This window comes from Lithobates pipiens, unplaced genomic scaffold, assembly GCF_037356315.1.
Source record: "Lithobates pipiens isolate NorthernLeopardFrog02 unplaced genomic scaffold, aLitPip1_a1.2 Scaffold_28, whole genome shotgun sequence".
NCBI classification, from domain to species: Eukaryota; Metazoa; Chordata; class Amphibia; order Anura; family Ranidae; genus Lithobates; species Lithobates pipiens.
In genome coordinates this window covers 141,522,675-142,082,466 of record NW_027507789.1, presented here as the reverse complement: position 1 = coordinate 142,082,466, position 559,792 = coordinate 141,522,675, and the positions used below count along the sequence as shown (strand labels likewise).

The following is a 559,792-nucleotide window of genomic DNA, read 5'->3' as shown; positions in this document are numbered from 1 at the left end:
TCCTGTTAATTATATTTGCATTGATTAAATTTGATGTTATATTTACTCAACCCCAGCTGACAATGCTGGGAGGAACTTAATTTTTATGTTCAGTAAATAAAAGTCTTTGGTCAAGGGAAACCCAGGTCAAGATATCACAGCTCCATACGAAAAGTTGAACCGAAAACCATAAAATCTCCAAGATAGTCAATTAAACCCCATTATTCAAAGGTTGACACTGTCTGCTCGATAGAAATCTGGTGTTGGCTTAACTATGGCCCAAGACAATGGCAGAGACGCCCAGTTAATTTTACACCAGATGGACCCCAGTTTAGTTTCACAAATATATATATATATATATATATATATATATATATATTAATTTACTATGCTGTTATATTCAAGAATTAATGTATGCTAGAAGTTATCCACCAAAAATAACAAGAAGACACCATCATACAGGGACATGAAATATTCCTATCCACATATTATGAAAGAACTTGGCAACAAATATTATGAAGGGGGAAAGAGTTTTTATTTGTTGTGTCCCATGAAAATATGATAACTCAGGTTAGAAGGGAACAATATACTAAAACATGGTCTTCTTGGGATTTGTTTGTATATTCAGAAGAGGGGAAAAGGTTACTAGAGAGTTTTTCCGGGGAGTGAGGTCCCCGTCTTTGTCTTTATTAACCACTTAGCAACCGGCCCATAGCCGAATGACGGCTACAGGGCGGTTGCTTAACTCTGGGAGGGCGTACTATGATGCCCTGCCAGAATTCCGCTCTCGTGCGCCCCCTGGGGCGCGCACCCAAGAACTTCCGTGACCATCACGATTGTGGCCGTTTACCACATGATCGCTCCATCATTTCACGTAGCGATCACATGTGAACAAACCGACGTGATTTCCGGTTCCTCCCTCCCCTCTCCGTCCAGTGTGAGTAAAGAAGGGAGAGATCTGTGGCAGCAGCGCTGTGGGCTGCATGTGTAGTGCCCACGGCGCTGCTCAGTGACAGATCCATTGATGCATCCATCCATGCTCACCCATCCATACTCTGCATACCCAGCCATACTCTGCATACTCTGCATACCCAGCCATACTCTGCATACCCATCCATACTCTGCATGCTCTGCATACCCATCCATACTCTGCATGCTCTGCATACCCATCCATACTCTGCATACCCATCCATACTCTGCATGGTCTGCATACCCACCCATACTCTGCATACCCATCCATACTCTGCATACTCTGCATACCCATCCATACTCTGCATACCTATCCATACATACTCTGCATACCCATCCATACATACTCTGCATACCCATCCATCCATACTCAGCATACTCACCCATCCATACTCAGCATACTCATCCATCCTCAGCATACTCATCCATCCATCCTCAGCAATACTAATCCATTCATCCATCCATGCTCAGCCATCCCATCCACCCCCATTCATAATTAGCTGTAGCCAGTCATACCCAGCCGTACGCAGCCATACGCAGCCATACACAGCCATACCCAGCTGTACGCAGCTGTACACAGCCATACCCAGCCATACTCAATTGTACTCAGTCATACCCAGCCGTACTCAACCATACCCAGTCATACTCAATCATACTCAGTCTTACCCAGCCATACTCAATTGTACTCAGTCATACCGAGCCATACTCAGCCATACCCAGCCATACTCAATTGTACTCAGTCATACCCAGCCATACTCGGCCATACCCAGCCATACCCAGCCATACGCAGCTGTACCCAGCCATACCCAGCCTTCCTCAGCCATACTCAATCATGCTAAATCATACCCAGCCATACTCAGCCATACCCAGCCATCCCATCTATGCCCAGCCATACTCAGCCGTACCCAGCCATACTCATTTATGCCCAGCCATCCCCATCCATGGCTCATCCATCCCCATTCATGCTCATCCATGCCACTACACTGCCTCACAAAAGTTTAATAGGTAGTCAAATTAGATTTGAAACTTATGTCCCTAGAACACCTGATGGTGCTCCCTGCATGTTGGTCCTCTGTATGTGGCCACGCTGTGGAAAAGTTTCACACAAGTGGTATCGCCATACTCAGGAGTAGGAGAATCTATTTGGGGGTGTAATTTTTGGTATGTGCATGTTATGTGTTAGAAATAGTGTGTAAATGGACAACATTGTGTAAAAAAAATGCGTTTTCATTTTCTTTACACATTTTCCAAAAACGTATAGAAAAAAATGACATGTTCAAAAGACTCGATATGCCTCATAGATTATACATTGGGTTGTTTTCTTTCCAGAATTGGGTCATTTTTGGGGCGTTTCCATTGTCCTGGTTCTCCAGGGCCTTCGAAAATTTAAGAGGTAGTCAAGAAATTATATGTGTAATTTATGCTCCAAGAACGCCTGATGGCGCTCCCTGCATGTTGGGCCTCTGTATGTGGCCACGCTATGTAAAAGTCTCACACATGTGGTATTGTCATACTCAGAGGCAGTAGTAGAATGTGTTTTGGGGTGTAATTTGTGGTATGCATATGCTGTGTGTGAGAAATAACCTGCTAATATAACAATTTTGTGAAAAAAAGAAAAGAAAATCTTGATATTGCAAAGAATTGTGGGAAAAAATGTCAACTTCAAAAAGCTCACCATGCCTCTTACTAAATACCTTGGAATGTCTAATTTCCAAAAAGGGGTCATTTGGGGGATATTTGTACTGGCTTGTTAGGGTCTCAAGAAATGAGCTGTCAGTACTTCAGGTGTGATGAATTTTCAGAGATTGGCACCATAGCTTGTGGACTCTATAACTTTCACAAAGACCAAATAATATACACCGATTTGGGTTATTTTTACCAAAGATATGTAGTGGTATAAATTTTGGCCAAAATACATGAAGAAAAATTACTAATTTGCAAAATTTTATAACAGAAACAAAGAAAAATTAATTTTTTACAGAACTTTCGGTCTTTTTTCTTTTATAGCGCAAAAAAATAAAAAGCCCAGCGGTGATTAAATACCATCAAAAGAAAGCTCTATTTGTGTGAAAAAAGGACAAAAATTTCAAATAGGTACAGTGTTGTATGACTGAGTAATTGTCATTCAAAATGTGAGAGCACCAAAAGCTGAAAATTGGTCTGGTTATTAAGGGGGTTTAAGTGCCCAGTGGTCAAGTGGTTAACTCACGTAAGCAATCCATCTCCTCTGGGAATTGTCTTTGTGTTTTTTTTTGTTTTTCTCCACTTTTAAACAAAAAATAATGGGAGAGCTGAAGGGTCCATTTCAGTAAATTTGGGTACATTATTGTTAGTCACATGTTAAAATATGAAAATAAGAATGAGCTTTATTGATGCTGGAATATTATGTTCTGCTGTACACTGTTATGGGATTTTGAGTGATTTTGAAATGTATTACAGATCTTGTACTTATTTTTTTGGAACATTGATGAATTATACAACGGCAATGACCACTAGTGTACTAGAGAAATGGTCAGTTACCGCACAAATTTGGAACCAATGAATCATGAGTAACATCATCTTTCACATTAAAAACAAAAAAAATTGAGCTAACTTTACTGTTTTGTTTTTTTCTTTTATTCATTGAAGTGGATTTTTTCCCAAAAAATTGCATTTGAAAGACCGCTAGGCAAATACAGTGTGACATAAAATATTGCCACAATTGCCATTTTATCTCCTAGGGTCTCTGCTAAAATATATATAATGTTTGGGGGTTCCAAGTAATTTCCTAGCAAAAAATATTGATTTTAACTTAAGAAAGAAGTGTCAGAAAAAGATTTAGACTTTAAAGCGGAGGTTCACACAAAAATAAAACCTCTGTTTTTTGGAAACCCTCCCCCCCTCCGGTGTCACATTTGACAACTTTCAGGGGGGAGGGGGGTGCAGATACCTGTCTAAGACAGGTATTTGCCCCCACTTCCAGGCATAGACTCCCACGGGAGTCTACGCCTCTTCCTGTCCCGCCGCGCTGTCTGCTGGGACACACACGGGTCCCAGAGACAGCGCGGACCATTCTGCGTGACTCGCGCATGCGCATTAGCGAACTGGGAAGTGAAGCCGTAATGCTTCACTTCCTGATTCCCTCACCGAGAATGGCGCTGGCAGCAGCCGAGAGCCGAGCGGTTGCTCGGCTTCGGCTGCCGACATCGCTGGACTCCAGGAAAGGTAAATGTCCATTTATTAAAAGTCAGCAGCTGCAGTATTTGTAGCTGCTGGTTTTTAATATTTTTTTTTAGGGGGACTCCCTCTTTAAGTGGTTAAACTGCCTGCATTTACAGTTGTTGAAAACTTATCAGTCTGCCCGATTATTTATTTACACAAAAGTTCTATCCCTTTGATCTAAGAAGGAAGCTTAGTTACAATGTTGCAAGTTAAAAAAAAACTTGGCAGACTGCCCGGATGTTTTCTTTTGACAGCTAAGTGAGCAGATAGTTTCTCCACTTGTTTATATGAAAGAATCGGCAACCAACCTATTGCAGGAGAGATCGTCAGAGGGGGTGAATCGAGATCACAATCGAAAAGGATTAATTGTGCAGTTCTACTCCACACTATAAAAAAAGACAGACACACCCACAGAGGACCACACACCAACATGCTGATACACTTCTTGGTTGATTGAAAAGCCTGTTGCCGATTGACCATGCCCCACATCGCTGGACTGTGCTGCTGGAACTAACACTTTTAATACTTAGGACATCTTCCCATTTGAAACAGTGGTGAGATACTGATTATATATATATATATATATATATATATATATATATATACATACACCGTTTTTATCAGCGTATAACACACACTTTTTTCCCCTTAAAATCAGGGGAAAATTGCGGGTGCGTGTTATACGCCGATCCTCCACCATTTTGGAGCCTCTGGGCAGCTTTCAGCTGCCTTTGGCCCTTCTCGGTGGCTTTCGGCCGCCTTTGGCTTTTCTCGTCGCTTTTGGCCGCCTTCGGCCCTTCTCGCGGTTTTCGGCCCTTCTCGGCGGCTTTCGACCGCCTTCGGCCCTTCTCAGCGGCCGAACACCGACAAGAATGGCCAAAAGCCGACTACCGAGCGCCGCCGAGATACACAGGACATCTTGGCGGCGCCATTTTTAGAAATAAAAGCTAAAAATAAAACTAACAAGGCTAAAAATGACACTGACAAGGGGACAAGGCTGCAATTATGGATAAGGCTGCAATGATGGACAAGGCTGCAATGGTGGACAAGGCTGCATGACAAAGCTGCATATGACACCGACAAGGGTGCAATGATGGACAAGGCTGCAAATGACACTGACAAGGCTTCAGATGGACACTGATAAGGCTGCATTGATGGGTATTTAAATGTAAGGTTTTTTTCCTTAAACTTCCCTCCTAAAAGTTTTTTTCCTTAAAATTTCCTCCTAAACTGGGGTACGTGTTATACGTCGATAAATACGGTATATATATATATATATATATATATATATATATATATATATATTGACTAAACTTTTTCTCCCAAAATTGTAGGGATTGTATTTTGACTGTTTATGCTTTGACACTACTATTTAAAGTGTGCAGGGCAAATTATTTATCAAAGTGTTCCTTCATAGGCTTCCTTAGTTGTATGTTGAAACCATGTATGGGTAAATTAGGTATAGACCTGTATTGCAGCAAAATTGGCTATTGTAGTGTCCCAGGGAAATCGTTTATTGTCTACCCTAATTTAACAGCTGTATTGAATACAGGACCACTTTTAAATTTTAGTATAAATTTTCTTCTTCAAGATAATTTTCTTTCTCTCTTACCACCGCAGAGAGTCAGAAATTGTCTCAAGAGTGATAAGGGATCTTATTTTAAAGCACTATTATTCACCCTTTTATAGTTGGTTGGGGCTGTCCCAGGTCTGTCTTTGAAAATTAAGTAGAAATTACTTTCATATTGTGTTGATATCTTTGATTGTGTATGTGAAGTATTAATCACCAGTAATTACGGTTTTGTATGAAATTTCATAATTATACTTGTATTTTAATAAATTTAATTGGGAGATATTTATACATTGGTAAGAAATCACTATAGATTAAAGAACAGAGGAAATTGTTGTGGTATTCTATTGAGTGTCTGAACAAAACACATATTGTTTTTAAGTCATTTATTAATTGCCATAATCGGTTGGAGGCACTATATCAACTATATTTATAACTCAGACACCAACCTTTTATTTTTTAATTTACCATTCACCAAAACCATCTTTTCATTTAAATAAATACTCCCCATATTTATTATCATTAAATTCTTATACCACACATTCACTACACACTGGACTTCATGCAACTTGGATTATGCACATTTTCACTCTTCCTCCAGATTCTGGGACCTTGATTTCCAAAAAATGCTAAATTATTCACAGTGCATAATGATTTGGAGACCTATGTCATCTGCTGGTGTTGATCCACTGTGTTTTATCAAGTCCAAAATCAGCACAGCCCTCTAGCAGAAAATTCTAGAGCACTTCATGATTCCCTCTGCTTACCAGCTTTTTGAAGAAGCTGATTTTATTTTTCAGCAGGACTTGGCACCTGCCCACACTGTCAAAAGTATCATTACCTGTGGTTTACTGATCATGGTATCACTTTGCTTGATAGGTCAGCAAACCCGCCTGACCTAAACCCCATAGGGAATGTGTGGGGTGTTGTCAAGAGGAAGATGAGAGACACCAAACCCAACAACTCAGATGAGCTGAAGGCCGCTATCAAAGCAACCTGGGCTTCCATACCACCTCAGCAGTGCCACAGGCTGATCGCCTCCATGCCACGCCACATTGAAGCAGTAAATCATGCAAAAGGAGCCCCGACCAAGCACTGAGTGAGTGCATACTATACTGTATGTGGACATACTTTTCACTAAGCCAACATTTCTGCATTATTTTTATTTTTTTAATTGGTCTTATGTAATATTCAAATTTTCTGAGTTGCTGAATTTTGTGTTGTCACTAGCTGTAAGCCATAATCATCGCAATTAAAAGAAAGAAATGCTTGAAATATATCACTCTGTGTGTAAAGCATCTATATAATACAGTCTCTCACAAAATTGAATACAACTCTCATATTTTTGTAAATATTTTATCATATTTTATCATACCTTTTCATGTGACAACACTGAAGAAATGACACTTTGCTACAATGTAAAGTAGTGAGTGTACAGCTTGTAGAGCGATAACACCAAATTGAACACACCTACTCTACTCCCCATTCACACCTGAGACCTGAGACCTTGTAACACTAACGAGTCACATGACACCGGGGAGGGAAAATGGCTAATTGAGCTCAATTTGGAAATTTTCACTTAGGGGTGTATTCACTTTTGTTGCCAGCAGTTTAGACATTAATGGATGTGTGTTGAGTTATTTTAAGGGGACAGCAAATTTTCACTGTTATACAAGCTGTACACTACTTTAGGCTTGATTCACACCTATGCATTTTTAGTGCTTTTTGCATTTTGCAGATCTGCATTACAGCCCATTTAACATGGTTTCCTATGGAGCACATTCTGCAGAGAAAATTTGCAAAATGCACCAAAAATGCATAGGTGTGAATCAAGCCTTACATTGTAGCAAATTGTCATTTCTCTTATATTCACCGACCGACACAGCTCCTCTCTGTAACTAAATGGTTTGTATAGCCTGCCATTAGGAGAAACTAGGCAAAATTGTTACACAATACACAGAACTCTAATCCCCGTGCTATCAACCCTTCCCACTGCTCCTAGCACAGCCTTTCTCAACATTTTCCACACAGAGGAAAACTTCAAATAGTTTACCGGTCTCGGGGAACCCCTGCTAAAAAAATTTAAACCTACAACTCCTGATACAATAGTATGGTGGTAAGAATGGTCCTTACACTTGTGGTCATTGGGAAGAATTACCTCCTTACAAATAGCTAAAAAGATCAATGGTGTCAGTGGGAACTTATCTGAGTGGCAGAAATTGCCCAATGCTGAAGGAACCCCTAGCAAACTTTGGAGGAACCCTATGGTTCCACGGAAGCCTGGTTGAGAATCACTGTCCTAGCCGCTCCAGTTTTTATTTTGCCTAGCAAGGAGAATGACCTAGGAAACCCTGCGGGCCCCTTTCGGTCCATGTTTTTGCTGCAGGTTTGCTGCTTTTTGCGCAAGATGAGAGATCCTGAGATCTTCTATCAACTGCCGGCTGGGTGACAGGCTAATTAATGAAATCCTTGTAGTCTCCCCAGTCTGGCCATCGAGCATGAGCAGGCCGCAGCTATGGCTCAGCAGGCCACGACATACCTCATGCTCCAGAGGTGGTCAGTGAGCTTCAATGCTCCGGGGTATACATATGACCGGGCTGCTGATGTCTGGATCACAGTATACCGAGCCAGTAACCTTCTCTGTAACTGCGCAGGAGTTGGTTACCACGGAATGTCTCCCAGCTCTTCAGGACTGGTAAGTAAGGCTCTCCCTGCTTTGGTGGGGGGAGGAGCTGGGCATTCCCTGGGGGGTCGATTCGGGGGCCACCTCACCTCCTTATCTTCTCTCCCACATCCCTATAACCCCTCCTTCCCCCCTCTGAGGGGGGTGTCTGCATGCACTGTGGGGCTCTGTGCGGTTGCTGTTCAGTCCTGGTCCAGGTCTGGGGGTCCAAAAAAGGCAGTTTTTGTGGAAGATGTCTGTGTGTCAGCAGACAGTTCGTTTTTATTTTTTACTCTTTTCACCTCATGGCCCCGCCGGCGGCCATCTTGGATTTGGGAAAGCTATAGATTCCCTAAAGGGAGCCTCGGCAACTATTTTCCCTGGGATTCCTATGAATTACATTGGCAGCCATTTTGTGAAAGCAAAAATGATTTCTTCACCGCTGACCTCTTGTGACAGCTTGCAATGTGCTTTCTCTTGCCACTTCCTGTATTCCCTGTGTGTGAGGGACACTGGATGGCTCTGTGTGGAACGCTGAAGCTGTTCTGCAGTCCGTTGCACCGCTGTTAGAGCTGCTGCTGCTGACACCGTTTTTTCTCCTCTCTGCATCTGTGAATCTCCTAGGGACTACAGGTACTATTGTTGGCATTCACAGAACTCCCCAGGTTGGCGAGTCTAGCGCTAAGCACCCCCCAGCCCCCCAAGCGGCGGCAGCAGGAGGGTGGGACGTTTACTGTCCTAAGTCCCCTTGCAGGTGGCAGACAGGATAGGGTCAGCATGGCTTCAGAAACTGGTGTTTCTTCCCCCGAAATCCAGGCTATAGCAACCGGGTCACCTGCGGTTAGTGCGGTGCGCATGGACACCCTGACGACGTTCCTGGACTCCTATGTTGCTAAGATAGAGGCGGCATGTGGCAGAAAAGGTGCACGTAAGAGGCCCCGGCCCCCCGTCCTCTGAAGAAAGCTCTGATGCAGACTCAGGCCCTGCTGCGGCTGGAGACCCTTGCTCTGACCTATCAGACGTGGCTGACCAGGACCGTTCGGACAGTGAGCCTGATTTCACGTCCGGGACCGGGCGCGACAAGGCGCTTGTTGGAGCACTTATCACAGCTGTGCATGATACCCTGAAGATTCAGGAGCCAACGGATTCCTCTGCTGATGTACTGGTCCCTTTTGGGTCCCACAAGCCAGCACGTTCACCTAAGGTGTTCCCGTGTTTGACTTATTTTGACAAATTCATCTACAGGGAATGGGGTTGTCCACAACAGACCTTTTCGGTCCCCAGAAACTTGGCAGTGTGCTACCCCTTTGAGGAAAGCCTTCTCAAAAAGTGGTTGGCTCCTCTGTTCGTGGACCCCCCAGTATCTAGGTTAAATAAAGTAACCACGATCCCGGTTGAGGTGACTCCTGCATTCAAGGATCCCACGGACAGGAAGGCCGAAGCAGTGTCTCGTTCCTTGTTTACGGTTGCGGGGTCAGCCATGCGACCTGTACTGGCATCCGCACTGGTGTCGCAGACACTGACTGAGTGGGCAAAACTTTTGCACCGCGAATTGGGAGAGCAGAATGCCTCCCCGGTCTGCGTGGAGTTAGCAGACCAACTAGCGCATGGCCTTAAGTACGTTTGTGACACGGCCCTGGATACTCTCCCTCTGTTATCCAGGGCCTCAGTGTCAGCTGTGGTGCTGAGGTGCCTTATTTGGCTGAAATGCTGGTCCGCTGACCAGGCATCCAAGAAAGCCCTGACGGATCTTCCCTTCCTTGGTGACCGGCTCTTTGGAGCCTCGTTGGATGACATCATTAAAAATGCCATGGGTGGTAAGAGTATACTACTCCAACAGGCCAGAAAGGCTAAGGAACCATGCCACAGGCAAGGGCCCTCCTTTTCCACTCACAAGCGGCTTTTTCGTCTGCCCGGTGCTTCGGCAAAACGACCCCAGCCCGACAGGACGCCCACGGACAGTCAGAAGCGTCCCTAGAACCGCAAGCCTAACAAGCCTGCGAACAAAAGTGCTATCGCATGAAGGTCTACCCCCACCCACATCTCGGGGGGTCACCTTCGGGTGTTTGCAGCCCGTTGGACCTCCCAGTTATCTGACCAATGGGTCTGCGACCTGATTTCTACAGGCTACAAGATAGAGTTTCTCTCTTGGCCGCCAAACAGATTCTTCCCCTCCAGCATACCCATTGTCATGATCAGGGGTCAGGCTCGAAGACCAATTGCTATAGCAGTTGCAGGACTACCACTAACCAGCAGGATAGGAACACAGGCAGTCACCCTGGCAGATGACACAGGCTCACCTGAGGTGCGGAGTGTTAAGTACTAACTGGTTTTCACCAGAGCTCCAGATGGTGGAGATGGATTTAGCTGCGTGTTAGTACCAGGTCGCAGTCCTCAGGATCACCCCACCAGGAGGTGAGCAAGCCGGGGGTCAGTAGCGGATGAGCAGGTAAGGATCAAACAGAAGCGTGGTCAGTAAAGCCCCGTACACACTATCAGATTGTCTGCTGAGTTTTTCCTTCAGATTTACCAAAACCATGTAGTAGAAGGGCCTGCCTGATTGCATACACATTGAAACTCCTAAGGTTTGACCTCATATTATATGGTTTTGGTAAATCTGAAGGAAAAATCAGCAGACAATCTGATAGTGTGTACGGGGCTTAAGCAAGCCAAAAGGTCGGTAACAAGTAGTTGCAGGTTGGGATCAGGCCGAAGCGTAGTCATGGAACAAGCCAAGGGTCGATAATGAGCAGTAGCAAATATAAGCGGCAGCAGGGAAGATTAAGAGCTAGATACAGGCTGGAGATAGCACAATATTCTGGCAAGGAGGAAGTGCAGAGACATGGCTTATATCAGGAAGTTCATGGGAGGAGCAAAGAGTTCAAGGTTCAGCTGAAATCAAGGTGCAAGGCAGGGTTGTCTAAAGGATCTGACAAGGCACTGTCCAGCATCTGAGATAGCTCAGAGAGAAGATTCATTGCCAGACACAGCTGAGGTCCCGGGTTCAAGTCCAGGTCCTGAACACCCGTGTCCCCAGTTCGCTGGGAGGCCCTGTTAGGGGCAGTGAGGGACTTGCTGAATCAGGGGGTGATCGTACCAGTTCTGGAATCGGAAAGCTTCCAGGGGTTCTACTCCAAACTGTTTGTGGTTCCCAAAAAGGAAGGTACGTCCAATCTTGGACTTAAAAGCCCTCAATCACTTTGTAAAAGTGCAGAGGTTCAGCATGGAATCAGTTCACTCAGTAGTCGCTGCACTCCATCAAGGGCACTTCCTGGCGTCCTTGGACATTCAGGATGCCTACTTGCACATACCCATATGCCCTCAGTATCAAAAGTTTCTGCTTTGGCAGTCGGGGAAGCCCATTACCAGTTTGTGGCTCTTCCCTTTGGCCTGGCATCAGCCCCTGAGTCTTTACCAAAGTACTGGCTCCAGTGTTGAGACAACGCGAGATGGCGATCGTGGGTTACCTAGACTATCTCCTCCTGAGAGCTTCTGCCACCTCAGAGTTAGAGGAGGATCACCTTGCAGACCCTGCAAGTGTTTGGGTGGCTGTTGAACCTAAAGAAGTCGGTGGTGGTACCGACTCAGCATCTGGAGTACCTGGGGTTACTATTGGACTCCAGGGAAGCAAGGGTTTTTCTGCCCTCAGACAAATTGCTGACTCGCAGATCTGCAGTCAAACTGTTGTTGAACTGCAAGTGGTCATCACTCCGCTTTTGCATGCGGGTGCTGGGGCTCATGGTGGCTCATGGTGGCTGCCTTCGAGGCAGTACCTTATGCCCAGTTCCACACCAGAGTCCTGCAGAAGGAGATCTTGACAAAATGGGACAAATCTCCGTTGTCCCTGGATTGGTAGATCCAGGTGAGCCAGCCAGTCAAGGACTCCCTAATCTGGTGGTTGAGGTCCCCGGTGATTCAGGCCGGAAAATCGCTTCCTCTAAAATGGACGGTGGTCACCACGAACGCCAGTCTATCCGGCTGGGGTGGAGTGATGGGGATTCAGTCGGCTCAGGGCCTCTGGTCGATGGAGGAATCCAAGTTGCCGATCAATCTGCTCGAGTTGAGAGCGATCAGGCTGTGCCTCCACACATGGTCGGCGTGTCTTCGAGGGCGCCCGACCAGGATACAGTCAGACAACGCCACAGCTGTGGCGTACATAAATCACCAAGGGGGAATAAGAAGTTCAGCCGCTGCTCGGGAGGTCACTCACATACTTCGGTGGGCAGAGAGACACGTTCCGGCCCTGTCAGCCATTTACATCCCGGGGGTGGAAAATTGGCAGGGGGACTATCTGAGTCATCAGATGCTGGATCCAGGAGAATGGGCATTGCATCCGGAGATATTCAGGCGGCTGTGCCTGAAATGAGGCACACCAGATGTGGCTCTATTGGCCTCCCGACATCGGAAGGTGCCGAGATTCATGTCCAGGACAAGAGATCTGTGGGCAGACGAGTCTGACGGGCTGGTGGCTCCGTGGGATCAGTACCAGCTGATCTACGCCTTTCCTCCGCTGAAACTGTTGCCACGTCTGCTTTGCAGAGTGGAAGCTGAGGGGATTCCAGTAATCCTGGTTGCCCCAGATTGGCCTCAGCGGGACTGGTACGCAGACCTGGTGCGCCTGGTGGCAGTTGCTCCCTGGTGACTGCCGTTGAGAGAGGACCTCCTATCTCAAGGTCCAATCCTTCACCCTGCTTTACCATCGCTGGCTTTAACGGCCTGGCTATTGAAAGCCAGGTATTGAGGAACAGGGGTCTGTCGGACTCGGTGATTACAACTATGCTGAGGGCAAGGAAATCTTCTTCCAGGAAGATATACTATTGTACCTGGAAGGCCTACATCTCCATGTGTGAGGAGAAAGGGTGGCATCCGCGCGCCTTCTCTATATCCAGGATCCTGCTGTTACCTCAGCAGGGTGTAGACCAGAGGTTGGCGTTGAGCAACATCAAGGGGCAGATTTCAGCTCTGCCTGTCTTTTTTCAAAGACCCCTGGCAACTCACTCATTAGTGAGTACCTTGCAGGGGGTGCGACATGTAGTCCCTCTGGTGCGTCCTCCGTTACCTCTGTGGGATTTTAACCTGGTGTTGTCGGCGCTTCAAAAGCCGCCGTTTGAGAATATCAGGGAGATTCCTCTGCTGACCCTTTCACAGAAGGTGGTCTTTCTGGTGGCCATCACATTGGCCAGGAGGGTTTCGGAACTGGCGGCCTTGTCCTGCAGGTCGCCTTATCTGGTCATCCACAGGGATGAGGTGGTGTTGCGTCTGCAATCATCCTTTCTACCTAAGGTGGTCTCGGCCTTTCATATCAATGAGGACATTGTATTGCCATCATTGTGTCCTAAGCCGAAGCACCCCAAGGAGGTGGCCCTTCATGCTCTGGATCTGGTTAGGGCTCTGAAGGTGTACTTGTCTGCCACAGCTTCCTTTCGGAAGTCAGACTCACTGTTTGTTTCGGTGGCTGGTCCTAAGAAGGGTATGGTGGTCTCATCGGCCACCATTTCCTGGTGGATCAGACAGATTGTAGTCCAAGCCTAAGCCTTTAAGGGGCAGGTGCCTCCCTTACCAGTCACAGCCCACTCTACAAGAGCAATCTTAACGTCTTGGGCCTTCTGACACCAAGCGTCTGTCGCTCAGGTTTGTAGGGTGGCGACCTGGTCGTCTGTCCATACGTTTACTAAGTTCTACTAGATAGACGTCAGTGCATCGGCTGATGCCTGTTTTGGCCGCAAAGTTTTGCAGGCAGCCGTGTAGTTGCAATTACATTTTTTTTTCTGGTTTTTCGATAAAAACGCAGTACTGTTTTGGTTACTGCACTGTTGCATTACTTCCGCAATGTTGCGCTCTTGGGGATCTCTCCTGTTAGGAGATACCCAGTTATATAGTGATGTTTTTCCACACACTGCTGTTTTTTTGTGGGTTTAGTTTCACTAGTTCCCACTTGCCATGGTGGATGAAGTTTTTATGCTGTTTTTCTCACCCCTCGTTTGGCACTGCTTGGGGACGTCCCATTTAGTTACAGAGAGGAGCTGTGTCGGTCGGTGAATATAAGAGAAAATATAATATTTTATACTCACCGTAACATCCTTTTCTCTGTAATTCACCGACCGACACAGCACCCACCCCTTCTTTTTTCTACCTTATACTGCTTGTTGAAGTACTGAAGCTGCTAGGAGCAGTGGGAAGGGTTGATAGCACGGGGCCCGCCCCCATAGGGCTGAATTAATGTTCTGTGTATTGTGTAACAATTTTGCCTAGTTTCTCCTAATGGCAGGCTATACAACCAATTTAGTTACAGAAAGGAGCTGTGTCGGTCGGTGAATTACAGAGAAAAGGATTTTACGGTGAGTACAAATAATCCTATTTTCTTCAGTGTTGTCACATGAAAAGATATAATAAAATGTGAAGGGTGTACTCACTTTTGCGAGATACTGTGTATATAAATATATATAACATATACATACACCCATATAAAACATATATATTTTATATATATATAAACACACACAAGTGCAGTAGAGTACAGGCAGGTAATACACTGTAGGGGGAGGGAGAGAGCACAGCTCTTAGGCCCCTTTCACACTGGGGCGGTGCGGGCGTCGGCGGTAAAGCGCCGCTATTTTTAGCGGCGCTTTACCGTCATTTTAGCGGCAGTCTGCGGGCGCTAGTGGGGTGGTTTTAACCAAAGATGCGGCTAGCAGGACTTTTTTCACTGTCCTGCCAGCGCACCGCTCCAGTGTGAAAGCCCTCCGGTTTTCACACTGGAGTGAAAGGGGCCGGTTTTTTTCAGGCGCTACACAGGCGCTATTTTTAGCGCTGTAACGCATGAAAACCGCCCCAGTGTGAAAGGGGCCTTAAGAAGACACCTCCTCTTCCACTGCTTTCACTTCCCTGATTCCCCATACACACGATCGGAATTTTAGTCAGAAAAAGCTCTGATGGTTTTCCCAACGGAATTCCGACGAGATTTCACTCAAGCTGTCTTGCATACACACGGTACACCAAATTCCGACCGTCATGAACACGGTGACGTACAACACGTACGACGGGACTAGAAAAGGGAAGTTCAATAGCCAGTAGCCAATAGCTTCCATCTCGTAGTTGAATCTGAGCATGCGATCGGAAATTTCTGATAGAAACTTGAGAATCTGCTCTCAATATTTTGCTGACGGAAATTTAGCCAGCAAAATTCCAATGGAGCATACACACGGTCACATTTTCGATGAAAATCTCTCATCTGTCCTTTGCTAGCCGAAATTCCGACCGTGTGTATGGGACATAAGTGTTATTCACAGTCTGACCGAGCTTGGGAGTTCGCTCTGATCTAACAGGATAGCGGGGCACCCTTGACAACCTCAAGTGGTACCCCAGTTAAGAAAGGCTCCTTTAGAGGGATATTGATGGTGAAAATTTCGGATTTGAATATAAGGAAAAACATTATCGCCTATGTTTCTTGAGAAGAGTTCTTCGATTGTATGAAGACCTTCACAAATACTTGGAGTGATCCTTAGTGATGGAACAAGATATTCATAGGCTATCAACGCTATAGGCAGGGACAACAGTGACCTTTTCTATGGGTTACTTTTTAATAAGTGAATCTCATGCCAACGAGGACACATGTATGGATGGAAATGTGGGAAAAAAGATGTCTGTCCTGTGGATTTAGCTAGTAGTAATGAAGAAAAATCATGGCCAAGAACCGCTGCCTTCTTCAAAGAAACCAATAGTTTATCTGAAGGGCTCATGTGAGGGGTGTACTCGCTTTTGTGAGATACTGTATATATCAGTATCACTTTTTGAATTGAATTACTGAAATAAATAAACTTTTTGATGATATTCTAATTTTATGAGGTGCACCTGTATTTGACAGTACAGTGGTGTGAAAAAGTGTTTGCCCCCTTCCTCATTTCCTGTTCCTTTGCATGTTTGTCACACAGTGTTTCGGAACATCAAACCAATTTAAACAATAGTCAAGGACAACACAAGTAAACACAAAATGCAATTTGTAAATGAAGGTGTTTATTATTAAAGGTGAAAAAAAATCCAAACCATCATGGCCCTGTGTGAAAAAGTGATTGCCCCCTAAACCTAATAACTGGTTGGGCCACCCTTAGCAGCAACAACTGCAACCAAGCGTTTGCGATAACGTGCAATGAGGCTTTTACAGCATCCTGGAGGAATTTTGGCCCACTCATCTTTGCAGAATTGTCCTAATTCAGTTACATTAGAGGGTTTTCGAGCATGAACGGCCTTTTTAAGGTCATACCACAACATCTCAATAGGATTCAGGTCAGGACTTTGGCTAGGCCACTCCAAAGTCTTCATTTTGTTTTTCTTCAGCCATTCGGTGGTGGACTTGCTGGTGTGTTTAGGATCATTGTCCTGCTGCAGAACCCAAGTTCGTTTCAGCTTGAGTACACGAACAGATGGTCGGACATTCTCCTTCAGGATCTCTTGGTAGACAGCAGAATTCATAGTTCCTTTTATCACGGCAAGTCTTCCAGGTCCTGAAGCAGCAAAACAGCCCCAGACCATCACACTACCACCACCATATTTTACTGTTGGTATAATGTTCTTTTTATGAAATGCAGTGTTCCTTCTACGCCAGATATACTTGGACACACACCTTCCAAAGAGTTCCACTTTTGTCTCATCGGTCCACAGAATGTTGTCCCAAAAGTCTTGGGGATCATCAAGATGTGTTGTGGAGAAATTGAGACGAGCTTTGATGTTCTTTTTGCTCAGCAGTGGTTTTCTCCTTGGAACTCTGCCATGCAGGCCATTTTTGCCCAGTCTTTTCCTGATGGTGGAGGCATGAACGCTGACCTTAACTGAGGCAAGTGAGGCCTGCAGTTCCTTGGACGTTGTTGTGGGGTCTTTTGTGACCTCTTGGATGAGTCGTCGCTGCGCTCTTGGGGTAATTTTGGGCGGTCGGCCACTCCTGGGAAGGTTCACCACTGTTCCATGTCTTCGCCATTTGTGGATAATGGCTCTCACTGTGGTTCGCTGGATTCCCAAAGCTTTGGAAATGGCTTTATAACCCTTTCCAGACTGATAGATCTCAATTACTTTCTTTCTCAATTGTTCCTGAATTTCTTTGGGTCTCGGCATGATGTGTAGCTTTTAAGGATCTTCTGGTGGACCTTACTGTGTCAAGCAGCTCCTATTTAAGTGATGCCTTGATTGTGAACAGGTGTGGCAATAATCAGGCCTGGGTGTGGCTATAGAAATTGAACTCAGGTGTGGACAACCACAGTTATAGTATGTTTTAACAAGGGGGGCAATCACTTTTTCACACAGGGCCATGATGGTTTGGATTTTTTTTCACCTTTAATAATAAACACCTTCATTTACAAATTGCATTTTGTGTTTACTTGTGTTGTCCTTGACTATTGTTTAAATTGGTTTGATGTTCCGAAACACTTAAGTGTGACAAACATGAAAAGGAACAGGAAATGAGGAAGGGGGCAAACACTTTTTCACACCACTGTATATGATGCAGTCTATCACTAACATTAGCCAAGCAGTCTGTGGTTTTCTAAGTTCCCCTGTAACAAAATTTTAACAAACATTTCTTTGACAGACCAAGCTGTGCAGCAAAAGTGGAAGTTGCAGGCTTGAGTCTAACCATATACAGGCATATACAGGTATGCAGGCTATCCCTAGAGGGAAAGGCCCTGGCCGAGTATTAGCCACAAGCGAGTCAGCTTTTGCAAGCTGGTAAGCATACACTCCATGTGGTAGTGGATCCACACTTGTCTGTCAATGTGATTGTGATATTCACAGGAGGAGGTCTTTAAACACCTTGTGTACTGTTTTCCATACATTATTTATCTTGAATAATATATCTGCTTTAGTTCTATATACCATCATTGGGACTTGCTGATATATATTGCCACTCACCAATTGCGTCACTGTGCAATTTGTTGATTCATGTTCACTTTGTCACTAATGTGACAGAAATGCAATATTTTACCAATTTTTTTGTAAAATAGTTTAGGTTGTGCAAAGTAAATACCCAACATGTCAAGCCATAAAATTGTGTGGGTCCATGATGCTTTAAAAGCTCTTACAATTTATCAATTTAGAGTAAACTGTGAGTAATGGCCCTACACTTGATGCCCTGATGCGTGTGCTTAAGTTTGTATGTGGGGATGGCTCAATTTTTTTAGGGGGGTTTAAATGCTTGGGTGTAACATTTATACACTTTTTTTGTTCACTAAAGTAGAAGATCATTATACATTTTAGGTGTATTCATTTTAGCATCTTATACTAGCACATTATGTGGCACTTATCTGCAAACGAAGCCAGCTTCGTCCCCACTGGAGGCCGCATCCATATTTTCCCATCTTCCTTCTGGGGCTGTGGACTGTGTGGCCAGTCACAGCACAGGCTTCCTGAAGAAGGTTCATGGGCAAACGATCCTTCAGAGCGCATGCGCCAATAACATTCTCTGCACAGTAGACAGTAAATATCTCCTAAATGGTGCACATATTGGAGATATTTACAGTACCTTATTCTAGGCTTACCTATAGGTACAAAAACTACAGGAAGGTTTACTTCCTCTGTAAGGATATGTTGGTACACTGCACACGGATATGACTTTTGAAAACAAAGTACAATCTGAAGTGTCTGCTATAGAGGAGAGAGTAAGGCACATGGAGAATAAAATGGGGGAACTTGTGGATGCACACAATGATGATGAGGAATCTTAAAAGTAAATTGTGGATTTGGAGGACAGATCTCATAGAAATAATGTGAAATAATGTGAAACTATGAGGTATAGTTGAAACTGCCCCCCCCCCCCTGCAAAATGTATGTACAACAACTGGTTGCCACTCTCTTCCCTTCCCCAGAAAGGGGATTAAGTTTGGATCTTGCTCATAGGCTACCATAACCACCACATCTTCCGGACAGAGTACGAGGAATTTAATTGCAAAAATTCACATTTACCATTTACCATGTGAAAGATAATTTGCTGCAATATGTATGGTGCCTGAGCCATTTGCAGGCATCTCTGTGTATGCAGACCTCTCTTAGCACATGATTGTGGCTCACAAACAGCTCCTAACTGCTGTGCGACAATAAGGTGCCTTACAAGTGCATATACACAACTAAACTAAACTCCACTATTACTGTAATGTCTGTGGAAGAAGGTCTGTGACCTGGGGTCTCCTACCTGCAGCTGAGGCCCCACAACAGTCCATATCTCCACCAGGACGAGTCTCTCTGATATGGGAACAAAACCCAGGCTGACTTGGGAATGATTGCACCTTCCAATTACAGTTTTTCTACCCTGTCATTGTCAGTGTGTTTCTGGTTTGAGTGTGTTGCCCTCTTGGGCAAATGATCCCCTTTATGATACAGCAGCATTTGCCCCTCAGTGAGGGTTTTTACATATTTTTTTATGATGAAATGAACATGTTTGATGTTGAAATTTTGGGTAACTATTTTCTCTTTACAAATTTTTGCACCATGGTACAAGTATATGTCCACCTCTGAAGCAACATCTGGAAAAACGTCTGTGTTTATCTCCCTATTGAAATGTGCCTTCTTGACCTGCAAGACCAGTTGGTTGTCCTCTCTCAGTAGTGACTCATGTCTTTTCAGGTTTTTGTTTTACTTAAAGCGGAGGTCTGGGCGTTTTTTTTTTTAAGTCAGCAACTACAAACACTGTAGCTGCTGACTTTTAATAAGGGCACTTACCTGTCCAGCGAGCCTGCGATGTCGGCCCCCCGAGGCTGTTCCATCCAACGGATCTGGTGCCGGCGCCACCATCCTAATGAAGGGAGACAGGCAGTGGAGCTTTGTGGCTTGCTGCACAAGTCACGTTGCGCTTTGTGAATGGACGCCTGTCTACCGGGACACACACACATGTCCCAGAAGACATCGCGCTCCATCTCCCAGGAAACAACACAAGGGAGGACAAGCACTGCAGAGTAGGAAGTGTCAGATTAGGACGATCTGCCTAGAAACAGCCATTTCTGGTTAAAAAAAAAATAAAAAAAAAATTGTCCTTTTTTTTCACAGGTATTTAATCACCACTGGGCTTTTTATTTTTTTGCGCTATAAGAGAAAAAAGACCCAAAAATTCTGTAAAAAAGGAATTTTTCTTTGTTTCTGTTATAAAATTTTGCAAATTAATAATTTTTCTTCATATATTTTGGCCAAAATTTAAACCACTACATATCTTTGGTAAAAATAACCCAAATCAGTGTATATTATTTGGTCTTTGTGAAAGTTATAGAGTCCACAAGCTATGGTGCCAATCTCTGAAAATTGATTTTGAAGTACTGACGGCCTATATCATTTCTTGAGACCCTAACAAGCCAGGAAAGTACAAAATACTCCCCAAATTACCCCTTTTTTGAAAGTAGACATTCCAAGGTATTTAGTAAGAGGCATGGTGAGTTTTCTGAAGTTGTCATTTTTTCCCACAATTCTTTGCAAAATCAAGATTTTCTTTTCTTTTTTTCGCAAAATTGTTATATTAGCAGGTAATTTTTCACACACAGCTTATGCATACCACAAATTACACCCAAAAACACATTCTACTACTGCTCCTGAGTATGGCGATACCACATATGTGAGACTTTTACATGGCGTGGCCACATATAGAGGCCTAGCATGCAGGAAGCGCCATCAGACGTTCTTGGAGCATAAATTACACATATAATTTCTTGACTACCTCTTACATTTTTGAAGGCCCTGGAGAACAAGGACAATGGAAATGCCCCAAAAATTACCCCATTTTGGAAAGAAAACAACCCAATGTATAATCTATGAGGCATATCGAGTCTTTTGAACATGTCATTTTTTTCTACAACTTTTTGGAAAATGTGTAAAGAAAATGAAAACGCATTTTTTTTACACAATGTTGTCAATTTACACAATATTTCTAACACATAACATGTACATACCAAAAATGACATGCCAAAATAGATTCTCCTACTCCTCCTGAGTATGGCAATACCACATGTGTGAGACTTTTCCACAGCGTGGCCACATACAGAGGACCAACATGCAGAGAGCACCATCAGGTGTTCTAGGGACATAAGTTTCAAATCGAATTTGGCTACCTATTACACTTTTGTGAGGCACTGTAGTGGCATGGATGAGCATGAATGGGGATGGATGAGCCATGGATGGGGATGGCTGAGCATGAATGAGTATGGCTGGGTACGGCTGATTATGGCTGAGTATAGATGGGATGGCTGGGTATGACTGAGCACGATTGAGTATGGCTGAGGAAGGCTGGGTCCGGCTGGGTATGGCTGAGTATGGATGAGTATGGCTGGATATGACTGGGTATGATTGAGTATGGCTGGGTATGACTGAGTACGATTGAGTATGGCTGGGTATAGCTGGGTACGGCTGAGTATGGCTGGGTACAGCTAATTATGAATGGAGGTGGATGGGATGTCTGAGCATGGATGGATGAATGGATTAGTATTGCTGAGTATGGATGGATGAGTATGCTGAGTATGGATGGATGAGTATGCTGAGTATGGATGGGTGAGTATGGATGGATGGATGAGTATGCTGAGTATGGATGGGTATGCAAAGTATGTATGGATGGGTATGCAGAGTATGGCTGGGTATGCAGAGCATGCAGAGTATGGCTGGGTAGGCAAAGTATGGCTGGGTATGCAGAGTATGGATGGGCATGGGGAGCATGCAGAGTATGGATGGGTATGCAGAGTATGGATGGGTATGCAGAGTATGGCTGGGTATGCAGAGCATGCAGAGTATGGCTGGGTATGCAGAGTATGGCTGGGTATGCAGAGTATGGATGGGTATGCAGAGCATGCAGAGTATGGCTGGGTATGTAGAGCATGCAGAGTATGGATGGCTATGCAGAGTATGAATGAGTATGCAGAGTATGGCTGGGTATGTAGAATATGGCTGGGTATGCAGAGTATGGATGGGTATGCAGAGTATGGCTGGGTATGCAGAGTATGGATGGGTGAGCATGGATGGATGGATGGATGGATCTGTCACGAAGCAGCACTGTGGGCACTACACATGCAGCCCACAGCGCTGCTGCCACCGATCTCTCCCCTCTCCGCTCACACTGGACCGGGAGGGGAGGGAGGAACCAGAAATCACGCCAGTTTGTTCACATGTGATCACTCCATCATTTTACGGAGCGATCACATGGTAAACAGCCACGATCAGCAGCCATTCCCCGTGGTCCGTGATGCTAGAGGACCCGGCGGTCACGGAAGTTCTTGGGTGCGCACCCCAGGGGGCTCGCGACAGCGGAATTCTGGGAGGACGTCATAGTATGCCCTCCCAGAGTTAAGAAACCGCCCTGTAGCCGTCATTCGGCTATGGGCCGGTTGCTAAGTGGTTAAAATGTACCTCTGCCTCAGAAGCAGCTGGCCAAACAGGCGTCATCAGATTAGCCAGGGGTGCCATTCTGCCAGAAGAAAAGCAATATCCTTTGCAGAGACCCTGGGACAGCGAATGGATCTGGAGGTGAAGAAGGTTCATACTACTAAGTAGTGTTTGGTGACCTGCGGTGGAGCTCACTTCGGTAACCAGACAGTCAGGACCCCAGACAAGATGAAAGCAGGGCTCTGGTCAGTGATAAACTCTCTATGATGGCAGATACTAGAGTGAAAATTAAGTAGCCAGTGATGCAGTTCAGCCACTGTGGATACAAGACTGTATGCTGTTTCTCTGGTAGTCCGTTGTGGTCAGTTAATCCTGATTGCTCATCCCACAAGTATCACATACCGCTTTTAAGTCAGAGTGGTGACTGACTGTTCAAGTCGGATCCAGTGATATCTAGGAGTATTAATTCCTTGTGTTTATCCCCAATGACTAGAGGATAGCCAAAAGGCAAAGTAATGAAGATTGAATGACAGGTTAAAACTGGGAAAACTATAGAGGAGAATAAAGAATCAATAATCATCTTTATTTGTCTACCTAAACCCAAGTCGCCCTGTAGGGTCAGCTGACAGAATTTTAGGTAAAATCTGAGCTTTAGGATCCGTGGGTCCTGTGCATTAAGCAAGCCATTGAAATTTTTCATTCCTCTCCTCCAACTCATTGCATTCCCTCCATGACGCATTAGAGCACAAGGGTTGTGACTGCATGTTTAGCCACTTAGGACCCGCGCTATAGCCGAATGACGGCTACAGCGCGGATCTCCTTTTCCGGGACTACGTCTATTGATGTAGTCCCGTGCACGAGCGGCCTGCGCGCCGCCTGAGGGGCGCGCGCGGCGCGCTCTGTGATCGGCGAGTCTATGAGACTCGTCTGATCACCAATCAGAGCAAGGGGTCGATCCGACCCCTTATCACGTGATCAGTTGTCAGCCAATGACAGCTGATCATGTGATATAACGGAGCCGCTAATCGGCTATTATTCCTCCTCGCGCTGACAGCTGACTGATGTCCCGATCACGGCCAGCCCTGCCAGTGCCCACCTGCCCCCTCATCAATAAAGATGATAAAAAATAAGTGCCCCCCGTCAGTGCCACCCAGCAGTGCCCATAGTGCCACCCAGCAGTGCCCACAGTACCACCCAGCAGTGCCCACAGTGCCACCCAGCAGTGCCCACAATCTGCCTCAACAAAGGTGCTGCACCCCAGTGCCACATATCCGTGCCCATCAGTGTCATCTACCAGTGGCCATCAGTGCCTAGCAGTGCTGCCCATCAGTGCCCAGCAGTGCCACCTATCAGAGCCACCTATCAGTGCCACCTATCAGTGCCCATCAGTCCCATCTATCAGTGGTACCTATCAGTGCCCCTTAGTGCCACCCATTCGTGCCACCCATCTGTGCCACCCATCCGTGCCATCTTATCTGTGCCCATCTTTGTCCATCAGTGCCGCCTTATCTGTGCCCATCGGTGCCGCCTTATCTGTGCCTATTAGTGCCGCCTTAACTATGCCTATCAGTGCCCACCAGTGCAGCCTATCAGTGCCCACCAATGCAGCCTATCAGTGCCCACCAATGCAGCCTATCAGTGCCGCCTCATCCGCGCACTTCAATGAAGGAGAAAAATGACCTGTTTGCAAAATTTTATAACAAACTATTAAACATGATTTTTTTTTTTTTTGCATCTTTTTTTGTTTGTTTAGCAAAAAATAAAACTCCCAGCTGTAATTAAATACCACCAAAAGAAAGCTCTATTTGTGGGAAAAAAATGATAAAAATTTAATTTGGGTACAGTGTTGTATGTCCGCGCAATTGTCATTCAAAGTGCATCAGCGCTGAAAGCTGAAAATTGGTCTGGGACTGAGGGGGGTTTAAGTGCCCAGTAAGCAAGTGTTTAGTCAAAAGTAGGACTTGGTCAACAAGCAGAAGGATTAAGATCCAAAACCACATTTGGCATCATTGCAATCAATCTCTCCAGCCTTCAGTAAGACCTGGCTTACACAAATCGTTCCCCATTATTTCCAAGGTGTACCGTTATTAGTAGTACGACTTCAAAGTAGTCCTTGCACTACTTTGGTCCCACTTTGATGTGACTTGGCACCATGGACCTCAGGAATACACAAGCATTGCTTCAAGTCTCTTAAGCCCGGGTTCATACTTGTGCGTTGCGAATTGAAGCTGCGGTTTCACTGTGCAGATAAAAATCAGTTGTTCAGCGGTCCCTCTGTGTTTAAGCTGCGGATAAGCTGCAAATTCAGAAGTAACTCCTGAAGTGTCTAATTAGAGCTGCAAATTTTTATCTGGCCAATCGCTTGTTATCCATGTGTGAGGCTGCTAATAAAAAGATAGATTTTTGTGGACACTTCCTGGTTGTCCAGGTATCTGTGTAGTGTGTTTTTGTTTATTAGCAAAATGTGTGCTGCTCTGCCCATGATAATGCCAACAGTTGGTGCAACAGCAGCAATCTTGCTGGAAGTAGAGAAGAGGAGAAGGAGGAGGAGAAGAAGATACTGGGTTCATCCCATAATTGTAAATTGGGAGGAGAGAGGCCAGTTGGTCCTATATGAAGACCTCCGTGTGCATGATGAGAATTTTTTTAATTACACAGGAATGTGAATAACTAGGGGAGTCATTTACTTGCCAAACCATACATTTTTTTGCATTCATATTTTCATAGTAGGGGATGTTTGATAAAGACACAAGTCCATCAAGTGTAACTTTTGTGTGTGATTATGTCAGTCTTATATTTTGATAAATAAGTGTTGTTCCCCCCCCCCTCCCAAAATACATTGTCCCCAAGTTGATGGGGACAAGGTGCTTTGTGGAGGGGGATTCCACGCCGCTTTGTTGTGCAGTTTGTGACCAGACAATTGTTATTGTTCAATTAGGTAAAACCTTGGACAGAGGGATGGCGGTGGACGTGGTATACTTGGATTTTGCAAAAGCGTTCGATACAGTTCACACACGGCTCATGTGTAAGGTAAAGTCTACAGGTTTGGAAATATCAGTTTGTAAATGGATAGAAAATTGGCTAAAAGACAGAATTCAGAGAGTAGTGATTAATGATTCTTACTCTGAATGGTCTAAGGTTATCAGTGGTGTACCCCAAGGTTCAGTACTGGGACCCTTACTTTTTAAAATCTTTTCAAATGATATTGGGTCTGGGATCAAAAGTAACATTTCTGTCTTTGCAGATGACACCAAGATATGCAGTGGAATAACGTCCTTACAGGATGTCTCCAATTTACAAGCCGACCTCAATACACTGTCTAATTGGGCGACTATGTGGCAGATGAGGTTTAATGTTGATAAATGTAAAGTTATGCACTTGGGGGCTAAGAATATGCATGCATCATACATGCTAGGGGCAGTACACCTGGGGGAATCCATAGTGGAGAAGGATCTGGGGGTTTTGGTAGATCATAAGCTCAATAACAACATGCAATGCCAAGCTGCTGTTTCCAAAGCGAGCAAAGTCCTCTCTTGTATTAAGAGAGGTATGGACTCCAGAGAGAGAGATATAATTTTGCCCCTGTTCAAATCATTAGTACGACCTCACCTGAAATATGCAGTTCAATTTTGGGCACCAGTTCTCAAAAAGGATATCGGGGAACTGGAGAAAGTGCAGAGAAGGGCAACTGATAAGAGGCATGGAGGAGCTCAGCTATGAGGAGAGATTAGAGGAACTAAATTTATTCACTCTTGAGAAGAGGAGAATAAGGGGGGATATGAACAACATGTTCAAATATATTAGGGGTCCATATAGTGAACTTGGTGTTGAGTTATTCTCTGTACGGTCAACCCAGAGGACACGGGGGCACTCTTTACGTCTAGAGGAAAAGAGATTTCATCTTCAAGTACGGAAAGGTTTCTTCACAGTTAGAGCTGTGAAAATGTGGAATAGACTCCCGCCAGAGGTGGTTCTGGCCAGCTCAGTAGATTGCTTTAAGAAAGGCCTGGATACTTTCCTGAATGTACATAATATAACTAGGTACTAACATAGGTAAAGTTGATCCAGGGAAAATCCGATTGCCTCTTGGGGGATCAGGAAGAAATTTTTTTCCCCTGCTGTAGCAAATTGGAGCATGCTCTGCTGGGGTTTTTTTTTTGCCTTCCTCTGGATCAATTGTGGGCATAAAATTGGGTATTTGGATTGTACAATTATTTTTTATTTGTTTTTAAGGTTGAACTGGATGGACTTGTGTCTTTTTTCAACCTAACTAACTAACTATGCAATTCAAATGCCAGTGGCTAGATCTATGTCCAAATGATGTCACAAACTGCAAATGACATATGATCTTATTTTTGATGTCACTTATTTAACCTGCATTTTGATGTAGATGAAGGATGCAGGCCTTCTTTGAAACAATAATGTTCTCTACCACTCACCTTACTATTTTGAAGACTGTATGGCAAAATGTGTTTCACACATGTAATCGAATGTTTTTTTTAAATTTAGTTTTGATGAATTGCTTGAATTAATCTCCCCTTGCTTGGGACGTCAGAACACATGCTACAAAACTAGTATCCAGCCTGCTGAAAGATTGCTGATCACATTAAGGTACTTTTCTTCACTGATGTCCTTTGTCATGTGAATTTTGGAGCATGTAATCTAATATTTTTACAACTCTTCGTGAAGCTTCCTCACATGGCTGTGAGAAGGAGTGCAGCACTTGTTCAATAGTGTTTCTCATTTCAAAGTAGCGCTCTGGTGGTCCCTTTTTAATTAGAGGGACAAAACTGAGCGCCAGTATAGTATCCGGACATAAAAAAGCATCCACCTTTTCTGACATGGTTTTAAACATTTCAAGTAGGCGTTCACTTATGTCAGTATGTTGGTATTAATGGCAGTGGCAGACGCCAATTATAAATTTATTTATATTGATGTGGGTTCTTATGGCAGCAGCTCGGATTCTAGTGTATTTTCACATTCCTCATTTGGCCGCATGCTGCGTGAGAATACACTAGACTTGCCCAATCATTCTCCCCTGCCCGGAACAACAGAGCCTTCTCTACCACATGTATTTGTAGGAGATGAAGCATTTTCACTTTCAGAGCACATGCTCAGGCCTTTTTCAAGTTGCTCTCTGACAGCAGAAAAAAGAGTGTTCAATTATAGGCTCAACAGGGCACAACGAGTAGTAGAATGTTCATTTGGTATACTATGCAATAAGTGGAGATTCTTGCATACTTCAATAAACCTCAGTATTGACCATGCTATCAGTGCTGTTAAAGCAGCCTGTGCACTGCATAACTATGTGCGTGAACGTGATGGCTATCTATTTGAGGATTCCCTGAGCCATAACATGGAGGCGGCACAGTGGAATGTTACTAGGGGCACCACTACTGGTACACATATTCGTGGTGATTTCCAAAAAATCTTTATGTCACCAGCTGGGGAGGTGCCTTGGCAGATGAATTCTATATAATCAGAAAAGGTGTGTATTTGTTTGCATTAGATTATCAGGGCCTTTACAAAATGAAAAGTGTGCTGTAACAAATGTTTTTTTTATGTCATTTTGATTTTTAAAAATAAAAAAAAATGATGTTCACATTTGTGTTGTATATTATTTTGCGAATCTAAGATTAGTAATTCATTTAGGGACTCCTCCGTCGCTGGATGACGCCGTTATGTGGTGAACGCACGCTGTTGTCTAGTAAAATAATATTAGGATTCCTAAAAATGGACAACATACACAAACAACAGGTCAGCATCTACAGGTAGTGAAAGTGAAAAAAAAACTTACATTTGTCAGCCTGAACTTGGGATAAGCACATGCTCCACTCTGGCAAGATCTTTCTGGCAATTTCCAGCCAAGCACGTTTTTTAACCAGTTGCCGACCGCCGCACGCCGATGTACGTCGGTACAATGGCACGGGCAGGCATAAGGACATACATGTACGTCCCTTGCCTCCCGCGGGTCGGGGGCCCGATCGGGCCCCCGCCCGGTGCCTGCGGCGGTCGGAATTCGTACGGGAGCGATCCCGGACGAGGGGACGGCCATTCATTCATGGCCACCCCCTCGCGATCGCTCCCGACGAATAGAAATCCCCGGTGACATCACTTCCTCTCCTGTAATGTAAACACAGGAGAGGAAGTGATGTATTCTCTCCTCCGTGTCGGTATTTTCCGTTCCGACACGGAGGAGAGCGGATCAGTAAGTTGCACCAACACTCACACACACAGTAGAACATGCCAGGCACACTCACACCCCCCCTTTACCCCCCGATCACCCCCCCAATTACCCCTGCCCCCCAGTCACAGTGACACCAATGTCATTTTTTTTTTTTTTTTTTTTTTTTTTTGCATTGGTGTCATTTGTGACTGTAATAACTGTTAGGGCAGTTAGAGTTAGCCCCCTTTAGTTCTAATGTACCCCCCTAACCCCCCCAATAAAGGTTTAACCCCGTGATCACCCCCCGTCGCCAGTGTCACTAAGGCTGGGTTCACATTGCAGCGGTTTATGAGAACGAATGTGATTCGCACCGCACTGCAGTGCAAATCACATCCGATCTCTGTGCGATTCGAGTTCAGCCATTCGCCGCACCCGCCGCACCCGCCACACCCGCCGCACCCGCCGCAAATTCGCACGGGACCCTTTTTTTGGCCCGCAGCAGAATCGGATCGCATGGGTGTTCACACCATGCGATCCGAGTTTGCAGATCGCACTGCGATATGCGAACTGATCTGGGGGTGTCAGTAACATTTCACTGACACTCCCAGCAGTTCGCATAGGGCAGTGTGAACTGCCGCCGGGAGGCATGCGATGCGGGAACCCGCCGCGGATTCGCGGCGTTTCCGCATCGCTCCAGTGTGAACCCAGCCTAATAAGCGATCATTTTTCTGATCGCCGTATTAGTGTCACAGGTGACGCTAGTTAGGCAGGTAGGTATTTAGGTTCGCCGCAGCTTTTTATAGCGCCAGGGACCCCCATATACTACCGCATAAAGCCCCCTGATTGCCCCCTAGTTAACCCTTTCACCAGTGATCACCATATAACTGTTACAGGTGACGCTGGTTGGTTAGTTATTTTTTTATAGTTTCAGGGCACCCGCCATTTATTACCTAATAAAGGTTTAACCCCCTGATCACCCGGCGGGTGTCATTTGTGACTAATAACTGTTAGGGCAGTTAGGGTTAGCCCCCTTTAGTTCTAAGGTACCCCCCTAACCCCCCCAATAAAGGTTTAACCCCGTGATCACCCCCCGTCGCCAGTGTCACTAAGGCTGGGTTCACATTGCAGCGGTTTATGAGAACGGATGTGATTCGCACCGCACTGCAGTGCAAATCACATCCGATCTCTGTGCGATTCGAGTTCAGCCATTCGCCGCACCCGCCGCACCCGCCGCAAATTCGCACGGGACCCTTTTTTTGGCCCGCAGCAGAATCGGATCGCATGGGTGTTCACACCATGCGATCCGAGTTTGCAGATCGCACTGCGATATGCGAACTGATCTGGGGGTGTCAGTAACATTTCACTGACACTCCCAGCAGTTCGCATAGGGCAGTGTGAACTGCCGCCGGGAGGCATGCGATGCGGGAACCCGCCGCGCATTCGTGGCGTTCCCGCATCGCTCCAGTGTGAACCCAGCCTAATAAGCGATCGTTTTTCTGATCGCTGTATTAGTGTCACAGGTGACGCTAGTTAGGCAGGTAGGTATTTAGGTTCGCTGCAGCTTTTTATAGCGCCAGGGACCCCCATATACTACCGCATAAAGCCCCCTGATTGCCCCCTAGTTAACCCTTTCACCAGTGATCACCATATAACTGTTACAGGTGACGCTGGTTGGTTAGTTATTTTTTTATAGTTTCAGGGCACCCGCCATTTATTACCTAGTCTCACTAGTGTACCCCTAAATTTAGGGGTGTCTACTTTCCAAAATGGGGTCATTTGGGGGGGGTTTGTGCCATCTTGGCATTTTATGGCCTTCAAAACTGTAACGCCCTTAGAAAGCCTGAAGGCGGTGCTTGGTTTTCGGGGCCCCGTACGCGGCTAGGCTCCCAAAAAGTCCCACATATGTGGTATCCCCATACTCAGGAGAAGCAGCAGAATTTATTTTGGGGTGTCATTTCACATATGCCCATGGCATGCGTGAGCAATATATCATTTAGTGACAACTTTGTGAAAAAAAAAAAAAAAAAAAAAAGTTTGTAATTTTCCCGCAACTTGTGGCAAAATATAAAATATTCCATGGACTCAACATGCCTCTCAGCAAATAGCTTGGGGTGTCTACTTTCTAAAATGGGGTCATTTGTGGGGGTTTTGTGCCATCTTGGCATTTTATGGCCTTCAAAACTGTAATAGGTAGTGAGGAGTGAAATCAAAAAATTACGCCCTTAGAAAGCCTGAAGGCGGTGCTTGGTTTTCGGGGCCCCGTACGCGGCTAGGCTCCCAAAAAGTCCCACATATGTGGTATCCCCGTACTCAGGAGAAGCAGCAGAATTTATTTTGGGGTGTCATTTCACATATGCCCATGGCATGCATGAGCAATATATCATTTAGTGACAACTTTGTTAAAAAAAAAAAAAAAAAAAAAAGTTTGTAATTTTCCCGCAACTTGTGGCAAAATATAAAATATTCCATGAACTCAACATGCCTCTCAGCAAATAGCTTGGGGTGTCTACTTTCTAAAATGGGGTCATTTGTGGGGGTTTTGTGCCATCTTGGCATTTTATGGCCTTCAAAACTGTAATAGGTAGTGAGAAGTGAACTCAAAAATTTACGCCCTTAGAAAGCCTGAAGGCGGTGCTTGGTTTTCGGGGCCCCGTACGCGGCTAGGCTCCCAAAAAGTCCCACATATGTGGTATCCCCATACTCAGGAGAAGCAGCAGAATTTATTTTGGGGTGTCATTTCACATACGCCCATAGCATGTGTGAGCAATATATCATTTAGTGACAACTTTGTGTAAAAAAAAAAAAAAAATTTTTTTTTTGTCATTATTCAATCGCTTGAGGCAAAAAAATAAAATATTCAATGGGCTCAACATGCCTCTTATCAATTTCCTTAGGGGGTCTACTTTCCAAAATGGGGTCATTTGGGGGGGTTTTGTACTGCCCTGCCATTTTAGCACCTCAAGAAATGAGATAGGCAGTCGTAAACTAAAAGCTGCGTAAATTCCAGAAAACGTACCTTAGTTTGTAGATGTGACAACTTTTGCGCAAACCAATAAATATACAATTATTGACTTTTTTTTTACCAAAGACATGTGGCTGAATACATTTTGGCCTAAATGTATGACTAAAATTGAGTTTATTGGATTTTTCTAATAACAAAAAGTAGAAAATATCATTTTTTTTCAAAATTTGCGGTCTTTTTACGTTTATATCGCAAAAAATAAAAATCGCAGAGGCAATCAAATACCATCAAAAGAAAGCTCTATTTGTGGGAAGAAAAGGACGCAAATTTTGTTTGGGTACAACATTGCATGACCGCGCAATTACCAGTTAAAGCAGCGCAGTGCCAAAGTGTAAAAAGACCTCTGGTCATTTACCAGCAAAATGGTCCGGTCTGAAAGTGGTTAAGAACGTTGTCCTTATATTTAGGATGCCAGGTGTCATAAATCATTGGTTTCTCCCTCACAAGTCTGATCAGCTCCTCACAATCCACAGATTCTTTCACCTTTGATGCCACTTTTCGCCCTCTTTTTGCCATGCTTGCTCTCCGGTCATCACCACAAAACAGACAGGGAAGGAACTGGAACAGGGGGAGGTGTAGGAGGAGGGGAGATAATTTATGTTCGACTGCAACACAGCTGCGAATCAGATGCGTGCCCATAGAAGATAATGGGCTTGTAATTCGCACCGCAATGACCAGAAAATGCACACTTTTTTGTGCAATGCGCAGTGCGAATGCAATGCACATATGTGAACTTGCCTCATTCAAATTAACTTAGTTTAAAATGTCTTGCGAATTGGATGCATTGTAAGCCGCATCTAATTCGCATAGGTGGGAATGGGGGCTAAAGGTTTCATGAAAATTGCACAACTTTTTAGGTCGCCATAGTGGAAACCTAGGCTAAGATTGTAGATGGTCTTTAGACCTAGCAAGTGTGTGTGTGTGTGTGTGTGTGTGTGTGTGTGTGTGTACTGTATACACACTTTGAGACAACCATGTTTCTGCAAGTACCTTTGCTTGGCCATTCGAGTTCACTACAAGTTCATCTGGCAAACGGTGGTCTTTCCACATATTTCGGGGATTTCCCAGGATATTAGGTCCAGTAGTGGCCGTCTTGCGGGAACAAGGACTTCTGGTGAGCCTTGTTTGGGCAACAATCTGGTGCAATGTCTTCAAGGTCCTGGGAAAAAAAGTTCTAGTTCAGACTCTGATCGAATTGGGAGGAGCCATTATCGAGAGACCAACTAGTCTCATTATAGCTAGGGATGAGCTTCGTGTTCGAGTCTAACGTACGTTCGACTCGAACATTGGCTGTTCGTCCGTTCGGCGAAATCCGAACACTTGGTCCGTTCGCGTCAAAATTCGTGTGGCGCGCACGGCCCACAATGCACTGCGATGGCGCAGTGCATTGCTGGCTCATGATTGGCCAAGCATGCACTGTGACCCCACATGCTTGGCCAATCGCAGCGCCAGCAGCGAGGAGAGCCATGATTGGCCACAGGCATCCTGCCTGTGGCCAATCATAGCTCAGGCTGTGTAGTGCACGCCCCACACTATATAAGGCCGCCATTGAGGCGGCCTCGTGTAGTGTGTTGGCATCTGAAGCAGTGGGTGTTCTGTGTACCTTCAACACAGTACACACCGATCGTTTTTGGCTGATTTCCTATCTTGCTGTTGTGTAGTGGTTATTGTCTGTGACCTGACCGCAGTATACACCACTATATTCACCTCACCTATATAGCTAGTGATCTATCTTTAATAATAGAGCTTGCAGTCAGTAGTGTTAGGAGATAGTGCGTGCTGTCTGCGTGCTCTGTACCCAGTACATACCACTATAATCCACCTACATAGCTGTTCTCTATTTGAGCCCAATTGCCATCTGCAGGAGTTATTGGAAGTTGTGTGTGCCTCCAGCACAGCACAGTATACATCTGTATATACCCCTTTAACTCTGCTGTTTTCTGGTTATTGTCTGCGTGCCCTGACCGCAGTATACACCGTGATATTCACCTCACCTATATAGCTAGTGGTCCATCTTTAATAATAGAGCTTGCAGTCAGTAGTGTTAGGAGATAGTGCGTGCTGTTTGCGTGCTCCCTGCCCAGTACATACCGCTATAATCCACCTACATAGCTGTTCTCTATTTGAGCCCAATTGCCATCTGCAGGAGTTATTGGAAGTTGTGTGTGCCTCCAGCACAGCACAGTATACATCTGTATATACCCCTTTATCTCTGCTGTTTTCTGGTTATTGTCTGTGTGCCCTGACCGCAGTATACACCGTGATATTCACCTCACCTATATAGCTAGTGATCCATCTTTAATAATAGAGCTTGCAGTCAGTAGTGTTAGGAGATAGTGCGTGCTGTTTGCGTGCTCTCTGCCCAGTACATACCGCTATAATCCACCTACATAGCTGTTCTCTATTTGAGCCCAATTGCCATCTGCAGGAGTTATTGGAAGTTGTGTGTGCCTCCAGCACAGCACAGTATACATCTGTATATACCCCTTTATCTCTGCTGTTTTCTGGTTATTGTCTGCGTGCCCTGACCGCAGTATACACCGTGATATTCACCTCACCTATATAGCTAGTGGTCCATCTTTAATAATAGAGCTTGCAGTCAGTAGTGTTAGGAGATAGTGCGTGCTGTCTGCGTGCTCTGTACCCAGTACATACCGCTATAATCCACCTACATAGCTGTTCTCTATTTGAGCCCAATTGCCATCTGCAGGAGTTATTGGAAGTTGTGTGTGCCTCCAGCACAGCACAGTATACATCTGTATATACCCCTTTATCTCTGCTGTTTTCTGGTTATTGTCTGTGTGCCCTGACCGCAGTATACACCGTGATATTCACCTCACCTATATAGCTAGTGATCCATCTTTAATAATAGAGCTTGCAGTCAGTAGTGTTAGGAGATAGTGCGTGCTGTTTGCGTGCTCTCTGCCCAGTACATACCGCTATAATCCACCTACATAGCTGTTCTCTATTTGAGCCCAATTGCCATCTGCAGGAGTTATTGGAAGTTGTGTGTGCCTCCAGCACAGCACAGTATACATCTGTATATACCCCTTTATCTCTGCTGTTTTCTGGTTATTGTCTGCGTGCCCTGACCGCAGTATACACCGTGATATTCACCTCACCTATATAGCTAGTGGTCCATCTTTAATAATAGAGCTTGCAGTCAGTAGTGTTAGGAGATAGTGCGTGCTGTCTGCGTGCTCTGTACCCAGTACATACCGCTATAATCCACCTACATAGCTGTTCTCTATTTGAGCCCAATTGCCATCTGCAGGAGTTATTGGAAGTTGTGTGTGCCTCCAGCACAGCACAGTATACATCTGTATATACCCCTTTATCTCTGCTGTTCTATAAAAAAGGCATCTGCAGGAGTTAGTGGGTGTTGTGTGCCTCCAGCACAATATAAACTACCCAACTACTGTTTTACCCAACTCCCTTCAGGCCATTACCATGTCTGGAAGGCCAGCAAGGAGAGGCAGACAGGCGCGAGCCGATAAAAGAGGGCAAGCAGGCTCGTTGTCTAGAGACAACAGTGCTGGTCGTGGACGCGGTGCATTGTCATCAGCACGTGGCCATGGGACATGCTTGTCCTTCTTTTCTGCAGCTGGACATGTTGAACCGCAACATGCCAACGACTTGGTAGAGTGGATGACCAAGCCCTCTTCATCCTCCTCATCCTCTCTCACCCAGTCTCAGGGTAGTAGCAAAGCAGCTGCCAACGCATCGTCTTCCCTCCTCTCAATGTCATCATCAGTGACTCCTTCCCTAGACCCACCACGTTCTCCTGGAGGATGCCCAGTGTTTGGTGGGCTCTGATGATGACACTCAGCTAGAGGAAGGCAGTAGCGTGAGCGCAGAGAGAGGGGATGCTCAAGAAGGACAGCAATCTGGCAGTCATGTTCCACAAGCTGCAGCATACTGCCAGGTTTGCTACAGCGATGAAGAGGGAGGGGATGATGAGGGCACTGACTCCACGTGGGTGCCTGGAAGGAGGGAGGAGGAGGAGGAGGAGGCACATGTCCAACGAGGGGCCAGCTTAGGGGCAGCACACCGACTGAATCACACCGCAGAGCTCCGCCTGTGCAGAGCGCTTCCTCTGCGCGTTATTCTAAAAGTTCTTTGGTGTGGGCCTTTTTTGAGACGAGTGCATCAGATCGCACCGCTGCTATTTGCAACATATGTCTCAAGCGTATCTCGCGTGGCCAAAACATCAGCCGCTTGGGCACCACATGCTTGACCAGACATATGTTGACCTGCCATGCAGCTCGTTGGCAAGCGTACCTCAAAGACCCACACCAAAGAACAAAGCGGACCTCTCCTTGCTCCTCATCAGCTGGCATCTCCAACCCCACTAGACCTTCAGTCCTCTCTGAAACCTGCTCTGAGAGGAATGAAGGTGTAGAATTAGGTGTGTCACAGCCAAGTGCTTCCGGGAACTCTGCTAGTGGTACACCCACGTCCGATTATAGCAGGCAAATGTCCCTGCCCCAGCTGCTGGACCGGCGGAAGAAGTTTACTCCCAGCCATCCACATGCCCAGCGGTTGAATGCTAGCTTGGCTAAATTGCTAGCACTTCAACTGCTGCCTTTTCAGTTGGTAGACTCGGCCCCCTTCCGTGAGTTTGTACAATGTGCGGTTCCTCAGTGGCAGGTCCCCAAACGCCACTCTCACGGAAGGCGATTCCGGCTCTCTACCGGCATGTGGAAGGCAATGTCCTTGCCTCGCTGGACAGGGCGGTCAGCGGTAAGGTGCATATTACCGCTGACTTATGGTCCAGCAGGCATGGACAGGGACGTTACCTGTCTTTCACGGCCCATTGGGTCACTCTTCTGGCTGCTGGGAAGGGTGCAGGACAAGGTGCAGTAGTGTTGGAGGTTGTTCCGCCACCACGCCTCCAAAATGCTACTATTGGTTGTGACACACCTCTCTCCTCCACCCCCTCCTCTTCTTCTTCCTCCATGGCCTCTTCCAGTGCTCTGTCCTCAGAACCAGCGGTGCTCAGTAGGCGTTCCAGGGGCTATGCAAGTACGCAGGCAAAACGATGCCATGCCGTGCTTGCGCTGGTTTGTTTGGGGGACAGGAGCCACACTGGGGCGGATGTTTTGTCAGCTCTGCAGGGGTAGGCCGAGAGGTGGTTGACGCCACGCCAGCTTAAGCCAGGAATGGTGGTTTGCGACAATGGCACCAACCTCCTCTCCGCCCTCCGACAGGGACAACTGACCCATGTGCCCTGTGTAGCTCACGTCCTTAACCTGGTGGTGCAGCAGTTCTTGGGCAGGTACCCCGGCTTACATGATGTCCTGAAGCAGGCCAGGAAAGTCTGTGTGCATTTCCGCCGATCATTTAATGCCTGTGCTCGGCTGGCTGAGCTCCAAAAGGAGTTGAACCTGCCCAAGAACCGCCTTATATGTGACATGCCCACCAGATGGAACTCAACATTGGCCATGCTGCAGCGGCTGCACATGCAGCAGAGGGCCATCAATGAGTACCTGTGCAACTACGGCACCAGGACAGGGTCAGGGGAGCTTGGTTTTTTCTCACCACGCCAGTGGGGCATGATCAGGGATGCATGCACTGTCCTGTCACCGTTTGAGGAGGCCACAAGGATGGTGAGCAGTGACAGTGCATGCATCAGTGACACTGTACCTCTTGTCCACCTCTTGGAGCATACGCTGCGTGGAATAATGGACAGGGCACTTGAGGCAGAACAGAGGCAGGAAGAGGAGGACTTCCTTGCCTCTCAAGGCCCCCTTTATCCAGACAGTGTTCCTGCTGTGCCACCCATCACACAGGAAGAGGATGAGGAGGAGGAAGAGGAGGAGGAGGATGATTGTGTCAGCATGGAGGTGGAGGCTGGCACTCAGCATCAGCATCAGCAGCAGCAGCAGCAGTCTTATAGGGATGATTTACAGTCCCAAGAAACACGTGGACTTGTACGTGGCTGGGAGGAGGTAGCTGCAGATCATGTTGTCCTTAGTGACCCAGAGGACTCCGGACCGAATGCCTCAGCTAACCTACGCTGCATGGCCTCCCTGATCCTGCAAAGACTGCGGAAGGATCCTCGTATTCTTCGGATCAATCAGAGGGACCATTACTGGCTGGCCACTCTCCTTGATCCACGGTACAAGGGTAAGGTTGCCGACCTTATCTTGCCATCGCAGAGGGAGCAGAGGATGAGACATCTCCGGGAGGCCTTGCAGAAAGCTCTGTGCAACGCGTTCCCAGAGACTGGGAGGTTACAAACTCCTGGTCCTGGACAACGTGTTGCTGAGGCATCGGTCAGAAGGAGCGGTGGAGAAGGTGGCCGTCTGACTGATGCTTTCAGACAATTTTTTAGTCCGCAGCCCCAAGGTATGATTGGTTCCAGCACCCATCGCCAGCGTCTAATTTACATGGTGCAGGAATATCTAGGGGCAAGGTCAGACTTGGACACCTTTCCCACCGAAAATCCTCTGGCTTACTGGGTCTTGAGGATGGATCACTGGCCAGAGCTTGCACAGTATGCAATTGAGCTACTGGCCTGTCCTGCATCCAGCGTTCTTTCGGAACGCACCTTCAGTGCTGCTGGTGGCTTTGTTACCGATCACAGGGTGCGCCTGTCCACCGAATCAGTTGATCGACTGACCTTCATCAAGATGAATCAGTCTTGGATCACCCACAGCTACCAAGCACCTGAAGCTGATGTAACCGAATAATTTTTTTTTAAATACCACATCCCTTCAAGACTGCCTATGCTGATGCTGAGTGACTGTCCTGTTATGTTGATTGTCTATCCTCTTCCTCCTCCGCTGATATGTTGGAAGAAAATTTTTGGTTCTGGGTGATGCCAGCAGCCCAATTTTTCTGCCCCTGTTTAACAGGGGCGTTTAATTACAATTTTTGATGCAATGCTTTGCAGCAGGGCTAATTCCTGCAATAAAACTAGAGTATATGGCAGAGGTTGCAGTGTGGTGGCACCAGCACCAGTGCCTAAGGCCCAATTTTTCTGCCCCTGTTTAACAGGGGCGTTTAATTACAATTTTTGATGCAATGCTTTGCAGCAGGGCTAATTCCTGCAATAAAACTAGAGTATATGGCAGAGGTTGCAGTGTGGTGGCACCAGCACCAGTGCCTAAGGCCCAATTTTTCTGCCCCTGTTTAACAGGGGCGTTTAAGTACAATTTTTGATGCAATGCTTTGCAGCAGGGCTAATTCCTGCAATAAAACTAGAATATATGGCAGAGGTTGCAGTGTGGTGGCACCAGCACCAGTGCCTAAGGCCCAATTTTTCTGCCCCTGTTTAACAGGGGCGTTTAAGTACAATTTTTGATGCAATGCTTTGCAGCAGGGTTAATTCCAGCAAAAAAACTAAAGTATATGGAAGAGGTTGCAGTGTGGTGGCACCAGCAGCAGTGCCTAAGGCCAAATTTTTCTGCCCCTGTTTAACAGGGACATGTAATTACAATTCTTGATATAATATTTCACAGGAGGGCCCCTTCCTGTGCCCACCCAGAGTAACGGTGAGGACTTATAGTGTTGTGGCACCAGCACCACAACCACCAAAGGTCAATTTTTCTACCACTGTTCAACAATGGCATGTAATTACAATTCTTGATATAATCGTTCACAGCAGGGCGCTCCAGCGCCCACCAAGAGTCACTTTGAGGGCTTACAATGTTGTGGCAAAACCAACACCTTGTTCCGCCATTTCTGCAGAGCATATAGGGCAGGCCCCTACTTTCAAACATCCAACTTACAAACATCTCCTACTTGCAAACGCAAGGAGACAGCAGCAAGTGAGATGAAAAAAGATGGACGACAAAACAAATTATACAGGGGTGATAACCCTTCCCTATGTTTTCCAAAAAGCTTAAAAATAGTTTTTTTGACTGGAGCTACACTTTAAAAATGTACCAGTTGAAAATTACAAACAGATTCAACTTAACACAACAAACCTACACAGTCCCTGTCTTGTTTGCACCGCCTGTATACTGCTGTTCTGAGTATATAGGGCCTGGGGGCCACACGCATTTCCTTTTTTTAATATGGGTACAGGGTTCCCCTTAATATGCGTACAAGACCCAAATAGGCTGGTAATGGGCAGGGAGGGCTACCCATGCCATTTTTCTCAATGATTTTCAACCATATTGCAGGAACCAGATATAACATTAAAACCGCAAGCAGTTTTAAATGGTGTTATTTCCGTTTAATGTCATTTTGTGCAGGGACTGTTCTAAACACGGGAAACACGTGGCACTTCACAGGCATACTACAGACACCCCCCAGGCACCATATTTAAAGGAATATTTCACTTTTTTTTTTCACTTTAATCGTCATTAAAATCAGTGCTCCCGCCAAAACGGCCGTTTTTAAAACTTTTTTTTTGCATTGACCCATGTCCCCTGAGGCAGGAGTCAGGTCCCCAAACCCTTTTTAGGACAATATCTTGCATATTAGCCGTTAAAATTAGCACTTTCCATTTCGAACGTTCGAGTCCCATAGACTTCAATGGGGTTCTAACGTTCGTAACGAACGTGGGGTCCGTTCGAAAGTTCTGGTGCGAACCGAACCGGGGGGTGTTCGGCTCATCCCTAATTATAGCAATGACCTGCCTGGAAGCGGTTCTGAATCTCTGAAGAATACAGTAGAATTACCCTCAGAGAAAGCAACAGTATAAGTATTTCACTTGAACAAATTATAGCTCTTTCCCATTGGTTGCATCCCATGGTCGCAAAAGGGTAAGGAAATAGCCTGTAAGACAAGTCGCTTTTTGGAGGGAGCTAAGCTAGCTAATCTTTCAGCTTATCAGCTACTAGGCATACCAGTCATCGCAATCTATTATTTGTCAGGTATTCATACCAATGGAGCACAAGTTGTCCAAAGTCAGAGTTGCAGTGGTCGCAGACTGAAGTCCTTCCCAAAATGCATCACATAGAGCCTCAGCTATGCTGCAAAGACTGGGCAAAATGGGGAAGTCCTATCTTCATTGTCAAAGGAATGCAAGACTAGTCAACCTCTGCCAGAGGTATCTCCCAGTCAGGTCTGCCAACCCTTTAGGTTTGGGTTCCTAGAACTTCCTGACAGACAGCGTAAGGTACAAAACTGTTGGATGTCAAGGGATGGTCTCCAAACCAGAGTTCAGCAACAAATAGAGCGATATGATCTGACAGTAACCTTGGTGACTTCACAGAGGTGGAGGCAGTGAAACCTCCGACATCCAGCTGGGTCTACAGATTAGAAATATGTATATTGAACAAACCTAATGGTCTCCAGGGTCCTTATCTTCAGGATCTGCAGTAGTTCAGTGGTGATGAGGGCAATAATTGCCCAGTGGCTTGCAAGCCATGATATCAGCGGGTATAGTCTCAGATCCGAGAACCTCCCATTGTTCTTTCTGAGATCCAGCACCTCATACAGCTTGACCAACGGTGTCTTCCAAAGTCAGACAAGTTATATCTAGATGCTGGAGACCAAGAAGTGAGGGCTCACATGGATGTCTCACATTTAGTGTTAGTGTTTTAGTGTTTGAAATCTTATGGAGGTTAGGGCACTTACTCCAAAACTTCAAGTACATTAGAGCAGGGGAAACCTGAATGTTATGCATTGTATACAAGTAAGCATGGAGACGGCATTAAAGGATAGATGAGGATCAGTTATGTCCTCATTCTCTGGGAACAAGTAACTGTTGCATGTATGGCTAATAGGTCTAGAAGGATCACAGATATCCAAGTATAAAGCCATAAACTACCCTGTTGCTGAAATTATCAGGAAAATTGGTTCTAGTCTCTTCCTCATCACTATACAGAGGTCTGTATAGAGGTCTATACATCTTTGCATCTGTGTTAGAACATAATCCTTCTGACATATCCAAACTAAAGTGTTTGGAATACCACAAGCATTGAAAATAGATTCAAAGTTGAAGAGAGACATAGAATTGGCCCTTCTTCAAGGAGCAAACAATAGGCTCTTTAGGCCTAACGGCATCAGAAGACAATTACTGTCCATTAAAGACAATCGCAGTGGTGCGGATAAAGTTAGTCAAGGGGTTTAAATGGCTTGGACAAATCCATCAATTGAGGGCAAAGACCAATTTTCCAGATGGATTGCGCATCCATGGACGGAACTCCAAAGGAGTCCCTCCAGAACTTATATGTAAACTGCGACCTGGTGTACATTCAATACTTTGGGGCCCCATTTTAAAGTGGACCCAGTGGCCTTAGCTACAATATATTTCAATTAAATTAGTGGGGATAGATCTAATCCTCGAATTAAACACGTCAGCATCACCCACCCTTGTTGTCTGGTGATTTGGTACATCCCATACATATATGCTGTCATACTGTGTCAGGAAAGAGGAAAATGTTAAACTTACCTGATGGTAATTTTCCTTTCCTGATGCAAAGCATGACAGCATATAAGTCCATCCCGAAAAGGACTTTGTTGTGATACTAAGTTACGAGAATGTGGCCTGCAGGGAGGAGGCTTACTTTTATAGTATAACCGGTCCTGGAATAGGGCAGGGGGCGGAGCCTACCCATACGTATATGCTGTCATGCTTTGCATCAGGAAAGCAAAATTACCATCAGGTAAGTATAACATATTCCTCTTTACTGGTATGTGGGAACTTTAACTCTATAGTGGATAAGTCATTAGATACCACACTAACTCCAATGCACCCTCAAATCTCTATAATGTCTGGAGGTGCTTATATCCATTTGAGCGAGACTACACTTTCTTTTCCTCCTCTCAAAAGTCATATTCTAGGATAGATTTGGTTTACATAGTACTGAATTTATTGCATAAAGTATCTAATGCCAATATCCACTAGACATGTGCATTCGGACGAAAACGAATGCACATGTCTAGTGGATATTGGCATTAGATACTTTATGCAATAAATTCAGTACTATGTAAACCAAATCTATCCTAGAATATGACTTTTGAGAGGAGGAAAAGAAAGTGTAGTCTCGCTCAAATGGATATTTTTCGTTTTTGACAAACGATAACGAAAGCACAAAATCCGAAAAACGAAAGATCCGACATAAATAAATGCTTTATTTTCGTTTTCATTGTTACAACAGTTCGATATAGAATAGGAGATTCACATGACTCTGACAACAATCTGTGTGTATAGAACCTGTGTTCGAATGTGCCTAACCTTACCTCTATTAGTCCAAGATTATATAGAGAAAATATTCGACAGAGAAAAAAGATTTGACAGAGAGAAAAGATTCTGCAAGATACTGTCCTAAAAAGTGTTTGGGGACCCGGGTCCTGCCCCAGGGGACATGGATCAATGCAAAAAAAAGTTTTAAAAACGGCCGTTTTTTCGGGAGCAGTGATTTTAATAATGATTAAAGTGAAACAATTAAAGTGTAATATTCCGTTAAATTTCGTAGGGGGGGGTTGTCTATAGTATGCCTGTGAAGGGGCGCATGTTTCCCGTGCTTAGAATTGTCCCTGCACAAAGTGTCATTTATGCAGGAAAAAAAGTCCTTTAAAGGGGGTCCCCTTGTTAAAGGGGGCTTCCAGATTCTGATAAGCCCCCCGCCCGCAGACCTCCACAACCCCCAAAGCATCCTCCCAATGTTGAGGGCATGTGCCCTGGTACGGTTCAGGAGGGAGGGGGGGCCGCTCTCTCGTCCCCCCCTCTTTTCCTGCGGCCTGCCAGGTTGCGTGCTCGGATAAAGGGTCTGGTATGGATTTTTAGGGGGAACCCCACGTCAATTTTTTTTTAAATTTGATGCGGGGTTCCCCTTAATATCCATACCAGACCTGAAGGGCCTGGTAATTGAATTTGGGGGACCCCCACGCTTTTTTTATTTATTTATTTATTTATTTTTTTATCAATGACTTTCAATGAGTGTTCTCTGTATTACGGGAGCCGACAATTCATAATAGCTGCGAGTGATTTTAAAGGACTTTTTTTCCTGCATAAATGACACTTTGTGCAGGGACAATTCTAAGCACGGGAAACATGCGCCCCTTCACAGGCATACTATAGACAACCCCCCCCTACGAAATTTAAAGGAATATTACACTTTTATTGTTTCACTTTAATCATTATTAAAATCACTGCTCCCGAAAAAACGGCCGTTTTTAAAACTTTTTTTTGCATTGATCCATGTCCCCTGGGGCAGGACCCGGGTCCCCAAACACTTTTTAGGACAGTAACTTGCAAATTAGCCTTGAAAATTAGCACTTTAGATTTTGAACGTTGGAGTCCCATAGACTTTAATAGGGTTCTAAAGTATGCTATATACTAGCTCCGTCGAATCTTCTTTATACATTCGACAGACACCATAAGCCTTCAAAGACAGATTCGACCGTGATTCATGTGGATTTTCGGACGAATGCAATTTTTGAACGAAAAACGAAATAGATAAAAACGAATTTCGGGAGTAACTAAATAAATTAAGTTTTCAGACGAAAACGAAATTCCGAAACGAAATATTTTACTCTGCACATGTCTAATATCCACTCAATAACTTGGTTGGAATGTGCGACAGTATCAATGTCAGCAGAGGTGAGATGTAGTGCAGGTCCATATCAGACCCTTATCTGAGCACACTACCCAGCCGGCCAGGAAAGGGGGTGGGGACGAGCGAGCGCCCCCCCCTCCTGAGCCGCACCAAGCCGCGTGCCCTCAACATGGGGGGTGCCTTGGGGAAGGGGGGGCCGCGCAGATTGTTTGATCATGTGTACGAGGCATTAGAAAGAAGTTTTGACTCAACAATCTGGCCGTCTGTGTGCTAGCCGCCGGACTTTTGAAATGACTTGCCTACACATGGAGAAAAGTTCATTCATTTTGAACGCGGCTCCAGGTAGACGGGACTAGCGAAGGAAGTCAATGTCGGCGCCTTCGGCGGCGAGATTGACACCTCGCTAGCCCCATCACCTGGTATGGACTTAAAGGGGAAGCCCTAGGCTGAAAAAACGGCGTGGGGGTCCCCCTCAAAGTTCATATCAGGCCCTTATCCGAGTACGCAGCCCGGCCGGTCAGGAAAGGGGGTGGGGACGAGCGAGCGCCCCCCCTCCTAAGCCGTACCAGGCCGAGTGCCCTCAACATGGGGGGGGTGCTTTGGGTAAGGGGGGGGCCCTGCATCCTCGGGGACTGTGACATCATAAGGGGTGGGAACATTACCCGGGGACCGTGCTCATTGTCCCTATATAAGTCGCAGGACAACGCGTCCCTGTCATTACGGCCAGAGACAGCTTGGAGTCAACATCTCAAGGAAGAAGAAGAGAAGGCGACGGCGACGGCGATGACGACAGAAGACCGGGCCACCGCTAGTAAAAGAGCTGGAAGAAGAAGCGGAGGTCCGGCAAGAAGAACCGAAGAGGGGGACAAGACCCCCGAAGTCAGAAGAAGACCCCCGGGCGGCGACGAAGAAGAAGAAAGCCGGGCTCATCCGCTAGAAAAAGAGCTAGCAGAAGATAGTGGAGGAGTCCGGCGAGAAGACCCCCCCAAGATGGAAGAAGACCCCCGGAGCTGTGCAATAAATTATTTTAAAACCTTGTGTTCTGTTTTATTTACATTTGCTTCACCAGGTGAATGGGTAGGGGTACATTGTACCCCATACTCATTCACATAGGGTTGGGGGCCGGGATCTGGGGGCACCATTATTAAAGGGGGCTCCTGGATTCCGATAAGCCCCCTGCCCGCAGACCCTGACAACCAACGGCCAGGGTTGTCGGGAAGAGGCCCTTGTCCTTATCAACATGGGGACAAGGTGCTTTGGGGTGGGGGGGCCGCAGGGCCCCCCTTCCACAAAGCACCCCCCATGTTGAGGGCACGCGGCCTGGTACGGCTCAGGAGGGGGGGGCGCTCGCTCGCTTGTCCCCACCCCCTTTCCTGACCGGCCGGGCTGCGTGCTCAGATAAGGGTCTGATATGGGCTTTGGGGGAACCCCTAAGCCGTTTTTTCAGCGTAGAGCTTCCCCTTTAAGTCCATACCAGGTGACGGGGCTAGCGAGGTGTCAATCTCGCCGCCAAAGGCGGCGACATTGACTTCCTTTGCTAGTCTCGTCTACCTGGAGCCGCGTTCAAAATTAACGGACCTTCCTTCCATGTGTGGGCAAGTCCGTTCATTTCAAAAGTCCGGTGGACTCCACCCATAGTCCGGCGGTTTGTCCGCCGCACCTAGTCCGCCGGAAAAGTACGGTGGTGTGTGGGCAGGTCCGCTCATTCAGAAAGTCCGGCGGACCTCCGCTTCAAAGTCCAGCGGTTTGTCCACCGGGCTAAGTCTGCCGGATAGTCCGATCGTGTGTACGCGGCATTACACTCACCTCTGAATTACAAAAATGCAGGCAAAATTTTAAATTCCATTTAATTTCTGATTATGAGAAATCTTTAAAGAAGTTGAAGGCTCTACTGTATTTTATTCACAGGGGAATAGAGCCGGTAAGCTCTTGGCCAATCATTTGAGGGCCAGACAAGTGAAGACGAAGCTCTTACAGATCCCTCTACCAACTGTATCATCCAAGAAAGATTGCTAATGCATTTCAGAAATTTTAAAAAGCTTCATACAATTTATCAGATGTGAAAACTCCCCAGCTACTGAAAATTCTATTTTGGATTTTCTTGCCTCTATAGACCTTTCCGAAATAGAAGCTCCTACTCTGGATACTTTAAATGCTCCGATACAGCGTAAAGCGATATTGAAGGTAATTCTATCCCCTGCTAATAACAAAAGTCCCCGAGACACAGCAGGTCCGGAGGACCCGATGACCCACTGATCGTTTCCGACAGAGACAAGACTAGTAAACAAGGCAGATCACCCTTCTGTTAGGGAAGACAGAGAACTCTGTCTTCCCACAGTTAAAGTACATTTAACCATTTGATTGCCCCTAATGTTAACCACTTCCCTGCCAGTGTCATTAGTACAGTGACAGTGCATATTTTTAGCACCGGTCACTGTGTTAGTGTCACTGGTTCCCAAAAAATCAACTTATTATCCAATTTGTCTGCTGTAATCCCGCTATAAGTCACCGATCCCCGCCACTACTAGTAAAAAAAATAATAAATAATAATTTCATAAAAATATCCCATATCAATATATGCTTATTGGGATTTTTTTTTTTACCAAAAACATGTAGCAGAATACCTAAATTGATGACAAAATTCGATTTTTTTAAATATTTTATTTATTGGATATGTTTTATAGCAAAAAGTAAAAAAATATAGTTATTTTTTTCAAAATTGTCGGTCTTTTTTTGTTTATATAGCAAAAACTAAAAACTGCAGGGGTGATTAAATACCACCAAAAATAAGCACTATTTGTTGTAAAAAAGGACATTGATTTTATTTGTGTTCAGCATTCTGTGACTGTGCAATTGTTAAAGAAACGCAGCGCTATAACACAAAAAATGGCCTGGTTATGAAGGGGGGTAAACCTTCTGGAGCTGAAGCAGTTAACCCAGTTATTTAACAAAGCCTCATCCTCCACTTAATTCCCAAAAGAAATGTTACAAGCTGTCATAGTGAAATTACCAAAACCAGGGAAGGAGCCTGATAGACCACAGAACTTCAGACCCATTTCCCCATTTCTTTTTTAACCACTTAAGGACTGACTCGGTGTTTACACGTTTAAAAGAGTTTTTTTTTGCTAGAAAATGACTTAGAACCCCAGAACATTATATATTGTTTTTTTTCTAACACCCTAGAGAATAAAATGGCGGTCATTGCAATACTTTTTTTCACACCGTATTTGCGCAGAGGTCTTACAGGCGCACTTTTTTTGAATAAAAAAATAAGACAACAGTAAAATTAGCCCAATGTTTTTTATATTGTGAAAGATAATGTTACACTGAGTAAATTGATACCCAACATGTCACGTTTCAAAATTTCGCCTGCTCGTGGAATGGCGTCAAACTTTTACCCTCAAAAATCTCCATAAGCAACATTAAAAAAATTCTACAGGATGCATGTTTTGCGTTACAGAGGAAGTTTATTGCTCTCGATCTATCGATCGCGGCGATACCTCACATGTGTGGTTTGACTACTGTTTTCATATGCGGACTCTACTCATGTATGCGTTTTCTTCTGTGCGTGAGCTCGTCGGGATGGGGTGTTTTAAGAGATGGATATCTCGGTTATGGCAGCAGCTGCTGCCGTTACCGAGATATCCCTCTTCAAAAAATGGACGTACATTATCGTGCGCCAGTCGTAAAGTGGTTAAATACCGATCTGAAAGTTTACTATATTTTCTACAGGTTGGCTGCTGTAACCCCTTTCCTAATTAAAGCAAGTAAGACAGGCATCAGATGGTACGAGATGGATGTTCACTGTTGCCATCCGTTTTTGTAACATTGGATACAGAAAAAGAATTGATAGAGTGCACTGGGGTACCTTCAGGTTATGCTTCAAAAATTGTGGCATTAAAGGTTTTATTTCATCAGCTATCTTAGCATTGAATACCACACCATCTGCTCAGGTATACACTTGAAATGTCATGTCAGATCATTTCCCTATCAGGGATTAGTCATCAAGGTTGCCGCCTTCCCCCTTTTATTTTTAATTATGAAACTCTTGGCAGTGGCAATTGGATGCCATTACTTCATTTCAGACATAAAAGTGTCTGAATGCACCCGTAAAATATGGTTATTTGCAGACGTCTTCTTGAGTGCTGTGCTTTCTCCCCCCCACTACAGTGTAGTACCCGCTTGTACTGTACTGCAATGTTTTTAAAGGATGTGTATGTGTTTGTGTGTGTGTATGTATATATATATATATATATATATATATATTAGGGATGCATCGAAATTTCGGCCGCCGAAACATATCGGCCGAAAATGGCCTTTTCGGCATTTTGCCAAAAGAGAATTCTTGCCGATAATGGCGCATGCGCAGTAGCGGTGGGAGAAACTTCAGATGACATCACTCATTCTGTGGGCGGCTTGCACGTTCCTCGCGGATAAGATGCTGCACTCGTAAGCACGTTCCCTGCTGAGACGCTGGCACCTTCCCCGCGGACGCTCCTCGTGCTTGTGAGACGCTGCTGGGACCCGAGAGACGCTGCTGGGACCCGAGAGACGGCTTTATAGAGGGCTGCACATAGCATACTGAAATACAAGAGTGGGCACTGTCCCTCCTGGATGGCTACCATTACTACTATTCGCCGGTGAGCAATGCATTGCCTTTTTGCCTTAAACTGCCAAACAATCCAACTTATTTATTTTACTATACTACTGAAACTGTCATAACAGTCAAACAACATGTATTACTTACGCTTTTGTGCCATGCAGTATGGTATTAAATATGTCTGTCTGTCTGCACTACAGTACATCTGACGTAGCAAAAAAAAAAATGTTATATAAAACTGATTTGAAATGGAATGGCATGCTATTTCATTTATTCTGTAGTACTAGTATACTATAAAATGTATGCCCTTGTTGTCATTGAATTTGTCATTTTGGTATAGTATAGCACACTGACATGACAGCAAGCACATGATTTTTTAAAACATGACAGTACGCAATATATTATATTTAATAACTATATATATATTTTATTGTGTACTGTCATGTTTCAACAAATCATGTATAACTTAGTTAATAAATACTACGCTGACAAATGCAATGACAACAACAAGCGCATGAAGTTATAGTATATTTTATACTGCAGAATAGCTAAAAAAAAATTAATATAGCATGCAATTGCAATTTGCATGCAAGCAATCCATTCCATTTGCAATGAAATTTAATCAGTGCAATATTATCTTTTTGGTACAAGTCAGATGTACTGCAGTGCAGACATATTATTAACTACCTTGCATGGCAAGAGCTGCAGCGTTTAAAAAAAAAAAAAGTGATGATAGTTTTTTATTTTTTAAAGCTGCCTTCTGGGGTTTAGCTTTTAAATTGATTTCGTCCTTTTTTTTTTCTTTTCCCCCTCAGATTTCACTCCAACTATAGATCATTCTATGCTATTATTCTGCGCTACCAGCAAAGGTAGACCAGGTCTGCAGTGTGGAAATATTTTAAAGTTTCTGATAAAGACCCCAAATTTGCAATCTGTAGTCTTTGCTCAGCAGAAATTTCAAGAGGGTGTACAGTGCCAAGGCATTTTTCAACAACAGGTTTGATACACTACCTGAAAACACGACATCCAGTTCAGCATTCAGATTACAAGAAAACAGTGCCACTTCCAAAAAGTGACTCAGGCTCAACACCATCTGTGGCCACGGTCTTTGAAAAGGTTAAAAAATTTGCAAGTGACAGTCCTAAAGCTCGTGCCATAACAGATAAAATTATGGAATTTATTGCATTAGACGACCAGCCATTCTCTGTTGTGGAGGACATTGGATTCCGTAGGCTCATGCAACATATTGAGCCTCGTTACTCACTACCAAGCAGACGCTACTTTGCAGATACCGGTCTACCTGAATTATTCTGCAGTGTTAGAAAACACGTTCAAGAGCTCATGACTACCGACATCATAGCAATCAGTTTTACTACCGACATTTGGAGTTCAGACGTCAGTCCAACGAGCATGCTTAGCCTGACAGCGCAGTGGATAGATGACAAATTTCAATTGCAAAACATCCTACTTAACGCACGTGAGTTTGTTGGATCACATACTGCAGCAGCAATAGCTGACACTTTAAAATCCATGCGTGACACTTGGCACATTGAGAAGTCTAAAGTGCATTTGATCGTCCGAGATAATGCGTGGAACATGGCAAAGGCAATGGAGGACAATGAACTTAAAAGCATACCGTGTATGGCACACACACTGCAATTGGCTGTGAATGAAGGATTGCTGAGTCAGCGCACCATATCTGATATTGTATCAAAAGGAAGAAAAATTGTGGGTCACTTTAAGCATTCTCCGCTTGCTTATTCCAGATTACAAGCTTTGCAGATACAGTTTGGAATGCCACCGAAACGACTGCAGCAAGATGTAGCCACTCGTTGCAACAGCACCTACTATATGCTGCAAAGTCTTTTTGAACAAAAGCGTGTTTTAGCTGCATACATTGCAGATTACGAGCTGCCGGCAACACTGAGTGCACATCAGTGGATGTTAGTTGAAAATAGTTTGTCTCTTCTATCTCCATTTGAACAGTTAACAAAAGAAATAAGCTCAACTAATGCTTCCATTTCTGAAGTTATTCCCTTGATTGCCGCACTGAAGCGTCTGCTAGGAAAAGAGATAGAAATAGACCATGGCGTAAAAACGGCTAAAACCACTCTACTGGAGGCTGTTACCAACCGGTTTCAAGACACTTAGTCCAACCCTCTGTACTGCATTGCAACAGTTCTAGATCCTCGATTTAAAGAGCATTATTTTAATGTTGAGAAAAAGCAGCGTGGACGGGAAATGATACAGGCACAAATGGAGGTGGTGGAAGCATCCGGTGAAGGAGTTTTGAGGTGTAGCACAGAGGAAAGTGAGAAGAAACGGTTGCATACAAGTGAAGAGGAACACGCTCCCTCCATATCTGATATGTTTGAAGAAATTTTACATGAATGCACCCCGGTCCATAGCAGTGCAGCAACAAGTGCAGCTACCCAACAGCTGGACATTTATTTAGCTGAACAGCCTATCGCCAGAAGTGACAATCCCCTTGTGTACTGGCGCATCAACAAACAACGTTTTCCCTTTGCTTGCACAGAGTGCACGCAGATATTTATCTGCCCCAAGCACCAGTACAGAGTGTGAGAGACTCTTCAGTCTAGCATCTCATATTCTTGACGAGAAGAGAAACCGTCTCTCCTGTGAGAAAGCGGAGCAACTTTTGTTCTTAAAGCGAAATCTGCCACTTATACTCAAATAGATTTATAAATCCGTAGCATAGACCAATTCCTTTACCATGTTGTTGAACATAGTAAATGAATTGGCATTGGACTGTGCTATTGGACAATTGGAACATACAACATAGTATGTCTGACTAGTATGCCAGTATGTTCCAGTTGTCTAGTTGTGCCATACTGCCATTAGTTGCTTGTTCATTGTAGTAGTTCTACAGTTTTTTGCACTTCTTCAATTTAAGAGATCTCCAATTTTAGTACTGTACACACACATCATACATGTTGCTGTTGGGCCAAACTATATCTCTCTCTCCCTAAGCTTTCAGCCTGCTGCATGTGCAAAACTGTATGTCCTGTATCTGTGGCAGTCTACATATTCCAGTACTATACACTATACCACACTGTGCTCCAGATATGGGCAGAGACTTCCAGAAACAGACTAGTCTACATTGCTTGCTATGATTGCCTGAGCACCGCTGCTGTAGACCAGACTGTAGACTGTGTTCCAGGATGTCTCCGCTCATACCCGGGGGCCGGAAAACAGTGTGGTCTACTGTATGACTATGTATGTAACCCGCAGCTACAACATACACTTTTATCGCACATGCAGCCGCTGACACCTTAGGGAGAGAGAACTGAATTACTACTAGTTCTTGTGATTTAAGTTGAAAATTAATAAAGTCTAAGCCCTTGTACACACAGTCGGATAATCTGTTGGATTGCGTCTTATCGGACCGTGTCGTCAGATAATCCGACTGTGTGTGGTATGCATCGGACTGATTCCGTCCGAATCTCCGTCCGACCCATTTTTCCAACATGTTGGAAATATTTCCCGACCAACTGGGCCGGACGGACCTAATCCGATCATGTGCAGGGCATTTTCATCGGACCAAGTGCCACGCATGCTCAGATCAAATTACTACATCAAAGCTATTGGCTACTAGCCTGAACGTAGTCCCATCATAACGAAATTATGTCATCACGTTCTGAAAGATCGGATTTTTCGCCAACTTGGCCCGACCGTGTGTATGCAACAGTTTGTGTACAGGGGCTAAGACTTTAAGTCTTCTTAGACTTAGTCTTAGTCTTAAGCCGCGTACACACGGGCGGACTGTATGGCCAACTTAGTCCGTCAGACAATCCGACGGACAGTCCGTCCTACTTTCGAATGAACGGACTTGACCACACACGATGAACAAACAGTCCGTTGAAAGCTTGCGCGATGAGGTGTACAGCACGTACGACGGGACTAGAAATAGGACGTCCAATACACAGCAATGCAACCTTTCGCCGTGTAAATCCTTTCTGAGCATGCGCCATACTTAGTCCGTCCAACTAGCCTACTCACGAGCGGACTGTCCGCTGAAACCAAAGTTGGACGGACAATATTACGGAAATTCCGAAATACTTAGTCCGCCAGACTGCACGCTGAAAAAGTCCGCTGAAGCCCACACACGAGCGGACTGTCCGCTGAAATGTGTTTCGGTGGACTAAGTTGGACAGACAGTCCGCCCGGCTTTAGTCATTTTATTTTTATATTATTTTATTTCATTTTTTTTATTTATTTTGTTGTTATGGTTCAATGTGCACTGACTGCAGTCTACACTGCAGGATATGCTGTAGTAACTTATAATTTAATTTTGTATTTTATTTGATTTTATGATTTTATCTTCTGTGTCCACTGTCCAATTTATTTGGGTTGCTTTATTAAAGTACTGTTATTTATTTACATTACTGGACTATTCTTTTATTCATAAAATTAATGATTCAGTTGAATATGAATACTATAATGAATAATACTATAAGGCAATTTTATATAAATAATTTTTTTATTTAATATATAAAAAAAAGCCATTTTCGGTTTCGGTGCTGTTTCAGTATCGGTTTCGGTTTTCGGCCTAGTGTATCCCTAATATATATATATATATGTATATATATTGTGAGGGGTTAGCTCGGCAGCGGGTGTGTGTGACCCCCTGGATGGGTTCACAACACAAAATCAGGCACAGCAGACAGCGTTGTAGGTGGAAAAAACAAAAGGTGTGGTTTATTTATGCTACATGCAGTGAAAAATATAACAGCCAAACAAAAGAAAAACATGAAAATAAATCCTGGTCAGCTTGACCTCTAATTACACACATAGATTCCCTGTCTAACAACTGAGTGCAGCCTTGTGCTGCACCAGTCCCTGTCTCTGTTGTAGAGGTTTGCCACACAGGCGTTAACTCACCGCACAGAACAGGTGTCACACTCCCCAGTCTATACAAACACAAAACTGGTTCCAGGATGGAGCATCTCCCTAAGCATGCTGGGGTTTTTTGTAGAGGTCTTAATGAGCCCACTTACTTCAGCTGGGCTCATTAACTCTTCCCCTCTAGTTGTACAAGTCCGCATAAAGCCTGAATCTAGGGCATACATATTTTCCATCCTGGATACAACCAGGTGATTTTACCTACGTGCTGCCACAATATATATATATATATATATATATATATATATATATACAGTATCTCGCAAAAGGAGTACACCCTTCACATTTTTGTAAATATTTTATATATTTTCATGTGACAACACTGAAGAATGAGTGTACAGCCTGTATAACAGTGTAAATTTACTGTCCCCTCAAAATAACTCAAAACACAGCGATTAATGTCTAAACCACTGGCAACAAAGGGGAGAACACCCCTAATTGAATATGTCCAAATTGGGCCCAATTAGCCATTTTCCCTCCCTTGTGTCATGTGACACGTTAGTGTTACAAGGTCTCAGGTGTAAATGGGAAGCAGGTGTGTAAAATTTGGTGTTATCTAGGGATGAGCCAAACACCCCCCGGTTCGGTTCGCACCAGAACTTTCGAACGGACCCCAAATTCGTATGAACGTTAGAACCCCATTGAAGTGCCACGTGTTTCCCGTATTTAGAACAGTCCCTGCACAAAATGACATTTAACGAAAATAACGTCATTTAAAGCTGCTTGCGGTTTTAATGTTATATCTGGTTCCTGCAATATGGTTGAAAATCATTGAGAAAAATGGCATGGGTAGCCCTCCCTGCCCATTACCAGCCCCTTTGGGTCTTGTACGCATATTAAGAGGAACCCCGTACCCATATTAAAAAAAGGAAATGCGTGTGGCCCCCAGGCCCTATATACTCAGAACAGCAGTATACAGGCGGTGCAAACAAGACAGGGACTGTGTAGGTTTGTTGTGTTAAGTTGAATCTGTTTGTAATTTTCAACTGGTACATTTTTAAAGTGTAGCTCCAGTCAAAAAAACTATTTTTAAGCTTTTTGGAAAACATAGGGAAAGGTTATCACCCATGTATAATTTGTTTTGTCGTCCGTCTTTTTTCATCTCACTTGCTGTTGTCTCCTTCCGTTTGCAAGTAGGAGATGTTTGTAAGTTGGATGTTTGAAAGTACTCTTGTTTTATTGCAGGAATTAGCCCTGCTGCAAAGCATTGCATCAAAAATTGTACTTAAACACCCCTGTTAAACAGGGGCAGAAAAATTGGGCTGATGGCATCACCTAGAACCAGAAATGTTCTTCCAACATATCAGCGGAGGAGGAAGAGGATAGACAATCAGCATAACAGGACAGTCACTCAGCATCAGCATAGGCATAGTCTTGAAGGGATGTGATATTTCAAAAACAATTATTCGGTTACATCAGCTTCAGGTGCTTGGTAGCTGTGGGTGATCCAAGACTGATTCATCTTGATAAAGGTCAGTCGATCAACTGATTCGGTGGACAGCCGCACCCTGTGATCGGTAACAAAGCCACCAGCAGCACTGAAGGTGCGTTCCGAAAGAACGCTGGATGCAGGACAGGCCAGTAGCTCAATTGCATACTGTGCAAGCTCTGGCCAGTGATCCATCCTCAAGACCCAGTAAGCCAGAGGATTTTTGGTGGGAAAGGTGTCCAAGTCTGACCTTGCCCCTAGGTATTCCTGCACCATGTAAATCAGACGCTGGCGATGGTTGCTGGAACCGATCATACCTTGGGGCTGCGGACTAAAAAATTGTCTGAAAGCATCAGTCAGACGGCCACCTTCTCCACCGCTCCTTCTGACCGATGCCTCAGCAACACGTTGTCCAGGACCAGGAGTTTGTAACCTCCCAGTCTCTGGAAACGCGTTGCACAGACCTTTCTGCAAGGCCTCCCGGAGATGTCTCATCCTCTGCTCCCTCTGCGATGGCAACATAAGGTCGGCAACCTTACCCTTGTACCGTGGATCAAGGAGAGTGGCCAGCCAGTAATGGTCCCTCTCCTTGATCCGAAGAATACGAGGATCCTTCCGCAGGCTTTGCAGGATCAGGGAGGCCATGCAGCGTAGGTTAGCTGAGGCATTCGGTCCGGAGTCCTCTGGGTCACTAAGGACAACATGATCCGCAGCTACCTCCTCCCAGCCACGTACAAGTCCACGTGTTTCTTGGGACTGTAAATCATCCCTATAAGACTGCTGCTGCTGATGCTGAGTGCCAGCCTCCACCTCCATGCTGACACAATCATCCTCCTTCTCCTCTTCCTCCTCCTCATCCTCTTCCTGTGTGATGGGTGGCACAACAGGAACACTGTCTGGATAAAGGGGGTCTTGAGAGGCAAGGAAGTCCTCCTCTTCCTGCCTCTGTTCTGTCTCAAGTGCCCTGTCCATTATTCCACGCAGCGTATGCTCCAAGAGGTGGACAAGAGGTACAGTGTCACTGATGCATGCACGGTCACTGCTCACCATCCTTGTGGCCTCCTCAAATGGTGACAGGACAGTGCATGCATCCCTGATCATGCCCCACTGGCGTGGTGAGAAAAAACCGAGCTCCCCTGACCCTGTCCTGGTGCCGTAGTCGCACAGGTACTCATTGATGGCCCTCTGCTGCGTGTGCAGCTGCTGCAGCATGGCCAACGTTGAGTTCCACCTGGTGGGCATGTCACATATAAGGCGGTTCTTGGGCAGGTTCAACTCCTTTTGGAGCTCAGCCAGCCGAGCACAGGCATTAAATGATCGGCGGAAATGCACACAGACTTTCCTGGCCTGCTTCAGGACATCCTGTAAGCCGGGGTACCTGCCCAAGAACCGCTGCACCACCAGGTTAAGGACGTGAGCTACACAGGGCACATGGGTCAGTTGTCCCTGTCGGAGGGCGGAGAGGAGGTTGGTGCCATTGTCGCAAACCACCATTCCTGGCTTAAGCTGGCATGGCGTCAACCACCTCTCGGCCAGCCCCTGCAGAGCTGACAAAACATCTGCCCCAGTGTGGCTCCTGTCCCCCAAACAAACCAGCGCAAGCACGGCATGGCATCGTTTTGCCTGCGTACTTGCGTAGCCCCTGGAACGCCTACGGAGCACCGCTGGTTCTGAGGACAGAGCACTGGAAGAGGCCATGGAGGAAGAAGAAGAGGAGGGGGTGGAGGAGAGAGGTGTGTCACAACCAATAGTAGCATTTTGGAGGCGTGGTGGCGGAACAACCTCCAACACTACTGCACCTTGTCCTGCATCCTTCCCAGCTGCCAGAAGAGTGACCCAATGGGCCGTGAAAGACAGGTAACATCCCTGTCCATGCCTGCTGGACCATGAGTCAGCGGTAATATGCACCTTACCGCTGACCGCCCTGTCCAGCGAGGCAAGGACATTGCCTTCCACATGCCGATAGAGAGCCGGAATCGCCTTCCGTGAGAAAAAGTGGCGTTTGGGGACCTGCCACTGAGGAACCGCACATTGTACAAACTCACGGAAGGGGGCCGAGTCTACCAACTGAAAAGGCAGCAGTTGAAGTGCTAGCAATTTAGCCAAGCTAGCATTTAACCGCTGGGCATGTGGATGGCTGGGAGTGAACTTCTTTCGCCGGTCCAGCAGCTGGGGCAGGGACATTTGCCTGCTATAATCGGACGTGGGTGTACTGCTAGCAGAGTGCCCGGAAACACTTGGCTGTGACACACCTAATTCTACACCTTCATTCCTCTCAGAGCAGGTTTCAGAGAGGACTGAAGGTCTAGTGGGGTTGGAGATGCCAGCTGATGAGGAGCAAGGAGAGGTCCGCTTTGTTCTTTGGTGTGGGTCTTTGAGGTACGCTTGCCAACGAGCTGCATGGCAGGTCAACATATATCTGGTCAAGCATGTGGTGCCCAAGCGGCTGATGTTTTGGCCACGCGAGATACGCTTGAGACATATGTTGCAAATAGCAGCGGTGCGATCTGATGCACTCGTCTCAAAAAAGGCCCACACCAAAGAACTTTTAGAAGAACGTGCAGAGGCAGCGCCCTGCACAGGCGGAGCTCTGCGGTGTGATTCAGTCAGTGTGCTGCCCCTAAGTTGGCCCCCGGAGGGCATCCTGCCTCGTTGGACATGTGCCTCCTCCTCCTCCTCTCTCCTACCAGGCACCCACGTGGAGTCAGTGCCCTCATCATCCCCTCCCTCTTCATCGCTGTAGCAAACCTGGCAGTATGCTGCAGCTTGTGGAACATGACTGCCAGATTGCTGTCCTTCTTGAGCATCCCCTCTCTCTGCATTCACGCTACTGCCTTCCTCTAGCTGAGTGTCATCATCAGAGGCTACAAAACACTGGGCATCCTCCTGAAGCATGTACCCAACACTGTGCTCAAAGAGTTCAGGAGACTCCTCAGGAGGACGTGGTGGGTCTAGGGAAGGAGTCACTGATGATGACATTGAGACGAGGGAAGACGATGCGTTGGCAGCTGCTTTGCTAGTACCCTGAGACTGGGTGAGAGAGGATGAGGAGGATGAAGAGGGCTTGGTCATCCACTCTACCAAGTCGTTGGCATGTTGCGGCTCAACATGTCCAGCTGCCGAAAAGAAGGACAAGCGTGTCCCATGGCCACGTGCTGATGACAATGCACCGCGCCCACGACCAGCACTGTTCTCTCTAGACACAGAGCCTGCTTGCCCTCTTTTATCGGCTCGCGCCTGTCTGCCTCTCCTTGCTGGCCTTCCAGACATGGTAATGGCCTGAAGGGAGTTGGGTAAAAAAGCAGTTGGGTAGTGTATATTGTGCTAGAGGCACACAACACCCACTAACTCCTGCAGATGCCTTTATTATAGAACACCAGAGATAAAGGGGTATACTGTAATGGAGTCACACAACACCCACTAAGCCCTGCAGATGGCTCTATTAGAGAACAGCAATAAAGGGTAGATACAGGTGTATATTGTGCTGGAGGCACAAAACACCCACTAACTCCTGCAGATTTATTATAGAACACCAGAGATAAAGGGGAATATACAGATGTACAGTATACTGTGCTGTGCTGGAGGCACACACGACTTCCAATAACTCCTGCAGATGGCAAGTGGGCTCAAATAGAGAAGAGCTATGTAGGTGGATATAGCGGTATGTACTGGGTACAGAGCACGCAGACAGCACGCACAAGCTCCTAACACTACTGACTGCAAGCTCTATTATAAAAGATAGATCACTAGCTATATAGGTGAGGTGAATATAGCGGTGTATACTGCGGTCAGGGCACGCAGACAACAACCACTACACAACAGCAAGATCGAAAATCGGCCGAAAACGATCAGTGTGTACTGTGTTGAAGGTACACATAACACCCACTAACTGCTTCAGACGCCAACACACTACACAAGGCCACCGCGCTGGCGGCCTTATTTAGTGTGGGGCGTGCACTACACAGCCTAAGCTATGATTGGCCACAGGCATCCTGCCTGTGGCCAATCATGGCTCTCCTCGCCGCTGGCGCTGCGATTGGCCAAGCATGCGGGGTCACAGTGCATGCTTGGCCAATCATGAGCCAGCAATGCACTGCGCCATCGCAGTACATTGTGGGCCCTGAGCGCCACACGAATTTGGCGTGAACGGAACAAAACGTTCGACTCGAACACGAAGCTCATCCCTAGTGTTATCGCTCTCACTCTCTCATACTGATCACTGGAAGTTCAACATGGCCCCTCATGGCAAAGAACTCTCTGAGGATCTGAAAAAAAAGAATTGTTCGTCTACATAAAGATGTCCTAGGCCAGTGATGGCGAACCTTGGTACCCCAGATGTTTTGGAACTACATTTCCCATGATGCTCAACTACACTGCAAAGTGCTTGAGCATCATGGGAAGTGTAGCTCCAAACATCTGGGGTTCCAAGGTTCGCCATCACTGTCCTAGGCTATAAGAAGTTTACCAAGACCCTTAAACTGAGCTACAGCATGGTGGCCAAGACCATATGGTGGTTTAACAGGACAGGTTCCACTCAGAACAGGTCTCACCATGGGCGACCAAAGAAGGTGAGTGCACATACTCAGCGTTAGGGATGAGCTGAATGTTCGAGTCGAACCCATGTTCGACTCGAACACCACCTGTTCGCCCGTTCGGCGAAATCCGAACATTATGGGCCATTTGTGCCAAATTCGAGTGGCACTCACGGCCCGTAATTCACTGCGCCATTGCAGTGCATTGCTGACTGATGATTGGCCAAGCATGCACTATGAACCGCATGCTTGGCCAATCACAGTGCCATCAGCGAAGAGTGCTATGGCTCAGGGTGTTTAGTACACGCCTCACACTATATAAGGCCGCCTGCGCTGTGGCCTTACAGAGTGTGTCGCGTTGCTCATAGATAGAGATAGACGGAGAGACAGTGTCTTAATTTCCTTTGAAGCTATTGCAATTACAGTCGGTGTATTGTGCCACCTGCACAGTGTACACCTGAAGCTACCACAATTGCACGTGTTCTTCTGGTCCTATACCACAGGCAGCTGTAGCAGTTACAGTCTGTGTATTGTGCCACCTGCACAGTGTACACCTGAAGCTACCCCAATTGCTGGTGTTCATCTGGTCCTATACCGCAGGCAGCTCCAGTAATTACAGTCTGTGTATTGTGTCATCTGCACAGTGTGCACCTAAAGCTACCCCAATTGCTGGTGTTCTGCTGATCCTATACCGCAGGCAGCTGCAGTAATTACAATTACATCTTCCTGCAGGCCATTATTATGTCTGGAAAGCCAACAAGGAGAGGCAGACAGTCACGAGCCAATAAAAGAGGGCAAGCAGGCTCTGTGTCTAGAGGCAACAGTGCTGGTCGTGGATGCGTGGCATCCTCATTAGCATGTGGCCATGGGACACGCTTGTCCTTATTTTTGCCAGCTGAACGTGTTGAGCCGCAACATGCCAAAGACTTGGTAGAGTGGATGACCAGCCCTCCTCATCATTCACATCCTCTCTCACCCAGGCTCAGGGTACTGGCAAAGCAGCTACCAATGTGGCCTCTTCCCTCATCTCAATGGCATCAGTCACTCCTTCCCTAGCCCCACCATGTCCTCCTGGGGACTCCCTCGAACTGTTTGAGCACAGTGTTGGGTACATGCTCCAGGAGAATTCCCAGCATTTTCAAGACTCTGATGATGATATACCTGATGACTCTGATGATGATACCCACCTAGAGGAAGGCAGTAATGGTAGCCCAGAGAGAGGGGATGCCCAAGAAGGGCAGCAATCTGGCAGTCATGTTCCACCAGCTGCAGCATACTGCCAGGTTTGCTCCAGTGATGAGGAGGGAGGGGATGATGAGGTCACTGACTCCACATGGGTGCCTGATAGGAGAGAGGAGGAGGAGGCACATCTCCAACGAGGCAGGATGCCCTCCAGGGGCCAGCTTAAGGGCAGCACACCGAATCACAATGCAGAGCTCCGCCTGTGCAGCGCTATTCCAAAAGTTCTTCGGTGTGGGCCTTTTTGAGATGAGTGCATCAGATCGCACTGCTGCTATTTGCAAAATATGTCTCAAGCGTAACTCACGTGGCCAAAACATCAGCCGCTTGGGCACCACATGCTTGACCAGGCATATGTTGACCTGCCATGCAGTTCTTTCGCAAGCATACCTAAAAGACCCACACCAAAGAACAAAGCGGACCTCTCCTTACTCCTCATCAGCTGGGATCTCCAACCCTACTATAACTTCAGTCCTCTCTGAAACCTGCACTGCGAGGAGTGAAGGTGTAGAATTAGGTGTGTCACAGAGAAGTACTTGCGGGCAATCTGCTAGTGGTACACCGACGTCCGATTGTAGCAGGCAAATGTCCCTGCCCCAGCTGCTGTACCGTCTAAAGTTTCCATGAGTTTGTGCAATGTCTGGTTCCTCAGTGGCAGGTTCCCAAATGCCAATTTTTTTCGCGGAAGGCGATTCCGGCTCTCTACCGGCATGTGGAAGGCAATGTCCATGCCTCGCTGGACAGGCCGGTCAGCGGTAAGGTGCATAGGTGCATTTTTACACAGGCAAAAAGATGTCATGCCATGCTTGCGCTGGTGTGCTTGGGGGATAGGAGCCACACTGGGGCAGATATTCTGTCAGCTCTGCAGGGGCAGGCTTAGAGGTGGGTGACGCCACACCAACTTAAGCCAGGAATGGTGGTTTGCGACAATGGCACCAACCTCCTCTCTGCCCTCCGACAGGGACAACTGACCCATGTGTCCTGTCTGGCTCACGTTCTTAACTTGGTGGTACAGCGGATCTTGGGCAGGTACCCGGGCTTACAGGCTGACCTCCAAAAGGAATTGAACCTGCCCAAGAACTGCTTAATCTGTGACATGCCCACTAGGTGGAACTCAACGATGGCCATGCTGCAGCAGCTGCACACACAGTAGAGGGCCATCAATGAGTACTTGTGCGACTACGGCACCAGGACAGGGTCAGGGGAGCTCGTTTTTTTTTCCCCACGCCAGTGGACCATGATCAGGGATGCATGCACTGTCCTGTCACCATTTGAGGAGGCCACGAAGATGGTGAGCAGTGACAGTGCATGCATCAGTGACACTGTACCTCTTGTCCACCTGTTGGAGCACACGCTGCGTGGAATAATGGACAGGGCACTTGAGGCAGAACAGAGGCAGGAAGAGGAGGACTTCTTTGCCTCTCAAGACCCCCTTTATCCAGACAGTGTTCCTGCTGGCCCGTCGATCACACAGGAAGAGGAGGAGGATTGTGTCAGCATGGAGGTGGAGCCTGGCACTCAGCAGCAGTCTTTTAGGAATCATTTACAGTCCTAAGAAACCCGCAAACTTGTACATGGCTGGGAGGAGGTGACTGCGGATCATGTCGTCCTTAGTGACCCAGAGGACTCCGGACCGAATGCTTCAGCTAACCTATGCTGCATGGCCTCCCTGATCCTGCAAAGCCTGCGGAAGGATCCTCGTATTCAGCGGATCAAGGAGAGGGATCATTACTGGCTGGCAACTCTCCTTGATCCACGGTACAAGGGTAAGGTTGCTGACCTTATCTTGCCGTCGCAGAGGGAGTAGAGGATGAGACATCTCCGGGAGCCCTTGCAGAAAGGTCTGTGCAACGCATTCCCAGAGACTGTGAGGTTACAAATTCCTGGTCCTGGACAACGTGTTGCTTACTCTTCGGCCAGTCACAGAAGAAGTGGTGGAGAAGGTGGCCGTCTGACCGATGCGTTCAGACAATTTTTTAGTCCGCAGCCCCAAGGTATGATCGGTTCCAGCAACCATCGCCAGCATCTGATTTACATGGTGGGAGAATATCTAAGGGCAAGATCAGACTTGGACACTTTTCCCACCGAAAATCCTCTGGGTTACTGGGTCTTGAGGATGGATCACTGGCCATTGCTTGCACAGTTTGCAATTGAGCTACTGACCTGTCCTGCATCCAGTGTTCTTTCGGGAATGCACATTCAGTGCTGCTGGAGGCTTTGTAAATGATCACAGGGTGCGCCTGTCCACCGACTCGGTTGATCGACTGACCTTCATAAAGATGAATCAGTCTTGGATCACCACCAGCTATCTGATGTAACCGAATAATTTTTTTTTTAATGTCAGATCCCTTCAAGACTGCCTATGCTGATGCTGAGTGACTATCCTGTTATGCTGACTGACTATCCTCTTCTTCCTCAATGATCCTGCTGATAGCTTGGAATAACATTTTTGCTTTTGGGCGCCGCCACCAGTGACTAAGGCCCAATTTTTCATCCCGTTTAACAGGGGCGTGTAATTACAATTTTTGATGCAATACTTTGCAGCAGGGCTCATTCCTGCGCTCCAACTAGAGTATCTGTGAGGGGTTGCAGTGTCGTGGCACCAGTGCCTAAGGCCCAATTTTTCTGCCCCTATTAAACAGGTGCATGTAATTACAATTCTTGATATATTTCATAGCAGGGCCCATTCCAGCGCCCACCAAGAGTAACTGTGAGGACTTACAGAGTTATGGCACCAGCACCACCACCACCAAAGGCCCAATTTTTCTACCACTGTTCAACAATGTCCTTTAATTAAATTCTTGATATAATAGCTCATAGCAGGGCGTTCCAGCGCCCACCAAGAGTCACTTTGAGGGCTTACAGTGTTGGGGCAACACCAACACCTTAGACCTAAATTTCTGTAGAGCATATAGGGCAGGCCCCTACTTTCAAACATCCAACTTACAAACGTCTCCTTCTTGCAAACGGAAGAAGACAACAGGAAGTGAGATAAAATCTACCCCTGGGAATTGAAATTCTCTCCTATAAGAGTTGATATGGGAAAAACGTGTCTCCTCTCCACTGATGCTTTATCCAAATCCTTGTTTTATTGAAAACCCCAAATTTTCAATAAACATTCGTCATTGGGACAGAAAGTGAGGTGAAATCTTCTGAAGAGGTGCACAGACAGAAGAAAAAAAATGTTACAGGGGTGATAACTCTTCCCTATATTTTCCAAAAAGCTTAAAAAGAGATTTTTTGACTGGAGCTACACTTTAAACTTGAACTTGCTGTTCTGAGTATATAGGGCCTGGGGGCCCCATGTCTTTACATTTTTTAATTTGGGTATGGGGTTCCCCTTAATATCCATACAAGACCCAAAGGGGCTGGTAATGGGCAGGGGGGCTACCTATGATTTTCATACATATTGCCGGAACCAGACATTACATGAAAACCGCAAGCAGTTTTAAATTACTTATTTTTCGTTAGAAATATCATTTTGTGCAGGGACTGTTCTAAACATGGGAAACACGTGCCACTCCACAGGCATATTATAGATACCCCCAGGCATGATATTTAAAGGAATATTTCACTTTTTTTCACTTTAAGCATCATTAAAATCCATGCTCCCGAAAAAGGCAGTTTTTAAAACAATTTTTTGTATTTATACATGTCCTCTGGGGCAGGAGCCGGGTCCCCAAACCCTTTTTAGAACAATAACTTACATATTAGCCTTTAAAATTAGCTCTTTTGATTTCGAACATTCACGTCCCATAGACTTTAACAACTTAAAGCGGGAGTCCGCCGGGACTCCGCGTTTTTTTTTTTTTTTTTTTAAAGCCAGCAGCTACAAATACTGCAGCTGCTGACTTTTAAAATAGTGACACTTACCTGTCCAGCGCGCCCGCGATGTCGGCACCCGAAGCCGATCTCTAGATCGTCTCTCGGGTCCTGCCGCCGCCATCTTGGGTATGGGAATCAGGAAATGGAGCCTTTCGGCTTCATTTCACGGTTCCCTACTGCGCATTCGCGAGTTGCGCTGCGCAATAAGGACGGTCCCCGCTGCCTCTGGGATCTGTGTGTTTCCCAGCAGGCAGCGGGGCACTTGTGGAAAGGGGCGTAATCTACGCCCCTTTCCGCAGAGAGCTATCCCGGAAGTGGGTGCAGATACCTGTACTGTACAGGTATCTGCACCCCCCTCCCCCCTGAAAGGTGCCAATTGTGGCGCCGGAGGGGGGAAGGGTTCCGATGAGCGGAAGGTCCACTTTAGGGTGGACCTCCGCTTTAAGCCCCGGACCAATTGTCAGCCTAAGGACCAGAGGTCTTTTTACAATTTCGCACTGCACTGCTTTAACTTTTAATTGCACGGTCATGCAATGTTATACCCAAACAAAATTTGCGTCCATTTCTTCCCACAAATAGAGCTTTCTTTTGATGGTATTTGATTGCCTCTGCGATTTTTATTTTTTACGATATAAAAGGAAAAAGACTGAAAATTTTGAAAAAAAAAGATATTTTCTACTTTTTGTTATAAGAAAAATTGAATAATCTCAATTTTAGTCATACATTTAGGCCAAAATGTATTCAGCCACATGTCTTTAGTAAAAAAAAATGTCAATAAGAGTATATTTATTGGTTTGCGCAAAAGTTATAGTGTTTACAAACTAGAGTACATTTTCTGGAATTTACACAGCTTTTAATTTATGACTGCCTATCTCATTTCTTGAGGTGCTAAAATGGCAGGGCGTTACAACCCCCCCCCCCCCCAAATGACCCCATTTTGGAAAGTAGACACCCCAAGGAAATTGCTGAGGGGCATGTTGAACCCATTGCATATTTTTTTTTGTCCCAAGTGATTGAATAATGACAAAAAAAAAGAAAAAAAAAAGTTTACAAAAAGTTGTCACTAAATGATATATTGCTCACACTGGCAGGGCGTTACACCCCCCCCCCCCCAAATGACCCCATTTTGGAAAGTAGACACCCCAAGGAAATTGCTGAGGGGCATGTTGAACCCATTGCATATTTTTTTTTGTCCCAAGTGATTGAATAATGACAAAAAAAAAGAAAAAAAAAAGTTTACAAAAAGATGTCACTAAATGATATATTGCTCACACATACCACAGTTATATGTGGAATTGCACCCCAAAATATATTCTGCTGCTTCTCCTGAGTACGGGGATACCACATGTGTGGGACTTTTTGGGAGTCTAGCCGCGTACGGCACCCCGAAAACCAATCACTGCCTTCAGGATTTCTAAGGGTGCAAATTTTTGATTTCACTCCTCACTACCTATCACAGTTTCGAAGGTCATAAAATGCCAAAATAACACCCCCCCCCATTGACCCCATTTTGGAAACTAGACACCTCAAGCTATTTACTGAGAGGCATGTTGAGTCCATGGAATATTTTATATTTTGCCACAAGTTGTGGGAATATTAGAAACTTTTTTTTTTTTTGCACAAAATTGTCACTAAATGATATATTGCTCCCACATGCTATGGGCATAAGTGAAATTACACCCCAAAATATATTCTGCTGCTTCTCCTGAGTACAGGGATACCACATGTGGGGGACTTTTTGGGAGCCTAGCCACGTATGGGACCCCAAAAACCAAGCACCACCTTCAGGATTTAAATATAAAACGCTACCAAAAAAACTGTTAGCGATCACAGGGATCAAGCCTGACTCTGCGAACGCTGCAGCTATGTGTTTAGTGTTTTGTAAGTGACAGTGATCAATTGATACTGCACTTGGGTGGGCTGGGCGGAGGGGCAAAACGCAGGTGCTAGCAGGTATCTGGGCTGATCCTGCTAACAATGCGTTTTTTTGGAAACCTAAACTGCTGGGGACGCTAGTATAGATCTGATCAGATCAGATATTGATCTGTTCAGATACTATACCACTACGGGAGGTGTATGCTTTGCGTGTGGATGTTAGCGGTACTGGCACTAACCTAGCGCTGCCTGGGGCGATGCAGACCCTATCTGACCCTAAAATCTAATTGATATCACCCGCCGGGTGATCAGGGGGTTAAACCTTTATTGGGTAATAAATGGTGGGTGCCCTGATGCTATAAAAAGCAAACTAACTAACCAGAGTCACCCGTAACACTTATACGGTGATCACTGGTGAAAGGGTTAACTAGGGGTTATCAGGGGGTTAAAACCTTTATTAGGTAGTATATGGGGGTCCCTGACGCTATATAAAAACCTGACGGGGAACCTAAATAACTAAATAACTAACTGGCTATCCAGCATCACCAGTGACAGTGTGCCTATGTGTACCTACATGTCAGTGTAGTGTTGGTTCACACTTACTATGTCTTCTCTCCTCGCCGTCCAGTCAAAAAGACGGCCCCGAGGAGAGTGACATCACTTCCTCCTGCCTGCGTTTACACTACACAGGCAGGGGAAGCTTCTAATTCGCCAGGAGCGATTGCAAGGGAATGGCCAGAAACCAACGGCCATCCCCTCATCCCGGATCGCTCCTGAAGTGAAACGGACTGCCGCAGCCAGCGGGAGGGGGTCCAATCGGACCCCCCACCCGCTGGAAGGCAGGCACGTACGGGTACGTGCTTGTGCCTGTCCATGCCATTGTGCTGACGTATATTTACATGCGGCGGTCCTTAAGTGGTTAATAGGATTCTAAAGTTTATGCAAATTTTCAGTCCGTTCGCAGGTTCTGGTGTGAACCGAACCAGGGGGTGTTCGGCTCATCCCTACTCAGTGTCATATCCAGGGATTGTCTGGGAAATAGATGTATGATTGGTGCCAGCATTACTGCAGAGGTTGAAGAGGTGGGAGGGTCAGCCTGTCAGTACTCAGACCATACGCTGCACACTGCATCAAATTGGTCTGCATTACTGTCATCCCTGAAGGAAGCCTCTTCTAAAGATGATGAACAAGAAAGCCCGCAAACAGTTTGCTGAAGAAAAGCAGAGTAATGACATGGATCTCTAGAGCCATGTCCTGTGGTCTGATGAGACCAAGATAAACTTATTAGGTTCAGATGATGTCAAGCGTGTGTGGTGTGCAGCCAGGTGAGGAGTACAAAGACATGTGTGCCTACAGTCAAGCATGGTGGTGGGAGTGTCATTGTCCAGCGCTGCATGAGTGCTGCTGGCACTGGGGAGCTACAGTTCATTGAGGGAACCATGAATGCCAACATGTACTGTGACATACTGAGCCAGAGCATGATCCCCTCCCTCCGGAGACTGGGCTGCAGGGCAGTATTCCAACATGATAACGACCCCAAAACACACCTCCAAGACGATCACTGCCTTGCTAAAGAAGCTGAGGGCAAAGGTAATTGACTGGCCAAGCATATCTCCAGACCTAAACCCTATTGAGCATCTGTGGGGCATCGTCAAACGAAAGGTAAAGGAGTGCAAGGTCTCTAACATCCACCAGCTCTGTGATGTCATCATGGAGAAGTGGACAAGGACTCCAGTGGCAACTTGTGAAGCTCTGGTGAACTCCATGCCCAAGAGGTTTCAGGCAGTGCTGGAAAATAATGGTGGCCACATAAAATATTGACACTTTGAGCTCAATTCGGACATTTTCACGTAGGGGTGTGCTCACTTTTGTTGCCAGTGGTTTACACATTAATGGCTGTGTGTTGAGTTATTTTGAGGGGACAGCAAATTTACAGTTATGCAAGCTGTACACTCACTACTTTACAGCAGCAAAGTGTTATTTCTTCAGTGTTGTCACATGAAAAGATATATATCCCTACTGCCTCTTTTAACCCCCTAAATGCAGTATCCCCATGCTGCAACCAGATGCGATGTGGACAACTGAGGGGTGGTTGCAGTGGCAGCCCCATTCACCTGGAGGTATACTTCCAGCCATACCCACAGTATATGTACACCCCCAGCAGCTGACTTTGCAGCTAAAGGGGGGGGGGGCTATGGGGGTGGTAAAAATGGCTCACAGGATGTTTTTACTTCCCCCAACCTCACATGTGAATAAGCCCTTGTTTCACATCTGTTGGGCTGTGTGCTGTGCTTAGGGCAGCCCATTCCTTTCAATTGGCTGATCTACATGCAAAAATGAAGGGAAAAAAGTTCCCAACCCTTTTTTTAAATTGCAGCTTACCAAAAACACTCCACGTATGTCAAGGCAATGTATGGGGTACCATTAAGAATTAATGACACACCTGTCATGTCTTCTAAAGAGAAGGAGAGGCACCACCTAAGTGTAGTGTTTAGAATGTCAGCATTTATTGCACAGGTACCAGAACACTTACAAGAAGCAGTAACTCATGCTTATCACTATATTGATCAGTCTTGCGATCTCCACCAACCTGCAGGATTCCGCAAGCGATCCAAAGGGCTGGGATGAGATGTAACCAGGCTGGTGCACCTTTCTGTCCAGAGATGCAGAGGTCTTCACGCTAAACAGCGTGGATCGTGGTAGCCGAAGTGACGTCACTGGAAGGGGTTAGAGTGGAGATCTCTGCATCTCTGGACGGAAAGGTGACCCAGCCTGGTTACATCTCATCCCAGACCTTTGGACCACTTTGCAGAATCCTGCAGGACAGTGGAGATCACGAGACTGATCACAGCACTTGCACTTTATAGATAGCAGATCTAATAATTGCCTGCTCAAATATGTAGAAAAAGTTTACAATTTCCATGGGTGTATTAAAATTAGAGGGCAGACTAACTAAGCTTAAAAACTGCTCCCTCACCTCTCCTTCCACTTCTTATATTACCTATACTGTAAAAGGAAGGTACATATACTTACCTATTCTCAGAGTGCTCTGGTCACATGATTTTCCCAGCGGTCGGCTTCACTGAAGAGGGGAGTTGGCCAACAATGGATGACATGCCTTGGTGGTGTCACCCACAGGCTTACTATAGGGCATCTGTTTTCGGCTTTCCCTCCTTTCCCCTGAAGTTAACCGCTGACAGTCAATCACGTGGCTGGATCATAACATTTTGAGAATATGTAAGTATACTCATCTTCCTTCTACAGGGTAGTTAGCATAGGTTTTCAGAACGTGGATGGGTGCCGTTTTAAGTTTAGTTAGTTCTAGCCTAGATTTCCATATACAGCTTTTCTTTAGAAGGAAAAGAAACAGACACAATACAGTAGTGTTTAATTGACATTTTTTATTTTGTAATTCATATATAAATTCAACCATTTAGGGGGAATGGACACAGATATTCTTTGTATGTCTATTTGCAGTTTGGTACTGTGCTCAAGTTATCTGAAGCTTGTGTTAAGCAAATGTGCCAGTGTACAATGGGTCATAATTCAAATGTATATGCTATACAAGTGTATACAGACATTGTTGGTAAAGGAAAGTCTTCAAAAATAAATCTTCCCACAAGGTGTTTGCGATCCACCGGCTTAAACTTAATGTTAACTAGAACCAGTGGCGTAACAAGAACCTTCAGGGCCCCGATGCAAGAAACCATGAAGGGCCCCCCTGAACTCCAGGGCGTGGTCACAGGTATGACCTTTGTGAGCCCTGTAGTTCCACCACTGGTATCAGTAGTTTTTTTTTATTGTTTTTTTTTATTTTTAGGTCTGTCCCTAGGCAGGTTGAGGTCCCTGTCCCCAGAAGAGATGAGGTCCTTTTCTCCAGGGCAGATGAAGTTACTGCCCCCAGGTGAGAAGGGGTCCCTGTCTCCAGGGGAGGTGGGGGTTCCTGTCCCCACATGAGAACGAGTCCCTGTCCCCAGGGGGAGATGGAGGGGGTATGTAATGGTGTGTGGGGGATGGGGTCCTCTCAATCACCATGACCAAGCTGTAGGCCATGCACTCATCCATGTTGGCCTTGGCTCCATCCAGTGTGCTGGACAAGCGATCAGCATATCTCCCAGAAAGACCTTTCATCATCTGTGTATGATGGGAGAGGAGGGGGGCTGGCAGACAAGCCTGCAGTATCCTCCGGGGAGCCGGCTCTCATAGGGCTGCACTGCATCTGTGTGCTTAAAGTTTGTTTACCCGGGAGAAGTATGAAGTGCAGTGTGGGCCGGATTCAGGGGGGGCGGGACTCTGGATGGGAGAACAGACATCAGACTGAGCGGCAATGCATGGAGCAAGAGAGGGGTACTCTGAGTAGCCGGCCAAGGACACAGGTCATGCGGGGAATGCACAACTAAAGAGCAGCCAGTGCGATAGTCAAGCATGGAGCTCTGCTAGTCACCCTCCACCTCCAGCCACCCATGTGCATGGTGCACTGGTACCCCTAGCTGCCTATGCTGCTGCCGGCCATATGTAGAGGGGGCTGCATGGGCCCCCTGCATCACAGGGCCCAGTTGCGATCGCAACTGCTGCACCCCCTATAGTTACGCCCCTGACTAGAACAAATATCACCACTGGAGTGTTCGGCCTGTCTTCTCCCTAATGTTTTTCCCTTTTTGTGCTACACACTGACGTCATCAAGCCCCAAGTGACCCCGGAAGTGCGGGTGTTCTTTTGAATTTTATTGCCGGCAAGTGTTTTTACAATGTTTTTGTACATCCAACTTAAAATGTTTATACAATAAATGAGCTTTGTTTGAAAAAACAATAACGCACTATTGGAGCCCTTTGTTCTTCTATATTCTCCATGCTCATATGGGAGATTGTGCTTTCGAGGAAGGGGGACAGATGGCAGCCATTCATTGAGGAGGATGCCCAGAGTTCACCTACACACTTTAGAGCCAGGATCCATCTCAGACCCTGCAGGGGGTTATATCTGCAGGTGTGTGTGACCCGCTACAACAGGAGGTCTACTCCTTCTGGTAAGTTTCCATTTCTTCCGGTGTTTACCTCACGGAGAGTTTCAGCTTTTTGCTTTGGTGGTGGTGAAACCCCTGAAAATTTTCTCCATCTTTCCAGATCTGTATCGCCACAGGGCTTGGTCTACTTATCACTTTGTAGAGACATTGCTTTACAAATCACCTTTCATTTCTCATCGATTTCATGCACTGCATTGTTAAAATGATTTATAATATGTTTGGTTTTTAGATTTATATGTTCACTTTTTATTAGCGTGACTATTCCTTTCTTTACATGATTATATTGCATGTTTGTGTTGCTGCTTTTTCCTCACAGGTCTTTAAAGAAGTTTTTCACATAGTAATATTATTAGCAAGGTATAATACTTTGATAACATTTTCCCTTTTTGAGACTAAACCCAAAACCAAAAATGTAAAATGTTGCAGCATTAGTTATCTTTTTTTTGGCTTTTTTCCCCTCTATTTTCACCTGGTGATCTGGTCAGTAACACACCTCCTGTATTAGCAGGCCTCTACTCTGAATGAAGGAACACAGGGAGGCAGTAGAAAGCAGGGTCTGGGAAAAGGGGAATGTTAGATGTAATAGCAGATTTAGATACACTAACAAATTGAAGCCAAACTACAGCTGACACTGCAGTTATAGCAACAGTTTCTTTTTTTTTTCTTTTGGGATAAAGGTTTTACATGAATAATTAAAATGTGATAATTGTAATCACCCCTGCCAGTGGTAAATGGTTTGTCTCAACACTCTTAAAGTGTTTGTAACCTTAAAAAAAAATTGGATCCTATTCCTTTAACCACTTTCAGACCGGACCATTTTGCTGGTCAATGACCAGAGTTCTTTTTACAATTTGGCACTGCGCTGCTTTAACTGGTAATTGCGCGGTCATGCAATGTTGTACCCAAACAAAATTTGCGTCCTTTTTTTCCCACAAATAGAGCTTTCTTTTAAAGGTATTTGACTGACTCTGACATTTTTATTTTTTGTGATATAAACGTAAAAAGACCAAAAATTTTGAAAGAAATTATATTTTCTAATTTTTGTTATTAGAAAAATCCAATAAACTCAATTTTAGTCATACATTTAGGCCAAAATGTATTCAGCCACATGTCTTTGGTAAAAAAAAAAAGTAAATAAGTGTATATTTATTGGTTTGCGCAAACGTTGTCACGTCTACAAACCAAGGTACATTTTCTGGAATTTACGCAGCTTTTAGGTTATGACTGCCTATCTCATTTCTTGAGGTGCTAAAATGGCAGGGCAGTACAAACCCCCCCCCCCCCCCCAAATGACCCCATTTTGGAAAGTAGACACCCTAAGGAAATTGATAAGAGGCATGTTGAGCCCATTGAATATTTAATTTTTTTGCCTCAAGCGATTTGAATAATGACAAAAAAAAAAAAAAAATTTTTTTTCACAAAGTTGTCACTAAATGATATATTGCTCACACATGCCATGGTTATATGTGGAATTGTACCCCAAAATACATTCTGCTGCTTCTCCTGAGTACGGGGATACCACATGTGGTCGACTTTTTGGAAGCCTAGCCACGTACGGGGCCCCGAAAGCCAAGCACCGCCTTCAGGATTTCTAACGGCATACATTTGTAATTTTCACTCCTCACTACCTATCAGAGTTTTGAAGGCCATAAAATGCCAAGATGGCACAACCCCCCCCCCCCCCCAAATGACCCCATTTTAGAAAGTAGACACCCCAAGCTATTTGCTGAGAGGCATGTTGAGTCCATGGAATATTTTATATTTTGCCACAAGTTTTTCACAAAGTTGTCACTAAATGATATATTGCTCACACATGCTATGGGCATATGTGAAATGACACTCCAAAATAAATTCTGCTGCTTCTCCTGAGTATGGGGATACCACATGTATGGGATTTTTTGGGAGCCTAGCTGCGTACGGGGCCCCGAAAGCCAAGCACCGCCTTCAGGCTTTCTAAGGTCGTATGCAGGGTCTCCACGAGGACGACAGAGTTCATTGTCTGCAGTTATGTGTTTAGTGTTTTGTAAGTGACAGTGATCGATCGATACTGCACTTGGGTGGGCTGGGTGGAGGGGCTAAACGCAGGTATCTGTGCTGATCCCGCTAACAATGCGTTTTTGGGAAACCTAAACTGCTGGCGACGCTAATATAGATCTGATCAGATCAGATAATTGATCTGTTCAGATACTATATTACTAAGGGAGGTGTATGCTTTGCGCGTGGGTGTTAGCGGTACTGGCACTAACCTGACACTGCCTGGGGCGACGCAGACCCTATCTGACCCTCAAACTTATATCACCCGCCGGGTGATCAGGGGGTTAAACCTTTATTAGGTAATCAATGGCGGGTGCCCTGAAACTATAAAAAAATAACCAACCAACCAGCGTCACCTGTAACAGTTATATGGTGATCACTGGTGAAAGGGTTAACTAGGGGGCAATCAGGGGGCTTTATGCGGTAGTATATGGGGGTCCCTGACGCTATAAAAAGCTGCGGTGAACCTAAATACCTACCTGCCTAACTAGCGTCACCTGTGACACTAATACAGCGATCAGAAAAACGATCGCTTATTAGTGACACTGGCGACGGGGGGTGATTATGGGGCTAACCCTAACTGCTCTAACAGTTATTGCAATTGGTGTCACTGTGACTGGGGGTGCAGGGGTGATCGGGGGGTGAAAGTGTGCCTGGCATGTTCTACTGTTAGTGTAGTGTGTTGGTGCAACTCACTGATCATCTCTCCTCGGTGCCGGAACGAAAAAGAACGAGGAGAGATTACATCCCTTCCTCTGCCTGTGTTTACAATACAGTAGAGGAAGTGATGTAGGGGAAGCATTTCATTCGTCAGGAGCGATCGCGAGGGGGTGGCCATGAATGAATGGCCGCCCCCTCATCCCGGATCACTCCTGCACGGAATCCGGCCGCCGCTGGCACCGGGGCCCCCCACCCGCTGGAAGGCATGGACGTACCTGTACGCCAATATGCCTGCCCGTGCCATTCTGCCGACGTACATCGGCGTGCGGCGGTCGGCAAGTGGTTAACCACTTCAATACCAGGTACTTAGACACCTTCCTGCCCAAGCCAATTTTCAGCTTTCAGTGCTGTCGTAATTTGAATGACAATTGCGCGGTCATGCTACACTGTACCCAAACAAATTTTTTATAATTTTGTTCCCATAAATAGAGCTTTCTTTTGGTGGTATTTGACGACCTCTGCGGTTTGTATTTTTTGCGCAACAAATAAAAAAATAAAAAAATACAGAAAAAAAAAAGTTTTTCTTTGTTTTTGTTAAAATTTTTTGTAAATAAGTATGTTTTCTTCTTCAATGACGATAGCACAATGGCACTGATATGGCTGCACTGACAGGCACTAAGGTGGCACTGATGGGTACTTATAGGGGGCACTGATAGGTAGCATGGATAGGCACTGATAGGTGGGCACTGATGACAGGGATTGGTGGCACTGACACTGATGGGTGGCATTACTGGGCATCACGTTATATAGTGGTGCCAGTCAGTGCCCATTTGTGGGCACTGATTGGCATAGATCAGGTATAATTTGCACATGTGGAGCCTTTGGCAGCATGCATTAGGTCTGCCTCCTTGGTCGAGGGCATCCAGGTGGGGGAGGTGGTAGAAAAGATCTCCTTGTAAGCAGAAGACACCCTCTTATTTTTTGAGAGATGCCTTCTCCTCCCTACCTGTGGCCCTCCAAATTATTGATACCTTTTGAGTCTTTCTCAGGTATCAGGGTCAATTGGTGAGTCACTCCTGTTCCCTTTGCACCACTCAGGCCCCCTTTCCCCACACTAATACCCCGTTAGCTTGGGTTACTGAATTTATAGATCTGGGCGTGGTAGTGCAGGCCCCTTTGTCCTCATACTTCAACCTAAATCTATTGCCGTTACTGAGGACTTTCTCCCAGAAGTGCGTGGCCTGGAGGTCTCTTCCTCTCACTCTATTGGGTAGAGTGAACCTCATAATGATGGTCTATTTACCTAAGTTTCTATACCTTTTTCGTAATTCTCCTCTTTTGCCCCCAACTGCTTTCTTTGATAAACTGAATGCTATTATATCCAACTTTGTGTGGAATGGGAGACCTCCACGTTTGGTCTTCTCTGCTCTCCAGTTGCCTATCACACAGGAGGGCCTGTCTCTACCCAATTTTCAAGTTTATTTCTGGGCAGCAATTCTGGTGACGGTAAGGTGGAGGTTCTCCCAGCCTAGAGATAACCCTGCTGTAACTCTGGAGGCAGCTATTATAGGTTCATATTCCACCCTTAGCAATCTGGTGTTCCGCGGTGCTGGGTCTCACCCTGGGGTTATGGACCTGTTTCTGTGTGGCATAGGGCTAGAGCCCACTATAGCTCTTCAGGGACATTCTCTCCTCATATTCCCCTCTGAGATAATCCAACCCTCCAATCCTCAAGTGTGATCTACTAGGGGGATAGTGGGTCTAAAACATGTTGTCTTAGATGGCAGGCTATGCTCATTTCCCGACCTCAAGGCTAAGTATGCTCTACCACAGTAGATATATTTTAGATATTTTCAGCTTCGACATGCCTTTTATAGACAGTTCCCACCCTCTCTCACCTTGCAATCTGATCCAGTAGAGAGATTAGTCACCGCTAGGATATTAGACAAGCCCTTGTCTTCTTTATACTTCCCCCTCTCTATAGCCCCTACTTATAAATTAGAAAGGACCTTTGATAAATGGCAAGTGGACCTCCCCAGTTTGACAGAGGAGGAATGTTTGTCTTATTTTGTTATATATATATATATGATATCAGCCAGAGATAATTTCCTCCACATAAAACTTTTACATAGCTGTTATCCTTTTTGGGTTAAATAGGCCCTAGGAACCCATCTGTTCGGGTATCTTGCCCTAAGTGCAGTGCACAGGTTGCTTATTTTTTTACATATGGTCTGGTCATGTCCAATTCTTTATTTATATTGGTCAGTGGTCCTAGCTGATCTAAATAGGACTACTAATCTAACCCTTGAGCCGGATCCCAAGTGTATGCTGTTAAATCTTTTTGATGCTCAGGACATAGGCGGGTATACTAAACTATTTTTAGGTTTTAACACCTTCTATGCGTGGAGGGAGATATTTCTTCATTGAAAAGCGGCCACAACACCCGCAGTATCGACATGTCGCTCTGTTTTGAACTCTGTTCTAACACTGTATGAGATCACTTACCCTAATCGGAACTGCCCGAAAATAATTTACAAAATCTGGTCAAGGTGGATAGATGACTTGGGCTCTACGAATGCAGATGCTCCCTTCACTTGGTCACGGTGCTGTGCCCTGATTTGCATATACCCTTGTGTATCCATGCCCATTTTTACCCTTAAGGGCTTTATACTCCATATTATCCTTTGTTTTCCCCTTCCACACCCCCCCTTTATCCTTCCTCTCCCCCGCAATGTCACCCTCCCCATGCCCCCTTTGCTTTTCCCTTCCCCCTCACCTCCCCCTCCTTTTCCTCTGCTCTAGGTTTCTTTTTATTTCTATAGCGCAGCACACCTATGTAGACAATTATCTTTCTTTATATTATGTGAGTTACAGTTTTTCTGTTTCCTGTGATATTTGTTAGTTCGCCTACTCGGTAATCCCTTTTGTTTCAAATTTAATGCCTAATGTGCCTTATACTTTAGATATTTTGAATAACCTTTTTTTCTTGTTAAAGAATTGCATAGGAGAAATCTGCCCAATGTCCCCATTGGCAGATTTCTCCTGTATTGCTATTCTGCTGGCAACTCAAACTTTGGGATTTTCCCTCACTTTCAGTCTTTGTGGCAACTGTCTAAGTGGGCATTTCACTTCACTCTGGAGAGATTTCCTCACACTTCCTGTTGTGTTTCCAGTAAAGGTTAAAGGAAAACTCACTCAAAAACAGATGACAAATAAACAAACAGGGTTGATTCCCTACTTTATTCAAAATGAAAAATAACTGGCCTTAGATATTCTTTAACTAATATATCATTGAAGTATTTTTTTACTGTATGCAATCTATATATTAAATTTCTTTATTGTATTTTTGCTATGGATCTTGTTCATGGAGCCCTCCCTGACACACCTTCCTGAGGGCCAAGCCTTGCTTCCAGTGCAAGACTTATACTGTGCAAGGCATTCTGATACTGTGGGTATTCCTGCTGGATCTGGTGAATGATAGTGCTGACTGTATGCATGCGGTTTTCTTGCTTCTGTTGCTCTGCTTCTAGAGCTTGTAAAGTGCTGAAAACTGGGGTGTATTTTCCTTCTTTCGCAGCCTGCAAATACTTCATACGCGTCTGAAAGGCCACAATCTGTGTCAGGTTCTAATGAGATAAACAGAGAAATCCTGGTTTAAAATTTAAAATTCTTAAAATGCTATTTTAACTAAACAGAAAAGCACACAATGAAACATAATAGGATGTTTGTACCAACTGTAAAATACTTTTTTTGGAGTCCTTTCAGGTACATAGGACATCTTAAATCTGTAGGTTATACTGTTGCCTACAGGGGGACTGGACACTAGTAAACAAAAAAAAAAATCTATATGACATCCCAGAGCATAACCCCTCACTGTTACCTCAGCTTTGTCATAAGAGTGAGAGTTACAGATGGGTTGGACCTGTGTCTCTCAATGGACTCCAAAAAAAGGATTTAACACCGGATACAAAAAAAATCGCATTTTCTTTCTCATCCATTGAGGGACACAGGAGTCTTAAATCATTGGGATGCTCAAAAGCAGCCCTGACACCCGAAACTGGCATTATATGGAGTCAGAAAACTCCACCTGGTAAAACTTGCAGAGTGTGTGAACAGAAAACCATGTGTGAGCCTTAAAAATCTGGGAAATAGATGCCTGGTGTTGAAAAGCCCAACGACACTCACAGATCTAGTAGTGTGAGCCATGATAGGAAAGGCAGAACTCAATCCTTGAGATCATATTCTTGAACGATACTTTGAACCACACAGACGCTGGAATGAAAAGCTAGGAAGATTTTTGGGGGGACCATCCAGAACAACAAAAAAGTAACCTGAAAGGAGAGGCTGAGAGATAGACTCACATAGCTTGAACCATATCCAGCAGATGAATGGATATCTCCTTTTAATGATCTGGAGCCGAATAAGGAGATGGGAAAAGCATGTCCAAGTGAAGGTAAAAGGCAGAAGCTACTCTAAGCATGAAGGAATTCCTGTGCCTCAATACTTTCTCGTCCATATTTAAGACCAAAAAAGGTTCTTTGCAAGATAAGGCTGCCAGCTCAGACGTATGTAGAGAGTAGAGAAAGGAATGTCGCTAATGGGTTCAAATGGTTCTGAAACATGATCAAATCCCACAGAGTCACAGGTGGATGCAAGGGAGGAATCACACAGGATACCCTCTGCACAAAAGTCTTAGCCCTTGTACACACGGTCGGACATTCCGACAACAAAATTTTGTCCGACGGATTTTGTCCGAAAGTTGTGTTGCATACATACGGTCTGACAAAGTTGTCGAAAATCCGATTGTACGGAACGTGATGACGTTATTTCGTTAGGACGGGACTATGTTCAGGCTAGTAGCCAGTAGCTTTGGTCTAGGAATTTGATCTGAGCATGCGTGGCACTTTGTCCGATCAGAAGTCTCTACACACAATCGGACAAAGTCCGATTGGATCATGTTGTTGGAAAGTTTTATAGCCCAGTTCTAAAACTTTGTCTGTCGGCTATTCAGACAGAAACAGTCCGATGGAGCCCACACACAGATTATCCGACAACACGGTCCGATCGGAAATTTTCCATTACAATGTCCGACCGTGTGTACAAGGGCTTAGAGAATGAGAGGCCAACGGTCTCTAAAGCAGAATAGAATGACCAGAGACATGACGTTGGATGGTGCCAAGACCTAAAAGCCAGAACTAACTATAGGAAGGAGAGAATTTGTCACACAGGGAAACTCCTGGGATGAAAGCCCCTAGATTCACACCAAGTGAAACATGCCTTCAATGCACAATGAAAGACGTTGTGGGAAGTGTGACTTCGGACTGTGGATGGCCCTTAGAACCTTTCAAAAGATAGGAAGAAAGGACTGCCCCAACTAAGAGCTAAATTCCTGAGCCAGCAAGCCAGGAATATCCTGGTCCTTGGTATTTACCAAATCTGCCTGTCAAGGGATCAGACTGATTTTGTTCTACGATGACAGAATATTGTGTTGCAGAGGTCTGCAGTATAATTGGGCAAAGGGGACAACTTTGATAGAGTCTACCACCTGCATACAATATCCGTGAGCCAAATGGCATCGCAACTGAAGCATTCGAACCTGAGATCAGAAAGATCCAGGATGCACTAATGTTTCCTTTGGGTTTTGGGACAGTGAACAGATTGAAGTAAAACCTCTGAAACTGCTTTGTAGGAGAGAAAAGAGTCATGACACCTTATTCCAGAGGGCATGAAAGGGCCTCATTGAGATCTGGTTCTGTGAGAAGACAAAGGAAGCTTTGAAAAGAGAAAACAAGGGCAGGGAATGAAACTGGAGTTTTTAGGCCTGGGACACAACCTACTGCATCCAAGCAATTGGCAGGCAAAATGCCTTAGCGCCTACAAGGGTGCACCCCCCTTCCTGAAACATGGGGCCACATTTTCATGGAAAGTCTGAATTTTGGACAGACTTGGATTGCCAGACTTTGCAAGTGGATGAGCAGCAAAGCTTGGGGGGCCTTGAGATTGAAGTCAAGGGGATGATTTTTTAGAGAGGAAGATGACTTTGCAGTGTGCTTCTGATGGCGCGTACACACGATCGGAATTCTCATCGGAAAAAGCTCTGATGGTTTTCTCGACAGAATTCCAACAGACTTCCCCTCAAGCTGTCCTGCCTACACACGGTCACACCAAATTCCAATCGTTTAGAACGCGGTGACGTACAACACGTACGACAGGACTAGAAAAAGGAAGTTCAATAGCCAGTAGCCAATAGCTTCTGTCTAGTAGTTGAATCTGAGCATGCGTGATTTTTGGCATGTCGGAATTGCATACACAGGATCGGAATTTCCGATAGAAAATTTTGAAATTTTTGGCTGGCAGAAATTCGGACAGCTAAATTCAGATGGAGCATAGACATGGTCGCATTTTCCGATGAAAAGCTCTCATCGGTCTTTTTCTGGCCGAAATTCCAATCATGTGTACGCGGCATGAGGCTCTTCCACTTAGAAGACGTGTGCTCTTATCAACATCTTTAATGAGAACATTTAGAATTGCTCTCAAAGAGCATGAAAAATCAAACACTTCTTGTATGATAGCTTTGCAGTCCAGGACTTTAGCCAAAGTACCGTACACATGTACACACAGAGGAGACATCAAGAGGCTGTCAGAAAGTCATCACAGCTGAAATTCAATGCCACAGCCATCTGCTCCACACATTCCACAAGTAGAGGGACATCAACAGTAGTGGTTAGATCTCTTTTAAAAAAAATGTCACCCAGTCAGACATGATCTGACAAAGTAAAGTCACAGCCATAATTAGATGTAAGGCGGGACCCATCAACGAAAATGCTGAAAAGGGCTTCCAAGCACTTATCGGTTGGGTCATTAAAAGTGGGGGCTTCCTGTTTCCCTCAAGAGGTCAAGAGGCAGGACAAGAGAAATAGGAATTTTTTTGTTTATAAAAATATTGTAAAGAAAAATGAATGCTCAAACTATAGACCGATCTCACTGCTCAATACGGACGTTAAATTGTTCGCAAAAATATTGGCCGCTAGAATAAAGAAGTTAATGCCTAGCTTAGTCCATGCAGATCAGGTGGGATTCATTGAGGGGCGAGAAGGAAAAGATAATGGAGTAAGGTCAATATTACTGCTTCAGAGGATGAAGGAGAGTAGAATCCCCAGTCTACTCCTATCAATAGATGCTGAGAAAGCTTTTGACCGAGTAGACTGGGGATTCATGATGGGTACCCTAAGGGGAATGGGGTTTGGTCCCAAAATTTTGAAGTGGATAAAGGCACTATATAATAACCCCAAGGCAGTGGTAAGAGTTAATGGGGTACTATCAACAGCCTTCAGAATGAACAATGGGACTATACAGGGGTGTCCGCTGTCCCCCCTATTGTTCGTTCTGGCATTGGAGCCACTCCTGGAGACGATAAGGAGAAACCCAGATATAAAGGGGGTTGAGATAGAGGGGGAAATACATAAGACAGCCGCATTCGCGGATGATATTCTGTTTTATGTATCTAGCCCACGAATCTCCATGCCAAACTTGTTAAAGGCTTTACAGGAATACGGGGAATTATCTAACTTTAAAATCAACCCAAGCAAGTCAGAAATCTTAAACGTAAATATAAATCCGAGAGAAGAACTTGACATTAAGAGAGAATTCCCATTTCTATGGCAAAAAGAAATTAAATATTTAGGGATTAAACTGACTGCATCAATAGAAAAAAATGTACCTAATAAACTATATCCCCCTTCTAGAAGAATTGAGAGAAGAAATAAGGAGAATGAGAACAAAGCCCCTGTCATGGTTAGGAAGAATTAATGCCTTAAAAATGATTATTCAACCTAAAATCCTTTATAAATTTCAGCTATTACCAATATATATCCCCCCCCCCCCCCTATATTTTAAAATGATAAATTCTTTAATTTCAAAATTTATCCGGAACAACAAGAAACCTAGAATCCCACTGAAGACTTTGCAAAAGGGAAAAGACGAGGGGGGTCTGAATGTCCCAGACTTTAGAAAATATTACGAAGCAGCAGTGTTAACACGGGTGGTGGAATGGGCAAAATTAGAAAGTAAAAAAAGATGGGGAAAAATAGAACACAGTTTATCAGGCACAAATTTAGGTAGAGAAATCTGGACTCCTTTAAAATATAGATCACTAGGGAAGACAACACCTTTGGTCACAAAAAATGTGTTTAGAGTATGGGAGGGAATACACAAACATAACAAGTGGAAATATAATTCCCCTTTAATTTATTTAAAAGATAATGATTTTTTTGCACCTGGTAAAAGTACAATAGGAGGGAAATGGATAAAACAAGATAATATGCAATTACGACACATAATTAAAGAGGGGAAATTGAAAACACTAGCAATATTACAGAAAGAAAATGATTGGATGGATTTGAATGAGTGGCGATACCTGCAGCTTAGACATTTCGTCTCAAGACTACCACAACCGCTTAGAGATGGAGAAAATTTGACTGCCTTGGAGCGGATATGTGAGGGGAAATCCCCAAGGGCAGGTATTGCCCAGTTTTATAAGGTCTTGAGACGGGAATGTGAAGCGGAGGTACCAACTTTCATTAAAAAATGGGAAGAAGAGATAGGAGCACGGGGTGAAAACCAAAATATAGAAAAAATATTGAAGATGGTGCACAGATCCACGGAAAATAGTAAGATGATAGAAACAAATTATAAAATCTTAGTAAGATGGTATAGGACCCCAGATATAATGGCAAAGTACCAGGAGGGACAATCTGGGAAATGTTGGAGGAATTGTGGACAAACGGGAAGTTTGGCCCATATATGGTGGGATTGCCCCAAGATTAAAGAATATTGGAGAGAAATAATAAGATATATAGAAGTAATAGCTAAAATACAGTTACCTGAGAACCCATGGTTATGCCTATTCCATGCAGTAGATACCCCAATTAAGGAGTATAGGAATTCCCTCACAAGCTCATTAATAAACGTGGCAAAAAGCCTGATTCCGAAAAAATGGAAAGAAATAGAAGCACCCAAAGTAAAGGAATGGCTAGGAAAAGTTGAGGAAATGTATAGTATTGAAGGGCTGGGAATGGAGGAAGAAAGAGAAAGAAAGAGATTCCATGTGAAATGGAAATACTGGAAAATCTTTAGACAATCTATGATTTTTAACGAGGTAATGGGTCGGTAGGGGTGGGGAGAGGGGTGGGAGGGAGATATTTTAGAAGAACTCGAGAAGTAAAGAAAGAAAACCAGGATAATGTGAAAAATTGAAGGGTATGAATGTATTTTGGTCCTATGGTTTTCTTTTATAATACTTGATTATGTTTTGTACGCAACTTAAATGAAAAATTTAAATAAAGAATAAAAAAAAAAAAAGAGTTTGTCAGAAAGTCATCACAGCTGAAATTCAATGCCACAGCCATCTGCTCCACACATTCCACAAGTAGAGGGACATCAACAGTAGTGGTTAGATCTCTTTTAAAAAAAATGTCACCCAGCCAGACATGATCTGACAAAGTAAAGTCACAGTAAAGGGACCCATCAACGAAAATGCTGAAAAGGGCTTCCAAGCACTTATCGGTTGGGTCATTAAAAGTGGGGGCTTCCTGTTTCCCTCAAGAGGTCAAGAGGCAGGACAAGAGAAATAGGAATTTTTTTGTTTATAAAAATATTGTAAAGAAAAATGAATTCTCATCTGCTGTGCTGTTTAACCACTTTTCCGGACCATGGCACGACGATGTACGTCCTTCACTTTGAGGACGGATATCGTTGTTATGTAAGTAGGTAAATATCCACGTTCAGTTAAACTTAACCAACTAACAGCAGCTGAACACCATAACCCAGATACTGGGCACAGAAATGCAAAGAAAAAAAATAAAGTGCAGCGCTTGTTCAATAATAATTAAATAATCGCAACTGTAAAATACTTTTCTTGGAGTCATTTGAGGGACATAGGACGTCTTAAATCTTTAGGTTATACTGTTGCCTACAGGAGGACTGGACACTAGTAAACAAAAAAAAAATCTATATGACATCCCAGAGCATAACCCCCCACTGTTACCTCAGCTTTGTCATAAGAGTGAGATTGGAACTGTGTCTGTCAATGGACTCCAAAAAAAGGATTTAACACCGGATACGTAAATCGCATTTTCTTTCCTATCCATTGAGGGAGACAGGAGTCTTAAATCATTGGGATGCTCAAAAGTAGCCCTGACACCCTAAACTGGCATTATATGGAGTCAGAAAACTCCACCTGGTAAAACTTGCAGAGCGTGTGAACAGAAAACCATGTGTGAGCCCTAAAAATCTGGGAAACAGATGCCTGGTGTTGAAAAGCCCAACGGCACTCACAGATCTGGTAGTGTGAGCCATGATAGGAAAGGCAGAACTCAATCCTTCAGATCATATTCTTGAACGATAGCAGCTGAACACGATAACCCAGATACTGGGCACAGAAATGCAAAGGAAAAAATAAAGTGCAGCGCTTGTTCAATAAATAATGATTAAATAATCGCACAAGTGAAACGTGCAAAAATGGTGACAATCCAAAACCAAAATAAAGTGCCATTCAAACGAAATCAATATTAACATGTAAATGTCCAATAAAATTTTTTTTTTTTATAATAATGAATTCATATGCGAGTCCATAAATCATAAATAAATGTCCATATAAATATCAAAAAAATCCAACAGATAGTGTGACTTGATTGAATAAAAATAATATACTTGACCACGTGGGACCCGTCAACTTTAATCGCCACAAAAAAAACAAACGGGTGTCTCCTATCTGCAGACTCCGCAGCTCAGGTGATCAGTCACCGCAAACTTCGCAAATATTTGCCAGCGTGAAGTTTGAAGGCTCATGCAAAATAAAAATGCTCCGAATTGTGTAATATGTTTTAACACCAAATGATGATGTCCGACCTGTGATGAAACGATCGTTGGGTAGCCCACACATCCTGCGCATGTGCGATCGCAATTTAACCACTTCAGATCCGCGCTATTGCCAAATGACGGCATTAGCGCGGACCTACATTTTCGGGACTACGTCTATTGACGTAGTCCCGGTTACGAGCGGCCTGCGCGCCCCCTGAGGGGCGCGCGCGGCGCGCTCTGTGATCGGCGAGTCCGTGAGACTCGCCTGATCACCGATCCGTGTAAGGGGTCGATCCCGACCCCTTATCACGTGATCAGCTGTCAGCCAATGACAGCTGATCATGTGATAGAACGGAGCCGGTAATCGGCTATTATTCCTCCTCGCGCTGACAGCGCGAGGAGAGAAAAAAAAAGCCGATCACCGGCGGCCGTGATCGGGACATCAGTCCCGATCACGGCCATCAATACAAGGGACCACCTGCCACCTGCCTGTGCCCACCTGCCTCCCGCAGTGCCATCCTGAAATTAAATAAAAGCCAAAGTAAGTGCCCCCCGTCAGTGCCCCCCGTCAGTGCCCATAGTGCCCACAGTGCCACCCACAGTGCCACCCCACAGTGCCACCCACAGTGCCACCCACAGTGCCACCCAATCTGCTCAAAGGTGCTGCACCCCAGTGCCGCCCATCAGTGCCCAGCAGTGCCGCCCATCAGTGCCCAGCAGTGCCACCTATCAGAGCCACCTATCAGTGCCACCTATCAGTGCCCATCAGTCCCATCTATCTGTGGTACCTATCAGTGCCCATCCGTGCCACCCATCCGTGCCACCCATCCGTGCCATCTTATCTGTGCCCATCTTTGCCCATCAGTGCCGCCTTATCTGTGCCCATCGGTGCCGCCTTATCTGTGCCTATTAGTGCCGCCTTAACTATGCCTATCAGTGCCCACCGGTGCAGCCTATCAGTGCCCACCAGTGCAGCCCATCAGTGCCCACCAATGCAGCCCATCAGTGCCCACCAATGCAGCCTATCAGTGCCGCCTAATCAGCGCACTTCAATGAAGGAGAAAAATGACCCGTTTGCAAAATGTTATAACAAACTATTAAAACATGATTTTTTTTTTTTTTTTTTTGCATCTTTTTTTGTTTGTTTAGCAAAAAATAAAACTCCGAGCTGTAACTAAATACCACCAAAAGAAAGCTCTATTTGTGGGAAAAAAATGATAAAAATTTCATTTGGGTACAGTGTTGTATGCCCGCGTAATTGTCACTCAAAGTGCATCAGCGCTGAAAGCTGAAAATTGGTCTGGGACTGAGGGGGGTTTAAGTGCCCAGTAAGCAAGTGGTTAAAACCACATACAGGTTTTTTTTTTTATCTGTTAGCAATTTTATTTTTTGTTTTCAACGCTGTTTGTATTTTAAATGCTATCTGTACATTGTACCTCATGCAATAAACAAAAAAAATTTTTTTTTGGTGTTAAAACATATTACATGATTCGGAGCACTTTTTATTTTGCATGAGCCTTCACGCTGGCAAATAGGAGACACCTGTTTTTTCACATCTGGTTGTCTGGAGGCGGAATTTGTGACATTATACGTGCTGACTGACCTCCTTTAACCACTTGAGATCCGCGCTATAGCCAAATGGCGGCTACAGCGCGGATCTCCTTTTCCGGGACGACGTCAATAGACGTAGTCCCGTGTACGAGCGGCCTGCGCGCCCCCTGAGGGGCGCGCGCGGCGCGCTCTGTGATCTGCGATCGGCAAATCCATGAGACTCGCCTGATCACCGATCCGTGCAAGGGGTCGATCCCGACCCCTTATCACGTGATCAGCTGTCAGCCAATGACAGCTGATCATGTGATATAACGGAGCCGGTAATCGGCTAGTATGCCACCCATCCGTGCCCATCAGTGCCGCCTTATCTGTGCCTATTAGTGCCGCCTTATCTGTGCCTATTAGTGCCGCCTTAACTATGCCTATCAGTGCCCACCAATGCAGCCCATCAGTGCCCACCAATGCAGCCCATCAGTGCCCACCAATGCAGCCCATCAGTGCCCACCAATGCAGCCCATCAGTGCCGCCTAATCAGCGCACTTCAATGAAGGAAAAAAAAGACCCGTTTGCAAAATTTTATAACAAACTATTAAAACATGATTTTTTTTTGATTTTTTTTTGCATCTTTAGTTTGTTTAGCAAAAAATAAAACTCCGAGCTGTAACTAAATTCCACCAAAAGAAAGCTCTATTTGTGGGAAAAAAATGATAAAAATTTCATTTGGGTACAGTGTTGTATGCCCGCGCAATTGTCATTCAAAGTGCATCAGCGCTGAAAGCTGAAAATTGGTCTGGGACTGAGGGGGGTTTAAGTGCCCAGTAAGCAAGTGGTTAAACAGGGGGTCGCTGATGATCTGATAATCCCCCATCTTATTAGTGGTGATTAAAGGTGACGGGTCCCACGTGGTCAAGTATATTATTTTTATTCAATCAAGTCATACTATCTGTTGGATTTTTTTGATATTTCTATGGACATTTATTTATGATTTATGGACTCACATATGAATGAATTTTTATTAATTTGTTTATTACACATTTACATGTTAATATTGATTTTGTTTGAATGCCACTTTATTTTGGTTTTGGATTGTCACCATTTTTGCACGTTTCACTTGTGCGACTATTTAATTATTATTTATTGAACAAGCGATGCACTTTATTTTTTCTTTGGATATCGTTGTTATGGCAGCAGATAGCTGCCATAACCCTGGTATCGGCATGTTCGGCTGGCGGTCCGGTACAAGATAAAAGTGGTCTCTGCGGCAAATTTGCTGCAAGATCACTTTTATTGGCGGTGGGAGAGGGCCCCCCGTCGCGATCCAGTGGCCTCCCCTGCTTACCGCAGCCGTCAGCAGCAGTGGAAGCAATCGGATTCTTCCCGTGGCTGTGCATGGAGACGAGTGAGGGGAAGATGGCCCATACCCGTCTTCATGACACTGCAGGGCAGAAGCGACATCAAAACATCACTTCCGCCCAAAGCTCTTAAAGGGCCATGTTTCATTTTTTTAAATGACTTTTTTTTTTTTTTGTTATTGCATTTAGTGTAAATATGAGATCTGAGGTCTTTTTGACCCCAGATCTCATATTTCAGAGGTCCTGTCATGATTTTTTACAATTACATTCCTTATAATAGGAATAAAAGTGACACCATTTTTTTTTTTTAAAACAGTGTAAAACTAAAAAAGGTAAAATAAATAAGAAAATAAAAACATTTTTTTTTAAACACGCCCCATCCCACCGAGCTCGCGTGCAGAAGCAAACGCATACCTGAGTAGCGTCCGTATATCAAAATGCTGTTCAAACCACACATGTGAGGCATCACCGTGATCGGTAGAGCGAGAGCAAGAATTCTGGTCCTAGCCCTCCTCTGTAACACAAAACATGCAATCTGTAGAATTTTTTGAATGTCGCCTATGGAGATTTTTAAGGGTAAAAGTTTGTCGCCATTCCATGAGCGGGCGCAATTTTGAAGCGTGACATGTTGGGTGCCAATTTACTCAGCATAACATTATCTTTCACAATATAAAAACATTGGGCTAACTTTACTGTTGTCTTATTTTTTAATTGAAAAAAGTGTATTTTAAAAAAGAAAGTTTGTAAGACCGCTGCGCAAATATGGTGTGACAGAAAGTATTGCAATGACCGCCATTTTTATTCTCTAGGGTGTGTGAGGGGTTAGCTCGGCAGCGGGTGTGTGTGACCCCCCTGGATGGGTTCACAACACAAAATCAGGCACAGCAGACAGCATTGTAGGTGCAAAAAAACAAAAGAAGCGGTTTATTTATGCTACATGCAGTGATACATATAACAGCCAAACAAAAATAAAACATGAAAATAAATCCTGGTCAGCTCGACCTCTAACTAAACACTTAGATTCCCTGTCTAACAACTGGGTGCAGCCTTGTGCTGCACCAGTCCCTGTCCCTGTTGTAGAGGTTTGCCACACAGGCGTTAACTCACCGCACAGAACAGAACAGAACAGAACAGATATCACACTCCCCAGTCTATACAACACAAAACTGGTTCCAGGATGGAGCATCTCCCTAAGCATGCTGGGGTTTTTTGTAGAGGTCTTAATGAGCCCATTTACTTCAGCTGGGCTCATTAACTCTTCCCCTCTAGTTGTACAAGTCTGCATAAAGCCTGAATCTAGGGCACACATATTTCCCATCCTGGATACAACCAGGTGACTTTACCTGCCTGCTGCCACAGGTGTTAGAAAAAAAATGTATAATGTTTGGGGTTCTAAGTAATTTTCTAGCAAAACAAAAATGTTTTTAACTTGTAAACAACACATCTAAAAAAGAGACCCGGTCCTTAAGTGGTTAACTTCATTATATAAAGACAGTAATCAAATTTTCCTGTTTTACACACTCCATGCCATCACCCTACCTTCTTTTTAGAATGCCAATAAGCTTGACCACATACGTAACATCTAACCTCAGCTCTCTCCCTCCTACAACTTGCAGGTTTGGTGGTTTTGTTCATAATTTCTTTATTAGGACCTTGTTATGTTTTTTATGTATTTATTAAAGTGGTTTAAACTAAGGAGGCTGGGAGGGAACCCAACCCCTGAGTCCCCCCCCCCCCCCCGATCTGGAGGTAGTCCTCAATGATGCAGAAAGTGATACTGAGGCCGCGTACACACGCGCGGACTGTTCGCCCAACTTTGTCCGTCCAACAGTTTCAGCAAACAGTCCGCTCAAACTTAGGACGACGGACGAACAGTTTGCTGAAACCGTGCGCGATGACGTGAACGGCACGTACGACGGGACGAAAAATACGACGTCCTATACACTGCATTATAGCTTTCGGCGTGAAAATCCTTTCTGAGCATGCACGCAACTTTGTTTGACGAACAAGCCTACACACGAGCGGGCTGTTCGCTGAAACAAGGTTTCAGCGGACAGTTTTTCGGAAATTCCGAAAGACCTTGTCCGTCCAACTGTCCGCTGAAACTGTCCGCTGAAAGCCCACACACGAGCGGACTGTCCGCCCAAACACTGTTCAGCGGACAAAGTTGGGCGAACAGTCCGCCCGTGTGTACGCGGCCTGATGTGATATCATCAGCACTACAGTCTGCATCAATTTGTGAGTGCAGGAAGTTAAAGGAGAAGTACAGCCACAGCTCTTTTGGCTGTACTTCTCCTATAGATCATAGGAGTGCAGTTTGTTCTGCAATCCTGTAGTGTCCGAAGTGGAGCTTGTGTGCTGAGGATTCAGATGAAAATATAGTCAGGCAGGTCAGGTAGGCAACAGATCAGGTAAAGCGGTACACAATCAAAATCCAGAGAGTGGTAAGGCAGGCAGAGGTCAAACACAAGCTGGCAGCGAAGTACAAAATCAGCAGGCTAGAGAGTAGTCAAGAATTCAGGCAGAAGTTCATACACGGTAATCAGAGTCACAGAGCCATCAATACACCTAGGGAGCTAGTCCACACAAACGAGCACTGAGTAACAGAAAGTGCTGTTATTTATGGGCTGCTTGATTGTACATTGTCTGCAGCTGGCGGCAGGTGGGGCTAGTGTGTGCAATGCAACAGCTGGGCGAACAGTGCGAGAATTCCAGAGTGCCCCTGTGGCACCACAGGTAAGGTTGCAACTGTGGAACCAGGAACATCCCGGTTTAATGACACCCAGGTACACGATAGGGCCCCCTCCCCAGTGGATCCCTCCGGGTACCTAGCGGGGCTTAGCCGGAAAGGAGGCATGGAAGTCTCGAATAAGAGCAGGGGCATGTAAATCTTTGGCTGGAACCCAGGAACGGTCTGTGACGGATATCCTTTCCAATGAACCAGATACTGTAGACCACAACCCCGCCTTTTAGAATCCAGAATATTAGAGACTTCAAACTCATGTTGTCCATCAACAAGAACAGGAGGAGGTAGCTGTTTAGTTTTGGAGTAGCGATTGAAAATTGCTTTTTTGAGGAGAGAAACATGGAACATGAGATGTATCCTGAGAGAGGAAGGCAATTTCAACCAATAGGAGACTGGCCGACTCGAGCAATTATTCTGTAAGGACCAATGAATCGAGGACCCAGTTTGGTAAAGGGTTGTTTCAGTCTCATGTATTTGGTAGACAGCCAAATTCTGTCCCCCACCGCATATGGAGGTATATGGCATCTTCGTCTGGTAGAGAAAAGCACATATTTGCCTGCTGACTTCCACAGCAATAAACAAATCTTTTTCCAGTGTAGCAGAATATTCTTCACCCGCTGATCTGCTGCTGGTACACCAGAAGGTTGAAGTAGGGGAAAAGTCTGAGGGTGATAGCCTAGGGCTGCATAGAATGGCATGGTATCAAGAGCACTGTGCCAATAGGAGTTAATGGCGATTTCAGCCAAAGGCAAATACTCAGACCAATTGGAGTATAACGAGTTGACATAATGTCGAAGATAAGTTTCAAGGGTCTGGTTCATGAGTTTGGTTTGACCATCTGTTTGTGGGTGATGTGAGGTACAGAGTGAGAGCGTTGCTCCTAATTTCTTACAAAACGCTCTCCAGAATTGTAAAACAAACTGGGATCCACGGTCTGAGACAATATTGGTAGGTGTGTAATGATGTTTCATATATGGGAAAGGAAGAGGGTAGAACGTGCTTCCACTGTAGGTAATCCAGGGAGCGGTACAAAATAAGACATTTTGGAAAAGCGATCCACTATGACCCACATAGCAGTCATGCCATCGGATTTGGGTAACTCTATAATGAAGTCCATAGTCAAATTGGTCCAAGGCTGATAAGGTACAGGAAGTGGTTGTAACAGCCCAGTAGGCAATGTGTGAAGTACTTTATTACCAGCGCAAGCTGGACAGGCAGCCACATAGTCTGTAACCTCTTTTTTCACGTGAGGCCACCAAACATGATGCTGCAAGGTCTCAAGAGTGATGGTGACACCAGGATGACCGGATAACACTATGTGCCCAGAGGAATACAAGTTTTCTGAGGCTGGGGGCTACGAACAGGCAACCTGGTGGTATCTTCAAGCCTTGAGAAGCACAATTCTGGGTTTCTTGCAACTGTTGTGAAAGAGCTGCAGAGATCTGTGCGACAATTTTGTAAGGTGGGATTATATACTGCTCGGTAGGTCGATCTTCTTCAAAAGTAGCGAACTCTCTGAAAGAGCATAGGCTTTCTTGTTCTTATGTCAAGGGACATAAGAGAGAACAAAATTAAAATGGGAGAAGAACAGAGCCCATTGAGCTTGACATAAATTCAATTGTTTAGCAGTCTGAAGATACAGCAGGTTTTTATGCTCAGTCAGGATAAAAAAGGCTTGGGATACCCTTCCAGAAGATGTTGCCATTCAGACAATGCCAATTTGATAGCCAGTAGTTCTCAATTCACAATATCATAATTCATCTCCGCTGGAGAAAACTATTAAGAGAAAAATGCCACTGGATGGATTCTACCAGACTTAGGTTGTCTCTGAGACAGAATGGCACCTGCTCCTACTTGAGAGGCATCAACCTCAACTATGTACTGGAGATCTGGGTTTGGATGCTGAAGAACTGGAGCCTTGCTGAACATGCCTTTTAATTGCTGGAAAGTGGATTCTGCTTCTGAGGGCCACCTCCCAATGGTTGTCTATTCAGGGGGGTGATGCTCAGAGGTCTAGACTTGGGAACAATAGGGATGTTGTTTTCCTTAGCAAAAGAGTAATTCAGGAATATGCCAGTGGCTCCAGAATTCACAAAAGCCTCACAGAAGACAAGTTTAGAGGCTAAATGGAAGATTTTTGGGTACAGTAATCTTAGTCTTGGAGGAAGTACTTGTAAGGTCTAACTGAGCTCCTCCAACTGGTTAAACCCTGCAGAGAACAAATGTCCTTTAAGTCCACAGTACAAGCATAGGCCCAATGCAAGCCTCCTTTGACTCTGTTAGGTGGAGACTGCTGACTTCCATGGGTTCCACAGGTGTCTTGGACATTTCAGGTTCAGGCTGAGGTGGTGCTTGGAAGTTAGGGGCCAAACGGTAAACTGGCCTAGGAAGCTTGCCAATTATTAGTCTCTCCTGGCACCTTTCATGATACTGGACATTCAGATGAACACACAGCTCTATGAATTTCTCAAGGTCTTTGGGGGAATACTTATAGACCAATTCATCCTTAATGCGATCTCAAGACCTTTACAGAAAGCTGCACGTAATGCCCTTGAGTGCCACAGTCCTGGTACCTTGCTGTATGTCCAAAAGTGAGCACTCGGCTGCAGAAGCTCTGTCTGGAGTGAAACCAGAAATCTATCAGCATCTTGCAGCATAGGATCATTGTGTTGCAGGTAAGGAGAGACCCATGCCAGGGCTCCCCCCTTTAACAATGAAATCACAAAAGTCGATTAGGCAGAAGAAGTGCTGAAAGTCCCAGGGTTGTTGCGGAAATGCAGACGTCAAACATTTAAAATTCCTCTACAGTCCTCAGTATCACCACCAAATTTTTCTACTGACATTTTCTACTGAAACAACTGAGATTTGTCCCATTTTGTCAAAATCTCCTTCTGCAGGACTCTGGTGTGGAACTGGGCATAAGGTACTAAAAAGTACCCAAAGCAGGCTACCATGAGTCCCAGTACTCGCATGCAAAAGCTGAGCGACGACCACTTGCGGTTCATCAGCAGTTTGACCGCGGATCTGAGAGTCTGCAATTTGTCTGAAGGGAGAAAAACTCTTGCTTCCCTGGAGTCCAACAGCAAGCCTAGGTACTCCAGATGCTGGGTCGGCACAATCATCGACTTTTTGAGGTTCAACAGCCACCCAAATTCTTGCAGGGTCTGCATGGTGATCGCCACATCCTCCTCTAATTCTGAAGCAGAAGATGCTCTCAGGAGGAGATCGTCTAGGTATCCTACGATCGCGATCCCACGTTGTCACAGCAATGCCAAAACTGGAGCCAGTACCTTGGTAAAGACTCGGGGGGCTGATGCCAGACCAAAAGGAAGAGCCACAAACTGGTAGTGGGCTTCCCCGACCCATTGGTCGGATAACCGGGAGGATCACCGGGCTGCAAACACCCGAAGGTGACCCCCCACCCGAGATATGGGTGGGGGCAAACCTTCATGCGGTAGCACTTTTATTCGCAGGCTTGTTAAGCTTGCGGTTCCAGGGACGTTTATTGACCGTCCATGGATGTCCTGTCGGGCTGGGGATGTTTTGTCGAAGCTCCGGACAGACGAAAAAGCCATTTGTGAGTGGAAAAAGAGGGCCCTTGCCTACGGCGTGGCTCCTTAGCCTTCCTGACCTGTGGGAGTAGGGTACTCTTACCACCGGTGGCATTTGTTTTTTTTTAAACTTTATTTCTTTATTAAGATATTAATTTTGTTAGCAAAACACATCAAAATTAAACATCCCCTCCCTCCCATCACCTTATCAGATAAAAATATAACAAAAAAAAAAAAAAAAGGATGATTCAAATCTTGGGTGGCCTAAGAGTGGATTGGTAACATGAGGGCCATCCTAGCTGATGTTCCATGTAATCTAGATTGCCACTCTATCACACTTCCCTCTCATCCCCATTCTCGCACACTTCCACCCTCTTCATTTGCCCTCTTACTTTAATTCCTGTTGGGTCACTTTTCGTCGTTTAAATATTTTTTCCACACTATTATTATTCACATATCAATCCCTCTGGCTTTCCACCAAAGTTTCCACATCTTGTCATATTTCTTTAAAGTCCCTTGTTTTATATATAATGCTTTCTCTTTAAGAATTACAACATTCATGCTATTTATCCATTCTCTACCGGACGGAGGCGACACCAACAACCATCTTAGGGCAATCAGTCAAGGAGGGGAAGATCCGTCAGGGCTTTTTTTGGATGCCTGGTCAGCAGACCAGCATTTTAACCAAATTAGGCTCCTCAGCACCACAGCTGACACTGAGGCCCTGGATAACAGAGGGAGAGTATCCAGGGCCGCGTCACAGACGTACTTAAGGCCTTGCACTAGTTGGTCTACTAGTTCTACGCAGACAGGGGAAGCCTCTTGCTCTCCCAATTCGCGGTGCAAAAGTTGTGCCCACTCAGTCAGTGTCTGCGACACAAGTGCGGATGCCAATACAGGTCACACGGCTGACCCCACAACCGTAAACACGGAGCGAGCCACTGCCTCGGCCTTCCTGTCCGTGGGATCCTTGAATGCAGGAGTCCCCTCAACCGGGATCGTGGTAACTTTATTTAACCTGCATACTGGGGGGTCCACGACCGGAGGAGCCGACCATTTCTTGAGAAGGCTTTCCTCAAAGGGGTAACGCACTGCCATGTATTTGGGGACCGAAAAGGTCCGTTGCGGGTGACCCCATTCCTTGTAAATGAACTTGTCAAAATCATCACGGGAACACCTTAGGTGAATTTGCTGGATTGCGGGACCCAAAAGGGACCGGTACATTAGCAGAGGGATCCGCTGGCTCCTGACTCTTCAGGGTATCACGCACAGCTGTGATAAGTGCTCCAACAAGCGCTCTGTCACGCCCGGACCCGGACTCATCCTCACTTTCCGAACGGTCCTGGTCAGCGTCGTCTGACAAGACAGGGCAGGGGTCACCGGCCTCAGCAGGACCCGAGTCTGTGTCAGAGCTCTCCCCTGAGGAGGGGGGGGGGGGGCAGGGGGCGCTTTTTAGCACCTTTCTTCCCACGCACCGCCTCCATCTTTGCAACAAACAAATTGAGGACCGCCGTCAATTGCCTGGATTTCGGGGGAAGAAACACCAGTTTCTGAAGCCATGCTGACCCTACCCTGTCTGCCACCCGAAGGTGACTTAGGACAATGACAGTCCCACCCTCCTTGCTGCCGCTGACTGAGGGGTTCTAACCCGCCAGACTCACCACCCTGAGGAGTTCCGTGCTGTTCACAGCAGTGCCTGTGACCCCTAGTGCTCCCAGGTGCAGAGGAAACCAAAACTGTGCCGGTGGCAGTCTGTCAGGACCATCATTAAAACGATCTTAAAAAACGTGCTCAGACTACATAGAAAGGCCGCCCAGCGTCCAGTAATGACAAACAGCAAGCTGAAAGCACATGTAGCTGCTGCTGCAGAACACTGAAACATGCTCAGGCTTCTAGAAAATGGCTGGCAGTGTCCTGCATAGGAAAGCACTGGGAAAATGGCCACTTGAAGCCCAGAAGACATGCTGCCCTCGCCCACACCTAAAATGGCCGCCAGCCAGCTCCATGAGGGACAGAGACAAAAACGTGGCAGACAGCTCTGTACCGAAAACACAGCCAGACCTCACAGGCACCTCCCGGGAGCTAAATACACAGGATCCAGGCACCACCAGCCAGCCAGTCCCCTATCCCAGGTGAGAGCCCTCAGGGACACACACACACACCACTCAGTACCACATGCAGCAGCTCCCCCGTGAGGGGGGGAGGGAAGATAGGGACGGGGGAGAGAAGAGAGGGAGGTGAGGGACCCTTGAATCGACCTCCCAGGAAATGCCCAGCTGCTCAGCCCTGCCGGGGCAGGGAGAGCTGTACTTACCAGTCCTGAGGAGCTGGGAGACATTCCACTGTAGACTTACTCCTGATCAGCACAAGGTAGGCTACTAGCCTCGGCATACTGTGATGCAGATATCAGTAGCCCAGTCATATGTACGCCCCAGAGCATAAAAGCTCACCGACCACCTATGGAGCTGAGATATGTCGTGGCCTGCCGAGCCGTAGCTGCGACCTGCACACGCTCGATGGCCGGACTGGGGAGACTAGAAGGATAAGAGTATTCAGCCTGTCACCCAGCCGGCTGTTGATAGTAGATCACAAGATCATTCATCTTGCGCAAAAACCCAAGCTTCTGCATAAAAAAGCACGGACTGATGGGCCCGCAGCGTTCCTAGGTCCTTCTCCTTTGCTAGGCAAAATAAAACTGATGGTATAGTTTAACTAGTTCCCACTTGCCATGGTGGATGAAGTTTTTATGCTGTTTTTCCCACCCCTTGTTTTGGCACTGCTTGGGGACATCCCATCTGTTACAGAGAGGAGCTGTGTCGGTCGGTGAATATAAGAGAAAATAGGAATTTTTGTACTCACCGTAAAACCCTTTTCTCTGTAATTCACCGACCGACACAGCACCCGTCCCTCCTTTTATCTTTACATTACACTGCTTGTTGACGTACCTTTAAAAGAGAAGTATGGGATTTTTTTTTTCCTCAGTCATACGTTGGTGGATACAGCATCGGTCCAATGCTGCATCTGTCCCCTGCTGGTTCTAACACTGAGATCCGAGTGATCTAACACCGCTGATCACTCAGTACTCACAGCTCCCTGAGCAGAGAGCTGGTGACTGTCACCATTGGAGCGCTGGGCTGTGGAGGGGTGGGAGTGGCCAGCTCAGGCTCTCAGCATGTGGGCTGATCCCGACCATATAGTAATAAGGCTAACAACCCATCTGTTACAGAGAGGATGCTGTGTTGGTCGGTGAATATAAGAGAAAATATAAGTATTGTTTCTAATGTCTTTTCTGGTCCAGTATTCCGATGTGCTTTTCTCTCACTTACCTCATCCATGGCAGCTTTGAATTTCCACCTCTCTGTTTGAAATAAAAAAAAAAATGCTGTTTCCATCACTCCCTGTAGATCATATCCCATCATGCACTGCCTCAGTGCATCATAGAACAGTGCTTGCTGTGGACCACACCTCCCTCATTACTACACCACCTCTTGTTTTATTTTCACCTACATTCCTACTTCTTCCTTTCGTGCTAGTTCCCACCAGGTGCAGTTTCATGTACTTTTTTCTGCACTAAAAATACATGCACAGTGTTTTCCATGTATTCCAATGGATCTAGTTCCCACCAGTGCAGTCAGTTCCAGTTTCCAGTCAATTTCCGGTGCAGAAGTAGTGCATGCTGCATTTTTTCTGCACAGAACTGTACTGGAACATAGCAAATTGTATCAAAAACGCAACTGCGTTGGAACTGCGTGTGGTGTGAACTGTAAGCAAAAACTGATCTGGAATGTACACAGAGTGCATTTTTCTGGTGTGAACTGGCTGTAAAAATGCATGCACATTGTTTTCCATCTATTCCAATGGCTCTAGTTCACACCAGTACATTCAGTTCCAATCAGTTTCTGCACCGGAAACTGAACTGGAACTGACTGCATTGGTGTGAACTGGAATCATTGGAATACATGGAAAACACTGTGCATGCATTTTAGTGCAGAAAAAAGCGCATGGAACTGCAACTGGTGTGAACTGGCCCTTAAAGTGGAAGTAAACTTCCATCACTAAATTTGACCTATAGGTAAGCTTATAATAGGACTTACCTATAGGTATTGTAAATATCTCCTAAACCGGCACCGTTTAGGAGATATTTACTCTGCGTGCAGCCAGTGACATCACCAGTGCATGCGTGCTGAAGGAACAGCCAGACACCCGTGCTGTTCCTTCAAAGCCCTGTGCCATGAATCGCTTGCTCCCACGTGTATGCATGGGAGTGATGTCATTGCGGCTTTGGCCAGTGGCGGAGTAGGAGTCTGTGAACCCGGAAGCCAGATGGGTGCGCCTGCAGCTCTGATATCTCGGCGCTTGAAGAGCTTCGTTTTAAGACAAGTTTAACAAGTTTAACATACTAGCACATTATGACATTACCCTGTTTAGAACCGCTTTAAGGCGACCATACACATTACAATCCGATTGTAAAATATCCCTTGGATCCACCATCTGCTATGTAGTGCAAGGGCCTATCTGATTTGATACAGATTGAATAGATTGTTCACGTGAGTCCATAGTTTTGGCAAATCTAAAGGAAATTGTACACAGATTGTACAAACAGATTGCATAGTGTGCAGCCATTTCTATATAAATACATTGGAGGGAGTGAATAGACACTCAGCAGTCGAGCCCTGTTTACCTCTCCACGTCCAAACTTGGTTTCAGCGGACAGTCCGCTCGTGTGTAGGCAAGTTGGACGGACTAAGTATGGCGCATGCTCAGAAAGGGTTTACACGGCCGAAGGTTGCATTGCAGTGTATAGGACGTCGTTTTTCTAGTCCCGTCGTACGTGCTGTACACGTCATCACGCACGCTTTCAGCGGACTGTCTGCTCATCGTGTGTGGTCAAGTCCGTTCATGCTAATTTTGAACGGACTGTCTGTCGGATTGTCTGCCGAACTTAGTTGGGCAGACAATCCGCCCCTGTGTACGTGGCCTAAGCTGACCCTATAGTGAATTTGCAAATAAACGTTTGTGCGAATAATCATCCAAAACGTTTTATCAGTACGTTTGATGGCTTGAGGAATGTTGTTTGGAGGTATTTTAAAGTGAAAGTTACGCTTATCATCCCCACTCTTCTATTACTTTTGAAAGCTTTTTTATTTCTGGGAGTTGGTACCTATTTCTGGTGGGTAACTGATCCCCAAACAGAAGCTCAGTCCTTCTCCCTGAAACTTCCTGGGGCACGTCACAGCTCCCAGGAGGCCACAGGACCAGACAGCGCATTGCGTCTCGCTAATGTGCAGTAGTGAGCTGGCTGTGAGCCAGCAAGAAGTTAAAGCCAGTTTCCCACACGCCAGGGACCCAAAGACCGGTGAAGAACTGACCCTGATGATGACAACCCTGGATCCCTGGGCTTGTGAGTACTGCTTATTAGAATTCAGCAGCTACAGTTTTTGTAGATGTTGACTTTTAAATTTTCTTTAAACTGAAGATCCCATTTAAAAACCGATTGCTTTTACAAATTCCAATTGAAGTGACTGGACTTTCCCGAATGAGAATCACATTCACGGTTAGAAATTTTCCATCTTGTGTCTTCAAATTTTCTCATCACTGTGGTTGAAAATGAACGTCGATGTTGCCTTACTAACAATTCGAAAAATCGAATGAACATTCATTAAATGAAAATTTCCAAATGAAAATCTACTAGTCTATGGCCAGTTTTAATAAACTACAAACTGTCACTTTTCAAATGTTTTCATCCGCGTAACACATATATGGCGACAAACGGGTGGGCTTTAATGACCACACATGCATCACTGGGCATCTGATGTTTCTGTTCACTGCACACTCCCAGCACAGAGGCCGAGCTGTCCCACTAGCAATTGGTAGCTGGCGGGACAGGCTTACGATCATGTGACCACTGTGACAGCCAATCACAATTGTCACATGATCGGCAATCCTTCCTGCCCCCTGGGTGTGCAGACCCTATTAAAGGAACACCAGGGCTGGGTGAGATGAAGTTAAAGTGATTGTAAAGGCAGAAGGTTTTTTTTTTATCTTAACGCATTCTATGCATTAAGAAAAGAAGCCTTAAGTGTGTAGCAGCCCCCCTAATACTTACCTGAGCCCCATCTCTAGACAGCGATGTCCACGAGTCCCTTGGCTGTCCAGTACTTTCCCTCCTGATTGGCTGAGACACAGCAGCAGTGCCATTGGCTCCCATTGCTGTCAATAAAATGCAATTAGCCAATCAGGAGAGAGAAGGGGCGGGGCTAGACCACAGCTCTGTGTCGGAATGGATATATGGAGCTGGATCTTGCCTTGGGTGCAAGTTGCTTGTTGTGGGGCACGTGACAGGAGGGAAGGGCCAGGAGCTCCAGCCAGGGACTCGAGAAAAAGAGGATCTGGGCTGCCCTGTGCAAAACCAACTGCACAGAGCAGGTAAGTATAACGTGCTTGCTATTTTAATAGAAAAAAATATATGAGACTCTACCATCACTTTAAATGAGGATCGTTATCCTACTGCATATCTGTTTATCTATTTTTATTTGCATTTTAACAAGCACTAACTTGCAATAAAAATCCTTTCTGCTTACACTTTTTCTAATTTAGGACAACGTTTCATTTAAAGATATCAGTCACACAAGAAGTGCTTTGTAGGCATATTGTGAAACAAAACAGTAAAGCACAACCTTCAATGAATTGATGCACTTGTAGACACATAGTGAAACAAAGCAGTAAAGCACAACCACTGTGTAGTGTTGCAGAGCTGCCCTGATGTTCAAAACCATTTACAACATACTGATAACACCATTTACATCAAGCTAATCGCTATTACATATTGATCTACAATGAACAAATCTTTCCCTTTATAGCGGATCTTCACCCTATACCCCCCAACCCACCATCCAAGCCCCCCCCCCCCCCAGCACCATCTCGGCCCCAAATCGCCCTTCCCCTGCCCCCCGTCCCCCCCCCCCCCCCGCCCCAATACGCACACACTTTTTTTTTTTTTTTGCTTACCGGGTTGCATTGTCCTTCTGAAATACTTTTCTCTGCTTCCACCACTCAGGTCATGCGCTGTAATGTTTACTTGTGATGTCATCAGGAGCCTGCCAGCTCTTCTGGGTTCAATTGGCAGGCCCTTTCGATTACATGCTGCTAGACACAACCCTCATCCTTTTATGAATAACAGCCTATGCCTCCTGGGATATGCAAAGTGAATATTCAGGAGGCACAGCGCTTGTAATTCGACAAGGCATGTGACCGTGCATGGCAGGGGTGGGGTTGGGGCAAACCGAAACTGGGGGGTACAGAGGATCGAACTTTGTTCTGAGGGTGAAGATTCAATTTAAGTGATCCATTTTGTGTTGTATGATAGGAAAACATTAGTATCAGAAAACCATACCAGACGTTTCTTCTCATGTAGGTGCTCAATTTCATTCTCCATGGAGCTGGTGTCTACTTTCAGGCTGGAGATGCTGTTCTGTTTTTCTGTAATGGCAAAACTGAGTGACCTCTGAGTCTCTTCAAGATCCAAGATGGTGTTGGTACATTCCTCTATATTCTGTTCAACATATCAGGTCAAATAATTAGATTTGCAAACACTTACAGACACACATTTTTTAAAATGTTTTCTTTTTCGTTTTAGATTGGGACCAGTGTTGGTAAATATAAAATATTTCATATTAATATTTTTCTTTATACTTTTAAGTGCTTGTTTGCCTCATTCATTCCTAAGACTGGTTAATACTCACAGTGGCCCAGCAAAAAGGAATGAATGAGGCTAGTAGTACATATGTGAAGGAAGCTTGAGGAAGCCACAGCTTTTTATATAATGTTTTTTTGATTTGCACCGCTGAAAAGTTTTAACCACTATTAACCACCAGACAGGAAAGGAAGGTATAACTGAAAATAGGGACTGCAAAAAAAAAAAAAATAAAAAGTGACAGTGATGCTAGCCTTTCCCTACACTACGCTACCTAACCCAGTTTACTATCCATTTGCTGAATATTATCATAAGATTTGAAATGATTGCAAGGATCACCAATTCCTAACTTATGCACTACTGCAGCCTGATCAGTAAAATATCTGCAAACCCTATCACCAGCCTTTGGCCTAGTATTTCTCCTTGCCAACAGGCCAACTTATTCCAAAAATGTATGGCTGGATGCAGAGGAACATCATATGGTTTAAATTTAGTCAGCACCAATATTTGGTCTCACTACTTTCTAGTGCAGATCCAGTGTATTCTCTCCAATATTATGCAGATACCATCATACACCCTGTTGACCTGCCTGATCAGATCTGTGCTTTAACAGATCTTAATATAGTCACCACTGTGTGATCTTATACATAATCCATTCATTTTTGAACAATTTACGCAAGATCACTTATTTGTATCTTGTGCATCTCTGAATATCATACAGTGTGAAGGCACAAATCTGCATATGTGAAAATAGAAAGTTACCATATATATTATATGCTCTTTAAATTGCTTAAATGTTACCAACTCCCCATCTGTACCTATAAAGGATCTCAATATCCCTAATTCATCCAATCCCTGATCAATATATCTTTCCTGGTTCAAACCTGGTATTTTTTTTTATAAGTGAATAGAGGTTGTTCTAACTGAGCCTTGGAAAATAGTAAAAACCCCAATCTTTTACTACTCTATTCAAAACGAAATAAATATGAAATGTTTATTTTTATTATTGTATAATGCTAGCAAAAGTGTGCACACCATGGAATGGGTTGAGTGTACTTCAGTGACATGGAGTGAAGAACTGTGCATTGGTGCTGTGGAGTTAAGTAACAAATTTGCATTGGTCTGGTTGTGGTGAGAGAAGTGTGTTTCAGTGCAGTGGGGGCAAGAGAAAAAGTGCATGTTATAACAGTGGTATCAAGAGAAATGTGTTAATAGTATATTACCTGTGCAATAGGCTAAATTATACATTGGTGGACAGCTGTGCCATCTCAATGTATACGCATTGTTATTATTAGGCCTCTTTCACACCGAGGAGCTTCTAAACTGCCAGTAAAACACTGAGCGCTTTTGAAGAGCTTTTCAGGCGCTTTTGAAGAGCTTTCCATTCATTTCAATAGAGAGGGGCATTTTTTCACCACCCTGCCAGCGCACTGCTCCAGTGTGAAAGCATTCATTGATTTTAATTGAAATTGTTTTTCGTGAGTTTTTCAGGCGCTTTGTTAGCGTGAAAGCACCTGAAAAGCACCTCAGTGTGAAAGGAGTCTAACAGTATGTTATTTAAAACTTGCTCACCCTCCAAAAATGCCTCCATATAGATAGATAGATAGATAGATAGATAGATAGATAGATAGATATACACACATAATGAAAAGATGTATGAATCAGCGCAATGATGGCATGAGAGGAAGTATGCACTGTTGCAGTGGTGGTGAGAGAAAAGTCCTTTGGTGCAGTAGTGGTAGGGGTTCTGACAAATGGATCTCATAGCAGTAATCAAGAACATTTTGTTCAACAGTGGTGTGTATCTACTGACCGACCAGCCTGAGCCTACTTTGGTACCAACAGGGTACAGCACCCCAGTGACACCGCACTCCACTAATTAGACTAATATACAGGGAGCCTGACAGAATCTGAGGCAAGGTTACACAGTAACTTACACAGAGCTAGGTAAGGAAGCATCTGAATCTGCAGCCTCTAGAAGCAGCGCTAGGAGAATACTTGGAACTAGTCAAATTACAAGACTTTTCAAATTTATAACTCCTTGGGCTATGCTGCCACTTTTCAGGTGAATGGACACTGGCCAAAAATAAAAAGCAGGAATCCCTGCCCAGTCATAACTGCTCTCGGCTCAACTAAGCCTCAGTTTTTAGCTAGTGTCCTTAGGTGATAGATGTGCATACAGATATGTCTCTGAAGATCTTCTTTCACTTTGTCTCAAGGAATGAATTTTCTGCAGTCATTTCTGGTTTGTGTTCCTTTTGTGGGAAAATTAGATGTCAGAGGAACCTTCTCAAAATGAGGAAAAGGAGGAAGATGTTTAAGACTAAGAAATCTTCTGTAGACTGGTCCACCCAAGAGGAATCTGGGGGCTGTGGCAGTTGGCTTCCTCAAGGACATGGTGCACATTAATTCAAATTTACCACTGCCAGAATTCTCTGGGTTTGAATCCAGGCAGCTGTCAAGATACATCACTGTCAAGTCCATTCCAAGGCATGCTCATTAGCAGGAAGTGATGTATGCAAATTGGGCCTACCCAGTGAAGGTGTTTTCACCTTCAAAGCATTGCATTTAGCATACCCCATGGAGGAGGAATTCGTCAGAAAATGGGGTTGTATGGCTGTTGATCCGGCCATTTCCTACTTAAATAAGACCTTGATGGATTCGGTGGACGAGGTCCCAGTAGCCACTGATAAGATGTTAGAGGCCCCCTTTAAGGAGTCTTCCTCTCTAGTAAACCTGGCCCTGCAGCCTGTGATGGCTGTAGTGGGAGATTACCAAGCCCTCAAAGTTTGGGTAAAATATATGCTCCTTTCCATAGAATCTGAGTCAGGGGATTCTGCCATATGACAATTCATAGAAGATTTTCTGAGTTCTAAGTTTCTCAGTAGATGCCTTGGATGAAGTTTTTTTGATGACTGTCCACATGAGAAGAATCCTGGTTGGTGAAAGCTCTCAGCAAAAAGTAAAATCGAGAAGCTGTCCTTTGAGGGGGAACGGCCATGGATGCCTTCATCCAGAAAGTGACTGTGGGGGAAACCACGCTCCTATCCCTAAAGAAGAAGGTGAAGGGGACAGGTTACACCTTTGGAATGCAAAAAGAGTTCCTTTTGTAAGCAGCAAGCGTCAAGCTCTTAACAGTATTCTTTGAAGCCCAGCAAAATCTGCTGTCGCAGGGGGTTAACGCACCCCTGCTGGAGGGGAACAGGTCTCAGGTCTTCTCTTCCAGTGTGTTTAGAGTCACCAAGCTAAATGAAGACTTGATGTCTTTCCTGGACTTCAAGGGTCTCAGCAAGTTCCTGAACATACCAAGATTCAATATCTGTGATTCACACATTTGACCTGCCATGTGCAGTTGCTGGATACAGTGAGATCCTTTTTTTATGAATTAGAAGCTCTTAACAATAGATGCCAGCCTGTCAGGGACAGGAGGTATTCTGGAAAACCTATTGGATCAGGGAATATGGTGGTCGGCTGGCTCCTCTACACTGGTCTATCTGCCTTTGAATTTTTCCTTTCAGGGTGCAGTTGGACAAAGTCACACCAGTGGCATACTGTACATCATCCATCAAGGAGGAAAAAGTCATACTGATCAGTAAGACGCACACATGCTTTTGTCTTGGGCAGAACTTCACGTTCTGGCCATCTCCACTGCGCTAAATTGGCAGATGGACTTTCTCAACACCAGCACCTGAATCTGGGGAATGGGCCCTTCTCCTGGAGATATTTGATGAGATGTATTTGCAGTGGATGTGGATCTGTTGGTGCCCAGATTTAAGGACAAACTAGACAGTTTTTTGTCTTGGACCAGGAATCCCTGGGCGTTTGTAATAGATGCCCAGGTGACTCCTTGGAATCTCTCTTTTTCCTGATCTATGCCTTCCCTCCACTTCAGCTTCTTCCTTGCTTGTTGCGGGATAAAGGAAGAGGGCATTCCACTGATTCTGATTGCACCTGCTTGACCAAGAACATTGTGGTTTACAAATATCATAAAACTTTTGCCAGACAGACTGTGGGTTCTTCCAGATTGGCCTGATTTGCTATTTCAGGACTCGATCTTCCATCCTGCTTTATGCTGGCTTTGATGACATCAAGGTTGAAGCCCAAATACTAAGGGGTAGGGGAGTTTCTGACCCTGTAATCCCTACCCTCCTCAAGGCCAGTCCATCTCATCCTCCTCTCAAATTCTGCATGTGTACCATGGAGTTTTGGGTCTGTGCATGCGTGGATTTTTACCTGCACTTGCGTAAAGACAGACTGGTATGAAAGTTCCAAAACTGCTGTGGTTGCACATGTGCTGAAGGGTTATACCAGGACCCAAAGGTTGGGCAGTATGGGAAAGGGGGGGGGGGGCAAACAAAAGAACTCCTCTTAATTTGGTCTTATTCTTTTTAACTCAAATTTTGGAGGAAGCTTCTTAACACTGAAGGGGAGCCACTGCTCTGACTTATTCACCTCTGCCTAAACAATTCCTCTTGAGCTATTGAGATTTCCAAAATAACATACATTTTATGTTTTACGTTCATGCAACATATGTCATAGCTACTTGCCTACGCAAAAAACAAACATTTGCACATTTAGCCATGCCATTACTTAAAGTGGTTGTAAAGTCAGAAGGTTGTTTATCCTAATGCATTCTATGCATTAAGATAAAAAAACCTTCTGTGTGCAGCAGCCCCCCCTCATCCTTACTTACCTGAGCCCCATCTAGATCTAGCGATGTTGTAGGAGTGTCTCAGTTGCCTAGGAATCCCCTCCTCATTAGCTGAGACACCAGCAAGGCACCATTGGCTCCTGCTGCTGTCAAGGTCAGTCAGCCAATGAAAATAGAAAGGGGCTGGGACGGGTTGCAGTTCCATGTCTGAATGGACACAGGGAGCTGCAACTTGCCTCGGGTGCCCCCATAGCAAGCTGCTTGCTGTGGGGGCACCCAACAGGAGGGAGGGGCCAGGAGCACCAGCCAGGGACCCAAGAAGAGGAAGATCTGGGCTGCTCTGTGCAAATCCAGTTCACAGAGGAGGTAAGTATAACTTGTTTGTTTTTTTAATAAAAAAAACATGAGACTTTACAATCACTTTAATTATTGTGCATAGAAAATATATACTGTAAACATGTCAATGCCCTTGTGCAAAACACAGAAATATTCAGTATATAAAACCGATGAGAGGTTAGAGTATGGCTAATAATGTGGCACTCTTAAAATGCTATGTGAAAAGCACAAATTATTTTTGATTTATGTGAATAGGGGTTGCAAAGTGACTGAAGTAGTCATAGCCCACCTCCTTTGCATGCCGTTGTCTTTAATTTACAGCCTACCATCTTTGTAAAGATATTGAGCACTGATTCTGCTTGTTATCCATTGTAATTCAATGTTTATATCATTTAGCATGTGTCACCCCCTGTTATTTTACACGTATATTGATAAAGTGTTTTGAATGCTGTTCATATATTGATAAAGTGTTTTGAACGATGTTCATTCTGTGGTACTCCATGAAGATCATTTCAGAGCAAGTATAGCTGTGTTTCTTCTGTTGTGCATTATTCATATACTGTAGCTATTTTTCCCAGTGGGCGATGCCACATAATTAGTATGTATACATTTAGCAATGCAGCTTTTATAATCAGTATATAGCTTGATTTGCATGTCCTATGTAATACATAACTCTACTTAATCTAGGGTGAAACCGCAAATAAAATGCCTGGCATTCACTTCTTGTCTAAATATGAATGGGAGTTTACTGACTGTTGTTTATAATTAATGCTATATTTAAGTAATGATATATAGGGAAAAAGATGTAGGCCGATTTTATTAAAGTGTGAAGTGAAGATTAAACAAAATAAACTTGTATCCACTTAGGTAAAGTGGAGTCAGAGGATTCTTCCTATAAAATTAACAAGCCAGGAATTTGTAAATAATTTTTATAAATACAAAGGAGACTAAAGACTAACTGTGGGCATTTTTAAACGTTAATTTGGCCCCATGGATCACAGGAGTGCAGTTCATTCTGCACTCCTGTGACCCATTTTCAGCTTACTTAAAGCCGGTCCAGGCTCTGAAAAGGTTCTAACCATATGATCGGTATCAACCCAGAACCTTGGATTGGCACCTCTGAGAGGCCGAGCCATCTTCTCGTGCTCCCTCTACAGCTCAGTGCTCCAGTGAATGCTGGAGGGGCAGAGCACAGAATCGGAGACTGATAGTCCCAGTTCTCTGCTCAAGCAGAAGGGGAGAACTGAGCGTTCAGCAGTATTTGATTATTTAGTTCTCACTGCAGAGCAGGCGGGGGACAGATGCAGCAATGGATCCATGTGACATCATGACAGCATGCTATAGTCCAAGTGGGCACAGCAGGTGTAAGGTTGATGACGCTGCTCTGAATTGGCAGGACTATGTGCAACGCTGTCACCCTACAAATTGAAGTGAAGCAGGAAGCGATTGGCTGGCACATTGGTGGAACTTTAAAGGGGATCTCCACTTTTTTGGGGGGGGGGGGGAAGATATAGCATATACAAGTCATTATTTAATTGAATGCTATTAAAAATTACCTTTCCTTTTCAATGTGTGGCACTATAATTTTCTTTAAAATGCAATATAGAAACCTGGAGGCATTCTGTACACGGATGGTGTACAGAATGTCCCCCAGAGTAAGTGTCCTGATGGTGACACAATGTCCAATGTTCATCTGCATGGCCATTTATAGTCCCATTGGAAGCTCACGTGACCACACAGAAGAACAATTGGTAGACAAGAACAAAGCATTGTCAATCTTTGTGCCTGACCAAGGCCTGGCAGAATCCTCAATAATATTTTGCTAAAAGTTGCAGATTTAAAATTACTTTTGAAATGACAAATAACATTTTAACCACTTAAGCCCCGGACCAATTGTCAGCCTAAGGACCAGAGGTCTTTTTACAATTTCGCACTGCACTGCTTTCACTGGTAATTGCACGGTCATGCAATGTTGTACCCAAACTAAATTTGCGTCCTTTTCTTCCCACAAATAGAGCTTTCTTTTAATGGTATTTGATTGCCTCAGCGATTTTTATTTTTTACGATATACTGAAAATTTTGAAAAAAAAAAAGATATTTTCTAATTTTGTTATAAGAAAAATCAAATAAATTCAATTTTAGTCATACATTTAGGCCAAAATGTATTCAGCAACATGTCTTTAGTAAAAAAAATGTCAATAAGCGTATATTTATTGGTTTGCGCAAAAGTTATAGCGTCTACAAACTAGCGTACATTTTCTGGAATTTACACAGCTTTTAATTTATGACTGCCCATCTCATTTCTTGAGGTGCTAAAATGGCAGGGCAGTACAACCCCCCCCCCCCCCCCAAATTACCCCATTTTGGAAAGTAGACACCCCAAGGAAATTGCTGAGGGACATGTTGAGCCCATTGAATATTTTTTTTTGTCCCAAGTGATTGAATAATGACAAAAAAAGTTTACAAAAAGTTGTCACTAAATGATATATTGCTCACACATGCCATAGTTATATGTGGAATTGCACCCCAAAATATGTTCTGCTGCTTCTCCTAAGTACGGAGATACCACATGTGTGGGACCTTTTGGGAGCCTAGCCACGTACGGCACCCTAAAAAACCAATCACTGCCTTCAGAATTTCTAAGGGTGCAAATTTTTGATTTCACTCCTCACTACCTATCACAGTTTCGAAGGCCATAAAATGCCAAAATAACACAAACCCCCCCAAATGACCCCATTTTGGAAAGTAGACACTCCAAGCTATTTACTGAGAGGCATGTTGAGTCCATGGAATATTTTATATTTTGCCACAAGTTGCGGGAATATTACAAACTTTTTTTTTTGCACAAAGTTGTCACTAAATGATATATTGCTCACACATGCTATGGGCATATGTGAAATTACACCCCAAAATACATTCTGCTTCTTCTCCTGAGTACGGGGATACCACATATGTGGGACTTTTTGGGTGCCAAGCCGTGTACGGAACCCCGAAAACCAAGCACCACCTTCAAGATTTAAATATAAAACGCTACCAAAAAAAACTGTTAGCGATCGCAGGGATCAGGCCTGACTCTGCGATCGCTGTAGTTATGTGTTTTGTAAGTTACAGTGTTCGATCGATACTGCACTTGGGTGGGCTGGGCGGGGGCAAAACGCAGGTGCTAGCAGGTATCTGGGCTGATCCCGCTAACAATGCGTTTTTTTGGAACCCTAAACTGCTGGGGACGCTAGTATAGATCTGATCAGATATTGATCTGTTCAGATACTATACCACTACAGGAGGTGTATGCTTTGCGCATGAGTGTTAGCGCTACTGGCACTAACCTAGCGCTGCCTGGAGCGACGCAGACCCTATCTGACCCTAAAACCTAATTGATATCATCCGCCGGGTGATCAGGGGGTCAAACCTTTATTGGGTAATAAATGGTGGGTGCCCTGATGCTATAAAAAGCAAACTAACTAACCAGAGTCACCCGTAAAACTTATACGGTGATCACTGGTGAAAGGGTTAACTAGGGGCAATCAGGGGGTTAAAACCTTTATTAGGTAGTATATGGGGGTCCCTGATGCTATATAAAAACCTGACGGGGAACCTAAATAACTAAATAACTAACTGGCTAACCAGTGTCACAAGTGACACTTATACGGTGATCGCTGGTGAAAGGGTTAACTCTAGGGGCAATCAGGGAGTTAAAATCTTTATTAGGTAGTATATGGGGGTACCTAAAACTATAAAAATCTGGCGGTGAACCTAAAAAATAACTAGCTACCTAGCGGCACCAGTGACACTAATGCAGTGATTAGAAAAACGATTGCTTAGTGACACTGGCAAAAGGGGGTGAAAGGGTTACCTGGGGGCAATCAGGGGGTTAAACTCTTTATTAGGTAGTATATGGGGGTCCCGGACGCTATATAAAAACCTGACGGGGAACCTAAAAAACTAAATAACTAACTGGCTAACTGGCTAACCAGCGTCACCAGTGACACTTATACAGTGATCGCTGGTGAAAGGGTTAACTCTAGGGGCAATCAGGGGGTTAAAACCTTTATTAGGTAGTATATGGGGGTACCTTACGCTATAAAAACCTGGTGGTGAACCTAAAAAATAACTAGCTACCAAGCGGCACCAGTGACACTAATGCAGCAATCAGAAAAACGATCGCTTAGACACCGGAAAAAGGGGGTGAATGGGTTAACTCTAGGGGCAATCAGGGAGTTAAACCTTTATTGGGGGGTAGGGGGCTACCCTGGACCTAACACTAACTGCCCTGACACTTTTTACAGTCACAACTGACACTAAATGCAGTGATCAGTAAATAAATGATCACTGCAATCGGTGACACTGTGACTGGGAGGGGGGGGGGTGATCGGGGGGGTGATCAGGGGGTGACAGTGTGCCTATGTGTACCTACATGTCAGTGTAGTGTTGGTGCACTTACTATGTCATCTCTCCTCGCCGTCCGGTCAAAAAGACCGCCCGAGGAGAGTGACATCACTTCCTCCTGCCTGTGTTTACACTACACAGGCAGGGGAAGCTTCTTATTCGCCAGGAGCGATCGAGAGGGGATGGCCATCCCCTCATCCTGGATCGCTCCCGAAATGGAACGCCGCAGCCAGCGGGAAGGGGTCCGATCGGACCCCCCACCAGCTGGAAGGCAAGCACGTACGGGTACGTGATTGTGACCGTCCGTGCCATTTTGCCGACGTATTTTTTACATGCGGCGGTCCTTAAGTGGTTAAAAGAGAAATATGGGTTTTTATTTTTTTAAGATACTTGCCAAGGTGGATGCTGCATTTGTTGCGACTCTACACTGAGAACCAATCGATCAAACACTGCCAATCGCTCAGTTCTTACAGCTCTGTGAGCAGAGAACTGCCACTGTTAGTCATAGCTTTGTGCTCTGCCCCCTCCTCGCTCACTGGAACGCTGGGCTGTGGAGGGGGGGCAGGCTCAGGCTCGCAGCGGCTCGCTGAGAGGCTGGGCTGGGTGTTGATCCAGGGATGTGGCGGATCCCGACTCTGTGGTTGTGATGATGCGGAAGCTCAGGCCAACTTCTGTGATGTCATCAGAGAGCCCAAATGGGTCACAGGAGTGGCGAATGAACTGCACTCCTGTGATCCATTGGAGAAGTACAGCCAAACTAACTTTGGCTGTACTTCTCCTTTAAAGTTTCTATGAGATTTATGTGATTAGGTTTACATAAAATTAGATAATTAAAAAACAGAGCCACTCCTGCCCACCACTGCATTCTTGAAACAAACACAGGTACTTTTCTATGAAAATTTACAAATCTTGAGCAGATGTGTGCACACAATGCACACAAGCGAAAACCACAATTAAAGCTATATTGTTACCTTCACAGTTTCCTTTATCTTCTTTCGTAGTTCTTGCAGCTTGCCACGAAATTCGCTGGCTGTCAGGTTTTTTTTGTCTCTCTCACTCTGGTTCTTTCCCCGTATCATAATTGTCTCTCTGCGAGAAACTACAGCCTCCATGTCACGAATCATCTTCTCCTGCTGCTTCATCAACTGAGTGTAACGTACCTGAAGGCATACAAATACATTATTTAGGTATTATTTATATATGAACGTTTATTACAAATTATTGCAAGACTTTAAACTTTCTGCAGTCTTGTTGGCTGAATAGAGGGGCAGAGGAACAAAAGGAAAACATTGACAACTAGTGGGCCCCTATAAAGCCTGTTGCTTTGTCTGTATGGGAAAACACTGGTTCTCTTTAAATGCAGTAACACAGAATCTGCCAGTTAACCCTATGATGTTATCAACTGAAGCATCCACTGAGCATGAGGTTCTCAGAAAACTTCTGTAAGAGGCCAAAGCTCAACCTAGATGTATCTACCAGACAAGGACTCTACTTTCCTCAGAGAGCAGTGAAATAGAACAGCATTTCTCAACCTTTTTACAGTCAAGGCACCCTTTAAAATTCCATACAATCTCAAGGCACCCCATTCCAAAGTTTAAAAACAAAACAAATAGTTTTACATAACACAGCAACAACCACACCCATAGGACAACGAATGTTATAAAAGATTATTCTTCCAAAGCAAATATACCTTTGCGCACTGGTACTGATTAGTATTCCTCTTTTCCCTCGGATTCTCTCCCTCATTCAGCTAATGTGACCCCTGAGCTCATGGGCGGGGGGGGGCAAACAAGGATGCTGCACAAGTGGCCAACATCCTCCTTATTAACTGTTGATGTCATTGGTTGTTAGGACACCGGTGGCTGGAAGGTTGTAATGGTGCACAATGAAAACTTGTGGTTTTATGTAACTAATAGGCAGGCTTGATCAGCCCACTGGCTTGCATACAATTTTTTGGGCAGTTTCTAGGCATTTTGCCAAGGCACCCCTGAACACACCCGAAGGCACTCTGGTTGAAAAAGGCTGAGATAGAAGTTCCTTTATGCTTTAGTATTGGTTACATTTCTTATTTGAGCATTGAATGGTTTGTATCGTGCCTTAATTTTTACCAGTAGCAAAGAGAAATAGGCAACTTACAGTATGCATGGTATGTTTTCTGGTATAGTATGGTATGTTTTACAGTATGCATGGTATGTTTTCTGGACAAGCCACTAGCTCAAATCCTTCTTATACAAATGTCTGTGCCACAAAAATTGTATGAAAAAAAGAAAAATATGTTATTTTTATACTTTACATGGCACTATAAAAATGTACAATATCCCATAAATATAACCCCCCCCCAAAAAAAAAGAATCAATACACACCATTCCTTTTATAATGTTATTATCCACCAGGGAACTCAAAACAGCCTTGGATGACACCAACCTACGCCAGTAAAGCATATACATAATTGTATTGCAATTCACCATACAAACATATACAAAATGATATGTAATGTTTTTATTTGACATATAGTAACACCAATAGAAAACACTACCCCAGGCAATGGACAAAGTTTAAAGCGTGCATGTAAAAAAATGTGATAAAAAGTATATACTGTATGTACAAATTCAAAAGACCAAAAAAATGTTGTGAAAAATAAAAATACTAAGCCTGCATAAATCAATACCATGGGGACTAGTGGCTAAAAGCTCTACATACATACATACATACTATATTATGTATCTATATTCTTTTATGTATGCAATAAACTACAATACACCTATAATGTATATGGTATACTGATCTGAGCCAATGCCATCCAGTGCTCTAGATGCTTTTGTATGTTTTCATCAATATAATGCAAGTTGCTTATAATTTTTTCATACACTTTTTTGTGGTGTGGACATTCACTTGTTCATCGTTTCAGGGAATACCTTTTCTTGTGGATTTTGCATTATTTTTTAGTTTCTCTTTTTGGTATACTTGGTGGAGGTAAAAATAGGATTTTTGTACTCAACGTAAAATCCTTTTCTCTGTAATTCACCGACCGACACAGCTCCTCTCTGTAACTAAATGGGTTTGTTACACACGATCGGAATTCCGGTCAGAAAAAGACAGATGAGAGCTTTTCATCGGAAAATGCGACCGTGTGTATGCTCCATCGGAATTTAAAGAAAAGAGAGAGTAGATGTGGCGCTATACTCAGAACTTATTATAAAAATTACAAAAATATTACCAGAAAAAAAAAGAAAAAAAAAAATGAATACATTAATTAATAAATTAATGAAGACAGGGAAGATCAATGTTGTCACCGTGCTTAAAGATCTAATGTGGTACCGGTGAACTATCAAAACACCTATAAAAGTGAATCCCTTGTATATATACGGCCTTATGTGAAAAAATGGCGACAAATATATAATATCACAATAGTATAAATTATAATGCCAGTAATCGCAAAGTGAACAAAATTGTAAAAATTATAACCTGATATTCAATTGTACCATTTGCCAAACTAGAGATTGGCACATGGTACAATTCAATATCAGGTTATCATTTTTACAATTTTTTCACTTTGCGATTACTGCCACTATAATTTATACTATTGTGATATTAAATATTTGTCGCCCTTTTTTCACATAAGGCCGTATATATACAAGGGATTCACTTTTATAGGTGTTTTGATAGTTCACCAGTACCACATTAGATCTTTAAGCATGGTGACAACATTGATCTCCCCTGTCTTCATTAATTAATTAATTTATTAATTCATTAATGTATTAATTTTTATTTTTTCTGGTAATATTTTTGTAATTTTTATAATAAGTTCTGAGTATAGTGCCACATCTACTCTCTCTTTTCTTTATATTTATTTACACCCTTTGGGTGGTTATATCAGGTAGAGGCAGCTCATACTACTGACACACCCGCTTTATCCATAGCGCAATCTCTCTTTTCTCCTTTTTTTCCATCGGAATTTAGCTGTCCGAATTTCCGCCAGCCAAAAATTGATAGCATGTTTAAATTTTCCCGACGGCAATTCCGATCGTGTATATGCAATTCCGACACGCTAAAAAACACGCATACTCAGATTCAACTATGAGACAGAAGCTATTGGCTACTGGCTATTGAACTTCCTTTTTCTATTCACGTCATACGCGTTGTACGTCACCGCGTTATAAATGATCGGAATTTGATGTGACCATGTGTAGGCAAGACAGCTTGAGCCGAATTCCGTCGGAATTCCGTCGGAAAAACCATCAGAGCTTTTTCTGACGAGAATTCCGATCGTGTGTACGTGGCATAACACAATACACAGAATTGTCAGTACCGTCCAGGGGGCAGACCCTGTGCTAACAACCCTCCCTGCTGCCCCAGCAGCCTCAGTACGTCAACAAGCATTATAACGTAGCGAAAATGAGGGGTGGGTGCTGTGTCGGTCAGTGAATTACAGAGAAAAGGATTTTACGGTGAGTACAAAAACCCTATTTTCTCTTATATTCACCGAACGACACAGCTCCTCTCTGTAACTAAATGGGACGTCCCCAAGCAGTGCCAAACGAGGGGTGGGAAAAAAACAGCATTAAAACTTCATCCACCATGGCAAGTGGGAACTAGTGAAACTAAACCCACAAAAAACCAGCAGTGTACGAAAAAACACACCGCCATATAACCGGGTATTCTTAACAGGAGAGATCCCCAACACCGCAACCTTTTTGCGGAAGTAATGCAACAGTGCATTAATGAACAGTACTGCGTTTTTATCTTAAAAACAGGAAAAATTCTCAATTGCAACTACACGGCCGCCTGCAAAACTTTGCGGCCAAAACAGGCATCAGCCGATGCACGGACGTCTACCTTGTAGAACTTGGTAAACGTATGGACAGACGACCAGGTCACCGCCTTACACACCTGAGCGACAGACGCTTGGTGTCGGAAGGCCCAAGACTTTCCGATTGCCCTTGTAGAGTGGGCCGTGACTGGAAAGGGGGGCACCTGCTCCTTCAAGGCGTAGGCTTGTACTACAATCTGTCTGATCCACCTGGAAATGGTGGCAGACGAGACCGCCATACCCTTCTTTGGACCAGCCACTGAAACAAACAGTGAGTCTGACTGACTTCCGAAAGGGAGCCGTGGCAGACAAATACACTTTTAGGGCCCTAACCACATTGAGAGCGTGAAGGGCCACCTCTTTGGGGTGCTTCGGCTTAGGACACAATGATGGTAATACAATGTCCTCATTGATATGAAAAGCCGAGACAACCTTTGGTAGAAAGGATGGTTGCGGACGCAACACATCCTTATTCCTGTGCATGACCAGATAAGGCGACTTGCAGGACAAGGCCGTCAATTCCGAAACCCTCCTGGCCAATGTGATGGCCACTAGAAAGACCACTTTGTGTGAAAGGGTCAACAGAGGAATCTCCCTGATATTCTCAAACGGCGGCATCTGAAGCGCAGACAACACCAGGTTCAAATCCCACAAAGGTAACGGAGCACCGGAGAGACATGTCGTACCCCCTGAACAAAGGTACCCACTAATGAATGAGACGCCAGGGGTCGCTGAAAAAAGACAGCCAGAGCTGAAATTTGCCCCTTAATGGTGCTCAACGCCAACTTCTGGTCTACACCTTGCTGAAGAAACAGCAGGATCCTGGATATAGAAAAGGAGCGTGGATGCCACCCTTTCTCCTCACAAATGGAGATATAGGTCTTCCAGGTATGATGGTATATCTTCCATGAAGAAGATTTCCGCGCCCTCAACATAGTCGGAATCACCGAGTCCGACAGACCCCGGTTCCTCAGCACCTGGCTCTCAATAGCCATGCCGTTAAAGCCAGCGATGGTAAAGCAGGGTCAAAGATTGGACCTTGAGATAGGAGGTCCTCTCGCAACGGCAGTCGCCAGGGAGCGTCTGCCACCAGCCGCACCAGGTCTGCGTACCAGGGCCGCTGAGGCCAATCTGGGGCAACCAGGATTACTGGAATCCCCTCGGCTTCCACTCTGCGCAGCAGGCGTGGTAACAGTTTTAGCGGAGGAAAGGCGTAGATCAGCTGGTACTGATCCCACGGAGCCACCAGCGCGTCTGGCGCTTCTGCCCACCGATCTCTTGTCCTGGACACGAATCTCGGCACCTTACGATTGAGAGGGGAGGCCGATAGATCCACATCTGGTGTGCTCCATTTCAGGCACAGCAGCCTGAATATCTCCGGATTGCAATGCCCATTCTCCTGGGTCCAGCATCTGTCGACTCAGATAGTCCACCTGCCAATTTTCCACCCCCGGGATGTAAATGGCCGACAGGGCCGGAACGTGGCGCTCTGCCCACCGAAGTATGTGAGCGACTTCCTGAGCAGCGGCTGAGCTTCTTGTTCCCCCTTCGTGATTTATGTATTCCACAGCCATACCATTGTCCGACTGTATCCTGATCGGACGTCCTTGAAGACACATCGACCATGTGTGGAGGTACAGCCTGATCGCTCTCAACTCGAGCAGATTGATCAGCAACTCGGATTCTTCCGTTGACCAGAGACCCTGCGCCGAATGCCCATCACTCTACCCCAAGCCGGATAGACTGGCGTCCGTAGTGATCACCATCCAATTCAGAGGTAGGAACGATTTTCCGGACTGAATCACCGGGGACCTCAACCACCAGATCAGAGAGTCCCTGACTGGTTGGCTCACCTGGATCTGCCGATCCAGGGACAACGGAGATTTGTCCCATTTTGTCAAAATCTCCTTCTGCAGGACTCTGGTGTGGAACTGGGCATAAGGCACTGCCTTGAAGGAGGCTACCATGAGCCCCAGTACTCTCATGCAAAAGCAGAGCGACAACCACTTTCAGTTCATCAGTAGTTTGACCGCAGCTCTGAGAGTCTGCGATTTGTCTGAAGGGAGAAAGACTCTCGCTTCCCTGGACTCAAACAGCAAACCTAGGTACTCCAGACGCTGGGTTGGTACAATCACCGACTTCTACAGATTCAACAGCCACCCAAATTCTTGCAGGGTCTGCATGGTGATCGCCACATCCTCCTCTGATTCTGAGGCGGAAGATGCTCTCAGGAGGAGATCGTCTAGGTAGCCCACGATCGCGATCCCCTGTTGTCGCAGCAACGCCAATACTGGAGCCAGTACTTTGGTACAGACTCGGGGGGCTGATGCCAGGCCAAAAGGAAGAGCCACAAATTGGTAATGGGCTTCCCCAACTGCCAAACGCAGAAATTTTTGATGCCGAAGGCATATGGGTATGTGCAGGTACGCATCCTGGATGTCCAAGGACGCCAGGGAGTGCCCTTGATGGAGTGCAGCGACTACTGAGCGAACTGATTCCATTCTGAACCTCTGCACTTTTACAAAATGATTGAGTGCTTTTAAGTCCAAGATCGGACGTACTCCTTCCTTCTTGGGAACCACAAACAGATTTGAGTAGAACCCCTGGAAGCGTTCCGATTCCGGAACTGGTACAATCACCCCCTGATTCAGCAAGTCCCTCACCGCCCCTAAAAGGGCCTCCCGGCGAACCGGGATTGCGGGTATGCTGGAGGGGAAGAATCTGTTTGCAGGCCAAGAGAGAAACTCTATCTTGTAGCCTGTGAAAATCAGGTTGCAGACCCATTGTCATGGTTATGCAGTGATCTTCCTGTGTTTGCTTACCTCCCCTCATGTGTTCAGACTAAGAGGCCAGCCACTTCCACCTGGTGGTTTTTATAACCTCTCCTCTAAGCATGGCTCCACCCCAGGCCCTATCAGGGAGCCCTATATTAACCTGTGCACTGCAGGCCATCAGGGCTGATCAACCATTGTGTATTCCTTTGTGTGTTAGCTTCCTGTTACCTGCCGTGCGCTCTTCTACTGTTTTCCGTTACCGACTTTGGCGTGTCTTTGACTATCCCTGTTTGCCTGTGATCCTGACCTTTTGGCGTGTCCCCGACTATTCTTGTCTGCTTGTGGCCCCGACCTTGGCTTTGTCCCTCACCATCCCTATCCTCCTGTTGCCTACTGTGGGTGTGAGCTGGGGGACCATGGGGGTCGCGACCTGGAGCCAGTTGCAGCCAAGTCCATCCTCACCACTCGAGGCTCTGGTGAACACCTGCTGGCTCTTAGACTCCGCGCCCCAGGGAATCTTTCGCTCTAACCCCGGTGGGACCTGTCTCCCATCCGCAGCAGTCAGCCGTAGGGTCCACAACCTTGCGGTGCACTCCTGATCCCTACGGTGTGCATCTGTCACCTCGCCTCAAGGTGACCTGACACCCATTGGTCGGATAACCAGGAGGTCCACTGGGCTGCAAACTCCTGAAGACGACCCCCCACCCGAGATGTGGGTGGGGGCAAACCTTCATGCGGTAGCACTTTTGTTCGTAGGCTTGTTAAGCTTACGGTTCCAGGGACGCTTCTGATCATCCGTGGGCGTTTTGTCGAAGCACCGGGGGGACGAAAAAGCCGCTTGTGAGCGGAAAAAGAGGGCTCTTGCCTGCAGCGTGGCTCTTTAGCCTTCCTGGCCTGTGGGAGTAGTGTACTCTTACCACGCATGACATTTTTAATAATGTTATCCAACGAGGCTCCAAAGAGCCGGTCGCCAAGGAAGGGAAGATCCGTCGGGGCTTTCTTGGATGCCTGGTCAGCAGACCAGCATTTTAGCCAAATCAGACGACTCAGCACCACAGCTGACACTGAAGCCCTGGATAACAGAGGGATAGTATCCAGGGCCGCGTCAAAAACGTACTTAAGGCCTTGCACTAGTTGGTCTGCTAGTTCCACGCAGACAGGGGAGGCCTGTTGCTCTCCCAATTTGCGGTGCAAAAGTTTTGCCCACTTAGTCAGTGTCTGCGACACCAGTGCGGATGCCAGTACAGGTCGCGCGGCTGACCCCACAACCGTAAACAAAGAACGAGCCACCGCCTCGGCCTTCCTTTCCATGGGATCCTTGAATGCAGGAGTCCCCTCAACCGGGATCGTGGTTACTTTATTCAACCTGGATACTGGGGGGTCCAGGACCGGAGGAGCTGACTATTTCTTGAGAAGGCTTTCCTCAAAGGGGTAACGCACCAACATGTATTTGGGGACCAAAAAGGTCCGTGGCAGGTGACCCCATTCCTTGTAAATGAACTTGTCAAAATAAGTCAAATACGGGAACACCTTAGATGAATGTGCTGGCTTGCGGGTCCAAAAGGGACCGATACATCAGCAGAGGTATCCGCTGGCTCCTGGATCTTCAGGGTATCATGCACAGCTGTGATGAGTGCTCCAACCGGAGCCTTGTCGTGCCCGACCAGGACGGGGAATCATCCTCGCTGCCCGAATGGTCCTGGTCAGCCTCGTCTGATAGGTCAGAGCAGGGGTCACCAGCCGCAGCAGGGCCCGAGTCTGCATCAGAGCTCTCTCCAGAGGACGGGGGGGGGCAGGGGCCTTTTATGCACACCTTTCCTTCTATGCATCACCTCTATTTTTGCAACAAATGAGTTAAGGACCGCTGTCAGGGTGTCCATGGGCACAGCGCTATCCGCAGGTGACCCGGTTGCAATAGCCTGGATTTCGGGGGAAGAAACCCCAGTTTCTGAAGCCATGCTGACCCTACCCTGTCTGCCACCTGAAAGGGGACTTAGGACAGTGAAGGTCCCACCCTCCTGCTGCCGCCTAGGGTAGGGTGGGGGGGTTCCTCGCGCCAGACTCACCATCCTGGGGCGTTCTGTGATGGTTACTAGCCGTGCCTGTAGTGCCCAGGAGGTTACCCAAGTGCAGAGTGAAGAAGCTGTGCCGGCAGCAGCTGTAGAAAAGAGCAGTGAAACGATCTGCAGAGCTTGCACCAGCGTTCAGGGAATGGCCATCCAGTGTCCTGTATACCCAATGATACTAATAGGAAAATCTCATAGAAAATGAGGCTCACAAGGGAAATCTGCTCTGCCCTCAGCCAAAATGGCCACCGGACAGCACAATGCGGTGACAAGAGAAATCATAAAACAGCGCTGCCTCTAACCAGCAAAAATACCTCCACAGACAACTTTTTTGGGACCCCCCACACCAGGACCATCGCTAGCCGCACAGACCCCCTATAGGTGAGAGACCCAGCGATCCCCATACACACCCCGCCAGCAGCACATACAGCCACCCCCCCCGGGGGGGGGGAAGATAGGGATGTGGGAGAGAAGAGAAGGAGGTGAGGTGGCCCCCAAATCGACCTCCTAGGGAATGCCCAGCTGCTCAACCTCCCAAAGCAGGGAGAGCCGTACTTGCCAGTCCTGAAGAGCTGGGAGACATTCCATCACAGACCCACTCCTGCGCAGTTACAGGGTGGCTGCTGGCCTCGGTATACTGTGATCCAGACATCAGTAGCCCGGTCATATGTATACCCCGGAGCATTGAAGCTCACCGACCACCTCTGGAGCTGAGGTATGTTGTGGCCTGCCGAGCCTTAGCTGTGACATGCACACGCTCGATGGCCGAACTGGGGGGACTAAAAGGTGAACTCAACCAGCCTGCAACCAGCCGGCAGTTGATAGAAGATCACAGGATCTTTCATCTTGCGCAAAAGCATAAATCCTGCATCAAAAAAATGGACCAAAGGGCCCGCAGGGTTCCTAGGTCATTCTCCTTCACTAGGCAAAATAAAACTGAGGCTGTTGGGGCAGCAGGGAGGGTTGTTAGCACAGGGTCTGCCCCCTGGGCAGTACTGACAATTCGGTCAGTAAATATAAGAGAAAGTTTGTTTTTTGCACCCACCCAGTTCATTGACATCTCTGTTGATCATTCAAAGGACCGTTGGTCGTGTTCTCATATTTCATAAAGAAAAACTCCCCTTTTAAGGTAAAATTGTGACCATGATATGGAGATGCAAGTACTCACATATGCTTAACATCAGTAATTTAACCATAAAACAAGCCCTCACTGACCTCTGTAGCAGCAAGCAATGTGGAGCAATTCATCCTCAAAAGTCAAAGTAGAAGCACACTGAAGATGTTTTAGTCATTCCCTGAGGCAGCTAAGCTACCCCCTTCCAGAGCACCTGCTTTGTGTTTACAGAACTAGCAGCATTGTATTAAAAGGTTGGGGGAGCCAGGGGAGATGCATTGCTAAGAGAAGGACTCAGGGTTTGGAAGAGTGGTGGGCAGAAGAGGCACCTGCCCTAGGCACTGTCCTAATCTGTAGTGAGGGTGTACTGATGTAAGGAGGGGGGCACACTAATGTAAAGAGGGGGGACGTGCCGATGTAAGGACGGGGGCACACTAATGTAAGTAGGGGAGGCACAGTGATGTAATAGAGATAGATGTAAGAAGGGGGCACTCTGATGTAAGGGGGTACTGATGTATGATGGAGAATTTATTTAAAAGGGGATAACTGATTATAAAGGGGAACAATGATGTAAGGGGGGACTTTACTGTGAGAGGGCACACTGGTGTAAGTGAGGACTCTGATGTAAAGGTAGACTGCTGTGTGAAGGGAGAACCTCTTATGTAAGGACGGACTCTTATGTAGGGGAGGACGATTGGGACTTCTGATTTAAAGGGGGGCTACTGATGTGAAGGGAGGGGGGAGCTTGATGTAAAGATGGACTCCTGAAGTAAAGTGATGTGAAGGTTGCTAAATAGTCTATAAAGTTCTTCTGTAAGGTATGTTAAAAAGCATATTTAACCACTTCAGCCCCGGACCAATTAACAGCCTAAGGACCAGAGGTCTTTTTACAATTTCGCACTGCACTGCTTTAACTGGTAATTGCGCGGTCATGCAATGTTGTACCCAAACAAAATTTGCGTCCTTTTCTTTCCACAAATAGAGCTTTCTTTTGGTGGTATTTGATTGCCTCTGCAATTTTTATTTTTTGCGATATAAATGGAAAAAGACCGAAAATTTTGAGAAAAAAATATATTTTCTACTTTTTGTTATAAGAAAAATCGAATAAACTAAATTTTAGTCATACATTTAGGGCAAAATGTATTCAGCCACATGTCTTTAGTAAAAAAAAATGTCAATAAGCGTATATTTTTTGGTTTGCGCAAAAGTTATAGCGTCTACAAACTAGAGTACATTTTCTGGAATTTACACAGCTTTTAATTTATGACTACCTATCTCATTTCTTGAGGTGCTAAAATGGCAGGGCAGTACAAACCCCCCCAAATGACCCCATTTTGGAAAGTAGACACCCCAAGGAAATTTCTGAGAGGCATGTTGAGCCTATTGAATATTTTTTTTTCCTCAAGTGATTGAATAATGACACACAAAAAAAAGTTTACAAAAAGTTGTCACTAAATGATATATTGCTCACACATGCCATAGTTATATGTGGAATTGCACCCCAAAATATATTCTGCTGCTTCTCCTGAGTACGGGGATACCACATATGTGGGACTTTTTGGGAGTCTAGCCGCGTACGGCACCCCGAAAACCAATCACTGCCTTCAGGATTTCTAAGGGTGCAAATTTTTGATTTCACTCCTCACTACCTATCACAGTTTCGAAGGCCATAAAATGCCAAAATAACACAAAACCCCCCCAAATTACCCCATTTTGGAAAGTAGACACCCCAAGGAAATTTCTGAGAGGCATGTTGAGCCCATTGAATATTTTTTTTTTTTGCCACAAGTTGCAGGAATATTACAATTCTTTTTTTTTTTGCACAAAGTTGTCACTAAATGATATATTGCTCACACATGCTATGGGCATAAGTCAAATTACACCCCAAAATAAATTCTGCTGCTTCTCCCGAGTACGGGGATACCACATGTGGGGGACTTTTTATGAGCCTAGCCCCGTACTGGACCCCGAAAACCAAGCACTGCCTTCCGGATTTAAATATAAAACACTACCAAAAAAAACTGTTAGCGATCGCAGGGATCAGGCCTGACTCTGCGATCGCTGTAGTTATGTGTTTAGTGTTTTGTAAGTGACAGTGATCAATCGATACTGCACTTGGGTGGGCTGGGCGGAGGGGCAAAACGCAGGTGCTAGCAGGTATCTGGGCTGATCCTGCTAACAATGCGTTTTTTTTTAACCCTAAACTGCTGGGGACGCTAGTATAGATCTGATCAGATCAGATATTGATCTGTTCAGATTCTATACCACTACGGGAGGTTTATGCTTTGCATGTGGGTGTTAGCGGTACTGGCACTAACCTAGCGCTGCCTGGGGCGACGCAGACCCTGACCCTAAAACCTAATTGATATCACCCGCCGGGTGATCAGGGGGTTAAACCTTTATTGGGTAATAAATGGTGGGTGCCCTGATGCTATAAAAAGCAAACTAACTAACCAGAGTCACCCGTAACACTTATACGGTGATCACTGGTGAAAGGGTTAACTAGGGGCAATCAGGGGGTTCAAATTTTTATTAGGTAGTATATGGGGGTCCCTGGCGCTATATAAAAACCTGACGGGGAACCTAAATAACTAACTGGCTAACCAGCGTCACCAGTGACACTTATACTGTGATCGCTGGTGAAAGGATTAACTAGGGGCAATCAAGGGGTTAAAACCATTATTGGGTAGTATATGGGGGTACCTAGCGCTATAAAAACCTGGCGGTGAACCAAAAAAATAACTAGCTACCTAGCGACACTAGTGACACTAATGCAGCGATCAGAAAAATCATCGCTTAGTGACACTGGCAAAAGGGGGTGAAAGGGTTAACTAGGGGCAATCAGGGGGTTAAAACTATTATTGGGTAGTCTATCGGGGTACCTAGCGCTATAAAAACCTGGCGGTGAACCTAAAAAAATAACTAGCTACCTAGCGACACTAATGCAGCGATCAGAAAAATGATCGCTTAGTGACACTGGCAAAAGGGGGTGAAAGGGTTAACTAGGGGCAATCAGGGGGTTAAAACCGTTATTGGGTAGTATATCAGGGTACCTAGCGCTATAAAAACCTGGCGGTGAACCTAAAAAAATAACTAGCTACCTAGCGACACTAATGCAGCGATCAGAAAAATGATCGCTTAGTGACACTGGCAAAAGGGGGTGAAAGGGTTAACTAGGGGCAATCAGGGGGTTAAAACCGTTATTGGGTAGTATATCGGGGTACCTAGCGCTATAAAAACCTGGCGGTGAACCTAAAAAAATAACTAGCTACCTAGCGACACTAATGCAGCGATCAGAAAAATGATCGCTTAGTGACACTGGCAAAAAGGGGGTGAAAGGGTTAACTAGGGGCAATCAGGGGGTTAAAACCATTATTGGGTAGTATATCAGGGTACCTAGCGCTATAAAAACCTGGCGGTGAACCTAAAAAAATAACTAGCTACCTAGCGACACTAATGCAGCGATCAGAAAAATGATCGCTTAGTGACACTGGCAAAAGGGGGTGAAAGGGTTAACTAGGGGCAATCAGGGGGTTAAAACCGTTATTGGGTAGTATATCGGGGTACCTAGCGCTATAAAAACCTGGCGGTGAACCTAAAAAAATAACTAGCTACCTAGCGACACTAATGCAGCGATCAGAAAAATGATCGCTTAGTGACACTGGCAAAAGGGGGTGAAAGGGTTAACTAGGGGCAATCAGGGGGTTAAAACCGTTATTGGGTAGTATATCAGGGTACCTAGCGCTATAAAAACCTGGCGGTGAACCTAAAAAAATAACTAGCTACCTAGCGACACTAGTGACACTAATGCAGCGATCAGAAAAATGATCGCTTAGTGACACTGGCAAAAGGGGGTGAAAGGGTTAACTAGGGGCTATCAGGGAGTTAAAACTATTATTGGGTAGTCTATCGGGGTACCTAGCGCTATAAAAACCTGGCGGTGAAACTAAAAAAATAACTAGCTACCTAGCGACACAAATGCAGCGATCAGAAAAATGATCGCTTAGTGACACTGGCAAAAGGGGGTGAAAGGGTTAACTAGGGGCAATCAGGGGGTTAAAACCGTTATTGGGTAGTATATCGGGGTACCTAGCGCTATAAAAAGCTGGCGGTGAACCTAAAAAAATAACTAGCTACCTAGCGACACAAATGCAGAGATCAGAAAAATGATCGCTTAGTGACACTGGCAAAAGGGGGTGAAAGGGTTAACTAGGGGCAATCGGGGGTTAAAACTATTATTGGGTAGTCTATCGGGGTACCTAGCGCTATAAAAACCTGGCGGTGAACCTAAAAAAATAACTAGCTACCTAGCGACACTAATGCAGCGATCAGAAAAATGATCGCTTAGTGACACTGGCAAAAGGGGGTGAAAGGGTTAACTAGGGGCAATCAGGGGTTTAAAACCATTATTGGGTAGTATATCGGGGTACCTAGCGCTATAAAAAGCTGGCGGTGAACCTAAAAAAATAACTAGCTACCTAGCGACACAAATGCAGCGATCAGAAAAATGATCGCTTAGTGACACTGGCAAAAGGGGGTGAAAGGGTTAACTAGGGGCTATCAGGGAGTTAAAACTATTATTGGGTAGTCTATCGGGGTACCTAGCGCTATAAAAACCTGGCGGTGAAACTAAAAAAATAACTAGCTACCTAGCGACACAAATGCAGCGATCAGAAAAATGATCGCTTAGTGACACTGGCAAAAGGGGGTGAAAGGGTTAACTAGGGGCTATCAGGGAGTTAAAACTATTATTGGGTAGTCTATCGGGGTACCTAGCGCTATAAAAACCTGGCGGTGAACCTAAAAAAATAACTAGCTACCTAGCGACACAAATGCAGCGATCAGAAAAATGATCGCTTAGTGACACTGGCAAAAGGGGGTGAAAGGGTTAACTAGGGGCAATCAGGGGGTTAAAACCGTTATTGGGTAGTATATCGGGGTACCTAGCGCTATAAAAACCTGGCGGTGAACCTAAAAAAATAACTAGCTACCTAGCGACACTAATGCAGCGATCAGAAAAATGATCGCTTAGTGACACTGGCAAAAGGGGGTGAAAGGGTTAACTATGGGCAATCAGGGGGTTAAAACCGTTATTGGGTAGTATATCGGGGTACCTAGCGCTATAAAAACCTGACGGTGAACCTAAAAAAATAACTAGCTACCTAGCGACACTAATGCAGCGATCAGAAAAATGATCGCTTAGTGACACTGGCAAAAGGGGGTGAAAGGGTTAACTAGGGGCAATCAGGGGGTTAAAACCGTTATTGGGTAGTATATCAGGGTACCTAGCGCTATAAAAACCTGGCGGTGAACCTAAAAAAATAACTAGCTACCTAGCGACACTAGTGACACTAATGCAGCGATCAGAAAAATGATCGCTTAGTGACACTGGCAAAAGGGGGTGAAAGGGTTAACTAGGGGCTATCAGGGAGTTAAAACTATTATTGGGTAGTCTATCGGGGTACCTAGCGCTATAAAAACCTGGCGGTGAAACTAAAAAAATAACTAGCTACCTAGCGACACAAATGCAGCGATCAGAAAAATGATCGCTTAGTGACACTGGCAAAAGGGGGTGAAAGGATTAACTAGGGGCAATCAGGGGGTTAAAACCGTTATTGGGTAGTATATCGGGGTACCTAGCGCTATAAAAAGCTGGCGGTGAACCTAAAAAAATAACTAGCTACCTAGCGACACAAATGCAGCGATCAGAAAAATGATCGCTTAGTGACACTGGCAAAAGGGGGTGAAAGGGTTAACTAGGGGCAATCAGGGGGTTAAAACCGTTATTGGGTAGTATATCAGGGTACCTAGCGCTATAAAAACCTGGCGGTGAACCTAAAAAAATAACTAGCTACCTAGCGACACTAATGCAGCGATCAGAAAAATGATCGCTTAGTGACACTGGCAAAAGGGGGTGAAAGGGTTAACTAGGGGCAATCAGGGGGTTAAAACCGTTATTGGGTAGTATATCGGGGTACCTAGCGCTATAAAAACCTGGCGGTGAACCTAAAAAAATAACTAGCTACCTAGCGACACAAATGCAGCGATCAGAAAAATGATCGCTTAGTGACACTGGCAAAAGGGGGTGAAAGGGTTAACTAGGGGCAAGCAGGGGGTTAAAACCGTTATTGGGTAGTATATCGGGGTACCTAGCGCTATAAAAACCTGGCGGTGAACCTAAAAAAATAACTAGCTACCTAGCGACACTAATGCAGCGATCAGAAAAATGATCGCTTAGTGACACTGGCAAAAGGGGGTGAAAGGGTTAACTAGGGGCAAGCAGGGGGTTAAAACCGTTATTGGGTAGTATATCGGGGTACCTAGCGCTATAAAAACCTGGCGGTGAACCTAAAAAAATAACTAGCTACCTAGCGACACTAATGCAGCGATCAGAAAAATGATCGCTTAGTGACACTGGCAAAAGGGGGTGAAAGGGTTAACTAGGGGCAATCAGGGGGTTAAAACCGTTATTGGGTAGTATATCAGGGTACCTAGCGCTATAAAAACCTGGCGGTGAACCTAAAAAAATAACTAGCTACCTAGCGACACTAATGCAGCGATCAGAAAAATGATCGCTTAGTGACACTGGCAAAAGGGGGTGAAAGGGTTAACTAGGGGTAATCAGGGGGTTAAAACCGTTATTGGGTAGTATATCGGGGTACCTAGCGCTATAAAAACCTGGCGGTGAACCTAAAAAAATAACTAGCTACCTAGCGACACTAATGCAGCGATCAGAAAAATGATCGCTTAGTGACACTGGCAAAAGGGGGTGAAAGGGTTAACTAGGGGCAATCAGGGGTTTAAAACCGTTATTGGGTAGTATATCGGGGTACCTAGCGCTATAAAAAGCTGGCGGTGAACCTAAAAAAATAACTAGCTACCTAGCGACACAAATGCAGCGATCAGAAAAATGATCGCTTAGTGACACTGGCAAAAGGGGGTGAAAGGGTTAACTAGGGGCAATCGGGGTTAAAACCGTTATTGGGTAGTATATCAGGGTACCTAGCGCTATAAAAACCTGGCGGTGAACCTAAAAAAATAACTAGCTACCTAGCAACACTAATGCAGCGATCAGAAAAATGATCGCTTAGTGACACTGGCAAAAGGGGGTGAAAGGATTAACTCTAAGGGCAATCAGGGGGTTAAAACCGTTATTGGGTAGTATATCGGGGTACCTAGCGCTATAAAAACCTGGCGGTGAACCTAAAAAAATAACTAGCTACCTAGCGACACTAATGCAGCGATCAGAAAAATGATCGCTTAGTGACACTGGCAAAAGGGGGTGAAAGGGTTAACTAGGGGCAATCAGGGGTTTAAAACCGTTATTGGGTAGTATATCGGGGTACCTAGCGCTATAAAAAGCTGGCGGTGAACCTAAAAAAATAACTAGCTACCTAGCGACACAAATGCAGCGATCAGAAAAATGATCGCTTAGTGACACTGGCAAAAGGGGGTGAAAGGGTTAACTAGGGGCAATCAGGGGGTTAAAACCATTATTGGGTAGTATATCAGGGTACCTAGCGCTATAAAAACCTGGCGGTGAACCTAAAAAAATAACTAGCTACCTAGCGACACTAATGCAGCGATCAGAAAAATGATCGCTTAGTGACACTGGCAAAAGGGGGTGAAAGGGTTAACTAGGGGCAATCAGGGGGTTAAAACCGTTATTGGGTAGTATATCTTGGTACCTAGCGCTATAAAAACCTGGCGGTGAACCTAAAAAAATAACTAGCTACCTAGCGACACTAGTGACACTAATGCAGCGATCAGAAAAATGATCGCTTAGTGACACTGGCAAAAGGGGGTGAAAGGGTTAACTAGGGGCAATCAGGGGGTTAAAACTATTATTGGGTAGTCTATTGGGGTACCTAGCGCTATAAAAACCTGGCGGTGAACCTAAAAAAATAACTAGCTACCTAGCGACACTAATGCAGCGATCAGAAAAATGATCGCTTAGTGACACTGGCAAAAGGGGGTGAAAGGGTTAACTAGGGGCAATCAGGGGTTTAAAACCGTTATTGGGTAGTATATCGGGGTACCTAGCGCTATAAAAAGCTGGCGGTGAACCTAAAAAAATAACTAGCTACCTAGCGACACAAATCCAGCGATCAGAAAAATGATCGCTTAGTGACACTGGCAAAAGGGGGTGAAAGGGTTAACTAGGGGCAATCAGGGGGTTAAAACTGTTATTGGGTAGTATATCAGGGTACCTAGCGCTATAAAAACCTGGCGGTGAACCTAAAAAAATAACTAGTTACCTAGCAACACTAATGCAGCGATCAGAAAAATGATCGCTTAGTGACACTGGCAAAAGGGGGTGAAAGGATTAACTCTAAGGGCAATCAGGGGGTTAAATCTTTATTGGGGGGTGGTAGGGGGATACCCTGGACCTAACACTAACTGCCCTGACAGTTTTTACTTTTACAACTGACACTGAATGCAGTGATCAGTAAATAAATGATCACTGCAATCAGTGACACTGTGACTGGGGGGAGAGGGGGGGCAGGGGGACATCGGGGGGAAATCGTGGGGGTGATCGGGGGGGGGGGGGGGGGGGTTTATGTGCCTATGTGTTATTTAGTGTCAGTGTAGTGTTTGGTGCAGACTTACTGTGTCCTCTCCTCGTAGTCTGGTCAATAAGACCGCCCCGAGGAGAATGACATCACTTCCTCACTGCCTGTGTATACAATACATAGTGGGAGGAAGCTTCTCATTCGCCAGGAGCGATCGAGAGGGAATGGTCAGAAACCAACGGCCATCCCCTCATCACGGATCGCTCCTGAAGCGAACCGGACCGCCGCATCCAGCGGGAGGGGGTCCGATCGGACCCCCCACCCGCTGGAAGGCAAGCACGTACATGTACGTGCTTGTGCCTGTACATGCCATTGTAATGACGTACAATGGCATGCGGCGGTCCTTAAGTGGTTAATAGGAATAGTTTCATTGTTTTTTAAGGATTGTGCTGAGTGTTATAAATGTCTGATAATCAGGCCGTAGATTGTGAAATTTTCTTTCCTCCCACCACAGGCGGAAGGAAAGAAAATCACTAGATTCCCCCATCAACACAGTCAGTTGTTGATGGGGGAATCCCTACCGAAGCGCTATTGTGTTCTGCCGGCAGGGAACTTTCCTTGCCAGGGGGCACTCCCTGGGCACCGGTTTACCTTGTCCCAGCACAGCTTAAATGTCTTCAGTACTTCTACTGTGAACTTTGAGGAATGATGTGATTGCTTACTTTCAAGCTTACAGTGGTGTGAAAAAGTGTTTGCCCCCTTCCTCATTTCCTGTTCCTTTGCATGTTTGTCACACTTAAGTGTTTCGGAACATCAAACCAATTTAAACAATAGTCAAGGACAACACAAGTAAACACAAAATGCAATTTGTAAATGAAGGTGTTTATTATTAAAGGTGAAAAAAAATCCAAACCATCATGGCCCTGTGTGAAAAAGTGATTGCCCCCCTTGTTAAAACATACTATAACTGTGGTTGTCCACACCTGAGTTCAATTTCTCTAGCCACACCCAGGCCTGATTATTGCCACACCTGTTCACAATCAAGGCATCACTTAAATAGGAGCTGCTTGACACAGTAAGGTCCACCAGAAGATCCTTAAAAGCTACACATCATGCCGAGACCCAAAGAAATTCAGGAACAATTGAGAAAGAAAGTAATTGAGATCTATCAGTCTGGAAAGGGTTATAAAGCCATTTCCAAAGCTTTGGGAATCCAGCGAACCACAGTGAGAGCCATTATCCACAAATGGCGAAGACATGGAACAGTGGTGAACCTTCCCAGGAGTGGCCGGCCGCCCAAAATTACCCCAGGAGCGCAGCGACGACTCATCCAAGAGGTCACAAAAGACCCCACAACAACATCCAAGGAACTGCAGGCCTCACTTGCCTCAGTTAAGGTCAGCGTTCATGCCTCCACCATCAGGAAAAGACTGGGCAAAAATGGCCTGCATGGCAGAGTTCCAAGGAGAAAACCACTGCTGAGCAAAAAGAACATCAAAGCTCGTCTCAATTTCTCCACAACACATCTTAAAGATCCCCAAGACTTTTGGGACAACATTCTGTGGACCGATGAGACAAAAGTGGAACTCTTTGGAAGGTGTGTGTCCAAGTATATCTGGCGTAGAAGGAACACTGCATTTCATAAAAAGAACATTATACCAACAGTAAAATATGGTGGTGGTAGTGTGATGGTCTGGGGCTGTTTTGCTGCTTCAGGACCTGGAAGACTTTCCGTGATAAAAGGAACTCTGAATTCTGCTGTCTACCAAGAGATCCTGAAGGAGAATGTCCGACCATCTGTTCGTGTACTCAAGCTGAAACGAACTTGGGTTCTGCAGCAGGACAATGATCCTAAACACACCAGCAAGTCCACCACCGAATGGCTGAAGAAAAACAAAATTAAGACTTTGGAGTGGCCTAGCCAAAGTCCTGACCTGAATCCTATTGAGATGTTGTGGTATGACCTTAAAAAGGCCGTTCATGCTCGAAAACCCTCTAATGTAACTGAATTAGGACAATTCTGCAAAGATGAGTGGGCCAAAAATCCTCCAGGACGCTGTAAAAGCCTCATTGCACGTTATCGCAAATGCTTGGTTGCAGTTGTTGCTGCTAAGGGTGGCCCAACCAGTTATTAGGTTTAGGGGGCAATCACTTTTTCACACAGGGCCATGATGGTTTGGATTTTTTTTCACCTTTAATAATAAACACCTTCATTTACAAATTGCATTTTGTGTTTACTTGTGTTGTCCTTGACTATTGTTTAAATTGGTTTGATGTTCCGAAACACTTAAGTGTGACAAACATGCAAAGGAACAGGAAATGAGGAAGGGAGCAAACACTTTTTCACACCACTGTATTTACTTTTTTTTTTTATTAATCCTTTATTTACTTTTCAAGATGAAGCAGTTTTACAGTCCAAAAAAAAATGACAATGATTAGAATAAGAACAGAGGCAGGAAAAGGATACAGTTTGGTGTAATAACAGCATCATCAAATATCAAATAGCAAATATCAAATCCCCCAGTCGTCACTCAGTAAGATACGTAGGTGGTTATGGCTGTATATCATGGCTAACTGTGCACCACTCTGGGGGGAACTATCTGACTGTTGCCCTAGTAACCTTCTGTTGCCAGTCGAGTCACCAGGACTATACTGTAAGAGACTCACTTAAGCCTGCCAGGGAGGATCGTCTCCCAACCAGCTAAGTCCAGCCGCGTGGCGCAACTGATGAGTTATAGAAAGTAGGATATGCAAATTATCTGAATAGACCGGCCCAGGGCTGGGAGCAAATTAGGGAAAGAAAAAAAAAGGCAAAGGGAGTGGAAAGGCAGGATGGGTGGGATGGGAGAGAGAACAGAGAAGGGGAGTGGTAGTGCCTCCCGACCAGAGGGCGATTCACGCTACAGGGACTAATCAGGCAAAGCAACCTCGCGGAGGTAAGCTTCCGTGTAGATGTATTGTTGCCATGGCCGCCATGTCTCCCGGAAGGCCTCCTCCCCTCCGTGCAGGGTGGCAGTAAGATCTTCCATGTTTCTTATGTCATTCACCTTGGCAAACCACAGGGATTTAGTTGGGGGAATCTCCGATCTCCAGCACAAGGGAATGCATGCCTTGGCGGCATTCAAAAGATGGATGGTAAGAGAGGCTTTATATTTCTTAATGGGTCGCTTAGAGAGGTGCAGTAGACAGGCCGCGGGGTCTCCCTCCAGAGTAACACCAGTCAGGTGCTCGATCGTGCGTGCCACCTCCGTCCAGTAGGGTTTGATTTTGGGGCAGTCCCAGAAAATGTGCAGCATCGTTCCCTCCTCCACATTACAACGCCAACAGAGACTGGGGACCCGTGGGAAGAAACAATGTAGAGAGGTGGGCACTCTATACCATCGGGTCAAAATTTTATAGCAGGATTCCTGGACCCTGGTGGCAATAGAGGACTTCTGGGCAAAGTAAAGGATCTTCTCTCGCTGTGAGTCACTAAATTGGACGCCTAGGTCCGCCTCCCATTTAGAAAGGAAAGGGGGGATGAACCCTTTTGCTGGTGAGATCAGGGAGGAGTAGAGCAGAGATAGACAGTGGCGGATCGGTTCCCTGTGGTGGCAAATGCGTTCCAGCTCCGTGAGTGGGCGCGATATGCCGGGCGTCCTCGCACACCGGCGCAAGAAATTACGTAGTTGGAGACCGCTCCAGAAGTCCAACGGGGGGTCTAAAGCGGACACCCCCGCTTCAATTGCAAGTTGGCCATCCGGACCCAGAAAGTCGTGAAGATGAAACCGCCCTGCTGCTGCCAACCGCCCAAGAATGGGGTTCAGCCTGCCAGGTGGAAAGTCTGGATTACCCAAAATTGGCACCATGGGGGAAGGCATCGGGGAGACTGAGGAATGTCGGAGGGCATCCCTGACCACCCGTATGGTACTGCCTAGCGTAGGGTGGTCATTGAGGCCCCTTGGCAGCGAGGTAGCGACCCACGGCCAGCTCCTGGCCATTCCCTCAGAGTCCTCCAGTTCCATGGCCACCCACTGCTTGGCCCCCGCGTGGCAATACCAGTCGACCATTCTAGTAAGGTGGGCTGCCCTGTAGTACGCCTTAATGTCTGGGAGACCGACTCCTCCCCTATGCTTAGCCATATGGAGGATTTGCAGTCTGATACGTGGTTTTTGATGTGACCAAATGAAGTCGCGGAACAGCGAGTCGACTCGCTTGAAGAAAGACGGAGGGAGACGGATGGGGAGGGCTTGTAGTAGATACAGTATCCTAGGCAATGCGGTCATCTTAATGGCATTGCAACGGCCGAACCAAGTTAAAGTAAGTGAGTGCCATTGGTGGAGGTCGGATTTGAGACGGAGAAGGAGTGGGGCAAAGTTTGCCTGGTATAAATTAGAGGGGTCTGCACTAATGTCGACACCCAAGTAAGGAATAGTATTAACCGCCCAGCGTAGCTGGTAGGCCGAGCGCAAGCGGCCGACAATGGCCTTGTCTACTGTAATGTTCAGGAGGGACGATTTGGTCAAATTGATTGAGAACATAGAGAGGGCTCCGTATTGCTGCAGGGACTGAAGGAGGTTGGGGAGTGAATTTAGAGGGTCTGTTAGGAAAAAAATCAAATCATCCGCAAAGGCGGCCACCTTGTGGGACCCAGAGGGTTTGTGAAAACCTGAAATACCTGGATTTTCCCGAATCCTGCACAGGAGGGGCTCCAGCGAGAGTATGAAAATCAGCGGAGACAGGGGGCAACCCTGCCGAGTGCCGTTACGGATGTTAAAGAAACCGGACCTCGTTTCATTCACTTTGACCGCAGCCATGGGATGGGAGTAGAGGGAAAGGATCCAACCAAGCATCGAGGGGCGGAGACTGATGTGTTCCAGGGTGGCCTGTATAAAGGACCAATCCACGCGGTCAAAAGCCTTCTCCGCGTCGGTGGACAGCAGGAGAAGGGGTCGTGCAGAGGACCTGGCCGCGGATTAGGTTCACCACCCGAATGGTGTTATCCCGGGGGTTCCCGGTGTGGGACGAAACCCGCTTGGTCCCTATGAATTAGACCCGGTATATGGGGGAGCAGCCTATTGGCCAGTATCTTGGCAAACAATTTAAGGTCGGTGTTCAGGGGGGCTATCGGGCGGTAGCTCCCACACTGTAGTGGATCCTTCCCCTCCTTAGGGATGAGGGAAATGTAGGCTCACAGAGTGTCTATCGGGAAGGAGTTACCTTCCGTAATCGAGTTGAGGGCCGAGACCAAAGGTTGGGAAAGCGTCTCAAAGAAGGTTTTATAGTAAGTTGGGGTGAAACCGTCGGGGCCGGGGGCCTTCTTAGGCTTCGAGCTTGCCAGCGCTGCCCCCAACTCCGCAGTCGTTATGGGTTCCTCCAGTTCCTCCTGGACCTCAGCCGGGAGTGAGGGCATGCCGGACGTGGCTACATAGGACTGTGGGGTGAACCCACCAGCGGAGACGGGAGCATCCGAATGTGGCCTGTCCAAATTGTAGAGGCTTTCATAAAATGATCGGAACGCCGACGCTATGCCAGATGATGCGGTCGCTTTTTGGCCAGTGGATGTCAGGATATGAGAAATGTAAGTTTTGGTGCGGGGGCCTCGCAGTGCCCTAGCCAGCATTGTACCGGGTTTATTGCTGAATTCATACATCGAACGGTGAGCCCATGCCAGTTTTTGCTTTGTTTTATGGAACATAATTGAGCGAAGCTCTTCGCGCGCTTTGAGAAGTTCCTGATGAGTAGACCGCGCAAGACTGGCTTTGTGAACGCATTCTAAGGAGCGGATCTGGGCAAGTAGTTCATCCGCACGACGTGTCCTCTCCCGCTTTAGTCAGGCCCCTATCTGGATTAAGGTGCCCCTTACCACCGTCTTGTGGGCCTCCCACACCGTTAGAGGGTTGGCAACTGAGGCCACGTTTACAGAGAAGTACTCCTGCATCGAGGCCAACACCTCTGCACGGGTCTCCTCAGATTGCAACAAGGCCTCATTCCAAGCTTATTTACTTTAACCACTTCAATACTGGGCACTTTTGCCCCCTTCCTTCCCAGACCATTTTCAGCGCTCTCGCACTTTCAATGACAAGTGCGCGGTCATGCTACACTCTACCCAAATTAAATTTTTATTTTGCTTTATTTTTGTGATATTTATTCACGACTCCGTTTTTAATTTTTTGCGATAGAAGCGAAAAAAGATCGGAAATTTGGAGAAAAAAAAACAATATTTTCTTCTTTCTATTTTAAAAGAAATCCAATAAAATCTAATTTTGTCATAAATTTAAGTCAAAATGTATTCTGCTACACATTTTTGGTAAAAATTCCATTAAGTGTATAATAATTGGTTTGTGTGATCACGGACATATGTACGCAAATGATCATGTACAGATGTGCGCAGGTGATCACGGACATATGTGTGCAGATAATCATTGGGACATGTGATTTTAGTGGGACATATGTGGGAGACATGTGTTTTTATTATTTGGGGACATGTGTTTTGGGGACGTTGTGTGGGGACATGTGTGTTTACACTGTGTGGTGGCATGTGTGTTTACACTAGGTTGGTGATCAGTGAGTAAAAAGCTGCATCACCAGCTGGCTGCAGCGATCTGCTCTCTTCTCCTCACCGACAAAGGAGAGGAGAGCTGATTGCCTAGCAACCGGCTCAGTGTTTACATCACATGATGGCTGTGATTGGGCACGGCCCTTATCTGATCAGGAGGGCCAATCACAGAGCCCTTCTGCCGATCGGAGGTGCACTGTGTCCGGGTGACACGAGCACATCGGGATCGCGCCGGTGCGTGGGCATGCGCGCACGATCCCCCTCCTTCTGAAGGATGTTCCTGAACGTCCACTCAGAAGGAGAGAGTGCCCACCTGGCCGTATATGCACATTGGCCGGGTGGGAAGTGGTTAAAACAAGCCATCACTGACAGTGAAAAAATATATTACATATTCCAGCATTAATTTATTGTATGGTTCTGTTCAAATTCCTTCCTGTTTTTTCCATAAGGCGAGTCATAGGACATCCTGCCTTTGTCATGTTAGGCATGTTCTAATTGCATATAAGTTCCACAGCCAAGTGAATTCAAACTATTAGACTTATTTAATAAATGGTGCAAGGGAAAAGGTGCTAATGACAGAAATCCATACCAACCAACAAGAATTCATTTTGCGAAAGCCAGATCTCTAAGAAGGATCCTCATCAGTTGCTACAGATACTGCACTTTGCTCTTTATAACAACAGATGATAACAAGCGCAGAATAAATTGAAGGGCACTATACACTAATAATATGGCAGTGCACTTTGTGTTCATTTCATGCAACTTATATGCTGTCCCCTGGCTGGCAGCACATTCAGTTGACTGAGCCATGAGTAAGGCCATCTAGGCTGAAATGCGTTGACCTTTGCAGGATGTATTTTACCACTGTACCGAATGAAATTGACTTTCTTATTCCAATCCACCATTGTGCTGATGCTTTATGTGGATTCAGTAGGCTATAGGGGACTCAAGACAATTTGGAAAATTTCACATTATTTGCTTTGAGTCCTTGTTGGAAAGATAAGCCCAGTACTGACTTTCTCTCTAAGGCCCCTTTCACACTGCCGCAACTTGAAAGTCAAGCGAATTTGCCGTGATGTTAGCTCAATTTTGAGGCCGCGATTTTGCCGCAATTTCAGGGAATGCCTATGTAAACTTGAGGTCTATGTACCTCAACTCGCATCAAAGTCAGACCAAAGTAGTACAGGGACTACTTTGAGGTTGGGGTGACTTGACATCGCACAGATATGAATGGTACTCAGTGGAAATCATGGGGTACGACTTATCATGCAACTTTGCAGTTCCAAGTTTCAGGAAAAGTCGCACATGTGTGAAAGGGGCCCAAAACAGAAAAAAACCAGAGCCATCCTCAACACTGCTTACCTGCATACGATGTATCTCTGCTTTCATTGCTCGGATTTCTCCTTGGCCAGCATCTGAGTCCACAGCATTTCTCATCTCTTTTGCCAGCTGAATCTTCTTCTCCCAAAGCATTATTTGATGCCTGATGTTTAGAATAAAAAGGTGTTTATTTTTTCTACGAGACCCTTTTTAGTAAAATACAGACATACATGGGTTTGCACTCTGAAGAATCTGTTAGCTATACAGAAGCACTCTATGGTCCCAATGACATTGAGGACAGGAAGTGAGCAGAAATCTCCAAGACCACAAAAAATATAGGGGGTTATTTACTGAAAGCAAATCCACTTTGCACTACAAGTGCACTTGGAAGTGGAGTCGCTGTAGATCCGAGGGGGACATGCAAGGAAAATAAAAAACAACAATTCTCTTATATTCACCGACCGACACAGCTTCTCTCTGTAACTAAATGGGTTTGTTAGCCTACCACTAGGAGAACTAGGCAAATTGTAACACAATACACAGAATTGTCAGTACCGCCCAGGGGGGCTGACCCTGTGCTAACAACCCTCCCTGTTGCCCCAGCAGCTCCAGTTTTATTTTGCCTAGTGAAGGAGAATGACCTAGGAACCCTGCGGGCCCTTTCGGTCCATTTTTTTAATGCAGGACTTATGCTTTTGCGCAAGATGAATGATCCTGTGATCTTCTACCAACTACTGGCTGGGTGACAGGCTGGTTGAGTTATCCTTGTAGTCCCCCCAGTTCGGCCATCGAGCATGTGCAGGCCGCAGCTATAGCTCGGCAGGCCACGACATACCTCCAGAGCTCCAGAGGTGGTCAGTGAGCTTCAATGCTCTGGGGTGTACATATGACCGGGCTACTGATGTCTGGATCACAGTATACCGAGGCCAGCAGCCACCCTGTAACTGTGCAGGAGTGGGTCTGTGATGGAATGTCTCCCAGCTCTTCAGGACTGGTAAGTACGGCTCTCCCTGCTTTGGGGGGTTGAGCAGCTGGGCATTCCCTGGGAGGTCGATTCGGGGGCCACCTCACCTCCTTCTCTTCTCTCCCATGTCCCTATCTTCCCTCCTCCCCCCCCCCGGGGGGGTGTCTGCATGTGTCTGCTGGCGGTGTGTATACAGGGGATCGAGGGGTCTCTCACCTATATGGGGTCTGTGCGGTTATCGATGGTCCTGGTTCTGGCGTGGGGGGTCCAAAAGAGGTGCCTGTGGAGGAATTTTGCTGATTGGGGAAGCACTGTTCTGTGGGTGACTTTCTCTGCCATTTTGGATGGGGGCAGAGCAGGTTCCTCTTGTGAGCTTCAGCGGCCATTTTCTGGAAGATTCTCCTATTCAGATCATTGTCAGCCATTTTCTTGAAGCCCATGCGCCTTTTTTCGCCACAGCTCTCTAGTGACAGCATGCCATGTGCCATCACATGCTGTTTCCTGTGTATACAGGACACTGGGCGGCCATTCCCTGAACGCTGATGCAAGCTCTGCAGATCGAATCACCACTCTTCTCTACTGCTGCTGCAGACACAGCTTCTTCACTCTGCACTTGGGTAACCTCCTGGGGACTACAGGCACGGCTAGTAACCTTCAAAGAACGCCTCAGGGTGGTGAGTCTGGCGCTAGGAGCCCCCCATCCAGCGGCAGCAGGAGGGTGGGACCTTCACTGTCCTAAGTCCCCTTTCAGGTGGCACACAGGGTAGGGTCAGCATGGCTTCAGAAACTGGTGTTTCTTCCCCCGAAATCCAGGCTATTGCAACCGGGTCACCTACGGATAGCGCTGTGCCCATGGACACCCTGACGGCGGTCCTTAACTCATTTGTTGCAAAAATATAGGCGGTGCATGGAAGGAAAGGTGCATGTAATAGGCCCCTGCCCCCCCGTCCTCTGGGGAGAGCTCTGATGCAGACTCGGGCCCTGATGCGGCTGGTGACCCCTGCTCTGACCTATCAGCCGAGGCTGACCAGGACCATTCAGACAGTGAGAATGATTCCCCGCTGGGGTCCGGGCACGACAAGGCGCTGGTTGGAGCACTTATCACAGCTGTGCGTGATACCCTGAAGATCCATGAGCCAGCGGACTCCTCTGCTGATGTATCGGTACCTTTTGGGTCCCGCAAGCCAGCACGTTCACCTAAGGTGTTCCCGTATTTGACTTATTTTGACAAGTTCATCTACAGGGAATGGGGTCAGCCACAAAGGACCTTTTCAGTCCCCAAAAACATTACCCTTTTGAGGAAGGCCTTCTCAAGAAATGGTCAGCTCCTCCGGTCGTGGACCCCCCAGTATCCAGGTTAAATAAGGTAACCACGATCCTGGTTGAACGGACACTTGCATTCAAGGATCCCATGGACAGGAAGGCAGAGGCGGTGGCTCGTTCCTTGTTTACGGTTGTGGGGTCAGCCGTGCGACCTGTACTGCGAATTGGGAGAGCAACAGGCCTCCCCTGTCTGCGTGGAACTAGCAGACCAACTAGTGCAAGGCCTTAAGTACGTTTGTGACGCGGCCCTGGATACGCTCCCTCTGTTATCCAGGGCTTCAGTGTCCGCTGTGGTGCTGAGGCGCCTGATTTGGCTAAAATGTTGGTCTGCTGACCAGGCATCCAAGAAAGCCCTGACGGATCTTCCCTTCCTTGGCGACCGGCTCTTTGGAGCCTCGTTGGATGACATTATTAAAAATGTCACTGGTGGCAAGAGTACACTACTCCCACAGGCCAGGAAGACTAAGGAGCCACGCCGCAGGCAAGGGCCCTCTTTTTCCGCTCACAAGCGACTTTTTCGTCCGCCCGGTGCTTCGAAAAAACGTTCCCAGCCCGACAGGACGCCCACGGACAGTCAAAAACGTCCCTGCAACCGCAAGCCTAACAAGCCTGCGAACAAAAGTGCTACTGCATGAAGGTTTGCCCCCACTCACATCTCGGGTGGGGGGGGTCGCCTTCGGGAGTTTGCAGCCCGGTGGTCCTCTCGGTTAGCCGACCAATGGGTCTGCGACCTGATTTCCACAGGCTACAAGATAGAGTTTCTCTCTTGGTCGGCAAACAGATTCTTCCCCTCCAGCATACCCGTATCCCAGGTTCGCCGGGAGGCCTTTTTGGGGGCGGTGAGAGACTTGCTGAATCAGGGGGTGATTGTACCAGTTCCGGAATCAGAACGCTTCCAGGGGTTCTACTCAAATCTGTTTGTGGTTCCCAAGAAGGAAGGGGTAAGTCCGATCTTGGACTTAAAAGCCCTCAATCACTTTGTAAAAGTGCAGAGGTTCAGAATGGAATCAGTTCGCTCAGTAGTCGCTGCACTCCATCAAGGGGACTCCCTGGCGTCCTTGGACATCCAGGATGCGTACCTGCACGTACTCATATGCTGTCAGCATCAAAAATGTGTGCGTTTGGCAGTCAGGGAAGGCCACTACCAATTTGTGGCTCTTCCTTTTGGCCTGGCTTCAGACCCCCGAGTCTTTACTAAAGTACTGGCTCCAGTATTGGCGTTGCTGCCACAACGCGGGATCGCAATCGTGGGCTACCTGGACGATCTCCTCCTGAGAGCATCTTCTGCCTCAGAATTAGAGGAAGATGTGGCGATCACGATGCAGACCCTGCAAGAATTTGGGTGGCTGTTGAACCTAAAGAAGTCGGCGATTGTACCGACCCAGCATCTGGAGTACCTAGGTTTGCTGCTGTACTCCAGGGAAGCGAGAGTTTTTCTCCCTTCAGACAAGCTGCAGACTCTCAGATCTGCAGTCAAACTACTGATGAACCTCAAGTGGTTGTCGCTCCGATCTTGCATGCGAGTACTGGGACTCATGGTAGCCTCCTTCGAGGCAGTACCTTATGCCCAGTTCCACACCGGAGTACTGCAGAAAGAGATCTTGTTAAGATGGGACAAATCTCAGTTGTCCCTGGATCGGCAGATCCAAGTGAGCCAGCCAGTCAGGGACTCTCTGATCTGGTGGTTGAGGTCCCCGGTGATTCAGTCCGGAAAATTGTTCCTTCCTCTGAAGTGGACGGTGATCACTACGGACACCAGTCTACTCGGCTGGGGTGGAGTGATGGGGATTCAGTCGGCTCAGGGCCTCTGGTCGACAAAGAATCCAAGATCAATCTGCTTGAGTTGAGAGCGATCAGGCCACGGCTGTGGCGTAAATAAATCACCAAGGGGGAACAAGAAGCTCAGCCGCTGCTCGGGAGGTTGCTCACATACTTCGTGGGCAGAGCAACACGTACCGGCCCTGTCGGCCATTTGCATCCCGGGGGTGGAAAATTAGCAGGCGGATTATCTGAGTCGAGAGATGCTGGACCCAGGAGAATGGGCATTGCATCCGGAGGTATTCAGGCTGCTATGTCGGAGGTGGGGAACACCAGAGGTGGATCTATTGGCCTCCTGTCTCAATCGGAAGGTGCCAAGATTCGTGTCCAGGACAAGAGATCCGTGGGCAGACGCGTCGGACACGCTGGTGGCTCCGTGGGATCTGTACCAGCTGATCTACACATTTCCTCCACTGAAGCTGTTGCCACGTCTACTTCGCAGAGTGGAAGCCGAGGGGATTCCAGTAATCCTGGTTGCCCCAGATTGGCCTCAGTGGCCCTGGTACGCAGACCTGGTGCGGCTGGTGGCAGACGCTCCCTGGCGACTGCCGTTGAGAGAGGACCCCCTATCTCAAGGTCCAATCTTTCACCCTGCTTTACCATCACTGGCTTTAACGGCATGGCTATTGAGAGCCAGGTGCTGAGGAACCGGGGTCTGTCGGACTCAGTGATTCCAACTATGGTGAGGGCAGGGAAATCTTCTTCATGGAAGATATACCATCGTACCTGGAAGGCCTACATCTCCACGTGCGAGGAGAGAGGGTGGCATCCGCGCTCCTTTTCTATATCCAGGATCCTGCTGTTTCTTCAGCGTCTCACTCATTAGTGAGTACTTTTGTTCAAGGGGTACGTCATGTGGTCCTTCCAGTGCGTCCACCATTACCCCCGTGGGATTTGAACCTGTTGTTGACGGCGCTTCAGAAGCCGCCGTTTGAAAATATCAGGGAGATTCCCCTGTTGACTCTTTCACAGAAAGTGGTCTTTCTAGTGGCCATCACATCGGCCAGGAGGGTTTCGGAATTGGCAGCCTTGTCCTGCAAGTCACCTTATCTGGTCATGCACAGGGATAAGGTGGTGTTGCGTCCACAACCGTCTTTTCTACCGAAGGTGGTCTTGGCCTTTCATATCAATGAGGACATTGTATTACCATCGTTGTGCCTTAAGCAGAAGCACCCCAAAGAGATGGCCCTTCACGCTCTCTACGTGGTTACGGCTCTAAAAGTGTATTTGTCTCCCTTTCGGAAGTCAGACTCGCTGTTTGTTTCGGTGGCTGGTCCAAAGAAGAGTATGACAGTCTCGTCGGCCACCATTTCCAGGTGGATCAGACAGATTGTAGTACAAGCTTACGCCTTGAAGGGGCAGGTGCCCCCCTTTCTGGTCACGGCCCACTCTACAAGGGCAATCGTAACGTCTTGGGCCTTCTGACACCAAGCGTCGGTCGCTCAGGTGTGTAAGGCGGCGACCTGGTAGTCTGTCCATACGCTTACCAAGTTCTACAAGGTAGACATCAGTGCATCGGCTGATGCCTGTTTTGGCGGCAAAGTTTTGCAGGCGGCCGTGTAGTTGCAATTGAGTTTCCTGGTTTTCAATAAAAACGCAGTACTGTTCTGTTAATGCACTGTTGCATTACTTCCGCAAAAGGTTGCGATGTTGGGGTTCTCTCCTGTTGAGAATACCCGGTTATGTGGCAGTGTGTTTTCCGTACACTGCTGTTTTTTTGTGGGTTTAGTTTCACTAGTTCACACTTGCCATGGTGGATGAAGTTTTAATGCTGTTTTTTCCCACCCCTCGTTTGGCACTGCTTGGGGACGTCCCATTTAGTTACAGAGAGGAGCTGTGTCGGTCAGTGAATATAAGAGAAAATAGGATTTTTGTACTCACCGTAAAATCCTTTTCTCTGTAATTCACCGACCGACACAGCACCCTCCCCTCCTTTTCTCTACGTTATACTGCTTGTTGACGTACTGGAGCTGCTGGGGCAGCAAGGAGGGTTGTTAGCACAGGGTCCACCCCCCTGGGCAGTACTACTGACAATTCTGTGTATTGTGTTACAATTTTGCCTAGTTCTCCTAGGGGCAGGCTAACAAACCCATTTAGTTACAGAGAGGAGCTGTGTCGGTCGTGAATTACAGAGAAAAGGATTTTATGGTGAGTACAAAAATCCTATTTTTAGGTTGAACATGATTGGATGATAAAATCAGCAGAGCTTCCCCTCATTTCAGATCTACCCCTCAGATTTATAGTGACTGCACTTCCAAGTGCACTTTCAGTTCACTTTCAAGTGCACTTGTAGTGCAAAGTGGAATTGTCTTTCGTAAATAACCCCATAGTCTTTTTTTCAGTAGGCTCACTGATCCCCACCTAAAGTGGGGGTAAAGTGGTTACAACCTCACTCACTCAATCATTCCCCCCATACACTCACACAAACTTCCTTATGCCACGTACACACGTAGATGACTATCCGGCAGACTTAGTCCGGCTGACTTTCCGCCGGACTTTCCGCCGGACTTTCCGAACGGGCTACTTGCCCACACACTGCACTTTTTCAGCGGACCAATACGGCGTACTAAGTCCGCCGGAAGTACTTTTGAAATTAACGGACTCGCCCACACACACGGAGGAAAGTCCGCTCAATTTGAGCGCGTCTCCAGGTAGGCAGGGCCCGCAAAGGAGACATCGCTGGCCCCGCCACCTGGTATGGACTTAAAGGGGAACCCCAACGCTCAAAAAAAATCTGCGTGGGGATCCCCCCCAGGTCCACATCAGACCCTTGTCCGAGCACACTACCTGGCCGGCCAGGAAAGGGGGGGGACGAGCGAGCGCCCCCCCCCCCGGGCCGTACCAGGCCGCGTGCCCTCAACATGGGGGTGTGCCTTGGGGAAGGGGGGCCGCGCGGCCCCCCTACCCCAAAGCACCTTGTCCCCATGTTGATGAGGACAAGGGCCTCTTCCCGACAACCCTGGCCGTTGGTTGTCGGGGTCTGCGGGCGGGGGGGCTTATCGGAATCCGGGAGCCCCCTTTAATAAGCGGTGACAGAAGACTGGGCCACCGCCTGTAAAAGAGCTAGAAGAAGGCGCGGTGGCCCGGCAAGAAGAACCGAAGAGGGGGACAAGACCACCTAAGTCGGAAGAAGAGGGCGGCGGTGAGGAAGAAAGCCGGGCTCCTCCGCTAGCAAAAGAGCTAGAAGAAGATAGCGGAGGAGTCCGGCGAGAAGACCCCCAAAGACAGAAGACCCCCGGAGCTGTGCAATAAACAATTTTAACCCTTGTGCGTTGTGTTTTTTTTACTTTTTTTTACAGGTGAATGGGTAGGGGTACATTGTACCCCATACTCATTCACATAGGGTGGGGGGCCAGGATCCGGGGTCCCCCTTATTAAGGGGGCTTCCGGATTCCGATAAGCCCCCCGCCCGCAGACCCCGACAACCAACGGCCAGGGTTGTCGGGAAGAGGCCCTTGTCCTCATCAACGTGGGGACAAGGTGCTTTGGGGCACCCCCCATGTTGAGGGCACGCGGCCTGGTACGGCTCAGGAGGGGGGGGGGGCGCTCGCTCGTCCCCCCCTTTCCTGGCCGGCCGGGTAGCGTGCTCGGACAAGGGTCTGATGTGGACCTGGGGGGGACCCCCACGCCGATTTTTTGGGGCGTTGGGGTTCCCCTTTAAGTCCATACCAGGTGACGGGGCTAGCGATGCCTCCTTCGCTGGCCCCATCTACCTGGAGACGCACTCAAAATGAGCGGACTTTTCTCAGCGTGGGAAAAGTCCGCTCATTTCAAAAGTACAGCGGACTGGCATACCAATGGTCGGATTGTCCGCCGAAATGCAAGTCCGGCGGGAAGATTGGAGTGCAAAAATACTTTCTAAGTACTTTCGGCTAAAAAAAGTCCGCCGGAGGCTACACACGGGGGGATTGTAAAGCGGACTTGAGTTTGCCGGACTTTTCCACCCGATTGTTTGATCGTGTGTACGCGGCATTACCCTTGCTGTCTGCTTTTTTGTAGTTCTACTAATGACTTTTTGACGTTTTTAAGCAGACAACATGACTCCACAGAATCATCTTCAACTTTTTTCAAGGCTGGGCAATCCTTACTAATGCCCATAAAAAGAGAGGCCCATTAATTCAAGATAAATCAATATGCAAATACTGGCTTCCAGCATGCAGCGAGTGCTTGGCCTACCCCACCAGTAACCTCTGTTGATGCATTAGTATGATGAGTAGCCTCACTGAATAATAGAAAAGCAGGAGAGAACCAGGCTCTGAGCCAACCCTCTTGAAGTCAATATTTGCATACTACAGCATCCCAGGTTTAGAGGCTCCCAGGTGGCTCTAGAACAGAGATGTTCCAGTTTTTCTGCTTGCCTTCCTTGTGCTAAATTGCTGATTCTTTGTTTCTGATACATTTACTGCATAGTCAGTAGCTTTTACAATGACCCTCTAGCTCAATATCAACCAAGATAAGTAAAACCAAAAAATAAATAAAAAATTGTGGTTTTTAATCATTCAGATAAAAATCTTAAATAAAGGTTACTCGGTTTTCCCAGTACAGTATTTTAGTAGCTTTTTGTTCTGTAAGCACTAACTATACTCACTCAGTTTCCACTAGGTCTTTAAGTAGCCTCTCCTTCTCTTCTTGAAGGTTTACAAGATTCCCCTGCATCTCTACTGATTCTCTCTCAGCCTCCTGCCAAAGACAAAATGTGAATTCACAGCTTCGACCAATGTGTACAGCTAAAGAGCACGATACTCATTTGTGACACTCACCCGAAGAGATTGTATAAACTCGCTCTCCATCAGCTGATTGTGTTGCTGTAACTGCTCCTTAGAGCTTATGTTTTTGTTTAGTAGCATGTTCAGACGTAGCATGTCGTTTTTTAGGTTTCTCATGTGATGTTCAATATCCTTTTGCTCATTTTTCTCCTGCTCAATTTCATCTGTAAGAAAGCAGAGGTATTCCTCTTGCTAAGCATTGGCTTTGCAAATCTTGATTTGCTCTTTAGTAGAAAGAAAAGGGGCTTCAATAAAGTCACAAGGTGGCTGTGATGAAGACACTTTGCGCTATGAAACAGTTGAAAGAAGAATACCACCCAGCAAGGATTGAATGAGATATTGTGAGTATAAAAACAAAACTTCTTGTTACATAAGGAAGAACTATAAACCCTCCTATTCTTTGCAGTTGAGGAAGCTGCCACTTTGTCCTCTGTTTGATCTGAAGTTGCCATGGTGCTGTTCCAGTGATTAGTTATGACACCAACCATTTGATGGTTTGACATTTTGGTTGAGAGCACAAGCAACTGTGAAACGTATCATTCACAGAATGCCTTGAATGTAATGGGTTTGTTAAACAGTTAAATTGATGGGTATAGTTCCACTTTAAATTGCACCTCCTTCTAAAACCCCTTTTTTTAAAGCGGCGCTCCACCTGATTTTAAGATATTAGACCAATGCAATAAACTTTATCCCCTAATGTAAAAACTGAACTTTTTTTTGCCACTGCACCTTACATGTGATTGTAATCTTCTGTACTTCCTGCATCTCTAGTGTTCAGATATAGGCGTGGCTAGTGTGGCTATTTCGCAATTTCCTGAGAGCCGCACTGGCTCCTGGGAGCTTGTGTTATTGTTCCCAGGAGTCAGTGTGGCGGCCTGGCGCGAGTTATCGTGGGATTTCAGGCGGGACTTCCGACGACACCGCCTGTTGCGCTGGCTACCTAAGCTGTTGACGGTGCTTCAAATTCAAGTTACTGCGCACGCACGAGATCGAGGATACAACGTGCAGTGCATGCTGGTCGATCGGCGGCACTGTATCCCGGGAGAGGATGCCTGTGGGCTTCATATGCCCACAGGCAAGATAAGAACCGCCAATAAGAAGATTTAAAAGTTTGTTTTTAAAGAGAAAACTGACATCTTAAAGACATAAAAACTGGAACAAGTGAGTTATAAAATTTTAAATAACAATAATCTATGACATTGTACAAAAAAAAAAAAAAAAAAAAGATTTAGGCAGTGGAATCCCGCTTTAAATTTTGAATAGAATAGGGAAGTGTTATGACCATTGTCAGGTCTTTTATTGCTATGTGAGGCTACAACCTTTCACCTTTGTGCAGTATATTGTCTGTGCCACTGTGCCAGATTTTCCCCAGCGTTCTGTCTTGTGACAAATTTGCCACCATGACAGGATCTGGAAGTCCATGGACAGCAAGAAAAGCCTGGCAGAAATTCTAAATCTTCACTACTTTACCCAAAACTAGAAAATGTTTTGGATATAGTTCCACTTATATGCACCACCTTGTTCTTTGTACTAATTTTTCCTTTCCATCGACAATGCACAAAATGGGGTGCAGTACACTTCTTTTAACACCTCAATAGAACAAATAAAGAAATCCATGAGACAGAATAGAGACTTGTGAAAGGATGTAGAAGATGCATTGGCACTGAACAAATGCTGTTAGGGGAGTGCTTCAGAAATGGCTGAAGTATATGACAGCTTCCTGACTATGATGCCCTGGTGAAGGACTGGCTGGAGTAACCACTAAAGCAGAAAAAATGTTGCTTGAAACCCCTGAATGAACCCTGGTAACATGCAGAGGGTTCCGGTGACTACCATCGCCCTTCATAAACTTCCTGAAATAGGAGTGGTCACCAAAAGCCTCAATTATTCAAAGTTTCACCATAAGCTATGCTATACATAGGTCACTGAACTTACTTTCTATGCGAATTTTCCTCTGTTGTAATATAGTCAGCTCTTTCTTTAACATCTCTACTGAAGAGTCCTGCTCTTCTCTCAGCCTGGTCAGCTGGACCATCTCTGTCTGCAAACGGAGCCAATACTGCTGCACTGCCACAATTTCTGTATTGCATTCCTCTATCTGTTTAGTCAGAGCAGTGATCTGGATCTCCAAAGGTCCTAGTTCTTTACCCTAATCATCAAAGAAAGAAGTTATTATAGTCATTGAATACATATAATGTCGCTTTCGGAGTACACAATTGATAAACCATGTAATTAAACTGGAAAAAGAAAAACGGTAAATGGATAAAAGTGCTAAAACCCTAAAGTTTTGATAAAGTCCCAGAAAATAAAGCCTTTCTGCAGAATCCAGTAAAAACTGAGAAAAGCTTGTCATACTTAACAGAGGACACACAAAAAAGGACAGGGGACTTCTGCATTCAAATGCTTTGAAACTCTTACAAAAATAATGTTTTTTTTAATTTTAATGTGGCAACCAGGTAATAGAAAGTGTGTGGAAAGAAATAAAACTCTTTTTACTCTTGGATAGACTGGGGAATGGTTACAACCCCATCCAGTTGTTTTTTTTCTGTTATATTGGGGTGATTTTCCTTTACTTCCTGTCCCAGAGAAATAACAGAGTGAAATTAAACCTCTCTAAAGAGGGGAATTTTCCTCTTAGATAGTGCCCTTATTTTTCAACTTCCGTTCCTCTGATAAGTCAAAAATTGTGGATTTCTCATCACTTTCTGTATCAGAATTGAAGGTCACCAAAACCAAATGAGAATTAATCTCAGACCCCGATAGCAATAAAAACCTGACAGGGGTTTTAGGCTGGGTTCACACTGCTGTGTGGAGCGGCTCACAGCAGGGGTCCGGTACCATCCCTGTTCACCATTTCCGGTCCAATTTCGGTCTGAATCTTTTGCTGCATTCGGACCCGAAACAGACCAGGAGATGCACAGGACTCCTATGCAATTTGCTTCACAGTTGTCCCGAGGCTGTGTGAACCGGCTCAATTGAGAGATGGTCTCATTCTCCTGACATGTGAATTGGATGTGGGGAAACCCGCATCCAACTTGAAATAGTGTGAACCCAGCCTTAATGTTTCTCTGCTCCAAACAAGACTCCAAAAAATGGGCTTTGCACACACTTTAAGATAGACATAATAACGGTAGTATTTCAGCTGTCTTAGTGCCCATTTACACCACACTACACTGTGAAATATGCGTTTTTGTGTGTTGAGCATCCTAGGGGTGCTTTTTGTTAAGCAGGCTATTTAAAATAATGGCCTTCAATGTACCTCAATGTATGAAAAAAATGGCACAGCATGCATTTTTCACAATGCACTGCCTAAATAACTATGTGTTGCATTGCTTGTGGAATATGGAGGTGCATTGGGATGTCATTTAAAATGATAGTATATCACTGCACTCCTGGTGGTTTGAATAGGCCCAAAAGCAAACCTTTGCTGGGACACATGGGAATTTCCACTGCCAATCCACTTGTCAAGATGCTAATTTTCTGGCTAGTACACTGACCAATTAAGTTTAACTAGTTTTAAGTACCTAACCTGGATCAAGACATATCTCAATCAGTCAGTCATTCTTGCTTGTTTCAGATAAGGGACATAAAGGGGTTGATTTAGTAAAACGGGAGAGGGCAAAATCAGGTGAAGCTGTGCATGGTAGCCAGTCAGCTTCTAACTTCAACTTGTACAATTAAGCTTTGACAAAAAAAAAAAAAAAACCTGGACGCCAATTGGTTTCTATGCAGAGCTGCTCTGAATTGTGCACTCTCCAGTTTTAGTAAATAAACCCCAAGGTATTTAAGTAAGAAGGTAAACATAACAGTCAGGGAACTAGCATTTGCAGAATGAGAAATAGCAATGTCGACAAGCATGTTTTTCCCATCAAAGGTTTCCTTTGTGGGAAAAAAACAAGTCTCAAACTGATCAGTAGATTCTTAAATACAGGCAGCTGATGTTAGAAGCAAATCTCTGCCATACCATTGGAGATTTGTCCCATGCTTTTACATCTTCTAAATTATTGATCAGTGAGGCTGCCTAGCTCAATAAAAGATCAACAAGATTACAACCAATAAGAGGGACCAGGATACAGGAGCCTAATGTGGGTTTTACAAAAAAAGTGCAAATTTGCATATGAGATCAGGTGCCTACAGTATGCCACTGGATCTACTAAATTTCACTGAAGGTAGCCTCTTACTTAGACATTCTTCAGTCCTATATTATGTCTGAATTATCTTGGTTTGCTTAAAAAAAAAAAAGGATATGGGTTTATACTGTATACACCTCTTAATTCAGCACTACAAAAACAAAACCCAAATTCTAAAAACTTTCATACAAATATAAAAAAACTAAACTAAAAAGAGGGTAAAGAAATGAATCAAAACTACAGTAATTAGTATTGACTAAAATAATAACTAAAAATGTTAGGGTTAACAAATTAAGGTTAACTACAAATTGTATTCTGTAACTTTTTATAAAAGACACCAGAATTATGTATTTTGGTAGAAAACATTTTAAAATGGTGCTACAAAATGAAGTGTAATAATTAAAGCTCCATGACAGCTGTTTGATATGCTCCGTATGCAGAGCAGACCCTTTCTCACTAACAGCAGTGTTCCAGTGATTACACAAGGAATGCAGCTTCTCCCCCATGTGATCTACAGGACTGAGAACACACATGCATGCATAGTTCTGGAGACTGCCAGAAGATGTGAAGATAATGGAGACACCTGCCCCAGCAACATCTCCTGCATCTCTGCACCCATGATGGATGCCTTTTCTGCCTCCCAGTCCTGTATATGATGTCATATTCATAGCAAATCAAACCCTTAGCTGCTCTTTACTTGAAAAAAACAGAGTAAGGCCGCGTACACACGAGAGGATTGTCCGTCCAACTTAGTCCGCTGAAACGTGTTTCAGCGGAAAATCCGCTCGTGTGTGGGTTTCAGCGGACTTTTTCAGCGGACAGTCTGGCGGACTAAGTCTTTCGGAATTTCCGTAATTTTGTCCGTCCAAACTTGGTTTCAGCGGGCAGTCCGCTCGTGTGTAGGCAAGTTGGACGGACTAAGTATGGCGCATGCTCAGAAAGGATTTACACGCCGAAGGTTGCATTGCAGTGTATTGGACGTCGTATTTCTAGTCCCGTCGTACGTGCCGTAACGTCATCGCGCAAGCTTTCAGCGGACTGTCTGTTCGTCGTGTGTGGTCAAGTCCGTTCATTCAAAAGTTGGACGGACTGTCTGTCGGATTGTCTGACGAACTTAGTTGGGCAGACAATCCGCCCGTGTGTATGCGGCCTAAGGGTCTTAGCACTACTAATATATATGCTGTTTGAGTTCCATTTGTCCTGGGTGAACCTGTGCCTTAAAGCAAAGCTAGCACAAATATAACTAGACATAAAAAACGGGAGATAAATGTAAAGTGGTAATTGCCTCCTGCGTCCTTTCTAGTTCTATAACCTTTAAATTTCCTTGGTACAGTAAATGTAGGTACTTATTGTGACACATGCATATCACGTGGCAAAGTCATTAGTGGTGTATTTTATGAAAACCTGACGTACCCCAATTTGAGCAAGCGTTAACTCAATCTGCTTGCTGTACAAATTAATGCTGGACTGCTTCCTCTCGATTGTTATTGTTCGCTTTGCAATTTCACTCTGGCTGCGTGAGATCAACTCATTTGTGGCTTGAATTTTCTTCTCCAACTCATCCAGTGTCTTTTGTAAAGCTTTAATACGCGATGTACTATGATTAACTTCTAGTTGCACCTGAGAAGTCTCATTTTCCATTTTAGAACAATCAATTTCCTGAAAGCAAAAATACAGACATTATACAGGCTTCACAATTATAGCCCAAAAATTAAGACTTATATACAGAATAATTGTATCATTTGCTAAGAAAAAAAGTGTTTAAAGTAAGGAAGGGTTGCTCCAGGTCTTTTTTGTGGGTGAGGAACATTGTCATAACCATAAATTACTGTTTTGTCCTGTTCGGTTGGCCCAGCCCTGACCTTTACATAAAGAAACACTCAATCATAACTGAAAAGCTGGGTAATACCTGATCATGACGAGCAACTGAAATTGCTATATACGACCAAATAACACTTTACAATGGAGAAGCAAATTCAGAAAGTAATTCAGACTTGATCATTCATATTTAATAAACAACATGCACCATTTTAAAATGTCACATCTAGGCTCAGCAAATTTCCTTATGCCACGTACACACGATTGCATATTCAGACAACAAAATCCATGGGATTTTTTTCAGACGGATGTTGGCTCAAACTTGTATACACACGGTCACACAATGACAGAAATTCAATAACGCGGTGACGTATGACGAGCTGAGAAAATTGAAGGTCAATAGCCAGTGTGGCTCTTATGCTTGATTCCGAGCATGCGTGGAACTTTGTGCGTTGGAATTGTGTACACACGATCGGAATGTTCAACAACGGATCTTGTTGTCGGAAAATTTGAGATCCAGATCTCATATTTTGTTTGTCGGAAATTCCGATGGAGCCTACACATGGTCGGAATTTCTGACAAGTTCCCATCGGGAAAATCCGACTGTGTGTACACAGCATTAAAAAATCAAGATAATTTATGTAAAAAGAATGTGAACTTATAAGATAGACATCCTAAATGGAGGATTATCTGGAACAAAGTATTCAAATTAGTAACAACATTTCAGGTATGGGTTTAACCTTCCTATATCAGAAATGAAAGTGCAAGAAAAAAAAAACGTAAGGATTTTTTGAAGCTTGTTACACTGGAGTGGGTTTACTACAAAGATCAGTGGAAAGACACAAAATTCAATCCCAAGCATTTGTGCAGCCATTCTTTGTGTTTATGCATTTGGCATGCGTTGCAAGCACACTTTGATCACCAATTTCTATATACATTACTTATGTATGATGGATGACTATTTCATGCAGGTCCATACCAGGTCCTTGTGTCTAGTATGGATTCACCCCTGCACCCCCCACCCCATAGCACCTTGCCCCCATGTTGATGAGGACAAGGGCCTCTTCAAGGGCCTCTTCCCAACAACCCTAGCCAGCGGTTGTCAGAGGGCTTTAACAAGGGGGCCCACAAATCCCGGCCTCCCCCCATGTGAATGAGTATGGGATACATTGTACCCTATCCATTCACCAAAAAAGTAGTGTAGTGTGAAAAAAATATAGTAGACAGTTCTTGACAAGTCTTTTATCTTGTTCTTCCTCCGGTCTTCCTACAACTTCTCCCACATCTTCCTCCCCCTTCTCCTTCTGCTTCTTGTTACGCTCTTCTTCTTTCTCCTGTCTTCTTTGCCCGGTGTGCTTCTTCCTCTGCCACTACTAACGTCAACGGCCCTCCTCCGATGCTGCGTCCCTCTGATCTGTCCACGCCAATGTCAAGCATTTCTTAGATAATGATGGGGGTGTGGCCATAAAATTACATCATCCGATGGCCATGTCATTGGCGCAGACAGATCAGTGGGACGCAGCATCGGAGGAGGGTTGTCGGCGGGAGCGGCGACAGAGGAAGAAGCACACTGGACAAAAGAAGAATGGGAGAAGGAGAAGTCCGCAGAAGGAAGATGTGGGAGAAGATGCAGGAAGACCAGAGGAAAAAGAAGATATATTTTTAAAAGGTAGAAGATATATTTTTAATAAAAGGTACTCATTTTGGTGAATGAGTAGGGGTACAGGGTACCCCTACTCATTCACATGGGGGGGTGGGATCTGGAGGCCCTCTTGTTAAAGGGGGCTTTCAGATTCTGATAAGCCCCTTGCCCGCAGACCCCAACAACCACCGGGCAAGGATTGTCAGGAAGAAGCCCTTGTCCTCATCAACATGAGAGCAAGGTGCTTTGGGGTGGGGGGCGCAGAGCCACCCACCCCCCCCCCCCCCCCATGTTGAGGGCATGTGGCCTGGTAGATTTCAGAAGGAGGGCACTCGCTCGACCTCTCTTTCCTGACCTGCCGGGCTGCATGTTTGGATATGGGTCTGGATTTTGGGGGGGGGGGGGGGCCCAAGGGCCTGGCATGGACCTGGGGGGGACCCCACGCTGTTTTTTTTCACAATTCTTTTTTACATTTTGTTTACATTCAGCTGTCAGCGGGGAAGCCTGCTGACAGCTGATGACTCGTCGTTTGTTAAGGACATGGCGTCCAACTTTCCGGCCTCCTCCTTACCAACCAGTTAAATACAGTGAATGTACAGAAAAAAAAAAAAATCACAAAATGCATGTAGCGCACTACTCCCTTGGGAGCTGCTGGTTCATTACAGTATTGCTGGTTTAACCCCCACTCTTCCACCCCACATGAGTAACAACAAACACGTTCGAACAGTTGAACAGTGAACATTTATTTTCTTGCTGTGGTCCATGGTGTTGTTAGCAGTGCATGGAAGTATGAGCTGCCTCTTCTTCTTGTTCCATATTGAGTAGCTCAGACCCTTTCCCTTAGCAAACTGGTCGATGACCCTCTGAAAGACACCTTGGTAAATTGGAATGCTGGAAGTCCCAGGCCTCACCTTCCTCTCTCGCTTTCTGCAAATCCTCCCCAGGGCAGTTCAGGAAAGTCCAGGTGCCCCCGGTCTACTCTGTCCATTTTGCAGCTACTTGCCGATCATTGTACAATGGTCCATCCCAGCCGGGATGCCTGGTTGCTTCTCCCAGGGTTTCTGGTGCAGATTCTGGGCTTGAACCATCCAGCTCTGAGGTCTCTGGACCCTCAAGCCTTCCGGTTAGGTTCCTGCTCTCCAGCACTGGGGCCTCTGAAACTCCGGGCCTTTGAGCCTGCTCCTGAAGGTGACATTGTGAAGCTTCTCTGAACCCAGTCTCTTCCCATCTCCCCCACAGGAGCATGTGACCTCAGTATATATGTATGTCCCGGCCCTGCCCATACAAATTAATGATTGGGCCAGGGACATATACACTGCCTGCTATTCAATCCCTGCCCCGCCTTCTTTCCAGAACATTACCCTGGAGAAGCAAGGGAAGTCTTCCAGGGTGAAGAACAGGTGGTCACAGCCCCGTCTATGCTACTGCTCCTCCCAAACCCAGATTAACCCACCAGGCCTAAACAAAGAAACAGTAAGGCACTGGCAATTTCTCCTAACTCTAACCTGTTAGCACCCACCTAAAGGTGGTGGGCGATACACGCAAAACACTGCAAAATCGCAGCAAAATCGTGGAGCTTGCATTTGGATGCGGGTCCATTGAAGTCTATTACATGCAAAACGCTGCATTTTGCTGGAAAAAAAGTCCTGACCCTTTCCAAAAACAGAGGCACAAAAATGCATTGATGTGAACATGTTCCTTAGGAACCCATGTTAAAAAATGTTCCTGCATTTCTGAAAAATGCATTAAAAATGCATTAGTGTGAATGGAGCCTTATGGGATTGTGTGTCCTATTGATGTAGACAGTATAGGAAGACACAACTCATGCATGCAAGGGTGAATCCATAGGGCACTGCAAGAGAACAAAGCCACCCAGAAATATGAAACCCGAGGCAATGATATTGGCACCAGGTTAACCTAGAACATAGGCAAGTATAAATAAAGAAGCTGCACACTTAGCTTAAATCAGCTAGAAATGCTTCAAAAAAACTGTTTAGACCCCTATCACACTTGCGAATGGGGCTTGATTACCCAAGAGAGACTCAGTGGGATCTCCTGCAAATAGTTGCAAGTGGGAAGCCACATTCAAAGTAATTGGAGGCAGACCATGCCCACAGCTCTTTGTGGCACTTTGCATGTAACCAGTCATGCAGTAATTACCTTCAAATGATCGGCCCTGGACACAGACAGTCCAATTGAGTCTCCCGTGGGTAATCACTGTGGGCTCTATTCAAGAGTGTGAATGGGACCTTAATATCACTTTAAGGTGACAGATTAGGATTTTAAAATGTATTTTGTACTTAATACCATCTACAGACATGAGACATTGCAATCCAAACATTAACCAGAGTGGTGCTAATGAGAGCATTACTACAAAACCAAAAAAGTATAATGTAATATAAAGGTGTGGAGTGGCTTTGCTGCCTCTGCAGGGCCTGGACAGCTAACATTAATTAAATATATATACTGTATGACTTAAAGGTTTAATCAATATCAAAGTAGAATTGTTGGCTTCTGGTTGTAATCTAACATGTAACTGAACTTTTGTAATTCACCATGATTATGCTTTGTTATGGGGTAAAGCAAAAAAGAGTGGCACAAAGAATGGCAATTTCAAAGTCTGGATCTGAATCCCATTGAAATGTTGTGGTGGAAACTGAAACAAGCGGCACAAGCAAATATACATGAAACAAAAGAATACAGTATACAATAAAGGTTAAAAATACCTGCTGCCGTTATAGCTACATAGAACTCTGGGGGATATGCCAATAAAGTTAGTTACTTAATAAAAAAAAATCTCAACTTGTTTTTAATCAATTATTTTGATTGTTTAATTTATGTATTAGTAATTAGATTAAGATCAGAGAGCTGTCATGCATGCAGAGAGCCAAAGGCTGCACAAATTTCTTACATATTATATGGGCATATAAAAACAACCATTCTTACATATTATTATATGAGCCTATGTAAAAGAATTATGACTTAAAACTAGAATTTTTGACAGGTAAAATGTGCAAGATCAGTACATACAAACACCATGAGGAGTATATAGTATCTGGTCTATTTTAGTCACTAGTGGCTTTAATTTCTTGGAACAAAAATTACATACCAGTTCTAGCTGTCTTTTCTGTAGCTTCCCTGTTAAAAGTGAGGAATATTTAGCGGCTTTATCGGAGGTAAATTTTTCTTGTAATGTTTCCATTATTTGGTTTTCCAAGGATCCTTTTATTTGAGATTCTTTTTCAATTTGTTTCCGCACAGTAGTCAGCTCAGTCAAGCGAACAGCTCGATCCTTAAAAATAAATAAATTTTACAACTTAGTTCAGGAAATCATTTCCCCCTAAAACGGTTCATAAAACAACTCTAAGCAAATTAATAATACATTTTTCTATAACGAAAGTCCTTAGTTAAATGCTGCAGAATACTTCCATACATTGGAGTTGATTTACTTATACTTATAATTTAATTATACTAGGGACTTTTGGCTTAAATGTGGCAAGAATTCACTTTGCAAAAAACTCCCAATCACATGCAAGAAAAAAAAAACAAAAACAAAAAAAAAAACTGTTTTTCTTTTTCCCGCGCATATGACTGGATGACAAAAGACCACAAAGTTTTACTTTCAGTTCAGTAAACTAGGTGAAAATTCACTTTGTAAAGAGAAATGTTTTTAGTCTTTTAGTAAATCACCCCTATTGCTTCCTAACCCCTTGTTTCTAGTTATAATGTACAGAACGGAAAAATTAGCTTTGTTTGGAGAGATTTGTTACTAATTTTGTTTTGTTGATTCATTTTGGAATTTGTTTAATTTAGTTTAGTTTTCATAAAATGTAGTTTTGTATATTAATTTTCGAATCAATCCCAAATTTTTGGAATGATTCGAATCGGTCGAAAAATCATCGACCGATTTGAATTCTGTGTGAAGAATAATTACAATTAGGGGGAAAACACTGCGCTATAGTTAAATGTATGTAAAAGAAAAGGCCTCAACAGCCAAAACAGCAGCCAACACCAAAAACAGACAAAGTTCAGCAAACAAAAAGTAAAAATAGTGTAGCGCTTCAATGATAATAGGTGTAGTTAACATAAATTAAAAGGATAATCATGTAACGAAGATCAATAAATCATATAGATGCCTAGAGAAAAAAAGTCCAAAATTGGGCACACATTTCACAATGTAGCTGGCACGGGGGTGACCGAACCATCACAAAGGAGGAAGAAATCACACTAGGCAGGTGTATTCATGTGAATCTGCTTGACTGTAAACATCAAGGAAGGTAGATAAATACTTCTTACCAACTCTGTTGGACTCACACAGTCGTATGACAGTTGAGTCTGAAAGGCTTGAGGTCACAATCTGGGACCAAGGAGTATGTGGAGGGAGGTCTGTTGAACTGATGGAGGAACTCCAAACGGCTGTATGCCCGATAATGTATTTCACAGATGGAACATCAAGGTTGTTTGTAGTCCAGCTCAGACGCGGCCCGTTACACTGATACTCCAATCTCCCCCGAATAGGGAGGAAGATATTTGGGGGTTTAAACCAAAAGGACGGAAAAAAAGAAGAGAGGGCTCCACATGGTGCGGGTCAAACGATATAAAAATGGTAATTTATTAAAGTCAAAAGGTTAATAATGACTTGGTGATCACAAAAATATAGAGTAAAATGAAATTAAAAGCAATGTAGGGTGCCAACAGCTAGCCCAACGCGTTTCGACATATATGCCCCTGTCGAAGACATATATGTCGAAACGCGTTGGGCTAGCTGTTGGCACCCTACATTGCTTTTAATTTCATTTTACTCTATATTTTTGTGATCACCAAGTCATTATTAACCTTTTGACTTTAATAAATTACCATTTTTATATCGTTTGACCCGCACCATGTGGAGCCCTCTCTTCTTTTTTTCCGTCCTTTTGGTTTAAACCCCCAAATATCTTCCTCCCTATTCGGGGGAGATTGGAGTATCAGTGTAACGGGCCGCGTCTGAGCTGGACTACAAACAACCTTGATGTTCCATCTGTGAAATACATTATCGGCCATACAGCCGTTTGGAGTTCCTCCATCAGTTCAACAGACCTCCCTCCACATACTCCTTGGTCCCAGATTGTGACCTCAAGCCTTTCAGACTCAACTGTCATACGACTGTGTGAGTCCAACAGAGTTGGTAAGAAGTATTTATCTACCTTCCTTGATGTTTACAGTCAAGCAGATTCACATGAATACACCTGCCTAGTGTGATTTCTTCCTCCTTTGTGACGGTTCGGTCACCCCCGTGCCAGCTACATTGTGAAATGTGTGCCCAATTTTGGACTTTTTTTCTCTAGGCATCTATATGATTTATTGATCTTCGTTACATGATTATCCTTTTAATTTATGTTAACTACACCTATTATCATTGAAGCGCTACACTATTTTTACTTTTTGTGTGAAGAATAGCTGGTTGTTAAGGAGCCAGGAACCCGGCCACAGCATCCTTAACAACCGATGACTCATCAACTGTCAGCAGGCTTCCCTGCTGAAAGCTGAAACGTAAACAAAAGAATGCTGGCAATAGAAATTTCTGAAAAAAAACAGAGTGGGCCCCCCCAATCAATACCAGGCCCTGCGGGTCTGGTATGGATTTTAAGAGGAACCCCATGCCAAAAATTGAAAAAATAAAATAAAAAATAAGGCGTAGGTCCCCCCAAAATCCATACCAGTGTCCGTGCTGGCTTAGCCCTTCCTTCTCTGGGTTGGCTGCTCAGCTGTCGGCTAATTGCCAGCTCTCATCTCTTTCTACAGTCACCCAACTGTTCCTGATCCTACTCGTCTGACCTGCCTACTTAAAGCTGTCCAGCTCACTTCATCTCTGCCTTCGCCTTGGTCACATCACAAGAAACCATCTCCTGCGGTTCTATTTAAAGACTGGCTTGCTGACATCCCTTCTGGCTTCTTACCCTGCTTGCTGTTGCTCCACTTGGATCCCTGACTTCTGGACTCTGGCTATGCTTTGACTACTCTTACTCTATTTGACTTTTTATTCTTTATTAATAAACAAGTGTGATTTAATTGTACTTCTGTCTCGGTCTGATTCATGGTTTCTTACAACCAGACCCTTATCTGAGCATGTAGCAAAGGGTGTGTGTGTGTGGGGGGGGGGGTGCATTGGAGCAGGGGGGCACTGAACTTTTTTTTTTTAAAGATTTTTCTATTGCTGGCATTCTTTTGTTTGAATTTCAGCTCTTAGCATGGAAGCCCGCACTGGCAGCTGATGAGTATTCGGTTGTTAAGGATGCGGCAGCCAACGTCCCGGCCCACGGCTTAACCAGCTGTTCTTCACACAAAATTTGAATCGTTCGATAATTTTTTACCGATCCATATCGTTCTGAAAAATTTGAATTCTTTAGAAAGTGAATAAATGAAACAAATTGTAATGAAATTTGTTACTATTTTATTTGGAGATTCGGATACATCAGAATCTCTGAATAACAAAATTTGTCCGAATTTGTATTCGGACCGAAACTAATTGCACATGTCTAGTTATAATCCAAGAGGTATGAGCTAGATAAAGTGGGGTATAAAGAAAACAGCTGGACAAGAGAAAAAACAGCTGGACAAGAGAAAAAACAGCTTTGTGAATTAGGCCCATTCTGTTTTAACTCATTATATACTTTTAATAAAACATTCACCCCTCATAAATAGCTGTTACTTTTTTCTACATTTCTTGTCCTGGAGTTACAGGAAGTAAGGGCAAGTTTCTCTCATGGGGTCACAGAAATTATCTGATTTTAAACTCTTCTTAATTTTTTGCAAAACTACCAAAATATGGCTAAAGCATATACAGTACGTTTGTCAAAAGTAACTAAAAGACAAAACATACTTATGGAATCACCGAAAGGTCAACTCCAGCTGAAACAAGTGATTGAAAACCTCCCCAGTGACACAAACTGAGATACAGGCCTGACAGATTGTAACCTTTTGCCACTCTAAGGTTGGAGTTGGGATTTAATTTTCATTATAGAACAAACCACGTGCTCATTTAGTATTCACTTACGGCAGTGACCCTGTTTAGAGCTTGCTCAGTCTCCTGTAATGTACGCATGTATGTACTAAACTCCACTCTCAGTGCTTCTTGCCTTGCTTGACACTGAGTAATGAGCTTCTTGCTCATGGCTGCATCACTCTCTGCCTGGTTAATCATAAAGGCCAACTTCTCATTCTTTTCCTCTTCTTTTGTGGCAGATTTCTTATAACTTTCTATTTCTGTGTCCATGGAGCGCAGTTCCTGATGTGCCAGACTGAAAATAAATAAATAACATTCTTAGTTTACACTTCCCAAAATGTATGCAAAGTATACAATAACCTTTGAAACTTGATTGGGAACAACATTATGCTATGTGTGCTTCTCTCATGAATGCCTGTTTTTACATATTTACATATCCATGCCTGGCCTTGCAGCCCATAGAGAGTAACATCTAGGTCAAGAGTAAGCTACTGTAGAATCAGATTGCATAAGCTGCTGGTTCATTTTGAGTTGATCTCTCTTGAAGGTTGGTGGATGAAACCACAGCTATGGAAGTAAGTTTAAAAGGTAGCTAAAAACCAGAGAAAAATAATCAGAAGGGTCCGTATCTTCCACAGATCTTTGCTATAAAGTTGGAATGGTCCTTAAATTGGCTAGTTCATTTTTTGAATGGACTATTGACATTTGTTGGCATTATAAGTTCTACAAGAATGATATAGTCATTGTATAACTTGTCAACCAGTGTAACAAACCACTGTTTCCTGTCAAATTATGATTTTCTATCAAATACGATCTTTCTTTGGTCCCAAAAATTTGAGTTTATGATGAACTCCAGGTAAACAGTAAAAAATACAAAGAAAATTTAAAGTTTTTTAAACTGAGAAATCCAGTCCTGAGATTTACACTCTGTCACACATTCTTGTCTGGCAAGACAGGAGACCTAATTGTTCTCTGCTGCAGTCAAATAACATTTACAGGTCTCATCCCTCCTTCAGCTTGTGATTGGACAATAAAGAGAAGCAGCAGACTAATCAGCTCTAGTCGCTGTGTTCGTTCCTCTATCAGCTTTTTCCTTGCTAGCGTGCAGGGACTGCAGAACAACTAGATCCCTATACTGCTTCTGCCTTTTTCTCTCTGAGCTCTGCAAGAAGCTGGTACCAAGTCAAATTCAGGTACCCACACTAATTGAAAAAATACATAGACTATACTAATACAAAGCTGCATTTCTCTGTGCCTTTTTTATAGGTGCCTGGAGATTAGCTTTACATTTTAAATTGTTATGTTTGTTCTCTTAGAATTGCTCTTGTTTGCATATTTAAGGTAAAAACACGCACACAATCAGCAATTCAATGTGCCAAATTTTTAAACCCTACTGTATACAAATTAAACAAGTATGGAATGGTATGCATACTCTAATCATCTAGGTAAAACAGTGCAGTGATAACCTAACAGATGAGGCATGTTGCAAGTTGAAATTAAGATGACATGGGCATAGGTGCAAGTCATGTGCTGGAACATGTATTTCTACTTTCCATGTTGCTATGCTTTTATCTTTTTGCACCAGCTGAAACACAGTGAGAAAAGGAGATGGGCTTAACAGGAAGGAGAGGGAGCTGTCTGACCTATTGATTAGACCTTTCAGAGCTGCTTTAAACGAACGTAAAACTACCTGGACAGCCACCATTAAAGTGGTTCTGCACCTAAAAAAAATTATTAAAAATTATTATTAATTAAAAGCCAGCAGCTACTAATATTGCAGCTGCTGACTTTTAATAAATTGACACTTACCTGTCCCAGGGTCCAGCGATGTCGACGGCAGATGACGAGCGATCGCTCGTCTCTCTGCTGCCCCCGTCACCATCCTCTGTCAGGGAATCAGGAAGTGAAGCGTTGCGGCTTCACTGCCCCGTTCCCTACTGCGCATGCGCGAGCCGTGCTGCGTGTCTCTTCTGGTCCCCGCTGTGTCCTGGGAACTGTGTGTTTCCCAGAACACAACGGGGGGCGGGGCATCTGCGGGGGTCTGCGGCGGTCTGTCCCGGAAGTTGGTGTAGATACCTGGATTATCCCTGAAAGGTGCCGATTGTGGCACCAGTGGGGGGGAGGGATCAGATTAGCGGAACTTCCCCTTTAGGGTGGAGAACCACTTTAAGCACAGTAGATTCAATCTACATTTGCTGCCGCTGGGTCCTTCTGTAACTTTTTGACCCTTGGAGTGGTTTAGTACCACTGCAATAATATTTTTAGCCTCTGTATGCTTTGGAATTTTTAAACAGGCTGGACTGAACTGCTCTTTTACTTTGGAATCGGTATTAGAGGAGATATTGAACAGGTACTGGAGGTACTGAGGTTTGCTCATTTTCTGTCTGCAGCACCCTATTCATCATCTATCTATTGCCTCCAATCTACTGCTGCATCTCTATCCACATTTGGGGGAGCCATCTGTTGTTTGTTCGTTGACTAGCAATAAGTAATTCAATACTGCTTATACCAAGTTGTTGAGAGATGGGCTTGTGAGGCTTTCAGTATATAAGATGAGTAAAAGCACCAGGAAGAAACCCCGCAAAGCGAAAAGTACCTGACCTGTCAGATGAAAGGACGGATATAGAGACCTTTTTTCAAAGCACCTGTTCTCGTGAACATAGTACCTCCCATAGGTCCTCCAATATGGCAGCGGACAGAAGTACCTGGAGTGGCCATGAAGCAATGCAATTGCAACATATAGCCCCAGCAAGGCATTTCAGGCTCAGGACAGAGACAGTACAGAATCTGGAAGTGAAGATGAACATTCAGCTACTGACGATCGCCTAGAGAAATTAGAGAAAAGTCTATTGCCTACTAAAAGAGATATGGAGTCCATGTTCCATCAGATGGATGGAGGACAGCTATAGAATAGATATGGCTGAACTTAACAGGAGCCTCCAGAGTTTCCATGACTGAGTGGAGGCAGTGAAGCATATTATTCCCCCTATGACCACAGAATATTCAGAGGTGCAAGTAGCTCTTACTGATCATCATATTCAATTGCAAACCCTCTAGTCTCATATGGATGACATGGAGAATCATCATAGACGAAACAACATCCGCCTTAGATGTGTCCCAGAGGCAATAAGCTTTTGAAGAAAAAAAGAAGAGCTTTTGCCTTTGGTTAAAGAGATCTTCAACTCTTTTAGATAAACCAGCTATGGAACATATTGAAATTGACCGAGCACATTGTACACCAGGTGCATCAAATACTGCTATTGTTCAACCTAGAGATGTGCTATGTAGGGTGCATGTTTATAAAAAAGGAACTTCTAAATAAATCACAAAGTCATGGCCCAATAAAGTCAAATGGTGCCCAAATCACGGTTTATTTGGATCTATCTCGCCGAACCCTTGCCAAGCGCAGATCTTTACGGCCAATAACTAGAGCACTCACTGATGATATGTTTGTTTTTTATATATCCCTTATTGCACAATATAGAGGATAGGGAAGAACAGGTAGAAATACTATACTGACTAATTCGAGCTTGTATGAATTGATTTAGAAGTTGTTTTAATCACTGGTCTTTTAACAGAAGGATAAATGGGAATATGTTGTTACTGTCTTTGTTCCATGTGCTTTATGTGTAACCCTTGCAAAATATCTAATAAAAACTAATATATAAAAAATAAAAAGAATAAAAGATAAAACAGGAAGGAAAGGGGTTTTATGTCAGCACAATATTGGTCATTTGATAAAAAGTCAAGCAAAATGTAATTTGTGCCTAGGAGTTCAGTTCCAATATGGCACACAGCAGAGCTCTACATTAAGACATACAAACCTAAGAGCTTCCTGGATGGCAGAATAGGCTTCATCTCTCCTTGTCATTCCAATTAAGCTGCTATTCCACTGCTGAAGAAGCTGCTTCTTTTCTAGACAAATTGCTTCAATTTCCATATTAGCCTATAAATAAGGTGAAAATAATGTGTTCTGATTTTGTCAAGCATAGGCATAAAAAGTAATAAAATTTGAAAAGGGTAAAAATCTACCTCTGACACTACTTCTCGTGCTGCTTTCGTATCTTCTCTTTGAGCAGAAAGCTGAGCTTCATAGAGAGAAATCTGCTCTCGCAACCGGTCTGCTTCTCGAGTCAGACGATCCACAAACATATCCTAAGAAGGAACAAGGAAAAGTCAATTTTTTTTTAAAAGACAGCCATCTAAGAGAGATAAAAAAACACACTCACACTACACAGGCATTATGCATGCACAAGCACATGATTCTTCTCCATTCTTGGGTTTGGTTGACTTGATTCATCATGTGTTATTGTTTCAGATGTTTTCCCAATGCCCATATCTTCTGAAAACAATTCAAGTTCCACAGCTGCACAGACATAGCTATGTGCCCTATGTTTGGAGAGACCATTTGATGCCCAAGCAGACTTTTGACTGACTTAGGCTCTTTTTCCAATTGTGCAACTTTTCCTGCGACTTGGGACTGCAAAGTCACATGACAAGTCGTACCCCATGATTTCAAATGAGTACAGCCCAAGTTGAGCAGAATCACCTAAAATTCCAAGGTGAATGGAAACAGGGCTCTATGGCAGTAAACTCTCACCACTAAACAAACCTGCCAATGACCCAGCCCACTAGATTCTACCTGTGATTGCAAAAAAAATGTAAGCCCTACAAAATGTCTATTTTGAACAATACTTATCTAATTAACCACTTTAGCACTGGAGGATTTGGCAGCTCAATGACTGGAGAACTTTTTAAAATTTGGCACTGCGCTGCTTTAATTGGTAATTGCGCGGCCATGCAATGTTGTACCCAAATTAAATTTGCGTCCTTTTTTTCCCACAAACAGAGATTTCTTTTAAAAGGTATTTCATTGCCTCTGTGATTTTTATTTTTTGCAATATAAATGGAAAAAGACTGAAAATTTGGAAAAAACATGATATTTTCTACATTTTTACATCTTTGCGTTCACAGGCAGATCAGTGGCTAACACTGCTCAATTTGACAGTTGGTAAAGTGGTGTGTGACAATGGTGCCAATCAGCTTAGCGCATTGAAACAGGACAAAATTACACATGCACCATGCATGGCACACGTCTTATACTTGGTTGTGCAGCGATTCATTGTCCAATACCCTGGGGTCCAGGACATCTTGCGGCAGGCAAGGAAAATCTCGGCCCATTTCAGAAGATCTTACACGGCCATGGCTCGCCTTGCTGACATTCAACGGCGACACAATCTGCCGGCCAGACGTATTATTTGCGATTGCCTGATGCGATAGAACTCAACCTTCTATATGCTTGATAGGCTGCTCCAGCAGAAACGTGCAGTTAACATTACCTGTACGAACTCTGCGGCAGAACAGGTTCTTGGGAGCTTGTTTTTTTCTCACTGCGCCAGTGACTGCTCATGTGCGACGCATGCAGACTTCTGCGGCCATTTGATGAGATCACCAAACTAGTCAGTCGCAGTCATGGCGCCATCAGTGACATGGTACCTTATGCCTTCTTTATGAAGCATGCATTGCATTGTGTCATTGATCAAGCCGTGGAGGAGCAGGAGCAGGAAGATGAGGAAGTCGCAATGCTGGATGAATTCCCAGGGGGGGCTACTCTATCTGAGACAAGTCAACAACAGGAGTCTGAAGAGGAGTCAGAGGAGGATGGTGCCGGGGCGCATGAGGAGGAGCAAGAAGAGCATGCTTTAAACCTTTCTGGGACTGCATTCTGCTTTTGCGTGCGCTGGCAGGGGAGGAATTCCCACTCCCATAGAAAGAGTTGCGGGTACCAATCCAACAGTGCCTGCAAGAAGAGGGCGGTTTGAAGATGTGTTGGTGACTTCTGATATGAGGTAATTCTTTCAGCCGACCCATCGACAGGTGTCATCCAGATCCAGCATCAGGGAACGCCTAGACCGACAGGTGTCTGACTACATCGGGTTAACGGCTGATGTGGATGCTCTGAGGAGTGATGAACCCCTGGACTACTGGGTGGGCAGGCTTGACCTCTGGCCAGAGCTTGCCCAATTTGCAGTGGAACTGTTGGCTTGCCCCTCATCCAGTGTCCTGTCCGAAAGGACGTTCAGCGCAGCAGGGGGGATTGTGACCGATCAGCGCACTCGCCTAGGTCACGACAGTGTTGACAACCTGACATTTATAAAAATGAATGAGGCATGGATCTCAGAGGAATTCAACACATGTGACCAGTAAACCATGTATATGCATAACTCTATAAACAATTTATTTAATCGAGCACACAGACCTTTTTTCTACCTTTGGCTCACTTCCTTGTACAAAAAAAGCACACCGTACTATATGCCCGTACCCTCCTGTTTGAAGAGGTTGAGCGGTGTCATATTTTTGGGTCACGCAGCGAGTTGCTGCTATCAGTGCTGCTGTCAGTGCTCTCTATCTCTGTGCTGGTGTCAGTGCTCTCTATCACGGTGCTGGTGTCAGTGCTCTCTATCACGGTGCTGGTGTGGTGTCAGGGCTCTCTCTCTCGGTGCTGGTGTCAGTGCTCAGTCTCTATCGCGGTGCTGGTGTCAATGAGGGAGATAGCAGCGGAGAAGTCAATCAGCAGGCAGTGCCAGCACCATGGCTGAGGATCAGCACTGGACTGGCACCTCCGCACCACAGCAGTGGAGCCCTGCATAGGTGGGGGTAAGGGCCGGGCAGAGGGAGGGGCTCAAGCACAGGTTGGCACACTGGGACACTGGCACAGGACTGCGCTGCCCTGACTGTGGCACTGATAATCTCCTACACCCTCTTCATAGCCTGCCCTGACCTTTCCTCTACTCCATGGCCTTCATGCGCTGCCTGAATTGTCAAAATTTCACAGATAAAGAATGCTTGTCGTTGTTGATCCCAGATTCACGTAATACTTTTGTTATGTCAGTGTCCATGTGGTGGGACTATGGTGCACAGCTAGTATGTATTTTGTGGCTGAAAATATGACCTGTAGGTTTTGAAGGTTCGCCTGCCATTAAAGTCAATGGGGCCCGCCGCGAACGTTGCGGTTCGCAAACTTTTGGCCGCGTTCGCAAAACGTCCCATCGGAAGTTCGTCCATCACTATTGCTCACACATGGTTTGGTTGTATGTGGATAATTTTCCCGAAACTTGTGACAAAATATAAAATATTCCATGGACTCAACATGCCTATAGCTTGGGGTGTCTACTTTCCAAAAAGGGGTCATTCGGGGTGTTTTGAACTGTCCTGGGATTTTAGGCACAACATTTAGAAGGCTTATGTCACACATCACACACTCTTCTTTTGTTTACAAACGGTTTTTATTATGCATAAGGTCATAGTACAAGATCTATATAGAATTTACAGGGAAGGATCTGTAGATGTGTTTAACCACTTAACAACCGACCCATAGCCGAATGACGGCTACAGGGCGGTTGTTTAACTCTGAGAGGCCGTCATATGATGCCCTCCCAGAATTCCGCTCTCGCGTGCCCCCTGGGGCGCGCACTCGAGAGCATCCATGACCGCCGGGTCCTGCATCACGGATCGCGGTATTCGGCCATTTACCACGTGATCGCTTCGTCAAATGACGGAACGATCACTTGTAAACAAACCGGCGCCATGTTATGACGCCGGTTCCTCCCTCCCCCTCTCTGTACCGATCGGTACAGTGGAGGGGGAAGAGATCGGTGTCAGCAGCGCTGTGGGCTGCATCTGCAGTGCCCACATCGCTGCACACTGAAATTTAACCCCTCAATTCCCTGCCAATACTCTGCAGTACCCGCCAATACTCTGCAGTACCGGCCAATACTCTGCAGTACCGGCCAATACTTGCCATACCCAGAGATACCCAGCCATACTCGGAGATACCTTGCCATACTCGGAGATACCCTGCAATACCCAACCATAGACATCCCCCCTCCCGCCGCCCTCCGGTGCTTCTACCGACTCGCCAATACGATCAAAGCCAGAATTCTTTTTTTTTTTTTTATTTCAAGCTTCCCAGCTTAGAGGTGAGATGCGGGGTCTTATTGACCCCATATCTCACTGTAAAGAGGACCTGTCATGCCATATTCCTATTACAAGGGATGTTTACATTCCTTGTAATAGGAATAAAAGTGTTCAAAAAACTAAGATAAATAAAGTAAAATGAACAATAAAAAAAAAAAAAAATGTTTAACCACTTGCTTACTGGGCACTTAAACCCCCCTCAGTCCCAGACCAATTTTCAGCTTTCAGCGCTGATGCACTTTGAATGACAATTGCGCGGGCATACAACACTGTACCCAAATGAAATTTTTATCATTTTTTTTCCCACAAATAGAGCTTTCTTTTGGTGGTATTTAGTTACAGCTCGGAGTTTTATTTTTTGCTAAACAAACAAAAAAAGATGCAAAAAAAAAAAAAATCATGTTTAATAGTTTGTTATAAAATTTTGCAAACGGGTCATTTTTCTCCTTCATTGAAGTGCGCTGATTAGGCGGCACTGATAGGCTGCATTGGTGGGCACTGATGGGCTGCATTGGTGGGCACTGATGGGCTGCATTGGTGGGCACTGATGGGCTGCACTGGTGGGCACTGATAGGCATAGTTAAGGTGGCACTAATAGGCACAGATAAGGCGGCACCGATGGGCACAGATAAGGCGGCACTGATGGGCAAAGATGGGCGCAGATAAGATGGCACGGATGGGTGGCACGGATGGGTGGCACGGATGGGCACTGATAGGTACCACTGATAGATGGGACTGATGGGCACTGATAGGTGGCACTGATAGGTGGCACTGCTGGGCACTGATGGGCGGCACTGCTGGGCACAGGTAGATGACACTGATGGGCATGGATATGTGGCACTGGGGTGCAGCACCTTTGAGGCAGATTGTGCGCACTGCTGGGTGGCACTGTGGGCACTGCTGGGTGGCACTGTGAGCACTGCTGGGTGGCACTGACAGGGGCACTTACTTTTAATACATGTGGCACTGCAGGGGGCAGGTGGGCACTGGCAGGGGGCAGGTGGGCACTAGCAGGGCTGGCCGTGATCGGCTTTTTTTTTTTCTCCTCGCGCTGTCAGCGCGAGGAGGAATAATAGCCGATTACCGGCTCTGTTATATCACATGATCATGGACATCATTGGCTGACAGCTGATCACGTGATAAGGGGTCGGGATTGACCCCTTGCACGGATCGGTGATCAGGCGAGTCTCATGGACTCGCCGATCACAGGGCGCGCAGGCCGCTCGTGCACGGGACGACGTCAATAGACGTAGTCCCGGAAAAGGAGATCCGCGCTGTAGCCGTCATTTGGCTATAGCGCGGATCTCAAGTGGTTAAAGTGCCCCTGTCCCCATGTGCTCGCATGCAGAAACGAACGCATACGTAAGTCCCGCCCGCATATTAAAACGGTGTTCAAACCACACATCTGAGGTATCGCTGCGAACGTTAGAGCCAGAGCAATAATTCTAGCCCTAGACCTCCTCTGTAACTCAAAACATATAACCAGTAAAAAAAATTAAAGCGTCGCCTATGGGGATTTTTAAGTAGCAATGTTTGGCGCCATTCCACGAGCGTGTGCAATTTGACGTGTTAGGTATCTATTTACTCGGCGTAACTTCATCTTTCACATTTTGCAAAAATTGGGCTAACTTTACATTTTTTTTTTTAGGCACAAAACTGTTTTTTTTCCAAAAAAAAAGCATTTGAAAAATGTGGGATCGTCATACTCGGGAGTAATAGCAGAATGTGTTTTGGGGTGTAATTTGTGGTATGCATATGCTGTGTGTGAGAAATAAACTGATAATATGACAATTTTGTGGAAAAAAAAAGTCTTGATTTTGCAAAGAATTGTGGGAAAAAATGACAACTTCAAAAAACTCATCATGCCTCTTACTAAATACCTTGGAATGTCTTCTTTCCAAAAAGGGGTCATTTGGGGGGTATTTGTACTTTTCTGGCATGTTAGGGTCTCAAGAATTGAAATAGGCCGTCAGTACTTCAGGTGTGATAAATTTTCAGATATTGGCACCATAGCTTGTGGACTCTATAACTTTCACAAAGACCAAATAATATCCACCAATTTGTACTTATTTTTACCAAAGATATGTAGTAGTATAAATTTTGGCCAAAATCTATGAAAAATTACTAATCTGCTAAATTTTATAACAGAAACTAAGAAAAATTCTTTTTTTTTTTTACAGAATTTTCGGTCTTTTTTCTTTTATAGCACAAAAAATAAAAAACCGAGCGGTGATTAAATACCACCAAAAGAAAGCTCTATTTGTGTGGAAAAAAAGGACAAAAACTTCATATGGGTACAGTGTTGCATGACTGAGTAATTGTCATTCAAAATGTGAGAGCACCGAAAGCTGAAAATTGGTCTGGTTATTAAGGGTGTTTAAGTGCCCAGTGGTCAAGTGGTTAATTAGATTAACAGTAGTGAAGACAAAGCCCTTTCTGACACTTTTTGTTTACATGAAAAATATCTTTTTTTGCAAGAAAATTACTTTGAACCCCCAAACATTATATATATTTTTTTAAAGCAAAGGCCCTACAGATTAAAATGATGGGTGTTGCATTTTTTTTTTCACACAGTATTTGCGCAGAGATTTTTCAAACGCAATTTTTTTGGTAAAACCACACTTTTTTTTTTTTAATGCAGAAAAGCACACTATATTGCCCAAATGTTTGATGAAATAAAAAAGATGAACTTATGCCAAGTACATGGATACCAAATACGACATGCTTTAAAATTGCGCACAAATGTGCAGCAGCGACAAACTATATACATTTTTAAAAGCCTTTAAAAGTCTTTAAATGTTACCATTTTAGATCTACTGCGGAGGTCTACTGCTAAAATTACTGCCCTTGATCTGACTTCCGTGGTGATACCTCACATGCTTGGTGCAATTGCTGTTTACATATGACACCAGACCAACGTTTGTGTTCGCTTTTCCACGTGAGCACGGGGGACAGGGGTGTTTTTTTTTTATTATTTATTTTGCTTTTTTTATTATATTTTTAAACCATTCCTTTAATTTTTATTGTCATCTCAGGGAATGTAAATATCCCCTATGATAGCAATAGGTAGTGACAGGTAGTTTTTTTTTAAAGAAATGGAGTCTATTAGACCCTAGATTGCTCCTCTACCCTCAAAGCATCTTTTTTTTATTTAATTCTTTATTTAGTTTTCTTTTTTTTTTCTTACACATAGAATAAGACAGAAAATACAAAGAAAATACATTCAATCCCAATCTCATTCTTTTCTTAAAATCTTTTACAATCGTACAAACTTAACATTTCCTATCCCTCTTCCAACCCCCCCCCCCCCCCCCCTCCCCGTCTTGCAGTGGGTTTGGAGATATATCCACCCTTGCCAACCCTATGTATATCATACCCGAATTTATTTTACCATTTCTTCTACATACCTCCATGATTTTTTAAATTCTATCCATGCTACCCATTTATCCTTACGCCCCTCTCTAGGTACCAATTCTTCCTCCTCTTCCTCTGGGCATTCCATATTCTGTATTTCATTTACCCTAAGTATCCAGTCCCGTATCTTAGGACTATCCGTCTCCCGCCATTTTTTAGGGATTAGGCTTTTCGCGGCGCTGAGCAGTATGGGGATTAAAGAGGACATATATTGCCTCACAGAGCTTTCGGTCCCGTGAAACAATACAGTCCAGGGGTCTTCTGCTATGTCTTTATTTGTTACAACTTTTATTAAGTCCAACACCTCCTTCCAATACTTTTTAATAATCGGGCAATCCCACCAGATGTGAGCCATGGTTCCTATTATCTTACACCCCCGCCAACACTCTGGGGATTGCGCGGTTACGAATTTACCCAGTTTGTCTGGGGTCGCATACCACCTTGCGAGGCACTTATAATTTAATTCAGTCATCTTATGGTCAACCATCGCACTATGCGTTAATTTCATTATTTTCTCCATTGTCTGTAAACAACATCGAGTCCCCAGCTCTCTTTCCCATTTTTTAATATAGGGCGGACCATCCCGACCTTCCCCCGCTGATAGGATTTTATATATTCGACCTATGTTATTTTTTGATTTATCTCTAAGACAAAGCCGCTCGAGAGGCCTATAATCTTCGTCGCTTCGAATTGGATGGGGCAATTTTGAAATAAAATGTCTTAACTGAAGGTACCTCCAGGTGTCTATACGCATAAGTTCCGTGTTCAACCTCAGTGCTTGAAACGTGTTTATTTTACCTCTATAAATAATGTCTTTTACTTGTGCATTGTTTTTTATTATCCAGTTTCCCCCCACCTCCTGCTTCCCCGGAATAAAAAAATCATTGTCTTTTAAAAAAATCAAAGGTGAATTATAACTCCATTTATTTTGTGCATGTGTTCTGTCCCATAATCTAAGTGCGATACGTGTTATTTCGTGTGTGTTTGGTCCTACTGACCTATATTGAGGAGGGTTCCAAATAATTCATCCTAACTGTGCTTGACTCATTGCCTTTTCCACATTTACCCACCTTTTATTATTTACCTCTTTTCCCCATTCCACCACTCGTGTAAGTACCACCGCGTTATAATATTTTTTTAAATCCGGGATAGCAAGGCCCCCCTTTTTTTTTTCTCTGCTCAGTACTGCGAAGGCAATTCTTGGTTTTTTATGTTGCCAAATATACCTTGAGATCAACCCCTTTAATGTCCTGAAGAATACTGGGGGGAGAAATATGGGCAACATTTGGAACTTATATAGAATCTTTGGGGTCAAAACCATTTTGACCGCATTGATCCGCCCTAACCAGGAGAGGTGACTTATTGAAATTTTTTTTAATTCTCTCTTAGTTTCCTCTAATAGGGGAATGTAGTTGTTAACATAGATTTTCTTAATAGTGTTGGAGAGGTAGACTCCTAGATATTTGATCTCCTTTCGCCATGGAAACCTAAATTCCTCCCGGAGTCTTACCTTTTCCTGTCCTTTGATGTTGATATTTAGGACTTCGGACTTATTGAGGTTTATTTTTAAATTCGAGAATTCCCCATATTTTTCCAATAACCTCAACAAGTTCGGAATCGTGATCCTTGGGTTGGAGATGTAGAACAACACATCATCCGCATATGCTGCGAGTTTGTGCTCTTCCTCTCCAACCGTGATCCCTTTTATGTCTGGGTTCTCTCGGATAGAGGCCAATAACGGTTCCATGGACAGGACAAACAAAAGTGGGGACAACGGACACCCCTGTCTGGTGCCGTTCTCCATTTGAAAATGGGAGGAAGACATCCCATTCACTTTTACTGACGCCTGTGGGTGATTATATAGCACCTTGATCCATTGGATCAATCTTGGTCCCAGACCCAGCACTTTCAGAGTTTCAAACATGAGTCCCCAGTCTACCCTTTCGAATGCTTTCTCTGCATCTATCGACAGGAGTAGTCCTGGGGACCCATTCGTTTTTAAGGCCTGTAGAAGGAGCACCGAACGTACTCCATTGTCCCTACCTTCCCTCTCAGGGATAAATCCGACCTGGTCCGGGTGCACCAGGTCGGACATCCTGTCCTTCAGCCTCGATGCTAAGACCTTGGCAAATAATTTGGTGTCAGCGTTTAGTAAGGCTATTGGCCTGTAACTAGAACACAGCGTACTGTCCTTGCCCTCCTTTAGCAACACCGTAATTGATGCCCGCAGGGCCTCTCCTCCCATCCCGAAATCTTTACCTAAGCCATTCATATACTTACAAAGCTTGGGGACCAGGATCTCTTTGTATTTTTTCAGATACGAAATCGTGAAACCGTCTGGTCCCGGGCTTTTACCGGAGGCGGTATCTTTCATAGCCTTATAGATCTCTTCTTCTGTAATGGGTCTGTCTAAGTTACATCTATCGTTCTCATCTAAACTCGGTAATTTCACTTTATTCAGGAATTTCTTAATTTTGTCTATTTTCCCTTCATCTTTTGCCCCTTTCTGGCCTAAGTTGTACAGAGCTTCGTAATATTGCTTAAACACTTCCGATATCTCCCTGGATGTGTGGGTCATCTTCCCATTCTTATCTTGTATTTTATCTATAAAATTATTCCCACTCTTCCTTTTCAACTGTCTAGCTAGATGTCTACTTATTTTATTTCCCAGGTAATACCTCTCTCTGGTTCTCCTGTCCAATGTCCTTTTTGAGTCCTGTTCCATCATATCTTTAAGTTCATCTCTCTTAGTCACCAATAGATGGAAATATTTCTGCTGTTGCCCCCTTGATTTTTTATGGGCCTGTTCTAGTTTATAAATCTCTTCTTTTAGATTTTCAATTTTTTCTAGTCTTTCTTTTTTTTTCCTTGTGCCCATGGAGATGAGGATACCCCTGATGTATACTTTATGTGCCTCCCACAAAGTGGCACCTGAAATTTCCTCTGTATCGTTAACGGAAAAATAAAATTCAATTTCCCTTAATACTGCCTCCGCAATTTTCTCATCCTGCAAGAGGCTCTCGTTCAGGCGCCACGTGAACGGTAGCCTCTGCATTCCGAGTATCCTCATCCTCACTGACACCGGAGCATGATCTGACAGTGTAACTATTTCAATCTTGGTTTCCGTCATCCGATCCAACAGCCTATGGTCGACCAGTATGTGATCCAGCCGGGAGTACGTCCCGTGCACGGGGGAAAAAAAGGTGTAATCTTTTATTTTATCATGCTGCAACCTCCATACATCCATCATTTGATGTTGTTTCAGCCAAAGTTTAATCATCTTCCGTGCCTTCATATTTAACCCCCTAGCCTGGGACGTACTATCCCAAGATGGGTCCATACAAAAGTTGAAATCTCCTGCGAGGACCACATCCCCCATCTTAAAATCCTCTAACTTCCCCAATACTATTTTCAGATATCTTATAGGGTTTTTGTTGGGGCAATATACGTTTGCTAGGGTGAGAATCTTGTCCCCTAATTTTCCCTTTACAAACAGGTAACGGCCTTCAGGGTCTGTCTTCCTGTCCATCACTGTGAACTTTATACCTTTCTCGAGCCCTATTGCCACTCCCTTAGCCCTCTTTATCGGCGAATCCCCATATAGCCAGTTTGGATAATTAGCCGAGTATAGTTTAATATTTGAATCCTGAGACAAGTGAGTCTCCTGCAGAAATACCACCTCTGCTCTGTACTGCTGTAGTTCCTTTAACAATTTGTGCCTCTTACCCACAGAGTTCAGACCCTTTACATTGTATGACAAGAAATTTACATCTATCATTTATATTTTTCCGGTTGGGAATGAAACGTGATATGTAATACCTTGGTTGACTCTGCAAGACACCTCCCCCCCTCCCGACCTCCCCCCCTCCCAACCTCCCTAAGGGGGAGGGGGGTCCCCTCGCAGATGCGGTATGATGTCCCGGGGTCCCACCTGATCCTTCCACCACCCTCTTACCTCCATCCTCCCACCCCTCTCTCCCCCCACCCCCTCCACCCCAGAGAAAAAGGGGGAAGAAGATAAAAAGAAAAGCAGAAAACACACAGGAGTAAAGCAGCAAGTAATAGACCATCCAAAAGTCAGACTCCCCGATCAATGTCCCCTGTGTAAGTCCATTAGGGAACTTTGGGGATCGTTGGGACTGGGATCCCTAGATTATTGCAGAAAACCTCCAGCTCATCTAGGAATTTTAATCTGAATGTTCTTCCATCTCTCTGGACCAGGAAGGCCGCAGGAAATCCCCAACTGTATCTGATATTTGCCGCTCTCAATAGTTCTAATAAAGGTTTTAAAAGTCTCCTCCGGGCCAGTGTTCCTGCCGACAGGTCAGAGAAAATCTGTAAAGAGACCCCTTCATATTGTAACGGGGGTAGCCCCCTAAGCCTGCTCCATATCTTGGCTTTGTCTTCATAATGGCAAAATTTTATGATTACGTCTCTCGGGACCTCTTCCCTCAAGCCTGGGGGTTTCCTCACCCTATGTACCCGATCGATCTTTAAGACCTCTCCTACTTCTTTTCCCAAAATGGGGTTAAAAATTTTTCCCATCTTAACCCCCAGATCTTCTCCCTGTTGTTCAGGCAATGCTCTGACCCTCAGATTTTGCCATCTATTCTGGTTTTCTTGCTCATCCAGCTTATACAAAATGTCCCGCTGATCCGTTTGCAATTTCTTTACTTGCGTTTTCAGTTCTAATATTTCATGGGCCTGTTTTCCTGTTAGTTCCTCTGCCTCTTCCACTCTCCTCAGTAAATGGCCCATATCCGTCCTGACATTTGAAATTTCTACTTTGATGGTATTTTCAAGTTTGGCGAACATTTCCAACATTTCACTTTTTGTGGGGATTTGAGCGATATCCCTCTGTCCCCGCAATTTACCATCCATTTCTGAGTCCGATTCCTCCCCTGAATTAGCCCCCGGGGCCCCTGCTGTCTTGGATACTTCTCTCTTTTTCTCCTTTACCCCCTGCTGCTTTTTTTCTATTCCGGGGCTTTTTAAACTGGTTTCCTTCAGGTACTTCTGAATCGTACTTGTATTCAGATTCTCTTTTGGTTCATTCGCCTTTTGATTTCTTCCCCTCATGTTCCCCCCTTTTGTCCTTTGCCTCCCCAGGATTATTAAGGTGGAAAAAACAAAACAAAAAAAAAAAAAATCTTTGTTCAGTCTCTCCTTAATTGTGTCACCTGCCCTGCGCTGAAAGCTCCAGCCCCAGATCCACTCTCACTTGCTCTGTGATTTTAAGCGGGGAGAACCCTCCCGTCTTTGCTTTTACTGCGATTTCGCGTGCAATCAAGATGAGATTTGCAGTGCGCTTCCACAGCAAGGGCCACACATTGTCCCGCTTAGCATTTCGGCGATTAACCGCTATACTTTATACATAGGGCAGATACATCAATTTGTAGGTATATAACATCTTGCAAGTCATTTATAATTATACTCCATTTAATCCTGTTTACATCTTGATCTTCGATATTTAATTCTCTGGCCTCGGTTCACTGAGCCCCTGCTGTTCCACTCCTCACTCCCCAGAGTCTCACCAGCCCGGGTCTCCGTGAGTGTTCAACAGGTGTTAATCCGATCAGGATCGGATAAAGTTCTGCATATATTCAACAAATGTAGTTCAAAATAAACAAAAAACAAAGATAAATACCTGGGGAGGAAGAGGGGTCTTATAGGGTGCTTATAGGGTGCTCAGTCCTTTAGTCTGCGTTCCGTATATCGCTCCTCTGCCCACACCGCCTCCGAAGGAGAGAAAGCAGAAAGTGTCCACTTATAGCTCCACTGTCTTCCAGTACACCAGGGTTATCTTGAAGCTTTGATTTGAGTTGTCTGTCTGCCTGGTCCTGGAGCAAGGCTATGCTCGTATCCTCTTTGGATCTCATGCAGGCACAGCGAGCGCATTACAAGGATGTGGAGGGAGGAATCAGCGGTTTCTTTACCGGCTGGTTAAAGCCCAGGCACACTGGGGTTGTGCTCTCCTGCTCATACCGGCCGTATGTTTAAGGATGTGGGTGGGATGGGATGGTACGGACCGGGCGGCTTCATTCATGGAGCTCGGCGTCCTTTCCCCTCACGCTGCTCCAGCTGATCGGCGGGACCGCCCCCATCTGCTCACACTAGGGCCGTCATCGGGTCCCTCCCCTCTCTCACAGACAGCTCCCCATCCGCCGGCCACCTGAAGAAGTGTCCCCTCAAAGCATCTGACCACACCAAGATTGGTGTGATAAAATGCTTTGCCAATTTCCCAATGACGCTGTTTATATCTGGCAAAACCTAAGTCATGAAATGCTCGTAGCTTCCGGTTTCTTAGGCCATAGAGATGATTAGAGCCTTTCTGGTCTCTGATCAGCTCTATGAACCACCGGCTGCATTCTTGGGTTCCCTGTTGGGACAGGAGAGCCTGAGAAAACCATGGAAGATGTTGGGGGGGGGGGAAAGTTCCCTCCCACTGCTTATAAAAGCAGTCTGGAGGCTAATTAGCCACTAGGATTGCTTTTATATGAAAGCCGAACACTGCCTGAAAAGAATGATACCAAGGTGATCATTCTGGTATAACCACTCAAAGTCCAGGAACATACCAGTAAGTTGCTGGTCCTTGTTGGGCATACATTGCAATGTTCTTTTTTTCATGCAGCCTGTGGGCTGAACGAAAAAAAGAGATTGATCAGTGGGTATGCCCACCATTAGAATACCGCCCTTCATCCACCCACTTCTAATGATGGCCATACATACACCATTTTGTATCGCAGGAGCAAACGCTGTTGCTGTCGAACATCCCCCGGTTCGGTTCGCACCAGAACCTACGGACAGACCGAAAATTTGTGTGAACTTTAGAACCCTATTAAAGTCTATGAGACTCAAACGTTCTAAATCAAAAGTGCTAATGTTAAAGGCTAATATGCAAGTTATTGTCCTAAAAAGGGTTTGGGGACCCAGCTCCTGCTCCATGGGACATGTATCAATGCAAAAAAAGTTTTAAAAATGGCTGTTTTTTCTGGAGCACTGATTTTTATGACGCTTAAATTGAAAAAAAAATATTCCTTAAAATATCGTGGCCGGGGGTGTCTATAGTATGCCTGTGAAGGAAGTTTCCCATGTTTAGAACAGTCCCTGCACAAAATGACATTTATAACGGAAAAAAGTCATTTAAAACTGCTTGCGGTTTTAATGTAATGTCTGGTTCCGGCAATATGGATGAAAATCGTTGAGAAAAATGGCATGGGTAGCCCCCACCCATTACCAGCCCCTTTGGGTCTTGATCGGATATTAAGGGGAACACCGTACCCAAATTAAAAAAGGAAAGGCGTGGGGCCCCCAGGCCCTATATACTCAGAACAGCAGTATACAGGCGGTGCAAACAAGACAGGGACTGTGTAGGTTTGTTGTGTTAAGTAGAATCTGTTTGTAATTTTGAACTGGTACATTTTTAAAGTGTAGCTTCAGTCAAAAAATAGATTTTTTAAGCATTTTGGAAAACATAATTTTTTTTGCCGTCCATCTTTTTTCATCTCACTTCTTGTTGTCTCCTTCCATTTGCAGGAGATGTTTGTAAGTTGGATGTTTGAAACTAGGGGCCTGCCCTGTATGATCTGCAGAAATTTGGGCCTAAGGTGTTGGTGTTGCCACAACACTGTAAGGCCTCAAAGTGACTCTTGGTGGGTGCTAGAACACCCTGCTGTGAACTATTATATCAAGAATTGTAATTACATGCCATTGTTGAACAGTGGTAGAAAAATTGGGCCTTTGGTGGTGGTGGTGCCACAACACTAAGTCCTCACAGTTACTCTCGGTGGGGGCTGGAACGGGCCCTGCTGTGAAATATTATATCAAGAATTGTAATTACATGCACCTGTTAAACAGGGGCTGAAAAATTGGGCCTCAGCCACTGCTGCTGGTGCCACGACACTGCAACCCCTCACAGATACTTTAGTTGGAGCGCAGGAATGAGATAGAATAAAAAAAGTTTCTGGATAATGCAGCTCTGCCGAAAATCACTGAAAGCGAAAGGGAGATTTTAGAAGGCCCCATCATAGAGGAGGAACTAATTGGAGCGTTGAGGGACTCACACCCGGGCAAAAGCCCAGGCCCAGATGGTTTTACAACACTGTATTATAGAAAAAGTTTAAAGAGGTACTCATCCCTACGTTATGTGCATATTTGAATGGCCTAGGAGAAGAATATGAGCTGAGCAGGGAAGCATCAGAAGCAACAATTGTGGTAATTCAGAAAGAAGGAAAGGAAGGTACATTGTGCTCAAGCTATAGGCCAATATCCCTGTTAAATACAGACACAAAGTTATTCGCTAAAGTAATGGCAAGAAGATTAAAGGGCTTGTTGAACACATTGGTCCACTCGGGCCAAGTTGTATTTGTGACAGGAAGGGAGGGACGAGACAATGGGGTGAGAGCCCTGCTTATCTTACAAGCGATAAGGGATGGTAGGTCCCCAGGTCTATTCCTGTCGATAGATGCAGAAAAGGCGTTCGACAGGGTAGACTGGGGATTCATGTTTCGGACCTTGGAAACAATGGGGTTTGGCCCGAAAATGGTTCAGCGAATTAGAACATTGTACCATCAGCCAACGGCAAGGGTAAAGATAAACAGGTCGTTTTTCTGCACCCTTTGAGCTTAAAAATGGGACGAGACAGGGCTGCCCCCTGTCTCCCCTCCTTTTTGTGTTGGCAAAAGATCCTGAAATAAGAGGTATAAAGATAGGAGAGGAGGATCACAAACTCGGAGCGTTTGCAGACAATGTTTTATTTTTTTTCAGCCATCCCAGGAGCACAATGCCTAAACTACTTAAGATCCTGGCCAAATACGTGGAAATTTCGAACTTCAAGATAAATCTAACGAAAGCAGAGATATTAAATATAAATCTAGATAAAAATGAAGTTAAAAAAATGCAGCAGGAATTTAGGTATCCATGGCGAAAAGAATTAAAATATCTAGGAGTGAAGCTTGCAAACTCCTTGAAAAAGATATATAAGGTAAATTACATTCCCCTGTTGGACGAGATCAAAAGCGTAAGCAAAGAGCTACTTAATAGGCCTCTTTCATGGATAGGGAGAGTGAACACACTAAAAATGACGATACTTCCCAAAATTACCTACAAGTTTCAAATGCTCCCAGTCCCCCTTCCGCAATATTACTTCAGGAAACTAAAGGCGCGGACGATGAACTTTGTATGGAAGAATAGAAAGCATAGGGTCTCTCATCAAATACTAACACAGGATAAAAGTCATGGGGGGTTGGCAATCCCTGACATGAATATATTAAAATAAAATATTATAACGCGGTGGTCTTATCAAGAATTCCAGAGTGGGTAAAGGAAAAAAGTGAAAAAAGGTGGGTAAAAGCTGAGAAAACACTGAGTAAGGTAAGGTTAAATAGTATAATTTGGCATCCCCCAAAAGTTAGGGCACTAGATGAGAAAACACATGTTGTAACACTAAATACTTTGAATATATGGGATAGGATTTATAAGAAGCTAATCTGAAAATACAATTCACCATTAATTTCAATATATGAAAGTAATTCTTTTATACTGGGGAAAAGGTCAATAGGTGGGAGATGGATGGGGGAGCAGGTGCAACTGAGAGATATCACAAAGGAAGGCAAAATACTGTCACTTGAGGAAATGAAAACGAAAAGTAATTTTAGGGGAATCACAGAGTGGCGGTATCTTCAGTTGCGGCATTTTATAAAAAACTTACCTAAGCCCATTAGAGGTAACGATGATTTGGTACCATTAGAAAGGCTATGCATAATGGAGAATACAAAGAATATGATATCAAAAATGTATAGTCTGTTGTTAAAGATGGATGAACTGGAGATCCCGCCATTCATTAAGAAATGGGAAAGGGAATTGGGAACACAAATTGATAGGAACATGTTAGTAAAAGGTGATGAAATTAACCCACAGCTCTGCAGTAGATAGCCGAAACACGGAGATGAACTACAAATGCCTAACTAGGTGGTACATTACCCCAGACAAGATTAGCAAATACCAAACTGCCAACTCATCTGACTGCTGGAGAGGTTGTAATACACTAGGGACTATGGCTTACCTGTGGTGGGATTGTCCCATTATAAAGAATTATTGGGAAAAGATTCTGTGATATATAAGGATAATCAGTGAACAGGAAATAGTGAACGATCCCTGGGCCATATTGCTACATCAAGTGCAAGGAGAAACGGCGCAGTACAAAAACTTGTTAGTCCCATTGCTCTTAAACGCAGCTAAAAGACTTATACCTAAAAAAATGGAGCTCTGCGGATAGCCCACTACTTTGGGAGTGGGTAGATGCGGTGGAAGAAACATATCAGGCAGAATGTTTAAAGTATAACTTAGAGGAATATATATAAATAATACCCCTTTCACGAAAAAGAGTATGGAATTAAAATATTAATATAATAAGAATAAAAATATTCTCTTGAAATAAAATCAATATAAAGCCACGATGATGTGGAGTTGTGCAAAGACATGAGGAGAGACAATATGACCTATGTCTCTTGAATGATTAAGCGAAGGGAGGAATTACACGCCCCTGTTAAACAGGGGCTGAAAAATTGGGCCTTAGGCACTGGTACTGGTGCCACAACACTGCAACCACTCACAAATATTGTAGTTGAGCGCAGCAACGAATCCTCCTGCAAAATATTGCATCAAAAATTGTAATTACATGCCCCTGTTAAACAGGGGCTTAAAAAATTGAGCCTTAGGCACTGGTGTCCCTACACTGCAACCCCTCACAGATACTCTAGTTTGAGTGCAGGAATGAGCCCTGCTGCAAATTATTGCATCAAAAATTGTAATTACATGCCCTTGTTAAACAGAGGCTGAAAAATTGGGCCTTAGCCACTGGTGGCGATGCCCAGAACCAAAAATGTTCTTCAAAGCTATTAGCAGGATCATTGAGGAGGAAGATAGTCACTCAGCATAACAGGATAGTCACTCAGCATCAGCATAGGCAGTCTTGAAGGGATGTGACATTTAAAAAAACAATTTTTTGGTTACATCAGCTTCAAGTGCTTGGTAGCTGGTGGTGATCCAAGACTGATTCATCTTTATGAAGGTCAGTCGATCAACCGAGTCGCTGGACAGGTGCACCCTGTGATCGGTTACAAAGCCTCCAGCAGCACTAAATGTGCGTTCCAAAAGAACGCTGGATGCAGGACAGGCCAGTAGCTCAATTGCATAAAGTGCAAGCTCTGGCCAGTGATCCATCCTCAAGACCCAGTAACCCAGAGGATTTTCGGTGGGAAAGGTGTGATCTTGCCGCTAGGTATTCCTGAACCATGTAAATCAGACGCTGGCGATGGTTGCTGTAACCGATCATACCTTGCGGCTGCAGACTAAAAAATTGTCTGAACGCATCGGTCAGACGGCCAACTTCTCCACTGCTCCTTCTGTGACTGACTGAAGCCTCAGCAACACGTTGTCCAGGACCAAGAATTTGTAACCTCCCAGTCTCTGGGAACATGTTGCACAGACCTTTCTGGAAGGCCTCCCGAAGATGTCTCATCCTCTGCTCCCTCTGTGACGGCAAGATAAGGTCCGCAACCTTACCCTTGTACCGTGGATCAAGGAGAGTTGCCAGCCAGTAATGATCCCTCTCCTTGATCCGCTGAATACAAGGATCCTTCCACAGGCTTTGCAGGATCAGGGAGGTCATGCAGCGTAGGTTAGCCGAGGCATTCGGTCCGGAGTCCTCTGGGTCACTAAGGACGACATGATCCGCAGCCACCTCCTCCCAGCCACGTACAAGTCCACGGGTTTCTTGGGACTGTAAATCATCCCTAAAAGACTGATGCTGAGTGCCAGGCTCCACCTCCATATGGACACAATCCTCCTCCTCGTCCTCTTCCTGTGTGATCGGCAGGCCAGCAGGAACACTGTCTGGATCAAGGGGGCCTTGAGAGGCAAGGAATTCCTCCTCTTCCTGCCTCTGTTCTGCCTCCAGTGCCCTGTCCATTATTCCATGCAGCCTGTGCTCCAACAGGTGGACAAGAGGTACAGTGTCGGGGCCTCCTCAAATGGTGACAGGACAGTGCATGCATCCCTGATCATGGCTCACTGGCGTGGTGAAAAAAAAAAAAGCTCCCCTGACCCTGTCCTGGTGCCAAAGTCGCACAGGTACTCATTGGTGGCCCTCTGCTGCATGTGCAGCCACTACAGCATGGCTAATGTCACAGATTAGGCGATTATTGGGCAGGTTCAATTCCTTTTGGAGCTCAGCCAGCCGAGCATCGGCATTATATGACCGGCGGAAATGCACACAGACTTTCCTGGCCTGCCTTAGGACATCCTGTAAGCCCGGGTACCTGCTCAAGAACTGCTGCACCACCAAGTTAAGGATGTGAGCCACACAGGGCACATGGGTCAGTTGTCCCTGTCGGAGGGTGGAGAGGAGGTTGGTGCCATTGTCGCAAACCACCATTCCTGGCTTAAGCTGGCTTGGCGTCAACCACCTCTCAGCCTGCCCCTGCAGAGCTGACAGAATATCTGCCCCAGTGTGGCTCCTGTCCCCCAAGCACACCAGCGCAAGCACAGCATGGCATCTTTTTGCCTGCGTACTTGTGTAGCCCCTTGAACGCCTACAGAGCACCATTGGTTCCGAGGACAAAGCACCGGAAGAGGCCACGGAGGAAGAAGAGGAGGGGGTGGAGGAGAGAGGTGTGTCACAACCAGTTGTAGTATTTTGGAGACGTGGTGGCAGAACAACCTCAAACACTACTGCACCTTGTCCTGCATCCTTCCCAGCTGCCAGAAGAGTCCCCCATTGCGCAGTGAAAGATAGGTAACGTCCCTGTCTATGCCTGCTGGATCATGAGTCAGCGGTAATATGCACCTTACCGCTGACTGCCCTGTCCAGCGAGGCATGGACATTGCCTTCCACATGCCGGTAAAGAGCCGGAAATCACCTTCCATGAGAAAAAGTGGTGTTTGGGAACCTGCCACTGACGAACCGCACATTGCACAAACTCACGGAAGGGGGCCGAGTCTACCAACTGAAAAGGCAGCAGTTGAAGTGCTAGCAATTTAGCCAAGCTAGTATTCAACCCCTGGGCATGTGGATGGCTGGGAGTGAACTTCTTTCGACGGTCCAGCAGCTGGGGCAAGGAAACTTGCCTGGTGCAATCAGACATCGGTGTACTGCTAGCAGAGTGCCCGCAAGTACTTGGCTGTGACACACCTAATTCTACACCTTCATTCCTCTCAGTGCAGGTTTCAGAGAGGACTGAAGGTATACTGGGGTTGGAGATCCCAGCTGGTGAGGAGCAAAGAGAGGTCCGCTTTGTTGTTTGATGTGGGTCTTTAAAGGTACGCTTGCCAACGAACTGCATGGCAGGGCAACATATGTCTGGTCAAGCATGTGGTGCCCAAGCGGCTGATGTTTTGGCCACGTGAGATACGCTTGAGACATATGTTGCAAATAGCAGTGGTGCAATCTGATGTACTCGTCTCAAAAAAGGCCAACACCAAAGAACTTTTGGAATAAGATGCAGAGGCAGCACCCTGCACATGCGGAGCTCTGCGGTGTGATTCAGTCGGTGTGCTGCCCTTAAGCTGGCCCCTGGAGGGCATCCTGCCTCGGAGATGTGCCTCCTCCTCTCTCCTATCAGGCACCCACGTGGAGTCAGTGATCTCATCATCCCCTCCCTCCTCATCACTGGAGCAAACCTGGCAGTATGCTGCAGCTGGTGGAACATGATTGCCAGATTGCTGTCCTTCTTGGGCATCCCCTCTCTCTAGGTTCACGCTACTGACTTCCTCTAGCTGGGTATCATCATAAGAGCCTTCAAAACACTGGGCATCCTCCTGGAGCATGTACCCAACACTGTGCTCAAACAGGTTGGGGGACTCCTCAGGAGTACATGGTGGGTCTAGGGAAGGAGTGACTGATGCCATTGAGACAAGGGAAGAGGTCGTGTTGGCAGCTGCTTTGTCAGTACCATGAGCCTGGGTGAGAGAGGATTAGGAGGATGAGGAGGGCTTGGTCATCCACTCTACCAAGTCTTCACCATGTTGCGGCTCAACATGTTCAGTTGCCGAAAATAAGGACAAGCGTGTCCCATGGCCACGTGCTGATGAGGATGCACCGTGTCCACGACCAGCACTGTTGCCTCCAGACACATAGCCTGCTTGCCCTCTTTTATTGGCTTGTGACTGTCTGCCTCTCCTTGTTGGCCTTTCAGACATACTAATGGCCTGCAGGGAGATGAGAACACCAGCAATTGGGGTAGCTTTAGGTGCACACTGAGCAGACGACACAGTACAAAGAACTGTAATTACTGCAGCTGCCTGCCTGTGGTATAGGATCTGAAGAACACCAGCAATTGGGGTAGCTTTAGGTGCACACTGTGCAGATGACACAGTACACCAACTGTAATTACTGCAGCTGCCTGCCTGTGGTATAAGATCTGAAGAACACCGGCAATTGGGGTAGCTTTAGGTGCACACTGTGCAGATGACATAGTACAACAACTGTAATTACTGGAGCTGCCTGCGGTATAGGACCAGAATAACACCAGGTGGCACAATACACCAACTGTAACTGCTGCAGCTGCCTGTGGCTTGCAGGGAGATGAGAACACCAGCAATTGGGGTAGCTTTAGGTGCACACTGAGCAGATGACACAGTACACCGATTGTAATTACTGAAGCTGCCTGCCTGTGGTATAGGATCTGAAGAACACCAGCAATTGGGGTAGCTTTAGATGCACACTGTGCAGATGACACAGTACACCAACTGTAATTACTGCAGCTGCCTGCCTGTGGTATAGGATCTAAACAACACCAGCAATTGGGGTAGCTTTAGGTGCACACTGTGCAGATGACATAGTACACCAACTGTAATTACTGGAGCTGCCTGCGGTATAGGACCAGAACAACACGAGCAATTGGGGTACCTTCAGGTGTACACTGTGCAGGTGGCACAATACACCGACTGTAACTGCTGCAGCTGCCTGAACACCACCACCACCACACACTGTCTCTCCGTCTATCTCTATGAGCTGTAACAAACTACGCAAGGCAGCCTTATATAGTGTGGGGTGTGTACTAAACCCCCTGAGCATCCTGCCTATTATGGCCAATTATGGCTCCCTTCGCTGGCAGCGCTGTGATTGGCCAAGCATGCGGGTCATAGTGCATGCTTGGCCAATCATCAGCCAGCAATGCACTGCGATGGCGCAGTGCATTATGGGCCGTGAGCTCCACTCGAATTCGGCGCGAACGGCCCATAACGTTCTGGTTCCGCCGAACGGGCAAACCGCCGGTGTTCGAGTCGAATACATGGGTTCGACTCAAACACTCAGCTCACCCCTACTGTCAAGATAAATAAATCAGTACTGCAGCTGAATGGCCTAAAACATATATGCCGAAGCCTGGGGGGGCAAATCACTACTCCACCCCTGTTGCCCTCATGCTTCAGCATATATGCTCTTTTTTTTAACTGTGGTGGTAAAATCACCTCCAACAGCGCTGGAGTCACGGCTTTACGTATTGTGGGAGAAAGCTGAATGGTGTACCTGCTAAGCAAATGATGATTAACAATAAAACAAAGTAACTTTACAATATAACAGTAAGACTTACCATACCTGCAAAGCAAATACAATAAAACATTGCAATCTGTGCCTAAAAAAAAAATATATGCTGAAGCATGGGGGCAATCCGTCCCTAATGTTAGGAGCAAATCGCTCCTCCAACCCTGCTGCCCCCATGCTTTGGCAAATATGCTCTTTTTTTATTTAACTGTGGCGGTGAAATCACCCATGGCAGTGCTGGAGTCATGGCTTTATGTTTCGTGGGAGCAAACGCTGTTGCTGTCAAGATAAATAAAACCGTGCTGCAGCTGAATGGTGTACCGGCTAAGCAAATGATGGTTAACAATAAAACAAAGTAACATTACAGTATAACAGTAAGACATACCATACCTGCAAAGCAAATACAATAAAACATAGTAAAAATAGAGAAAACGATTGATATAGAACAATAGTGAGCAAACAGTAGAGCGGACAGTAGAGAGCGAACAATAGAGAGAGAGAGGAGAAAAATACAACCACAACTATTTTTGGATTTTTTTATTTTAGATTTTTTTTGTGCTTTGTGTGTTTTTCTTTTTTGTTGCCACTTTTATAAAAACTGTAAACTGAACATTGCAGATTAGAGTCTCTCAAAATGTAATGGCCATCACATCTTTCAAGACCCTGTGTTAGTGTGCCTATGACTGTGTGGTGCTGTACCATACACTAAAACTCCACTAGTGTCTGGTAGCGTTTGAAACATTCACCAATGCAGAGACCAGGTTGGTCAGGACAGGAGGAACAATAAAAGCGGGGGTGTCATGCCTAATCCACGTTTGCTGCAGACACTATCTTTTTTTGGGGGTTTCTTTGGGTAGGGGTACCAGGGAGGACAAAAGGAAAATGCCTCTCCTGCAGCCGGCTCACTGAATTTGGATTGGGAAGTTGGGCATGAGCACCGTCTGGAAACAGAAGGGCTCTGACGATCTTTTCCTGGAATTTAAGGAAGGATCCAGTCCGTCCTGAAGCTCTGTATAGCACATGAGCGTTCAGCAAAGCCAATTGAAATAATTATACAGACACTTTTTTGTACCAGCATCTGGCCTTATGGGCAATTAGGTACGGGGCCAACAACTGGTCGTTGAGGTCCACCCCTCCCATGTTAAGGTAGTATTCGTGGACACAGAGGGGTTTCTCCACAACACCAGTCACCGTAGGAATTTGGACTGCCGTGTCTGCGTGAAGCGAGGACAGAACAAAAACGTTCCGTGAATCCCTCCACTTCACTGCTAACAAACTATTAAACCTCAAGCAGGCTCTCTCCCCCGTCTAAGTCGGGATTCTACAAGCCGTTGAAGGAAGTCCCAGCGATTAGATCGCAGGGTACCACATGCGCCAATTCCATAATCAAAAGGTGACTAAAAAGTGGCACGCTCATATAATAATTGTCCACATACAAGTGGTACCCCTTTCCGAATATGGGTGACACCAAGTCCCACACTATCTTACCAGCGCTTCCTATGTAGTCAGCGCAGTTCTCTGGCTCTACGTGACTATCTTTTCCCTCGTAAACCATAAAACTATATGTTTAGCCAGCTTATAAATCTTGACCACGTATCTGGCATGCTTGCTGGGAAGATACTGTTTGATAGACAAGCGGCCAGAAAACTTAATCAGGGACTCATCAACGTGGACAACTTGATCGGGAGTAAACAAGGCTACAAAATGTTGGTTGAAGTGGTTTGCAAGGGGCCGAATTTTGCAGGGGGGAATCAAATCCAGGGTCAACCCGAGGACGAGAGTTCATTGTCACTGAAGTGCATGAACCGCAAGATCTGCTCGTATCGTGTCCTGGTCATGGAGGCAGAGAACACAGGCATATGGGAAATTGGGTCAGTGGACCAATATGACCGCAACTCTTTTTTGGTTATACCCATGAGGAGGGATAGGTCCAGAAAGGTCTCAAATTCGGAGACCGTAATTGGTCTCCAATCTCTGCCAAGGGTCAGCTGGGAATTAGCGGAGATGAATTGACCAGCATACAAATTGCTTTGGTCCACAAAAGATCTATAGAGATCTTCAGTGAAAAACAGTGAATAAAAATCAAGTGAAGTAAAATCAACTGTTTCCTCCTGAATTCTGAGCTGGCCAGTGAATGGGGGGGAAGTACGGGGTGCTGCAGAATTGGTGTGTTCCTAATTAGGATTGGCGAATGCAGCAGGAAGGGCACTATGGGCTCGACGGGCCTGTGTTTGTCTTCTTCTTGGTGGCAGCGGGACACCACCCGTGCTTGCCAGCTCGCCAGCTTGAACTGCACTTATGGGACTCGCCACATCACCAAGTGTTACTGCAGTGCTGGATATATGACCAGGATGTACTAGGCCGCTGGTGCTTGCCAGTTCACCAGAAGATTTAGCGGCGCTTGTACTGGCTCTCTGCTCCATATGAGGGACCTGTTGTTCTTGCACCTCAAGGACAGCAGAAGATCGAGGTCTGGTACGTCTGACCTTGGCAGGGATCACAACTCTGTCGTCAGAGCCATCTGTCAGGGTGCCGCTGCTGTCTCCAGGTTCGTATTCTGAGCCTGAATCTAACAGATGAGTGACTTCCTCTTCACTGTCTATCATGCTCAGAAACGTGTAGGCCTCTTCACTAGTGTACCTTCGATTTGCCATGTTGGCGTCATTTTACTGGTACACTAGTGAGACTCAGGTAAAAAAAGCTCCTGACTGTTAGCGACTGATTCAAACACTACCAAAACAAAATGTTGGCATTTACAGGGATCAGGCCTTACTCTGCGAAAGCTGCAGTTATGTGTGTTGTGTTTTGTAAGTGACAGTGATCGATCGATCGATACTGCACTTGGGTGGGCTGGGCTGGGCGGCTAAACGCAGGTGCTAGCAGGTATCTGGGCTGATCCCGCTAACACTGCATTTTTGGGAACGCTAAACTGCTGGGGACGCTAGTATAGATATTATCAGATCAGATATCCATCCGTTCAGGCACTATACTACTTAGGGAGGTGTATGGTGCGTGCATGGGTGTTAGCGGTACTGGCACTAATCTGAAGCTGCCTGGGGCGACACAGACCCTATCTGACGCTAAAACCTAACTTTGACCACCCACTGGGTGATCAGGGGGTTAAACCTTTACTGGGTAAAATACGGTGGGTGCACTGACTCTATAAAAAATAAACTAGCTAAACTGTGATCACAGGTGACAGAGGGTAGTCAAGGGGTTAAACCTATATTGGGGGGTGGGGGGTCCCCAGACCTATCTGGGCCTAAGACTAATTACCCTAACACTGATTTTTGGCACTAATGACACTAGTACAGCGATAAAAAAAATCTGATTGCTGTACTAGGTGACAAAGTGACAGGTGGTGAAGGGGTTAACTGGGGGGTGATTGGGGGTGAATTGTGTGCCTACGTGACCTGGTGTCAGTGTAGTGTTGTGCAACTCACTGTTTGATGTTCTCTCCTCTTGGTATGGAATGAAAAGACCGACATGAGGAGAGATGACATCACTTTCCCGTCAGTGTTTACAGTTACACAGACAGGGGAATTATATCATTCATCAGGAGTGATCACCAGGTCCAGGCCAGATATCATTGTCTTGAGCCTGGGGATTGATCAGCCCTTGATCTAATCCAATCATCGGAGACGGAGGTGCGCACGCCCCCCAGCTGGCCACGCGCATCACCTATAGTAACATGATCTCATGCAGCTGACACCGGTTAAAGAAACCTTTAAGCTAATTTTACTATTTCTATGTTAAAATTTACAGTGCTGTTGGGTTGGGGGAGATGGGCCCAAAGACTTAAGTTTTCATAGCTACCTATTTACTTGCTCTTTTTTGTTTAACCTTTATTTACCATTTGGATACAATAAGTCAAAACGTTTGGCCTCTCAGGGTGCTCGGAGGTGGCCTAGGCCCCCTGTGGTGTTTACCTATAGGCATGGTGTTTTCCCTAGGTTGTTTGATGATGACATGGAATTATTTGGATATGTCAATGGTTATCGGTTCTTGATTTTGTAATGTAAAACATGCTGTTGCATCTTGAAATAAAAATTAAAGCTTTTGCAAAAAAAATTAAAACATTACAGTGTCAAATCCGATCGCCTATTGGGGGGATCAGGAAGGAATTTTTTTCACCTGCTGTAGTAAATTGGAGCATGCTCTGCTGGGTTTTTTTTTCGCCTTCCTCTGGATCAATTGTGGGCATAAAATTGGGTATCTGGATTGTACGATTATTTTTTATTTTATTTATTTGTTTTTAAGGTTGAACTGGATGGACTTGTATCTTTTTTCAACCTGACTAACTATGTAACTATGTAACTATATGTAACAGTGCTTATTTTGACAGTACCCTAAGGGCTTGTGTTGACGGCCTTTTGTGCACTTAGAGCTGGTTCTGCCTTCCCATTTAAGTATGTGGGAATGCGGAACCCCCTAGAAGCAGGTCAACTGTGGATCAGAGGCCAAGTGCAGGTTAAATGCACTTATTAATGAATTTAAAATCTCAGAAGCATGTCAAAACGATGTCATCAATGCAAGCCCAAAGGCGGTTGATACAAGCAGGTACACAACAAGCAATTGCAAGCCTAGAACACTTTTAGGACTGCCATACCTGTTTCTTCTTCTCCACCTCTGCTTGAATCCTTTCTGCCTCAGACTTTTTCATGACACGTTTCATCACTGAGATGTCTGAAGCCACATCTCGGCTCATATTCTCCATGTAGAACAAACTTAGTGCCAAGTCTTCTACTTCTGCTTGCATAAAGGACACTAAAGGAAAAGGGTGATTAGTGAATAAATGCTTGTTTGGCACAAAAGTATGATTTACATGGCTATTCTCATTGTTCGTAAAGCGCTTATTACCCCAAGCCCTTGTACACACGGTCTGATTTTTTCAGAAACTGGTGTTGCAAACACACGGTCGGACAAAGTTGTCGGAAAATCCGATCATTCGGAACGTGATGACGTTCGTTCATTCCAACGGGACTACGTTCAGCCTAGTAGCCAATAGCTTTGCTCTCGTACTTTGATCTGAGCATGCGTGGCACTTTGTCCGATCGGAATTCTCTACAAATGATCAGAAAAAGTCCGATCGGATTTTGTTGTCGGAAAATTTGAGATCCTGCTCTCAAATTTTTTCCATCGGAATCTCTAACACTTCATATTCCTGATATGTGCCTTCTGTACCATATAGGTTTATGAGAAAGTATCCTGTTCTCTTTGTATTGCTTCCATTGTGTGAAATCCCTGGTGTTCCTGTCAGACCCTCTGCTTTCCTATCTAAAACTGACCCCACTAAGCAGGAGAACACACCAAGGTCAGTTTTCCAGCTATACTGGGAGCTCAGTGTGCTCTCCTCCAATGATCAGACTTGTCCTGACACGTCCCCCGCTGCACAACCATTCACTGGGAAGCTCAGTGTGCTGCTGCTTCTCCTCCCCCAGAACTTATGCAGCTGAGAACAGGGGTAAGGGGATCACTTAAAAAAAAAAGGGAAAAATTGTATTTATATATATATATTTTTTATATCTATACAAAACGTTTTGCCTTTCATTTCTATTTTAAACTGATTATTTTACAAGTCAATCGTTTACAATCACTTTAACCTCCTTGGTGGCATTCCTGAGTGTGGCCTGGGGTTAAATTTCAGTACCATCGCAGGATCCAGGAAGAGGTTATTTACCTTGTGCCCAGGATTCCCCAATGTACTCCCGCTGTGTCCGGCAGCTAAATACTCCGCCCAATGCTCTGTGTCCTGGGTTCTGTTCCCTTCAAGCATCGCGACGCATGGGGGCGGAACCCAGCGGCAATTTCAAAAAGTATAAAATAAAACACATACATCGTAATCTTATTGGATTACATTACTGTATCAAATCATTTTACCTCAGTTTGTCCCAAGTGCTTTGTCCAGTGCCCTGCCTGCAGATTTATTGTTCTTTCTAACATTCTTTCTGCCTGCAAACTTATAAATGACCATGGCATCCAAAAAGCGTGCCTCTACATCAAAAGCGGTTTATGGCCAGCTTGAAAACATCAATAGCGCATCAGAATCACTTGCAGAATTGAGCAATAGTGATTTGTGGGGAAATTCGTCATCAGACACGGAAAGCGATGACAGCGTCGATTTTGCGAATGACCTCAGTGATGTGCAAAATTGGTGCTCTATTGACTGCAGTACAGATCAAAACAAGATTTCCAATTACTGGAGCACCCAGTATAAAAGTGGATGTTGAAGATGACAACCCCTTGGCATGCCTACAACTATTTGTGACCGATGAGGTTATTGAAAAAATTGTTACGGAGACAAACCAGTACCAAGAGCAACAAGCTACTATGTATTAGAAGTTTTCAAGAAGTAAAAAGTGGGAACCAGTGACCAAAGATGACATTTGAAAATTTCTTGGTCTAATAATACTTCAGGGAGTGGTGAGGAAACCACTGCAGAAGTGGTATTGGACAATTAATAAATTACTTGCCACTACATTCGTTGGCATGGACATGTCAGAGTACAGATTTTCCCTGATAATGAAATACTTAACACTAACCCCCAATAATTATATTAGGTAGTGATGTCACACTCATTAAACCAATAATTCAATAAAGGTATAGATAGTAATTATATAATAATTATATTAGGTAATGGTGTCACACTCATTAAACCAATAAGTCAATAAAGGTATAGATAGTACCTGATCAGATCTAAAAGATCATATATCAGTTCCACGGCTCAGACGCAACTGTACTAATATAGACAAATTTTTGACATAGGCAAATGTGCTCACTAGTAGATTTGTAGAGAAGGGTTATTCCATCAGTTCTCTGAAAAACACTCTAGACGATGTTAGATGTATGGATAGAAGAGAACTACTCAGAATGGGCCCCATCATGATGTCTGGCCTCTTAGCTCCCTTCCTCACTACCTTTTCGGTACAACAGGTGAATGTCAAGAAGATGATAAGGAAACATCTTAAAAAATGATCGAATACTACATTCCGTGTTGCCAGATAAGCCTCAAGTTGTTTTTAGGGGAGCTCCATCTCATAGACACACTGTGGCTCCTGTGAGGGGTTAGCTCGGTAGCGGGTGTGTGTGACCCCCTGGATGGGTTCACAACACAAAGTCAGGCACAGCAGACAGCGGTGTAGGTTCAAAAAACAAAAGATCCGGTTTATTTAGGCTACATGCAGTGATACATAAACAGCCAAACAAAATAAAACAAGAAAATAAATCCTGGTCAGCTTGACCTCTAACTACACACGTAGACTCCCTGTCTAACAACTGGGTGCAGCCATTGTAGGGGTTTGCCACACAGGCGTTAACTCACCGCACAGAACAGATCTCAGACTCCCCAGTCTATACACACAAAACTGGTTCCAGGATGGAGCATCTCCCTATGCATGCTGGGGTTTTTTGTAGAGGCCTTAATGAGCCCACTTAATTCAGCTGGGCTCATTAACTCTTCCCCTCTAATTGTAAAAGTCTGCATACAGCCTGAATCTAGGACACACATATTTCCCATCCTGAATACAACCAGGTGATTTTACCTGCGTGCTGCCACATACCCCCCCCTCTTGTTTCAACCTTGGGGTTGTAACACAAGTAGCCAGACACGCATGTATCCGAGACAAAGCATCCACATTCCCCATTTTAACACCAGGGCGATGCTTAACTGTAAAGTTAAATTCCTGTAGGGCCAGGAACCACCTATTTACCCTTCTATTGGTCTCCTTGTTTTGAGCCATCCACTTTAAAGGAGCGTGATCAGTCACCAGGTCAAAGTGCCTACCTAGCAGATAGTACCGAAGGGAATCTAGAGCCCACTTCACTGCTAAACATTCCTTCTCAATCGTGGAGTAATTTACCTCATGGGACTTCAACTTCCTGCTGAGGTAAATGACTGGGTGTTCTTCCCCGTTCCAGACCTGGGATAACACTGCTCCTAACCCAACGTCTGATGCATCAGTTTGTACAACAAAGTCCTTAGAGAAGTCTGGTGAGTACAACACTGGCTGGCTACATAAAGCTGTTTTTAAGGACTGAAATGCTTCCTCAGCCTCTGGGGACCATTTAACCATAACCGACTCTTTCCCTTTTGTCAGGTTGGTGAGGGGCACAGCCTGAGAAGCAAAATGGGGAATGAATCGTCGATAATAGCCAGCGATTCCCAGAAAGGCTCGTACCTGTTTCTTGCTGTTGGGACGTGGCCAACTCTGTATGGCCTCGACTTTATTGACTTGGGGTTTTATCACCCCCCTCCCAATAGTGTACCCAAGATATTTGGCCTCCTCCTGTCCAATGGTACACTTCTTTGGATTGGCCGTAAACCCAGCTTCCCGGATAGAGTCTAGGACTGCTTGTACTTTTGGCAAATGTGAGACCCAGTCTGTGCTATGGATAATCACATCATCCAGGTAAGCTGCAGCATATTTCTGATGGGGCCTCAGAATCTTATCCATTTTCCGCTGGAATGTTGCCGGTGCATTCTGTAACCCAAACGGCATTCTCTTATATTGGAATGCCCCATCTGGGGTTACAAACGCAGTTTTCTCCTTGGCCGACTCGGCCAGGGGAATTTGCCAATACCCTTTGGTGAGATCAAGAGTTGTCATATATCGGGCTGTTCCCAGCCGGTCAATCAACTCATCTATACGTGGCATGGGGTAGGTGTCAAATTTTGTAACTTTATTTAATTGTCTAAAATCGTTACAAAACCGCCAGCTCCCATCAGGTTTGGGCACTAGTACAATAGGACTGGACCAGTCACTCTGGGACTCCTCTATCACACCCAATTCCAGCATCCTTTGAACCTCCCCACGTATTGCCTCCCGTCGGGCCTCTGGTATTCTATAAGGTTTTAGTTTTACCCTTTCTCCTGGCGGGGTGATAATGTCATGCTCTACGCCAGATGTTTGTCCCGGAAGCTCAGAGAAAATCTTTGTTACGAAGTACAAACTCTTTAACCTCCTGTTGTTGGGGTTTCGATAAGGTGTCTGCTATTCCAACCTCAGGAACTAAGCAATCAGGCTGTACTTGTGACAAAGTCTCTGCGACTAGGGATTCCCTATCCCTCCAGGCTTTCAGCAGATTGACGTGATAGATCTGCTCCGGCTTTCGCCTTCCTGGCTGTCTAACCCTGTAGTTCACCTCACTAATTTTTTCAATTACTTCATATGGACCTTGCCATTTGGCCAGAAATTTGCTTTCAACCGTAGGGACTAGGACCAAGACCCTATCCCCCGGGGAAAAAGTACGTGTCTTGGCCCCACGGTTGTACACTCTCTGCTGTGCTAACTGCGCTTGGGTCAAATGTTCCTTTACAATTGGCATTACCTGTGCAATTCTATCTTGCATCAGGGCGACGTGCTCAATCACACTCCTGTGAGGAGAACTCTCATTTTCCCAAGTTTCCTTGGCGATATCCAGCAGCCCTCTTGGGTGTCTCCCATAGAGCAACTCGAAGGGTGAGAAACCCGTAGAGGATTGGGGTACCTCCCTAATGGCAAACATCAGATAGGGTATTAGACAATCCCAATTCTTTCCATCTATATCCACCACCTTCTTTAACATTTGTTTTAGGGTTTTGTTGAATCTTTCAACCAACCCATCTGTTTGGGGGTGATACACAGATGTACGCAATTGCTTCACTTTGTACAACTTGCATAATTCTTTCATAACCCGGGACATAAAGGGTGTACCTTGGTCCGTAAGCAGTTCCTTACAAATACCCACGCGGCTAAAAACAAGGGATAGCTCTTTGGCTATGGTTTTGGCCGAGGTATTTCGGAGAGGAATTGCTTCCGGATAACGGGTGGCATAGTCCAATATAACCAAAATGTACTGATGCCCCCTAGCAGACTTCATTATCGGACCTACCAAATCCATTGCGATCCTCTCAAAGGGAACCTCAATGATAGGAAGAGGTACCAGTGGGTTACAGAAATGTGGCATAGGTGCCGACTTCTGACACACAGGGCAGGAGGAGCAATAATTTTCTATTTCCTTCATGACCCCAGGCCAATAGAATCTCTGCAATACCCTCTCTCTGGTTTTCTCTGTCCCCAGATGACCTCCCAGAATGTGTCCATGAGCCAATTCTAACACCAACTCCCTGTAAGGTTTGGGCACCACAAGTTGCTCAATGGTTTCTTCTGCCCTTTGAGCCACTCGATACAGCAGGTCCCTTTCCACAGTGAAGTACGGGTAAGTGCAAGTCTTATCTGGGTTCACTAACTCGCCATCTATTTTCACCACATTTTCCCGTGCCTTTATTAGGGTGGGGTCTTTTAACTGTTCTGTGGCAAAATTTTCCCTGTGAACCTCAAGATCCGAAAACTCCACAGACGGCATGTTTTCAACTGAGGATGTTGGCTCCTCCCCAGTTTCTCGAGTTTCCCCCGCCAATACCGACAAGGGAAATTCAGGAGAGTCCTCACCACTCCCAGAGGAATTCTGGTCATCTTCCTGGTCTATAGGGGCACCAGTGGGGGGCTCAGGACAATCCCAGAGTTCCCAGAATTTTGGAAAATCCCTTCCCACAATAGCATCATGTGGTAAGTGAGACACTAACCCCACCTGATGAGAGAGGTTACCTTTGGGGGTCTCAAAAAACACTGAAGTTACAGGATACTCTCGGGTGTCCCCATGCACACAAATAACAGCCACCCTGTTCTTCCCAGAGACCTCTGTAGTAACTAATTCAGCTTTTATCAATGTTACCAGGCTACCTGAATCTAGCAACACATCAACATGTCTACCATTAATACACATTTTACATAAATGTTTCTCAGGTCCCCGAATGGCAGTGCATGCAACTGTCGCAAACAGCGACTGACGTCTCTCCCTTATAAAGTCACATTGCATAGGCTCATCCACAACTGGGCAATTGGCTGCAATATGTCCCTCTTGCCGGCAGCGGTAGCAAATAATTTTTTTCGCTGCCTCTTGCAGCATGGGCTTCCTGGGCTGCTCCCGCCAGACCTTAGGTAGAACTCCCACCCTCTCACTCTCTCCACCCTCACCCCTTGGAGTCATCTTACCCGCCACTGGGGATGATCTGGTCTTAGGGGGGAAAGTCCGTGAGTCCCTGGAAGAGGTGGTCAAGTTCTCTGTAGCCAAGTACCTCTCAACCAGATCCACAAGTTTATCTGCATTTTCTGGATCTCCATGGCTTACCCATTTTTGGATGGCAGTAGGAAGAGCTCTCAGGAAACGATCCATAACCACACGTTCCACAATGTTTGGTGCGGTCAAAATCTCTGGCTGCAGCCACTTCCTGCTCAGGTGAATGAGATCATACATTTGAGATCTGGGAGGTTTTCCAACCTGAAAAGTCCAGTTATGCACACGCTGAGCCCGGACTGCCAGGGTGACACCCAGCCGTGCCAATATTTCTGCTTTTAGCACCACATAGTCTTTTGCTTGGTCAGGCTCTAGGTCATAATAAGCTTTCTGTGATTCCCCAGTTAACAGAGGGGCCACCAGTCCAGCCCATTGCTCCTTAGGCCACTTTTCCCTTTCCGCAGTCCTTTCAAATGTGGTCAAAAACACCTCCGGATCATCCTCTCCAGTCATTTTTGTCAGTAAACGGCTCACACCAAAGGATGCGGTATTATTGTTCCCACTTGCTTCATTGGTCTGCGGACGTTGCTGTATCAATGTCTCTATTTGCTGTTGAAAATTCTGCTCTTGCTTCTGCAACAGGTCTATGAAGCGGGCTTCAGATCGCTGCTGGGCTTGTTGCTGAGCTTACAAACTCTGCTGCAAAGTTGCATTTGTCTGCTGCTGGGCTTGTTGTTGAGCTGCAAGGCTCTTTTGTAAAGCTGCATTTGTTTGCTGCTGGTTTGCATTTGCTAGAGCCAGCTGTCTCAGTATCTCCTCCATGCTGGCCTTTAAAAAAAATTGAAAAAAAAAAAAAAACTTGCCAAAATTCTCCACCAACTGTGAGGGGTTAGCTCGGTAGCGGGTGTGTGTGACCCCCTGGATGGGTTCACAACACAAAGTCAGGCACAGCAGACAGCGGTGTAGGTTCAAAAAACAAAAGATCCGGTTTATTTAGGCTACATGCAGTGATACATAAACAGCCAAACAAAATAAAACAAGAAAATAAATCCTGGTCAGCTTGACCTCTAACTACACACGTAGACTCCCTGTCTAACAACTGGGTGCAGCCATTGTAGGGGTTTGCCACACAGGCGTTAACTCACCGCACAGAACAGATCTCAGACTCCCCAGTCTATACACACAAAACTGGTTCCAGGATGGAGCATCTCCCTATGCATGCTGGGGTTTTTTGTAGAGGCCTTAATGAGCCCACTTAATTCAGCTGGGCTCATTAACTCTTCCCCTCTAATTGTAAAAGTCTGCATACAGCCTGAATCTAGGACACACATATTTCCCATCCTGAATACAACCAGGTGATTTTACCTGCGTGCTGCCACACTCCTAACATTCTTAACCCTCCCTCAATAAAAAAAAGCTTTTTTTCAGAATCCTACTATGTTTTTTCAATTTAGGAGATGTCAGGTTTGCTCTATTAATGGATGTTTGCATAGAAGAACCCAATGTTTCATTTCCATTAGTACCACCACTGAATTTGATATAAAACCTTTTATCACATATTCAACAGAGGGGGTCGTGTATTTGCTCCAATGGCCATGTGGGTTTATATATGTGGGCAGGACTAAACGCCCACTTCAAGTGAGATTAAATGAACACATCACTAATATTAAAAATGTTTTTTGAAACATTCTGTCTCCAAACATTATCGGTTAGTGCACAATAGGGATCCTTTGGGAACCATTTTCATAGGAATAGCCAAATATCGACCCCATTGGAGGGGCAGCTCTCTGATGAGAGAAATATAAAGATCTGAAATGTACTGGATCCATAGAATCATCAAGTGTTATGTCCCCTTTGGATTGAATGTTGAAGAGGTGTTCCCAGTTAAAAAAAAAAAAAAATTAAAGTCAGCAGCTACAAATACTCCAGCTGCTGACTTTTATTAATCAGACACTTACCTGTCCTAGGGTCCAGCGATGCGGGGGATTGAAGCCCCGCTCATCTCCCCCTCCTCCCCCGGCGCCTGCATTGCAACTGTGGGCACCCGGCTGTGACTTCACAGCTGGGCACCCACTGTGGGCACCCAGCTGTGACTTCACAGCTGAGCACCCACTGTGCATGCACGAGTGGAGTGTTTGGCCGTGCAATCATCTGGGACCTGTCACTTGTCCCAGATGATTGACAAGACGGAGGGGGCAGAGCTGAGCCCTTCCTGTGCCGAGGGGAAGTGACGTCAAGAGCCCAGGCACTGAAGGAGGCAGACTATGAGGGACCCCCTAGCAACAGCCATTTAGAGGTGAGTAAAAAAAAAAAATGTCCAAATGTTTTATTTTTTTAGGCACATTCATGCATATTCTTTTTTGGGGGATGTAACACCACTTTAATGCATTTATAGACAATTCTTAAAGATATTGTATGGACATGTGAACTTGTTCTGAACCCTAGGTGGCGGTGTCTTAATGGATTAAACATATGAGTTCTGTTCTCTACCTTCTCTGAGGGTTTCCCTTCTTTTGTATTTCTAAGGAGACTATTATATAAAGAACAAAGTTTCTATTATGTTAATTGTAGATGGCTTTTTCCCTTCTCATATAGAGACTAATTTGAAACATTTCTCCTATTATGTCATTGCTATATGATCTTTTAGATCTGATCAGGTATCTTTATTGAATTATTGGTTTAATGAGTGTGACACCACTACCTAATAGAATTATTGGGGGTAATGCCGTGTACACATGAGCGTGATGTCCCACAGAAAAAGTCAGATGGGAGCTTTTCATTGTATAATCAGATCGTGTGTATGCCCCATCTGACTTTTTACGTTGAAAATTCTGACGGACCTAGAAATGGAACATGTTCTACATATTTCCGACGGAACCAATTCCTTTTGGGAAAACCGCTCATCTGTATGCTGTTGTAATTAGTAAAAGCCAGAATTTTGAAGATGCACACAGTGGGGCTGATTTACAAACGGTTTGCACCATGAGTTGCGGCGCACGCCGATGCGCAACGGCCATTTTCGTATTCACAAAGCATTTGCGCCTGTAACACAGCGCAATTCCCCATTTACTATTAACATGCCAGCACACGGGAGGCGCCGATCGGTGCGCCGCTATAGACATGTGCACGCATTATTCAACTCAGAATTAAAAGAAGCTGGAAGTGCCAATATTATGGGAGTGATGTGCGTGATGTGAGGAAGTATAGTTATAACTGTCCAAGTAACAAATATGGCCAAAATAGAATGGAAAAGTAACGGTCTCTGAACAAGCTTGCTGCGCCTGCAAATACACTTGGAACTGCATGAGGTCAATTTATGCACAGCGCATGTACAAGCGGCATTTGCACACGTTTGAGTGCTTTGGTTCACTGCACCGGCAAAATCTTAGTAAATGTCAAGCCACGTAGATTAATTTGCATAAGTTGAACAGGCGCACCTCTCAACTTTTTTTTTGCGCTGGTTCACTTTTATGTTTTTTTTTTTTTTTAAGGCGATGTTAGCATTAAGAAAAAATAAATGAAGAAAAAAAATGTGTGCCCCCCACCCCAAATCCATACCAGACCTGATTTTAATTGAAACTCCGTGCCAAAAAAAAAAAAAAATGATGTGGGGCCCCCCCTCAAAATCCATACCAGACCCTTATTCGAGCACACAACCTGGCAGGCCACAGGAAAAGAGGGGGGGATGAGAGAGAACCCCCCCTCCTGAACCGTACCAGGCCACATGCCCTCAACATTGGGAGGATGCTTTGGGGTACCCCCCAAAGCACCTTGTCCCCATGCTGATGAGGACAAGGGCCTCATCCCAACAACCCTGGCCGGTGGTTGTGGGGGTCTGCGGGCAGGGGGCTAATCGGAATCTGGAAGCCCCCTTTAACAAGGGGACCCCCAGATCCCGGCCACCCCCCCTGTGTGAAATGGTAAGGGGGTACAAAAGCATTCATCTTAGTAAATTACCCCCAGTGTGTCAACATGTGCTATCTGCCATCAGGGAATTTCAATGTATGCGTTTTGTGGGTGCATCCCCTTCCTCCCAAATGAAGTAGGCGAAAGGAAGGAGTTGCACCCCCAAAACACATCCATTGATCCCCCATGATGGCAGATAGCACATGTTGACATTAGGCATGGGATCAGGAGGGAAATACCCATTTTGACTCCCAAATTGTGTGCATCTTCAAAATTTGGCTTTTACAGGGGTGACATCAGCCCATCTGATGAAGGCAATATCCAGACATTTAGGACATACTATAATGTCTGATATTGCCTTATGGTTTTCTACGTTGAACTTTGTAAGTTCCAGAGTTTTGTATGTTATATGTTATTAAACATGCCTATTTTGAACAAAAAAAAAAAATAAAATAAAAACAAAATGTAAAAAAAATACAAAAAGTTTTTTTTTTTACCCAAAATTTTGAACACGCAAATGTGTGAATGTGCACAGAGTAAAAACTTTGCTCATCAACAATGTGTGGCTTCTTATTTTAATGGTCAATACCAGTTTAAAGAGGGATTCCACCAAAAAAAAAAAAATATTAAAAGCCAACAGCTATAAATACTACAGCTGCTGACTTTTAATAAATGGACACTCACCTGTCCTGGGTTCCAGCGATGCCGGCAGCCGAGGCCGATCGATCGCTCGGCTCTCGGCTGCTGCAGTCACCATTCTAGGTGAGGGAATCAGGAAGTGAAGCGAATCGGCTTCACTTCCCGGTTCCCTACTGCGCATGCGCGAGCCGCGCCGCGCAATAGGAAATCTCCGCGCTGTCACTGGGACCCGTGTGTGTCCCAGCAGACAGCGCGGCAGGGCAGGAAATGGCGTAGACTCCCACGGGAGTCTATGCCCAGAAGTGGGTGAAAATAACTGTCTTTGACGGGTATCTCCACCCCCCTCCCCCCTGAAAGGTGTCAATTGTGACACCGGAGGGGGGGAGGGATCCGATCAGCGGAGGTTCCACTTTAGGGTGGAATCCCGCTTTAAGTAATTTTGTGATTACAGTGACAATGGGGCTTATTTACTACAGGAAAATCCACGAACTACAAGTGCACTAGGAGAACCTAGGAGACAGCCAAAAATAAACACAAACAATAAAGAAAAATCTAAAGTTTTATCAGATAATTTTTTTTTTTTAACTAAAATGTTTTTTAGACATTGTCTGGCATAGCAATGCCCCCCCCCCCCCCACACATGAAATAATTTACATATTTCTGCTGAACGTCACAGGCACTTTGGGGGGCCAAGCCAGTACGGCCAGTATCCAGGCCTGTCAGAGGATTAATAGGAAGTCCAGCCTCAGGTCCAACTGAGGCAATATAATTTTGGGAGTTTTTCCTTAAAAAATTGTGCAATATGCAGCAGGATAGGATGATATGGGTTTGATTTTGTAGTCCGCCATATGGATTGCTGTCAGAAACAGGCGAAAACGGCTGGCTATTATCCCGAAGGTATTCTCAACAACTCTTCTCGCTCTGGCCAGCCGGTAGTAAAAAACCCTCATCTCCGGGGGTGAGGGTCCTTTAAGGGGAATGGCCTCATCAGGTGCTCGCACAGACCAAACGCTTCATTAGCAAGAAAGACAAAGGGGACTCCTTCCACGTTGTCCACATCAGGTGGCAATGCCAGGCCACCAGTCTGGAGACGTTGGTAAAACTCCATCTGGGCAGAGACTGCTACATCCGACATCTGGTAATTTTTCCCCACGTCCACATAGATGAACTCATATTATGCCAACACTAACGCCATTAACACTATACTATTAAACCCCTTATAGTTATAATAGTAAGACCCCGAATGGGGTGGTGGCATGATGTGGACATGCTTCCCATCTATAGCCCCTCCACAGTTGGGAAAGTACCAACGATCGGCAAAATGGGAGGCCACAGTCTGCCATTCCTGTGGCGTTGAAGGGAACTGTGGAATCAAAACAGAAAAAAAATATAATAGTATTTTTGTACTCACCGTAAAATCATTTTCTCTGAAGTTCAATGACAGACACAGCTCCGGTGATCTTGACCATAGGGTTACCACGCAGGCATCAGAAGATGTGCTTACATCCACTTTGTAGAATTTTGTAAAAGTGTGGATGACCAAGTTGCCGTCTTACACAAAGGGGGGCACCTGTCCCTTCAAGGCGTAAGCCTGGCCCTCGATTTGTCTGATCCACCTGGAAATGGTGTACTATGAGACCGCCATTCCATTTTTGGAAAAGCCGAAACGAACAGAGAGTCCAACTTCCGGAAGGGAGCCATGGCAGACAGATATACCCTTAGAGCCCGGACCACGTCCAGGGAATGGAGGGTCACCTCCTTAGGATGTGTCGGTTTAGGACACAGAGATGGTAACACAATGTCTTTATTAAGGTGAAAAGCCCAAACCACCTTCGGTAGAAAAGAAGGTTGCGGACGCAACACCACCTTATCCTTGTGTATAATGAGATAGGGCAACTTGCAAGACAAGACCGCCAGTTTCAAAACTCTTCTGACCGATGTAATGGCCACTAGGAAGACCAATTTCTGAGAGAGTGTTAAAAAAGGGATTTCCCTGATGTTCTCAAACAGGGGTTTCTGAAGTTCCGGCAACACCAGGTTCAGATCCCATGGAGGTAAGGGTGGACGCACCGGGGGGACTACATGTCGGAACCCTTGTACAAAGGTGCTCACTAGAGAGTGAGACACCAGGGAAAGTTGGAAAAAGACAGCCAAGGCTGATATCTGTCCCTTGATGGTGCTTTTTGGTGCCAGTTTTTGGTCCACTCCTCGCTGTAAGAACAGCAGGATCCTGGAAACGGAATAGGTGCGTGGACACTATCCCATCTCCTCACACATGGAGATATAAGCCTTCCACGTACAAGGTATATCTTCCGAGAAGAAGATTTTTGTGCCCTCAACATAGTGGAAATCTCTGAGTCAGACAGACCTCGGTTCCTTAGCACCTGGCTTTCAACAGCCATGCCGTTAAAATCAGCAATGGTAAAGCAGGATGGAGTATCGGACCTTGAGACAAGGTCTTCTCACATCGGCAACCACCAACTAGCATCCGCCACCAGGCATACCAGGTCGGCGTACCAATGACGCCAAGGCCAATCTGGGCCAATCACTATCACTGGAATCCCCTCGTCCTCCACTCTGCGGAGCAGACGTGGTAACAGTTTGAGTGGAGGAAAGGCGTAAATCAGCCGGTACTGCTCCTATGGAGCCACCAACGCGTCTAACGCGTCCGCCCAAGGATCTCGTCCTGGACACGAACCTCTGCACTTTTCGATTGAGCCAAGAGGCCAAGAGATTCACATCTGGTGTGCTCCACTGCAGGCAAAGAAGCCTGAACACCTCCGGATGCAATGACCACTCTTCCGGGTCCAGCATATGGCGACTTAGATAGTCCGCCTGGCAGTTTTCTACTCCCAGGATGTATATGACCGATAAAGCCGGTACGTGCCGCTCTGCCCATCAAAGAATGTGAGCGACCTCCTGTGCTGCAGCCAAGCTTCTTGTTCCTCCTTGATGGTTGACATATGCCACCGCTGTAGCGTTGCCAGACTGGATCCTGATCGGACGTCCTCGCAGTCTCATCGACCATGTGGAGAGGCATAGCCTGATCGCTCGTAACTCGTGCACACTGATCGGCAACTGGGATTCCTCCCTCGACCAGAGGCCTTGGGTCAACTGTGCTCCCAATATTCCACCCCAGCCGGTCAGGCTGGCATCCGTTGTGATCACTGTCCAATGAAGAGGTAGGAAAGACTTCCCGGACCGAAGGACCGGAGATCTCAGCTACCAGAGAAGAGAGTCCCATACTAACTGGCTCACTTGAATCTGTTGATCCAGTGATAACGGAGATTTGTCCCATTTTGTCAATATCTCCTTCTGCAAGACTCTGGTGTGAAATTGGCCGTACGGTACCGCCTCGAAGGAGGCCACCATGAGGCCCAGGACTCGCATGCAGAAGAGCAGCGATGACCACCTGCGGTTCATCAACACCTTCACCGTGGCTCTGAGAGTCTGCAGTTTGTCTGAAGAGAGACACACTCTCACTTCCACGGAGTCCAGCAGTAAACCTAGGTTCTCCAGGCGTTGCGTTGGCACATGAACAGATTTTTTGAAGTTCAACACCCACCCAAATTCCTGCAGGGTTTGCAGGGTTTGCATGGCGATTGCCACATCCTCCCTTAATTCTGATGCAGAAGCTGCTCTCAGAAGGAGATTGTCTAGGTAACCCACGATTGCGATCCCACGTTGTCGCAACAACGTCAAAATTGGAGCCAATACCTTGGTAAAGACACGGGGTGCTGAAGCCAAGCCAAATGGGAGAGCCACAAACTGGTAGTGGGCTTCCCCTACTGCAAATCGCAGAAACTTCTGATGCCTGAGGCATATGAGTATATGCAAGTACCAAAGATGGCAGGGAGTCCCCCTGATGGAGTGCAGCGACTACAGAGTGAACTGATTCCATTCTGAAACTCTGTACTTTCACAAAGCAATTGAGGGCTTTCCGGTCCAAGATTGGACGTACCCCTTCCTTTTTGGGGACTACAGATTGGAATAGAACCCCTGAAACCTTTCAGTTTCTGAAACAGGCATTATCACCCCGCGGCTGAGCAGGTCCCTTACTGCCCCAAACAGGGCCTCCCGGTGATCCGGGAGTAAGGGTATGCTGGAGGGGAATAATCTATTCGGTGGCCAAGAGAGAAAGTCTATCTTGTAGCCCAATGAAATCAGTTCATAGACCCATTGGTCGGACAGCCGAGAGGCCCACCGGGCCCACCGGGCTACAGTGACGGGCGGGGGCAAAACCTCCTGCGGTAGCATTTTTGCTTGTTATCTTGTTAGGCTTGTGAGTCAAGGGGCGCTTCTGTCCCTCAGTAGTCGCCCTGTCGGGCTGGGAGCATTTTGCTAAAGTCCTGGGCAGACGAAAAAGCCTCTTTTGAGAGGAAAATGAGGGCCCTTGCCTGCGGCGTGGCTCCTTTCTCTTCCTGGACTGTGGGAGCAAGGTGCTCTTCCTACCTGTGACATTCTTAATAATGTCATCCAGCGAGGGTCCAAATAGCTGCTCACCAAGGAAGGGTAGATCCATCAAAGCTTTTTTAAATGCCTGGTCCGCAGACCAGCATTTCAGCCAAATCAGGCGCCGCAGCACCACTGCTGAAACTGATGCCCTGGAGAGCAAAGGAAGAGTATCCAGGGTCGCATTACAAACGTACTTAAGGCTGTGCACTAACTGGTCTGCTAGTTCCACGCAGACAGGAGAGGTCTGCTGCTTCTCCAATTCACGGTGCAATCGTTTTGCCCACTCAGTAAGTGTCTGCAACACTAATGCTGTGACCAGTACTGGTCATATCGCTGACCTCACTGCCGTAAACAGGGAGCGAGCCACTGCCTCGGCCTTCCTGTCGGTAGGGTCTTTAAATGCAGGAGTCCCTTCTACCGTGATCGTGGTTACTTTATTTAACCTGGATACTGGGGGGTCCACGACCGGGGGAGCCGACCATTTCTTAAGAAGGCTCTTCTCAAAGGGGTAATACACCGCCATTCTTTTTGGGACTGAAAAGGTCAGTTGAGGGCATCCCCATTCCTTGTATATGAACTTATCAAAATAAGTCAGATACGGAAACACCTTAGGCGTAGAGGCTGGCTTATGGGACCCAAAAGGGACCGCTACTTCAGCAGGTTTTTTACCACCTTTGTGCCCGCGCACCGCCTCCACCCTGGCAACGAACGTTTCTAAGGACCGCAAACAAAGTGTTCAAAGGTACTGCACTGTTTGCAGATGAGCCGGTTGCAATTGCAGGGAGGTCTGGGGAAGAAACACCAGTTTCTGATGCCATGCTGACCCACCCTGTCTGCCACCCTTGGGGACTTAGGACAAGGTGTTCAATCCCACCCTACTAGTTGCTGCAGACTGAGGGGCCCCCACCGCAGCACTCACCACCCTGACCGAGCGCTGCACTGTGCTGTTACAGGTGCCTGTGTCCAGTGTCAGCTCCCAGTTGTCCAGAGCAAAAAAAATGCACTGTTCTGAGGTACAGGAACCAGCGCTGAGGAGCAAAAACCGTGCTGAGGCTACAAAAAATGGCCACCGGGCGCCCTGTATAGAGAAAAATCACAGGGAAAATGGCCACCGAACTTCGGGAAAATGGCTGCTGACCATGCTTTCCATAGAGACTCAGAAAATGGCCGGCCACTAACTGTACACAGTAAATGAACAGAGATAATAGCGGCAGACAGCGATATGGCGGCAGCACATACAGAGCCCACAGAAACCAGCAGAGAGATCACAGACAGCACAGAGACACAGACAGCCAGCGCAGTCCGCAGAGAAGGAAACAAGCCCCCTGGAGGACCCCTGGCTCAGGTACACACAACGCTCAGCAGCCCAGTCATGCAGCATCCCCCACGGGGGGGGGGGCAAATAGGGACAGGGAAAGAAGAGTGGGAGGAGAGGGACCCCCTAATTGACCTCCCAGGGCAGGGAACCTCGGCTCTCCAGCTGTTTTGAAACTACAAATCCCATCATGCCTCTGCCTCTAGGAGTCATGCCTGTGATTGTTAGGGTCTTGCAATGTCTCATGGGACTTGTAGCTTCAAAACAGCTGGAGAGCTGAGTTTCCCTAGACTTGTCCCAGGGAATGCCTAGCTGCTCTGTCCCACCGAGGCAGGAAGAGCTGTACTCATCATCTGTAAGAGCTGGGGACATCCCATCACAGACCCACACCGGAGCAGTACAGGGTGGCTGTTGGCCACGGCACACTGTGACAAGGACATCTGTAGTCTGTTCATATGTGTGCCCCGCATTGCGCTCACCGGCCGCCCCTGGAGCCTGAGGGGCATGTCGTGGCCAACCCAGAGCGTAGATAGGGTCTGCACACACTCGATGGCCAGGCTGGGGAGACTACAAGGATCTATATTATCCAGCCTGTCACCCAGTTTACTGTTGATAGAAGATCACAGGATCTTAAAATCTTGTGCAAAAAGTCAAAAACTGAAAAAAATTCCCAGGACCGATGGTCCCGGCAGGGAGCCTAGGTCCTTTTCCTTCACTAGGCAGAAAAAAACTGAGCTGCAGGAACTGTAAAGTTCTGTTTTTCACATGTATTACATATCTTGCCTAGTCCTCTCCTGAAGGTGGCGTAATAACCCTATGGTCAAGATTACTGGAGCTGTGTCTGTCAATGAACTAAATAGAAAAGTACTTTTGCACATAACATTGCAAGCAGATTAAACAAAAACATTCTTGGCCGACATCAGTATAACATTTTTTTTAAAGGAGTATTTCCAGACAAAAATCTAAGGTCCACTTATCATATTCCTCTCCCCCCTCTGATGACCCATTGTAAAAATGTTAGGGGGGGAGGGTTTGAGGTGACTTTGGGAGCCAAAAAAAATTAAAAAAGCCTCTGACACTGCCTGGATTTAAGGACACACATAACATAACATTTGTAAACATTTTAGGGGGTGTTTTGGATAAAGCAGTACAACGAAGCTAACAAAATACACTGTTAAGGGACTAGGTTATAGGTGTATATGGGCCCAGGATAGCATGCTGGGGGGTTAGTGAAGGCAAATATGCATGTAGGCCAAAACGGGAGCATTTAAAAAGCTTACAGCATGCATGAGGATAAACGGGACATTCACAGCATAGTACAATCATGGTAATTAGGGAACAATGAAATAACAAAACATTAGCAAACATTAAATACATATAATGTTATGTTAAAGGATAAAACTTACCCTAATATAGTCCTTCTGCAGGACCTGAATAATGGCAGAACAGGTCCCTGGAATAATGATCCCCAAAGCCTGGGGGGAGATGCCGGTAGAGAACTTGAGGTCCTGTAGACTTCTCCCAGTTGCCAAGTACCACAAGGTGGCGACCAGCCTCTGCTCCGGAGTGATGGCTTTCCGCATGCTGGTGTCCTGCTTCATAATATAAGGGGTGAGCAAAGCCAACAGACGGTGAAATATGGGGTCCGTCATCCAGAGAAAGTTCCTGAAATCATCAGGATTATTCTCCTGGATCTCACGAAGCAGTGGCATGTGCGAGAATTGGTCACACTGGAGTAACCAATTCTTGGTTTATGAACTCCTCCTCGCCCTGTTCATGGACTGGGCTTGGGTCAAAGTATGAACCTCAACACCAAGCCCCCACACAGCACGAACTGTACGATGAGTACGTACCCCCAACATGGTTTCAAAATGGTTGGCTGGTCAAAACGAACTTAACAGAACACACTGAAGAACAGCAACGAGCGGAATAGGAAGGTCTAAAGTGCATAAAGATGCAAACAAAGCCATAAGTAACATAAAAAAACTGATAAAATGCAAAAAAAAAAAAATCGCTAAGGTGCATGAAATCACATGTAATGCAAAATAATAAAAGTCAACATAAAAGGAAAAGGTTCAAAGTCCAATCAGTGCAGTAAAGTGCAAACGTGAATGTACTGAATCTTCATCAAACAGTTCATATAGAAGTTGTAAAGTGCATGTGTAGAAAGTGATCGATTTCAGATTCCTCCAATCCAATCAGCAGCAATCCGTGGAGTGTCACACGTTTCCCCCAGCCTCTTACCTCCAAAAGGAGACCCCTAAGGTCAGAATGGCCTGTAATCTGAAGGCAATGGTAAGCCAGCAGTCGATCGATCTCCTCCGATTGTCACAGCACACGACAGATCTCTAGTGGGGAACTTCAAACTCAGCAGATGAAGTAAAGGCATGTGAAGAAGGCATGTGCAGTAGTTTAAAATTAATAGGTAAAAAAATATATATATATATATATATATATATATATATATATATATATATATATATATATATACAGTGCCTTGCGAAAGTATTCGCCCCCCCCTTGAACTTTTCAACCTTTTGCCACATTTCAGGCTTCAAACATAAAGATATAACATTTTAATTTTTTGTGAAGAATCACCAACAAGTGGGACACAATTGTGAAGTGGAACGAAATCTATTGGATAATTTAAACTTTTTTAGCAAATAAAAAACTGAAAAGTGGTGCGTGCAAAATTATTCACCCCCTTTACTTTCAGTGCAGCAAACTCACTCCAGAAGTTCAGCGAGGATCTCTGAATGATCCAATGTTGTCCTAAATGACTGACTGTGATAAATAGAATCCACCTGTGTGTAATCAAGTCTCTGTATAAATGCACCTGCTCTGTGATAATCTCAGGGTTCTGTTGAAAGCGCAGAGAGCATCATGAAGACCAAGGAACACACCAGGCAGGTCCGTAATACTGTTGTGGAGAAGTTTAAAGCCGGATTTGGATACAAAAAGATTTCCCAAGCTTTAAACATCCCAAGGAGCACTGTGCAAGCAATCATTTTGAAATGGGAGTATCAGACCACTGCAAATCTACCAAGACCTGGCTGTCCCTCTAAACTTTCAGCTCAGACAAGGAGAAGACTGATCAGAGATGCAGCCAAGAGGCCCATGATCACTCTGGATGAATTGCAGAGAACTACAGCTGAGGTGGGAGAGTCTGTCCATAGGACAACAATCAGTCGTACACTGCACAAATCTGGCTTTTATGGAAGAGTGGCAAGAAGAAAGTAATTTCTCAAAGATATCCATAAAAAGTCTTCTCTAAAGTTTGCCACAAGCCACCTGGGAGACACACCAAACATGTGGAAGAAGGTGCTCTGGTCAGATGAAACCAAAATCAAACTTTTTACACACAATGCAAAGCGAAATGTTTGGCGTAAAAGCAACACAGCTCATCACCTTCAACACACCATCCCCACTGTCAAACATGGTGGTGGCAGCATCATGGTTTGGGCCTGCTTTTCTTCAGCAGGGACAGAGAAGATGGTTAAAATTGAGGGGAAGATGGATGCAGCCAAATACAGGACCATTCTGGATGAAAACCTGTTGGAGTCTGCAAAAGACCTGAAACTGGGACGGAGATTTATCTTCCAACAAGACAATGATCCCAAACATACAGCAAAATCTACAAAGGAATGGTTCACAAATAAACGTATCCAGGTGTTAGAATGGCCAAGTCAAAGTCCAGACCTGAATCTAATTGAGAATCTGTGGAAAGAGCTAAAAACTGCTGTTCACAAATGCTCTTCATCCAACCTCACTAAGCTCGAGCTGTTTTGCAAAGAAGAATGGGCAAGAATTTCAGTCTCTCGATGTGCAAAACTGATAGAGACATACCCCAAGCAACTTGCAGCTGTAATCGCAGCAAAAGGTGGCTCTACAAAGTATTAATGCAAGGGGGCCGAATAATTTTGCACGCACCACTTTTCAGTTTTTTATTTGCTAAAAAAGTTGAAATTATCCAATAGATTTCGTTCCACTTCACAATTGTGTCCCACTTGTTGGTGATTCTTCACAAAAAATAAAAATGTTATATCTTTATGTTTGAAGCCTGAAATGTGGCAAGAGGTTGAAAAGTTCAAGGGGGCCGAATACTTTCGCAAGGCACTGTATATATATATATATATATATATATATACATATATATACATATATATATATATGCTTACATCAAAAGTATAGGTAAAACAGCACTGAACACGGTACTTCCTGGTCTCGGCTGTGACAGGAAGTGATGACACCTGACTCCTCCCTGACACGTTGCATCAATGCTCACGTGACTTCACCCTTCATCACCCTTTGAACATTCAGTACATGCACATTTTCATTTTACTGCACTGATTGAACTTTGCACCTTTTCCCTTTACATTGACTTTTATTATTTTGCATTTCATGCGATTTCTTGCACCTTAGCAATTTTTTTGCATTTTATGTGTTTTTTTATGTTATTTATGGTTTTGTTTGCTCCTTTATGCACTTTAGACCTTCCTATTCCTATTGAATCCTTCTTTCACTTTATGTGAAGAGTTTGGCACTTTATGTAATTTTATGCAACTTTTTTCACTTTATGCAATTTTTTTGGTTAATTGTTTCGTTTTGTGATTGCTATCTACTCCCATGCATTCTATGTAATTGCTATCCACTTCTTGCACTTTACGTGAAGACTTTGCCATTATATGCAATTTCTGGTTAATTATTTTGCTTTGTGATTGCTATCCACTCCTATGCATTTTTAGAGCTATATTGGTTACGTTTGATTATTATTGGTTTCTTTTATCATATGGATTTAGTCAGTCTGGTAATGTTACACTGGTGATTTTTTTGTTTATTTTATTCAGTTTGACCACTCACTTTTCCTTACTGCAGTTAGCGCCACATATTTATTTTTATTTGATATTTTTTATTTTGTTTTCTTTGCTTGAGTTTTTTAATGTAATACTGATAGAATATAAACGTGTGTGGGCTAACTTCCAAACTCCAATATGGACGATAGGGTTCCGCTACCTATGACTCAGAATGAGGCATTGTTCTTCCTATACTATAAATTGCAATGTGTCAGTACATCACTCGTGCCCCTGGATGATGTCAGATTGTGATGAAACGTAAGTCATGAGGAGTGACATGCTGACGTCATTGTGTAGCGGTCTTGTAAGGATGGGTGTTCGTGAGCCAGCCGGGTTTTATATACAATGCTTCGTTTTAAGCTTTCTATGTAAGTGCAACTCTTTATTAAAAATCCCAATGTCTACTTGATTTACACTATAGAGAACCTTATTTTTGGGTATACATGGTTGATACACGCTCATGAGCTTTGGAGAGATTGAGGAATCCTGGTGCATATCCTAGTTGCAACATTCAAGTACCCCACTGTGAGCTGACATTTCCCATACTTCCAGGATAAAGGCCCTGGCTGGGTTGATAGCCACAAGCACGTTATGCTTGCCTTCTGGTAAGCACGCACTCCGTGTGGTGGAGGTGCACACATCTGTGGCATATTTTCACTGCTTATGCTGAATACTGTAATGGTTTATATGTTTAAGTGTTTTTTTATTAAAGGTAATAAAAATGCCATAAAACTATCCCTTATTTTGTAGACGCTATAACCTAAACAGGGAAAAAATGTTTTTATATATTTTCGGGGGATATTTATTATATATAGCAAAAAGTAAAAAATAATGTGTTTTTTTTCAAAATTTTGCTCTTTTTTTGTTTATAGCGCAAAAAAATAAAAACCACAGAGGCGATCAAATACCACCAAAAGAAAGCTCTATTTGTGGGGAAAAAAAAGACATTAATTTTATCTGGGTGCCAAGTTACACGATCGCGCAATTATCAGTTAAAGAGACGCAGTGCCTAATCGCAAAAAGTGCTCTGGTCTTTGGCCAGCCAAATGCTCTGGGGCCGAAGTGGTTAATCTAATGATAAACAATGTGATCGCAATGATGTCCTGCCAGCGCACCTCTGCAGTGTGAAAGCCCTCGGGCTTTCACACTACAGACAATGGTGCAGCTGTTTTAGGGCGGATTGCATGCGCTATTTCTAACGCTATATCGCCTGCAAAGGGCCCTGGTGTGAAAGGGGTCTAAGACAACATCTTTGGAATTTTATATTTATTTTATATTATATTATATTATATTATTTTTTATATTATATTTCTTTATTGAGAGGAAAAAAGATTTAGATGAGGTTGTTAATTGGAATACAGCTGGCATAATATTCAACAAAGCCAAGATGGACGAGATACATAAGAAGTTTTTCTATAAAAGATGGAATCTAAAGGTCTGATAATAACTTGATGTGCAGGCCATGATGTGAGAGTAATAATAAATAAAATTTAAATATAACAGACCTATCACATCAAGTCCACAAACCCTGTTAGGATAGATGCCACCTGCAGCTAGTTTTATAGTTTTTGATCAGGCTGAGAGCATTCTGTTCTGTCATATACAGATTGTTGGTCCTTTTGTTTTTATTCATTTTTATTTTTGAAATCCAAAGCAGAATGTGTGGATTGCAGTGTTAATTTCTTTGATTAAAAACAAATTAAACATTTTGTCGACTAAAATAAGACTAAAACAATTGAGATGACTAAAATATGACTAAAACTAAAATGGCATTTAGTCAAAAGACTAAAATGGGACTAAAACTAAAATGCTATTTTAGTCAAGACTAAGACTAAAACGAAATTGAAATTTGACTTAAAAAATTAACACTGGTCTGTAGTACATGTTCATAACTCAATACCATAGATAATAACATATTCAATTTTTCACTCCAGCAGTGATGAGTTTGGAAATTGTAGAGAAATGTTAACTAATGCATTACAATTTAATTACACCCATTAGATTTTCGTTGGCTAAAATTAGTTTTAGTTGACTAAAATGTACTGGAGATTTTAATCAACTAAAACATAGGACATTTTAGTCGACTAAAATATACTGGAGATTTAGTTGACTAAAACTAAAATGCCATTTTAGTCCTAGGACTAAAACTTAATCAAAATTTGCTGCCAAAATTAACACAGGTGGATTGTGAAATGATGTGCCCCTTTTCCTTGTAAGTGTAGTGGTATAAGCAGAAGAATACTTTGCATTTTTTTGGACATCTCTGCATGACCACAGGGTATTATTATCATTTATTATGTTATGACATCAGGAAATAAAGTCAGATGGAAACTAAGGACTTGTGTTATCTAGCTAAAACTAACAACAGAGCAAGCAATGAGAAATTATAATATTGCCAGGAGAAAGTTGTCTTTTTGAAACATGAAACTGACGTTCTTACACAAACAGCATGATAGAAAACATTGAATAAGCCATTGTAATGTATTTAACCAAGCTGGACCAAGTAATGAAGGGTTCACCTTAACCACTAGGCATTCGCGTTATAGCCGAAAGACAGCTGCAGCCTGGACGCCAATTGACAGGAGGCCGTCCCTGGACGTCCTCCTGTTTACTTCCGCGTTGTGCACTCCCGCGAGCGCGCATCGGGGAAGTTCTGTGCTGGCCGTGTCCCCTGGACACAGCCAGTCACAGATCGCTGTAAATGCCCAATCACAGTGGCCGTTTACATCGCGATTGGCGTGCCCAATGAGAGATGATCTCATATGTAAACATATGAGATCATCTCTCATCGCCGGCTTTCCCTCCTCACACAGACAGCGTGTGAGGAGGGAGAGAGGAACGGCTGCAGCGGCCGTTAGGTAAAAAAAAAAAATGTGCCCACAATGTCACTGCCACCTGTGTCCACTGCCACCTGTCATTGCCATTTGCCCAAATGCTACCTGTCAGTGTCATTTGCCCCAGTGCCACCTGTCAGTGCCATTTGCCCCAGTGCCAGCTGTCAGTGCCATCTGTCCCCAGTGCCACGTATAAGTGCCATCTGTCATCAGTGCCATATCAGTGTTACGTGTCATCAGTGCCACATATTAGTGCCATCTGTCATCAGTGCCATGTATCAGTGCCATCTGTCATCAGTGCCACCTGTCAGTGTCACGTGCCATCCATTGTAAGTGTCATGTGTCATCAATGCCACGTATCAGTGCCATGTGTCATCAGTGCCACGTATTAGTACCACGTGTCATCTGTCATCAGTGCCACCTATTAGTGGCATCTGTCATCAGTGCCACATCAGTGTCACGTGTCATCAGTGCCACGTATCAGTGCCACCTGTCATCAGTGACACGTCAGTGTCACTGTCCTGGTGCTCCAGGGCCTTCAAAAGTGTAATAGGTAGTCAACAAGTTAGATGTGTAATTTATGCTCCTAGAACACGTGACAGCGCTCCCTGCATGTTGGGTCTCTCTATGTGGCCAGGCTGTGGAAAAGTCCCACACATGTGGTATCGTAATACTCAGGAGGAGTAGCAAAATTTATTTTGGGGCGTCATTTGTGGTATTCACATGCCACATACATGAAATAACCTATTACAATGACAATTTTGTGAAAAAATTAAAAATAAATAAATCTTCATTTTGCAAAGAATTGTGGGAAAAAATGACATCAAAAACCTCACCATGCCTCTTACTAAATACCTTGGAATGTCTACTTTCAAAAAAGGGGTCATTTGGGGGGTATTTGTACTTTCCTGGCTTGTTTGGGTCTCAAGAAATGAGATAGGCCGCCAGTACATCAGATGTGATAAATTTTGTATGATTTGCACCACAGCTTGTGGACTCTCTAACTTTCACAAAGACCAAATAATATCCACCAATTTTGGTTATTTTTATAAATTGTGGCCAAAATTTATGAAGACAAATTAATCATTTGCAAAATTTTATCACAGAAACTGAAAAAATGCGTATTTTTTTCAAAATTTTCGGTCTTTTTTCATTTATAGCGCAAAAAATAAAAAACCCAGAGGTGATCAAATACCACCAAAAGAAAGCTCTATTTGTGGGAAAAAAAGGACAAAAAATTAATTTGGGTACAGTGTTACATGAGTAATTGTCATTCAAAGTGTGAGAGCACCGAAAGCTGAAAATTGGTCTGGTCACACGGGAGGTTTAAGTGCCCACTTGTCAAGTGGCTAATATATCAGAGGTGTAGCTTTATGCAAAGGTGCTATTAGACAAAGTTATAGACATTATTTTGGTCAAATATAACATTTTTAATGATCGCACATTCTGCGCAGCAAAGATACAGCTGTTTATCTAATGAGATGTTAAAAATATGAATTGGTATTGTTGTTTATGTACAAATCCAACAATGAAAAATGCGTACATTTGGATAGAAACAAAGAAAATCACGTGTTAAATTGATTAAAAAGGAATCAGCTGCTGTGAGCCCAGTGCAGGACACACTCCCTGAAGAATCAGATATTTAATTTTTTGCAGATTTGACCCTGGTTTTATACTGAGGATGGCAACACCCATACTGAGTATGCAGTTTATCACCCAGAAGGATACTCTGTATTCAGAGTCATTGGATCCTTTTTTCCCCCGCTCAAGAAGCAGAGCTCCATGTTTGCCTGTGAGCTATAAAAAGAGTATATATTTATATAGATCAGGGGTGTCCAAACTTTTTTCAAAGAGGGTCAGATTTGATGAAGTGAACATGTGTGAGGGCCAACCATTTTGCCTGACATTCTTTGAACCATTAAAATTTGGTCTAAGTGTGTTCGTCCGAGCACTAATACACTGGCCAACAAGAATTCTCTTGCCTTTGTCACGCTCGTTTCCGACACACAGACGAATGCTCTGCTCTTTAAGAGTACCGTTAATTCTCAATGGTAACCCACACATTGGAAAACGTGGGGTGCTTTTGTTGCGCTCGCCCCCGACACACAGACTAATGCTCTGCTCTTTAGGGGTACCGTTAATTCTTAATGGTACTCCACACATTGGAAAATGTGGGGTGCTTTTGTTGCGCTCGTTCCCGACACACAGACGAATGCTCTGCTCTTTAGGGGTACCGTTAATTCTTAATAGTACCCCACACATTGGAAAACGTGGGGTGATTTTGGTGCAGTGCAATTTAAAAAAAAAAAAGAGACTTCTTTCCCTGAATTTTCGTGGGTAGAGAAGCCCATTGAAATTAATGCACTGCCCTACACGCAGCACGCAGCCACACAGATGTGAACCAAAGGCTTGTTCACATGTCAGGTTGGAGGGGCAGTAAAACCACACAGATGGTGAAGCTGTTTTTACCAAATCCAACTTCTCCCCCTTTAGCTGCAGAGGGAGCAGCTGGGGGTGTACACATGCTATGGCTGCAGCTGGAGGTATACCCAGGGTGAACGGGCCTGCACTGAAACTACCCCGCAACTGTGTGGATTGCACAGTTGCGGTATAGTGATGCTGTATTTACGGGCCTAAAACAGGTGGTAAGGAGGCAATATAATGCCTCTTTACCGCCTTTCAAATGCCTCTGAAAAGCGATCTGTGCATAGATTGTTTTTCAGAGGATCAGCAGTCCTGGCTGCTATCACACAAGCCCTATAATAGCAGTTCTGGTGGTACAAGAATGGGGGGGTCCAGATTAAAACGTAGACACATACACACATGCACACACACATACAGACAAATGCACGCACACACATGCAGACACATACATACAGACATACATACAGACACATGCACACACATACATACAGACACATGCACACACATACATACAGACATACATACAGACACATGCATACATATACAGACAGGCATACAGACGCATGCACACACATACAGACACATGCATACGCATACATACAGACACATGTATACACATACATACATAGACACATGCGCGCACATACATACATACATACCGACATACATGCACACACACACGCACACACACACACACACACACACACACACACACACACATACACATACATACAGACACACACACAGGCACATACACACATGAATAATGCCCTTTTAACACTAATATAGCTTCTAGTACTGTACTCTACCTTTCCAGCTTCCTCATTCAGCTGGGTACTGCACTGTAGGGGGAAGCAGAGAGCACAGCACACTCCCCTGCACTTTACTTTCACTTTTTACGCTGACTGAGCTTCTCTCAGTGCCAGGGATTGGGTACATCTGACAGCCCTGATCCCACGGCAAACTGGTTGAGAAAGGCTGGTTAGATAGCCAGGCGGGCCGTTCAAAACCAGACCGGGGCGGCGATTGGCCCGCGGGCCGAACTTTGGACATGCCTGATATAGATAGTCAACATATAGAGAGCTTTTGGTTCCATTTGAAGGGCCAGAAGTGTGTTTTTTATTTCCGCAGGTAAACCAATCAAATATGCGAAGTTAATTTGATTGGCTGTTTTCAGCCTTCCAGGTTCTTGCTGAGGTAGCCATAATAACATTAAAAGTCTCACATGGAAGCAGACCTAGGAGACTAAGAATGCTGCATTACAGCCCTGGACACTTGCTGGGTCTGTGCAACTCACAGATTCCATCCTAGTTCTGGCCCAGTATAGCTGGGATTAATAATTTAACTTTAAGGACCCCAGAACAAGAAGAACAAGTGGTCCACAGGGGACAACTTCTTATGAAACAGGATTTTGGAAAAATTTGATCTTTTATGTCTGCCAGTCACTCTTTTCCCTCCAGCTTGACACATGGACTGTGTCATCAGTCACAAGCAGTTATGGCTGCCTTAGTAAATGAGAATGGGATAGAGCCAGGGTTCACCACAGTTTGTTTTTATAACATACCACTTCTTGTTTTACCTGTTACCAAAGATGTTTCTTCCAGAAATTACAAAAAGATATATCCAGATGCCCAAGTCAGGATCTTACGAGTATGCATTTTGTCTGTATGGACATGTTTTCTGGATGTCCAGTGGCAAATGCTACAGCAAAGGCCACAGTAAAAAGTGCTATCAGAAGTAGTTTCTAAGTACAGAGTGCCAGAATCTACAGAGTAACAGAGGAACTATTTTTATGGGAGAGTCCTTAATAAAAGATTTGAGGTTTTATTTTTACACTCCCCTGCTGTCTACAATATAGCAGAAAAATTTTGCCTGAATGTTTTCTTATATTTTATTAAAGTGGTTGTAAAACCACTTTGAGAAAAAAAAAAAAAACACCTGCAAGACAAAGGCATAATGAGCTCGTATGCATATCATACTAGCTCATTATGTAATACTCACTTGAGATGGAAGCCCTTGCTGCGGTGTCCATACACTGCTCCGGCGGCCGACATCACTCCCGGGGGGTTACTCCCGGGTATCGCGGCTCTGGCGGTGTGAGTGGCCATAGCCGCAATGACGTCACTCTCGCACATGCGCGCGGTACCGGCACACTCACTGAAGCAACGGCACATACGTGCAATTGCTTCAGTTTGTGTCAGTGAGCATGTGCCGATGACGTTGGTACATGCAAATACAGGGGATATCTCCAAAACCATGCTATAGGCTTACCTGTAGCACAAGTGGTCTATAAGGGTTTACAACCATGTTAAGCCCTAAAGGGGATGTTGGACTCTATCCCTATGGGTCTTGGGAGCGTGTAACTCACTGTCTTATATTTTGTCTCAGCAGCTGAAGTCCTCCATTCGGATTGCATAGAGAATGTTGCTGATCTTTTAAGGTTTTTGACAAACTCATTTATGTGTTTTCTCCCCAATTCCAGATCCTAACAGTTTGGAAGGATCTAAAACTAAACCAAGGTGACTTGTGGATTGTTAAGAGACATTTATATATAAGGAGATGTTTGGAGACTCAATACAGCATCTATTTCATGTACAGTTGTGCAAAACTTGAAGGAAAGGTCACCTGGATCCACACCAGACACTGCAAAAATTACTAAATTTAAATAATCTGTTTGATTTGTTTCCCTCTTGGAATCACAGTCTAGGGTACTATTTATTCAAATGCTTTAATTGTAAGGGAGATATTATCTCTCTCTCTCTCTCTCTACATACATTAATTATATATATATATATATATATATATATATTATATACATATACACACACACACACACAAACACACATGAAAAAAGTAGTTTAGCCATGTTGAAAATGTTGAAATCATATTTGTCTTTTGTACGCCTTACATTTTATGTAGAATTTTCTGTGTTTACATGTGCTGATAAGTCAGAATTGCCAACAATTAAGCTAGAAGGCCATTCTGGCCACATGAGTGTAGTGTACAGCCAGTACTCTGTAAATATGTCTAATCAATCATTTTTCACATTGGTCAAAAGAGAGAAGACTGTAAAGGAAATTTGTAAGTTCTGTATATAATTGTATTCTATCTTGTATGAATTGCACACTGCTCTCACTGTGCACATGGTACTAATAATGTTTTCATTACATGTTTGTGTCCTGATTAGAATTAGTCTGCCTATGTTACGCCCCTTGTTACCATAAACGTACAATTGTAATATTAATGTGATACCTACGTAATCATGCGTATAAAAACCATCAATTGCGTCATACGAAGGCAGAACAGTTATTTGGAAAGATGTGGAGTGTATCTTTTGTGTCTGTTCCCTACTGCTGTAGTTATTAGTTTGGAACCACTAATCAATATGAGGATAGGAGTTGCCTATCTATAAAATTCCATGTCACCTCACTAGCCAATAGAAATGTGTGCAAGGCAGTAAAGGAATGGGCAAGGTTGACACTATAAAGAAATACTTCAGATGTGTGAGCCTGAGGTGCCAGAGTTATAGTCTTTTGAAAGCTGAATGCAGGTGTATACACCTCTAAATAACTGCACTTTATACCTGCATTAATTTGTAGTCTCTAGAAATAAGTATATACTTTTTGTGAAAGGAAAAGCTGTATAACCATAAAGTGATATACTGACCCTTCTTACGCTCTGCATCATTAGACTGATGAGTTGTCTTGTAGAGGTTTCTAATAGCTTCCAGATCTTCTTCTATTTGTCTACGTAGGGTGGAAACCTGGGCATGTTTATCATAATGTTTTTCTAAGCCCATCTGCAGACGAGCCAATTCCTGCTGTATTCCATACAAAATCACACCAAGGTCTTCCCGTTCACTTTTATTTTTCTTCATTGATGTACTCTGAAATGGTAATGGTGCATATAATTTTTTGTCTTGACACACTATTATCAAAGTTGGTAAAACAATTAGGACGATAACATAAACCTTTCACAAAACTGAGCCATAAAAATAGACTCTCGATTTTCCTCTTTCCTCCTCTCTACTTCACTAAAAGGTATTTGTTTTCCTGGAAGGTATAAAAGGCCTTTCTCCTCCATTGAGATGTCAAAGGTGTTTGATAAATATAGCAATGTAGCAATGCATTGACTACAAGCATCGTGCCCAATCCCTCTGTTGTCCCTTAATTTTAGAACTATCCCATGAAATACATGGTGGGCATCCAGACTGCACTGTTCTTGTTCTTGTCTTGCTTTCGGGACACAGTTTTAGCTTTGGACAAACACAGGTAAAACTATTGAGGGACATAGACCAGAAATTGCCTTGAATCTCTTTTTAACTCAATGCAGATCTGTTTTCTTACTGTTGAAGCTGTTTTTTTTTTTAGGCAACTTAAATAACAAATTGTACACGTGTAACAGCCTTTGTGCCCTAGCCTCTGTTTTCAGTATTCAGCATCTCCTACTCTCCTTGCACTTTTCTGTACCCTATAAAGCTAGCTCAACACCCAAACAGGTTTGAAAGTTGTTTTTTTATGTTCATGGGTATGAGGCATTCACCCTCCAGTTCTCTGGAGGACACTGGGTTGTTTTCTTCAGGAGATATACATTAACTGACAAATTTGTTATCCGTTTCCATGTTACTACATGGTGCACAGCTCTCGCTAATTTCCTTACATCGGCTGTCATTAACTTGTTGATTTATTGTTGTCTCCCCTGTGGGTCCTACCTGGTTTTTAAAGAATGGTCTGGTTTCATCCTGGGCACAAATCTCAATCCTCTACCATTTGCATCATCAAGTGTGTGCAACATTTTAAATAGCTGGATATACATATAACCAAGGATCTGCCCAGAACAGTGACCCTCACTTCTAATTGAAGATGGATATGTTGATATGTTTTCCATACCTTCCACACTCTAAGGCCCCATTCACACCGGAACATTTTGTAGCTTGAAGCCTGAAGGGGAAAAAAAATATATTCTCAATGGAGATGGTTCACATCTCCACTCCATGTCGCCTGAAGCCGAACGCCTGAAGCCCAAACAAGTTCTGGACTCTTTTTTGTCGCTCAAATTGGGCAGATTTGGGCATTTTTCTTCTTTTTACATGGGTGACCTTATGCCCTGCACAAAATCGCGGTAAAAACGCAGCAAAATCGCGGTAAAACACTGAAAGCAAAGCTGCAAAATCACGGTAAAATCATGCGATTTTTCTGCCTGAAAACGCTACATTCAGGTGTGAATGAGGCCTAAGACTCATGGAATAATCTTGGTGACAGACTGAACTCAGGTTTACAGTGTATTAATCCCAGCATTCCAGATGAATGTAGCAAGTATCAGCTTGGAACCTTCATACATATGCTTTTAGGGCTGCCCCATTATTCAATTGCTGGGTATCGATAAGGATACCACTACATCTAAACATCATAAAACTACCCATCTTCTATGTAACATATTATGCTTGATCGGAACTCTTTCTTATATGCTAACTCCTATCCCACCCGTCCTTCAAAGATTGGTGCACAACCATTCTTCAATTACTACCATTTTAATAATTACCCAATATAAGCAGAGGCAACCTGGCCAAATAAGCCCAGATCTGATCTGCCTGGACACAAAAAGATCATGATCTGATTCTTCTCCTGCTGAAGTGCATATACAAACAACAACTATGCTTGTATGCACCCTCTCATCTTCCACTACCCTCCTACATCACCCCCCATGTCAACTCTTTCCCCTTACTTGTCCCATTCCAACTCGCGGTACTACATGATAATTAACACTGCAATCTTTTTTAATACCCATATTGTGTACCCAAATGAACAGCTTATTGACTGGTATTGTTTCCCCCTATTACATCCACAAATTGATTTGCTTGAATGTATTTGAGAGCTGTGACTGTTTTATCTTTTGATTTGTTTCCCTATGTACTTGGGAAGTGTTTATTCCTGACTTCCCTTCTCAAACCTTCAATAAACCTTACCAGTTAAGAAAAAAATTGTTTTGTGTATAGTTTTAGGTTGTCACATATAGGCAGACTTCTGTTTTGATCTTAGCTAAAAGCTTTAATAAAAATTGGAAACCACGTGAGAACCTCCACATGTTTCAATGACGTTTATCAAAAACAGACAGTGGATACACTTTAAGCATATCGATTGCAAATTTATTACACTTTTGAGTGCAGTGATACCACTAGACACAGATTTGATATGTTGAAAGCATGGGACTGCCATGCTTTGGCAAAATAAGTAGTCCAAGCCTCTTGTTTTTCCATTTGTTTTTTTCAAAGAGGGATTTCTCATTACATTTCTTTTTTTTTTTGGATTGGCAGTTTTTATACAAAATGTGAGGATCATCAGAGATGTGTTCTTATTGCTTTTAAAGGTTTTAGCTAAAAAACGATAAAAAGCGGTGTCTAGGTGTAAGTGGAATTGTTGACAATCAAACCCCATGTAATGAAGCTGATGCTAGCGTATGATCTTTCACATACCCAATTCACTACTTTATTAACGTAAATTTCACTTGAGAACATTTTTGTTCTATTCAAATATTTTTAGCTGCATATTCTCCGGAATAACTAATAATAGCTAGGCAGGGGAAGTCACTATTACTATTCAGTTTTCCAGCTTCCTACAGAAGGTAAATGTACCGTATAGTACATTCAGAGATTAGAAACAGAAGGTGAAAGTATTTAAGTGTATCTTTTACCAATCCATAGACATGGCGGCTGCATTAGTTTTATTTTTCAGGCTTATTTTCTCTTTTGTTTTTTTTCAGGACTTGATAATACTGTGCATAACACACTTCCTGTTCCTGAGTGGCTACTTTTTTTTCCACTGCATCAATGGAAGCAGCCATGGTGGTAACATACAGTATCTCACAAAAGTGAGTACACCCCTCACATTTTTATAAATATTTTGTTATACCTTTTAATGTGACAACACTGAAGAAATGACACTTTGCTACAATGTAAAGTAGTGAGTGTACAGCTTGTATAACAGTGTAAATTTGCTGCCCCCTCAAAATAACTCAACACACAGCCATTATCGTCTAGACCACTGGCAACAAAAGTGAGTACACCTCTATGTGAAAATGTCCAAATTGGGCCCAATTAGCCATTTTCCCTCCCCAGTGTCATGTAACTTATTAGTGTTACAAGGTCTCAGGTGTGAATGGAGAGCAAGTGTGCTACATTTAGTGTTATTGCTCTCATTCTCTCATACTGGTCAATGGAAGTTCAACATGGCACCTCATGGCAAAGAACTCTCTGAAGATCTGAAAAAAGCATTGTTGCTCTACATAAAGATGGTCTAGGCTATAAGAAGATTGCCAAGACCCTCAAACTGAGCTGCAACACCGTGGCCAAGACCATACAGTGGTTTAACAGGACATGTTCCACTCAGAACAGGCCTCGCTATGGTTGACCAAACAGGTTGAGGGCATGTGCTCAGCGTCATATCCAGAGGTTGTCTATGGGAAATAGATGTATAATTGGTGCCAGCATTGCTGCAGAAGTTGAAGGGGGGGGGGGGGTCAGCCTGTCAATACTCAGACCATACGCTGCACGCTGCATCAAATGGGTCTGTATGGCTGTCGTCCCAGAAGGAAACGTCTTCTAAATACGATGCACAAGAAAGCCCGCAAACAGTTTGCTGAAGAAAAGCAGACTAAGGACATGGATTACTGAAACCATGTCCTGTGGTCTGATGAGACCAAGATAAACGTATTTGGTTCAGATGGTGTCTACCGTATGTGGCATCAACCAGGTGAGGAGGAGTACAAAGACAAGTGTGTCTTGCCTACAGTCAAGCATGGTGGTAGGAGTGTCATGGTCTGGGGCTGCATGAGTGCTGCCAACACTGGGGAACTACAGTTCATTGAGAGAATCATGAATGCCAACAAGTGACATACTGAAGTAGAGCATGATCCCCTCCCTTCGGAGACCAGGCCGCAGGGCAGAATTTCAACATGGTAACGACCCAAAACACACCTCCAAGATGAGCATTGCATTGCTAAAGAATCTGAGGGTAAAGGTGATGGGCCGGGCCAAGCACGTCCCTAGACCTAAATCCTTAGCATCTGTGGGGCATCCTCAAACGGAAGGTGGAGGAGCACAAGATCTCTAACATTCACCAGTTCCATGATGTCATGGAGGAGTGGAAGAGGACTCCAGTAGCAACCTGTGAAGCTCTGGTAAACTCCATGCCCAAGAGGGTTAAGGCAGTGCTGGGAAATAATGGTGGGCACACAATATATTGACACTTTGGGCCCAATTTAGACATTTTCATTTAGGGGTGTACTCACTTTTGTTGCCAGCGGTTTAGACATTAACAGCTGTGAGTGGAGTTATTTTGAGGGGACAGAACATTTACACTGTTATACAAGCTATTCTTACAGTAAAGAAACCTCTACGTAGTTTAAGGTTAAACCTCTTTTCTTCTAATTTTAATGAGTGGTCACGTGTCTTGTTAAACTCTCTTCCGCGAAAAAGTTTTATCCCTATTGTGGGGTCAACAGTATGCCATTTGTATATTGAAATCATATCCCCTCTCAAGCGTCTCTTCTCCAGACAGAATAAGTTCAGTGCTCGCCACCTTTCATCATAACCAATATCCTCCAGACCCTTGATTAGCTTTGTTGCCCTTCTCTGTACTTGCTCCATTTCCAGCACATCCTTCCTGAGGACTGGTGCCCAGAACTGGACAGCATACTGTAGGTGCAGCTGGACCAGACTCTTGTAGAGCGGGAGAATAATCGTTTTATCTCTTGAGTTAATCCCCTTTTTAATGCATGCCAATATTCTGTATGCTTTGTATTGTATTGATTGCATTCATATTTTTGCCACCCAAATGCATTATTTTACATTTTTCGATATTAAACCTCATTTTCCATGTAGTTGCCCAACCCATTATTTGTTCAGATGTTTTTGCAAGGTTTACACATCCTGTGGAGAAGTTATTGCCCTGCTTAGCTTAGTATCGTCCGCAAATACAGAGATTGAACTGTTTACCCCATCCTCCAGGTCATTTATGAAAAAATTAAACAGAATTGGTCCCAGCACAGAACCCTGGGGGACCCCACTACCCACCCCTGACCATTCTCAGTACTCTCCATTTATCACCACCCTCTGAACTAACCCTTGTAGCCAGTTTTCAATCCATGTACTCACCCTATAGTACATGCCAATGGACCTTATTTTGTACAGTAAACGTTTATGGGGAACCGTGTCAAATGCTTTTGCAAAATCCAAATACATCACGTCTATGGGCCTTCCTTTATCTAGATGGCAACTCACCTCCTCATTGAAGGTTAATAGATTGGTTTGGCAAGAACGAGTCTTCATGAATCCATGCTGATTACTGCCAATTAAACCATTGTCATTACTATAATCCTATATATAGTCCCTTATCATCCCCTCCAAGAGCTTACACACTATTGATGTTAGGCTAACTGGTCTGTAATTTCCAGGGATTTATTTTGGGCCCTTTTTAAATATTGGTGCTACATTGGCTTTTCTACAATCAGCTGGTACCTTTCCAGTCAGTAGACTGTCAGTGAAAATTAGGAACAACGGTCTGGCAATTACTTGACTGAGTTCCCCAAGTACCTTATGGTGCAAGCCTTCTGGTCCCGGTGAATTATTAATGTTAAGTTTCCCAAGTCTAATTTTAATTCTGTCCTCTGGTAACCATGGAGGTCCTTCCTGTGATGCGTCATAAGGAAAAACACTGCAGTTTTGGTTACCAATTCCCTCGTGAAGCCTGAGGAGAAGAATAAATTCAATACCTTTGCCATCTCCCCATCCTTTGTAACCAGATGTCCTTCCTCATTCTTTATGGGGCGAATATGGTCTATCCTCCTTTTTTACTGTTTACATACTTAAAGAATTTCTTGGGATTTTTTTTTTGCTCTCCCTCCCTCCCTTAGCCGCCCTAATTGCACCCTTACATTTCTTGTTGCATTATTTATAAAGTCTGAATGCTGATGATGATCCCTCAACCTGATATTTTTTGAAGGCCTTCTTCTTTGCTTTTATATGCATTTTTACATTGGAGTTAAGCCATCCAGGACTTTTGTTCGCTCTTTTAAATTTATTACCAAATGGGATGCATTGGCTAATGTCCTTATTTAATATATTCTTAAAGCAAACCCATCTCTCCTCCGTGTTCTTTGTTCCTAAGATTTTATCACAATTTATGCCTTGTAGCAAGGTTCATAGTTTAGGGAAGTTGGCTCTTTTGAAATTCGGTGTCTTTATGTTCCCCTTATGTTTCCTATTTGTGTGATTTAGTCTGAAGCCAACTGTCCTGTGATTGCTATTACATAAATTGCCCCGTATTTCCACACCCTTGATAAGGTCTGTATTGTTGGTTATCAGTAGATCCAATAACGCTTTATTTCTACTTGGTGCGTCTACCATATGACCCATAAAATTGTGCTGTAAGACATTTAGGAACTGGCGAGCCTGACATGAATGTGTGGTTCCTTTCGCCCAGTCTATGTCTGGATAATTAAAATCCTCTATTGTTATAACACTTCCCATCCTTGCTGCTAATCCAATTTGTGATCCGTCACCGCCTCCTCCCTCAGGTTAGGGGGCCTATAGCATACCCCTTTTTTACAATTTGGCAGAAATTCACACACTTAGGGTAGGGGCTTGGCAGAGGGAGACGGTGCAAGCAGCTCCAGTTCCATTGTTCTTTATGCCCTATCAGGCACAGACACAGCATAGAACATGAAACAAAACACACCCAATTAACAAAGATCCTACTTTGTTAAATAGAAGTGGGATCTGCTAGTTTTTATCAGTTTAGGGGAGTTGTCCAGGCTTTATGCCTGCGTCACTCATTCTTAATCCCCCCCAAGGTGTCTATGCTACATGTATGGATAAAAATGCTGGGAGACCTTCCTGACACTCATTGAAACTGAATAATAGGCTTGGAGATGCTACAGAATGAGGAAGATTTACTATATCCAGTGCGCAAAGAATATGCGCATAGTAGCCAATCGGCTTCTAACTTCAGCTTGTTCAATTATGCTTTGACAATAAAACCTTGGGGCTGATTGGTTACTATGCAGAGCTGCGCCAGATTCAGTGTGCACCAGTTTTAGTAAATCTCCCCCATGTCTTTAACGTTACATAAAGCCCCATACACAGTATCAGTTTTTCTGCTGAGTTTTTCCTTCAGATTTACCAAACCCATATAATATGAGGTGAAACCTTAGGAGTTTCAATTTGTAGGCAATCAGGCAGGCCCTTGCACTACATGGTTTTGGTAAATCTGAAGGAAAAACTCAGCAGAAAAACTGATAGCGTGTATGGGGCATTACAAATCATTGTGAATGTGACAGGCTATTACTAGCTATCTTTTATTACAATTGAAAGGGTAAGTTTAATTAGGTTTATTTTAATTATATCCATATTAACTTTTACTGTTACTATTTCTTATGCCATGTACACACAACAGTTTTTTCCATCAGATTAAACTCTGGCGGTTTTTCCGATGGAGTTCCGGTGAAATTAACTTGCCTACACACGATCACAGCAAAGTCCGATTGTTTAGAACGTGTTGACGTGCAACACGTACGACGGACTAGAAAAAGGAAGTTCAATAGCCAGTAGCCAATACCTGCCCTTGCGTCGTTTTTGGTCCGTCGGAACGGCATACAGACTAATGGTTTTCCCGATAGAAATTGATTCTGTCGGAAAGATTTAAAACATGTTCTATTTCTAGTTTCATCAAAATTTTCAAAGAAAAAAGTCCACTGAAGCCCACACATGATCGGAATATCCAATGCAATGATTCAGTCTGACTTTTTCTGCTGGAAAGTCTGAACGTGTGTACACGCCATTAGACTGCTTAAACATACCAGACTTTCGGAAACACTTCTGGCAGTAAAGGTCCTAACTGGGAGAGAGAAAGACCTAAATGGTGGAGTGACTCAAGAAGAACAGAGGGCACCAACACAATCTGAGCAATTTTACCAATTTCCTTCCGCCTTTCTATAGAATGCCCTAGTGATTTCAACAGCATGCAGTAAAGTAGTTCAAATTGATTAACTCACAAAATTCAGGTAAGTCACTGATTGGATTTTAATCACTATTCCAGAACTCAATACATTTTCATAAGAACTAAGGGCTACTGGAGGGTCCTACAGTAATCAGAAATAGGCTGGAACGGGGCTGACGAGGACAGTGCAACTTGTCAAGATAAGGAGGGTGACAAGCAAGATACAACAATTTCATCTGAAGTCTTGTCAGTGTATCCATAATAATGATGCTGTATTAACAATCCATATGGCACTGGAAAATATCTGCTGAGCAAGTTACTTGGCATTATGAATATTTAACGAAGATATTTAACCCTTACATTTCTGCTCAGTACAATCTCATGTTTGCAGTGACCCTATTTAGACCATTGGCCCTGCTTTCTTTTCATAATATGTTCAGTTTTAATGGCCCAGATTTCTGACAGGTTTACTTTCAAGCAAATTGTTAGTTTGACAATTTAGACCAAAGCAGCAAGTTTGCTTTAACCACTTCAGCCCCAGAAGATTTGGCTGCAGAATGACCGGGCCATTTTTTGCGATTCAGCACTGCGTCGCTTTAACTGACAATTGCGTGGTCGTGCGATTTTAGGCCGATATGTATTCTTCTACATATTTTCGGTAAAAAAAAACAAAAGAAAAACCGCAATAAGGGTATATTGATTGGTTTGCGCAAAAGTTATAGCGTCTACAAAACAAAGGATAGATTTATAGTATTTTTATTATTCTTTTTTTTTTACTAGTAATGGCGGCGATCTGCGATTTTTATTGTGACTGCAACATTATGGTGGACACATCGGACAATTTTGACACATTTGCATTTATACAGCGATCAGGGCTATAAAAATGCATTGATTACAGTAAAAATGTCACTGGCAGTGAAGGAGTTAACACTAGGGGGCGATCAAGTGGTTAACTGTGTTCCCCAGGAGGTGATTCTAACTGAAGGGGGAGTGGACTGACTAGAGGAAGTGACAGATCGTGGTTCCTATCTAATAGAAACACACGATCTGTCATTCCTCTCAGAACAAAATATGGATTTTTGTGTTTACACACACACACACACACACACACTTCCATGTTCTGTACCTCGTGCTCGTGATCGCTTGTGGCCGGCGGTCATTGCGACCATCAGCCACAAGCATTGACACCCCTGCTATGTAGCAGGCGTGTGCACGCACCTGCTATCCTGATCCCATGAGCCGACGTATAGCTACGATGGTTTGCGGGATCGTGCCGACCTGCCGTAGTATAATGATGGTGGTTGGTCGGCAAGCAGTTAATTCTCACAATCCTTCCCAGCATATACTTACCTTTCCTTTGATACTCCTCCACTCTGTTCAGCATTGGGAGCCAAAGTAAATATGCAGTACTGTCAGGAAAAGAAGTGCAAAGTCTTAGTGAAGAAACCAGACAGGGAGTGGCTTTGCGGAGACTGGAAGTGACGTAGTGTACGCTGCGTTCCAAACACACGGCTGTGAAACTGGAAGGGGATAGCACAGGACGGTGAGCTGATAGAGCTGCATCCCCGCAGCATGGATAGTTTAACTGGAGCTGCTTGGTTTCACATTGAGATTAATATCGGGCTGTGTGATCGATTTGGGACCAGCACTGGCATTCGTGGAAAATATTTTTTATGAGATATTTAGACTCAAATAAAACGAATCAAACGGATCTGCTCGATATGGAGTCTGCTTGCTTTTTTTCCATGTATTGCTGCTATTTTTGATGTCTGGAGTTTGAACCAGAGGTGGAGGATGTGATTTGGTTGGTGGAGTAAGGCCCATTGAATTCTTCCATTCGGTGAGATTAAACCCTTAGGGGTACGTGTGGAGCACGGCATGGAGGATAATGGTGTTGAGTGCACTTACCGATTGATCTATCTACAAAACTCACCCATTTAGCTTTCTCATGGACTTGTTCTATTTCCTGCACATCTATCACTGTATTTAAGACTGTGATTATCAGCACTATTTTGAGTCAGTTTGTGTATATATTAATTATGTACAAAGTAATTGTAAAATTGTTTTAATCATTTATATCTATAAAGAAGTGCATGTGCCATGGTTCTAATGACATCTCTGGGCCAATCAGTGCTGTCGGCATCATAGCACAGCATTTTTCTTGCTTTTTTGGCTGAAGAAAATTGCGATTAATGGTTTGAGGCATCATTCTAACGAGGCGGATCCGCTGCCTCGGAGTCCGCTTCTGCCCGCTAGCTCAGTGGGAGATCTCTCCGTTGATCTCCACCGAGCCGGTGGATGACAGGTCCCGCTCTGCTCACTGAGTGGCAGGGGTGCAACGGATCAGAAAACTCACAGATCGGATCGTTCCTCAGATCAGAGTCACAGATCAGATCATTTTTGGGATCAGAAAATAATAATTGAATTTGCAAAAACCTGTGAAAATTCCACCACCATATAGTCCCCACTGTAATATACATCTCCCCCACTGTAATATTGGCTGAGCATAGCAGGGTGTCGCCGAGTATGGCTGGGTATCGCCGAGTATGGCTGGGTATCGTCGAGTATGGCTGGGTATCGTCGAGTATGGCCGGGTATCGCCGAGTATGGCTGGGTATAGTCGAGTATGGCTGAGTATGGCTGGGTATCGCCGAGTATGGCCGAGTACAGCTGGGTATCGCCGAGTATGGCTGAGTATGGCTGAGTATGGCTGGGTATCGCCGAGTATGGCTGAGTATGGCTGGGTATCGCCGAGTATGGCTGAGTACGGCTGGGTATCGCCTTGTATGGCTGGGTATTACCAAGTATTGCAGGGTATGACCAGAGTACTGGCAGGGTATGGCAGAGTATTGCAGGGTATGGCAGAGTATTGGCAGAGTATGGCAGAGTTTTGGCAGAGCATTGGCAGGGTATGGCAGAGCATTGGCAGGGTATGGCAGAGCATTGGCAGGGTATGGCAGAGCATTGGCAGCCCACAGCGCTGCTGCCATCCGATCTCTCCCCTCCACTGTACAGATCTGTACACCGAGGGGAGAGAGGAACCGGCGTCATCATTAGTCATTTGACAGAGCGATCACATTGTAAACGCCGACGGGTGCACCAGGATGGCCGCCGCTTCAGAACTAGACCGAAGCCGCAGCCTTTCCTAAGGCATGTGCCGATCCGAACGGGGTGACCCCCTTCGGTTCACGGATCGGCGACGATTCATTGCACCCCTAATGACTGGGGGGCCTGTCGAGCGCTGCTGTTTCTTAAGGAGAGATCGGATAAAAACGGCAGCATGTCCGTTTTCATCCAATCTCACCCGATCTGCCTGGGATGGATGCGAACGTAGGGGCATCTGTCTGATTTTAGCGGATCGGATCAGGTCGTATGTCGGAGGGCATGTCACCGCTGACATCCGTCGCTCCATAGACTAGCATGGAGCGCTCGTTCAGGTTCGCTGTCAAAACTGTGGCGGACCTGAACGTTCCGACAGTGTGAAAGGGACCTTAGTTTCACGATTACTTTAGGAAGGGGGTAAAACATTCAAACCTTTAGCTTCTTTAATTTAACCACTTGCAGACCGGACCATTTTGCTAGTCAAAGACCAGACCACTTTTTGCGATTCGGCACTGCGTCGCTTTAACTGACAATTGTGCGGTCGTGCGATGTGGCTACCAAACAAAATTGACGTCCTTTTTTTCCCACAAATAGAGCTTTCTTTTGGTGGTATTTGATCACCCCTGCGGTTTTTATTTTTTGCGCTATAAACAAAAATAGAGCGACAATTTTGAAAAAAAACGCATTATTTTTTACTTTTTGTTATAATGAATATCCCCCAAAAATATATAAAAAAAAATTTTTTCCCTCAGTTTAGGCCGATACGTATTCTTCTACATATTTTTGGTAAAAAAAAAAAATCGCAATAAGCGATTATTGATTGGTTTGCGCAAAAGTTATAGTGTTTACAAAATAGGCATAGTTTTATAGCATTTTTATTAATAATTTTTTTTAATTTTTTTTTTTACTAGTAATGGCGGTGATCAGCGATTTTTATTGTGACTGCGACATTGTGGAGGACCCATCGGACATTTTTGACACATTTTTGGGACCATTGTCATTTATACAGTAATCACTGCTATATAAATGCAGTGATTCCTGTGTAAATTACACTGGCAGTGAAGGGGTTAACCAGTGGGTGGCAGTGTAGGGGTTAAGTGTTCCTAGGGGTGTGTTACTAACTGTGGGGGGGGTTGGGCTTTCATTTAGTGAACACTGATCTCTGCTCCAATTACATGGAGCAGAGATCAGCGTCACTAGTTGCTAGGCAGAATGGAGAAATGCTGTTTACACGGCATTCCCTCCATTCGGCCGCGCCATGAGACGATCGCGGGGATGCCCGCGGCGATCGAGTCCGTGGGTCCCGCGACCGGACTCACGGGGGTCCCGACCAGCACGGGAGCGATGGCAGGGCGGCATTGAATATTGGACGTACCTGTACGCCAATATGCCTGCCCGTGCCATTCTGTCGACGTACATCGTCGTGCGCTGGTCGGGAAGTGGTTAAAGGGTTTATAAAGTCACTATGGGGTTTATTTTAGGGATTGATCAATATCATTTTTTCAGTGCCGATATGATACCGATATTTCGGCAACCTCTCAGGCAGATAGCCGATATTGTGTGGCAATATTCTGTACATTTAAAAAAAAAAATGACACTTGTATACATCCCCGTAACAGGTACTCTTTATGGCGGGATCTAGAAGATCCCAAACCCCTCCTCTGCACTTGAAAGTATTCAAAACATTAAGATCGGCGTTTTTTAATACTTTATTATTTTTAAAACTGGCACTTTTAAGATGACAGTAATCCGGGAAGTGATGTCATAACATCACTTTTGCGTTACGAGATCCGAGACCCGAACGAAGCATAGGTGGGATGGGAGAGCCCAGGCGGTGGCGGAAGGCGACAGGAGAACATACCCTCTGGCTGATTGAAATAACAACCGAGCGGCTCCCGAGCCGCATCGGTTGTTATTACAATAATGCTGATCGTCTGCTCTAAAGCAGGATACTGGGCTGATGCCTGAAGCTGCAGACATCACCCCGATAAAACCCCTTGAAGCAATATCAGGTACGTTTGTGTTCGAAACTTAAAAAAAAAAGTGAATATCGGCCTTACCGATAATCGATCGATCCCTACTTCATTTACTAAAGGGAAATCCACTCAGTGTGCACTCAGAAGTGCAGTGGGGGGGGGGGGGAGGAAATGCAAGGAAAATAAAAAAGAGCATATTTGCTTGCACTTGATTGGATGATAGAAATTAGCAGAACTTCCCCTCATTTCAGATATTCCCCTCAGACCTACAACGACTGGATTTGCCTTTAGTAAATAACCCCCTATGTGACTTTATATGTATCCCCACCATAGTATGCTATTATTAACAAAAGTGTATGCATTTTTTTTTTTTTTTAAACAATAAGGCTAAATACCTTTTCTAACATCACAGCTGTGCAGTCACATGATCCCCCTTCGCTGGCCTTCCCCGAACTATGAAGAGAAGTGGGAGGGGCCAAGATTCCCCTGTGATGTCAGAGGGCCAGCACAGGGGGATCACGTGACCGCTCAGTGGCAGTGTGGAAAAAGGTATTTAGCCTTTTCATTTTAATAAATCACATGCACTATAGTTGATGGCAGCCTAAACCGGAGGGGGTACATGTATTTATGCTGCATGTTTCAGCTGAATAGAGGTGGGAGGAGCGAGGAAGGACAGCCACTTTCACACCGACAGGGAAGGCAGGGAGAGACTGTCAGAGCACAGCAGCAGGATGACTGAAACACGTAACTTGACCACGGTAATAATGGATCAGCAGCCATGGTTACCCTGGTAAGCACAGACAGGGGGCAAAGGAACTGGCAGGATCATCCAGATATTTTACAAGATAAGGGAAAAGTTACATAGCATGAGCACCGTGCTATACAGCATACCTACAGTGGATGTAAACCTGGTTCATGAAATTTGACCTAGGCACATACATCTGTAGTCATGACATGACAAATCACACCAGTGTGAACCAGGGATTCAGCTACAAATGACCTACAGTAGTCAGAAGATGGAAACACAAGTAAACAAAACTGATCACAATTTTCACACTGTGTGGCTTGGTGCTGCTCCCCTTAGCCTTCTGTCCTAGGTACATGCATTTCCTAACTCTCTCTGCATGTAATATATTTTCCGTACATACCATTTCACGCAGCTCCAGGTCCAGGCTTTGTATCTGTTTGGTAAGGTAACTCTTCAGAGCTGTCTGGAACCTCGTCATTAACGGCTGTGGATAGATAAAAGGTTTGTAATTTTTTTAATTCCATGCATTACATGTTCAGTCACTCACAAAGACCTGTTGAAAGATGGAGTAAAGCAGCCCATACAAGGCTCCATTTTCTTTTCTTCCACCACCACAGCTGGGCAAGTAAATGAATGTTAAAAAAAAATAAAAAATCACAGGCTGGTTGTACCCAAATCGATCGATAGATTGACTTGGGTACAATCTCCCTGGCCATACATGGATTGCATCTTCTCTGGTACTTGCAGCATGTATGGCTGGCTTAAATCTTTATTATTTGCTTGCAGTTGTAATATTAGAGTGTTACAGATACAAACATGCACATCTAATTTCCATATATACCAGTATAAACCAGAGATGCACTGATACCAATGCAGATACCAAGCATTTGCGCGAGTAAAACTCTGACTCGATTTGCGAGCCTTGTCTCGTAAGACAAGCAGGATTCAAGCCTCTGCGGTGTGCAGTACTGCATGTGGCCAGAGGGGGGGGTGGTGCCGGAGAAACTTGGCTCCCAAGTATATCTGAGCGTCTCTGGCGCTCCCCCCACCCCTGGCCACATGCGGTACTGCATACACTAGAACTAATTATCTGAGTTTAAATTTTTTCCCATAAACTTGCTTTGATATACGAGTACTTTGGATTACAAGCATGCTTTTGGAACAAATTATTCTCATAATCCAAGGTACTACTGTATACACACACTCAGGAGCTTTGGGGGAAATCACATGCAATTCGGACAGGAAACACCGCATTCCTGTTCAAATTGCATGCGATTTCTAGCAGTGTTATTTGCATTATTTTTTTTGTATTGACGCAAATCACACCACAAAGTATGGGTACACGGTATTGGTGAGTACTTTTGGCAAGAAAAAAAATGGTATCAGTGCAACCCTTGTATAGACTGTTGTTAAATAATTCTGCCCATTATTCAAAGCAAATAAAATTAAGATGCTACAAAAAAAATTATGATTATAGATATCATGGTTTGGCTGCTGCTTAGTAAAATAAGTACAACTTACATAGCTAAACCATAAATCTGTTGGGTTGCTGAAGATTTTACCTTTGCTCCAAATTTTCTACACAAGTTCCTCCATCCTCTTTAAAAATAGTCAAATATTTAAAAATCCTGAATGTGGAACATTCTATACTTTTACCAACAATAAATAATAATAATGTGTGATGCTATACCTAAATAAGCCATTCAATTTATACCTATATACCTCGGTCTCCATTCTACACAAATATCGATAAACCTATAGGCTTGTGTATACAGCCATTTATTGATGTCTACGCAGATTTTTCTCATTATACAAATAATCAGGATTGCAAAAGCAACTTGATACAGCAAAATAGGAGGTCAAAAGCAGATCAAGAAGCCAGGAGCAGATCTGAAACTCTCATGCCGCGTACACACGATCGGAATTCTCGTCGGAAAAAGCTCTGATGGTTTTCCCGTGGGAATTCGGCTCAAGCTGTCTTATCTACACACGGTCACATCAAATTCCGATCGTTTATACTCCCAAACAAAATTGACATCCTTTTTTCCACATAAATGGACCTTTTTTTGGTGGTATTTGATCACCTCTGTGGTTTTTATTTTTTGCGCTATAAACAAAAAAATAGCGACAATTTTGAAAAAAAAAATGCATTATTTTTAACTTTTTGCTATAATAAATATCCCCCCAAAAATCTCTAAAAAAAATTTTTTTTTTCCTTAGTTTAGGTCGATACATATTCTTCTACATATTTTTGACAAAAAAATATAAAAAAATCACAATAAGTGATTATTGATTGGTTTGCGCAAAAGTTATAGTGTCTACAAAATAGGGGATAGTTTTATGACATTTTTGATAAAAAAATTTTTTTTTACTAGTAATGGCTGCAATCTGTGATTTTTATCGGGATTGCGACATTATGGCGGACACTTCTGGTGCTATTTTGGGACCATTCACATTTATACAACAATCAGTGCAATTAAAAATACATTGATTACTGTGTAAATGGGACTGGCAGTGAAGGGGTTACCCACTAGGTGGCGCTGAGTTAAGTGTGTCCTGGTGAGTGATTCTTATGCCCTGTACACATGGTCGGACTCTATGGAAAATGTGTGATCAGATCATGTTGTCGGAAAATCCGATTATGTGTGGGCTCCATCTGACTTTTTCCGTCGGAATTTCCGACACACAAAGTTTGAGAGCAGGATCTAAAACTTTCCGACAACAAAATCTGATAGTTTAAATTTCAATTGTGTGTAGACAATTCCGATGGACAAAGTGCCAGGCATGCTCAGAATAAATTACGAGACAAAAGCTATTGGCTACTGCCCTCTTTATAGTCCTGTCATACGTGTTGTATGTCACCGCATTCTGAATGATCAGATTTCCCGGCAACTTTGTGCGACCGTGCGTATGCAAGACAAGTTTGGACCAAAATCCGTTGGAAAAAAAAAAATCAGACAGATTTTGTAGTCCGAATGTCTGACCGTGTGTATGGGGCATAACTGTGGGAGAGAGGAGCTGTGTGTGACACGACACTGATCACTGCTCCCAATTACACAGGGAGCTGTGATCAGTGACAGTGTCATTAGGCAGAATGGGGAAATGCTTGTTTACATTAGCATTTCCCCATTCTACCTCTTTGTGAGACAATCACGGGTATTCCTGCGGACATCGACTCCGTGGGACCCGCAGTCACGGTTACGGAGCTCCCGACGGGCGCACGAGCGCCCCCGCAAGCTGCCTCTTAAAGGGCAACGTACAGGTACATTAATCTGCCTGTACACGCCCTTCTATATATCTGCGTGAGGTTGGGAAGCGGTTAAAATGTCACTAAACCCACATCATGAAAATATTAATAAAACGCTGTAATACATATCCCAAAAAATCTATAAAAAAACAAAACAAAAAAAACAAAAAAAAAAACACAAAAAAAAACGGTACTAGGCATATATTGATTATTTTGCACGTCTACAAACTAAACTATAGGATAGATTTGGGACTTGTATTTATTTTTTATTGTTTCTACTGGTTATGGCTGCGATCTGCGATTTTTAGCAGGACTGCAACATTGCAGCGGACAAATCTGACCCCAAATTACCCTTTTTGGGGATCAGTGAGATTATTACATAATATATATAAATGCACTGATCAATGTAAAAATGACACTGGCAGGGAAGGAGTTAACACTAGTGGGCGATTGAGGGGTTAACTGTGTTCCCTGGGTGTGTTCTAACTGTGGGGGGGGGGTGGGCTGCCAGGGACATGATGACAGATCACTGTTCCCGGTGACTGGGAACAGAAGATCTCTGTCATGTCATCAGAATGGTGTTCCGCCTTGTTTACAAAGGCAAATCCTCATTCTGGAGGACCGCGGGTCATCGGCGGACATCTAGTCTGTCTGACCCGCGAGCACGCTCCTGCAGCTTGCAGCGGGAGCACCACTGCCAAAGTGAACCCGCAAATGCACCACCGCGAGCTGACATACAATGCCGGCGATTCGCGCAGGGGAGCCAACCTGATGCAGTCCAACTGTGGCAGGCAGTCCTTAAGCAGTTAAACAAGTCTGAAATGACGAATCAAACTTTTTGACGAAATTCTAATTTTAAAAGTTTTCTAATCAAATTCAACTAGCTTTAGAATAGGAAAAAAAGCAATAGAATAAAAAAATAGAACAGAATGAGTATAACCATCTTTAAATTTCAAATAGAATAGAAAAGAATAGAAAGTAAAAGAATATAACAATTTCCCAAAATTCGAATAAAATACATTTGAAATCGAACAGAAAAGGATTAGAATAGAAAATAAAAGAATAAGATGTTGGCGCTGCAATGAGGGCGTGGGAACGCCGATACACATATTCTGATCTTGTCCTACATTGGAAACCTTTTGGGGCGAAGTTCACCGTATTACACAAAAAATTACCGGATTATGTCATCCCAGATAACGCTGCTTTTTTCCTACTGCACCACTCTGAGATCCCTATCAAAAAGTATAAGAAGTCGTTGATACGGCATTGGCTCAATGCAGCAAAGGCGTGTATCCCCATCCACTGGAAACAGAACTCCCCCCGACTATTGCTCACTGGCTGCGGAAGGTGGAGGACGTGAGAAAACTGGAGGACTTGGTCTTCACTGCACAACATAAACAAGAACTGTTTAAGAAGACCTGGGACATTTGGACAACCTTTATTTACTCTGAAGAGGGACGACGCCTTCTAAATTTGTAGTGTCCCCCTCCTCTTCTAGGCGAACCCGTACGCCCCGTCTGCCGCCATGCCTTCTCTTTCTGCCTCTCTCTCTTCTCTTGCTATCCCCCTCCCTCTTCCCCCCTTCTATCCCGTAATTCGCCCCCCAATCTTGCCCTCCTTACAGTATCAGCTAGATCTTTCTCTTTGTATGGGAGACGTGGGGGTGAAGTGGGAGAGACCCCAACACTGACTTTTCCAACTCCTTGGATCCGGGTTGTGTGTGCCCAGAGCGGGAATTGGAAACTGGAAACTGACGGGTATATTGTCACATAGCTGATAAGTCGCTTTGGATGATAGTTTATTGCTGTATGATTTCTATAGCTGTATTGCTGCTCACACCCTTGTCTGTAATGTATGTCTCTCGCCCTTGTTTTGGATTGAATAAAATGTTATATTTGAGAAAATAAAAGAATAGAATAGAAAAAAAAATAGAATAGAAAGAATATAACAATCTTCTGAAATTTGAACTTCAAATATAAAAGAATAGAAATTAAAAGAATATAACCGTATCCAAAATGATGAATAAAATAAATTTGAATACAATAGAAAATAAAATAGAATGGAATAGAAAAAATATAATAGGTTCAACTCAATGTCATATATATTTGTATATCTACTAAAATACAAATATTATTCAAATTAGATCATATATTATGTGAAAATCTTTGTATGTTTTCATAAGTGTATTACGTTATGACTTTATTATTGTATTATTGAGAAACAAAAAACAAATAAAATTTCTTTGGAAAAAAAAAAAAAAAAAAGAAAAAAATATAATAGAATAGAAAGAATATAACCATCTTTCGAAATTCAAATTTAGAATAGAATACATTTGAATAGAATATAAAAGAATAAAATAACATAGAATAGAAAAAAATGAAATAACATAGAATAGAAAAGAAAGAAATAACATAGAATAGAAAAAATGTAAATAGAAATAAAGTAATAGAATAGAAAACAATAGAATATAACAATATAACAGTTTTCCAAGATGTGAATTTCAAATAGAATAAATTTGAATTTGAATGGAATTTAATTTGAATGCAATTCGAAACATTTGAATTGATTAAAATTTGAATAAAAGAAAAAAAAAATCTGAAAACGAATTAAACAAATTTAACAAAACAAATGTATGTAAATAACGAATTGAAAAAAAAAAAATGTTTTATTCTGCACATGTGGCAACTCTACAAAAGCTCAGTCTTCAGTGAGATTCTATGCTAAGCATTTCTTTCCTACACATATGAGCAGCCTATGTGGCTATAGAGTCACATATGTTATATTATACACAGTGGTAAATGACAGCCCACTCCCTCCCTCCTCCATATCCACTAACCAGCTATACACAATGGGGGACATGTAGATTGATGGAGGCTTCACCTCCTTGTTATTTTAAGATACAGGCTGGAGGGGCGTGACTGGCAGAAATCCACCCACAACATGTTTTTGCCCAAACAAAATTATAAAGATTAAATTTCAAATATATATATATTGTATGACAATGTAAACAGTTTATTGATATTATTTATTTTTAGTCTGTATTCCAAAGGCTGTTTTTTTTTCTATTTTGAACATATGACCAGCAGCAGAGGGCTAAAAGCTCGTCCTGCTTATGTTTCCCTGCAGACAGCCTGGGAAAGAGGAAGGTCATGTGACAGCTGTATATTGTTTAGAAAAAAAGTACTTGGATTTTTTTTTTATTATTAAAATAATTACAGTGCCATCATCCACATACAGAAATAGAAGGCAGAATGTAATTTAAACAGTGTGTGTATAGTATCACTTTAAGGGGAAAAATGGATCTGAATACTTGCTAGGAACATTCTGCTCTAGTTTTATTTGTTACAGATTTTATTACCATATTGCTCAATATTCACCATAAACATTAGTGCTCAAGAGTATGCAGTGAAGCAGAGGAAGTACAAATGCAGTGGATTTCTGTTTCGTTCAAACTCAAATCTGCTGATACTCCTCATAAGGTTCCAAGAACTTGCAAGCATTGCATTTGCTGTGAGCATAAGCACAGTAAATAAAAGCCAAACCCCCCCCCCCCCCCCCAAAAAAAAAACCTGCATTTACCAAAGCACATTACTTAGTAAACATACGCCTGCAATATGCAATGAAATTAATTAAAGTGGTTGTAAACCCTTACAAACCACTTTGACCTACAGGTAAGCCTAGATTAAGGCTTACCTGTAGGTCCAAGCAATATCTCCTAAACCTATATGGTTTAGGAGATATTTGCCCGAAAACGGACACCGCTGTCTACGGCGCATGCGCCGTAGACAGCGGCGCGCAGGCGCACTGAGCGCGGCAGTTCCAAGAATGGAGCTGCCGCATTTGTCGACTCCCGTGCGCATGCGCGGGAGTTACGTCATCGCGGCTTTGCCGAATGACAGCTGCGAGACGCCACCAGCAAGATGGATGCGGCGGACTACAGGGGACAGCGGCGACTTCGCTGGCTCCTGTGTCAGGTAAGTGACACATAATGGGCTACTATGCGATGCATAGTAGTCCATTATGCTTTACCTTTGCAGGGAAAAAAAGAGGAAGTAAACTCATCAGGGTTTACTTCCTCTTTAACAGTATCAGCATAGCTTAGGAACTCTCCTAATGCCCATATTTACATACCCTATGTGACCTCAGACAGGCGCTGGCACCCATACTGCATGCAGGAGGTGTTTTTCCTGGTATCTGCACCCAGCTGCATGCAAACAGCCTATGGAAGTGGATGCAGCGGCTGAACAGACACACCCACATGCCCAAGTCCAACAGCTCCGCAGGAGCAGGTATATGGCCTGGAATGCACAAGGTCTGTGATCAGGGCCATGTACCTGCTGTTGAATGTGACTGTGTCTGTGCGGTAGTTGCATCTGCTGCCTGCACACAGCTGGGGGTGAATGCAGATGCCAAAACAAACCTCCCCTGCATGCAGTACGGGTGCCAACGCATGTCCGATCTGTAAATGTTTTTTGTAAACGGATCTTGAGCTCGGGTTCATACTAGCGCGATCGCAGAGACAGCATATGATTCGCACCCGCCATGCAGGTCCCGATCAAATGCGATCTCTGACCAATGCAAGTGCAGCCATACAGTTGTATGGCTGCACTCGCATTGGATTCGCACAGAAAATAGTGCAGGGACTTGTTTTTCCCTGCACTAGATTCAGATTCCATGGGTGTTCTCACCTATGCGATCCGATTCCTGTGCAAGTTCAGAGTTCGCACTGCGATCTGTGAGCTAAACTGGAGGTGTCATTATGACACCCACAGTGGTTCGCACGAGGCAGTGTGAACTGCCCGCAGGAGAGGAGCAATGCGGGAACCGGTGATGTATTTGCGCTGGTTCCCGCATCGCATCAGTGTGAACCCAGGGTCAAAGTGATTACACGTAATATTGATTGCTAGATGAACGGTATATTTTATATTTATAGCGGTTTGTTTGCTCTGGTTGTGGAAGTTGTCTAACATTCTTACATGATTTGGATCCAAAACCACTAATTCTGATTCTTCATCTTCATCATCCACTTCCTCCTCATCAGTGGAATTGTTTTCCTTCTGAGGGTCAATAGGTTCCTGCTCATGTTCACCATCATCCAAGTACTGTCTGAAAGAATGCACAGAAGCATATGGGGAGGAAGTCACAACTCCTGTGTCACCTGGGAAAAAATAAATAAAAAAATTCTAAAAAGGCTATCAAATAAACTATAAAATACGAATTCTTTGCTATTGAGCAATACAGGATATTTTTATGTGACAAATGGGTTGATTCACTAATGTTTACCAGATGTGATAAGGGTATCACATAACTCATTTGCATAAATTATTGCATGTGATAAACTAAGCCAAACTCACCAAAAAAATACAGATTATGCAGTATTTAGGAAAAAAAAAAAAGTTCTGGTATATACCACATAAAAAGCTGTTAATTCCAATTCACAAAAGGACCAGAGCATTAAAAAGCATGCGATAATTACCACTAGGGGTTGGCTGGCAATATCACATGCTTGCTCATCCTCCCCCCATTTCCTGATCTGCTAAGCTGCATGCTCGGATAAGGGTCTGCTATGGATTTTGAGTGGGCCCATGCTTTTTATTTTTTATTTTGGCGTGGGGTTCCCTTTAAAATCCATACCAGACCCGAAGGGCCTGGTATGGACTGGGGGGGGGGGGGGGGGATCCCACACTGTTTTTTTTTCATACTTTTTAATTGTCTGGCTTTTTTTTTTTTTTTACAATCCACTGTTAGCGGGATAGCCACCGACAGCTGATGAGTTGGTTGTTAAGGATGCGGCGGCTGGCTTCCCACCTGTTGGTTAGCAACCAGAGAACCCCAGGCTGTATTTTGACAAATACCGGACTGCTCCTTAGCAACCAGCTCATTGCAGTAAATTAAATAATGTGGTAATTACTGCTAAATTGAACAAATAGCACATTTGATTGATTAACGGTAAATTCTTAGTGAATTGAACATTCACATCTGATTTACTGCATGCGGTATTTCACTTAATTTTATTTGCTGTTATTTAACACTTAGTAGATCGGCCCAAAAGATTGATAAAAAAGGTCAAATTAATGTTACACTCCTTATAACTAACAAGAAGACTCTCCTTTCCCCTCACTTTCTATGGGTAACCAATAGACATGTGCAGAATGAAAAAATGTGTTTTGTTCCCGATAGATTCGTTATGTTACTAATATTGTTTCAAAATTAGTTTAGTTTTGTTTTGGACTACATTTAGTTTAGTTACGTTTTCGTTAAATTCCATTTCTTTTATTCATTTTCAAATGAATTCCATGTTTGGAACAATTCGAACTCGGATCGGGTGAAAAATGATCGGCCAATTAAAATTCTGTGAGAAGAATAGTTGGTTGTTAACCACATCAGCCCCGGACCATTTGGCTGGCCAAAGACCAGAGCACTTTTTGCGATTCGGCACTGCGGCGCTTTAACTCAGTTTAGGCCAATACATATTCTTCTACATATTTTTGGTAAAGAAAATAAATAAATCGCAATAAGCGTTTACTGATTGGTTTGCGCAAAAGTTAGTGTCTACAAAATAGGGGATAGTTTTTTGATATTTTTATAAATCATTTTTTTTTTTTTACTAGTAATGGCGGCGATTATCGATTTTTATCATGACTGCGACATTATGGCGGACATGTCGGCCAATTTTGACACAATTTTGGGACCTTTTACATTTATACAGCGATCAGTGCGATTAAAAGTGAAGTGGTTAACACTAGGTGGCACTGTAGGGGTTACGTGTGTCCTAGGGAGTGATTCTAACTGTGGGGGGGCTGTGTGTGACACATAACTGATCACACACTGCTGGGACTGCTGCCGGAAGTGACGCTGATCGAGCTCGCCGCTCGTTTATACATTGTTTGCTTATTCCTCTATGCTTGTGAGTACCTGTTTGCCTTATTTTAACTAATAAATATACACTTTTAAATACTACACCATGAGGTATTCCTCCTCTTTGTTTATACCCCCCTATGTGATACTGTGATGAGACCTTCCATCCTGAGCATTCTTAGGCCATCCTTAAAGGGACCTTAATAGGCAGGGTAAAAATGCCAACCAGGACCTGGGGGACCACAATAGGAAACCTTAAAGGGAAAGACCACCAAGGACCACAAAGATATATACACCCACGCTGTAACCTTACAGCAGTAAGGTAAGGGGACACCCATATACCGACCACACAGGGCTGCACGGGATACCCACTACTTACAGCACTTTTTTGAATGTTGTTTACAAGCACCAAACTTTTGGACACAGATAATTGTCACACTGTGCACCTTAAAAGCCATATACTCTGCTTCTGTTGGACATTGAGTTTTTGTGGATTTATATAACTTTTTATTATTATATGTATTTCTTTACCTTCTTTGCTTTTATTATTAGTTGATTATTCACATCCTCAGTGCTGCTTATTTGGTGGACTGAGTACATGCACTGTTTTCACTTTGTGATTGCACGTTGGATATTAGCAATAATTTTCCAGCACGTAGGTTCATTTTTCCCACAATTTTGGATCTACTTTTTATTATTATCTTTATATTTTTATTTTTTATGGAACACCCTTTTATGTCAGGAATGGCTTTATTTGTCTATACATAAGTCTCAATATTTTCCAATATTATTCGGTTTGCTATATTTATTTTATTTATATTAATTGACCCCTCTTTTAGGATCAGCTTTAACACCACCATTAGATATCACTTATCCCACTCATCTTTTATATATTTAGTACAGCGCACCACTACCTTTTTAACCACATAACTAATCACTGCTCTGGATTACAGGGAGATGTGATCAGTGACAGTGTCACAAGGCAGAACGGGGAAATGCTTGTTTACATTAGTACAGGTACACCCATTTGCACAGCCGTGCCATTCTGTCATCGTACATCATCGTGCGCCGGTCGGGAACCAGTTAAAGAGGTTATAAACCCTTTCTGTGAAACTTGTACCTATAGGTAAGCCTAGAAAAGTGATGAACCTTGGCACCCCAGATGTTTTGGAACTACATTTCTCATGATGCTCTGGCACTCTGCAGTGTAGTGGAGTATCATGGGAAATGTAGTTGTAAAACATCTGGGGTGCCAAGGTTCACCATCACTGGCCTTGAATAAGGCTTACCTATAGGTAAATATCTCCTAAACGTGTGCTCAGTTCCATGACTGGTGGCTCTCGGGAGCTTGCGCGGGAGTCACGTGGCTCCAGCCATTCACAGAGCCAGAGTCCATGGCCCTGGAGTGAAGAGGGGCGAACATGTATGCGGCCTGCAGCTGGGACAGGGCTGGCATCATTTGCAGTTAAGTGTCACATAATGTGCGATGCATACTAGCACATTATGCTTTTTGTTTACAGGGGCAAAGGAAGGAAGTAAAACCCATCAGAAATGTAAACAAAACAATGCCAGGAACAGAAAATTCTGAAAAAAAAGAAAGAAAAGAAAAAGCATTGGGTCCCCCCTAATCCATACCAGGCCCCTCGGGTCTGGTATGGATTTTAAGAGGAACCCCTATGGCACTTTTCCTAAATGGCTCACCCCAAAATCAATACCAGACACTTATCCGAGCATGAAACCCGGCAGGCCAGGAAAGGGGAAGGGAGGACAAGTGAGCGCCCACCCCCCCTCCTGAACCATAACAGGCCACATGCCTCATTATGGTGGGGGTGCTTTGGGGAGGGGGGGGGGGAATCGCCAATCTCCCCCTTTCCCGACTTATCGGGCTGTATTCTATAATAAGGGTCTGGTATGGGTTGGGGGGGGGGGGGGACACCACTCCGCTTAAAAAAAAAACTCCCCTTAGAATCCATACCAGACCTGAAGGGCCTGATAAAGATTTTTTTTTTAAGATTTTCATATTGCCAGCATGGATTTGTTTACAGTACATTTCAGCTGTTAGTGAGGAAGCCCGCTGACAGCTGATGAGTCATCGGTTGTTAAAGCGGTTGTATAGCCCGCTTGGTGATTTGGTAATGAGCCTTACCTGTAGGTAAAATGAATATCTCTGCATGCACTCTGAAGGTCCAAGGTATTGTGCCAAGACTTCAGGAGCTTCTTACCAGAGCGGAGGGCGCCCACGCGCATTTGAGGGAGTGATGTTATCGTGGCTCCAGCCACTCACAGCATCGGAGCCCGCGAACTCAGAAGAAACGCCGGGGGAACATGTCAGCCCGCTCAGCTGTGACTGGCCTTCGGGGGGGCTTTGTTTTAAGGGAAGTATTTCATAATGGGCTAGTATGCTATGCACATTATGAATACTGTGCAATGCATACTAGCAGATTGCGCCATTTTTGTGCATTTTTTTTTTTCTCTAAGCGGTTTACTAGCCCTTTAAGGATGCAGCGGCCAACTTCCCGGAATGCTGCTTAACAACCAAGCTATTCTTCACACAGAATTCAAATTTATATTTTTTCGACTAATCTGAATTCTGAAAATGTGGAATTTGTTAGAAAACAAATAAACAAAACTAATTTCAACTAAATTCATTACTATTCGTTACCATTTCAATTGGAGATTCACATACATCACACTCTGAATAACCAAAAATTGTCCAAATTTGTATTCGTACCGAAACACATTGCAGATGTTTAGTAACCAACAGGCTCAGTACAAATGGCGAGAAAAGTGAAGTGAGGGCAGATTCGAAATATCACTTACAATAGAAAGCCATTATAGGACTGTAAATGGGATGGCTTTTTCGTGCACCCCATATGCATACCTGGCTCTGATATGTTCTCCATGTCTTGGGACACAACCGACCTCTGTTCACTGGTGGCAGAAGTAGAGGATGCCATAGCCTGGGTGCTTGTTACCACTGGAGTCATGGTCTCTTCAGTTGACTGAGTAGAAGGGTTGTCTTGCAAAGTCTGTTTGAAAAATTGCAAAGGACATATGGGTAGAATTGAAATAAATATGTTATATGCGCTATAGCCATGAAATGTAATTTGCTTTTCTCTTGCACTTTAATTAATACTTCCTCCAATTTCTGTTAGTATGTTGAACTCCTTCTCTGGAGCTTTAAAACATCTCATCTATTACCCAATCAACTAATGTTTTATAACATGGAAAAAAAAGAGTTTATTTAAAGTGGAAATAAACTCTCCTATCATTTTTCATCCACAGAAGCTGCCATCTTTGCCTCTGTTTAATCTTCAGCTGCCATGGTGCTGCACATGTGATCCGTTATGACACCAGCCATTGGGTGGTTTGACAGTTTGGTTGAGAGCACAGCCAATGTGCAGTTAGCATTCCCGGCATGCCGTTTTTTGAAACGGTTTAAATCAATGGATTTACTTCCACTTTAATGCTGAGCTCAAGGCAAGCGGCTAAACTGCCAAAGAATTCAAAATTTTATGCAAACCCAGACAGCATCACTAGATCCTCAACTTCCACTGCAGCAGAAGAATTGCTTGGTCAAAACACTGCTAACTGGACAATGATGTAAGCATCAGTGCACTAATGGTGTAGCCCAGTGGTCTCAAAACTGCAACCCCGGGGCATGATGTGGCCCTTTGCTTGCTTTTATCCTGCCCTTAGGGTGCTATTTTTGTTCACTGACACCAATGATGGGGCACAATTCCTCCTAATTACACCAACAATGGGGCCCAATGACACCAATGATTGGGTACAATTCCTCCAACTGACACCAATGATGGGATCCAATCACACCAACGATGGGGCATAATTCCTCCCAGTGACACCAATGATGGGACCCAATGACACCAACGATGGGGCATAATTCCTCCTACTGACATCAATGATGGGGGATTGTTTACTCCTACTGACGCTGGGACATTTTGTACTCCCGATAGCCACAGTCCAGCCCCCCCCCCCCCTAAAGTCTGAAGGACAGTAAACTAACCATTTGTTTAGAAAATTTGGAGACCCCTGATGTAGTCCCTCTATTCTGCTGTCTCACCCTGTCAGAATATGTGCACTGTAGCACTCCTAATGCCCACCCTACTTCCCCCAGGCCGATTGTTGCTGGGGATTATAAAAAGTTGACAGCAGGAGTGATGCAAGCACTGGGCGCACTTAAAATACTGTATATTTAATGACGTAATGATATTTAATACATAATAGCTTCAAACAACCATTATACAGATACAACTTCTCCCTCTTTAGCTGTTATATATTCAGCAATTATGCCCTTGTCACATTTGGTGGACACTACTGCGTGGCAAATGCGATTCATTCAGGTTAATAAGGCCGCGCTGCTACTGCCCCAAAACCACATGCATTGTATGCGGGTGCAGCATTTAAAGTGATTGTAAATACCCTTACAAATACCCAGTGAAGTGACTGGTCTCAGGTGAAACACAGAGATGAACCAAATCCTCCTACATAAGTTGTACTTATTTATCTACAGCAGTCTTTCCCCTATATCCATTTAAAGTGTGGAATTTACACAAGATCTCCCATTTCTGAAAAGCAGGTGGCGGAGAGCTGAAGTTACGTTACATCTGTGAGAAGAGCTCAGAGAGATCATTTGAGGGAAAAGAACACAACCCCCCCTCCCCCCCCCCCCCCCCTTTCGCACAGGCTGCAGGAACAGGAGCTGAGGCTGTCAATCAGCTGGAGTTCCCTCCCCTGTAACCATTTTTCTCTTGGTGTCAGGAAGCCTTGTCAGAAGTGACTTATGCTGTTAGTAGAGAAATGAGGCAGCAGACAAAAGTGACACTTAGTCCTCTGGATTAAGACAAGTACACACTATAGAGGGATATGCTTTTTTTGTTCATATTTCATGTCTGATGTTTACAACCACTTCAAAATGGTTTTAAAGGCTCAAGACTTTTTACCTCCATGCATTCTATGCATGAAGGTAAAAAACCTTCTGTGAGCAGCGGCCCCCGAGTCCAGCCTAATACTCACCTGAGCCCCTTCTCGAACCAGCGATGTGCAAGAGAGCTGAGTTTCTCCCGGGTCTCTCATTCTTCATTGGCTGAGACATTGGCTCTTGCTACTGTCAATCACAGGCAGTGAGCCAATTAGGAGCTGCATCTGTATGTGTCTTCTGGATTCATAGAGTGGGGCTCGGGAGCTAGCAAGCACCAGTGCCCCCAGAGCCAGTAGCTTGCTATTGGGGGCACTGGCTGAAGAGGAGGAGCCAGGAGTGCCGGCAGGGAACCTGAAAGGAGGAGGCTTGGGGCTGCTCTGTGCAAAACCACTTCACAAAACAGGCAAGTATGACAAGTTTGTTTATTTTATTTTTAAATTAGCCTTTAACATCACTTTCAAGGGTTAACACAGGCGGCAAGGAGGTGACATATTGTCTCCTCACTGCCTGTTAAATGCCTCTGAAAAAGAAACAGAGCATAAATAGCTTTTCAGAGGAGAGGTGTTCCTTGCTGCTATTTTTAACAAGTCCTAAAAAGGCTGTTATGGTCGTATAGGATTAGGGTTCAGGATTAAAATTAACATACAGACATATACACACACATAAACTTACAGTATCTCACAAAAGTGAGTACACCCCTCACATTTTTGTATATTTTTTATTATATCTTTTCATATGACAACACTGAAGAAATTACACTTTGTTACAATGTAAAGTAGTGAGTGTACAGCTTGTATAACAGTGTAAATTTGCTGTCCCCTCAAAATAACTCAACACACAGCCATTAATGTCTAAACCGCTGGCAACAAAAGTGAGTACACCCCTAAGGGAAAATGTCCAAATTGGGCCCAAAGTGTCAATATTTTGTGCGGCCACCATTATTTTCCAGCACTGCCTTAATCCCCTTGGGCATGGAGTTCACCAGAGCTTCACAGTCCTCTTCCAGTCTTCCATGAGGACATCACAGAGCTGGTGGATGTTAGAGACCTTGCGCTCCTTCACTTTTCATTTGATGATGCCCTATAGATGCTTAATAGGCTATAGGTCTGGAGACATGCTTGGCCGGTCCATCATATTTAACCTCAGCTTCTTTTGCAAGGCAGTGGTCATCTTGGGGGTGTGTTTGGGTTCGTTATGATGTTGGAATACTGCCCTGCGGCCCAGTCTCTGATGGGAGGGGCTCATGCTCTGCTTCAGTATGTCACAGTAAATGTGGGCATTCATGGTTCCCCCAATGAAGTGTAGCTCTCCAGTGCTGGCAGCACTCATGCAGCACCTGACCACGACACTCCAATCACCATGCTTGACTGTAGGCAAGACACACTTGTCTTTGTACTCCTCCCCTGGTTGCCACCACAAACACTTGACACCATCGGAACCAGATAAGTTTATCTTGGTCTCATCAGACCACAGGATATGGTTCCAGTAATGCCTGTGCTTAGTCTGCTTGTCTTCAGCAAACTGTTTGCAGGATTTTTTGTGCATCACCTTTAGAGGCATGTTCTGAGTGGAACCTGTCCTGGTAAACCGCGGTATGGTCTTGGCTACCATGCTGCAGCTCAGTTTCAGGGTCTTGGCAATACTTTTCATAGCCTAGGCCATCTTTATGTAGAGCAACAATAATTTTTTTTAGATCCTCAGAGAGTTCTTTGCCATGAGGTGCCATGCTGAACTTCCAGTGACCAGTATGAGATAGAGTGAGAGCAATCACACCAAATTTAACACACCTGCTCCCCATTGAGTCCTGAGACCTTGTAATACTAACGAGTCACATGACATTGGGGTGGGAAAATGGCTAATTGGGCCCAATTTGGACATTTTCACTTAGGGGTGTACTCACTTTTGTTGCCAGTGGTTTAGACATTAATGGCTGTGTGTTGAGTTATTTTGAGGGGACAGAAAACGTAAACTGTTATACAAGCTGTACACTCACTACTTTACATTGTAGCAAAGTGTCATTTCTTTAGTGTTGTCACATGAAAAGATATAATAAAATAGTTACAAAAATGTGAGGGGTGTACTCACTTTTGTGAGATACTGTATCTTTCTAATAGTCTATTGGGGATGGAGCAGCCTTTTTTCCCCATGATATAATTGCTACTTGCTGTTTTCAATCTATTTCAGATGGGCATTGTGACGGAACCGATCCCACACTCCGATTGAGTGCTTCTGTCAGTATACCGCTTCCTAAGTCTGAATATAGATATCAGATATTCCAACCGCTCACAAGCACAAAGCAAGACGACACTCGCTTAGCTGCTCAACATGGACTGCATATGTAAATGTAGAATGTTGTGATTTATCCACAGCCGTTTCACTGAGTATAATTATATATATATATATATATATATATATATATATATATATATATATAGATGATCCACACACCAAGAGATGCTCTTAAAAAACCTTCATCTTTATTCAGTTATGACTAAGGCCTCAAAAGGCTCAAAGATTTTTTTTAAGAGCAACTCTTGGTGCAGATCATCTTTCTATAGAATGTTATGGTTTCCATTTTCAGAAAAGGCATTCCCCTTGTGAGTCTCTACCTTCTCTTACCTCGCCACTTGACACTTGAAGATCCTTCTCTGTATCATCAACATGTTCCATATCAGACCTAGGGCTATACAAATAAATGACATGTTAAAGGATATCTATTGTGTAAAATGGTGTATTCTGATAACTATGCGGTTATATTTTGAATGCTAGCATTCAATTACAAATTTCTTTTTTAACCACTCCCTGGACCAATTTGCAGCCAAAGGACCAGACCCCTTTTTGCGTTTTGGCACTGCGTCACTTTAACTGACAATTGCGAGTCATGGGCTCCAGAGGATGTCGTATGACGAAACGCGTAGGGCATGGCCTAGGACGTACACAGACTCTTCCTTCAAGCGGCAGTACCCGGAGATATCTGTAGACTGCGCTTTTTAATTTTACCTTTGTGAGTAAGTTCTTTTACTTTACCAATAAATATTGCCTGCTACTTTATTACACTATGGGCAGTTTTCTTTCCTCATATTCATTGAAAACAACATATCCCTGAGATGAGAAACAGCTGTTTTGGGATTGGCATATAACAGAAATTCCTGGACCAGTGTATAGCAACACAGTGGCTAATACTGTGGAGGTGCTTTTACCCCTGCAGGAGCAGGGAAGTCGGTGAGTGCAAGATTCACCTGTTGCACGGATATCGCACTGGGTTTTTACCCCCCCCCAAGGAATATTTGCACTTGGCACTTTTGGACCTCTTTTCACATTTTTCAGCACTGCTAGTTATGGACGCTGGTTTTAAAGCATTTGCATCACTTGTATGTGTAATTTAACATTATGCACTTGTCATTTTAAATACAACGGCGGTGTCTTATTTTTTCATTTTTTATTTTTATTTTTATCCTGCATTTTACTTGTTTTCACATTTATTATTTTTCATCACGGGGTACAATTTAACATTTAATATATTATCATTCATTAGTATTTGATAGATATCTAAGAATGTCTTTTTTGCATATTGTGTGACGCTTTGGTTCATTATATACAATATAAGCACTTTACTGTTATGCACTAAATCCCTCCATTTAGACTAATGTGTTGTGAATTATCCTGTGGGGCTTTAAATCAGAACCAAACCCATTAAACAGTTTCCCAAAACAGTTACATTCAAAGCATATTGTGAATGATAACTGTCATGGCTGCTTATGCTCTCAACCAAACTGTCAAGCCATCAACTGTCACGCGTTATAACAAAACACATGTGCAGCGCCATGGCAACTGCAGATCACACAGAGAATAAAATGACAGCTTAAACAATAGGAGGGTTTACAACTAGTTCTGCTTTAAGCAGTTGCAGAAACAGTTTTTTCTCTTGGAAAAAAAGGTTTAAAGTTACTCAGCTTTCAAAAATGAATTAGAACATTCCTGCAGACGATATTGGAAGTGTTTTTAAGTGTTGAAGAATCTTGAGTAGCTGCAGCTCCTGAAAAGAGCTTCTTATTAAAGCGGAGTTCCAGTCTGGGGGAAAAAAAAGTCAGCAGCTACAAATACTGTAGCTCCTGACTTTAATATAAGGACACTCCAGGAATCCAGCGGTGTCCATTGGCTTTGGGTGAAGGCAAGATGGAGAAATTTGTATCTTTTTTTTCACACAAATAGAGATTTCTTTCTGTGTTATTTAATCACCGCTGTTTTTATCATTATTTGCAAAATAAATGAAAAGTACAGAAAATGTAAAAGAAAAAAAAAAAACAGTGTTTTTGTTTGTTCCTTATATTCATTTTTTTGCAAATAATATTTCTTCATAAATTTAGGCCAACATTTATACTGCTACATTTCCGTGAAAATAACCCAAAATCAGTGTATATTATTTAGTCTGGAGTCCACAAACCATGGTGTGTATCTGAAAATCGATCAATCCTGATGTAATGACAGTCTTTCATATCTTGAGGCTTGAAAATGCTAGGACAGGACATATATCCCCCAAATTACCCCTTTTTGGAAATTGTCCAAGGTATTTAGTAAGAGGCATGACTAGTTTTTTGAAGTTGTAATTTTTGGAAAATTAAAGAAAAAAAATGTTGTTTTTTTGTTTTGTTTTTTACATAATGCGTCTGTCTTTAAAAACGTTGTATAACGAAATTCATATTGTTTATTGCCTTACACGGTTATGCTCTATTTTAAAGCGTGACATGTTTAACATCTGTTTACGTGCCATAACATTACCTTTAAATTTTATCAAACAAACAATCGGGTATTAAATTGTATTTTTGTGCAGAAGATTATAAAAAGTGTACTTTTGCAAAACAAAAAACTGAGTTTGAAAAACTGCTGCGCAAATACCGCGTGACATAGAAAATTGCAAACCCAACATTTTATTCTTTAGGACTTTTGCTTTAAAAAAAAAAAAAAATTATATATATATATATATATATATATATATATATATATATATATATATATATATATATATATATATATATATATATATATATATATATATATATATATATATATATATATATATATATATATAGTGTTTGTGGGTTCTAAGTAATTTTCCAGCATTTTACATGTAAAAACTGTCAGAGAAAGCCTGGTCTTCAAGTGGTTAAAAAAAAATTATCTTTTTTTATGAAATAGTTTTTTTTCTGTGTTTTTATGCCGCCTTGTAACATCCTTTATAATAACAATAATAATAATAATAATTCTCATGAGCTCCTGAACATTTTACAAGTGGTTTCCATCATTAACTGGAAGGAGACCAGCCACCAATATCAATGCCACCCTTTTGAACAAAAACACATCTTTCCAGCACAGCGTTCTGGTGTGAACAGTCTCTTAGCCTAGGTTCACAATTGTGTGGGTCAGGAATACTTGCAAAAACACACAATGCTCCCGACGTGTAGACAAAACCCACTACTCTTCAGCCATTCATTTTTAAAGACACCGCCACGCATTGGAAAACGTGGTGTGGTTTCTTGCATGCCAAAACTCATACTGCTGCGGCATGATCGTAACCACTTCCAGCCCGAAGGACATCATCTGACGTCCTCCGACCTCCTGAATAGGGATGAGCCGAACACCCCCCTGCGAACAGACCTAAACTTCGTGTGAACTTTAGAACCCTATTAAAGTCTATGGGACTCGAACGTTCACAATCTAAAGTGCTCATTTTAAAGGGTAATATGCAAGTTACTGTCCTAAAAAGTGTTTGGGGACCTGGGTCCTGCCCCAGGGGACATGGATCAATGCAAAAAAAAGTTTTAAAAACGGACGTTTTTTCAGGAGCAGTGATTTTAATAATGATTAAAGTGAAACAATAAAAGTGTAATATTCCTTTAAATTTTGTAGCTGGGGGGTGTGTATAGTATGCCTGTGAAGGGGCGCATGTTTCTGGTGCTTAGAACTGTCCCTGCACAAAGTGTCATTTGTGCAGGAAAAAAAGTCTTTTAAAATCACTTGCGGCTAAATTGTCGGCTCCCGTAATAAAGAGAACATTCAATGAGTGTTCTCTGTATTAGCCGACAATTCATTCATTCATTGATAAAAAAAAAAAAATAATAAATAAAAAAAGCGTGGGGGTTCCCCTAAATTCAATTACCAGGCCCTTCAGGTCTGACATGGATATTAAGGGGAACCCCGCATCAAAAAAAAATAAAAATTGACGTGGGGGTCCCCCTAAAAATCCATACCAGACCATTTATCCGAGCACACAACCTGGCAGGCCGCAGGAAAAGAGGGGGGACGAGAGAGCGGCCCCCCCTCCCTCCTGAACCGTACCAGGCCACATACCCTCAACATTGGGAGGATGCTTTGGGGGTCTGTGACCCCTCAAAGCACCTTGTCCCCATGTTGATGAGGACAAGGGCCTCATCCTCACAACCCTGGCCGGTGGTTGTGAGGGTCTGCGGGCGGGGGGCTTATCAGAATCTGGAAGCCCCCTTTAACAAGGGGACCCCCAGATCCCGGCCCCCCCTGTTTGAAATGGTAAGGGGGTACAAAAGTACCCCTACCATTTCACAAAGAAAGTGTCAAAATGGTTAAATAAGACAAACACGCTTTTGAAAACTTCCTTTATTAAAAAAAAAAAAAAAAAAAAAAAAAAAAAAAAAAGATTCCAGCGGTGCTAATCCACTCTTGCTATCCAGCGACGAATCTCCGGGGTCCAGCGATGGATGATCATATCCAGCGACGGGGGATCTCTCAGTCCAGCGCTGTCCATACATCCTTCTTCTGTCTCCATTGCGGAGACACTGCGGAGATCCCAGCGCTGGTGTTTCTTATATTAGGAGGGTGGGGCCACTCGTCACCTGACCCCGCCCCCTGTGACGCTGGTGAAGGGAGCCAGGGGTTCCCCAGTGACGTGTGGGTGACCCCCCCTCTGATGTAACGGAAACCTGCGTTACATCAGAGGGGGCGGGTTCACCCACACGTCACTGGGGAACCCCTGGCTCCCTTCACCAGCGTCAGAGGGGGCGGGGTCAGGTGACGAGTGGCCCCGCCCTCCTAATATAAGAAACATCAGCGCTGGGATCTCCGCAGTCTCTGCAGTGGAGACAGAAGAAGGATGTATGGACAACGCTGGACTGAGAGATCCCCCGTCGCTGGATATGATCAGCCATCGCTGGACCCCGGAGATTCGTCGACCGCTGGAATCTTTTTTTTATTTTTTTTATTTTTAATAAAGGAATTTTTCAAAAGTGTGTTTGTCTTATTTAACCATTTTGACACTTTCTTTGTGAAATGGTAGGGGTACTTTTGTACCCCCCTACCATTTCAAACAGGGGGGGGCCGGGATCTGGGGGTCCCCTTGTTAAAGGGGGCTTCCAGATTCTGATAAGCCCCCCGCCCGCAGACCCTCACAACCACCGGCCAGGGTTGTGAGGATGAGGTCCTTGTCCTCATCAACATGGGGACAAGGTGCTTTGAGGGGTCACAGACCCCCAAAGTATCCTCCCAATGTTGAGGGTATGTGGCCTGGTACGGTTCAGGAGGGAGGGGGGGCGCTCTCTCGCCCCCCCTCTTTTCCTGCGGCCTGCCAGGTTGCGTGCTCGGATAAAGGGTCTGGTATGGATTTTTAGGGGGACCCCCACGTAAATTTTTTTTAAAATTTGATGCGGGGTTCCCCTTAATATCCATATCAGACCTGAAGGGTCTGGTATGGATATTTAGGGGGACCCCACGTCAATTTTTTAAAAAATTTGACACGGGGTTCCCCTTAATATCCATGTCAGACCTGAAGGGCCTGGTAATTGAATTTAGGGGAACCCCCACGTTTTTTTTTTTTTAAATCAATGAATGAATGAATTGTCGGCTAATGCAGAGAACACTCATTGAGTGTTCTCTGTATTACGGGGAGCCGACAATTTAGCCGCAAGTGATTTTAAAAGACTTTTTTTCCTGCACAAATGACACTTTGTGCAGGGACAGTTCTAAGCACCAGAAACATGCGCCCATTCACAGGCATACTATACACACCCCCCAGCTACGAAATTTAAAGGAATATTACACTTTTATCGTTTCACTTTAATCATTATTAAAATCACTGCTCCTGGAAAAACTGCCGTTTTTAAAACTTTGTTTTGCATTGATCCATGTCCCCTGGGGCAGGACCCGGTCCCCAAACACTTTTTAGGACAGTAACCTGCATATTACCCTTTAAAATTAGCACTTTAGATTTCTCCCATAGACTTGTATAGGGTGTTCCGGCTTTTCGAATTTGCTGCGAACAGCCCAAATTGTTCACTGTTCGCTGAACAGGCGAACAGGCAATGTTCGAGTAGAACATGAGTTCGACTCGAACTCGAAGCTCATCCCTACTCCTGAACTTTCAGTAGTTGTAGCTGGAAGATGGCTGTAGCTACAGGCATTATTCCAGTATCTTTTTTTTTCAGCTGGTGATGCACTTTTATGGAAAAATGGTAAATAACAACTGGATTGCTTTTACATGTGGCAGGAGGGTGTTCGATCATCTTTATGGTATGAGAAACACAAGGATTTTGTCACTTCTGGTGTCGCTGTGATATAAACAAGGCCATTATTGGCTTGTGAAAGCATCTGATTAAACCGATCCCAATTTGAGTAGATGCTTTTAAAGGCAGAGGAGATATTTGGAGTCTAACACAAGGGGGTGCTGATAAATACTGAGCCTCACCCAGAAAAAATTGAGCGAAGCTGTAAATTGCAGGGTTTACTGGGCAATTTGTCAATATTCAATGGTGCAAAAACAAAACTACCTATGATTTTAACGTATCTTTCCTTTTAGGCCCAGAGTCAACATAGCAGCACCTCAAGAAAAATTCAATGTGGAAGAGCATAGGACCATAATCAAGTTCCTGTTTCTCCAAGGGAAAGGTGAGAAGCAGATCCCTACTGAAATGTCACAAACTTTGTGTGACAGTGACCCTTCATATGCAACAGTTAAATGTTGGGTTGAAATTTTTAAAACTCCATTTTGGTGTTGAAAGTGAGAAACCCAGTGGAAGGCCTGTTTCTGTCTCTGTGCCTACAAATATGAAAGCCATCCATGGCTCCCTTCTAGATTGTAAGCTCTAACGAGCAGGGCCCTCTGATCCCTCCTGTATTGATTTGTATTGTAAGTGTACTGTCTGCCCTCATGTGGTAAAGCGCTGCGCAAACTGTTGGTGCTATATAAATCCTGTATAATAATAATAATAATGGCACGATCATGGAGGACCACCGAATATCAGCCAAAAGTATTGCTACATATCTGTGAATATCACGTGAGAGAGTTGGTGCCATTTTCCACGACTTTGAAATGAGAAAGCTTGCAGCAAAGTGGATCCCAAAACGTTTAACCTTTGCAGGCACAGAGACAGAAACAGGCCTTCCACTGGATTTATCACTTCCAACACCGAAATGGACAGTTTTAAAATTGACGGCCCAATGTTGCAAATGAAGGATCACTGTCACCCAAAGTTTGTGACATTTCATCATGGATCTGCTTCGCACCTTTCCCTTGGAGAAGGCAATGATCCTATGCTCTTCCACGCTGAAAATTTCTCAAGGTGCTGCCATGTTCACTTTGGACATTAAAAAGAAAGAGAAGTTAAAATAATTTTTTTGCACCATTGAATATAGACAAATTGGCCAGTACACCCTGAAGTTTACAGCTTCCTCGCTCAATTTTTCTGGGTAAGGCTCAGTACTTATCAGCACCCCCTTGTAGACTCCAGATGTCTCAGTAAAGAGAACCTGTCACTGACCAAGCTTTCACAAAAGATGTCCATCCCTTGGGAAACGAAAAAAAATGACATTAAAAGAAAATGCAAGAGACAGTAAATATTCATTTGCGCAAAGGCGAATAAATACACAAGTCCCACATATGTAAACAGCGATTGCCGCGCATATGTAAGGTATCGCCAATGTTTGAGCAAGAGCAATAATTCTAGCACCAGACCTCCTGTGTAACTCTAAACTGGTAACCTATAAAAGCTTTTAAAGCCTATGGAGATTTTTAGGTACGGTAGTTTGGCACCGTTCCACAGGCGTATGCAATTTTAAAGTGTGACACGCTAGGTTCGTATTTACTTGGCATAACACACACACATATATATATATATATATATATATATGTGTGTGTGTGTGTGTGTGTGTGTGTGTGTGTGTGTGTGTTACCTAACAATGGGTATTACGTCATTCTTGTGTGCAATAAAATGCAAAAAAAATAAATTTCCCCCCAAAAAAATGTGTTTAACCAGTTCCAGACCAGCGATGTACCTGGATGTTACTGGACTTTGGGTGGTTGTTCTGGGAGATGATGCTGGCATCACCCCAGTACCATTTTTTAAAGCTGGCTCTCTTGTCAAAGCAATCCTAGTGGCTAACTAGTCGCTGAATTGCTTTTACAAGCAGCAGAAGAGGATGTCTCCCACTCTTGCCACGGCTTGCTCAGGCTCTCCCGTCCCACCGGGATCAGGTTTGATCGGCTCTTGGCTATAGTAACCTGGAAGTTATAACCTGACATCACTTCTGGATTACCCAGATGTCAACGTCGTACTTTTTCAAAAAGAATCTAAAGCATTCAAAAACACAGATCTTGGCATCTTCAATTCTTTTAAGAGCAGAGGAGGTATTTTGGGTTCTTATAGACCCCAGATCTCTGCATAAAGAGTACATGTCACTGCCTATTACTGTCACAAGGGATGTTTACATTGCTTATAACAGCAATAGAAGTGATTAAAAAATGTAAGCAACGGTGTAACAATAAAGTCCCGGTTCACGTCGGAGTGCTTTGCTACATCACATGTAATTGGCACTGCAGTGCAACTCAAATGTGATGTCCATGCAATGCGATTTCAGTCATACAGATAGTATAGCTGAATTTGCATCACATTCGGACCAAACTTGCATAGGACCTTTATTTGTGGTCCGCACCAAAATCGGATTGCATGGTGTTCATCGATTCATGTCCAAACTGTCAGTTCGCAGTGCGATATGCAAGCTGAAATGGGGATATCATTAACATTGTATTGACACTCCTAGCAGTTTGCATATGACAGTGTGAACTTCCATGCGAGTCGAGTGAGATGCAGGATCCGCAGTGGATTCACCGGCATGTGAGCGGTGTAGAAAAAATGATCCGCACTCCGGTTGTTGCTCTTAAAATTTCTTCATTTTATTGAATAGCCACAGTAAACAAACACTGATTAAATGAATTGACGCAATTCAGCCTATAAGGTCTTAGTCATAACCATCATGGGCGGGTTCACATAGTGAACCAGCCCAAAAACACACACAAACAGCGATCGTCCAACACGTGAGATATCACCGTGAATGTCAAATCTTGGGCAGTAATTTTAGCACTAGACCTCCTCTGTAAATCTAAAGTGGTTAACTGTAAAGGCTTTTAAAATGTCACCCTGTGAATAGTAGTAAAATTTAAATTTTTTGTCACAAATTTAAAGTGTGACATGTTTAGTATATATTTACTGGGGTAACATCATTTTCCATATTTTGCAAAAAGAAAATTGGGTTATGAATTGTGTTTTTTGCATTAAAATTTTCTCCGAAAAAAATTACAAAACCCACAACTTTATTCCCTATGGCCTCTGCTTACAAAAATAAATAAATGTGATATATATAAATAAATGTGATATATCGATATATATATTTGGATTTTTTTTCATGTAGGAGAGTAATGTTATAATTGACCTGGGACTTTTCCCCTGTGTTTCTCATGGGATACAAAATTTCAACACCCACCATTTTATTCCCTGGGGCCTCTATGTTAAAAGAAAAAAAAATTGGTGTAGTGGTTAGCACTCTCACCTAGCAGTAAAAAGGGTTGCTGGTTCAAATCTCAACACGACACTACCTGCCTGGAGTTTGCATGTTCTCCCTGTGCCTGCGTGGGTTTCCTCCGGCTTCCTCCCACACTCCAAAGACATGCAGGAAGGTTAATTGGGGTCTGTCCAAAATTGGCCCTAGTATAAGAATGGGGATTGTGGACCTTGGCTTGTGGGCTCCTTGTGGGTAGAGACTGATGTGAGTGTGCAATGTACAGGGATAGGGACAATTGTAGATACTCACTCTGGATGGACTGGTGTCTTTATTCAACCTTACTAACTAACTATATATATATATATATATATATATATATATATATATATATATATATATATATATATATATATGTAATGTTTGGGGGTTCTCTGGAACAAAAATTTAGATTTTTTTTTTAATTCAGCAACATGGGGTGCAAAGTGGGTGGAGCTTGCATTAAATTTAATGTTTCATATCTCAGAAACGGAACCGGCATAAACGCTTGTTTTTGCGGCACAAATCAGCACATACGTGGCACAAACAATGGTATATTTTTATTCAAGTTTTACAAACATGGGGTGACAACTTCACTCAGCTGTAGAAGAAGAGGAATGCAAGAATGGGCCTGGGACTTTTTTCCATGCGTTTCTCACGGGTACAACTGCGTATTCAAATGAATGGTCTGGCGCACCCACGATGTGTGCACGCAAATTCGCCACACATATGTGAACTGAGGCTTAGCGCAGGGAATGCAGGGTACAAGAAAAGCACCCCCGTTAGAGCTGTGAATGCGCTGAGCCCTCTGTGTGGGGCATTTAATAATAAAATGACATAATACAGAGAAGAAAAGTGGCACTCAACTGCCAGCCCTCTGTGTGGGGTATGTAATAATAAAATGACATAATACAGAGAAGAAAAGCGGCACTCACCTGCCCAGCCCTCTGTGTTGGGTATTTAATAATAAAATGAAATAATACAGAGGAAAGGAAAGAACTCTCACCTGCCCTCAGCAGACATCTTGTTGCTAGGAAACAGTGTCAACTTCCGGGATAAGCCCAGCGTTTGTGGACTGTACCAAGACGAAGTAGGCGGGGTTGGTCAGAAAGAACCGTCCACACTGATGTATTATACAGAAGCCATTGTCGGGGCAGTGCAGTGGGATAGCGCCCCCCGGGACAGCGATGGTAGTGCCCCCGGGGGTTGTGTGGAATAAAATAATAAAGTCGTGTGTAGAGTATGGGAGGACATTGTGTAGAGCATGGGGGGGAGGTAGCGTTGCTGTGCCTGTCAGTACATTGTGTACAGTATGGGAGGAAGGCCCGGCTCTGTGTGTGAATGGTACGTGGCCGTTCCCTACAGTGTGGCAGGGAAGGAGTTGCCCGGATCCGCCCCGCCCCGTTGCTCCTGCTTCAGGCTGGACGGGGCAGTGAGCGGCGTGTCCCAGAGGCAGAGTGCCGTGTGGAGGGCCAGCCGGGGGCAGGTAGGACAAAGACGGCGGCTGGTATATCCTTGTTCCCGGGGTCACCTTTCTATCGCTGGGCCATGCTTGTACATGAGAAGGTCAGGGAGCGGATAACAGGGGGGGGGATATTCATTATAACGGATACATGAATGGCCCTATAGAGGGATCACACAATACTAGTCACCTTCAGTCCAGAGACTGCCCCTGCCTGCACTACTAGCTTCTGGCACTAGATGTCCTCAGTGTGGTGGTCATCCTGGGAATAGATGCTATAAAGGAGAAGCGGCACAGTGATAGGCTCATCTCCCTGTCACTCTGTTCTCTCCTCCTATCAGCATGCTTCTTGTCAAGCATTGTAGCTGGTTGTATGACACTTTCGCTCGCACTCCAGGCGTGCTGTACAAAGACTACAAGGGGCTGACACCAGGTCACATTCATTTTAAAAATCCACCCAGTGATGTATTCATGGTTATAAATCTGCACTATTTATGTCTTTTATATCTGCTTGGAGTGCAGCTTTAAAGTGGAGCTCCACCTAAAAGGGTGTCTGCCGCCCCCCCCTCCCCCCACGCTGTCACATTTGGCACCTTTGGGGGTGGGTACCTGGTTTTGACATCTACCTGCTCCCACTTCCAGGGGAGTTTGCCACAGGGAGACCAACTGCCCCCTGCCGCCGGCCCATTCACAAAACACTGCAGGGAACTGGCTGTGAACCTATAAGACCCCTTACACCCTGGAGGTGGTTTCAGGCGCTTTAACGTTCTGCTCCACTGTTTGGTAGACTTAGGCCGCATACACACGCGGGGACTGTTCGCCCAACTTTGTCCGTCCAACAGTTTCGGCAAACAGTCCGCTCAAACTTAGCATGGACGGACATGGCCACACACGACGGACGAACAGTTTGCTGAAACCGTGCGCGATGACGTGAACGGCACGTACGACGGGACGAAAAATACGACGTCCTATACACTGCATTATAGCTTTCGGCGTGAAAATCCTTTCTGAGCATGCGCGCAACTTTGTTTGACGAACAAGCCTACACGAGCGGACTGTTCGCTGAAACAAGGTTTCAGCGGACAGTTTTACGGAATTTCCGAAAAACCTTGTCCGTCCAACTGTCCGCTGAAACTGTCCGCTGAAAGCCCACACACGAGCGGACTGTCCGCCCAAACACTGTTCAGCGGACAAAGTTGGGCGAACAGTCCGCGCGTGTGTACGCGGCCTTAGTAAAAAAAAATAGTAGTGTGTACTAGACTTAGAACATTAAAGGGTTAAAAAAAAAAAAAAAAAAGCCCCATCTGCAATCCCAGTGTGAAAGCCCAAGCGTTTTACCGCTAACGTGGCCGCGCTGTCAATGTGACAGGGGCTCTAAGGGTTCACTGCTGGTTTCCCTTCGCCAAGATGGCGGTGGCAGCACCCGAGAGCCAACTGAAATATGGGCTCAGGTGAGGACATCATTGGAACCCTGGACAGGTAAGGCCTCTTTCACACTACCGATCCGTCAGTTTTTCAGGCAGAATTAAACGGACGCTCTGTAGAGCTCTATGGAGCGTCAGATGTCAGCGGTGACATGTCCGCTGACATCCAACACGCTCCGATCCGAAAAAGTGTTACAGAGGAAAAAACCTACTTTTCCTTCCATCATCGGATCGGGTGACGACGGACACTGCGGTCCTTGTCATCTGATCTCCCATAGGGGAGAGCGGTTCTCTGACAAATCCGTCCCTGCGCAGTGTGTAGAGACGGACCTGTCATCTTCCTGCTCGACGGAGCGATCCCCGCTAAGCAAGCGGATATCCACGGGGCAGATGGTCACGGATCCGCCCCGTGTGAAAGGACCCCAAGTGTCCTAATATTAAAAGTCAGCAGCTGCAGTATTTATACGGTATTTGTAGCTGCTGACTTTTAGTTTTTTTATAAAGGAGCCTGGAGCTCCTCTTTAACCACTTGACCACTGGGAGGCTTTACCCCCCTTCATGACCAGGCTGTGTTTTGCTTTCCGGCACTACGTTACTTTAACTGGTAATTGCATGGTCAACAAACGCTGTACACAAATGAAATTTATATTATTTTTACCACACAATTAGAGCTTTCTTTTAGTGGTGTTTGATCACCGCTGGGATATTTTTTATTCTTAGAAAAAAAAAAAAACATTTTAACCACTTAAGGACTAGCCTCGTTTTGAGATTTTGGTGTTTACAAGTTGCAATACTTTCTTTTCACACCGTATTTGCGTAGCGGACTTACATGCACACTTTTTTTGGAAAATATTCACTTTTTTGAATAAAAAAAATAAGGCAACAGTAAAGTTAGCTCAATTTTTTTTTTATATTGTGAAAGATAATGTTACGCCAATTAAATTGATACCCAACATGTCACGCTTCAAAATTGCGCCCGCTTGTGGAATGGCATCAAACTTTTACCCTTAAAAATCTCCATAGGCGACATTTAAAAAATTCTACAGATTTCATGTCTAGGGCTACAATTATTGCTCTCACTCTAATGATCGTGGCGACACCTCACATGTGTGGTTCGACCACCGTTTTCATATGCAGGGGCTACTCACGTATGCGTTCGCTTCTGCGTGCGGGCTCCTTGGGACAAATTGGTTTAAAATGATTTTTTTTTCTTATTTATTTGACTTAATTTTTTTTTTTCACAGTTTAAAAAAAAAATAATAATAATTTGGGTCACTTTTTTTACTATTACAAGGAATGTAAACATCCCTTGTAATAGAAAAAAGCATGACAGGTCCTCTTGTATATGAGATCTGAGGTCAAATAGTCCTCAGATCTCATATTTGGACTAAAATGCAATAATAAAAAAAAAAAAAGTGACATTTGACAAAATTACTTTGAAAACATGTGCCTTTAAGAGCTATGGGCACGTTTTGATGTCGCTTCCGCCCTGCTATGGCATGGAGATGGGTGGGGGGCATCTTAGCCTCACTCGTCTCCATACTCAGGTAAGCGGCGGGAGGGGGGCCCCTCTCCCGTCGCCGATAATGGTGATCTCGCAGCGAATCCGTCACAGAGACCACCATTATCGTAAATACGACCGGCTCCTGAAAAGATGAATATCTCGGTTGTGGCAGCAACTGCTGCCGTTACCGAGATATCCATCTTCAAAGTGCCGTAGTATGTGTACAGGAGGTGGTCGGCAAGTGGTTAAAGACAAAACAATATTTTTTATTTTTATTTTTTTACTTTCTGCTATAAAACATATCCAATAAAATCTAATTTCTTCATAAATTTAGGCCGAAATTTATTTTGCTACATGTCTTTGGTAAAAAAAAAAAAATAAAAAAAAAAAAAAATCACAATAAGTGAATTTTGGTTTGAGTGAAATTTCTAGCATCTACAAACTATGGTGTATATACTGGAATACATTTTATATTTATATATATATATATATATATATATATATATATATATATATATATATCTCTGTGTGTGTAACTTTCAAGGACTTGTAGTGGGACTGTGACAGGCAATCTGCCACTAACTGCCACTGACCTCACCAGTGGCACTAGTACAGTGACCAGTGCTAATACTATACACTGTCACTGTACTAATGACACTGGCTGGGAAGAAGTTAACATCTAGGGTTAACTGTGTGCCTAGCAAGTGTTAACGTGTGTAATATGTGCAGCTTTTTACAAAAAATCTGTTTGTTCATTCGTTCTCCCTGTTTTGCAGGGAGAAGAAACAGGACATTCCCTCTGTACAGAGCCCTGTGTTGTTTGTCAACAAAGGGCTTTGGGCTGTGATTGGACACAGCCGATCAGAAGGTCCCGGTCATGAATCATGGTCTGAAACCTGTGGCCAAAATTCTGCCAGTCCCACCAAAGCGGGGGTCTGCCAGGGGGAAGGGGCTTGGTGCACACGCGTGCCCTGAACCCGGAAGACAGTGCCGATGTACAGGTACATTGCTATGCCTGTAGGAGCTGCCCGTCCACAGTAAAATGGGGGCAGGCAGTCGGCAAGTCCTGGAAAATAAAACCCTTGCAGTGGCACTCCCCATCCCCCCGCTCTACTTCACATCTTGTGTTGCCCTGCCTCCCCCCTCCACCTTACTTTATTTGTGCTGCACTTTTCAAGAGGAGACCCTCCCTCTGGTCTCAGGTCCCATAAGAGAATGCTGCTTTAAGTCTAGGGGGTAAAAGAATAAAGGTGTAATTCCTACACTTTTCCTTGTTCCAGCTCTCTCCAAGTCTCCATGTTGTGGGCGGGCCCCTGCTGTTTTCACATACAATGCAGGACTGTTGGCCCTGCATTGTACATGATGACATTGGCATGCAACAATCAGCCAGAGCTCTTGGAGAAGAGGCTTCAGAGGACCAGCCACACAGATGGAGGAAGCCTGTCAAAGCAACAAGTACGGTTATTATCTTTTCCAGCATGTAAACTGAGCTGCCCAGGCACAGCTTACATCTCCAGTATAGTCCCCGTGTGCTGCGATGCATGCACAGGAGTGACCTCATCCCACGCTGGCCAATGAAGATGGCCAAAGAGCAGCAGAAGATGCTGGTGAGGCACAGGGACTATTGGAGGAAAGTAAAGTTAAGCTCCAATTTAAGCATTAAATCCTTGCAGTGTGCAGAGGAGATTCAGATTTTTCTTCCTGAAGTGGGGCTTTAACCACTTTATGCCTGCACTATTGTCAATAAATGTCTACAGCATAGCTTTCCAGTTCTGGGGGCACAACCGGAGACCTTTGTGTGGCTTGGACACAGCAGATCACAGATCAGGTAAAGGCAAATCACAGTGGCCCTTTACCATGTGATCAGCCAATGTGAGTCCAATCACAGGCGAAAAGGAGAGCTGATTTGTCAGGGCACAGTGAATAGAGCATTTACACTGATAATCTGTGCAGCCACATCAGTGCCCTGATAATCAATGCACACCTATAGCTTATCAGTGCAACCTTATCAGTGCAACCTCGCCCTCCTTATCAGGTCAGTGCCTCCTTATTAGTGCCTTCTTATCAGTTCCCATTAGTGCTTTCTTATCAGTGCCTTCTTATTAGTTCCCATCAGATCAACCTCGTCAGTGCCTCCTTATCAGTGCCCATCAGTGCAACTTCGTCCGCGCACATCAGTGAAGAAGATAAATTACTTATTGTCAGAAAAACTGTCTTTTTGTTTATGTAGCGAAAAAAATAAAACTCCAGTGGTGATTAAATACCCCCCAAAAAGCTCTATCTTTCTATTAAAAAAAAATAAAAGAAAAATGATCACCATTTCATGTGCATACACGCAATTGTCATTCAAAGTGTGAACACACTGAAAGCTGAAAATTAGCCTGGGCAGGAAGGGGGTGAAAGTGCCCGGTATTGAAGTGGCTGAGGGCTCATTTACAGAAGTGACAGCCCTCGCTGCCCTAATGAAGAGCAATCTTTAGTAGATTGGTTTTCTGAGGACTGTTGACAAGCAGATGGGAGGCCTACTCCCCGCCTGTTTTAGCCCTGAAAGCCCACACCACTACACCTAGACTGTGTGCTCCATAGACAGAGATGTTATGAAGGTGAAGTCAAGCCATTAACAGTGACTGGATTTGGAGCTGAAAAGACAGGTCAGAGTCTCTAGAATTACGCCTGGTACCCTGGCGTGAGGGAGTGATGGCATTATTGATCTTGAGGGAAAAGTCATGGAGGGGACGTGGGAGGTGGAATATTACCAGCTGGGTTTGAGGAAGTGATGTGACATCCATGATGATATGTCAGTAATCTTAGAGGAGATTGAAGAGGCGAGCAGATGAAATAGATTTGGATGTCGCTGGCATAGAGATGGTATTTGAAGCTGTGGGAAGTTATCAAGTGACCAAGGGAGGAGGAGTAGATGGAGAAGAGAAGGGGTCCAAGAACTTAGAATGTCTTACCCATTTTTTGTTCATTGTGCTGCATACCCCACTTGTTTGATGTACAAATAAAATAAAGTATTGGGGCGTCTGCCCTAATACCAGGATTAGAGGTGTGGGCATCTTTGTCAAACCTCCTTGTTGGAGTCTATTACATGTGTTTAATTGAGTGACATGGGTGAAGGTGTGAATTGTTGCCAAATCACCAGAGATGTTTATACAGTAAGCTCATGTTCACATCGGGCTGTTTTGACATGCGATTTGACATGTCAAATCAGCGGCTATTGCTGGCAAAGGCACCGTCCAAAACAGTGCGATTCTGGCTCTTCCGTGCCGCACTGATTCCCAAAAGTAGTTCCTGCACTTTTGGCGATTTCAACAGACATATGTGCAGGATCTGAAATCACTCCAAAAGTCAGACTGACATGCGGGTGTGAAATCCTGTGAGTTCAGCTGAAGTGTGAACCTAGGTGACAGATGGCAATGAAGGCTCCAGCTCCTGTTTACAGATGCTTGTTCCGGTCTGAAGTAGGTGGCCTGTATGACACCTTCTGTGAGACAGATGTGTGGCTATAAATGGTGGGAAATGTTCCTGACACTAATTAGAACTGAGGAAGCTGTTTGGATGACTTACACAATGTCTTTAACCATTTCTGGACTGCATCCTGTAGCTTTAGCCCTGGTTCACATTGCCACAACTTGTCTTTTTTGTTGTTTTTTTTTTTTTTTTCTCCCTGCAGAACAGTGAGTAAAAACAGTAACATTGCCTAATAAAAGCAGCACACTTTACATACATTACACTTGTTATACACACAGTTAACCCCTTGATTGTCCCTAGATGTTAACCTCCTCCCAGCCAGAGTCAGTAGTACAGTGACAGTGTATAATATTAGCACTGATCACTGTGTTAGTGTCAGTTACCCCCCGCACTTTTGCAGTCCCACTATAAGTCACTGATCACTGCCATTACTAGTGTATAAAAAAAATCCTGCATGCATACCTTAGTTTGTAGATTTTTATAACTTTTACACAAACCAATCAATACACACTTATTGGATTCCACTCCCCCCCACCCCCACCCCCCAAAGACATGTAGCAGGATACATCTTGGCATAAATTTAAAGAGGGATTCCGCCCAAAAAAAAAAAATTAAAAGCCAGCAGCTATAAATACTACAGCTGCTGACTTTTAATAAATGGACACTCACCTGTCCCGGGTTCCAGCGATGCCGAGGCCGATCGACCGCTCGGGCCTCGGCTGCTGCCGCCGCCATTCGAGGTGAGGGAATCAGGAAGTAAAGCGAATCGGCTTCACTTCCCGGTTCCCTACTGCGCATGCGCGAGCGGCGCCGCGCAATAGGAAATCTCCGCGCTGTCACTGGGACCCGTGTGTGTCCCAGCAGACAGCGCGGCAGGGCAGGAAATGGCATAGACTCCCGTGGGAGTCTATGCCCGGAAGTGGGTGAAAATACCTGTCTTTGACAGGTATCTCCACCCCCTCCCCCCTGAAAGGTGTCAATTGTGACACCGGAGGGGGGGGGGGGGGGTTCCGATCAGCGGAGGTTCCACTTCAGGGTGGAATCCCGCTTTAAGAAGAAATTTAGATTTGACTTGTTGTTTTTTTTATTGGATATGTTTTATAGCAGAAAGTGAAAAATATTGTGTTTTTTTTTTTTGTTTTTTACTTTTTAGTGTATTTTGCAAAAAATAAAAACTCAGTGGTGATCAAATACCACCAAAAGAAAGCTGTATTTGTGTGAAAAGAAATTATATGAATTGTATTTGGGTACAGTGTTGCATGACCACAGACTGACCAGTGCTGAATAGCAAAAATTGGCCTGTCATGAAGGGGGTAACATCTTCCGGAATTCAAGTGGTTAAGTTTGTGACTGAATGTGACTAACTACTTGTAGGTATAACATAACATGACATGAATAGGTATTGTTTTTTTCTGATTGATGAGCAAAGAGCAAAGAGCCAAGATTCTCCTGCAGTGCAAAGTGTGAGTGTCTGCAAAGGACCCCTGCTGACCCCCTCCTACTCACCTTCCCAACTCTCCCTTTCAGCCAGCCCTGTGGGTGACTAGTTGGACTGGTGACGTCAGTCCCTTGATTGTTAAGCCCAAGCCTCATCAGAGAGGAGGTCCCCTGTTGGAATTAGTTTAGCGGGTTCTAAAAGAAGACACCCCCAGGTTCTGGATGACATGCACAGATTACTTCTAGGGTACCATCAGAACTTCTGGGAAGCACACAAAGCTCCCCTCCCCAAACCTCTTTATTGGCTACTGAATGTGACAAGTAGGCTCGCTGGCCAATACGAAATTGGCACACCAGAGGCAGGGGGATAGATTGTAAGCCTGTTAGCAGGATGTCTTCACATGAGTGGCAGTGTCTACCACCTCTGAAAAGTGATCTGAACGGGGGGGCTAGAGCAGCAGCTGCCAAATGTTCAGGGGGGTTTTGTATTGAAATACCATGATACAACCACAAGCCAAGTGTTTGGGCTGCAGTTGGGGCATGTTCCCATTGACCTTAATGGGTGTTACATAGTTCCATAGTAGGTGAGGTTGAAAAAAGACACAAGCCCATCAAGTCCAACCTAAGTGTATCTGTTAAAATTGCCACAGCCATAAAGCATTGTGTACAGCCCTGTCCAGCTGCAGCGTATGGTCAGGTGGTGGTAAGTCCACGGCTTGACTGCCTGTTTTTACCACCCCCTGCCCCCATGTGACGGTAGCCTAATTCTGGTCAACAAACGATGATACAATGGTTCGCTATAACATATAATGCAATGACTGTGTCCTTCAGAAGGGGACTGTTTTGAACATTTTTTTTTTTTTCTATCAAAAAGAATGATGGCTTCTAGCACTAAATTCAATCTTTTTGAACTGAATTGGACTTTTGTATTTGAAGGAGGTATCCTTGATTTGACAGAATGTAGAAATTTTTTTTTTTTTTTTTTATTCATCCGTGCATAGCCAACATTCGGACCCAGGGCCGCGGTACCAGGCAAGGCCACAGGTTTACTTTGAGAGCCTATAAGAAGAAAGGAAGCCCGCTGTAAGAAGTAGCTGGAGCGTTGGTGGCAATTCACATTGCTAAATTGTCGGCAGCACAGCACATTTCACACATATCGGCAATGTAAAACAGAAAACCTGTCATGGCAGATGTATGAAGATTCTGCTGCTCCTTCCATTCTGTCACATGGCTGTCACAATGTCCAATTTGCTTGTAACGCTTTGAATCACTGACCTGGAAGAACAAGTATCTGAATATCAGACTTATTTGATCTGCATAGTAACTTGTTCCAGGTCAGTAAGTCAAACTATTGGAGCCGGTGAGTCAGCCTAAAAACTAGGCAACTAGTGTTTTACTGATGAGGTCATCAGTGGCAATCCTTATATTTTTCTCATGACAGGTTTATCTAAACCACTTCAATACAGTGCCATATCCAAAAGATGGCTACAGCGCTGCTCTGTTGTTCTGGGAGGATGTCCCCCCAGAACACGCCTCCCTCGCACCCCCTGCATTGGGCACGCTCTGTGATCGCTGTGTCCTTCTGACACAGCTAATCACAGATCAAGGTAAGGGGCCAATCACAGTGGCCATTTACCATGTGATCAGCTGTGTCCAACAGCTGACCACGTGTAAAAAGACTTGATGGTTATTGGCATTCCTTTCTACACGTGCCATCATAGCGTGAAGAAAGGAGAGCCGGTAACCGAAAAGTGTGACAGGAGATATTTACACTAATGTTCACGGCTCTGATCATCAGTGCCCTGATTCTCAATGCAGCTCCAACAGTGCCAATCAGTGGCCATAAGCCACCTCATTGCGCACCTGTGCCCATCCTGGCAGCTTCACCAGTGCTCATAAGTGCGCACTCGTGCCCATCATTGTAGCCTCAACTGTGTCCATCAGTGCAGCTTCATCAGTGTGCACCCATGCCCATCATGGTGGCCTCACCAGCGCCCATCAGTGCAGCCTCATCTGTGTCCATTTCTGTGTCCATCAGTGTGCACCAGTGCCCATCATGGCAGCCTCATCAGTGTGCACCCTGCCCATCATAGCAGCCTCACCAGTGCCGCTTCATCAGTGCACACCTATGCCCATCAGTAAATCTTCATCAGTGCGCAACCCTTGCCCATCATAGCAGCCTCACCAGTGCCGCTTCATCAGTGCACACCCATGCCCATCAGTAAATCTTCATCAGTGCGCAACCCTTGCCCATCATAGCAGCCTCATCAGTGTGCATCCATGCCCATTATGGCAGCCTCACCAGTGCTCATCAGTGCACATCTGTGGAGAAGAAAAATTACTTATTTGTAAAGTTTTATAACAGAAACTAAGAAAAATAAATAAAGAGAACAATACTGTCAGTTGTGGTCCTGGAGAAAGGGGGAGCCTAGAATTGGGTTTTAAAGTAAACCTGTCATAAGTCTTTTTTTCTCTATGCCTGGTTGGGTGTTGCCCTTTGCACCAGTACAGTGAATGCAGGGCACTGTGGGGCTAAAGACTCGGGACTTCTTGTGGTGGGCAAGAGGTACTGCATGGGGCAACTCCGGATTAAAGTGTAAAATAGTAAGACTAAATAGTAGTTCAGCCCAAGTTGTTTAGTTGCTTTTTTTTATTTTTTATTTTCTAATACTGCCTGGCTGATTTTTTTTGTTTTTGTTTTGTTTTTTAGGGAACAAAATTCAACCCAGCTCTACGAGTCACTTCTATAAACAGAATGTGAGTGATAATGTCATGTCTTTGGGTGTCTGCAAGCTGCATATTCCACGTAGGAAAAGTTGATATTGTTGTTTGCTTACTGAAAAGCCAGCAGTAGCTATTGTTGCTTTTTTATCTACATAGAGCTAACTAGTATGCATTGCCATTCTTACACCTTAGGAGAGCTCTCAGCCAGGCAGTGGGTAGTTGGACTGTGAATGTCGCCAAGTTATAATGTCTCTGGTTAGTAGAGTTATTTTTTTATCAGACCATGCACTTAGGGCCAGTTCACACCACATGCAGTACATCAAAAACGCATGGAAAGTAGGTTACCAATGGCATGGTTTACACCAGTGCTTGCAGTTCCAGTGCGTTCCAGTTCCAGGAAAAAACGTAGAATGTGATGCATTTTTTTTTTGCACTGGACTGTAGTGGAATGCAGTAGAATGCATCAAAAAATGCACTTGAACACACCGAAACGCACCTAAACACACTGGAATACACATGTCTTTAGGGCCAGTTCACACCATAGAAACACAGTCCGGATGCGTTCCAGATGCTTTTTTGCATGCGCTTTTTTGATCTGTTCCAGTGTGTCCCCTCCCCCTCTTTTTGTCTTAACCTTAAATAAGGACCTGTGTGTTCGAGTGCATTCCAGTGCGTTTTTGACGCTTTTTACAGCGTTCCATTACAGTCCAGTGCAGGAAAAATGTTCTACTTTTTTTTTTTTTTTTTCTTCAGGAACTGGAACGCACTGGAACATACTGGAACTGCAAGCACTGATGTGGACTATTCCATTAAAAACCATATAACCTATTTTCCATGTCTTTTTGATGTAGAAAAAAAAATGCACTGGACTGCATGTGGTGTGAACTGGCCGTGGCCGTTAAAGTTAGGGCTGGTTCACACCACAAAAATGCACTGCAGATCCGTTCCGATTGTGTTTCTGCATGCATGTTTTTGATGCATTCCGGTGCTTTTCCGGATGCATTTCAGGTGCTTTCTTTTTTTACTATACTAGGGTACAGTGTCTTTTTGATGTGTTCCAGTGCATTTCAGATGTGTTTTACTATGTACCAGTACAGTACAGTGCAGGAAAAATGCAGCGTGTTCTACTTTTTTAGTTTTTTCTGGAACTGACCACACTGGTGTGAACTATGCCATTGGAAACCATATAAACTACTTTCCATGCGTTTTTTTGATGCAGAACAAAAATGCACTTGACTGCATGTGGTGTGAACTGGCCCTTAAGAAAAAAGAGGGCGAAAAAATACACTGGAATCCATCAAAAATGCGTCAAAAACCAGCATGCATAAAAGTATCTGGAATGTACCGGGACTGCGTTTTCTAGGGTGTAAACTGGCCCATAGCAAAGTGTATTTTCAGTAAGCGTACTTTTCAAGTGTTTCATTATATGCCTGAACCATAATCGCATATTGTATTTGTAATGCAGATGTGCAAATGTTTGCTTTAGTAGTCATCGGTATATCAGGTTGTGTTATCAGCATCCCTGCTGAATGACTGTTACGTTTAAAGCTGAATGTCCAGCAAACGGCTCAAGACACAGATGAATGCTGTTTTACCTGGCAAAGGATTTATTTTTCTGTCCATCCAGTCTTGAGATTTACACAGCTTTGCCACACAGTACAGTGTTGCTTGAAAGGGAAAGTCCCCTGGTATTTCTCTGCTGCAGTTTCACTGTTATGTATAAGTCTATTTCCCATCTCTACCCTGTTACTGGACAGCTAAAAGGGAACTTTAGGATGTTCTAATCAGGGTGGGGAGGGAGGGGTAAATAACAGAAAAAAACATTTTGCAGTGCATCCAATTCTGGACTGTACTCTGATTTGCAAAAATGTACTTTGCAAAAAACAAATGTTTGCCTACATTTTTCTTCTCCCTGAATTTAGTCCATAAAAGTGATGGGCAGCCCAGGTGACCAGTAGTGAGGCCCAGGCGTCTTTGACCCATAGCTGTCACTTTGTTCTTGCATAGGTTAAGCAGGTTTTCCCTTTAAGGCTCCATGCACACTGAAGCTCATAAATGCTGTTTTTTGGGAGTTTGTTTTTTTTTTTTTTTTTTAACAGCCCATAAACTCCCTTCTATGTTATCCTATGTTATCCATGCACACATCAAAGTTTTTGGACGCTTATGGGCTGTTTTCTGAACGCCATAAAATCATGTTCATGAGTCATTTTCTGACCACAAAAAATGCTAAATGCTCAAACGTGGCTCACCAGCATTTAACGTTTTTGATGCATTGAAAAAAAAAAACGAAAAAAACGCTAATAAACACTATTGCAAAAAGACTCACTGCAAAGCTACTGGTGTTTTTGTAACTATTTTAACATCCGGTGTGCAAGGAGCCTAAATTATAACTATACTGTAAAAACACAATAGTTCTTTTACCGTATCAAGGGATACTCCATAACTCTTCAAATGTCTACTTTTTTTCTTTTCTTTAAATCTGTCACCCGGCCTAAGCCAAGGCCAGTGTAATCATTGCATTGTTCAAGTTCTTCTTGTCTATGGCTGCACAAGAAATGTGTTTAGGGCCCGCGCCAAACTATGCTAATTATAGTTATTATATCTAGGTGAGGCCGCGGCTTCGGCCAGTCCACGAGGCCGGACGCCGCGGACTAGGCCAAAGTCGCGGCCTCGCCTAAAAACTCCTACCCGCAGCTTCTCAGGACCGGCGTGGTGTCCATCAAAAAAAGAAATGTAGCACTACCCCGAAGGAGCAGCTGGTTAGATTTGGGCTTACCGTTACCTTCTGTTCCACTCGCTTCACGTCTAGGGGTGTCCTGTGGTAAAAGGCCCAGTAACTTGAGAGACTGACAACAGATCCACTTGAATGGATTTTATTTGCAAAATGTAGACAATGAACAGTCTCTTAAATTGAGATCAGAGGGTTAGAAAGGAAGTTCAGGTACTCTTAGTGTCAAAGTCAAAATGTTGAACTTGCTTACTTTGACTGCATCCAGAGAATAGCCATTCGCAACTGGATGTTCACTCAAGTTGGATAGTCCCTCTCTCACAAGGCCTAGCAGCCAACAAGGTGCTTATTCAGGAACAAATCTCTGCCACAGACGTTGTTGTAGAACACGTAGGAAAACGAAACTGGAAGAACACTCGTAAGATACCTGGATCTTTCAGCCAGCTTGGCGATATCCACAAGACCGGATTCTCTTCGGTACTTCAGCCTTTCCAAGCTCTTACTAAGAAACCAACCCGTACGTGGTCTTCTTCTGAAGAGTCCTTCCCTGGAATGCTTGAAGTCACTGGTTCTCTCCCAAGCCAGAGACAGCACCCAACCACCTCCGAATCCTTTCCTTAGTTTCCTTGCCTCAGGCTAGCCAGCCCCGAGACATCAGCCATAGCCTTCCTGGGGGCTGGTCAGGAGGACCAGGACCATGAAGTCCGTACATCATTCTGGACCAGAACCCCGAATCACGTGACGTCCGCATCTTAAATACCCTCTCCTAGAAAGCACAGCGAGAGCGCCACTCCCACTGGGCGGGCTCCGAGAGAGAATAACTTAAGCACCTAACCAAACCATAGTTCCATGCCTGCCAGAAGAGACAGTGCCCCCTGTGGTCAGGCTGAACATCTCACAGTCCAGTCAGACTGATGCTCAACTCTAAATTCATACAATTGCACCCAAACCAAACTGCAGTTCAGGCATAACTTTAACTTTGAAAAATGCATAGTGTGTGCTCTTCAGGAGCCGCTGCTACGGAAAAAACTCAATTCGAATCCTGAATACATTTTTTTTTTTTTTTTTTTTTTTTTATCAGATTTTTTTTTTTTTTGGGAGAAAATCGGCCATCTCTAATTATATCATAAAATCCCTGCAATAAATATCAAATAAGCTGCCACCCTGTAGTGAAATCTACCCTCTAGATCAGGGGTACCCAACCTTTTGAAGAGCGAGGGCCATTTAAGCGACTTGGTAACCAGTCGTGGGCCACAATGAGCGGAGCGGGTGCATGCCATGTCCGTGTCTGCTCTGCATTTGCAGAGCGGACACGGCCCACAATACTTTTTAGCGGATCATATTGGAGGTAGAACACAAGTCAGTTTTATGTCTGCCACTACTTAGAGGTGAATGGAGGGTCCAATTGGTCAGACTGTCGGACTGACCACGTGAAAGTGGTCCAAGGCTGTTTTCACACTGATGCACTGCGGTTTACCTGCACCACGTGTGCAATGCAGTGTACCTTTTGGCTTTCCTGCAGTTTTCAGTAGACGTCTATTATATTCTGCAGGTTTGGTGCACTTTCAGAAAGCTCACCAAACTCGCAGGTAGTAATAGAAGTCTATGGCTCAGTGCAGGTAACCCGCAGGTGAACTGCTCTGCACCTGCGGATCAGTTTAACCACTTAGCCACTGGGCACTTAAACCCCCTTCCTGCCCAGACCAATTTTCAGCTTTCGGTGCTCTCACATTTTCAATAACAATTACTCAGTCATGCAACACTGTACTCAAATAGAGCTTTCTTTTGGTGGTATTTAATCACCGCTGGGTTTTTTATTTTTTTGTGCTATTAATCAAAAAAGACTGAAATTTTGTTTAAAAAAAAATAAAAAATTATTTTTCTTTTAAAATGTATTGCCAGATTATTGCACAGTGTTGCAGAGTATTGGCAGAATATTGCACAGTATGGGCAGGGTACTGCAGATTTGGATATTGGCACTGAGCAGTGCTGTGGGCACTTCACATCCAGCCCACAGCGATGCTGCAATCTCTCGCCCTCTCCCCTCTCACTATACCGATCGTTACAGAGAAAGGAGGGAGGAACCGGCGTCATGACGTGACGTCATTTGACGGAGCGATCACGTGGTAAACAGCTGCTATTGGGATGTTCCTGGGTGCGCGCCCCAGGGGGTGCGTGGGAGCAAGATTCTGGGAAGACATCCACCCAGAAAAACACGACAGCGCTGTAGCCGTCTTTCGGCTATGGCCCGGTCAGCAAGTGGTTAAAAGCAGCCCAGTAACCACTGCAGAAATGATATGCCCATATATACACACTGTGATTTTAGTAATAAACTGACCTTTTAATAACCGTATTCTTTTTATTCTATCCCAGAACAGGAGGTCGCGGGCCACATCAGAGGGCTCCGCGGGCCACTGGTAGATTCTAGAACAGTGATTCTCAACCAGGGTTCCTCCAGAGGTTGCTAGGGGTTCCTTCAGCACTGAGCAATTTCCACCTCTCAGAGAAGTTCCCACCCACACCATTGATCTTTTTAGCTATCTGTAAGGCGGTAATTCTTCCCAATGACCACAAGTGTAAGGACCATTCTTCCCACTGACCATCACCCTAATGTATCATGTGTTGTAGATTTCACATTTTTAGCAGGGGTTCCCCCCAAGATCGGAGAACTATTTCAAGGGTTCCTCTGTGTTGAAAAGGTTGAGAAAGGCTGTTCTAGAACAATAGAAATTTTAAGGGGACACTATTTTGCTGGCATTTAATCCTATACCACAAATGTATCAAATCCCTCCACCCAAATAATTACATGCAAAAATCTATATACAATAAAATATGTGAATTAAACCATATACTTTGATATTGCTATATAGACTTGTTAAAGCATCATCAATCTACATGTAATATTCCACCCCCATTGTGTTTGGCTGGTTAGTGGACATGGAGGAAGAGGGATTTCAGAGAAATCTTCTTACTTGGATACAGGTATAAGGTTTATCCAGTTGTATCTCTTCCAATCCACCGTAGAAACCAATAAGTGATAATAGTATGTGTATATATATATATATATATATATATATATATATATATATATATATATATAGTGTAGTGTGTTTTATTTATAAATTGTAAAATAATGTTCACATGCTTCCTGATGTCAGATTATTTCTGAAAGGCAAATCCATTTTGCACTACAAGTGCCCTGAAAGGACACTTGGAAGTGCAGTCGCTGTAAATCTGAGGGGTAGATCTGAAATTAGGGGAAGCTCTGCTGATTTTATCATCCAATCATGTACAAGCTAAAATGCTGTTTTTATCTACCTTGCATGTCCCCCTCGGATCTACAGCAAGTGCATTTGCAGTGCAAGGTGGATTTGCCTTTAGTAAATAACCCCCTATATATGTTGTTATCACTTCTTGGTTTCCATGGGGGAGTGTAGGAGATACGATTGCATAAACCTTATGCCTGTGTCCAAGTAAGAGGATGTCTCTGAAGCAAGATCGCTTGCCCACATCTAAGGAGCCAGCCAGAAAAAGCAGAGAAGGAGAATTTAAAGAAACAAAGTGCGTAGTGACCTTCTTTTTGTAAAAGAGGTCATTGTGTTCTGGTGAGTGATCCATTCACATTTTTGATCTTATGGACACTATACTTAACAGTTCTATATAGCAATCTCACAGTATATACGGTTTAATTCACATATTTTATTGAATATTGGTTTTGTTGATTTTTGCATCCAATTGTGTTTGGGCAGAGGGATTCGATACACTTGTGGCATAGGGTTAAATACTAGCACAATAGTGCCCCCTTAATATTTTTATGGCTGCTCAATAACTGCAGACAAAGACTTAGAACAAGGACTTAGAACAAAGAACACGTGTGTGTGTGTGTGTGTGTGTGTGTGTGTGTGTGTGTGTGTGTATCCCATACCAGTTTTATGTAATGTCTTCTGTGGCAGAAGCCTGAAATTTTCATTTTCATTTTATATGTTGCATTGCATTCGTGCCATGACTGGCGATTAGGGTTGCCACCTGTCCAGAATTCACCCGGAAAGTTCGGGTTTGGAACCATGCGTCCGGGTTTGAGACTGCCTGAAACCCGGACACATTATTCAGACTGGACTATGGCTTCCCAGCAGGGTTGCTGGCTGCAGTTGTCTAAGCTGAGAGTGACTGTTACATTCTTTCATGCTGCCCAAAGCCAGCACCAACAACCCCCCCCCCCCCCCCCCCAAACACACACACAGATGGGAGAGGAGAGAGGGCTCGATCTGCACCTCTCCCCCCACCCCCTACCCATCTGTGTGTGCCCACACTCCAATCCCTGGCGCTGTACTTCAGAATAGGAAAGTGGGGGCTGGAAATTTGAAGTCCAGCAGTCTCAGATACATCTGGATGAGAAGTGCTGATTGCCAAGGGGTGAGTGAGCTCACCATCCATCCCAGTCTGTGAAGTCTCCCCCCTTCTCTCTCATGCCTCTGAGAGAGTACACTAATGTATATCAGGGTTCTCAGAGCACCCCTTACAACAGATTTCCCCTTTACACCAGAGGCCACAGTGTTTCATCTCCATACATCAGAGTTCTCAGTGTTCCTCCTTAAATCAGGGTTCCCAGAGGATCCCTTATGTCAGAGTCCCCAGAGTTTTCCTTTCCATTAGAGTCTGCAGAGTCGCCCCTTACAGTGAAAGGGAACTCTGCGAGTTCAGATATAAAAGGGAAACTGCGGACTCTGATGTAAAGGGGGACTCTTGTTATTAATTGCATTTGATTAGAAATGTTATTTAATAGCAATATATATATATATAGTTTATAATATAAAAAAAAAATTGCTGTACGCCGATAAAGTGTTCGGGTTTGACTTGAAGAAAAGGTGGCAACCCTACTGGCGATCACAACCTGGCAGCACCTATGCACATGTTCTACTTAGTCCTGCCCACCCTACACATTCCATTGAATAAAGCAGATACACACCTTGTTCTCTGTCCTATTTTGGGAATGTGCTCTGCACATTGTAGCTTCTAGCACTTTGTGATCTCTAGTGATTACACAAGTGCAGTGCTGTATAGAATACCTTATTTATTTAGTCTGATGTTGAATACATTAAAATAGGTACATTTTAATCATTTCCTTGATGCCATGTTTACACTAGCATAGATTTGGAACAATGGCTCTCAAAGCACAGGGAATTTTTTTTTTTTTATAGTTGCAGGGTTGTTTAGTGTTCCTTCCTATAAAAGGTGGTGTGTTTTAAAAGTATAGTTATCCTTCAAAGTACACTTGAAGGATAACTATACCTTTAAAACACACCACCTTTACTACTATTATTTAGTACAAATTCATATTTGTAGGGTGCCGGGGCCTTTCCTCCTTGCGGCGTGTACATCCACCTCAGACGTTGTGTGCAGGCAGCCCGTAATGTGGGTACAGACACAGTGACTGCATGAACAAAGACACATGTACACGGATTCAGATGCACAATGTCAAATTTTGACATGTAACTGTGTGAGTGCATCCGCTGTCTGCACTCACACCATACTACACTGAAGGCATGGTGATAACTGTAATGCCGCGTACACACGGTTGGATTTTCCGACAGAAAATGTTGGTTGTGAGCTGGTTGTCTGACAGTCTGACCATGTGTATGTTCCATCGAACATTTGCTGTCGGACTTTCCTCCAACAAATATTTGATAGAAGGTTCTCAAATTTTCCTTCAACAAAACTTTGTCGGAAAGTCCAATTGTGTGTACGCAAGTCCTTCGCACAAACGTTCACGCATGCTCGCAATCAAGCAGAAGGAGCCGCACTGGCTATTGAACTTTTTTTTTTCTCGGCTCGTCGTACGTCACTGCGTTCCCACATTCGTAATTGTTGGCCAACATTTGTGTGACTGTGTGTATGCAAGACAACTTTGAGCCAACAACCTTCGAACAAAAATCCACTGTTTTGTTTGCGGAAAGTCCAACCGTGTGTATGCGGCATTACAGTTACCAGCTAAGTGAACTTTGAAGTTCTTAAAATGGCTGGTGTCATAGCTGATTACAAGTGCGGCATCATGGCAGCTGCAGGTCTAAATAGAGGAAAAATGTCATCCTCTTTGGCTGAAAAAGATAAGAGGCTTTAGTTCTACTTTAGGGGCCCATTGACACCGGAACGCTAATGATGGGAATGAATTAAATATAAGTAATGGAGTTCTTTAGGAGTTGCACTGTTATGCTGTGAATGTTATGTTGACTCAACGAAATAATTCCCAAATAAAATACCCTGCATTTATCACAAATCTTATCATTCGGCTTCCTTTAACAAATAAGCATAGTACATTTGCCAGTGCTGCATTCTTCCAACACAGACTTCCTCTGTAACTCTCTGCAATGAGTCACATAACATCTCAGGGTCACTAAGGAAGATGATGATTGAAGCCTTTTTTCTGTTGGGTGCTGTGAATGCAGGTTTAAACATTGAGCTGATGGCTATACAATATATTGCCCACCAACTGTCACGGACTGCAAGTCCTACTCTGACTGCGATCTGAATGGGGGAGCGTCTTCACCCAAGACTATCAGCCCAACATATATTATTTACTCTGGCCTTGGGGAAAGTGCTCTCTAACTCATTCCTCCCATACTAGGTACTTTTCATACTGTTCATTTAAATTCTTGTCTTGACTGTCCTTTTTAGGCTTCCTACCACTCGCCAGTAACCCTTAAAGAGGAACTTGACTTCCACAAGGTTCTTGTATCACCGCTCCTCTTCCATGCCACCATCTTTAAATATGCAGCATGTATTCAGATGTGTGTTAGGTCTCCTAGCAGGTTTTGGGACCTGGCAGAGAAATGCAACACTGTTGGGACTGCCCAATGTAGTCCCACTGCATAGACGAGGCGATTTTCCCTAGGCTGTATTTTGTCCGTTTCTATCAACACTCTGCATTGGTGTAAACAAATGGAGATATTCCCCTCCCCCATGTAAATGTCAGAGTATCTCAGCTCACGGCTACCAGCCCAACATATATTATATTATATTATATTATTCTAGCCCAGGGAAGAATGTCCTCCAACTCGTTCCTCCCATACTAGGTACTTTTAATACTGTTCATTTCTTAAGCTGTCCTGACACGACCGGACTTTCCGGAAGACTAGGGCCGACGGAATCAGTCCGTCGGACAATCCGATCGTGTGTGGGCACCTTTCAGAGGGGAGGGGGGGAAGAGATACCTGTCTAAGAGGGCTTTCACACTGCGCCGCCGTAACGTCAGCTGTAAAATGCCGGTATTTTTAGCTGCGTTTTACCGTCAGATTTGCGGCACATTTCAGCCGCTAGCGGGTCGTTTTTATCCCCGCTAGTGGCCGAGAAAGGGTTAAAACCACCCGCAATATGCCGCAATGGCATAGATACCCAAGCCGCCCACGGGTATCTACGCCACTTTCCCCCCCCCCCTTCTGAGAGACACACGGGTCCCAGAAAACAGCAGGGACCAGTGGAATATCACAGCGCGAGTCGCGCATGCACAGTAGGGAACCTTGAAGTGAAGCCCTTACCGAGGATGGTGGCGGCAGCACTCGACAGCCGAGAGATAGATCGGCTTCGGGTGCCGACATCACGGGCGCCCTGGACAGGTAAGTGTCCATATTTTAAAAGTCAGCAGCTGCAGTATTTGTAGCTGCTGACTTAAAAAAAAAAAAAAAAAAAAAAAAACGCCGGAACTCCGCTTTAATGAGGAACTTGACCCCCCACTAGGTTCTTGTCTTACCGCTCCTTTTCCACCATCACTCCTATTCCATGCTGCACTTTGCATTTATGCAGATGTGTACTATGTCTCTACTAGGTTTTTGGGACCTGGTCCAGCCGGTGCTTTCACACTGGGGCAATGCGCTTGCGGAACGTTACAAAAAGTGTTGTGAGCAGCATCTTTTGGGGTGCCCCAACATGGGCGCGCTTAACCCTTTTCTTAGGGTGCCAGCTCGGGTTAAGAGTGCCCTGCTAGCGGCCAAAAAGACGCTAAAATGACTGAAAAACAAGCTCCACTTTACCGCTAACGTGGCGCGGCCTCAGTGTGAAAGTAGCTTTACTGACAATTACATGAATCTGCTGCAAGTTGCACAGGCAGAAGACAGATTTCTAATGAGTGTCTATAACGCCTCTCAGTTAATTCCACAGATAGATTACTGATGGTGTTCAGATTGGGCCAACACATCTGACCACACTCCAATGTCTATAGCCAGCTGGAGTCTTCTTCCCCCACCATGGCAATCCATGACATGCTGAGGAGGAGAAGGGGCCCTTTTTTTTTATTTATTTTTTGTATTTTGCTATTATATCCATGGAGATTCTATAAACAGTTTTTTTTTCCCCCCCAGAAAAGGGACTTGGGGGTTATTTACAAAAGGCAAATCCACTTTGCACTACAAGTGAAAAACTTGAAATTGCACTGAAAGTGCACTTGGAAGTGCAGTCACTGTAAATCTGAGGGGAAGCTCTGCTGATTTTATCATCCAATCATGTGCAAGCTAAAATGCTGTTTTTTTTATTTTCCTAGCATTTCCCCCTCGGATCTACAGCGAATTTTAAGTGCACTTTTCACTTGTAGTTTCCACTAGTGGTGCAAAGTGGATTTGCTTTTCGTAAATAACCCCTTTTAGTTTTGTTGAGATTAAATTGAGTTTATGTTTTGTGGTCCAGTTTGTATACAGTTTAGCAGCCAATGGTGGAGTACATCAGTTGCAATAGTCTCTGGTTTTGCTGCAGACTGCACAATTGTATTGTCAATTTGTTTCTCTTTTAACTTTAAGCCGCTTTTGTTTCTTCCAGATTTCCCTCTTCCCTTTCCTGTCTCCTTGCCGCTTCCTTTTACTCACTCATCACATGAATGTATGAGCACATGACTTGTCAGCAGTGTTATGGGGCTTACACTTCATGGTGGGCTAAGAAAAAAAACAATGTCAAGGGTTTGAAAAATATTGGTTTGTTTGAAATGTATTGATTAAGGAGTGTTTGTACATGTATGACACAGAGCTCTAAAATATACAAATTATAACCATGAGGCAAGAAAATGGTATGCACAACCCCTAAATGCAAGCTGTATTGTCTTCCTTGTTTTGTATAAAAAAAAGTTATACTCAGAAAAAAAACAATTATAAATGAATAAAAAAAAGCGGTGTCACTTTTCCATGTTCTATGTAAACAAAAAGATACAATATACAGTGGGTATGGAAAAGAATCCAGTTTTTGTTTTATCCAGCTGTATGTACTGTGCAACTTATAAGGCCCCTTTCACACTAACTATCCGTTGAGGCCAGCGGCGGATCCAGGGGGGGGGGGCGGGGGCAACGGGGTAATCGCCCCCTCCGAGAATATGGCCAGCGGGTGCCAGCGCGGCCGGTTCCGCGGGTGCCAGCGCGGCCGGTTCCGCGGGTGCCAGCGCGGCCGGTTCCGCTGGTGACTGGCTGCACTGAGTGGACAGGTGAGGGGGGCAGCTGGGTGGCTTAGGAGGGCTGCTGGCCAATCAGGAAGCCAGCAGGCAGGGGAGCAGGGAGATGACATCATCTCTCACTGCTCTGCATCCCTCCAGTTCCGCCCTCACTGTGCAGGAAGCTGTGTGCAGCAGAGAGATTACATCATCTCTCTGCTGCCTATCTTCACTCTGGACTCAACAAAAGAACACCTTAGCAGAAAAGTGACACAGTAGGTGACAATCCACAATGTGTGGCAGGCTACGTGGCAATCCACAATGTGTGGCAGGTGACGTGGCAAGTGGCAATCCGCAATGTGTGGCAGGCGACATGGCAAGTGACAATCAGCAATGTGTGGCAGGCGACGTGGCAAGTGACAATCAGCAATGTGTGGCAGGCGACGTGGCAAGTGACAATCGGCAATGTGTGGCAGTCTACGTGGCAAGTGACAATCTGCAATGTGTGGCAGTCTACGTGGCAAGTGACAATCCGCAATGTGTGGCAGGCTATGTGGCAATCCGCATCTGGTGGCGGGTGACGTGGCAATCCGCAATGTGTGGCAGGTGACGTGGCAAGTGACGATCCGCAATGTGTGGCAGGTGACGTGGCGATCCGCAATGTGTGGCAGGTGACGTGGCAATCCGCAATGTGTGGCAGGTGACGTGGCAATCCGCAATGTGTGGCAGGCGACGTGGCAAGTGACAATCCGCAATGTGTGGCAGGCTACGTGGCAAGTGACAATCCGCAATGTGTGGCAGGTGACGTGGCAAGTGACAATCTGCAATGTGTGGCAGTCTACGTGGCAAGTGACAGTCCGCAATGTGTGGCAGGCAACGTGGCAATCCGCATCTGGTGGCGGGTGAAGGGGCAATCCGCAATGTGTGGCAAGTGACGATCCGCAATGTGTGGCAGGTGACGTGGCAATCCGCAATGTGTGGCAGGCGATGTGGCAAGTGACAATCCGCAATGTGTGGCAGGCGACGTGGCAAGTGACAATCCGCAATGTGTGGCAGGCTACGTGGCAAGTGACAATCAGCAATGTGTGGCAGGCTACGTGGCAAGTGACAATCAGCAATGTGTGGCAGGTGACGTGGCAAGTGACAATCAGCAATGTGTGGCAGGTGACGTGGCAAGTGACAATCCGCAATGTGTGGCAGGCGACGTGGCAAGTGACAATCCGCAATGTGTGGACTACCAGGGACATGACCAGATTGCTGTTCCCGATCACTGGGAGCAGAAGATCTCTGATATGTCATCTGGCAGAATGGGAATCGCCTTGTTTACATAGGCAGTTCTCTGTTCTGCCTCTGTACTCTGCAATCGCGGGTCGCCGGCGGACATTGAGCCTGCTGGACCCGTGGGCATGCTCTCCCGGCACGCACACACTCTCCTATGCAAAGGTGGACATACACCTACGCTGGTTTGCGCAGGAGAGCCGACCTGCCGCAGTATAATGGCGGCTGGTCAGCAAGTGGTTAATAGATATTTCTGTATAGGTAGTAGATGGTCCTCTCGAAAATTGTGTCTACTACATTTGCTTTTTGTTTGTGTTCACACTGGGAACATTTTGGGATGAGAAGTGTGATTTCAATAAAATCAATTCATGCAGCAAAACGCCACCTGCAAAATTTCACTGAAGTAGAAAATCTCAACTTTGTGCAATAATCTGCTAAAATACATTTGTATTGAAAAGTTTTCATTTTTTCTTATTTTTGTAGACAGTATATGTACTGTATGGTAGTCCATTTAATTTAGTTTTTGTGTTTTTCTCCCTTTTTTATGTTTTGATCATTATTTGGGTTTAGTCACTTTAACTTAAGCCCGGACCATTTGGCTGCCTAAAGACCAGAGGACTTTTTACAATTTGGCACTGCGCTGCTTTAACTGGTGATTGCGTGGTCAGGCAATGCTGTACCCTAACTAAATTTTCATCCTTTTGTTCACACAAATGAAGCTTTCTCTTGATGGTATTTGATTGCCACTGCGATTTATTTTTTTTTTTATTTTTTTTTTTGAGATCTAAGCGGAAAAAAGACTGAAAACGATATATTATATAGTTGCTATATAATAATATAATATTCTTATAATATTTTCTCCTTTTTTGTTATAAAAAAAATCCAATAAACTCAATTTTAGTCATACATTTAGGCCAAAATGTATTCAGCAACGTCTTTGGTAAAAAAAAAATAAGCTTTGCGCAAAAGTTATAGCGCCTACAAACCTAGGGTACATTTTCTGGAATTTACATAGCTTTTAGTTTATGACTGCCTATCCCATTTCTTGAGGTGCTAAAATGGCAGGGCAGTACAAACCCCCCCACCCCCCAAATGACCCAATTTTGGAAAGTAAACACCCCAAGGAAATTGCAGAGAGGCATGTTGAGCCCATTGAATATAACATTTTTTGTGCCAAGTGATTGAATGAATAATGACAAAAAAAAAACAATTTTTTTTTTACAAAAAGTTGTCACTAAATGATATATTGCTCACACATGCCATGGTTATATGTGGAACCCCAAAATACATTTTGCTGCTTCTCCTGAGTACGGGGATACCTCATGTGTGGGACTTTTTTGGAGCCTAGCCTCATACAGGGCCCCAAAAACCAAGCACCGTCTTCAGGATTTCTAAGGGAGTAAATTTTTGATTTCACTCCTCACTACCTATCACAGTTTTGAAGGCTATAAAATGCCAAGATGGCACAAACTCCCCCAATTGACCCCATTTTGGAAAGTAGACACCCCAAGCTATTTGCTGATGGGCATGTTGAGTCCATGGAATATTTTATATTTTGCCACAAGTTGTGGGAATATTACAAACTTTTTTTTTTTTTTTTTTTTTTTTTTTTTTGCTCAAAGTTGTCACTAAATGATATATTGCTCAAACATGCCATGGGCATATGTGGAATTACACCCCAAAATACATTCTGATGCTTCTCCTGAGTATGAGGATACCGCCTGTGTGGGACTTTTTGGGAGCCTAGCCGTGTATGGGGCCCCTTTTTTTTTAATTTTAATGCACTAAAACACACTATATTGCCCAAATGTTTGATGAAATAAAAAAAGATTATCTTAGGCCGAGTACATGGATACCAAACACGACGTGCTTTAAAATTGCGCACAAACGCGATGCGGCGATAAACTACATACATGTTTAAAAGCCTTTACAGGTTACCAATTTAGATTTACAGAGGAGGTCTACTGCTAAAATTACTGCCCTCGATCTGACCTTAGCGGGGATACCTCACATTCATGGTGCAATTGCGGTTTATATATGACGCCAGACCGACACTTGCGTTCACCTTTGCGCAAGAGCGGGGGGGGGGGGCAGAGTTATTTATTTTGCTTTATTACTTTATTTTTAAACTGTTCCTTTTTATTTTTTTTGTCTCGGGGAATGTAAATATTACCTATGATAATAATAGGTAGTGATAGGTACTCCTCTTCCTTTTTTTTTTTTTTTTTTTAATGGGGTCTATTAAACCCTAGATCTCTCCTCTGCCCTCAAAGCATCTGACCACACCAAGATCGGTGTGATAAAATGCTTTCCCAATTTCCCAATGGCGCTGTTTACATTCAGCGAAATCTAAGTCGTGAGATGCTTATAGCTTTCGGTTTCTTAGGCCATAAAGATGGGAGCCGTTCTGTTCTCTGATCAGCTCTATGGTCAGCTGGTGGAACCACTGGCTGCATTCTCAGGTTCCCTGTTGGGACAGGAGATTCAGAGAAAACCATGGAAGACGGGGGGGGGGGGGAGACATTCCCTCCCACTGCTTGTAAAAGCAGTCTAGAGGCTAATTAGCTAGGATTGCTTTTGCATGAAAGCTGACCGCTGGCTGAAAAGGATGATACCTAAAACCTGCAGGCCTCATACTCGTATAACTGCTCAAATGCCGCGTACGCACGACCGGACTTTCCGGCAGACTAGGTCCGATGGTCTTCCCGATGGACTTTCAGCGGAGTTCCAACTGACTTTCCGAACGCATGGACTTGGCCACACACGAACAGACTAAGTCCGTTTGTTTTGAACGTGATGACGTAAGACGAGACTAAAAAAGTTCAATAGCCAGTAGCCAATAGCTTCCCTTGCATTGTATTTGGTATTTGGTCCGTCGGACCAGCATACAACCGGTTTTCCCGATGGGTATTGAGTCCATGGGACAGATTTGAAACTTTCTATTTCTAGGTCCATCTGATTTGTTTTTTTTTATGAAAAACGATCGGATTAGCCCACACACGATTGAATTATCCGACAGACTGATCCCGTCAGACCTAGTCTGTTGGAAAGTCCGGACGTGTGAATGCGGCATTAGTCCAGGAACATACCAAAACGTTCCTGGTCCTTGTTGGTCATATATTGTAACCCTTTTTTTTTTTTCATGCAGCCTGTGGGCTGAACGAAAATTGATTGGTGGGTATGCCCACCATTAGAATACTTCCCTTCATCCACCCACTTGTAATGATGGGCCACTATTTTGTTTTTAACTGTGGTGGTGAAATCGCCTCCTACAGCGTTGGAGTCACGGCTTTATGTATCGTGGGAGCAAACGCTGTTGCTGTCAAGATAGATAAATACGCACTGCAGCTGAATGGCGTACCTGAAAACAAAAACATGGTTAACAATAAAACACAGTAAACAGTTAAGTATAAAAAAATTACATACCTGAAAAGCAAACATGATAAAACATAATAACAATAAAACATTGCAGAATAGAATACAGTAAAAAAGAGCAGAACAATAGAGAGAGAGAGAGAGAGAACAATAAAACGACAACTATTTTTAATTTATTTTTTGTTTTTGTTTTTTTTGTAACTGTAAGGCCTCATGCACACGAGACGCAGTTAAACGCGTGTTCAGAGGCAGTTGGACACTTTTTTTCAACTGCTCCTGAACTCATTCAATGTTATCCTATGTGTCCATGCACACAGTCGTTTTTTGCCATTTTTATGCAGTTGCGTTTAACCTCGTTTTTCCATAAGCAAAAAAATGGGTTCAGACGCAAAAGTTTCCACGTTTCAGACGCAAAACGCCGCTACCGCGTTTTGCCGCGTTTTCGTTTATAAGCGTTTTTAAAGGTGACCTTTTTTTTTTACATTAAAAATCTCAAAAATGATTGCAAATGATGAAAAACCATTAGAAAAATATTTTAAACAATTGCAATTGCAAGTGGACAATCCACAACTTGTGGCAAGTGACATGGCAGGTGGCAAGTGACGTGGCAAGTGGACAATCCACAACTTGTGGCAAGTGACATGGCAGGTGGCAAGTGGACAATCCACAACTTGTGGCAAGTGACGTGGCAGGTGAAGTGGCAAGTGACGTGGAAAGTGGACAATCCACAACTTGTGGCAGGTGACGTGGCAAGTGACCTGGCAGGTAACGTGGCAAGTGGAAAATCCACAACTTGTGGCAGGTGACTGGCATGTGACGTGGCAAGTGGACAATCCACAACTTGTGGCAGGTGACGTGGCAAGTGACGTGGCAAGTGGACAATCCACAACTTGTGGCAGGTGACTGGCATGTGACGTGGCAAGTGGACAATCCACTTGTGGCAGGGGACGTGGCAAGTGGACAATCCACTTGTGGCAGGGGACGTGGCAAGTGGACAATCCACTTGTGGCAGGGGACGTGGCAAGTGGACAATCCACAACTTGTGGCTGGTGACGTGGCAAGTGATGTGGCAAGTGGACAATCCACAACTTGTGGCAGGTGATGTGGCTGGTGACGTGGCAAGTGGACAATCCACAACTTGTGGCAGGTGGCATGGCAGGTGACGTGGAAAGTGGACAATCCACATCTTGTGGCAAGTGACGTGGCAGGTGATGTGGCAAGTGACGTGGCAGGTGATGTGGCAAGTGGACAATCCACAACTTGTGGCAGGTGATGTGGCTGGTGACGTGGCAAGTGGACAATCCACAACTTGTGGCAGGTGGCATGGCAGGGGACGTGGAAAGTGGACAATCCACATCTCGTGGCAAGTGATGTGGCAATTGACGTGGCAAGTGGACAATCCACAACTTGTGGCAGGTGGCATGGCAGGGGACGTGGAAAGTGGACAATCCACAACTTGTGGCAAGTGACGTGGCAATTGACGTGGCAAGTGGACAATCCAAAACTTGTGGCAGGTGACGTGGCAGGTGATGTGGCAAGTCACGTGGCAAGTGGACAATCCACAACTTGTGGCAGGTGCCGTGGAAAGTGACACGCTAAATACAAGTACACTGCAGCTCTCACAGCTGCTGTTACTCACTCTGGTCTCACAAAATTGCTGAAATAGTTAATAATACTGTTTTTTGAGCTGGGGAGGGTCTATGATGTTAGCTTAACTAAAGGCTTCTAGACGCAAACGCAGTAAAACGCCGCTAAATCGTGGTAAAAATCGCGGCAAAACGCGCGTTTCTAAACGCCGGTTTCAGCTTTTAAAAACTTGTCCAGCAGAGTTTGCATCTGCGTCTCGTGTGCATGAAGCCTAATGGTTGTAACTGACGGTTCCAGGTTCAGGTCTCTGAAAATACAATGGCATCTTGGGAGACCCTGTGAAAGTCTGTCCTAATCTGTGCATTGCTGTACCCTACTATGCTAAAACTCCACTAGTGTATGGTAGTGTTCAAAACATTTACCAATGCAAAGACCAGGATTGTCAGGACAGGAGGGACAATAATAGCGGGTGTCATGCCTATATCCACACATGCTGCAGACAGGAGATCTTCTTTGTGGGATTCGTTGGGTAGGGGTACTCGGAAGGACATAAGGAAAATGCCTCTCATGCAGCCGGCTTGCTGCATTTGGATTCGGAAGGTGAGGTGAAGCACTGTGTGGAAACAGAAGGGCTCTGACAATCTCTTCCTGGAATTTAAGGAAGGATCCAGTCCATCCTGAAGCTCTGTATAGCACATGAGCGTTCAGCAAAGCCAATTGAAATAAACAGACACTTTTTTTGTACCAGCGTCTGGCCTTACGGGCAACTAGGTACGGCGCCAACAACTGGTCGTTGAGGTCCACCCATCCCATATTTTGATTATATTCATGGACACAGAGGGGTTTCTCCACAACACCTGTCGCCGTAGGAATTTGGACCAACGTGTCTGCATGAAGGGAGGAAAGAATGAAAACATTCTTATCCCTCCACTTCACAGCGAGCAAGTTATTACACTTCAATCAAGCTCTCTCCCCCAGCCTAAGACGAGAATTTACAAGCCACTGGGGAAAGCCCTGGTGATTAGATTGCCACATGCGTCAATCTGATGATCAAATAAGTGATTAAAAAGTGGCACGCTTGTGTAATAATTGTCCACATACAAATGCTGCCCCTTTCCGAATAAGTGTGACACCAAGTCCCACACAATCTTGCCAGTGCTCCCCATGTAACCTGGGCAGTTTGGCGGCTCTACGTGACTATCTCTTCCCTCGTAAACCATAAAACTACATGTATAGCCTGTGGCCCTGTCACAGAGCTTAAACATCTTGACCCCGTATCTGGCACGCTTGCTGGGAAGATACTGTTTGAAAGACAAGTGGTCAGAAAAAGTAATCAGGGAATCGTCAACGCAGACAACTTGATGGGAAGTAAACAAGTCTGTAAAACGTTGGTTGAAGTGGTTTACGAGGGGCCGAATTTTTTAGAGCCGATTGTATCCAGGTTCTCCACAAGGACGACAGAGTTCATTGTTGTTGAAATGGGTGAACCGCAAGATCTGCTCATATCATGCCCTGGTGATGGAGGCAGAGAACACGGGCATATGGTAAATTGGGTCAGTGGACCAATATGACCGCAACATACTCATTTTAACTATGCCCATAGCGAGGGATAGGCCGAGAAGGGTATTCAGTTCGGAAACCATAATTGGTTTCCAATCTCTGGCAAGGGAGGATTGGGGATTAACGGCGATGAATTGACCAGCATACAAATTAATTTGGTCCACAATAGATCTTTAGAGATCTTCGGTGAAAAACAGCAAATAAAAATCAAGTGGCGTAAAATCAACTGTTTCCACCTGAATGCCGCGTTGGCCAGTGAAAGGGGGAAGTACATCGTCTAGCGTTTTCAACCCACAAAATGGCCACGTCTCCCAGCATGCAAGTTGCGTCACATGTCTCCAACTCCTCCTACATTATTAAAAGCCAGCAGCTATAAATACTACAGCTGCTGACTTTTAATAAATGGACACTCTCCTGTCCCAGGGTCCAGCGATGTCAGCAGCCGAGACCGAACGATCGCTCGGCTCTCGGCTGCTGCCGCCGCCATTCTAGGTGAGGGAATCAGGAAGTGAAGCATTGCGGCTTCACTTCCCGGTTCCCTACGGCGCATGCGCGAGTCGAGCAGCGCAATAGCAATGTTTCGCGCTGTCTCTGGGACCCGTGTGTCCCAGCAGACAGCACGCCGGGACAGGAAGAGGCATAGACTCCCATGGGAGTCTATGCCTGGAAGTGGGTGCAAATACCTGTCTTAGACAGGTGTCTGCACCCCCCTCCCCCTGAAAGGTGCCAACTGTGACACCGGAGGAGGGGAGGGTTCTGATGAGTGGAAGTTCCACTTTAGGGTGGAACCCCGCTTTAAGCAACCAAGCCAGAAAGTAGCGCCATCTTGTGGTACAAAAATATAACAAAATTAAACAATAACATTACCATACATATTACGAAGATATTAATAAAACATTAAATTAGAAATGTTGTCAAGGAGCAGACAATAGGATGAAAAACTAAAAAATTATTAGCTATTATTAATGAATGAATTAATATCCCACTCTATGTTCATACCATGTGGGGCATAGCTCCACATTGCTACCTCTCCAGTTGCTAGTGAATCTGTAATTTACTAGACACACAGTACCACTAGTATCGCGATTATGACACAGGTCATAATGCTTGGATAAACTGTGCTTCGGAAACCCTTTTTTTTTTTTTTCTTTTTTTTTGGTGGAACACAGTAGATCGTCTATTGCTTCCTGCTTCCTGTTGGAATGCAGGTAATGCCTGCCCACCAATAAGCCATCCCCTATATATATTGAGCAATAGCGCACATCAGGACATGCCCCAGACAATGTTATAGATGAAAAAATACGTAGGAGGAGTTGGAGACGTGTGACACGACTTGCATGCTGGGACGCAGTGGCCATTTTGTGGGTTCGAAATGCTGGACGTTTCCTACAATGCTTATATTAACCTGCTGAAATGTGAGTGCAAAACTTTTTAGCTTTTTATCAATAAACTATCATTTGGATGTCTTCACTATGAGGAGTCTCTTTTTCTCTCTTAAATCGGCGTTCCACCCAAAAATGAAACTTCCGCTTTTCGGAATCCCCCCTCTGGTTTCACGTATGTCACCTTTCAGGGGGGAGGGGATAGCAGATACTTGTATAATCCAGGTATTTGCTCCCACTTCCAGGCACAGATATCCACGGGTACCCGCGGATATCTATGCCATATCCAGCGCCTCCTCCGTCATCCCCCTGCTGTCTTCTGGGAGACACAGGTCCCAGAAGACAGCGGGGACCTGTGGAATCGTGCAGCGTGACTCGCGCATGTGCAGTAGGTCCCAGAAGACAGCAGGGACCTGTGGGATCATGCAGCAAGACTCACGCATATGTAGTAGGGAACCAGGCTGTGAAGCCACAAGGCTTCACTTCCTGATTCCCTTACCAAAGATGGCAGCAAGAGCCAAGGGACAGATCGGCTTTGGGCGCCTACATTGCGGGCTCCCTGGACAGGTACGTCTCCATGTTTTAAAAGTCAGCAGCTGTAGTATTTGTAGCTGCTGACTTAAAAAAAAAAGAAAAAAATAGGCAGAACCTCCTCTTTAACTGGGTATTGAGACACTGAAGGCATTTGAGTCATCCCTTTGCTGCTGAGGAGCTGTCAGTGATTTATATGCATGCTTGTTATCATCTACCTAAGGGTAAGAGGCAGTGTGTTTGGGTGACTGTGGCGGTCACTTCACTTATCTGATACCTCAAGATACATCCCTTTGGCTTACTTTGGACTTTTTTATGTTTTTGCCAGTTGAGTCTGTGCCAGCAATATATATTTTGGGTTCATGCTGGACTTTTTTCAAGCGCTTCACCATTTTCCATATAATTGTTTGTGTTTTGTCCATGCATATTGTGATAGCTACTGTTTAATACTAATTTTAATTTAAGTTACCATATGCTCCCAGCGCAACAAATTTGGGTTTTTCTACAGCAGTGACATTATCAAGAACTGAACGTCCCTCCTAAATTGATGAAAAGACGAGAAGAAAAATGGTCAGGGAGGCTGCAAAGAGGCCTACAGCAAAATTAAAGGAGCTGCATTAATATCTGGCAAGTACTGGCTGTGTGGTACATGTGACAACAATCTCCCAGGGTAGAGTGATAAGACGGAAGCCTTTTCTTAAGAAGAATAAACATCAATGCCTGGCTAAATTCTGCAAAAACATATCTGAAGTATCCCAAAAACATGTTGGAAAAATGTGTTTTGGTCTGATGAAACCAAAGTTGAACTTTTTGGCCATAATTCCCAAAAATATGTTTGATGCAAAAACAACACATCACCAAAAGAACACCATACCCACAGTGAAGCATGGTGGTGGCAGCATCAGTGCTTTGGAGCTGGAACAGGGGCCTGAGTCAAGGTAGAGAGGGGGTTATGAACAGTTCCAAATAACAGGCAATAAACCTTCAGGCTTCTGCTAGAAAGCTGAATATGAAGAGGTACTTCATCTTTAAAGAGGAAGTAAACCCTGATGGGTTTACTTCCTCTTTTTTTCCCTGCAAAGGTAAAGCATAATGGACTACTATGCATCGCATAGTAGCTCATTATGTGTCACTTACCTGACACAGGAGCCAGCGAAGTCGCCGCTGATCCCTGTAGTCCGCCGCATCCATGTTGCTGGTGGCGTCTCGCAGCTCCGACGAATCACAGCGGCGAAGCCGCGATGATGTCACTCCCGCGCATGCGCACGGGAGTCGCGTCTCGCAGCTCCGCCGCTGCCACTCGGCGAAGCCGCGATGACGTCACTCCCGCGCATGCGCACGGGAGTCGACAAATTAGGCAAATCCATTCATGGATTTGCCGCATTTAGTGCGCCTGCGTGCCGCTGTCTACGGCGCATGCGCCGTAGACAGCGGTGCCCATTTTCAGGCAAATATCTCCTAAACCATATAGGTTTAGGAGATATTGCTTGGACCTACAGGTAAGCCTTAATCTAGGCTTACCTGTAGGTCCAAGTTGTTTGGAAGGGTTTACTTCCTCTTTAACCACTTGCCGACCGCCTAACGCCGATGTACGTCGGCAGAATGGCACGGGCAGGCATAAGCACGTACATGTACGTGATTTGCCTCCCGCGGGTCGGGGGCCCTATCGGGCCCCCGCCCGGTGCCTGCGGCGGTCGGTTTTCGTTCGGGAGCGATCCCGGACGAGGGGACGGCCATTCATTCATGGCCACCCCCTCGCGATCGCTCCCGACGAATAGAAATCCCCGGTGACATCACTTCCTCTCCTGTAATGTAAACACAGGAGAGGAAGTGATGTATTCTCTCCTCCGTGTCGGTATTTTTCGTTCCGACACGGAGGAGAGCGGATCAGTGAGTTGCACCAACACATCCCACACACAGTAGAACATGCCAGGCACACTCACACCCCCCCTTTACCCCCCGATCACCCCCCCAATTACCCCTGCCCCCCAGTCACAGTGACACCAATGTCATTTTTTTTTTTTTTTTTTTTTTTTTTGCATTGGTGTCATTTGTGACTGTAATAACTGTTAGGGCAGTTAGAGTTAGCCCCCTTTAGTTCTAATGTACCCCCCTAACCCCCCCAATAAAGGTTTAACCCCGTGATCACCCCCCGTCGCCAGTGTCACTAAGGCTGGGTTCACATTGCAGCGGTTTATGAGAACGAATGTGATTCGCACCGCACTGCAGTGCAAATCACATCCGATCTCTGTGCGATTCGAGTTCAGCCATTCGCCGCACCCGCCGCACCCGCCACACCCGCCGCACCCGCCGCAAATTCGCACGGGACCCTTTTTTTGGCCCGCAGCAGAATCGGATCGCATGGGTGTTCACACCATGCGATCCGAGTTTGCAGATCGCACTGCGATATGCGAACTGATCTGGGGGTGTCAGTAACATTTCACTGACACTCCCAGCAGTTCGCATAGGGCAGTGTGAACTGCCGCCGGGAGGCATGCGATGCGGGAACCCGCCGCGGATTCGCGGCGTTTCCGCATCGCTCCAGTGTGAACCCAGCCTAATAAGCGATCATTTTTCTGATCGCCGTATTAGTGTCCCAGGTGACGCTAGTTAGGCAGGTAGGTATTTAGGTTCGCCGCAGCTTTTTATAGCGCCAGGGACCCCCATATACTACCGCATAAAGCCCCCTGATTGCCCCCTAGTTAACCCTTTCACCAGTGATCACCATATAACTGTTACAGGTGACGCTGGTTGGTTAGTTATTTTTTTATAGTTTCAGGGCACCCGCCATTTATTACCTAATAAAGGTTTAACCCCCTGATCACCCGGCGGGTGTCATTTGTGACTAATAACTGTTAGGGCAGTTAGGGTTAGCCCCCTTTAGTTCTAAGGTACCCCCCTAACCCCCCCAATAAAGGTTTAACCCCGTGATCACCCCCCGTCGCCAGTGTCACTAAGGCTGGGTTCAGATTGCAGCGGTTTGAGAACGGATGTGATTCGCACTGCAGTGCAAATCACATCCGATCTCTGTGCGATTCGAGTTCAGCCATTCGCCGCACCCGCCACACCCGCCGCACCCGCCGCAAATTCGCACGGGACCCTTTTTTTGGCCCGCAGCAGAATCGGATCGCATGGGTGTTCACACCATGCGATCCGAGTTTGCAGATCGCACTGCGATATGCGAACTGATCTGGGGGTGTCAGTAACATTTCACTGACACTCCCAGCAGTTCGCATAGGGCAGTGTGAACTGCCGCCGGGAGGCATGCGATGCGGGAACCCGCCGCGCATTCGTGGCGTTCCCGCATCGCTCCAGTGTGAACCCAGCCTAATAAGCGATCGTTTTTCTGATCGCTGTATTAGTGTCACAGGTGACGCTAGTTAGGCAAGTAGGTATTTAGGTTCGCCGCAGCTTTTTATAGCGCCAGGGACCCCCATATACTACCGCATAAAGCCCCCTGATTGCCCCCTAGTTAACCCTTTCACCAGTGATCACCATATAACTGTTACAGGTGACGCTGGTTGGTTAGTTATTTTTTTATAGTTTCAGGGCACCCGCCATTTATTACCTAGTCTCACTAGTGTACCCCTAAATTTAGGGGTGTCTACTTTCCAAAATGGGGTCATTTGGGGGGGGTTTGTGCCATCTTGGCATTTTATGGCCTTCAAAACTGTAACGCCCTTAGAAAGCCTGAAGGCGGTGCTTGGTTTTCGGGGCCCCGTACGCGGCTAGGCTCCCAAAAAGTCCCACATATGTGGTATCCCCGTACTCAGGAGAAGCAGCAGAATTTATTTTGGGGTGTCATTTCACATATGCCCATGGCATGCGTGAGCAATATATCATTTAGTGACAACTTTGTGAAAAAAAAAAAAAAAAAAAAAAAGTTTGTAATTTTCCCGCAACTTGTGGCAAAATATAAAATATTCCATGGACTCAACATGCCTCTCAGCAAATAGCTTGGGGTGTCTACTTTCTAAAATGGGGTCATTTGTGGGGGTTTTGTGCCATCTTGGCATTTTATGGCCTTCAAAACTGTAATAGGTAGTGAGGAGTGAAGTCAAATATTTACGCCCTTAGAAAGCCTGAAGGCGGTGCTTGGTTTTCGGGGCCCCGTACGCGGCTAGGCTCCCAAAAAGTCCCACATATGTGGTATCCCCGTACTCAGGAGAAGCAGCAGAATTTATTTTGGGGTGTCATTTCACATATGCCCATGGCATGTGTGAGCAATATATCATTTAGTGACAACTTTGTGAAAAAAAAAAAAAAAAAAAAAAAGTTTGTAATTTTCCCGCAACTTGTGGCAAAATATAAAATATTCCATGAACTCAACATGCCTCTCAGCAAATAGCTTGGGGTGTCTACTTTCTAAAATGGGGTCATTTGTGGGGGTTTTGTGCCATCTTGGCATTTTATGGCCTTCAAAACTGTAATAGGTAGTGAGAAGTGAACTCAAAAATTTACGCCCTTAGAAAGCCTGAAGGCGGTGCTTGGTTTTCGGGGCCCCGTACGCGGCTAGGCTCCCAAAAAGTCCCACATATGTGGTATCCCCGTACTCAGGAGAAGCAGCAGAATTTATTTTGGGGTGTCATTTCACATACGCCCATAGCATGTGTGAGCAATATATCATTTAGTGACAACTTTGTGTAAAAAAAAAAAAAAAATTTTTTTTTTGTCATTATTCAATCGCTTGAGGCAAAAAAATAAAATATTCAATGGGCTCAACATGCCTCTTATCAATTTCCTTAGGGGGTCTACTTTCCAAAATGGGGTCATTTGGGGGGGTTTTGTACTGCCCTGCCATTTTAGCACCTCAAGAAATGAGATAGGCAGTCGTAAACTAAAAGCTGCGTAAATTCCAGAAAACGTACCTTAGTTTGTAGATGTGACAACTTTTGCGCAAACCAATAAATATACAATTATTGACTTTTTTTTTACCAAAGACATGTGGCTGAATACATTTTGGCCTAAATGTATGACTAAAATTGAGTTTATTGGATTTTTCTAATAACAAAAAGTAGAAAATATCATTTTTTTTCAAAATTTGCGGTCTTTTTACGTTTATATCGCAAAAAATAAAAATCGCAGAGGCAATCAAATACCATCAAAAGAAAGCTCTATTTGTGGGAAGAAAAGGACGCAAATTTTGTTTGGGTACAACATTGCATGACCGCGCAATTACCAGTTAAAGCAGCGCAGTGCCAAAGTGTAAAAAGACCTCTGGTCATTTACCAGCAAAATGGTCCGGTCTGAAAGTGGTTAAGCATGACAACGACCCAAAGCATACATCCAAATCAACAAAGGAATGAGCTCACTGGAAGAATATTAAAGCTTTGGAATTGCCCAGCCAGAGCCCAAACCTGAATCCGAATGGAAATCTGTGTGGTGATCTGAGAGCTGTGCACAGAAAATGCCCTCGCAATCTGGCAGATTTGGAGTGTTTTTGCAAAAGAGTGGGCCAATATTGCCAAGTCATAATGTGCCATGCTGATAGACTCATACCCAAAAGGACTGAGTGCTGTAATAAAATCAAAAGGTGCTTCAACAAAATATTAGTTTAGGGATGTGCACACTTATGCAACCATATTATTTTAGTTTTTTATTTTAACTTCCCTCCAACTAAAAGATTTCAGTTTGTTGTTCAACTGAGTTCTACAGTTTATAGGTCACATCAAACGTGGAAACAATTCTGAAATGATTTATCTTTGTCTCATATTTTTTTTTTTTTTTTTTTTTTACGTCACAGAAACCTAAAATTTTAACAGGGGTGTGTAGACTTTTTATATCCACTGTATATGCATAAATACTGACTGGCAACTCATAGTTACATAGTTTTAGACCCCTTTCACACCAGGGCGTTTTGCAGGCTCTATAGCGTTAGAAATAGCGCCTGCAATCCGCCCTAAAAAAGCTGCACCACTGTCTGTAGTGTGAAAGCCCGAGGGCTGTCACACTACAGCGGTGCACTGGCAGGACGTCAGGGAAAAGTCCTGCCAGCAGCTTCTTTGGAGCAGTGAAGGAGTGGTGTGTTTACCGCTCCTCCACCACTGCTCTCCATTGAAATCAATGGGGCATTGCTGTAATACTGCCGGCAAAACGCCGCTATTGCGGCGTATTGCAGGCAGTTTTAACCCTTTCTCGGCCGCTAGCGGGGGTAAAAGTGCCCCGCTAGCAGCCGAAATGCGCTGCAAATCCGGCGGTAAAATGCCGCTAAAAATAGCGGCGTTTTACCGCCGACGCTATGGGCGGTGTGGTGTGAAAGGGGTCTTATAGTAGATGAGGTTGAAAAAAGACACAAGTCCAACCTATGTGTGTGATTATATGTCAGTATTACATTGTATATCCCTGTATGTTTTGGTCGTTCAGGTGCTTATCTAATCGTGTGTTTTTTTTTTTTTTGTTTTTTTTTTTTTTAACTACCGATGTTCCCCGCTGAGACCACCGCCTGTGGAAGGGAATTCCACATCCTTGCCACTCTTACAGTGAAGAGCCCTCTATGTAGTTTGCATGTTAATGTGAATGTGTGTACAGGCACATTAAAAAGAATGGGTTGCACTGAGATCAGTAAAAAAAAGTAAAATCTCCTGTGTGCTTGGAATTTTCAGGCAGCAGTGTGCAAAAGGCCTAACACGCAGAAACTATTCAAAGCCGATTGGACCTTTTTGAAATTTACATTTCGCGCTTTTTTGAATTTTCAAACACTTTCGAACCCCTTGTTCAGTGGTCTCCAAACTGCGGCCCAAGGTCTGGATGTGGTCCTTTGCTAGCCTTTATCTGGCCCTTGGGGCACTATTCCTAACACTGACACCAACAATAGGGCATCATTTCCCCAACTGACACAACTGAGGGTGCATTATCCCCCCCCACTGATAGCAGTGATGGGGTACTATTCTTCCCACTGATAACAATGGGGCACAAACCTCCCGCTCAGACCAATGGCAGTGCACTGTTCCTCCTCCTGCTGACCACAGGCACTATGCAACTGAACACCGCACTCAAATCATTGTTTACTCCCACTGATCCTGGGGCATTACTTACCCCTACTGGCCACAATCCAGCCCCCCCAAAGTCTGAAGAACAGTAAACTGGTCCTTTGTTTAGAAAGTTTGGAGACCCTTGCCCTGAAAAATAACCTGCTTACTGTGGGAATGTCGGATATGGCCAGCTAGCACATTTTTTAGGTATTCAATAAAGCAGTGATTTAGTATAAGGTAACCCATCAGATACTGCTTTCACGAAGTCTGATGAGCGATCAAACTAGCTATGGGATACTGCATGTTTCTCTTTTTAGTTGAAAAAACCCAATTAAATGCTTAATATACCTAATTTTAAGGTGTATAACATGAAATCCTCAACATTGGGGGCATCCTGGGCTCCATCCAGGGTATTCCTCTGACGTTCTTTTAAAAATAGGGCCTTTTCTTGATATCTCAATGTGTAATGGAAGTTTAACTTGTATTTAATAATTGTATAGGGCTATAGGACATTGTCCCATCTAAGCATATAAAGTTTTGTAGAAAATCTGAGTGACTTTGGTTTTCTTTTTTCTGTGAAATAACTTCAGACAAAATAGGCTTTTCGATCTTGGCGGAAAGCTGACTTTATAATTATGTTGTTTATTGGAATTCTTTAAAGTCATACCGCCTTTTGAACCGTGCTAATCTTAGTTGCATTTCCCCCATCAAACGTTTCCATTGTGATGCACTGGAGCATTCTATGCATGCGGTCAGACCAGATGGTGAGGTTAAGCAGGTTTGACTATATTGGTTTACAGGAATGTAGTGTAAACCAGTTCTATAAATTAGAAATGATTGATTGTTCCTATACTGCTGCTTTGCTTATTGATAGTGCATTGAGGGTAAAGATTGGCATTTAAATATAGTAGGGGGAATAAAAACTGTTGTGGCCCCTCTGTGTACATTAATTGGAAACTGGAATCCTATATCTGGTAAAAAACTGAGGATGGTGAATGTGACAATCACTGATGCAGTAACATCAGAAAACAGAATATGCACCACAACTAAAGCAGATGTGCCCTGCTGAGCTATAGTTGAAGAGCATGCCAAGGTGAGTTCATGACCAGTAGGCAGGTAGATAGATCAAGCTTATACACATTGAGACAAAGTGATGCCTGAGCAGGTGCTCCAGGTTTATACAGAAAGAGACAAGCAAAAACCATTATTACCCTTGTGTTGCCAGTTTTCAATCTTACAATCTGAGGTTAGAAGTCGGGTCAGCTGAAAGTCCCACACTGCAATCCAGAAACAGACACAAGGTGCCATGGTTACTGCAAGGACCTTCCAGTACTTAGTCTGTGCACTGACTATCTTTAAAGTGGAATTCCAGGCAAGAACAAACTATGTGTAAAACTACCCATTTCCACCCCCCGCACTGCCTGTGCAAGAAAAACATTGTGGCTGGGTGTACAATATATGCACTAGAAAGAGAGCTTTTCTGGAACATGTTGCTTGCAAGTGCTACACAGCACAGTGAGGGCCTCTAAAGCAGAATGAAGGTAAGTATTTTCCCCTGAATACTTCAGCTAGGAATAATGGAAAAGGCCTCCGGTTCTATTTAGTTGGTTTTCGAAATTGGGGCCATGATTAACCACTTCAGACCCGGAAGATTTGGCTGCTCAATGACTGGGCCACATTTTGCGATGCAGCACTGCGTCACTTTAACTGACAATTGCGCGATCGTGCAACGTTGTACCCAAACAAAATTGACGTTCTTTTTTTTCCACAAATAGAGCTTTCTTTTGGTGGTATTTGATCATCTCTGCAGTTTAAATTTTTTGCGCTATAAACAAAAAAAGCAACAATTGTGAAAAAAACACACAATATTTTGTACTTTTTGCTATAATATATATCTCCAATTTTGTTTTTAAAAAGCAACTTTTTTCCTCAGTTTAGTCCGATTATATATTCTTCTTAATATTTTTGGTAATAAAAGGCACAATAGCCGTGTATTGATTGGTTTGCGCTAAAGTTATAGCATCTACAAAATAGGGGAAATAATAAATCAAGGGGTTAACTGTGTCCTCGCACCCCCTAGTGGTCAAAAGGCGAACCAACATAAGGTAATGTTTTTAACTGCAGCGGCTGGTTGGGAAGGGGTTAAGAGAGACGTCCAATCGCACTGCTTTTTGCAAACCATTTTCAGTGTTACGATACACATTTTCAGTGAATCCATAATTGACTACTTCTCATATGTATGTTCCATTATTGTTGCTTCAAATATATGTAAGAAAAACTTTTTTTTTTTTTTCCCAATAAAAAAGTTTGTATTAAAAAAACTACAGCTGTGGTTCACATGAACGCTGTGCAATTGTAATGCGGTGTGGGAAACGCACAGGAGTCGTTGCTAATCCCGCACTGAATCAGTGTGAATGAGGACTTACAGGTGATGATCGGTTCTAATGTAAAAGTGAACACTTTTAACCACTTGCCAACCCGCCACAGTACTTGTATTGCACTTGTGCAGCACATGCAGGCACAATGATGTACATGTACATCATTGTGCCTGCTCTGTTATAAGAACTGGGACACAGCGGATCCCATTACTCGGCCGCAGGGGATCATGTGATTGCTATGTGCTCACATGATCACAAGATAAACAAAGCTGTTATTAATCTCATTCATAACAGCTCTGTTTCCTATACCAGTGAGCTGTGTTTGGCCCACAGCTATCACATGCGCCAACCACAGCACCCTGTACCATGTGATTAGCTGTAGCCAATCACAGACTACTATTATTAAAGCTGTTATGAATGTAACCCATTTATGATCATTGAAAACATTGCTGTCACAATGATCATTATTGTAACAACAAAGTGTAAAAAAAATAAATAAAAATATCACCCCTGTAGAGTTAGTAGTGTTACTATGGTGACGCTGAACTTCTCTGATTGTAAGTACAGGGCTGTGAAAATACATTTCCCCCCCTTCCTGATTTTTTATTTGTTTGCGTATTTGTCACACTTAATTTCGGGCTGAAATTGGACCTGAAACGGTGAACCAGGACGCACCGCACCCTTGCTGTGAGCCGGATGTGGCAATGGTGGGAACCCAGTCTTAAGGTTTTGAAGTGGCCTAATCAATGTCTGGACTTAAATCCAATTGATGCCATGGCATGACCTTAAACAGGCCATTAACACTTGAAAACCCTTCAGTGTGGCCAAATTAAAACAATTCTGGACAGAAGAGTGGGCCAAAATTCCTCCACAGTGATGGGAAAGACTCATTGGCAGTTATCGCAAACACCTGATTGCAGAAACTAATCTTCAGTTACTTTTCTACAGGCTATTTTGCAGTGTTCTAAACTGGTTAAATACAAATGAAAACACAGAGTGTGAACAAACTTCGTTATCGGATATGGAACCTCTTGTGTAATTTAACATTGGCTAGGGCGGGCCTGTGGCTGACTGACCCTAGTTTCACTGTTTAGTTCATGTAATGTTCAGGAGAAAAAAAACAGGAAAGGAAAACTGCATTATGATGCAATGTACCGTTGTGTATTGCACACTTTCAAAAGTTTTCATTATTTTACCTAGGTATTAGCCCTGGTTCACACTGACTGTGGGAATGAAATTGTGCAAGCTTGGCTGAACTCGCGTGATTTCATTCCCGCAAGTCAGTCCCGACTTTGAGGGTAATTTCAGAGACATCTGTGTGGGTTGCTGCACAGATGTCAATTGAAATCGCACCCCAAATTTGCCAAAAGTAGTACAGGATCTACTTTTGGGAATCGGTGCAGCGCCGCAAATGTGACGTCGCACCGATTCGGACGCTACCATTGCTGGCAATTGCTGGCGGTTTGGCATGCAATTTGAAATGTTAAATTGCATCAATGTGAACAAGGGCTCTGTTTAGTAATGATGGGCTCACATGTTGCGGCTGAAGTTTGTAGTGTCATGGCTGATCATTTCCACTATGTACATCTTACGCTGAAACTGGCCAGTCCGTATTCATCAGAGGGTCAGGCAACTTCTTGTTTTCAGGGTCACATCAAAATCATGCATTTCTCTGTGTTGTTACAAATATGGGCGTGCCTGTGATGAAACTCATCTCTTCCAACTACATCACAATATCTCTGGTAATTGTTCTGCCTGTGGCTGTGTCAGGACTAATTACTGTTTAGCTCTCATCTGCAGAGCACTAAAATGAGACCCAGGGATTGTGGGCTATGTAGTTCTTACTACAGACAGGGGTCATGCCACATGTTTGAACAAGAAGAGAAACTTCTGACACAGGAAGGTGAGTATTTACTCTGTACAGGGTAACAAATGACACCATTAAACCACATGATCAATACACATCTTATAACCCAAGGTGCATGTAGGAATGCCTATAATGTAGTGCTGCATCAAAATATCGGCCGCCAAAAATTATCGACCTAAAATAGGGTTTTCAGTGCGATGCCGAAAGAAAATAAAAAGTGCTCAAAAAGGCAGTGATTTTACTGCAATTTTACTTTGCTTGTGTTTTTAATAGGCCATGTGACTCAAAAATTCATCAAACGCAACAGCATTTTTCATGTGTTCCCGCTACGTTTTCAATGCGGAGGTACGTTTTTGGTGCGGTTTGCCAAATTCGCACCAAAAATGTAGCAAGCAGAATTTTTAACACCGCTTCAAAAGATGCCAACAATAAATTCATATATTCGTTTAAAATCATGACAATTAAAAAGTAAAATACAATGCAATTATTTATATAAATATATATATAAAAACCCTCAGTTTTTGGTTTCGGACAAGTGCATCATGAATTTCTGGTTTCAACACCGAAATGTTCATGTTAGTGCACCACTACTATAATATCTTTTAAAGGAGCTGAGAAGTCTTCTAAGCATGTGGTCAAAAGTAAAGATACAATGAAAGTGATCCTAGGGGTGGACATAACAAATTCAGCTCTGAAATAGTGAGAAAGAAGGATCAGCTACTTGCAGAGCAGGAGTCAATTTTGCACATCGGGTGTTAAGAAAGGTAACCTCTATGCTGCTGCAATTTGTTTACCTCCAAAACGACTTCACTTACATTTCAGATGAATCTGTATGTACAGTTTGTAATGCTTTGGTGAAGAGCGGATTTATTACAACATATTGGTTCTCTGTAATTCATAAGGCAAATTTCTCACCAGCACAAAATAAACGGCACCAATACACTGACCTTGAACATACATCATTAACACCAAGCTAAGACCCCAGCTCCCCTCCCCCTTCCAGTATTTTATGCTTTGTTTTTATACCTGCCTTTTATGAATTCTTTAAAGTAGAAGTCCAGTCCAAAAATGAAAATGTTTCTATTATATGTAAAATATCTTTGACATTATTCATTTGTATAGCTGATTTGCCAAGCTTCGAAAGTCTAATCAAAGCCAGACAATCAGCTTCTTCCTGTTCTTCAGGGACAACCTTACTTCATTATTTCTGAATTCTGCATGGTGATCTCTCACTTCCTGTAAACGTTGTCCTTCTCTTCTAAATGCCCCACCCCCATCCCTCCTCTCCTTTTTAGATAGACCTGCCCAGCCCCACCCCAGCAGTTTTGAGAGAGAGAGCGCTAGAGGGGGAGAGAGCTAGAGAGAGAGAGCGAAGGGGGGAGGGAGAGCTAGAGAGAGAGAGCGAAGGGGGGAGCGAGAGCTAGAGAGAGAGAGCGAAGGGGGGAGCGAGAGCTAGAGAGAGAGAGCGAAGGGGGGAGCGAGAGCTAGAGAGAGAGAGCGAAGGGGGGAGCGAGAGCTAGAGAGAGAGAGCGAAGGGGGGAGCGAGAGCTAGAGAGAGAGAGCGAAGGGGGGAGCGAGAGCTAGAGAGAGAGAGCGAAGGGGGGAGCGAGAGCTAGAGAGAGAGAGCGAAGGGGGGAGCGAGAGCTAGAGAGAGAGAGCGAAGGGGGGAGCGAGAGCTAGAGAGAGAGAGAGCGAAGGGGGGAGCGAGAGCTAGAGAGAGAGAGAGCGAAGGGGGGAGCGAGAGCTAGAGAGAGAGAGAGCGAAGGGGGGAGCGAGAGCTAGAGAGAGAGAGAGCGAAGGGGGGAGCGAGAGCTAGAGAGAGAGAGAGCGAAGGGGGGAGCGAGAGCTAGAGAGAGAGAGAGCGAAGGGGGGAGCGAGAGCTAGAGAGAGAGCGAAGGGGGGAGCGAGAGCTAGAGAGAGAGAGCGAAGGGGGGAGCGAGAGCTAGAGAGAGAGAGAGAGCGAAGGGGGGAGCGAGAGCTAGAGAGAGAGAGAGAGCGAAGGGGGGAGCGAGAGCTAGAGAGAGAGAGAGCGAAGGGGGGAGCGAGAGCTAGAGAGAGAGAGAGCGAAGGGGGGAGCGAGAGCTAGAGAGAGAGAGCGAAGGGGGGAGCGAGAGCTAGAGAGAGAGAGAGCGAAGGGGGGAGCGAGAGCTAGAGAGAGAGAGAGCGAAGGGGGGAGCGAGAGCTAGAGAGAGAGAGAGCGAAGGGGGGAGCGAGAGCTAGAGAGAGAGAGAGCGAAGGGGGGAGCGAGAGCTAGAGAGAGAGAGAGCGAAGGGGGGAGCGAGAGCTAGAGAGAGAGAGAGCGAAGGGGGGAGCGAGAGCTAGAGAGAGAGAGAGCGAAGGGGGGAGCGAGAGCTAGAGAGAGAGAGAGCGAAGGGGGGAGCGAGAGCTAGAGAGAGAGAGAGCGAAGGGGGGAGCGAGAGCTAGAGAGAGAGAGAGCGAAGGGGGGAGCGAGAGCTAGAGAGAGAGAGAGCGAAGGGGGGAGCGAGAGCTAGAGAGAGAGAGAGCGAAGGGGGGAGCGAGAGCTAGAGAGAGAGAGAGCGAAGGGGGGAGCGAGAGCTAGAGAGAGAGAGAGCGAAGGGGGGAGCGAGAGCTAGAGAGAGAGAGAGCGAAGGGGGGAGCGAGAGCTAGAGAGAGAGAGAGCGAAGGGGGGAGCGAGAGCTAGAGAGAGAGCGAAGGGGGGAGCGAGAGCTAGAGAGAGAGAGAGCGAAGGGGGGAGCGAGAGCTAGAGAGAGAGAGAGCGAAGGGGGGAGCGAGAGCTAGAGAGAGAGAGAGCGAAGGGGGGAGCGAGAGCTAGAGAGAGAGAGAGCGAAGGGGGGAGCGAGAGCTAGAGAGAGAGAGAGCGAAGGGGGGAGCGAGAGCTAGAGAGAGAGAGAGCGAAGGGGGGAGCGAGAGCTAGAGAGAGAGAGAGCGAAGGGGGGAGCGAGAGCTAGAGAGAGAGAGAGCGAAGGGGGGAGCGAGAGCTAGAGAGAGAGAGAGCGAAGGGGGGAGCGAGAGCTAGAGAGAGAGAGCGAAGGGGGGGAGCGAGAGCTAGAGAGAGAGAGAGCGAAGGGGGGAGCGAGAGCTAGAGAGAGAGAGAGCGAAGGGGGAGCGAGAGCTAGAGAGAGAGCGAAGGGGGGAGCGAGAGCTAGAGAGAGAGCGAAGGGGGGAGCGAGAGCTAGAGAGAGAGAGAGCGAAGGGGGGAGCGAGAGCTAGAGAGAGAGAGAGCGAAGGGGGGAGCGAGAGCTAGAGAGAGAGAGAGCGAAGGGGGGAGCGAGAGCTAGAGAGAGAGAGAGCGAAGGGGGGAGCGAGAGCTAGAGAGAGAGAGAGCGAAGGGGGAGCGAGAGCTAGAGAGAGAGAGAGCGAAGGGGGGAGCGAGAGCTAGAGAGAGAGAGAGCGAAGGGGGGAGCGAGAGCTAGAGAGAGAGAGAGCGAAGGGGGGAGCGAGAGCTAGAGAGAGAGAGAGCGAAGGGGGGAGCGAGAGCTAGAGAGAGAGAGAGCGAAGGGGGGAGCGAGAGCTAGAGAGAGAGAGCGAAGGGGGAGCGAGAGCTAGAGAGAGAGAGCGAGAGGGGGGAGCGAGAGCTAGAGAGAGAGAGCGAAGGGGGGAGCGAGAGCTAGAGAGAGAGAGCGAAGGGGGGAGCGAGAGCTAGAGAGAGAGCGAAGGGGGGAGCGAGAGCTAGAGAGAGAGCGAAGGGGGAGCGAGAGCTAGAGAGAGAGAGCGAAGGGGGGAGCGAGAGCTAGAGAGGGGAGAGCGAAGGGGGAGCAGAGCGAAGGGGGAGAGAGGGGGGAGAGCGAAGGGGGAGCTAGAGAGGAGAGAGCGAAGGGAGCTAGAGAGAGAGAGAGCGAAGGGGAGCTAGAGAGAGAGCGAAGGGGAGCTAGAGAGAGAGAGCGAAGGGGAGGTGAGGAGAGAGAGAGAGAGAGAGAGAGAGAGAGAGCGAAGGGGGAGCTAGAGAGAGAGAGCGAAGGGGAGCTAGAGAGAGAGAGCGAAGGGGAGCTAGAGAGAGAGAGAGAGAGCGAAGGGGGAGCTAGAGAGAGAGAGAGAGAGCGAAGGGGGAGCTAGAGAGAGAGAGAGCGAAGGGGAGCTAGAGAGAGAGAGAGAGAGCGAAGGGAGCTAGAGAGAGAGAGAGAGCGAAGGGGGAGCTAGAGAGAGAGAGAGAGCGAAGGGGGAGCTAGAGAGAGAGAGAGAGCGAGGGGGAGCTAGAGAGAGAGAGAGAGAGAGAGCGAAGGGGGAGCTAGAGAGAGAGAGAGAGAGCGAAGGGGGAGCTAGAGAGAGAGAGAGAGAGCGAAGGGGGAGCTAGAGAGAGAGAGAGCGAAGGGGGAGCTAGAGAGAGAGAGAGCGAAGGGGGAGCTAGAGAGAGAGAGAGCGAAGGGGAGCTAGAGAGAGAGAGAGAGAGAGCGAAGGGGGAGCTAGAGAGAGAGAGGAGAGAGAGAGAGAGAGAGAGCGAAGGGGAGCTAGAGAGAGAGAGCGAAGGGGGAGCTAGAGAGAGAGAGAGAGAGCGAAGGGGGAGCTAGAGAGAGAGAGAGAGAGAGCGAAGGGGAGCTAGAGAGAGAGAGAGAGAGAGCGAAGGGGGAGCTAGAGAGAGAGAGAGAGAGAGAGCGAAGGGGGAGCTAGAGAGAGAGAGAGAGAGAGCGAAGGGGGAGCTAGAGAGAGAGAGAGAGAGCGCGAAGGGGGAGCTAGAGAGAGAGAGAGCGCGCGAAGGGGGAGCTAGAGAGAGAGAGAGCGAAGGGGGAGCTAGAGAGAGAGAGAGAGCGAAGGGGGAGCTAGAGAGAGAGAGAGCGAAGGGGGAGCTAGAGAGAGAGAGAGCGAAGGGGAGCGAGAGAGAGAGAGAGAGAGAGAGAGAGGAGAGAGAGAGAGAGAGAGAGAGAGAGAGAGAGAGAGAGAGAGAGAGAGAGAGAGAGAGAGAGAGAGAGAGAGAGAGAGAGAGGAGAGCGCGCCGCGCGAAGGGGGAGCTAGAGAGCGCGCGCGCGAAGGGGGAGCTAGAGAGCGCGCGCGCGAAGGGGGGAGCTAGAGAGAGAGAGAGCGAAGGGGGAGCTAGAGAGCGCGCGCGCGAAGGGGGAGCTAGAGAGAGAGAGAGCGAAGGGGGAGCTAGAGAGAGAGAGAGCGCGAAGGGGGAGCTAGAGAGAGAGAGAGCGCGAAGGGGGAGCTAGAGAGAGAGAGCGCGAAGGGGGAGCTAGAGAGAGAGAGAGCGCGAAGGGGGAGCTAGAGAGAGAGAGAGCGCGAAGGGGGAGCTAGAGAGAGAGAGAGCGCGAAGGGGGAGCTAGAGAGAGAGAGAGCGCGAAGGGGGAGCTAGAGAGAGAGAGAGCGCGAAGGGGGAGCTAGAGAGAGAGAGAGCGCGAAGGGGGAGCTAGAGAGAGAGAGAGCGCGAAGGGGGAGCTAGAGAGAGAGAGCGCGCGAAGGGGGAGCTAGAGAGAGAGAGAGTTCGAGAGAGGCTTTGGAAGTATGTTCTGTTTGTTAGAGACTGTAATATAGATTACAATGCAACGTGCTGCAGATTTTCTAGTGTACAATCACATGATTGTTTCTGCATGGCACTGTGTGCATGATGTTGGCCTGTGATGGGTACTGTGTGCATTGCATGGTGTTGCACTGTGATGGCACTGTGTGCATGATGTGGTAGGCACTGTGTGCATGGTGTTGCACTGTGATGGCACTGTGCATGATGTGGTAGGCACTGTGTGCATTGCATGGTGTCCCACTGTGATGGCACTGTGTGCGTGGTGTGGTGGGCATTGGGTGCATGGTTTTGCACTGTGATGGGCACTGTGTGCATGGTGTGTCACACCAACCCAGCTGAGGGAGCTACATGTGAGTAATGAGTTTAAGGCTCTATTTTCACTACTGCAACTTGTCATGCGACTTTGGACACAAAATTGCATGACAAGTCACAGCCCATTGATTTCAATGGCAAACATTCCCATCTATGCGACTTTGAAAAGGTGCCTGCACTACTTTGATGCAATTTGATGCAACTTTGATTAAGAGTGTAAAGTTGAAACAAAGCTGCACTCAAAGTCGCACTCTAAATCGCACATTTTTGGAGTCGCACTGGTGAAAACGTAGCCTAAGGCAAAAGTGTGACTTTGGAGTGTGACTTTGTTGCAACTTTACACTCTCTGGATAAAAGTTGCATCAAAGCATTGCAGGTACCTTTTTCAAAGTTTTATAGTAAATTGCTAGTTTATTGGAAACACATCGAGAGGTAGTACAATAGGTATATTAATAGTAATCAGATATATGATATACAGAATTAAATATTATAATGGTCGCATAGCTCAATAAAATTCGGCGGCCATGATTTCACTATGGGTTTGGTCTACTTCAATCATTAATCCATTTTATTGGCTATTATATACACACTTTGGAATGTACTGCCGGTTTACTGTTTACTGTGTCATGTTCATTATTATTATTGTATCATGAATTTTATTGAGCTATGCGACCATTATATTAATTATATTATTTAATTCTGTATATCATATATCTGATCACTATTAATATACCTATTGTACTACCTCTCGATGTGTTTCCAATAAACTAGCAATTTACTATATTATATTGATTGAAGTAATTCACCCCAAGCAATTTGTTTCACAGAAAGTCCCGCTGTCCATCTTTTGCCCCCTTCCCTTTTTCTTATCAAATATTGGGGATGAAGTCTTGTGTACTGGATGGTCACGGCTCATATAAAGTCCCATTTGTTTTTATTTTTTATTTTCATTTTGTCTAAACCTTTTCAAAGTTGATTTTCAGAGTTGCGTAGATGGGAAACGGGATTTAATTAAAATCAATGGGCTGTGACAAAGTCGCATGACAATTCATACTAGTGGAGCCTTAGTCTACATTTCCACTATTGCAACCCCAAAGTTGCATGATTTAGAGTGCGGCTTTTGAGTGTAGCTTTAATCGAACTTTACACTCTCTGGATCAAAGTCACATCAAAGCATTGCAGGTACCTTTTCAAAGTCATAGATGGAAATGGGTATCATTAAAATCAATGGGCTGCGACTTGCATTGCCACTTTGGACACGTAGTCGCATGACAAGTCACATTTCCACTATTGCGACCACAAAGTTGCATGAGTTAATGTGCGACTCTGATGCGACTGAGTGCAGCTTTGATCTAACTTTACACTCAGTCGCATCAAAGCATTGCAGGTACCTTTTTAAAGTCATGATCTTCGTTGCATAGATGGGAATGGGTACCATTGAAATCACTGGGCTGTGACTTGTCATGCGACTTTATAAGTTGCATGACAAGTTGCACTAGTGGAAACAGAGCCTTAGTATGGTTGCCTGTACTATGATCATTATAGACTGTGAGCTGAGACCCCAGAGCACTTCATCTGCACTGACAGCCCCCTCACCCCGTGTCCAGCTCCCTTCTTCTGTGCACAGCTATACCGATATGTATTCTTCTGCATATTTTTGGTAAAAAAAAATTGCAATAAGCGTATATTGATTGGTTTGCGCAAAATTTATAGCGTCTACAAATAGGGGATAGTTTTATGGCATTTTTATAAAATTTTTACATTTTTATTAGTAATGGCGGTGATCTACGACTTTTATCGGTATTGCAACATTATGGCTGACAGATCGGACACTTTTGACACTATTTTGGGACCATTGTAATTTATGCAGCGATCAGTGCTATAAAAATGCACTGATTACTTTGTAAAGGACACTGGCAGTGAAGGAGTTAACCACTAGGGCGCGACGAAGGGGTTAAGTGTGTCCTAGGGAGTGATTCTAACTGGGGGGAGGGGCTTTAAACATACATGACAGCAATCACTGCTCTCAATGACAGAGAGCAGTGATCTCTGTCTTAACACTAGGCAGAATGGGGAAATGCTTTGTTTACATCTCCTCGTTCTACCTCTGTGATACGATCGCGGACATCGAGTCTGCGGGACATGCGGGCACAATCGCGGAGAACACGGCGCGCGCACGCTTCTTAGAGGGGATGTATCTGTACGCCCTTTTGCCCACCCATGCCATTCTGCCGGTGTATATGGTCGTGCAGTGGTCGGGAAGTGGTTAATGTGTAGATGACTTAAAGTGCTAATAAACCCAAAAAACCCTAGTTAGACTTACCGGTAACGGTATTTCTACGAGTCTTTCAGGACAGCACCTGGAGAGAGCCCAGCTCCACCCATTTTCCCAGGAAACACTGCAGATCACTTTAAAAGACCGGACACTTCCACCATGGCCTCAGTTGTTCATAGAGTACCTCCGCCATGCTGAAATTAAATAAGCAGAAACATAGCAATAACACCACATTTATCAAACACAATATAGGGTGGGTCATCGGCGCTGTCCTGAAAGACTCGTAGAAATACCGTTACCGGTAAGTCTAACTAGGGTTTTTCTCCCTTCGTCTTTCAGGACAGCACCTGGAGATGATAAGAGAGTACTTACTCTAGGGAGGGACCACCGCCTGCAGAACCTTTCTGCCAAACGCCTGGTCTGAAGCTGAGAGCAGGTCCAACCTGTAGTGGCGTGTGAAGGTGGCGAAGCTTGTCCACGTAGCCACTTTACAGATTCGATTCGGAGAGGCTCCTGCTCTTTCCGCCCAGGAAGTTGCTACTGCCCGAGTAGAATGGGCGACAACCCCTGCGGGGGGTTCAACCCCGGATGCACTATAGGTCTCCCTAATAGCCATTCGTAGCCACCTAGCTATAGTATTTTTGGACGCACTATAGCCCTTCCGTGGTCCTGAGAACGCTATGAAAAGGGAGTTTGACTTCCTAAACTCACTTGTGATCTCTAGATAGTGTAATAGACACCTTCTAACATCTAGGGTATGGAAAGATTTCTCTGTAGCGTTTGCAGGTGAAGGACAAAAGGTGGGTAGAACTATTTCTTGCGTCCTATGGAAGGCTGTTGAGACCTTTGGAAGGAAGCCCGGGTCAGTTTTAAGAACAACCCGGTCCGGGAATATGCAACAGAAAGGCTCCACTATTGATAAGGCCTGTAGTTCGCTTACTCTTCTAGCAGATGTAATGGCCACTAAAAGGACCAACTTAAGCGACCACAACCTGAGAGTCGCTGCTGCTGGGGGTTCAAAAGGTTCCTTTGTCAATGCCCGTAGAACCAAGGACAGGTCCCATTTAGGGAAGAACTTAAATGGTATGGGCCTAGCTCTGGCCAGAGCTTTAAAAAATCTAACAATAAGCTGTTCCTGAGATAATCGTCTCTCAAGGAAAACCGATAAAGCAGCCACCTGTGTCTTTAGGGTACTGGCTGCCAACCCTAGTTCCATGCCCTCATGGAGAAATTCAAGAACTGAAAAAATCTCCTGGGGAGAAAATTCCTTTGATAGGCACCAGGAGTTAAAACGTTTCCACGTTTTAAAATAAATTGCCCTAGTAGTATCTTTTCTACTTCCTAGGAGGGTTGTGACTAACTTATCAGATAACCCTTTTCTCTTCAAAATTTGCTCCTCAGTAACCACCCGGTCAAATTGAGTTGCCCGATGTTCGGATGCTGAAGAGGTCCCTGGGTTAGGAGATCCTTTCGAAGCGGAAGAACCCAGTGGGGTCCCACCGCCATCCTCTGTATGGTAGCAAACCATGACCTTTTGGGCCAGAAGGGGGCCACTAGGATTAGACTCGTGGATTCCCCCTGCAATTTCTTTAGAACCAGAGGGATCAATTGAAAGGGGGGGAAAGCGTAGCACAGGTGGAAATCCCACGGGTGTGCTAGGGCATCGAGTCCGCTTGCCTGATCTTGTCTGTTTAAAGAGAAGAAGACCCTCACCTTGTTGTTGCTTCGTGACGCAAATAGGTCTATCTGAGGTAGGCCCCATCTCACAGTCAGCTCTTGAAAAACTTTGTGGTTCAGACTCCATTCTGATTCCCGAACTTTTTCCCTGCTCAGAAAATCTGCTACCACATTCAGGTCCCCTTTGAGGTGCACTGCTGATATGGACCTCAGGTTGCCCTCTGCCCATGACAGAATCTGGCTGGCCAAGGATAGCAGCACCTTGCTCCTTGTGCCCACCTGCCTTGTTCTATAGGATACAGCTGTGGCGTTGTCGGAAAGGATCTGGACATGGAGTCCCTGAACCACTCCCTCGAAGGCCCATAGCCCGAGCAGAATGGCCCTGAGTTCCCTCCAGTTGGAGGATCTCCTGGACTCCCTGACTGTCCAGCTCCCCTGGGCCATCTGCCCTTCTAGGTGGGCACCCCACCCCCAGGAGCTTGCATCTGTAGTCAGCCTCAGGTCTACCAGAAAACACCAAAGTAGACCTTTGTCCAGATTTGAGTGATCCCTCCACCACCAGAGCTTTCTCTGGACCTGAGGGGGCATCTTGAATTGTTTCTCCAGGGAGTCCCCGTAGGACCAATTTGTCAGAATTGCCTGTTGGAGCTCCCTTGCATGCAAGCGTGCCCACTGTACATACGGGAATGGATGATGTGAGGAGGCCCAACACAGACATGGCTGCCCTGACAGAGATAGGCAGGTTTGTCTGGGTCCTCTTCACAGCACTCTGGACCTTTTCTATCTTCTCTACTGGTAGAAAAATCCTTTCCTGCCTGGAGTCGATGGTGTACCCCAGGAATTTTATCGACTGGGATGCAATCATGCTTGATTTTTCCCTGTTTATTAGCCATCCGAGGCCCTCTAAGTGTCTTACTGTTCTCCCCAGGTCCCTCTCCAATAGATGTTTTGTATTGGCAAAGATTAGAAGGTCGTCCAAGTATGGAACGATTGATATACCTTCTACCCTGAGGGGGGCTAGGGCCTCTGCTACGATCTTGGTAAATATCCTTGGGGATGAGGATAGACCGAACGGGAGAGCTCTGAACTGGAGATGTATCACCGAGCCTCCCGTCCTGAGTGCAAACCTCAGATACTTCTGTGAAGCTATGGCCATGGGCACATGGAGATATGCATCTCTTAAGTCTATGGACGCCATAAAACAGTTTGGCATCAAAAGACTCTTTACCGAGAAGATTGTGTCCATCCTGAATCTTTTGTATTTGATTGATTTGTTTAAAATCTTCAGATTCAGGATCAGTCTGAATTTGCCCGATGGTTTTTTTACAAGAAAAATGTGTGAGTAACAGCCCAACCCCCTCTACTCGGGGGGAACGTCCATGATCACTTTTTGCTGCATCAGTTCCCCCAGAATAGAGATCATGGCTACGGACTTCTCTGAGTCCTGAGGAGCCTGGGTTCTGTAAAACCGTGCGGGAGGGGAGTGATCGAATTCCAGTCTGTAACCCCTTTCTATTATACTGAGGATAAACAGACTGTCCGTCACTGACTTCCACTGCGGAAGGAAGGCCTGTAACCTCCCTCCCACAGCTGGAAGACTGTCACTGGTTTTTTGGGTTCGGGGTAGGGGGACGGAATAACACTCCCGACTTGCCCCTTCCCCTCTGAGGCTTCCAGGGCCTCCTATATCCTGTCTCTTTGGTCTCAGAGGTTTTTCGAAAAGCACGAAAAAATTTTGTGCTCTGGGGAATCACCTTCTTTTTAGGAGGAAAACCCTTCTTTTTGTCAGCCGTTCTATCCAGAATGGCTTCGAGGTCAGGGCCGAATACCAAGTCTCCCTCGAACGGAAGACCACATAACTTGGCTTTTGAGGCAGTATCTCCTGCCCATGTCTTAACCCATAAGGCCCTACGGGCTGAGATTATAAGGGCTGAGGACCTGGCTGACATGTTAATTGACTCTGCCGAGGCATCCGCCATATACCCTACTGCCTTTAAGAGAACAGGCAAAGTATCGAGCAGGTCCTTTCTAGGTGTTCCTGCCTCAATATGATCTTTTAGCTGTTCTAGCCAGTGCTCTAAATTTCTGGCTACTACAGTTGAAGCCATTGCTGGCTTGAGGTTTGCTAATGTTGAGTCCCAGGCCTTCCTTAGCAGGGAATCAGCTCTTTTGTCCGTGGGATCCTTGAGGATACCCATGTCCTCGAACGCAAGATCCGTATTCCTTGAGACCTGGGAAAAGGCTGCGTCGAGCTTAGGTTTCTTGTTCCACACCTGTGAGCTATCCTCCTCAAAGGGGAACCTGCGTTTGAGAGACCTAGAAAATAAAGGAGGCCTCTCAAGGTCTCTCCATTCCTTCTTGACAGTTTCGGATAGAAACTTATGCACAGGGAAAACTCTGCGTTTCACCTCTCCCAAACCCTGAAACACCTTGTCATGTAGTGACAGTTGGGCCTTATCCTCTGTGATATTTAGAGTCGTGTGGATATTTTTCAGTAAGTCATCCACCTCCTCCAAGGATAACTTATACCGGGATGAAGAAGCGGAAGCCTCCTTTGCTTCCTCTGCCTCCTCCTCTGAAACAGAGGACGTAGCGTGTTCCTCCTCCTCCTCCTCCTCCGAGTCACTGCCCCCCCTGGGTGCAGATGCTGATGAGTGAGAACGGGGCGCTGAGCTACCGCCCGCAGCTGGGTGTCTGTCTAAATAAGACCGGAAAGATTCAAAAGTGTCTGATAATTCTTTCCTGAAAGAACTTAGTAGCTCTCCCTGCTGAGACGCAGGGGTACTGGAGGCTGCTTCTTCGTTGACTAAGTCGCTTATGCAGGACCTGCATAGCACCTTAGTCCAAGAATCTTTTAGAACATTTCTACATGATGGGCACCTCCTCTTGCTAGGAGGGGACACATGTTTGGTCTTTTCTTTTGTTTTCTGAAATATACCAAGAAAAAAGATGCCAAACCTGAGTTACAAAACACAAAGTAGACACAGGAAGATATGCTGCCAAATAGAACAGATTTTAACTGATTTCACATTCTATTTGCTCTTCAGCCAGTGAATCCCCCCACAGACTCACTAAACAAACATTGAAAGCATTATTCCTACATAACTTTTCTAGGAAAACAATGCTGCAGGCTTCCCCAAGTCAGGAAGGGAGAAAAAACAAACAAGCTCTAACAGTAATGACAGAGACCGCTGTCTCTGCTTACCTGAGCCTGGCTGACAATTGTGGCTCCTGCTCCTGCCACCGCCGATTGATCCTCCTCCATCGTCAGTGAGGATCGAATGGCGTCTGGGCGCTTTATCTGTTTGAATTCCGCGCCTCCCGTAAGTGATGTCAGCCGAGGAGACCGGCCCCCTCTCCCTGCGTTCCAGCGGCCGGAACCGGAAGCTGCGTCGCGCCGTCGAAAGTTCCGCCCCCGGCCGGAAATGACGCACTCTCCATCCAGACCCGGAAGGCATGAGCCTGACGAACGGCGCGAGATATGAATCTCGGCCGCGTACCAAACCCAGCCGCCGGTCTAAGGAAGGAGGAACCTCCACAGCCTGACCCCCCTGGGTATGAAGGAGAGCGGGCACCGAAGCGACCCCCGCGCATGAAGGGAGGAAGCTTGGCCAGGTCTGTACCAACCGCGCAACAGTGGCATGCCTCAAACCCTCCCCACCTGGAGAGAGCGCAGCACCCCTTGGTTCCCTGCAGCGCTTCCACCATGGCCGGAGGAAACACTACAACTGAGGCCATGGTGGAAGTGTCCGGTCTTTTAAAGTGATCTGCAGTGTTTCCTGGGAAAATGGGTGGAGCTGCGCTCTCTCCAGGTGCTGTCCTGAAAGACGAAGGGAGAAAATATTTATTATATTGCAGCTTGACAATTCTTAAATGTGATGGCATTCGTGTTTTTTTTTTTGGCTTTCTTTTCTTTTATTTTCATTCTGTGATCCTGCCAGTAAGTCTGTTTTTTAACAGAACAAGCTGTCCTGCAAATGTAGCAGTTAGGTGCTTAAGACATTAAGACAAACCATTTACCACTGACAGGGGTGCTTACAATGATCGGAATTTATCTATTTATTTACCGTATATACTCGAGTATAGGCCGACCCGAATATAAGCCGAGGCCCCCAATTTACCCCCAAAAAAACTGGCAAACTTATTGACTCGTGTATAAGCCGAGGGTGAGACATGCCTGTCCATCCCTGTGTGTGTGTCCGTCCATCCCTGTGTGTCCGTCCATCCCTGTGTGTCCGTCCATCCATCCCTGTGTGTGTGTGTGTCCATCCATCCATCCATCCCTGTGTGTGTGTGTCTCCATCCATCCATCCATCCATCCCTGTGTGTGTGTGTCTCCATCCATCCATCCATCCATCCCTGTGTGTGTGTGTCTCCATCCATCCATCCATCCATCCCTGCGTGTGTCTCCATCCATGTGTGTGTGTGTGTGTGTGTGTGTGTGTGTCCAGCCTACCTTTGTCCCGAGCCTCCGTCCCGTGCCTTGCCTCCTTGCCTCCGTCCCGTGCCTTGCCTCCTTGCATCCGTCCCGTGTCGTGCCTTGCCTTGCCTTGCCCCCGTCCCGTCCCGTCCCGTGCCGTGCCGTCCCGTGCCCTCTTCGTCGGCGGCCATTGTAAAGTTCAAAAGCTGCGCCGCCGCCTTCGCCTGTGATAGGCGGAACACTGAATTTCCCAGCAGCCTGTGTTCCGCCTATCACAGACGTCGTATCATCCTCGTCCGTAGTACGAGGATGATACGATGTCCGTGATAGGCGGAACACAGGCTGCTGGGAAATTCAGTGTTCCGCCTATCACAGGCGAAGGCGGAGCCGGAGGCGCGGCTTTTGAATAGAATGGCCGCTGTCTGTCTGCTCGACGCGCTGATCGAGCGGGCAGACAGCGATGACTCGAGTATAAGCCGAGGGGGGCACTTTCAGCCTCAAAAAAGAGGCTGAAAATCTCGGCTTATACTCGAGTATATACGGTATGTAAAACCTTTATTCCCCCCCCCCCCCAGCACATCTAACACCACTCCCCTCCCCCCAGATTTACGATAATTCTGTCCAAAGGTGCCCCTGTAATGCAGGAGGAGTGTTACTGGCCAGATTATCAGATGAAAATAGAGGGGGAAATAAGCCTAAGAAAAGAAAACGAATGCAGCCACCACATCTAATGTTTGGTAAGCTGCAATATTACATTATGGGTTTAATGCTGCTTTAAAGTTGCTCTTCTTTTTTTTTTTTTTTTTAAACAACCCCTTCAAGGCGAGAGTACATATTGGCATGAAAGGGTATTAAGGTAAAAAATGTTTTTTAGGTTTAGTAACACTTTAAGGTGGAAATAAACCCTCCTATCCTTACAGTCTAGGAAGCTGCCATCTTAGCGTCTCTCTGATCTACAGTTGCCATGGTACTACACATGTGATCAGTTATGACCCAACAGTTGTGTCCCCAGAGTTCTCCCTTACATCAGTCTGCAGAGTCCCCTCTTATGAACTGTACACACGGTCGGACATTCTGACGACAAAATCCGATGTCTTGCATACACACGGTCGCACAAAGTTGTCGGAAAATCCGATCAGAACGAGGTGACGTAAACCACATACGACGGGACTATAAAGAGGGCAGTAGCCAATAGCTTTCGACTCGTAATTTATTCTGAGCATGCGTGGCACTTTGTCCGTCGGCATTGTCTACACACAATCGGAATTTTAAATATCGCATTTTGTTGTCGTAAAATTTTAGATCCAGCTCTCAAACTTTGTGTGTTGGACATTCCGACAGAAAAAGACAGTGTAAGGGAACTCTGCAAGTTCAGACATAAAGGGGGAACTCTGTGGACTCTGATGTAAAGGGGGACTCTTGTGGTTGACTTCATATGATTAGAAATGTTATTTAATTGCAAAATATATGTATAGTTTATAATACAAAAAAAATAAAAAAATGCTATGCGCCGCTAAAGTGTTTAGGCTTAAGAAAAGGTGGCAACCCTAGGCCTGGCTGCTGCCGTGCGACTTTTAATAGGTAGGGGTGTCGATGCACACTGCACTCCTTCAGCCCTTTTGAAGCCCATGTACTAAATGAATGTAAGAAATATGAGCTTGTGGGATATTTATGTACATTTTCTCTTAGCTTGGAAACTTTGTGTTCTCTTTGCAAGGTCGATTTGGCCTGTGCACACAAAAAATAGAACACAAGACAATTAAGCCACACCGCCAACAGGAACTTCAGCCTTGTGAAAAAAAAAAAAAAAGTAAAATGCTGTAGCTGCTGACTTTTATGGCCCATGCGCACTGGACTTTGTAAAAACACCAGAAGCTTTAGCATGCTGCATTAAAAACGCAAATATTGCAACGTTTTTGCATTAGCGGTTTTAGCGTTTTTTTAGCAAAATTATACTGCAAAACTATATTGGCTCAAAAAAAAACACTCATATATGCTGAATAGCCGCATTTTTTGAGCATAATTCATAGTTGGAGCGTTTTTATAGTTGAAAAAATCCTATTCAAATCCACTAGTTCTGGGGGGTCCTAATTTCAACAGTAATTTGTCGCTGAGACCGCTGTGTGTGCGCCCCGCCCCTGAGCAGGGCTCTCGCTCCCGGCTCTTACTCCCTGCTGGGCCGCTAGTTGGAGCATGATGTTACGTGCGTGGCTCGCCCCTCTGCTGCTTGCGGCTCCTGGCTCACCTCTTACACCTTGTGAGGTATGATGCCTCACAGCTTCCGCACCCTGCAGCTTGCCCTCAAGTTATGTAGGGCACATTTTTTGTTAAGTGGATCGCTGATGGCCATATTTTGTTGTGCCCATCAGATACCCCCTTAACATAAAATGTGCCCATTAGAGTGTCCCTTAACATAAAATGTACCCATCAATCAGCATGCCTCTTATTTTATGTTAAGGGGTGCTCTGATGGGCACATTTTATGTTAAGGTGCACTCTGGGCATGACAAAATGTTCCCATCAGCATGCCCTTTAACGTATGTACCAATCAGAGTGCCCCTTAAAGGGTTTGTAAACCCTCATGGTTTTTCACCTTAATGTATTCTGTGCATTAAGGTGAAGAACCTTTTTTAGTTCTCCAGCCTCCCATTTTGCTTACCTTGACGCAGTCATCCTCTGTCCAGGAACGGGCACACCATCTGTAGCTGGTGTCTTGTGTCCCGATTGGATAGATTGATAGCAGCAAAGCCATTGGCTCCCACTGCTGTCATTCAAATCCAATGATGCGGCTCTGGGGGTGGGGCCGAGTCCTGCATTCTGTGTGAATGGAAACAGATGCCGGACTCGGGAGCGTGCCCGCATGGGTTCTCCACCAAGGAGATTGCTTCTCCAACATGGACACTCAATGTGGGGAGGAGCTACCAGCGCCGCCGCGGGACCCCAGAAGAGCAGGTTTGGGGCCACACTGTGCAAAATAACTGCACAGTGGAGGTAAGTATGACATGTTACTTAAAAAAAAACAAAAAAAAAAACAATGAGGCTTTACAACCGCTTTAACATAAAATAAGGGGCATGCTGATGGGTACATTTTATGTTGAGGGGCACACTGATAGGCACATATTTTAGTGGGGGCACGCTGATGGGAATGTATTATGTTAAGGGGCACTGTGATGGGGACACCTGATGTAAGGTGGCACTGTGATGGCGACACTTGATGTAAGGTGGCACTGTGATGGGGTCATCTGATGTAAGGGGGCACTCTGATGGGCACACCTGATATATAAGGGGCTCTCTGATAACGGCAGCTAATGTAAGGGGGCACTCTGATGGGAGACACCACATGTAAGGGGGCCTTCTGATGAAGAAACCTGATATAAGGGGGCACTCTGATGGGGCACCTGATATGGGGGGAGGTACTCTGACAGTGGCAATTGATTTATGGGGTAGTCTGATGGGGTCACCCAATGTAATGAATTGCTCTGGTAGGGGCACTTGATGTAAGGCTGAACACTATTGGGGACATTTACATTTACAGAGTATTACCAGAGTGTGTGGAGTAAACAGTAAGAAAAGTGCCAGAGATCGTGGCTTACGCCACAAAAAGGAAAGAGGACGCATACAATCTTTCATGGCACAGACTTGTGATTCGGACCTCGGTGGAAACTTTTTTTTAATGACCGGATTTTAATTCACTAACCCTGTCCTAAACAGTACAAGTTTAGGAAATATTTTCAATACTTATAGGTAAGCCTTAATATAGGTAATAGGTAAAAGTTTGGAGAGGAAGTTTACCATAAATATTAACATGTTAGATTTTTACTCCAGGAGTATATAATGTATGGCAATTCTAAAGATCTAATGCATTAAAATTTAACTAAATTTGATTTTAGTCAACTAAAATGTACTTGAGATTTTAGTAGACTAAAATAGGACTAAAACTAAAATAGCATTTTAGTCAAAAGACTATAACTAAAACTAAATCAAAATGTGATGTCAAAATTAACACTGTGTGCATGAGTCCTAAAAATAAGGTACGTACCAGTCCCTGTAGTCCAGCGCTGTCTTCTCACTGCCGCATGTCCCCCTTGCCACCCTCTTAGATTTAGAGCCAGCTGTGCTTCCTGAAGAACCACAGTTGGCTCTCCTTTGGGCAAGCACAAAATCACTGGGTGTAGGGAGACTCCTGAAGCTTTCTGTAATGTGTGATGTGAACCAACTCTCTGTGTAAAAAAAAAAAAAAAAAAAAAAAAAAATTGGGAACTGGGAACATCAGATCATGGGCAGTAATTCTAGCACCAGAACTCCTGTGTAAATCTAAAGTAGGAACTCGTAAAGGCAATTTTAAAGTTTAACCTGTTTTACAGGTGTTTTAACTTTTTTTTTTTTTTTTCTGCCTCTAATGCCGCGTACCCACGACCGGACTTTTTGAGGGACTTTGTCGGGACTTGGTCCGGACTTGGTCTGGCGGACAAATGAACGGACTTGGCCACACACGACTTCAAAAGTCCGTCGGAATCAAACGTGATGACATAGAATATGGAAGTTCATAGCCAGTAGCCAATTGCTGCCCTAGCATCGGTTTTAGTCCGTCGGACTAGCACACAGGCGACTGGATTGTTCGACCGGACTCGAGTCTGAAAGATTTGAAGCAAGTTTTATTTCTAGGTCCACCGGACTTTTGGGAAGAAAAAGTACGCTGGAGCCCACACACGATCGAATTGTCTGGATTCCAGTCTGCCATACCAAGTCCGTAGAAAAGTCAGTTCGTGTGTACACGGCATTAATGTCACTTACAGGATTTTAGAGGCAGGAGCCATCAACTCTATATACTTGATAAAGAGGGTAGGGCCTCTGAAACACGTTGTATATGCCCCTTTACTTTCCTTTGCCTGCTGTCTTGGTCCTAGGAGCCTGTAGATGCAGCTGTCTTCACATCCCGTTGGTGGGTCTGGAATCTTTTGCATGACAGCCGCCTGCCAGTTCACCAGCTGTGCAGCACTCAGCTCTTCTCTGTTCCAAGCCCAAGCAGAACTGTGTTTACTTGAATTACTTATGTTGTGCATGACATAAATACATGCTTTTATTAATGTGTGCTGTGGCCACTTTCCTGTTTTTTGCCTAACCACTTGAAGACCAGGTTCTGCAATTTTTTTATGTTACACGGTATTTGTGCAGCGATTTTTCAAACTTCATTCTTTTTTTTATTGAATGCAAAAAAAAAACAATGCATAACCCAATTTACGCCAAGTAAATAGATACCAAAAGCCCTACTGCACATACTGAGTACTACCTAATGTCATTTACTCCAAACATACAGCTTTTTCAAGCTTGTAGTTTTAAACTCAAACACTTCCCACTGTTGAACTGCCATCGTTGAACCCTTCTTCAAATTGGGTACCAAAAAAAAAAAAACAGTAAGAGTCCGTTCACACTGAGGCAGCACGACTTGCAGCGCAACTGCCTCAGGCGACCGGGATCCGACTTTAGCGGCGGCTTGTGAAATGACTTCTGTATAGAAGTCAATGCAAGTCGCCCCAAAAGTCGTACAGGAACCTTTTTCTAAGTCAGAGCGACTTGAGTCGCTCCGATTAGAATGGTTCCATTGCATAGAGCGGGACATGACTTGTCAGGCGGCTAAGTTTCCTGACGGGTCGCCCCTGTGTGAACCGACCCTAACAGAACTTAAGAGAAAGAATCCCTTTCTCTTACATCATAGGATCAATTGCTGGAGTCACCTATACTGGTACCTTGAATGCCTGAATAAACTTTTCTTTATTCTAATTATGCCTTTGAGCACTTGTACGTTTCAGTACTTCAACACTGAAGGGTCTGACTCCAATAGCCTTAGTCAGAGTTTCTCAACCTTTTTTCAGTCAAGGCACCATTGTAAAATTCTGCACCCCATTCTAAAATAACTAAAAATAAGTAAAAAACAAAACGAATAGGTTTACATATTGCAGTAACAGCCACACATATGTAGGACACCCAACAATGGAGATGATTTATTCTTCCTGGTACTGTCTAGCATTCCAATGTTTCTTTTCTCCCTCCCTCAGGTAATGTGACCCCAGTGCTGATGGAGAGGGGGCAGGAGAGGGACAGACAAGGATGCTGTGCAAGTGCTCAATGTCCTTCTTATCAACCAATGAAATTATTGGTTGTTACGATGCTGAAGGCTAGAAGGCTGTAATGGTGTACAATAAAAACCTGTGGCTTTGTGTAGCTAAAAGGCAGGCTTCATTCACCTGCTGACTTCTATACAATTTCTGGGCAATTTTGCCAAGGAGCCCCAAAGAAACCTGAAGGCACTCCAGAATGCTGGTTGAAAAAGGCTGGCTTAAGCTATAGCAGTTCAGACATTGCCACATCTTCAGCTCTAAAGCTGGTCATAGACGGTTCGAATCTGCTGAACTGGCCAAAATTCGAACCATCTATGGGCAGGCTGATTGTACCAATCAATTTTGGTACAACCAGCATTTCAGAATTTTTTTTTTTCCAGCATCATTCACAGTGTGTTCTCCCAGCCAGGACATCCCCCCCCCATCTGGACAACACAATATCTCCGCAGCATATTAATACTATAAATACTTTTTTTATTTTTTTTCTGGAACTAAAAAGAAGCAGAAAAGCAGGGGAACTCGCTGCACTGGTGTGAACTATGGCATTGGTGCCATATAACCTACTTTCCATGCATTTTTAATGCAGAAAAAAAAGCACAGCTCGGCCCTGATTGCCAACTACCTCCTCCTTTGAATTTTTCTGCTCATCCACCACCCTCACGCCTTTCTTCCTGGAAATACTGCACTTACAGTTGAACCTGCAGCTCACATACATTTTCTCTTTTTCACATTCTTTGAAGATTTTGTCATTCTCCTCACACTTTGCATGCTCCCCTTGCCTTAGGCTGGGATCACATATATGCGAATTGGATGCGTTTTTTAACCGTATCCAATTATTTGCGGTTAGCGGTTTATTTATCGCAGTGCTGACCTGTGTACCAGAGGAGACTGCCCAATTTAATGTTAGTCAAAGAGGGCTGTGTTGTATTGACACAGTAAGTGAGGCTGATTAAAGGCCAAAGTCCTCTCCTCTTGCTTCTGTTGCCTTTTAATGCATCCAGGTTTTTGTTAGCTCTTGTCGCAGCAGCTTGGCACCACGTGCTATAACACAGCTGTTTCTTCTAGCGCACCCAAATCTTTTATGTCACCGATTTTCACAAAGATTTCAGACTGTAACTAGAGCGCTGCAAGCAAAAATTTAAAAAACTGTCCATACCTACAAAGATAAGACTAGATGAACTATTGTTTGAATACCATTCCAATTTTTGCAATTTTTCAAACTATTGTTTGAATACCATTCCAATTTTTGCAATTTTTCAAACTATTGTTTGAATACCATTCCAATTTTGCAAACAACCATTTTTTAGAGTTTGAATATTTTTTCTGAAAAAAAACTCCAAAGAATAACGTTTATTGTTGCTATTGCCAACCATTCCAGTAGATATCCTGACATATGCACCAAATTCAAAAATAATTAATTACTTTCAGTTTGTAGATAACTAAACTGGAGGTAATTATTAAGACCAGTGCCTATCCTGACCTCCCTGGGGCCCTAAGCAAAATTCTGCTAATTCTGCACACTATCTGACCCATGATGCCATGAGCTATGTAAACCATTTGCCATTGCCACACAGTCGCCCCTGACACTTCAGTGCTCCCAATACAATCCTCCCTCCATTAACCCTTTCATGACTAAGGCTATTTCTGACACTTGGTGTTTTACAAGTTAAAATCTGTATTTTTTGCTAGAAAATTACTTAGAACCCCCAAACATTTATATAATAAATATATATATATATATATATATATATATATATATATATATATATATATATATATATATATATATATATATATATACATATATATACATATTATACATATAATTTTTTTTTTTTTTTTTTTAGCAGCGAATCTAGAGAATAAAATGGTGATTATTGCAATATTTTATGTCACACGGTATTTGTGCAGCTGTGTTTTAAACACAACTTTTTGGGAAAAGGGACGCTTTCATGAATTAAAAAAAAAAGAAACAGTTAGCCTAATTTTTTGTTATAATGTGAAAGATTCCACCCGTGGAATAGCGACAAACTACAGTACCTAAAAATCTCCTTAGGTGATGCTTTCATTTTTTTTACGGTTACCAGGTTAGAGTTACAGAGGAGGTATAGTGCTAGAATTATTTCTCTCACTCTGACGATCGCGGCAATATCTCACATGTGTGATTTGAACACCGTTTACATATGCGGGTGCGACTTCTGTATGCGATTTCTTTGCCGCACAAGCTCGCAAAGGCAGGGGCGCTTTAAATTTTTTTTCTTATTTATTTCTATATAATTAATTTGTGTTTAAAAAAAAAAAAAAAAAAAAGATCACTTTTATTGCTGTCACAAGGGATGTAAACATCCCTTGTGACAGTAATAGGTGGAGGCAGGTACTCTTTAAGCACTTCAAAGAATTCAGATCGCCGTTTTCCGCGATTCTGAATACTGTATATTTTTTTTTAAAACCGGCGCCATTGGCAGCCGAGTAAACGGGAAGTGACGTTGTGACGCTTCCGTGTTTACAATCGGGAGACTGGAACAAAGCCGCTTCCGGCTTTGTGCAAGTCTGTCCCTAGCCGCCAGAAGTGGCGGACCAAGGATTGGGTCTCCCGGTGGGACGGGAGGCCCGTTCAGAGCGCCGGGAGGCCCTCCGGGATAACAACCTAGCGGTTTTTAGCCGCATCGGTTGTTATCCCTGGAAAGCCAAACGCCCGCTCTAAACAACGTTCCTGGGATGATGCATGTAGCTGTGGGCATCATCTCGGTATAACCCCCTGAAAGCCCAGTGGGGCCCAGCAGGTGGTTGAGTGACAGGTGAGAGGGGGCCCGCCCTCCTCCATCAGGGGCCTGCCCGGGGGAGGGGAGGAGGAGGAGGAGGACGGAGAGGCCATCTGGGATTGCTGCTGCTGGGGATCGTCCGAACAGATTGGAGCACCAGGAGCAGAGCCAATCCACTCTTGGGGGTCTGTCTCTGTGCGCTGTGTAGTGGAAGGCTTGTTTGCTACCACTACCTCTCCAACTCCCCACCTGTCACTGTTTGCTAAGGACATTGTCAACTTCACAGCCAACAGCCTTCTAGCAGCCAGTGATATTGATAGTGGATAGAGCCTGAAAAGGAAGCTGAGACGCTAGTTCCCTATCAGGTTCACTCTCTCCTTGTCTCTGACAGCAGGCATTGGGCAGATTTATAGTCAATATCAAGCTGCCTCTTGTGTTGTGACTAGCAGCCATTAAAATGGAACTAAACCCATTGATTTAACAGATAAAAAAACTGTTACATTCCCATACGTCCCTGGAATGTAACTGTCAGTGGTTGTGCTCTCAAGCAAACTGTCAAACCATATGGCTGGTGTCATAAGGGATCAGCAGCAGCATCATGGCAGTTGAAGATCAAATAGAGGCCAAGATGGAAGCTCCCTTGGCAGAAAATAGGAAGATTTAGTTCCACTCTAAAGGGATAAAGGGAAGAAACCCTGTCTAGTGGGAGAAGGACTGAGACACTGATTAGGGGATTCAGTTTGGTGGGTGTGACAGGCCAGTGGGTAAAGTAGAACTACAAGCAATAAATGTACCATGTAGTCATATAGGGGTTGGCAGAAGGAACCACATTGTATATCTTGAGAAAATCATATCCTCATCATCATAAATCGATACTCCCGGAAGTGTGGGATTTTGCAGGATCCTCAGCCAGCAGGTTCTCTTCACTCCTGCAGAACTAGGCAGCAGGAAAGGTGGATTTTTAAAGCCAAGGGGACTCTTTATCTTATTCTGGTAACACAAGATGCCTGCATATTCAATAATAAATATGCCTCTTTTTTTTACTTTTTATTGTCTAAAGGCAAGAGTTAAAATCCCTGTACTTCCAGCACATGGAGAAGTTGACCATGACTCTCACATAGGTCCATCTCTCCCGCAGTTCCAACATGCCATTCTGATCACTGCTGTAATCCACATGGTCTTGTGCCATGGGTGAAGCAGCTGATTAAGGAATTGTTCAAGGGAGAGTGTTGGAGAGTTGATTTGCTGCAGCAGTCCTACTTCCTTAGTGCTGCCAGTAGAGATATTTTAAACACTTGCTGGTGCACCTAACTGGTATACAGAAAAAAAAAAAAAAAAAATATATATATATATATATATATATATATATATATATATATATATATATATATATATATATATATATTTTTTTTTTATGTAGTCTGACTGCAGGGAGAGATATACTGTATATAGCGCAGATGAATTTGATTCCAAAAGTGATCTTAATTCATCCATCCTAGAAAGACTAGCATAGCTTCATGTTGATGATTTGGTATTGGTCCATGTTGACTAACAATTGCATGTTCAAGGCAACAGTCGTTGTGGTTGGGCAAACCCAGTCACATGGCATCAAAATTAAAGCATAAATGTGCATGCATCTTCTGAGCATGTGTCTGGCTTGGCATTGTTCTATACATGAATGACACCCCTTTTATAACTTGGTGCCTTATATGTGATCTGTTTCTGTTTGTTTTACAGTAGGTTTGAAGGTTGACAGAGGATGGAATTATTGCCATGTCTTTGGGACGGCTTCTTCGTCGTGCTTCCTCCAAGGCCTCCGACCTCCTGACCCTTGGCTCAGACGGAGGAACATCCTCTATACTAGATGGGGAGATAATATTCTCGAAAAATAATGTGTGTGTACATCCCCGGGAGCTACTGCAAGATGTTTCGACACATCATCCTGGTGAGCACACTTACATATTATTAAGTTCTAGACCCAGTCTTATGTATAAGTACAGAATACAAATATATGCAGATGTAGCTTAAAGATGAACTGCAGTTTAACAGCTAATTATGCTCTAATATAATGAAGCCAGCTATTTGGTAACATCCATTGCATAAATTCTTTATTGGCTACATGGCAGGATGCAGCAGTAACATGCTAATGCCTTTAGAATAAAGCCTTACTCATACTATGAGTAATGCTATGGCTGAAATGTGTTAGCATGTTACTGCTGTATCCTGCTATGTAGCCAATAAAGAATTGATGCAATGGATGTTACTGAATAGCTGGCTTCATTATATTAGAAGATTATTGCTACATTCCAAAGGCATTTGGGGCAGAGCACCTGTTCCTAGTCTTCCAAGTAATTTGCGGTAGAGCATGTTTTCTTTGTTAAACTGCTATTTATGCCCTTGAAATACATACATGGTAGTTGTTTTACATGTCAAAGGATTTTGTAAATCTGTACAACCAGTTCTGAAATTTACAAAGCTCTGCTACACGGTATGGACAGGTTGGTGACCTCACTTTTTTTTTTTTTTTTCTTTTTTTTTTTTTTTTCTGCACTTGGACAATACAATTAGGTCACTTCTTTTGGGTAGAACAGAAATTGGCACATACCTCCCTCAGCCTTCAGAGATGCGACTGTTGGAGCCACTGGCAGTTGGCATCCCTGGGTGAGATCTTCTTCCCAGGCTTCTTCCAAGTGCCAGGTCTTTGACCTCTTGATGGCCGGCAGGGATGACATGACTCCCATTTATTAGCACAGAAATCATTAATTCCAGAACCACCACAGTGTGCACGTAATGTCTGCTGAGCTGTGCAGCTCAGTGTACATTATGGCTTGGTTTCCACTATTGCAACCCCAAAGTCATGTGATTTTTACCACGATTTTTTGCTGTGATCTTACTGTGATTTTTGCCACGATTTTGATGTGACCTAAAGCAATGCCAGTGTATTCTTGAGGTCTGTGGACCTCAAATCGCATCAAAGTGGGACCAAAGTAGTGCAGCGACTATTTTGAAGTCGCACAGATATGAACGGTACTCATTGGAAATCATGGGGTACGACTTGTTGCACTAGTGGAAACCGAGCCTAAGATTATGAATAGGCACAGTTTTTTTATTGGATGTTTAGTCTTCAGTTACACCAAACCCTCTTTAAAATCACACGATTTCTAAGCCGCATGTCAGTGCGACTTCAGACGTGACTTGGAAGATATCTGTGAGACTTCATGCACAGTTTTCTATGCAGGTCGCACTTGAACTTGAGAACTACTTTCAAAATCGTTGCAACTCTGGAGTCAGTCGCACTGATGTGACTGCTTCCATTGCGGACAATAGGGTGCGACTTGTCATGCAAATTGAAACTATCAAATCGCATGACAAGTCACACTGATGTGATTGGGGCTAAGTTCCACTTTGTGTTACCACTCTGCTCTTTTCTCCTGTTCCTTGACATATTTTGCATGGAGCAGACTTGATTGGCACCTAGTGTTAGCCCTCCCTTTCCCAGTCACCGACAACCAAGTCAAATACAGGTACTATAGCTGGCCTTATGCTAGTAGAATTTTACGTTCAATCTTTTTATTAACAGTATCAAAAGTGAGGTACAAAAGAGTAAGCCAAACAATATCCAAAGCACTGGTCAGTCATGAATTGAGAGTAAAACGGAAAAGACGCAGCAATGTGGTATAGCCCACAATCAAATTGCCATCACAAATAACAACCCCGTATGGGGCGTAATACGATTTGTACATCAAACGCTTATGAAAAGGCTTGCCACTATGAAATAAAAGGGTACAGGAATGGCTACTACCCGGAGTCATTAAGTGCAATACTCCAAATATAAAAAAAAAAAGACAATTCTTTTTTTTTATGTGCGAAAAAACTTTACTTGTTAGTGAGGTCAAACTGATGTTCGTTTTGACCACATCTATGAAAAAAATTCAATGGAGAAGGATGGAAAGTTATTCATATACAAGTAAATTCTTAGAAGGACACAGAGAGTGCCAAAGTGTATGCTTACCGGGCGCTCAGGTTCGGCACATCGCAGAAAAAAACAGGGGTGAACGGCGGCGCTAGTTATGGTGATAACATAAAATTATATAGCAACTGGAATATAGGTATACATAAAATGTGTGTGAATAAGCACACATATTAAAACATTTGTTTAAAACATAATGTCCCTAAATGATCTGAGATCTTGTATGATTAGCACCTGGAGGCAGCTCCCTTAGAGTGAAGCGATGAGCTCTGTATAGAAATGGGAACAGAGGGGCGCCAGAATGAGTGCAGTATAAATCATATATTTAATAAAAACAAGTAGTAACTCACAGGTTAAATTAGATGAGTTCAGTATGTGGTGAATATCGCCAGTCCTGGAGTCTCAATGTCTTCCCTTTGCAGCGTGGGACACTGGTGTGATCTTACAGGGATCCAGAGAATGCTGGGAACCAGGAGGCAGGAAACAAGAAGCAGCTGGTCGTGACTTCACAGGAAGTGGAAATGTGATTATTCACAGTGGCAAGGAATGGTAATGCATTTCGAAGCTACAGCTTCTTCATTAGACCATGATTGGCTGGCAAACCTGGCAGTCTTATATTACAGAGGAAATAGAAACAGAAAGATCTGATGGGCTGGCCAGCCCGTCAATCAAATAGACAGATTTAAAGAGGTAGATGGGTTGGAGACCGAAGTGAATGTAAATATGACAAATGAATGGTTCAACATAGCAAACACCCAATAAGGAAGGCACCACATCCCTGAAAATTGAAGCATGAATCAAGAACTAGGAAGGGAGAAAGGGATTTTGACGGTGCAGACGTTAACTGAATCGTAACAGACGTTATTAGACTGATTATAAAATTATATAACAAATATTTATTTGGTTCAGAGTTAAAATTCATTAACAGTTACATTAATGAAATATAAAAACATTCGGTGGTCAATACAATATAGTGATTATTCTCGTTAAACACACATTATCCCAACATGTTATTTTGTATTTTGATTTCGATTTTTTTAAATATCCACACATCAAATATCTCTGCGAAACATGTTGGGATAATGTGTGTTTAACGAGAATAATCACTATATTGTATTGACCACAAAATGTTTTTATATTTCATTAATGTAACTGTTAATGAATTTTAACTCTGAACCAAATAAATATTTGTTATATAATTTTATAATCAGTCTAATAACGTCTGTTACGATTCAGTTAACGCCTGCACCGTCAAAATCCCTTTCTCCCTTCCTAGTTCTTGAATGTAAATATGAGTAAGAAGCTTGCTGATTAATAGTGGAAGATGATAAGTTTATGACTTTTTGCAGAAATCGATCAAATCATTAATTGATTAAATACAAATAATGATGGTGAATAGATAATGATGGTGATGCCTACATCCTTATCCATTAACCATTTATTATCTGAAGATTCGATTTGATCCTTTTGAGAAGTATTTTTGGTCCTGATATAACTTACAACCTTAATATTATATCTAGCATAGAGTCCTTTCCTTCCTCCATTCTCACCATTTTATGAATTCATTATAATTTATAATAATCGATTGATTTCCAATTGCTAATAATTTTCTTAATTCATTTTTTAGTTAATTTACTCATTAAAATGTATTCATTTTAAATCTGAGGTATATTTATACATTTTATGTTTATGTATTTAATCAATTAATGATTTGATCGATTTCTGCAAACGTCATAAACTTATCATCTTCCACTATTAATCAGCAAGCTTCTTACTCATATTTACATTCACTTCGGTCTCCAACCATCTACCTCTTTAAATCTGTCTATTTGATTGACGGGCTGGCCAGCCCATCGGATCTCTCTGTTTGTATTTCCTCTGTAATATAAGACTGCCAGGTTTGCCAGCCAATCATGGTCTGATGAAGAAGCTGTAGCTTCGAAATGCATTACCATTCCTTGCCACTGTGAATAATCACATTTCCTGTTCCCGTGAAGTCACGACCAGCTGCTTCTTGTTTCCTGCCTCCTGGTTCCCAGCATTCTCTGGATCCCTGTAAGATCACACCAGTGTCCCAGGCTGCAAAGGGAAGACATTTATGAGACTCCAGGACTGGCGATTTTCACCACATACTGAACTCATCTAATTTAACCTGTGAGTTACTACTTGTTTTTATTAAATATATGATTTATACTGCACTCAGTCTCGTGCCCCTCTGTTCCCATTTCGGCACATCACAGATCTGATGGACAGATTACTGGGAAGGGCTGGGGAAGACCCGGCTGTCATGGTGCACGTTGGCACCAATGACAAAGTCAGAGGCAGATGGAGTGTCCTAATGAACGATTTTAGGGACTTGGGAGCTGAATTGAAGAAAAGGACCTCCAAAGATAGTATTCTCAGGAATACTACCAGTACATTGAGCCACACCAGGAAGGCAGAGGGAGATTAGAGAAGTAAACAAGTGGCTGAGGAGGCAGTGTAGTAAGGAGGGGTTTGGGTTCCTGGAGGACTGTGCCGACTTCTCAGTCGATCACCAGTACTATAGAAGGGACGGACTGCACCTAAATGAGGAGGGTGCAGATCAGCTGGGAGTGAAGATGACCAAAAAGTTAGAGGGGTTTTTAAACTAGGCAACGTGGGGAGGGCCTAGAGGTAGAGATGGTCAGCATGGAACATATTCCAGAGAGTAAACCCAAGGTAAGTATAATAACAAGTCCTGGTTGCAATCTTGGGAAAACGCCCAATAAGAGGGTAGTATGCGACTAGTCTAAACTAAGTGGCATGTTCACCGATGCCAGGAGCCTGGAGGGCAAGATGGATGAACTAGACATACTGTTGTATGAGGAGGATTTGGATTTTGTAGGAATTTCAGAGACCTGGTTTAACAGCCATCCTGATTGGCTGGCAACCATTCAAGTGTATACCCTTTATCACAGGGCTAGAGAGGGTAAAAAAGGGGGAGGGGTATGCCTATATATCAAGAATAATGCGAGAGATGATATCACTAAGAGAGCTAGGGAGAGAGCTAGGGAGGAGGTTGAATCCTTATGGGTAGAGCTCCAAAGGGATATGAAGCTAAGGGGATATTAATACTGGGCGTATGCTATAGGCCCCCCAACCTGAGGGAGGAGGGGGAACGGATCTCCTATCACAATTTTGACTAGCAGCAAGGATGGGAAGTGATATCATAATGGGGATATTAATTATTTAGTCATAGACTGGGTGGAGGGAACCACGCGTTCATCTAAAGCTCGCCAGTTCCTAAATGTCTTGCAGGACAATTTCATGGTTCAGATGGTAGATGCACTAACTAGAAATAAAGCGTTACTGGATCTACTGATTACCAACAATACAGACCTGGTCACGGGTGTGAAAATACGGGGCAATTTTGGAAACGGCGAACACAGGTCAATTGTCTTCAGTATTAATCACACAAGGGGAATACAAAGGCACCGAATTTCAAAAAAGCCAACTTTCCTAAACTATGAACCTTGCCAGAAGGCGCATAAACTGGGATAAAATCCTAGGAACAAAGAACATAATAATATGCTTTACGAGCATATTAAATAAGGGAATTAGCCAATGCATCCCTTTAGGTAATAAATTTAAAAGAGCAAACAAAAGTCTAGGATTGGTTAACTCCAATGTGAAAATGCATATAAAAGCAAAGGAGAAGGCCTTCAAAAAATACAAGGTTGAGGGATCATCATCAGCATTCAGACATTATAAGGAATGCAACAAGAAATGTAAGGGTGCAATTAGGGCAGCTAAGATGGAACATGAAAGACATAGAGGAGGAAAGCAATAAGAATCCCAAGAAATTAAGTTGGTAAACAGTAAAAAAGGCAGGACAGACCCTATTGGCCCCATAAAGAATTAGAAATGTCATCTGCTTACAAAGGATGGGGAGATGGCAAGAGAATCGAGGGCTACAGTAACCAAAACTGCAGTGTTTATCCTCATAACACAGCACAGGAAGCACCTCCATGGTTAACAGAGGACAGAGTTAAAATTAGACTTCAGAAACTTAACATTAATGCATCACCAGTACCAGATGGCTTGCACCCGAGGGTACTTGGGGAACTCAGTCAAGTAATTGCCAGACCATTGTTCCTAATTTTTACTGACAGTCTACTGACTGGAATGATACCATCTGATTGGAGAAAAGCCAATGTAGCACTAATATTTAAAAAGGGCCCAAAATACAGTACATCCCTGCGAATTACAGACCAGTTAGCCTAACATCAATAGTATGCAAGCTCTTGGAGGGGATAAGGGACTATATACATTATTTTAGTAATGAAAACGGTATCATTAGCAGTAATCGGCATGGATTCATGAAGAATCATTCTTGCCAAACCAGTCTATTAACCTTCTATGAAGAGGTGATTTGCCATCTAGATAAAGGAAGGCCCGGAGAGGTGGTGTATCTGGATTTTGCAAAATCATTTGACAGAGTTCCCCATAAACGTTTACTGTACAAAATAAGGTCTGTTGGCATGGATCATAGGGTGAGTACATGGATTGAAATCTGGCTACAAGGGCGAGTTCAGAGGGTGGTGCTAAATGGGGAGTACTTGAAATGGTCAGGGGTGAGTAGTGGGGTGCCCCAGGGTTCTGTGCTGGGACCAATCCTATTTTAATTTGTTCATAAACGACCTGGAGGATGGGGTAAACAGTTAAATTTCTGTATTTGCAGACAATACAAAGCTAAGCAGGGCAATAACTTCTCCGCAGGATGTGGAAACCTTGCAAAAAGATCTGAACAAATTAATGGGTTGGGCAACTGCATGGCAAATGAGGTTTAATGTAGAAAAATGTAAAATTATGCATTTGGGTGGCAAAAAATGCATGCAATCTATACACTGGAGGGGGAACCTCTGGGGGGGATCTAGGACGATAACGAACCTGGGGGTCCTTAGATAGGCGCAGTGCCATGCTGCTGCTAACAAAGCAAACAGAATATTGAATTGCATTAAAAATGGGATCAACTCCAGAGATAAAACGATAATTCTCCCGCTCTACAAGACTCTGGTCCGGCCGCACCTAGAGCATGTTGTCCAGTTCTGAGCACCAGTCCTCAGGAAGGATGTACTGGAAATGGAAAGTACAAAGAAGGGCTAATAAAAGGTCTAGAGGATATTGGTTATGAGGAAAGGTTGCGAGCACTGAACTTATTCTCTCTGGAGACACTTGAGAGGGGATATGATTTCAGTTTACAAATACCGTACTGGTGACCCCACAATCGGGATAAAACTTTTTTGCGGAAGGGAGTTTAACACCACACGTGTTCACTCATTAAAATTAGAGGATAAAAGGTTTAATCTTAAACTACGTAGAGGGTTCTTTACTGTAAGAGCAGCAAGGATATGATATCAGCGGGGAGCATCGATAGTTTCAAAAAAACTATTAGATAAGCACCTGAACGACCACAACATACAGGGATTTACAATGTAATATTGACATAATTACACACATAGGTTGGACTTGTGTCTTTTTTTTCAACCTCACCTACTATGTAATATTTCACAGCAGGGCCCCGTTCCTGCGCCCACCAAGAGTAACTGTGAGGGCTTACAGTGTTCTGGTACCACTATGTAAATGTGTTTCTTCATGACCAGGTCACTTTTTGCTATTTGGTGCTGCGCTACTTAATCTGGGAATTGTGTAGTCATGCAACAATGTACCCAAACAAAATGTATATAATTTTTTCCCACAAATATAGCTTTCCTTTAGTGGTATTTGATCACCTCTGGGTTTTTTATTTTTTGCAATATAAATGAAAAAAAGGCTGAAAATGTTAAAAAAAAATATATATATAATTTCTTTCATAAATTTTGGCCAAAATGTATTCTGCTACATGATTTTGATAAAAAAAAAAATCACAATAAGTTTTTGAGAAAGTTATAGCACCTACAAACTATAGTGTATATAGTATATATTATGTAGTATATATTATTCACTAATGGTGACGATCGGTGACTTACTATGGGACTGCAATAGTGTGGCGGTCAATCTGACAGAACTGAAGCTGGAGGGAACTGACTGACTGCCACTGATATCACCAGTGACGCTAATATAGTGATCAGTGATTATATTATTCACTTTGCTAATGACACTGGATGGGAAGGGGTTAAAATCTAGGGCAATCAAGGTAAAAGTGTGCCTATGTGTACAGTGTGCTGATTTTTACTACAGATATCTCAGTTTCTCATCCCTGCTTTGCTCCCTCAGTACTGAGCTCTGTATTGTTTACCAACACTGAGCTCCGGGTTGTGATTGCACAAACTCGATCAGCAGGTTTCGTCCATGAATCAATGCCCGGGACTTGCTGACAGGTTCTCGTTATGTACTGATGCACGTGCCCTAAACCCAGAAGTAGGCAGCGACGTACGTGTACATCGCTGTGCCGACAGCCGCAGCTCACCCTCAGTACATTGCAGGATGGTGGTCGGTAAGTGGTTATTCAGTAATGTTCAATCACTCCAAAATCGAATGTTAAGACCATTTTTTGAACGATGTTCTTCAAATGGACTAGTGAGAATTTTTGGAGGGATGTTCCTACAGGCATTCATTCAAAAAGCAGAACTTAACCCTCCTATCTTTTATAGCCAAGCAAATGTTCTTCTTAGCCTCTGTATGAGCTACAGTTGCCACAGTGTTTCACGTGTAATCAGTAATGACAGTAACCATTTAGTGGCAGCTGGCGTTTTTTTTCTTTTTGGGGAGGTAGCAAACAAACAACCAACCCCCCCTCGGTTGGCGGCAGACCCGAAACAAGACATGCAGACTAAGGACATGGATTACTGGAACCATGTCCTGTGGTCTGATGAGACCAAGATAAACCTTTTTGGTTCAGATGGTGTCAAGCGTGTGGCGGCAACCAGATGAGGAGTACAAAGACATGTGTGTCTTGCCTACAGTCAAGCATTGCTTGTGGGAGTGTCATGGCCTGGGGCTGCATGAGTGTTGCTACAGTTAATTGAGGGAACCATGAATGCCAACATGTACTGTGACACATTAAAGCAGAGCATGATCCCCTCCCTCTTTGGAGACTGGGACGCAGAGCAGTATTCCAACATAACGACCCCAAACACACCTCCAAGATGACCACTGCCTTGCTAAAAAAATCTGAAGGTAAAGATGATGGACTGGCCAAGCATGTCTCAAGACCTAAACCCTATTGAGTATCTGTGGGGCATCCTCAAACAGAAGGTGGAGGAGAGCAAGGTCTCTAACATCCACCAGCTCTGTGATGTCATCACAGAGGAGTGGAAGAGGACTCTAGTGGCAACCTGTGAAGATCTGGTGAACTCCATGCCCAAGAGGGTTAAGGCAGTACTGGAAAATAATGGTGGCCACAAAAAATATTTGGACCCAAATTTGACATTTTCACTTAGGGGTGTACTCACTTTTGTTGCCAGATGTTTAGACATTGATGGCTGTGTGTTGAGTTATTTTGGAGGGACGGCTCACTACTTTACATTGTCATTTTTTCAGTGTTGTCACATTAAAAGATAGAATAAAATATTTACAAAAATGTGAGAGGTGTACTCACTTTTTTGTGAGATACTGTATAGTCTTTCTTCATGTTTTTAGATAGTATAGCAGGGGTAGGCAACCTTTTGAGCACAGTGTGCCGAAAAATGTTTTCAAAGAAATTGAGCGTGCCAATTTTATAACAAAAAAAATGTCAACTTCACACAAAAAAGATTTTTTATAAAGTAAATGCTGTAAACGACTTTAGTGGTAAGAAATTAACGTCTCTCTCACGCCTCAGATCAGTCCCAATTCCTGCAACTCCACACCCCAAATCAGCCCCAATTCATGCACCTTTACACCTCAGATCACTGTAACCCCCTGCTCATCTGCCCCATCACTGTAACCCCCTGCTCATCTGCCCCATCAATGTAACCCCCTGCTCATCTGCCCCATCAATGTAACCCCCTGCTCATCTGCCCCACCACTGTAACCCCCTGCTCATCTGCCCCACCACTGTAACCCCCTGCTCATCTGCCCCACCACTGTAACCCCCTGCTCATCTGCCCCACCACTGTAACCCCCTGCTCATCTGCCCCACCACTGTAACCCCCTGCTCATCTGCCCCACCACTGTAACCCCCTGCTCATCTGCCCCACCACTGTAACCCCCTGCTCATCTGCCCCACCACTGTAACCCCCTGCTCATCTGCCCCACCACTGTAACCCCCTGCTCATCTGCCCCACCACTGTAACCCCCTGCTCATCTGCCCCATCACTGTAACCCCCTGCTCATCTGCCCCATCACTGTAACCCCCTGCTCATCTGCCCCACCACTGTAACCCCCTGCTCATCTGCCCCACCACTGTAACCCCCTGCTCATCTTCCCCATCACTGTAACCCCCTGCTCATCTGCCCCACCACTGTAACCCCCTGCTCATCTGCCCCAACTCTTCTCCCCTTTGCTTTTCTGTCCCACCGCTGAACCTCCTGCATATCTGTCCCACAACTGTACCCCCTTTCTCATCTGCCCCACCACTGTACCTATCTACTCTTCTGTCTCACTGCTGAACAACCACCTCATCTCTTCCACCACTGTACCTCCCTGCACATCTGCCCCACCAATACACCTCCTTTCACATCTGCCCCACTGCTCTACCCCCTGCTTTCCTGTCCCACCACTGAACCCCCCTGTTCACCTAGCCCAACGCTAAACCCCCCCTGTTCACCTGGCCCAACGCTGAACCCCCCTGTTCACCTGGCCCAACGCTGAACCCCCCTGTTCACCTGGCCCAACGCTGAACCCCCCTGTTCACCTGGCCCAACGCTGAACCTCCCCCTGTTCACCTGGCCCAACGCTGAACCCCCCCTGTTCACCTGGCCCAACGCTGAACCCCCCCTGTTCACCTGGCCCAACGCTGAACCCCCCCTGTTCACCTGGCCCAACGCTGAACCCCCCCTGTTCACCTGGCCCAACGCTGAACCCCCCCTGTTCACCTGGCCCAACGCTGAACCCCCCCTGTTCACCTGGCCCAACGCTGAACCCCCCCTGTTCACCTGGCCCAACGCTGAACCCCCCCTGTTCACCTGGCCCAACGCTGAACCCCCCTGCTCACCTGGTCCAACGCTGAACCCCCCTGCTCACCTGGCCCAACGCTGAACCCCCCTGCTCACCTGGCCCAACGCTGAACCCCCCTGCTCACCTGGCCCACTGCTGTACCCTCTTCTCTATGATATGCAGAGTGGTGAAAGGAAGCAGAGATGAGACCCATCTACCTCTCCTAGCACACTCATCCTGCTGTTCCAACTCTCGCATCCAGCCCACATGCATGTATGCATTTTCTGAAAGCAGTGGGTCTGTGTGCAGGATCATAAGTTGGGCCCTCACAGCTGAGAAAAGGTGCGGCACTCTGCGCCACAGGAAAAGTTGGGTGTGATTTTCATTGCGCTGAATACTGGCTGTGGCTTAAAGGGACACAGTGCAGGGTTCAGTAGTGGCGCAAAGGTTCAGAAATAAAAGAGGCTTCATGTGTCGGGGGTCGCCTACCTCTGTAGTATAAGTTTTAAATATTCAATGTAGGCAATCTTATTTGCATGTTAAACATTTACTTCTTTAAAACTGTTTTCTTTATCGTACATCACGGGACACAGAGCCACATTAATTACTGTATGGGTTATATGGCACCTTCAGGTGATGGACACTGGCACACCCTAAACAGGAAGTACAATTCCCCATTAACCCCCTCCCCTTACCGGGAGTACCTCAATTTTTTTCGCCAGTGTCTTAGGTGTTAGGCAAGCCATGCAACTGGATCCATTCAAAGTGTCTTTTCCAGGCCAAATTGAATGGTGCCCGGGCCTCATGTCCGAAGAAACTAGGTTTTACCTGTAACGCTTCTCTGTTTAGAGAGCTGGACCCCGAGATCCAGAATTTTTTTTTTTTTTCAGCCATATTCCTGGTGGGGTGCTTTTTACAGGCCCAGGGCTGTGGATCTCCCGGTAAAAAGGGGGCCAGCAGTCCCTGAAGGTTTCTAACGGAGCCCACCGTGAGAGGAGAAGATTGCGTTACCACAGAACCCTGCAGCTGGATAAGGTAAGGAGGTTCCTAAGAAATTTTTCTAATTCTTGTGGGCTTTCTCCTTTAACCCTTTCATGACTAAGCCTATTTTTGGCATTTGGTGTTTACAAGTTAAAATCCATATTTTTTTCTAGAAAATTACTTGGAATCCCCAAACGTTTTATATATATATATATATATATATATATATATATATATATATATATATATATATATATATATATAATATATTAGCAGAGACTCTAGAGAATAAAACGGCGATTGTTGCAATATTTTATGCCACACGGTATTTGCGCAGTGGTGTTTTAAACGCAACTTTTTGGGAAAAGGGACACTTTCATAAATTAAAAAACGAAACGGTAAAATCAGCCCAATTTTTTTGTATAATGTGAAAGATAATGTTACGGTGAGTAAATAGATACCAAACATGTCACACTTTATAATTGCACGCACTCGTGGAATGACGATAATTTACGGTACCTAAAAATCTCAATAGGCGAAGCTTTAATTTTTTTTTAACAGTTACCAGGTTAGTGTTACAGAGGAGGTCTAGTGCTAGAATTATTGCTCTCGCTCTGACGATCGCGGCGATACCTCATATATGTGATTTGAACACCTTTTACATATGCGGGCGCGACTTCCGTATGCTTTTTCTTTGCTTCGCGGGGACAGCGGGCGCTTTAAAAAATTTTTTTTTATTTATTTTAAAATGAATAAATTGTTTTTAAAAAAATAAATAAATTTGATCACTTTTATTGCTGTCACAAGGAATGTAAACATCCCTTGTGACAGTAATAGGTGGTGACAGGTACTCTTTATGGAGGGATCAGGGGTCTAAAAGACCCCTGATCCCTCCTTTACACTTCAAAGTATTCAGATCGCCGAAAACGGCAATTCTGAATACTGTATATATTTTTTTAAAGTGGCGCCATTGGCAGCCAAGTGAGCTGGAAGTGACGTCATGACGTCGCTTCCGTGTTTACTATTAGGAGACTGGAACGAAGCTGATTACAGCTTCATTCCAGTTCCTCCCCAGCAGCCGGAGGCATCGGATCGGGAATCGGTGCTCCCGATTGAGCGGGAGCACCGGTAACAGCGGCGGGAGGGAGGGACGTCCCCTCCCGCTCCTCCGGCATAACTGCCGAGCAGCTTTTAGCCGCTTCGGTTGTTATGGCTGGATAGCCAATCGCCTGCTGTAAAAAATGGTACCGGGATGATGCCTGCAGGTGCGGCATCATCCCAGTATACCCCCTGGAAGCCGAGTACGCACATCTGCGTACGCTCGGCGGGAAGGGGTTAAAGTAAATGTTGCTATGCCTGTAGTCACCACTAGGGGCTGTCAAGAGCACATACCTGTTCATGCTTGTCAGTCTCGCCTTGTTTCAAGCTGCACGCTCCGGCCCTGGCTCCAGGTAAAGTTGTGGGAAAGGGGGGTTTTCTTCTCCCAGGAATGTCCCCCCGCCTGGATAGCTTCCTCCAGGCAGAGGGAGCATGGCAATACATGGCGGTGTACTGTGCCGCTCCCGCCGCCATTACAGCTGTTCCCTTTGCTGGCTCCCCTCCTCCCCCAGTCCTCCTCCATGCGGTCCAGTCTGAATCGGAGCCCACCTCACACGGGAAAAAATAATAATTTAAAATAGATGGAGGGGGCGCTGTGGGTGGTCGGAGGAAGGGGCGGGGCTTAGCGGCGTTGGCACGAATTGAGCGTCCACAGCATGTGTTGCATAGTTATAAAATGCACCTTTTTCAGGTGCATACAGCTAGGAGGGACACAGAGCGGACGGAGTGTGTGACACAGGTATTCCCAGGCATATTTACTTTAAGCATCATGCTGAGTTTAATAGCAGCATCAGTTGCTGGACTATTGCTCAGCAGTGGGTGCATTTGTTTTGTGGTACCTCTGCATTTGTGCTCAGCGCTATGACCAGAGGAGGTGGTTCAAATGCCACAAAGACTAAGGACACAAAGGGGTCGCTCTCAGTTCCTAAGGACCCTGCCTTGGCGACACCATCCCGTTCAAAAAAGGCTGGTCAGAGTGAGTCAACAGGGGTTGCAATTGCTTCTGACACTTCAGCCCCTATCTATATAACTGAGCAGGTTTTCTCCTCAGCTATGAGTGCTTTAGAGGAAAGATTAGCACCTTTAATTGTATCTTCACAAAGTGGAAGAAAACAGATTAGGTCCCCGTCTACCACCCAGGATCTTCAAACGGGAACTGTGGGAGGGGGAAGATGAATCCCCCCCTCAGGGGACCGTGAACAGGCTGATGACTCCTCTTCCGAGGAATCAAGTGGGGAAGGATCTTCTTCAGCATCACATGCTGAGAAGTTTCTGGTGCATTATCTTATTGAAATGGTCCAGTCCACATTTAAGCTACCCTTAACGGAGTCGGTTGAAGAGCCCACTTCCTGTTTGGGTTCACTAAAGCCTCCTCAAGCCTTTCCTATCCAATCATTGCTAGAAAAGCTTATGTATTCTGAGTGGAATCACCCAGATAAGCACTTTTCCCTCCTAAAATGTTTTCAACACTTTATCCCATGGAAGAAAAAAATTTACACTGCTATACCCTCTGTGAATAATAGTTTGACTTGTCCTGTAAACAATGCTCAAATGGTTAGGGATCCAACTGATAAATTGGAATTCCTGTTAAAAAAAACAAAAAAAAAAAAAACATTTTTTCCCTGGCAGGTTCAGTGGCTCAACCTGCAGTGGCAGCAATTGGGGTATGTCAGTTCTTGAGAGCCCAGTTGAAACAGGTACTCAAGGTTGTCCCTGAACTGCAGGCCCAGGAATTAGCTGAGCTGCCAGCAGTGCTGTGCTTTGCAATTGGCGCAATTAGAGATTCTATCCTTCAAACCTCTTGCCTTGCGCTTGGGTTGGTGCATATACGTAGAATCTTATGGTTGTAAAGTTGGTCAGCCGAAGCGCCATGCAAAAAAGCTCCTTAAAAAAAAACGTATGAAGGGGCGCCCCTGCTTGCTGGAGTTGGGGGGAGGACTTCTGCAATTCTCAAAGGTCTGGCAGGAAGAATTTCGGGACAGATGGGTGATCTCCACAATAGCTCTAGATTACAAACTAGAGCTCCGAGAATTCCCGGCTCCTCGTTTTCTCAAGTCAAATGTCCCCAAAGATCCATAGAAAAAGAAGTCTCTTTCTAGCGTTAGACTGACTTTTTTTGTCACAAAAAGTGATCTTAAAGGTCCTCTCTGGAAGAGCAGGGGTCAGGGTTTTATTATTTATAAACCTTTTCACAGTACCAAAATGGGGATGTCAGCCTGAAGATTTGCTCTTTTTCGCATGGAATCAATCCGATCAGTAGTCTCCATCCTACAAGGGGGAGAGCTTCTGGCATCAATCGACATCAGGGATGCATACCTGAATGTACCTATTTTTCCCCGCTCACCAGAAGTACGGGATCTTCGCTTCAAAGTAGAAGAACATAATTTTCAGTTTATAGCCTTGCCTTTCGGTCTAGCTACTGCACCATGGGTGTTTACAACACTTCTGGCCAGATTAAGGACTCCAGGTATAACAATAATAGCATACCTGGACGACCTGCTCTTAATAGACCGGTTGGTAGTCTGCTTGGATCAAAGTGTAGTCACCACATTTAACTATCTGGGATACCTAGGTTGGGTCATCATCCTAGAGAAATGTTCTTTAAAGCCAGTAAGAAGATTAGAGTACTTGGATCTGGTCAGATACAGCCCAGAAGAAGGTGTTTACCCCAGGCAAAGATCAGCGCCATAAAGGAGCTGGTCCAAGGGGTCAGAGCAAAGAAAGGTCCTTCTTTTTGCCTTTGTATGTATTATTGGGGAAGGTGGTGGCTTCATTTAAAGCAGTTCCCTATCCTCTGTTTCATTTGAGACTGCTGCAAAACAGTCTCCTATCGGCCTGGAACAAAATGATTCAAGCACTAGATTTTCCGATGCGGTTGTTGCCAAAGGTGCGCCAGATCCTCAGTTGGTGGAAGATATCCGGGAATATGCAGAAGGGGAAATCCTTCTTACTGGTTACCTGGAAGGTGGTAACAACAGATGGCAGCCTAACGGCCTGGACGTTCAGGTTGCAGAATTCTCCTGTCAGGATTCAATCCGACAATGCCACAGCAGTGGCTTATATCAATCACCAGGGGGCATCAGAAGTCAGGCAGCCCAGGAAGAGGTAAACCATATCCTAACCTGGGCAGAAGAACATGTGCTGTGCATTTCAACAAACTTCATTCCAGGGGTAGAGAACTGGCAGGCAGACTACTTAAGTAGCCAGCAGTTGTTCCCGCAGGAATGGTCCATTCACTTCGACATCTTCCTGGCTATATGCCAAAGATGGGGGATCCCGGATATAGATCTGTTTGCATCCAGGTTCAACAACAAAGTCGACCACTTTGTGTCAAGAACAAGGGACCCACTCACATGTGGAACAAATGCGTCGGTGACCCAGTGGGATAAGTTCTCAATGATTTATGCATGCCCTCCTATTCTGCTGCTAACCCGACTTCTTCACAGGATCAAGCAAGAAAGGAAGTCGGTAGCTCTTGTGGCCCTAGCATGCCCCAGAAGATCTTGGTATGCAGAAATAGTAAAGATGGTGGTAGGAGACCCATGGACCCTACCACCACGTCCAGACCTGCTATCGCAGGGACCAGTGTTCCATCCTACTTTACAAACCCTAAATTTAACGGTTTGGCTATTGAAACCCACGTTCTAAAGAATCGTGGGCAGTGCATCACCAAGCCTCAATGGCTCAAATCTGCAAGGCTACAATCTGGTCTTCAGTCCATACATTCACCAGATTCTATCAGGTGGCTGTAAGAAGGCATCCTCATATCGCCTTTGGGCGCGGTGTGCTACAGGCAGCAGTATAGGTCCTCCAGTCTGATTTCACCCTACTCTTGTTGTGTCCCCTCCCCTTAGGTGGCATTGCTCTGGGACATCCCATACAGTAATCACCGTGGCTCTGTGTCCCTTGATGTACGATAAAGAAAATAGGATTTTTATAACAGTTTACCTGTAAAATCCTTTTCTTGGAGTACATCACGGGGCACAGAGGTCCCTCCCCTCTTTCTGGTTACACATGCATTGCTTTGCTACAAAACTGAGGTACTCCCAGTAAGGGGAGGGGTTATATGTGGAATTGAACTTCCTGTTTAGAGTGTGCCAGTGTCCATCACCTGAAGGTGCCATATAACCCATTCAGTAATTACTGTGGCTCTGTGTCCTGTGATATATTCCAAGAAAAGGATTTTACAGGTAAGCTGTTCGAAAAATCCTATTTTCTGTACAGTTTGTTTTTATATATGTGCAAGGGGGCAGGCCATTTGTGTCCATTACATAAGCAAGCTTTGCTACGTTATCACTGCAACATCTAACTGTGAAGACCAGTCCATTTGAAAATTATAAACTTTGCATACTCTCCAATGATCTCAAAAACCAACCATCCACTTGCTAACAATAGACAATGTTATCTCGACCTAGGCTGTAGATAACACAATTGAGGCCAAAGCCAAAAGACAATATAAATTATTTTGGTAATACTGACCTGTATTCTATAGATTAATTTTGAAGTGTGATTTTTATTTTATTGATGGGTCTAAAGGACAGAATAGTTGTCCAGAATCTGGCATGCTGAGTTGTCAGAAAGTGGCATCAACGTATTAAGGAGCATTACTTGGCAGTACCTAGTTATATGGTGACACAAACGTCCTAAACCTGTACAGTTTTAGATTACAAGATTAGGCTCACCTACAGTATAGGTGATCCTAATCATGTTGTCTAAAACTGCTTGGGGAACTGATCAAATTTTTGTGAATATATTGTGTGCTAGGAAGGCTTTAATATTCAGTATGCCATGCTGTTGTACCTGAGCCAAAGCTAATAAATATCCTGTATGTCCGAATGCTTTGTTCTAGAGAAGCTTACATCTTAAATTGCAAAAATGCTGGGTTCTAGCATTTCCTGGCTTCTTACGTTACACACACTGTATTAAAAACGGTGTTGTACTGTGTGTAATATTAAATGTTGCCCCCCCCCCCCATTTTAAGTGTTCTTAAATTGAATTTGTTGATGTCCAGTAGCTCTAACACTCCAGAGACGAGATTTTTTTTCTTTTTCTCCAGTAGTTGTATCTCAATTCCTGTGAAGAACACAACGACGCTGTCATTTGTCAGTGACCTCAAATGTTGGGTAAAACTGGGAATTTTCATAGTGATTTCTTGCTACTTGAGCTTCAAACATACTGTATGTGATTGCTCTTGCCAGCAACCATGCAGAACTGAACTTTTGGTGGCATTAAGTTGTATGTGCTGTCTGGTGCACTGCTTTAACTTCTGTCATCCCATGGGGGACCACAGAGATGAGATCTACTTGCCATAGCGCAGGGGTCTTCAAACAGTGGCCCTACAGTTATTCAGGAACTGCAATTTCCATCATGCCAAGTCATGTCTGAATGTCAAAGTTTTACAATGGAGGGCCATAGTTTGAAAATCCCTGCACATAGCGTCTGGCTTAGTTTATAACCAACCTTGCTTCTCACTCCCTAAGCAACCCCAGGCTATATCTGCTTTAACCTCTGGAGTCTCATGAGGACTGCAAAAATATAATCTACCTGCCATAGCGCCTGGTTTTGTTGATCAGCACATTGCTTCTCATTCCAGGATATATCTGCCTGCAGTTCAGTTTATGTAAAGCTAAAAAAATAAAAAAATAATATTTAGCTAAAGTAGGGAATGGTTAAAATCATTGAGTTTTTTTTTTTCTTTGTTTTTTTTTTTAACCATCTGTACTCCATTTTGAAAAATTCCCTTCACATCCTTTTCTTTGGCTAAAAGAGAAAGTAAGAGGAAGGATGTGCTGAAATTGGAGAGTCCAGAGAACAAAAACGAATAAAGGGACTGGAGGACCTTCGTTATGAGGATAGGTTACGAGCACTGAACTTGTTCTCTCTGGAGAAGAGACACTTGAGACGGGATAAAATGTTTCAGCGAAAGGGAATTTAATAAGACACATGGCCATTCACTAAAACTAGAAGAAAAGTGGTTTAACCTTAAACTGCGTAGAGGGTTCTTTACTGTAAGAGCAGTTAGGATGTGGAATTCTCTTCCACAGGCAGTGGTTTCAGCGGGGAGCATCAATCATTTCAAAAAACTATTAGATAGGCACCTGAACGACCACAACATACAGGGATATACAATGTAATACTGAGGTGAAGGGGAGGAAAGTGTACAGACAGTTGCTGAGGTTGTCCTTTTACACACTCAAACGGAAAATTGCTTATGGACTATCCCGGTACTGATAGACAGACAATAGACTTCAACAAAAATATAATTTATTACATAGAAAAAAACATACAATTGAACCTTAATTGTAGGACCTAATATCTGAGGCTATACTCAGAAATTTCACAATACTGACATAAAATCACACACATGGGTTGAACTTGTGTCTTTTTTCAACCTCGCCTACTATGTAACTGTGTAAGAGTAAATCTCCCCAAAGTGAGGGAAATCCCGTCTTGGTGTCCCCACTGATAGTTGGTACATTTCTCCATCTATTTCTGTATTTCTGTTCTGGCAATCGTGCATCATTTTAAATTTTACCTCACTTTTAATCCTGTTGGCATGCTACAAAGTATAATCATTTTTTACTTCAAAGAACAATTCCAGGCAACAAGTAAAACTATTTAGTGATATGTTAATACAATCCAGCAAAGACTGCAGCAGTGCTAAAATCAGAATATTCATTTATTATATCTTACCTAAATTCTCTGTGAATACTTGATATTTCAGCCACAGCACACGCAGATTTCCAAACAGCACATAGGGAGTGTACTTCCTAATCACTGTTTAGTCTTTCTCTCTGCTTTCTTCATTACTAGTCCCCATCAGACTTGTTAGTTATGACACATTTTTTCTAGTAGGATTTCTGTATGAGGAGTAAAGAGCAGGCAGTGGGTATGTTTATTTTTATAAAAATACAAAAAACTAAATCCAAAATTACAAAAACTGTGACTGCAGGTGCAGAATAACTAGCTGCAATCATACAATCAACTGTAAACTATACAATATATATATATATATATATACACACAAACAAACAAACAAACAAACAAAAAGCGAACAATGCTTGTGGTTAGTACAGCAAATATTACACAATACGACATAAGGAGAAAAGCACCTGTCTACAATAGCACATACAATATATGTCAGAATAAACATTCTCCACTGGTCCCCTATTTGCCAAGATATTGGTCAAGGATGGGACTATCGACTCCAGAAATCCAAGTTCTCCTGTTGGTGACAATAAGACAATATCTCGCTTGACAAAATATGCACAGATAACATCACAGCTCAATCCGATGCTGTATGCAAGGAAACCACCCATGAATGACGGCTGGTGCTTCATTTTTCGAACACCCCCCCCCCCCCCCCCCCTCCACCAGCCCTGCTCAGCTGGAGCTGAGCAGGTAGATTGTGTTCCCGGTATCAATCTCATCAAGCATTTGTTTTCAATGTTGACCAATGGTCTCATGATGTCTTATTTTTATAAATTTCTATTTATTCTGGATAAGTATTTGTAATTAAAAGTAAATAATAAGTTCCTGTTCACATAATGGACAAACCACAGCTACAACCACAATAGTTAATCTGTGAAGTGCTCTGCAAACTACCACGGATAGGACGCTCAGCTAGCTATGCACTCAGGATGCAGAGATGTGCTACAATAGCTGAAGTAATATTTTGGTTGGCAATGCACAGAGAAATTAATTCTAACATTAGAACTTCCTTTGCCCTAGTGCAAGAACGCGCTCAAAATCGGACACTTATATTTACATATATATATATATATATATTATGATTGCCTCTTCTGAGATTGGATTCTGCTGAAAATATCCAGATTTTGTATGTCATATAAAGTACTCACTTGCTATTTGGTTAACCTCACCTAAATGCTGGCTTGTGTGTATTCCAGCTGTGGAATCTTCGATTTAGTGTCCATCATCCTTTTTATATAGTGTACTTTTGGCTATTGGCCTAGAGTTTAATAGAACTGCCTGTGTAGACCAGATCCCACTTCTCAGTGTTTGAAAGATACCACTCAGACAATCAACCCAGCTGTCTGTGAATGATATGGAACATGGCACAGCCAGTACATTGCAGAGTCTTTTGGCCCACTGTTGTACTGTTTTTTTCAATGAAAGATAAGCTTTTCTCATATTGGATTTGTCTGGGGCAGGCATAAGCAACTTCTGTAGCTTCTGGATTCATTGTAGCTGGAGAAAAAGGATTTCATTCACAAAAACACAAGCTGACAACAGCACACACCAGCTACTACACTAGTCAAAAATAGCCTAGTGTAGTTCCTGGCTTGTGACGTTTTTTTCTTCTGTTTTTGTGAATAAAAGCTCCTTTGCCACACCTCCTTATCTGTCAGTCAGAAACCCATCTCCATTGATAAGCATTGTTGGATAGCTAGGCCGGTGGGTAGGGCTAGCTATCTGACAACACAGCCCAGCAACCTCCTGCAGATTTAGATGTTGAAGTGCAAGATTCTCTGTAAGATTTTCTTTTTTATATTTCTGGTTATAGTTTTTTCTTTTAATACCTCCCAGCTGTCAGTGTATATAGTGACATGGGAAAAAGAATCCACTTAAGAGGTCATTGATACACCTTTCGACTCTGCATACTGGCTGGATCCTTAAATTCCAGTTTACTGCAGGACTGTGTCGGTTCTTGGGCTGTAGTATGCCGCTGTCCACTGACACCCAGACAAGTTGACTGTGGCTGAACCATTAGTGAACCATGCTGACTTTTTCTCATTTTATACAAATACTAAAAGGTGCAGCCCCTTGAATTGGGGGATGGTTGCAGCACAGGAATTTCATCTGGCTTGGTGCTGGTGAAAGTGACAAGCCTTTTATTTTAAAATGCGTTGACATCCCCTGCTGCAACACCCCCTCGTTTCTGAAGGTACCACTTTCATTTTATTAGTGTTTGGTTCTGGGCTAAAGTTATCCTAGTAGTCCATCCCTTTATCGCTTTTGTCAATAGATGGTTCTAACACGCATCATAGGAATACTTAGAATTGCACCCAAAAACACATTCTGCTACTCCCTGAGTATGGCAATACCACACGCATGAGACTTTTCCATAGCCTAACCACATAGAGGGGCCCAAAATCCAAGGAGCACCTTCTGCTGTTCCAGGGGCATAAATTACACATCCTATTTCCTGACTCCCCATCACATTTGAGGCCCTGGAGCACTAGGACAATGGAAACGCCCACAAACACATTATGAACACATTATGGAGAGTAAATATTTCAAGGTATTTTTTTTTTAAGAGACAAGGAAAGTCTTTTGAAGAAATTTTTTTTTTTTTTTTTTTGCACAAAGTTGTCAATTTAATATTATTTAATGTTATTTCTCACACACAGCATAGGCATACTTTGAATTACAACCCAAAACCCGTTCTACTACAACTCCCCAGTATGGCGATTCCACATGTGAGACTTTTTCACTGTCTGGACTGATTATGTACTGGTGACATACTATAGGTAACATACTGGAAAGTAGATTCCCCCCCCCCCCCCCCCCAGAAATGCCATGTTCACTGGCCAGAAAGTACAGGAGGCTGAAGAACAAAAGAGTTCCTGTGGTTCCAAGAATGCAGTTGTCTGCAGGATATGGCTGGGACTGGTGTTTCACAGGAATGTAGTCCACAGGATGTGCCAGTTCAAGTGCTAGCAGACACTTGGTAAGCAAATAGGCAAAGGGTCAGTCCTGACAGAAGCCCAGGGATAGCACAAGCAGCCAGAAAAACACTGCACTAGTATGGGGGTGATCTGGATCACTGTGACTGGCTGCATTGGGTTGGTCACAGTGGGATTTGTGTAGCAGTGATTGGAACACTGTTGCTGGCTTATACTGGTCTGGTGACACTGGGACTGGTGTACTGATAATTGGAGACACTGTTGCTGGCTTTCACTGCTCTGGTGACATTGTGACTGATGTGGTGCTGCAGTGTTGCTGGCATGCACTGGCCTGGTGACACTGGAACCAATGTGGTGGTGATCAGGAACACTGTAACATGTGTGGCAGTGATCTAGGACGATATGACTGGTGTGGCGGTGATCAGGAACACTGGTGGAGCAGTAATTAGGAATACTTACTGGCAGCACTGGTCTGGTGACAATGCACTTCTGTTGTGATCAGAGACAATGAATGGTGGCACTGACATACAGTGATATCAGAGCAGCCAGCCATTGTACATGATCACTGCCACAGCAGAACAATGTCACCATAGTAATGCTGCACTTGCTGTGGTGTCACTATGTAAAAAGAACTGTAATTGTTTTTACAAATTGTTTTTCATATATTGTCACTAGAGCATTGGATGTCACCATAGTGAACACTACGGCTCTGGAGGAGTGATCAGGTTTTTTATTTTTTCTACATTATTGCCTATTACAATGATGATTACTGCATAAGCAATAAGTTGCACTGTGGCATCCATTCATAATGCCATTGTTTACTATTGGGATAGCTGTATTTGGCCACAGCTATCACATGGTACAGGGCCACTACCATGTTATCACTGTGATCAATCAGAGATCACAGTAGTACACACAGTAGTAAGCAAGGGCATCATGAATGACCGTAATTGTTTACTTTTCATTTGATTACTATGATTGGTCACAGCAATCATATGGTACCAGGGTCATTTACAGCAGCTTGTACACTGATCTGTAATCCAGACAAATGATCACAGAACTCTCTTGTGCACAGCTGCACATGAGCGCCAGAAGTGAAGGATGCATTGGTGCATTTCTACTGGGTGATCATTATTAGTAATATCAAATTCTACCTTCTCATCCTTGCTATCATTTGAGGAGAGCACATCTTCACAATTCAAATTTTGGGATCTGACAATGACATATAACCTGGTTTTACTAAAAGTTTTATAGCCCTTCCTTTTTCTTTAAGATATTTGTTCATTTTGACACGAGGGCTGCACACTATTCTTGTAAATAACTGACCAGACTAGCAGTTGATTGTACACACTAATATAACTGCTAATGAAGGCCATACAGGGGTTACATTCCAAAAAATGTTATCAGAAAATCCCAAAAATCTGAAATTTTGTAATCCGATGGTGCCACTATTGATTGATTAAAATTCCACCAACCAAGCCTTCAATTTTGCCACAATTTGCTACAGAAAACACATTTTGTGGCGGGGAATCTTCTTTTCTTTCTAGGTCACAGCTCATGCTTATTTCTTGCATGATTCTCCCATCATTGGTTAGAAACTTGATTGTTTTTAAAAAAAAAATTTCCAACATTTCCTATCACTTACATTTAATGGCTGCACGAAAATGGGCCATTGCTATGGTGCGAAATTCTTCATTACAATTTTTTATTGAAAATTTGAGCCATGTATGGTCTGGCATAATTGTATTTTAATGCCTTAATTCAAGGACAGTTTGCAAAATTATTTGAGAATTTATCATCCCAAGTCATATTCAAAGGAGAGGAATACTTTTCAAATACCTTAGCATGAGGCATTTACTGACTGTCTCTGGCCCAAGCAATAAAAAAATTATTAACACAACTGCTATAAAGCTTGGGTCCAGTGTTTGACTATCTCTCCTGTAAACAATGGGAACAGCTGACAATACTGTGTACTTTCTTAGCAAATGGTTTGCTGTAGGTACACATACACCTAATGCTATCTTAGTTTCCTATTGTGTTAAAGGAAAACACAACTGACATTTTGCAAACAACTGCTTATTTAAACAATTTCATGTGAAAGAGGTGCTTCCATGTGAGCTGTGTGTTTTTTATATATACAGCATCTCACAAAAGTGAGTACACCCCTCACATTTTTGTAAATATTTTATTCTATCTTTTCATGTGACAACACTGAATAAAGTAGCTTTGCTACAATGTAGTGATTGTACAGCTTGTGTAACAGTGTAAGTTTGCTGTCTCCTAAAAATAACACAGCCATTAATGTCTAAACCGCTGGCAACAAAAGCAGTTTACATATAAATATATATATATATGTAGCTTACAGTCCTTGAATGTTGTGACTGTGTTTAGTTTTTTTTTCTCTTTTTTTTTTTAAGCAAGGAATATTTTCAGCAACCAAAGAAAGTGCCTGTGAATCTTGCCAGAAATGTAGTGTTTTTGGCAATTCTTGTTAAATGCATTGAAAAATACTTTCCTTCCCACCTATCTTCTGTAAATGATCAATTGCTTTGCCCTCAAGTAATGGAGACGAAGAGATATGGACATGTTTGTAGTTCATAATACAAATATTGACCCAAAAGAATGCAGAATGAAGCACCATGAAGGTATCTAAGGCCCCTTTCACACATGCGGATGGTATGTCCGTATTTCATCCATCCGTTTGCGGATGAAATGCGGGCATACATTCATCCCTATGGGATAGCGGGTGTCTGCGGATGAGCACCCGCAGACACCCGCTATTGTCCGCCTCCGCAACTGTCCGATTCTGCAGACGGAGGAAAATCCTATTTTTCTGTCCGTCTGCAGAGCGGATCGGATGAACACGGGCAGACGGTCCGTGCTCATACAATCCCCATAGAGGAAAGCGGAGAGCTGACAGGGCGGTCCCTGCACAGTGTGCGGAGACCGCCCTGTCCGCCGCCGGCTCAGCTGGGACAACGGAGCAATCCCCGCTGAGCGAGCGGATCATCACGGGGCGGATCATTACTGATCTGCCCCGTGTGAAAGAGGCCTATCTCTTCAAATTAACAGTGATAAAATGTTTACTTCCTGACCTTGCCAATTATAATCTTACAGAAGAACTAGTCCACCCAAATTTTAGTTATATATGCTAAAGAGTTCAAAGGCATCTGTACTTAGTAGTTGGCTTTTAACTTGACCCCAAGAGTGTATCTCAGGACCTCCAGGTGCTTTCTTGCATATTTAGTTCTCTAAAGTGCCAGGGAGGCCCTAAACCCTTTTACTTTTTTGTGGAAATTCTCTATTTTGAGAATATTTGATATTTGGCATGCCACCCCTGGTGTTTGCCAGTGAGGCCATATATCATGTTTAGCCACCAGTAGTGGAGTGCTAATGGTGTTGACAGTTCTCAACTTTCCTAAGGCTTCTGGACCATCCTATGGGAAATCAACCAGTATGCAGGTTCCTTTTGGTAGTTGAGAATAATTCTGGGGGTATGTTAGAAGCTTTATCTGAAATACAGGTTTGCATGAGAGATCTTGCTTCTGGAGACCCCAGAATATAAAATAAGCTTTCAATATAGGTCACTAGTGGCCAACAAATAGAAAATGATAGCTTAGAGGAAAGTATAATAAACACTTGTCTATCAGAGTTGCTAATTTAATTTGATTTTTTTTTATGAAGCTACGACAATTTGATTTTTGTCATAAGGTCATTTAAGAAATTACGTTGTAGAAAAGGCAACACTTTTTCTCCCCTGTATATATTCTAAACAATTTGCAAATGTAAATCCCTGTAAAATCTATGAACACAAAACTTACTGAGTGACCCTGTGTCACTACTGGGTTAACTTACAGCACAAGATGCCTGTTATCTTTATTTGGCTGGTCTATGTAACCCAGAAGTCTACCTTTCCAAAATCCTTGATGGAATCATGTTACATCGTGCTTCACCTGATGCCAAGAAGTTGTGTTACCTGTCCTCTGATGTGTCTTCCCTGAGAGAGACCTCATTGGGTAGGTAGTTGGTGCTCATCTAGAGAAATGGCAGTGGCTTAAGGTCAGTTAAACTATGGGAAAAGGGCGGGATGGGGGAGGGGGGTATAAAGAGCCAATAGAACTAAATTCAAATTCCAATTCCACCAAATTGTAGGAGGTTGTACAGGAGGAGCTACATGAGAGGCACCCTGTACAAAAGTTTTAAATTCACATTTTGAAAATGTTTCACCAGTATTTAGGGTAGAACATGTAATGTTCCAGCTTTTTCCTACTCTCCCTAAAACCCATTATTTCTGTGACAGCTGGTGGGTGCTCTTCTCTCCGCACCCTCTGTCATAGTTTGAAAACAGCACAACCATGCAGTGTGCTGCCCACATAGCCATGTCATTCATTCAGAGTTCTGGGAATAAATGAACTACAGGTACCATCATCCACCACAGCTGACAGTTTGTTGTTCCCAATGAGCTGTGAAGGCACTGATAAGTGCTCTCATAGTTCATTGATTCTTTCTTTCAGTAACTGCCTGCAATTGCCTAGTACAATGCTTTACAGGCTCTAATGTAAAAAAAAATAAAAAAAAATTCACTTTTTTACATTTATATATCAATAAAATTTAAACTTATCCTTTATCCAATACACAGGAGAATAGTGGTCTTTGGAATAAGATTACAAGAGCCAAGATTTGTTCTTTGATGGTACAAAAACTGATCCAAGGATGATTTCAGAAAGGTCAGGCTTCTTCCCATGGAATATTTCCTGTTTCTTTCCTCACTCCAGGCTAAATAAGACTTAAAAAGCTATCATAAATTCGGCTTTTTAAAAAATAAAAATAAATAACAAACATGTCATACTTGCCTGCTCTGCGCAATGGTTTTGCATAGAACAGCCCAAATCCTCTTCTTCTCTGGTCTCCCGCTGGTGCTCCTGGCTTCTCCCCTTTGACCAGTTCCCCCAATGGGAAGCCATTTGCTATAGGGTCACTCGTGCGTGCTCACTCTTGAGCCCTGATCTATGCGTCCATAAGACACATAGAGCCGCAGCTCGGCCCGATCCTCATTGGCTTCAATGGCTGTGATTGACATTGGCTCCCACTGCGCTCTCAGCCAAAGAGTAGAGGGAGTCCCATGATAGCCGAGGCTCTTGTGCACATCGCTTGATCAAGAGCGAGTTCAGATGAGTATAGGGGGGCTGTGGGGGGAGCAACACATAGGTTTTTTACCTTTTATGCATAGAATGCATAAAGGTAAAAAAACAAAACTTCAACCTTTACAACCACTTTAAAGACCTATGCGAAGGGTAGCCTTCCTAGCTTTTAATAGCATGTGGATTAGCCAAATCTAAAAGATCCAGTCTCTTAGGACCTTGGCATCAACAGCCATGTTTTTAAAGCCAGCGACCGCAAAGCAGGGTGGTGAACTGGTCCTTGGGACAGGATATTTTGAGAATCTGCAAGGGCCCACAATGTGTCTACCAGAAGTTTGATCATGCCAGAAAACCACATTCTCCTGAGCCTGTTGGGTGCTGTGAGAGCCACCTCAATCCTTTTTAGTAAATAAGAGCAGAAAAGGCAAAGACCTCTGCACCTGGAAACAAAGAAAACAATTGTATAGTGATGCTAGAGGGATGTGTCACAAGCAATAAATCAACAAGACATAATATAGGGAATTAGTCCATTATAAAAGTCCATGGAGTGAAAGGTAATCAGACAGCACCTGGTGGCAGCACCCTTAGAGCAAAGTAGACCACTTTGTATAGTGAAAACTGGATCAGAGGGGTGCAAGACTAAGTGCAGTATTAAAATCAACAGTTTAATAAAGTTAAAGTGGAAGTCAAGGCTAAAACTAAAATCCCTGCATCTATAGCCACCAATATTCTAACACTAACCTATCTAGCCCTGAAAAGAAAAAATCAGTATACATACCTTTTCTGCAGGTGATCTGACCCAATCTCCAGTGATGGAAGCTCTGCAGAGCACACGGCTGACAACAGCTGTGAAATGAATGGGTCTCCGCTCTAATTCATTCCAAAGGTGTTCTATCGGGTTGAGGTCAGAACACTTTGCAGGCCAGGCAAGTTACTCCACCCCAAACTCGCTCATCCATGTCTTTATGGACCTTGTTTGTACACTGGTGCTCAGTCATGTTGGAACAGGAACGGGCCATTCCCAAACTGTTCCCACAAAGTTGGGAGCATGAAAGTGTTCCCTTCACTGGAATTAACGGGACAAGCCCAACCCCTGAAAAACAACCCCACACCAAAATCTCCCCTCCACCAAATGATTTGGACCAGTGAACAAGATGGAGATGCCTTACTTAGTAATTGCAGGCCAACTTGTTTATGAATATGTAAGGTTGATTAACTAAATGGTAACTAGACATGAGGGGGTGTTAATTAATCGTAGAGTACTTTTTTTGTTAAATAGCATTTCAAAGGGCAACTTGTTTACCTGGTAAACATCACAGTGACCTTAATTGTCACTTTCGTCTTGTTTGGCCACAAGCTCAAAAATGTTTGGTCAGACAATCTGAAACCCTTCCATCTTTAGTTACTGATATTAAACTGTATATAAAGGGAATTTATTTAACTGCCAGACAGGAATAGTGAACTAGTGATTTAGAATATAATATACATTTATTGCATGTATGGAAGCCACCTAGGTGCATGATATAGATTGGACATATACTGGGGATGGGTGGAGTGCCTCTGTTTGCTATGACAGAAAAGAAGAAGAGTATTTTGAATTGAGCTCTGAACCTTCTGATTATTGTATTATTTTGCAAGTACTCTGTTGGACTTGTAATCTGTTCTGTGATCCAATAAACTCTCTCTTCTCACTGAAAAAAATGATATATTATTCATTATCATGTATTATTTACTACATATTTGTTGCCACTATATTATCACAACCATGTAAACCGTGGCGAGACTTAAACATGGAGTTCTGCCCAGGCTAAAATCCTTTCTACCCGCCTTGCTGCTCTTACACATATTTGGTTCCTTGCTTATGGATGATGTACACCATTGCTGTATCATTGTTCAACCAAAGTCTCATCAGACGATTCTGTAGATGGGGTTTTAAGTGTTGCAGGGATAGCCAAATCCCTTGGTGCTGCAGAATATTGATCTGAACAGGAGATTCCTCTGGCTTCCAAGTCCTGTGCACTGACAAGTTGTCCATGACTTCTTTCCAGTACCTCAGGCCTAAATTTGTTGCGAAGATCTTCCACTAAGGATCTTCCTAGAGATGAAGTCTAGATTGAAAAAAAATATATTATCTTGGGGAAAAAAATAAAATAAACGGGCTAGTAAAAGTATAGAATTTTTTTTCTCAGTGGAGAAAAGATATCCAGTTTCCTAGGACAGTGGTTCTCCACCTCGTCCTTAAGCCCCCCCAAGAGGCCAGGTTTTCCTTCATCTTGCACAAGTCAATGGCTTGGTATTTTGGATGGCTATTTTATTTAAGAGAAATTCCCAAAATATGGCCGCTGAGGGTACTGGGACTGGGTTGAGAACCAGTGTCCTGAGACACTAGCACAAAAACTGAAAATGCTGGGAGTTTGAGGGGGTTGGTCTGTAGTTTTTTTTGTTTGCTATTGTCTAAATCCTCTTATAAGCGGCAGTATAACCCAATAGTCTCAGAATAACTGAATCTTATGTCCCTTATCAGCTTCCCGACCAGTTCCTGCACATATATACGGTGGCAGGATGGCTCTCCTGCACGAATCGCCAGATATGTACGGCGGCTCATTTGAGCCATACGCAGGCATGCGATCGTGGGTGCAAGAGCTAGAACAAGGATTTGTGTGTGTAAACGCATACATCCCTGTTCTGACAGGGGAGGAGAACCAGATCATCTGTTCCTACTAAGTAGGAACAGCAATCTGGCTCCTCTAGTCAATCGTATCCCTTGGCAGTTAGAAACACACCTAGGGAACCCCTTGATTGCCCCCTAGAGTTAACCCCTTCCATGCCAGTGACATTTATACAATAATCGGTAGCTATTTTTTTTCTCTGATCGCTGTATAAATGTCAGTGGTCCCAAAAAAGTGTCCGATATGTCTGCCGCAATGTCGCAATCCTGATAAAAGTCGCTGATCGCCGCCATTACTAGTAAAAAAAAAATCCATAAATGTATCCCCTATTTTGTAGACGTTATAACTTTTGTGTAAACCAATTGATATAGACTTATTGCGATTTTTTATTTTTTTTTGTAGAAAAATACGTATTGGCCTACAGTTAGGATATTTATTCTAGCAAAAAGTAAAAAGTGCTGTGTGTTTTTTTTTTTTTTTTTTTTTTTTTAAATTGTCGCTCTTCTTTTGTTTATAGCGCAAAAAAGTAAAACCGCAGATGTAATGGCATCCCACCAAAAGAAAGCTCTATTTGTGGGGAAAACAATTTTTGTTTGGGTACAACATCAAATGACCGTGAAATTGTCAGTTAAAGTGACGCAGTGCCGTATTGCAAAAAAATGGCCTGGTCAGGAAGGGTTAAATTCTTCCAGGGCTTAAGTGGTTAATGTTAGAAATATAGTTGTGATAAACATTTAGTGAAGTTTCTACAGGCCCTGTGATTTCAGAATATATTGTAGGTTTTTACTAAACTTCAATGCTATAAGTGAAAAATAGCAAAAATGGTGCAGCCACCTAAAGTGAAAATGGAAGGCTGGGCCTAGCTGTAAAATAGTTATTGAGGATTTCCAAACAGCAGGTTACCATATAGCACTGAATTTTATGGTAATGGTATTAGGGTTGCACCGATACCGATGCTCGTATCGGTATTAGTACCGATACATTGTACTTGTACTCGCACAAATGCTCCAATGCTTCATCCGATACCTGGACAGTCAGGGGGTGATCGTGGGGGAGTTGGAAGCACCGATCCCCCCCCGTATAGATTTCAATAAAGCCGGGTATTCCGCTCCTGTCCCCCCCCGTGTATTCCGCTCCTGTCCCCCCCCCGTGTATTCCGCTCCTGTCCCCCCCCGTGTATTCCGCTCCTGTCCCCCCCGTGTATTCCGCTCCTGTCCCCCCCCCCCCGTGTATTCCGCTCCTGTCCCCCCCCCGTGTATTCCGCTCCTGTCTCCCCCCGTGTATTCCGCTCCTGTCCCCCCCCGTGTATTCCGCTCCTGTCCCCCCCCCCCCCGTGTATTCCGCTCCTGTCCCTCCCCCCCGTGTATTCCGCTTCTGTCCCCCCACATGTATTCCACTCCTGTCCCTCCCCCCCAGTGTATTGCGCTCCTGTTCCCTCCCCCTCCGTGTATTCCATTCCTGTCCCCCCCTCCCCCCTGTATTCCGCTCTTGTAACCCCCCCCCTCCGTGTATTACCTCTCCGTGTCAATCTTTCAGGATGGAGAACGGAGGAAGTAGCCAGTAAATCTGTTGGCTCCTTCCTATTCCAAATGTACAGAGTCAGTGATCACTGACTCTCTCCATTCATAACTGAGTTTACAATACTTCAGTTTATGAATGGAGAGGAGCCTCTTTCTCCTGTTCATTCAGCTCCAGTGCAGCTGAGGCTGCAGAAAAAGGGTCAGGGAATCTCTTTCCCCAGTCCCTTTCTGTGTCTCAAAAGGGAGATGTCAGAGGTCTATTAATCGGCTGTGGTCATATAAGTGCATATTAGGGGTCTGTTAAGACCCCTGATATCTCACCAAAGACACCCCCACAGGGCTGATAAAAAAAATGAAATATTTAAAAGTTTAAATTGTAAAAATAATTAAAAAATAAAAAACAATGACACTGTCCACGTTTTTACGTCGCTTCCTCCCTGCTATGGTATGGAGATGGGTGGGGGCCAGCTTAGCCTCACTCGTCTCCATACCAAGGAAGTGACAGGACCAGATCGCCTCCGCTGCTGCCAACGGGTCCGGTAAATGGCGGGGGGAGTGGCACCTCTCCCACCGCCGATAACTGTGATCTTGCGGCGAATTCACAACAGAGATCACCATTATCGTTTACCGAACCGCCGCCTGAAGAGATGAATACCTTAGTTGTGGGCAGCAGCTGCTGCCGTTATCGAGATATCCCTCTTCAAAAAAGGGACGTACATCGTCGTGCGGCAGTCAGTAAGTGGTTAAAATAAAAAGCATCGGTATCGGCGAGTACTTGAAAAAAGTATCAGTACTGGTACAAGGTCTTAAAAAAGTGATATCGGTGCAACCCTAAATAGTATGGTAATTCTTAACAACATAAAATTACTATATGGCTTGTCTATCTGTTGTTTATGAGATAATATGTGTGTGTGTGTGTGTATATATTTATATTAGTGATGGTATGCGAGGTGATGCTTCCATCTCTGGATCTCTCCCCTCCACTGTACAGATTAGTACAGAGAGGGGAGAGAGGAACTGGCGTCATGACATATGAGTATTGGCAGGCAGGGTATCGCTGTGTATTGGCAGGCAGGGTATCGCTGTGTATTGGCAGGCAGGGTGTTGCTGGGTATAGAGGGATGGCTGTTTCCATCTCTGGATCTCTCCCCTCCACTGTACAGATTAGTACAGAGAGGGGAGAAATGAACTGGCGTCATGACATGACACCGGTTTGTTTACAAGTGATCGCTCCGTCGGAGCGATCACAGTGTAAACAGCCTGGGTGTAGAAAGATGCTAGGCCGAAGCCGCGGCCTTTTTTAAGGCCAAGACCGCGAAGCACTCCGCGGATCACGGCATGTGCCGATCCGAGCGGGGTGACCCGTTCGGATCACGGATCGGTGACGATCCGTTGCACCCCTAATTGGATTTTCACCAGACATATCGTTTAGTGTTGAGGTAAAATAATACCAGTCTCGTCTGACCATACCACCTTTTTCCGTGGGGCCTCAGAATCTTCAAGGGGCATTTTTGGTAAAGCTCAGTTGTGACTGCATGTGGCTTTCCTTGAAGAGTGGCTTTTTTCTTGCAACCTCCCCATACAAGCCACATTCGTTGAGAATTTGTGGTATTGTTGTCACATGCACACAATGACCACTGTTTTCATAAATTCCTGCAACTAATTTAGAGTTGCCGTAGGCCTCTTGGTAACCTCTCTGATCAGATTCCTCCTGGCTATTTCATCCAGTTTGGAGCGATGCCCTGATCCAGGGAGAATCTGATTGTGCCAAATACCTTCCACATCTTAATAGACTTCACTGTGCCTCTAAGCATTGATAGAGACTTTGATTTTTATTTATTTTTGTACCCATCTCCTGACTTGCCGGTCCACAACTTTATCCCGGAGATCTTTTGATAGTGCCTTGCTACCCATAGTTGACTGTTTGCAGTTGCACTACCAGGACTGAAATGCTCCCGGAAAGCTCTTTTCATGCTGAGCTAATCAAAATGACCACAGCCGATCACAGTTGAAAGTCAAATGACTTTGTGTGCCATTGAGAAGGTGATTAGCTACACCTGATTGAGTTTGTCATTTTTAGGAGGGGGTGATCCTTTTTCCAACTCAGTGATTGTTTTTGATTTTTTTTTTCTGACATGTTGGTGTTTTATCTTTCACTTGAATGATATAAGTTGCACTAAAATAAATGCAGCTGGATAAAACAAAAACTGTGCCTGTCTTCATTTCAGACCGCAAAGCAACAAAATGTGATTATATTAAAGGGGGTGATTCTTTTCTATACCCACTGTATATCATTTTTTAAATGTATTTATTTCCCTATTTATTCCCGACTGCCACAGATATACTGTGGCAGAAGGGCATGTACAGGCAGATTAACGTACCTGTACGTTGCCCTTTAAGAGGCGGCTTGCGGGTGCGCCGGGAGCTCCGTGACAGTGTCCGCGGGCATACCTGCGATCGTCTCATGGTGAGGAAGAATGGGGAGATGCTAATGTAAACAAGCATCTCCCCATTCTGCCTAATGACACTGTCACTGATCAGTGCTCCCTGTAATCGGGAGCAGTGATCAGTAATGTGTAACACACAGCCCCTCCCCCCACAGTTAGAATCACTCCCTAGGACACACTTAACCCCCACAGCGCCACGTAGTGGTTAACCCCTTCACTGCCAGTGACCTTTTTACAGTAATCAATGCAATTTTTTTGCATTGATCACTGTGTTAATGCCAATGGTCCCAAAAAGGTGTCAAAATTGTCCGATGTATCTGCCACAATGTCACAGTCACAATAAAAATCACTGATCGCCGCCATTACTAGTAAAAAAAAAAAAATTAAACTAAGAATGCCATAAAACGATCCCCTATTTTGTAGACGCTATAACTTTTGTGCAAACCAATCAATAAACACTTATTGCAATTTTTTTTTACCAAAAATATGTAGAAGAATATGTATCGGCCCTAAACTGAGGAAAAAACATTTTTTATATATATTTTTTTGGGGATATTTATTATAGTAAAAAGTAAAAAATAATGCGTTTATTTTCAAAATTGACGCTATTTTTTTGTTTATAGCGCAACAAATAAAAACCACAAGGTGATCAAATACAACCAAAAGAAAGCTCTATTTGTGGGGAAAAAAAGGACATCAATTTTGTTTGGGAGCCACGTCGCACAACCGCGCAATTGTCCGTTAAAGCGACGCAGTGCCGAATCGCAAAAAGTGCTCTGGTCAGGAAGGGGGTAAATTCTTCCCAGGCTGAAGTAGTTAAAGAGGAGTTACCCTTTAACCACTTAAGGACCGCCATATTGCCAATGTACGTCATTACAATGGCACTGGCAGGCACAAGCACGTACATGTACGTGCCTGCCTTTCAGCGGGTGGGGGGGGATCGGACCCCCTCCCGCTGGATACGGCGTTCCGTTTCGCTGCAGAAGCGATCCGGGATGAGGGGATGGCCGTTGGTTTCTGGCCATCCCCTCTCGATCGCTCCTGGCCAATGAGAAGCTTCCTCCCACTGTGTATTGTATACACAGGCAGGGAGGAAGTGATGTCATTCTCCTCGAGGTGGTCTTTTAGACCGGACTACGAGGAGAAGACTAAAAGTAAGTGCACCAAACACTACACTAACACATAGGTACACATAGGTACACAAATCCTCCCCCCCCCCCCCCCCCGTCACAGTGTCACTGATTGCAGTGATCATTTATTTACTGATCACTGTATTCAGTGTCAGTTGTAAAAGTAAAAACTGTCAGGGCAGTTAGTGTTAGGTCCAGGGTAGCCCCCTACCACCCCCCAATAAAGGTTTAACCCCCTGATTGCCCCTAGTTAACCCTTTCACCCCCTTTTGCCAGTGTCACTAAGCGATCATTTTTCTGATCGCTGCATTAGTGTCACTAGTGCCGCTAGGTAGCTAGTTATTTTTTTAGGTTCACCGCCAGGTTTTTATAGCGCTAGGTACCCCCATATACTACCCAATAATGGTTTTAACCCCCTGATTGCCCCTAGTTAACCCTTTCACCAGTGATCACCGTATAATTGTTACGGGTGACTCTGGTTAGTTTGCTTTTTATAGCATCAGGGCACCACCATTTATTACCCAATAAAGGTTTAACCCCCTGATCACCCGGCGGGTGATATTAATTAGGTTTTAGGGTCAGGGTCTGCGTCGCCCCAGGCAGCGGTAGATTAGTGCCAGTACCGCTAACACCCACACGCAAAGCATACACCTCCCGTAGTGGTATAGAATCTGAACAGATCAATATCTGATCTGATCAGATCTATACTAGCATCCCCAGCAATTTAGGGTTCCAAAAAACGCATTGTTAGCGGGATCAGCCCAGATACCTGCTGGCACCTGCATTTTGCCCCTCTGCCCAGCCCACCCAAGTGCAGTATCGATCGATCACTGTCACTTACAAAACGCTAAACACATAACTGCAGCGATCGCAGAGTCAGGCCTGATCCCTGCGATCGCTAACAGTTTTTTTTGGTAGCATTTTATATTTAAATCCGGAAGGCAGTGCTTGGTTTTCAGGGTCCCGTACGTGGCTAGGCTCCCAAAAAGTCCCCCACATGTGGTATCCCCGTACTCGGGAGAAGCAGCAGAATTTATTTTGGGGTGTAATTTGACTTATGCCCATAGCATGTGTGAGCAATATATCATTTAGTGACAACTTTGTGCAAAAAAAAAAAATTCCTGCAACTTGTGGCAAAATATAAAATATTTCATGGACTCAACATGCCTCTCAGTAAATAGCTTGGGGTGTCTACTTTCTAAAATGGGGTCATTTTGGGGGGTTTTGTGCTATTTTGGCATTTTATGGCCTTTGAAACTGTGATAGGTAGTGAGGAGTGAAATCAAAAATTTGCACCCTTAGAAACCCTGAAGGCAGTGATTGGTTTTCGGGGTGCCGTACGCAGCTAGACTCCCAAAAAGTCCCACATATGTGGTATCCTCGTACTCAGGAGAAGCAGCAGAATATATTTTGGGGTGCAATTCCACATATAACTATGGCATGTGTGAGCAATATATCATTTAGTGACAACTTTTTGTAAACTTTTTTTTTTTTTTGTGTCATTATTCAATCACTTGGGACAAAAAAAAAAATATTCAATGGGCTCAACATGCCTCTCCACAACTTCCTTGGGGTGTCTACTTTCCAAAATGGGGTCATTTGGGGGGGGGGGGGGTTGTAATGCCCTGCCATTTTAGCACCTCAAGAAATGAGATAGGCAGTCGTAAATTAAAAGCTGTGTAAATTCCAGAAAATGTACTCTAGTTTGTAGACGCTATAACTTTTGCGCAAACCAATAAATATACGCTTATTGACATTGTTTTTACTAAAGACATGTGGCTGAATAAATTTTGCCCTAAATGTATGACTAAAATTGAGTTTATTCGATTTTTCTTATAACAAAAAGTAGAAAATATCATTTTTTCTCAAAATTTTCAGTCTTTTTCCATTTATATCGCAAAAAATAAAAATCGCAGAGGCAATCAAATACCATCAAAAGAGAGCTCTATTTATGGGAAGAAAAGGACGCAAATTTCGTTTGGGTACAACATTGCATGACCGCGCAATTACCAGTTAAAGCAGTGCAGTGCGAAATTGTAAAAAGACCTCTGGTCCTTAGGCTGTTAATTGGTCCTGGGCTGAAGTGGTTAAGTAAACACATTGGTTTACTCTTGAATGGTAAGTGCCTTGGATGAGCAAAGTACAAGTTTACTTTAAAACTGTAATGTATCATGGCTCCAGCAGGAGGGCGGAGTGGTGATGTTGGAGAAAAAAGACTTTTAATAAACTAGAGGGTAATTGTATACCCTTTGTGTCCTCCCAGAACTGGTTATACTTTTGAAGATGTACTTTTCTTTTAGCAAACAGTACTGACTATTAATCTTGACATCCACACATTGCTGGGATGAGTATAATTGGTAACATAAAAAAAATGAAATAACAATTTTTTCCCATATTATTGACTTTTCTTAGGATACTTGTGTGTCTACATGGAGAAAGATGAATCTCTGGGTGCCACCTTGATTTTGGCCTGGGTTCCTAACTCTCGCATTCAGCGTCAGGATGAAGAGGCCTTGCGTTACATTACTCCTGAGAGTTCCCCCGTCCGAAAAGTTCAACGAAAAAGAAATCGGCACCTTCCAAAAACTGCTTCTTCCTCATCTCAAAAACCATCCACATTTACCAAAGAAAACCCAGGAGACAACCCAGGACAGAATGCTGCTGGTACTCCTGGAGAGCAGAATACCTCTGATGTCTCTGAAGAGGGAACAGGGGATGTTGTAGAACAAGGCGAAGATGAACAGTCTCTGGACATATCTTCTGATGAAGTGAGCAAAGATAGCCCTTTGGACTCCGATTCTGATGCATTTTCTTCCCCCTTTTGTCTGTCCCCTATAAGCGAAGCTCTAGCAGAAAGCAGTGGTTCTGTTTTTTTGGAGAATGAGATGAGGTAAGTTGTAAGCTGATCTAATTAAGTATATATTCATTCATTAAATTAGAAGTACCTAAGGGCACAGAAATATTGAATGCAAAGGCGTAGATATCTATGAGCTTTTTTTGTGTGGTCAAAACACACTCCCTGGCTAGCTGATTGGACAATGTAGAGCATCAAAACACCAATGAGATCACCCTGTTGCCTACACTTTCTCCACTCGTCAGCATGTTTGCTTCCAGACTATGTACATACAGTAGAACCTGATTTTTGTCCTAGTGCTGCCTTCCCTATATCACATTACCATACTCTAAACCAGCCTTCCTCAACCTTTTCAACACAGAGGAACCCTTGAATTACTTCTCCAGTCTCAGGGAACCCCTGCTAAAAATTAGAAATCTACAACTCATGATACATTAGTGTAATGGTCAGTGGGAAGAATGGTCCTTACACTTGTGATTTATTGGAAATAATTACCTCCTTACAGATGGCTAAAAAGATCAATGGTGTCGGTGGGAACTTATCCGAGAGGCAGAAATGGTCCTATGCTGAAGGAACCCCTAGCAACCTCTGGAGGAACCCTAGGGTTCCACAGAACCCTGGTTGAGAATCACTGTTCTAAACAAACTTGAATTTTTTTTTTATTGGTTTTAGATATACTATTTACTTTCTATTGTGTTCTGACAGGGGGGCGCCCCCCCCCCCCCCCCCAGCCAGAGCACTCCTGTCAGCCATTGGCTGAGAGAACTGTTTGAGAGCCAGTCAGCAGACCTTTTTCAGTCATGTCCCTTTGACAGAAGTCGGCTGAACAGCTTTAGGCTGCTCTTCTGAGCATTGAGCACACATACTAGTCAGTTATTAGAAAATCACTTTCACCCCCAAATCACTCACTCCAAGTTTTTGGAGGCAAAGAGGCCACATGGAGGTCAGATCTGGTGTGCACAATCTGACCAACTATTTTCCTATGGGACAGGGCGACGGGGGAGGGCCCAGAGGTAGAGATAGTCAGCACAGAACATATTCCAGGGGGTAGTATTGGGGGCATTAGTGGTAGGTTGACTAAAGCACATAAACCCAAAGTAAGTATAGTAACAAGTCCTAGTTTTAATTTGGAACACCTAATAAGAGGATTGTATACCGGTCTAAACTACGTGGCTTGTTCACCAATGCCAGGAGCCCGGCAGCCAAGATGGGTGAACTAGAGACACTGTTGTACAAGGAGGATTTGGATTTTGTGGGAATTTCAGAGACCTGGTTCAACAGCTCTCATGATTGGCTGGAAACCGTTCAAGGGTATACCCTTTATCACAGGGATAAAGAGAGTAAAAAAAAGGGGAAGGGTATGCCTATATAGCAAGAATAATGTACAAGTCAGTGTAAGAGATGACATCACTAAGGGAGCTAGGGAGGAGGTGGAATCCTTATGGGTAGAGTTCCAAAGAGATGAAGCTAAGGGGAAAATTATACTGGGAGTATGCTATAGGCCCCCTAACCTGAGGGAGGAGGAGAGACGGATCTAATATCACAAGTTTGATTAGCAGCAAGGATGGGAAGTGTTATCATAATGGGAGATTTTAATTATCCAGACATAGACTGGGTGGAGGGAATCACTCATTCATCTAAGGCTCACCAGTTCCTAAATGTCTTGCAGGCCATTTTCATGGTTCAGATGGTAGACGCTCCAACTAGGAATAAAGTGTTACTGGATCTACTGATTACCAACAATACAGACCTGATCACAGATGTGGAAATATGGGGCAATTTAGGAAACCGCGATCACAAGTCAATTGGCTTGAGTATAAATCACACAAATAGGAAACATAAGGGGAATACAAAGACACTGAATTTCAAAAGAACCAACTTCCCTAAACTACGAACCTTGTTAGAAGCCCTGAATTGGTATAAAATCTTAGGAACAAAGAACACGGAGGAGAGATGGGTTTGCTTTAAGAGCATATTAAATAAGGGCATTAGCCAATGCATCCCATATCCCATTGGGTAATAAATTTAAAAAAGTGAACAAAAGTCCTGGATGGCTTAACTCCAATGTAAAAATGCATATAAAACAAAGGAGAAGGCCTTCCAAAAATAAAAGGTTGAGGGATCATCATCAGCGTTCAGACTTTATAAAGAATGCAACAAGAAATGTAAGGGTGCAATTAGGATGGCTAAGATAGAACACGGAAGGCGCATAGCAGGGAGAGCAAAAAAATCCCAAGAAATTCTAGAAGTATGTAAACAGTAAAAAAGGGAGGACATGCCATATTGGCCCCATAAAGAATGAGGAAGGACATCTGGTTACAAAGGATGGGAAGAAGGCGAAGATATTGAATTTATTCTTCTCCTCAGTCTTCACGAGGGAATTGGGGGGCTTCAGTAACCAAAACTGCAGTGTTTATCCTTATGACACATCACAGGAAGCATCTCCATGGTTAACAGAGGACAGAATTAAAATTAGACTTTGGAAATTTAACATTAATCACCGGGACCAGATGGCTTTCATCCAAGGGTTCTTGGGGTACTCTGTCAAATAATTGCTAGACCATAGTTCCTAATGTTTACTGACAGTCTACAGACTTGAATGGTAGAAGATGATTGGAGAAAAGCTAATGTAGCACCAATATTTAAAAAGGGTCCAAAATACATCCCTGGGAATTACAGACCAGTTAGCCTAACTTCAATAGTATTTAAGCTCTTGGAGGGGTAATAAGGGACCATATACTAGATTTTAGTAATGAGAACGGTATCATTAGCAGTAATCGGCATGGATTCATGAAGAATCGTTCTTTCCAAACCAATCTATTAACCTTCTATGAGGAGGTGAGTTGCAATCTAGATAAAAGAAGGGCTCGTAGACATGGTGTATCTGGATTTTGCTAAATCATTTGACACAGTTCCCCATAAACGTTTACTGTACAAAATAAGGTCTGTTGGCATGGACCAAAGGGTGAGTACATGGATTGAAAACTGGCTACAAGGCGAGTTCAGAGGGGGGTGATAAATGGGAAATTCTCAGAAGGGTCAGGGGTGGGTAGTGGGGTCCCCCAGGGTTCTGTGCTGGGACCAATCCTATTTATTTTGTTCATAAACAACATGGAGGATGGGGTAAATAGTTCAATCTCTTTATTTGTAGACAATACTAAGCTACGCAGGGCAATAACTTCTCCGCAGGATGTGGAAACCTTGAAAAAAGATCTGAACAAATGAATGGGGTGGGCAACTACATGGCAAATGAGGTTTAATGTTGAAAAAATTTAAATAATGCATTTGGATTGCAAAAATATGAATGCAATCTATACACTGGGGGGAGAACCTCTGGGGTACTCTGGGATGGAAAATGACCTGGGGGTCCTAGTAGATTATACGCTCAGCAATGTCATGCAATGCCAAGCAGCTGCTAACAAAGCAAACAGAATATTGGCATGCATTAAAAAGGAGATCAACTCCGGAGATAAAACGATAACTCTCAGAATTTACAAGACTCTGGTCCTGCCGCACCTAGAGTGTGCTGTTCAGTTCTGGGCACCAGTCCTCAGGAAGGATGTACTAGAAATTGAGCGAGTACAAAGAAGGGCAACAAAGCTTATAAAGGGTCTGGAGCATATTAGCTATAAAGAAAGGTTGCAAGCACTGAACTTATTCTGTCTGGAGAAGATGCTTGAGATATGATATGATTCAATGATTTCAATTTATAAATACCATACTGGTGACCCCACAATAGGGATAAAACTTTTTTGCGGAAGGGAGTTTAACAAGACACGTGGCCACTCATTAAAATTAGAAGAAAAGAGGTTTAACCTTAAACTACAAAGAGGGTTCTTTACTGTAAGAGTGGCAAGGATGTGGAATTCCCTTCCATAGGTGGTGGTCTCAGCGGGGAACATTGATAGTTTCAAAAAACTTTTAGATAACGACTGAACAACTGCAACATACAGGGATATACAATGTAATACTGGCATATAATCACACACATAGATTGAACTTTATGGACTTGTGTCTTTTTTCAATCTCGCCTACTATAATACTATGCAACTATGAGTTTCTGGTCAGTATTTATGCATATACAGTGGATATAAAAAGTCTACACACCCTTGTTAAAATTTGACCTACTATGTAACTATGCAGTTATTTAACTTCTGGCTTCTCTAACGTGGTAGTATATTTGGCCATGCAAAGGCATATCTTCTATTCAATACAACTAAATATTCAGCATATTCAATGATTTTTATCACCTGATATTTACACATTTTAGATATCTCTGAATTTCTTGGGTCTATTTTTTTACATCATTATACAATGGAGGCAGATATATACATTTCATGGAATAAGAACAGCCAATCCATATTGAACAACCAATTCATTGTCTACCCCATCTTTTGTAAGCAAACATCTTTTGATGCACCTTCCACCCACTAGTACAGAGCTGATCATGTGTATCTCTACGAAGCACACCAGGAAGGACAAGAAAAGGTGTAGAAACAGACAATGATACAACACCGCTAGAAGGAGAATGCTGGGAAAATAGGTTATGTATATTATCTATTTATGCTATAGCGTTACCGCCACCATAATCACACCACAAGTTCAGGAGTAGTCACCAGTATGGAAATGCATTTACAACAAAAATGTACCTTTTTATTTAGCAATAGACTGATTAAAATCATAATCGCCATCTCAGACAGAAAATAACTACCATAGTCTGAGAGTGGCTGTTGTAAACTGTGTCAGAATCCAGGAGTGACCATCACCATGATCAACGTCAGAGTACTGTCACTAGTAGAGCCAGGGAGGTACTGTCTTCATTTTTTGCTAAAGCCTGAGAGTGACTACAAAAAAATATTACAGCTAGTGCCAGGAAGTGATCACTTTCATAATCACTCTTAGACCCCTTTCACACTGCGGGCGTTTTTCAGGCGCTACAGTGCTAAGAATAGCGCCTGAAAAAAGCGACTCCATTCACTCCTGTGTGAAAGCCAGAGGGCTTTCATACTGGAACCGTGTGCTGGTAGGGCATCGCAAAAAGTCCTGCCAGCAGCATTTTGGAGCGGTGAACTCACCGCTCCTCCACCGCTGCTACCCATTGAAATCAATGGGGCAGCACTGCGATACCACTGGCAAAACCCCTTAACCCCCCCCCCCCCCGCTATCGGCCAAGTAGCGCTGCTAAAACGGCAGTAAAGCGGCGCTAAAAATAACGCTGCTTCACTGCTGACTCCCTAGGCAGCTCGGTGTGAAAGGGGTCTTGGAGCAAGGACGCGATCAACAGCATAATATTTGTACGTTTATCACTTCAACTCTTCAGCTCTGAAAAAATTTACGTTAGTATGCCTACCGGTTTTTGGATGCCCCAAGGACTTCAGGGGTATCTATGGTGAATTTTTAAAATCTTAACTTTAATATTTACATTGCTTTTCAATTGCTTATAGCCTACTCCTACTACTCTAACACTATCTTGAGGTTTGTACATTTACTTTGTGAAGATCTCCACACATTTACTTCCTTAAATTCTGTGACACATATTCACTATACCCTCTGAGTCGGCACTGCTGTGTCACTCATTTCACAGAGCCTGCCTTCTGGTGTACTGTCCTTCTGAGAGGAAGAGTTTCAGGAGGCAAAGTCAGTACACTAATCACTGCTTGCGGGTAGTAAGGTATAGTTGGGTATGTACAAACCTACAAAAGTTTTTCCAGCACATCAACCAGCTAGCCTGCAAAAAAAAAAAAGGAGGAAAAATGTCACTAACAGTTTGCTCGAAAAACAGGTTTTATTTGCGGACATCTGCAAATATACAAGGAAGCCATACTGCCTCCACATACCCCTCTGTAAAGTGTGGTCCTAACTCTATTTGAGAGTCTCCATATTGGAGCATACATAGCAATGGATAAATTGGGGACAGGCATGCCTGAAGGGAGCCTATTTCTTCCTAAAGGTACAAGGACAAAATAGAAGCCCAGCAGGAGCACAATGGCAGCTGAAGGCAACCCAGTGTGTCCCCATGCCAATTCAAGGGAAGAAGCTATACAAAAATGGCAACTAGCCCAGTTTATAACAAGCTAATGACGTAAGGTGCATGTGATAGGGCTTTGCACAGCACAAATCAGCAAGAAATCAAAAGTAAAACAAAGGAATGAGCAGAGGAGAAGCTGCAAAGCATGCAGAGAATCCTGGAAGTTGAGGAAAGAGACGACCGTCAGACAGGCAGCAATCACAACCTGAAAGTAGATTTTTATAGCTTATATTGGATTATCAATAATGACTATTATTTGTATAGGTATATGCTGTGACCATAGAACTCTGCATGTAAGGTGCAGTGCTATATTCCCAGGATCAGGATGCTGCATTAGCCCCTAGGAGAGAGTTCACATACCATGTAAGATGGCTTTGCAATGCAGAAAAGATTCAAGGCAAATCCCATCTGCATGGGTGCCAAGGACTAGTGGCTGTCTGGAAACCAAGCTTAAAGTGGTTGGAACAGGCTTGCAGCTACCTTATACAAACAAAGGTCAGGGCAGGTGGCAATAAGTAGCACGCATAGGTTTTGCAGGCAATGGTCAGGGCAAGTACGGGCTTAATTTCTATCCAAGCAAGAGATCAAGCCAAGAGGCAATCTGTAGTATATTCAATATCTGAGGGTCAACCAATAGAATAAGCAAGCAGTAACAATCCAAGGCAAGGTAAGAGTGCAGGAGCCATGAAGCAGAATGCTAGCACAATGCCTCATCCAATCAGAGAGGAGAAACATGCAGACAGAGCTAGGGATGTAATCGGTGCAAAGGAGGCTAGGTAGATGGAGTCAACCTACTGCCTAGTAATTAGGATGGCTTCTGAGTACTGGCCAGTAAGAGTGGACACCAATGCTCAGAAGTGGCTGAGGGGAAACTGCTGGGAGAGTGAGAGGCAGTGTAGGACTATCTCTAATGCTCCAAACAATGAGCCCCACTAGAGCCAGGGGGTAACTAAAAGCTTTATCATCACTAGAAAAACAGGGTGACTATTATTAAAATCACCACATGGGCCAGGGGTGAAAAACTGTTGAATCACATTTAGATCCAGGAAATGGCAAACCGCTACATTTTTTATTTGGCCCAGGCAGAGAAAAAGGGTATAATAAAAGGCCAGGTGTGATGAAAAGCATAGAAAGGGCTTGTGTATGTAACCTGTTTGCAGCTGTTTTACTTCTCCTCCATCTGTGGGACAGCTAACCATTGGATCTTGGCTGGTGACGAGCATGTATTGGGGTTGCTTTACTAAAACTGGAGAGTGCAAAATCTGGTGCAACTCTGCATAGAAACCAGGAAATTAACTTTCAGGTTCCTTTTTTTTTTTGTCAAAGCATAAAGGATAAGTTCACCTGTGGGAACATGTTACATGCTCCACCCATTTTTAGGGTGAAACAGGTAACATGTTCCCTTTGCTGTAGCCGGTTCACACTGTCCTCTCTCCCTGTGACGGCAATATGGGGAGAAGTTCCCTGTACTAGCTGTCACTGTTTGAAAACAGTGCGACTGATGCGGCTGTGTGGGTGGAGCGCAGCACAGCCGCATCATTCGTATGAACTACAATGAATTTGAATTCAAATGAACTACAAGTCTTGACATCCTTTGACGCTGTTGGCTAATAGTTCTCAATGAACTACCATGGCGATGTTAAGCTCTGTGGTAGTTCATTGAGTCTCCTTATCAGTGTGAAACTGCCTGGCCGTATGATATATGGGCACACAGCTCCCCCTGACAGTATGCAGGAGTCCTGCATGGCATCAGCGATCTGCTGATCACTGGTGCAATGCTTTCCAGGATCCTGAAAAAAAGAATAGTAAATGCAGATTTTTTTTTTTTTTTAACTGCAAAAAAAAAATAAGTTTATTTTAAAAAGTTAACTTATTCTTTAAGGTGTTTTTTACCCCTCACATATACCCAGTAAAGTGACTTATCTCAGGTGATACACAGAGATGAAATAAACCCTCCGACGTAAGTTGTTCCTGTTTATCTGCAGTCTTCACTTCTCTACAGCCATTCAAAGTCCAGAATTTAAAAGCTTGTCCAAGCTGTCAGAAAAAAAGGGTGTGGAGAGCTGAAGTTACACTAGTTAAAGCTCAGTAAGAAGAATTCCAAGAGCTGATTGGAGGGACCCCCCATTCACACAGCACACCGGAACAGTGCCGAAGCCGAAGGTCACTTTTTTCTCTTGGTTTCAGAAAAACTTGTCAGACGTGATTCATACTGATAGCAGAGGAACGGAGCAGACAAAAGTGACAGTTAGTACTTAATTGAGACAAATACACGCTAAAGAGGGGTATGCTTTGTTCATATTTCATATCTGCGGGTTTACAACCACTTTAATTAAACAGGCTGAAATTAGAAGCTGATTGGCTACCATGCACAGCTGCACCACATTTTGCACTCTACAGTTTTAGTAAATCAATCCCAGGGTGTCCTTGAAAGGTGGCTAAAGGTGAAACGCACCACAGCAGTCTAGCCATAACAAAGAACTGACCTGAGGTAATTGGGGATCATCATTTTCTACAGAGAGTGCATTGGTTGCTTATGCACAGAATTCATCCAAGGTAATCTTGGTTACCCGGCTGTTTCAGTTTTGCTGTATTCTTGCCTCAGTCATATGCTAGACGTTACACAGTACAGCCATGTGGTCATGCTGCAGCTCCATTCAACCTCAGTCAACAGTACTTAAAGAGGAGTTCCAGCCACTTGTGAAAAAAATAAGTCAGCAGCTATAAAAACTGTAGCTGCTGACTTTTAAAAAACAGCCACTCACTTATCCCACAATCCAGCGGTGTGCTCACCCCAGTAGGTCTCACCCCAGTGGGTCTCACCTGCTGTCTTTGGTCCCCAGCACCAGCATCTTCACTATGGGCACCCAGCTGTGACAGCTTGCGCGAGTTGCGCTGCGCATCGTGAATGGTGGGTGCAGTCTTCTGGGACCTGTCTGTGTCCCAGAAGACCGCGGGGGGGGGGGGGGGGGGAAGAACTTCTCTTTCCGAGCGCGACAGCTCTCTGAACAGAAGTGAGAAGCAGGTACCTGTCAAAATGGGTACCTGCTCCCTCCTCTTGCTCCCCAAAAGTGGCAATTGTTCAAGAGGAGCATGGAACGAGTCCTTAAAGCGTAAATTCCCCTTTTTGGGTGGAGCTCCGCTTTAAAGTGTATTTTTTAATTCATTTTTTAAAGTTTTTTAGTTTTGGATAGAATGGGGAAAGAGTAGAACTCATTGCAAGAAGATGTGTAAATAAGCAACAGCAATAACATTTTTTATTTTTTAATAATTTAGGTGAAGTTCGGAACGCCTGACACATTTTTATTTAAGATTAATTCCATTTAAATTGGCCGTATGCAGGTTAACAATATTGCTAAATAGAATTGTAGCTGTGGAAGGGTTATCCTGTAATAAAATAAATTTACTATGAAGTTCAATAAAATTTAATTGCATATTTTGTCAATGTTTAGTATGCTTCTATTTTGTGCTTTAGAAATGCTTCTAGCTTTTGAAGGTTTTTTTTTTTTTTCTGAATATCTGTTGCAATTAAAGTTCTTAGTTTTAGTCTACAATAACTGGTGAACATGTTGGATCTGTATAGTTTGTTAGCATCATCAGAGTTTACCATAGTATGTGGGTTTCCACCTGCATATTCCTGTAGTTGCCACCAGAGGGTGCTATGTTCATGAGTAACTAATTAATGTGTAAAAAGCTGTGCAGTACACTCTGGTAAATATTACAGATCCAGGAAAACATATCAACTGGCAGAATAGTTTTCAGGGCTTGGTGCAATTAGGGCTTTAGGCAAGGGACTGTAATCATGCAAGGCTTAAATAAAATTAAAAACTTTGCACTTTTCTTTGTATTATGATAAGACAACCAATAAACAGAATGGAATAAATATAAAATGTAAGAAAGATATAATTGATACTGAAATCGGATTGTAGTTAAAAGAAAAAAAAAAAGGGAAACCCACCAAACACCAGCTAAAGACGGTGAAGATTTAATTCCACTCTGTTTCTGAACCATGAGCAGAATTTGTAGTCTTCTTTAATAAAACACAAAAAAAAACTGCACTAAACCTCAATGAAGACTAACAACTATATATACAGCAGCTGACACTCAAACAAAGTTCAAAGTAACACGTGGAAAAATATGTTCAGCGCTCAAGCATGTAACTATAAGGATAGGAACATGACATACAGTGACTTGACAGTGACTGAATGAATAATTCACTACAAATGATATAAATAATCTTACAATTGCGATGAAACAAAAAATGTAAATGTGAACAAGGGATGGAAACTCAAATGATGCTGTTGAGACACAATGAGATATAGGACATAGTCCATATGTTGAATGCAAAAGTAATGGAGAGAGTTCTTGTGACCCTGCTTCCAAATAGATGTGACTGGAGTGTAGTCTAGATGGACTGATTTGATGTGCCAATAAACTTTTTCCAGAGATAAAGTAAACACGATAAGGTACTCTTATCGACTGTGGTGGACGCACATACCATACGGCAGTGAGTCTAATGAGCTTGAAAACCTCCAGATGATGCATTAGGTGCAATGGTAGGAATCCAGTGGGGTGGGCATCCCGTTGAAGACCCTTTGTGTCGAAACGTGTTGGGCTTACACATTTATGCCACCCACTTTGCTTTTTATCTATTTTATTGTATTCTTGATCACTTTTTTTTTATAATTTATCTTGCAAGCTATTGTAAGATTTTCTATGCCCAATAAACCTTAATTGGTTGATTTGCACCATGTGGAGCACCTGTTTTTCTTTTCCTCCATATTTTAAATTTTGCCACTCCTCACCATCTTTCCATCATCTACATGTGGATGTGCCTTGGCCACCCGCTGCTGCTGGTCGTTGGTCTAGTCTGGTTCTGTACCTTGGAGTTGCCTACCCTCGCACCCAGTGCGACATCTGGAGGTTTTCAAGCTCGTTAGACTCACTGCCGTTTGGTATGTGCGTCCACCACAGTCAGTAAGAGTGCCTTATCGTGTTTACTTTATCTCTGGAAAAAGTTTATTGGCACATCAATCAGTCCATCTAGACTACAATCCAATCAAATCTATTTGGAAGCAGGGCCACAAGAACTCTCTCCATTACTTTTACAGTCAACATATGGACTAGGTCCTATATCTCATTGTGTCTCAACAGCATAATTTGAGTTTCCATCCCTTGTTCACATTTACATTTTTTGTTTAATCGCAATTGTAAGATTATTTATATAATTTGTAGTGAATTATTCATAAGTCACTGTATGTCATGTTCCCATCCTTATGGTTACATGCTTGAGCGCTGCACATATTTTTCCACACACTTAAAAGCTAGCCTGCAAAATATAAAAAGTAGTGAGCCAGTTTCTCCTTAAAGGTTCAGGGACACAACAAAAGCCCAAGAAAGCAAATGGAAACTGAAGACATTCAATGTGCCCCCCCATGGTACATACAGCAAACGAAACCATACCTGCAGTGGCGGGCGGTGGTAAATTTTTTTAGGGGGGCAAGCTGTACCCCCTCCCCCTGCCCCGGTGGCCAGCGAGCTGGTCAGGTGCACTTACCCCATCTATGCAGCACTTCACCGGCAGCTTCTCTTGCTCCTTAGCGACAGCTCTCCCTTCCCCTGATCTCCACGGGCATCAGCGGCTTCTGTTTCCTCCCTCCTCCTGGGCAGCAAATTGAAACTCTTCACTTTTTGGCCAATTGGAAAATGGGTCTCAGACCTGCTACTGATTGGTCAGATTGAGGATCAGTGATACAACAGCCAATATTTAACTGCTCTCCAAAAATACAATTCCTGCCTCCTCACCGCCAAGCAGACCTATTTTATCGCTCATTAACAACATATCATCCCGTCCCCATCAACTCTTCAACCTTTTAACGCTCTAGTTCGGCCTCCATCCACTAACTCACTGCCCAGGAGATCATCAATCATATCAACAATAAGATTGATGCAATTGGTGAAGAGATCTCCACTGTACAGATGCCTTCTCCACCTAACACCCCATGTCCACAGGTACAATCATTACTTCCTTTCCATTTAACCCCAACACTATATACAAGCTTGCTAAATTTTTCTTTAACATACATTTTACCACCTGCCGCCTGGACCCTGAACAATTGCTACGTTCACCCTCTGGCTCTATTCTACACTCCCTAACTCACATCTTTAATCTCTCCCTCTCTTCGGGCAGCTTCCCAAACTCTCTAAAACATGCATTAGTCGCCCCCATTCTTAAAAATCCCTCACTAGACCCCACCAGTCTTAACAACCTATGCCCCATCTCCTTGCTCCCCTTTTTATCCAAACTCCTTGAACGTCTGGTCTACAACTGATTGAGTGACCATCTTGCCAAGAATAACCACCTTGATCCCCTTCAGTCTGGATTCCGCCCTCAACACTCCATGGAAACTGCTCTACTAAAAAAAACGATCTGCTAACAGCTAAATCAAATGGACTCTATTCTGTACTCCTACTCTTAGACCTTTCTTCTGCCTTTGACGCAGTAGACCATCCCCTCCTCCTCAAAAAAACTCCACGCCTTTGGTCTCCATGACTGTACTCCTCATTGATTCTCATTCTACTTTTCCAAGCACACCTTTAGTGTCATTTGCAACTCTACTGCCTCCTCTCCTCTCCCTTTCTCTGTCGTGGGTCCCCCAAGGTTCTGTTCTTGGACCTCTCCTATTCTCCATCGACACCACCTCCCTGGGTCAGGTAATAGCCTATCATGGCTTCCAATACCATCTCTATGCTGACGACACCCAAATCTATCTCTCTACCCCTTAGCTCACTCCTTCAGTCTCTTCACGTATCACTAACAGACATATCAGCCTGGATGTCACACCACTTTTTCAAACACAATCTATCCAAAACGGAACTTATGATTTTTCCTCCCTCACGTGCCTCTGCCCCTGATTTCTCTGTCAAAATCAATAGCACTATTATCAGCCCATCCCCGCATGCCAAGGTTCTAGGTGTAACCGTGGACTTTAAACTATCCTTTTCGGCCTCACATCCAAACAGTTTCCAAATCTTGTCATCTCAACCTCTGCAACATCTCCAAAATACTCCCCTTCCTAACCGATGACACCACAAATCTCCTAGTTCACTCCCTGGTCATCTCCCGTCGCGACTACTACAACTCCCTCCTACCAACTGCTCAGTGTCGGCTACCCCTCTGTCAATCCTTCCACTGGCTTCTACTCACCCAACAAATTTAAATTCAAAATTCTAATAACTTACAAAGTCATCCACTAATTGGCCCCAGCTATATCACTAACCTAGTCTCAAAAAGCCAAACTACTGGTTCCCTTTGTTTCTCCCAAGGCCTCTTGCTCTCTGGTTCCCTCGTGACCTCCTCCCATGCTCACCTCCAGGATTTTTTCTGAGGCTCTCCCATCCTCTGGAACTCCCTACCCCAATCTGACTCCTACTCTGCTTGCTTTTAGACAATCCCTGAAAACCCTTCTCTTCAGAGAAGCCTATCCGGCCCCCACCTAACAACAGTACTTTTAATTTCTCTGTCAGATCATCCTCAACAGCTATTACCTTTTGTATCATTTGACTCTCCCGCCTAGATTGTAAGCTCTAACGAGCAGGGCCCCCTGATTCCTATTGTATTGTAACTGTACTGCCCTCATGTTGTAAAGCGCTGTGCAAACTGTTGGCACTATATAAATACTGTATAATAGTAAATTTATATAAATTTGCTGTTGTAACATCTGGGTGGGCTCATGGCGCAATGCTCGGTGCTCCACGCCCACCCTATTTTGAAGCATATTAGAGCCTATGGCTCTAATTGGGTGCTTCAAAAAAAACACTCCCGCTGCTGTAATTCAGACACCCGGTGTCCTGAAAGGGGCCGGAAGCCAGAATTGGGGATGGCAGAGGGGTCCATAGATAGATTTATGCTTTGCTTGAATCTATCCATTATTCATATAGGGGGTGGCATGGAGAGATGGGGCGGACCCCATGCGCCCCTAATGGACGGGCCGCCCTTAATTTATTCATTGCAATATACTGTATGCTCCAACATAGATACTCTCATAGATTGGAGTTGGATTTCAAGGGCCTTGATGAGACAGTCCAACTTCCTCATGTATTTGCAAATGTTGTGCAACTAAAACCTCTGTTTTTAAACGCAAATTGTTAGACAATGTAGTTTCTTTTTTTTTCTGCTAAAACAGAACAATGCCATAACTTTGTCATATGACTGTCAGCATTACAGAAAATTGTAACAATGACTGTTTCCACCACACCACATATACACTTATTCTTTTGTTATGGCAACAAATACTACCCTTAGGCAATGGTGTATGCTTAAAATACAAAGTGCACAAGGAGGTTTGTTTCATAGTCAAGTTAAACCTTCTATGAACAGCATAATGCACAGATAAAATACATACAGTGGATATAGAAAAGAATAACCTTCAAGGGCTGAAGGGATCACCCCTTGCGTTTTTAGTATTTTGTTGAACCATCTTTTGCTTTAATTACAGCCTTTAGTCTGTTGGGATATGTCTCTACTAACTTTGCACATCTAGACTTTGCAATATTTGTCCACTCTTCTAATTTTGATGTTGACCATTTGTGGACTGAAGTCTTCAAGTCATTTCACAGATTTTCAATGGGGTTTAAAGGGGTTGTAAACCCTCGTTTTTAAAAAACAAACAAACATGTCATGCTTACCTCCACTGTGCAGTTTGTTTTGCACAGAGTGGCCCCGATCCTCCTGTTCAGCGGCACTGGTGGCTCCTCCCCGCATTGAGTATAGAATGCATTAAGGTGAAAAACCATGAGGGTTTGCAACCCCTTTTAAGCCTGGGCTATTACTAGGCCATGCGCAGAGCTTCACCTTTTTCTTTTTCAACCACTGTGTGGTCATTTTTGCTGTGTGGTTTGGGTCATTGCCATGTTGGAAGGTAAAACATTCTCCTCATTGACAACTTTCTGGCAGAGAGCAGCAGATTTTCCTCAAGAATCTGGTGGTATTTTGCCCCATCCATTTTTCTTCTATCCTGACAAGTGCTTCAGTCTCTGCTGCAGAGAAACACCCCCATAACAGGATATTACCAACTCCATGATTTACTGTAGGAATGGTATTATTTGGATGGTGAGCTGTATTGGATTTCCTCCAGACATATCCTTTGGTGTTGAGGCCAATTAATTCAATTTTAGTCTCATCTGACCATAGCACCTTTTTCCATGTGGCCTCAGGATCTTCATGATGCATTTTGGCAAAGCTTAGGCCGGGTTCACACTAGCTGTGGCTGCGGCTCACAGCAGGGGGTTTGGTGCATCTCTGTTCTCTGTTTCAGGGGCAAATCAGGTCTGAATTTTTGCCTGAAGTCAGACCTGAAACGAAGGCAAAGACGCACAGGACCCTTTTCCAGTGCAGACTGTGGCTTCCCCGGAAGGTGTGTGAACCCGCTCCATTGGGAGCCAGTCACACTCTCGTGTCATGTGAATTGGATGCGGAGAAACCAGCATCCTATTCGCATGACAGGTGAACCCAGCCTTAGTCGTGACTGCATCTGGTCTTTCTTGAGGAGCTTTTTTTCTTGCAGCCCTCCCATACAAGCCACATTTGTAGAGAATTTTTGATATTGTCACATGCACACAATGACCACTCTTTGTCATAAATTCCTACAACTGCTTCAGAGTTGCTGTAGGCCTCATGGTAGCCTCTCAGTTTCCTCCTGGCTCTTTCATTCAGTTTGGAGCGACGTCCTGATCCAGGGAGGGTCTGTGTTGTACCAAATACCATCCACTTCTTAAAAATAGACTTCACTATGCTTCTAGGCATTGATAGAGCCTTTAAACTATTTTGTATCCATCTCCTGACTTGTGCCTGTCCACAACTTTATCCTGGAGATCTTGCCACCAGTAGTTTGTTTGCTTCAGTTGCACTGCCAGGGACTGAAATGTTCCAAGAAGGCTATTTTCATGCTGACCTCTTTCTGCCAAATGAATCCGTTTTTTCTGACCTTTCCAATTTTCAGCTTTCAGCGCTGTCACAATTGTACGGTCATCCAATACTACCCATATGGAATTTTTATCATTTTTTTTTTTTTTTCAGACAAATAAAGCTTTCCTTTGATCACCACGTTTTATTTTTTTGCAAAATAAACAAAAAAAGATCAAACATTTTGAAAAAAGCGTGTATTTATTTGCTTATTTTAGATTATTTATTTGCAAAATTTTATTTTTTCTTGAATTGAGGCCAAAATGTATTCTGCTACATTTCTTTGAAAATAACCCAAATCGGTGTATATAATTTAGTCTGTAGGAAAGTTATAGCATCCACAAACAATGGTGTATGTGTTGTGTGTAATATAAATATATATATAATCGATCAATCCTGATGTACTGACAGACTAATTTCTTGAGCCCAGAAAATTCCAGGACAGTACAAATAACCCCCAAAATTACCCCTTTTTGGAAAGTAGATAGTCCAAAGTATTTAGTAAGAGGCATGGCAAGTTTTTTTTTAAGTTTTTTGGAAATAAAGAAATTTAAAAAATGCAAATTTGCATTTTTTTACATACTGTCACCAGTACAGTACAGCATCATCATACAACTGGTGTGGCAGTGATCAGGGACACTGACCGCTGACCGTATGTAACATTTTATTTTATTTTTTACATAATTTGTTTCTTTTTTTTTTTTATTACAGTGACGAGCAATATAGTGTTACCATAGTAATACTGCACTACTCTGGGGAGGTGATTCGTATTTTATATTTTTTTACAAACTGATTGCTTATAACTGAGCATTTTATAGATTTATAAGCAACTATTTTTACTGAATGAAAACTTCTCATTCAGTGTTTACTATTGTGATTAGCTGTGATCAGCTAATCACATGGTACAGATGGGCTGTGATTGGCCCTGTCTGTACCATGTGATGACTAGAGGTCGACCGATATGGGTTTTTCTCTGGCCGATGCCGATATTTAGAAATCACAATGGCCGATATATGATGCCGTTTTTTTTTGTTTTGTTTTTTTGGGCTAAGTTATGCCGATTTTTTTTTTTTTTTGATTTTTTTTTTTTTTCCCTTCGTCTAAAAATAGTGCATGTAAAATGCCTGCAAAACGGCTCCCCTGCAGTCTGTGTGAAAGACAAAGTGCTTTCACACTGAGGCAATGTGCTGGCATGACGTTAAAAAAGTCCTGCAAGCAGCACCTATGGAGCAGTGTATACCGCTCCTCCACCACTCTTGCTCATTGAAATGAATGGGCCCCGCTGCCAAAACGCCTGCAATGCGATTTGGCAGCGGTGCTTTACGGGCACATTTTACCCCTTCCTCGGCCACTAGCTGGATTATAAGTGCCCCGCTAGCAGCCGAATAGTACTGATAAAATGACGGTAAAGCGCCGCTAAAACTAGCAGAGTTTTACCATCAACGCCTGCCTGCTCCAGTGTGAAAGCAGCCTTAAGTAATAAGTGATACAGAAAATTTCTTATAGTTAAACATTTATTAACCACTTCCCGGCCGGCGCACGACAATGTACGTAGGCAGAATGGCACGGGCAGGCAAAGTATGCTTATAAGTACGTCCATTTGTATTTGCCACCCTGCCATCGCGTGCGCTCCGCCGGTCGAGGCCCCCGTGAGTCCAGTTGTGGGTCCCGCTTACTTGATCGCCGCGGGGATCCCCGCGATTGTCGCACGGGGAGGCTGAATGGGGAGATGCCGATGTAAACAGCATCTCCCCGTTCTGCCTAGCAACAAGTGACACTGATCTCTGCTCCCTGTGATTGGAGCAGAGATCAGTGTTCACCAACACACAGCCCAGCCCCCCACAGTTAGTAACACGCTGCTAGGACACACTTAACCCCTACACTGCCACCCCCTGGTTAACCTCTTCACTGCCAGTGTCATTTACACAGGAATCGGTGCATTTGTATAGCACTGATTGCTGTATAAATGATAATGGTCCCAAAAATGTGTCAAAAATGTCCGATGTGTCCACCATAATGTCGCAGTCACAATAAAAATCTCTGATCGCCGCCATTACTAATAGAAAAAAAAATTATTAATAAAAATGCCATAAAACTATCCCCTATTTTGTAAACACTAAAAATTTTGCGCAAACCAATCAATCACTTATTGCAATTTTTTTTTAACCAAAAATATGTAGAAGAATACGTATCGGCCTAAACTGAGGAAAAAAAATTTGGGGGGATATTTATTATAGCAAAAAGTAAAAAATAATGTGTTTTTTTTTTTTTTTCTAAATTCTCGCTCTATTTTTGTTTATAGCGCAAAAAATAAAAATGTAGGAGTGATCAAATACCACCAAAAGAAAGCTCTATTTGTGGGGAAAAAAGGACGTCAATTTTGTTTGGGAGCCACGTCGCACGACCGCGCAATTGTCAGTTAAATCGACGCAGTGCCGAATCGCAAAAAGTGGTCTGGTCTTAAGCCAGCAAAATGGTCCAGTCTGAAAGTGGTTAAACAAAACAAACCTCCAATCAGTTCACTCGTATGTATAATTTAGATTAGAAAAATAAAAAAAATATATATTAAATATTAAATACACAAAAACAGGTACTCAAAACTTTTGGATGAAAAAAAATGGGCCAACTTTACTGTTTTATTTTTGTTTGTAAATCATTAGTGTATTTTTTCCAAAAAAATTGTGTTTGAAAGACCGCTGCGCAAATACCGTTTGACATAAAATATTGCAACAACCGCTATTTTATTCCCTGAGTTCTCTGCTAAAAAAAATATATATATATATATATATATATATATATATATATATATATATATATATATATATATATATATATATATATAATTTTTGGGGGTTCTAAGTGATTTTTCTAGCAGAAAATACAGGATTTTTACTTGTAAGCAACAAGTGTCAGAAAAGATTTAATCTTTAAATGGTTAAACTGAGAACGCCTACACACAGAGCTCAGTTAATTGAAGAAGAAACATTGTATCTCTTTGATCTTTTCTTGGCAGACTGCCCAGAGAGGAGAAGTGGCTCCACAGAAGGCTTCAGGCAACTTGTATTGACTTCTATTACAGAAGTCTTTTGCAAGTCACCTTGAAGTGATAATCGGCCTTTATCAGCACACTCGATGCCGATTAATTAAAAAACGCCAAATATCGGCCGACCTCTAGTGAAGACTGTGGCCAATCACAGAGCTCATCACAATAGTACACAATAAAAGGCATGTAACAAAGTAACAAAGCCTTCTGTTGTGTACAACTGTTATGTCATCTGCTGGCAGCGGGCCGGTATAGTGATCTGTCATCACCCAGTGGACACAGCGGGTGACAGATCACGCCGGAGCGCATCCCAATCCTGGGAGGACATCATCCAGCCTAATAAACAGATCGCCAAAATACTTGAAATCAGTAATTTCACTATAATTAAAATTGACAAGTGTCATTGGTTTTAAATAACTGCTCATTTGTTTAGGACTGGTCTGTCCTCTATTACAAACGAAAAGAAGTCTCCAAGAACCCCAAAATTTCACTGGGGGATCTGCATGAAACCCTTGCAAATGTTGGTGTCAAACTGCATGCATCTACAATCAGAAAGAAATTACACCAATTGAGCCTGCATGTGGGCTGTGCCAAGAAAAAGCCTTTGTTGTCCAAAGAACATAAGAGCAAGACAACGCTTTATTATTAACCACATGCTGACTTTATACAGTACATATACGGCAGGATCTTGTGTACCTGTATGTGATCCTGCACTTCTGCGTCTGGGCGCACACGTACGCCGCCGGTGACCCGCTCCTGCTGTGATGGGACACAGCGGGAGCTAATCAGCGAGTCAGACAAATGATGTTCGCCAGGACCCCCCAATTGTTCAGGAGAAGGGTGTAAAAAAGGCAGACAGCCATTGTGGGAGTAGAGAAGGCTGTGATCCTGTATTTGTACAAAGCAGGAACACAGATCTTTGACTTCCCATAGTAACAGCACCACCCCCCCAGTTTTCAAGCACTCCTTAGGCACACATTTAACCCTTTGACCGCCCCTGAAGTTAACCCCTTCCCTGCTAGTGTCATTAGTACAGTAACAGTGCATATTTTTAGCACTGGTCACTGTATTAGTGTCATTGGTTCCCAAAAAGTGTCAGGTGTCCAATTTGTCCTCCGCAATATTGCAGTCCCACTATAAGTTGCTTATCGGCGCCACTACTAGTAAAAAAAAAAAAAAAAAAAAAAAAGCATAAATCTATCCCTTATTTTGTAGATGTGATAACTTTTGCACAACCCAATATACACTTATTGGGATTTTTTTAACAAAATCATGTAGCAGAATACATATAGGCCTAATTTGATGAAGAAATTCAATTTTTTTCCTTTTTTTTTTTGATATGTTTTATAGAAGAAAATAAGATATATTATTATTTTATATAAATTATATAAAACATTGTGTTTGATAGACCACTGCGCAAATACCGTGTGACGTCGAAAAAAACTCACATGTACCCAGGTGGAATGAAGACCAAGGAGATGCCATATAAATAGCAATGTTTTTTTTTTTTTTTTTATTGTCGGTATTTTTTTGTTTATAGCGCAAAAATTAAAAACCGCAGAGGTGATCAAATGCCATTAAAAGAAAACGCTACTCGTGGGAAAAAAAAAGGACATAAATTGTATTTGGGTACAGTGTTGCACGACTACGCAATTGTCAGTTAAAATAATGCAGTGTCGTATCTCAAAAAATGGCCTGGTCAGGAAGGGGGGTGAACCTTCCGGAGGGCAAGTGGTTAAACATATATGCGAAGACCATCTTCTGAAGCATTATGCTGTCAGCTGATGAATTACAGATGCAGCTGTTTGACTACAGTTACAGTGGAAATGTTTGGCACAAACCAAAGTCAGCATTTCAGGAGAAGGACCTTACTAACTGTGAAGTATGATGGTGGAAATGTTATGGTTTGGCTTTGCTTTGCTGCTCCAGGGCCTGGACAACTTGACTGAGCAGCCACTGATTCAACTGTAAATTCCGCATATGTCAAAGTGTACTTGACAAAAGCGTGAGCCATCTATCCTTAAATAAAGGTTAACCAGAAATAGATCCTTCTAGACAAAAATGATCCAAATCTCAATAGTAAATACACCAAGGAATGCCATTGAAATGTGTGGGGGGAGGGATTTCAAATGGACAGTTGATCCAAGGAACACCACAAACAAATGAAGGAATATATACACTATTTTGCGAACTTTAATGGCATCCCGGTCTTAGTCCGTAGGGTTCAATATTGAGTTGGCCCATCCTTTGCAGCTCTAACAGCTTCAACTCTTCTGAGAAGGCTGTCCATAAAGTTTAGGAGTGAGTCTATGGGAATGTTTGACCATTCTCCCATTTGTGAGGTTAGGCACGGATGTTGGATGAGAAGGCCTGGCTCGCAGTTTCCGCTCTAATTCACCCCAAAGGTGTTCTGTCTAGTTGAGGTAAGGACTCTGTGTAGGCCAGTTAAATTCCTCCGCCCCAAACTCACTCATCCATGTCTTTATGGACCTTACTTTGTGCACTGATCCAAAACATTTGGTGCAGGGGGGATTATGGTGTGGGGTTGTTTTTCAAGGGTTGAGCTTGGCCTCTTAGTTCCAGTGAAGGGAAATCTTAAAGTGTCAGCATACCGAGATAATTATCATCATCTTTTCTGTGCCTGAGCTCTTTGAAGCACTTGAGCAACTTTTCCATCTCTTTTTTTTGAAGAAATTGGAGCCTGCAGAGTTTTAATCCTCAACATACATAATATAAACTGTCCCTTTTTAAATGTCATTTCCACACAATGGGGGTTATTCACGAACGGCAAATCCAAGTGCACTTGTAGTGCACTTGGAAGTGCAGTTGCTCTAAATCTGAGGGGTCGATCTGAAATGAGGGGAAGCTCTGCTGATTTTATCATCCAATCATGTTTAAGCTAAAATGCTGTTTTTTATTTTCCATGCATGTCCCCTCTTGGATCTACAGCGACTTTACTTCCAAGTGCAAAGTGGATTTGCCTTCAGTAAATAACCCCCATTGTGTTATATGTAAAGCAGCATCTTGGTTCGGGTAAAGTAAATGCTGATCCTAGAGAATACCTGAACAAATATGGTGCTGTTCTAGAAAGAAAAGCATTGTCAGGGAGATACCGTGATCTCTGTGAGAGGTAATAAATGTCCGTAAGCGTTAAATGTTACTTAAAATAATCAATTTCTGATGCTAACTAGACATTAAACAGTGACAATGACCAGTTTGGCAAACTGTTCATTTCTATTCTGTAAAGTGTCTAAAGTTTTTATTTGTTTTCTTTTTCAAAATGTAATTGAAGCCCAATGTATTCATTTGTTGCAGCACTAAAAGTATCTTTTCTAACCAGAAAATAAAAGGTCTCTTTGTTTTGTGTTCCCTGGTCAGGCAAGATGCTGAAAGTCACATGACCTGCTATGCATCCAGCCCCGAAGCCAACTCCCATTACCGAGAGATTAATGGTCGTGGAACCCCTGCCAAATGGGAGGAGCAGCAAAAACTCCTGGCACTTGAGCAGACATGTGGAGTGTTCAGGGTGGACTTGGGTCAGATGCGTTCACTGCGCCTCTTCTTTTGGTGAGTAAGGAAATAAAGGCAGTTTAGACTGTCATATCTCTTTTGAAAAAAGAAAAATGTAAACAGTCAAGGTCAGTAATGGAAAGAATTATGTGAATTTCTAAGATAATAACAAAGAAGGTAGTTGGAATCAGGTTTTCCAATCAGTAGGGTTCATTCGTACCAGGTGCATTGATCAATGCAGGCTCAGTGCAAGGACACATAAAAAAACAATTCTACTAGGGATGAGCTTAGGAGCCTCAGGTGTGTTTGTATCCTGATCAGGATCCCACCAGGAAGTTATCACATGTACTGTGCTAATCGTAAGCAATCAAAGCGATCCTCCAACCCCCCCAAACCGTACATATACATAGAGAATGTGTAATGTATACATGCAGCTGTAGGTCAGGTTATGCTTCAGCCACTTATGACTGGTCCAGTACAGTGACTGGTAGTGCCATCACACAGATGGGCTTGAACACGCCTGAGCCCATCCCTATTCTTTACATGCCCCGTTAACACCATATATGTAGAGTGGTGTGCGTTGCTTAAAAATGCTGCATGCTTTGCAGCGCACCGTGGATGCATATAGTTACATGGAGTGGGGTTTTCTTTTCATTTTAGGTAAACAAAGAAAAAATTTAACTCCCGAGATGCGTTGTAACAATGCATTGCACCGTCCCTACACATCAAGGCTCCCCCTTATTTGAATACACTCATCAGCACCTCCGGCTATAGCTGGTGGCACCACTGATCGTGCGAAAGCAGGCTAGTTGTACACAACTCGATCAAGAGATATGCAACCAGCCTGCCATTGATGGATTGAAATTCAGCTGGTCCCTGCTGAACTGACCGCAATTTGATCCATCAAATATCCGCTGCATCACTTTTACATGTGCAGGAAGGTGGCCCCCACAAACCAACCCCGCTTTCTATGAAGAGACCTCAGATCTCTCCATTAAGAGGATCTATCATGTTTACTGCTATCACAAGGAATGTTGTTAATCCCTTGTGACAGCAATAAAGTTGATGAAAAAAAAATCAGGAAGACAATGTAAAAAGAATTAATAAATCTCAATAAAATACATTTTAAAAATGCGAGCAAAGGATTGAATGGGCAAGGATGTCACAAAACTGACATTGGCCTGATTCTGCTCTGATTCAGCAGGGAAATCTGCCTATGGATACCCTGCTAACTGTGTACAAGGACCATAAGAAGAATACAGGTGAAGGATGATTGTGTTTGTTTCATGTTATCATGGACTACTGCTCTCAAAAAGAAAGAGAGAAAATTCTGCCTGTCTCAAGTAAGTAAAATGGACGTTTTTAGATGCCGGTTTCTGGCTGTCAAGTTAAATCGTTTAGGAGAGGTTAAACAACATCCCGTGTACATGAAGCCTTAAAGGCCAAGCTGGAAAGTCCAGCACACTGCTGAAACGAGGTTCTGTGCACCAATAACACAAATGCTGGAGAGCCTCCTCTCCTGGTCTGTGTAACTCAATTGGCTCACAGTGACTTGCGGCGTGGTGAAGGGTTATAACTATTGATAATAGAAGCCCACTTCCTGGTCTCACACGGCATTCAACACTCGCTCAGACCAGCCGGCCCTCACTCGGACCAGCCGGCACCACGCTGCAAGTCGCTGTGAGCCAATTGAGTTGCACAGACCAGGAGAAGAGGCTTGTATTGAGCTGTTAATGCCAATTTACATCGGATGTTTGTGAGTGCAACCCTCGATTTTATAATCATATTTTATCAATAAATACAGTATTACACTAGGGCCTTCTTGCTCTCTCTCTCTCTCTTGCCTTGTATAGCTTCATTTTTTTTAAACTGATTTATACATTTTTAAACTTTTTTTTTTTTTACATTCTTTTTTTCAAAATGCCTTTTTTTTAGGGGGGGGGGGGCAGCTGAGGGCAGTGGATTGTGTCAGTAGGATAGTGAACAGTGCCGCTAGAGCAGTAGATGGTGTCAGTAGGTTTTTATTTTTATTATGTTGTTATATTCTACAACTTTATTTTTTAATTTTTTTACAAGTTAATTTTGTATTATTTTTTTTTAACAACTCTGTTGGGGGCCCTGGTGAGATATTAGGGGTCTAAACAGACCCCTGAAGACTCATTTTTGAGTAAACGGTTTACTATGCATCAGTTATGAACAGAGTCAACGATGGGTATGGATCACTGACTGTTCATTCAGACAAGGAAGGGGCCGGTAAATTTCATATTTACCGACCCTTCCCTGCTATCCATCCTGATGAGGGGGAGCACATGTGAGGCCCAGAGAGCAAGGGGAATCTGATGGGCAGTCGGGGGTGATCGGTGCAGTGGGGGTTGGGGTAATTACCTGCACTGATCTCCCTCTATGGCCATAAAGCAGCTGAAATCTGTGGGAGGGGGAAGTGGCTTTCAGCTGCTTCAAAGAGCGCTATACAGGATGATTGGTGCTGGTAATTTCTCCCGCATTGCACTGATTGCACCCCAACTATCAGATTCCCCCTGCTGCAGGCGTTGATACCAGGAGCCTCTCATGGGGCTCTCTACTGGCCTCAAATGGACAGTCGGTCCCTGCTGGGCCTATATTAAGGTAGGGGCCAGTAGCTGCAGCTCCAGTAGCCCCTACGTTAATCCAGCCTTGCACATTAGGACATATAGGCGCCTTTCACACGGACGGATAGAATGGTGCTTTTAGCTGCGGATTTTCTAGTTTTCTACCGCAGCTAAAAGCACACAATGCTTTCCTGTGGCCCCATTCACACACAGCGTTTATTTGCGATTTTCGTTACATGTGGTTCGGTGTGAATAGAAAAAATAGAATTGAATGCCTCCAGCTGCGATGTAGCGCAGCTATATGCACATAACCGCAGGTAATCGCAGTGTACTATTTCACCTGCAGATAGCAGCGTGAGAAAAAAAAAAGATATAGATGGAAATAGATGGTTTGAAATGCAGAGGACCGAAATGCATCATGGGTAGATTCAAGAGACCCAATAAAAAAATAAAAATAAAAAAAGGGTTGCTAAGGGAATTACTACCGCAGCTAAACGCAACTGCATGTAATCGCACTGTACAAATGCAGCTGATCGCAGTGCCTGGAGTCTTGAATGTCACAGAACAAATCATATGCTTTTAACTGCGGCAGAACAGCCGTCCGTGTGAAAGGGGCCTTAGAGGCATCGTTTAGGCTCAGCGTTAGAGACAGGAAAAAATAAAAACTCTTCTGGTTTGCATTTTTGAGAAGAGTTTTCTGGCAGAAAAAAAACGCGAAAAGCTCCTAAATGCCTGTACAAGAATTGGAAACAAAACCATACACAGAAATATTCACACTACAAAGCAATGTAAATAGATATATGAAAAGCAGCCAGCACATATGTGTTGATAGTAAATAACGTAAATATAAAAGTCTGCATGCAGCGCTATAAACAGTTAAATGCATTCCATAGTAGAAAGAGAAGAGGAAATAAAGATGCGACCCCGCACCTGCTTCAGTGTGAATAGGAAACACACCACATCTCTATGACGCTCCTTACCAGAGGAATGAATAGAGCAGGCATCCATCAGGTTGGAGTGCAGGGATAAACTTCCATTTAGTCTTGATTGACTTCCAGATGTGTTGAGGCTGCGCTTCTACTCCTGCTGGTTGGAACGCACTGTCGAATGAAGTGCGCTTTCTACATTTAATTTCTGTCCGATAAGTTCTGGTCTGAACATACAAAAGGTCATGCTTGTGTCAGGCCACACCTCTGACAATGTCCAATTGGATGAAACATGTTGGGCGAGTCCCTGAGCACACAAGCACGCTATGAGTCGCAGCATTTCATTCATTATTGCTTGTTTTAATAAAACTTTTCCTATGCATTATGGGCTTCACTATGTATTGCTTCATTTTATCTTGATGACACCGTACGTGTGATTCACATCAATTGGAGCCGAGTGTTGAGATGTGACAAGTTCCTTCAGGCTCGGTGTTCCCAGCATAGAACTGTCCACCTGCTGCTGTAAGCTGATGCCTTTTAGATCCCTTTTGATGCCTGCTTTATTCATTCCTCTGGTAAGGAGATTGGAGTGTCACTGAGGTGTGGTGTGTTTCCTATTCACACTGAAGCCGATGTGGGGTCACGTTATTTCCCCTTCTCCTATGGACTGCATTTAACTGTTCATAGCGCTGCAAGCAGACTTTTATGTCTGTATAAGAATGCTCTATATGAGCTTCTTTTTTCTACCAAGACAACAGGCATTTTTTTTAAGCCCAGTGTGCATGGACCCTTATTTCAGTTTTTAGTTCAGTTTTTAGTTAGAGGCTTTCTGGGGACATGAGCCCTGTACATCACACCTTTTTTTGTTGGCCAGAGGTAAGCTGTTTTACTTGATTTCTTCCACAACAAGCCAAGTGATGCTGACGCTACCTAGGGGCATGTAAGGTCAGTCAGTTATTGATATAAAGTATAGTAGCTTTGAGTGCTAACCTACCCACTTCCCGACTCATCACAGTAACCCAGAGTTACGGTAGTAGTCAGCAGAATATCCATGTATCATTATTGGTGATAACAGCATTACTGCAGGCATGGAGAGAGGAAGCATCCACCTTCCATGTTTATGTCCAGTAATGATCCATGACGCTGAGCTGTCTATTTATACGACTGCAGGCTTAATCTGATGTTTATAAAGCATGGGGCATTTACGTCATCCTGCTTGCTCAGCTCTCTGGATGGTTAGTGACCACATATTGGGTGGACTCTTTCTCTTGCCATAACTGCAGTTATAATGTCAGCAACAAAGGTAGATTGTCTGCTCACTATTAACATTATGACATTATGATGAGCTGGGGATTAGATAGAGTAGCAGGGCCATCTTGGGACCCTGATGTAAGGGGGGCCATCTGGGGACCCTGATAGGAATGTAAGGAAGGGGCTCTATGGGGACTCTGATGTAATGAGGGGGCTTTGGGGATCCTAATGTAAGTAGAGAGGCTCTCTGGGGACCCTCATGTAAGTAGGGAGGCTCTCTGAGGACCCCAATGTAAGGAGAGGCTTTCTGGGGACCCTGATATAATGAGGGGGGCTCTGCGGACCCTGATGTAAGGGGGATCCGCACTCAGATATGTACATACATACATACACACACATTTATAATATATGCGTGTATATGCCCACCCAAGCACATGACTTTCTTTACTTCACTGTTATGGGCTCTAGCCCCAGATCTTTTGTATTCCTAGCAACACCCCTGGTGGGGGCCCTTCATGGTTTCTTGCATCGGGGCCCTAAAGATTCTAGTTGCGCCTCTGAATCCATACATGTCAGTAAGTGCCTAAGAACTTGTGAATCTGTGAGGAGCAATGCCTCATGAGACATGTAGTCCTAGGCAGGAAGTGAGTAGTACTAAAGGCTGAAGTTTTTTTTACCTTGCTATAGAGGAACTCTATACACTCTATTTGCAGCTTGCTATTCGGTTACTCTTAAGGCAGGAAGAGCCAGGTCAGTGAGGGATCCCAGAAGAGGCAAAACCATTGCACAGAGCAGGCAAGTATAACATGTTTGTTGTTTTAAAAAAAAATCTATTTAACCGCTTGCCACCCGCCCACCATCAAATGACAGCGGGGCGGAGCAGCCCTTGTTCTGTTTCCACCTCTCCGGAGTGTTTCGGGTCCAGACGCTGTCTCGGGTCCTCATTGGACTCCCGCTGCTGTCAATCAAATCCATTGACACCGGAGCCAGGGAGCGGGACCGAGTCTTGCTATCTGTGTCAATGGAGGCAGCAGCAGGACTTGGGAGCTTGCCCGCACAAGTGCCCCCCCATGGAATGTAGCTCTCCATGGGGGCACTCAAGAAGAGAAGGAGCCAGGAGCGCCACTGAGGGACCCCAGAAGAGGAGGAATGGGCCGCTCTGTGCAAAACCCTTGCATAGCACAAGTAAGTATACATCATTATACGACGGCAGGTCAGCTCATTCCCGCAAACTGCCGTAGCTGTGTGCCGGTCCCATTTAACAGCAATAGAGGGCACGCGCCCGCTGCATGGTGGGGGAGCTGATGCGCAGGACTGGCAGCCGCTATTTCCGCCGGCCACCTGTGATCACTCCACAGAAAGGCAGAACGGGGGTTTGTCAATGTAAACAAACAGATCCCCGTTCTGTCAGGGGAGTAGAGTGTTCGTCTGTTCCTAGTGATTAGGAACAGCAATCTCTCTCCTCCAGTCAGTTCCACAGTTAGAAACACCTCCCAGGGAACAAGTTTAACCCTGTGATCGCCCCCTAGTGTTAACCCCTTCCCTGACAGTGTCATTTATACAGTAATCAGTGCATTTTTATAGCACTGATTGCTGTATAAATGTCAGTGGTTCCAAAAAAGTGTCCAATCTGTCTGCCACTATGTCGCAGTCCCGCTAAAAATCACTGACCACCGCCATTACTAATAAAAAAAAGTTCATAATAATAACAATCCCCTAAATCTATCCCCTATTTTGTAGATGCTCTAACTTTTGCGCAAACATATGTAGAAGAATACATATTGGCCTAAACTGATGAAGACATTTTTATTTTTTTATTATTGCAAAAAGTAAAAAATATTTTTTTTTTTCAAAATTGTCGCTTTTTTTGTTTATAGCTCAAAAAATAAAAACCATAGAGGTTATACAATAACACCAAAAGAAAGCTCTATTTGTGGGGAAAAAAATACGTTGATTTTGTTTGGGTGCAACATCGCATGACCGCGCAATTGGCAGTTAAATTGATGCAGTGCTGTATCACAAAAAAATGGCCTGGTCATTAAGGGGGAAAATCTTCCGGTCTGTAAGTGGTTTAAAAAACAAACAAGCAAACCTTTACAGCCCCTTTAAATGAATGTAATTTCTGAACAAAAAACCACATGCACTGCCTGAAAATTCCTTTCATCAAGAAATTTTCTATTCTGCTCCTTCAAATTTCCCCATCACTGTGGTAGAAAACGAACGTCGATTTGACCCCACGAACGTTCTTCAAAAAATAAATTTAATTTTAAGGAAGACATTGTTTTTGTATGGCCAGCATAAGTGACAGCAGGCGCAGGTAGTTTTTATCAAGCCACCACCCTATGACAAGGGAGTTTGTCATACGTAATTTATTACAGTTCTGTCTGAAAATCTGCAAAACAGTCTTTTTTTATTTTTGTTTTATTTAAATAAAAAAAATTGATCTCTGAGTGATATTTACCAAATTCAACGTCTAGTAGTTTATACAGTATATCTCTTCTATCTATTATTCTCAGAGTAGATTAGAGATTTTGTTGCCTAACCAGAATATTTAGTTATTTATAGATTATTTATGATTACCACTTCATATAGATATTTAACCACTTCCCACCCGGCCAATGCACATATACGGCCGGGTGGGAGCCGTCTACTCCTGATAGGACGTTCAGGAACGTCCATCAGAAGGAGCGGGATCGCGCACGCGCGTGCCCACGCAGCGGCGCGATCCCGATGCACCCGTGTCACCCGGACAAGGCGCATCTCAGATCGGCAGGAGGGCTCTGTGATTGGCCCTCCTGATCACATGATGGCTGTGTCCAATCACGGCCGTCATGTGATGTAAACAAACAGCCGGTTGCTAGGCAATCGGCTCCTCCTCTCCTCACACAGAAGGCATCGCTGAGGAGAGGAGAGCAGATCGCTGCAGCCGGCTGATGATCAGTGAGTATGAGCTGTTTTTACAGCTTTTTACTCACTGATCACCAGTCTAGTGTACACACAAATCACCACACAGTAAACACACCACACAGTATAAACACAATGTCCCCAAATAATAAAAACACATGTCCCTAATAATAAAAACATGTCCCCCACATATGTCCCACTAAAATCACATGTTCCAATGAGTATCTGCACACATATGTACGTGATCACCTGCACACATATGTACATGATCATTTGCGTACATATGTCCGTGATCACACAAACCAATTATTATACACTTAACGGAATTTTTTTTACCAAAAACATGTAGCAGAATACATTTTAGCTTAAATTTATGACAAAATTTGATTTTATTGGATTTCTTTTAAAATAGAAAAAAGAAAATATTGTTTTTTTTCCCAAATTTCCGCTTTTTTGCGCTTATATCGCAAAAAATAAAAAACGGAGTCGTGAATAAATACCACCAAAAAAAAGCTCTATTTGTGCGAACAAAATGATAAAAATTTCATTTGGGTACAGTGTAGCATGACTGCGCAATTGTCACTGAAAGCGCTAGAGCGCTGAAAGCTGAAAATTGGGCTGGGAAGGAAGGGGGTGAAAGTGCCCTGTATTGAAGTGGTTAAGAATAAATACTTTTTTTTTTTTTTTAAACTTTACACATTAATTAACTAAATTATACATCACATTTAAGGTTATTATCTGATTAAGCGAAACAATAATCGGCCAATTAATCGATTATGAAAATAATCAGTATTTTCAGCCTTACTTCATTCCCAATGAAAAGCTGTGCCTTTAAACCAAAACCAGCCAATATTTACAGAAAGCATTTGGTTGAGGTTATTGCCAATAAAAAATAAAATTTTGGTTCAGATGCTTTTTTCATAATTTACCTTGTGATTTAAAAAACATGTCCAATGAGAATGTGTAGTGCCATATGCACAGATTAAGAAAGGGTAGAACCCCAGTCAGGTTTTTACTGATGTTTGTGTCTATGCTGGGGAGATTTTCCCTATCGTTCTGTCTGATAACCATACAGAAAATGAGATGGGATCTTTCCACAGGGGACATAGATGTAAATTGCCCTTCAAAGTAAAGTGATTTCATATGCTCACATACATGCATTGTGTCTATTTCAGCGATGAAGCTTGTACCAGTGGACAGTTGGTGATCGCCAGCCGAGAAAGTCAGTACAAAGTTTTTCATTTCCATCATGGAGGATTGGGAAAACTGTCCGAAGTGTTCCAAAAGTGGAAATACTGCCAGGAGACACAGCTGAAGGATAAGGAGCAGGTATGAAAGAGAGGGCTCCTGAAATTTAGAATTGTAAGTGTGACCAGGAAAGGAAGAGGTGTAATTCCAGCTCCCACATGACAACCCTGTTGCTTGGCAATTGTCGCTCATGTACTCAAGTTTGGAGCTTCCTCTCCATGTTTCTGGTGACCAAATGGTATGGTGGAGGAGCAAAACAAATGTTTTTGTGCAGTAGAGTGCAGCCTATGGGGCTTGCTTTAACATGAACTTGTCTCTTTAATTTGCATGTGCACTTTACCCACTACAATACTGGGCACTGTCACCTTCTTTCTGCCCAGGCCAATTTTCAGCTTTTCAATGTTGTCGTATTTTGAATGACAACTGCGTGGTCATGCAACGCTATACCCATATGACATTTTTAACCTTTTTTTTTCACACAAATAGAGCTTTCTTTTAGTGGTATTTAATCACCATTTATTTTTTGCTAAATAAACAAAAAAAAGACCAAAAATTTGGAAAAAAATTGTCCGTTATAACATTTTACAAATAACCATTCCTTAAGGCCAAACTGTATTCTGCTACATTTCTTTGGTAGAAATAACCCAAATCAGTGTTTATTATTTAGTCTGCAGGAAAGTTGTAGAGTCTACAAACTATGGTATATACCGTATATCTGAAAATTGATCAATCCGATACTGACAGCCAATCTAATTTCTTGTGGCCTGAAAACCCAGAACAGTAGAAATACCCCCCAATTTACTCATTTTTAGAAAGTAGACCGTTCATTGTATTTAGCAAGAGGCATGGCAAGTTTTTTAAAGTTGCAATGTTTTGTCACAATGTTTTGAAACATTAAGAAATGTTTTTTTACATACTGTCACCGGTGCAGTACAGCATCATCATATAACTGATGTGGTGGTGATCAGGGACACTGACTGGTGAAAGTATATAAAAAAAATAATAATAATTTTTATATATGTATGATTTTTTTTAAAACACACTGTTACCAGAGCAATACTTTACAGTTGACCAGGTAAGGGTAGATGATGCAGGGTGTGTGATAATGAGATCAGCTGGTCAACTCCTTCCTTTGTCAAGACCTAAAGTCTGACCAGGAAGTAAGGCAGAAGTAATCAAGCAGTATGTTTAAACAGCTATGAAGAGAGTGAGGTAAGCCTGTGTAGAAATAATGGAAAGCTGTTTTAATAAGTACATGAATGCTATATTGGTACATAGGGGAGCTGGAATTAAATAAAAAAAAAAGGGGGGGGGGGGCTTAGACTTTAACCACCTTGCACCCGCGCTATAGCCGAATGATGGCTACAACGTGGGCCTTAATTGCCTTTGCATGCTCCCGTGTGCCCCCACGGGCATGCATCAGGGAAAATTTGTGATGCCCGTGTCCCTTGGACACAGCCAATCACAGATTGCGGTAAGTGGCCAATCACAGCTGCCTTTTACCACATAATGGGCATGTCCAATGAGAGATGATCTTAAAAAGATGGTGCTCCAGGGCCTTCAAAAGTGTAAGCAGTAGTCAACAAGTTAGATGTGTAATTTATGCACCTAGAACACCTGATCGTGCTCCCTGCATGTTGTGGCTAGGCTTTGAAAAAGTCCCACACATGTGGTATTGCCATACTCAGGAGTAGCAGACTGTGTTTTGGGGTTATTTTTTTTACCAAAGATATGAAGCAGTATAAATTATGGCCAACATTTATGAAGAAAAATTACTAATTTGCAAAAATTTATAACAGAAACAAAGAAAAAAAGCCTTTAAGAAAAAAACAGAAAAAAGAAAAGAAAAAAAAAACAGTGGCACCACCAAAAGAAAGCTCTATTTGCATGAAAACAAGGACAAAACAATTATTTGGGTAAAGTGTTGCATGACTGAGTAATTTGTCAAGTGTGAGAGCACTGAAATCTGAAAATTGGTCTGGGCAAGAGGGGGGTTTAAGTGTCCGGTAGGCAAGTGGTTAAAGCCCAACTCCATGGAAAAGAAGAAGCACCACAAAGAGACAAACAGTTAATGTGCTAACAGGAACCATGCTAATAGGTGGAAAGAGCAGAGGACGGGAGAGATCAGCTTGTCACTGTGCTTCTTCTCCTTTCACTGTCCAGTCACAAGCTGGGGGCAGGTCCAGAACTAGCAGGGTTCAGGGGGTAAATGATAATGGTCATTATATTTTACCTTGTAATATAGGCTATTCATTGTTATCTATTTTTTGGCTGAAGATTTTCTTTGAAAAATTAGGGAATGCTCCTGGATCAACCTAAATGCAGCATGTTTGTTCTGAAATTGTTTCTCTCTTGCTGCATATCACTAAATGCAGCAAGACCAGCCAAAAAAAAGCTCTTTTGTTTAACAACTTCAATACCAGCACTTTTCCCCCATTTTCTGCCCAGGCCAGGTTTCAGCTTTCAGTGCTGTTGCACTTCAAATGACCATTACACGATCATGGAACACTGTACTCATATGACATTTTTAATCATTTTTTTGAGAAAAAAACTTTCTTTTGGTGGTATTTAATCACCACTTTTTTTTTTGTTTTTTTAGGGGTTTTTTTATTTGCTAAACCAACCAAAAAGCTTAAAAAAAAGTTTTTCTTCGCTTCTGTTATAACATTTAGCAAATAAGTAATTTCTCTTCTTCACTGATAGGCTGCACTGATGAGGCTGTACTGACGGGCTCTGATGAATGGGGATTGATGAGGCTGCAATTATGAGGCGGCACTGAAGGGATCTGCATTGATTATCAGGACACTGATGATCAGTGTCCTGATTATAAGTGTAAACAGTGTGATGACAGCCTTGAAGGTTATCAGCACACTTTTCCTCATACAGACACAGCGCATGAGTAAGACCCCTTTCACACCAGGGCATTTTTCAGGCGCTTTAGCGTTAAAAAAGCGCCTGTAAAGCGCTTTACAGGCTCTTTTTTTAGCGCTAAAGCGCCTGAAAATGCCCCAGTGGGAAAGGGGTCTAAAAGACTGCCGGCAAGTATGTTTACATGTGATCAGCTGTGATTGGACCCAGCTGATCACAGGGTAAAATGCAACTGTGATTGGCCTTTTACCCCGATCCATGATCCGCTGTGTCTACAGCAATAGTTGACCCTTATTTTCAACAATGATATCCAACGAGAATTGATAAACAAATGCATGGCTAAAAGTAAATATTGTTATTGGCTCATAAAACATTTTTTAAAGCTTAGTGAACCAAGGCAATTTATCAGCTAAAATCACAAGCTGCAATTTATCATGTAGACTTAAAGTGACACTCCGCAAATAACCCATACACACCTACTACTTATTGGCCCTGTAATTTATTTTTCATGAAAGTGTTTTACTGTGTGTAAGAAAAAAGTTCTGCGCATACAAAAATCAGTTTTTCTGTAATAATCAGGTTGTTTAATGTGAAAATGAACAGAAACAGAGGCACACAGTACAATTGCACAGTGTTTGTAAACTGCAGAGAGCTGTGGATCATGTTAAGCTGGTGAAGCATGTTTTTATGCCAATGACATTTGACAACCCCCTGGAGAGCTGCAGTCAAAGCCGTTGTATCCTGTCTCTGCCGCTACAGTGGTGGATGGAGAGAATTAATTATGCACTGTGCAGGCCTCAGTAGTAGCCATGTAATGTCACTTTCCTGGTTTTACTGTGACATAGGCCATTTGTAATGTACAGTGCTGCTGGATCACATCCAGATTGCTTCTGCCTGAGGGAAGGGATGGCTACCAAGATTGAGTGTTAACAATAGGGAATGGGTTAATCATCCGTAATTAATACAAATCAAAGAGCTTCCCATGGGGCAAGCAGCTCTCCATCAACTGGGATGTATGTGTATCAGTGGAAAATGAGTTTTGGTATGACTGACCAGCTGGTAAATGCCATAATATTACATTTGTTTTTGTAGCTGCTCACTTGTCATTTTTGGAAACCTGGCTAAAGCTCCTCTTTAAAGTGTTATTTATTTATGTTGCTGTACACATCATTGTCACCTCTGTACTCTCGTCTTGTATCCATCCCATACCCCATGGTTTTCTGCACACAGCCTATTGTGGAAGGATCCACTGGTTTCCTTGCACAAATCGGTTGGCTAGGCTGAGTAGAGCACAATGATGATGACATTGACCTATTAAAGTATATTTAAATCCAGAGCACAGCTTTAAAGTGTTACTAAACCCAAAACCGTAAAATCAGTCTGTATTTTTTTTCACAAAATTTGCAGTCTTCGCAAAATGAAAGCAGTTTGGTTTTCATTTTTACACAAATAATGATCAAATACACATAGACAAGTAAAAATACACACAAAGCAAAAATATCAAAAGGCTTTGAATTGCTCCCAAGGCTTACAAAAGCTCCTTTCAACTATCCTGGACTTGTTCTTGTGGCATACATCATTAGCTAGTTTTAGTTTTTTTTTTTTAAGCATGCTTGTTATACTCACTGTAGTTAATCCTCTTCATTGTGTAAAAAGACTGCTTGATCCTGTCTTCTCTGATCCTCCCCTTCTTCCACAGTCCCCAAACCATCTCGTAATAGAACAGAGCCTTGGGGGCACTCTGCACATGCTCAGTTTTTTGTGTGTTGCTAAAAGTTTTTTTTGTTTTGTTGGGAGAGTGTGGGGCCAATCTGCACTGTCCAAATGGGGGTTTAGGGGTCCTGTATCCTCATAGGACAATTGGGGTAGAATGAAAACTCCTCCTACAAGCTTTGACCAGGCACTGATTGAAGTCACACGACTTCTCTAACTGCTAATGAAAAAAGGTGTTTCGTTTATATTTACTAGAACTATTGCATTTTCATTATGCAAAGGGGAAATGTCAAGGAATTGGGCGTTAAATGGTGGTTTCCTGATAATGTAAAGTACACATATATTTATTAAAAAACTAGTATTTATTCAAGCATAAAAAAAGACATAACCCATATATCAAAAAGAAGGCAATAAAAAAAAATAACAAATAAAATGACATATGTACTGTATAACATCCAAGGGTGTTTACATAGAGATTGTCAACATGTTTACGACCAAACGGACACTTTTTCAGGGCTTTATTCCATACAATATGGCTCCACAACTGTGATAACTGTAAATAGACATAGAAAAGGTAAACATACATAATCATAAACCAACATATAGCTCCCTATCCCTTGCAAGTAGAGATAAATGGGGGAGATGTCTAAAGGGTGTACCTTTAGATTGTCTGGCGTGTTTGGACAAAGAGGAGACCAAATTGATAGACCGTCTTGTGGGTACCCACCACATAGCAAGAAATACCTGATGGATTCCAGGAGCAGTTCGTGTAAGCACCCTCATGTTGAAGCAAAAAAATGTATGAAAAATAATACAAAAAATTTATATTTAAAAGTAGAGACCATACAGGCAAAAGTTATACTAAATACCAGCCTAATACAATTGTGTCACAACCAATAAAGCCATAGCTAACTTGGATATATGCTGGATTGTGGGGTCCTTGGGAAACCCTGATAGGCACCATTGGGGGGTCTTTCTTTATCAGGGTAATACCCTTGCTTCCCCATCCCTGCACAGGAGATGCATGGACCCTCCTCCTTGGGTTAAATGCTTTTTCATGTGGTAAACACTCACCATGTTTTCTTTCTGAGCTCACTGTGGTTTAGGGAGACCTGTCTATGTCCGTTATATATGTATATGCCTTTCAGGGAAATGTTGGTTACTGACTCATTGGATGTTATCCATTTGAGGGAGGTTGTGTGCAGCCATTGTCTAGAGCTCCACCTATTCATTTGGTGAATCTGGTGAAACATGTTGGCAATCTTCATGTAAACATCCTTGGATGTCATACTGTACATATGTAATTTTATATATGTTCGGGCTTTTTTGATATATGAATCTGTGTCTCTTTCTATGCTTGAATAAATAAAAACATTTTTTTAATCAATATAAGTGTACATTACATTATCAGGGAACCACCAATTCCTCAACATTTGCCCTTTACATATACTTTATTTATAGGGCTGGTGCTCCCTGATAATTGGTTAACCTATGCTAGCTAAGGGCCTTCACTATATATTCATAAAGCTCGCTTTCCATATTGCATTTCAATGTTCTGTGTACTGTGGGAGACCAGATATAGTGCACGCAGGGTCTTGGGTTTAGTAACACTTTCATGTTCTTTGTTTACATGTTGTTTTTCTTTTTATGTGCATTTGATGATTGTGTACTGTAGCTTTAATTTTTTTCGTTTTATTATTTTTTACTGTTTTTGTTTCCTGTGAGAAAAAAAAAGTAAAATTAGGGGCTTTTTTTTAGAAAAGAACAGGTACAGGATAGATGGAAGGAGCTTCCATAACCTGTAGGAGCCATTTAAGACCCAGTGCTTTTTGTATTTGTGTTTTTGATCTTTCTTTTTTTTTTTTTTTGTGTATTCATTTTTTATCTACTGTTACTTTTAATTCCTCTAATTGGCTTTTCTTACCGTCTAATTCTTTTTGTAACAAAAACCTAAAACTAGCTAATGATGTTTGCCACAAGAACAGGTCCAGGATAGTTGAAAGGAGCTTTTGTAAGCTTTAGGCGCAATTAAAAGCTTTTGTATTTAGATATTTTTGCTTTGTGTGTATTTTTACTTTTCTATGTGTATTTGATAATTATTTGTGTAAAAATTAAAACCACCAAACTGCTTTAATTTTGCTAAGAAGATACATTTTGTCAAAATCACTTTTTGGAAGTTTAAAATCTTAATTTTACTCACCTCTAGTCTCCATACACAGTTTTAAACTTTATTGTGTTTGAGTGTTTAAACGTGAAATAAATACAGAAGAAGCAGGCAACATATAATCTGATCTCCCTGTTTCTCACAGTGTTTGTTACAACGTATCATTGTTGGCAGGCCCAAATTCCATTCAGTTTATCAGGAATATTTCCATATTTTTCATATGAGGCCTTGGATTGTCTAAGTTGTGTTTTTTTTTTTTTTTTACCCTTTATTTTTTTACTCTGTAGCAGGTATCAGAGGACAAGACCTGTCTCCACTTCTCAATACAGAGGCCTAATATACCTTCTACTGAAGCTCATCCTGAAGAGGGAATGTACCAGAAACTTGATGTTACTCTGTGGTTGCAGCATTTCAATGATGTTGGACAGGTGGAGGAAGAGTACAAACTCCGCAAGGTCAGAAACTACAAAGGGAAAATGTCTATTTATATTTGATATATTTGAAAACCTAACATAGTTTCTGACATAAAGCCTGCATTCATACCTGAGCAGAGTGTACTCCTGGTGATTTTTTTCAGAATTATTGCAGGTATTTTTGCATGCGTTTTTCCCTGGGTTTGGCTGGGCAAGGGGAGGAGAGCAATTCTATAGGAGGAGAGAGATTCTTTAGGCTTCTACAGGTGTTCCCATTGGGATAAAAATGCCTGAATACGCTAAAAAACAAAAACAAAAAAAGTCTGTACTTTTTTTCTGAGTGTAGGGCAACTAAACATACAAATGTGATCAGGGTCAATTGGAAATAAAGGGATTCTACGCAGTCAGGTGTAAGGAAACGACCAGGGAAACGATCTAATGTGAATGGGGGCTAAATATACATATACGGTGCCTTGAAAAAGTATTCATACCTCTTGAAATTTTTCACAGCTAGTCATGTTACAACCAAAAACGAGATTTTATGTGATAGTCCAACAAAAAGTAGCACATAATTGTGGAGTGGAAGGAAAATGATAAATGGTTTTCACAAAGTTTTACAAATAAATATCTAAAAAGTGTGGCGTGCATTTGTATTCAGTCCCCTTTACTCTGATACCCCTAACTAAAATCCAGTGGACCCAATTGCCTTCATAAGTCACCTAATTAGTAAATAAAGTCCACCTGTTTGTAATTTAATATCAGTATAAATACAGCTGTTCTGTGAAGCCCTCAGAAGTTTGTTAGAGAACCTTAGTGAACAAACAGCATTACGAAGGCCAAGGAACACACCAGACAGGCCAGAGATAAAGTTGTGGAGATGTTTAAAGCAGGGTTATGTTATAAAACCATATCCCAATCTTTGAACATTGTACAGAGCACTGTTTAATCCATGATCTGATAATGGGAAAGAGTATGCCACAACTGCAAACCTACCAAGACATGGCCGTCCACCTAAACTGACAGACCAGGCAAGGAGAATGTTAATCAGAGAAGCAGCCAAGAGGCCCATGGTAACTCTGGAGGAGCTGCAGAGATCCACAGTTCAGGTGGGAGAATCTGTCCACAGGACAACTATTAGTCGTGCACTCCACATATCTGGCCTTTATGGATGAGTGGCAAGAAGAAAGCCATTGTTGAAAGAAAGCCATAAGAAATCCTGTTAGCAGATTACGAGAAGCCATGTGGGGGACACAACAAACATGTGGAAGAAGGTGCTCTGATTAGATGAGACCAACATTTAACTTTTTGGCCTAAAGGCAAAACACTATGTGGCAGAAAACTAACACTGCACATCACCCTGAACATACCATACCACCCTTAACATTCATTAAGGGTCACAAGAATAAAGTAATTCTTGGACATTTGAAATATACTGCCATCTTTAAGAGGAATTGAACACTGGCAAACAATAAAGCCTTTGGCCAGCCAGGTATAAGCCCTCCTACTTGCATCATGCTTCCCTTTTTTTGCTTGTGTTCTAGAATAATGTTTTTTCTCTTTTGCAAAACATTTACCTATTTTAATAAAAACATCAATAACATGCTGCTGATCTGGGTTTTCTATGCAGAAAACCAGATCAGTGTTTTTTGGGTCTGGGAGTTACTCTGAGCATCACTAGAAGGAAGATTGTGAAGCTTTTCTGAAATGTGACCTTCGGGTACTGGGCTCTGCTCATGGTGCTTCCCAGACTTCCCTGGTTTTTGTACAATATCAGTTAGCCACGGAATGCTTTCCAGTTTCAGAGCTGTGGCACAGTGTCTGATGTGACCCAGGCTCTGAAGGTTCAGTCTGAGTGTAAGCCCATGAATGGGGTAAAGAAAACCTAGATTGTGAACTTCAGGCACTGGCCTCTGCATTGTGGGACTTTACGGACCTATGTGTACTGTAGCCGCAGAGCACTCTCCAGTTTCAGAGCCATGGTACAGGCCCTGGTGTAAGCCAATCTCTAATGATTACCTGTGTGAATCAGCTTTTGTAAGTTGCAAAGGCAACCTGGTATGTCACCTTCAGTGCTCTGCATTGTGGTGCTTTTCAGATTATTGTGCATTTGTCAGTTAATTGCAGAGCACTCTATATATCCAGAGCTGTGGTACAGGTTCAGCTGTCACCCAGTTTCAGAGGTTTCATTCTCTGAGTTGCCAATAGTGATTAAACTATCCTGATGTTACCTTTGCAAAATGGCTCTGTTTTATGGCACTTTTCGATCTGGTAGAGTATCAGTTACCCATAGAGCGCTTTTCAGTTCTAGAGCCATAGCACACCCTTTCAGCAAGGTCCAGTCTCTCTCAAATCATTATTAGTATGGCTGGTTGGGCTGCAGAAAGGGCAGTTATGACAACTGGGTGCCATTTTAAACGTTAAGCTTTTTTATTTTTTTTTTATTTTTTTTACTGAAGTAACAGTCATGCTTGAATAGGTGGAGTGCACATGCTCATTTCCCATCTTTTGGATTAAGAGGAAGCACCTTAAGGCTGCTTTCACACTGGGGCGGTATTCAGGCGTTACAGCGCTAAAAATAGCGCCTGTGTAACGCCTGAAAAAAACCGGCCCCTTTAACTCCAGTGTGAAAGCCGGAGGGCTTTCACACTGGAGCGATGCGCTGGCAGGACGGTGAAAAAAGTCCTGCCAGCCGCATCTTTGCAGCGGTGAAGGAGCGGTGTATTCACCGCTCCTATACCGCTGCTACCCATTGAAATCAATGGGACACCGCGGCAATACCGCCGGCAAAGCGCCGCTGCAGCGGCGCTTTGCGGGCGGGTTTAACCCCTTTTCGGCCGCTAGCGGGGGTTAAAACCACCCCGCTAGCGCCCGCGCACCGCCGCTAAAACGACGGTAAAGCGCCGCTAAAAATAGCGGCGCTTTACCGCCGACGCTGCTCTCGCCCCAGTGTGAAAGCAGCCTAACCTTGCTGCTTTTAAGTGCATTGAAAGACATCCAGTCTGCAGTATTGTTTCACTGCCTACTGACAGTGACTTGATTTCTTCTGACCACCTGCAACTCTTCTGCAGAAACTGCTTGGGTTTGTGAGTACTAAAGGCCTTGCCTCTCTTTGGACCTAGTTTCTTACCAATAAGCAGTACTACAATGCTTATAAGATATGCTCAGAGGCCAATCCCACTGTAATAGGTGCCCTTGTTCCCTACTCTCCTAATGTAGAGGCAGCTCACCTATATCCCCAGCATGCCTACTACCTTGATGTGGTTACCCCTATATCTTTACAGTTTTGCTCATCAGCAGCTTCTATATAGCTTTGCTGTCTGAGCCTGAGACTTATACTGTGTGTTTCAGGCTTTTTATATCCACTTATGATGTGTGCAGTCTGTACACCATTAATGGAGCCATTTGTTTGCAGAAGCTCAAATTTCACTCTTTCGCCTTCCTCTTTACTGGGCCGTTACCTCTCAGACTGCCTGAGGGCCCTAACAACATCTCTGATTCAGTTTCAGAGCTTTTTCAACCTGCCTCTAATGGGACTGTATTAGAGCAGGTTCTACATAACTCATTTATGTACTTAATTAGTTGTTTATAATCGAAATGATGCAGAACACTGTGCCACCCATCTAGGGGATAAACCCGTTGTACTAGGTAAGGGGTCTTTTACAGCTTGTGCTGCCACAAAGATCATCCCCATACATTCAGTACTTAAAATGCCCCCTCTCGGGCTCTGCGTCATGGCTTCCTCCTTTCAATGTGATGAAGCTTTCCCTTATCATAGAGAATGTATTGATAAATGTTTCTTTACTTCTGTGGACTTCAACTTAACAGGCATACAATAGGTTGATTGATTATTTACCCTTAGGAATTTTACTATTAAACAGTTGGTTTAGGTCTCAGTTTGACCTACAGTTTCTCACAAAAGTGAGTACACCCCTCACATTTTTGTAAATATTTTATTATATCTTTTCATGTGACAACACTGAAGATATTACACTTTGCTACAATGTAAAGTAGTGAGTGTACTGCTTATATAACAGTGTCACTTTGCTGTCCCCCTCAAAACAACTTAACACAAAACCATTAATGTCTAAACCGCTGGCAACAAAAGTGAGTACACCCCTAAGTGAAAATATCCAAATTGGGCCCAATTATCCATTTTCCTTCCCCGGCGTACTGTGACTCATTAGTGTGAATGGGAAGCAGGTGTAATACTGGTCACTGGAAGTTCAACATGACACCTCATGGCAAAGAAGGATCTGAAAACAATAATTGTTGCTTTGTTCAGAAGATGGTGCCAAGCGTATGTGGTGGCAACCAAGCTGCCAGCACTGGGGGGCTAAAGTTCATTGAGGGAACCATGAATGCCAGCATGTAATGTGACATACTTAAGCAGAGCATGAATCCCCTCCCATTGGAGACTGGACCGCATGAGAAGGGATTTATAACGACACCAAACACACCTCCAAGACGACCACTAAAGAAGCTGAGGGTAAAGGTGATGGACTGGCCAAGCATGTCTCCAGACCTAAACCCTATTGAGCATCTGTGAGACATCCTCAAACGGAAGATGGAGGAGCGCAAGGTCTCTAACATCCACCAGCTCGGTGATGTCATCATGGAGAAGTGGAAGAGGACTCCAGTGACACCCTGTGACGCTTTGGTGAACTCCATGCCCAAGAGGGTTAAGGCAGTGCTGGAAAATTAATGCTGGCCACACAAAATATTGACACTTTGGGCCCAATTTGGGCATTTTCACTTAGGGGTGTACTCGCTTTTGTTGCCAGCGATTTAGACATTAATGGCTGTGTTGAGTTATTTTGAGGGGACAACAAATTTACACTGTTATGCAAGCTGTAAACTCACTACTTTTTTTTTTTTTCCACATCAGAAATCATCTGCTAGAGACTCAATCACCTTGCAGCTCATTTATGTCTCAGCATGGTTCCTCATCATCGTGGCTTATAAATTATTATTTTCACTATTCTTTATTAACTTTTCCATCAAAAATTAAAAGTCTTCCTAAAATACAGCTACACAACAACAGCCTAATTTTATTATTTATCCTTTTTTCCCATCTCTCCCCTACCCTCCCTTCCCCCTCCCCCTCGCTCCCCTTCTCCCACCACCCCCTTCCCCCTTCACGCATAAAGGCACAGGAACAGCAATGCGCCGTCACCATAGCACCTACATCTCCCTCTACTCATTCCTTCTAATCTATAGGGTATCCCAACTCATTTATCCATGGCGTCCAAATTTCTTTCCACTCTCTGAAATTCCCTCTCCTTACATATAGGGTCTTCTCTTTCCATATTAGTTCATTAATGCTTTGGGTCCACTCTCCCACCAAAGGGGCTCTCTCCGCTTGCCATCTTTGCGCAATCAGTCTACGCGCTTGGTATAAACAGCGTACCACTGCCACCGTAGTATTTTTTCGTTCTCTCTGCTCCTGCCTACAGCCCAGCACACACAGGATCGGGTCCATTACCAGTTCTAACTTAAAGATCTTATTAATACTCTCCACCACGTCTCTCCAATACCGAAATAACTTCGGACAGCGCCATACCATGTGCAAAAGGTCTCCCTGTCCCCGACATCTAGGGCACCTGTCGTCTATTCTCCTACCGAACAAACATAATCTCTTAGGCGTATAGTAAGCCCTGTGTACCAACATCAGCTGTGAGATCTTTTGTGAGGGGGAGACTGACGTCACCGGCCCCAACTCCATTATTCTCCTCCACTGCATATCTGATATTTCCCCTATATCCTCTTCCCACTTCCTCTTCAAATTCGGATGATCAATTTCCTGGTTGGGGTTCATACCTAGCTGTTTATATATACCTGAGATACACCCACTTGCCCTATCTGTTGTAAGTAGGTTCGAGAGTAAAGGTGTTTTATCCCACTGTGGCGTATTTACCCCAAACTGTGCTGCTAGGGCGTGGCTCACCTGTAGGTAGCTAAAAAATGATTTTTGTGGTATATCGTAGATCTTTTTTAGATCCGAAAATGTCCTTAAGGCCCCGCCGTCATAAAGTTGGATCAATTTAGTTATACCATTCCGTTCCCACGTTTTAACCTTATCTATTATAGATAATTCCGGTAAATTTTTATTATCCCAGAGAGGTGTAAATTCTGGAAGTCCTGTATAACCCATTTTTAATTTCACCACTTTCCATATCTTACCTAACATTTTAGTTACCGAGTTATTATACTGAAAGGAATCTGCCTCCAGGGCCTCTGCGATAAATTCATGTGGGGCTCCTATCATTCTAATCCCTCCTTTTAAATTTCTACCCTGCTCCGAGTCGCAACCCGCCAAATGCTGCAGCTGCGCCGCCAGGTAGTAATTCCTAGGGTGTGGCACCGCCAGTCCTCCTCTGTCTATTGGTAGCTGCAATGTCTGGAGTCGTATCCGGGCCGTGCCTTTCCTCCAAATAAGCTCCCGGAAGAGGGTCTCCAATTTTTTAAACCATTTTTTACATATCCACACCGGTGCGTTATGTAAAACATATAGCAGCTGTGGCATCCAAATCATCTTAATCAGGCTGTAGCGCCCCATCACTGATAACGGCAGTTTACTCCAGACGTCGCGCTTACACTTAAATTTATTCAAAAGTGGAATTAGATTTTTATTAATATACTGATCGGGGTTCACTGTCAAATATATACCAAGATACTTCATAGCATCTACCACCCTCACCTGTAACCCCCCCAGCGCAGCCGCAGCATCCGGGGAGTCGACTCGGAGTAGCTCGGACTTCCCCCAGTTTATAGCCAGCCCTGAAAATTTTCCAAAACCCTCTACTAGGGTAACGGCCTGGTCCAGGGATGGACCAGTGTCTCCCAAGAAAAGTAAAACGTCGTCCGCGTATAATGCAATCTTTTCCTGTCTCTCTCCCCTTCTTTGGAATCCCTTAATCCCCGGATTAGCCCTAGTCGCTATTGCTAATGGCTCTATGGCCAGCGCAAAGAGCAGAGGAGACAAAGGGCAACCTTGCCTTGTCCCTCTGCTCATTTCGATCTTTTCAGAGTATCTACCATTGACCCTTACCCTGGCACTGGGGGCATTATACATCCTTTTGATCCAGCCGATAAAGGAGGGACCCATTCCTATTTTCTCCAGCACCCGCCAAAGATACTTCCACTCTAGGCTATCGAAAGCCTTTGTTACATCCAAAGACATTATAGCCCTTGTCCCCATGTTCTCTGAGGGAATCTGCATATTTAAAAAAGTCCTTCTAATATTCATACTGGTGGATCTTCCCAAGATAAATCCCGTTTGGTCTGGGTGTACTAACTTAGCAATGACTTGATTCAACCTGTTTGAGAGTACCTTGGCTAAGATTTTTTCGTCCGAATTCAATAACTAGATTGGCCTATATGAGGCCACTTCCAGCGGGTCCTTATCTGCTTTGGGGATCACTATAATAGTTGCCTCAGTCATTGATACAGGTAGTTGTCCCCCCTCCACTATATCCGTCAGTGTCTTAAACAACTCTGGGAGCAGCAATTCTCCATAATATTTATATATTTCTACCGGGAGCCCGTCCGGACCTGGGGCCTTTTGATTAGGCATCCCAGCCACTGCCTGTTGTAACTCATTAATGGTTATCGGGGCGTCTAATGCTTCCCTTTCCTCCCGGGTAAGAGTCGCCATTTCTAGGCCTTCCAGGAATCTATCCATTTCCCCTTCCTTCCCTATTCCTTGTGACCGGTACAGCTCCCTGTAAAAGTTTCCAAAAGTTTCTATTATCTCCTCTCCCCTACGAGGTGATACCCCGTTTGAGGTTCTAATACTGGAAATGACTGAGGGGGGGGGGATTTGTCTTAACCAGCTGTGCTAGCAATCTACCCACGCCCTCTCCTTCTCCAAAATAACGCTGTTTCAAAAATATTCGTTTACTTTCTTCTTTTTTTATAATTGCTGTTTTATAACCTTGTTGTGTATTTAACCATATTTTTTGTTTCACTGGGGTTGGATCATTTACATAGTCATTTTCTGCCTCTAACAGTTCCTTCCTAATACTCTCCTCCCACAACCTAGATTTTCGCTTCATTCTTGCTACCTGCTGGATCAATATACCCCTAAGAAAGGCCTTTAAGGTATCCCAGATTACGCTAGTTGGTGCGGTGCCTGCATTAAAACTTATAAACTCTCGTAGTCTTAGTTTAACCTCCACTTCATCCTTCATGAGTTCCAGCCAAAATGGACTGATCTTCCAGCCCACTTGAATTTCTTTCACCCCTGTGTTTAACGCTACCCTTACCAGGGAATGGTCTGAGATCCCTCTAGGCATATATTCTATATCCCTAATATTTTGTGCCATTTCTGCATTTCCTATAGCCATGTCTATCCTAGAAAGGGTACCATAGGATCCTGACAGGCATGAGTATTGTTTGACTCTCGGGTATCGCTCCCTCCACAGGTCCATTAGCCCTATTTCCTTCAAAAAGCAGCTCAGCCTGGTTTCTCCCACATCCCGGGGCCGCACCTTGGGGGGGAACCTATCAATATTTGCGTCAAGAACTTCATTGAAGTCTCCCAACGCTATAATCGGGATACCTTCTTTATCCCCAATAAATTCCATCAATTTATATACGACTTCCATTTTAAACGGTGGGGGTATATATATATTTGCCAAAATGCAGTAGCTACCCTCTAATTTACCGTACAAAAAAACATATCGGCCCGACTCATCTATGCTGACCTGTCTGCAGGAGAAACTCACCCCCTCTTTGATTATTACACTCACCCCCCTAGAATAAGAGGAGTAAACTGAGTGGTACTGCTGTTGATATTTCCTATTATTTAGTTGAAGTTTAGACATATTGGTTAAGTGAGTCTCCTGCAAGCAGGCCAGTCCAACGTCCAATCTCTCCAACATAGCAAAAACTGACGCCTTTTTAACCGAGGTGCCCAGGCCCCTCACATTCCAGGACCCAATATTGAGAATTTTAGCCTGTGTCATCTGCGCAATCAAGCAGTAAAGAAAACAGGCTAACAAGTGGAGAACGCCACGCAGCTAAATGATGCAAATATAGATAATACTTGTAATATATAGAGCCTACCAGTGTACCAATATTCAAAAAGTGCTCCAACCCCAATTTCATCATCCATTGAATTTTCCATACTTTGTGCGTTAGTGGCTTAAGATTAAATTTAACCCTTATATGTGATACCCTGTAGTAATACTTAGAATTATTTATCTTGTTCTCTTGTGCTTTTATCGTGCTATATTCTAATTTTCCCTTCACGTGATTTATTTTTCTAAACACTCTTCCCCTCCATCCCGCACCCTCCCCCCCAGACCCCCCTCGTCCCACAACCCACCCTACCCTCCCATTTAATACCACCCCCTCCCTCCCTTTCCTCCACCTATCAAGGTGCTCCCTACGGGAGTTTAACGTGACCGAAACATCCATAACCCACCTATTACCCACACACACAGACACCGCCCCATTGTCTCTCCCCCACCCTACCATCACTTAACTTCCAAATCCGACTAAGTATTTGTCAATCAGCTTTATAACCACCCCCCTCCCTTGCTATCTACCCTCCCTTTCCCCCTGACTATTCTGTAAGGACGCCTTATTAGCTTCCAGCCAATGTAATGCCCCATCTGCAGAGTAAAAAATCTGTACCCCATCCGGGGTCATCACCCGCAGTCTTGCTGGATATAAAAGTGCATACGGTACTTTATATGAATGCAGGGTGGCTTTAATTGTCCGGAATTCCGCTCTATGTCTCTGCAGTTCGGGAGAGTAATCTGGATAGAGTGAAATCTTTGAACCTTTAAAGGAGATGTCTCCCAACTCCCTCGCCTTGCGCATTAGTGTCACCTTGTCCTTGTAATTAAAGAGCTTCAGCAGCATGGGTCTGGGACGCCCTCCGGGCAGCGGGGCTCTAAAGGGAAACTCGTTCTATCGAGAAAAAAGGTGAGAAACCTTCCTTTCCGAACATATCTACAAACCAAGACTCCAAAAATTTTATAGCGTCAGGGCCTTCGCTTTTCTCAGGTAACCCCAACATCCTGATATTATCCCTACGGGATCTATTTTCTAATTCATCCATTTTAATAGCATAGCTGTCCAATTGCTTTTTCATATTCTTAACCTCCGCCTGGGTTGGATATAAGTCATCTTCCAATTGACTCATTCTCGTTTCCAGCGCCGTTGTTCTTTCAACTACTTTTTGAATGTCTTGACGAACTAGTGATATTTCCTCCTTCATTCCCGTTAACTGAACTGCCAGGTCTCCCAGTGACAGTTTACATGCGTTTACCGCTAATAGGACATCCTTCAGTGTTGGGGCCTCCTCCACTGGTGGACTTTCACTCACATCTGGCTCCAGGTCACCTTGAATACCCCCCTGGCTCTTATTACTTTTACTCTTACACCCCGATGCTGGCGTGGCCAGGGAAGCCGAATGGCCTTGGCTTTTTCTATCAGCGGGACCCCCATGCTGGATTTTACTTTGTACCATCTGCCCCCCCTTAGTTGGTGATTGGGCCGGGGTATGCACAAACCGCTCTAATTTTGCTGCGGCTGATATTGCTGCCTGATTACTTTTTTCCTTTTCTTTGGACGAGCGGAGGTGTTGTGTCCCCGTGCCCTCCTGATGCGGCTGTTCCTCACCTCGTCGCCTTGACATTTTAACTTATTAACTTATGTATGAAGGGAGGAGGGAAGGAAAAAAAAAAAAAAATTAAAAATAAGGGGGGGGGGGAGACACTGATGCTATATACAGCAATTACCCCAGGTAAAGCCAAAAAAGATGAGACCTAGGTATTAAGACCCTATCAAGGCCTTTCAAGCGTAACTATAATTCCGTGCTGTATAGAGGAGAAAAGGAAGGGGGGAGAGGAAAAAAAAAATGCTCTTACAGGCTGCTGCTTGCTGGAACCTACTACCAGACTATAACCTGGTTTCTGTTTCCTTTTTTTTTTTTTTTTTTTTCTCTCTTCTTAAAGATTCTTAACTGTGTTGTCCGTTACTACCTTTATAGGTCATTCGGATAAATATACAATTAGGGAGGCAAACCATTTAGAGTATGTCATTAGGATATCATTCAACAAGTTGTAAAATAAATCTTATCATCCAAAAAAGATACCAAGACGAATAGCAGGCTGATCGATAGCAACACAAGCATGTATACCCCTACAGTTCCTTCAGTAAAAGCTATAGCTCCTGAATCTTTCACAGCTGAAAAAAAAAAGAAGGGCATAACAAAGCACAATAAGGGGAACCAATATCCTGCTGCCTTCGTCCCCAAATATCAGGTGAATCAGCTAATATAGTCTGCTGACCGGACGCCTCCAGTACACCGGCCGTTTTGTTTTTCCTCACTTCAGGGGGGGCTACACCTAGCCTATTTTCCCCCACGGGGGGTACTCACGGGTACCAGAGCTGGCGTGTATCGGCGCCTCCCTCCTGCACTGGCCGGAATGTCCTCGGCCGGCCTCGGCTTGCGTCGGTATCTCTTCGGGCGCTTTCGGCCGTCTTCGGCATATACCGGCCCTTCAACTCTCCTGGAACACTCCGGCCTGACTCCTCCCCCCAGATATTCATCGAGCTTTCCGACAGCCCGCTGTTTACAGATCCGGCGGGGGAGAATCAGCGTGGCGGCATCACGCTCACCTCAGCCCATCCACATCCTCACTCCGCATACCGCGCCCCCTCACATCCGGTCACTCCCCCACGAGGTCACACAATTAGCACATGTAAACTCACTACTTTACATTGTAGCAAAGTGTCATTTCTTCAGTGTTGTCACATAAAGAGTTAGAATAAAATATTTACAAAAATGTGAGGGTGTACTCACTTTTGTGAGATACTGTAACTGGAAAGACTCACCAAAATCTTTTTGGATTGAATTTTATTTATGGGATCATATCACAGTGGAGCAAGTCCTTCAAATGTCTGAGGCTATGCTTCAGTTTTGAGGGCCATTTAAAGGTTTGTCTCTCTCATGACAGTGATTTGTATATACATAGGGCACTTTGGTTTTTTGCATTAGATATAGAGGATACATTTATAGAATGCCAAATTGATTTACTTTTTTGAAGGAAGGTGCCTTTTCGGTCACGCACTGAACAGTGATGTTGCTGATCTTGGTAACCCTTGTACCATGTGCCTACTTCCACACAGATCTTTAGATCGGGTAGTAGAACCCCATTCTTCATCCACTACAACTGTTCTATGTCGTATACAATCAGAGTCTTTCTCAAACCATAGATCTTGAAGCTATAATCCTTTGTTTAAAGCTGTATCCCACTTTTTCCAGTGAATTATTGTTTGCTTATCCCATCACGTTTCTTGGGTATTTTTTTCTTCTATTTTTGGATTCTCTGGCTTCAACCTGCAGCTTATATTCTAGACCAGTGGTCTTCAACCCTATCCTCAGGGCCCACTAACAGTCCAGGTTTGCAAGATAACTGAAATACATCGCAGGTGATATAATTTGCTGCTCAGTGATTGCAGTATTCTAGTCTGCATATCCCCAAGGTAATACATAAAACTTGGCCTGTTAGTGGGCCCTGAGGACAGGGTTGATGACCACTTCTCTAGACTCTGTGACCGAGCACCTGGTTCAGTTGATTTTCTTACTCTTCTGGGTTTTCTTTCCTGTAGTGTGCATAACCCCAGATTATATAGGCTCCCCACACCCCAAGACTTCTGTCTTTTTATGTTGACTGAAGCTTATTTTAGGGTATACTTTCTCCCACTGTTAATGAAGTCTGTTAACATTTAACATTGGATGTAACAGTTCAAAGTTTAATTCAATTTTTTCCATCTAAGGCCCCTTTCACACGAACGATCCGTTCAGGCCCGCCTGTCAGTTTTTCAGGCGGACCTGAACGGATGCTCCATAGGGGTCTATGGAGCATCGGATGTCAGCGGTGACATGTCCGCTGACATCCGACCCGCTCCGATCCAAAAAAGTGTGACGGAGGAAAAAGCTATTTTTCCATCCGTCATCGGATCGGGTGACGACGGACACTGCGGTCCGTCGTCATCTGATCTCCAATAGGGGAGAGCGGCGCTGTGACAGGTCTGTCCATGCGCAGTGTGCAGAGACGGACCTGTCATCTTCTGCTCAGCGGAGATCGTTCCGGCGATCCCCGCTGAGCAAGCGGACATCCACGGGGCGGATCAGCACTGATCCGCCCCGTGTGAAAGGGGCCTAACTTTTCTACAGGCATTGTTTCTTTTGGATACTCTTATAATAAGATTTTACATCCATTGGATCTATCGGTGGCTGTTGCCCTCCACCAGTTGTATTGCTTCTGGACATCACAAATGTCCAAGAATCCCATGTTCCTTAAGAAACAACACAGAAAACATGATTTTTTTTGTACTTACCATAAAATCCGTTTCATGGTGTTCATTAAAGTGGTTGTAAACCTGGGACATGAAATATGAACAATGTATAACACTCTATAATGTGTATCTGTCTACACTAGCACTCAGCACTGTCATGTTAGTCTGCTGCTTCATTCCTCTGCTAATTACTTCCGTCAAGTTTTTTTTGACACCAGGAGAAAAAAAGTTAGAGGATTAACAGCCTCCGCTCTGTTCCTGTATGCTGTGTGAAGGGGGGTTGTCCCTTCTCTCCAATCAGCTCTTAGAGCTCTCCTCACTGAGCTAACTTCAGCTCTCCGCCCCTATTTTTTTTTCAAATCTCTGACAAGCTTTATAATTTAGCACTTTGAATAGATATAGAGAAAAGAAGTACTTCAGATAAACAGGTACAACGTATGTAGGAAGATTTGTTTCATTTCTGTGTATCACCTGAGGCCAGTCACTTCACTGGGTATATGTAAAGGTTCACAAACACTTTAAGGCACGCATATCTCACCCCTTTGGGTTTGTGATCTACTACTGGTACTGGTTTTATACAAAACTGAAACCTGATAAAAAAAAGTCAATGGACAGCCTATCTTTTTTTTTTTTTGTGTTTACCATTGTCCAGTTCCTCTTGAAGATGGCAGTATAACCCAAATGTCCAATAATTACTACATTGCATTGTCCCTTAATGAATGCCAAGAAACTTTCTTTTATGGAAAGCACAAAAATCTTCTTTTGTTTTTTTTTCTATATTTTCTGTTTCCTTTTCCCCTCCCCATTTTTTTCTTCATAAAAACTGAGCTGCTGTCAACAAACTAGTCACAACTAGACTTATGCAATTAACTAGCTGTAACTTGTTGTAATCCTCTGAGATGAAAAATGGACAAAGCATATCCCCCTATAGTTTTTACTTGCCTCAATCCAAAGCACTCAGTGTCATTTTTGGCTGCTCTGTCCTCCTGCCTGCTAACTGCATGAGTCACTTCTAATACCGCGATGATGGTTTTCCCGACAGAGTTCCGCTCAAGCTGTCTTGCCTACACATGGTCACAACAAATTCCGATCGTTTAGAACGCTGTGACATACAACACGTACGACGGGACTAGAAAAAGCAAATTCAGTAGCCAATAGCTTCCGTCTCATAGTTGAATCTGAGCATGCATGATTTTTGGCGTGTCTGAAATTGCATACACACGATCGGAATTTCCGATAGAAAGTTTTTCCGTCGGGAAAATTGAGAACATGCTATCAATTTTTGGCTGGCGGAAATCCGGACAGCTAAATTCCGATGGAGCATACACACGGTCGCATTTTACGATGAAAAGCTCTCATCTGTCTTTTTCTGCCCGGAATTCTGATAGTGTGTACGCGGCATAACAGTTTATGGCAGTGATGGCGAACCTTGGCACCACAGATGTGTTGGAACTACATTTCCCATGATGCTCAACTACATTGCAGAGTGCCTGAGCATCATAGGAAATAGAGTTCCAAAACATCTGGTTTGCCAGGTTTAGCCATCACTGGTCTATGGCATAGACTCTATGCTGACACCACTAAATTCTGGATGATAGCCCTGTCCCCCCTCCAGCATGCAGCAGGTGATTGACAGCCTTAGCTGATCATGTTCCCCTACAGGACTGTGTAGAGGAGGGGTTGTGCCCATTCCCTCCACTCAGGTCTCAGATTACACTTGCCTTTCTGCTCTACAGGGTGCAGTGTGTGGCATCAGATTCCCAGGGAGCTGCGAGATCCAACACTACACAGAGGTTGTTAAGCTTTATCTGTCAAAACAATCAGGGATTTAGCTCTAAAAACAGTGTGTGCTGCAGGTATGTGCAAGCACCCTTAGATGTCTGCACTTTAAACCTACAGCAGTCAGGGTTTGTGTAACTATAAAATGGCATACTTTTCTTCCATGTTGCAAAGAAAAGACTGTTTTATGCCTAATGCTGAACTCCAGGTACTCAATACAACTGACAGAATGTAGCCTAAATGGTTCCAATGCTGAAAAATGTGCATCAGCTGCTCTAAATAAAAAGCATAAATATATATATATATATATATATATATATATATATATATATATATATATAGAGAGAGAGAAATTTTTTTTCATGTGTTTTATATATATATGCACAACAAAAAATTTCCCCATTGTTGCTTTCAGTTGGCAGCAGCATTCCACTGAATGAGGCCATATTACAAACTGCCTGTGCTTGGTTTGTTGTGTGGTGATGCAGGTTTTCAGGGATTAGAACAGGCAGTGACGAGACCTCACCCCTTGTCTAATACCCTCTGAAACGCAATCTGCCATGGATCGTTCTTCAGAGGTCAAAGCTGGTGTAAACAAGCCCATACTGTGTAAGTATATGATAACACTAGTTGCACATTAAAACAATCCATTGGCTGGTGTCTGTCAGTGACTAGTGGTACCATGGATTTTACAATTTTATTTATTTTTATTTTTTTATTATGTAGCATGTCCCAAAGCACAGGGCGAAGCCACCTATTTCAGGCTGTATGTTTTTATTAAGCTTGAAGTTCTCTTTCTTTTTCTTCTTCTTTTTTTTTATTTTTTTTTTTATAAATTCTTTATTTCTTTACAGGATTACAAAAATATTGAGTGGTATTGGGATCAGGCAGAGGGGTGGTGGGGTCAGGGACAGAGGGAAAAACAAGATCAGACAGAGAGATGTTGGGATCAGAGGCATAGGTGAGATCCGTGGCAGAAGGATAGGTGGGATCAGTGGCAGAGGGATAGATGGGATCAGGCAGAGGGGTGGTGGGATCAGTGGCAGAGGGATAGATGGGATCCGGATCAGTGACGCTGGCACTCACCAGCTCTCAGTGTCAGTCAATTCCCATTCCTCCATGCTGCTCAGTGTGTCTTCCCCCTTCCGGTGCCTCCGGTGAAGCCTCTCCTGATGTCGGGTCTCCTTGAGCTTCTCCCCCTGCACTGTACTGGCTGTCAGCTCATTAGCTGACTTTCTGCTTCAGTGAAGGGGAGGGGGCTTTATCCACCATGCAGGCTCTGCCTCTGTGGAAGAGGCAGAGCACTGCACTGAGTGACGGATGACATCATTAGACATCGATTTGGCCGACTCGCAGCATCATGAACATCTGAATTGCGAACATCTGAATCGCGATGCACTGATGCTGCGATTTATATTCAACACCCCTACTGTCCAGTTTTGCAGGCTATAGCCGGCAGTGCTGATCAAGTGGATAAAATCCGACATAGTGCTTAAACAAAAGTCGATTGGCAAATCGACTTTTGTACAACTTCCCTGCCCATGCATGGATCGAAATCCGGATGGTCCCTGCTGAACCAGCTGAATTTCGATCCACGTATGGCCAGCTTAAAAAGCACTAATGCTTTTATGGGTGTTTTTTTTTTTTTTATCTCCAAATCTGATTTTAAGTGGGCATTATAATTTCATTGTACCCATAAGTATTGGAAATATAAATACATGTAGAAAAAATGTAATATACATGTGAACAGGTTAAGGATTTGTATTTTTTTCCACCTGTACTGTGACTCACCCACCCTTGACACACTGGACGGGTGACACACTTATTTCCTAGATAAACTTTACAGCTTCCTGTGTCATCTCACAGAGAAGAAGCAGTAGCCAGGAAATCATATTTGTACTGGATGTACAATGTGGCAGAGATGTTAGAATCAAAATACTGGCTGAGCAGAATTACAGATTGTCCAGTAAGACAGTTCTGACATATGACTTTCAACTGGGTTTTGCATGCAACAGCCCCAATCCTACTATTCTGAGGTCACTCACTGGCACTCCTGAGTACTCCTCCTGTCCCAATACCCCCCCAGCAAGTCGCATATTTGATCCCAAGCTGCACTGTGTGCATCTATTGACACACACAGTGCAGCTTGGCCCTGCCCCCTCTCCCTTGTTACTGGATTTGACTGCCAGCAGCAGGAGCCAGTAGCTCTCGCTGCGTTCACTGACTCCAGTGAGGAAGGCGAGAGAGAGCTCTTGGGCACTCCGCTAAACTGAGATGGGCCTCAGGTAGGTATATGGAGGCGGGGGGCTGCACCTAAAAGGTTTTATACCTTAATGCAGAAAATACGTGAAAGTGGTTCTAAAGGTTCACTTTTTTTTTTAAATAGCAAACCCCGTTGGCGGACCTGGCTTCTCCCCTCTACAGAATGCCCCCAATAGCAAGCGGCTTGCTATGGGGGCACTCAAGCAGGCTCACTCTCGAGCCACACTCATGGTGCATGGCTTGGTCGCACGCTCTCTTTATTGGCTCACTGGCTGTGATTGACAGCACCAGGAGCCAATGGCTTCCACTGCTGTGTGAGCCAATGAGGAGACAGAGACCCAGGAGAGCTGTGCTTTCATACACATCACTGGATTGAGATGGTACTCAGATAAGTATAAGGGGGGTGGGGCTGCTCTAAGTAAAAAAGAATGCCTGCCTCTAAAACCACTTTAAGGTAAAAAAAATAAAATAATTAACCACTTTAATAGCCTTGTAAAATATACTGTGTTTATCTGCCTCCTTGTAACGTGCTCCGTGAGCTGCTGAACCTCCTTTTATTTTACTCATCATGTTAGTTGTGGTCATGTCCACTGCTCTATGCACACAAGTGAGGGTGGCTACTCTCTTATATACAATGGGACCATAGAGAACAAACATAGCCACCCTCTAACAGGAAGATGGATCACTGCAGCAAAACCTGAGTTTAGTGTCACTTTTAAATGCCATAAGAGTCATCTGACACAAGTGAGTGACCGTACTTTCCTTTTTGTTACAGGCAATATTTTTTGGTGGCATTGAGACATCCTTGAGGGGAGAAGTGTGGCCATTCCTCCTTGGATACTACAACTGGGAGTCCACTAGTGAGGAGCGTGAATCTCTGCGGGTTCAGAGAAGAGAAGAATATGCCCAGATCCAGAATAAAAGGTAAATCAATCTGATATCCTGAGAACACAAGTAAGCACGCATTACTCAATTATAATCTATGTACGGTTTAGATAAAACATTTTAAAAATCCTGGTCAGTGTTTTCCTTTTTTGCTTTGTGAAAAAAGCCCCTAGGTTTTTATTACATCTTTTCTTCTTTCATTAATATACAGAGTCTCCATGAGCCCTGATGCTCAGAAAGATTTCTGGAGAAATGTTCAGTTTACAGTGGATAAAGATGTTGTGAGGACAGACCGGAGTAACCAGTTCTTCCGAGGAGAGGACAATCCCAACGTAGAGGCTATGAGGTTGGACTTCTTCCTGTTCTGAGAAAATGTTACATTAAAGTGAAGCTAAAGATATTGCAAAATGTAATATATTGCAGCTTACCAGCCCTTATGCCCCGTACACACGTTCCGATTATCGTAAGACAGATCGTTCACATTTTGTTGCATACAACTATGATCGAATACAACAGTGCAAAATGTGTGTAAGATTTTTGTCGTACGATTCTGGAAAAATCTTCCGTTGTGCGTAGCTTCGTATTTTAAATGATGTCAAATATGTGTGACTCCTGTGTCCTGGTTTATTTTCGTGTTTCCGATCATGCTTGGTGTTTGTCGAACGACTTTTATCGGACGCATACTGTACTGACTACACGAGTGTCGTACGATGGGCTGTCATCCGACCAAAGTTTTCCTGTTTGTCCCTTCGGATTTGGTTGGACGGACTGTCGGGATCGGCTGTCGAAAGCTGCGTACTAACGATCAGATTATCGAACGATCTTTCCGAAAGCGACTTTTGTGGTCTGATAATCAGAACGTGTGTACGGGGCATTAACCCCAGGTGATAGTGTCAAATCGCATTACAAGTTGTACCTTATTGTCTGCAATGAAAGCTGTCAAATCGATGCGACTCCAACTCCATCGGAGTTGCACTGCTCTGAGAGTAGTTCTTGCACTACTTTTTACAAGTTCAGGTACGACTTGCGAAGACATCTTTTCATGAAGTGACAGATGTCTTCCAAGTAGCATCTGAAGTAGTACTACTTAGAAATCGTGCTACTTCATTTCAATGTCGCAGTTTGTGTGACCGGGGGCTAAGATGTGATGGCTGCAATATTTTCCACTTGGTGATTCCTCCAGTATTACACTCCTGTCCTAGCATGATAACAGTTACTCACCCTTCTATAGCAGGACAACAGGAACAATATAGGACCACAGAACCCCTCTTCTATTCTTTAAAACATAAAGAGATGTAGTTTGGTAGTCCTCAGCGATAGCTGAGAACAATGTAACTAATAAAAGTCAGCAGAGAACAGCTATTTTTTTTAATATATATAACAAAATGCTTTCAAAATGTAACTGCTTCAGATCCGTGCTATAGCCGAATGACGGCTACAGCGCAAACCTACTTTCCCAGGAGGGCATCAATAGATGTCCTCCCATGCTCGAGAGGCCTTACCACGACCCCTTACCACGTGATCAGCTGTCAGCTAATAACAGCTGATTGTGTAATGTAAACAGAGCTGGTAATCTGCTATTTTTTCTCCTTGCCCTGATAGTGTGAGGAGAAGAAAAACAGCCGATCACCGGCGGCTGTCAGAGGGACATCAGTCCCGATCAAGGAGAGCTGCCGCCAGCTCACCTGTGCCCACCTGGTGGGTGGTGAAAGCTACTTTGATGGGTGGGGATAGGTCCTCTTTATTGGTGGGGGGGGAGCAATCAGTGTGTGTTGCTGTACACTGTAGGCAGTAACGAGATGTTACTGCAACCTCATTCTCACACACGATCGGTGTGTGAGGAGGAGAACCCAGTAACATTTTGTTACCGCGGTTTATTGACATTTAGTGATCACGTGGTAAACAGCCACCGGCCAATGGCTGTTTACCACCATCGGTGACGAGCAGTGTTCCCAGGAACACGCTGCCACCGACGCACAGTGTGTTCCCGATCGCGTGCATGGCCGTGCAAAGTGGGGCGGTACCACCTGTGATCGGCCATGACTTTATCACGGCCAATCACATGGTAAACAGCCATGGCTGTTCACTTTCCTTGGTGGGGAGAAGTGTCTCCATGACACACCGTCACCGAAGGAACAGGGATGCGCACGCACGATCACGCACATTCCCTGTTTAAACAGGAGGCCGTCAGACTCAGAACGGCCGCCCTCTCAGAACGGGAGTCGCGCCGCCTGGCCGTCATATGACAGCCAGCAGGCGGCAAGCAGTTAAATACCACCAAAAGAAAGCTCTATTTGTGGGAAAAAAATTATAAAAATTGAATTTGGGTACAGTGTTGTATGAATGCGCAATTGTCATTCAAAGTGCATCAGCGCTGAAAGCTGAAAATAGGTTTGGGCAGGAGGGGGGGGGGGGGGGGGGTTTAAGTGACCAGAAAGCAAGGGGTTAATGGAGCAATAAGAGAAGTTCATTGTTAGGGCTCGTTTACACAAGCTTTACTCTGCAGAGCAATCTGAAATGGATTGCTTTTCAGAGGGCGTTTGACAGGTGGTGAGGAGGCATTATGTCATCTTCTCACTGCCTGTTTTAACCCCTAAGACTCCACTCCACTGTGACACAACCATGTGCAATAGGTCATGTTGCACAAGCTATTGCCCATCTAGTTTGATGGGGGAATAATTTTTGCAGCACCGCAATGCAAAGCATCTCGGCTGCAGCATGTGTACACCTTAATCTGCTGCTTGTTTTTACTGCCCCCCCCCCCCCCCCCCAACTGCAAATGTAAGCATACACACTTTTAATATTCAAGTATACCAACAAACCCGATTTTATGTGTTTGATGAAAAAATTCCTGGTAGCTATGGGCAACATGTTTTTTTTATTTTTGCTGTATTGTTTTTATAAAAAAAAATGCATAAACAATAAAATCTTTGGGTTAAAGAGGTTGTTAAGCCATGCAACAATCCCCTTTGCTATGTTAAATGTCCACAGTGCATTTTTTTTTTTTTTTACTGCATGCCATTTTTTCAGAGCGCCCACTGGAGCTCACATGTCTGGCTGCCTCTCTCCTCTCTCAAGCTGACAGCCAAACGGGTGGAGCTGAGAAACCCCCCGCTGATGTCAGCCAGGAGGAGGAGAGAGGCAGCCAGTCACGTGAGCGCCGATTGGCTCTCTGAAATCAGGGACACAGCACCAGTTTAAAAAAAAATGCACTGGGGGCATTATTTAAAATAGAGGAGGGGATTCTAGCAAGCTTGTTCTATTATAAAAGCAGTATGATGGGAGCATCGTGAAGTGGACAGAGCTGACAGGAAGGGAGGGTAGAAGAGGACAGAGGGAGACACAGGAGAGCTGCAGATAGCAGCGGATGATAGAGGCATGTGAACTGACCACGATGTCGGTGCTCAGCAGCCATGATAAACCGTGGTCAGTTTACAGAGGGGAGGACAGAACCAGGCAGGATCAGCCAGTTATTTTAGGTGATACAGTGGGCCAAATTACACAGCACAAGCACTGTGCTGTATAACATGCTTTAAGGAAACAGAATCCATTTTTTGTTTTTAGGATAACAAACATTAAAGGTTTAAATTAGCAAGTCATTGTAAAATTGTAAATAGAAATAATATAACAACGAAAGACTACAGCTTGTCTGAATAAGGTGGAAAATGTACATGGTTTTTACATGGTAGATGTGGGGATGTGGGTTAGCCATTGGAGGTAAATGAGAGTATGCGAGTCAGATTAGGAAATGGAGGAAAAGGGTGGGCCTGCACGCCCCCTTAGAGAGACAGGAAGTCCTGGCGAAATCCCACAGGATGTCCAGGGGAACAAGCTTTTTTATAACATACATATAAAATGTTGCTTCTTGCAAAACCTTTCTTTTATATAGTGGAATATTAGGGGTTTCCAACCTTTTGACCTTCCTGGTCACATTGAAAGAAGAATGGTCTTGGGCCAAACATAAAATACGCTATCAATAAAGATAGCTGATGAGCAGAAAAAGTCAGACATTTTCATCCTTGAAAAGAGTTACTCACGAATATAGGTTCTGCCAAAAACTGATCACATAAATCAGGTGTGAAGAGTGAGATACTTTTCTTTGGAAATATAAAACTTATAAAAGTCCAGTAAAGAGACACTAATTTTTTTCTTCGGCTGCATGTGTTCACTAAGTGTAAAGACGTTTTTACTAAAAATTCCAAGAAAAAAAAAATTAAGTAAGTTTACACATACATACAGTGAATATAAAAAGTCTACACACCCCTGTTAAAATGTCAGGGTTCTGTGATGTAAAAAATTGAGACAGAAAAATAATTTCAGGACTTTTTCCACCTTGTATGTGACTTATAAACTGTACAACCCAATTAAAAAATAAACTGAAATCTTTTAGCGGGGGGGGGGGGGGGGGGGAGTAAAAAAATCAATAAATATGTGGTTGCATAAGTGTGCACACCCTCTTATAACTAGGGATATAGCTGTGTTCAGCAATCGCATTCAAACTTGTGTAAAATAGGAGTCAGTACATACCTGCCATCATGTAAAGTGTCTCTGATTAACCCCAAATAAAGTTCAGCTGTTCTAGTAGGTCTTTCCTGACATTTTCTTAGTCACATCCTACAGCAAAAGCAATGGTCCACAGAGAGCTTCCAAAGCATCAGAGGGATCTCATTGTTAAAAGGTGTCACTCATGGAACACAGTGAAGACCGTCATTATCAAGTGGAGAAAATATGGCAAAATAGTGACAGAACTGGACCTCCCTCCAAAATTGATGAAGAGACTAGAAGAAAACCGGTCAGGGAGGCTGCCAAGAGGCCTACAACAACATTAAGGAGCTGCAGGAATATCTGGCGAGTACTGGCTGTGTTGTACATGTGACAACAATTTCTTGTATTCTTCATATGTCTGGGCTATGGGGTAGCGGTACAAGACAGAAGCCTTTTCTTACGAAGAAAATTTAGCAAAAACACACCTGAAGTCTCACAAAAGCATGTGGGAAAATGTGTTATGGTCTGATGAAGCCAAGGTTTAACTTTTTCATAATTTCAAAAGATCGGTTTGGTGCAAAAACAACACTGCACATCACCAAAAAAAACACCATACCCACAGTGAAGCATGGTGGTGGCAGCATCATGCTTTTGGGCTGTTTTTTTTTTCAGCTGGAACAAGGGCCTTAGTCTATATAGAGGGAATTTTGAAAAGTTCCAAATACCAGTCAATATTGTCACAAAACCTTCAGGCTTCTGCTAGAAAGCTGAACATGAAGAGGAACTTCATCTTTCAGCATGACAACGACCCAAAGCATACATCCAAGTCAACAAAGGAATGGCTTCGCCAGCAGAAGAATACCGTTTTGGAATGGCCCAGCCAGAGCCCAGACCGGTATCCCATTGAAAATCTGTGGGGTGATCTGAAGTGGCCTGTGCACAGGAGATGCCCTCGCAATCTGACAGATTTGGAGTGTTTTTGCAAAGAGTGGGCAAATATTGCCAAGTCAAGATGTGCCATTCTGATACCCAAAAAGACTGAGTGCTGTAATAAAATCAAAATGTGTTTCAACAAAGTATTAGCTTAAGGGTGTGCACACTCATGCAACCATATTATTTTTATTTTTTATTTTTACTTCCCTCCACCTAAAAGATTTCCGGTTGTTTAACTGAGTTGTACAATTTATAGGTCACATTAAAGGTGGAAAAGTTCTGAAATGATTTATCTTTGTCTCATTTTTTTACATCACAAGAACCTGACATTTTAACAGGGGTGTGTAGACTTTTTATATCCATTGTAGCTGTCTTGGGTCGGATATTGGACATGCCTGCTATAGATCCAACCTTGGATGTTTGGCTTTTGGACCATATTAGGCCAGATGAATGTTATTTTAAAAGTAGGACAATTTTCCATCATTGCACCCTGAGGCACAAAACCTTTGGCGCTCTAAGCAACACCCCTCTGCTAATATCACCCACCTTGTTTTACTGCTTCTAACCTAACTTAAACTGTCCATACAATGATTTAAATTTGGACCAGTGTGTGGGCTGCCCCACTCAAAAGTCCATTGTTTAATTGACTTCTGCTGAAGGGACATGTTGGGAAATCGTCCATTGATCAGCAGCTGCTGCCACTAGTCAGCAGGTGCCAATGTAAAAATAAATGTTTTTTTTATTTTCAATCATGGCCAGCTCAATATTGTGACTATATGTAAAATTGATGTATATAAAATTGATGTGCATATGTGATAACTTTGTATCTACTGAAGATGGTGATGTGATGTGTGGCCAATGGCCATACAGGCAAAAGCCACTGCGTTGCTTCTTGGCCCTATAAACACAGGCCTATTGCATCCAATGGTATGTTCAGCCTTATTCACTTTCAGACCAGGCCTTTTCTGATACTTTTTGCATACATATAACAATCAGTATTTTTTTACTAGAAAACTTCTTAGAACCCCCAAACATTATAATTATATTTATAATTTTTTTTTTAAGTAGGCCCTAGAGAATAAATTGGTGGGTTTTACATTTTTTTTTAATATCACACATTTGTGCAGCGGTTTTTCAAACACATTTTTTTAATGCAAACAAACATAATACATAACCTAATTTTGATGAAGTTATGCAGAGTAAATAGATACCAAATATGTCATGTAAATTTTACTATCCATAGGCGGCGAATTAAAAGCCTTTACAGGTTACCACTTTAGATTTACACAGTAGGTCTGGTGCTAGAATTATTGCCCATGACCTGACATTTATGGTGACACCCCGCATGTGTGGGATGATTGCTGTTTGCGCGCATGCGGGGACGGGGGCACTTTAAAAAATGTTTTCATTTATTTTATTTTTACAATGACACTTTCATTTATTTTTTTTATTTTTTTGGAACGATTTAATTGCTATAAGGAATAGACATGTGCAGAACAGAATTATTTTTTTTCGGTTTGTATAGATTTGTTCTGTTACTAATTTTGTTTAATTAAAGAATTTGTTTAGTTTGGTTTCAGAATTTGTTAAGTTTAGTTTAGTTTTGTTTTAGGTAAAATTTGTTTCCTTTTATTTTATAATGAATTCCAACTTTTTAGAATGATTAGAATTTGGATCGGTCAAAAAACAGTCAACCAATTATAATTCTGTGTGAGAAATAGCTGGTTGTTAAGCAGTGGGCTAGGAAGCCAGCTGCCCTTGTCTTAACCATGAGTCATCATCTGTTAGCTGGCTTCCCCACTGACAGATGAATGAATGTAAAGAAAAGAATGCCGGCATTGCCTGGCAATAGAAAAAATGAAAAAAAAGAAAATGGTGTGGTGTCCCCTCCCCATTCCATACAAGACCCTTATCCAGGCATGCAGCGGCCACCCCTTTGCTCACCATGTGCCTGAGTGCGTTTCCTCCAGATTCTGCGGTTTCCTCCCACACTCCAAATACATGCTGGTGGGTTAATTGACACCTGTCTGAATAGCCCTAGTATGTGTATGTATGAATGTGAGTTAGGGACCTTAGATTGTAAGCTCCTTGAGGGCAGGGACTAATGTGCATGTACAATATATATGGAAGTGCTGTATAAATTGTCAGCGCTATATAAGTACCTGTAATAAAATAAATAACTGTATGTGTGTGTATATGTAATATATACAGTTGTGCTCATAATTTTACATACCCTGGCAGAATTTATGATTTCTTGTCCATTTTTCAGAGAATATGAATGATAAAACAAGAACTTTTCTTTAATTCGTGGTTAATGTTTTGCTAAAGCCATTTATTATCACTCAACCGTGTTTACTCTTTATAAATCATAATCACAACAGAAACTACCCAAATGACCCTTATCAAAAGTTTACATACCCCAGTTCTTAATACAGCGTAATAGCCCCCTTTAGGCCGGGTTCACACCGCTGCGATGCGGGAACGCCGCGAATCCGCGGCGTTTTCCCGCATCGCACGACTCCCGCCGGCAGTTCACACTGCCCTATGCGAACGGCTGGGAGTGTCAATGATATGTTAATGACACCCCCAGATCCGATCGCATATCGCAGTGCGATCTGCCGACTCGCACAAGAATCGGATCGCATGGTGTGAACGCCCATGCGATCCGATTCTGTTGCGGACGAAAAAAAGGGTCCCGTGCGAGTTTGCTGCAGGACCGCTGCGAGTTCAGCCATACTATCTGTATGGCTGAACTCGCAGCGCTACGGAGATCGGATGTGATTTGCGGTGCGAATCACATCCGGATCTCCCCCCGCAGCAGTGTGAACCCAGCCTTAACATCAATCACAGCTTGAAGTCTTTTGTGGTATTTGTGGATGAGGCTCCTTATCTTCACAGATGGTAACGCTGCTCATTCCTCTTGGCAAAAAAGCCTCCAGTTCCTGTAAATTCTTGGGCTGTCTTGCATGAACTGCACGTTTGAGATCTCCCAAGATTGGCTCAATGATATTGAGGTCAGGAGACTGAGATGGCCACTCCAGTTCTGCTGTAGCCAATGACTTGGCCTTGTGTTTGGATCATTGTCATGTTGAAATGTCCAAGTACATCTCATGCGCGCAGCTTCCTGGCTGATGAATGCAAATGTTCCTCCAGTATTTTTTGATAACTTGCTGCATTCATCTTCCCATCAATTTTGGCCAAATTTCCTGTGTCTTTGTAGCTCACACATCCTCAAAACATCAGTGACCCACCTCTGTGTTTCACTGTAGGAATGGTGTACCTTTCATCATAGGCCTTGTTGACGCCTCTCCAAATGTAGTGTTTATGGTTGTGGCCAAAAAGCTAAATTTTGGTCTCATCACTCCAAATGACTTTGTGCCAGAAGGTTTGAGGCTTACCTCTGTGCTGTTGCACATTGCCTCCTTATTGTGCATCTTGAAACAGCCAAACCACATGTTTTCAGAGAGTCCTGTATTTCACCTTAAGTTATTTGTGGGTTTTTCTTTGCATCCCGAAACAATTTTCCTGTCAGTTGTGGCTGAAATTTTAGTTGGTCTACCTGACCGTGATTTGGTTTCAACAGAACCCATTTTCCACTTCTTGATTAGAGTTTGAACACTGCTGATTGGCATTCTCAATTCCTTCAATATCTTTTTATATCCCTTTCCTGTTTTATACAGTTCAACTACCTTTTCCACAAAGATCCTTTGACAATTCTTTTGCTTTCCCCATGACTCAGAATCCAAAAAATGTCAGGGGCAGCATTGGATGAAAGATGCAAAGGTCTGTCGGGAATACAGAAACTCATTGACCTTTTGTACACACATACTAATTACAAGCAAACAGATCACAGGTGAGGGTGGTTACCTTTAAAAGCCATTCAAACTCCTTTGTGTCAACTTCTGTGCATGTTATCAGGCCAAAATCACCAGGGTATGTAAACTTTTGATCAGGGTCATTTGGGTAGTTTCTGTTGTCGTTATGATTTAAAAAGAGTAAACACTGATAATAAATGGCTTCAGCTGAACACTAATCATGAGTGAAAGAAAAGTTTTTGTGTCATCATTCATATTCTCTGAAAAGTGACCAAGAAATCATAAATTCTGCCAGGGTATGTAAACTTCTGAGCACAACGGTGTTTATATATACTTAACAAGGTTGTTTAAATATTAATACACATTGATCATTTAATTTTAGTACAGCTGCCTTGTTCGTGTCATCTAATATATTTAAAAAAGGCTATATATGGCCATTAAAACAAACACTTTAATGTGATTAATTCAAATACTGTAAGGTTCTGAATTCATTGTAATGCATTACCCTTGCATGACTTTAGATGTCTTTTTCTCCCTCTCGCTGCAATTTTTTTTCTTGTAATCAGCCTTTTAGGTTGAGGAGATGCTGACTGTAGAGACTTTTAAAAGGATAAAAGAGTATGAATACGCAATGGAAGGACACATATCCCTATAAGCACTGTTGTATTTTGTCTGCCAAGCTTGAAGAAGCCTATAAAAACATTACATGAAAACTGGTTGTAACATTTCTTACTGTATTACTTTGTCCATTTTTTAATGCTGTCCTGTGTGTTTTTTTTTTTTATAATTTTGTATGAAAAAAATTTGCTGCATACACAACCATGCTCATTGAGCAACACAGTACCTGCACGTATAACTTGTGTTTCTTTGAAGCCCAACTCAGGGAAAATTATATTCATATAAACCCCCATTTACTTTAAAGAAAAATCAGCCCTGGCTGGGTGCAATTCTCAACTTTAATTTAGAGCTGGTCGATGCAGTGCTTTTTTTCTGCCTCAGGATGCTCTTTAGTTTTCCATATTGAATGACAGCCAGCGGTACTTGAGCTGTCCATAAGTTTGTGTTTTTTTAGTTCAGCCAGTAGGCTGATACCTTCATCCACACAAATGAGGTGGATCATGGAATTCCACCACTGGGAGATTGCATTTTGCTGTCTCACTGCGGTCAGCAGGCTGCAGCTGCTGATTAGGAAGAATTTTCCAATGAGTTTTAAAATTCCCTGCTTGAAAGAAGTTGATAGTCGCGCACTGATCAAAAATCAGCTGATCTGTTGAACTGGCCACTTTTATATCCTTCTATGGACAATACTGGGAAGACACCCTGGGGTCGCCACTGCATCTTTCATTCAGAATATACTGATGCAGAGAGCAGTGTTTATGTCATAACATCAGCACCAATCTCTGCATCTGAGGGACCTACCACCACTGGTATAGTAAAGTATATTTAAAAAAAAAAAACTGTGTACCATGCAGCATTCACGAAGGAAGAGAGGTGTTCAGTTGGCATTGGACTCAGAGTAAGGCTTTAATGCCATCTTCTAATGACCATAAATTAAGGTGGAATTTATAGCTTTAATCATATTCTACGCATAGTAGTCAGCCCACCATCATCACAGCTGCAAGCTGATGTGTTCATGTGTTCCCCCTTAGATCTTAAGCTGAAAGCACACTGCAATACCATACAGCCTGATTGACATTCCTTGATGGTCAAATGCAGCATACTTTTGACATCAGTATGAGATGCTTCTGAGATCATTCATAATAATTGACAGATGTATTTGACCTGCACTTGGCCTCATCTTGATCTGTATTTGACTTGCTTGAAGCTGCTATTGCACTTCTATAGACTTGAAGAAGCAGTTCTGCAGTAAACAAAAGACTGTAAACATAGGCCCTTATACAGATTTATTTTTTGTGACTTGGAATTTAGCTTTTAAAAGATATTGTTGTGCTGGTTTGCTTCCAATCCTGTTACTCTAAGGCTGGGTTCACACTGGTACGACGCAACAGTCGCACTACTTTGGATCCAACTTTGCCCTGCGACTTGAAGTCCAACATGTGTCCGACGTCAATGAACAGGGATCTGATTTTGATCCCTGACAATACCAGGCACTGTCTGGTAAGAGTCTTTAGGGGGTACTCCACGCAGAATGTAAAAAAAAATCCGGCATAGGTACCCCCTCTAAGAGCATACCAAGCCCTTCGGTCTGGTATGGATTTTAAGGGGAACTCCCACGCCAACAAATGGCATAGCCCCCCCCCCCCCCAAAATCCATACCAAACCCTTATCCGAGCACACAGCCTGGCAGGTCAGGAAAGAGGGTGGGGAAGAGCGAGCGCCCCCCCCCCTCCTGAACCGTACCAGGTAACATGCCCTCAACATGGGATGGGGGGGGTGGGTGCTTTTTGGGCTGGGGGGGCTCAAAGCACCTTGTCCTCATCAACATGGGGACAAGGACCTCTTCCGACAACCCAACTAAAACGCATTACACATGTTTTTAAAGTAATTTATTAAGGCAGCTCCAAAGTCTCTTCCGACTTTTTCTCCCCTCTGCGACTCTTCTGCCTCTGCTGGTTCTTATCCCCTCTCCGGGTCTTCTCCGCTGGTGTCTTCTAGCCCTCTCCAGTTCTTCTCCCTCTGTCGTTTGCCTTCTGCCTCTGCTGGGTCTTATCTGCTATCTTCTCGCTCCTTTGCTCGCTCTTTTGCTGGGTCTTCTCCACTGTCTTCTCTCTCTGTTTTTCTTCCGATGTTGACTGGACGCTCTCTCCCACTCTAATGCCGGGTGCGCGGTGTACCACTACTTATATTGCCATTGGGCGGAGTTACCAGAGACACACGGCAGAGAGTGTTGAGTCAACATCGGAAGAAGAACAGAGGGAGAAGAATGGGCAAAAGAGCGAGAAGATAGAACAAGAGGGGACCTGGCAGAAGACAGCGGACAGAGGGAGAAGAACCGGAGATACAGGGGAGAAGAACCAGCAGAGGCAGAAGACATCTGCGGAGGAGGCAGAAAAGCCGGAGAGGGGAGAAGAGGTCAGAAGAGACAACAAAGCTGCCTTAATAAATTACTTTAAAAAAGGGGTAATGTGTTTTATTTTTGACAGTTTTTTTTTAGGTGAATGGGTAGGGGTACAATATACCCCATACTTATTCACATAGGGTGGGGGGCTGGGATCTGACGCCCTCCTTGTTAAAGGGGGCTTTCAGATTCTGATAAGCTCCCTGCCCGCAGACCCTGGCAACCAACGACCAGGGTTGTTTGGAAGAGGCCCTTGTCCTCATCAACATTACAACATTACATTACTTTTTATACTCTATTATAAATTGTTTTATTTAATTTATTATTATCATATTCTCTTGTCTCTTCTTCCTTTTCTCCCCCCCCCCCCCCCCCGCAAACAAGTGTTAAGTGAAGCATTCTACTAAGCAGCAAACATAACAACATACAATGTTCCTTTTAATCATGATCAAGGGGCAGGTACCTTCCATAGCAATAACCTATAACAAGGGAGAACGGGAGGCCGGCCTGTATGTCCAGACAAAGCCATGTAATCTTTTTTGCGAAACTCGTTGACGTCATCAGCGTTGTGTGACGCTGCTTCTCAGCTGTGTCCCGAAAGCAAGCCCACAGCGAGTTGGTGGATCGGGGAGACTTCAGCTGACAGTACCGAACAGCCGCAGTATAATAAGAGGATTATAAAATGGTGGAGGAGCTACAATCCAGGTCATGAAAACATATGAAATCATTGTTGGACAAAACTTTCAGAATAAGATATAATTCATATTGCGCATATATACACTCATATGATGTCCTAGGATGCTGGTACAGTTCAAAATACCGTTATTCTTTTCTGAAATCAAAGAAGTGTAGCTCTCAGTTATTACCCAGGATTGTCCCTATCCAGCAGGGAAGTCCTCAGTACGGCCTCTCTTCTGTCAAGTTTTCTCTGACCATACCTTGCAGCAATTATTTTTTGATGCAATTTTTTCCATCATCAGCCCTCACATACTGGCAATCTTATATTGAAATTCTCTCTTCTATTGGGGGCTATTTATGAACTCCATAAGAGATTTTTTCGCTTCACTTTATGGGCTTGAGTCTTCCAGGAACCTTCGCACGGATATCCCTGCCTTATTTGCATATAGAGGCAGTGAAATTATTCAACAATCAATTGTCATGGCATGGATACCTGTGTATAGATCCTTGGCGTCCGGACGATTGTTTATATGTTTTATGTGTAGTGTGTTTACTTTTTTGTCTGCCACACATGGAGATTACATGACACCGGAATCTCTGGGTGTTATTTAGTTGCAGTGTCCATACTATTACCTCCCATTGTGGAGTGTTTTGAACTTTACTATTTAATAAATACATTTATACCTTTTCGTTATCGCCACATTGTACGTTGTGACACTCATTTGGTCTTCTGATTTCCATCAGCCTTGATGGGAAAAAAAACAGGTTTTTTGTTATATATGCAGTATTCCGGACCAGAGTTACACTGCCCTTACTGGATATGCGATGATTGGAGAAATTATTAGTATATATATATGCAATAAAAATTATGTGAATCCTTTTGGAATGATATGGATTTCTGCACAAATTGGTCATGCTTAAACTAATAACACACAAAGAATTAAATGTTACCATGCTTTTATTGAACATACCATATAAACATTCACAGTGCAGGTGGAAAAAGTATGCGAACCCCTAGGCTAATGAGATCTCCAAGAGCTAATTGGAGTGAGGTGTCGGCCAACTGGAGTCCAATCAATGAGATGAGATTGGAGGTGTTGGTTACAGATGCCCTGCCCTATAAAAAAACACACACCAGTTCTGGGTTTGCTTTTCACAAGAAGCATTGCCTAATGTGAATTATGCCTCGTACAAAAGAGCTCTCAGAAGACCTAAAATTAAGAATTGTTGACTTGCGTAAAGCTAGAAAGGGTTATAAAAGTATCTCCAAAAGCCTTGCTGTTCATCAGTCCACTGTAAGACAAATTATCTATAAATGGAGAAAGTTCAGCACTGCTGCTACTCTCCCTAGGAGTGGGCGTCCTGTAAAGATGGCTGTAAGAGCACAGCACACACTGCTCAATGAGGGGAAGAAGAATCCTAGAGTGTCAGCTAAAGACTTGAAAAAGTCTCTGGCATATGCCAACATCCCTGTTAGCGAATCTACGATACGTAAAACACTAAACAAGAATGGATTTCATGGGAGGATACCACAGAGGAAGCCACTGCTGTCCAAAGAAAACATTGCTGCACGTTTACAGTTTGCACAAGAGCACCTAGATGTTCCACAGCAGTACTGGCAAAATATTCTGTGGACAGATGAAACCAAAGTTGAGTTGTTTGGAAGAAACACACAACACTATATGTGGAGAAAAAGAGGCACAGTACACCAAGATCAAAACCTTATCCCAACTGTGAAGTATGGTGGTGGGGGCATCATGGTTTGGGGCTACTTTGCTGCATCAGGGCCTGCTATCATCGAAGGAAAAATGTATTCCCAAGTTTATCAAAACATTTTGCAGGAGAACTTAAGGCCATCGGTCCACCGGCTGAAGCTCAACAGAAGATGGGTGTTGCAACAGGACAACGACCCAAAGCATAGAAGTAAATCAACAACAGAATGGCTTAAACAGAAAAAAATACACCTTCTAGAGTGGCCCAGTCAGAGTCCTGACCTCAACCCGATTGAGATGCTGTGGCATGATCTCAAGAAAGTGATTCACACCAGACATCCCAAGAATATTGCTGAACTGAAACAGTTCTGTAAAGAGGAATGGTCAAGAATTACTCCTGACCGTTGTGCACGTCTGATCTGCAACTACAGGAAACGTTTGGTTGAAGTTTTTTTAATACTACACAAAGCCGCGCTTAGGTTAACAATCATGGTTCTTGCCTCCCCTAAAACTAAAGCCCCCTAGGGGACTATAGATATAACATATTATGTGACAATTGGGGTCAGTGGCACTACCTAAGATATACGCATGTATATTAAATCATACCTTAAAAAACCTCCACGAGGGTTGCAATACAACACCCCTATAGGTACTCTAACCGAAAAAAGGGGTGAGGAGTAACTGCTATATAGTAGGTTCCCCAAAAAAAAGAAAGCATCCCTCAGTATCCCCTATCAAGGAGTATATATAATAGTTATATGTGCAGAGATATACTAGTACCCTATAGTAGTATTACCTACCATAAGGGAACCTAAACTATATCAAATGTGTTATAGTGACCCTGTACACACAAACGTGTAAGTAAACGTGTAAGTACTGTAATCTACATTCACACGTGTAATAACCAGATAATTAATAAATTCCAATAAAATTGAAGTGGACTGATCGGCTGACCAGCGGATCAGTCAGTCATCACCAAAAAAACAGTGACAAAAACACGCCCCTCTATCAAAGGCGTGCTATAAGTGACAAAATATTATATAGTGCAGCCAGACTAGACCATGTTCAATGTGCAAACACAGAAGTAAAAAATAAAGATAAATATGAATAAAAAAAAAAGTAAATAAAAATAAGAACAACCAAATTAATAATGTTGATAGTGATATCTGTGACTCCTCAATATAACGTGAAAAAACAGAGTTATAAAAATATATAAACGATATACATGGAAAAATTGTCCGTATATTCTTTTATCAACTTAATGTGCAAAGAAGTCCAAAAACTGTGAAAAAGTGACTTTTGTGCTTGGAATGTCTCCAAGTGACTTGAGTGTTCCTCCTCAAGGATCCCTAATCACCGGATCCTCACACCCCTACAGGGGTAATATGCATATAATTCCACTCCTTCTAGCTGGACTGTCTCAGCCCCCTCTTCTTCTATCTCCACTCTGCGCACCTCCAGGGGTCTTCTAATTCACAGGGTATCCCCCCCCCTTTTTTTTTGTTTATTTATATATGCGGATGTGTTCGAGTCTGGTCTGCACACAACCTTTACTGACTTGCTTCCTGGGGACTGCGGCAACCGCGTCAACTTCACGTTTGGTTGAAGTTATTGCTGCCAAAGGAGGTTTAACCAGTTATTGAATCCAAGGGTTCACATACTTTACCCACCTGCACTGTGAATGTTTACATGGTGTGTTTAATACAATACAGCATGCTGTGTTTAGTACAGCAGTAAGGTAACTACCTAGTATATTCCACGGCTGTCCTTTAACACCGAAGGATCACTTTTCACAGTGTCACCAGATTCGGTTGATTTTAGGAAGCCTTCTCATGTTGTTCCTATAAGAACATTCACATATCTGCACTTTGCACTTTGGACCCAGATCCATGTCCAATTACACACTTATCTATGCTGGACTGTTTATTTTAGGGGTTTTTTTTTTCCCTTTTTTTGTGGCATTATCTCATATATATTTTTATTATATTTTTATAGATTGATTCTTTTATTAGTCGCTACAGTCACGTTTGTGTTGACATTTTGTTGTGTGCATCCACATTTGCATGTAATTATTTGCCAGCATGCTAGCACTTTATACTGTTTATGAATTTTTTATTATTTAGTATATGTTTTTTATATATTTATTGACATTTTGTTTGTCACGTATTAGATACGATGATATATATATTCGTTTTCACAGGATTAATCATTTTCATTGTATTAGGAGTGCAACACCATCACTTTACCACTGATTTTATACTAAAGATATATATATATATATATATATATATATATATATATATATATATATATATATATATATATATAAAAAATCTATAATCTCCTTAGCCCTTTTCCCCTTTGTTTTTTGGTATATATTAAAATCCATACCAGACTGAAGGGCCTTGTATGCTCTTGGAGGGGGAACCCATGCCATTTAAAAAATAAATAAATTGGGATAGTGATCCCCTTCAAGATCATGAGAGCACAAGTCGCATGCCAAAGTCTGATCAGTCAAGACGGTGACCTGACTTTTGATCTGACTTCAGTGATATTCAATGGGATGAAGTAGGATCGAAGTCGGACCACAGTAGTGCAGGAAGCACTAGTTGGACTGACTTTGTGTCGGAACCCATAGGGAAACATTGATTTTCAAGCCATGCGACGTGAACTCACAATGTTGGAGCGTTTGTCGTAGTGTTAGCTTTACCACTCTGTGACTTTTATACATGGATAGGTTAGCTTGTTTGTTGTTCCTTACAGTGATGTTTTCTAAATGACAGTTGAACCATTATATGGAGCCATCCATAAGCTACCCTTACTAGTGTGGCAGTGGTAACAGACTAACATTAACTAGAAGAAGTAGTAACCAGGATATGTCTAGAATACACTTAAACTTTCTTAGAAGAACCAGGAACAGTGTCTACTTCCCCTCTACAAATATTCACTCATTTTGAATACATGAGGAACATAATTAAAAATGAGAACCATACTTTTCCTAACAGCCCCTCTCACCCTTCCTATGCTACCTATTCCCCTTTGTTCTTACCTGGGATCAGCAGGTGGCCCACTACCAAAGCCATGGGTTAAAAAGCCATTTTGTGAACCAGCTGGATTGTGTTATATGGCTCATGTGTGTCAGATTCTCCATGGATCTTAAGGGAAGCTTTTTCCATGCAGGTTTACAGGTAGATGACTTTTCCATTAGGAGCTATGGGGACTAGACTATGCCTAGGTAGTACCGTTTTGCCTTGTCAGCTTGGCATAGAACTGGGCTTCTGCCTGGCCAAGTGCAAGCTATGACTTATGCACTAGATTCTCTGTTGATCTGAGATGAAGAGTATAGGTAACATGAGAGAGACTGGGGCGAATTTTGGAATTGGGTTAGGAAAAGCTATAGTTATCCTTTAGCACTCTAAAAATCTAACAGGTCATTTTTGCAGCACCCTGTAAAAATAAATGCAACCTCAAGGTTTAAAAGGCAAATTTAATTATTGGGTATTCAGGTAATTAAAGCTCAACTGAACCCCCCTATCTTTTACAGCTGAAAATGTTGCCAACTTTGCCTCTATTTAGATCTGCAGTTGCCTTATGTGTAGCTAGGACATCGGCCATTTGAGGGCTTGATTAGTTTTAGTTGAGAGCACACTGGCAACGGTGACCGTTATCATCAAAGGCATGCCTTGAATGTAACAGTTTTGGGAAACAGTTGAATCGGTGGGTTTAGTTCCACTTTAAGCAAAGCAAGAGCATTTGTAACTTATGGCTATGCTTGTATTCTAAAGAGTGTATTTGAATCCTATTTCCTGTGCATGCTCAATGCTCCTGTCCTTCTTTACCTCAGGAGGATCCTTTTGAACTATGCCGTGTACTGCCCTGGAGTCGGTTATTCGCAAGGAATGTCAGATCTTGTGGCACCACTGTTGGCAGAGATCCTAGATGAGTCTGACACCTTTTGGTGTTTTGTCGGCCTTATGCAAAACACCATTTTTATCAGCTCGCCTTGTGACGAAGACATGGAAAAGCAGTTAGTAAGTGGTCTCAAGTGCTCTAATGTGAATGCTATGTTTCTATGGAATTTTATGTTTTTTTTTATTTATTTTTTTAAATGTCCTAGTAACTTTTTGGTATTTTGCTATAGACAGATTGGGGTTGATTTACTAAAATTGTAGTGTGCAAAATTTGGTTGAGTTCTGTGGAGGAACCAATTAGGTTCCAAGTTTTTTTTTGTCAAAGCATAATTGAATGAGCTAAAGTTAGAAGCTGATTGGCTACCATGCACAGCTGCACCAGATTCTGTACTCTCCAGTTTTAGTAAATCAACCCCATTGCCTTATACAGAACTGAAACATGTTGATTCTGCACATATAGTACATTGTATATAATTATTGTAAATATGTAGTAGAAGGTATTAAAACGTTGGTTATTGCCAGCAAACACCACGTTACTAAGGTTATGTTTAGACATCACACTGCCCTAGAGACACTTGATTTATTACACCCTTTGCTGCAAGCTCTGCACCATGTGTCATTCAATTATATTGTAAAAATAATGCTAAAATGTGATTTCTCTATCGTTCATTGACGGACACAGCAGCTCTTCTTGACCTTAGGGTTATATCGCCCCTTTAGGAGAGGACTAGGCAGAAAGTGTTAAAAACAGCAACACTTGCACAGTACCGACCAGGGGGTGGTCCTGCTGGCTTTAACCCCTCACACTGCATCCAGCAGCACAGTTTTTTTTTCTGCCTAGTATAGGAGAAGGACCTGGCTCCCGATGGGACCATTGCTCCTGGGAATTTTTTTTTCTTTTTTCTGCATTTTTGATTCCTATGACCTTCAATCAACAGCCGGGCTGGGTGACAGGCTGGATAATATAGATCCTTGTAGTCTCCCCAGCCTGGCCACTGAGTGTGAGAAGTCCCTATCTGTGCTGGGTTGGCCACAACATGCCCCATCTATTCCAGGGGCGGTCGGTGAGCTATATGCTCCGGGGCACACACATGACCGGGCTGCTGCTGTGTCACAGTTTGCCATGGCCAGCAGCCACCCCGTACTGCTCGGGTGATGGGTCTGTCTGTGGAATGCGTCCAGCAGTTCCTGCAGGAGGGGTAAGTATGGTTATTGGCAGGATGGAGCAGCTGGGCATTCCCTGGGAGGTAGACTAGGGGGTCTCACTCTCCCATTCTTCTCTCCCTGTCCTTTCCCTCCTCCCCATGCTATGGGCCCCTGTTTGACTGGGCACATGGGGGTACGGTGCACGTACCTGGCCAGGGGGGCTCTGGGTGTTGGTGGTCCGCTCATCCTCTTCCCTTTTTTCTGTGCCACAGTAGGTGTCTGTGCTGTGTGAGCCATGTGGGGAGGCTGCCACATGCTCCACGGCCATTTTGTGGTATCCACAGCTAGTTTTTTGCCTTTCAGACATTTTCTAGTAGTTCAGCTATTTTCTTGGCAGTCTCAGGTGTTTTTTTTTTTTGAGGCTTTGCCTCTAGCACTGGGTGCTTGTTTCCGTCTAGAACAGAGTGCTTCCACACAGAAACCTCGTGGATGGCACAGGGGAGAGTGGGCAGCAGCAGCACATCGCAGTACCTGGGTCAGGGTGGTGAGTCCTGCGGGTGGGGGCTCCTCAGTCTGTGCAGCTAGGAGGGTGGACTTTTGTGTGACTTGCCTTAGGTCCCTAAGTGGTAAGTGGTAAGACAGGCGAGTGTGGGTCAGCATGGCATCAGAAGCTGGCGCTTCTTCCCCAGACATCCCTGTGATTGCAACTGGTTCCCCTGCACCTGCGGTGCCTATGAACGCTCTTTCAGCGATCCTGGAAGCCTTTGTTGCCAGGGTGAAAGTGGTGTGCGGGCGCAAGGGGGGTAAAAAACACCCCCTCCCTCCACCGTCTTCTGGATAAAGCTCTGATTCAGACTCAGGCCCTGCTGTGTCTACAGAGGAGTCAGTCCCTTTTGGGTTCCACAAGTCAGCCCGCACGTCTAAGGTGTTTCCTTACCTAACTTATTTTGATAAGTTTATTTACAAGGAATGGGGAAAACCACAGTCCCCAAATGCATGGCGTTGCCTTAACCTTCCTGAAGAAGTGGACATCTCCTCTGGTTGTTGACCCCCCCAATATCCAGGTTAAATAAGGTAACCACGATTCTGGTGGAAGGGACTCCTGCTTTCAAGGACCCTGCCAACAGAAGGGCCGAGGCGGTTGCCCGGTCCATGTTTACCGTGGTGGGGTCAACATTGCGGCCAGTGTTAGCCATGGCCCTGGTATCGCAGACGCTGACTGAATGGGCTAATTGTTGCACCGTGAATTGGAGAAGCAACAGGCTTCCCCAGTCTGTGTGGAGCTGGCAGATCAGTTGGTGCAGGGCCTTAAGTATGTCTGTGATGCGGCCTTAGATACGGCCCCCTTGCTCTCTAGAGTCTCAGTATCAGTGGTAGTGCTACATCGCCTGATTTGGCTGAAATGCTGGTCTGCGGACCAGGCATCTAAGAAAGCACTGGCGGACTTGCCCTTCCAGAGAGAGAGGCTATTTGAAGCCTCGTTGGAGGACATTATTAAGACTGTTACTGGGGGTAAGAGTACATTGCTCCTACAGTCCAGGAAAGGTAAGGAGCCAAACCGTAGGCAAGGGCCCTCCTTTTCTGCTCAGAAGCGGATTTTTCGTCTGCCCGGGTCGGCAGGTAAGCGTTCCCAGTCTGACAAGGTGCCTGCTGAGGGACAAAAGCGTCCCCGGTTTTGCCCATCGCCTGACTCTCGGGTGGGGGGGGTTGCCTTTGGGAGTTTGCAGCTCGGTGGACCTCCCTGCTTTCTGATCAGTGGGTCTTCGAACTAGTTTCCTCAGGGTACAAGATAGTTTTTCTTGTCCGCCAAACAGATTTTTTTCCCTCCAACCTTCATCTTCTTACGGCTTGTCGGGAGGCCCTGTTTGGGGCATTACAGGACTTGCTGCTGCGCGGGGTGATAGTACCCGTACTGACACCAGAAAGGTTTCAGGGGTTCTACTCCAATCTATTTGTTGTCCCAAAGAAGGAAGGAGTCCGTCCGGTCCTGGACCTCAAGGCCCTCAACAGCTTTGTGAAAGTACAAAGGTTCAGGATGGAATCGGTTCGCTCAGTGGTCGCTGCACTCCATCAGGGGGATTTCCTGGCATCCCTGAACATCGAGGATGCATACTTGCATGTCCCCATATGCATCAAGCATCATAAGTTTCTGCGATTTGCAGAGACGAGCACTACCAATTTGTAGCTCTCCCTTTTGACCTGGCGTCGGCACTGAGGGTCTTCACCAAGGTGCTAGCCCCAATTTTGGCTTTGCTGAGGCAGCGAGGGATCGCAATCTTGGGTTACCTGGACGACCTCCTTCTGAGGGCAGCTTCCACCTCAGAATTAAGGGAGGGTGTGGCAATCACCATGCAAACTCTTCGGGAGTGGTTGGGTACTGAACCTAGAGAAGTTGGTGTTGGTGCCGACTCAACGCCTGGAGTACCTGGGCTTGCTTCTGGACTCCTCAGAGGCAAGAGTCTTTCTCACTTTGGACAAGTTGCAGACTCTTCAAGCTGCGGTAAAGTTGTTTGTGTCCCACAGGTGGTCGTCTCTGCGTTTTTTGCATGCGAGTCCTGGGTCTCATGGTAGCCACTTTTGAGGCGGTACTGTATGCTCAATTCCACACTGGAGTCTCGCAAAAGGAGATACTGTCCAAATGGGACAAATCTCTGTTGTCCCTGGATTGTCAAATTCGGGTGAGCCAGCTAGTCAGGGATTCCCTGCTCTGGTGGCTGAGGTCGCCGGCCCTTTGGTCCGGTAAGTCGTTCCTTCTTCTTCATTGCACGGTGATCACAACGGATGCCAGCCTGACCGGTTGGGGGGGAGTTTGGTGCGTACAGTCAGCCGAGGGTCAGTGGACCCAGGAAGAATCCCGCGTGCCGATCAGTGTACTGGAGCTTCGGGCAATCAGGCGGTACCCCTCCACATGGTCACAGAGGCTGCAAGGGCTTCCGGTCAAGATCCAGTCAGACAACGCCACGGTGGTGGAATATGTCAACTATCAAGGAGGAACAAGGAGCTTGTCTGCAACACTGGCGGTTGCTCATATTCTGCGGTGGGCAGAGCGGCGCGTGCCGGCTCTATTGGCCGTGTACATTGCGGGCGTAGAACACTGGCAAGCAGACTACCTAAGTCATCAGATGCTGGACCAAGGGTAATGGTCGCTACATCCGGCTGTATTTGGGCTCCTTTACCTAAGGTGGGGCGCGCCAGATGTGGATCTCCTGGCTTCTTGACTCAATCAGATGGTACAGGGGTTTGTGGCCAGGTGAAAGGATCCCTGGCTGGACGCGTTGGTGGCTCCATGGGGGCATTATCGGCTGATTTATGCCTTCCCCCCACTCTAACTTCTACCATGTCTGCTTCGCAGAGTGGAGGCAGAGGGGAGTCCGCTGATTCTGATTGCCCCAGATTGGCCTCGGCGTCCGTGGTACACCGACATAGTACAAATGGTGGCGGATGTTCCTTGGCGACTGCCGATGCGAGAGGACCTTCTGTCGCAAGGTCCAATATTTCATCCTGCTTCACCGTCACTGGCTTTAACGGAGTGGCTGTTGAAAGCCAGGTGCTAAGGGACATATCCACTATGTTGAGGGCACGGAAGTCATCTTCTCTGAAGATTTATCATACGTGGAAGGCCTACATCTCCATGTGTGAGGAGATGGGGTGGCATCCGCGTACATATTCACTTTCCAGGATCCTGCTGTTTTTGCAGCAAGGAGTGGATCAGAAACTTGCATTAAGCACCATTAAGGAGCAGCTATCAGCTTTGGCTGTCTTTTTTTTTTTTTTTTTTTTTCAGTGACCCTTGGTGACTCATTGGTGAGTACATTTGTTCTGGGGGTTCGACATGTAGCCCCTCCGATTCGGCCACCGCTACCTCCGTGGGATTTGAATCTGGTGCTCTCGGTGCTTCAGAAACCGCCATTTGAAAACATTAGGGAGATTACCTTATTGACACTCTCTCAAAAGGTGGTCTTTCTAGTGGCCATTACATCTGCCAGGAGGGTTTCTGAGTTGTTTCTTCCAAAGGTTGTTTTGGCCTGTCATCTAAATGAGGACATTGTGCTTCCATCCTTATGTCCTCGGCCATCACACCCTAAAGAGGTGGCTTTGCATTCCCTGGATGTGGTTCGGGCTCTGCGGTTGTGTATCTGTTGCTACGGCTCCTTTTCGGAGGTCCGACTCGCTGTTTGTATCGGTGGCTGGTCCACAGAACGGACTGACGGTCTCATCAGCCACATCTCTCGGTGGATCAGACAGACAGTCATTCAGGCTTATGCCATAAGGGGAAGGGCGCCTCCCTTTCCTGTCATGGCGCATTCTACCAGGGCAATTGATGCCTCTTGGGCTTTCCGTCATCAAGCATCTGTTTCTCAGGTGTTTAAGGCGGCGACATGGTCGTCCGTTCACACTTTTACTAAATTTTACAAGGTTGATGTGAGCACATCTTTGGGTCCTTGCTTCAGCCGCAAGGTTTTGCAGGCGGCTTTTTAAGGTTGCAACTCCTCTGTTGAGGCGCTCTGGCTGTTTTGGGTGGAAATATTGCTGTTTGCTGTTCCCACCTCTTGTTTCTGTGACACTGCTGGGGGATGTCCCTAAGGTCAAGGAGAGCTGCTGTGTCCGTCAATGAACAATAGAAAAAATAGGATTCTTGTACTCCCCGCAAAATCCTTTTCTCTGAAGTTCATTGATGGACACAGCACCCACCCCTCCTATTTCTTTTTGTACTACTTTTGACGAACTGAGCTGCTAGATGCAGTGTGAAGGGTTATAGCCAGAAGGACCGTCCCCTGAGTGGTACTGTGCAAGTGTTACTGTTTTTAACACTTTCTACCTAGTCCTCTCCTAAAGGGGCGATATAACCCTAAGGTCAAGAAGAGCTGCTGTGTCCATCAATGCCCTTCAGAGAAGGATTTTACGGTGAGTAAAAATCCTATTATTTGAGGGAGTGTGGGGAGTTTTATTAACAGCTATCTTTCTAACTGTACAGATAAACTAACAAGAGAAAGTTGGAGTGATTTTATTGATCTGCAGTGATTTTTTTTTTAACTTCCCTGCACACAATTCCTCCTATAGCTGGGTATACATACTCTGCTTGCTGCAGCATTTCTAACCATGTTGCTACGTGAGTGCCTTTTGGTAAGTATAGTCTTACCACAGCACCCTGGAAACCATGAACAAGACTACTAAATATGTAATGTTTTCATGATCAAAATGACAGAATTCTCCTCTAGAGTATTTATATGGTAGAATGTACATACTGCTTTCCAGGTGGCTACTGTGTGCAGGATTAATCGGATCAATGTCTATCATTATGAACAAGGTCATCAATGCTTTTCCCATTGGCAGCATATGATCATTTCTTTCATTTCATTGTAAGGCTGCATTCAGACCTGAGCATTTCATTTTAAGGCAGTAAGTTGCACAATTTTACCACGTTTTTTGCAGCGATTTTGTACAGGTCAAAAGGTCACCAATGTAAAAAGTAAAAAAACGCCTGTAATCTGCCTAAAAAGAAGCTCATGTACTTTTTTGAGCTTCAGCCATTTTGCTTCAGGTGACAAGATCCTCAGATGTGAACAGGTCCTATTGAAATGAATGGGATTTTGCTTATTGGGCACTTTGTGGGCATTTTACAAGCTGAAAACCCTCAGGTGTGAATGCAGCCTAAAGTGGAAAAAAACATACTTGTTAATATCCAATTGAAATGTAGAATGTAACATATTCATGTGGTTAAGCAGTGGAGAACTGCCCTCACCTGCTGCTTTATTAGGTACACCTGTTCAATTGATTGGTAACACAAATTGCTAATCAGCCAGTCACATGGCAGCAACTCAATGCATTTAGACATCTAGACATGGTGAAGACGATTTGCTGAAGGTCAAACAGAGCATCAGAATGGGGAAGAAAGGAGATTTAGGCGACTTTGAATGTGGCATGGTTATTGGTGCCAGACGGCCTGGTTTGAGTATTTCAAAAACTGCTGGTCTACTGGGATTTCCACACACAACCATCTCTAGGGTTTTCAGAGAATGGTCCGAAAAAGAGAAAAATATCCAGTGAGCGACAGTTGTTTGGACGAAATTGCCTTGTTGATGTCAGAGGAGAATGGACAGACTGGTTCAAGATGATAGAAATGCAACAGTAACTCAAATAACCACTCATTACAACCAAGGTTTGCAGAATACCATCTGTGAACGTTCAACACATGGAACCTTGACGCAGATGGGCTACAGCAGCAGGAGACCACACCGAGTTCCACTCCTGTCAGTGAAGAATGGGAAACGGGCTACATTTCGCACAGGCTCAACAAAATTAGACTAAAGGAGATTGAAAAACTTTGCCTGGTCTGATGAATCTCAATTTCAGCTGCAACATTCAGATGGTAGGGTCAGAATTTAGTGTAAACAACATGAAAGCATGGATCCATCCTGCCTTGTTCAGGTTGTGGTGGTGGTATAATGGTGTGGGGGAATATCTTCTTGGCACATTTGAGCCTCTTAGTACCAATTGAGCATTATTTTAATGCCACAGTCTACCTGAGTATTGTTACTGACCATGTCCATCCTTTTCGGACTACAGTGTACCCATCTTCTGATGGCTACTTCCAGCAGAGATCTGCACCATGTCAGAAAGCTGAAATCATCTCAAACTGGTTTCTTGAACATGACAATGAGGTCACTGTACTCCAATGGTCTCCACAGTCACCAGATCTCAATCCAATAGAGCACATTTGGGATGTGGTGGAACGAGAGATCTGCATTGTGGATGTGCAGCCCACAAATCTGCAGCAACTACATGATGCTATCATGTCAATATGGATCAAAATCTCTGAGGAATGTTTCCAACACCTTAGTGAATCTATGCCACAAAAAAATGAAGGCAGTTCTGAAGGCAAAAGGGGGTCCAACTGGGTACTAGCAAGGCGTACCTAATAAAGTGGCCGGTGAGTGTATATGCTTTCAATACACGCCTTTGTATACTTCTGTGTGTAAATGCATGTATAGTCATGGCCACAAATATTATCACCCCTGCATTTGTCAGATAATGCACCACTTCGCCCAGAAAAGTGTTGCAAGCATTCTCACGTTTCTTTTGTTTGTACTGGTATGACACAAAAAAGTGGAGAAACGAAAAGCCAAATCTGACACATTCTGCGCAAAACTCCAAAAATGGACTGCTAACACAAACATAAAAAAGCCAGATTGGAGTTTGACAAAAGGTACCCGAGGAAGCCAAAATCCTTTTGGGAGAATGTGCTGTGGACATTTTTGGTAAAGCCCATCATTCTACTGTTTTCTCAAAAAGAAAAGAGGCCTTTAAAGAAAAGAATACAGTCCCTACAGTCAAACATGGTGGAGGTTCACTGATGTTTTGGGGTTGCTTTGTTGCTTCAGGCACTGGTTGTCTTGATCATGTATGTGGCATTATGAAATCTGAAGACTACTACAGAATTCTGGGGTGAAATGTAGGGTCCAGTGTCAGAAAGTTGGGTCTTCGTCAGAGATCATGGGTCTTGCAGCAGGACAATGACCCAAAACACATGCCAAAAAGCTCCCAGAAATAGTTTAAGACAAAGTGCTGGAGAGTACTAAACTGGCCAGTAATGAGTACAGATCTAAATCCCATAGAGCATGTGTGGCGAGATCGCAAAACAGCAATTGGGAATGGGAACCCTTCCAATCTGAGAGACCTGGAGCAGTTGGTGAAAGAAGAGTGGTCCAAAATTCCATTAGAGAACTCTTAAGGAACTCATGGATGCTTACAAGAAGTGATTGATTTCAGTTATTTTTTCCAAGGGATGTGCTATCAAATATGAAATTAGGGGTGCCAATAGTTTTGTCCAGTATATTTTTTGTAGTTTTGCATGAATGTGTCAGACTTGGCTTTTTTTTTCTCCACTTTTTTGTGTCATACCAATACAAACAAAAGAAATAAACATGAGAATGCCTAAACGTTTGTGTTTGCAACAATTTTCTGGGCGAAGTGGGTGCATTATCTGACAGAAATGCAGGGGGTGCCAATATTTTTGACCATGACTTTAAATATTAAAATAATTGATTCAAGTTTAGTGGTGTAGCTGCATCGGTATAAAATGGTTGACAAGGTTGAGTACAACCAAGGAAGGAGTGCAGAGCTACCCAGGGGTGAGCAGTACAGGCTAGTATAGGTTTTTCTATGGCTGGAATGTTTTTTAATCTTCTGGAGAAAACGGATAAAATATTATCAGTACCACCACAAAAAAGGGACCTACCAACCTCTTTACCTACCCGAAGTCCATGGTGAGTTTCATACCAGAAACTCAATCTACACCACTAAAGGGGCTACAACAGATTAAAAAATATATCCAAAAAAAGCATTCAGTAGTGTTAGAAATGTTCAACAGTCATAATATCTTTAATAATAAAGAAAAAAGCATTTTTGGTGGTGCTGTCCCGGTATCCAGGAATTGTGGCAAAAATGTTCATGCTATTATTACATACCTCCCTGGAGTTCTCACCTACACAGTACTTGTTGCACCATTCCACAGTTTTGGGGGGCTCTTTTCACAAGTCTCTCCTAATGCACATGATCAATACTGCTCGTTCGCATGTCCCTGTTTACTGGAGACAACAAAGTGTCCCTTCCTTTAAAGATTTGTTTGTGAGACTCAATAGGACTGAAGAGATGGAGGAACTGATGGCTATTTTGAAAGGCCTTATGATTAGGCATTACACAACTTTGGCATGCTGGATTGACTATAGAACTAGGGATGACTACATTACTGTGCTGCACCTTCGACAGGTTACGTGAAATTTTCAGGACACCTGCAAGAGGATCGTTACTACACAGCCGAGTGCCTTCGGTACCTCTTTGGATGTCTGGCGCTTTCTTGGTGGTAGAGGTTTGAAACCTGTTCTAAACTGGAACACCCCACCCAACCCCACCTGTTCTGAACCGGAAACAACCCACCCAACCCCACTTTCTATCGTACTTTGCTACTGCACTTCAGTATCTCTTCTTTTCCTTTTTCTCTTCTCAGATATTTCCTTTCTTTATTTTCTTCTCCTTTTCTCTTACCCCGTCAGGGGTCTAACCTCCATGGGTATGTGTAAACAATGACAGTCAGTATGACATTTTTGGTTGGTCGATCCAACTATAATTGAGTGGAGGTACTATGACTTTTTTTTTTAACTAGTTCCTGTATACCATGGGTACTCAACCTGTGGCCCTCCAGCTGTTGGGGAATTACAAGTCCCATGAAGCATTGCAAGCTGCTGACAGCTACAAGCATGACACCCAAAGACAGAGGCATGATGGGATGCGTGCTGTATACTGTATATGATCAGCCATGTGGGATCGGGCTCCACGGAGATGCTATATGCCTTCTCACACTGCCTCATTGCTTTGAGACCTTCAGATTATCTACTAAGGTAGCTCTTTTAGGGGCCCAAAACACCATCTTGATTTACTATTGTTGCTTATTAATTGCTGCTTGAATGATGTGGCCTTTCCCCAGCGGGTGATTATCCCAGCTCTTAAGGACTCATGCTGGCATGCATTCTCTGATTCAACACATTCCTGAGTCAGTATTGGACTTTGCCTACAGTATTTGTCATCCTTATTTCCTTCAAGTTTAACATTCCTTATGGATCATTGAACTCTATGTATCGGTTGATTTTTTTTTTTTCTGTTCATTTCTTATAAAATCTTTATGAAACTAATAAAAAAGCATTCAAGAGGCTGTGGGACTTGCTGTCACTAGAGTAAGAATATTATACCACAAAGTGCTTACTTGCTGTTGACAGCTGCCTGGGATTAGAGGCAGTACAGTGATTTCAATGAGTCTCCTTTGCTATTGTTACAACTGGTCCTGTTAATTAGATGCTGCACCTTGCCATTTACTGCTGAAGAATGACACCATAGCGGTCTTTTCTAATTTAACCCAATAAAAACACAATGTAATGTATGTGTGCATTTTTAATTTTGTTTACATTATTGCTACTGTAAATTTTGTAAGAATACTTTAAACTACTTTCAGATGTATCTCCGTGAGTTACTGCGTCTTGTTTACGCTCGTTTTTATCAACACTTGCTGTCTCTTGGAGAAGATGGTCTCCAGATGCTGTTCTGTCACCGTTGGATGCTTCTTTGCTTCAAAAGGGAATTTCCAGACTCTGAGGCCCTCAGGATGTGGGAAGCATGCTGGGCTCATTATCAGGTACCATTAATTAATTGCTTGTTAAATTTGAACTTTTATTTTCATGTCTGTCTTTAGCTGGAATGTTGTTGGCTATTTTGTTTTGGTATAGCTTGACCACTTTCTTTGCCAATTTAAACAGGCATAAGACATCCTCGCATGTGGTTGTGCCTGGAACAACTGCAATTACTTAAAGTGGTTGTAAACCTTTGTGTGTTATTTAAAAAAAAAAGATAAACATGTCATTCTCACCGCCACTGTGCACCTGCATCCATAGAGACAAATACCAGACTCGGTCCTGCCCCCAAGTGCCCGCGTCATTGGATTTGATTGACAGCAGTGGGAGCCAATGGCTGCACTGTTATCAAACTATCCAATCAACCCTGTGCAGAGTGGGAGAACGCATCACCGCCTCACGGAAAGTAAAGTGGGGGGGGCATCCTATGCATTAAGTAGAAAAAACACAAGGGTTTACAACCCCTTTAAGGCTGGGTTCACACCGCTGCGGGTGAGAGATCCGGATGTGATTCGCACCGCACTGCAGTGCAAATCACATCCGATCTCTCTGTGCGATGCGAGTTCAGCCATACAGATAGTATGGCTGAATTCGCATCGCACCCGCCGCAAACTCGCACAGGACCCTTTTTTTGGTCCGCAGCAGAATCGGATCGCATGGGTGTTCACACCATGCGATCCGATTCCTGTCCGAGTTTGCAGATCGCACTGCGATATGCGGACTGGTCTGGGGGTGTCATTAAGATTTCATTGACACTCCCAGCAGTCCCCATAGGGCAGTGTGAACTGCCGGCGGGAGGCATGCGATGCGGGAAAACGCAGCGGATTTGCGACGTTCCCGCATCACTATGGTGTGAACCTAGCCTAAATATTGAACAATAGAACTATAGTCATTATCATTGGATTTTGATAAGTAGCCAGAGAATGCTGTGAGGGGTTAGAAATATAATCCTCTTCAGCTCTGGTGAGGATCTTTTTTAGAGCCCTTTTCACACTGAGCCAATTTTCAGACATAAAGCACCTGAAAACTGCCTCCTATGCCACCCGAATGTGAAAGCCTGAGTGCTTTCACACTTTGAGCGGTATGTTTGCGGGACGATAGAAAAAGTCCTGCAAGCAGTATCTTTGGGGCTGTTTGGGAGCGCTATATACAGCACTTACAAAATGCCCCTGCCCATTGCAATGAATGGGCAGCTTTTCCGAAGCGCTTCAGAAGTGCTGCAATATGGGCGTTTTTAACCCCTTTTTTTGGCTGAAAACTGCCACTTAAACAGCAGTAATGCACCTCTGAAAGGAGCAGGGCTTTACTTCTAATGCACATGCGGCCCCAGTGTGGAAGGGGGCTTAAGTAGGCCTTAGTTGTCAGCTTATCTATGTCCTTTTGAGAAGTAGACTGTTCAGCTTGGTAATCTTGTGTTAAAGGATTTCTCCTTATCTGCCATAGTGTATCTAAACCCTAACCATCAACTTCCCTTTTTTGACCCCCCCTTTGGTCTTTTAATTATACCTTTGAAGCCAATTGCAAATTAATTACTGTTGATCATGCAAGAAATCCAGTTCTGTCATCTGCGCTCTGCAGTATTATCAGGAAGTGTGTTAAAGTATATGTATGACAATATATTGTTTGCTACATCTAGATACAGGCATCAATATCATGCCACCTATTCTACATACTCTCGAGAAGTGAACATTTTGATCTCTAGCTCCCTTTGTTTTTCATTCAAACAGTGTATTAAAGACCCTGTTGAGCATTATGTAATGCTTTTATGTACCTTGAATGATAAAAATTTATTTTTTTGTTAAATGTCTATATTCCCCCTCCATATAAGGATGAGGTACTGAAAAAAAAATGGCACAATGGTTGGATTTACCAACTTTAATAATGGGGGATTTCAATAAAGTATTAAATGAAGAGGTAGATAGACTGAGTAATATAAAGACTAAGGGGAGAAGAGCTATAACAAGGTGGGCCGGCCAGATACAGGAAATGGGTTTAATAGATGTGTGGATATTTAGACATTCAGCAAGCAGAGAATACTCATGTTGTTCAAATACCTATGGGTCACTATCATGAATAGACCTAGCCTTGGGAAATGGGAGTTTCCTCCCGTGGCTAAGGTCAATTCAGTACGAACCAAGGGGACTTTCTGATCATTCCCCTTTGATGCTCAAATTGGGGGAACAATTGTCTTGTCCCCTATGTAAAGTGAATCCTCATTGGCTGACTCTGGTTCCAGAGGAGAGCCAAATAGAATTATCTTTAGAGACAATAAGATCCCAACCTCCATGGTAGTGGTTTGGGACACAATGAGCCTATTTACGTGGCCTAATAATTAAAGAAATCTCAAAAATGTAAAAGGCGACAAGACAACCAGAGGAAGAAGTAATGCAAAGAGTCAAACAAGTAGAACAGGAGTTTATTTTAGACCCTACGAAAGATAGACGTTTAGCCTGGCAGGATGCTCAGAATATCTACAGAAACCTATCCCTAGTAAAGGCAGAGAATAGTAGATTACTTCAGAGTCAAAAGCACTATGAAATGTGGGAACAGGTAGGACATATGTTGGCTATGATAGCACAAAATTTAGAGGGCCCATCCGGTATAACTGCTATTAAAGACAGAAAAGATGCAGTGGTATGCGACACAGATAGTATTTAGAATACATTTGTGGATTTCTATACCATGCTTTATGAATCTGGGATTTCAAATAAATCAAAGCAAACGATCTTTAGATAAGCTAAATGTGCCTAAATTATCATTAAAAGAGAATACCTGGATATGTCCATAACCCTAGTATAGCTGGAAGAAGCAATGACCCAAATTCAAAACAATAAGGCCCCTGGGATGGACGGATTACCTGTTGAGATATATAAAATATATGGCCAGATTCTACTCCCAGAACTTCTCGAAGCATTAAATGAAGCATATATTACACAGGAGCTCCCTAAATCAATGAAGGAATCAATAATAATAGTAATCTTAAAACCAGGTAAAGATCCATTATAACCAGACTCATCGTCCAACGTCTCTTCTCACTTCAGACATGAAGATCCTAGCTAGGGTACTGGCAAATAGGTTATCTAGATATATTAAAACTCTGATCCATAAAGATCAAACCGTGTTTATCCCTTCAAGATCAGCATCAACAAACGTGTGAAGACTTTTCTTAGACAGCATATAATGGATAATGGAGGAACTGGTGCCATACTGTCCTTAGAGGCTTTGATAGGGTGGAATGGGAATATTTATGGACGGTATTAACTGCTTTTGGTTTAGGTCCAGGATTCCTTTCCTGGATACAACTATTGTACAAAGACCCAAAAGGCAAGGTTGAGAATCAATAATACTAGGTCAACATTCTTTTCACTATCCAGAGGGACTAGACAAGGCTGCCCACTGTCCCCATTACTGTTCGCTTTGGCAATAGAACCACTTGCTAGTTCCATAAAACAGTCAGAAGGGATAGTTGGATTTCGCCACTCAGAAATGGAGGAAAAAAACTGCTTTATATGTGGACGATGCCCTTATTTTTTTGGAGATACTGCAGAGTCTTTGGAGGAACTCAAGACACTTGTATCCATGTTTGGGCAGTTTTCGGGATTCTGTATTAATTGGGAGAAATCAACATTGATGTCATTACACGATGCGGATATCACCTTACCAGATCAAGCCGTCCAAATTCAAATAAAACATACATTTAAGTATCTGGAGATTGAGATGACATGACGAGTAAAGGATTATGTTGATCTGAATCTTAAACCACTATTGCTCAAATTTGGACATAAGTGTCGGAGTTGTTGTAAACTTCCACTAACTGTGGTTGGTAGAGCAAATCTCATTAAAATGATCTGGACTCCACAGTTATTGTATATTCTCCATAATTCTCCTATTTGGATAACATTGTTTTGGTTTGGGAAGATTGAATCTCTCTTTTGAGAACTTATATGACGGAAAAAACAATCCCGTATAAACAAGCTTAATGTTAGCCAAAGACGAAAGGGGATTAGCTATTCCACACATCAAAAGCAATTTTTTAGCTACACAAATACAGCATTTTTTTGGCTGGATGGATGTTGGAGAGTCTGACCCTATACAGGGTCTGCTGTTACTGCTACGCAGGGGATACACATTGATCTCCTTGTTGGAGACAAAAAATCTGCAAAGAGATGAGAAGTTTGACAGGCAAACTCCTTGATAAAGTTTGGCAAGAATTGAACAATATCACTAATTGTCAGAGACCATGAACCAGACCAAGACAGAAGTACAGTAAAATCACACTTGTTTATTAATAAAAATAAAAAGGTAAATAGAGTTAGGGTAGTCAAAGCATAGCCAGAGTTCAGTAACCAGATCGGGTAATCAGCCAGGCCAGAAGTCAGGAATCCAAGTAGAGGAACAGCAAGCAGGATAAGGAGCCAGAAGGCATGTCAGCAAAGCCAGTCTTTAAACAGGAATGCAGGAGATGGTTTCTTGTGATGTGACCAAGGCGAAGGCAGAGATGAAGCAAGCTGGGCAGCTTTAAGTAGGCAGGTCAGAGGAGCAGAATCGGGAATAGCTGGGTAACTGTGGAGAGAGATGAGAGCTGGCAATTAGCTGACAGCTGAGCGGCCGGCCAGCTCAGAGAAGGAAGGGCTGAGTCAGCCTTGACAGTACCCCCTCCTCAACGACCCCTCCCCCTCGGAGGATCACCGGGCTTGAGGGGAAAATGTCTATGGAAATCGCGGAGGAGGGCAGGGGAATGTATGTCCGATAATGAGACCCAGGAGCATTCATCCGGACCGTACCCCTTCCAATGCACCAGGTACTGTATGCACCCACGGAACCTACGGGAGTCAACAATGGATTGTGCCTCATACTCCTCATGGTTCTCAACCTGTATAGGGTGAGGACGCGGCACAGTGGTAAATTAGTTGCAGACCAATGGTTTCAATAAGGAGATATGAAACACATTTGAGATGTGCATACTAGGAGGAAGGTCCAACGCGTAAGCCACTGGCTTAATCCTGCGAAGGATAGGGAAAGGCCCAATAAACTGAGGTGCGAACTTCAGTGAGGGAACACAAAGTTGGAGGTTGCAAGATGACAGCCAGACCCTGTCCCCAACCTGGTAGGAAGGCACAGGCCAGCGGTCAGCATGGAGTCTGTACCTATAATTGGCATGATGCAAAGCCTCCTGGACTTGTACCCAAGTGGAACGAAGACCACGGAGATGCTCCTCTAACACAGGATACTCTGCGGAACAAACGAGTCAGGCAACATGGAGGATTGGAAACCATACTTTGCCATAAACGGAGACACACAACAGGCAGAATTCAAGGCCCAGTTGTGAGCAAACTCTGCCCATGGTAATAGGTCTGACCAGTTGTTATGATGGTCAGAAATATAGCAACGTAGGAATTGCTCCAAGGACTGATTGGCTCACTCTGTGGCCCCATTAGACTGCGGGTGATACGCAGAAGAGAAAGAAAGCTGAATTCCCAACTGTGCACAAAAGGCTTGCCAGAAACGGGAGACAAACTGACTGTCCCTGTCCGAGACAATCACTTTGGGTAGCCCATGTAAGTGAAAGATCTCCCGAGCAAAAATGGAAGCCAGTTCCTTAGAAGTAGGCAACTTCTTAAGTGAAATACATTGAGAACTGGTCAACCACCATAAGGATAACAGTGTTGAGTTGCCCAACTCCCAAGGCCACAATGAAATCCATAGACCGGTAGGTCCAGGGCCTCTTTCCATTGGGTATGGGTTGTAGGAGGCCCACTGGAAGGTGTCTTGGAGTCTTACTCTGAGCACACATGGAACAGGCAGCTACGAAGGCAGTTAAATCGGCCCATAGACTAGGCCAACAGAATTGTTGAGAAATGGTCGAAACGAGTTGATTCTTCCCAGGGTAGCCAGCTGCCTTGGAAGAATGATAAGTCTGGAGCACGGCAGTATGGAGACTTTCTGGGACAAAGCAGCGGTCGCAAGGTTTCTCAGGAGGAGCATGGACCTGAGCAGCAAGAATTTTGTCACCCAAAGGAGAAGTAGGACTGGTGTGAACTGCAGCCAGGATATCATCGAGATAAACCACCACACGCAACTGCAGCAAATCTCATAGGACATTGTTAATAAATTCCTGGAAAACTGCCAGGGCGTTACAAAGGCCAAAAGGCATTACGAGGTGCTCATAATGGCCTGTTCTGGTATTCAACTCCGTTTTCCACTCGTCGCCCTCCTTAATCTGCACAAGATTGTATGCCCCTCTCAAATCAAGCTTTGTGAAAACCATTGCTCCCTTGAGGCATTCAAATAACTCTGTAATCAACTAAATCGGGTAGACATTCTTAATCGTGAACCGATTGAGACCCCTATAATCAATATAACGTCTCAGTTCACCGCTCCTCTTCTTCACAAAGAAGAAACCAGCACCAACAGGAGATGAGGATTTGCGGATGAAACCTTGAGAAAGTGCGTCTGCAACATACTCCTCCTTATCCTCCAAGACCAACATAGGGTAAACCCGGCCACAAGAGTTTATGGCACCAGGTTGAAGGTCAATTGCACAATCATAAGGCCGGTGTGGAGGCAAACTACCAGTTTGACCTTTGTCAAAGACATAGCTAAAATTGTGGTACTCCTCCGGCAGGGAGGAGAGTGAAGAGGTGCACAGGACCTTGGCTACCTTCTGGAAGCATGTCTCACTGCATTGTGGTGACTAGGAGAGAACCTCAGCACAAAGCCACTCAAAAGAGGGGTTGTGCCTCTGTAACCAAGGATAACCAATAACCAGCAGAAACCTAGGTGAGAAAATGACTTGCAATTGGATTATGTCATGGTGAAGAGCCCCTACGGCCATAGACAATGGAACTGTCTCATGATAACATGGGCAGGCTGTAGAAGTCTCACGTCAAGAGCCTCAATGGCAAGTGGAGTGTCACGCAGCTGCAGCGGAATTTAGTGCTATGATACAAAGGCAGCATCAATGAACAGGCCTGCAGCCCCAGAGTAGATTAGAGCCATTATCTCGATGGACGACTCAGCCCAAGAAAGGGTGACCAAAACCAGGGGCTTATCCTTCTGGATAACTGGGGACGAAACAATGGCACCTAAGGTCGGTCCATGACAGGACCTCAAGGTTCGGGCGTTCCCTGGACAGGTAGGACAATACTTCAAAAAGTGACCTGCCTGGCCACAATAAAGGCACAATCTCTCCCTCCTCCTAAAGGCTCTCCTATCCGCAGAGAGACGCGTGAAACCCAAGTGCATGGGTTCATCTTCACTAACCGACTGGGTACCAGGAGGTGTGGGAGGCACGGGTGGAACTGCAAAGCTCGAGGGCAAACATACAGGAGGCTTCCGCAAGCGCTCCTTAAAAGAAAGTCTCTTTCTGAGCCTGGAGTCGATGAGGATGGCAAAGGAGATTAAGCTTTCCAGCTCAGTGGGTATATCTCGGGCTGCTATCTCATCCTTGATGGAATCCAAGAGACCATGAGAAAAAGCATGGAGTATGGAATTCAGTGGTGTAGTCGGCAACAATTCTCATACTCTGATGGACATGAGGCACTTAGAAGCAGAAGCGGAGGGTGCGGGACTGTCAAATACCCCTTTAAAGGAGACCACAAACTCAGGGTAACTCAAGATAACAGGTTTTTGCGTCTCCCATAGAGGGTTAGCCCAGGCCAAGGCTCTCTCAGAAAGAAAAGATATCACAAAACGTACTTTGCTTCTGTCCATGGGAAACGCCTGGGGCAGCATCTCAAAGGATATCTCCACCTGATTGAGAAACCCTCTGCATTGAACTGGATCACCCCCAACTTGCTGGGGAAGCGGAAGCGGAACCAGACATACCTCTTATAGTGTAATACTCGAGACTGGAGCTTGCACAGAGACTGGCACAGTAGCAGGGACAGCCTGAGCCTGCAACTCGGGGCTGTACCGGAGCAGCCACAGTGGGGGATTCCAAGTGAACAGTGTGACTCAGGAGCATTTTTAATGCCATGGCAAACTAATCCATGCGGTGATCTTGCTCATCCAATCTGGAAAAAATATTACCAACAAGTGTATTGGCTGTATCTTCTGAATTCATGGCCTTCGCCTATTGTCAGAGACAATGAACCAAACCAAGACAGAAGTACAGTAAAATCACACTTGTTTATTAATAAAAATAAAAAGGTAAATAGAGTAAGCATAGTCAAAGCATAGCCAGTAACCGGATCGGGTAGTCAGCCAAGCCAGATTTCAGTAACCAGATTGGGTAATCGCCCAGGCCAGAAGGGATCCAAGTAGAGGAACAGAAAGCAGGATAAGGAGCCAGAAGGGATGTCAGAAAAGCCAGTCTTTAAACAGGACCGCAGGAGATGGTTTCTTGTGATGTGACCAAGGCAAAGGCAGAGATGAAGTGAGTTGGACAGCTTTACGTAGGCAGGTCAGACGAGCAGGATCAGGAATAGCTGGGTAACTGTGGAGAGAGATGAGAGCTGGCAATTAGCCGACAGCTGAGCGGCCAGCTTAGAGAAGGAAGGGATGAGCCAGCCCTGACACTAATCTTACGGGATATATCTGCCATACTCCAATTTGGAATAATGCAAATTGTGAGGAATTGCAGAAACTAGAAGGGTTCGAACTATGGAAAAACATGGGCTGAGATATTTGGAGCAACTGTTTTGGAGTGACAATCTAAAACCCTTCACTCAAATAACGCATGAATTTGGAATTCCAAGGCAGAGGTTTTTCCAATATCTGCAGACATGACATGCTCAGGCAAGTACTTAATATAAACTTATTTATTCTAAAATAATTTTCATTATTGAAGGCTAGAGGGTAAAAGCAAGGTCTTGTATCACAACTCTATTGGATACTACATAATACATTGAAAGAATCTGTACAGATGACCATTGGACAATGGCTCTGTCCGCGGTCCCAAAGGTATCACTGGCCACTATGTAAAAATGAACGCAACTGTTCTTACATAGGTTGTACTATTAAACAATATAATGTAGTGCTAAAAAAGTACTGTGAAAACACATGTAACAAGTATTAAAAAGGAAAATGAATAAAGTCCAAATAATAAGTGAATACAAAAAGTCCTTTGAGTCCGCATAGGACATAGGATGTGGTGTTTCACATGATATAGAGGCTAGAGAGTGATCTTGGAGACATCTCAAAGCAGTGAATTCTAGATAGAAACGAACAAGATGGGTACTCTTACCAAAACCATGAGGTCATACGTGCATATAGAGATAGATGGATCCCCACAGGTCTAACAGCCGTTGGAATTACTGTAGTTCCTCTGGTCATGGGAGGAATGGTCTGTATAATCCACAAGATTCCAATTTCTCCAGGGTCCCAATGGAATGGACGGAAAAAATCAACTCCAACCAAAAAACCAGGATAGTAAGCGAGGCCGAACTCATATAGAGGATCTGAACAAAGATGCGTCTGTTCTTCTGGAGAGAAAAGGGGGGAGTACAGTGATCTCTGACAATTGCGTGGTCATGCAATGCTGTACCCAAACAAAATTTGCGTCCTTTTTTTCTTTTGGTGGTATTTGATCACCTCTGCGGTTTTTATTTTTTGTGATGTGGCACAGACAGTCTGCCTGGGACCCTAACAGCTGCTAGGGTCCCAGGAAGACTGTCTGCCACATCGCAAAAAATAAAAACCGCAGACAGTCTGCCTGGGACCCTAGCAGCTGTTAGGGTTAACACATTTCTGTTACATAGTCTGGTTAAAAAAAGACACAAGTCTATCTAGTGCAACCAATAAAAGGGGGAAAAAATTACAATCCTACATTTTATCCACAGTTGATCCAGAGGAAGGCAAAGAAAAAAAAAAAAAAAACAGCAAAGCATGATCCAATTTGCTCCAGCAGGGGGAAAAAAATTCTCCCTTATCCCCAAGAGGCAATCAGATATTCCCTGGATCAACTTTACATATAAATATTAGTATCCATTTATACTATGTGCGTTTAGGAAAGAATCCAGGCCTTTTTTAAAGCAATCTGCTGAGCTGAACAGAACCAGCTCTTGAGGAAGTCTATTCCTCATTTTCATAGCTCTTGCTGTGAAGAAGCTTTTTCGTATTTGGGGGATTAAATCTCTTTTCCTCCAGATGTTAAGAGTGCCTCCTTGTCCTCTGTGATGACCTTTATAGCAAAAAACTCAACATTAACTAAGCTATATGGACCACTTATATATTTATACATGTTAATCATATTAATCACCTCTTCTCAAGAGAGAAAAAAATCAGTTCATCTAATCTTTCCTCATAGCTGAGCTCCTCCATGCCTCTTATAAGTTTGGTTGCCCTTCTCTGCACTTTCTCCAGCTCCCCAATATGCTTTTTGTGAACTGGTGACCCAAAACTCAACTGCATATTCCAGATGAGGTCTTACTAATGATTTGTACAGGGGCACAATTATCTCTCTCTGAAGTCTATACCTTTCTTAATACAAGAAATGATTTTGCTTGCATTGGAAACCACTGCTTACCATTGCATGCTATTATTAACCACTTACAGACCGGACCATTTTGCTGGTCAAAGACCAGAACATTTTTTTCCCTCAGTTTAGGCCGATACATATTCTTCTACATATTTTTGGTAAAAAAAATCGCAATAAGCGATTGATTGGTTTGCGCAAAAAGTTATAGCGTTTACAAAATAGGGATAGTTTTATGGCATTTTTATTAATTTTTTTTTTTTTTTTTTACTAGTAATGGCGGCGATTAGCGATTTTTATTGTGACTGCGACATTATGGCGGACACATCAGACATTTTTGACACATTTTTGGGACCATTGTCAGTTATACAGCAATCACTGCTATATAAATGCAGTGATTCCTGTGTAAATGACACTGGCAGTGAAGGGGTTAACCAGTGGGTGGCAGTGTAGGGGTTAAGTGTTCCTAGGGGTGTGTTACTAACTGTGGGGGGTTGGGCTTTCATTTAGTGAACACTGATCTTGCTTCAATCACATGGAGCAGAGATCAGCATCACTAGTTGCTAGGCAGAATGGAGAAATGCTGTTTACAACAGCGCTTCTCCATTCAGCCGTCCCGTGAGAAGATCGCGAGTATGCCCGCACCGATCGAGTCCGCGGGACCCGCGACTGGACTCACGGGGGTCCCGACCGGCACGCGAATGAACCGCCAGCGGCGCGTTTGCGATGGCAGGGCGGCATTGAAGATTGGACGTACCTGTACGCCAATATGCCTGCCCGTGCCATTCTGCCGACGTACATCGGCGTGCGCTGGTCGGGAACCGGTTAAGCCTATAATCTACCACAATGGTGTCAAGCATAATTTCATTGCGGGCCACATCAGCATTATGGCTGCCCTCAAAGGGCCTGTTGTATCTGTAAGACTAGATGACCAGAGAACCACCCTCCCTTACATCAGATGTCAAGAGCTCCCCTGTTTGAGAAGTCAACAATCTCCCACCCTCCCTTACATCACAGTGTGTCCCCCTTACTATGTGCTGCTTCCGGGAAGAATCTGGGGACGGAGCTGGGAAGCTGAAAAAGCAGGGTCTGAAGGAGGACCAGAGGAGGGCTGGAGTTAGCTGCTGGAGTCTGCTGAATGCTGAGACCAAGGGAGGTGGAGACGAGGGGGTGCTACGGCTGTACAGAGAGGTACAAGATCGGGTGGAGGTGTTTTGTCTTCCTCTCTGCTGTTGACTGCAGATACAAGGTGGGGGCAGGGACTGGGTAGTGCTGCAGCTTCAGGAGAGGTGTGAGGACCACATGAAATGGCCTGATAGGCCATTCGCGGGCCTTTTGTTTGATATTCTGTCTAACGCCCGATCGGATTTTGTACAAACTTTCCCTTGAATTTTTGTACAAAGGGCGTTGGCCGTAAGTTTGTATTGCATACACACGATTGGACTTTTTAGGCAACAAACACAAATGTAGTGACGTTTCAGTATACTGATGACACTTCAAAGGAGGACGTTCAATTACTCCAGGGCCACCTTTGGTCAACTTCTGTATTGTTGTCTGATCTTTTGCATTGGTTCTGAGCATGCGTGTTTGTACTTTGTACAAAAGTCCGATGGTTTTGTGTACACACGATCGGACTTTGCTCCATCGGACTTATGTTGTCGAAAAGTTTGTCCGTTCGCACAGCCAACAAAAGTCCGATGAAAACCCGAAAAAGTTTGTCCGATGGAGCGTACACACGGTCGGTTGTTGCTCCAAAACAGCTAATTTGCGTGTTTGTTATCAAAAGGTCAGATTGTGTGTACGGGCCTTTAGGCTGACAATACTCCTCTGTAGTGTAGATGTAACTAGTGAGCATTGTCACCCTAGGATAGGATGTGTTTTACTAGCAGGGTCACAACATGAAAAAAAAGGAAAACAGTCTGAAAGAAGAAAACTAAAGTAACCACCGCATCTAGGGACTGGTAAACTGCAATATATTATGTTTTTTCTCTTGGATTTGGTTAAACTTTGAGTGCATATAGCTCCATAGTTTGGAGACCCCTGCTCTAAACCAATGATTGGAGGAGGCCTTGCGCTGTTATCATATATTAAAAAGGATGTAAACCCTGATGAGTTTACTTCCTCTTTCATTCCCTGTAAAGGCAAAGCATAATGGACTACTATGCATCGCATAGTAGTCCATTATGTGTCACTTACCTGACACAGGAGCCAGCGAAGTTACCGCTGTCCCCTGTAGTTCCGAGCGTCCATCTTCTTGGTGGGTCTCCGTGGGTCTCGCTGCTCCGGCGCTGTGATTCGCTGGAGCAGCGATGACGTCACTCCCCCGCATGCCCACGGGAGCCGAGACTCGCGGCATTGCCGTTATCGACGATGCCCCGCTCAGTGCGCCTGCGCGCCGCTGTCTACGGCGCATGCGCCGTAGATAGCGGTGCCCGTCTTCGGGCAAATATCTCCTAAACCGTATAGGTTTGGGAGATATTTCTTGGACCTACAGGTAAGCCTTAATCTAGGCTTACCTGTAGGTCAAAGTGGTTTGTAAGGGTTTACAACCACTTTAACCCCAGGATTTCCAACAAAACATTTTTGCCTGCAAATGTCTTTTCAGCCTAGTATCATTAATCCCTGATGAAGGGTGATCCTTGGACCCTGACAAGCATTGACTATTACAGTTAGTACTAGTCAAATAAACTTTCTGAATTGTCAAGCATATTCTCGGGCTCTTTTTCTACAAACCTTTTTTTTTATTTTAATCGCACTAATCGCTGTATTAACGCCAATGGTCCCAAAAATGTGTCAAAATTGTCCGACGTGTCCGCCATAATGTCGCAGTCATGATAAAAATCGCTGATCACCGCCATTACTTGTAAAAAAAATAAAATAAAAATGCCATAAAACTATCCCCTATTTTGTAGATGCTATAACTTTTGCGCAAACCAATCAATAAACGCTTATTGCTTTTTTTTTTTTTTTTTACCAAAAATATGTAGAAGAATACGTATAAGCCTAAACTGAGGGAAAGAAAAGTTTTTTTTATATATATATTTTTTGCTGATATTTATTATAGCAAGAAGGAAAGAATAATGCGTTTTTTTCACAATTTTGTTTGGGAGCCACATCGCACGGACCGCGCAATTGTCAGTTAAATTGACGCAGTGCCGAATCGCACAAAGTGGTCTTTGGCCAGCCAAATGGTCCGGGGCTTAAGTGGTTAAAAAGTGAACAAAAAATGCATTCATTTATGTCCATTGAATGATTTATCGTTCATTACATGATGGCACTATTGTTTGCGCTCACGGCCGAATGTTTGTTTTTCGAAAATGGGTTTGGCTGATATTTCGTGTAGTGTATGACCAGCTTTACGCTCCGTGTGAACCAAGAGAGTGCCTCATCACTGCCTTCTGGAAGAGCCTTTTAACCACTTCAGCCCTGGAAGGATTTACCCCCTTCCTGACCAAAGCAGTTTTTACAATGTGGCACTGTGCTGCTTTAACTGGTAATTGCGCGGTCATACAATGCTGTATCCAAACGAAATCTACGTCCCTTTTTTGCCACGAAATAGAGCTTTCTTTTGGTGCTATTTGATCACCTCTGCGGTTTTTATTTTTTGCAATATAAACGAAAAAATGCCTAAAATTTAAAGAATAAATATTTTCTACTTTTGGCTATAAAAAATCCAATAAACTCAATTTTAGTCATACATTTAGGCCAAAAAGCATCCAGCCACATGTCTCAGGTAAAAAAAAAAAAATCCAATAAGCGTATATTCATTTGGTTTGGGCAAAAGTTATAGAGTCTACAAACTATGGTGCATTTTCTGGAATTTATGCAGATTTTTGTTTATGAATGACTATTTTTATATATAATTTCTTGAGGTGCTAAAATGGCAGGGCAGTACAATACCCCCCCCCCCCCCCAATGACCCCATTTTGGGAAGTAGACACCCCACGGAATTTGCAGAGAGGCTTGTTGAGCACATTAAATATTTTATTTTTTTGTCACAAGTGATTGAAAAATGACTAAATAAATACATTTTTACACAAAGTTGTCACTGAAATTATATATTGCTCAAACATGCCATGGGCATATGTGAAATTACACACCATACATCATGTGGGACTTTTTGGCAGTCTAGCTGCGTACAGCACCCTGAAAAACCAATCACCTCCTTCAGGATTTCTAATGGTGTAAATTCTTGATTTCACTCCTCACTGCCTTTCACAGTTTAGGAGGCCATGAAATTCCCAGATAGCACAAAACCCCTCCAAATGACCCAATTTTAGAAAGTAGACATCCCAAGCTATTTGCTGAGAGTCATGTTGAGTCCATGGAATATTTTATATTTTGCCACAAGTTACAATACATTTTTTTTCACAAAGTTGTCACTAAATTATATATTGCTCAAACATGCTATGGAAATATGTGAAATTACACCACAAAATACATTCTGCTGCTTCTCCTGAGTACGGGGATACCACATGTGTGGAACTTTTTGGCAGTCTAGCCACGTACAGGACCCCGAAAACCAATCACCACCTTCAGGTTTCCTAAGGGCGTAAATTCTTGATTTCACTCCTCATACCTATCATGGTTTCGGAGGCCATGAAATGCCGAGATAGCACAAAACCCTGCCAAATGACCCCCCCCCCCAAACCACCCCAAGCTATTTGCTGAGAGGCATGTTGAGTATTATGCAGATCTCGTTTTTTGTCACAAAGTTTTGAAAATTGAAAAAAGAAAAATCTTTTTTTTCTTTTCTTTATTTTCAAAAACAAATGAGAGCTGCAAAATACTCACCATGTCTCTTAGTAAATACCTAGGGGTGGGTGTCTACTTTCCAAAATGGGGTAATTTGGGAGGGGTGGGGTGGTTGTGCTATCTGGACATTTCAGGGCCTCCATAATTGTGATAGGTAGTGAGGAATAAAATCACAATTTTACGCCTTTAGGCTGGGTTCACACATGTGTGGTGTGAATTGAAGCCCAGGTTTCCCTGAAAAGAGAAAACTCAGTTGTTCAGCGTTTCCTGTCAGTTTTTGATCAGTATAAGCTCAGGATTGCTTCAGTATCAGCTCAGGATTGCTTCAGTATCATCTCAGGATTGCATCAGTATTTATCCTGTTCACGACAGAACACACCTGTGAATCAGATGCGTGCCCATAGAAGATAATGGGCCTGAATTTGCACCTGAGCCGGACCGCACTGCCTAGAAAATGCACACATTTTTTTGTGCAATGCGGAGTGCGAATGCACTGCAGATATGTGAACCAGTCTCATTAAAATGAATGTATTTTGAAATGTCCTGCGAATTGAATGCGGTGTAAGCCGCATCGAATTCACATAGGTGTGAATGGGGCCTTAGAAAGCCTGAAGGCGGTGTTTGGATTTTGGGGTTCTGTACAAGGCTAGGCTCCCAGAAAGTCTCACACATGTGGTATCCCCATACTCAGGAGAAGCAGCAGAATGTATTTTGGAGCATAATTCCACATATAACCATGCCATGTTTGAACAATATATAATTTAGCGACAACTTTGTGTAAAAAAAACAAAAAAAAAACATTTTTCCTGAAACTCGTGGCAAAATATAAAATATTCCATGGACTCAACATGCCTATCAGCAAATAGCTTCGGGTATATACTTTTCAAAAAGGGGTCAACTACTTGAAGACAAAGCCCTTTCTTTTTGTTTACACGGAAACGTTCTTTTTTTTTTTTTTTTTTTTGCTAGATATTTCAAATGCAATTTTTTGGGGAAAAAAAACTTTTGGGATTTTTAATGCACTAAAACACTATATTGCTCAAATGTTGGATAAAATATAAAAGATGATCTTATGCCGAGTACATAGATGCCAAACACGACATACTTTAGAATTGCGTACAACCGCGCAGCGGCATCAAACCACATACATTTTTTAAACCTTCGAAAGCCTTTACAGGTTACCACTTTGGATTTAAAGAGGAGGTCTACTTCTAAAATTACTGCCTTTTTCATTCACCTCTACATCCACAAGGGTCTCATAATGTGAACACACAGGACAATGGATATAAAATCAAAACAAGATGGTATAAAACCCCGGAGCTGCTCCATAGAATATTTCCGATGGTATTGGATCAATGTTGGAGATGTGGTGAGGAAACCGGCACTTTCCTCCACATATGGTGGACATGTACATTAATCCAACCATACTGGAGGACAGTACACAAGGTGACAACTAACATTTCTTCCCTACCTCTGGAATTCTCTCCAGCACAATATTTACTGCATCTATCTAAAATCCCCCAAAAGAAATACTTCAAGTCGGTGGCTATGCATATGATCAATGCTGCTATTGATGCATTCCAGTGCATTGGAGATCCAAATCTCCCCCCTCAACTAAAAACTGGATTCACCGTATTAATCGTATAGAGACAACGGAGGAGCTGATTCACACCTCACAGGATAGAATAGCCAGCTTTTCAACAATTTGGGAAGTGTGGCTTACCTTCAAAACATCACAACAATACCAAACCTTGATACAGAATAATGAGGGACTCTTGACCTAAAGGCATAGTCTGTCTAAGTGAAGTTTAACTTGCAAGTAGTGCCTCTTGCATTATCAAACTGGATGTACCTGGAATATCAGGTAACTACACTAAACAAAGACAGAGAGGGTAGCTTATGGGATCTCCCACCCCCACTCTGTCTGATAGCTTGTCTTTACATTTCTCTACCCTCCCCACCAGCTCCCCACCTGCCCCCTCCCTCTCTCCATCTCCCCCTCCCTTTTTTTTTTCTTTTCTCCCCACCCCCCGCCCTTTCTTCACCTCCTCCTTACCTCCTACGCCTTTAGCCATACTTCCAACTATACCTCCTTGCCCCTTTACCTCACCATCTAGGAGCACGGAGTAGAGGCGGGAACAGCCGCTTACGCAGAACTTGGTTAACACCAAGATTGATGAAAAGATTACATCAGTTTTAGTTAAGATGACGGTGAAACTAATCAACTAACTGGCTAACTAGTGTCACACGTGACACTAATACGGAGATCAGAAAAAGATTTTTAGTGACACTGAGACAGGGGGTGAAAGGGTTAACGGGGGGCGGGTGATCAAGGTGTTAAACCTTTATTAGGGGGGTTTGGTGGTGTAGTAGAATTTCATATTAACCAATATATTTTATATTAATTTGCATAGGTTTTATTGATAATATAATTCTTATTCATATTATTATTTCATACTAGTGGTCTTCTCAATATTATTATTCAATAAGTAAATCAATAATTATTAATCTTTATTAATGTATATTATGTTATTCCATAAATATACAACGTCTTAATTTTTAAATGTTGAACTTTAGATGATCTCTCTGCTTCATGCTGATATTTTTACTGGGTGAAAGTTCATTAGGATAGTTCATTTTTAGTTTTTAAGTAAGCGCTATTTAGAAAAGAAACATTGACAGCAGTTGAATTACAGCCTGATAAGATGAGAACATATTATGCAGGTGGTTTAGAAATAATTATGTGGAATGTGGGAAAGTTATGTACAGTATATTAAAGGGGTTGTAAAGGTAAACATTTTTCACCTTAATGCATTCTATGCATTAAGGTGAAAAAAACATCTGACAGTGCCGCCCCCCCCCCTCCCAGTTTTATTTACCTGACCCCTCGAAAGTCCTGCGCTCAGCCTGGCCATTGATTTGGCTAGAGTGGATGGATTGAAAGCAGCGCAGCCATTGGCTCTCGCTGCTGTCACTCACACCCAATGATGCAGCGAACTGGGGGCGGGGCCGAGTGATACAGTGAGCGGCTATAGTCGCCGGCTATATCACAGGAGCGCACCCGCAAGTACTTCTCACCATGCGAGGGAGCTCGCATGAACGTGAGAAGTACTTGCTGGGGGGAAGCCAAGAGAGCCGCCGAGGGACCCCAGAAGACCAGGTTCGGGGCCACTCTGTGCAAAAGAAGTATAACATGTTTGTTATTTTAAAAAAAAATTCCCTTTACATCCCCTTTTAAGTTTGACAGGGTCAAACAAAGGTTTGCTTGTGCCCTCATTAAAACTGTTAAAATTCATACATATAGGATTATATAGTGAGACATATAACACATAAGGTGGGGTTATTGAAAGTTCATTCTCCCAAAGTCGTAAATCTGGTATCCTTGAAGTTGGTTAAGTCTTATCAGGATGAGGAGGGTTTGATTTAACACAGCTGGGTGCCATATTGTCTCTACACAGGTGTTTATAAATCATTTTAATAAACCTGTAGGAATTCTGGGAATAATTGTTTGTCTGGTTGTATGACAGGCGTCAGATTTATGGTTATTTACATTGACGTAGATCTTAGCAACCAGTCATGTCGTACCTAATATGCTTGCATTGTAAGAAACTATAAATGAGATCTGCATCTTGTAATACTTTGAATATAATCCTGTATGTTTCCAGCTGTTAATAAACCTGCATCACTGAATTCCTGCTTGGTTCGATACGTTCTTATTCTACTTCAGGGTGTACCCTAGACCTAACGGGGCCTACTACTAATTTCCCTAACACTTATTACAGTCACAAGTGACACCAATGCAGTGATCCGTGAAATATCTGAAAACTGCAATTGGTGACCCAGTGACAGGGAGTGAAGGGATTAACTGGGGGGGGTGGGTTCGGGGGTGACAAGTGTACCTACGTGTACGGATGTTAGTGTAGTGTTGTGCAACTCACGGCAATATGTTCTCTCTCCTCTCTCTGGAACTGAAAATAATTCCAGAGGGGAGATGACATCAACTTACAGACAGGGGAAGCATTTTCATTCACCAGAACCGATCATAAATTATGGCCTGGACCTGAAGACTGATCAGTGGGGGGGCCCACGAGCAACGTACGGGTACGTGGTTATGCGCACCCGTGCCACTTTCCCAACGTATATTGGCGTGAGCCGGTCGGCAAGTGGTTAACCAAAATCATGCAAGAATGTGTTCCTGTATTCCTAGAGGGCATGCACATGTGTTTTGTGAGTACCTATTTTTTCCAGGAACCAGTGGTGAGGCACAGGAATGCCACCATCTACTTTAAGAAATGGCCTAAAACCAAGGGCTAAGGAAAGTATTTACTTTTTCATTCTTTTTATTTGAGGGAGTTGTGGCTTCCAGAGAAGCAGACCTTACATTTCCCACTTAAGAATGTATTGATGGGTCATGTAGTACCATCAAAAGGAAATTAATGTTTTGCTTTTTTTATTTGTTTTTTGTTTTGCTTTTGACAGCCAAATCACATTATCAGCTTGTATTTCCAAGTGCAAACTTGATTAACAAAGACCATTACTGTCCTCTATAAAACAGATAAACAGCAAATCTGTTTTGTTCAAAGATTTTTTGAAAAGCAAACACTCCTTACAATCATTGCAGCAATCATCCGATCCAACAGATTGAATCACAGCTCCAGTTATAAAAAATTTATTTTGTAGACTTTCACCTTTTTATATTTCCTTTTTTGTTTTTTTTAATAATTGCACAACAGAAAATATCTGATGTTATTGTAACTTGTTTGTACTGCTGCTAATTTAGTCTTTGTTGTAGCACTGATAATCTGTTTTGCAGGTTATCTTTTGCATATTAATTTTCCCACATATTTATGCTTATTAATATTTTCTAATTCCATCATATGCACACACGCTGACGCCCTCCTTTTATGTAAATAGTTTTTTTTCCTGGAAGTGCAATTATTTTAATTACTTTTTGCTTATAAATTATAACATCTATATTCAACATATTCTTTGACCCTAATGAAGAAAAGTTAACCCCCTTTTCAAATGATGGTGGTGCATGGTTATGCATTAATAAAGGATGTATTTTTCTACTTCATCTTCAGCTCCTGTAAGTCTTTCCCTTGCAGCAGTCAGCTTTGCTATTGCTGAATCCTCAGCAGATTGTAAACCAAAGAACTGGACTGATTGATGGGACTCTGCACTATGTCCCCATAATACAGATACCAACAACACATCTATAGATAACTGAACTTTTGAGAAGGTGAAATTGTATACCCTTAATAATGATAGGTACAAAAATAGATAACTATTGGTTGATCCCCTGCTGATTTTGTAAGTTTGCCCACTGACAAAGAAATGATCAGTCTATAATTTTAATGATAGGTTTATTTTAACAGTGAGAGACAGAATAATAACAAAAAAAAATCCAGAAAAACTAATTTCAAAAAAGTTATGAATTGATTTGCATTTTAATGAGTGAAATAAGTATTTCACCCCTTCGTAAAACATGACTTAGTGCTTGGTGAGAAAACCCTTGTTGGCAATCACATGGGTCAAACCTTTCTTGCATTTGACCACCAGGTTTGCACACATTTTAGGAGGGATTTTTTCCCACTCCTCTTTGCAGATTCTCTAAGTTATTTAAGGTTTCGAGGTTGACGTTTCGTAACTCGAACCTTCAGCTCCCTTCACATATTTTCTATGGGATTAAGGTCTGGGGACTGGCTAGGCCAATCCAGGACCTTAATGTGCTTCTTCTTGAACCACTTCTTTGTTGCCTTGGCCATGTGTTCTGGGTCATTGTCATGCTGGAATACCAATCCACTAAAAAAATTTCAATGCCCTGACTGAGGTAAGGAGGTTCTCACCCAAGATTTGACGGTACATGGCCCCGTCCATCGTCCCTTTGATGCAGTGAAGTTGTCCTGTCCCCTTAGCAGGAAAACACCCCCAAAGCATAATGTTTCCACCTTAATGTTTGACGGTGGGGATGGTGGTCTTGGGGTCATAGGCAGCATTACTCCTTCTCCAAACACAGCGAGTTGAGTTGATGCCAAAGAGCAAAATTTTGGTCTCATTTGACCATGACACTTTCACCAAGTTCTCCTCTGAATCATTCAGATGTTCATTAGCAAATTTCAGATGGGCCTGTACATGTGCTTTCTTGAGAAGGGGGACCTTGCGGGCTCTGCAGGATTTCAGTCCTTCAGGACGTAGTGTGTTACCAATTGTTTTCTTGGTGACTATGGTCCAAGCTGCCTGGAGATCACCGACGAGATTCTCCTGTGTAGTTCTAAACAGATTCCTCACCGTTCTCATCACTGATCACTGAAACTCTGTAAGATCTTGCATGGAGCCCCAGACCGAGGAAGATTGACCGATATTTTGTGTTGCTTCCATTTGTGAATAATCACACCGACTGTTGTCTTCCTCTCACCAAGCTGCCTGGCGATGGCCTTGTGTAGGTCTACAATCTTGTCCCTGACATCCTTGGACAGCTCTTTGGTCTTGGCCATTGTGGAGAGATTGGAATCTGATTGCTTCTGACAATTTCTGACAATTTCTTTGCCAGTGGGCAAACATACAAATTCAGCAGAGGATCAAATGCTTTTTACTTTACAATTGTGACACGTAATATTGTAATTAAAAGTTATAAAACATTTTTTTTAAAAATGATCCAAACCTCTAGTCTCAATAATAAAAAGTGCTCAAAATGATATTATATAGTCCTCTAGTGAATAACAAGTCCCATTCAACATGCGCAAAGTCAACACAAGAGAGAACACACCACTTCAGGCAAACTACAGGTGTGGACCCTGGCTCACCACTATCCACAGCAGGTATGGAGAAGAAAACAAAATGGTTGCACACTGGAGCCAAACGAATGCTTGATAGGAAATCTTTGTCAGATGCCAGATAAATTTACAGGAATCACAGTTGGCGTGTTTCACATGAGTGTACATTGCTTGTTCATCAAATGCAAAGTACTCTTGCCAAAATAGTTCATAAGTACCGTGTGGTATTACATGCTCCTGAAGATGGCTAATTGGCTGGGTGAAACACGTTATTACTGGACCGGAAAATTTCTAAGAGTTAGAGAAAAGAAGCTTAACTAATTCAGCCCCGGAAGGATTTACCCCCTATGTGACCAAGCCATTTTTTGCGAGATGGCACTGCGTCGCTTTAACTGACAATTGCGCAGTCGTGTGATGTTGTACCCAAACAATATGTATGGATTTTTTTTCCCACAAATAGAGCTTTCTTTTGGTGGTATTTGATCACCTCTGTGTTTTTTTTGTGTGCTATAAACAAAAGAAGAGACCGTCAATTTTGAATAATTAGAATTTTGCTATAATAAATATCCCAAATGAAAAAATAAAACATTTCTTAGGCCGATATATATTCTACATATTTTTGGTAAACAAAATTTGCCATAAGCGTATATTGATTGGTTTGCGCTAAAGTTGTAGCATCTACAAAATAGTAATGGTGGCAATCTACAATTTTTATTGGGACTGCGACATTGTGGCGGACAGATCAGACACTTTTGATAAATTTTTGGGATCATAGACATTTATACAGCGATCAGTGCTATTAAAATGCACTGATTACTGTGTAAGTGTCACTGGCAAGGAAGGGGTTAACGCTAGGGGGCGATAAAGAGGTTAAATATGTTCTCTGACTGTGTGTTCTAACTGTGGGGGGATGGGACTGACTTCGGGAGGAGAGACCGATCGTTGTTCCTTTATACTAGGAACACACGACCTGTCTCCTCTCCCGACAGGATATGGATTTGTGTGATTACACACACAAATCCCCATTCTCGCTCTGTCAAGAGCAATCGCGGATGCCCGGCAGACTTTGCAGCCACCAGGCACGCGCATCGGCTCCTTAGGGATGTGGCGGGTGCGCGCACCCCCTATGTACCTTAAAACACCCGCCATACAGCTAAGGCGATTTGCGCAGGAGGGCCATTCTGCCTCCATTATCGACAGCGGTCAGTTGGCAAGTGGTTAAAGAACTATGCATATTATAAAAAATTATATACTGTATATCAGGGATATGCAATTAGCGGACCTCCAGCTGTTGCAGAACTACAATTCCCATGAGGCATAGCAAGACTCTGACAGCCACAAGCATGACGCCCAGAGGCAGAGGCATGATGGGACTTGTAGTTTTGCAACAGCTGGAGGTCCGCTAATTGCATATCCCTGCTGTATATGATGCACTTTGTCACTAGCTTTAACACGTTTTTTTCCCCTGTAACATAGTTTTACAATCTGTTCATCCTGCCAGTAGAGTCATTCTTTTTCCACTTATGGCAATAGGGTGACAACAGTGTGCTTTCTGATTTGAAGTTAAAGGCCTTAAATTGGACCTAAATCTTCTCTTTAACTTAAGGCTTGAGCGCATAGTATCTAGAGCACCACCTGGATCTCAGTGATCAGCCCAGCTGCTTATAGCACATGAGTCTCTTTTCTAGGCATGATCAGCTGCTCACAGCATCCATGAGTTTTAAGGCCCATTTCACATGGGCGCCTCCGCCTGACGGACTCTGCTTGCTCAGCGGGGGATCGCTCCAATGATCCCTGGTGAGCAGACGCATGACAGGTCCATCGCCGCTCACTGTGCACGAGCGGAGACGGACAGAGTCTTGCTCTCCCCTAAGGGGGGATTGGGTGAAAACAGACCGCCTGTCCATTTTCATCCGATCCAATCCTATCCAATCCACCAGACGGGTGGAAAATAGGACCACTATCCATCCTGGATTTTGTGGATCGGATGGCGGCGGATGTTAGCGGACATGCGCCACTCCATAGGGGAGAATGCAAGGTCCAATCAGGTCCGCCTGAAAAACTGACAGACGGACCTGATCAGTAGGGATGAGCCGGCGTTTGCCTTAAATAGCCCAACTCAGGATGACCAGCGCCAAAATCTGCCCCAATCAGCGGTACCCCACAAGGAATGGTGGGAGGAACATAGGGCAGAGCATCCATATGAGGAGTAAGGGAATAAATCGGTCAATAGCCAAATCGATCCTTCAAACCACTAACGGCTGGTGACGCCCGCCTCCAGCCCGGCAGCGGCAGACTCTCCGTATACCACCAACGGAGCCCGGGTGCCAACACTTAAGCTGAGGGACCAGCATCATCCAGACAAGGCGAGATGAGCCGCGGCGTCGTCACCTAGGCGACGGCATCGCCGCCCCCCACGCGAAACAACGACATCCAAATTTAGAACTGGAAATGACGACCTGGTGGAAACATCATGCCGGGCAGGGGAGAGAGATAGCGGCGTCATCACCAAGGAGACACCACCTCTCTCCTCACCGCCCACGCTCGAAGGGGCCAATAGGATCTGGATAGGAGGGGTAACCAAGGCAACGATATAACCACAAAGGTCAGGCCATGACCAAACACAATAACAACGAAAACAAAAGGTGGATAGCACCCCCAAATAGGGACGGTGCAACCACCCATATGCAGGCCAAATCCGCACCTCGAGGGCCAACAGCCACCCACATTGCAGAAGAGGACACCACTTAAAACTTGGAAACTAAAAGGTAAAATATCCCTGTGAAAGGGGCCCAATGATCCCTAACCCCCTCTTCCCCTGTGAACCAATGGGGGTGGAAGGACAACAGGCCAAACTGGGGATACAGACAAGCACCCCACGAAGGGCCCAGCGCCTTAAAGCCACTGAGGGGGGGAGATTAACCAAGCGGTGCCCAAAAGGGACCGCACCCCTAAAAACTGAAATAGGGTGCAGTTCCAGATGTTAATCAGCAATGCAAATGTATTTTTTTGAACCCCAGAATATACGATAAATCCCGATTGGGAATTCCAGATGACATATCTGAATGATCAGGGTAACAGTATCATCACAAACAACTCCAGAGCATGCCCCTCTAGTGTGATGTGTATACCCCAAGGCAGGAAACTCAAATCACCCGACACAGGAAAAAACCTAGGATGAACCAGGAGTGACAACATCAAATGTTGTCACTCAGGTGCATCCTGGCAGCCTACACAACAAGGGAGAAAGGACATCCCCCTCCCCCCAAAAACATACATGTGAGCTTACCTGTGTCGGGAATGCAGTGATAACGGACCCAAATTATAGGCCAAGGCTCGGGGAACCAATACCCTAATAATTAACAAAAAAAAAGGGAAAACATGTCAGCCTAACATCCAATGTTGTTTACAAATGAATTGTGACTACCCAGCTTCTCCATCCCCGTGCAGCTAGTTATGTCACATAGCACATTTACAAAAACATTTTCAACATTCACAATGAATAATATAGAAAAACCCTTATATAGTAACTAATGAAGATCCCCATCCCATAAAAAACTTTGACTGCAGGGAAAAAAAAAAGGAAAAAAGTCATGGCTCCAATCAATAATGAACTCTAATAGATTATATGGGCAAGTCCCAAACAATCAAAAATCTCAGTCGGTTTTGCCTGAATTAAAACCATCCAAGAATGGCCTAAAACTTTCTGTTTCATTGAGACCAGGAGGAGTGGTGGCGTCCAAATACTTAAACCAACGCATTTCGCGCTATAAAAGTATTTTGTTCCAGTCTCCACCTCTCAATGGTATATGTACCCGATCCACAACGGTAAAGTTAATGGAGGGCATCCTATAGCCATGTTTTTTCGCCACATTTCTCCCAAGTGGGAGATATAAATTGCAGATCCTCATACTGAATAAGTGTTTACTCACGCGTTGACCCAATTCCTGTTTAGTCTTCCCAATGTAGAAAGCTCCACATTCGCATTGGAGAAGATAAACAACTCCTTTCGTTTTACAATTGCCAAAATGCTTTAATTGGAATTTCTCCCCATTGGGTAGCTTAAAGAGCGTGCGTTGTCCTATCACCTTGCAAAAGGTGCACGACCCACAAGAGTATATACCTCAAGTTCCACGGGGATCTAGTCGTTGACTTCCCTTGTATTCACTCTGCGTCAATAAGCCCCCAATGGAGCCGGCCTTCCGATAAGTGATTTGAGGATTCGCAGTGATCAACCCCGACGAAACTGGATCATCTGTCAGCACTGACCAATGTTTGGTGAGGATTTTCCTCACTTTCTCATGTTCATTGGAGAAACGTAATATTATTCTTGTAGTATCCTCCGTTTTTTTACTTTGTTTTTTCTTAAATAACAACTCATGTCTATCTTGATTCCTTACATGATTAAAGGCCTTTTTAAGGCACAATTTTGTGTATCCTCTAGTCAACAACCTCTTACTAAGTTTATCTGCTGCTAGTTGGAAGGCTTCATCAGTTGTGCAATTCCGTTTAATTCGGAGCAGTTAACTGTACGGTATTGTTTTTTTTCAAAGGCTCAGGATGAAAACTCCCAGCATGCAGAAGCGTGTTGCCTGCAGTCTCCTTCCTAAATAACTGTGTTGTTAATCTTCCTGAGACATCTTTCATAATCAAAATATCTAGGAAATTAATTTTAATCTGGTTATAAGACATTGTAAAGAAGAGATTTGAAGGCATTCTGATTCATTTTCTCCAAAAATTGTTTAAGCATTTCTTCTGGGCCATTCCAAACAAGGAACACATCGCCTATGTACCGCTGCCACAGCACGACGTGCTCAGTATACATCTCCAATTAATCATTGGATTTACCCAGTATTTTCCCACTCCCCCAGGTACAAGTTGGCATATGACGGCGCACAACATGTGCCCATAGCCACTCCTTGCACCTGGAGGTAGTGGGATCCTTTAAACAAGAAAACATGTCTTAATATGAAGTCAAGCATCTGAAGAACAAAGTTGTTGAACTTCCATTCAGTGGTTGGTCTTTGTTGCAAGATCCGTTGAATCGCCGCTATCCCTAAATCATGTGGGATGCTGTTGTAAAGTGACTCGACGTCTATTGTAACTAATATTGCTGAATCCAGAATTACCAGATCCTCCAATATTTGTAACAAATAAATTGTATCTTTTGTATAGGATGCCAATTCCAAGACATGTGCTCTAAGATAATCATCTATGACTTGACTAAGGCCGCGTACACACGGGCGGACTGTTCGCCCAACTTTGTCCGCTGAACAGTGTTTGGGCGGACAGTCCGCTCGTGTGTGGGCTTTCAGCGGACAGTTTCAGCGGAACAGTTGGATGGACAAGGTTTTTCGGAAATTCCGAAAAACTGTCCGCTGAAACCTTGTTTCAGCGAACAGCCCGCTCGTGTGTAGGCTTGTTCGTCAAACAAAGTTGCGCGCATGCTCAGAAAGGATTTTCACGCCGAAAGCTATAATGCAGTGTATAGGACGTCGTATTTTTCGTCCCGTCGTACGTGCTGTTCACGTCATCGCGCACGGTTTCAGCAAACTGTTCGTTCGTCGTGTGTGGGCATGTCCGTCCATGCTAATTTTGAGTGGACTGTTTGCTGAAACTGTTGGACGGACAAAGTTGGGCGAACAGTCCGCGCGTGTGTACGCGGCCTAACTGCTTCTAAAATACTTGCGTTCCCTGAGATAATGCGTCTTCCCGGGGGATTTTTAATATCTGTGTGTACCTTGGGTAGTGCATACATTGTGGGGATTCTAGGATGTTTTGTGCGTACGAATTCCAACATTTCAATAGTGATAGCCCCACACACATAGGCTTCATCTACTAGGTCATAGAATTCCTCATTAAACTTGTCTATCAAATAGGCAGAGATTTTACAATAAAAACGATAAAAAATGTAGTGCAAGCGCTCAGCCTATACACACTTCTTATAGTGCTACAAAATAATATGTGCTCAAATATATGTATAGTATTACCCAAAGGAAAAAAAAAAAAAAAAAAAATATAGATACACTGTAATAAAAATACAGAATATGAAATTGTATAAATATATACAGTGACCTATATATATACCAAGAGAAGAGGGTAATAGGATGTTGTATCTCTAAAAGAGAAAACAGTGACTATGAATATCTGTAAACAATAAACACAGTGATAAAATCCATAGATAACTGTGAAAGCAGTGACTGTGAATGTCTATAAACAATAATCTCAATAATGAAGTCCATAAATGAATATATAGTCCAAAACAATCGTGCAGAGTGCCAGTAGTGACCAGGATCCTGTGATATTGTGACCGAAAAGAACAATGTTCCACCAAGTGACAATCCCACCACCTTATAGGGTGTAGGCTTACCAGATCTATGTGACCCTAGTAGGCATACGCCTCAGGGGTCAATCAAAGCTTGCGATCCCAACCAAAGAATGGTCTCAAGGATTAGGTGTGTCAGTCATGGCATATACGATCCCAACAGATGGCTAGATGTGGTCAATATTCCTCATGTGCATATATAGATCCAACAATGATTCAGGCATGAAAGATGAGAAGACAGAACCGACATGGCATAATAACGTCTTTAAAAAAACTTTAATAAAAAATAATTTGGTAAAACTCACATTTCCAAAAAGTACAATCAAGCGTGTCAGGATAAAAATGGCAGTAGCGGAGTCCTCCCGACGCGTTTCGACCCACCGGTCATCATCTGGGGTGGACTCACACTACTGTCCTACTGCCTTATATAGGTACTCACACAGTGAAGTGGTGGCAATCCTCCATGTGTCGTGATTATGCCCACTTCCGGTATATTAAAGATGGCGGACGAGCGTGCGTTCCACGCCTCGATTGCAATGCGTTCCACCCATATCAACATCATTTAAGCCCAGAAAACCTAATTGGAAGTGAGGGTAATTCTACTTCCGGTATGCGGAAAAAAATGGCGGCCCGGCGTGCGTTCCACGCCTCGCATTGGGTGCGTTTCACCTATCCATATTGATATGTAAAAAGAGGATATATGCACGAACCTATTTTTTATGGTCCATATATGAAACGAGCCAACATGTAATAAATTTGAATGCTGTGGGCTCACAAGTTATCAGAAAAAATGTCCAGAACCCTTTTTAGAATGGTGATCAGAAACCGGAAGTGAGCATCCACAAGACCCGGAACCGGAAGTGATTGTCCATCACTTCCGGAGCGGAATGAGGATGTAAACAAGACATCAATGCAAAGAAATCACTATCTATTCTCTTATACAGATAAAAAGGTAGCGCTAATGACACCTAATGGCCACTAATAAGATTGCAACTAGATATGCAGAAAATAAGCCATCTTTACATTACACTGTGCAGAAAATGCAACTCACACTAATGACACCTAATGGCCACTAATGAGATTGCAACTAAATATACAGGAAATAAGCCATCAATACGTTACAATGTGCAAAAAATGCATCTCATGCTGCAGACTAATAATTTTATGGTCACAATGACCATATACCACAACATTGAATAAATATTATTAATATGGTCATTCCAAAAAATTAAAAAATAAAATAAAAATATAGATGTGAAAAAAAATAGAGATATACAAAAAAAGGTAATGTCCACGGAAAAAGCATACCCAATGTCAGACTACATATCACTAATGCCAGAAGGTCCTACGAATCATCAATGAACGCATTGATGTCCCACTCCACATTCATACCGAGTGGGGAGTGGGACTGAAGTTCGTATATCCAAAAAGTTTCAAGCCTGGAGACCCCACGAGTGAGGGGTCCCCCTCTCCAAGGTGGAATATATTTATCTATCACGATAAATTGAGTGCCACGTAGATCGTTACTGTGGCATTCCCTATAGTGTCTCGGCACCGTGTGCTTAGATAATTTACTTCTGATCAGGGAGATATGTTCGCCGACCCTTGTGGAAAAAGTTCTGGTAGTGCGGCCAACATATTGCTTCCCACAGGGGCAGGTTATTAAATAAACCACATATTTAGTTTTGCAAGTGCAAAAACATTTAATTGAATATCTTTTACCAGTTACAGTGGATGTAAATTCTGAAATTTTTTGTTGTGTCAGTGCATTATGTTGACACACACTACATTTTTTGCACGGAAAATAGCCTACCATGTTATGAAAGAAAGTAGGCTGTGTTGGAGGGTTAATGATGTTGGGGGCAATTTTACTTTGCAAGGTGGGAGCCCCTCTGAAGAGAACATTAGCTCTTTCAGGAAGATTAGGACCCAATACAGGATCTCTTCTCAAAACCTCCCAATGTTTACTCAAAATCTTTTTTACCTGCCTGTGTTGTATGTTGAAGGTGGTTGTAAAGGACCATTTAAACTTCTCTCTATCATTACGGGGGGTTTTCACCTGCAGGAGAGTGTCCCTATTTATATTCAAGACTTCCTGTAGTTGTGTTTCCAAAGTCAGTGCATGATACCCCTTATCTAGGAACCGTTGTTTTAAACAGTTTGCCTGATCCACAAAGGTGCAATCATCAGTACAATTACGCCGCAGTCTAATAAATTGACTGCGTGGAACGGAGGTAAGCCAACTTTTATGATGGCAACTGTCCATGGCAATATAGCTGTTACGGTCAGTGGACTTAAAGTGGGTTTTAAAACTGAAACCTCCTGGGGAAATTCCAATCTCCAAATCCAGAAATTGAATTCTGTCAGTACTGGTCTGGAAAGTTAATGAAATTCCCCTGTCGTTATTATTCAAACCACTGAAAAATTCAAGAAGAGCATCGAGGGTGCCCCCCCATAGGAGGAGGATGTCGTCTATGTATCGGACCCACAAAATCAATGATGGGCTCCGCTGGGCATAGACGACATCCTCCTCCCATTTGGCCATGAAAAGATTGGCCAAACTGGGCGCAAATTTCGCCCCCATGGCCACACCCCTTTGTTGAGAGTAGTACTGGCCACCAAACCAGAAATAACTATGGCTGGTGGCGAATTCCAATAATTCTATAATGTAATTACGTTGACAAGGAACTAGCGTGCGTTCTTGATCAAGAAAGAAACGCACCGCTTCTATTCCTTTGTCCTGTGGAATACAGGTATATAGGGATGAAACATCGGCAGTGGCTATAATGCATTGTCCTTGGAACTGTATGCCTTCCAATTTCTTAATGGTATCCCCAGTGTCTTGTATGTATGAGGGCATCTTTCTCACGAGTGGTTGGAGGTAAAAGTCTATGTATCTACCTATGCGTGCTGTAACCGAATTTATGCCACTTACAATGGGTCTACCGGGAGGAGCTGTTAGACTCTTGTGGATCTTAGGTAGATAATAGATGGTAGGTATTCTAGGAGATGCAGGGACCAAAAAGGCTTTTTCTTTTTTATTCAAGATTTTTTGTTCGTAACCTTTGTCAACAAGGGCTTTTAATTGTTTTCTGTAAACATTTGTGGGGTTATTGGGTAATAACAGATACGTGCCTGGCTCACTCAAGATGTTTGCCATTTCCTCCTCATACTGAGTTTTGTCCAGTACAACTATGCCCCCTCCCTTGTCAGCTGGGCGTATTATAACTTGCTTTTGGTCACAGAGAGACTTCAATGCGATTTTAGGTAGAGAAGTAGAGTGATATTTTTTCACTGGTAATTTAGCTAAATCGCTGAGTACTAAATCTCTAAAAATTTTCACTGCGGGAGCAATGGGTACCGGAGGGGAGAAAAGGGAAGGGTTAGATAACCCTGAGTGGACAGTGCCTGACGTGCTGGCATGGTAGTCTGTACGATACGGATTAGATGTAAGGTATCTTTGAATATTCAGCTTCCGTGTAAATTTGTGTATATCTATAAATGTGGAAAATTTATTGAGTTTATTAGGGGGTGCAAATTTTAAGCCCTTGTCTAAAATCAACATCTCTTCAGATGTGAAAGACTTAGAGCTCAGATTAAAAACCCCCTGCCCTATTAGAGCCTTCTTCTCTTTCCGTCTTTGTAATCTCCTTCCCCCTCTACAACCTCTCCTCGTTCTTGACCCCTTTTTTTGGGGGGTGGGTCCTCGTGAAAACCCTGTTCATAGTTGGTATTGGGAGGATTGTAAGGATAGGGGGAAGGAGAATGCCTGGTATAAGTGATGTCAGAACTCCTCACATCGCGTAAAGGTGCAAACCTGTTTTGCGAAGGAGGTATGTCCTCATAATGTTGGATACCTCTATTATAGTAATAGGGGGGGTTGGTTTCCCGGGGAGGGAGATAATTTTGATGGCTAGAAGAGTATGGTGTACGTGGTGAATGGTAATATGGTGAATTATTGTAATCCACAGGGGCTGAGATGTTTCTATGATGAGAATGATCTCTTTGATGCCCACGTCCTCCTCTCTTACCTCTTGGGCCCCCCCTGCCCCTTTTGTGATTATTTGTCCTATATGGGCTAAAATGTTGAACATTGTGTGTTCCATTATCAGGCCCCCTCTGAACAGCCTCACTATATGTTCTGGGAGGTGGTATATCCTGGGAGGCAGAAGTACCAGGATTAGAGCCAACCTCCATATTCACAGAAGGGGAAGTTTGATTGAGAGGTGGTGCTAAAAATAATTTTTGCCATCTGAATACATTGTTTGTCTTATAGTCATTCGTGTCTCGGGAATATTTTTTCTGTTTTTTATTTTTTTGGTCTCGATCCTCTTTTTCCAAATGATTGAGTAAGTTGGACGAGAGAGAATTATATTCCGGCGACCCTTTATATGTATTTAGTTTATCTCTAATCTCCTTAATTTCCTTATCTATGTTTAATAAACATGCCTTTTTCTTTAAGATAAGGAAAGAGAGGAGATTGGTACCTGCCTCATTGAAATATTTGAACCAAGAATCAGGGTCTGATTCTCCCTGTTGTGGGCAAACGTCCCATCTGAGGCTACGGGGAACCATCTGTTCCGTGATATACTGTTGTAAAAATACCAAGTCCCACTCCAGGTGTAATTCGGTCGACATGATATTTTTCAACCTTACAAAAAGGCCTCCGATTTCAGTGTTGCTACTATCGGGGACAAATACACCATCTATGTTCACTTTATGTGAAGCTCTGTAGTCAAATACATCCATTGTAATTACGGATGTTTCTTTACAAATGCTGCAATATTAATCCACTAAAACCACAAGAGAGATGTACACCAACAATATTGCGCAAAAGGAAAATTATAAATTGAAATAGATAAATACAAAGAAATGTATATGATGAGCAGCCAACACGCTAAAACTAGGGATTTTTTTTTAGCTGGAAAATCGATAAAAAATGTAGTGCAAGCGCTCAGCCTATACACACTTCTTATAGTGCTACAAAATAATATGTGCTCAAATATATGTATAGTATTACCCAAAGGAAAAAAAAAAAAAAAAATATAGATACACTGTAATAAAAATACAGAATATGAAATTGTATAAATATATACAGTGACCTATATATATACCAAGAGAAGAGGGTAATAGGATGTTGTATCTCTAAAAGAGAAAACAGTGACTATGAATATCTGTAAACAATAAACACAGTGATAAAATCCATAGATAACTGTGAAAACAGTGACTGTGAATGTCTATAAACAATAATCTCAATAATGAAGTCCATAAATGAATATATAGTCCAAAACAATCGTGCAGAGTGCCAGTAGTGACCAGGATCCTGTGATATTGTGACCGAAAAGAACAATGTTCCACCAAGTGACAATCCCACCACCTTATAGGGTGTAGGCTTACCAGATCTATGTGACCCTAGTAGGCATACGCCTCAGGGGTCAATCAAAGCTTGCGATCCCAACCAAAGAATGGTCTCAAGGATTAGGTGTGTCAGTCATGGCATATACGATCCCAACAGATGGCTAGATGTGGTCAATATTCCTCATGTGCATATATAGATCCAACAATGATTTAGGCATGAAAGATGAGAAGACAGAACCGACATGGCATAATAACGTCTTTAAAAAAACTTTAATAAAAAATAATTTGGTAAAACTCACATTTCCAAAAAGTACAATCAAGCGTGTCAGGATAAAAATGGCAGTAGCGGAGTCCTCCCGACGCGTTTCGACCCACCGGTCATCATCTGGGGTGGACTCACACTACTGTCCTACTGCCTTATATAGGTACTCACACAGTGAAGTGGTGGCAATCCTCCATGTGTCGTGATTATGCCCACTTCCGGTATATTAAAGATGGCGGACGAGCGTGCGTTCCACGCCTCGATTGCAATGCGTTCCACCCATATCAACATCATTTAAGCCCAGAAAACCTAATTGGAAGTGAGGGTAATTCTACTTCCGGTATGCGGAAAAAAAATGGCGGCCCGGCGTGCGTTCCACGCCTCGCATTGGGTGCGTTTCACCTATCCATATTGATATGTAAAAAGAGGATATATGCACGAACCTATTTTTTATGGTCCATATATGAAACGAGCCAACATGTAATAAATTTGAATGCTGTGGGCTCACAAGTTATCAGAAAAAATGTCCAGAACCCTTTTTAGAATGGTGATCAGAAACCGGAAGTGAGCATCCACAAGACCCGGAACCGGAAGTGATTGTCCATCACTTCCGGAGCGGAATGAGGATGTAAACAAGACATCAATGCAAAGAAATCACTATCTATTCTCTTATACAGATAAAAAGGTAGCGCTAATGACACCTAATGGCCACTAATAAGATTGCAACTAGATATGCAGAAAATAAGCCATCTTTACATTACACTGTGCAGAAAATGCAACTCACACTAATGACACCTAATGGCCACTAATGAGATTGCAACTAAATATACAGGAAATAAGCCATCAATACGTTACAATGTGCAAAAAATGCATCTCATGCTGCAGACTAATAATTTTATGGTCACAATGACCATATACCACAACATTGAATAAATATTATTAATATGGTCATTCCAAAAAATTAAAAAATAAAATAAAAATATAGATGTGAAAAAAAATAGAGATATACAAAAAAAGGTAATGTCCACGGAAAAAGCATACCCAATGTCAGACTACATATCACTAATGCCAGAAGGTCCTACGAATCATCAATGAACGCATTGATGTCCCACTCCACATTCATACCGAGTGGGGAGTGGGACTGAAGTTCGTATATCCAAAAAGTTTCAAGCCTGGAGACCCCACGAGTGAGGGGTCCCCCTCTCCAAGGTGGAATATATTTATCTATCACGATAAATTGAGTGCCACGTAGATCGTTACTGTGGCATTCCCTATAGTGTCTCGGCACCGTGTGCTTAGATAATTTACTTCTGATCAGGGAGATATGTTCGCCGACCCTTGTGGAAAAAGTTCTGGTAGTGCGGCCAACATATTGCTTCCCACAGGGGCAGGTTATTAAATAAACCACATATTTAGTTTTGCAAGTGCAAAAACATTTAATTGAATATCTTTTACCAGTTACAGTGGATGTAAATTCTGAAATTTTTTGTTGTGTCAGTGCATTATGTTGACACACACTACATTTTTTGCACGGAAAATAGCCTACCATGTTATGAAAGAAAGTAGGCTGTGTTGGAGGGTTAATGATGTTGGGGGCAATTTTACTTTGCAAGGTGGGAGCCCCTCTGAAGAGAACATTAGCTCTTTCAGGAAGATTAGGACCCAATACAGGATCTCTTCTCAAAACCTCCCAATGTTTACTCAAAATCTTTTTTACCTGCCTGTGTTGTATGTTGAAGGTGGTTGTAAAGGACCATTTAAACTTCTCTCTATCATTACGGGGGGTTTTCACCTGCAGGAGAGTGTCCCTATTTATATTCAAGACTTCCTGTAGTTGTGTTTCCAAAGTCAGTGCATGATACCCCTTATCTAGGAACCGTTGTTTTAAACAGTTTGCCTGATCCACAAAGGTGCAATCATCAGTACAATTACGCCGCAGTCTAATAAATTGACTGCGTGGAACGGAGGTAAGCCAACTTTTATGATGGCAACTGTCCATGGCAATATAGCTGTTACGGTCAGTGGACTTAAAGTGGGTTTTAAAACTGAAACCTCCTGGGGAAATTCCAATCTCCAAATCCAGAAATTGAATTCTGTCAGTACTGGTCTGGAAAGTTAATGAAATTCCCCTGTCGTTATTATTCAAACCACTGAAAAATTCAAGAAGAGCATCGAGGGTGCCCCCCCATAGGAGGAGGATGTCGTCTATGTATCGGACCCACAAAATCAATGATGGGCTCCGCTGGGCATAGACGACATCCTCCTCCCATTTGGCCATGAAAAGATTGGCCAAACTGGGCGCAAATTTCGCCCCCATGGCCACACCCCTTTGTTGAGAGTAGTACTGGCCACCAAACCAGAAATAACTATGGCTGGTGGCGAATTCCAATAATTCTATAATGTAATTACGTTGACAAGGAACTAGCGTGCGTTCTTGATCAAGAAAGAAACGCACCGCTTCTATTCCTTTGTCCTGTGGAATACAGGTATATAGGGATGAAACATCGGCAGTGGCTATAATGCATTGTCCTTGGAACTGTATGCCTTCCAATTTCTTAATGGTATCCCCAGTGTCTTGTATGTATGAGGGCATCTTTCTCACGAGTGGTTGGAGGTAAAAGTCTATGTATCTACCTATGCGTGCTGTAACCGAATTTATGCCACTTACAATGGGTCTACCGGGAGGAGCTGTTAGACTCTTGTGGATCTTAGGTAGATAATAGATGGTAGGTATTCTAGGAGATGCAGGGACCAAAAAGGCTTTTTCTTTTTTATTCAAGATTTTTTGTTCGTAACCTTTGTCAACAAGGGCTTTTAATTGTTTTCTGTAAACATTTGTGGGGTTATTGGGTAATAACAGATACGTGCCTGGCTCACTCAAGATGTTTGCCATTTCCTCCTCATACTGAGTTTTGTCCAGTACAACTATGCCCCCTCCCTTGTCAGCTGGGCGTATTATAACTTGCTTTTGGTCACAGAGAGACTTCAATGCGATTTTAGGTAGAGAAGTAGAGTGATATTTTTTCACTGGTAATTTAGCTAAATCGCTGAGTACTAAATCTCTAAAAATTTTCACTGCGGGAGCAATGGGTACCGGAGGGGAGAAAAGGGAAGGGTTAGATAACCCTGAGTGGACAGTGCCTGACGTGCTGGCATGGTAGTCTGTACGATACGGATTAGATGTAAGGTATCTTTGAATATTCAGCTTCCGTGTAAATTTGTGTATATCTATAAATGTGGAAAATTTATTGAGTTTATTAGGGGGTGCAAATTTTAAGCCCTTGTCTAAAATCAACATCTCTTCAGATGTGAAAGACTTAGAGCTCAGATTAAAAACCCCCTGCCCTATTAGAGCCTTCTTCTCTTTCCGTCTTTGTAATCTCCTTCCCCCTCTACAACCTCTCCTCGTTCTTGACCCCTTTTTTTGGGGGGTGGGTCCTCGTGAAAACCCTGTTCATAGTTGGTATTGGGAGGATTGTAAGGGAGGACTCCGCTACTGCCATTTTTATCCTGACACGCTTGATTGTACTTTTTGGAAATGTGAGTTTTACCAAATTATTTTTTATTAAAGTTTTTTTAAAGACGTTATTATGCCATGTCGGTTCTGTCTTCTCATCTTTCATGCCTGAATCATTGTTGGATCTATATATGCACATGAGGAATATTGACCACATCTAGCCATCTGTTGGGATCGTATATGCCATGACTGACACACCTAATCCTTGAGACCATTCTTTGGTTGGGATCGCAAGCTTTGATTGACCCCTGAGGCGTATGCCTACTAGGGTCACATAGATCTGGTAAGCCTACACCCTATAAGGTGGTGGGATTGTCACTTGGTGGAACATTGTTCTTTTCGGTCACAATATCACAGGATCCTGGTCACTACTGGCACTCTGCACGATTGTTTTGGACTATATATTCATTTATGGACTTCATTATTGAGATTATTGTTTATAGACATTCACAGTCACTGTTTTCACAGTTATCTATGGATTTTATCACTGTGTTTATTGTTTACAGATATTCATAGTCACTGTTTTCTCTTTTAGAGATACAACATCCTATTACCCTCTTCTCTTGGTATATATATAGGTCACTGTATATATTTATACAATTTCATATTCTGTATTTTTATTACAGTGTATCTATATTTTTTTTTTTTTTTTTTTTCCTTTGGGTAATACTATACATATATTTGAGCACATATTATTTTGTAGCACTATAAGAAGTGTGTATAGGCTGAGCGCTTGCACTACATTTTTTATCGATTTTCCAGCTAAAAAAAAATCCCTAGTTTTAGCGTGTTGGCTGCTCATCATATACATTTCTTTGTATTTATCTATTTCAATTTATAATTTTCCTTTTGCGCAATATTGTTGGTGTACATCTCTCTTGTGGTTTTAGTGGATTAATATTGCAGCATTTGTAAAGAAACATCCGTAATTACAATGGATGTATTTGACTACAGAGCTTCACATAAAGTGAACATAGATGGTGTATTTGTCCCCGATAGTAGCAACACTGAAATCGGAGGCCTTTTTGTAAGGTTGAAAAATATCATGTCGACCGAATTACACCTGGAGTGGGACTTGGTATTTTTACAACAGTATATCACGGAACAGATGGTTCCCCGTAGCCTCAGATGGGACGTTTGCCCACAACAGGGAGAATCAGACCCTGATTCTTGGTTCAAATATTTCAATGAGGCAGGTACCAATCTCCTCTCTTTCCTTATCTTAAAGAAAAAGGCATGTTTATTAAACATAGATAAGGAAATTAAGGAGATTAGAGATAAACTAAATACATATAAAGGGTCGCCGGAATATAATTCTCTCTCGTCCAACTTACTCAATCATTTGGAAAAAGAGGATCGAGACCAAAAAAATAAAAAACAGAAAAAATATTCCCGAGACACGAATGACTATAAGACAAACAATGTATTCAGATGGCAAAAATTATTTTTAGCACCACCTCTCAATCAAACTTCCCCTTCTGTGAATATGGAGGTTGGCTCTAATCCTGGTACTTCTGCCTCCCAGGATATACCACCTCCCAGAACATATAGTGAGGCTGTTCAGAGGGGGCCTGATAATGGAACACACAATGTTCAACATTTTAGCCCATATAGGACAAATAATCACAAAAGGGGCAGGGGGGGCCCAAGAGGTAAGAGAGGAGGACGTGGGCATCAAAGAGATCATTCTCATCATAGAAACATCTCAGCCCCTGTGGATTACAATAATTCACCATATTACCATTCACCACGTACACCATACTCTTCTAGCCATCAAAATTATCTCCCTCCCCGGGAAACCAACCCCCCCTATTACTATAATAGAGGTATCCAACATTATGAGGACATACCTCCTTCGCAAAACAGGTTTGCACCTTTACGCGATGTGAGGAGTTCTGACATCACTTATACCAGGCATTCTCCTTCCCCCTATCCTTACAATCCTCCCAATACCAACTATGAACAGGGTTTTCACGAGGACCCACCCCCCAAAAAAAGGGGTCAAGAACGAGGAGAGGTTGTAGAGGGGGAAGGAGATTACAAAGACGGAAAGAGAAGAAGGCTCTAATAGGGCAGGGGGTTTTTAATCTGAGCTCTAAGTCTTTCACATCTGAAGAGATGTTGATTTTAGACAAGGGCTTAAAATTTGCACCCCCTAATAAACTCAATAAATTTTCCACATTTATAGATATACACAAATTTACACGGAAGCTGAATATTCAAAGATACCTTACATCTAATCCGTATCGTACAGACTACCATGCCAGCACGTCAGGCACTGTCCACTCAGGGTTATCTAACCCTTCCCTTTTCTCCCCTCCGGTACCCATTGCTCCCGCAGTGAAAATTTTTAGAGATTTAGTACTCAGCGATTTAGCTAAATTACCAGTGAAAAAATATCACTCTACTTCTCTACCTAAAATCGCATTGAAGTCTCTCTGTGACCAAAAGCAAGTTATAATACGCCCAGCTGACAAGGGAGGGGGCATAGTTGTACTGGACAAAACTCAGTATGAGGAGGAAATGGCAAACATCTTGAGTGAGCCAGGCACGTATCTGTTATTACCCAATAACCCCACAAATGTTTACAGAAAACAATTAAAAGCCCTTGTTGACAAAGGTTACGAACAAAAAATCTTGAATAAAAAAGAAAAAGCCTTTTTGGTCCCTGCATCTCCTAGAATACCTACCATCTATTATCTACCTAAGATCCACAAGAGTCTAACAGCTCCTCCCGGTAGACCCATTGTAAGTGGCATAAATTCGGTTACAGCACGCATAGGTAGATACATAGACTTTTACCTCCAACCACTCGTGAGAAAGATGCCCTCATACATACAAGACACTGGGGATACCATTAAGAAATTGGAAGGCATACAGTTCCAAGGACAATGCATTATAGCCACTGCCGATGTTTCATCCCTATATACCTGTATTCCACAGGACAAAGGAATAGAAGCGGTGCGTTTCTTTCTTGATCAAGAACGCACGCTAGTTCCTTGTCAACGTAATTACATTATAGAATTATTGGAATTCGCCACCAGCCATAGTTATTTCTGGTTTGGTGGCCAGTACTACTCTCAACAAAGGGGTGTGGCCATGGGGGCGAAATTTGCGCCCAGTTTGGCCAATCTTTTCATGGCCAAATGGGAGGAGGATGTCGTCTATGCCCAGCGGAGCCCATCATTGATTTTGTGGGTCCGATACATAGACGACATCCTCCTCCTATGGGGGGGCACCCTCGATGCTCTTCTTGAATTTTTCAGTGGTTTGAATAATAACGACAGGGGAATTTCATTAACTTTCCAGACCAGTACTGACAGAATTCAATTTCTGGATTTGGAGATTGGAATTTCCCCAGGAGGTTTCAGTTTTAAAACCCACTTTAAGTCCACTGACCGTAACAGCTATATTGCCATGGACAGTTGCCATCATAAAAGTTGGCTTACCTCCGTTCCACGCAGTCAATTTATTAGACTGCGGCGTAATTGTACTGATGATTGCACCTTTGTGGATCAGGCAAACTGTTTAAAACAACGGTTCCTAGATAAGGGGTATCATGCACTGACTTTGGAAACACAACTACAGGAAGTCTTGAATATAAATAGGGACACTCTCCTGCAGGTGAAAACCCCCCGTAATGATAGAGAGAAGTTTAAATGGTCCTTTACAACCACCTTCAACATACAACACAGGCAGGTAAAAAAGATTTTGAGTAAACATTGGGAGGTTTTGAGAAGAGATCCTGTATTGGGTCCTAATCTTCCTGAAAGAGCTAATGTTCTCTTCAGAGGGGCTCCCACCTTGCAAAGTAAAATTGCCCCCAACATCATTAACCCTCCAACACAGCCTACTTTCTTTCATAACATGGTAGGCTATTTTCCGTGCAAAAAATGTAGTGTGTGTCAACATAATGCACTGACACAACAAAAAATTTCAGAATTTACATCCACTGTAACTGGTAAAAGATATTCAATTAAATGTTTTTGCACTTGCAAAACTAAATATGTGGTTTATTTAATAACCTGCCCCTGTGGGAAGCAATATGTTGGCCGCACTACCAGAACTTTTTCCACAAGGGTCGGCGAACATATCTCCCTGATCAGAAGTAAATTATCTAAGCACACGGTGCCGAGACACTATAGGGAATGCCACAGTAACGATCTACGTGGCACTCAATTTATCGTGATAGATAAATATATTCCACCTTGGAGAGGGGGACCCCTCACTCGTGGGGTCTCCAGGCTTGAAACTTTTTGGATATACGAACTTCAGTCCCACTCCCCACTCGGTATGAATGTGGAGTGGGACATCAATGCGTTCATTGATGATTCGTAGGACCTTCTGGCATTAGTGATATGTAGTCTGACATTGGGTATGCTTTTTCCGTGGACATTACCTTTTTTTGTATATCTCTATTTTTTTTCACATCTATATTTTTATTTTATTTTTTAATTTTTTGGAATGACCATATTAATAATATTTATTCAATGTTGTGGTATATGGTCATTGTGACCATAAAATTATTAGTCTGCAGCATGAGATGCATTTTTTGCACATTGTAACGTATTGATGGCTTATTTCCTGTATATTTAGTTGCAATCTCATTAGTGGCCATTAGGTGTCATTAGTGTGAGTTGCATTTTCTGCACAGTGTAATGTAAAGATGGCTTATTTTCTGCATATCTAGTTGCAATCTTATTAGTGGCCATTAGGTGTCATTAGCGCTACCTTTTTATCTGTATAAGAGAATAGATAGTGATTTCTTTGCATTGATGTCTTGTTTACATCCTCATTCCGCTCCGGAAGTGATGGACAATCACTTCCGGTTCCGGGTCTTGTGGATGCTCACTTCCGGTTTCTGATCACCATTCTAAAAAGGGTTCTGGACATTTTTTCTGATAACTTGTGAGCCCACAGCATTCAAATTTATTACATGTTGGCTCGTTTCATATATGGACCATAAAAAATAGGTTCGTGCATATATCCTCTTTTTACATATCAATATGGATAGGTGAAACGCACCCAATGCGAGGCGTGGAACGCACGCCGGGCCGCCATTTTTTTCCGCATACCGGAAGTATAATTACCCTCACTTCCAATTAGGTTTTCTGGGCTTAAATGATGTTGATATGGGTGGAACGCATTGCAATCGAGGCGTGGAACGCACGCTCGTCCGCCATCTTTAATATACCGGAAGTGGGCATAATCACGACACATGGAGGATTGCCACCACTTCACTGTGTGAGTACCTATATAAGGCAGTAGGACAGTAGTGTGAGTCCACCCCAGATGATGACCGGTGGGTCGAAACGCGTCGGGAGGACTCCGCTACTGCCATTTTTATCCTGACACGCTTGATTGTACTTTTTGGAAATGTGAGTTTTACCAAATTATTTTTATTAAAGTTTTTTTAAAGACGTTATTATGCCATGTCGGTTCTGTCTTCTCATCTTTCATGCCTGAATCATTGTTGGATCTATATATGCACATGAGGAATATTGACCACATCTAGCCATCTGTTGGGATCGTATATGCCATGACTGACACACCTAATCCTTGAGACCATTCTTTGGTTGGGATCGCAAGCTTTGATTGACCCCTGAGGCGTATGCCTACTAGGGTCACATAGATCTGGTAAGCCTACACCCTATAAGGTGGTGGGATTGTCACTTGGTGGAACATTGTTCTTTTCGGTCACAATATCACAGGATCCTGGTCACTACTGGCACTCTGCACGATTGTTTTGGACTATATATTCATTTATGGACTTCATTATTGAGATTATTGTTTATAGACATTCACAGTCACTGTTTTCACAGTTATCTATGGATTTTATCACTGTGTTTATTGTTTACAGATATTCATAGTCACTGTTTTCTCTTTTAGAGATACAACATCCTATTACCCTCTTCTCTTGGTATATATATAGGTCACTGTATATATTTATACAATTTCATATTCTGTATTTTTATTACAGTGTATCTATATTTTTTTTTTTTTTTCCTTTGGGTAATACTATACATATATTTGAGCACATATTATTTTGTAGCACTATAAGAAGTGTGTATAGGCTGAGCGCTTGCACTACATTTTTTATCGATTTTCCAGCTAAAAAAAAATCCCTAGTTTTAGCGTGTTGGCTGCTCATCATATACATTTCTTTGTATTTATCTATTTCAATTTATAATTTTCCTTTTGCGCAATATTGTTGGTGTACATCTCTCTAGAGATTTTACAATAACATTTCCAATTGTTTAAAATTTTTAAGCACATAGAATCATACATGGAGTGTTCCATAGAACGATATTCCCCCTTTATCTGACCTCTTGATGGTTATTTCTACATTATTTTGAAGGGATTTTAACACCTGAAATTGTTCAGGACTGAGATTTTTGGATACTCCTCTCTTTGCCAATTGTCTTGATTTCTTTGGTTGTTGGTTTCACAAACAACGCCAGAGCTGGGTTTGAATTCAGAGGGGGGGGGGATCTGTTGGATTTCTTTTTGAAAACTTTTTTTAGGAGGAGGACAGTCTTGGGGACTTTCCCCAGCACTGTCCTCGCTATCAATATCCTCTTCCCATATATCCATACAGAACTCATTTTCTTGAAGTAGCTGATTGAGATCTCGAAGAGCTCTAAAATCAGCTGCTGTGAGATTGGGCTGAATCGCTTCATGTTGTGTGGATTGTTTTTTATACATACATTTAAATAGCAATTTTCTTGCGAATAAATGAATGTCTTTTATTGTTTCAAAATTATCAAGCGATTTATTGGGACAAAACGATAATCCAAGTGAAAGCACATAGCTCTCAGCCGGCGTAAGTATATGAAGATAAATTGATAATATTTAGCTTCCCTTCACCGGCATTGGTGATGGCATCGGATCCTGTGAGCACGGAGGAATCGATGGTTGAGTCGGAACTATCTTGTCTAAAAAAAAATCAAGTTGTTTTTGTGTTTTAGGAATTGCTCCTAACTCTTTAATATTTTTTGTAATTTTCCTTTTCTCAGTATGATTACTTTTGGTATTGTCCTTGCTGTTTCTAGGGTTTCTGGGTGTACCCCTATTTTTACCTCCCCGTGAGCTATAACCTTGTGCATCAGTTGTACTTTTTTTGTAGCTTGTTGCAATTCTCCATCCAACTCATGCAATTTGGCAAAGGGGCCTTTCCTTTTTCTTACAGGTCCGTCTGTATGACAGGAGGCAGAAGAAGAGGAAACATTAGAGGGCGTATCTGAATTATAATCCTTTTTATTATCTTGTGTTTTCAAAAAACTTTTGTTAACAATATTGTTTTTATTATTTTTGTGCCATTTATAGGCCCGATTTTCACTAAAGGCATTTTTATCCCGCCAATATTTCCTCTCCTTCTTCTGAAGGATAGATTTCCCATATTCCTTCAAGTGATCCTTCAATTTCGCCTTTAAAGCCAGTATAATCCTCATGTATTTTTAGAGGAATTAGACGGGCATAAAGAGCATTAATCTCTAAATCCAATGCACTCAATTGTTGTTTATATTCATTTTGTAATAAAATCATCAAGTTTTTTGAACAATCATTAAGGTGAGATTCACAATTCTTCAACTCGCTAGAAATGTGATTAAGAATTGGGAATATCTGAATCCTTAATCCAATCGGATTAATATTCTCTTGAATGTACCATTCCAGGGACTGTATGTGCCAGTGTAGTGCTAGACTTCTTCTCCAGCACTTTTGTCAGGCTGGAGAATAATTAATTTAAACCTGTTAAAATCTGATCTCACCTGTTCCTTTGCTTGAAAGCTAGATTGAATGGTAGACATAAATTCCTCCCAATTGCTGCCCAAAAGATCCCCCATCCCTGCAGTCAAAAGAAAAATAGAGATAGAACGAGTATAAATTATTAAACAATATATACATATATATATATATATATATATATATATATATATATATATATATATATATATATATATATATATATATATATATATATATATATATATATATATATAGTAAAGTTTGGGGATACTAGCTCCGCGGGACCAAGTGCATAAACCGGTATAAGGAGAAACCAAGATACTTTTGTTTATAATTAAATCAAAAGAAGGCTTTTCTTTAGCATACAAAAAATGTAAATTAAAGTCTGCTTATCTTCAGCACAAATAATAAGAAAAAGCACCTACAGTTCTGTAGTCAGGTCTTCACCCAAAAGTTTTTAGAGTTCTTACAGAGATCTTTTGCAGCCTCCAAAGCAGCAAAACAGCAAGACAGCAACACAGCAAAACAGCTCCTCGGACAGGTGTTCATCTCCTTCTCCTCCTCACCACCACCTCTCTACTACTGCCTGTCTTATGGGCTGTCTTCTTGGAGGCCGTTAACCCCCTGTGTGCCGAATCCCTGTGGTAAGGGAGGGAGGCTCTTTCCCACCCAAATGTCACTTCAGAGCCTCCCAAATTCCGGGTCCCAACTATCTCTCTTAATATAGAGAGGACCGCAAGTCAGTCTTCTCCTAAAACTATCCCCGGAATTTGCCACCCATTTTTGGGAGACCCCCTGAGGCCTACCCGGATTCCCTTAAAGGGACCACAACCCGAATATAGGTGCTACATAGCACATACATAGGATCCTGGCAGTGTGGAGCAGGTATTACCTTCTGCAGTCAGGCATCACATGACTGATAGCAGCCATTGTATAAATACCCGGCAAGTGCACACACACCTTGCCTTGGTGCTTGTGCCCTGACCTGCAGCCTGGATACCTGATACCTGATCCCGATCCTGAACCTGTTGTACCTGATCCTATCTATTCCTGCATCCCTGGAACCTTATCCTGCAACCTGATCCCTTTCTCCTTGTCCCCCCATCTGCTGACCTCCTATTTATGACCCTGGCCTGGCTTGACTACGATTCTGGTACTCCCTTTTGCTATATATGCTGGTTTGTTTGTTTATCTTCACTGTTGGGTTGTTTGGTTTGTTCACTCAGTTTGTAATGGTGGTGTATTCACATTTATATGCATTTACTTTAATAAACTTACTTTCACCTATTTATGTCTGGTTCACTCTGTCGCAGTCACACAGTTCTGGTCACTTCTAGTTTATGACACTGCCTCAAGGCGGAGGTGTTGGAGGCACCATTTGACACCATACAGTGGACCCGGGAGAGGGCATCGGCATTCTGATGTAGTCTCCCGGATCTGTGCTCTACCACAAAATTTAACTCCTGGAGAGACCGGAACCACCTCGTTACCCTGGCATTAGTGTGTTTATTTTGCCTCATCCAGGTCAGTGGGGCGTGGTCGGATACCAGGCGAAACCTTCTGCCTAGGAGGAAATACCGCAAGGAGTCTAAGGCCCACTTAATGGCAAGACACTCCCGCTCCACCACCGCGTAGTTTTTCTCCGCTGCTATCAGCTTTCTACTTAGAAAAACTACGGGGTGCTCTTCCCCGTTGATTACCTGCGACAGGACTGCTCCTAACCCTTCATTTGAAGCATCTGTCTGTACTACAAAATCCTTAGTAAAGTCCGGAGCAATAAGCACCGGATCCTGGCACAATGCCGCCTTAAGCTTCTGAAAAGCTTTTTCGGTATCGTCATTCCATTTTACCTTTACCGACTTTCTGCCTTTGGTCATGTCAGTCAAGGGTGCAGCAATGGTGGCAAAGTTGGGGATAAACCTCCGGTAGTAGCGAACTATGCCCAAAAACGCTCTGACCTGCTTCTTGGTTAGGGGAAGGGGCCAGTCCTGTATGGCTTTCACTTTACTCATTTGGGGCTTTACCAGCCCTCTACCCACGATGTACCCTAGGTACTTGGCTTCCTCCACCCCAACTGCACATTTTTCTGGATTGATGGTGAATCCTGCTCTTCTCAGGGAATCTACGACTGCCTGAACTCAGGGAAGATGGGACTCCCAATCAGGGCTGAAGATGACAATGTCATCCAAATAAACCGAAGCTTACCGATGATGTGGACGCAAAGTTTTGTCCATGGCCCTTTGGAACGTAGCGGGGGCGGAGTGTAGACCAAATGGCGTTCTTTTGTACTAGAAGTGGCCTTCCGGGGTAGAGAAGGTCGTTTTCTCCCTAGCTTCCTTGGTCAGGGGAATCTGCCAGTACCCTTTTGTGAGGTCCAGCGTGGTAATATACCTGGCAGGCCCCAACCTCTCAATTAGATCATCTACCCGTGGCATGGGATAAGCATCAAACTTGGAGATTTCATTCAGTTTTCTAAAATCATTGCAAAAGCGAAGAGTGCCGTTGGGTTTGGGTACCAACACGATTGGACTCGACCATTCGCTCTGCGATTCCTCGATGACATCAAGCTTGAGCATTCTTTTGACCTCTTCAGACTCTGCCACTCTATGAGCTTCTGGGATACAGTAAGGCTTTAACTAAACTTTTACCTTGGGTTCAGTTACAATGTCATGCTCGATGACATTGGTGAGTCCTGGCAACCCTGAAAACATGTCCCTATTTGAAGAAACTCCTTTGCTTGCTGGGTTTGGGGCCTAGTTAAGGTAGCAGCCACTTGCACCAGATCGATCCCTGCATGGTCTCCTGACTGTACTGCTACCACCGCGGATACCTGGTCTGTCTCTCCAGGGTTTCAACAAATTCACGTGGTAGATCTGGTATGGTTTTCTTTTCCCTGGCTGGTGTACCTTGTAGTTTACCTCCCCCACTTTTTCCACTATCTCAAACGGACCTTGCCACTTGGCCAAGAACTTGCTCTCCACTGTGGGTATTAGGACAGCCACCCGGTCTCCTACTTGAAACTGTCTGACTTTCGCAGACCGGTTATACACCCTTCTTTGGGCTTCCTGAGCCCTCTGCATGTGCTCCCTCACCAGCGGCATCACCTTAGCCACCCTCTCCCGCATTTGAGAGATATGCTCTACTATGGTTTTCTGTGGTGATGACTCACTTTCCTTTACCAGATCCAGCAACCCCCGGGGCCGTCGCCCATACACTAGCTCAAATGTTGAGAAACCCGTGGACGCTTGTGGAACCTCCCGGATGGCAAACAAAAGGGCAGGGAGTAACATATCCCAATCCTTCCTGTCTTTCTGGACGACTCTTTTTAGCATGGTCTTTAGAGTTTTATTAAACCTCTCAACTAGGCCATCGGTCTGCGGGTGATAGACGGACGTCCGCAACTGCTTAATTTGAAACAGTTTGCACAAGTCCGCCATCACCTTTGACATAAAAGGGGTGCCCTGGTCTGTTAGTATCTCTTTGGGAAAACCAGTTTGTGAAAACATTTGAAATAGTTCCCGGGCAATGGCTTTAGAGGAAGTTTTCCTCAAAGGAACTGCTTCTGGGTACCTAGTTGCGTAGTCTAGGATGACTAATATATACTGGTGCCCCCTTGCCGATTTTACCAGGGGTCCCACGAGATCCATAGCGATCCGCTCAAATGGAACCTCAATAATTGGTAAGGGTACCAGAGGGCTTCTATAGTGGGGCACTGGGGCAGTTAACTGGCAAATGGGACAAGATGCACAATATCTTTTAACCTCGACCTTCACCCCTGGCCAGTAAAACCGGTCGGTTATCCTGGCCTCTGTTTTCTCTGCCCCCAGGTGTCCTCCCAGTGCATCATTGTGGGCTAGATCAAGTAGCATCCGCCTACACGGTTGGGGAACCAGCAACTGCTCTATAGTTTCCCCACGGCTTTCAGCCACTCGATAAAGCAAGTCCCCCTTCAACGCAAAATGCAGAAACCTCTGGTCTGCCCCTGGCATTTGGGAGACCCCATCCACAACAGAAACCTGCTCTCGGGCATTGACCAAGGTAGGATCCCACAACTGGGCGGTGCCAAACGCACCCCTGGGTACATCTAGGTCTGGGTGCACTGGCCTTGAGGATGTTTCCCCTTCACTTTCCTCAACCAGGAACTGCAGTGGGGAGAGCTCCTCGTCATCCTCCCCCAGCATAACCTGTAACGGGAAGACTCCCCCCCCCCCCCCCTCAGAGTTTAACTCGGTTTTGCAATCTGAAACAGACACATCCTTCAACTTAATATTCTCTACAGTATCATTATCAGTAATTGGTATCTCCGTATCAGTGGGGTGTGTTGTGGGGGTTTCAGGCCCAGGTCCCTCAGACTCTGTCACTTCCAGGCCCAGTGTCCCCAGTTCTCCTGGCTGTCCTGGCCGCCCCATCTGTACCTGGCTCCACAGTTCGAAAAATAGTGGACAGTCCCGCCCCATTATAATGTCATGTATTAGGCTTCTCACTACCCCGACCTCTTGGGTCACTGAGGTATGGCCATAGGACACAGTCACCGAAACCAAGGGGTACTCCTTGGTGTCCCCATGGATGCACACTACCCGTAGGGTTTTCCTTACAGGGCCAAGTCTCCCAATCACCCTGGCATGTACCAGTGTTACCTTGCTACCAGAGTCCAGTAGAGCCCTGCAGGAAGGTGGTTCACCCACACTTCACACTCAAACTGCAGTTGGATCCAGGTGAGTGGTGCAGACTCTTTGCACGTAGAAGGAGCTTCTCCGACCACTCCCGCAGTCCATAGGTCCTCCTGAAGTGGGCATTGCGCCCGGGTATGTCCCCAGGACCGACATCGCCAACACTCTAGGTCTCCTGTTCTTGGGACAGGAACCACCCTTCGAGGTTCTGTAGCAGACGATGCGGTTTTGCAGACCCCAATGTCTGGCAGGGCTTCTCTCCTAGGCACTGTGGCTGGTCTGGTTGCCCTTGGTGTGGGTTCCCTACGCTTGGCAGGCCCAAGTAGGTCCTCAACCATGGTGTACCTTTCAACTAACTCCACCAGCTGGTCAGCAGTTGCAGGGTCTCCATGGCTTACCCAGCACTGTAGGATCAACTGGCAGGGACCGCAGGTACCAGTCCATCACTATTCGTTCCACCATCTGTGGGCCTGACAGTTTTTCTGGCTGCAGCCATTTTTTAACCAGCTGAACCAGTTCATGCATTTGTGACCTGGGTGGTCGGTCAGGTTTGTACCGCCAGTGATGCACCCTCTGAGCCCGGACTGCTGTGGTCACTCCTAGGCGGGCCAGGATCTCTGCCTTCAGACGCTCATAATCGCTGATATGTTCCTTCGGGAGGTCAAAATAGGCCTTTTGCGGGTCACCGGTGAGGAAAGGGGAGATAATGCCGGCCCAGTGGTCACGGGGCCACCCCTCTCTCTCTGCTATCCTCTCAAAGGTGGTGAGAAAGGCCTCTGCATCATCGCTAGGTGTTCGTTTTTGTAAAAAATGGCTGGCCCTCACAGACACCTGGTTGCTAGCGGTGACAGCCGCTTGTTCACGTCCCTGAGCCAGCCGCTTTACTGCTTCCTGCAAGGCAGCCACCTGTGCTTGAGTGGACTTCTGCGTAGTAAACTGGGCGGCTAGCAGCCGTGTGCTCTCCTGTTGTGCAGCTATGGCTTGTGCCAGGGCCTGCTGCTGCTGAGCCATCGCTTCCTCATGGCGACGGTTTGCGTCTGCTGAAGCTTGCTGCTGGGTCACGGTAGCTTGTACCAAAGCCCTGATGACCTCCTCCATGTCTTTGCCTGCTGCTTGCAGCCTCTGAGCTGACTTCACCCAAGACATGCAATTTGTACACAGTCTCTTTTAAATGTCAGTTTTTAAATGTTTTTTGCAGCTGCAAATGCACTTTTGCCAGCATCCAAGACACCAGTTGTAAAGTTTGGGGATACTAGCTCCGCGGGACCAAGTGCATAAACCAGTATAAGGAGAAATCAAAATACTTTTTATTTATAATTAAATCAAAAGAAGGGTTTTCTTCAGCATACAAAAAACGTAAATTAAAGTCCGCTTATCTTCAGCACAAATAATAAGAAAAGAAAGCACCTACAGTTCTGTAGTCAGGTCTTCACCCAAAAGTTTTTAGAGTCCTTACAGAGATCTTTTGCAGCCTCCGAAGCAGCAAAACAGCAAGATAGCAACACAGCAAGGCAGCTCATCAGACAGGTGTTCATCTCCTTCTCCTCCTCACCATCACCTCTCTACTACTTCCTGTCTTCTTGGAGGCCGTTAACCCCCCTGTGTGCCGAATCCCTGTGGTCAGGGAGGGAGGCTCTTTCCCACCCAAATGTCACTTCAGAGCCTCCCAAATTCCGGGTCCCAACTATCTCTCTTAATATAGAGAGGACCGCAAGTCAGTCTTCTCCTAAAACTATCCCGGAATTTTTCACCCATTTTTGGGTGACCCCCTGAGGCCTACCAGGATTCCCTTAAAGGGACCACAACCCGAATATAGGTGCTACATAGCACCCGTCCAGGACCCAACCTTGGCGTCCTGTACAATATATATATATATATATATATATATATATAATATATCTACTGTGCGTGTGTGTGTGTGTGTGTGTGTATATATATATATATATATATATATATATATATATATATATATATATATATCAGTCCCCAACGAGAAAAACTTTCCCCTATCAGGAGACAACCAGGGATAAATGCCTCTACACGAGAGGAACCCTAACCCCTGGAACATTCATAAATAACAATATTTATATGAGAGGTCCATGCCAGAGCCCAAAGAGTCCCGAAAGAGGATTTGGGGTGTATTATCCACCCATTAAATGTATAAATTAACTTAGACTCATGTGACATGGCATGTTATTGCCATCATCCCTTCATTTATGCATTAATTCAATACCTCAAAAAAGGTGGGATTTTAAAGGCAATATCAACAAAGAAAAAAAAAATTGTGTATATATAAAAAAGAGAAATATTTATTGATACAAAAAAAATATATAAAATCAATAACCCAATATAATTATGTAGTTGTACAAGCAGTTTGAACAATGAAATGTACAGGATATACAGCAACAAAGAGTGGCTTTTCCAATGCATTTCGAATAGTGCATACAATTTCTTCTTCAGGGAAGCCACCCCCTGAGGGGCCTAAGCGGTGACATAGCTGTGTTGCAGCTGTTTTCCAATTATCTGCACCAGTTTCTGTCCTAACACTGCCCACCACACTCCACCCTGATCTTTCACCTCCATGCTGTATTCAGGGATTATGCAGTCAAGACTTTCTTAGTCAATTTTCCATTGTATGTATTATATAATCATCATCCTAATCATTAGAAGGAGGATTCTGGGCCTAGTAGTTTTTGGATCAACCATCCGGATGTTGTAATATTACCCCCGGACTGCATATCCCAGATATCCCTGCACTACAGGAGGGGACCTCTGGGAGGAACTATAAAAGGGTCAGTGAATCCACCCCGCGCTCTCTTCTTCCTGGGCAACACCGATTGCACACCTCTCTGCTGTTCAGAGAGAGGGCTGCGGGCGAACAAGTAATTCCTACCTGGCCCGGGAGGGCCCAACTCTGAGGTTCGTCAGACATCCATGCAGCATCAACTCATCAGAGGGACCCAGCGACTGCCTGTATCCTGCAGCTGGCGAGTCATTGCTGTTCATCTTTCTGTAGGACATCCCATCCAGGGTCCCTGTTCCATACATTTCTATTATGATCCTTTTGTTGGTGAGAGGGTAGTCGCCCACCGGTTGCATTCCTTATCTGGTTATCTTGCTTGAACACTGTGAACAGACTTCTTGCCCACGGAAACACTTTACTGCATTACATAAGATACTGTACATAGACAGCCTTACCCAAAACGACTTTAAGGAATATCACTAGCCTTTTCAAGCTGTCTTCTTGTCATCAAATCACTGTGCCATATTTGGATATAATTTAATGAGCTCCAACTGCTGGTGAAGACTATTTCAGGCCTGCATTCTGGACATTGCTGTTGTTATTGGTTAGAGGCCCCCATGTCCTGCTCCTATTCTATCTGGTCTCTCATTGGAAAATACAGGATTAATAGGCCAGCCTGGGTTTCCCCTTCAGTATGGTAATGTATTGCATTAAATAGTGGGTTCTGTACAATCATTCCAGTTTATTTTCTAGCTGGTATTCCTCTGTACATATATTGTGTTTTGTACTGTTGATCTGTAATTAAGCTGTTTCTTTAAGGGGATTCCTCCACGGAGTTTGCCTGTTATCCAGAACTCAGTTGATCAAATTGCCCTTTGTGTGTGTGTGTATGTATGTATGTGTGTGTGTGTGTGTGTGTGTGTGTGTATATATATATATATATATATATACACACACAGTATCTCACAAAAGTGAGTACACCCCTCACATTTTTGTACATATTTTATTATATCTTTTCTTGTGACAACACTGAAGAAATTAAACTTTCTTACAATGTAAAGTAGTGAGTGTATAGCTTGTATAACAGTGTAAATTTGCTGTCCCCTCAAAATAACTCAACACACAGCCATTAATGTTTAAACCGCTGGCAAAAAAAGTGAGTATACTCCTAAGTGAAAATGCCCAAATTGGGCCCAATTAGCCATTTTCCCTCCCCGGTGTCATGTGACTCATTAGTGTTACAAGGTTTCAGATGTGAATGGGGAGCAGGTGTGTTACATTTGGTAGTATCGCTCTAGCTCTCTCATACTGGTCACTGGAAGTTCAACATGGTACCTCATGGCAAAGAACTCTGATATCATATCCATATATCGTCTTTGGGAAATAGACGTATGCATGCTGCCAGCATTGATGCCGAGGTTAAATGCCTGGGGGGTCAGCCTGTCAGTGCTCAGACCATATGCCGCACACTGCATCAAATTGGTCTGCATGGCTGTTGTCCCAGAAGGATGCACAAGAAAGCCCACAAACCGTTTGCTGAAGACAAGACAAGACTAAGGACATGGATTGCTGGAACCATGCCCTGTGGTCTGATGAAACCAAGATCAACTTATTGGTTCATATGGTGTCAAGCGTGTGTGGTGTCAACCAGGTGAGGAATACAAAGACAAGTGTGTCTTGCCTACAGTTAAGCATGGTGGTGAGAGTGTCATGGTCTGGGACTGCATGAGTGCTACCGGCCAGTGTTAATTTCGTCGACTAAAATGACAAACATTTTAGTTGACTAAATGAATATTATTTTGGGCGACTGAAATTACTAAAATACGACTAAAACTAAAATGGTATTTTAGTCAAAAGACTAAAATGGGACTAAAACTAAAATGCCATTATAATCAAAAGACTAAAACTAAATAGAAATTTGACTTAAAAATGAACACTGGTCTGTAGTGCATGTTCATATCTCAATACCATAAATAATAACATATTAGATTTTTCACTCCAGCAGTATATAATGAGTTTACAAATTGTAGAGAATTGTTAACTAATGCATTACAATTGAATTACACCCATTCGATTTTAGACAACTAAAGTGAGTTTTAGTTGACTAAAATACACTGGAGATTTTAAAGAGGGATTCCGCCCCAAAAAAAATATTAAAAGCCAGCAGCTATAAATACTACAGCTGCTGACTTTTAATAAATGGACACTCACCTGTCCCGGGTTCCAGCGATGCCGGCAGCCGAGGCCGATCGACCGCTCGGGCCTCGGCTGCTGCCGCCGCCATTCGAGGTGGGGGAATCAGGAAGTAAAGCAAATCGGCTTCACTTCCCGGTTCCCTACTGCGCATGCGCGAGCTGCGCCGCGCAATAGGAAATCTCTGCGCTGTCACTGGGACCCGTGTGTGTCCCAGCAGACAGCGCGGCAGGGCAGGAAATGGCGTAGACTCCCGTGGGAGTCTATGCCCGGAAGTGGGTGAAAATACCTGTCTTTGACAGGTATCTCCACCCCCCTCCCCCCTGAAAGGTGTCAATTGTGACACCGGAGGGGGGGGGGGTTCCGATCAGCGGTTCCACTTTAGGGTGGAATCCCACTTTAATAGACTAAAACGTAGGACATTTTAGTCTACTAAAATGTACTGGAGATTTAGTCGACTAAATAAAACTAAAACAAATGTAGAAGACTAAAATGGGACTAAAACTAAAATGCCATTTTAGTCCTAAGACTAAAACTAAATTGAAATTTGCTGCCAAAATAACACTGCTGCCGGCACTGGGGAGCTACAGTTCATTGAGGGAACCATGAATACCAACGTGAACTGTGACATACTGAAGCAGAGCATGATCCCCTCCCTTCGGAGACTGGGCCGCAGGGCAGTATTCCAACATAACCCCAAAAACACCTCCAAGATGACCACTACCTTGCTAAAGAAGCTGAGGGTAAAGGTGACTGTCCCATCTGTCTCTGGACCTAAACCCTATTGAGCATCTGTGAGGCATCCTCAAACAGAAGGTGGAGGAGCACAAGGTCTCTAACATCCACCAGCTCTGTGATGTTGTCATGGAGGAGGGGAAGAGGACTCCAGTGGCAACCTGAGAAGCTCTGGTGAACTCCATGCCCAAGTGGGTTAAGGCAGTGCTGGAAAATAATGGTGACCACACAAAATATTGACACTTTGGGCCCAATTTGAACATTTTCAATTAGGGGTGTACGCACTTTTGTTGCCAGTGGTTTAGACATTAATGGCTGTGTGTTGAGTTATTTTGAGGGCAAAGCTAATTTACACAATCATACAAGCTGTACACTCACTACTTTACATTGTAGCAAAGTGTAATTTCTTCAGTGTTGTCATATGAAAAGATATAATCAAATATTTACAAAAATGCGAGGGATATATATATATATATATATATATATATATATATATATATATATACATACCACAATGCATCAGTAAAAGCTAGGATAATATATATATATTTGACTTGTGTTGAGTGTCATTTAAAGGTGCCTGCAAAAAGATGTCTGAACCCAGAGTGTCAGGTGGCTTGGAGTGTTCACAGGGTCAGGGTCCTTTGACTTCCATGGTCTATAGGTCATATTAGCGTGCAGGTGCCTATATCAGGGGCTCCATTTTATATAGGGGATCCAGTCTATACAGTCACCTCTGTCTCATAGATGATGGGCTATGCTAGGAGGGAGGGATGCCCTAGTACAGTGATGGCGAACCTATGGCACGCGTGCCACAGCTGGCACGTCAAGCCCTCCCTGTCGGCACGCCAGGGGAATCCCCCAGCCAGGCAGTCACTTGCACTGACGTTGCAGGCAGGGAGGAGCTGGCTCTCTTCCTTGCATCAGTGCCAGTGAATCGGCAGGGGAGTGGGCAGCGGGCAGCCAGTCATCTTGTTCCATGTGTGCCATTTAAGAGGGGTGTAAAATTCTTCTTTCTCCACCATCCAGACTATTCAGCAGCTTATTGCCTCCCCCGGACCCCTACACTTCTGGTAAGGCATTCAGGGATTCCTTTCTGCAGGTACCCTATTTCAGCTCCCCCTGCTCCAGGACGACTTTGGTTCAGTCTGTCCTAGTGCAGCCTGTGAAAGAGAAGGGGGAGGGGCGGTGCTCAGAGCTGATTTTTCGATGGGAAGAGGTGCAATGGCTGCTAGCTGGCATCCAGGCGGTGGGGATATCGAGGAGTGGCCGGATGTCGGGGATTCCTTCAAAACTGTCTGGGGAGAGCTGGACGATGAGGCAATAGAATGTTGAGGAGGGTGGATCCTCCGATCTACATTGCACTGTGTGGGGGCATGTTAGTAGTGCAGGAAGCATGTGTCATGTAGGCGAGTGTAATGGTCATGTAGGTGAGTGCATGTGTCATGTAGGTGAGTGGCATGTGTCAGGTAGGTGAGTGTAATGGCCAGGTAGGTGAGTGCAATGGTCAGGTAGGTGAGTGTAATGGTCAGGTAGGTGAGTGCATGTGTCATGTAGGTGAGTGTAATGGTCAGGTAGGTGAGTGCATGTGTCAGGGAGTGCATGTGTCATGTAGGTGAGTGCATGTGTCAGGTAGTGCATGTGTCATGTAGGTGAGTGTAATGGTCAGGTAGGTGAGTGCATGTGTCAGGTAGTGCATGTGTCATGTAGGTGAGTGTAATGGTCAGGTAGGTGAGTGCATGTGTCATGTAGGTGAGTGCATGTGTCAGGTAGGTGAATGCAATGGTCAGGTAAGGCAGTGTATGTTGCACAGTGCATTCTGCATTCTTTTTGGTCCCTTAGGGCTCATTCAAAGCTGTCAGGTTTAATTCTGTGTTGGCACTTTGAAAGAAATAAGTTGGTTTTGCGTCGCGGTTTGGGCACTCGGGCTCAAAAAGGTTCGCCATCACTGCCCTAGTATGTTCTAGGAGCTCTTTGCTGTTTTCAATGCCTTTTATCTTTAATAAAATATTTTTTTGAGGAAGTAGCCTTTGGGTGGTCTATCCTACCCTCTCCCCCTTTTTTTGTTTTCTCTGTTTTTGTAGTATATGCACACATTGAGACACTTAATTGTGGATAGCACCATTTGTAATTTCTATTGAGTTCAGGCTCCCAGGTCCATGCCTCCTTTTTCTGTTTTATGTACTGTATACTGTATAACCTACGGATGCCTGGAATAATTATTTTGTTTTGATTACAGGATTTGTTGCTTTTGCTAACAGTTTTTAGCTTTTTACTGCTGCATTTTTCCTTGTATGGCTCATTTTTCTTTTTTTTTTTTTTTTACTGTTCTTGCTAAACCATCTCTCACTTTATCTCCACTTATCCCTGCTAAATGTCATTGTCTAGATTCTGCCCACATTTTCTGTTTCCACCTCCCTCTAGATCCAGGTTTATAATTTCCTCTCTTCCCATGCTTACCTCCTGCAAGATGCACCCATCAAATTAAGATATATTCTATCCCCAAGAAATAGAAGCAAACTGAAAAGTCAGCCAGTTCTCCAAACAACAAACCCTTTCTTTCTGTGCCAACTTTTCAGGCACATATTTAACTCTGTAGGCTCCAACTGTCTCACTGGTATAGGATGGAGCACTTGTAGATTTTTTCAAAATACTGCCTTGGAACTCCTTGATTTACTATCATATAATTCATTAAAATACTTTTAAAGACCATTCATCTTATGCTAACTTTAAATGATGATGATGTCAATTAATGATGTCAAAGTGTGCAAAGACCTATGGTTCCTCCCCATCCCCACCTAACAACATATTCATTTTATATAAACATGGAAGAGTGACGATTTAAAATAAATAAATGGGCCACTGAGTTTGCTTTGGCCCTATTTTTAATCCAAGAATGCTTAAATTCTCTTATTTTTAATTGGCATCTTACCTTTTCTGGAAGTCTGTTTCAAGCATCCACTAGTCTTTGGAGTAAAAAAAAAAAAAATGATACATACTCACCTGCCACTTTATAAGATACACATGTTCAATTGCTTGGTAACACCAATTGCTAATCAGCCAATCACATGGCAGCAACTCCATGCATTTAGGCATCTAGACATGGTGAGGATGCTTTTCTGAAGTTCAAACCGAGCATCAGAATTAAGAAGAAAGGGGATTTAGGTAACTTTGTGGCATGGTTATTGGTGTCAGATGGGCTGGTCTGAGTATTTAAAAAACTGATGATCTACTGGGATTTTCACGCAAAATCATCTCTAGGATTTAAAGAGAATGGTCCAAATAAAAAGAAGATATCCAATGAGCTGCAGTTATGTGGACGAAAATGCCTTGTTGATGTCAGAGGAGAATGGACAGACTGGTTCCAGATGATAGACAACAGTAACTCAAAGGTTACAACCAAAGCATTCAGACTACCATCTCTTAACGCACAACACATCAAACCTTGAAGCAGGTGGGCTACAGCAGCAGAAGACTACACCAGGTGCCACTCTTTTCAGCGAAGAACAGGAAACTAAGGCTAAAATTGGCACAAGCTCATCAAAATTGGACAATATGAGATATATGAAAAGGATTATTTCCCTGCGAAGGTAAAGCATAATGGGCTACTATGCATCGCATAGTAGCCCAGTATGTGTCGCTTACCTGAAACTGAAGCTCGTGGATATAAAGATAAAAAAAATCATATTCATAATCATAGAAAAGATCATATTTCCGGTCTTGATCAATAAAGCTTCACCAAGATTGGAAAAACGTTGCCTGGTCTGATGAGTCTTGATTTCAGCTGAGACATTCAGATGATAGGGTCAGAATTTGTCGTAAACCACATGAAAGCATGGATCCATCCTGCCTTGTATCAACGGTTGAGGCTGGTGGTGGTGGTGTAATGTGGTGGGGGATATTTTATTGGCACACTTTGGACCCCTTAGTGCCAATTGAGCATTGTTTAAACGCCATGGCCTACCTAAGTATTGTTGCTGACCATGTCCATCCCTTTATGGCTAGAGCGTACCCATCTTCTGATGGCTACTTCCAGCAGGATAATACACCATGTCACAAAGCTCAAATTGTCTCAAGCTGGTTTCTTGAACATGACAATGAGTTCACTGTACTCCATTGGCCTCCACAGTCACCAGATCTCAATCCAATAAAACACCTTTAGAATGTGGTGGAACAAGAGATTTGCATCATGGATGTGCAGCCAACAAATCTTCAGTAACTACGTGATGCTATCATGTCAATATTGTGAAGGAAAAGGGGGGTCCAACCTCGTACTAGCAAGGTGTACCTAATAAAGTGGAAGGTGGGTGTATACAGTCTATGTTCTGTGCAGCTGCTTTCAGGTGATTGGATGGATCTCGGCAGAAAAAGCGTAAACGGCTTATATAATCCCTCCTACTCCAAGCAAGCCTTAGCTCTTTTATGATGTTTTTTTTTCTTCTATAAATTCTATAGCTGCACTTGAGCCTCTGTGGCTTTCCTTCAGCAACCTTTCAGATCAGCTGACTCTTTGGCTGAGCCTTGGGGGACGATACCCAGACCCCACCTGCAAGAAGATGCACACCAGTCTGTAAAGTCACTTCAAGCACAGAAGATGCACACCAGCCTGTAAAATCACTTCAAGCACTCGACCCTACATGGGCACACATATTATTACTCGCAGTCCACACTTTAAATGTTGTGTCACAGCCAAGACATTGGAGAGTCATTGCAGAGTGGCTATAGTGGAGAGTAGGCTGTGACACTTTAAATGTTATGTCACAGCCATAGAGTGGGAATGCCTGCCTTTTACATTTGGAGTCATTTAACTTCTGGCCCAAGTCTGCTCTACAGACCGCTGCTGTGCCTACTGCCGTGATTTTAGTAGCTCCACTGCACCTATGTGTATAATTTTGCTTCCTCTTGGTCATCATCTGGACTCCTAGCTCCCAAATAACACAGCACAGAAATTCATAGATGCTTCCTGGGTTCAGCAACTTACAGTGCCTGGCACAGAGGGCTTTACATTTTCCCTCTCATCGGCAACAAAAGTCATACGTATCCTTTTTAGAGGGACAGTTATCATTGCACATGGCAGATAATAGGGCAAAGCGTTAGATGGGAGAGATTTATGCTCTCAAATTTGCCTCCTCCCTCTCAAAGATAGGTGGCTCTTCTTGCTGCCATTCAGCAGCTCTTCTCAAGGGTCATTGCCCCAGTCTCTAATGAGGAATAATTTCAGGGCGTTTACTCAAACCTGATCACAGTTCCCAAGGCACATGGAGGCACTTGGCCCATTCTGCATCTGAAAACCCTCAATTTGTTCCTGAAAGTTCCTTTTGCCATCTGTAGACATCAGGGATGTGTACTTGAATATTCCTGTGTTTCCTCTCCACCAAGACTATATGCATTTTTTCTGTGAGTACCGAACATGACCAAATTGTTGCCTGTCCATGGCACCCCGGGTTTTCCCCAAGTTGCCCTGGCTCTAGTCCTAGCTTTACTCTGTTTTAAGGGTATACAAATTATTGGATACCTGGGCTTTCTCCTGTTAAAGGGCCAGTCCTCACTAACCCTGTCAGTCAGTGTCCAGCGGACAGTGCAGACTCTGCAAAGGTTCAGTTGGATCCTCAAACACTGGAAGCTGTCACTGAAACCGACTCAATGATTAGAGTACTTAGGCCTGATATTTGGTACGGCCCTGTACAGAATCTTGTGCCCTGGATAAACCTCTGTGTTCCCGCTCTTGTGCCTGGGTTCTTCAGTTCCAAGGTTGGCCCTCAGTTTGTGCTTGCATGAATGTCTTGGGCATGATGGCAATCTCTTGATTGTTCTCATATTTTATGCCCAGTTTCACTTCAGAATGTTAAAACGACACATCTTGGCAGTATAGAACAAATAGACCTGATCTACAAAACCAGACTTTCCTTGATGTGGTGTATTTCAAATTCTGTGTTGTAATCAGGGAAACCTTTTATCCACAAAGATGTACAAAGTTCGCACTATGGAGGCCAGTCTATGGGTCTGGGAGTCCTGTATACCCTCTTGGTGCAGATTTGGTTGCACAGCTCTCCCCTCATCTTCTCCACAGAATTCAGATGGAGAGAATTGCAATGATTATCATTGCACTAAACTGACCTAGGACGTGGCACTCCTGGCAGACTTCCCATGGGTTTTTGAGGATCATATGTTCCTTCTGTCCCAAGGCTGGTTTATAATCCTGCTTCTCGGGTGTTTGTTTTAACAGCATGGCTGTTAAAGCCAAGGTGCTGAGGGAGAGGGTCTTGTTGGATTCTATCATCCCTACCCTCCTAAAGGCTAGGAAGTTGACTTGCAAACTCCGGGGTGGGTATTGAGGAGCACCTAGTACAAATTATAGTACAGTAAGTGTAGTATAGTACACCTAGTACAACATTTTTATTGCATAAAAGCATCAGATTCAACCAATGTATTTCAGTGGAAAGGCTTCCCCCTTCATCAGGGCTTGAGCAGTGCATGTTATTAGAATCACAATGAGATTCCCTATGTTAACCACTTCCCAATCGGCCTATAGCAAAATGACGGCTGGGCAGTGATTTAATTGTTCTGACCAGGGCCGGTGCTAGAATATTTTGCACCCCCCAAAAAAAACCTGTACACATTGCCCCCCTTTAATTCTACACCCCCTTCCTGTACACACTGCCCCCCTTTAATGCTACACCCCCCTTCCTATACACACTACCCCCCTTTAACCCTACACCCCCTTCCAGTATACACTGCCCCCTTCCTGCATACATTGCCCCCCTTTAACCTTATACCTTCTTCCTATATACACTTCCCCCTTTAACCCTACACTCCCCTTTCTGCACACATTTCCCCCTTTAACCCTACACCCCACTTCCTGTATACGCTGCCCCCATTTAACCCTACACCACCCTTCCTGTATACACTGCCCCCTTTAACACTACACCCCCCCTTCCCACACAAACTGCCCCCCTTCCTGCGCACACTGCCCTGTATAGACTATACTCCCCTGTGATGTGTGTTGCCTTGTCTATGAACTGACCCGAGCTGCCTTGCCAGACACAACAAGCAGCGCATGTTGGTCTGTCCATCCCTGCTCAGTCCTGCTGACTGGCTTAGTATTTCCATGGTTCCACCTGGCACCAAAGTTCATATGGCGGCTCTCGAGGTCACATCCACAGAGAATGAGGAGGTGACAGGAGAGGAATGTGGCACTGGCCATGGCTGCGCCCTAGGTGGCAGCTGCCTAGTTTGCCTAGTGGTAGCACCGGCCCTGGTTCTGACTGGACGTAATAAGACGTCCTTCAGAACAAGCCACTCAAGCACACCCCCGCTAGATCGTGCCTATGACGTAGGCTCTTTACCATGTGATCAGCTGTGTCAAATCACAGCTGATCACAGTGTTAATAGGAATCTGACAGCAGATGAGTAGAGGAGAGTCAGTAAGCGGCTTTCCTCACAGGGGGATCTGCACTTCTAATCAGTGCAGCCCCATCGGTGATGCCTGCCAGTGCCCACCAGTGAGGCCAATCAATGCTGCCTTTCCGTGCCACCTATCAGTGCTGCATACTAGTGCCTCCTCATCAGTGCCCATCAATGCAGCATGTCAGTGTCCGTCAGTATAGCCTCATCAGCACACATCAGTGAAGGAGAAAAATTATTTACAAAATTTGACAACAGAAACAAAAACTTTATTTTTTTCAAAATTGTGTCTTTTTTCATTGATTAAGCATAACATTTAAAACTCAGTGGTGATTAAATAACACTAAAAGAAAGCTCTATCTGTCTAAAAAAAAAAGATAAATGTTTTGTTTGGGTACAGCATTGCATGACCGCAATTTTCATTCAAAGTGTGACGACGCTGAAAGCTTAAAATTGGCCTGGGCAGGAAGGGGCTGAAAGTGCCCTGTATTGAAGTGGTTAGGACTCTGGCTAAGATCGCCTTTGTTCACCTTTTTTATTTTTTTTCTAAATTCCAGCACCCCTATGTACCAACTTAGCATTAATGTACTTATTTTGCAAAAATTAAAATAGCTTTCCATTTATTCTACACAAGTTTACTTCACTGACTTCATAGCTGTTTAAAACACTGCTTGATTACTTCTGCCTTACTTCCTGGACAGACTTTAGGTCATTACACAGGAAGGAGTTCACCAGCTAATCTCAGTAGCACACACCCTGCATCATCTACCTTGATCTTGTCAACTACTTCCTGTGTCATGACCTTAAGTCTGTCCAGAAAGTAAGGCAGAAGTAATCGAGCAGTGTTTTTAAACAGCAATAAAGTCAGTGAGGTAAGCATGTAGAGAATAAATGGAAAGCTGTTTTAGTTTTGCAAAATAAGTACATTAATGCTATATAGGTACATAGGGGAGCTGGAATTTAGAAAAAAAAACGCAAACAAAGGTGAACCTAGCCTTTTAAAGGCACTGTGAACTGTCAGCAAGGAAAATCCCTGTGACCCTATGGGACCCTTAACCGGTTCATGCGGCCCCTCAGAGGCAGCCCTTCGAACCATTTAGGGATATTCCTTATAGAGGAAAGGCACACCTACACATTGGCAGAGGAACAAGGAAACATGCAGAGCTGTGCTGTGAATAGGCAAGCTCTTTGCTTATCTGTCTCTCTAAGTTACCTCCCCAAAACAAATTTCCAGCTGCTTAACCTTGTTTGTCTGAGAGCTTGTCAGAAGTTATGCTGATAACAGAGGAACAGAGCAGCAGAAAGACACAGGACTTAGGGCTTTGGAGAGAGATAAGTAAACACTACAGATATATGTGCCCAGGTCAGATTTCATGAATGGGGTTTACATTCACTTTAAAGCCTCTTTTTACCTGAAGGTAGTTACCTCTTTCCTCCTAAATTAGGACATTGTCCTCCCTTTTTATGTCCTGCTCCAAAATATCCCATGGATATTTCTCCGTAAGGGGCTTTCTGCCTCTCGCTTTTTTGGTTGGTGGATTACACAAGTTATCATTTGACTGTTAAGAAGTGGTCTCCAAACTGTAGCCTGGAGGCTGGATGGAGCCCTTTGCTTTCTTTTACTCATCCCTTGGGGCAATAATTTATTCTCTGGCACTTTGATTGGGGCATAATTCCCCCAGCTGACACCAACAATGGGGCACAATTCATCCCAAGAACGCCAACGATGGGGCACAATTCTTACTAATGACACCAACGATGTGCCACAGTTCCTCCCAGTGACATCAACGATGGGGCATAATTCTTCACACCAAATGACACCAACGATGGGGCACAATTTCTCTCACTGACACCATGGATGGGGCATTGTTTACTGCAACTGATGCCAGGACATTTTCTACTTCCAATGGCCACAAGCCAGCCCCCTGAAAGTCTGGAGGACAGTAAACTGGCCTTTTGTTTAAAAAGTTTGGAGAACCCTGTTCCAAAGGATAGAGTTCCTCTCTGTTAAGGTACAGATCTGTTAGTGCTTCATGGGGTTTTCAGCATCAGGCATCGGTTTCTCATATTTGCAAGGCTACCAGTTGGTCTTTTGTTCACAAGTATGTAAAGTTTTACCAGGTAGATGTTCAGGCCTCTCTGATGCCAGTTTCGGGGCATAAGGTGCTGCAAACTGCTTTGAATTCTTTCAAACCATTTATTGACCAATTTGTTATATGGATGTTTGTTGTGTTGCCCATCCATCAGTTTTGACATCCCATGGGTAAGACTAAGACCTTGTGTCCTGTACTATATAATTAAGAAAGTCCCTCCGCTCTATTCCCTATGAAATGTCTGTTGCTACAGAACTTAACAGAATCTGTTGCTTATTGGGAGTGTGAAGATTTTTATAGGGGTTGTCCTTGGAGATATTTTTACCAGAGTGCAAAGATATAAAAGAAGCTGCTTAACCAATGAATAAGACGAAGATCCTTTGTCCTGTACTATACTTCAAGAAAAGGGATTTTACTGTTAAGTCAAAAATCACACTTATAATGGTAGTTGGCATTTTGATTTAGCGATTTTGCAACATAAGTAGCCAACAAATGCCTTCCATACACTATTATTGCCCTTTTCAGCAGACAAACCCCCCTCTCACTTCTTTTTAGGATAAATGCCGACCTTACACTGAGTTGCTATGTAGTGAAGGGCTTTTGTCTTACTCCCAAGTGACAGCACTTGGCCATTGGCAACTCAGTCATTGAGCACTGAATTGTGGAAGGCACACAGAAGCACTGGTTTTACAGGGATTCTATCAGTTGAGCAGGGTTGCAAGGAGGCTAGTGGACAGTACATACAGTATATGTAATGTATAAAATTTATACTGTTCATAAAGCGCTAAATTAAACAGCTGGCTTGGAGGTTTTCTTTTTGGAGTGATGCCTATCAACCTTTAGTACTGTGCTGGCCAGAGATTAAGAAACTGCTCTAGCAGAAAACACTAAACTGTAATGTGACTTCTTTATTCGCTTTGAAAGAACCTTTTTTCCAGTAAGTGTAGGTCAAAATACCTGCTCTTTTTTTAAAGCATATCTTAAGCCCAAATATCTCTAATGCTCAGGAAATACCACCCTATGCATTCACCAGAAAAAAAAAGCGTTCTTAGCGGAAGATTACCCCTTTATTCCTATTTTTCGTGGCATCTCAAAATTTTGGATCATCCTTCATTTTCAGGTTGGGTTCACACCATCTCCGCGTCCATCTCACAGCAGGGGTCCTGTGTGTCCTGGTTCACCGTTTCATGCCCTATTTCAGCCAAATTTCACCCAAATTTTGTGCTGAATTCAGACCTGAAACAGACAAAAAGACGCACAGCATTTTTCTGCAAAACACACCGGGTCTGCTGCAGAGATATGTAAACCATCTCCATAGAGAGCCAGTCAAAATCTCCTGCTATTGCAAATTGGATGCGGGGAAGCTGCATTCAATTCGCAATGGTGTGAAACCAGCTTAAGTCTTGTTGACAATGGTCCCTGCTACTTAGAGAGGCTGAATCTCGGGTTCACAGAAAATTGACAGGGGTGTTCCAACCCCTCACTAATCAAAAACTAAAATAATGTGTTAAGCTTTAGATACACTTTAATAATATTGTTTGCTGTTGCATTTGACATTTTCCCCCTACTTTAAAGACCTTTCTCAGGTAATGTTAAAAGAAACCATATATGTATAGCTATCTCATCTGTAGTGTTGTTGTCTGTGTTAAGAAAATGCTAAATTGGCTTTTCTATATCCTTTAGACAGATTATTTCCACCTTTTCCTCTGTGTTGCCATTATTGTTCTGTATGGAGATGATGTCATTGAGCAGCAGTTGCCAACAGACCAGATGTTGCTACATTTCAGTAACTTGGCCATGCATATGAACGGAGATCTGGTTCTTAAAAAGGTAAGCATAAAGAACTGTGCATGTGTTTGGTACCATGGGACATAAATATGTTGAGAAGGAATTGTTATGGTTAGGAAATTATAAAAGACTAACTCTATAATCTATAATAGGATGTTTCTCTAGGGTGAGCTAAAAACAAATATGCATGATATAAATGGAGTATTTAAAAGATGTGAAAGTCAAAGATTTGCAGCTTTTTTTCTTGAGGTTTCATGAGTCTGCTATACATACTATACATACAAATGACTGCTTGTGTTTTGTTTATTCATTTTTTACCATAGTTGCATATTGATACTTGTCTATCTTTTTTCACACTCGTTTATGATCATTTATTAAAGTCAATCTCCTAGTGAACAACACAGCAAAAATTAATAAGTAAATATATATGCACGAGTGTGCCCAAAGTTGGGGTGGGGAAAAGGGGTTGCAGGTGCAGTGTTGAGGGAGGGGGAAGTACTTTGTTCAGGCATGAGATGAAAGAATGGGCCTATAGGAAAGGTTGTTGTAGTGAAGAGACACTGGTGAGAGGAGGGATAAGAATGTAGTTGTTAGAGGGGATGGTGAGAGAAGGAATGAGTAAAAGCATAGAGATTAATGGTGTGCATCTTCACTGGTCTCACGATTAGATTTGATTACGATTATCAATTCTTTGATCAATTCTGCGATGCATCACAATTACTGCCCAAGTGCCCATGTTTTTTTCATCCATAAATTTAAGCAGTCAAAAATTGAAGAACTGTTTTTTCTTTTCATCTGCATATAGTAAAGTCTGAACAGTAAACACAGCAACAGTATTTATTTAGAACAGTAAATACTATGTAAAATATTAAATATAAATATTAACATAAATGTCTAAACATTAAAGTACAACTAAAGGCATACCTTTTATTTTTTGGTTTTGGATAGAGTGTGGATGGATTAGAACATCTGTCAGTGTTTTGTGCCCATAAGAGAGATTCACCCTCTCTATTTTTCCTGTTTACCATTATGATTGAAAGTAAAAAAAAAAAGGGGGGTTGTCCCCAGAAAAGTCATAGAGGGGAAATCTTCCAATGGGTACAGTAGTTCTCGTGAACTGGAGGTCCCCAAAAGATTCCTTTAATTTGCAGGGATTTCTTCTAACTTCCTGTTTTGCCTATGGGACCCCCATTCCACGGCAGAGACAGGGACCCCCCAATTCCAAAGCAGAGACAGGGACCCCCCAATTCCAAAGCAGAGACAGGGACCCCCCAATTCCAAAGCAGAGACGGGGACCTCCCCCATTCCAAAGCAGAGACGGGGACCTCCCCCATTCCAAAGCAGAGACGGGGACCTCCCCCATTCCAAAGCAGAGACGGGGACCTCCCCCATTCCAAAGCAGAGACGGGGACCTCCCCCATTCCAAAGCAGAGACGGGGACCTCCCCCATTCCAAAGCAGAGACGGGGACCTCCCCCATTCCAAAGCAGAGACGGGGACCTCCCCCATTCCAAAGCAGAGACAGGGACCTCCCCCATTCCAAAGCAGAGACAGGGACCTCCCCCATTCCAAAGCAGAGACAGGGACTTCCCCCATTCCAAAGCAGAGACAGGGACCTCCCCCATTCCAAAGCAGAGACAGTGACCTCCCCAATCCACAGCGGAGATGGGACGGCCCCATTCCACAGCAGGGGCAGGGACCGCCCCATTCCACAGCAGAGATGGGGACACCCCATTTAACAGCAGAGACAGATCACACTATCACTGTAACCTCCACCAACTCAATACACAGACACCTCCCCCCCCCCAGAAACAGCAGACATCTCCATCACAGCCATGAGCTAACCCCCCACAGATACAGAGGCCCCCTATCACAGGCAGCTCCCTCCCTTCAGAGACATAAGTGTCCCCCATCTCAGACATACTGTACCCCCATCATCAGAGACATTACCCCCATAGAGATAACTACTCGAGTCATTACAGTTAGGTACCTGCTGGTATCAGTAAATTATGGTTGCTGTATGAGGACAGGCATCCCACGTCCAGCATCCCGTCAGTGTCACTTGGGCTCCCATGGCTGGCTGGCAGGCTGGCTGTGGACGCTGTACAACTCCGAACAAACAAGTGTGGCCAGAAATGACATGAGTGCTGGGAGGCGGGGCTCCTTGGTCACAGTGGCAGCACCCAACTAGGAGGGGCCTTTTTATCTAGCTTCCGCCCCAAGCCACCTATCACCACCACTGTTCTTTTACCCAAGTGAGGCAGGGCGGGATGACATAATTTCAAATAGATTTCAGCTATTCTCCGCAATGGCTGCATCGAGATGCATCGATTTGCCGATTATATTCAACAGCCCATATAGAGATGCATTGTATTTGGGGTTAAATGTGCAGGCATAGAGCAATAGTAGTGAGAAGCATATACAGGTGTAGATGTCAGAGGGAGGTTCAGTAACAGTGATGGGTGCAGGTGTGGTGGGGAAACAGGAGGTGTACAGGTGTGATATTAAGATGGTGGGGTTGGTGGATTATGTAAATCTTATGGTATTGGGAGAGTGGTGGTTGTTGGGGATGCTGGCATGGTGGTGGGAACGGGAGGGGGTGCAGGTGGAAGGGGAGGAGTGGCGTGCATGCAAGAATTTTGATAAGGGTTTGGAGTGGCATTGGTGCATTGGCGAAGCAGTGGAGTATGCAGACATGGGATGTGTATGTGCACACAGCTACAGTGGTAAAAGAGGTACATTCCATAGGTACGTTGGTGAGAGTAGTGGGGAGGAGCATGCACAGTTGCAGTGGTGGAATAGGAAGTGCAGGTCGGGTAGGTGGTAGGAGAAAAGCATGGTGAGAGTGGTGGGTGCTGATTGAAAGATGGCTGCTGGCAATGTGAGAGAGAGGGTTTGTTAGAATGGTGGGAAATGGTGTACAGAGGTGTGGGGTAATAGTGAGGGCAGAACTGGTTGATATTGAAGGAGAGGGGGGATTGGGTGATGATGCAGTGTGTGGGAGCTGGCTGACATTGTAGCCCTCAGCCATCCCCTTAGGCTGCATCTCTGCCAAAGTGCGTAGTAGAGAGGAGCAGGCTATGTGCAGATAGGGAGAGCTCCTATGAGTCGTGTAGGATGACTGTCAGTACAATCAGTAAGGGGAGGGGAGGGTTGTGTTGGGGGGGGGGGGGCAGGAGTTGGAGGGATGTCCCTAAATCTGACTGTCACAAAGCTCAAAGTGTAACATGACCATGCAGAGCAGCCAGACTTCACAGCACAGGGCTCAGGAAAAGGTTGCTGCTGTTGTGCTTCTCTTACCATCCAACATCCTCTTCTCTTCCAAGAAAGTCTTTGGAGGGAAGTACAGGATCTTTGGGGTAAGAGCAAGAATCCATGAGAGGAGAGCTGTAGTAGAAATAGAAAGATAGGTGAGGGTTACTGATCAATGGGCTGCACTGTATTTTTTGTCAAATCTGATTGGACTATAGAGTGAAAAAGGGGGGGATTGAAAGAGAAAGGAGAAGAACCTCCTACTGGAGGCAGAATTCCACAGTGGCAAGATAAAACTCTTGGCTAAAGCTGGCCATAGATGGGTCAATTCTTTTCATTTAGCCAGCAGGCTGAACAAAAATGGACAAACGGATGCATCCGTCCACACAAGTGCAGTGGATGAAGAAAACCCACCCGCTGAGATGTATGCTGACAGTGGGACTGTCAGAAAACACTGATCAGTGGCTGCTGCAGATCAATTTGTCGGCTGGGCTCGCAGACTGCAAAGTCACATGACAAGCCGTACCCCATGATTTCCAGTGAGTACCATTCATATATGTCCGACTTCAAGTCGCAGCAACCTCAAAGTAGTCCCTGTACTACTTTGGTCCAACTTTGATGTGACTTGAGGCCAATGAACCTCAAGATAACACAGGCACTTCCAGTCTATCTGTGGCCACAGATAGACCCGAAGTGGTGATGTAGGAGTACAAGCTCGCCTCTCGTGGACTTTATGCCTTGCAAAAGTTTGTTTATGTGAGTAATATTTTAGCAGTTTTTAACAATAAAAAACCTTGTGAAACTTTATCACACTATTGGGGCACCTTTGTTTACATACATACATACATACATACATACTAGAGATAAATAGAAGGAACCCTGAGATTACACACCAGGAGGTATTGCCATACATCCAGTCCCATGGACAGCATCCATTACAGAGAACCTCTGGGAAAGATTGTGATCCAAGGATTGTCCATGAGAGCTACTTAACTCAATGCTGTTACCTTACAGCAGTAAGGTGAGAGGCCTGCGAGCACTGAGGTGTCACGTACACTATAAGAAGAGACACCATCGCCTTTATTCACCATTTGTAATGTGGCAGAATTAGAGCACTTCAATCACGTTGCCCTTTTGTCACTATTGGGACTTTACATATATAATTTTATATTTATTTTTTATACTTTGTGGATAATACAGAAGTACCTTTTGATGCAGTCACTTTTATATATTTATTTATGCACATTGTTTACTGTATAGTATATGAATTGTTCATTGAAGACTGCAATATCACTATTCTCATACACTTTAGCACTACGGATTTGCTTATCGGTGTTTGCAGCTGTCATAATCACCGTATTTAATTTTTGATAGCACGGGAGTACCATCTTTGTTTAAATCATGTGGAATATGTATTGCACAGTCATGTTTTGAATAATGTGGTGTGGAATAGGAAATGTACAGCTTAGTTTACAGAACGAGACAGTATGAAAAAGGGAATGTACAGTGCAGTGTACAGAACGAAGTGGTGTGGAATAAGGAATGTGCAGTTCCGTGTGGAATAGAAAATGTACAGAACACTGAACACAATGAGGCGGTGTGGAATAGAGAACATGTTCATATAGGGCTCATAAAGTACAACATAGGTGCTTTCAAATTCATGCACTAATTTTTGTGCATTGAGGTGTGTGTGTGTGTGTGTGTGTGTGTGTGTGTGTATATATATATATATATATATATATATATATATATATATATATATAATATTGTCAAAACTATTGGGACACTTACCTTTACATGACCTTTAATTGCATCCCAGTCTTATTATTACACCAGATTTATATGGAAACAACAGTTTGTGCAGTGCTTTACAACATGAGGGTGGACAATACAGTTTCAATACAGGAGGGATCAGAGATCCCTGCTTATTAGAGCTTACAATCTAGAAGGGAGAGTCAAGTGGAACAAAACGTAATAACTGTGGGGGATGATCAGATGGAGAAAATTAAAATGGAGTTGTAGGATAGGGTTCTCTGAAGAGGAGGGTTTTCAGGGATCATTTAAAATCTAATAGAGTAGTAGATAATCAGACAGATTCGGGGAAGGAGTGCCACAGGATTGGAGAGGCTCTGGAGACGAGCATAGGAGGAAGTGATGAGGGAGCTAGAGGGCAGGAGGTCTTGAGAAGAACGAAGAGAACAATTAGGTTGGTATTTTGAGACCAGGTCAGTGATGTAGCTGGGGGGCAGAGTTGTGGATGGCTTTGTAAGTAGGTAGTATTTTGAATTTAGTTTGTTGGGTGAGCGGAAGCCAGTGGAGGCATTAACAGAGGAGTAGCGCGAGTAAACAGGTGAATAATTATCTGACCAATTATCAACAAGGGAAATAGCGATAAGTACGTTCAAAAAATATTAATGATAATCCCACAACACGTGATCTAAATCAATATCAATATAAATGCAATAAATACTGATGTGAGTATGTGTGCTATAACAGCTTCAACTCTTCTGGGAAGGCTATCCACAAAGTTTAGGCATTTTTTCTATGAGCATGTAGGACCATTGCTCCAGAAGCGCATTTGTGAGGTCAGACGATGGATAAGAAGGCCTCACTCGCAGTCTCCCACTCTATTTCATCCCAAAGGTGTTCCATTGGGTTGAGGTGCAGTCCAATCAACCGCCTCAGTTTATTTACTTTACATTATTAGTGCTGTAGATTGCTGGTTGTTATTCCATAGGGTATCTATTTATCTGCAATTTAAAAAAATGTAATATCGCAACCTTTCCTTGGGCTTTATGTGCCATTCTTCCATTTTGGGTACCAACTGACAGGTCGGTCTGGCCCACATCAGTAAAAGGTTATTAACTACTCTCCCAGAAAAAAATGTATATTTGTATTGCTGTCTATGTCCACATTGAAACACTAATGGGATCACATGTTTTTGGTGAAGTTAGGTGGTATTACATTATGATTCTTGTTTCAAATGTGCAGTAAGAGCAAACCTCAGTCATTGTTGAAAGATTTTGTTCATCTATAAAGTGCTGTGTAAACTGTTGGCGCTATATAAATCCTGTATAATAATCTATACAAAATAACTGCAACAAAGTGATTCTGTGGGGGAGGGGGGTTCAAGGGAGAGTCACCAGCCAGTAATTAGAAATGACTCCATTATTTTTGTATTCTTCTGATTCACAACATATATCTTACTAAAATCAAACTTGTTTACCTAAGAATTAGGGATGATCGAAACAGATCTTTCGTCTTCATGAAATTTTAGGGGAAAAAAATCACCTTTTTGGCAAAAGGCATTGTGCCATAATAGCACAAAAGAAAGCCAGATGAAGGGAATGAAGGGAAAAATTACTTTTTTTTTACGCAAATAAGTCGTTCAGTAAGCAAAATTAAGGATTTCAGCTTTAACAAAGTTTTACTGATTGCAAAATCTTCAATTTTGCAACACAATCATTTAGCTGAAATCATGTTGCTCTTTCTTCTTAGTTTGTTAATATATCTTGCTTTGGATATCTGTGGCCTTGCAATCTGTTTGATTACCTGGAGGGTTTGGGTTGGATAGGGGTTTGGGGAAAATCCATTTTCTTTTGTGTGATGCTGTACAAACCAAACAGGAGGCCGTATATCTATCTTAAAATGAAAATTATATAGTTGCTTTGCTAGATTAATTTCTACAATAGCTTCCTTATGTAACACTTAAAGCGGAGTTCCACCCATTTAAGTCAGCAGCTGCAAAAATTGTAGCTGCTGACTTTTAATAAACAGACACTCACCTGTTCCACGGTCCAGCGATGCGGCCACCTGAAGCCTCGCTTCTCTCCCCCCGATCTGCGGTGCCGGAAATGCAAGTGTGTGCGCCCAGCTGTGGCTTCACAGCCAGGCACGCACTGCGCATGCGTGAGCCGTGCTGAAAGTTATGAATGGCCGGGCAACCTTCTGAGACACGTCACAGGTCCCAGAAGATTGCAGGAAGGGAGGGGGGAGTGTTGAATTTCCTTTTGGCGCGGCAGTACCAGGAGAGGAAGTGGGAGCTGGGTACTTGTGAAAACTAGATACCCTCTCTCTCTCCCCCCCCCCCCAAAAGAAATACATGTCAAATGTAGAATGTCATGGGGTCAAGAGTACTTAAAGGGGAAGTTCGATTTTTGGGTGGAACTCCGCTTTAACATTTTTAAGCATGGGTCAAATGAAAAGATGAAGTAAAAAAAAATGTGCTTGGAATCCCTCAATTCTCCTCCTCCCGATTCCTTCACCTTGGTTCTATTCTTCTTGTTTGCCTAGTTCTTTTTTTTTTTTTATCCTGCATATATTTACATTTTTCCTGTAAGGGAATTGTGTTTTCATTGTTTGTTTTCCAACCTCTAAATTTTCTTCCTGTTTTCAGGCAAGAAGTTTACTTTACAAGTTTCGCCTCTTACCTAAAATTCCCTGCAGTCTGCATGATCTGTGCAAGTTGTGTGGGTCAGGCATGTGGGACAGCGGTTATATACCTCCAGTTGAATGCACAGGACAACACCCAGAATCCAACAACTGCCTGTATGGTGGCACTGTAGCAGGGCCAGCTCCGAGTCCCCAAAAACACACCAAGAAAAGACACAAATCACTTGACGTTTTCATGTTCAGGAAATAAAAAGCCACATACAGTTGTAAGAAGAAAAAAATGCAGCAAAATGATACGGACACAGAAGATGCTGATCATAAAATATCTGTGGCTTATGATTCTCACAAAGACTTGTCTTCAACAAAACCCTTGAGATTGCTCAGGATATGCAATTCTAGATCATCCTCACACCCGTTTAGTTTGAGTTTTAGCAGATGGAGTAGTGGAGCAGGGTTAAAACTGTTTACAAAAAGATCATTTTTCATCACACCTATGTATGGCTTCAATTTCTTCAGCATCCAGATCATGCTTCTCTTTAGCTTCCTAGATACAAACCTGCTACTGATTAAGAGGCACCTGTTTGAAATTGTGAGTGATACAAGAAGAATGAGCTGTGTTACAGTGTTTTAAATGCACATATCAGCTACTCTATATGCTGAGTGGCTTAAAGGGTCCTCTGTGGTGATTAACAAAGGACCCGTTTCTACATTGCCCTGTTAAAGGGGTATGTCTGGGTAAAACAAAATAAAAAATATGTGGTACATCTCGGTATGTGCAAATGTTATTCCTTTAAAAAAAACTGCTTGTACAGAAAAATGCATGTTGATCAGCCAGAAATCCTGTAAGCTCCTAACTTCTAGTTCAAGCTTATTATGGCCCTAACAACATTTTTATGACAGTATGGCAAAAAATAGATAAGATTGCGCTATGGACAAATTCCACCCGTTCGCCACACAGGCAAGGGAAAAAAAGAATATATATATAATGTAATATGGTGAAATATAAATAAATTGAAAGTAAATAAAAATAAATTATAGATTAAACTAAAGGGGTTAAAGCTGCCTGTGCTTGAGACCTGTCCCTAAGGATAGGAATAGGTTAGAAATCTGAAATATAAATTAAGCTTTGGCGCTAAAACCTTTTTGTGCACTGGGAATACTAAAATCATATATAAGTGTAAGATGATTTATTATCTCTGCTGGTACTCTGAAGAATATTAAAACAAATTTCAGTGGAAACCTCTTAAAACCACTATATACGTGTAAAAGAGTGCGTGAAAAAAGAAAAGGGGATGTGTGTCTGTTAATTTACACCTCAAAAAATGCACATATGTATTGGAAAAAGTGGTGAATCGATCATATAAAAAACAATTCTACTGTGCTCGATAAACATACATAAACCAATATCTGAAAAAACATATGCAAATATGTTCAAAGTGATAACGTTTTGTGAAAGTACCCAAAAGAATAATAATAATAGTAACAAAAAATCTTATAATGTCCAACGGAAATTTTCAAAGTCGCATCAACCAGTTGCTGTAAAAACGCATGGAACTTTCATCGAATGAGGAAGGTAGAGTAAAGTGACTAGTGCAGAAGGGTTAAATACATTCCTCTCCGGTGCGCCACTCTGTGTTAGGCAAAAAGTATGTATATGTGCTCACCAGACAAAAAACCCTCAATGGGTTAATCAGGCAGCCACAGTATGAGCCACTGTGCAGCTTTCTTTGGGCTCTGCTTCTGCTATGCTGGGGAGATGCTTTATACTTTTCCTTCCACAAGTGGTCCGTTTAGCAATTATACATGAAGGGAAACAGAAGTACAAACATAGTGCAATACTGTTGTTTGAACGTTTTTTATGTTTATTAAGAAGTCAGGTTACTCACAATATCCAAAGAGACAAAATCGCTTTCAAATTAGCCGCGCCGGCGTTACTGCTTGTATGCCAGTGTAAGGTGCACGTTCTAGGCCACGCCCTACGCGTTTCGTCAGAGCGACGTCATCTGGAGCCTTTAGTGCACAAAAAGGTTTTAGCGCCAAAGCTTAATTTATATTTCAGATTTATGACAGTATGACCCTTTAAAATGGCCTGCACCAGATCTAGAAAACCCTGCTGCCAATTTCAGTACCTTTTAGGCCCTTTTCGCATGGGCGCCTCCATTTTCCAGATTCCGCTTGCTCAGCAGGGGATCGCTCCACTGATCACCGCTGAGCAGGCAGATGACAGGTCCATATCCGCCGAACAGAGCGGACATGGATACAGTCCCACTCTCCTCTATGGCGAAATCAGATGGAAACAGATCGCCTGTCCGATTTTAATCCAATCTGCCTGATAGATAGAAAATAGGGCCACCATCTGTCTGTTTTTTGTGGGCAGAATCGGATAGTGGCGGGTGTCAGCGGACATGTGTCCGCTGACATCTGCCACTCCATAGAGGAGAATGCAAGGTCCAAAGAGGTCCGCCTGAAAAACTGACAGGTGGACCTGATCGGAAGGCTCCCGCAAAAAGACCCTTACAGACCTGTGTTGAAGTTTCAGGTACTTTTACAAAGTGGTGCTATTATTGCACTGAATTAAAAAATAAATGTCTTCAATTTAGATAAGGAAACTATAGGTAATTAAGACCAATGCTATTGGCATACAGAGATAGGCAGAGTGCCTGTTTATGCTGCTGTGTAGCTGAGTGGTAAGTTTGATGCTGCTACCTCTCTTGTTGGTGCTGGCAGTGGATGAAGCCTGATGGGGAAGCTGGGAAGCTAGTTCTCCATGAGATCTGCTGTTTCCTTGTGATTGATAGCAGGGTGGGCAGATGCTATACCTAGTAGCAGGCTGTCCATTGGCTATGGATCCACCCATTGCTTTCTGTCAATTCAAGGGAAGCAGACCTGATAGGGAACTAGTGTCTTGGCTTCCCCATGAGGTTCTGCTCACCCAGTTTCAAAATACTATGGTGCTGTGCTGTCTGTGATTGCTGCAGGAGTGGGGAGGTAATTTGGCTGCACCAAGGATAGAGGGTCTGTCTTGACACGCTCATGTACCAATTTACATACATGAATCTGTCACCCACATCATAATTTGTAATGCGGAAACACAAGGGAAATCTAAAGCGTATCCTAGGCACTCTTTATAAACTCCACTGAATGCTTCTGCTAAACTTAAATCCCAAGTTGTCAGTCCTGCTTGAGTTCTCCTCTGATGGACATCAGAATACTCCCCCCCAACATCATCTTCATAGCATAATTAAAAGACAGTCTGTAGTGCTGCTGGGGAACTTGAGCAGGGCTGCCCACACTGCTTGGGATTTCATTACAGCAGACATAGTGTTGTCTGCTCAATCAGGAAGTTGGCAGCGCACTGGATTTCCAACAGATCAATGGGTATTTTTCTACACTCGCTGCATTTTTAAAAAGGGGAAACATGGGGAATGTGCATGTGTTGCACAGATGTACTGAATGTATTTCTTAAAGTTCTTTTCCCCCGACTACAAGATTGTTCTTGAGTGGATCAAGCTTTGGGGGATAAATGCATAATTCAAGATTGGAAACTACATTAAGGTGAGCAGAAAGGTGTCATATCATTCTATGGTTTTATTCATGGCTGAGAAGAAGTTATAACTTTAAGACATTTTTGACATCTGACCATACTGAAATTGCCAGTGAAGCACAATCCTATACCTCTTTATTTCACAGACTCTTCTATATCATTACAGAGTATAAGAATGAAATATGTGGATGGGTCCTCCACCAATGTTATTGTAATAAAAATAATCATCCACTGTGTGTAGTGCCTTTTTGTTTTCTTTATAAAAATGTTAATTCTACTTGTATATGACCGAAACCATAAATGTGATTTATATTATACAGTAAGGGCTCAACTCTATCCAAAATATTTTTACTCTGTAGAGTAAGGAAGAATTGGAACATCTGCAAAAAAAAAAGAAAATCTGTTACAGTGATGTCTGTCCCCAGACATCACATGTTTTCTTGCCAGGCTTCATAGGGACAAGAGTTGAGGGGAAATTTCTCCATGTGGCCATAGGCAGGCATAAATTTAAAAAGAAACTGCTGGAAATTTTAAATGCACCCCCTGTATGCAGAACTAGAATTATTTGGCTGAAGTTAGGATTTGAAGTGATTTTAAAGGCTCGTTTATTTAAAATACCAAAGATGTTATACTTACCTGCTGTGTGCAGTGGTTTTGCACAGAGCATCCCAATCCTCCTCTTCTCGGTTCCCCCTCGAGTGCCTCCATAGCAAGTCACTTTCTATGGGGCACTCATGCCTGCTTGCTCCTGAGCATGCTCTGTGTGTTCATAAGGCACAAAGAAGTGCAGCTTGACCCTGCCCCCTGATCTTTCTTCACTGGCTGTGATTGACTACAACAGGAGCCAACGAGGAGAGAGAGCCCAAAAAGTCACTGATCTCATGCACATCACTGGATTGAGATCGGGCTCCGGTAAGTATAAGGGGGTGGGGGGGTTGCATGAGTGGTGTTTTTTTCCCCTTAAACGGCTTCAGCCCCGGAAGAATTTACCCCCTTCCTGACCAGATAATTTTTTTTTCGATTCGGCACTGCATCGCTTTAAGTGACAATTGTGCAATCGTGCGAAATTGCACCCAAACAAAATTGATGTCCTTTTTTTTCCCCACAAATAGAGCTTTCTTTTGGTGGTATTTGATCACCTCTGCGTTTTTTATTTTTTGAGCTATAAACAAAAAAAGAGTGACAATTTTGAAAAAAACGCATTACTTTTTACTATAAAAAATATCCCCCAAAAATATATAGAAAAACAATTTTTTTTCTCAGTTTAGGCCAATAAGTATTCTTCTACATATTTTTAGTAAAAAAAAAAAAAATCGCAATAAGCGCATATTGATTGGTTTTGCGCAAAAATTTATAGCGTCTACAAAATAGGGGATAGTTTTATGGCTTTTTTATTAGTAATTGTGGTGATCTGCGATTTTTATCGGGACTGCAAAATTATGGCAGACAAATCGGACACTTTTGACACTATTTTGGGACCATTGTCATTTATACAGCGATCTGTGCTATAAAAATGCATTGATTACTGTGTAAATGACAGTGAAGGGGTTAACCACTAGGGGGCGGTGAAGGGGTTAAGTGTGTCCTAGGGAATGATTCTAACTGTGGGGGTAGGGCTACACCTCACATGACAGTGATCACTGCTCTCGATGATAGAGAGCAGTGATCTGTCATGACACAAGCCAGAATGGGGAAATGCTTTGTTTACAAAAGCATCTCCCTGTTCTACCTCTCCGTGACACGATTGCGGGCACCCGGTGGACATCGAGTCTGCGGAATCCACGGTCACGGACACATGCACCCGTAGCACCGCTTCTTAAAGGGTACATACCTGTATGCCCTTTTGCCCACCAGTGCCATTCTGCCGACGTAAATCGGCATTGCGCTGGTTGGCAAGAGGTTAATGCAAGAGGTTAATGCATAAAATGCAATAGGGTAAGAAAACCTTCTGCCTTTTAGAACCACTTTAATGTAGAACCATGGTCAAACTATAAAATCACATATGTGAGGTAGGCTGCTATATCAAAAGACTCGGCTCTTCAAGTACCCACTGAAATAGTTTTTTAAATACCTGCCAGTAGAATCATAGGATAGGCACTTCCTTTGTAAGGGTGACAACACACTTCATTCTGTAGTGATACTGCTTTGTTGTCACCCCTTGCTGCTGCAAGTTGTCATCATATTGGGACATTTACTATTAAAAGAAAAGTAATTTAGCTCTTTTTTTTTAAGACGTTCAAAATGCAAACTTTCCTTGAAAATGCTTGTTTGTTGCTCCATAGATGGATTTTATCTGTGTAGTTATTAACTTATTTCAAGGTATTTGTTTTTTCACAAACCAATTTTTAAAGCAAAGGTGTGCCCAACACTGTAAATACTACCATTTTGTGACGTGAATCAATATTTAGCTTTTCGATGTACAAATAGGTGAAGATAGTTTGAAAAGAAAGAACATTTTTAGAAAGTCCTGTAGGAATTTTGTTGAAAAATTTTACTTTTAAGGAAAAAGATAAGTTGTAGGTGTGCATCTTCCACATTTTAGTCTCAATTTGTTTTGCTATTAAATTACAATGGGTTTAGGGCGATCATTTTTCACGTTTGAAGTTTCTAAACTAATATTTTATATATCACATAGTGGGGAAGGGGGAAGGGGGAAAGGGGAAAATTTGGGACTTTAAATGAGGTCATAGCCTCCATCCCTATCCATTGTAAGGCACAAAGTTAAAAACAGGAGCTGAGCGGGACTTTAAATGAAGTACGGGGTTAAAAAAGACAAATTGGTTATTGAAAAAAGGGAAAAAAAATGTATTATTCGTTTTTCTAACAAGACATAATAACATGTATATTGGAGAGGTGCGCGGACAGACACATTATTGACATCAACATTTTGCTTTATACAATCATCATGACCGATACAGAATAAGTTAAAAAAGCGCACCTCCATTATATACATGGAATAACCAAATATAGTAATAGATTAGACAAATAATACAGTATAGGCAACAACTTTGAATCTATGACTTCTTGGTTGTTGCAATAAATTAGTAAAAAAAACATAATTAATGCAGTATTTCAAAAATTAATGCTGGTTAGAGTTGGGGTACCAAAATGCACGGCAACTATTAGCTCTATGCGTTTCGCGGCTTACTGCCGCTCATCAGGAGCAAACTCGTGATTGGTCTGAAAATACAGAATAGTAGTAAATTAATTTTTGCAGTGATGGAACATAGGGAGGTTGAAAAACCCACCTAGTGGTCACTTACACATAGCCATGCAGTCAGAGGAGCAGTCTCGAAAGCCACCAGGCACCCAAAGCGATGGTACGGGAGCTGAGGAGGCCCATCCGGCGGCAAAGAGGCCCGCAGAATGCACACACAGGCAATCACCGGGACAACAAGGGCGTTTGATAAGTGAGAACAAAATCAGCGTGTAAGTATGAGCCTAGTGGGTGAAAAAATACATGATAAGAGATACAGGTGTTATGTAAATTATATGGGGGAAAAGTGCAATAAAAGGAAGTGGGATGGGTATATGTAAGTGTAAGAGGGGTTGGCAGAGGGAAGGGAAGGGGGGGGGAAAGGAGTGGCCAATATATACCGTGACCCAATCTGAATTCCAAGTGACAGAGTGATAATGAAAGGAAAGTGAAAAAAAAAAAAAAAGGGACACTGAAACTATTAGTGCAAAGATACCTTGTGTGTGGAGAAAACACGGAAACAAGAGGTAGCAATATATGGTAAGTGATTAGCCCCGGTCGTTCCGGTCCCGCCTGCCGCCGCCAACCACGGACACAACCACACCGCCGCCAGAAGGCCCCCAACGTCACACACTCAGAGACATCATGGGGAGGAGTGGAGAACGCCGGACCCGGGATACAAAAACACTCCGAGCCTGCGTCCACACCCACACTCCAGGTGACATGAGGATGTAAATCAAACTCGCCGGAAAGGCGGCACCCATCAAAGTGATGCCGCACATCCGGCGGTGAAAGTGTGACGCCGATACGCAGTGGGAGAACGCGCCCCGCCCCCAACCAAAAAAATGGATGAGGAGGGCGTCCCCCAGTGCGCATCGCAGCTCCCGACCCAGGCAAAAGGGGATGCAACGGGGCCGACGCCACCAACACCACCCGACTGCACAGGTGTGTCAAGGACCAAACAATACACAAAAAATATGATATGTAAAAAAAGAAAAATATGAAAATTTGGAAAAACACTGTAGTAGCTGCTATAACTAAATAAAAATGATGAATGATAGGGTACTTGAAACGATTTGGTCCAAGAATTTAGGCAAAATGAAACAAAAATAAAGTATAAATAACACCCGTCTTCCATCCCTTATATCAATAATCACATAGTGGGGAAGGGGGAAAGGGGAAAATTTGGGACTTTAAATGAGGTCATAGCCTCCATCCCTATCCATTGTAAGGCACAAAGTTAAAAACAGGAGCTGAGCGGGACTTTAAATGAAGTACGGGGTTAAAAAAGACAAATTGGTTATTGAGAAAAGGGGAAAAAAAAATGTATTATTCGTTTTTCTAACAAGACATAATAACATGTATATTGGAGAGGTGCGCGGACAGACACATTATTGACATCAACATTTTGCTTTATACAATCATCATGACCGATACAGAATAAGTTAAAAAAGCGCACCTCCATTATATACATGGAATAACCAAATATAGTAATAGATTAGACAAATAATACAGTATAGGCAACAACTTTGAATCTATGACTTCTTGGTTGTTGCAATAAATTAGTAAAAAAAACATAATTAATGCAGTATTTCAAAAATTAATGCTGGTTAGAGTTGGGGTACCAAAATGCACGGCAACTATTAGCTCTATGCGTTTCGCGGCTTACTGCCGCTCATCAGGAGAAAACTCGTGATTGGTCTGAAAATACAGAATAGTAGTAAACTAATTTTTGCAGTGATGGAACATAGGGAGGTTGAAAAACCCACCTAGTGGTCACTTACACATAGCCATGCAGTCAGAGGAGCAGTCTCGAAAGCCACCAGGCACCCAAAGCGATGGTACGGGAGCTGAGGAGGCCCATCCGGCGGCAAAGAGGCCCGCAGAATGCACACACAGGCAATCACCGGGACAACAAGGGCGTTTGATAAGTGAGAACAAAATCAGCGTGTAAGTATGAGCCTAGTGGGTGAAAAAATACATGATAAGAGATACAGGTGTTATGTAAATTATATGGGGGAAAAGTGCAATAAAAGGAAGTGGGGTGGGTATATGTATATCTGTCACTTGGAATTCAGATTGGGTCATGGTATATATTGGCGACTCCTTCCCCCCCCCCCCCCCCCCCCTCCCTTCCCTCTGCCAACCCCTCTTACACTTACATATACCCATCCCACTTTCTTTTATTGCACTTTTCCCCCATATAATTTACATAACACCTGTATCTCTTATCATGTATTTTTTCACCCACTAGGCTCATACTTACACGCTGATTTTGTTCTCACTTATCAAACGCCCTTGTTGTCCCGGTGATTGCCTGTGTGTGCATTCTGCGGGCCTCTTTGCCGCCGGATGGGCCTCCTCAGCTCCCGTACCATCGCTTTGGGTGCCTGGTGGCTTTCGAGACTGCTCCTCTGACTGCATGGCTATGTGTAAGTGACCACTAGGTGGGTTTTTCAACCTCCCTATGTTCCATCACTGCAAAAATTAATTTACTACTATTCTGTATTTTCAGACCAATCACGAGTTTGCTCCTGATGAGCGGCAGTAAGCCGCGAAACGTGTAGAGCTAATAGTTGCCGTGCATTTTGGTACCCCAACTCTAACCAGCATTAATTTTTGAAATACTGCATTAATTATGTTTTTTTTACTAATTTATTGCAACAACCAAGAAGTCATAGATTCAAAGTTGTTGCCTATACTGTATTATTTGTCTAATCTATTACTATATTTGGTTATTCCATGTATATAATGGAGGTGCGCTTTTTTAACTTATTCTGTATCGGTCATGATGATTGTATAAAGCAAAATGTTGATGTCAATAATGTGTCTGTCCGCGCACCTCTCCAATATACATGTTATTATGTCTTGTTAGAAAAACGAATAATAATTTTTTTTTCCCTTTTTTCAATAACCAATTTGTCTTTTTTAACCCCGTACTTCATTTAAAGTCCCGCTCAGCTCCTGTTTTTAACTTTGTGCCTTAATATTTTATATAGTTTATATGGCAATATATGCCATTTTAAATGCTTTTATTAGGTAATGATACAAATATTTTGTATGTGCTCTGCAGCATATGTTTGCCTCCAGTTGGAATGCATGTTGGGCTTTCCAGTAAGAAAGGTTTTACAGCCTCTGCAGAGTGACTGATCACAGTTTATGTAAAGCAAAACCTTTATTTTTTTTATTTATTTTTTTAGGAGAACTAAAGGTATTTTTTTAATTTACTTTGGATATAGTAATGGAGCGTTATAACCCCTGGTTTTTTTTTCGTTTTTTTTACTCTGTGTCCCATTGAGGAGATCTCTCTTCACTTCCTTTCCCATAGCCAAAACAGGAAGTGAGATGAAATCCCTCCAAAGTGAGGGAATCCTTGGTTGTTGCCAGAGTTAGTTTCCCCATTGAAAGATTTCTCCTATATTGAGGTTCTAGGGAGAACCCAAAGTATGGAATTTTCTTTCACGTTCGGAGATGATGGTAAACATGACAGAGGTTAAATCTCCCTAATGGGGACACAGACAGCAATAAAAGAATGACAGATGTTCTAATCCCTCTCCACTCTATCCAAAACAATAATACCTGCCTTGGTTATACTGTAAGCAATTCTTAGAGTACAAAAATAATAATTACATTTTTGAATTGCCATTTTTGGCCTAATTTGGAAGGTTTGCTGCCATACTTTGTCCTACTGACCATTATTACCAGGCCAGAAAGTGAGGAGAAATCCAAAAAGTTATAGGGAGGTGATAGGAAATCTTTCAATGGGGACAACTGGTTGAGGAAATTTTCCCTTGCTTTATCTCCATGGCAGGCAGTGAGAAGAAATCTCTCCAACAGGATGGAGTAAGCAAAAAAAGGGGGGGGGGGGCTACAGAGAGAGTCTAGCTGTCTGAAGCTGTAGTTCGGCTCAGACTAATTTCTCTAAAAGTTCTGGTTTCTGTACCAGTTCAGCTGGGTTGCATTGATTCCCACCTGACCGTCGGTGGGTGTGGAACAGCAGCAGGCTGGATGCATTGAATGCCACCTCTTGCTCGGAAATGGTTTAGTGGGTGTGATTTCCCTGCTGTGCATTCTGGGAAAGGGTATTTAAGGTACCAACACCATTTTTTGGGTTTGTTTTCCGGGTCCGTGTTCCCAACCCCAGGGCCCTCCTGGCCTGGGGTCTGTGTCGCATGGTCTTGCGCCTCGGGCCAGCCCGCTCGAGGCCTCGCAACTGAGAGTGTAGGCCCAGGAATGTCTTGGGGCCTGCTGATCCAAGGGGGTGGCCCTGTGCTGTCTCGCCTGCGGGGAGAAGCCAAGAAAGTTGGAGGATCCATGAGAGGACTTTTCTGGTGGAGGACCAAGCGCAAGGCTAGTGTCTCTGGAGGAGCCTGGAAACTCAGTTTGAGGATGCAGCCCGGATCAATATCCTTACAGTATCGCCAGGTCAGCTGAAAGAATTTGGTACTGTATGGTAGTTCTTCATAAAGACTCTCAAAAATCTCTAAGTTCAATTAACAAGTCTGTGGCAGAGACTTTTTTTAGCATCTCATCGGCTGCTAGGTCAAGTGAGAGGGGCCTATCCGGTGACTGCTGGATCCACTCTGTGGAGCTGTTTGTCCTCTGGATCTGACCAATACCTCTAACCCGCAATTACCAGGTGCCTGAACTCCCCCTTATCCTCTAACCCTCTATTGAAGGACTGTGTCTTTTGTCTTCTTTGGCGTTATCCCCAAATAAATCTTCAAAAAGGGACTAAGTGTCAAATTTATCATCATTTGGGTTACTTTTCATGGGACCCCCTTAAGATGAAGAGGCGAGCAGGTGAGGTAATGGTAAGCCTGAATAAAACCAGGAGCTCCTTCGGGGGTTAGTGCTACAGGTATAAGGGCTCATAAAGTGGATTTGCATATATTTCCTTTTGTTGTGGCCAGAAATAAAAAAAATTCACTTTTTATAAATATTTTTGTCAGTAAAAAAAAAGATTGCTTATGAATAGTTCATAATCTCACTTTCTACCAGAAGGTGGTGCTGTAGGCTTCCTTTCATGAATTTTTTCAGGCTATCTTCCACTCTGTTGATGGAAACATTTTTGTTGTTTTACAGAGCTTAAAATGTGGCTATAGGGGCCACTGGTGTATGCTCATAAGACACAAAGCCGCAGCTCAGCCCCACCCCCCGCTCTCTCCTCATTGGCTCACTGGCTGTGGTTGGCAGCAAGGGAAGCCAATGGCTCCTGCTGCTGTGTCTCAGCCAATGAAAAGAGAGACCTGGGACAGCCAAGGCTCCCGTGCACATTACTGGATCAAAACTGGGCTCCGGTGCATATTGGGTAAGTATACAAAATAGGATTTTGTATCCACCGTAAAATCCTTTTCTCTGTAATTCACCGACCGACACAGCTCCTCTTTGTAACAAATGGGTTATTAGCCTTATCACTAGGAGAATACTAGGCATAGTTGTAACACAACACTCAGAACTCTTAGTTCCGCCCAGGGGGGGGGGGGGGCAGTCCCTCAGGCTACAACCCCCCACCCTGCAAAGCAGCATCAGTACGTCAACAAGCAGTATAACGTAAAGATAAAAGGAGGGGTGGGTGCTGTGTCGGTCGGTGAATTACAGAGAAAAGGATTTTACGGTGAGTACAAAAAATCCTTTTTTCTCTTTTATTCACCGACCGACACAGCTCCTCTCTGTAACAAATGGGACGTCCCCAAGCAGTGCCAAAACGAGGGGTGGGAAAAACAGCATAAAAACTTCATCCACCATGGCAAGTGGGAACTAGTGAAACTATACCCACAAAAAACAGCAGTGCGTGGAAGACCACCAAAAAAAAACGGCATCCTCAACAGGAGTTATCCCCAAGACCGCACCAAACGGCGGAAGTAACGTAACAGAGCATTAACATAACAGTACTGCGTTTTTAATCAAAAAAAAACAGGGAAAAAAATATCCATTGCATATTCAATTGCAACTACATGGCCGTCTGCAAAACTTTGCGGCCAAAACAGGCATCAGCCGATGCACTGACATCTACGTTGTAGAACTTGGTAAACGTGTGGACAGACGACCAGGTCGTCGCTTTACACACCTGAGCGACCGGCGCTTGGTGTTGGAAGGCCCAAGATGTTCTGATTGCCCTTAGGAAGTGGGCTGTGACCGGAAAGGGGGGCACCTGCCCCTTCAAGGTGTAGGCTGGTACTACAATCTGTCTGATCCACCTGGAAATGGTGGCCGACGAGACCGCCATGCCTTTCTTTGGACCAGCCACCGAACTACAGTGAGTCTGACTTCCGAAAAGGAGCCGTGGGCAGACAAATATACCTTCAGAGCCCTAACCACGTCAAGAGTGTGAAGGGCCACCTCCTTACTCCTTAGGGTGTTTCGGCTTAGGATACAGAGATGGTAATACAATGTCCTCATTGATATGAAAAGACGAGACCACTTTCAGTAAAAAAGACGGTTGCGGACGCAACACCACCTTATCCTTGTGGATAACCAGATAGGGCGACTTGCAGGGCAAGGCCGCCAGTTCCGAAACCCTCCCAGCCAATGTGATGGACACTAGAAAGACCACTTTCTGGGAAAGAGTCAACAGGGGAATCTCCCTGATGTTTTCAAACGGTGGTTTTTGAAGCGCCGACAACACCATGTTCAAATCCCATGGGGTAACAGTGGACACATCGGAGGGACTACATGTCGTACCCCCTGAACAAAGGTACTCACTAAGGAGTGCGATGCCAGGGGTCGTTGAAAAAAGACAGCTAAGGCTGAATTTTGCCCTTTGATGATGCTTAATGCCAATCTCTGGTCTACTCCTTGCTGGAGAAATAGCATAATCCTAGATATGGAAAAAGAGCGTGGATGCCATCCTTTCTCCTCACACATGGAGATGTAGGCCTTCCAGGTATATCTTCCAAGAAGAAGATTTCCGTGCTCTCAACATAGTTGGAATAACAGAGTCCGACAGACCCCGGTTCCTCAACATCTGGCTCTCAATAGCCATGCCGTTAAAACCAGCGATGGTAAAGCAGGATGGAGAATCGGACCTTGAGACAGAAGGTCCTCTCGCAACGGCAGTCGCCAGGGAGCGTCTGCCACCAGACGCACAAGATCTGCGTACCAAGGATGCTGAGGCCAATCTGGGGCAATCAGTATCACAGGGATCCCCTCCTCCTCCACTCTGCGAAGCAGACGTGGCAACAGTTTCAGTGGAAGAAAGGCATAGATCAGCTGGTACTGATCCCACGGAACCACCAGCGCGTCTGACGCGCTGGCCCACGGATCTCTTGTCCTGGACACGAATCTTGGAACCTTCCAATTGAGACGGGAGGCCAGTAGATCCACGTCTGGTGTGCCCCACTTCAGGCACAGCAACCTGAATATCTCCGGATGCAATGCCCATTCTCCTGGGTCCAGCATCTGTCGACTCAGATAGTCCGCCTGCCAGTTCTCCACTCCCGGGATGTAAATGGCCGACAGGGCCGGTATGTGTCACTCTGCCCACCGAAGTATGTGAGCGACCTCCCGTGCAGCAGCTGAGCTTCTTGTTCCCCCTTGGTGATTGACGTACGCCACAGCTGTGGCGTTGTATGACTGTATCCTGATTGGACGCCCTTGAATTCTCATCGACCATGTGTAGATGCACAGCCTGATTGCTCGGCAACTCGGATTCTTCCGTCGACCAGAGGCCCTGAGCTAAATGAACCCCCATCCCTCCACCCCAGCCGGATAGACTGGCATCGTCGTGATCACCGTCCATTTCAGAGGAAGGGACGATTTTCCAGACTGAATCACTGCGGGATCTCAACCACCAAATCAGTGAGTCTCTGACTGGCTCACCTGGATCTGTCGATCCAGGGACAACTGAGATTTGTCCCATTTTGTCAAAATATCCTTCTGCAGCACTCTGGTGTGGAACTGGGCATAAGGTACTGCCTCGAAGGAGGCTACCATGAGCCCCAGTACTCGCATGCAAAAGCGGAGTGACGACCACCTGCGGTTCATCAGTAGTTTTACTGCGGATCTGAGAGTCTGCAATTTGTCTGAAGGGAGAAAAACTCTTGCTTCCCTGGAGTCCAGCAGCAAGCCTAGGTACTCCAGATGCTGGGTCGGAACAATCACCGACTTTTTGAGGTTCAATAGCCACCCAAATTCTTGCAGGGTCTGCATGGTGATCGCCACATCCTCCTCTAATTCTGCTGTGGAAGATGCCCTCAGGAGGAGATTGTCTAGGTATCCCACGATTGCGATCCCACATTGTCGCAGCAACGCCAAAACTGGAGCCAGTACCTTGGTAAAGACTTGGGGGGCTGATGCCAGACCAAAAGGAAGAGCCACAAACTGGTAGTGGGCTTTCCTGACTGCAAATCGCAGAAACTTTTGATGCCGAAGGCATATGGGTATGTGCAGGTACGCATCCTGAATGTCTAAGGACGCCAGGGAGTCCCCTTGATGGAGTGCAGTGACTACTGAGCGAACTGATTCCATTCTGAACCTCTGCACTTTTACAAAGTGATTGAGGGCTTTTAGGTCCAAGATCGGACGTACCCCTTCCTTCTTGGGAACTACAAACAGATTTGAGTAGAATTCCTGAAAGCGCTCCGAGTCTGGAACCGGTACAATAACCCCGCGATTCAGCAAATCCCTTACCACCCCCAACAGGGCCTTCCCGGCGAACCGGGGATACAGGTATGCTGGAGGGGCAGAATCTGTTTGGCGGCCAAGAGAGAAAAACTATCTTGTAGCCTGTGGAAATCAGATCGTAGACCCATTGGTCAGATAACCGGGAGGGCCACCGGGCTGCAAAACCCTGAGACATGGGTGGGGGCAAACCTTCATGCGGTAGCACTTTTATTCACAGGCTTGTTAGGCTTGCGGTTCCAGAGACATTTTTGACCGTCCGTGGGCGTCCTGTCAGGCTGGGGACATTTTGTCGAACCTCTGGGCGGACGAAAAAGCCGTTTGTGACCGGAAAAAAAGGGCCCTTGCCTACGGCGTGGCTCCTTAGCCTTCCTTGCCTGTGGGAGTAGGGTTCTCTTACCACCGGTGGCACTTTTAATAATGTCATCTAATGAGGCTCCAAAGAGCCGGTCGCCAAGCAAGGGAAGATCCGTCAGGGCTTTTTTGGATGCCTGGTCAGCAGAAGAGCATTTTAGCCAAATTAGGCGCCTCAGCACCACGGCTGACACCGAAGCCCTGAATAACAGAGGGAGAGTATCCAGGGCCATGTCACAGACATACTTAAGGCCTTGCACTAGTTGGTCAGCTAGTTCCATGCAGATAGGGGAAGCCTGTTGCTCTCCCAAATTGCGGTGGAAAAGTTTTGCCCACTCAGTGTCTGCAACACCAGTGCGGATGCCAGTACAGGTTGCACGGCTGACCCCACAACCGTAAACGAGGAACGAGCCACTGCCTTGGCCTTCCAGTCCATGGGATCCTTGAATGCAGGAGTCCCCTCAACCGGGATCGTGGTTACTTTATTTAACCTGGATACTGGGGGTCCACGACCAGAGGAGCCGACCACTTTTTGAGAAGGCTTTCCTCAAAGGGGTAACGCACCGCCATGTATTTGGGGACCAAAAAGGTCCGTTGTGGGCGACCCTTTCCTTGTAAATGAACTTGTCAAAATAAGTCTCATCCTAACTCTCCAAACAGTCCTGGTCAGCGTCATCTGACAAGATAGAGCAGGGGTCACCAGCCTTGGCAGGACCCGAATCTGCTTCAGAGCTCTTCCCAGAGGAGGGGGGGCCAGGGGCCGCTTTTTAGCACCTTTCTTCCCAAGCACCACCTCCATCTTGGCAACAAACGAATTGAGGACCGCCATCAGGGTGTCCATGGTTGCAATTGCCTGGATTTGGGGGGAAGAAACACCAGTTTCTGAAGCCATGCTGACCATACCCTGTCTGCCACCTAAAGGGGACTTAGGACAGTGACAGTCCCACCCTCCTTGCTGCCGCCGACTGAGGGGCTCTAACCCGCCTGACTCACCACCCTGAAGAGTTCTGCGCTGTTCACAGCAGTGCCTGTAGACCCCGAGTGCTCCCAGGTGCAGGGGAATCCAAACTGTCGGTGGCAGTCCGTCAGAACGATCGTTTAAACGATCTGAAAAACGTGCTCAGACTACATAAAACGGCCGCCCTCGTCCAGTAAAACAGACAGGAAGCTGAAAGCTCATATAGCTGCTTGCAGGAGAAAACTGAAACGTGCTCAGTGTCCTGAATAGGGAAGCACTGGGAAAATGGCCGCTTAAAGCCCAGAAGATCTGCTGCCTTTGCCCACACCTTAAATGGCCGCCGGCCAGCTTCCATGAGGGACAGAGACAGAAACATGGCAGAGACACAGCGCTGCACTGAAGACACAGCCAGACCCTCACAGGTACCTCCTAGGAGCAAAACACACAGGATCTAGGCACTACCAGCCAGCCAGTCCCTTATCCTAGGTGAGAGCCCTCAGGGATCTTACACACACTGCTCAGTACCACATGCAGCCTCCCCCCCCTGTGAGGGGGAGGGAAGGGAAGATAGGGATAGGGGAGAGAAGAGAGGGAGGTGAGGGACCCCCGTATCGACTTCCCAGGGAATGCCCAGCTGCTCAACCCCACCGGGGCAGGGAGAGCTGTACTTACCAGTCCTGAAGCTGGGAGACATTTCATTGTAGATCTACACCTGATCGGTATAGGGTAGTTACTGGCCTCGGCATACTGTGACGCAAACATCATTAGCCCGGTCATATGTATGCCCTGGAGCATAAAAGCTCACGACCACCTCTGGAGCTGAGGTATGTCATGGCCTGCCAAGCCGTAGCTGCCACCTACACACGCTCGATGGCCGGACTGGGGAGACTACAAGGATAAGGGTATCCAGCCTGTCACCCAGCCGGCTGTTGATAGTAGATCACAGGATCATTCATCTTGCGCAAAAATCCAAGCTTCTGCGCAAAAAAAAAAACACGGACCGATGGGCCCGCAGGGTTCCTAGGTCCTTCTCCTTTACTAGGCAAAGTAAAATTGATGCTGCTTTGCAGGGTGGGGAGTTGTTGTAGCCTGAGGGACCGCCCCCCTGGGCAGAACTAAGAGATCTGAGTGTTTTGTTACAACTATGCCTAGTATTCTCCTAGTGATAAGGCTAACAACAAGGAGCTGTGTCGGTCGGTGAATATAAGAGAAATCTTCTTTTTTTTCTCCCATACAGGGAATGTGGGATAGGTATGAGCATGGGCCGAGAACATTGTTTGGAATAGTTAGCCAGAGAAGTTACTGCCACTTTAGAACATAAGAAGTGTGTGAGCCAGACATAGACATATACGTGTCCTCATGTCAGGACCATCCCCCAAATAAATATATAGAACCAAAGAATTGAACCTGTGGAAAAGGGAGCCACAGCCAAGGAAAGGACGACAAAATCAAATCCACAGGCAAAAAAGGGGCTTTAAATGTGCAAACCACAATGAGGAGGAAACATAAAAGTAAATGTATAAAAGTAGGGATAAGCTTCATGTTCGAGTCGAACATACGTTCGACTCGAACATCGGCTGTTCGCCCGTTCGGCGAATACCGAAGGTTATGGGCTGTTCGCACCAAATTCGTGTGGCACTCACGACCCACAATGCATGCGCCATCGCAGTGCATTGCTGGCTCATGATTGGCCAAGCATGCACTGTGACCCGCATGCTTGGCCAATCACAGCACCCGCAGCGAGGAGAGCCATGATTGGCCACTGCGCGTTATTCTAAAAGTTCTTTGGTGTGGGCCTTTTTTTAGACGAGTGCATCAGATCGCACCTCTGCTATTTGCAACATATGTCTCAAGCGTATCTCGCATGGCCAAAACATCAGCCGCTTGGGCACCACATGCTTGACCAGACATACTGAATGTTGACCTGCCATGCAGCTCGTTGGCAAGCGTACCTCAAAGACCCACACCAAAGAACAAAGCGGACCTCTCCTTGCTCCTCATCAGCTGGGACCTCCAACCCCACTAGACCTTCAGTCCTCTCTGAAACCTGCTCTGAGAGGAATGAAGGTGTAGAATTAGGTGTGTCACAGCCAAGTGCTTCCAGGCACTCTGCTAGCAGCACGCCCACATCCGATTATAGCAGGCAAATGTCCCTGCCCCAGCTGCTGGACCGCCGAAAGAAGTTCACTCCCAGCCATCCACATGCCTAGCGGTTGAATGCTAGCTTTGCTAAATTGCTAGCACTTCAACTGCTGCCTTTTCAGTTGGTAGACTCGGCCCCCTTCCGTGAGTTTGTACAATGTGTGGTTCCTCAGTGGCAGGTCCCCAAACGCCACTTTTTCTCATGGAAGGCGATTCCAGCTCTCTACCGGCATGTAGAAGGCAATGTCCTTGCCTCGCTGGACAGGGCGGTCAACGGTAAGGTGCATATTACCGCTGACTCATGGTCCAGCAGGCATGGACAGGGACGTTAGCTGTCTTTCACGGCCCATTGGGTCACTCTTCTGGCAGTTGGGAAGGATGCAGGACAAGGTGCAGTAGTGTTGGAGGTTGTTCAGCCCCCACGCCTCCAAAATGCTACTATTGGTTGTGACACACCTCTCTCCTCCACCCCCTCCTCTTCTTCTTCCTCCATGGCCTCTTCCAGTGCTCTGTCCTCAGAACCAGGCGTTCCAGGGGCTATGTAAGTACGCAGGCAAAACGATGCCATGCCGTGCTTGCTCTGGTTTGTTTGGGGGACAGGAGCCACACTGGGGCAGATGTTTTGTCAGCTCTGCAGGGGCAGGCCGAGAGGTGGTTGACGCCACGCCAGCTTAAGCCATTAATGGTGGTTTGCGACAATGGCACCAACCTCCTCTCTGCCCTCCGACAGGGACAACTGACCCATGTGCCCTGTGTGGCTCACGTCCTTAACCTGGTGGTGCAGCAGTTCTTGGGCAAATACCCGGGCTTACAGGATGTCCTGAAGCAGGCCAGGAAAGTCTGTGTGCATTTCCGCCGATCATTTAATGCCTGTGCTCAGCTGGCTGAGCTCCAACAGGAGTTGAACCTGCCCAAGAACCACCTTATATGTGACATGCCCACCAGGTGGAACTCAACGTTGGCCATGCTGCAGCGGCTGCACACGCAGCAGAGAGCCATCAATGAGTACCTGTGCAACTACAGCACCAGGACAGGGTCAGGGAGCTCGGTTTTTTCTCACCACACCAGTGGGGCATGATCAGGGATGCATGCACTGTCCTGTCACCGTTTGAGGAGGCCACAAGGATGGTGAGCAGTGACAGTGCATGCATCAGTGACATTGTACCTCTTGTCCACCTCTTGGAGCATACGCTGCGTGGAATAATGGACAGGGCACTTGAGGCAGAACAGAGGCAGGAAGAGGAGGACTTCCTTGCCTCTCAAGGCCCCCTTTATCCAGACAGTGTTCCTGCTGTGCCACCCATCACACAGGATGAGGAGGAGGATGATTGTGTCAGCATGGAGGTGGAGGCTGGCACTCAGCAGCAGCAGCAGTCTTGTAGGGATGATTTACAGTCCCAAGAAACCCGTGGACTTGTACGTGGCTGGGAGGAGGTAGCTGCGGATCATGTTGTCCTTAGTGACCCAGAGGACTCTGGACCGAATGCCTCAGCTAACCTACGCTGCATGGCCTCCCTGATCCTGCAAAGCCTGCAGAAGGATCCTCGTATCCTTCGGATCAAGGAGAGGGACCATTACTGGCTGGCCACTCTCCTTGATCCATGGTACAAGGGTAAGGTTGCCGACCTTATCTTGCCGTCGCAGAGGGAGCAGAGGATGAGACATCTCCGGGAGGCCTTGCAGAAAGGTCTGTGCAATGCGTTCCCAGAGACTGGGAGGTTACAAACTCCTGGTCCTGGACAACGTGTTGCTGAGGCATCGGTCAGAAGGAGCGGTGGAGAAGGTGGCCGTCTGACCGATGCGTTCAGACAATTTTTTAGTCCGCAGCCCAAAGGTATGATTGGTTCCAGCAACCATCGCCAGCGTCTGATTTACATGGTGCAGGAATACCTAGGGGCAAGGTCAGACTTGGACACCTTTCCCACCGAAAATCCTCTGGCTTACTGGGTCTTGAGGATGGACCACTGGCTAGTGCTTGCACAGTATGCAATTGAGCTACTGGCCTGTCCTGCATCCAGCGTTCTTTCGGAACGCACCTTCAGTGCTGCTGGTGGCTTTGTTACCGATCACAGGGTGCGCCTGTCCACCGACTTAGTTGATCGACTGACCTTCATCAAGATGAATCAGTCTTGGATCACCCACAGCTACCAAGCACCTGAAGCTGATGTAACCGAATAATTTTTTTTGAAATATCACATCCCTTGAAGACTGCCTATGCTGATGCTGAGTGACTGTCCTGTTATGTTGATTGTCTATCCTCTTCCTCCTCTGCTGATATGTTGGAAGAACATTTTTGGTTCTGGGTGATGCCACCAGCCCAATTTTTCTGCCCCTGTTTAACAGGGGCGTTTAATTACAATTAGAGTATATGGGAGAGGTTGCAGTGTCGTGGCACCAGCACCAGTGCCTAAGGCCCAATTTTTCTGCCCCTGTTTAATAGGGGCATGTAATTACAATTCTTGATATAATAGTTCACAGGAGGGCCCGTTCCTGTGCCCACCCAGAGTAACTGTGAGGACTTATAGTATTGTGGCACCAGCACCATAACCACCAAAAGTCAATTTTTCTACCACTGTTCAACAATGGCATGTAATTACAATTCTTGATATAATCGTTCACAGCAGGGCGCTCCAGCGCCCACCAAGAGTCACTTTGAGGGCTTACAATGTTGTGGCAACACCAACACCTTGTTCCGCCATTTCTGCAGAGCATATAGGGCAGGCCCCTACTTTCAAACATCCAACTTACAAACGTCTCCTACTTGCAAACAAAAGTAGACAACAGCAAGTGAGATGAAAAAAGACGGACGGCAAAACAAATTATACAGGGGTGATAACCCTTCCCTATGTTTTCCAAAAAGCTTAAAAATAGATTTTTTGACTGGAGCTACACTTTAAAAATGTACCAGCTGAAAATTACAAACAGATTCTACTTAACACAACAAACCTACACAGTCCCTGTCTTGTTTGCACCGCCTGTATACTGCTGTTCTGAGTATATAGGGCCTGGGTACGGGGTTCCCCTTAATATCTGTACAAGACCCAAAGGGGCTGGTAATGGGCAGGGGGGGCTACTCATGCCATTTTTCTCAATGATTTTCATCCATATTGCCGGAACCAGATATAACATTAAAACCGCAAGCAGTTTTAAATGACATTATTTCCGTTAAATGTCATTTTGTGCAGGGACTGTTCTAAACACGGGAAACACGTGGCATTTCACAGGCATACTATAGACACCCCCCAGGCACAATATTTAAAGGAATATTTCACTTTTTTTTTACTTTAGGGCCGGTTCACACAGGGGGCGATGCGAGGCGACACCGACTTGCCTCGCCGCGACCTGCCGCGACCTCAGCGGCGACTTGCAAATGACTTCTGTATAGAAGTCAATGCAAGTCGCCCCGAGGTCGCCCAAAAGTAGTACAGGAACCTTTTTTCTGAGTCGGAGCGACTCGAGTCGCTCCTCTCAGAACGGTTCCATTGTACAGAACGGGGGCGACTTGTCAGGTCGCGGCGAGGCAAGTCGTGTCGCCTCGCATCGCCCCCTGTGTGAACCGGCCCTTAATCGTCATTAAAATCAGTGCTCCCGCCAAAATGGCCATTTTTAAAAACATTTTAGGCATTGACCCATGTCCCCTGGGGCAGGAGCCAGGTCCCCAAACCCTTTTTAGGACAGTATCTTGCATATTAGCCATTAAAATTAGCACTTTTTATTTTGAACGTTCGAGTCCTATAGACTTCAATGGGGTTCTAAAGTTCGTATGAATTTTCGGTCCCTTCGAAAGTTCTGGTGCGAACCGAACCGGGGGGGTGTTCGGCTCATCCCTATATAAAAGTCAGAATTTATCATATCACGTTAAAACAGAGTGCCATCTAACCAAAACTGCAAAATAGAAAACAGATAGTGGATGAAAAAGTCGATGATACAAGCGTGTAAAATCAACGTGTTTCACTATATTACGCTTGGAGATTGCAACTTAAGCAGTGTTCCGCTTAAAAAAAAAAATTATAATTTAAAGTCAGCAGCTACAAATACTGCAGCTGCTGACTTTTAATAATCAGACACTTACCTGTCCCAGGGTCCATCGATGCTGGGGGATCGAAGCCCCTGCTCGCCTTCCCCTCCACTCGGCGCCGCCGGCATTTTAACTGTGGGCACCCGGCTGTGGCTTTACAGCCAGGCACCCACTGCGCATGTGCGAGCGGCACTGCGCGTCATGACTGGCCACGCAATCTTCTGGGGCCTGTCACATGTCTCAGATGATTGACAAGAGGGAGGTGGGAAAGGCGATCTCCTTTCCTGCGCCGAGGGAAGTGATGTCAGGAGCCCAGACGCCAAAGGAGGTAGACTACAAGGGACTCCCTAGTAACAGTCATTTAGAGGTGATTAAAAAAAAAATTTTCTCCATATTTTTTATTTTTTAAGCAAATTAATATATATAATTTTTTTGGGGTGGAACTCCACTTTAAAAGGTAAAGAAAAATGTAACACTACTAGGAAAACAGTATATACCAAAAAAAAAAAAAAAAAACTATTACATATTACTACATGATTCATAATAGTACTTCCACTTTAACTACTTATGAACACTTTCGGGCCTGGAGTATGCACGCGTGCTGCTGGTGGTCACACACAGCGGGAGCCCAGTGGCGAGTAACAAGGACTTGATTTCCGCTGGCACCCGCTGATTGTACAGTACACAGCCAGAACCGTGATCTGCCAATGTAAACATGGCAGATCACTGTTCTGTCAGTAGGGAAGGCATTGGTCCTGTTTTCCTGCAAAGCATGGGCACTGATCTTTGTCTTTCCTTAATAAAAGCACCTCCCCCACAGTACTGGCTAGAAACACATTTAACCCATTGATTGCCCCCTGATGTTAACCACCTCCTATCCAGTGTGATTAGTACAGTCACAGTGCATATTTTTAGTACTGATCACTGTATTAGTGTCACTGGTCACCAAAAAAGTGTCAGGGTCTGATTTGTCTGCCACATATTGCAGTCTTGCTATAAGTAGCTGATCGCCACCATTACAAGTAAAAAACTTTAATTTAAATATCCCATAATTTGTAGGGGATTTTTTTTGGCCTAAATTGGTGAAAAAAATGTGTTTTATAGCAGAAATTAAAAAAAAAATTTTTTTTTCAAACTTGTCAGTCTTTTGTTTATAGTGCAAAAAATAAAAAACACAAAGCTGATCAAATACCACCAAAAGAAAGCTCTATTTGTGGGAAAAAAGGACATACATTTTATTTGAGTACAGTGTCACACAATCACGTAATTGTCAGTTAAATTAACGCAGTGCTGTATCTCAAATAATGGCCTGGTCATGAAGGGGGTAAATTTGCCAGAGGTCAAGTGGTTAAGAGTTCAAGCGACAATGTCCACACAAGTGAATGAGTCAGAGGAATGATTTAGCCCCTCCTCTTTACCGTATGCTTGCCCAGAACCTCCCACTAAAGGTACATTCTGAGAAAAAGTCTAAAAAAAAAAGCTTCTGCTGTGCTTTCTCCTTGGGAAACCTATAGTGCTTTCAGAAATCTCTGTCATGGGTGGATCTTGTATTACATTTTTGTTTGTAAAACACAAATTTTTATATAAATTTGGAAAAAATAAACATAAAACCATTTGAATAAAATATATAAACTTTAATATGTATCATCAAAGTATTTCTTCAAAGCTGAGCTCCAGGTTGGTATACAGTGCCTTGAAAAAGTATTCATACCCCTTAAACATTTTCCACATTTTGTCATGTTACAACCAAAAACATACATGTAATTTTATTGGGATTTTATGAGATAGACCAACACAAAGTGGCACGTTGTGAAGTGGAAGGAAAACGATAATCATTTGTAAAAAAAATTTAGAAAACCATTTATCTGAAAAGTGTGGCGTGCATTTGTATTCAG

General features: G+C 44.0%; 2 protein-coding genes across 8 annotated transcripts; one reads left to right on the top strand and one right to left on the bottom strand.

The window, feature by feature from the left end:
• Positions 1 to 77,707: 77,707 nt before the first annotated feature.
• Positions 77,708 to 266,559, bottom strand: CCDC40 (coiled-coil domain 40 molecular ruler complex subunit). Of its 2 annotated transcripts, none has more exons than XM_077459623.1 (19): positions 266,329 to 266,559; positions 256,107 to 256,170; positions 251,430 to 251,577; positions 246,667 to 246,848; positions 238,844 to 238,927; positions 224,291 to 224,510; positions 193,753 to 193,910; positions 166,241 to 166,363; positions 166,033 to 166,154; positions 162,260 to 162,503; positions 158,333 to 158,515; positions 153,177 to 153,422; positions 149,569 to 149,782; positions 147,628 to 147,797; positions 147,456 to 147,547; positions 138,805 to 138,925; positions 112,599 to 112,787; positions 101,955 to 102,113; positions 77,708 to 78,127 (listed from the first exon to the last, which is right to left on the bottom strand). In XM_077459623.1, exons 1-19 carry the CDS (start codon positions 266,343 to 266,345, stop codon positions 77,864 to 77,866), a joined length of 3,000 nt encoding a protein of 999 aa, XP_077315749.1. In that variant the 5' UTR covers positions 266,346 to 266,559; the 3' UTR covers positions 77,708 to 77,863. The 2 variants fall into 2 exon arrangements, with proteins under 2 accessions (XP_077315749.1, XP_077315751.1); XM_077459625.1 differs by lacking the exon at positions 266,329 to 266,559 and adding an exon at positions 266,258 to 266,323.
• Positions 266,560 to 266,645: 86 nt separating this feature from the next.
• On the top strand, positions 266,646 to 535,961 carry TBC1D16 (TBC1 domain family member 16). 6 transcript variants are annotated; one of them, XM_077459627.1, is made up of 13 exons: positions 266,646 to 266,666; positions 277,334 to 277,380; positions 335,137 to 335,344; positions 373,454 to 373,931; positions 396,309 to 396,497; positions 405,285 to 405,438; positions 412,390 to 412,557; positions 430,649 to 430,797; positions 430,970 to 431,104; positions 449,245 to 449,431; positions 460,464 to 460,643; positions 527,316 to 527,462; positions 535,068 to 535,961. In XM_077459627.1, exons 3-13 carry the CDS (start codon positions 335,173 to 335,175, stop codon positions 535,311 to 535,313), a joined length of 2,205 nt encoding a protein of 734 aa, XP_077315753.1. In that variant the 5' UTR covers positions 266,646 to 266,666; positions 277,334 to 277,380; positions 335,137 to 335,172; the 3' UTR covers positions 535,314 to 535,961. The 6 variants fall into 6 exon arrangements, with proteins under 6 accessions (XP_077315753.1, XP_077315755.1, XP_077315756.1 ...); XM_077459630.1 differs by lacking the exon at positions 266,646 to 266,666 and adding an exon at positions 266,677 to 266,808 and having other exon boundaries at positions 335,140 to 335,344; XM_077459631.1 differs by lacking the exon at positions 266,646 to 266,666 and adding an exon at positions 266,677 to 266,808 and having other exon boundaries at positions 412,393 to 412,557.
• The last annotated feature ends 23,831 nt before the right edge of the window (positions 535,962 to 559,792 follow it).

Coding starts and splice junctions, on each gene's coding strand:
- CCDC40 (XM_077459623.1), bottom strand. Junction 147,548..147,627: donor AGTTTATACAATCTCTTCGG/GTGAGTGTCACA, acceptor TGTCTTTGGCAG/GAGGCTGAGAGAGAATCAGT. Junction 102,114..112,598: donor AGATAAAGGAAACTGTGAAG/GTAACAATATAG, acceptor TATGTTGAACAG/AATATAGAGGAATGTACCAA.
- TBC1D16 (XM_077459627.1), top strand. CDS start 335,173: ATGTCTTTGGGACGGCTTCTTCGTCGTGCTTCCTCCAAGGCCTCCGAC. Junction 405,439..412,389: donor AGCTGAAGGATAAGGAGCAG/GTATGAAAGAGA, acceptor TTTACTCTGTAG/CAGGTATCAGAGGACAAGAC. Junction 460,644..527,315: donor CATGCTGGGCTCATTATCAG/GTACCATTAATT, acceptor TATATCCTTTAG/ACAGATTATTTCCACCTTTT.